The 485,225-nt window shown below is 45.5% G+C and overlaps 4 protein-coding genes and 1 long non-coding RNA gene across 25 annotated transcripts in view; 2 read left to right on the forward strand and 3 right to left on the reverse strand.

The window, feature by feature from the left end:
- Window positions 1-65,957: 65,957 nt before the first annotated feature.
- POLR1F (RNA polymerase I subunit F) lies at window positions 65,958-87,861 on the reverse strand. Its single transcript, XM_084793592.1, has 4 exons — window positions 87,562-87,861; window positions 83,628-83,769; window positions 72,530-72,738; window positions 65,958-71,973 (listed from the first exon to the last, which is right to left on the reverse strand). Exons 1-4 carry the CDS (start codon window positions 87,813-87,815, stop codon window positions 71,598-71,600), a joined length of 981 nt encoding a protein of 326 aa, XP_084649718.1. The 5' UTR covers window positions 87,816-87,861; the 3' UTR covers window positions 65,958-71,597.
- Window positions 87,862-131,555: 43,694 nt separating this feature from the next.
- Window positions 131,556-137,858, reverse strand: EFCAB10 (EF-hand calcium binding domain 10; the record flags this gene model as incomplete). 2 transcript variants are annotated; one of them, XM_084791551.1, is made up of 4 exons in its annotated part: window positions 137,689-137,858; window positions 134,775-134,939; window positions 134,580-134,667; window positions 131,556-131,632 (listed from the first exon to the last, which is right to left on the reverse strand). In XM_084791551.1, exons 1-4 carry the CDS (start codon window positions 137,816-137,818, stop codon window positions 131,596-131,598), a joined length of 420 nt encoding a protein of 139 aa, XP_084647677.1. In that variant the 5' UTR covers window positions 137,819-137,858. The 2 variants fall into 2 exon arrangements, with proteins under 2 accessions (XP_084647677.1, XP_084647678.1); XM_084791552.1 differs by lacking the exon at window positions 131,556-131,632 and having other exon boundaries at window positions 134,576-134,667; window positions 137,689-137,857.
- Window positions 137,859-151,600: 13,742 nt separating this feature from the next.
- Window positions 151,601-376,861, reverse strand: ATXN7L1 (ataxin 7 like 1). 19 transcript variants are annotated; one of them, XM_084792912.1, is made up of 13 exons: window positions 376,679-376,861; window positions 376,107-376,175; window positions 300,568-300,672; window positions 202,405-202,627; window positions 183,204-183,487; window positions 180,334-180,416; window positions 179,226-179,476; window positions 168,355-168,547; window positions 164,797-164,918; window positions 163,173-163,478; window positions 160,095-160,758; window positions 156,713-156,787; window positions 151,601-155,083 (listed from the first exon to the last, which is right to left on the reverse strand). In XM_084792912.1, the coding sequence occupies exons 1-13, from the start codon at window positions 376,857-376,859 to the stop codon at window positions 155,042-155,044; spliced, it is 2,598 nt and encodes an 865-aa protein (XP_084649038.1). In that variant the 5' UTR covers window positions 376,860-376,861; the 3' UTR covers window positions 151,601-155,041. The 19 variants fall into 19 exon arrangements, 8 of the variants coding, with proteins under 8 accessions (XP_084649038.1, XP_084649037.1, XP_084649036.1 ...); XM_084792911.1 differs by having other exon boundaries at window positions 151,601-155,080; window positions 159,819-160,758; XM_084792910.1 differs by having other exon boundaries at window positions 159,819-160,758.
- Window positions 376,862-377,314: 453 nt separating this feature from the next.
- LOC311603764 lies at window positions 377,315-401,408 on the forward strand. 2 transcript variants are annotated; one of them, XR_014781252.1, is made up of 8 exons: window positions 377,315-377,448; window positions 377,675-377,776; window positions 377,914-382,550; window positions 384,300-384,457; window positions 385,435-385,843; window positions 390,331-390,510; window positions 390,868-390,945; window positions 395,790-401,408. It is a non-coding gene; the product is annotated as an uncharacterized lncRNA (long non-coding RNA). The 2 variants fall into 2 exon arrangements; XR_014781253.1 differs by lacking the exon at window positions 377,914-382,550.
- A 38,987-nt stretch (window positions 401,409-440,395) lies between these two features.
- CDHR3 (cadherin related family member 3) overlaps window positions 440,396-485,225 on the forward strand; it is a 69,179-nt gene continuing 24,349 nt past the window's right edge. The window contains exons 1-10 of the mRNA XM_084793773.1: window positions 440,396-440,534; window positions 447,118-447,320; window positions 449,274-449,439; window positions 451,270-451,367; window positions 462,041-462,135; window positions 462,895-462,999; window positions 468,292-468,440; window positions 471,558-471,747; window positions 476,349-476,520; window positions 477,734-477,840. Coding sequence (XP_084649899.1) covers window positions 440,420-440,534; window positions 447,118-447,320; window positions 449,274-449,439; window positions 451,270-451,367; window positions 462,041-462,135; window positions 462,895-462,999; window positions 468,292-468,440; window positions 471,558-471,747; window positions 476,349-476,520; window positions 477,734-477,840 — 1,400 coding nt within the window. The 5' untranslated portion in view covers window positions 440,396-440,419. The remainder of the gene's footprint in view (window positions 440,535-447,117; window positions 447,321-449,273; window positions 449,440-451,269; window positions 451,368-462,040; window positions 462,136-462,894; window positions 463,000-468,291; window positions 468,441-471,557; window positions 471,748-476,348; window positions 476,521-477,733; window positions 477,841-485,225) is intronic.

Below are 485,225 nucleotides of genomic sequence, written 5' to 3' on the forward strand. Positions count from 1 at the left end.
TTTATTCATACAAATGATGTATCTTTCCACTTGTTATCACTTATCAACTCTTAAAACAGTACCCAATTTCTTGTGGTGTCTCAGAGACATTGTGCTTTCCCAGTGCCACACATGCAGTAAGCCATATTCTATCACATACGCAGTGCAGTACCTTGTTTCTATCCTTCTTATTTTTTCTAACAGGCCCACTTCCTGGGTCTCTACATAAACATCACATTACTTATGAAATAGTAAAATATTGAAATATTTATACAGTCACATTACCATATATTGTACCATCAGATGCATTTTTAATGCTGAGTTTGTAATAGGCTGAGCCACTCTTAAAAACACAGGAAAAAAAATCTCCTGACTAATACTAGTAAGTGTTATCCAGAGATACAGGAGCAATATAAAAGATTTAAACACAGAATACTAAGGTTTTACTTGTATGAGTGTTTAGGTTGCACGGGTGATCTGTGGGATACAAAGAGGAGGCCCGCGAAGGCCATGGTTCCAGTCCAAACACAAGGCCCGAGATCCAGAGGAGTCGCAACTACAAGCCTTAGTCTAAAGGCTTAAACAAGGAGCACCAATATGTGATTATATAAAAGCCGATGTATGTTTCAGCTAGAGCAGAGAAAGGTCACACTTCCTCCATACTTTGAGGATATTCATGAGTTCACTGAGTCATGTTATGACCTTCCCTCATTGAACAAAAATGACCTTTACTCATCCTGCCAATGAACATATAAATTTCTTCAATAAATATAAGACATCCAAAAACTACGCTTCAACTATCTGAGTATCCTTTAACCCAATCAAGGAGATGCGTAAAATCAGTTATCACAGCATTCAGTAATAAGATCACATTCTTTGAAATTTCCAACTCTTCAAAATAAGCAGACTTGGTAAAGACTTTTTAGAGACACTCCCCTTGGAAGGAGATTTAGAGAATCAGTAGGCAGCATTTTTCCTTACTTTTGGATAGTTACCAATTCTCTAATCTTGGTATTAAAAGTAACACTTCAACCACGTTCTTATCCAGGATTAAATAAATGGGGGGATTTTTTTGTAGGCAAAGGCCTCTTCTAAGAAGCACTCTATGAATTCTAAATATACCGTTTTATTCTTCTAAATGATATATGCCAGTAGGAACTACAAAGAATGAGAAATTTTAAGACACAACTCTGAAGAAGACAGTATGACATTTTTCTTTTTTATTAATTAATTGATTAATTCACTTTGGATCCCTATCAAAGCTTCCCTTCCTTCCTTATTCAGTTGAGGGACATCTAGGTTGTTTCCAGTTTCTGGCTATTACAAATAAAACTGCTACAAACATAGTGGAGCAAGTGTCCGTGTGCTGTGGTGGAGCATCTTTTGAGTATATTTGCCCAGGAGTGGTATAGCTGAGTCTTGAGGTAGGTCGATTCACAATTTTCTGAGGAACTCCTATGTTGCTTTTCAAAGTGCCTGTACAAGTTTGCACTCCCACCAGCAACAGATGCTCCACTTGCTCTGCATCCTTGCCAGCATGTGCTGTTGCTTGAGTTTTTGATCTCTTGGCCATTCTGTTGGGTATAGGATGGAATCTCAGAGTCATTTTGATTTCCATTTTCTGATGACTGTTGAGATCTGCTTCAGCCTTTAGTGTAGAATAATTATAGCGATTATGTTTTTTAAGTTTTCAGGCTCTACCTGCCTGAGAGCTTGATTAGCCTTTTACTTATACTTCGATACTTGCTGAATGTTCTGCTTGAATTAATGATATATGTTCTACTTAAACAAAACCACAATATCCTGCTATGTTCCTTTCTTCCAGAACGGTGGGGAACTGGAAAGTCCCCAAAACTATATCCTAGCCAATCAGCTTAAAATGCTTTGTCTAGCTACCTGGACACAATGTATTTGGAACAAAATTGATTTTTCTTGTGTTTAGCTAGTCAAAATGATGTAATTTTGCATCCCCATGCTTCCCATTTGGTTGCATGGCTGTTGCCTGGTTACTGTTGTTCTTATAAAAAGCCCTGCCTTGCGCTGTAGAGATGGCTCAGAAGTTAAGAACTCTGATTCTTCTTCCAAAGGTCCTAAGTTCAATTCCAAGCAACCACATGGCAGCTCACAACCATCTGCAATGAGATCTGGTGACTTCTTCTGGCTTGCTGGATCACATGCAGGCAGAATATTAAATAAATAAATAAATAATAAATAAATAAATAAATAAATATTTTTAAGCCCTGCCTTAAAAACATGTTGACATCACAGTTAGGCTCCCAAGTCCTTTCTGTTGCCCTGATTGCAATCAGCCTTGTCTTGGTGGGGGGGGCAGGGAGGTGTTCACTCAATAAACCATCCATATCTCATTGACGTTGGTGCTCGAGTGGCTTGTGACAGTTCTTGTGCCACAACAATGACTACGGACATTGAACATTTCTTTTATTTTTCTCCACTTTTAAAATTATGTTTCTTTTTAACATATACATTTATTATATTACACATAAATAAAATAAGCTACATACAGCAGGAAGAACCACAAAACAATCATATAAATGTTACAGTCATAGTGATTTGGCTATTTGTATTTGGCCAACTTGAAATAAACATCTTTCCTATCTTGTTGAGTCTAAATGAAATGAGCCTAACTAATTCCGAATGAAAATCAATATCTATCATATCTCATCTCTATTAACTTAAAACAACTATCTACATCTAAAAACGTCTTAACCCCTAACCAACTAAGCTTAATTGTGTGACTAAACTATCTTGTCTTCAACCTCATGAGAGACTTGAGGAGGAATAAAACTTAATTACCTGAGTAAACCAGAAATGCAGGTTAGCAGCTTCCAAAATGAAAAAACGACTGAGACAGTTTACTGCCTGAGCAGTCACCCAAAATTCTCTATAACATTGGAACATCATCTCCAGCTTTCTAGCCCAATATATCTGACAGACATATTTGTGAGACAGGGACTATTGAAGACTTGCTTACCCTGTCTTGGCATTTGGCTGTCAACTCTGCCTGCATCCAAGCTTGCCCATTTTTAGGCAGAATTCTGTCTGTGGCCGAAATGAGGACATTTTGCCCATTTGCTGATTTGCCATATTTGAAGCCATCTCCATAAGGAGGTTCTTTGATGCTCATCATCTTCTTTGAGGTAGGCTGGGTGTTGCCAGGAGTTAACTTGTCTTGTTATCAAAGAATCTCTAGATTAATTTTAAAAACATATTTAAATGCCATATTCTGTATGTCTATGAGGCTTTTGAAGACCTTATTTAACTATTTTACCTTATGTATCTATAGAATCATATCTATCTGTTAGACATAGGTTATATATTCTTCTGATAAAATTAGACTAGTATTTTTTCATATACATTTATATTATTACACATATATCCAATAAAATACCTATAGCAAGAAGAACCATGACCCAATCAGGAATTATATAAATGTTACATTCTTAGTGTTTTGGCTACTTGTATTTGACAGCCTTGAAGAAAACATCTTTCCTGTCTTGGTGCATCTAAAATTCTGAATGTAAATCAATCTCTATCACATTTTGTCATTATCAACTTAAAACACCTATCTAGACCTGAAACCATCTTAACTTCTAAACAACTAAGCTTCATTGTAAAACTAAGCTACCTGGTCTTCAGCTACATCAGAAACTTGAGAAGCAATAAAGTTGATTACCTGACTATGCCAGGAAAGCAGGTTAGTAACTTTCCAAATTAGAAGATGACTGAGACAGTTTGTTACCTGAATAGTCACCCAAAACTCTCTGCAACATTGGAGCATCTTCTTCAGCCTCTGGCCCAATGTATCTGACAGACATATTTGTGAGGCAGGAGCTATTGAGGACTTGCTTACCCTGTCTTGGCAGTTTGGCGATTGACTCTGCCTGCATCCTACTTGGTCGTGGTGAATGATATTTTTGGTGTGTTCTTAGATTTGGCTTTCAAGTATTTTGTTGAATATTTTTGTGTTAATGTTCATAAGAAAAATTGGTCTGAAATTCTCTTTCTTTGTAGAGTCTTTCTGTGGTTTAGGTATCAAGGTGACTGTGGCCTCATAGAATGAGTTTGGTAATGTTCTGTTTCTATTTTGTGGAGTAGATTAAAGAGAACTGGTATTAGGTCATATTTGAAGGTCTGGTAGAATTCTGCACTGAATCCATCAGGCCCTGAGCTTTTATTGGTTGGGAGACTTTAGATGACTGCCCCAATTTCCTTAGGAGATAGAGGACTATTTGATTTAGTTACCTGATCTTCATTCAATTTTTGTAGTTTATATCTATCAAGAAAATTGTCTATTTCATTTGGGTTTTCAAATTTCGTGGCATACAGGCTTTTGAAGTACAACCTAATGATTCTTTGGATTATGTCTCTCTTTTCATTTCTGATTTTGTGGATTTAATTACTCTCCTTTTACCATATAGTTATTTTGGCTAACCATTTTTCTATCTTGTTGATTTTATAAAAAAAAAAAAACAACTCTTGGTTTTGTTGATTCTTTGAATTGTTCTCTTTGTTTCTATTTTATTTATTTCAGCCCTGAGTTTGATGATTTGCAGGCATCTACTGCTCTTTGGTGAGTCTGCTTCTTTTTGTTCTAGAGTTTTCAGGTGTGTTGTTAAGTTGGTAATATAGGAGCTCTCCAATTTCTTTATAAAGGCACTTAGGGCTATGAATTTTCCTCTTAGCACTACTTTCATTGTGTCCCATAAGTTTGGGTATGTTGTGCCTTTGAATTCATTGAATTCATTGAATTCATTCCCTACTCAGATATGCTTGAATATGGCGTTGTTCTGTTTCCATGAGTTTGTAGTCTTTCTCTTGTTTTTGTTGTTATTGAGTTCCAGCTTTAATGCATGGTGGTCTGATAGGATGCAAGGGATTATTTTGATCTTTTTGTGTCTGTTGAGGTTTCCTTTGTGACCAAGTATATGGTCAATTTTGGAGAATGTTTTGTGAAGTACTGAAAATAATGTGAATTCTTTTGTATTGTCTGAAAAGTTCTGTATATATCAGTTAGGTCCATTTGGTGAATGACATCTATTAGTTTCCAAATGCTTTTTTTCATGGATCATAGAATTTCAATACTCAAAGGAATCTTATGAGCCATATAGTTCAATCTTTGAATTTTAATGAGGCCCAGAAAAAAAATTTTCTAATCACTTTGTCTACTGTGGTTCTAGATACTAAATTATAACACAAGACTTTGGATTCTGACTTCAATTTTGTAGTTTTTTTTATTCTGTGTGGCTTCATTAAAAGAATGAAAGATTACAATCTCTGGTGTTTAAAATATTTTTATCCTTAGAAAACATATATTTATTTTAATGGTTAAAATAGTTTGTTTTATCAATATAAAATTTATATTTCAGGAAACACCTCAAAGTCTACAAATTATAACTACAACATAACTTTTTTCACAATCTTGTGTTTTAATGCATCTTCTACTTTCCCTCTATAAATTCTTTCATCACTTTTATGAAATTTACTCTTAATACACCTTATAGTTTGAAATTTATTAAGAAAAGATGTTATGGTGTAAGCCCAGCAACTCTGATCTCTGCTCTGTCCCATGTGCTCTCCAGTTTCCAGGTCACAGCTCTGCCTGCATTCCCAGCTACATAGAACACATTCTATGCTTGGACATTTTTCTGATATTGTGAGAGTCAAAACATAATTTGATAATTCTGATAAAAATCTGATACTTGTTAAATATGTTCATCAGTATTTGCTCTACAGATAATATACTCTGCCTACTTTTATCTCTAAACTGATTATCATTGCTAGAGCACTTAGTTATAGCTCATCGCAAGTGCTCATGGCCATCATTTCCTTCCACATCATTCACAAAGCATACTTCTCTAACTTTCCTTCAGTTTGAAATACATAGAATATACATTCCTGAAGCGGCCTGAAGATCAGCATTCTACTGAGTTCCCCAAATTGTGTATGTGTGTGTGTGTGAACATGAATAACTGAACACATGCCATAGTGTTCATGTGGAGGAAAGATGGCAGGTTTCAGATCTATCCACTGTGTGTGTCCCAAGAATCAAACTCAATTTGTCAGGTTTGGCAACAAGTGCCTTAACCTGCTAAGCCCTCTTACTGGCCCTTTCATAACTTCTTTCTTGACTTTTTAATAGTATATTCTTATGTCTTTCTGGCCTCAGGTTTATACCATATGAAGTTCTTCATCATGACTTCACCACTTCAAAGGCATTTTAAACAAATAAAATAAATATCAGACCTAAGGATTTCAGAATAAAGGATTGTGCTTAGTGTACCAAATGAGAGACTGCTTATCCAAGTTAAATCTTGGGAATGTGTGTATTATTTACTAGTATAATATATGGATTGCCTAAATGTTATTTATTAGTAACATCAACAACCCTTAAAAGAAAAGGTTCATATATGACTTGTTTGCAAACTGTTGTATTCAGACATTAACAAGTCATATCTGCTGCCTAAGTCTTAAGACATTGCTATGAAGCTGAGTGTGGTGGCACACATCTGCAATCCCTGCACTCAGAGAGGTAGAGGCAAGTGGATCTCTGTGAGTTCAAGGTCAGCCTGGTCTACAAAGTCGATGACAGCCAATGCTACACAGAGTAACCCTGTCTCAAAAAGGGGGGAGCATTGTTATAAGACAATTTCATCATGAATTGTTCTTTTCTTTCTTTTACCGCTCTTTAGACTTGTCTCCATTCAGGTTTGCAATGAAGAATTCCCCATCTCTGAAAGGTGAGACAGAATTCCTTTCTAGAAGAGCTGCATTTATCTCAATGAGTCACTAAGGTTCATCTCTACTACCAAGTGCACATTATTACCCTTTATTCAGTATGATATGCTGAGTCCATAAACGTCAGAGACTGTCTGTTCCTTCACCTCAGCTCTGACAGATGTACCTGCTATTTCCAACCCAGCGACTTGGCTATAAAGCTTGGGACTTCTACATTTATAAGGGCACCCACCACTGCTGGATTTTGATTATGGCATTGTTTTTCAAATGTACCTCCAGAAATGAAAGGTTGTGTCACCAAATCTCCAAGCCCCCTAACTCATCCTGTTTGCTTATATGTTGCATTTTCTCAGCTGCACTGTAGCAGCCAATGTAGGAAGAGACAACAGAGGGATCTGGAAGCACATTCAGCTTGCCTACTGGCCTAAGCTTTCTCCTGAAGGGTTCTTAGAATTGTGTCTTTGTTCCAAGCTTCCTCAGCAAGAACTCTTTTCTTTTACATCAGTTGTTAGAGGTAATAAAATAATGTCCAGCCTACATGATGCACTTTTTGTGAACTGAGGAGAAAAAAAAGTTTAAGAACTTTGAAGAAAGTATCTAGGAGAAGTTAGAGATCTATTCCTTTGAAAATTCTAAAATGTTCAATTGAACAACTGTTGTGGCTTGGATATGAAATATTCCCCATAAATTCTTGTGTTTATGCACTAATCCTAGCTCATAATGCTATTTTGGGAGGTTGTGGGGCCTTTAAATGGTAGGACTTTGCTGGGAGAAGTAGACCACTGGGGGAAAGGTTGAGTGTGAGGCATAGTCCAACCCTACTTTGGACCCAATTTCCCTTCTTCTTGACCTGGATAAGATATAAAAAGCATTGGCCACACTCTTCTGCTCCCAATAGAAATGTCATTCTACATTCTCCCTTCCATGATAGAGGACATCCCCTGGAACCACGAGTACAAACAATAAACTACTCCCAAAATTTATTTCATCGGGTAATAGTACAGAAAGTTATTCCTGGAAAGTGAGATGTCACCTATTGTTGAAATACCTGGCTGTGTGGTTCTTAGGTCTCTGAGAATGGCTTGCAGGAGGACTATGGAAGAGTTCACTACTGCTTCTATTGCCCTAGACATGTGACTGGCTGAGCTTCATGAGCCTTTCCCTGCCTCCCAGAGAGTGTTTCATCTGAAGAGTACGTTACAGTTCAGAAGAAAGTGAGTGGCAGACCAAATGGATTTAGCATTATGATAATGCCACCAGCATATGGAGACCAGGGGCAGAATTATGAAGGAGAAATAAACATGTATTTTGTTTAGATCCCAAGTGTGGGATGAGCAACAGACTTGTGAGAGAGCAGGTGATGTTTATCCCGTTAGAAGTTGAACCAGTTTGTAAGGGAGCTTGGCTGTTACCAGCTGAAAAATATCCTTGAACAAATTCTGAGAGGAGGTATAAATGTGAGCCCAAAACAGGAAGTATGTTCTTTGGAGACTTGGGATTGAGTGTCTGTTCATCGCTGGCTTTTGAGAACTGCTCCAGTGAAGGCTTTGGGGTTCCAGGCTTTGGCTGCTGCTCCAGGCTCCAGCTGAGGTTCGGGTTCCAGTTGCTCCACGTTCCAGCAGAAGAAATCCTGCTGACAGCATCAGGAGAGTCATTCCTGGGAACTGATACTCAGAAGGTTTCATTTTTGTGTTCTTTAATCTTCTTTTCTTTAGGTTTATGCTAGTTGGGTTATAAGGGAGGTACACCCCTTTGATAAGTTCATAATAAAATATAATTGTCCCCTGGATGGGGAGGCCTGGCGGCACTCAGAGGAAGGATAGCAACTTAACAAGAAGAAACTCGATACTCTAAGAGCATATATAGGGGAGGAGGTTGCCCTCAATCACAGACATAGGGGAGGGGAGAAGGGGGGATGTGGGAGGGAGGGAGGAATAGGAGGAAACAAGGGAAGGGCTAACAATCGAGATGTAATATGAATAAATTAATAAAAAAAACAAAAAAAAAGAAATTTGAGCCTGTACACATAATAAATAAATACATAAATAAATAAATCTTTTTTAAAAAAGAAATAGGGATGAAGGAAGGAAGGGAGAAAGGAAGAAAGTGCCCCAAAAGATGCCAAGGAGTTCATTTTGTGTTGGCCATCTATCTACTCCTAGGCTTGGGCCCCGCCCTTTAGAGTGGTTTGTTTTCCCAGTAAAACTTCACTGGAAAAAATTAATTTTCATTCGCAAGTGGTTATCAGTGGGATATAGTCTCTGGGTTAGAGAAGAGGACTTGTGTCCATTTTTCCACTCAGTGCTGGGACCACATCTGGCCCAGATCTATGCAGGTCCTACACATGCTGCTACAGTCCATGTGACTTCACATTCATATGTGTGTCAAACCTGCTGTGTTTAGAAGGCACTGTTTCCTTGGTGTCCTCCATCTCTGCCACCACCACCACCACCACCCCTCTCTCTCTGGCTTATAATCTTCTGCCTTCTCTTCTACAGGGTTCCCTGAATCCAAATAGGAAACATTTGGTGGAGATATCCCATTTAGAACTAGAAATACTCTCGCTGTCTGGCTGTGGGTCTCTGTTTTGTTCGCATCTACTCCAGAAGGAAGCTTCTCAGATAATGGCTGAGCAAGGAGCTGATCTGAGTATAGCAGAATGTCATTAGTAGTCATTTTGTTGCTACGTTCCCTTAGCAGAACAATATTATTTCATTTCCCCTCAATTCCTATTTGATCTCAGGTTCTTGGCCACCAGAGCAGTGTTGAGGATGAGTTTTTAACTTCTGTGGTTATACAGATTATAATTTGTTTATTGAAGACTTAGTGGTTAGCATTCACATATGAGTGAATGCATACCGTATTTGTCTTTCTGGGTCTGGGATACCGCATCAGGATGATATTTTTCTAGTTGCATCAATTTACCTGTGAATTTCATATTTTCATTTTTAATCACTGAGTAATATTTAATTGTGTACATGTACAACATTCTTTTTATCTATTCTTCCAATGGGGAACATCTAGGTTATTTCCAATTTCTGGTTACTATAAATAAAGCAGTGATGAGCATGCTTGAGAAAGTGTCTCTGTGGGTATATGCTCAATATTCGTATAGCTGGATCTTTTTTTTAACTTTTTGTTGATTCTTTGCAAATATCACATTACGTACCCTAATACGTAATACCCTCCATAGCCACGTGCTGCCTTTGTAACATTTGCCAAAAAAGAAAACAAGCAAATGAATCTTGCCATGGAAGCTGCGGTGTGTCACACAGCATACCCTTCTGCCCAAAGAGTTTTTCTTGCAAATGTCCATTTCAGTGAATCGTTGGTTTTGTTCAAGGCCTGTGCCTTCTGCCATCACTACTGGATCCTCACTGGGATTTCTCTCAGACATCCTGTTGTTGCCCTGTGTTATGTACATCTTGCAGCTGTGGATCTGCAGGACCAGCCCCTTCATGTGCTCCAGCAGTTCGTAGATGGGGTAACTACTGGGGTGGGCCAACCCAAAGCCCTGGAGCTGAGCTTGGATGGTAGCTCAGTTGGTCAGCCTAACATCTCCCCCACACCCACGCCACCTGGGCCAACTCTCCCACCTGCCACAGTTGGCAAAGTGTGAAGGGGGAAGAGGAAGGGGCGGCATCTCCCATTTGCCCATGCCAATGGGCAAAGAAGGTGGATCCATTTCTCTTGCACTCACACCCTTAGTCCCAGCCTCCCACAACCACCACAACCAGGGTCAGATCTACTGTGCTTCCCAGGTGAGGCGAGGACCCGTGCTCTCCCACGTACTATAGCTGGTGAGGGGTGGGACAGCTCTCATGCTCTCATGCCCTTGAGGCTACCTCTCTTACAGTGTCCAGGTGAGGGACAGGGCCAGCTCTCTCAAGTACTGCAGCACATGAGGAACAAGACCAGGTATAGCTGCATCTTGAGGTAGATCAATTCCCATCTTTTTGAGGAACTGTCACACTGATTTCCATAGTGACTGTACAAGTTTGCATTTACCCTAGACACAGATGAGTGTTCCCCTTACTCCACATCCTTACCAGTGTGACCTATCATTTGTCTTAATGATTTTAGCCATTCTGATAGGTTTAATATGAAATTTCAAAGTAGTTTTGATTTGCATTTTCTTGATGGCTAAGGATGTTGAACATTTTTAAGTGTTTCTTAGCAATTTGAGTTTCCTGTATTAAGAACTCTCTGACTAGATATGTACCCCATTTTTAGTTGTTTAATTGTACCGCATTTTGTTTATTTGTTCATTTGTTTCTTGGTGACTAGTTTCTTGAATTCTAATACACTTTGGCTATTAGTCCTATATCAAACATGAAGTAGGCAAAAATCTTTTCCCATTCTGTAGGCTTCCACTTTGTCTGAATGATGGTGTCCTTTGCCTTACAAAAGCTTCCCAGTTTCATAAGGTTCAATTTATTAATTGTTGGTGTTAGTGATAATATTTTCTTCAATTTTGTTTAATATCTTAAAGATTTTCTTATACAAATCTTTTACTTGGTTGGTTAGAGTTGCCCCAGAGATACATTCTTAAGGTTATTGTGAAAGGTGATGTTTCCATGATTTCTTTCTATGTCTATTTATATATTTATTTAATATTTGCTTTTATATTGAAGAGCTTCTAATTTTGTGAGTTAATCTTGCATCCTGCTACTTTGATGAAAGGGATTTATTAAATTTCTCTTTAAGGACCTTATCATCTTTATAAAGTCAGTTTTAAAGTCTTTTTCTTCTGCTTCAGCTGTGTTGGAACTCAGGGTTTGCTGTAGTAGGATATCTAGGCTCTGGTATTGATAGGTTGCCCTAGATGTTGTTGATTATGTTCTTACAGTAAGATCTGGGCATCTTGATTTGGGATGATTATAGGTCTTGTGGCAATTTCTGGTTTGTCTTTGTTGGACACATGTTTTGTTCCTTGGTTTCTGTTTCCTCTCTGGTCTTCTGGCCTGTGTGGCCTGTGTGGCCTGTGGTAGAGTAAGGGTTTTGTGTCTCAGTTGGGGGCTGGAATTCAGGTGGCTGGCATAGCTTCTGGTCCAGGAAAGAGTCTCCATCTGAGTTGGAAGTTTTCTACTACAGAACTGGAGATAAAGTTGAAATGTCATCTTAGTGGATTTTTCCTTTGCAAAGTATGTAGTATCTTTCCCTAACTTTTCTTATTAGTTTTGGTTTGAAATCTGTTTTGTTAGATATCAAAATGGTCACACTGGCTTGTTTCTTAAGACCATTTTCTTGGAATTTTTTTCTATCCTTTTACCCTGAGGTGATGTGTATCATTGATGTTAAAGGATGTTTGTTTCTTGGGTGCAGCAGAATGATTGATCCTGTTTTCACATCCATTCTGTTAGTCTCTGTGTTTTTGTTAGGAAATTGAGACCATTAACGTTGAGAGTTATCAACGAGCACTTTTTATTAATTCCTGTCACTTGTTGTGGTGTGTGACTTTTCTGTTCACCTTCATATTTTGTTGTTCTGAGATTATTTATTCTTTGTGGGCTTTTTTGTGTGCTTAAGGTCTTCAGTTGAAGTATTCCTTCTGGTACCTTCTATAAAGCTGAATTTGTAGGCAAATATTGTTTAAATTGTGTATTATTGTATATTGCCTTTCTTTTTCCATCTACTGTGATTGATATTTTTGCTACATACAGTAGTCTTGGCTGGTGTCTATGGTCTCACGGAGTTTGTAAAATATCTTCCCAGGCCCTTCTTGTTTTTAGACTCTCCACTGAAAGGTCATGTGTAATTCTAATAATTCTTCCTTTATATGTTACTTAGTAACTTTTAATATTCATTCTTTGTTCTGTACATTTAGTATTTTGATTATATGTGCAATGGGGAATTCCTTTTCTGGTCCAGTCTGTTTGATATTCTGTACGCATTTTGTACCTTGATAAGCATCTCCTTCTTTATTTTAGAGAAATTTTCTTCTGTGATTTTGCTCAAAGTTTCTGTGACTTTCACTTGGGTTTCTTCTTTTTCTATTATTCCTATTATTCATATATTTGATGTCTTCATTGTGCCCAAGATTTCCTGAATATCTTATTCCTGGAGTGTTTTAGAATTAACATTTTCTTTGACCAAGGTATCCATTTCTTCTGTTTTGTTTCCAATGCCTGCAATTCTCTCTTCCATGTTTTGTTTCTGTTAGGGAGGCTTAACTCAGAGGTCCCTGATTGAATTTCTAAATTTTTCATTTTGTTTTTCTTCAGTTTGGGTTTTCTTTATTAATTCTATTTCCATTTTCATGTCCTCAACAGTGTTCTTCATTTCATTCTCCTGTTTGTGTTTTCATAGATTTCATTAATGGATTTACACATATTCTCTTCAAGGTCCTTGAGGATATGCAAAATAGGTCTTGTGCTTCAGCTATATTCCATTTCCCAGGGCCTAGAGTAGTTAGGTTGCTGGGTTCTGGTGGAGACATACTGCCCTGGATGTTATTGGTTGTGTTTTTATGCTGGTGTCTAGGCATCTGGGTTTAGGATGATTATAATTCTAGGTGTTCCTATCTGATCTTTGTTGTTGGGTGGGTGCCCCATGTCTTGTTGCCCTCTCTGGATCTTAGGAGCATGTGGGTGGCTATGGGTTGCTTGGTAGGGTGTGCTTCCAAGCCTCTACCAGGTGTGAACACTGTCAGGTCCTAGATAGAACTTGTTCATAGGTATTGGAAGTTGGCACATAGGAATAGGGATAGGGAGAAGAGTGAGTGTCTAAGAAAGGCCCACAAGAGGGAGTAACTTTGGGTCTGCTGTAGGAATCAGTGGTGCCCATGGGGAATGGAGAAAGAGAGGGAAAACAGGCCCCTGCACAAGGTCTGCTACAGGACTGGAGATAATAATCAGGGATTAGAATTAGAGGATGAAAGGACAGTGAAGATCAGCTACATGACTTTTTGGACAATATAGTCAGTGGGATTCCAGAGAAAGTGTCTTGTGTATTGGTGGATGAGAATGAGAGATAGCATGAGGAAGGAAGGCTGATCCTCTAGCCAGCATGGGTTCCCAAGGAAAACAGTGGTCTCTTCTGAATCACCAGACCAGTTGACCAGAACTACAGATTCTTAATACAAAATATCAAGCCACATGATAGAGTCTTTCAGAGACTCTCAAACTTTCCGCTGAAACTTCCCAAACCAAGACTTGGTCATCTGCATTGCTCTCAACATTCTTCCAAGTTTACACCAAACAGCTCACTTAGCTTTGAGCAGTCAACACCATCTCTAGCCCAAAGTTTAAATGCTTCCACAATCTTTCCCAAAATGCATGGTCAGGTGTGTCACAGCAGTACCCAACCATCTAGTGCCAATCATTATCCTAGTTGCAGTCCCTATTGCTGTGCTAAAACACCATGACCAAAAGCAACTTGGGAAAGAAACAGTTTGTTTCATTTTATAGCCTGTAAAACACCATGAAGGGAAGGCAGAGATGGAGCCCAAAGGAAATCTGAAGACAGGAACTGATTCAGAGGCCATAGAGGAGTGCTGCTTACTCACTTAGTACCCATGGCTTGTTCATGGTACTTTGTTATACCATCCAAGACCACAAACCCTGGTGTGGCACTGCCCTCAACCTACCTGCCGTAATACAGGCTATTCCTAATTGCTCACCCACATCAATCACCAATCAAGAAAATGCACCACACACTTGCCCACAGGTCAATCCAGTTGGGGGCATTTCTCAGTTGATGTGCCCTCTTCCCAAATGATTCCAGCTTGTATCAAGTTACCAAAAACTAAGCAGAAGACTACCTCTTGCGTAGCTTACAGATTTCAGAAATAGTGAATAGAAAATCCTCATGCATGAAGACACCAGCATGAATATTAAAGGGCATACTCATGATCCATAATGCTGTGAAATGCCATAGTAAAAACTTCAGTGCCGTTGGAAAGCCAAGTCCATGTGAGTTCTTAGCCATGTCTACCGAACCTACCTGCCACAACACATGCTATTCCTATTATTGTTGGCTGTGTACCAAAATCAAATGGTATGTGCTTATTTCTGAAGACACCCCATGCTTTGGCTTCAAGACATGACTGACACCAACACAGAAGCTCTCTTCCTGCTGTCTGACACTTACTATAATGGAAGGTATTATAGAGGGAACTCATAGAGAATTTTCACTGACAGTTCTTCTGGATTAAGGGCACTGCATGCTACATTACCAATGCCAGGCACCAAGACACACTGGTACAATAATGGTGTGACTAGCATGAGTGAAGCCAAATATTTCCCAATTATACTTAAGTTTTACTCAACAGGAGAAAACTGATATTAGGTTCTATAGTCCAGGACAAAGGTCCATTTGAGAGACCATTATTAATATTTGATAATCAGATAGGGTATGACTATCAAATTACCTTCTAAACATTTGTTTTGTTTGCTTTGGAGACTCATGACAAGTTAAGCTTTGGAGAGTAAATGACTCTTGTTGTAGGATACTTATCCTGTGCTCAGGAGTAACTACAAAAAAATTATCAGGGAGACCACCCCTCCAAGGGTCAGGAAACATTGTGGAAGAACGTGTAGAAAGTACCTAAGAGCCATACAAATGGGTGCACTATTTCCTACAAATTGAATATATATATACATACATACATACATACATATTCCCATAAAGCTTAAGAAAGTCAACAAATGTCAATATTTTCAGGCTCTGTCTCCAAGATAATAAAACTATCAAACCATTACCAGAGAGAGGAGCCCCCAGATAGTACTGATTCCAAGGTGTGCAAGAACTTCAGGATAGTAGTTTTGTGAGTTGTTTCCCATGCTGGCTAAACTCTCAGTGATGCAGCTTCATTTGGGATTATTTACTTATTCTGTCGCGAGTCTCTGTTTGGGTTGAACAGACATTTGCTCATATCACCAAAAGACTGAATCACACAATATTATTTCATACAATTGAAATATCTGTTTTAGGTTCTTTTTTCTTCCTCTCCTTCCTCTCTCTCTCTCTCTGTCTCTCTGTCTCTCTGTCTCTCTCTCTCTCTCTCTCTCTCTCTCTCTCTCTCTCTCTCTGTTTCTCTCTGTCTCTCTCTGTCTCTCTGTCTCTCTCTGTCTCTGTCTGTCTCTGTCTGTCTGTCTGTCTGTCTGTCTGTCTGTCTGTCTCTCTCTCTCTCTCTCTCTCTCTCTCTCTCTCTCTCTCTCTGTCTCTCTCTGTCTCTGTCTCTGTCTCTCTCTCTCTGTCTCTCTCTCTCTCTCTCTCTCTCTCTCTCTCTCTCTCTCTCTCTCTCTCTCTCTCTCTCTCCTTTCCTTTCCTCTTCTCTCCTCTCCTCTCTACTACTGGCTGATTGAAAATTGAAAATCATGAATTTTAAACAGGACCGTGTGAATTTTTGGATTGGGCTATAAATCACTGAACTTCAACTGAACCTGCTCAAAATCCAAAAATCTAATAAATATTGGACTGTTGGTTTTTATCCTTTCAACTGTGGCACCCCCTTTCCTATAGCACTCCTCTCTTTGACCACATGCGTTGTCACTTCCTTTCCCTGTATGTTTTGGAATGTGAACTCCTGTCTTTGCCAAGCAGGTTTAGTCAAGGTATGAACATTTATTTTATTTATTTGAATGTGTGTTTGTTAGCTCACCTTTGAGTATTTTTAAAACATTGACCAGAGACTGTCAGGTCACTTTACTGTCTCTAAGAATAAAAAGGTGGGCCTGGAGGTGGATGCCTTTTGTATCTTCTGACTCTAGATAAAAATTTCCTTCCATTAATACCAAATAATCATTTCATCAGAAATTTATGCTTGAATTAGCTCATTAACAAGTATCTGATTTTTCTGTGTCTATGTTTTTATTCAACTAACCTAAATTAGGCTCAGTGTACATCTTGGACCATATTCCTGGCACCCAAAATAGAAGAGCTGGTATATTGCTTGGTGGTACATATAAGATCAATCAATGACAATAACATTGCACTTGAGGCACAACAGCTCTTAACTTGCAAGTATGATGTCATGGTACCCACTACAGACAAAATGAAGTAGGAAAAATTTTCTGGAGTTGGTGTTAATTAAGATAAATCTGTAGGAAGAGAATAGTAAAGTGAAGCAGCATAAACTCAAGCAAAAAAAGGATGAAGAGCTTCATAACTTTGGAGAATAGAGTGGTTCAGCTTGGCTGGGAAAGAAAAGGGTTTCCCTAATAATTCACTTGTAAAATAATAAAAGTGGCTTGTGCCATATTTAAAAGGGACCTACAATAATACCAGAGTGAAATGGATTTTTCCAAAAGTAGGTGTGATAATAATATAAAGCCTGAAAGGGCAGCACCAATCCCAGCAGGGAGGAGAATGAGACAGAGAAATTTGAAAATGGTTTGGCTTTCCATTACATTAAGACAGGTAAGGGTCTCTCTATGGTCCCATCAGTACAAATCAAGTCAGCCAAGGTGCAAGTCACCTGAAGAAACAGTCATAAGTCATTGTGTGCATTTATTTTCCCTACCACAGTCCAGAAAGGAGGACCAAATCAATTCTGAATACACAGCTTTGCCTGCATGAATGATAGCAGGTCGTTTTCAGTGGGTCAAGTGCAGCATTGTATTTACTCAGCATTGAAATGGAGCTGGGGGACAGGGAATTGGTTGACTTCCAGAATTATGAAATCAAACATTTGGCAAAAAAATTAATCAGGTCTTTTTGTTAGCTCGATTTTGCATGAAGACAGGTTTGTTTATTCAGAGCTTCATCTCATCATGCATGTTTGTCCCACATGATAAAAAAAACATTAATACTAGGTACATGAAGTTCATCATTTTATCTCTGAACCCCAATAGAAAGTGATACCTGGGTCATCAAAGTGGAGATTTGCTTTGAACACTACCATTTCACCAGGGAAGCCTCTGAGTTTGATTTTAGTGCTCAAATAGTATACCTTAATAAACTCCCTAAAATTACTCTTCACTGAAATCAGCGTCTTTTGTCAGCTGAGCTCAAAACATGCTGCCCAACTAGACTCGACTAGATTTCATTCTCTTAGCTCTGGATTTTATTATTCAGTAATCCTGGTAAAATGGAATGCCCACCTGTTCTGTCACAATCTCCAAACTGGAGAGGCATGCATCAGGTGACTTTCATTTCTTTAGTTGTGGCATCCTGTTATAAATTCTAAAACACAAATCTAAAACATGATGTTGGATAAGAGTTATAATTTACCATTTTGTAATAGCAAAGGCGGTGTTTAGTTTTAGTAGAGCAGAAAACTTGGATCAGAGGGCCTAAGTTTAGTCCCTAGTTTAGAAGTACTGACACTTTTTATATTGAGTAAGTCAAGCCTATTTATTCTCCAGGTCTTCCTGATTGAAATAACTTGTATAGAGCACTTCTCTTGTTTCTTTCCTATGTGTTTGAGAATGTTTAGGCAAATACAATGCATTGACGGGCACTGGGAGAGGAGGAGGTCCGAGCAGCAGAATGTATCTTACCATGACGTCATGACATCCAAACCTTGGCCTAGGTTCTTCTATAAACAGCTTCATCATGACAGAGTATTCATCCCAGGTCTGTGTTCCTGTCCCAATGCTAGACATGGAGATCTATCAAATGAATTCAGCAGACATGGTTCTGGCTGAACTCCTAGTAGCACAATAGATAAAAATAGAAACTGGTTTCCCACACAGAACTGTTCTCTCAAAGGAAATATTTATCAGCTTTTCCTTCAGCGTGATTCATGGTGTGCGGCCCTCTGTATGCTTGTGGGTGAAGAAAGAATAACTGAGAACAGAGCAGACAACCAAGTCAGTCAGTGCCACCTGCAGTCAGAACAATGACATAAAGCCTGTCACTCCTTAATGGGAAAATCACCGAGACTTGAATAAGAAAGTCAGCAAAGATATCAAATACTGCATACGTATTAGATAGACTTTTCAGGGAGGAAGACTAAGAAGAAAAATTCAGTACCTTTATGTTTTCATTCACTAGATAAATACCATAGCTGTTATTACAAATTTAAATCCAGAAAACAATTGTCTATATATTTCATTTACTATTTTTAATTAGTATGTAAAACAGTTTCATTATCAAACATTGCACACACATACATCATGATATTTCTGATATTAGCCTTCCTCATTGCCTTTCCCTTTCTCCCTTCCCCTCTTCTAACTAGTGTCCTCAGTTTTTATTTTACACATAGAGAAACATAACAGTGAGCGAAGGACACATTTATTGGGATTAATAAAAACAGTCTATGACCTGAACATAGTGACTACTGTGATATTCCAAAGATGCTTTGACTTAGAAAAGAACTGGAGCCTTCCTTGCTGCCCAGGGACAGGTCCATATGGCACCGTTGTTCTTGATTCCTGTGGGAAACTTACACAATGTCCAAAGCCCTTGACATCCAACTGATGAAGGAAGAGAATGTTCTTAAATTCCTTACCACATGAACCCACTTAGAAGGCAGCAAGCCTGACTTCAGATGCAGTCGTGCATCTAAAAAAGGAAGAGTGATGGTATCCACATCACAAATCTGAAGAGGACCTGAGGAAAGCTGTTGCTTGCAGCTCAGGCTATTGTTGCCACTGAGAACCCTGCTGATGTCAGCGTCATCTCCAGGAACATTGGTCAATGAGCCAAGCTGAAGTTCACTGCTGCCATCGGAACTACTCCCACTGCTGGTCCCTTCACACCTGGGACCTTCACTAACCAGATCCAAGCAGCCTTCAGGGAGTCATGGCTTCGAGCAGTGACTGATCCCAGGGCTGGCCACCAGCCCCTCACAGAGGCATCTTACGTCAACCTGCCCATCGCCACTCTGTGTAACACAGACTTTCCTCTGCTCTGTGTGGACACTGCCATCCCATGCAACAAGGGAGCTCACTCAGTGGGTCTGATGTGCTGCCCCTGAACATATTCCGCATGTGTAGTACTGTCTCTTATGAACACCGTGGGAGATTATGCCTGATCGCTACTTCTACAGAGACCCAGAGAAGGTTGAGAAAGAGGTGTAAGCTGCTGCCGAAAAGGCTATGTCCACAGAAGAATTCCACGGCTATGTCCACGGAGGGTAAATGGATGGTGCCAGCTCCTGAGTTCACTGCAGCTAAGCCAGAGGTGGCAGACAGGTTTGGGGGTGTGCAGGCACCCTATATACCCATCCAGCAGTTCTCTGCTGAAGACTGAAGTGCCCAGTTGGCCACTGGTCAGCAGTTCCCACAGCGCTGGCCACCAAATTGGTTGGAGCCACCAGGAGTGAGCCTAAGCTTCTCTGGAGACACCTGAGCCAAGGAGAAAGGGTGGAAGGGAAATACAGTCCCTAAAAGCTGTCAAAGAGAGAGAAGGGGAGAGACAGACAGACAGAGAGGAAAGAGAGAGACAGACAGACAGACAAACAAGCACTTTAGATATAGCAAGGCAAATTCATACTTTGACTTCATCTTCAAATGATGACAATAAAAATAAAAATATGTTGATATAATGTAAAAATATTATAAGTAAAATACTTTAACTCTTAAAGGGGAAGATAATGAGGAAGGTATATGAAAATTACAAAATGTCAGTCATCTTCTGGAATATGAAAGCTGGCCTTGAAGGGATTCAGTCATTTCAATAATTATGGAGAACATCCTCGCGTTTTCAAACGCTGAATCTTCTCCCTTTTCCCGATTAGCCCTTTCAGGTAGACACATAGTAACTTATGCTGATTACTCTAAATTTCTTTGTGTTAATTACTTTAAATTTCACAGTTTCATCTCCTCATTTATATGCAAACTAAGAATGCATTTTCAGTTGTACCTGCTGCATACTTTGTAACATGTAGGTATTTTTCAGTGCACTTTCTTCAGTGTTTTTATACACCTTAAGTTTACATGACAGAAATTTATAGCACTGGTAGATTTTTTATAATAATTAAAATAATTCAAATGACTTTTGGAGCCTTGAAATGGTTCAATGTGTGAAAGCATTTCCTGAGGCATTGTTTTGAAGAGAGCAGTCCCTGCTATGCAGACCAGGCTGATGCATGCTACCTCAGACTTCAGTGGTGAGAGGTCTGCAGCATTGGGCAAGGTGTTGATGACTCTTGCCTCCCTCAGTCTTCACTTATGCAGTGTGTGCACCATTGCGCTGTGTTTGACAATGACACTAATATTCAGGCTTAAGGTTCTAGAATTTAAAATGTAAAAACCACCATAAATCTGCTGGTTCCTGCTATGTTCAATCAGTCTTCAGACTTTATTGACCATTATTACCATGACATCGATTCCATGGATTCTCAAAGTTAATGTCGACCAGGTTTACTTCTTTGTAGGCTGTTTCCCAAGTCTCTTGTTTCTCTGGTCCTAAGAGTATATCACATACATTGAGGTGCTTTGGTAAGATTTAATAAGTTCATATTGAAGTGAGTGAGCTACATGACCTATACCTATGTTACTGTTCTTTCATTTTCTTCTGTTACTCCTTAGCCTAGACGTTGAATCACTTAGAAACTGAGAAAATTATCCTCAGGAATTGCTGTCCTTAATGTTCCTTCTCATTGTTCCTGTAATAACACTACTATTACCTTCCTCATATATCCCTACAATCATATCACTTCTCTGACTAGATATTTGTAGACTTTTTCAAATTATCAAATGCCGTCAATATCTGGGTACAACATACACCTTGAAAAAACTGTCCTATGTCTCACATAGTCAAGCCTAATTTACTTGACAACTATTCACTTACCCTTTACCTCCCCCCTCATTGTCAGACAGATTTGCCTTCAGCCTCAGCTCTGCCACTCTCCACACATATAAATGCAGCGGAGTCACTATGCTTTCATTACTTATTCACGTATTAATAAAATGGGGAGAGTAATCTTTAACTTTCTTCCTCCAAATTTTATTACACATACATTTTTACAAAATGATCAGTTTGGTAGTAATGATAGATACATAGATAGATGATAGATGATAGATAGATAGATAGATAGATAGATAGATAATTTCTTTTTCTCATCTCTGTGACAGAATAGCTGACAGAAGCAACTTAAGGGAGGGCAGGTTTATTTTTGTCTCTCGGTCTGTGGTTACACTTTATCACAGTGGGGAACACTTGGTAGCAGAAGCATGAGGCAGCTGGTTGCACTGCATCCACAATCAGGAAGCAACAGATGAGGAAGTCTGATGCCAGTGAAGAATGGAAGGGAGCAGTGTAGAGGTGGTTGCACTCACGAGCATGAAGTGAAAGCAGGTGTGCAAGCCACACTGCTGTCCTCTCAGCTCTCTCTGTGTCTGGGCCTCAGGCAAAAGGCAGCATTCACTCTAGGAGACAGCCATCCCTCACACATAATGATCAAGTGTAATTCAACCTACATTTGCAGTATTGGTTTGCCGTTTCAAACTCAGCTTAACCCAGCATGTTGACTATCTGAAGAAGAAAAATCTCATGCTCATAATGATAGATGCAGAAGTCATTCTGACTAATTTACCATCAGTTCATGGTAAGCACTCTTATAAAACAGGAATATATGACAGACCCTCCCTTGATAAGGAGTACCTGCAAATATGCAAGTCACAGCATCCATAATAGTTAAACTTGAATCATTCTCATACACCAACATGAAACAAGAAAATTTGAAATTGAAAATATATTACTAATCACAGTAGCAGATTCCCCAATTTAAAAAAATAGAACTCTATCAAGATGTGTACACAACTTACAAGAGGAACTCTATAAAACACTGGTGACAGAAATCAAAGGACTAAATAATGGAGAGATGTAATACACTCATAAATTGAAAGACAGTATTATCAACAAGTCAGTTACTCCACATTTGATATATAAGGTCAAGGAAGTCAAATCCCACCATCTTGTTTTAAAGGTGATATCAAGAAGTAGTGAACTGAGGACATCCAACTCCATAATGGCACACACACACACACACATACACACACACACACACACACACACACACACACACACACATACACACACACAAGGTGAAGTTGGAGAGAACAGAATCTATCTGACTTATTAATGAAGTCTTAGTAAAGTATTAAAAAAGCAGAATGGTAGACTCACATAAATATTGCTCCAAAAGGGATAGAATTCTTAAGAGGTAAGAGAGCAGAAACCATTTGGGAAGTGATCATGATGTTTTAGATGCATGAAAGACACACTTAATGAAGAAAATAATAAGGTGGGCTTTATTAAAATAAAAAAGTTTTTGCCCCATAAAAGGCGTAATGAGAAGACCATTTACAAATTGTTTGCAAAGACCACATCTATTTTAGTCAGACTTTCTGTCACTGAAAAATGCCTCCAAAAAGTGAAAGAAGGCAAGGTGTGGTTTGGCTCGTGGATTCAAAGGCTTCAATCCATGTCTACCTCCATTGCTGTGAGGCTGTGTGGTGGGGCGAGTATATGTCGAGAAGCACACTGGAGAAAAATGCAGCTTACCACATGGTATAAAGGAAAGAGAGGGAGGAAGGCCAGCAACAAAACATCCTATTACTTACAGTTGTCTCTGACTTTTAATGTTTCTGCAGCTTCCAAAATAGTGCCAACAGAAAGCCTTCAATAAATAACTCTGTGGGAGCATTTTATATCTAGCACACAATATCTATTTTTTTAAACTCTTAAGAATAAAAATAAATAAAAATAAAAAACCTCTTATCTATCATATGCAGAAATTCTTAAAAACTAACAGTAAGAAAACAACAGACTTTTAAATGTCATAAACAAGGATGCGCTTTAGTAGATAGAAATTGTAATGTATCCAAATAACAGTATAAAATTCAACAATAAAAAAACAGAAAGCAGCCCCAAGCAACATGAAATAAACATATATGCATACTATGACATGAAAGAAGACATGACTTTAAGTTCTATATAACATATGATTCTAAATACATGTCTTCATGAAAAATAGAAGCATACAAACAGTAAAATAAGCCTAATTTTTATTAAGAAAAGATCAATAGTATTATAATGGTTAATCTTGAGTGTCAACCTAGCTGCATTGAGAAATGCTTAGAAGTTCATTATAGCCCAACTCTGGATGTGTCTGAGAGGGCTTGTCCAGAGATAGTTAACTGATGGGCGAAACTCACCATGAATATTCAAGGCACCATTGCATAGGTTGGGCACCAGCACAGAATGAAAAATGGGGAAGGAGAAAGCCAGGGAATTGTAATTGTAATAGTCAATCTCTCCATTTCTCTTCCTCTCCTCTTTCTGTTGACAACAAAGTGATTGGCTCAGCTCTGCTAGTTCCTCCTCACTTGGATGAGCTGCAACTGTGTAACCACGAGCCAAACTTTTCCTTTAAGTTGGTTTTGATGTATGTTGTCACAGCTATAATAAACTAATTAACACAAATAAGCATAACATAGAATATGTTGAGGACAGTGAAAATATTCTCTATTATACTAAAGTGGTAGGCTCATGCCACTATCTGCCAAAAACAGTAGAATATATAAAAAAGATTAGACCCTTCCACAAAATTATGGGTGTTAGGGGAAAATAATACATATATTCATTAGTTTTAACAGAAGCATTGTTACAGTAGAAATTGTGCATACATGATGGAACATATATGAAAAAACATTTTTCAGTAAAACACACACACACACACACACATACACACACACTTGTTTGCTTTTTATTGCAATGATAAAACACCATGACCAAAAGCAACTCATGAGAAAAGTTTTATTTCTTCCTAAAATTCTCAAGTCACACTCCATCACTGAGGGAAGTCAGGGCATTAACTCAAGTCAGGAACTGAAGCAGAAGCCATGGAGGATGCTGCTTACTAGCTTGCTCCCTGTGGCTTGCTCAGATTGCTTCTTTATGCATACCAGGATCACCTGACCAGGAGTGGTACCATGCAAAGTGGGCTGGGTGTTCCCTCAATAATAATCAATTAAGAAAATGCCCCACAGACTTGCCTACAGGTGATCTGACAGACACAAGCCCTCAGCTGAAGTTCCCTATTCCCAGATGACTCAGCTTGAGTCAAGTAGACAAAAAAAAAAACACTAACTAGCGTAATATATACATAATGCATAGTTTATAAATTATAGACTTGATCTACACAATTGATACAATTATAGACCAGTGGATCAGAATTAAAAGTCCAGAAATTCTATTCATTTCAATGAACAGTTGGTTTTCCACAGACACCCCAAGACAATCTAGTGCAGTGGTTCTCAACCTTCTCTTCCTAATGCTGCAACTCTTTAAAGAGTTTCCCATGTTGTGGTGACCCCCAACGATAGACTTATTTCATTGATACTTCATAACTGTAATTTTGCTACTATTATGATTTGTAATATAAGTATCTGAAATGCAGAATATTTGATATGTAATCCCCAAAAGGGTTGCAACCCACAGATTGAGAACCACTGATCTAGGAAAAATAGTGCAGGGACACTCAAACATCACATCAAGAGAATGTTCTTTTTTATTCTTCAGTAAAGATAAATGTAATAGAACATGAGCTCAAGTGTAAAACCCAAACAATAAAACTATCAGAAGAAGGCATCACTCCTATGCTAGTTCTCAGTGGCATTATATTTGCCAGGAAGTATCTTAGACTTTATATCAATAGCAAAAATGAAAAATGAGGGAAATTTGACTTCATAAAAATTAAACCACTAGTTCACTTGACATGACATCACACATCTTTAATCACATCACTCTAGAGGCAGCATCAAAGGATCTTCATGAATTTGAAACCAGTGTTGTCTACTGGAGGAGTGCCAGGCCAGCCAAGCTACATAGAGACCTTGTATCAAAAAACAAAAAGAAGTTTTTAATTAATCCCTATTTATATCAAATGGTATTATCAGGAAAATCAAAAGGCAATCTCCAGAATTAGAGTAAACACTATATGATAGTGCTTTAACATTTAGGTGTAAAGAAAACCAGTCTATTTTTTAAAAAGGTAAGTACAGTTATGAAAAGTAGCAAAAAATCTTGAACCCATGTTTCTCCAGGAAGAAATGCCAGCGAACACTAACATGAGATGTTCATCATTGTCAGTCATTGTGGAAGCACAAACATAAATAACTTCACATATGACAACAAGTTATGATTCTGCTAATAAAGACAAAAGTATTAACAAGGGGGTAGAAAGTTTGTAGCCCTTGTTTACTGATAATGATATTTTTAATGATACATTTACTGAACAAAAGATGGACAGAATCTATGTCAGAATTAACATCAATTAAGAATCTAAACAGAACTAGCATTTGATTCAGCTGGAGATATATAGCAAAAGAATTGAGAACGAGGCCTCAGATGGGTTCTTTCACACCAATGTTTGCTACAGGTGTGCCTTAAGATTTCTATTGCTGTGAAGAGACACCATAGCCATAGCAACTCTTATGAACGATATTTAATTGGGGCTGGCTTCCAGTTCAGAGGTTTAGTCCACTATCATCAAGGCAGGATGCATGGTGACGTTCAGGCAGACATGGTGCTGGAGAAGGAGCTCAGAGTTTTACATCTGGAGAGCTCTACTGGGCCTGGCTTGGCCTCCTAAAACCCTAAAGGCCATCCCCAGTGACATACTTTAACCAACGAGGCCACACCTCCTAAGAGTGCTACTCCCTAAGCATTCAAGTATGGGTCTATGGGGGCCATTCTTATTCAAACCGCCACAAGGTGGAAGCAATCCAAGTGCCCTGGCAGATGAATGAATAAACAACAGAAGTATATACATAGAGTGGGCTATTGCTCGGCTTTAAGAAGGAATGAAATTCAGGTGCATACTGCAACATGAAAAGACCCTGGAAACAGACTCAATGAAGAAGCCAGATACAAAAGGTCACATATTTCTTAATGTCTTGGCAAAGGAAGCATCTGGTCTAGACAAATGTCTAAATACAGAAGGTAAATTTGTGGTTAAAGGGCTGAGAGGAAGAAAAAGAAAAGGAATGGACCATAGAGAGCTGTAATTTGATGACTACCAAATGTTCTTGCAAGGTGATAAAAATTTTAAACTCGGAGCCACCAGGGTTGCACAATGTTTTGACTGTGTTAAAGGCTACTACATTATAGACTTTAAAATGATTGTATGTATGTGATATAAATTCACTTTAATAAAAGTTGAGGTTTGCACTGAAACTTAAATGTTTAGTTTGTTATTACACAATAATTATAACAGGGGCTGGAGAGATGGTGCCACTGTCAAAGAATGCTTGTTGCTCTTACAGAGAACCCAGGTCTGGTTCTCAGCACCCAAACAGTGGCTCTCTTCAGATCTCCATGAGCACCAGGCATGCACATGATGCTTGTCCATATACAAAGATGAAACACACAGAGAAATAAAAATAACTTTTAAAAAATTATTTTGACAAGAAAACACCAAGCACTCTTTGATTCTAAGATAATGGCTTTCAGTGTTATCTTTTTTTTTTTTAATTTAAATTGTCATCCCCCCCATTACCTAATCTTAATCTCCACATCTAGACAGGATGCTGTGGAAAATTATTCATTTTTTTGGTGCTCAGAGTTAGAAGGTGGTAACTGGCTGGATAGGTGTAGAGTCATCTGAAGTGTTTTTGGTCTAAGTCATGTGCATACAGCACTTCACATGTTTCAGTGTTCTGTCCTACAAGTGTGATGTGGATCACCAAATACCATTCAAATTTGTATTCTTTAGTCTCAAATACAACTGGTGAGTGTTTGAGCCATACCCACATTGCTGTTCAATCATAACCTGTGCCACTGTTCTTCTGGGTAGCAAGGACAGTCAGGCAATGATATTGTGGTTATGTGGTATTATGACTATCAGTCCACAAAATGTCTCACAAATCGTTAGGTTCTGGGAAGATAATTTGTACCTGTTCTGGATTATAAGCACAACTGGGGTTAATTCTTCCGCTTAGTGACAGAGTGCATGTCTGCTGACTTTCGGCTTGTCAGGCTCTAGAACCACCAAAGAGACAAGCCTTTGGGTGTGTCTGCAAGGGAGTTCCTACATAGGGTTAACAGAGATGCGAGGAACCCTAAGTGTGACTGGCATCAAACCTAATAAGCTGAGCAACGGCATTCACCACTTGCTTCCTCCTTCCTGACTATGGATGCAACCCAGATGAATCATGCTTCTGTCAACACACCTTCCCCACCACAATGCATCCTCAAGCCATGAGCCAGATATAAAGCTTTTTCTTCCATTTCAATACATTGTCTTTGTCACATATTTTGTCACACCAACAAAAATTAGTAACCAGTACAATGCACTTGTCTAGGATATGCAGGGTCCTAGGTTCAGACCCAGCATTACAACAAAAGTCTTTCTGCTGGATAGAGTTGCCAAGGTCTAATGTTGTAGGACTCCAGAGGATTATGTAGAGGGATTGTTGGGGGGATGGTCTGATGTATTGTGATGCTAATTACTACTTGCTGTCTCTGAGACTTACCCTTTTGCTTAATAAAACTCCATCCCACCTGGGCAAGGCAAAAGAGATAGGTGGGGCTTAGAGAGAGAGAGAGAGAGGAATCCTGGGAAGAAGAAGAAGAGAGACCACCACGAGGAGAAAGGAGAGAGACCTGAAGGGAAGAGAGGAGACCGCCATGGGTTAGGTGGAGGAGACGCACATGGCCGGCGTAGATGGAGAATCCTGCCCAGATGAAGAACATGAGCAAGTATTTGGGAGTATAGACGGGAGGTAGCTTGATAGAAATTATTGGAAGTAGATGGCATGGGATTGAGGCAGGGATCCCATGCCTGCCCCACTATGGGAGATAGCTTAGAGGGTTGATATCTGCTCTGCCCAAAGTTAACTAAGGCTGTTTTAAAATATAACAAGTGTCTGTGTCTTGATTGATTGCTAGCCAGGCCTATAGATAATACATGTAATTTAAAAACAATAAGGGATGAGAAACACGAGTCCAGTCTAGGATACATAGCAAACTACTATCTCAAAAAATAAACAGATGAATAATAAACTTATACATTGCATGATTAAAATATCATAACATCTTTGCTCTTAGCTAAGCTTGGAATCATGAATATGAATTGACTACAAATGAGTGAACACATTTAATTGGCAACAAAATGATTTTAAAGCAGCTCAAGTAGCTAGAGAGATAGCTCAACAGTTAAGAGTGCCTGCTGCTCATTCAAAGGTTTGGACTGGAGAGATGGCTGAGAGGTTAAGAACACCGACTACTCTTCCAAAGGTCCTGAGTTCAATTCCTTGCAACCACACAGTGCCTCATAACCATCTAAAATCTAATGCAGGCCCTCTTCTGGCCTGCATGTGTACATTCAGACAGAGCACTGTATACATAATAAATAAATAAATATTTTTTTAAGTATCTAGGTTTGATTTCTGCAGCTCACAATCATCTTAAACTCCAGTGCCCTCTTCTGATAATCTTGGGCACCAAGCATACATGTAAGGCACAGACATCCATGCAAGCAAAGCACTCATACACATAAAATAAAAACAAATAAATCTATATAATAATAATAATAATCAATTAATTAATTCAAGGGAAAAATCATATTCTCAAAATAACTCACTGGAATTCAGTATTTTTCAACACACATTGTACATTATCATAATTACTAAATATGTGAAAATATAAATAATTAAAACTGTAGGCATTTCATGACTCCTGCCTTTGGAGGAAAAAAAACTACACAATACTGTGAAAGCTCAATGCCACTTTATGTGCCTAAGCCATACGATTTCCTTATGATCATAATAATCTGCTTTTCTTCTATTTCAGTCCACTGAATAAAACGTGTATTTACTATCCTTAATTTTCACAACTAATAGCTACATTAGGTCCTATAGTGATTAAGATTTCAATAGTTATCCAGCCATCACCAGAACTTTGACTACTCACTTTCATAGTTGAATTAATCTAGCTATTTATGCAGTGCAGAATAAAGTCCATGTTTAAAGCAATACTCCACCTTGTGGTGATGAATGTGAAATGCATAGAAATTCTTTAGAATAAATCTGCTGACTCTGAAATAGATTGGTTTGTCTCCTTTTCCTCCTTGAAATAAAAAAAAGCAAGAAATACATATTTTTAAATAATTATCACTGAAAAACAAATACCATCTAATTCACAGAGAAGGAACCTTCGAGAATAAGATTCCAGGTGCAAAGACTAATTTCAATATGCATATTTTGATACAAAGTATGTTTCAACTTTATATAGAAATGCTGGGTTAGTTTTCCCTAAAGTAAAAACAAGGCATAAACACTTTCTAAAATTTATAAAAGTCAAGATAAAACATAAAATTTATATAAATGATTTTCTATGCTATTGAGTGAAACACCTTTGATAGTAAATGCATTTTACGGTGAAAAGGAACCCAGTGTCTTACATTTAAAAGGTGCCTTCAATTCTTTTAAATTTTAATTACAAAGATATTTTATTTTGAGTTTTCAAGGTTATTGACTTAGTTATATCACTTTGCTAGGATGAAATACCCTGATAAAAGCAACATAAGGGAGACAGGTTTATCTTGGCTCACCTATCCAAGCTGCGGTCAATCATGGTGAGGACATCCTGACTCGGGAGCTTAAGGTGCTACTGTTGTGTGTATAGTCAGGACTGAGAGATGAATGCCTGTGCTCAGCTTCCTTTCTCCCGTTTAACTCAGTCTCTGACCTCCAGCCCACAGAATGGTGCTACCCACCATCAACATATCTTTTGATCTCTTGTAACCCAATCAAGATAAACCATGGCCAGGAGCTAATATAATCTTTATTATTCCTCATAGAAAAGGGGTCCCAGGAAGCTTGTCTTTTAGGTGATCCTAAATTCTGTTATGTTGATGATCAATATTGGCCATTAGGGATATATATATATATTTACATATAAACATATTAATCAAATATAATTGCAACACTTCCCTTTCTTCTTTCTCCAAACCCTGTCAAACCTCTCATTCACTTTTAAATTGATGACCGCTTTTTCTCTGATTATTGTTGTTATATAAATAAATACATATATGCATAACTATATAAATTCAACCTACTGAGTCTGTTCAGTGTTTAGTGTTGCTTGCATGTGTGTGATTTCAAAGCTGACAACTTTTTATTGGATTGTTTACAAGAACTCTTTCCTGGGAGATACTAAAATTTTCCCTCTCAGCAGTTCTTTGTCTAGGGGCGGGACCCAGTAATACTTCCTCTTCTTCATTAGCATGGCTGTTGGTATTGTCAATGTTCAGGTCTTGTTTAGGCAGCTATGTCGCAGAACTACTGTAGGTTTAGTTTCCATGTCATTTGTAAGGGACACACTCTCACAGTAGACTGATTGGGCCGCTGAGTCTTAAAATCTTTGTGTCACCTATTCTGTTATGTTTCCTGAGCCTTAGGCGCAAGAATTGGTCTGTAGATGTTTCTGTTGGCTTTGGGTGCCCCTAAACAGTTAATAAATTCGTTTTTCTCGAGGTGGTTTTCTGTAACGGTCTACATTTACTGCAAAGCACCACTGATGAGGGATGACAGCGACACCCATCTGTGGGTAAAAGAATAAGTATTTAGGATGCAGTTACAAATTACACTCGACTAGTTAAGTGGCGGTAGTAGGTTCTCCACTAAAACCATGCCTTCACTATACCCAGTAGTTAGCTGGGCTTCTATTACTGGGCATGATTTCCTTCCATTTGAATAAGACTTGGGTCCAAGTAGACACTGGTTCGTTACTGCCTGGAGATAAGTGCTACTACTGCACGTTTAGAAATATCTTGCCATGCTGCCCTTTATTTTTAACATGGCAAAATTTTATTTTTACTTTTTAAGGAAACTCTGTAATGTATGTTTTTCACTCATTTTTCCCATCAGTGAAACAAAAACAAATTTTAAATGTTTATGTTACTTAGTTTTGAAGATTATAGCCCAGGCATAAGCCATAAAACCTGTTGCTTTGGAGCTGTGGTGACACGGCATGCAGAGAACCCAGCAAAGCAAAGCCATTCATTCATCTTATAGTAAAGAAGAAAATATGGGGGTCTGGAAGGATGGCTCAGAGGTTAAGAGGACCATCTGTTCTTCCAAAGGTTCAATTCCTAGCAAACACGTGGTGGTTCACAACCATCTGTAATGGGATCTGGTGCCTTCTTGTTGCAGGCAGGCATACATGTGGGCAGAATACTATATAAATAATAAATAAAGCTGGAGGAGGAGAATGGGATGGAGAAGTGGGGAAAGCAAGGAAAGGAAAGTAGGCTAAAATAAGAAAATGGAGATTCTGTTCCATCCGATGTCCCCTCTCAGTACCTAGAACAACTCACTAACCCCACATTAATGGCCCTGCCTCATCCCAGTAGTGATATGCTAGGGACTGAGACTGTAGCACATGAACCCTTGAACTATAAGTATGTAGATACACATTGCACCAACAAATTCTTAGATTCTAGCATAAAGAATACGCTAAGAAGAGACTTCTAACCATACTTTGGGTTGCCAAGTTCCCACCATTTCCAGTGATTGCCTTTTGTTACGGATCACTTTTCTGTAAGCACTGATCAATTCCTTTTCTTATACTTGCTAAATCATTTTATGAAACAAATCATATTGCCCATACTTAAGAGACTAGAACAGGACATGGGATCAGAATTAGTCTGCCCAAACACTTGGGAGCTTGTTTCTGCCATATTCACACCTCTGCATTATTTTGTATAGCTCTTCTGTTTTCATAGTGGATGCAGGTGGCTCATATATACAGCAAGGCAATTTTTGCTAATTGAGTGAGGAAGTGTGATGGTTGATATTGTCAGCAGAATCACCTAGGAGATAAGTGTCTGGACATGCCTGTGAGGTAATATCTTGATTAACCTAAAGGTTGTGTGGGAAGACCCCTTTTATTTGTGGGTGAGACCAGGGTTGGGCAGGCCATCCTGGAATGTGTTACTTGGAAAAGCAAACTGAGCCCTATCATGCGTGACTTTTTTGTTCTCTTCTTCTCATTGAGAAGAATGTATAAGTAGGGGACTGAAGAGATGACTCAGCACTCTCCTGAAGGACTCAAGTTTTGTTCCCAGTACATTGCAAGACCCATAACTACCTGAAACTCTGTCTCCCAGGACTCCTTTGGGCCTCAAATTCACATAACCACACAGAAGTGCACTGATAAACATAGTTTGAAGTAATTAAATAAATCATAAAAATAAATATGAGTTAGACATTTAGAGCCTAATGATTCAAGAGATAAAAGGTAAGTGTCCTCCTTTTTAATTTATTATAATTTATTCCTAATACATCCTGATTGTTATCCCCTCCCTTGTATCTTCCCGTTCCCACCCTCCCTCCCTCTTCTACCATATTCCCCTCCCCTAGACCTCTGTCTGGGCACCTCCTCCTCCACCATCTGACCACAGCCTATCAGGTTAGCCTAGATAGCCTGCATCCCCTTCCACTGTGTGCCCTAATGGTCTCCCTGCCAAAAGGATGTGATCAGATAGGGAGCACCAGAGTTCACATCAGTGTCAGCCCCCACTCTGCCACAACTGTGGAGAATGAGCTGTCCATTGGCTAGATCTGAACAGGAGGTCTAGGTTCTCTGCATGCATTGTCCTTGGTTGGTGAAACAGTTTGCGCAGGTCCCCCAGGATCCAGATCTGCCTGTCTTGATGCTCTCTTTTTGGGGTTCTGAACCTCTTTTTAAAATATATTTTATTACTTTATTCATATTACATCTCAGTTGTTATCCCATCCCTTGTATCCGCCCATTCCTCCCTCCCTCCCATTTTCTCCCTACTCCCCTCCCCTATGACTGTGACCGAGGGGGACCTCCTCCCCCTGTATATGCTCATAGGGTATCAAGGCTCTTCTTGGTAGCCTGCTATCCTTCCTCTGAGTGCCACTAGGCCTCCTCATCCAGGGGACATGGTCAAATATGGAGCACCAGAGTTCATGTGAAACTTGCTCTCCACTCTCCACTCAACTGTGGAGAATGTCCTGTTTATTGGCTAGATATGGGTACGGGTTTGAAGTTCACTGCATGTATTATGCTTGTCTGGTACCATAGTTTGAGCAGGACCCCTGGGCCGAGATCCGCCTGTCATAATGTTCTTCTTGTATGTTTCTAGGACCCTCTGGATCCTCCATTTCCCCATTCTCCCTTGCTTCTCTCACCTAGAGTCCCAATAGGAAGTCTTCCCTTCTGTCTCACTTTCCTGAGAAGTGAAGACTTTCATAGGACATGCCCCCTGGGCTAGTGTCCAGATATAAGTGAGTCTTTCTGCTTCTGGCTTAACTCACTCAATATGATCATTTCTAGTTCAATCCATTTGTCCACAAAGTTGGGAATTCCTTGTTTTTAATAGCTGAGTAGTATTCCATAGTGTAAATGTACCACAGTTTCTTTATCCATTCTTCTACTGAGGGACACTTAGGCTGTTTCCATGTTCTGGCTATTATGAATAAGGCTGCTATGAACATGGTTGAGGCTGAGAAGCTTCTGTAAGGCAGGAAACACTGTCAATAGAATAAAGTGACAGCCTACAGACTGGGAAAAGATCTTCACCAACCCTACATCTGACAAAGGTCTAATATCCAAAATATATAAAGAACTCAAGAAATTAAACATCACCAAGCCAAATAACCCAATTGAGAAATGGGGCTCAGAACTAAACAGAGAGTTCTCAACAGAGGAATATTGAATGACTGAGAAACAAAGAAATGCTCAATGTCCTTAGTCATCAGGGAAATGCAACTCAAAACAACTCTGAAATTCCATCTTACACTCATCAGAATGGCTAAGATCAAAAACTCAAGCAACACCACATGCTGGCAAGGATGTAGAGAAAGAGAAGCACTCCTTTGTTGCTGGTGGGAATGCAAACTAGTACAGCCACTTTGGAAATCTATCTGGTGCTATCAGAAAAGTGGGAATAAGGCTTCCTCAAGACCCAGCTATTCCACTCCTTGGAATATACCCAGAAGATGCTCCAGTCCTGAACCTCTTATCTCATAGTTAATTAGTCTTTTAAAAAGCATTAGGCCTGGGTCTATGTGATAATTCAGTGGTTCAAGTTGCCTGCCACTAAGCCTGATGTCTTGAATTTGATATTTTATAACCTTAACCTGTAATCCCTTAACTTTGCACAAATATTATTATATATACTCACTACTCACATATATCATTACATATTAAGAATCTATCTTGTTCAATTGTAGAAAATTATTTGAGGAACTTCATTGATTTTTAGCCTTAAATGTAAAACTTATAAACTTAGCCACGATATGTAAGAATTGGCTAGTTTTTGTGTTTATATATTTACTCATCTATGCATTTAAAGCTAACATTCCCAAACCATTTTTTATCATTTCTTATCATTCCCAAAAGCGTTGTTTAATCATTTTTTGTTGTTGTTGTAGTTTATAGCAAAATAATACCTGTTGGCATCAGCATCAACAGAAATTTAGAAAAACAGAAACAAGTTTTTGCTTAAGACAGCCAGGAATCTATGGGGTGACTCCAGCTAAGAGCTCTATCTGTGGGGGATGTGGTACCTGAAGCAGCCATCTCCTGTTACCAGACAAGACTTCCAGAGGAAAGGTAGGGATACCAACCCAGTCATAAAACCTTCAACATACAATTTGTCCTGCCAACATATGATGTGCAGGGGTAAAAGATGGAATAGAATTTGAGGGAAAAGCCAATGAATGACTGGCCCCAACTTGAGATCTACGCCATGAGAGAGAGCTTGCCCCTGACACTATTAATGATATTCTGCTATACTTGTAGCCAGGAACCTAGCATAACTGCAATCAGAGAGGTTTCCCTCAGCAACTGATAAAAACTGATGTGAGACACACACACAAATAAACATTAGGTGGACCTTGGGTAGCCCTGTGGAAGAGGGGGAGGAAGGACTGAAGGAGCCAGGAGGGTCAAGGACACCACAAGAAAACCTATAGAATCGACTAACCTGGGCCCATAGGTGTTCATAGAGACTGAACCACCAACCAGAGAGCATGCATGGGACTGACCTAGGCCCTCTGCACACATGTGACAGTTGTGCAACTGTGTCCTCGTGTGGGACTCCTAAAGCAGGATCGGGCTGTCTCTGACTAGCTTGCCTGCCTTTGGATCCATTGCCACTAACTAGGCTGCTTCGTTTAGCCTCAACAGAAGATGCACCTAGTCTTACTACAGACTGATACGCCAAGGCTGGTTGATATCTATGGGCTGCCTCCCATTTTCTGAAGAGAAGGGGAGGAGGGTGGATGTGGGGGAAGGGACAGTGAGGAAGGACTGACAGGAGAGGAGAGAGGAGAAGCTGTGATGAGGTATAAATTAAATAAATAACTTAATCAATAAAGAGAGAAAATATTGATTAGTTTAGCAAAAATTCATATTACAAACTCTAGAGAAAACGCAAGTTTTATTTTTAAACAGTATATTTTGATCATATTCTTTCCTTTCCTCCTAGTCTCACAGGTTCTTTCTCCTCCCTACCATCCTAACTCTTTATTAATAAATTACATATACCCCAAACAAACAAACAATAAAACAAAAAATGAAGACTGTTTTGTGTAGATATCCACTCCTGAGCATGGGGCTTGCCCAAGAGTGGTTACTATGCCCAGTGTTACTCAATTCGAGGTAACCAATTTTCCTTTTCTCACCGTCTATCAGTTACAAATAGCTTCTCGGCAACAGGTGGGACATAGTGCCCACTTCCGTTTGTTTGCTTGTGTTTCATGCCAAGGTTTTGTTTGGCTGGAACCTGTGCAGATCTTGTGCATGCTGTCACATTCTCTGAGTGTTCACATGGACATGCGCCCTGTTGTGTCTAGAAAATGCTGTTTCCTTGGCGTCACCCATCACCTCTGTTCTTACAACTTTTATGCCTCCTTGTCTGCATAGATCCCTGAACCTTGAGAAGAGGGGTGTGATGAAGATATCCCATTTAGGACTGAGTGCTCCAAGGTGACACACTCTCTCTCTCTCTCTCTCTCTCTCTCTCTCTCTCTCTCTCTCTCTGCCTCTCTCTCTCTCTCTCTCTCTCTCTCTCTCTCTCTCTCTCTCTCTCTCTCTCTCCACATTGCTCAGTTCTGGATCTCTATGTGAAAACATGACCTTAAAAGTATAATTCATATAAAAATGAAAAAGTAAAACTTATTTATATGAAACATACAATTAAAACCAGAGAAGAGGAAAATAACAAATGCAATGAATAGACAGGCAAACGAAGTACCACAAGTATAAGACAGTGTGGACACAAAGTAAGACCCAACTTATGTTGTCTATAAGAAACTCACTTTAAACATAAAAACAGAGTGAAGAGGAAAGACACAAGGAATATCATGTTATTGCTTATGCAAAGAAAACTAAGGTAGCTGTGTTGATTTAATACAAAGAGGGTTCAAAAAAAAAGAAAACCTTCCAGAAAAAAAAGGAGAGGTGAATCATATATTGATAAGGGAATTACTTTTCTCAGAAGATACAGTAATCTTAATCATGTATACACCAAACCGAAGTCTCTTCAAATCATCCGAGACCTATTATAAAGATACATTCAATGAGTCATTGGACAATACATTTATGAATACCCAATGTATTTCAAAAACTGACAAAAGACACAAAAACTAAAAAAAAATAATAATCCAAATTAATTGAAATAGAAAATACCACCTTTACAATGTGTAGGCTATGGTTCATGTAGTATTTACAGGAATTTTATAGCAAAGATTACTCACATTAAAAAGAAATATCAAAAACAAGTAACATAACTTTCCACTTTGGGAAATGAAAAAAAAAACTTAGCCTAATATAAAAACAGTAAATAAAATTAGTGCTAAAATCAGTGTAGTTTATAAATATGACAATACAAACTGAACTTTTTATTTTGAAGATGGTAATAAATTCCATATACCACTGACTATGAATAGAAAAAAGTCAGACATAATCAACATCAGAAATCCAAGCAGCACCACCATAGATCTCACAGTGTTACACAAGAATAACTTTATCCCAGGAAGAATTATGTGTCCACAGCTTAGACAAATAGAATAAATTCCTTGAAAAGCATTAACTAAGAAAACTCACTTGAGAGCAACATATAATTGTAAAAATGCTAACATCCCTAAGAATATAACTAATGATTAATAACTTTCTAAAAGATAACCCCTGCTGTGAGTGGTTTTCCTTGTAGAATTTAACAAATTCTAAAATCTCTTAGGGGAAAAAAAAAGTAAGCAGAATCAACTATTCATAATTTACTCCAGGAAGTCAATACTACTCTGATTTTAAAATTGGGTCAAATACATTTCATCATAATAAAAAACCTATAAAACTCATCTCCATGGACACACCCACAGGAGCCTACAGTTGAGTATTGCTCCTCTTGCATCTCTGTCTGCACACAGTACACATTCCTGAGGCCTCAGTCTGAGTGTACATCTTGGTCAAAAATGGGAAACTACTTATTCCAAGCATATTCATTTCTAGTTCCCCTCCCCAGTGTATTTGCTGGAAAAAAAAAACTAAAATCACTACTACATCTAAATTTTTAATTACTTTTTTATGCAAGAAAAGGCCTTTAATTTTAAATGGCTCTCTGTGGCAATCATGCCACGTTAACAAGTTCTTGAATCCTATTATGTAGTAATTTTGGTTGTGGTGAAAGTAGCAGCCCAAACAAGTATTCTGGCATTGACTCTCTCTGCTCTTAGCCAGAGCGGAGAACTTCCAGGCAGTCTGACTGTTGCTTCGTGGAAGCCAAAAGCATTCACTACCATGTTCACAGGTAAACCCCCTCCCCGCCTTTGAGAAACTAGTTAAAACTTCTTCAAAAGATTAGTAATTTTCAAATTTAACCCAAGGAAATATAAGTCAATATGGATATATACTGTCTGAACTACAAGCATAAGAAAAAATAAACAGCATGCACTCACTAAATCTAAGAAATATTAAAGTAGAAGGATGAAGCCTTTATATAAGTACTAAGCCTCTCCCAAGATAGATGTGTTAGTTTCCAAACAGACCTACTATCACATACAGAAATACCCCAAAGCCTTTCACAGAAACAGCAGCAAAACTTTCGGAGGCTACAGATTCCATGCTCACATCTGCAGTATCCTCTCATGGCACCAGGCCTTCTCTGTCCTCCTCTTGCTTCTTTGAGAAATTTGTTGTTGCTGTTGTTGTTGTTGGTGGTGGTGGTGGTGGTGGTGGTGGGTGGTGGTGGTGGTGGTGGTGGTGGTGGTGGTGGGTGATGGTGGTGATGGTGGAGGTGGTGGTGGTGGTGGTGGTGGTAGTAGTGGTGTTTTTATTTGTTTTTTGAACTTTTTGTCAAGTGCTATACACGAAGGTCAAGTGATTATCCAGGTCATTTTCCTGCCAAGAAGTCTGGAAGGTATTTGCTTTCTCCTTCTCTGCCTCAGTGCTGACCTGCCATGGGTTGCAGTGACCAGATTCCCTGGCCTTGACCTCATATTCCCTTAGTACTGCTGCGTTTCAACCTGGGCTGCTCTGACGACTGTCAAATCTGGTTCTTTTAACTGAGGAGCCTCTGACTCATGAGCAGCCAGCTTCTCGGCTAGCACCTGGCTGCCTTCCCAGTGGACGATGTGACTCAGTGGATAAGCTCAGCGTATTTATTATCATTGTGGTAATGTTGCTGAAGGTGGTCAGGTATACCCTGAGCTCACTCTTGTCTCACATTTCTAAGATTAAAAGAGAGTGAGACAGACAGACGTAAGTTAAGAGGAAGATGAGTTTCTCAGCAAAATTATATCACATTCCAAATTTGTTAATAATTTAACTGTCATATGTTCACAAAACAATTGTAAGTTCACAGCTTTTTGCTTATAAGCAGAAAAAACTAATCCAAATAAAGAGAAATTTCTTGTACATTAATCTGCAAATAAAACACAGGATAGGAATACCTTATCAAATGTATTAACACTAGTGACTATGAGTTTTAAATTTATTTCTATTATTTATACTTCTCATTACTTAAGTACTTTTATGCAAATAGTTAAATTAATGGGCAGAATATTAGGAAAGATGAAAAGTCTAGATAATTTAAAGGTATTATCTTATATGTGCTATAATTAAAATTTTATTAAGAAATAATAAAAATATTAGAAGTTAGGGCACAGGCCTTGAAGAAATTATCAGGACCCTGGCCCATCCCCAGCCAAACTGAGGTAAGGAAGCCTTCTCTCCGCCGGTACCTTCCATGAGGGTTGGCCTTACCACAGGCCTACAAACAATAGAACCATCTTACCATGGACTGAAAGCCACGAATTCATGAACTAGAAGAGATTTGTCTTGGGTGTTTTGTCACAGTAACTGAAAGGTAACAGATAACTGATAATGAGAAATGGATTAGTGTCTGTGATTATATCTGATAATAGGATTCATAAGCTTGTGGAGTTCTCTGGGAAATTTTGAAGCATTTGGAGAAGTAGGCACAATGCCTTAGCAGACAATTCCAGTGTGGGCTCTCATCAGAATATTGGCAGGAATTTGAGCAGGGAAGGTCATGCTGAGGAGGATGGAGACACAACTGCAAGCTCTCTTGGGAACTGGGCTAGAGAGCCTTGAGGTCACACTGTAGCACGATCTTTTGTCAGTGCCCTAAGATGTTACATGAGGCTAGGTTTAAAGGTGACCTGGATAAAGGCGACACAGATAATATGCTCAGGTGGTGAGGAGCAAGCTCATGAGTTCTGAACCCCAGACGAAGAACTACAGGCCAACTAAGATATGCTAAGAATGGGAGAGACAGTCTTTCCCAGGAGAGAGCACACCAATTGTCTGCCCAAAACCAAATGGTCAACTCAGAGAGCATAGACAGACAACTAAAATTATACAAACTTAGCAAGTTATATTTAGCCTCTCCATGTTGGCTTCTCCATCAGAGTAGCCAGGCCTGTTGGGCATGGGCTGATCTGGAGGGAAGGAAGCTTATTAGGGGCGGGTGAGTACAATACTGGATCTTGGTCTGAGGTGAGTACACAGGTAAAGAACACACCCGAGAACCACACTGGAGACTGGTTCATTTTATCAGGGAGGCCCACCTGACCCTGAGGAGGTGGCCAGGGTCTCTCGGGCAAGGTTTATGTGGCCATGCACCATTGGCCAGAACAAGGGTCTTGGAAGATATCTCTTCTACATACTCAGGGCTGTAGAATGGGGGAGGGGGTAACATGGACACCTCATAAGGACAAACAAGGAGCGAATGACCTGATAACCACCAGGGTAATAAATTCTTACAAGTGCTAATGGTGGGGTAGCTGGCTCTCTGGCACCAGGTTGGGAGTGGGGAGATAGCCAACTCCTGCTGTCCTTATCTTTGAGGTTTCCGGGGTTGAAGTCATCTCGACCCTTCCTCCATGACTCTGGGCCATTACAGTCCCACAATATTTATGTATTTAGAAATTAAATAACAATGAAATTAAAAGCCATGTATTTGGAAGAGAGCTAGGGGTGGGGGATGGGAGTGGTACATGAGAAGGTGTGGAGGGAGGAAAGGGATGATGGAATTATAATATTAAAGTAAGTATGTGAAGGTGATGGGATAGTGAACCTGGGAGAGAAAATTTCAGACAGCACAGCAGACAGTGGCATGGACGTTGCTGAATTCTCTAAGCAAGATTTACAGTGTGCACAGGAACAAAAAGCAAAGCAGATTTGGATAATTTCCTCTTTTAAAAGGGGTGGGGGAAGTCTTTAAAGTCACATGTATGAGTTGTAGTTGTTGAAGACATTAGAGACACTAAAAGCATACAAGTGCTTTGAAGTAGGGAAAGAGAGACTTGGGAAATATCAGGAATCAGACAGAGACAAAGTAAAACTCTCAGTTGAGAAGGGAGCTCTTGCTAGTGACGGTCACAAAGGATGTTTCTTATTCATAATTTCTGTACCTGCGTTCAGGATCCCAGACACTATGGGGCTATACATACAGTCATGGCCCAAGATACTCCAGGTACAGCATGATTGACATTAAACCATAATGTCATCCAAATAATGTTCCTTATGATGTGTTTGGATGCTTGGTCTCCTGTCAATGGCGCTGTGGGGAAGTGATGGAAACAGGTGAATAGAGTTTATTTGCAGAAATATACCACTGAGTGCATGTAGGACATGGGAGATTATAACCCTTGAAGGATCCCGGCCCTGTTTTCTTTTTGCCTCCAGTCACCATGGGGTGATCAGCGCTCTTTGTTACTATGTTCTGCCCTGCCACAGGCTTAAATGCTTGAAGCCAGGCAGCTATGGACTAAGCCTCTAAAACTGTGAGTTAAAATAAATTGTTCTTTATTTTTGTCACACCAAGAGAAAGACAAGTAACACAGCCATGTAGAATGCAAGAGTTTGGGGTCCTGGAAGCTTTCACTGAAAGGGAGGATGGGCAGTGGGCAGTGTCATCAGAGTTCTTTAAAGCAGCCATAAAATAGCAGTGCAGGAGTTTGTACAAATGAACCACAGCAGGCTATTGAGATACCAAGAGTGGAGTTATTAAGTGCCATAAACACAATCAGCTCAAGACAGAGGCTGTGTGGAGTACATCCAACAAGGCAGAGAGTTGTCTACGTCCACTGCCGTATGACTCAGATGCCAAAACATAAAACTGCAGGATTTAATATTTGCCGCACATTCTTCTTCTTTTATTTTTTATTCCTTTTGGGGATAATTTATCCTGTGGCATTGTATTTTAGAAGCATAAAATCTGTGTTTCTTTTATTTAAAAAAAAGTGAATGTATGGACCATGTTTGTCTTTCTAGGTCTGAGTTACCTGACTTGGGATGATTTTTACTGGTTCCATTCGTTTGCCTACAACTTTTAAGGTGTCATATAACAGCTGAGTAGTAATCTATTGTGTAAATGTACCATATTTTCTTTATCTGCAATGAGGTAACAAAGACCCAAGAAGACAACATGTATGTACTCACTTATAAGTGGATATTGGCTGTTAAGTAAAGGATAATAATCATGCTACGATCCACAGACACAGAGAGGCTAAGTAACACGGAGGGCTGGGGAGGAGGACACATGGGTCTCCCTAGGAAGGAGAAATAGAATAGATTTTGTGGGTGGATGGGGGTGAGTGGTCATGGGAATAGGAAGAATCAGGCACAGGGGAGGGAGAGATGCCTGGAATTTGGGGGTATTAAGGGGATCATTTGGAAACCTAGTACAATGGGAACTCCCTGGAATCTATGAGGGTGACTCTAATGAAGACCCCTAGTAATGAAGAATATGGAGCCTGAACCAATCATCTACTGTAGCCAAGCAAGGCTTCCGGTGGTGGAGCTGGCACATCAACCTAGCCACAAAACCTTTGATCTACGGTTTGTCCTGCCTACAAGATGTGCTGCAGTGAAAGTGCCATAGAACTTGTGAGAGTGGCCAACTGATGACTGGTTCAGCTTGAGACCCATACCATGAGAGAGATCCCAAGTGTGACACTATCTGAAGGGCCAGGAGCTGAAAGCTGGATATCCCAGAGACCTGGGATAGAACCAAACATGTCTGGACAAAAAAAAAAAAAAAAGTCAATGAACTGATTCCTAATGATATTCTGCTATCCTCATAGACTAGAGCCAGTCCAATCATCATCAGAAAAGTTTCACACAGCTACTGATGGGAGAAGAGGCAGAAACCCACAGCCAAATGTTAGACTGACCCTGGGGAGCTCCTCAGAAGAGGACTGTAGGAGTCAGATGGGTACAGGGCACCACAAGATCATGGCCCACAGAATCACCTAAACAGGGCTCATAGGGGTGCACTGAGACTGAAACAACAATGCTTTTCTTCATAAGAGTTGCCTTGGTCATGATGTCTCTTTACAGCAATGAAATAGTGACCAAGACACATGGACAGGGGCCTTTGAGGATGAAGGCTGGAAATTAGATGTTGGATCTGAGATGTCTCCAAAGCTCGGGGGAGAGGGTCATAGAAGCCTTTAGTCAAGCCTATTTAGAAGTTAGGTCACTTGGGAAATGTATTCTAGAAAGTGGCTACTATTACCTAAGAGACTTCCTCTAGTGGGCATACCTACCTTGCTACAAGCTCAAAAGAAACAACTCCAGAAGCGTTGGAAATCAAAACTGTAGGCCAAATCTTACCTTCTTTAAGTTTTCAGGCATTCTGTCACAGAAACAGTGTTAATATAACAGGAATCACTCTTTCTACTATTAAATAGATACAAACATAGAGGTGTAATGGGATACTGAGGGTGAAGGGATGTGCAGAAGCTTTTATAATTTTTTTAATGTGCTAGTGGAAGGATATGAGAATGTAGGAAGCATTAGGAGATTAAGAATGGCCAAGTACGGTGTACTCCTGTAAACTCAGTGCTCTGGAGACTGAGATAGAGGGATCGTGGCTACTTAATATGATCATTTCTCAAAACTAGAGACAGAGAGAGAGAGAGAGAGAGAGAGAGAGAGAGAGAGAGAGAGAGAGAGAGAGAGAGAGAGAGAGAATAGTGATAAAGGTGTTAGTAGTCTTTGGTTTGGATTAGCAATTGAAATATTTAAATTTCTATAAAATCAAGAGTGGAATGAAAAAAATAGCAATACATTTGCCAAGTGGAAGCATAAGAAATTAAATTTCCTTATTGATATTATCATGTCTAAACTAATTAGTACCATTGGGTCCCAGTACATTTCTTTTTCTATGGCTGCAGTCAATTCATAGAAAATCTGTCAAGACTTGTCTCCTGGTTTCTTCCAGAAAAATAATTGAGTTTATTTCCACCCTTAGAAAGGATTAAAATGCACTTGCCTTCAAAATCATTTGTCATGGGAGGTAAGTTCAGTCCAATTAAGTTATCATCATGCCTTCACCTGCTATTCCACCTAAATTTTTCCAATTTCCAATGATTATAATTTGTTTTACTTCTGCCTTAATTTTTACATGTTCAAGTGGTGATTGCTTTTTCATCTACTTAACAGTAATTAACCACTATTATTGGGTCATTAAATTATTTTTATCTTGCTTAAAATTCTATGATCCTTGAGTATTTCTCTTCTTCTCAAAATAACTTACATCTTCCTAGCTGAATCTGAATCTTTGATATATGGCATGATACCTTTACCACAATAGTATGGCTTTTCTCTGTTACTTACAAAATTTTGTTTTAAAAAATACTGTGTGTGTGTGTGTGTGTGTGTGTGTGTGTGTGTGTGTGTGTGTGTGTGTGTAAATGCTGGTGTGGTAACCTATATGCCAAGCATGAAAGCCAAAGCTTGACATGGAGCTTTTTCCCCCCCAATCACTATTTATGAGACAGGGACTCTACACTTTGCCACTTTGTCAGAACATTATCCAAAGAATGACCCATGGTAAGCAATGTCTTGTGGAAGCTGTGGAGAGAGGCTCCGGAGAAAAAGACGGAGGACCTTTTACCTCAAGTGCAGTTTGTTCCTCGGATTGTTCTTGGACTTGATTTTGTGCCTCTTGGGACAAGCTTTTACATTCAAATTATACAAACAAACAAAATATACGTTTATTCTTGTTGGGTGTCAGAACATGGCAATAGAACCCAATCTTGTCAGTGTACCCTGAATCTGGATATGGCCTCCGCCTTGCTTTTGTGCTTTCCAAGATAGAATCTATACAATGTGCCAGACAATTGTGTTTCTATTTCTCTTTCCTGAGAAGGTTCAGGGAAAGGACTGCTCTGTCACTATTCAGCATATGCTTACTGACATTTATTTACATGCTTCTCTGATCATGGTGTTTTTTTCTGAACTCGTCCTTCCTTGGATCATTGCTTCCTTCCTTTTATTTGTGTATAAAAGATATGAAGGCTGGGCAGAGGCAGACACATCTCGATGAGTTCGAGGCCAGCCTGGTCTACAAAGTGAGGTCAGGACAGCCACAGCCAGGACTACAAAAGAAACCCTGTCTCAAAAAAAAAAAAAAAAGGTACACTGAAACTGAAGTAAAGTTGTCTACAGCATTAGTCTGTAGTCTGTCCCAATCTTCCAGGTTCTCAGACGCCAGGTCTCCAAGACAAAGACTTGCACAGGTGGACAAAAGTCGACACCATACCAGCTATACTGGCTGCACTGGACCTGCCTGCCCGTGACGCCTGTGCTGTGCTGTTTGTACAGATGCTCCCAGCTTTTACATGAGTGCTGGGAGTCTGCACACAGGTGTTCCTCTGTGCACGGTAACCATTCCACTCATTGTGCTCTGTCTCCCTGGCCCAGGATCTTTTTCTTTTTAAGTCTTACATTATAAGAAACACATAGAGCAAAACAACTGCCAAAATGTTCACTAACACCCAAGTCATAAATTTACTTGCTAGGTGTTAGTACTTGTCTTGGGGTTTCTATTGCTTTGAAAAGACACCTTGACCACGGCAACTCTTATAAAGGAGAACATGTCACTGGGACTCATTGGGGCTGGTTACAGTTCAGAGGTTTAGTCCATTATCATCGTGTTAGGAAGCATGGAGGCATGCAGGCAGACATGGTGCTGGAGAAGGAAAGGAGAATTCTACATCCAGACTTGTGGGCAACAAGAGGAGGCAGACACACTGGGCCTGGGCTGAGCATCTGAAACCTCAGAGCCCCCACCAGTGACACTTTCTCCTACAAGGCCACACCTACTCCAACAAGGCTGTACCTCTTAATCGTGTCACTCCTTATTGGTCTATGGGGACCATTTTTATTCAAACTATCATAGTCTTGAAATACAGTAAGTATTGGGATTGGCTTTTCAACAGTGTCTTAATGTAACAAGTGATACATAGAAGTATAAACTTCATTTATTATAAAACATGCAAGTTACTCTTCACTTAAGGTAGCATACACTTCTCTAACACTATTTACTAATCCCATTAATGATTACTATTGAAACCATTGTTCACTGTCTCCTTTGTCCATGTAAACAAAGGTTGTCTGGCTTTGGTTTGAATTTCTAAAAAACTAATCACAGGGTGATGACATGTTTTGGGCTCTTTAAGAAGTGTATTAAATGTTTTATAAACTAATGCTATAGACATTTCCAGTTGTATCCAAAACCTGTGAGAAAGGGTGACATAACAAGCTTTCTGAATATAGGTCATGACTCCCCAACACAGACAAAGGTCCTGCCCTTTAACTTTGGCAACTTCCCACTTCCTTTGTACTCATTAGCGGCCCTAAGGCAAGCCCCTTTGCCCTGCTTTACACCCACTGCTACAGTGCTCCCTCTAGCTTGTCACGGATTCTATATGAGGTAGCAGCAGTCTGTAACTTGCCACATCTGAATATGTGAGCCAAAATAAACTGCGCCCTCTCTCTCTCTCTCTCTCTCTCTCTCTCTCTCTCTCTCTCTCTCTCTCTCTCTCTCTCTCTCTCTCTCTCCCCGCTTGATTATCTGAACTATTTTATCACAGAGACAAAAATGAACATTAAAGGCATGGGTGCTCGGCTGGCAAGTATTTTCTCAAGATCTTTCTGAAAACATCTCAGTCCACATCCTCGGTCACGCATCTTCCTTGAGTGTTCCTCTGACATCACCAACAAATGTGACTTTAGCTCTCCCTTCATTTAAAATTGTCGCAATGGACCTCGCTATTCTGATTTATCTTCTGCCTCTTTTTTATCTAACATTTATCATCTAGTTCGCTTCCGTTTGTATTTTCCACCCATTTCTGCTACTAAAATATCAATAGTCCCTACTAAGCATTTTTTTTTTCTGTGTTTCCTGATATAATTCTAGTACTCAGATCAAGACTTGGATCTGGTACTACTGGATAGTAGCCATCCAGTAAATGTTGGTTGTATGAATTAATGTGGGGGGGGGGGAAGCAAAATGAAAGATTTCTGCAGATGCTGGTGGGAGGGCTTCTTAATGTGAGGGCGTATTTACACTCTTACAAAATCACTAGCACCCTCCAGAACTGGCTAAGTCTCACTGTAAGCCACTGTGTGGCAACAAATAGGATCTGAGCATGAAACCGAACAGACAGAAAACAACCTTTAGTTAAAAACTCAAGCACACAAAAAAATACTCAAGCCCTCTAATTCCATCAGCATTAGAAAGATGCTCTGTGGAAAAACTGATAGAAACTCTTTAGTAGTTTCTGGTTCTTTGTAGAACCAGAAAATTTTTGTCCTTCAGGTTTGAACAGTTGCTTTTATGATTGCAGACATTTTAATTCCTCAACTCTACTTGAAAAGATTAAAACTCTGCTCTGTAATATACATAGATTAGTCTTACTATTTCTGCCTGCATTGAATAATACTAGGTAATGGGATTATGGTTATAGTTGTCACAGATGAATACGTCTTCACACGGAAACGACATGTGAAAGTGTTACATTTCTTTTTTCCTTTAAGGGTTTATTTATTTATTTATAGTTATGTCATAATGATCAATTTGCAGGCAAATGGATAGAACTAGAAAAGATCATCCTAAGTGAGGTAACCCAGACCCAGAAAGCCACCCATGGTACATATTCACTTATAAGTGGATATTAGCCCAACATGGACGTCCCCTGAGAGACTCCATCCAGCGGGGGATAGGGACAGATGCTGGGACTCGCTGCTGGACTCTGGGCAGAGTGATGAGAGTTGTAGGGAAGAATGGGGAGATAGAAGGACCCATGGGGTCCAGGAGCCCCACAAGGAGACCATCCAAGCCAGCGGATCTGGACCCAGGGGGCCTGCACAAACTGTAGCACCCACCAAAAACAATGCATGCAATAAACCTAGACCTCCTGTTCAGATCTAGCCAATGGACAGCTCATCCTCCATGGTTGTGGGGAGAGCAGGGACTGCCTCTGACATGAACTCTGGTGCCCCCTATTTGATCACTTCCCCTTGGTGGGGAGGCCCAGCGGGCACACAGAGGAAGGGGAAGCAGGCTATCTGGATAAGACCTGATAGGCTGTAGCCATATGGTGGGGGAGGAGGTCCCCTCCTGGCATAGGCTTAGGGGAGGGGGATAGGGCAGAAGAAGGAGGGAGGGTGGGAATGGGAAGACACAAGTGAGAGATAACAAATGGGATGTGATATGAATTATAATACATTTTTAAATATTTTAAAGATTTATTTATTTATTGTTAGGTATACAGTACTCCGCTGGCATGTACACCTGCGTGCCAGAACAGGGCATCAGATCACACTTGGAAAGATGGTTGTGAGCCACCATGTGGTTTCTGGGAATTGAACTCAGGACCTCTGGAAGAGCAGTCACTGCTCTTAACCTCTGAGCTGTCTCTCCAGCCCCCGCATTTCTTAATTTCTTTAAAAAGAAAATAATGTGTCATAGTCTTTCCTCCTCTCCCTACCGCCCCTCCCAACCCCACCACACGCCCACTTCTTCACTGGAAATATTCATTTCAGAGACCAAGGAGGGCCGCTACCATTTGTTTTTAATATATACTGGTTGTACAGGTTTCTTCATATCTTGAAGTAAGTTAAACTTAGACGAAGATCCGCCTAAGAAAAGAAGCCATATTAGGCTGTGAGCATGCAGGACTTTCTCAGTGTGACTAGTGGACTGGTAAAATACACAGTAGAGGAGCTCCAGCCTTGGGGTGGATGAGCGCACGGCCTCCCTTGGCTTTGGCTTAATCCGCTTACTGCACCCACCCACAACCCAGGCTCCTTGGCAGTCCGCTTTGTTTTTCTCAAAGGAAGCAATGGTGTTCCAGAAGGACAAGCGCTAGTCTCTGGGGAGACGCCAACCCTGGGATGGGAAAACTGGAACAAATCCTGCTGCCTCGGAGCTCATGAGCAATTTAAAAACTAAATCGCTTCCTGCCTTGGTTTTTAGTTTATTGTTTCTGAAAGGAGGAAATGGATGCGCCATGCTTGTCAAACAATAAAATAAAATTTTCTAGAACTGAACAAATGTGTAAGCACCTCCCTGAAATACACACACACAAAGCCACATTGTGTGTGTGTGTGCGCGCGGGTGCGTGCATGCGCGCGTGCACTAATCCACAAAAAAAAAATTCCTTTGGGTTACTAAAATGAGAATACATGCCTTTTTGAAATTGATATTCCCAGACTGATGGATAAATGTAGCCACCACTTCAGCTTGAGACTTGCTGATAGGCCCAGGCACTAAAGTTTTCTTAGGGCCATTCTCTAGCCACATTTACTGTGAGGTTATTACTCCTAATTCGTTAACAAAAGATGTAGGTCTACAGAGAAAGAAAGAAAAAATACACAAAGAAAATGTTCAAGTGTTTGTTAGGATGAATTGTAGTGTTTCTTCTGGTCTTAACGTCACCTTTCACATATCTGTTAGTTAACGATGAGCTGCCTGCTGCTCGACGGTTTTCCGTTGTTTTAGAATTTTTCTTGCTTTTATCCCTTTTCATAAGCTTTGTATGAGGCTGCAACAACATCATTAATACCGGGAGTGGAACCATTCCACCCCGGACTCCGTTAGGACTGAGCCCAAAGCACCAATGTCCCTGTGGTTGGGCCTTAAAGTGACTTTGAGGCATTCTCAGGAAAGACTGAGGCCGGGGCTCCGGACGCTTCCCGGAAACGTGTGCTTTTCATGGGCTGCTTCTTCGTTCAGAATTCCTGCACAGGCCTGACGTTTTACCACACATCTTGTGCCTATTTGCTCACATTTTTTGTTTCTTACCATAATAAGTTCCTGTGGGTTTTGTTTGGCAACAAATCATTCTAAATCTTAAAAAAAAAAAAAAATAGGATTACATGGAAGTACGTAAGTGCGTTGTTTTGTGTGTGTGTGTGTAAAATTCTTATTTGTTCAAGAAAGAAAGAAAGAAAGAAAGAAAGAAAGAAAGAAAGAAAGAAAGAAAGAAAGAAAGAAAGTCTGGGTGGAAATGTTCATTTGATGCAATAAGAGAATCCAGCTCTGAAAAAGAAACAGCCCAAATAGGTGTTGTGTAATACCGGCTTTTGACTTCAGAGAAGAGAATGGGAGCTTTTTCTCATTTTAAAGGCTTAAGAGGATCTCATCTCGGAGGGATTATTCGGACTCTTTAGCTCCATCCCAAAAAGGTCAGAACCAAGATCTGCCTGCTGGAGTTCATCTGTGAAGGCATAACTTTGCACCCTAGGCATTCTTTGCACAGTATTATGATCTAGCAGTACAGTGGTTGGAGGTTACAGGAGAATGTGTAAACTTAATGATCTGGTTAAGAACAGAAATTGTTCGCGCAGAGTGTGCTGAGTGGGGGAGGGGCACGGCGGCACATCGTGTGGCCAGCCAAGTATTCATGCTGAGGATTCAAAAGTACCTGGATCCTATATGTTCCTGCTTTCACAGAGGAGGAGATTTTAATTTATGATCTGCAAAAGCACAACTGGAGACTGACTAGGAATTCAAATATCATCAGTTTCATTACGTCTCTGGCTTCTCTGCCCCATTGTCTTGATTCTGCCACTCCATATGGCAGCCCAAACTGTCACCCTCACCAGTGGATCTTACAGCACTTACTGATCTATGTCAGTCAAGTCTTCTGAGGGGCAGAAACCTAGACATGCAAAATCCCATTAGGTAAAATGCCTATGAGAGATCATAGGTATGCTGGATAATTTGGCATGCCACAGTGTAAGTTTGACTCTGAAGGAGACTGAGAGGGAAGAGCACCCTATGATGCTGTGTAACCTACAGGTGGTTTCGGTTAGAGAGTTACTTACGAGTTAGGAGTTATTTCTCAGGTCAGTCTGGTCATTAGAGGAGCCTTCATATCTGTTTTAGCAGCAGAACAATGTCTAGGAGCAAGGGTCAGGGGCAGTCTCAATGGAAATGCATATTACAGACAGTAGCAGTTGAGACCACTGCAAATTATGCTTGCTTCAAAGGTCTGTGAAGTGCATTCCCACAGCAGTTGAAGGAATTAAGAAGGAAGAGCATAAACTACAAGATCAAAGTCAGCACTCTCAAAGCTTTTCTTCCCCCCCCCCCCAACCTGGCCATTTCAAAACCCATGATTTGTGGGATGGGGTCACAGGGAAATGCAAGACTGTGTCTAGTAATTTCATGCCCCATGGTGAATCCAGGTAGTGTAGGAGAGATGGTTTCTCAAAACTAACAGATATCCACCAGCATATAATATACATATAAACGTACAAATGTTTGTAGTAGAGTGACATGGTGTGTATTTTACAGAATACATCTATTTTCTATTTTTGTTTTTCTTGGTACTAGAGGTTGAACTTAGGGCCTTGGACATGCCAGGCAGAAATTCCACCACTTGCTGAGTTGCATTCCTAACACTTGGACTTTTTTTTTTGACACGGGATTTTGCTAAATTTCCAAGGTTAGACTTCAGCTCACCCAAGTATTGAACTTGCAATCCTCCTGCCTCAGCATCCTGGGTAGATGTAATCACAGGCTTGTCACCAGGTCTAACTAATCTTCCATTTCTAAAACAATGGAAAACTTCATAGATAAACAAATGACTTAAAAACAACTTTTCTAACAATAAGCACATAAAAAGTTACATTTTCAAGCAGTTCTATAAAAATAAGACATTAGTGTGTCATTTCATATTAAAGCAAAATAATGGATTCTATAATTATATAACACATTGCATTTAAATAAGTTGTAAAAATCTATGTGGAATATACTGCCTGCCTTTGAGGTGATTCTGAGAGAAAATATGTCACACAATTGTTTTCACATCTTATGAGAAGAAAAGCTCATAGCTTTTGTTCCAAACTAACTCTGCCAGGATATTAATATGTTTAAAACTTTGGAAAATAAAAATATTGCCTTATCTATAGCAAAGGCTAATAATTGTCTGGAGGCAGTGTTTGGGAAAGTATGTTTAATTTTCATTACTGTGACAGAATACCTGGCCAAAACAATTTAAAGGGTGAAAGGTTTATTTTGGCTTAGTTTCAGTCCTTGGTCAGCAGCTTCACTGTTTCTGGGCCATGGTGAGGTAGAATATGATGGAAAGGCATGGAGATGGTTGACTACATTGGAAACAAGATGCATCATCATTCCAAGGCCTGCTGCAGAACCCGATTCTTCCACCTAGACTCCATTCCCATCATTATACTGTGCAGCTATTAACATATAAGCCCACTGATTAGGCCATAATTCAGCCACCTTTCAATGATTCGGTCTACCAGGTGGGAACCAAGGCTTAAACATAAGAGCTTTCGGAGAAAAAATTCAACATTTACAAACCCCAACACTCATGATGTTTGCAGTGTACATGAATACTGGTTCCTGTGGTTTGGGACCACCAAGTCCTGCCCCCAGTCTGAGGCAGGATTGGATAAAGCCTTTAAGACGTGGTATCTCAAACTTAAGGGAATTCTGGCTATGGAAAATCTAGATAAACAAACATGCCAGGCAATTGTGCTTAAATTGGTCTGTCATGAAAAAGTTCTGGGAAAGTGCTGTGTCAATATATAGCATATGCTTACTCGTGTTTTTATAACCAAGTTTTTCTGAACTCAAACCATTTTCCTTAGATCATTGCTTTCTTTGTTACATCTGTATGTAAAAGTACATTAAAGCAGAAGTAATGTTGTGTAGTGGAAAAAGAAGAGGTATCTACCGGCCACTAGAGGCATTGCCATTGTGGCTGCTATGTCACATGTGCATCAGTAGGTGGCAGAGAGGACAGCGTATGGGCACAAGTGTTCTGACCTGTGATCATCTGAAGGACTAGCAGCCTAATATTCCTTGAAAAAAAATCAAGCCTGTTGCGTGTAAAGGGAGGGTGAGCAAGCCAGAGACTAGAAAAACTCCACCTGGGACCCCGGGCCCAGGTGGAAATGAGCCCAAGAAAGAAGATGCCTCCCCCACTCTCATCATGGGGCCAGACACGGAGCTACCCTGATGATGACAACCAGTCCAGTGCTTCACAGCCCTGAGGGCAGAGGGAAGTAGTAGACCATACCATGCCTGAAATGATTCCTGCCTGACACCATAATGCACAAGCAGGACATAGCATTCTTAAGACCTTTTCTGAGATGACTCCAGACATTTAGAGACACTGAGCACCACTAAGAGGAGCAAACAAGTGATGGAGAAATGGAAGAGACTGAGAAACAGAAAGATGTGGGCACCATAAAAAGAGACAGAACTGAAGACTCGAGAGAGGTGAGAAATAGGCTCATATGAGCGTCTGTCTGGTGATGCCACCTGGGACCATAGTGGGGTCCTAGCCTGTGCCACCATGGGGGGCGGCACATCTGGGTCTGTGGCTCTGCAGCAGCAGGGGTCTATTACCACCAAAGGCCATGAGGACAGATGTCCCTGGTCTGGGGTGCCTCCTGGGGACATATTGATGTCTGAGGGCTGTGAAGAGTTGTCTCCACCCCTCACTTAGGCATTATGGGAGAGATGGCCCTGGAAGCACAGAAGGAAGAGAGATGACCCCAATCCTAGCCAGCTGCAGTGCTCAGGAAAGCAGGCCCCACTCATTGTGGGTGAGCTGCCCCAAGAATATGAATGTGGGAGAGCTGGCCCTACCACTTGTCTCCCATGCAGTGCTGTGAATGATGGAAAGATACCCTCCTCTCCCATCTCCCCTCATCACCTGCGGCGGACAGGTGACCTGGCCCTAGGGTCATAAAAGCAAGAGCACTGGCCCTACACCTTACCAGCTGTAGCAGTTCAGAGAGCAGGCCCTGCCCCTCACCTGGGCCCACAGTAGACCTGACCCTAATGGTAGAAGCATGGGTGAGTTGTCTCTGCCATTTGTCTGCTGTGCAGTGACATGGGCCGAAGATATATGCACCCCATTATCACCTACAGCAAACAGGAGAGCTGGCTCTGAGGTCATCCAATCTAAATAGCTTGGCCCTGCCCCTTACCTATTACAGCATTTGAGAGAGCAGGCCCAGCACCCCACCTGGGCAGCACAGAAAAGCTGACCTTGGATGCAGGGACTGCAGGTGAGCCAGCCCCAGCAGTGTGAGTGTGGCAGAGCCAGCCCTGCCTCTTGTCTGCTGTACTGTGGCATCAGAGAGGGATCCTGGGCAGCAGGATAGAGTTGGGCCTGGTTGCAGAGATTGAGGGTGAGCTATCCCTGAAAGAAGGAGGGCAGGAGAGCTGGAGGGCTGACCAGCTTGGATGTCTCGCAAGCCCAAATTTAGGGCTTTGTGTTGGCCCACCCCAACATCTGCCCCAGGATTAAAGTGCTGGAGGGAGGTGGTTCTTCAGATCCAGAGCTCCAAGGTCTCCCTGACACAGGGCAGCAGTGGGATGTCTGAGAGAAGTACCAGTAAGGTTTGGTATTGGTGAACCCAGAGGTCTCCTACTAGACCAACCATTTATTGTAGTGAACTGAAGTAGAAGTTTCCTGTTTCTTTAAAAACTCAGTTGTATCATGTGATGTTTTTCTGGAAGCTGTCTTGTGAGAGGGTGTGTGATGTTTTGCTGAAAATAGACACATGAGAGGGTGTGTAGTGTTAACAAAGAATATAAATAGAACCCCACAGACAGTTAGGTAACACTTTTGCATTGCTGCACTATTATACACTTCCCTGGTCTTCATTTCGCAGACAGAAACAGTACAGAGAATTTCTTGAGGTACTCCAGCTGATTCTGGCAGCTTCTGCTGACTTGTGCTGACTTGGCAGAGCCTTGCCATTTCTGTTGGATCTTGCCACTGCTACGGATTTGTGTTGCTATTTGGTGTATTCTATTTACTGGACTGCTGGTATCCTGACAGCGCAAAGTGGAACTGGCCCAAAGAACTATGTCTAAACTGGTCTACAAGCCCTTTTTCCTATTAACATTCTTTCTTCTCTTCCTCTGGTCAGTGGGTTAGAAGTGAGACTGAAGTGTTTAAGAATCCTAAATAAAGCAGGTTTTGAAAAAAAAAAATCTAAGCCTACAGGTGGTGCCCAGCCATGGCTTAGGCATAATGAATAACTTAACTTTGTTTCTAATGTAGTAAAAGAATCAGGAGATTTTGTACACTGTTTTGATCAAATTTACCACCCTCCAATTCATGCCCCTTCTGTACCAATGTGGTAAAGAACAAACAAATACAACAAAATCCATCAAGTTCTATTTGTGCTACCCATATAAATTACGTTTGTGTGCATCTACCAGTGTGCGTAGACCTACAAGAGGCCAATCCCTTCAAGAAAAACTGGGTCTTTCCCAGAAGCTATCAATTCCCAATAGCTATCAGCTATGGGTGGGATTTTATGTACAATTTCCCTCTACGTGCTGGGAATTTGTCTGCCTTATTGCACAGGTCTTGTAAATACTGTCAAAACTACCCTGAATTTATATGTGCACCTTTCCCGTTGTGTCTAGAAAGCATCGTTTCTGTGTGTCCATCCACTTGTTCCAGCCCTTACAATCTTTCCATCTGCTCTTTCTCAATGAACCCTGAGGTTTGGAGGGGAGGACGTGAAAGAGGGCTGAGCCATAGCCTCTCATTGCCTGAACCTTGACCATTTGTGAGTCTCTCTGCTTATCACTATCTGTTTCAAAAAGCTGTGGCGAGGGATGAGAGGGGCGCTCAGGTGTGGGTATAATGATAAACATTTAGCAGTCAGCTTAATACTGTGTCCACTTAGCAGAATAGCATGGAAAGCTCTCCTTCAGGTCTGCTGATGATCTCTCTAGCTACATACTCTTGGTCCCAATAACAGTGCTAGGTATTAGTTTAATCTTGTGGAGATGGCCTTGAATCAGAGAGTGATTGGTTTCTCCCAGGACCTTTATAGTACTACTGTGCCAATTTACATATCTTGCCAGATCTGTTATGGTAGCTTGCAGTGTTCATAGCTAGGTAAGATTGTGTGTGTATGTGTGTGTGTGTGTGTGTGTGTGTGTGTGTGTGTGTGTGTTAATGTATGTAGCACTTTCCAGCACTGTAAAAGCTGATCAGCATGGGTGGAGCCTCCAAGTCAGTATCAGTATGACTCTTCTGTGTTCTATGACTCCAGTATGTGGCATCTACAGCAGTGGAGTCTTCCTATCAACTTCTCAAGGGTAACAGAAAACATTAGCAATAGTCCATAATATTACAGAGTCTCTAGGATCTCAATGGTAAAAATTTCGCTATTTATATTCAGAGTTATTCATTGGCTTGTGGGACCCATTGTAAGGTAACTCCATTTACAAACTCTTTCTCTCCCTCTCAATTTACATGTATATGTGTATGTATGTATGTATGTATTATTTATGTGCTTACTAAGAACTAAAGCTATTTTTCATGTAGCTTATGTGTAGGTGGTACTAAGATGCCAAAGTCCCATGTGAAAAGTAAATTTTAGGAGTGTGTGAGTTGTAATGGATATTTAATCACATAATAAAGATGACCTCCCAAAAGAAATGCAAGCAATTATAAAAGACACTAATAAGAATGTGTAACTGATATTTAAAAGACTCCTAAGTAAGATGATGTTATCTATGGTGTCTAGTAGGGGATAGGATAGGTATATCAACTTAAAAAATATACATGTCTATGTATATATATAAAGAAGTTTCTACAGTCGGCTTCTATGTGATTTTTCCAAAAGGCCTTAGGGTTAGTTATCCCTCTCCATGTTGCCAGGGACCAAACGGCCTGTGGCCGACCCCCACCCATTCAGCATCTGCAGCAAACATCCTGCTTGGCCACTCATTAGGCATGCAAGGCATCCGGCTTAGCCCTGAGAAGAGAGCAATCCGATCCTGAGATAACCACAGAGACATCCTGCTTTGCCCCACCTAGGAAAACCCTCCCCCTGCAGATGTTCCCGGGGCTCAACCCCAGAAGATTTTGTACTTTTCCATTACTCTCCTCGCTTACCCCCGCCCTCCCTAAAGCAGGTTTTAAAAAGCCTGCCCTCACCTTCAATAAACGGCTCTTGACAAGCTACTGTTTCCTTGAGCTCTGTGTCTCTCTCGCCCATTGCTTTATCCACAGGTTGCGACCCCCCTCAGCCCCCCAATAACTGACCAGCCGGACTGGTTATGTGGATACTTTTAGTGGACCATGTCCCTTCAGTTAGCCTGTCCTCTCATCTGCCACCTCAATTTATCCTTTCCTGTTCCTTTACTCTCTTTACACTGTACACCACCATGTTCTTTCCAGAACTACAATAGTACAAGCATTAAAACCAGCAATTGAAAAATGGAAAGTTATGAAACTAAAAAGCATCTGTACAAGAAAGGACGCCATCTTTCACATGAATAAGAAGCCTACATACATCTGGGAGAGGGTTAGTAACTGGAATATATAAGAATGGGGGGACGTAAAACAAAACCAACCAAACAAAACCTAAACATAAAAATAAATCCCAATTTAAAAAATGAGGCATGGAAAAAAATAGAAAATTCTCAAAAGATGAAAATACCTGAGAAACATTTTCTTTTCATGTCCAACATCCTAACAATCATAGAAATATACATTAAAACTATGAGAGTTCATCTGATACATGTTTAGGAAGTCTTTCCTGTGCCAGTAAGTTGAAATGCACTTCCCTTGACCTCTGTGAGATTTAGGGTATCAAGTTTTATGTAGAGGGCCTTGATCCATTTTGAGTTGAGTTTTACGAAATGTGGAAGAAAAGGATTTCGTTTCAGTCTTGCATATATAGCTATCCAATTGGACCAGTATTATTTGTTGAAGATGATGTCTTTTTTTACAGTATGATTATTGGCCATTCTGTCAAAAATAATGTGGCTGTAATAGTGTGGGCTTATATCTGTCTCTTCAGTTCTATTCCACTAATCAATGTGTCTGTTTTCATGCCAATACTGTTCTGTTTTTATTACTATAGTTCTGTAATATAATTTGAAACCTAGAATGCTGATACTTCTAGTATCTTTATCTTTCAAGATTATTTTGGCTTTCATGGCTTTTTGTTACTACATGATTTTTTTCTTTTTCTATTTCTATAAAAATTGCAGTTGAATTTTGAGGAAGATTACATCAACTCTATCCATCACTTCGGTAGGATGCATTTTCACAGTATGAATCCTACCAATTCATGAGCTTAGAAGATCTTTCCATCTTCTGGTATTGTCAGGTTCCAGAGAAATCTGGGGCAAGTCTCACTAAGTAACTCCTGGCTCCTCCCGGCATTCCTTACCCTTCCAGGGTGGACTTTGTTCTCAACCGCCAGATTCTCTTTCCACTTGGCTATGAGCTCTCTTGGTCTCCTGGCTCACTCTTGGCCTCTTGGTCTACTTACCTTCTCCCCACTTCATTCTCTTTCTCCCTCAATCTTCTCCCAAGGTCCAGTTTAGTCTGGATCCTTCCAGATGCCTCTGACCACATTCTCCCTCATTTCTACAATAAAACTTTCTCCTCCACCATACCTAGGAGTGGTCATATTCTCATTTTCATTCAGGTTATCTTATTCAGTTCCTTCAGTATCTATAAGTTTTCATGGTACAAGTCTTTTACAACCTTGGTTAGATTTATTCAAGATACTTTTTTGAGACTCATGTGAATATTATTTTCTTGGTTTATATTTAACATGTTGTCATTTGTATACAACAACACGTGAGATGTGTGTGTGTTTGTGTGTGGAGAGCCACAGATAGCAGCGCCCTCTGCTGCTTCTCTGCCACAATGCGCCCCTTATGTGCATGCGCAATGCGCCTTTGAGCAAGCCCCTTATGCGCATGCCTGAAGGCATAGCGTGAGGTGGCATGATCCGAACAAGGCATAGCATGAGGTGGCGTGATCCGAACGCACCAACCAAGAACGACAATGTGGCAGTTTCTGATAGGACCAGGCACACTATAAAGGTTCTGTGGGATCTTTTCCTGGGGGTCACTCTGGTAGTCAAGGTTCCTGAATAAACTGCTGCGAGAAGAGTTCCCAGTGTTGGTGTCTTTCCTGCTGGTCGGGGGCAGCATCGACATTTGTGTGTGTGCGTGTGTTTGTGTGTGTGTGTGTGTGTGTGTGTGTGTGTGTGTGTGTGTGTGTGTATGAATTTTGTTCTGCTACTTTGTCACCTATAGTTTTTGGCGGTATCTTTTTTTTTCTATTTTTTTCTCCTTTATTAATTTATTCTTGTTACATCTCAATGGTTATCCCATCCCTTGTATCCTCCCATTCTTCCCTCCCTCCCATTTTCCCCTTATTCCCCTCCCCTATGACTGTTCCTGAGGGGGATTACCTCCCCCTGTATATGTTCATAGGGTATCAAGTCTCTTCTTGGTAACCTGAGTTAACCCAGAAGCAGAAAGACTCAAATGGTATATACTCACTTATATCTGCATATTAGCCCAAGGGGCATGTCCCACGAAAGTCTTCACTTACCAGGAAACTGAGACAGAGGGGAGGACATTCTAGTGGGATTCTAGATGAGAGAAGCATGGGAGAATGGCGGTATCTTTTTTATGCTTAGAATCATCACCTGAAAATAAGGATTCTTGGACTTCTTTCTATCTGTATCCTCTTAATCACATCCATGTGTCTTATTGTTCTAAGACTTCAAGTACTATACTGAACAGAAGTGGAAAAACTGGGCATCCTTGACTTGTTTCTGATTTTGGTGGAAATGCTTTCTGCCTGCCTCCCCCCCCTCCGCCCTAGCCCCGTCTCATTTTAGCAAGCTGTGGGCTCAGCACACAGCAAGTATATTATCCTTACTATTTTTACCTTGATGTTTTAGTAGAATTACTGAATTAATTTGGACTTTGGTGAATTTGGAAAAGATTTACTAACATTGCTAATATATTCAAAGAACCAACTGTATTTCATTTATTGTATGTGGTTTTTCTTGTTTCCATTTATTAATTTTAGCTGTAACTTTGGTTATCTTTTCTCATCTACTCTTTTTTGGATAGTTTGTTCTTGTTTGCCCAGAGTCTTTAAGTGCATTATGAGTTACCAATGTGAGATCTCTTGAGGTAGGCACTTAGTTCCATGTGTTTTCCCCTCGGTACTTCCTTCATTTTATTCCATCAATATTAGTTCATTGTGTTTACATTTTCATTCCATTCTAGGACTTTTTAAAAAATCGTCTTGATTTCTCTCTTCACTCATTGTTTGCTCCAGGAATATGTTTAGTTTCCATGAGTTTGTGTACTTTTTATAGTTTTCACTGTTCTTGATACCCACCCCTTTTCCATTGTGGTCAGAGAATACAAGATGTTATTTCAAATTTCCTACATTTGAGACATCTGCTGTGTTCTAATATGTGGTCTATTTGGGGGAAAGTTCCATTGAGAAAAATGTTTATTCTAGAATGTGTGGAATATTTATAGATATCTCAGACTCGTTTGATTTGTTGTTTAACTCAGAGTTTCTCTATTAATTTTCCCCAGATTACCTGTTAATTGATAAGTGTGGAATACTGAAACCATCCAGTATCATTGTATTGTGCTTAATCTGTAGCTTGGGATCTCATAGAATTTCTTTTATACAACTTGGTGCCCCTATACTTAGTGCATATTTGTTTGGGATTAAAACATACTTTGTAGACTTTTTTTTTTTGTCTTTATAGAGTATGAAGTGTTCCTGTTTCTTTCCTCTGCATATTTTGTGTTTGAAGTCTATTTTGTCAGATAGTAGAGTAGCTATGCCTTTAAGGGAATCCATTTTTCACATTCTTTTACCCTAAGGTGGTGTCCATTATTAATAATGTGTCTTTTTTGGAGGCAGCAAAAAGATGAATCCCATTTTCTAAACAAATGTGTTACTCTATATCTTTATTGTGGAATTGAGAGAATGTGCAGTTATTAATGAAGGTTATGTATCAGTTCCTGTCATTTTGTTACTTTTCATGCTCCACTCTCAAGTCTCTCTTTTGATCACCTCTCCAAGAACTATTTGTTCCTGTAATCTCTTGGGTGTGTTTACCTTTCTCTTCAGATTGACCCATTCCTTGTAGTACATGGCTTAGAACTAGCCTAGTAGTTTAAAAAAAATCATTGAGTCCTCTTTTCTGTCATGGAGTTTTAATTTTTTTTCCTTTAGTCTCTTTAACATAGCTTTTTTTTTTTTTTTACAATAGTCTGGGCTGACAATTGTGGTCTTTCAGAAGTTGAAATAAATTTTTCCAAGCCTGTCTCACTTTAAAAGATTTTGTCAAAAAAAAAAAAATCAAGTTTCTTTTATAAGTGACTTAACCTCTTTCTCCTTATAGAGAAATTTTAGTCCTGAAAGATGGTGGCTCAGGCAAGGGATCATGCCTTCTAGGTCTGTGTAACCAGGCTGCAATAACACACCTTTGATCCCTCTGGCTGGAATATAAACATGCCCTCAGTATACACCTTTAATTCCTAACAACGGAGGTAAGGTTAGTTTATAGAAGGAAGCAGCCATGTTTGAAAGTGACTTCTAATTGAGGGGCAGACAAAGTGACAAATCAGAGAAACATTTGGCAGAATGAGTCAGAGATAGGATACTCCCAACTCTCAGCATAGAAACAGAGGTAACTTAAGAGAGCAGTCAGTGCAAGGAGGGGGAGGGAGGAGGCAGTTTTACAGACACGTGTTGCAAGGGAAGGCAGAATGAGCCAGTGCCACAGTTTGAGGCCAAGCAGAGTAACTCAGTGAGAAGCCAGTTTGAATCAGTTAGCTTGATGAGGCTTTAAACCAGACAGCTGAGTTGAACCAGCCATCCAGAATTCCAAAAGAACAAGAAAGGGTGAGCTTTTTCAGCAGTAAGTCTCAAAGGCTGAAACATAGGCCTAGATTAGCAAATGGAAGTTGAAAGCTAAAGCATTCAAGATTTGGCTTCGCAGATTAGATTGTATGGATGCTAGAAGCTTCCAGGCCTAGGCCTATGGCTAGAACAGAGCTCTGGGCTCAGTCCAAGCCATGTATTCACACAGCTTGGGTATGGTTCTCATCTCATCCCATCATCTGAGGAAATAAAAGTGAAATTTACCTTTATGCTCCTTAGATTTTAATACCTTCATACAACATCCAACTACAATATGCTGTGAAATGTTTCTAGTTTTATTTAGTATTCCGTAATCCTCTTATGCCTGAATAGGCATCTCTTTGGGAGATTTTCATTTGATTTTACTGAGGACATTCCCTATGCATTTGCTATGGATTTCTTCTCCTCCTCTGCCCCATATTTTAAAGGTGAGGTCTATTCACGGTAACTTATTACTATCCCATTTCTCCCCCACCCTTTCTCTCTCATCTGTCTCATTAATCTTTAGGATGGTCCAAGTCTGCTACTTTATCTTCCATCCCTGACTCTGTTTTCAATGGGATCCATTCTGTTGATGGGAGATTTATTTAGCTAACTGAACAGCTTTTCATTTCCAACATTGTTTCAGTTTGGATTTTCTCTAGCAATTCAAACTCTATTTTCTTTTCTTTCTCTTTTTCTTATGCATTTTCACATGCACATTTATTGAGTAGATACATTAATTCACATGTAGATCTTTTATCTTCTCATTAACATTTCACAATAGTCTTTGGGAATAAACACCATATGTAACTTTAATTTCCTTTTTGCTTGATATAATTATGACCCTTTAATCCTAGCCATCACTGAAATCTTTAAACTCTAAAGGTCATTGATAGTATCCCCCCTACCCCAAATTCCTTGTCTTAAGGAGGAGTAGGGGTTGTCATAGACTAGATGAGACATAAGGGGGTTTTTTAGAAGCCCTTAAGAAGAGATGCACAATGCCTCTTCAAAGAATAGCTAGGTCAAAACCTACTTATTAATTGCTGTTTACTCCATCCCATGGGTTTATCCTCATTATCTACCTTCTCTACAAGAGAGACCTCTGGATGGGGGTAAGATGTCCTCACATCTATCCCAGTCTCCTGGTAATTGAAGACTTTCATGGGACATGCCTTTTGGGCTAGTGCCCAATTATGAGTATATATCATGTGAGTCTTTCTGCTTCTGGGTTAACTCACTCAGTATGACCATCTCTAGTCCTATCCATTTGTCCACATATTTTGGGGTTTCCTTGTTTTTAATAGCTGAGTAGTATTCCATAGTGTAAATGTACCACAGTTTCTTTATCCATTCTTCAACTGAGGGGCATTTAGGCTGTTTCCAGGTTCTGGCTATTATGCATAAGGCTGCTATGGACATGGTTGAGCATATGTCCTTGTGTGGTGGAGCATTTTCTAGGTATATTCCAAGGAGCAGAATAGCTGGGTCTTGAAGCCCTATTCCCAGTTTTCTGAGAAAGCGCCAGACAGATTTCCAAAGTGGTTGTACAAGTTTGCATTCCCACCAGCAATGCCAGTTAGGATAGATGTGAGGACATCCTAATGAGACTCTAGGTAAGAGAAATATAGGAGATGGCAAAATAGGACCCAGAAGGTCCTAGAAACCTACAAGAACATCATGATGAGTGGATTGGGGCCCAGGGGCATCTGCTGAAACTATTGCACTAACCAAGGACAATACAATATTAAACATCGAACCCCTACTCTGATCTACCCAATGGACAGGACATTCTCCACAGTTATGTGGAGAGCGGGGACTGACTTTGACAAGAACTCTGGTGCTCCATGTTTGACCACCTCCCCTTGGTGAGGAGGCCTGGTGGCACTCAAAGAAAGAATAAGCAGGCTACCAAGATGAGATTTAATAGCCTATGACCACATAGTGGGTGAGGAGGTCCCCCTCGATCATAGACCTAGGGGAGGGGAATAGGGTGAAAGCGAGAGGGAGGAATGGGAGGATTCAAGTGATTGAGTTGTAATTTGAATAAATTAATAAAAATTTTAAAAAGAGAACACTGGGTACAGAATTTGAAGGTATGTGTGTCTAGATATTAACATCCTATAGGTCTTCTTTCACCTACCATACTTTCTTTTCTAGCTTGGGGCTTACCAATTTATAATAAGAGGTTAGACCAGATATCTCAATTTCTTGGTAGCTTGAATATTTTACAAATAGTTTTTCTGGAATTAAGTAGAAGGTGAATGCAAAGGGTTGTAACAATAGTAGTGGATTCATTGGAATCAGAAGACTTCTACCATAAGATGCCTTGCCTGTGTTTTCTTTCAAGATGAGGGTTTTGTTTTATCATTCTCAGCTAATCTATGACTTTCTTGCAACCCACAAAACTGACCCACATTGAAAAGCCCTGGATCCATCTTCCTACTACCAACCATATTTCCAAAATCCTGCAACTTCTCAGCCATGATTTGGAAACTACCCCATCAACAGGAACAATGTACTCCCAGTGTGATGGACAGTTTGAAAATGAAAGGTTCTTTTTTGAGATGTCCTAAGAGAATCCCATAACTTTGTGATTATAGTGGTATTTTGTTCCATGCTATATGGCACAAAATTTAATCACCATTGTCTAACTAGAAGAGACAAAACTATTCATAGGGAGAAGGAAAAAGATGATGTAGACAGAGACCAGTATTGAAACCAAGGAGCCTAGGCTCTCAGTTATGAAAAGTGAGGAGTCCATAGTCTTATAAGCTACTCTCTGCAAACTGGGAACACTGGGGTCTTATTTTGAGAATGAGGAGGTCGCTGCCACAATTTCTGGTAGAGGCCAAGAGGAGTGGTATCAAACTCTATTTTCATGCCTTGGGTTGACTTTATTCCACTCCTTGTCTTACTTTTGAATTTTTCATATGGAAGTTCTTCCAGATCATTCTCAGTAGAGGTTATTATTATGGGATTTGGTTTGTTTCTTTTGAGACATGCTATTTTGGCTTAATGTTTTTATTTCTGTGTTATAAACTCCATCTGATGGTTGAGTTACTTTGTTCAACCAGGTCTTCTGCTTCTCAGCCATAGTACTGTGATTTCAGTGACTTGGCTTAGCTTGGAACAAGTTTTCCCTAGCAGTGTGGCTTGGTCTTTGATTTCAAGGCCATATGGGGCAAATGGAAGGACCCCATCAGGCAGATAGCAGGACTCTGTAGAGACCTGGAAGAGAGATGCCTGCAGGAGCCTGTGGTATCTACAAACAGTTGTAGTGCTTTGGGACAACCAGAGTGGGGGACTGAGAGGGTGGGTACAGGTAGCCCACCTAGGTCCCCAGGCTATGTGTGATGGCTGGAGTCACTGGTGGGGAGCAGGTTGGGATCTGCCAAATCTCAATGGAAGGGAGTCTGGGAGAAGGCAGCAGTTCCTGGCAAGCAGGCACAGGACTCTGGGGTGATGTGCGGGAAGGTGAGGAAGGGAAAGCATAGGTGTGTCTATTTGTGTCCAGGTATATAGTAGGTCCGGAAGACCAGAAGGCCATGTTAGTACCCTGAAGGTGTAGTTACAGGTACTTAGAAACCACCTGACATGATACTGGAAACTGAATTCAGGTCCTCCAAGAGCAGTAAATCCTCTTGACTGATCAATGATTTCTTCAGCCCTAAGATCTGCTTCTTAAATCAGAACTTCATGTATCTTTTTTTAAAAAAACATTCTTTACAAGTATATCTCAATTTCTTAAGTAGAACTCAGTTCTTACCATTGCATAATACACTGTAAAATACAAATAAAAGGGCGCAATTAAAATTAGCAGTCTATAAGCCACTTGGGAGGCCTCTAATTAAAGGCAAATCTGGGCTCATCTGAGTGTCAGATGAGTATGGGACACATAAAACAAACAAATAAATTGAACAGAATATTATAGAAAGCATAATGTAAGCCTTGTAGAAACTTAGAGGATATATACAAAAATATGGAACATTTTGGGATCAAATATTTCTATTAGTAATACTAAAAAATAAGTAAAGATAAGTAATTTAAGCCCAGGGAAATTAAAGAGGGGAGGGGATTACAAAATTTAGTTAAATAAAAAAATAGAATGTAAACACAAACATGGCAAATAAAGTCAAGTTATTTAAAGCTAACAAAATACACAACCTTTGGCATAGCTAGCTAGATGTGTTAGTATATGAAATAATTAACTTTGTAATATAGAAGAACCAGTTAGGAGACAGACAGACACACACAGACACACACACACACACACACACACACACACACACACACACACACACACAGTGGCAAAACATGAAACAAAATCCCTAAAATAAGGCCTATGAATGGCCATAATAGACAAAAATTTAGTGCCATTGTACAAAACAATTAACTAATCATTTTATAGAATTGTTCGGTCAGAAGACTAGCGAGTAGGACTGGGGAGATGCCTCATCCCCTCAAGTAACTATGCAGCACAAGGACATCCACTTCATCCTAGCACTCACCGGCAGAAAGCTGGGGGCTGTGGTGCACACCCATAATCCCAGCAACTGGGAATGCAGGGGCAGGAAGACACTCAGGGCTCACTAGGCAGATTGCCTCACTGAATCTACGAGCTCAAGATTCAGTGAGACCATCTCAAAAACTAAGCAAGAGAGCCCAGTGTTAACAGCTGGCTCCCACATGCACATACAAAACACAAACTCTACAAGGTACAGGTAGGTTCTTCACCCATACACACCAAGGTCTAACCAAATGTTTAATCAATAGGACCTGAGACAAGGTGTTCTGCTTCATGACTCAATTCTTGTTACTTCCAGAATTCAGTTCTTTGTGGATGGAGGACCGTTTTCCTACTGTCTGTTGGCCAGGGACAGCTCTTAGCTTCTTTCTTCAGTTGCAAGACCCCTTCCATCTACAGTAAGGGACAGTCTCTCATCATATTTTTCTCACGTCTGTATTTCTATTTCTCTCAATTTTTTATTTTAAATTTTTTATTAAAAGTTTTTGCTACTGCACTTGCATTTATTTTAAGCCTAACCCAATTTCTTTATTCCCTGAGCCATGATCATTTTCAAGGTGAACTACATTTTCTCCGTCTCCTTTAGCAGTTACAACTGTGGTAGCAGTGAAAATTCTAACAGTAGAGCAGGAAATCTGCATGTGACACTCATTCCCTAGATGAATAAACTGCATTTAGTTTTTAAAAACTAAAACATTCAAGAAAACATAATTAGTACTCCTATATGATGCAAACTCAAACATTAATGTGCAAATTTTTCCAATCAAATGCCCAGAAATAATTTCAAAATCCAAGAATTGCTGTATTACAATATCCCAGACACCTAGTAGCTTCAGTGATGATAGCTTCAATTGTTATGATCCCACACACATGAGAAACTGATTTACAGCTACTCCATACATGATTTGCCTTAAAACTCATTCAATTACTGAAAATATATTTTATATTTTCCTATATACAATGACTGGGGGAAAAGCATTGAACTTAGATTTAAGTTACAGAAAGTATAATTTGAGTAAGCTTTCCCAATAGTTCATTAAAGGTTTACTAGTTTTTTGTTTGGTTGGTTGGTTTGGTTTTTTTGTTTTTTGTTTTTTCTTTAATAATTTATTCAGATTACATCCTGATAGTTATCCCCTCACTTGTATCTTCCCATTCCCTCCCCCCTCCCCTTTCCAGCCTTCTCTCCTCTTTTGCCACCAGGTGCAGATAACTTTGACTTTAAAAGACTACTGTGACTGATTAGACTATATCTGCTTAAATCCTCGTGCAAAAATAGCAATCAGTCAGACAAAATTTTTCACACATAAGAATTCTTTTAACAAGCAAATTCTTTAAAACTCAAGACTATCAGCAGGGCATAATGGTGCATGCCTATAATATCAACACTCAGGGAGACAGAGGCACAAGGATCTCTGAGTTCGAAGCCAGCAGGGCTACAAAGCAAGTCCAGACAGCCAAGGATACACAGAGAACCCCTCTTGAAAAACAAAACAAAAAACTCAATTTGAGGGAAAATAAAAATGTGAGAATTTAGTTATTTTGCTAATCTATAATATACTTTTCCATCAATAGCACAAATTTGACATATTTTGTTGGTGTATATGGAAGGCTAGAATTTTGTGACTTAAATTTAATTATCTGTTCCAAAATTAATTATAATTTTATATTCAACCTCTAAAACATGAAGGAAATATTTACTAAACATTTTCAGGGCATGTTACATCAAATCTTGACCAAAAAAACAAACAAAGAAATTTATTTCAACCCATTTTAAATTACATATTTAAACAGTATTGCCCAAAGAAAAACATGAACCTCATTCATGTACATTTAACCATTGAGAAAAAAATAAATTGCAAACAGCCTAAAATTAATATTCTACTTAAATCATCATAGCAAAATTGTTAAGCAAAAAAGTTCAATTTCTATTTCCCCTTTTCAGTGAGATTCAAGCATCCTCCCTTGGCACCTTCTTGTTGCTTAGTTTCTTCGGGTCTGTGGTTTATAACATGACTACTCTGTACTTTATGCTAATATCCACTTATGAGTACATACCATGTTTGTTTTTCTGGATCTGGTCTACCTGGCTCAGGATGATCTTTTCTAGTTCCATCCATTTGCCTGCAAATTTCATGTCATTATTTTTAATAGCTGAGTAATAATCCATTGGGTAAATGTACCACAGTTTCTTTATCCGTTTGAGGGACACCTAGGTTGCTCCCAGTTTCTGGCTATTATGAATAAAGCTGCTATAAATATAGTTGAACAAGTGTCCTTGTGGTATGGTGGAGCATCTTTTGGATATATGCCCAGGAGTGGTACAGCTGGGTCTTAAGGTAGAACTACTCCCAATTTTCTAAGAAACCATCAAATTGAATCCCAAACTAGTTGTACAGGTTTGTGCTCCAACAACAGTGGAGTGTTCTCCTCAGTTCAGCTTGCGCTGTCACTTGACTTTTTGATCTTAGCCATTATGACAATGTTCTCAGAGTTATTTTGATTTGCATTTCCCTAATGACTAAGGATGTTGAACATTTCTTTAAATATGTCTCTGCCATTAGATTCCTCTGTCGAGAATTTGGTTTAGATCTGTACCCCATTTTTAATAGACTAGATATGGAGGATGGAAGGAGGGAGGGGGACCGGAACAGGAGGAATGGGGAAGAAGGAAGAGATTACTGAGAAACAGCTGGATTGAGTGGGGCATCTCTAAGGGAAAGCCAGAAACCTAGGAAACTCCCAGGCACCTATGAGGGTGACCCTAGTACAGACTCCAGGCGGAGATATGGAGCCTGAAGCAGTCATCAACTGTAACCAGGCAAGACTTCTAATGGAGGGATTGGGACATCAACCCAGCTACAAATCTGCCCTGCCTACAAGATGTGCAGGGATAAATATAGAACAGATTTGAGGGAAAAGCCAACGAATGGCTGGTCCAACTTGAGACTCATGTCATGAGAGGGTGCCCACCCTTGACACAATTAACGATACTTTGCTATACTTGTAAACAGGAGCTTAGCATAACTGTCATCAGAGAGGCTTCACCCAGCAGCTGATGGAAACTGATGCAGAAACCCACAGCCAAACATTAGGTGGACCTTGGGGAATCCTGTGGAAGAGGGGGAGGAAGGATTGAAGGTGCCAGGAGGGTCAAGGACACCACAAGAAAACCTATAGAATCAATTAACCTGGGCCCATAGGTGTTCATAGAGACTGAACCACCAACCAGAGAGCATGCATGGGACTGACCTAGGCCCTCTGCACACATGTGACAGTTGTGCAACTGTGTCCTCGTGTGGGTCTTCTAAAGCAGGATCGGGCTGTCTCTGACTAGCTTGCCTGCCCTTGGGTCCATTGCCACTAACTGGGCTGCTTTGTCTAGCCTCAATAGGAGATGCACCTAGTCTTACTACAGACTGATACGCCAAGGCTGGTTAATATCTATGGGCTGCCTCCCATTTTCTGAAGAGAAGGGGAGGAGGGTGGATGTGGGGGAGGAGACGGTGAGAGAGAGGAGGAAGGGGAAGCTGCAACTGGATATAAAGTAAATGAATATATTAATTTAAAGCTAAAATTTTCACCAACATAAATATTGAGAAATTTTGTATTTTTTTTGTACATCTGTAAATATAAACACTCTATTTTATATTGTCTGATGACATGTCCATTTGAAATAGTCATAGTTCAGAGACAGACCTGAAAGCCACCTGATTTCAAGTGTCCTGAAAGATGCTGGTTTGTACCTTTCCACTGTCAGTTATATCTACCTGCATATACTCTGTATACCATAGATAAAGTCAAGAAACATGGTTGGAAAAATTTATTCCAGATCAAACATTAAATTGATGCTCACACTATAAACAGTCAGTGAGTCAGTCAGTGAGAGCAGCAATGACTGACATGGAGAGGTCAACCCTACCCCTCTGTGTTTCCTGATACTAACTAAAGAGTGGTCAATGTTTTCTTCATGGTATTTACTACAATTACTGTTTATTTCCTCATTTATGCTGTGTGCATACAAGTATTTCTCCCACGTTGCTTCATGGAGGAAGGAACTACAGTATCTTGATTGACTTTATATCTTTTTGCCTCAATCAAATACATTACAGATATTAAGTGTCTAGACTGCATGGCTATGGATCAATTATGAGCCTCAACCAATTTATCCTCATCACCACCTTCTGATTAGGAACAACATATTCCACATTTTTTAATCAATGAAAGCAATGATAGTTGTCTCCTCCTCGAAGCCTATCTAGTAGCCTAACCTTAATCATTAAAAACTTACTGGAAATTTCCAAATAGCAAGAACCACATTCATCTTGCTCATGATTCATACTTAATAAAATAAGATGACTGAAACACAAAGTAAAAGATAAAAGCCCTTTCCAGTATAGTCTCAGAATTAGAGAACACACAAACACACCTTCTGGGAGAAATCAATGAGTTTGCCACCCACCACACACTCAACACTGACAGCCACAAGGTATGTAAGAGTTCTAGATATTCTTTAGGTATACATTTTAAATAAAATAGAAATTTTACTTAAGGGAATTTTAAGACAAGTAAACATATTGAGCTATTTTAAAATGTCCTAAGGGCAAAATTTATTATCAGAAAAAAAAATTCAAAGTATTATAAAGTTCTTTGGCAAATGTTGAGAATTTAAATTTTATGTAGAACATTTAACCTTTGAGTCAGGAGTGAAGGCATTTGTTAACATTTTATACTGAATTATACTAAAATAACACTTTAATAATACTAGTATTATCCAAAATTAATAGTCTGTTGTATAATTTCATTACAAAATCCTCCAGTTCCAAATCAAGTATATTTGTGAGCTTCCCAAATCTCTAGGCATTTCCTACCATCCAAAGCCTCTATTCATCTACTGCATCTGCGTATGCGAACAACAAAAAAGACAATTACTGCCTCTTCTTAGGTGATTCAAAATTAGCCTCTTCACTGTGTTTTCTTTTCTTTTTCTTCTTTTTATGGTCACTCTGGTAACCACTGGAGTCACTGGCTTGGAAAATGGGGTCCAGATCTTCCTGGTGTCTTTTCTTCTTTTTCTTCTTCTTTGGCTCTTCCACAAATAAGTCATTCACACTATCACTACACGGCAGGTCTGTTTCGTCCATTGGAGTGACATCTGCTAGCTCTGCGGCACTCTCAACTGTCGCATTAGTTTCTCTGTCCTTCTTCTTCTTCTTCTTCTTTTTCTTTGAAATTTTTTCAACAACCTCTTCACTGACAGTGTCTGCTACATCTTCAGAAACTACAGCACTCTTAAGTTGCAAACTGTGAATGAACAGATTTTTAAAATATTAACAGCAATAAGCAAAAGAAAGGAAAAATGAGGCCAAGACTATTTCAATACTATGAGTTTTCGACAACAAGGTAGTTTAGTGTGGCTCTAATTCCCAATGTCCTATCTTATTATTCCTCAGACCTCTGAGATATCTATAGCTGTCAGATGTCAAGCTCAATGGTGTATTTATCTAGCTGTTTTATTATCTGTGTGTGTTTGTGTGTTTTCCTTCCTGTGGCAAGCTGGCTTCTAACTCAGAATCCTCTTGTCCAAGCCTTCAGAATGCTGCAATTACTGGCACAAGCTACTGTACCTGGCCCAAATTTAACAAAAAAATGTTGTTTGTTTGTTTGTTTTTTCACTGTACTTCTACAGAAGCTCAAGCACAGTTTCAAAATTTGCGATTGGTTACAAAAATTCTAGCTATTTAGGATTAAATCCAGGCTAACTAGGTAAACCAACAACATCTGATAAAGAAAACATATTTATTTCTGGTATATAACAAAGCAGTAAGATTTCCTACTATTTCGAACATCATATACTGACCTTGTGGTGTTTAGCTTTCCTCGAATACAGAAAACTCCAGCAGAATCTGAATCTAAGCGAAATACATCAAATTCCAGTTCATCACCTACATTTATCTCCAACGTTTGCCACTCCTCATATGACATGTGATCAGGTTTAGGGATAGAGGCATTAAAACACCCATGCACTATACAGCCAATATGGCTAGAAGATACTTTATTAACCGTACCCTGTAAAGAAAAGAAAAGAAAGAATGCAAGGTCAAAAAGAGAGCCAGAGTTCAAACTTTATGAGCATGAAACTCATCTTTAAAAAAAAAGAAAGTCAGATTAATGGCATGTTTTAATATCGAAAAATTTTACAAAAAAAGCTAACAACTTACCATGTCACACCAAAACATAATTTTAGAAATCTTAGAAATTGTATTAAACAACTGCATGTCTTTTTAAGTGGACAACAACAAGTAAGCCAGTTCTGCCATAAACAAAGAAAAGCAGGCAGGTAGGAGGAAGCAACAAAAAAGCCTTCACTCCACTGCAGGATTCCCAAGGAGTAGATGACGCTATAACCACAGTGGAATCAAGCAGAGAATGCGCTGTCACATGCACATCAACTACGGAAAAGCACAAGACAAGAAGAAGCATCGGAAACTGCGTCCACATTGATATTTTTATAAACAGACTGAATTTCAAAGCTCACAAGCATATTTTTTACTGATTTTTTACTGAATTAACATGGTATTAACAGTTCTATTAGGAGAAAATTTACTTTTTGTTGATCTAGGACATGGATTCTTGACTAAGTCAGAAAACCGTAAAAGTATTATGTGACATCTATGCTTAAAATGAAGGTTTTCGTGGAATTTAGTTTGTAGTCTTCTTCAGGAGTCAACATGTATGAAGGGAAGTGTATGAATCAAAACCCTAAAATGTCTTTTTAAAGATGCATTTTTCTCGAACATAGAACTACAAAATAATGTAGACAGGCACACAATCACACTGTTACAGAAGTGGCAGAATATAAAGCTTCCTTATCTGTCATAACCAGCTAAGCCCCACCTTTAACTTCTGACGGCTTCTAAACAAAACAAACTATGGTACATCCATAGAATGAGATATTTATTTTTCAGCATTATAAACAAAATGAAAAACTGAGCTATCAAGTTTCAGGCACAAAGAAAATAACCTTAAATGCACGCTGCTAAATGAGAAAGGCAATCTGAAAAGGATACTTGCTTCATGAGGTAATAGCTAGCATGGCTGGGAAGATAGCTCAGTCAGTATAAGCACTTGCTCCACAGCCTGAAGACCTGAATTGGATCCACAGTACCCTGTGGGAGAAGGAGATAACTGCCTCTCTGCTAGGTGTACTCTGACTTCCATTTAACAGAAAAGGCAAAACTATAGGACAGAGAAAGAATCAGTGGTTGGTGCTCAAGAACTAATGTGAACAATGAGGATTAAGAGAATCACTACAACTTCAGCAAAGGGGAGCAAGACATGCTGCTAGCACAGGGCTGTCTCAGAGCCCAGTGACAGTCTGCTGCAATAAGACAAATGCCCAGTGTTTCAGAACACAGCAGCGCCAGCCCAGACACCAGCCCCCAACAGGAGACCTACACACCTACTACACAGACCTGAGTTTCAGCTACTTCAGTTAGTGTTGGCCTGGGGAACTCCCATTCTCTTCTTCTTTTGCAGGTCCTACAGCTGTCAGGGTAAGTCCAAGGTCCAACTTAGCACCAGCTATGATGGCCAATAGACTTTGACTACCACTTGCCACCTAATGTAGAGTAGCACAGCTACTACCATGATAATGCTTACAGATGAATCTTTAGAACATATTTGGCACCAGGCAGAGAACTGTGCCTACTTGTGAGACTTGTGTTTTGTGGATCTGTGTTGTCTCTGGCTACAATTCACATTTCAGTGTTCTGCTAAAATTGTGCAGGTCCTCATGGTTCTGAGGTTTAGGTATGACCGTTCTTAGTATTAGTACAGTTGGCCAAGAACCTGCCTTCATTAACACTTTCCTAACTTTGAGCTGCATAGGATATAAAACCCTACTTGCTGGGGGAAAGGCAAAGGTAATAAACACTAACCTGCAGAAAGCTAATGCTGACGTATCACAACAGCCCCTAGGGGCTAGCCACATATATCAGCTCTAGTGACATGAGGCCAGCTGACTGGCCTTGTACAAAAGAGAGATAGCATCACCTGTGGCTGATTTGCTGATTGTGGCAATGCTGGATGCTGGGGTGTACTGTGTGAAGGATGTCTCTGAATATTCAACTGTTGATTGCTGTACCAACAGTGAGCTGAATACTGGCTGGATTTGGTATTAAGAATAACAAGAATCACCTGCCTCAATATTTTATAAACATTCACCCTCCTCACTTGTTGATTGGCTTTAATAAAGCCCTAATGGCCAACAGCGATGCAGGAAGTGGAAGGCAGAACTTCTGGGTTCTGAGGGGCGGGGGGTACTAGAGGCCGGGGATCTTGCAAGAGGAACATGGGGGTGGACAAGCATGAATATCAGCAAAGAGGTGGAGCTGGCCACGTGGCAGGACAGTGCCAGAATTGGTTCAGAGTAGCCGGGAGGCAGCCTAAGCTATAATAAATATTAATAAGTCTCTGTCATTACTTAACCGCTGGCCAAATCCAGAAAGTCCCGCTATAGCTGGATCATAAATCCACCATAGCAATAGGCTGACCACAGAAATGTTGGTCCTGGTCTCGTGGTACTAATGGCTGCAAATATGACTTAAAAACCCGGGGCTGATCCATCCACAGTAAATCTGCCTAGAGCCAGGCAAAAACTTGTAGTGTCTGACCACAGGCCTGTTACTGTAAAGGAGACACTGAGTCTTATTCTAGTACCTGCTTATAGAGACAGATTATGCTTTATATAATATCAGACTTTGGGCACCATCTAGTTCTGAAACTGTACAAGTGATCAGAGGCTTAGATGAAACAAGCTGCTTAGAATCTCTGCAGAGACAAACGCAAACAAAGCCAGGGTAGAAAGCTGGATTAAATGCACCACACACCAACAAACATCAAGAGCCATCGGGAAGCCATGGCTTACTGAGTGCTCAAGCTATGGGGTCAAGAACCTGACCAGGTACTCAGCACTGTGTGGAACTCAGTATGCTTCAAGAAGACACTGAGAAACACAGGGATGACAGCAACTGCACACAGTGAAACTTAAAGCATGTCAGAGGCATCAGTAGAAGGACAGATCAAGTGGGAGAAAGAGTGATCTCAAAGGCTCACTAAGGCAAAGCGAGCGTATTTAAAGTATATGAAGGAGAAAAAGGAATGAAGAGAGGAATACAGAAAGCATAAAGAACTCCAGGTATTAAAAGAGCAAATGCTCAGATTACTGGTATGAAGGACTTGAGACGCTCACCCAGCTGTGAACTCTGTAAGCTATGCTAACGACCTGCCTGGCAACAGTGTCATGAATGCTATGGAGTAACAAACCACATTTTTATTGGCGCCAAGGCCACCCCAAAAGATGGAATCCATACCAGACATTGTTAAAGGGCCCCAAATCTATGGCAAGATGAGACACGGACCTTAGAGGAAAAGCTATTACTATTTTTAAGCTAAATGGACATAGCAATAAAACAAGTCCCAATGACTTAATGCTATAAGCACAGATCAGTACATCACTAAACCCTCCTCAGAGGGTTGGACAGCTATGGATGGCAATTAATACAGAGACTCACAAATGACCCATGGACAGAGAAAAAGAGATTTTAAAGTGCTCAGCCCTAAATGGGATATTTATATCTTATCTCTTCTCTCGAGGCTTGGAGACGATTTACAGAAGAGGGGTACAGTAGAAACACTGTAAGAACCAAAGGTAGAGGGTGATTTTTAGTGTTTTCTAAGCATAATAGGCAAATGCTCATAGGAACTGTGACAGCACGTGTCAAACAGCAGTCTCCTCCAAGACTCAAACTTCCCATCCTAAAGGGAAGTTCCTCAAGCTAAAACATAAACAGTCCAAGATAGCTTCAAGAAGTCCCTGAAACCAAACAGATTATCTAGGACCCTCCCTCCCAAGAGTAAACAAGAAAAGCTCCTGAGAGTCACCTCTACAAGCTAAGCTGCAAAGAAGACTCCCACAGAAGTCAGGCTGTAACAAAGACTGAGGCCCAGAACAGCTCCCTGGCAGAAGCAGACTCTGCTGAGCTGCCTGTTGAAGGTTTAGACCAACCAAGCTGCTTAGAAGGGACACTCTCCAGCTGCTGAGCTTCGTGCAGTCTATGCAGTATGCTCCAAGGTCCCAGATTGTGGGCTGTCATCCGTGCTGGGATGGGCTTTTGTGATGCAGCTGTCTTTGAGTAATTTCTATTCCCATAACTAACCCCTTAGCCCCGTTCCTATAAGTAACCCCAACAACACTCACTGGTTCACCAAGTTGGACTTTAATGATGTCCATACCTTGCTCTGTCCTGGGGTTGCTATCTGGAGTAAAAGATGTACAATGCATTTTCCCAAGCATGTACCACAGCATGTACAAGACCTACACAAACGCAAGACAAAATCCCAGCACAGAGGAGGCGTGATGGACAAGAAGTCCCTACCCCAGCTAAGGAGCTCTTGCTGGTTGCTACTAGAAAGGGAAAGCTCTATGTAATGGTGTGACACCTAGTATACCAAGCACACCTACAGGCAGGCCCCACATCCAGATGTACTCAGCCAATATAAACTGGACCTAGAAAAGTTGGGTGGAAGAAAATTGGGAGTGGAGTGAACATAATTAAGATAAAACATATAAAATTCTCACATACAATAATTATTTTTAAAGATTTCAGTTCAAAATCTTATCAAAATATATCAAGTGGAAGAAATAATTACAAAGTTTGAAGAGGGTTCTTTTGAATGATCGCATTTAGAGAAAAAAAGGGGCAGGGGATGAAGATAGTAATTAAGGTCTTCAAAGCACTATGAAATAAAATAATAACTACACAATTGGTATTCTTGAAGGGGAGGAAAGTTAAGGGCAGAGACAAACCTACTCAGTAAAATAACAGTACAGAAAGACATACAGGATCACGTGCAGGAGACTCAATCAGCCACAGCCAGAAAGCTCTTCACCATTTACATCTAAACTTTCAAAGACATAGGACAAGAACTTTTAATTTTTCAGAGGACAATCTCCAAGCTACATTTAAAAATAATCTGGTTAGAGTAACAGCAGATTTCTCAGCAAAGGAGGAGGAAGAGGAAAAGGAGGAGAAGGAAAGGAGCGGGGAGGATGAGGAGGGGAAGGAAGAGAGGAGTAGGAGGAGGGGGAGGAGAAAAGAAAAAAGATATAGGAAAAGAAAAAAAGAAAGCACAGGAAAATAAGTCCAGTAGGACAACTGGGTTTAGGCTAACAAGTTTCAATGCCTAAAATAAAGTGACTGTCAATCAAGACTAGTGTAGCCTATGTCACAGACATGAGGATAACTTTGCTTGACAAAGTTCCAGAGACCTCCACGTGATCACCACTGCCTTTAGATATTATGTATGGTTTGTCTAAAAATCTGTCTTTTCTCCTCAAACTGTCTTTTTCTGTTTATTTCTCAGGTTAAGGAAATTCATATAGGGAAAACTTTTTCCCACAGAGAATGTTGAAAGAGGGCATCTGGACAAAGGCTTGAGACAGTGTAAGAGTTTTTTGCTCTGACTTTGAGTACCCAAGCAGAAACTGCATGAAAGAAAGTTAAGACCTTGACATAACAATACCTAGCTAGATACTGTTACCTGTAGAAATCTTTAGAATCTGCTTTGAGAGCAAAAGGTGGGCTTGGAATGTCATGCTTTACAGATACTTTACAATAAAGGACTCCTTGGTAGTTAGCTTAGGCTTGGATAGCACACCTGTTGGTTTGGGACTGGGAGTAAGTCAAATTTTTTCTTTATTAAAGAACATTAGCTCAAGCTATGTTGACATGACAATCTTTTAAACACAATAGCCTTAGCCCGGGAAAATGCATAATTAAACTTTCTTGAGTATTGTTTAAGAAATAATAATCAGGTTATGCTGACTACTGCTTGGAAATTAATTGATTTTTGTTGTATGCTTTACTGTAGGTTATACAGAACTTTTTATATTTCCTTGTTAGACTGTTCTCTTACTCTGTTGATTTTTGAATGCCCTAAGGATTGTGAAAGATGAGAAAAATCATGATGTGATCTGTAATGAAAAAAACTGAACTTTACTTTAAATAAAATACTGGAGTTGGCCCAAGAAGAATGGCAAGCAAGTAATAGACATGAGAAAGTAAGCTAGAGTTAGATGGAACAGCAAGAGAAAGACGGTTGATAGCAAGCAAAAAGAGAAATAGAAAGATGGGTAACCAGGAGGGCCTGCACAAACTACTGTACCAACCAAGGACAATGCATGCAGTAAACCTAGACCCCTATTCAGATCCAGCCAATGGACAGCACATTCTCCCCAGTCATGTGGAGAGCAGGGACTGACTCTGATATGAACTCTGGTGTCCCCTGTTTGACCACTTCCCCTTTGTGGGGAGGCCTGATGGCACTCAGAGGAAGGGGAAGCAGGCTATCCAGATGAGACCTGATAGGCTGTGACCATATGGTGGGGGAGGAGGTCCCCTTCTGTCACAGGTCTGGGGGAGGGGAATAAGGCAAAAGGGGGGGGGGGGCACGGGAAGATAGATACAAGTGGGGTTAACAATCAGAATGTAACCTGAATAAATTATTAAATAAAAAGAAAGATGGGTAACAACAAACAAGAGAGACAGAAAGATGTGTAATAGCCAGCAAGAAAAGAGATAAAAAGGTGGGTGACAGCAAGCAAAAAGAGATAGAAAAATGGGTAAGAACAAGCAAGAAGAGAGATAGAAAGATGGGTAACAGCCAGCGAGAAGAGAGAGAGAGAAATGGGTAACAGCCAGCAAGAAGAGATAGAAAGGTAGGTGACAGACAGCAAGAAGAGACAGAAAAGTGGGTAAGAACAAGCAAGATGAGAGACAGAAAAGTAAAAGAATAACAAGAGTCAGACAGACAGAAAGCAAGACAGAGACAGATAGACAGTAAGCATGTGAGAGAGACAGAAAATAAAGTTCTCCTGGGCTTTAAGACCTTCAGTCTGTACCACAGATGCCTGCGTCACCAAGTATTTCTTCTTCCACCATTCCTCAGTCTCTCCTCAACAACTAGAGTCTCTAGTTGTTCAACCAACAGTTGGTTTCCCTTAACCAGCTGTTCACTGTACCATGGATCCACGTCTCCTCTCTCCTCCTCACCGTTCCCAGAGCTGGTCCGTGGGAGCAGCAATCCTATACACTAATAGTAAGGCTACTCTACAGAAATAAGAAACAACAATTTTCTGAGATAAGCAAAACCAAAGAGAATGTGTGATATCTGACCAGCCTTATAAAAGATTTATATGTGAGTCCTACAACCCAAAGTGGAAGAAAGAACACTACCATCAAGACTGTATATAGGAGGCTTCAGTGGCTGAGAGCACCGGCTGCTCTTCCGAGCACCTGAGTCTGGTCCCCACCATTCACCTGGCAGTTCACAATCATCTGTAACTCCAGTTCCAGGGCATGAAGCCCTCTTCTGGACTCTGTAGGCACTAAATGCACAGGTGCAGACATACACACAGACAAAACATTCAAATGCATAAAAGACAGTGTGTCAAAGAGTATCTGTCATTACATTAGGCACACAAGAGAATCAAATGAAATCAACACAGTAAGCCATCAATCTATAGAGATAAATAAAAGATGTGATAAACTAAGCATATTCAAAACTGAAAGCAAAGAAGTTAAAAAGAACCATATAAAGAACAGTTGCTTTGTAAGCCAACTGTGAGTGCATATTCTTTTTCTTTGATAAGTTTGAATGGAAGTACTCTGCATGGGGGGGGGGCAGTGGGGGAGGAACAGTGCTTCCTCCAGAAGACAAGGTTATTAAATAAAATCTCAGTGCCATGTATGAGATGTTTCGCTATGTATTACTGGTCAGGGAGGACCCAGTGATACCCAAAACAACTCAGAACACTGCCAGTACATTTGGCTGCCTACCAGAGCTAGATGGTAAGACCCTAGTGCTTAAGACACAACAGACTTCCTTTACAGGACCCACAGAAACCACACTGGAACTGACCTGAAAATGTCTCCCTTGCTGGCTACATGTCATGGTGCCATAGCTGCTGTGGGGAGTGTCAGCAGTCTTGCCCCATTAGTAGGCCCTGCATGTTACAGTGCTGCCCTGGCAAGCAAACAGTGGCATGGGTGCTGTGGAGTAGCAGCTAAGGCCTGCTCTACAGGACATAATTAATGTCTGAGTTAGAAACCTGGTCAAACGCGCATGGCTTGGGAGGTCACAGGCTAATGATGCATCTCAGAGTCTTAGAATATGAACAAATCAAAGAAAAAATAGGAGGAAAGTGATAATAAAGACCACATTGGAATTGGTTCTTAGAAAAGGCAAACAGGACTGATAAATTGTAACTGGGTATAGAGGCAAATAAGATTACAAAGCAAAATTACATTCCAAATGATACTACAGAATTAAAAGAGTGTTGGGGATTACTATTTTGTTGTTGTTTTTCCCGAGACAGAGGTTCTCAGTGTAGCCTTGGCTATACTGGATTCACTTTGTAGACCAGGCTGGCCTCCAACGCAGAGCCTGCCTCTGCCTCCTTGAGTGCTAAGATTACAGCAGGTATGTGCCACTGCGCCCAGCTAGAGATTACTTCTTTTGAAATAGTGTGTGTTAACATATTGGAAAATCTAAATGAAATGAACAAATGTCTGAACATATATGACCTAGCCAAGTTGAACCAAGCCCATTGGAATAGAGCTATAACAAACAGTGACCTGAATTGGCATTTTAAAATCCCCTATGAAGAAAAGACTTTGATTAGATGGCTTTATCACTTAATCTTACCAAACTTTTGAATAAGAACTGCTACCAATGATTCTCAAGCTATGCTATATAACTTAAAAGTAGGGTACTGATTCTGTGCATATTACCTTATTACCAAAACTTGAAAACAATACAAAATAAAATCTAGTAATTCATCTTCCTGATGAACACAGACTGACAAAAACACTTAAAATAATTGTAATAAAAGGTAACATTTATCAAAACGCATGTAGCATGGTCAAGTTAACCAGCTTATTATAGGGACTTAAGAACTGTATGACTTACAAAAATCAGTCAAATATAATGTAATTATATAAACAGAATAAAGAACTAAAATCATATGATTATTTTAATAGATGAAGAAATAGCATTTGATAATTTTCAACATTCCTTCAGGAAAAAAGTCCCCAAGAATTTAGAAATAGAAAGACGACAACAAAATAAAGACCTCTGCATGTCAGTTCACAGCCAGCAAAATATTGGAGGGGTAAGAGCATCTCCTATTAAACCTGGGATGACAGAAGCTAATCTATTCTCCCTGCCCTCCTTCACGAGAGTGCTAGAGACCAGCCAGGGTAAGGAGGCACTACAATGAAACAGGCACACCAACAGGAACGTCTCAATTACTCCCATCTGTTGGCAGGGCCTACACCAAGCCTACCACCAAAAGGTTTGAGTACTGACAAATGAATTCAGTTAAGCAGCACATATAAAAATAAACACAAAATTATCAGTTTTTCTAATAAAATTTTTCAGAAAGAAGTAATAAAATTAACCTTATTCTCAACAGCCACACAAACTACTTAGTGAAAAACTCCATTTAGGAGATGAAAGACATCTACAAAGCGAAGTAAATTCACTGATGAGAAAAAAAAAAAGTGGAAAGGTTTCCCCAAGTTATTTAGAAGACCCAATACAATTACAATGATCATATTGCTAAAAGCAATCCACAATGCAATATTCAAACAACTGATATTGTTCTTTATAGAATTAGAAAACAGAATCTTTACACAGAAGCACAAAAGACAAACAACAAGACAACCAAAAAAAGCAATCCACAATACAATATTCAAACAACTAATATTGTTCTTTATAGAATTAGAAAACAGAATCTTTACACGGAAGCACAAAAGACAAACAACAAGACAACCAAAACACAAGAAACAAAAGCAATAATATTTAAGTACCTGTAATTGAAGTAAGTCAATTAAAAAATGGGCAAATGATCTGATTAAACACACGTCAAAAGAAACAGAAACAGCCAATAAACACATGGGGAAATGCTCACACTGTAGCCACAAGGGAAATACAAATCAGTTTCAAAGATATTTGCAATGGCTAAGCACTTTCAAAGCTTGGCAGGTTTAGAATTACCTAGTAGACAGTGGCACACTACTGAGTGTGTCTGAGACAGTTTCCAAAGAGGATTAACAGAGCTTTGAAAAGCAGCCCTAAATAAGAGCAGAGCCAACCCAGAGAAGAGAAAAGCAGAGCTCGTGGTAGGCACCAGTATTCCTTTCTCTGCTCCTTGGCACAGAAGGACACAAAGATATCTGAGCTCTGTGCCTCCTTGTCAAGTAAAGCAGGAGCCACACAAAATCTTTCCTCCTTCAAGCTGTTTCTGCCAAGTATTTTGTGACAGCAACAAGGAAAGGACTCAACACTCTACTTGAATAGCTAATAACAATCACAAAAATATCACACTGAAGAGATGTGAGAGAAAAGAACTCATGTAAGCTCTCAGTGTGAATGTAAATCAGCAGACACCATAGGAATTCCTAAAACAAAAGGTAGGGCTACCATATGATCATAACAACCCAGAGAAAAGAAGTGTCCGCACACCCATGTTTACATGGCACTATTCACAACAGCGAGGACACAGCATCAGTCTACAAACCTGGCAAAAGATGAACAGATAACTAGAGTTTACATACACAGTGCAATACTGTGGAATAAATATATCCACACAGAAGAATTCCTGCAATTTGCAGCAATGAAGAGAGCTGGTGTGTATCATGTTATGTAAAATAAGTCAGGTACTGAAAGACAAATATAGGTTTTCTTCCATATGTGGAAACTAAAACTCAGTTTTTAAAGTACCCTGGGAACAGAATAGTGATCATCAGGGAGGAAGAAGGGTACTAAGTCAGGGTAGGGGTGCACAGAGAAAAAATTAAATGATGAAAGTAAGAAAAAAATGATTTACATACCATTAACTTTTGCCCTGGTTCAGGGCAGAAAATAACAAAATCTGCTTCAATGTTAAGATGAATGTGTCCTTGATCATCGTAAATATCTCCTAGTTCACCCACAACTCTGATGTTATCATATGCAATAGGGACACCTAAAAGGCTGTTAAAGAAAAAAGATTGACATGGTTAATCCTATTTAAAGACAATCATTCTGATCTGCTGTATCCCCCTGATATACCAACCCTTCCCAAACATAAAAACATCACCTTGTCTTTCAGACTAACATGAGGAGATGTTAACAATTACAGTTTACCAAAAAAATTCCAATGCCTTGGTTAAGTTAAAGTGACTACCAACATGGGAGCTCAGAACTACTCACTGGCAATAAACTGATATTTCCTTATATGCTACCCATTTCAATCAGTCATACTAGGAGAAATCAGACTAGGCAAGAAAAACATCTAGGTACTTGTATGACTGAATACAGACAATTTTCACATTATCTACCATTACTGAGTTTCTATGCCTAATAGTATATAATGAAGGAAGCATTACTGTTTAAGCTATAGCATCCAATCATTGGAACCAATGATTTAATACAGAAAAATACCAAACTAAAACCTTTTCTAGTGAAAAGAAGTGTTACTGTATATAACCATATCATTTGGGAACTGACAGTTAAGGAGACACATTCCAAGTCAAGATTAGCAGGCAGAGATTATTTCAAAAAGGGCAGTTAACAAAGAATGATGTATGAACTTTACTATTTCTCCCACACCAAATACGTCCTGAAGGAAACCTCCACCGCCCCATCACTCCTTTACCACATGTAAAAATGTATTACTATTTGTAACCTAATTTTATTGAATACATCTGTATATGTTTGGGTTTAACACACAACTCTAAGGTCATGGACAGCAAAAAATGTTTTACTGGCCTCAATTACATTTCTAGTACAATCCATCTAAAGAGAGAGTATTTCTCTAATAGATTTTATCTTAGTGAAACAGCCATAACCCATAGTTAAGAAATTGTAATAGCTACCAAACTAGGAAAACCATAAACTCAGAGACCTTCTCAGGAGAGTACTCTCGACTTTTTAGCTTCTACACATGGCTTGCCTAAGCAGGAGTCATAACATAAGACAAGGTTTGGGACACTGAAAACAGAACAAAAGGGAAATCAAAAAGTAACCACCACAAATGCCAAGAAAAAGTCCCTGTTGTTTCTACTAAAAACCTTCTCTCCATAAAATACTCAGAAGGGATTCTCCAGTGAGAAGAGCATTGCTGTTCTTTAGAAGGCACCTGGAAACTCATGGCACTGTTTGCAAAAGCCAAGAAAGAAAGTCGGCTATGCACAGAATAGTTCCGTGCATGGGCAAGCAGTCTCTACGCACAATTCTTGGACAGGGGATAAACCTGACATACTAAAACACTACTGGGAATGGAGCAATACTTAAAGACAAGAAAGACTGTTTTGTGGCACTTTATCAAGAATAACTATTCCGTAAAAGCACTGGTAACTGTAGGTACAGCATGTAGTATCTGAGCTATAAACACAAAATGCCTGATTCAATTTGCATTTGTGATTGCAACACTTATCCAGCGATTCTTATATAGAAGTGGAGAAACACCTAACTTCCTCAGTCTTCCCAGACAGTTATGCCTGAATATGTACTCAGTCTACAGCCTAGGACATGATGTACGTGTTTAATTATGTAGATAGGTCGTGTTGATCTTTACATTTCATTTCAGCATAGTGAACAATATTGTCATAACAGTGAAGAGAACACTGCAAGTTATTGCTTCTTAGGGGATACCAGGTCCCACAGGTTCAACATTGCTAAGGACTGTCAGGGGCATTGTGTGGAAGGCTAAAAAGAATTTGTGTAAACCCATAAAACTTTTGGGAAACAAAAAGTAACTTAACAAAAGTCATATATTCAAAGAAAGGCATCCTAACACTAAATATCCTTTTCTATTTAAAAAATATATATCTCAAGTAGCTATCAGGTTCCCGCAGTGACTTCACCTAGGACATGTAGGAGGCAACTAAGTCAAGTTTGAGGGATAGCTAGTTGAAGCATTTAGATCTTCTTTGAAATTAGTTGGAGAGAATGAATTTGACATCTTTAAACAACCCAAGGGTGCCATTCGGCAAAGAATATGCCTTTTGTTATTGTTGTTTTATTTCCCCCACAATTGGCCTCTTAAAATTTCAACTGAGATGTTATAATGTGATTTTAGAAAACTACTTACTTTCTCTAAGACAATAGTTCAAAGTTGAGAGGGGATATCTTTTTTTTTTTTTTTTTAATTTCTGCAACAGAGAAAGAAACCTAACAGTCTCTCTATGAGGAAATGCTGGTGAGACAACCCAAGAATTAACACAGGAGTCTCAATTCTATTTTATCATCATCACCATCATCACAACTATTTAAAGAGAGAAAACAGGCCTTTTGAAGCTACAGGGTTGCCCACAAGTCTAAAAACATAAGCTATACAAGATAAATGGCTAATTAAAATTATAATCCAATTCCTAATATTTTCAGTATTTTGTCCCTTTACTTTTAACTAATACTCAAATAACACTGGAACCTAATCTACATTGGAAAGGGGGAAAAAAACAACAACAGGTTTCCCTTAGCATATTTTTAGCATAGTAACAAGGAGGGGAGGTGTCCAGACGAATTAAAGAGTACATTCTAGTCTACATAGCTGCATTATCCAATTCTGTTACAGAAGTTATTGGTTTATCATCTGGAATAATGGCTATTATACAGCTCTAAATAATTTCCTCTGATAGATGAAAAACTGATTAGAATACTTAACATAACTGCCTATGTTTTCATGTTTAATGATCACCTTGTATGTCTTTCAAACTCTTTAATCATTTTCCTTACAAGTACTGCTAATTGACCTCTTTATCTACTGTCCCATCCTAGTTAAAATATCATCTAATTCAAAATTGTTTCCTAAATCGCATGTGTGGCCATGCTCCAGGGACTGCACGTGCATACTACTCCTCTCAAGAGAATTCCAAGTCTCAGTTGGAGGCATATAAGCAGATAAAGCAACTACTGCGTTTTAAGAATAAAAAACTTGGAACTAAAGAGACAGTTCAGTGATTAAGAGCACCTGCTGCTCCTGCAAAGAGCCCAGATTCAGTTCCTAGCACCCACCAAGTGGGTGGATCTGATGCCTTCTTTTGAGGGTACCAAGCATGCACATGGTGCACATACATACAGGTAGGCAAAACATAAATAAATCTAATACAAAAAACAAAACCACTTTAAAAAAAAAAAAGAAAAGAAAAAGAATAAGGCAGAATAGGAGGGATTTAATGACCCATCTAAGTCAACTTCCTGTCTTTGACACTCTACTTAGGAACCCAACAGCACTCAACATGTTTTCCACACAGCTCTTTCACTGCAGTTAGACAGTATTTACAGTCCTCTGGTTCCAGCATCCCAGCTCACTATACTACCCATCTGTTTAGGGCACTCGCTGGCAGAAAAGCTACCATTCGAGTCTGTATGCTGTATTCCACGGAAGGAGAGACAATCTAGTACTAACAGCAAAAATGCACTTTTAAGTGAGAATACACCCGGAAGTGGCTAAACCAAACTTTTAATACCCAAAGCTCAGGCTAGTGGGTTTCTGGACACAGGGCACGATCAGTCTCCACAACGGGAATTCCTTTTGCACTGCTGCACCGCCAGGTACACTCCACCAGTCAGTCTCACCCCTAGGACCTGGGCCACCACTCTCAAACCAGCGGCGCACAAGGCGAATGCAGACGCTGGGGCGATGACGACTCAAGAAGCTCCTGCGACCTTACTTCCGCGGCACCACCGGGTCACGCAGCCAGGGTCCATCCCGGGGCGGAGAAGGGGCGGCAGGCAACATCGGAGCTGCCGGCTCGCACGAGGAGACCGAGGAGACCTTACCTCTCGGAGTAGCGCAGGAGCTCGGCGTCCAGCTGCTCGCGGATGCCAGTGCGCTTCCTGCTCAGGTAGCGGGGCGACAGGGCGATGTGCCTGCGGTGCGGGGCGGCCACCAGGCAGGAGTAGCGGCTGCTCACCAGCGCACACGCCGCGGCGTAGCTCGGCAGCTCCAGGCAAGGCAAGACCCCGGCCTGACTCGCCACGGGCTTCTCGGAAGCCGCCTTGGGCCGCGGCGACTCCACACAGCCCGCAGCCATGCGGCTGGTCAGGGTGCTTCGGGTCGCGCACGGCTCACGTAGGCATCCCCGGCGCGCCGTTGACGCGCGGCTCACGTCATCAACCGGCGACCGAGCGCAGCCTGGGGATTTTTTTAATCTCCTAAGGCTGCATTATGGAGGTATGACCAGCAGAGGGCGGCTGCTCTTTCCCAAATCCACATACAACGCCCAGGCTGTAGTACCTATTGATTGAGCGTGCTTCAAACCCAGGCCCTTTTCCCCTCCCCTCCTTCTCACCCGATTTAAATAGCCGATCATTTATCATTCATCACTGCAAAGTATGTTCAGTTATGGACGAAGCTTGATTTTATTGATCTGGGAATTCAGACCTAAAAAGGCAGAGGCCTCGATATAGCTCGATTTTTTTTTTTTTAAGTATTAGTTGATTTCAGTGCTGGTCCAAGGTCTAGTAAATTAATGTCTTGTTTTTATTTGTTTTGGTGTTTTGTTTTATTTTTAGACAGTGTCTTTCCGTGTAACTTTGGCTGGCTTGAAACTATGTATGCTGAGACTCACAGCCAAACACTGGGCGAAACACAGGGAGTCTTATCGAAAAGTTGGGGGAAGGATGGAAGGACCTGGAGGGGCAGGGACTTTACAAGAAGACCAACATGGCCCAGAGGGGCTTTCTGAGACTGAAGCACCAACCAAGGACCACGCATGGACTGGACCTAGGCCCCCTACTCAGATGTAGCCAATGGGCAGTTCAGGCGTCATGTGGGTCCCCTAGTAAGGGGAGTGGGAACTGTCTCTGACATGAACTCTGTTGCCTGATTTTTGATCACCAGGCCACAGGGGAAGAGAGTGAGCTCAGTTCTGATGCAACTTGATGAGCTGAGGAATTGGGAGGGGGGAGGGGCGGGCCTGGGAGGAAAAGGAAGAGAAAGGGGAAGAGAGCGGGAGGGTGGTACTGGAAAGAAAGGAGGGATGGGTCTTCGATCAGAATGTAAAGTGAACAAATAAAGGATGGAGGGAGGGGGAGGGGGAGGGAAGAACTCACTATGTAGACAAAGCTGGTTTCTAACTCTTAGGTATCTACCTTCCTCTGCCTCAGGAAACCTGGGATCAAAGGTGTGAGCCACTATGCCCAGTTGAGTATTTTCTGTATTGGATTTAGCATAACTATTAATTAGTAAGAAGTTCCCGTTTCAGTTGCAGTGTGGCCTGATAAATTTTTATGAGCTGGAGCTACTCAATGAGGAATCAGAAACATTAATGGAGTATATTCTCTTTGGTGAACCCAGCCCTACATGGCAGGCCACAGATCTCAAAGGCAACATCTGAACTGATACCACCACATCTCCCCAACCCGGCTTCCCTCTTTCTTCTGTTAAATCACTGAAAAGTGTGTCACGCCATGCTTGTCGGATGCCTAAGCCCTGCTACCAGCCTTGGGCCTTCACTTGTATACCCAGACAAATCAAATCAGCAGGAGGCCTTCTATCATTTGGTCTGTGCAGTCCTAACCACCCAAACTGTTCCTCTGGCTCTTACAGTACCCAACTTCTCCAGTGATGGCCCTAAGCCTTAGGGGTAGGAATTGAACTATGTATGTAGCAGTTGGGACTAGAACCTACAACTCTACATTTGATTGGTAGTTTTCTGAAATGGTCTTTATCTGTTGCAAAGAGAAGGTCCTTTGATGGGGGGGAGGCGTGAGGACTACAGTTATTCGTGTGTCTAAAGACAAATATTTAGAATGTAGTTAGGGATTTGACTGCCTACTAAAGTGGTGATTGGAGGTTTGCCTCCAAGACCTATGATCTCACAAGCCATGGATAGGCACTGGGTTCCCAGTACTCAGCATCATTTCCCTCCTGTTGAATAGGTCTTAAGTCTAATTAAAGAGCTGCTGATTGCCAAGAAGGGATGTGTGCCACTGATGGACCCTTAGGGTTATTATGCCATTCTGGCCATTGTTATGGCTCATAGGCATCTTAGCTGTGTAGGACCATTGGTTAATTCCCTCCTTCAAAGCTTGCATGACGACTCATGTAACATGAAAGCTAGTCTTCAGAGAGGTGACTTCTGGATCAGTTCTACCTCAGGCACTCTAGGCTCTGAGTCTGGTATGCATCCTGTCTTCAGCAGTACAGTCTTACACCTATTGGGTCCAACACATGGTGCTAGAGAGTATCTGAAAGTTCCATATTCACATCTTCAGACTGCAGCAACAGGAGAGAGAGAGAGAGAGAGAGAGAGAGAGAGAGAGAGAGAGAGAGAGAGAGAGAGAGAGAGAGGCTTCCTCCAACAAGGCCACACCAACTCGAACAGGGCCAAATAGTATCTAAACATCAACATTTAGCACAGTTTATAATAACTTCATGCCAAGAAAAATTCATAGCAAGTTGTGGTGTCAATTTATCCCAGTGAAAGAACTGAAAATCCTCCAGGTGAGCATTCCCTGTGCTCCATGCCTCTCTAAGCATCCCTGAGGAAGGAGAAAAGTTCTGCTGGCCCAAACCTGGAGGAAAAGGGAAAGTTCTACTCCTTTCTCTTTCATAATAATTTGTGTCTCCTTTTCCATCAGTGATTTGTAAAACCCACCATTCTCTGTAGCTGGGAGGGGGACATTAAATAACAGTCCCTGGGCTGGGCATGGGCATTGCTGTCAGACAGTGCAGCCTGGACAAAACAGATTTTCTCTTCTATCCAACACTAACCAAAGAGACTTTAAGCAACTTCACTAGGTAGTTTGTAGAAAGATTAAAGACAGCTAATAAAATAAATTCCTTTGTCACCAAGGTTGGCCCCAGATATTAGGGGGGAAAGTTAAAAAGTAAAAAAAAAAAAAAAAAGTAAAGGTATACATAGGTCCCAGTTGCTGGCGGTAGCTTTAAGGGTGTATAACAACAGAGAACTGATTGGGACAAGACCTTTTGCAGAAACTGAAAGCCACCCTCACCTTCTCTGATGATGAGATACAGTTATACTTGCAGATACCCAGTAATATTTTTGGTATTTCACCCTCTGTCAAAAGAAACCAACTCCCAGTCCTAGCCCAACCCCAAGCTACTGTAATTGTTCAACTGACCAGTTCAGCTACCTCTGTCCAGACCAAACAATACCCAACAACCCTGGAAACAAAGGGGGAATTGCAGTCCATATTGCCTGGCTTGAGCAGACAGGCATCCTGGAGCCCTGCAGTCACCCTGGACTATACCTCTCCTGTCTGTGAAGAAACCTGGGACCTCTGATTCTCATGAGTCTGAGTCTTCCAGAGAAACAGGTGTTCACTGTCTTGGACATGAAAGATGTGCTCTTCGTCCTCCCATTGGTAGAGGTGATTCAGCCCATCTTTGCTTTGAAATGGACAGGCCCAGCTAGAGGTTACCAGTGGGTACCATACCTGGACCAGGTTGTGTCAGGTCAGAGGTTTCCTGGGAAACAGATTACAAAAGGGCCACAGAGGGACTGCTGCAAGAGTTACAGATCTTGGGGCCACAAAATGTTGGCTAAGAAAGTGCAACTGTGTAAAAGACCAACTACCTTGGCTACCAGATGAAGAGAGGTTAAAAGGAGCCTGTCCCAGAGTAGGACTGCTGCCGTCCTTCACATCCCAGCTCTGAAGAGACAGGTTGGACAGTACCTAGGCGCAGCTGGATACCACTGCCTATGAATACCAGAGTTTGTGGAAATAGCAAGTCCTCTATACACCAGCACAAGGTGGGGGGTATGGGGAGCACTAAGCCCCTAATCTGAACTAAGACTAAACAAAAGGCATTTGAGGCCTTTGAAACACCCCTGGCTTCCACTCTAGCCCTAAAAATTCCAGATAAAAGGGGTTTTAACCCAAACTTTGGGGCCATAGAAATACACTGTGATGATTGGACCCTGTAGTCACAGGGTGACCCACCTGTTACACGACATTGAGGACTGATTTCCATGAAGACACAGGATATCCAACACCATGTTTCCTGTGGGTATATGACATACTGGAGGACTTCCCTTCTGAGTACATGATATGCAGCAAGACTTCCCATTACAGTGCAGGAGATAGAGAATTTCTTCCTCTGTGGGTACACTGCATGCAGGAATTTTTCCCCATCTTTGTAATATCTAGACCTGCCTCCTGTGTGGCTACATGATATGCAGAACCGCTTCTCATGTAGGCACGTATTATCCCTGGCTTCTTCCCACGGAGCTCCAGGAGAGCCCCCAATGCAGGAATTCTTCTCTCCTGTGGGCACGTGATATACAGGACTGAATCTCATGTGGGTACACCATATCTGTGACTGGTTCTTATGTAGGAAAATGATACCCAGGACTGCTTCTCATGCAGATATTTGATATACAGACATCTAGTCATGCAGGTACATGGCATCCAGGACTTCTACCCGTGAGGGTACATGATATCCAAGATTTCTTAACATGGTGGCACAAGATATTCAGCCCTTTGACCCATGAAGAGACCACAGATTCAGTACTATTTCCCATGCAGTCACATGATAGCCAAAATGTCTTCTTGTGCTGGCACATGATATTGAGGACTTCATCCCATATGAGTACCTTACATCCAATGGTTCATACCGTGCCCATACCTACTCATGTTGGAACATGATATCCATAACTCTTTCTAATGCAGACACATGATAGTCAGGACTGCTTCCTACATGGGTACAAGTTATCAGGATTCCATCCCTTGTGGGTGCAAGTACACGATATGCTGGGCTGTTTCCCGTGCCTCTGCATGACGTTCACCCTCTTGCCATGTGAGGACATGATAGCCTGGACTGTTTCCCAGGGAGTTATGTTGGGTCTGGGACTGCTTCCCACGCAGGTATGTCATATTCAGGACTTTTTCATACTTGTGTACGTGATTTACAGCATTACATCCAATATGAAGAACGTAAGCAGGACTTCTGCACATGTGCCCACATGGGAAGCAGTCCTGGATATCGTGTACCTGAACAAGTGCCTGTACGGTTCCCTCAAGGGTGGAAGTACTCCATAGCACATGAAGCAGTGTAAGATGCAGCACCGTCTATGTGGTACCCACATGGCACAGAGTCATGGACAGTTTGTGCCCACATGAGAAGAAGCCCTGGGTATCATGTACATGTGTAGGGAACAGTCCTAGAAATCGTCTACTGGCATGGGTAGAAGTCCTGAATATCATGTTCCTGCACGTTTTAAAATCCAAGAAGTAAAGCATCGTCCTTGCATGAAGTTCTGCACATGCGTGGGAGTCAATCCTGGATATGATGTAACTGCGTGGGAAGCAGTCTTGGGTGTCATGAACATACGTGAGATTCAGTCCTAGGTTTATTGTACACACATTGGACACAATTCTGGATATGCTGTAAAAGGATATGAAGCCATCCTTGATTAGTGCGCTTTCATGATAAACAGTCCTGTATATCATATACACCCATGGGAAGCAGCTCTGTGTATCAATTGGCCATATGGGAAGAATTCCTGCATATCATATACCTGCATGTGAAGAAGTCCTAGATATCATGTATTTGTATGGGAAGAGTTTTTGCGTATCACATAGCCACATTGGAAGCAGTTCTGGATGCCGTGTCTTTGACATCTTGTACCTGTACGGGAAAGAATACTGGATACCATGAATGTACGTGTGAAGATGCCCTAGATATCATGTGCCTACATGGTAATAAGTTCAGGATATCATTTATCTGTATGGAGGGCAGTCATATGTGTTGGTGCCAGCATAGTTAGAAGCCCAGTGTATCATGCATTTGCATGATAAGTACTCTGTACATGTGCTGCCCCAATGGGATGAAATCATGGATACATTGGCCCATGTGGGAATAAGTCCTGCATATACTTTACTCACTTTGAAAGATGCCACATCTATCATCTACTAGTAATGGAAACAGTACTGGATATCGTGTACCCACCTGGAAATACTCCCAAGTATCATATACACACATGGGGAAAATCCTGAATATTCTGTACCTGTCTGGGAAGCAATTCTGGATATTGGTACACACATGAGCAGACGTTTTATTTATCATGAACCCTTCTATGAAGATGTTCTGAATTCCCTGTATGCGCTGGGAAGTAGTCCTGGATCATGTTCCCCCATGGGAAGGAACTGAGACTCTAATGTACAAGCATGGGAGGCAATCCTTGATTTGTGGATCCCTGATGGTCAAAGTACTATGCATCGTGTTTCCACATGTGAAGCAATGCTCATGGAAAGAGGTCCTAGATTTTATGTACACACATTACAAGGCCTGGAATTATGTACACATAGGGGAAACAGGCCTAGTTATCTTGTACACACATGGGATAAAGATTTGGATCTCAACAATCAGCATTGGAAGTATTTCTGTCTACTGTATACCACGTGGGAAGAAGTTCTGGCTATTGTGTGCTTACACGGGGTGAAGGCATGGATGCCCCATTACCTGAAGAGAAACAGACTCAGGTTTGCTGTACCTACAAGGGAGGCAGTCTTGGATATCATGTCACTGTGTGAGAATCAGTCCCAGAAGTTTTACCTGGATGGGAAGCAGTCCTGCATATCATGTGCCTGGACACCATGTAGATGTATACGAAGTAGTTGTGGATATTGGTACTCACATGGGAAGAAACACTTGCTATGTGGAACCCACATGTGACAAAGTCCTGAATATCTTGTGCTCACATGGAAAGGACTCCTGTAGATGATGTATCTGCCTAGGAAACATCCCTGGATATCATACATCCACATGGGACAACATCCTACATGTCGTGTACTCGAATTGGAAATGGTCTTTGGTACTATGTAACCTCATGGGAGCAGTCCTGACTGTCACATCCCCACCTGGGATGCGGTCTTGCGAACATTGTACCTGCCTGGGTAAAAGTCATACACCTCCATCGGAACAAGCAGCTGAATTAGAAGCAGTCATGGACATTGGTTCCCACGTGGAAGGAAGCGCTGGATGTCATGCACCCGCGTAGGAAGGAGTCCTGTTTATCGGGAACAACAGGGAGAACAGCCTTTTCTGTGTGGTATCCACATGGAGCAAACTCCTGCTTATCTTGTTGCCATATGAGAAGTTATGGATATCTTGTACCAGCGTGGGAAGAAGTCCTGGGTATCAAGTAGCTGCATGCCATGCAAGAAGTCATGTAGCAGCCTTAGGTGAAGTCCTGGGTATCATGCACACGTATGAGATGCACTCCTGGATTTGTCGCACCCTCAAGGGAAGGAGTCTTGGATTTGTTGTAAAAGCATGTGAAACAACCCTGGATTTATTGAATCCACGTGATAAGCACTCATACATGTACATAGGATGCAGTACCGAATATCAAGTACCTGCATGGGAAACAGTCCTGCATTTCACATACATAGGAAGAAATCTATGTCATGCGCTTGCATGGGGAAAATGTTTGCATATTGTGTACCCACATGGAAAGCTATATTTGATACAACACACCATCAAGGGAGCAGCAATGGATAACTACACTCACACAGGAAGTAGTCCTGGATATCATGTACCCACATGGGAAGAAGTCATGGATATATTGTACCCACATAGATGACAACCAGGATACTTCATACCTGCATGGGAAGAAGTCCTAAGTATTATTCCCCTATATAGGAAAGAGTCATGAGTATTTGTGCTTACGTGGAAAGAAGCAATCTCTGCATGTCATGAACCAGTAGTGGGAAAAGCCCTGTGTATGTGATACCCATGCCCACGTGGGACCAAGTCCTGCTTACCTCACTCCTTCATAGAAAGAAGGACTGTATCTCTGCAGTCTCGTGTATCATGTACACACCTGGGAAAATAATCCTATATACCATGTTCATGCAAGGTAAGTAGATTGTACATCACGTACCTTCATAGGAAGAAATCCAGGGTGTCTTGTAGCAGCATGGTACAGTGCCCTGGTTGTCCTCTGTGGGCATTGGAAGCTGTTTTAGCTATCACTCCCCAAATGTGAAGCAGCCCTAGAAATGTTGTACCCTCACGGGAAGAAGAACTGGATACCATGTGCCCAGATAGAAAGAAGACCTGCACATCATGTGTCTGCGTGGGAAGAAATTCTGTATGTCATAAAGCTATATAGAAAGCAGCCCTGAGTATTTGTACCCACATGGGAAGAAGTCCTGGATACCAAGTGCTTCTATGAGACACACTTCTGGATATTATGTGCCTGCACACAAGTAAATCCTGCATAACATGTAGCAGCACAGCCCTCAATATCATGTCAGCACATGTGGATGAATCTAGAATATCATATACCTGCTTAGGAAGCAGTCCTCTCTGTGCAGTGCCTGCACTGGACAAAGTCTTATAACCCACATGGGAAGAAGTCCTGGATATTATGTCCTGCACGGAAAGAAGTCCTAAATACCATGTACATGTATTGGAAGGAGTCCTGTGTATCATGTACTCACTTGGGAAATAGTAATTGGTATCATATATACCCATGTGAAGAAGTCATAGACACCATGTATTCACATGGGAGGAATTCTTGCCTACCATGTACCAGAATGGGACACAGTCCTGGATATCATGTACCTGCATGGTAAGAAGTCCTCCATATCATTTAACAGCATGAAAACCAGTCCTAGATTTGTTGCACCTACATGGGAAGCAGTCCTATATATTATATGACCTCATGGCATACAGCCCAGGATATCAAGTGCACACATGAGAAGCACGTACAGAATTACTGCATATCATATACCCACATGTAAAGAAGTCCAGGACATCATGTACGCTCATGAGAAGAATTCTTGCATACCAAGCACTGCCATGGTAGTAGTGGGTTTCATGCATCTTCAAGGGCAACAGTTGTGGATATAAAATACCTACAGTGGCAGCAGTCGTGCATATCATGCACCCTCATGGGGAACAGTCCTCCAAATTTGTACCACATGAAAGATGGCCTGGATATCAAGTACTCCTGTGGGAAGAAGTCCTAGATCTCATGCACCTGTACAGGAAGCAGTCATGGCTATTCATCCCCCATGGGAAATAGTGCTGATTATCATGGATTAGCATGAAAAAAGTTAGTCATGTCATGAACCAATACGGGACGCAATCTTTTCTATGTGGTGCCTACATGGGGTAAAGTCCTGGATATAAAGTAACCACAGGGGAAACAGCCCTGTACATCATGCTTATGAAGGGAAAGAAGACCTGTACATCATGATCTGTACACACAATGGAAGAAGTCCCAGATAGAATGCAGCAGCATGGTACAGCATCCTGGATGTCATGTGTCAGCATTGGAAGCAGGATATGTCGTACATGAATGAGAAGCAGTGCTGGGTGCCATGTACCACATAGGAAGAAGAACTGCCCATCATGCACCTGTGTGGAAAGAGCTCTGCATATCAAGTACCCAAATGGAAAGAAGCACTGAATATCATGTATCACATGGGAGCAAGAGCTGCATATTACATGCATACATGCGGGGAGGTGTCCAGAGCAGCACTGAATATCATGTATTGCATGATAGGAAGAGCTGCACATCACGTACACACATGGCAGGGGGAGTCCAGAGCATCATGTACAACATTAGAAGGGGTCCTGGATATCTTATTCCCATATGAGAAGCAGTTCTCCAGTCATGGATACTATGAAACCATCTGGAAAACAGTCGTGGATGTCATGAAAACACGTGGAAATAATTGGATATCATGGACCCGCATGAGAAGAAGTCTGGACATTATGTAATTGCATGGGAAGAAATTCTTGATGTCATATACACGCATAGGAGGCACTCCTGGATATCATCTACCTGTGTGATTAGACATCTGTGTATCATGTACCCACATGGATGACATCTTAGATACTTTGCACATTACATGGCACACTTTCCTGTGTATCATGTAACAGCGTGAGAAGTAGTCCTGGATTTCATGTACCCACTTGAGATGTCACGTAAATATTGGGCCCTGGTGAGAAGAACTAGATATATATGGTACCTGCGTGGAACGAAGTCCTGAATGTCGTGTAAGTAATGCATATGATGTACCCTCATGGGAAGCAGTCCTGGATGACAATGTATGTGACAGAGAAACAGCCTTGGGTATCACGTGGCATCATGCAAAGAACTTTTGGATATCAGGCACCAGCAAGGAAAGTAGTCCTGAATATCCATTGAACAGGATGGAAAGGAGGCCTTTATATTGATACTCGCATGGGAATATAGATAGTACATCATGTACCCACATGAGCACTCGTATGTATCTTGTACCCAAACAGGAAGGAGGCCTGCACACCACGTACCTGAATTGGAAACAGTCCTGCTTATCATGTACATGCTGGGAAACAATCGTAGGTATCATGTACCCTCACCTGAAGATGTCTGGCATTGCATGTATCAACATAAGAAACAGTCATGATATGTGGTGCCCTCTTGGAAGGAAGTCCTGGATGTCATGTATCCTTTTCAGATGGCGTATCCTACATTGCACGCAGTCTTAAATATCATATAACAGCAGGAAACCAACCTGTAGATGTAGTGCTCTTATGGGAAGGTTTGAATAGTATGTGCCCAGATGGTACAAAGTCCTACCTGTCATGTATCAGCACTGGAAAAAAGCTGGGACATCAGGTACGTGCATGGGAAGCAGTCAGCGTATCATGCCCCCAAATAGGAAGTTGTCATGGATGTAATGTACTCTTGTGTAAACAGTCCAAAGGTTGTTGTACCTGCATGTAAAGCAGTCTTGGATACCATGTGCACTCGTGTGAAGCAGTCCTGTATATCATACAAGAGTGTGAGATGCAGCCCTGCATATCAATGTACCAGCATGGGAAGAAGTCCTGGGTGCCATGTTCCTGCTGGGGGAGCATCCCTGAATATGCTGTACTCTCAACCAATCAGTCCTGGATATGTTGTACACACAAGGAAAGCCTTCCAAGATAGCATGTAACTGCATGGGAAGAAGTCCCAGGAGTCATGTACTAGCATTGGAAGGATTTCTTGATATCATTCATGTACCTGTATGAGAAACTGTCCTAGATATTATGTTCCTACATGGAAAAAATCTTCAGTACCATGGACCACATGAGAAGATATCCTGCACATCACAGATCTACACAGGAAGATGTCATAGATATGTGGTACCAAGGGAAGAAATTCTACATATCATGTGCTCACATTGGAAGCAGTCCTAGATACACATATCTGCCAGGGAAGAATCCCTGCCATTCATGGGCCAGCATGGGAAGAAGTCCTAGATACCATGGGTTCACATGATACAAAGTCCTGGGTGACATATATCCACATTGCAAGCAGTCCTGTATATGATATAGCCACACTGGAAGCAGCCTTGGATGTCATTTACGCACATTGGGAAGCTGTCCTGGATGGCGTGTACCCACTTGGAAAGTAGTCCTGAAAATACTGCATCTACACGAGAAGAAGTCTTGGATATCCCACACCCACACAAAGGAGTTGTGGTATCATGTACCTCATGAGAAACAATCTGGATATCATACACATGCATGAGAAACACTCCCAGAAGTTTGTGCCCACATGGGAAGAAGTTGTGGCTAACAACTACCCACAAGGGGCAGTGTCTTCCATATAATATAATGGCAAGTGAAGCAGTCCTGGAAATCGTATGCCCACAATGGAAGAAGTCCATATCATGCACCGTCGTGTAAAGAAACCCTGTGTATCATACACTGACTGGTATGGGAAGAAGTCTTGAGTACAAGCTATCTGACCCCATCCCCACTCAATCACAAAGATCTTCTCTAACCTTCCTTCTCATCTCATAACTCAACCCGTTATCCCAGCCTCCAACACCAGGTGGCAGTCTCCGCACACACACAGCTGAGCAGGGGCCTAGGTAAGCTAACTGAAGGTCTTCCCCATGCCCTCATTTTTCTCCAAATTCACTCTCCCATTTTCATCAGTAGCTATGCAACAGAAGACTCGCTGCAGCTTCCTTCTCCCTGTCCACATCTCCGTGGCTGTCACAGCCTCTCCCTACCCAACCTCCTGCCCCACCCCCACCCCACTCACTGCTTTATCCCAGCCCCAAACTTCAGCAGACAGCCCCTGCTAAGCCACAAGCCTCTCCTTCCAGAGAAACAGGCAGGCTGACTGCAGATCTTCATCTCTCTCTCTCTCTCTGTTCTTCCTGACTCAATCCCTCAGGCCCACCCTCAGCTCTGCAACAGATCGCCTGCTGCAGCCTTCTCTGCCCCCTGTCCCCATCTACTGTGGATCCCACAGGACTTCCCTTCCAGACCTCTCTCCCCTCACTTGTGGCGTTATCTCAGCACCCAACTCCAGGAGTCACCCCTGCTAACCCACAGGCCACTCCTGCTAGGAAAGCAAGAGGCTGACTTTAACTCCTCTTTTCTCTTTCTGTTCCTCTAGATCCAAAATCTCAGCCTCATCCCCAGTACTATAGCAGACCTCCTGGGGTGACCTCACCTCCCCTATTGCCTCCCCCCATTCCAATGAGACAAATTGCAGTTCCAAATAAGCAGATCCTGGGAGAACACTCAGCTCTCCTCCCTCCTGTGAACCCCTGCAGACATATAGCCTATCCCCATTGTTAAATACCTGCTCCTATGCCCGAGAAGCACATTTTACCTGGAACTCTCAGTGGCCACACCTACTAAGTCTGCAGAAAAATTCCTGCCAGGCAAGACAAAGCCATCACACTCTCCTAAAACAGCCACCAAGAAACAAAACACCCAGCCAACAACCACAAAACCAGAAGTCAGCACCCAGACCCATAATCATCCAAATCCCAGATGTCAAGAAGCCAGCTCCAAAACACAAGCAATAACAACCAAGGCACCATGTCTCCACTAGAGCCCAACAACCTTACCACAACAAGCTCTGGCTTTTCCAACATAGCTGAAGCACAAGGGAAAAAAATAAAAAAACTACCTGCCTGAAAACAATAGAGGTCCTTAAAGAGAACTCAATAAATCCCTTAAAGAAATTCAGGAAAACACAAACAGAAGAAGGAAATCAATAAATCCCTTATAAAAGCAGGATAACACAAATAAACAATAGAAGGAAATGAGTAAAATTGTTCAAGACCTAAAAATGTAAATAGAATCCATGAAGAATCCCAAATAGGGGAATTCTGGAAGTGAAAATTTAGGAATTCAAAGAGGAACTACAAAGGCAAGCTTCACCAATAGAATGCAAGAGACGGAAGCAGAATCTCTGAAGATATGATGGGAAAATGGATACAAGGGTTAAGAAAGTATTAAATCTAAAGAACTTTTGACACAAAACATCCGGGAAATCTGAGACACTATGAAAATACCAAACCTAAGAATAATAATAATAGAAGGAGAAGAAACCCAAGTCAAAGACCCAGAAGATATTTTCAACAGAATTGTAAAACAAATAAAGGAGATGTCTGTCAGGGTATAAGAAGCATAGAGAACACAAAATAGATTGGACCAGAAAAGAAAGACTCCTCAGCACACAATAATCAAAACAAAAATACATGGAACAAAGAGAGAATATTAAAAGCTTCAAAAGGAAAAGACCCTGGCCCTGACCTGAGGACACAGGAGCAGGAGAGTGGGCCCTGCCTCGAAGACACGGGACCTGGAGAGTGGGCCCTGACAGGATGACACAGGAGCAGGAGAGCAGGCCCTGCCCTGAGGACATGGAAGCAGGAGAGTGGGCTCTGCCATGATGACATGGGAGCAGGAATGCCGGCCCTGCCCTGAGGACACAGGAGCAGGAGAGCTGTCAAGGGAGTGGGAGAGCAGGCCCTGCCATGATGACACAAGAGTGGGAAAGTGGGCCCTGCCCTGAGGACACATAAGCAGGAGAGCTGGCCCTGCAATGATGACACAGGATCGAGAGGGCTGGCCTTGCCCTGAGGACAAGGGAATGGGCCCTGATCTAGAGCTCTGAGTGGATCTCACCCCAACATCTACCCCATGTATGATCTGCTGGAACACATGAAGGGGCTGGACCTGCAGATTCAAAGATTAAGAATCTCCTTGATACAAGGCAACAACTGGATATCTGACAGCAGTCCAAGTGAGGACCCAGTAACGATGGTGTAGGCCTCCAACCAGACCCATGACTTATAGCAATGAACATTTGAAAGTAAACATATGTGGACAAAAGGCTATACTGCATGATACACTACAGCTTCTATGACAAGATTTTTTGTTCATCAGCTTGTTTTATTATACTGGGGGGAGAAGAGGGATTTTGGTGTATGATGTGCAAATCATAGACATTCAATAAAAGTAAAAAAAAGTAAAATAATAAATATTGGAAACAAAAAAAAGAAAAAAGAAAAGAAAATGTCAAACACAAATTTAGTGTATAATGGTGAACCCTAGCTCCCCAAACTTCACGAAAAAAATCAATCTACAGATCCAAAAACATCAATAAACTACCAAATAATATCTTCACAAAGAGTTATAGCTGTTTATATCAATCAATTGCAAGTGAAAACAAATTTAAAAATCTTGAAAGTTTTATCTATATCATGATGGTGCAATTAGTGGCTAAGTTTTCATCACAGTTAAAGGAAACAAAAATCACACACACACACAAAACGAAAAGACCAAGTAGCATAAAAAAGCAGACCCATTATTACACTTAACTTCTCAATGGAGACTCAAACAGCTCAGATTACTCTGTCCAGCAAAACATTAAATAACCATAGATGGAGAAAACAAGGTATTTCATGATAAAGCCAAATTTAAACAATATCTATCTATAAATCCAGCCTTATAGAAGGTGCTAGAAGTCCCCCCTTTTTAAACAGAGGTAAGTGAACAAGAAACACCAACAAAATATAAGAGATAGAAGAGAGTCCATAGGTGTGTACATCAATCAGGCATTGAAATTACAGTGGAAGGAATAGATACATCAGTCAAAGGCCATGTTAAATATAAAAATTCTTGACACCAAATGTCCATGAAATGTGGGACACTATGAAAAAACCTTAAGAATAATAAGAATAAAATAAAGAATCCCACTCAAAGATCCAGAAAATATTTTTAATAAAATCTCTAACATAAAGGAGAACATGCCTATAAATGTAAAAGAACACCAAATGGATTTGACCAGAAAAGAAAGTCCCCTTCCCTCATAATAATCCAAACAGTAAACAAAAAGAATAAAGAAAGAATATTAAAAGCTGCAAGGGAAAAAGGCCAAGTAACATAAAAAGGCAAACCTACCAGAATTATACCAACTTCTCAACAGAGACGCTAAAAGTCAGAAAGCCTGGACAGATGCCAGCCCACACTACTACACCCAGCAAAGTGTTAATCAACATATATGGAAAAAACAAGATATTCCATGACAAAACGAAATTTAACAGTATCTATCCACAAATCCAGCCCTAAAGAAGATACTAGAAGGAAAACTCCAATTCAAAGATGTTAACTACACCCAAAAAACACAGGAAAGAAATAACTTTGCATCAGCAAAACCTAAAGAAGGAGCACACCACCACCACCACCACCACCACCACCACCACCACCACCACCACCACCACCACCACAATCAAAATAATAGGAATTAATAATCACTGGTCTTTACTATCTCTCACCATCAATGGACTCAATCCCCCAATCAAAAAAAAAAAAAAAAAACAGGCTAACAGAATGAATGCAAAAACAGGATCTATCATTCTTCTGCATACAAGAAACATACCTCAGCAACAAAGATAGATATTACCTCTAAAGGACTAAAAAAAAAAAAAAAAGGTTTTCCAATCAAATGGACCCAAAAAGCAAGCTGGAGTAGACATCTTAAAATCTAATAAAATAGACTTTTAACCAAAATTAATCAAAAGAAATGGGGAAGAATATTCAATACTCATCAAAGGAAAAGTCCACCAAGATGACATCTCAATTCTGAATATCTATGCCTGAAATGAAAGGGCACCCACATTTGTAAAAGAAACATGAATAAAGCTTAAATCACACATCCAACCCCATGCATTAATAGTGGGAGACCTCAACACCTCACTCTCACCAATGGACAGATCATCAAGACAGAAACTTAAGAGAAATAATGAAACTAACCAACATCATGAACAAAATAGACCTAACAGATATCTACACAAAATTTTACCCAAACACAAAAGAATATACCTTCTTTTCAGCACCTCATGGCACCTTCTTCAAAATTGACCATATACTTGGACACAAAGCAAATCTCAACATATACAAGAACATTGAAATAACACCTTGCCTTTTATTAGACAACCATGGATTACAGCTGGACTTCAGCAACAAAAGAAAGTCTATAAACTCATGGAAACTGAACAGATACCTACTCAATGACCCCTGGGTCAGGGAAGAAATAAAGAAAAAATTAAATACTTCCTAGAATTCAATGAAAATCAAGGAACAACATACCCAGACTTATGGGATACAATGAAAATAGTGCTAAAAGGACACTAAGAACCTTCATAAAGAAATTGGAGAGGTCTCATACTAGCAACTAACAGCACATCTGAAAGTTCTAGGACAAAAAGAAGCAAACACACCAAAGAGGAGTAGACAGCAGGAAATAATCAAATTGAGTGCTGAAATCAATAACTAACAGGCAGAGAGGTAATACCTAAATTAATAAAATCAGAAATGAAAAGGGCACATAACAACAGACACTTAGGAAATCCAAAGAATCATTAGGTCTTAGTTCAAAAACCTGTACTCCACAAAATTGGAAAATCTAAAACAAAATGCATGGTTTTCTTGATAGATACCACTTATCAAAGTTAAATAAATATCAGGTAAATATTTTAAGTAGTCATATGATCCCTAAGGATATAGAACCAGTCACTAAAAGTCTTCCAATGAAAAAAGCCAGGGCCATGTGGTTTTAGTAAAGAATTCTTCCAGACTTTCAAAGGAAAGCTAATACCAATACTCCTCAAATTATTTCACAAAATAGAAACAGAAGTAATATTGCCAAGTACATTTTGTGAGACCATTGTCACCCTAATACCTAAATCACACAAAGGCTCAACCAAGGAAGAGAATTTCAGACTGATATCCCTTATGAACATTGATACAAAAATACTCAAGGTGGCACTAAGAGGAAGGACAGCAGGTTACCAAGAAGAGACTTGATACCCTATGAGCATATACAGGGGGAGGTAATCCCCCTCAGGAACAGTCATAGGGGAGGGGAATAAGGGGAAAATGGGAGGGAGGGAAGAATGGGAGGATACAAGGGATGGGATAACCATTGAGATGTAACAAGAATAAATTAATAAAAATAAATAAATAAAAATATTTTTTAAAAAGATACTCACAAACTGAATTCAAGAACATATCAAAAACATAATCCACCATGATCAAGTAGCCTTCATGCCAGATATGCAGAGATGGCTCTAAATCCAAAAATCCATCAATATAATCTACCATATAAATAAACCGAAAGTAAAAATATAAAAGCATGAACATCTCATTAGATACTGAAATCCCTTTGACAAAACCCAACATCTCCTCATAATAAATATCTTGGAGAGATCAAGAATACAAGGCAGGTACCTAAACACAATAAAGGCAATATACAACCACCTAATAGCTAACATCAAATTAAATAGACAGAAACTTATAGCAATTCCACTAAAATCAGGGATGAGACAAGGCTGCCCACTCTCCATATCTTTTCAATATAATACTTGATGTTTTAGCTAGAGGAATAATACAACTAAAGGAGTTCAAGGGGATACAAATTGGGAAGAAAGTTATCAAAGTATCACTATTTGCAGATGATATGATAGTATACATAAGTGACCAAAAATTCTACCAGGGAACGCCTATAGCTGATAAACACCTTCTACAAAATGGCCGGATACAAAATTAACTCAAAACATTAGTAGCCCTCCTATATACAAAGAACAAACAGGTTGAAAAAGAAAGGAAACAACACCTTTTACAATAGCCACAAATAATATAAAATATTTTTGGGTAACTCTAACCAAGCATACGAAAGACATGTATGACAAGAACTTCAAGCCTTTGAAGAAAAAAGCTGAGGAAGATATGAGAAGATAAGATCTCCCATGCTGATGGGTCAGTAGGATTAACATAGAAAAAATGGCCATCTTACCAAAAACTATGTACAGACTCAATGCAAGTCCCATCAAAATTCCAACAAATTCCTTACAGACCTTGACATAACAATTCTTAACTTTATATAGAAAAACAAAAAACTCATCATGTCTAAAACAATTCTACAAAATAATAATTTTTTAAATCCAGAGGTATCACCATCCCTGATATCAAGCTGTACTAAAGAGCAATAATAATAATAACCACATGCTATTGCCTTAAAATCTGATAGGTTGATCATTGGAATTGAATTGAAGACCCAGAAGTAAACCCACACACCCGAGGACTCTTTATTTTTGACAAAGAAGCCAAAACTATACAATGGAAAAAAGAAAGCACCTTCAACAAATGGTGCTGGTCTAACTGGATGGCTACATGTAGAAAAATGCAAATAGACCCATATCTATCGCTCTGCACAAAATTCAAGTCCTAGTGGATCAAAGACCTCAACATAAATGCTGATACACTAAGGTTGATAGAAGAGAAAGTTGAGTGTACCCTTGAACATGTAGGCACAGGAGACAGGTGTTTCTGGACAGAACAACAGGTGAAGCACATGGGAACAGTCCTGGATATGTTGTACTGTATGGAGGAAGTCCTGGGTATGTGTGACCAGTATGGGATGAATTCCTGAATATTCTAAATTGCTTCCCACACAGGCATATGATGTCCAAGACTGGAGCCCATGCTTGTACATAAAGTGCAGGACTTTTTCATATGCACATGACACCCAGTTCTTCTTCACATGCAGGTACTTATGATAAATGCCTTTCCAAATGGACACATTATATACAAGACTGCTCCCCAGGCAAGCAAGCACATTATATGCATGGCTGCTTCATACATGTGTATGATATACTGGACTCCTTCCCATATGGGTACAATATATTCAGGAATTCATCCCATGCATGCACATAATATACAGGGCTGCTTTCCACGCAGGTGCAATATATCCAGGGCTGTTTCACCTATATGTGCATGATATACAGGTCTTCTTGAGATGTGGGTACATGATATCCAGGACAACTTCCCATGTGGGCACATGACATCTAAGACTTCTTCTCATGTGAGCACATAATATCTAAGACTTAGTCCCATGTGGCTACATAATAATCCAGAACTTCTTGCAAGGCAGGTAATTGACATCCAAAACTTCATTCCATACTGTTAACAAGAAATATGATTGCATCTCATGTAGATACATGATATCCAAAATTGATTCCCATGTTGGTATAAGATAACCAGGACTCAGACTGGGCAGACGGCTCAGTGGTTAAGATCACTTGTTTTTGTAGCGGACCCAGATTCAGTTTCCAGCACCCACACCGTGGCTCACCACCATCTGTAACTCCAAATCCAGGGAATCTGATGAGGACTACACATGGTACATATACATGTATGAAGGCAGAACACATACACATCAAGTAAATAAATAAAGATGTGGGTCACAAATTTTTTTAAAAAGATATCCAGGACTTCATTCTATGTGGGAGCCATATATGCCAGGACTGCTCCGCTCTGAGTACATGGGACATCTTCCCATGCTAGGACATGATATGTGTGACCTTAATCCATGCAGGTACATAGACAGTTCCCAGGGAGGGCACATGAGATCCCAGACTGCTTCCCATGTGAGTATGTGATATGCAGGACTTCTTCTCATGCAAGTACATGATATCCAGGATTTCTTCCCTTGAAGATACAAGTTGTGTCCTGGAATTGTCCTGTGCAGGTACCACACACCCAGAACTATTTCCCTTGAGTGTACTTGATATGTACAGAACTTCTTCCCATGTGGCTTAAAGATACCCAGGGCTTCTTCCCATGTGGCTACCAGATATTCAGGACAGTTTCACAGGCAGCTTCATGTTATCCAAGAACACCTCCCATGTAGCCACATCATAAGTAAGATTTCTTCACATGCAGAGTCAAGACGTCCAGAAAATTGTTCCATGGGGGTAGCACATATCCAGGACTGCTCCTCACAAAGGTACATAAGTTGAAGGGATTCCTCAAAAGAATGTACATGGCATGCAGGATTTCTTCCCATATGAATACAGACCATGTATTACTTATACCCATGCAGTTACATGATATCCAGGAAATTTTCTGATGTGGTTACAATATAACCAGAGTTGATTCCCATGTAGGTAGGTGATAAACAAGACTGATTCCAAGGCCAGTACATTATATGGAGGGCTTTGTACCATATGGCACAAGGTATCCAGGTCTCCTACCCATGCAGGCTCATGATATCCATGACTGTTTTCCATGTGGGTACATGATATAGGCCTTCTTCTCATGTGGGCTCAGGATTTGCATGGATTCTTCCCATGAAGGCTCCATAATATCCAGGGTGGCTCCAAATGTGGGTAAATGATATCCAGAGCGTTACATTGCAGAGTACCAGATATCCAGGACTGCTTCCAATGCTTATAAATGAAACCCTGGAGTTGACGCCCCATGGGTACATGATATACAGGACTTCTGCACATGCAGTTAAATGATGGTCAAGACTGTGTGTCTCGTGTGCAAACAGGATATCCTGGACTACTTCCCAAGATGAACACCAATACACAAGACTGCTTCCCATACAGGTACATGTTACTCAGGACGTCATCTCATGAGGGTACCACATATCAAGGACTATTTCCCATGCGTGTACATGACATCATAAATTGAGTCCCTTGCAGATATATGATACCTAAGGTCGCTGCTATGCTAGCATATGAAATACAAGACTTCTTCATGTGGTGTTACATGATATCCAATGTTTCTTCCCATGAAGTCCATGGCATGCAGGATTTGTTCCATGTACGTGGAAGCTATCCAGGTCTTCATCCCATGCAAGGACTACATGTCTACAAACGTCTCATGCAGTAATGAAATGCAGGAGTTCTTCACATGCAGGCACACGACATCACTTCTGTCTTCACACGAGGATACCACTATGCAGGACTGTTTCCATAGAGGTACTTGATTTCCGGGATTTCGTTTCACACAATGGTACATTATATGAAGTACTTTTCCCGTTCAGGTACAAAAAAATCCAGGGCTGCTTCTCCTACAGGTAAACGGAATCCAAGACTGATTCCTGCTGGTACACCACATCCAGGACTTTTCACCTTTTTTCTTTTCAAGAATAAGATATCCAGGGTTTCTTACCACGCAGGTACCCTAAAGACAGGCTGCTTCACCTGTTGGTTCTTGATCTTCAGTCCTTCCCCCGCCACACACGCAGGTAACAATATCCAACACTTCTTCCCCAAGTGGGTACATAATCCCAGTAATTCTTTCTTTGTGGGTACAAGCTATCCAGGATATGTCTCATGGGAGTATCGCATATCCAGGATTGCTGCTCATGTGGTACATGATATCCGAAATTGCTTTCAATGCTTGTATATAACACTGAGGACCTCTTCCCTTAAGGGCCCATGATGTCAAGAACTTCTTCCCCTGCAGGTAAATGATGTCCAGGGCAGCCTCCCATACAGAGTGGTTTCCCTTGAGGGTATGTAATAGCCAGGCCTGCTTTCAGTAATGACATATGAAACCCAGAACTGTGGCCACGTAGGCTGACAATATCCACGACTTCTACGAATGTGAGTACATGATACGGAGCAGTTCTCCTAGTACTTGCCCCCCTGCTTGTAAATGATACGCTAGACTGCTTCTTATGCTGATGTGTGACATCAAGGTCTTCTTCCTATGTAGTCACATAATATCCATGACTGCTCCCTCTATAGAAACACGATATTCAGGACGTCGTCCCATGTGGCCACCCCATAGACCTGGCTGGTTCATCCTATCCAGTGCTGCTTCTCCTGCGGGGAACAGTATCATGGACTGGTTTCCATACATGTACACATCCAGGACTTGTTCTTCTGGTATATCATACACAGAACTTCTTCCCATACATGTACATGTTATCCAGAACTTCATCCAATGGGGTAGATACTACTACATGGACTTCTTTCCATGTAGGCCCACGATATACAGGACTTCTACCAATGTGGTTACATGATATCCAGGGCTGCCTGTGACCTGTGTACATGGCATTCAGGGCTGTTTCCCAGGCAGGTCCATGATATCCAGGACTTCTTTCCATGCGTGTATACAGTATACAGGAGTTTGTCCCATGTAAGTACATGGTTTTCTGGACTGCTTGCCTGGCAGATGCATGACATCTATGAATGTCTCATACGAATACATCATTTCCAGGGCTGCTTCCACCCCAGAAACAGGATATATATGACAGTTTCTGGTGTGGGTAAATGACCACTAGGACTTGATACCAGGCTAGCACATGGCATCCAGGACTCCCACTGTTGCTGGCATATTATATCCAGGATCGCTTCCCATGTGCTGGCATGCTATGTGGGTCTTCTTGCCATGTGGACGCATAATGTACAGTACTACTTCCTATGCACTGCTTGATATCCAGGACTGCTTCCTACTAATACTTTGTGTCATGTGAGCACATGACATCCAGTATTTGTTCCCATTGCCAGAACAAGATATGCAGGACTTCTTCCAATGTGGGTCTATGTTATCCAGGACTACATGTGATGCGAGTACATGATATCCAGGACTGCTTCGAATGATGATATGTGGCTTCCCTGATTTGTTGCATGTGGGTACATGGTATTCAGGACTTCTACCCATGGGACTATGTACATGTTATGTAGGACTTATTCATATGCAGGTGCATTTTACCCAGGTCTCCAACCAGTACATGTACCACATATCCAGAATTGCTTTCCATGCAAGTACCATGAAACCCAGGACTGCTTTTTTTTCTTTTTTTAATATATTTTATTAATTTATTCATGTTATATCTCAATTGTTATCCCATCCCTTGTATCCTCTCATTTTTCCCTCCCTCCCATTTCCCCTTACTCCCCTTCCCTATGACTGTGACTGAGGGGGACCTCCTCCCCCTGTATATGCTCATAGGGTATCAAGTCTCATCTTGGTAGCCTGCTATCCTTCCTCTGAGTGCCACCAGGCCTCCCCATCCAGGGTACGTGGTCAAATATGGGGCACCAGAGTTCTTGTGAAAGTCAGGCCCCACTCTCCACTCAACTGTGGAGAATGTCCTGTCCATTGGCTAGATCTGGGTAGGGGTTCAATGTTTACTGCACATATTGTCCTTGTCTGGTGCCATAGTTTGAGCAGGACGCCTGGGCCCAGATCTGTCCATCATAATGTTCTTCTTGTAGGGTTCTAGGACCCTCTGGATCCTTCTATTTCCTCATTCTCCTATGCTTCTCTCACCTAGAGTCACAATAGAATGTCCTCCCCTCTTTCCTGCTTTCCTGGGACATATCCCTTGGGTTAGTGCCTGGGACTGCTTCTAATGACAATACATGACATCCAGGATTTGTCCCATGTGTGTGCATGCTAGTCTATCCATGCTGTTACATGCTGGTCCTTATGCGAGTACATGATATACTGCAATTCTTCACATGAAAGAAAGGGCTATTCGTTTTCCTTTATACGCATGTTCAACATATCCAGGACCAACTTTCATGAAGGCTCTGGTATCTAGGACAGTTGCTCATGCTGGTTCATGATACAAAGGACTGCGTCCCATGAGGATACATGTCATCTATGGCTGCTTCATTTATAGGCTCGTGATATCCAGGACTTCTTGCCATGTGGGCATATGATATGCAGGACTTGTTTCCTGTGTGTGGCACATATTATCCATCACTTCAGCCCATGTGGGTACCTTATATCCAAGATTGCATCCCATGAGTGCACATGACATCCAGGATTGCTTCTGGTGCTGGAACATGACATACAGGATTTCTTCACAGAGGGGTACATGATACACCTCTTCTCACGTGAGTACAGGATATCCAGAATTGCTTCCGTTGCGGTTGTATAAAATCCAGTACTGCTTCCCATGGGGTCACATGATATCCAGTACTGCTTCCCATGGGGTCACATGGTATCCAGTACTGCTTCCCATGGGGCACATGGTATCCAGTACTGCTTCCCATGGGGCACATGGTATCCAGTACTGCTTCCCATGGGGTCACATGGTATCCAGTACTGCTTCCCATGGGGCACATGGTATCCAGTACTGCTTCCCATGAGGCACATGGTATCCAGTACTGCTTCCCATGAGGTCACATGGTATCCAGTACTGCTTCCCATGGGGTCACATGGTATCCAGTACTGCTTCCCATGGGGTCACATGGTATCCAGTACTGCTTCCCATGGGGCACATGGTATCCAGTACTGCTTCCCATGGGGTCACATGGTATCCAGTACTGCTTCCCATGGGGTCACATGATATCCAGTACTGCTTCCCATGGGGTCACATGGTATCTAGTACTGCTTCCCATGGGGCACATGGTATCCAGTACTGCTTCCCATGGGGCACATGGTATCCAGTACTGCTTCCCATGAGGTCACATGATATCCAGTACTGCTTCCCATGGGGTCACATGATATCCAGTACTGCTTCCCATGAGGTCACATGGTATCCAGTACTGCTTCCCATGGGGTCACATGGTATCCAGTACTGCTTCCCATGGGGTCACATGGTATCCAGTACTGCTTCCCATGGGGTCACATGATATCCAGTACTGCTTCCCATGAGGTCACATGGTATCCAGTACTGCTTCCCATGGGGCACATGGTATCCAGTACTGCTTCCCATGGGGTCACATGGTATCCAGTACTGCTTCCCATGGGGCACATGGTATCCAGTACTGCTTCCCATGGGGTCACATGGTATCCAGTACTGCTTCCCATGGGGTCACATGATATCCAGTACTGCTTCCCATGAGGTCACATGATATCCAGTACTGCTTCCCATGGGGTCACATGATATCCAGTACTGCTTCCCATGGGGTCACATGGTATCCAGTACTGCTTCCCATGGGGCACATGGTATCCAGTACTGCTTCCCATGGGGCACATGGTATCCAGTACTGCTTCCCATGAGGTCACATGATATCCAGTACTGCTTCCCATGGGGTCACATGATATCCAGTACTGCTTCCCATGGGGTCACATGATATCCAGTACTGCTTCCAATGTGGAAATTTTTCATCTAGGACTTATTCTTGTGTGGTAATAATATAAAGGACTCCTACACATGCATGTATTTGATACCATGACTGAGTCCCATGTAGTGACACAGATCTAGGACTGCTTCCCAGGCAGGTACTTAATAAGCAGGATTGCTTCCCCTGCCTTTTACCTACTACACATCCCTTCTTCCAACAGGATACATGATATCTGGGACCTGAGCTCACACAGGTGCAGGAATGCTACCCATGCAGGAACATGAAATAAAGTACTTATTCACATTTGCATATATGTTGCTCAGGATTTTATCCTATGAAGAAAATCCCAGACTTTGTTCCATGCAGATACCACATAGACAAGCTGGCTTCCCATGCTATTACAAGCTAACTGGGATGTATATGATTGCAAAATGTCTTCCTATGCTGGCATATGATATGCGTTCTTCTTCCCATGTGGGCGCAAGATAGTCAGTAGTCCTTCCAATGCAGATACATGACATTCAGGATTTCACACCATGTGGGTACAGGATACAGACATCTTTGTCTTGTGTGGGTACAAAATATTCAGACCATCTCCCGTGAATGTACGTGATATCCATGAGCATCCCAGGTGGGTCCATGGTACACAATACTTCTTCCCATTAGGATCCCACATATCTGGGATTGTTTCTCATGTGGGAACGTGCTATCCAGGACCACTTCCCATGCGGGAACATGATAATCAGGACTTCTTTTATGGTTGTACAGATGTGGACGATTTCTTCCCATGTGTATACAAACTATCCTGCACATTAATCCATGCAGGTATAAGATATCTAGAACTCCATCCCCTGTGTTGACCACGACATCCAGGACGTCTTCCAGTGTGGGGACATGACACGCAGCAGTGCCTGCCATGCCCTTATATTCAGCTGGGACTGCTTCTCATGCAAGTACCTGATATCCAGGACTGTTTCCCAGGCAGATGCATGGTATTCAGGGCTCTTTCCCATACATATAAAGACAAAATTGCCAGGACTTTGTCCCACTCTGATCCAGGACATCTTCCCATGCAGTTGACAAATGCACGGGCCTGATTCCCATACGGGTATTGGATATCCAAATTTTCTTCCCATGCCAGAACAAAATACAAAGGACTGCTTCCCACGCAGGTACCTGATATCTAGGATTTCTTCCAATGTGGGCTCGTGGTATTCAGGAATTCTTCCCAAGTATGTACCACTGCCCATGCTGTCACATAAAATTGCAGGACTCCATCCCTTAGGGGTACATGATAGCAAGTGTTTCCCATATGTGTACCAATAACCAGGGTGCTCCCCACATGGGTATATGTTACCCAGGGCTTCTTTCAATGAGAACATGATGTGCAGCATTGCACCTCACGCATCGAAGCTGGGACTGCTGCTCATGTGCAAACACGATAGTGAATATCCAGGACTGCTTCCCATGCGGACACCCAGGATACAAAACTTACTCCCATGCAGGTGCGTCATGTCCAGGACTTCTTCCCATGTGGATACATGATGCACAGGACTGTTTTCAGGTCAGATGTGGACTACCCAGGATTCCTTCCCATACAGGGGAAAATTTCCAAGACTTCATCCCGTGCTGGTACGAGAGATCCAGGACTTGGTGTCGTGCAGGCATCACACACACAGGCCTGCTTCCCGTGAGGTGGATAACATCCAAAAGTAGTTCTCATACCGGCTCTTGATATCCAGTGCTTCCTCGCATGTGAGTATATGGCATGCAGAACTACTTCTCATGCACATACGTGACATCCAGGACGGATTCCAATATCGATATACAACAACCAGGACTTCATACAATGGAGTTACGAGATATACAGGAATGTTTCCCAAGAAGTTACATGATATACAGGACTTCTTCGCATGCAGTTACATACATGCAGGACTTCTGTCCCATGCTTGTACATGATACCCAGGAAAGTCTAACCCTGCTGACACCTGATAGCCAGGACATTTTCACACCGTGTACATTATATCCAGGACATTTTCACACCGTGTACATTATATCCAGGACATTTTCACACCGTGTACATTATATCCAGGACATTTTCACACCATGTACATTATATCCAGGACATTTTCACACCATGTATGTTATATCCAGGACTCCTTCCCCTAAGGGTACATGGAACCCAGGTCTTCTCCCCATGAGGGGATATAATAGCCATGACTTCTTTCCGTTAGAGAAAACTATTCAGGACTTCCTCCGATACAGATACCACATAGACAGGCAGTTACAGAATATCCAGAACTTTGTCTCATGCATCTATATGATATCCAGGATTCTTCCCACGTGGGTAAAATATTTCCAGGACTGCTTTCCCACAGGGACACATGATATCCAGGACTGTCACCCAGGTTGATACATGATATCCAAAATTGCTTTCCATGCTGGTACATGACATGCAGAATATCTTCCCATATGGGTACATGATGTCCAGGACTCCTTCCAATGCAGAAGCATGACGTTCAGGACCTCATACAATGCAGGTACAGGATTTCCAGGTTTGGGGCCTATGTTGGTACATGATATTTAGACTGATTCGTTCCCATTCATGGACTTAATATCCAGGACTGTGGAGGAATGTCTTCAGTGGATGTAACAACTGTCAATAAAGTGGTATTTAGCCAATCAGCTGGGCAGAAGGACAGGAAGTGGAAGGAAGGACTTCCTGGAGAGGGGGGGTGGAACCAAGATTTGACAGCTGAGAAAAAGAAAATGGTTGGCAGTGGGGGGAGGTGAGAGAGAAACGACCCAAGGATCATAGTGGCAAGTGCTTGGGATATATGTATGTTATGAGGTTTAGAGTAGTTTGTTTAGTTTTTTAGTAGATTTGTATCAGTTTAGATACTGCCCGGTGCATGGTGCTAACAGCCTACATTTCAGACTCTGTGTCAGTTATTGGCTTTGTAGGCTGAACTGATACAAATTATTGTAACACAGGACTGCTTCCTATATGGGCCCATGATATATAGGACGTCTTGCCATCCTAGTATAACATATCAGGGACTGCTTCCTAGAGGGAACATGGTATAGATGTGGATACTCGATATAGATGAATTCTACCAATGAAAGTACAGAATATCTAGGGCTATGGGCCAGCTTCCTAAACACATCCATTTTGATCAAAACTGATATCCATGGTGGTACATGATATTCATGGTTTCCCCCCATGTGTGTACATTATATCCAGTATTTCCTCTGATGCAGGGATCAATCTTCAGGGTGGTCTCCTTTTAGGAGACTACAGTCAATGCATGTACTTGACATGCAGGGACTCCATTACTTCTTTGTATGTAGGATATGATATGAAGAATTTCTTCCCAAGCAGGTAAATGATTTTAAGGCATGTTTCCCATGTTGGAGTAATACATTTAAAGGTGCTTTACATATAGAAACATGGTATCCAGGACTGATCCAACGCTGTTATATATGACAACTAGGACTTTATACCATGCGGTTACATAATATCCAGGACTGCTTCCCAGGCTGGCACATGATCTACAAGACTTCTTCCCATGAAGGTACAGGACAGCCATGGTTTTTTCACAATCAAACACATAATATCCAGGCTTCTTCCCATGACAGCACTTGATATGCAGGTCTTTTCCCATGTTTGTACATAATATCCAAGACTTCTTCCCATGAGGAAAAAGAAATATCTAGTACTTCATAGCATGCAGGTGCCACAGAGACTGGGTGGCTTCCCAAGTGGTTACAACCTATCCAAGCCTCCTACAGGGAAGAGACATGATATTCCGGACTTGATGATGTGCATTACAGGATATCCATGACTGCTTTTCATGTAGAAACTTGCGATCCAAGATTTCTTCCTACTCAGGTACATGACAACAGGCCTTCTTCTCATGTTGGTACATGATATTCATTATTTTTCCTATGCAAATACATGGCATCATGCACTTCTTACCGTGCATATTCCAACATCTACGGCTGCATCCCATACTGGACCATGATATCCTGGACTACTTCTAACGTGAGTAAATGATATGCAAGAATGCTTGCCTTGCACGTATGTGAAGGTCTTCTTCCCATGTGGGTACATGATATCCAGAACTGTTTTCCAGGCGGGTACATGGATATGCAGGACCTCTACCCATGCTGGTACAAGAGAACCAGTAATTTATCCCAAGTCTGTACTATATATTCAGGGCCACTTCGCATGTGAGTACATGATATGCAGAAATTCTTCCCATGCATGTGCATAATATCCAAGACTGCTGCCTATCTTTGTACATAAAATGCAGGACTTTGTCTCATAGAAACAGAATTTCATTTGGTGCGTGGCTCGCATATCCAGTACTGCTTCGCATGCGAGTAGATGAGCCATAGGACTTATTCCAGTGTCTGTACATGAAATACAGGAATGCTTCCCATGAGGGTAAAAGGGGCAGGGACTGCTTCTCACAGAATAGCATGCTACTCCATTGTGCTTCCGCGTTGGTACCGTATATGTGGGACTTATTTCCCATGCAGATACACGATATCCAAGACTCCATCCCATGTAAGTACAAGATATCCAGGACTTGGTCCCATGAAGGTACAAGGTATCCAAAATTGCTTCCCAAACTAGAATACTATGTCCAGGACTTCTTCCTGTGTGGGTATATGATACCAGTACTTAATCTCATGTAGGTACATGATATACAGGACTTGGTCCCAGGCAAGGGTGTGATAGCCAAATTGGCTTTCTGTGCTGGAACAACAAATCCATAGCTGCTTCCCATGAAGATGCATGGTAACCAGGGCTGATTCCAATGGTAAAACATGATAAGCAGTACTTCGTAACATGAAATAACTTGATACCCAAGACTGGTATTCATGCTGTTACATAATATAAAAGACTTCTTCCTATGCGGGTATAAGATATCCAGGACTCCATTCCATGTGTATGCATGATATTCAGGACTCAATCCAATGCCAGTACATGATAACCGTGGTTTTGTCTCATGCAGTTACATGATATGCAGGACTTCTTCTCATGCAGATACAGGACAACCAGAATGTCTGCACATGCCAGTACCTGATATCCAGGACGTTTTAACAGACAGGTATATTATATAAGACTGGTTCTCATGAGGATAGTTGTTATTCAGTACATCTTTCCAGGCAGGTACATAATACCCATGAGGAAAAAAGATGTCCAGAACTTCATCCCATGTAGGTACCATAGACAAGGATGCTTGCCATATGCTTACAGGATGTCTGAGACTTCATCCCATGCCTGTTTATAATACCCAGGACTTCTTCACCTGTGGATACAATATTTCTAGGACAACTTCCCATGCAGGTACATATCAAGGACTGTTTCCCATGTGGATACATGTTTTCCAAAATTGCTTCCTGTGCAGCTGTATGATGTGCAGAATGTATTCCCATATGAGTACATGAAATCCGGGACTCCTTTCCATGCAGGAACACCAATATTCAGGACTTCATAACATGCAGGTCCAGGATATACAGGTCTTCATCCCGTGCGCATATGTAATATCCAGGACAGTTTCCAATATGGGCCCATGATATAGAGGATTTATCCCCACGTGGATACAATATATCAGGGACTGCTTCGAATGTGGGAACAAGATATGCACTCAATATCTAGGAATTCCACAAATGCAAGTCCACGATATTCCAGAAGTCCTTCCATGTATGCACCACAGATGCATAGACATGGTGTTCCAAATTGCTTCCCTTATAGGTATTTGATGTCCAGAATTGCTACCCATGGTGGCATATGAAACGCAGGACTTCTTCTAACATGGGACAAGATAACCAGTTCCTCATCCCGTGTGTGGCAATAAGCATGACTGTTTCTAATATGGGTGTATATATTGAGCACTCTTTCAGTATGGATACAAGATGTGCAGGACTACTTCTGCACCCATGTGTAACCCATGTGGTTACAGCTTAGCCAGAACTGCTTCTCATGACTAAACATGATACTCAGAATTACTTACCAAGCAGATGCGTAGTATCTGGGACTCCTTCCCATGTGATACAAGATATCCAGGACTTGGTCCCACGCAACTACTACACATTCGTCCCTGCTCACCATGCCGATACATGATGTATAAATTGCTTCCTATACTAGTACATGATATGCATGGATTCCTCCCAAGAAGATACATGATATCCAGGGCTTGCACATATAAAATATCCAAGGCTGGGTCCAATGCCAATACCTGAAATCAAGGACATTGTACCATGCAGTTACATGACATCTAGACTTGATTCCCGTGCAGTATATCCCATGATATACATGAATTCTTCCTATGTGGATACAGGATATTCATGACTGCCCCATGCCTGTCCATGATATATAGGATGCCAACCCATGTGGGAGCCCGATCAACAGGACTGCTTCACAGCGGGGTGCATGGTATCATGGACTACTTGCCACAGGGGTGCTCGCAATAAGAATTCTTGTTATGCAAGACTTCCTCACATGTGCAGAAATAATACATAGGACATCTTCCCATTTGGGTCCAGCATTTCCAGGAGTCTTTCCCATGCAGTTACACTATACCCCGGACTGCTTTCCAGGATGCTGTATGATGTCCAAAATTATCTCCCACAGTGGTATGTGATATACACACCTTTCCATTCAGATACATGATACTCAGCACCCCATGCCGTGTGGACACAGGATATGCAGGCATTCATATCATATCAGCATATGTTTTCCAGACCATTCCCATGCGTGTACTTTACCTGCAGGCCCATGATATACATCTCTTCTTCCCATTCATCCAGGACTGCTTCTCCCATGGGGACATAAAATCCAGGACTGTTTCCCGTGAGGGTACATGATGTACAGGACTACATATGCAAGCACATGATATCCTATTCTTTTCCCCATGCAGGTCCATGATGCCCCAGACTGTTTCCCAGGTATATAGATGGTGTTCAGGACCTCTTCCCATGTGGCTATGTCCTATAGAGGCCTTGGTCCCATCCAGGCACCACGTATCTAGGAGTGCTTCCCATGAAGGTACATGATATTCATAACTTCTTTCCTTAGCATGTACATGATACCCGGTACTTTTTACTATATAGTACCAATATCCTGGACAGTTTGCCATGCAGGTATGTTATATCCATGACTTTGTCCATTGCAGGTCCATAATATGCAAAATTCCTTCTCATGCAGGCGTGCTTATCATGTGGAAATTTTATATCCATGCCTATCATCAATACAGAAAAATGAAATGCATTTGATCTTCCTATGCAGTTACATGCTATGCAGGATTTCTACCTCTGCAGGTATGATATTCACCTTCCAGTGCCAATACATTACACCCTGGATCTTGTAAAATGAGAGTACATGATATCCAGGATTGTGTTCCATGTGGGTGCATGACATTTGGGCCTTCTTCCCATGCACACATAGGATAGTCAGGACTTCACTGTGAGGTGCATTGATATAACAAAGGTTTTGCACTTGTTTAAAAAAAAAGCACTATCATTTTTTCACTGTGTTTTAAATAAACCTGCTTTACCTATGAATGTACAAATAGCTGTTCTGATTAAAGAAACTTAAGAATTGTAGGAGTAAAGCCAGGCATTTCATGGTAAGTGGGATTTAGATTTCACACTACTCTTGTACCATGGTTTTTGCAAATATGCCACTGTGCAGGGAATTTTCACTTTTGCGCACGTTTTCTAAAGATGGCACCATGTGCTGTTAAAACTTACAGATTTTTGTGCTTGGCTCTATTGTTCCTTTCTTGGTCTTAACCCTGGCCCTAGCCCTAACCCTTGTGCAGTGTTACAATAATAAACACAAGTGCTCTGCTTTCTTGGAAAACAATCACCGCTGCTCTTGCCTTCCATTATTTCGCTGGGAGGTGCTCTGGTATAACAAAGCTCTTGATCTTGTAAAAGTACTGCTGTTTTCACTATTTTTTTAAAACCAACTTGCTTTGCCTCAGAACATACACACAGCTAATCAGCTGCAAGCAACTTTAAAGCTGTATGTGTAAAACCGTCCACTTCATTGTAAACAGAATTTAGTTTTCACTGCAGGAGAAATGCAATGTTATTTGGAACTATGCCACTAGGTGGTGTTTTAGTCACTTAGGTGCCTGTTTTCTAAACATAACGCTGAGTGGTGCTAAGTTGTATGCATGCTCTGCTCTAGTTTTGTTTCTTGTTTTTAGCCCCAACTCTAAGAACAAACCTAATACTAAGTAAGATTTCTTTTTGAAGGGCCACAATAATAAATTCATGTGCTCTGCTTTCTTGCAAAGCCACTTCTTTTACAGTAGTTCACTGTGAGGCACACTAATACACCAAAGTTCTAATGCTTGTACGAGTGCTGCCATTTTAGAGTATTTTTAATTATTATTTATTTATTTTTATTTTGGTGCATTAGTGTTTTGCCTGCAGGTGTGCCTGTGTGAAGATGTCAGGAATCCTGGAGCTAGCGTTACAGAGAGTTCTGAGCTGCCACGTGGGTGCTGGGAATTGAACCCCCAGTCCTTTGGAGAATCAGCCAGTGCTCTCAACTGCTGAGCCTTCTCTCCAGCCCCTCAGTATTGCCATTTTAATTGTGTTTGTAACAACCTGCTTTAACTAGAAACAACCACAGCAGATCTGATGAAAGCAATTTCAGAGCTGTAAGAGAAAACAAGCCATTGCAACATAAACAGAATTCCCTTCTCACTGCAATCGAAGTACAAAGGTTTTTACAAATAAGCCTCTGTGTAGCTGGGGTTTCCCCCCCCCCAATTTTGGACATGCATTTTCTAAAGATGACACTGTATGCTGTTAAACTTACAGATTTTTGTGCTGAGTTCTCTCATCATTTTCTTGTTCTTAATGTTAACCCTAACCCTAACACCTAACCACTAACCCTAACCCTAAACCTAACTCTAACCCAGAGCAATCCTAATCCTGACGCTGAACCTGACCCTGACCCTGTGCCTGACCCTGATCCTAACCCACTACAATTACATTGAAAAGAAATAACTTCTCATATTGGAAAGTATGTATTTTTTACATTTTAATTTATTAAAATTTATTCAGATTACATCCTGATTGTTATCCCCTCACTTGTATCTTTTTGTTCCCATCCTCCCTCCCTCTCCTGCCCTATTCCCCTCCCCTAGACCTCTGACAGAAGGGAACCTCTTCCTCCACCATATAACCACAGCCTATCAAGTCTCATCTGGATAGCCTGCTTCCCTTTCCTCTTTTTGTCCACCGGATCTCCCCACCAAGCAGAAGTAATCAAATTGGGGACACCAGAGTTCATGTCAGGAGGGGCAGTCCCTCCTCCCCCACCCCGACAGCTGTGGAGAATCAGCTGTCCATTGGCTATATCTGAACAGGGGCTCTAGGTTCACTGATTGCATTGATCTCCGTTGGTGCAACAGTTTGTGCAGGTCCCCCTGCGTCCAGATCTATTGGCCTTGGTCTGCTTGTGGAGCTCCTGAACCCTCTGGGGTTCCATCCCCCCATTGTTCCAAACTGCTCTCAGCATTCTGCCCAGAGTCCAGCGGCGGCTCCTGGGCATATGCCCAAAAGGTGCTCCCCCATACAACAACGACGTTTGCTCAACTATGTTCGTAGCAGCTTTATTCGTAATATCCAGAATCTGGAAACAACCTAGATGTCCCTCAACCGAAGAATGGAAACTGTGGAAAAGAAACTGTGGTACACTTACACTATGGAATACTATTCAGCTATTAACAAGGAAATCTTGAAATTTGCAGGCAAATGGATAGAACTAGAAACAATCATCCTGAGTGAGGTAACCCAGACTCCAAAAGACACACATGGTATATACTTACTTGTAAGTGGATATTAGCCCAACTTAGATCTCCTCTGAGAGATTCCTCCCAGCAGGGGATTGAAAAGTACATTTTAAAGTAAACATAACAGGGATTGATGGCACCCAACTGTAACCACAGCACTCAAGAAGCTGAGGCAGGGGATTGTCATGAGTACTCGGCTATCTGTACTACCACAATAAGCAAAAACGACAACAAAAGTCTAAACTTCCAAAATTGGATCTTGTAGGCACTATAAATCTTTTTTCTCCTCCAACAATTTTACCTACCCTTCTGCTCCCCTGGAAGATTGTATGTATCTAAGTCACTGTTCTCTTGCTGTAAACAGATATCATGCACCACAACTCTTAAAGAGAAAACATTCAATTGGGGGCTTGCTTACGGTTTCAGGGGTTTATTGTATTATGAAGGCAGGGATCATGGTAGCACACAGGCAGGCACAGGAGCAGTAGCTGAAAGCTGCATCAAGATGGCCAGGCAGAGAGTAAGAGTGAGAGCAAGAGTGGGGGGTGGGGGTGGGGTTTCCTTCTAATCCTTTCAAACAATTCTACCCCCTGGTCTGAGCATTCAAATAGATGAGCCTAGATAGGCCATTCTTATTCAAATCACTGCAGTATGTGTTCATAGATTTAAGTTTTAGTCTTATTATTAATGTAAAGAATATATAATGGCTATTAGCTATGTGCCTCCACTCAAAAAGGCCCTTAGGGACTGGAGATGTGGCCCAGTTGGGAGAATCATTGCCCACATGTACAAAACCCTGGGTTTGTCCCTGTGCAGCATAAATCGGGTGTGTGGAGAAGCCTGTGATCTTAGCACGTGAGAAGCGGAGGCAGGAAGACCCAAAGCTCAAGGTCATTTTCAGCTACACATGCTTGTGCCAAAGTCAGCCTGGGGTACATAAAACCCTGTCCAAAAAATAAGGCCTTTATAATCTCAACATCGGTTAATTTCTTTAGGTATTTTAGATCCAGTATTAATATGATTATAGAGGGCCTTCTGAGCTGAATTCATAGACAGAAAGCCCTTCAACTGAGATTCACTGACCTTAAGAATATCTATGAAACTATAACTATATGTTGAGTTTTGTATCTATGTGCTTCATAAAGCACATTTCGTGCTAGGAACCATTCAAAAGGAACTTGGATAATCATATGATAATGGAATATACATTAAACTTTTAAAATTAAGCTGGACAAATGAGATAATGAGAGCATGAAGACACATTATAAGTATAAACCATTTATCATAAAAGTAAAATAGATAAATACACCACTTTGGAATATAGTATGTACAGAGGGAATTAAAATATCATAAGGTTACAGATTTAGCTCAGTGGTAGAGTGCTTGATTAGTGAAAATGAAGCCCTGGATTCAGTCTCTAGCACAGAATAAAATAAGGTAAAAGTCTATAAGTAGAGTTGGGGATGTAACTCGGTTCGTAGTGTCCTTTTCTAGCACAAAGCCCTAGGTTCAGTCTCCAAAATTGTCAAAAAGAAACAAATGAAGAAACAAAAAGTAACTAAGGACAAAGTGTATAGGACAGTGGTAGTGTGTACTTGCCTAGTATGTGCAATTAGCAAGGAAAAATAAAACAATTACTTTGCAAGGTGAATGTAATACAGAGCGCAATGATTAGTGCAGTTTTTATAAACTCACTCAGCATGCATTCATTCATTTTGTGCTTTTGTGCCATGTTCTACTTTCAGAGAATACCTCATTTCCAGCTCCCACACTGATCCACTTGCTGTTAAGACTTTTCATAGCATGAAACAAACTGCCTTCCTTATACCAGATGATCTGATGATGAGCGACTTATTCGGGGACAGATTTTTAATATCAATGAAATGCTTTGTAGAGGATCATGACTATTTGGTGCCAGCGTCTTAAGGAAGACAAGTTAGCTGTCATCCACCTGCAGAAGGTTAAAATCTGTTGCGGAGACCAAGAGAAAGAACAGAATAAAAGTTGGCTCTAAATATGGATGGATTCTGATTTTGTGGTGCTGATTTTGTCTTTACACCAAAAGCCCTTTAATTGTCTTCACAGTGTTTCAGACTATAAATGCTTTAAGTTAAAATCATCAAAGTTTTTTTAAAAAATATTTTTGTGTATGTGTAAAAAATAAAAATATTTAATAAAAGAGATTTTTGTAATTATTATTTTGTATACAGTGCTCTGCCTGCATGTATACCCAAACCACACAAAGACTCAACAAAGAAAATTTCAGACCAACCTCCCTTATGAACATTGATGCAAAAATACTCAATAAAATACTCGCAAACCGAATCCAAGAATACATCAAAAATACCATCCACCATGATCAAGTAGGACTCATCCTAGGGATGCAGGGATGGTTCAACATCTTAAAATCCACCATATAAGCAAACTGAAAGAAAAAAAAAACACACACACACATGATCGTCTCATTAGATGCTAAAATGTTTTGACAAGATCCAACAGCCTTCGTTTTAAAAGTCTTGGAAATATCAGGGATATAAGGCACATACCTAACAATAAAGGCAATATACAGTAAGCTAATGGCCAACAACAGCTTAAATGGAGACAGATTTAAAAGCAAGTCCACTAAAAATCAGAGACAAGACAAGGCTAGTCACTCTCTCCATATCTATTCAATATAGTACTTGAAGTTCTAACTGCAGCAACAGGATACAAGTTGGAAAAGAAGAAGTAAAAGTATCACTATTCACAGATGACATGATAGTATACATAGGTGACCACAAAAATTCTACCAGGGAACTTCTACAGCTGATAAAAACCTTCAGCAAAGTGGCTAGAAACAAAATTAGCTTAAAAAAAAAATCAGTAGCCTTCTTGTACACAAATGATAAACAGGCTGAGAAAGAAATTAGGGAAACAACACCCTTCACAATAGCCACAAATAATATGAAATATCTTGGTGTAACTCTAATCAAGCAAGTAAAAGACTCATATGACAAGAATTTCAAGTCTTTGAGGGAAAAAACTGAAGATATCAGAAGATAGAATGATCTCCCATGCTCATGGATTGCTAGTATTAGCATAGTAAAAATGGCCATCCTACCAAAATCTATATACAGATTCAATGCAATTCCCATCAAAATTTCAACACAATTGTTTACAGACCTTTAAAGAACAATTCTCAGCTTCAAATGGAAAAGCAAATTTAAAAAAAACACTCAGGATAGCTAAACCTGAAACAATACTGTACAATAAGAGACCTTCTGGAGGTTCATCATCTCTGATTTCAAGCTGTACTACAGAGCAATAGTCATAAAAATCACACAGTATTGGCATAAAAAAAGACAAGTCAATAAATCAATCAAATCAAAGAAATAAGCCCATACATCTGCAGACACTTGATTTTTGACAAAGAAGCCAAAACCATACAATGGAAAAAGGAGCACCTCTTCAACAAATGGTGCTGATCCAGCTGGATGTCTGCATGTAGAAGAATGAATATAGATGCATATTTACACCTTGCACAAAACTCAGGTCCAAGTGGATAAAAGATCTCAACATAAAACCAGATACACTAAATCTAATAGGAGAAAGTGGAGAGTACTTCAACGCATCGGTACAGAAGACAACTTTCTGAGCAGAACACCAGCAGCTCAGACACTAAGATCAATATTTAATAGGTGGGACCTGATGAGAGTGGAAAGCTTCCATAAGGCAAAGGACACCAACAGAATAGGAAAAGATCTTCACCAATCCTACATGCAACAAAAGAGGGCTAATATCCAAAATGTATAAAGAACTCAAGAAATCAGACACCAACAAACCAAATAACCCAACTTAAAAATGGGGAACAGAGGAGCTGGAGATGGCCCAGTAGTTAAGACCACTGGCTGCTGTTCTGGTGGACCCGGGTTCAATTCTCAGCACCCACATGGCAGCTTTCAATTGTCTGTAACTCCAGTTCCAAAGGATCTAACACCCTGACACCAATAAACCTAAAATAAATAAAAAAATTTAAATGGGGTACAGAGCTAAACAGAGAATTCTCAACAGAGGAATCTTGAATGGCAGAGAAGCACTTAAAGAAATGTTCCACATCACTAGTCATCAGGAAAATGCAAATCAAAACAACTGAGATTCCATCTTATACCTATCAGAATGGCTAAGATAAAAAAAAACTCAAGAGACAGCATGTGCTGGCAAGGATGTGGAGCAAGGGGAACACTCCTCCATCTTACTAGTCTTGAACTGTATATTTTATTTGGGGGAACAATGAAGGTTTTTATGCTTGTTTGCCTTTGAGACAGGGTCTCTTGTAGCCCACATTGGCTTTGAACTCATGGTAATCTTCAGGTGTCAACATCCTGAATAAGGGTATTGCAGAAATGAGCCACCATGCCACGCTGAACTGCATAGCTTAAATGGTCTTTATTACTTTTTATTGGGGTGTGTGCGTGTGTGTGTGTGTGTGTGTGTGTGTGTGTGTGTGTGTGTGTGTGTGTGTGTGTGCATGCATCATTGTACACATGTGAAAGTCAAAATTGTTTCCTTCTGCCATGTGGGTCCTGGGGATTGAATTCTGTCCATCAGGCTTGGTAGTGAGCAACTACCCATTGGGCCATCCCACCAGCCCTGAGCAGCACACCTTAATAAAGGGACTGTACGATATAAAGATTCTATTTCAGGATGCCGAGCATTGTGCTAATAGATGTACTTACAGATGCTTGCTTGCAGTTCTTTCTGCAGCTTCAACAGGCAGCACTGGAGGTCTTCGCCCTCAGTAAGTGCAGCTGGGATAACTAGCCTCAGTGGAGAGCTCTGACTTTGATGACATGACTAACCTTTTACGGTGTTTAAAGTTTGATGTGCTAACTTGACAAGTAGATGGTGTTTTTATAGAAGTGAGTGATGCTGCACAATTGTATAAGAAAGAAGGGTTTGTCTTACACCATTCGCCGTCTGCGCAGGTCAGGGCTGAAGGTAGGATGTGCGCTCCAAATTTTAGCTTTTGTACAATCTCCACCCCCAGTTTTGGAGATCAAACTTGGCGCTTTTGTGTACGGTCCGTCCAAACTTTAGTTTTAATGGAAATCTTTCCAAGATTTATTCTTTCATTGAATTTACTCAGAATAAATGGGCAACGATGTGGCCCTCATAGAGAAGTGACAATGTGATCTGCGGTTAACTAGCTCAGTGTGCCAACCATTTCACAAAGTAAGATGCTCTGTGGTCTCTGCCCTGTGGATGTTCGCATCTCACAGTTTACTTTCCTGCCTTTACGCCCCAGCACGATATCATTCGCACAGAGTACTACAACCGACTTGGAAGTTTGCTTACTGAAGTCAGAGCTTAAGTTAACTGATACCTTTTAAATTCTAAAGATAAAGTTTGACCATTGAATTTAGGAGATTTAAAATGAAATATTAAATAGTTAAAAGATAGAAACATAGATATTTATTTCTGGTAGAGCTTTTAATATTCGACATTACTTTTTTTTTTTTTTAACTCCAGAATCTCCCCAGGACAGTACACCTCCTCAGTTTTAAAAAGATCTGTTGAAACCTTAAGGATACAAACTGACAAGGGTCATTCTGATGGAGGCGGTCTGTTTTTTTCAGACAGTAGTCCCTGCCATCTCCATCCGAACAGGTAACGATGTCCCCGCCCGGCTCATCCTGCCTGCTCTTGCTGACCATCAAGACTACCAGCTTCTTCTGGAGAAACAGCTTTGTTTCTTCTCACTCCAAATTTTCTGGCAAAGGCTTATAGAGAAGCTAGAGATTTGCATCCAGAAACTAGCGGAGACCAGGGCCTGTGCCGGTGACAGCGCCCACGGCGTGGATGCTCTTTGTTCCAGATAATGCCTGCTAGTCGCTTCGACAGTGGAGGCCCAGCCCAGGTGCTGTTTGATGTGACAAGAATCTTTTCCTTGTTTGCTCACCATTGCAAGAGACCGGAAAACTATTTCAAATAGTAAGCCTAAAATCTAACCATAAATATTGTTGTATCCAAATCCTAAAGGATTTTACTTCTTTTCAACAATTTCAGAGTTTCATTGATATTTGTTGTAAAAACATCACGGTCTGTAGCCAGAGAGATGGCTAATAGTTAAGAGCAATGGACGCTCTTGCCCAGGACTGGGGTTTGGTTCTCAGCACTCACATGGTGCCTCACAACCATCCCACAATGTCAGTTCTGGGATATCTGACATACTCTTCTGGCCTCCGCATGCACCAGGCACACACACATTGGTGGACAGACACACATGTAGGAAAAAATATGCACATAAAATAAAATTGAAAAATTTGCTGGGTGTGGTAGCACATGCCTTTAATCCTAGCACTTGGGAGGCAGAGGCCTGTGGACCTCTGTGAGGTTGAGGCCAGTCCGGTCTACAAAGAGAGTTCCAGGACAGTCAGACTATTACACAGAGAAACTCTGTCTCGAAAAACAAAGCAAAACAAAATCTAAAAACAAACAAACAAAACAAAAAGAAAACAAACAAAAGAACCTAGACCCTTAAAACATTCATTGTATATCTATTATATTTTCAAAACACAATAAAGAAGCCAAATTAATGCATGTGTGATCCATATCCTCAGAAAGTTGACCAGAGCCAGGTACGAAGAACATACTAGACTTGCTTCCTAGCAAGCTTAATGCTGTTTGTTTATCACTGGGCGAATAAATAGAAAATGAATGCAAGTATAATTCTGCCACCTGCAGAAAGTAAAAAATTACAACTAGGTTTAGTGCCTAACAGTAGGCTAGGACAGAGAAAAAAATCTGTTTTCTTACAAATTTAATATTAATTTTAGTTCTAAGTATAGTTATAAACATGAGAACGCTTACTAGAAATCTAGTCAAACATTTATTGATTTAAAATTTACATTATGAGCAGGCACAGTGGCACACGCCTGTAGTCCCAGCACTCTGGGATGCAGAGGCAGGCAGAGCTCTGTGGGTTGGAGACCAGCCCTAGTCTACAAAGTGAGTCCAGGGCAGCCAAGGCTACACAGAGAAAGCCTGTCTCAACAAACAACAACAAAATTACATTATGTATAGAGTTTGGGCAACTCATTATCATTCCTTTAAAACATAAAAGCTTATGTTTGCTTATTTTAAGGAACTATGCTTGTTTCTGGTTTTCTTTTCTATTCTTTTTTTAATTGGGTTTCATGTACCCCAGGTTGGCCTTAAACTCACTATGTAGTAGCCGAGGATGACCCTGACCTTCTGATCCTCCTGCCCAGGTCTTCTGAGTGCTGTGATTATAGGTGCGTACCCTCCGCACCCCCAAACCCCCTCCATGCTTCGTTCACGCTAGGCAAGCACTCTATCTGATACATTAATTCTCCGGCCCTTATTTGATTTTGTTATGGTTTAAACTTTCTATTTGGTGTTCATATGTGTGAAGGCCAGATGGCAACTTGTGGGAAATGGTTCTCTCCTTTTACCATGTGAACCCAAAGGACTGGACTCGAGCTGGCTAGCAAGTTACTTTGCCTACAGACCCGTCTTGCCAGCCTTCCTTTTTCTGTTTTAATTTTCATTTTCTGAGACTGGATCTCACTAGACCAGGCTGGCCTGGAACTTATAGAGAACCTCCTGCTTCAGTTTCCTGGGTGCTGGCATTTAAAGTGTGTGCCACCAACCCCAACCAATTTATGTTTTTGTTTTGCCTTGCTATTTTCCTTTCCTGATGCATTAATTTTTATTCTTTTTTTTCCCCTCACTTCTTAATCATAAAGTCACTCCTAAAATCATAGCTACATTTAATAACCTGTTAGCATCCGTGTACTGAGACAAACCCTGGTGACTTAATGAAACACAATTTTACTATTTATTAACTACTTAATGGTCTATTAATCCTGTGCACCTTGTGTGGTCCCAGTATACTTAAAGAGCAAAACGCCAAATCCATAGATATGGGGCTGGAAAGTTGTGCAACCGGCAAGGCTGGTCAGAAGCAAGAATGTGGTTGAGACGTGTCCAAACCCCGAAAATCTCACCCTGAGACTGCTTCCTCCCTGCATGTCTCAGTACATGTAGCCTTGCAACCTCTGCCGCCCCCCCCCACCCCCACCCCAGAGACAGCCACACAGCCTGGCGGCCAAGTTGCAGGTTAAACTTTCTCTCTTCTTATATGGACATGTCCAACGAGCACCTAGAACTCCTGGATTGAAGCATTCCAAGCACCTTGGCCCCAGCCAATGATGTACACTCACCCCGAAAACCCCTACCCACTCCCCAGTGTTTATGTAGTCCTCGTCCCACTTCCAATAAATGAGAACTGTTTGATCAAAAACTGTCCTCAGAGAAAGCTGTTCACCCACACTCACATCAACCGGGATCCTGACTAACCCACCTTCTCTGGTCCCTCCACTCCAGCCTGGTGCGCGCAGTGCCTGGATACCCCAAAGAAAAAAGCAGACCAGGGATGGCACATAGATAGTCATGGCTGTGTAGACTCTCCAAAGGTCATTGTCATCCTATGGATGATGTACTAGAGGATCCCACACACACACACACACCTTCCTTTCTTATTTTCCTAAACAGTGTAAAAGAAGCCTGCGTTATTGTGAATTTGAACATCGCTTCTGCATTACTCCTGAAAGATGCCCTTCAGTCAGCTTCTGAGCACCTTCCAGCCACAACAGCCTTAAATGGAGTTGGAATTTACAAACTGGCTCAGCAAGATTCTGAGATTATGCTTAGTTTGAGGGCAAATTGGCCTAACACTGGAAAATGGTGTGCCTTTGGGCTGGGGGGGGGGGGGAAGGTTGTTTAACAAAGACCACAATTGGACTGAAATTGTCTGTTAAGATTCTGAATTAATGAAACGGGACAAATGAAAACTTGGTAGAGTCATTTATTATCTTGAGTTAAGATGTCACTAAAACGATGCCCATATTTTCTCCATCCTCCTGTTCCTAAGAAAACAAAAAAACAGTAAACTCAGCTGTGGGAAACAGAGTAATCGCATTACAAATCAGAATGCGGATTTCTGAAGACAGTGGGAGCACAAAGGTCAGCCGTACCTGACCTCTACTGTGCTAAGCAGCCAAGCTGCTGTAGAAATACTTACTCACATATGCATATTGAGAATTGAGGTTCCTGTATCCAGTCTGGGAACTCGCGATGTTTATTTAAGAAATACACTGTGAGCTGGGAATGGTGGAAAGCATCTATAATCCTAGCATTCTGAAGACTGAGGCAGAAGGTTCAAGACTTGCCTGGGCAACATAGCGAGATCCTGTCTTAAAACCCAGCCCCCACTGCCATGAGATGGTGGTTAAGCTATGTTTGTTCTTAATATTCTATTTCCATATCCTTCCATGTAAACTATTTCTTAGCTGTATTTGTGCACACACTCCTGTGCAGGTGTGTTTATTTATGCATATCTAGAGCATACATGTGTGTGCCTGTGGAGGTCAGAGGTCAACCTTGGGTACTGTTCCTTAAGATGTCCAACTTGTTTTGGAGATAGGGTCTTCCACTAGGACTTTGGGGAAGTCCAAGCATCTCTTCTGTCTCTGCCTCACCTAGACAGGTAGTGCAAGTGTATACCACCATGTCAGATTTTTGTTTACATGGGTTCTAGGGAGCAAACTCTATGCTTGCATGCCAACGGCAAGTTCTTTGTCACTAAACAACTGCCCAGTTCCTAGTCCCATTTCTGTGACAATGGCAAACCTTTTTCTCTGGCTGAAACATTTCAGAGGCCAGATGCTGCTCTAATCATTTGCTTGAGGTGATGGTTATGTAGCTGGGGAAATAAAAATTCTCTGTGTATGTGTGTCCAGCTGTGGACGTGAGTATGTGTAAGTGGAGTCCAGAGGTCAATGGTGGGTGCCCTCCTCGGTTGCTCTCCACCTTACTTTTTGAGACAAGGTCTCAATGAACCTGGAGAGCCCTGACTTAACTAGACTGGCTGGCCAGTGAGCTGTGGAGACCCATCTGCTTTTCCTAGGAACATGTGCCACTGTCATGGGAACCCAGAATTTGAAATTGGGTCCTTATAATTGTGCAACACGCCCCTTTGCCAGATGAGCCTTCACCATGATCTGAGACAAAAAAAAAATATTGAGCTTTCTTTTTCCTTGTAACATATTTCCTTACTCCTGGGCCATGTGGAGTAAGAAGTTCTGCATGTGTGGTACTAGAGATCAGCACTTGCTCATAAAAGGCAAGTGCCTCACCCACATCCCCAGTCCAAGCAATGATCCCTTGATTAATAACTCCTCAGAGAGTAAAGCTTTTACACAAATTGAACTTAATTAGCTGGAAGATTTCTACACCTATAAAATTTTATTCTAGTTTTTTTTTTTTCTGACATGGCAATTATTTAGCACTCTCACTGCTGTAATATCTCCATCTACAGTTGCCAAGCAAAGGGCTAGAGACGTGGCTCAGCTGGTTAAGAGGCTGCTCTTCCAGAGGACCTGGGTTCAATGCCCAGCACACACATGGTGGCTCGCAACAGGCTGGAATTCCAGTCCTATGGGATCCACCTGCCTCTTCTGTCCTCTGTGGGCACTGCCTGCATGTGGTGCATAGCCGACTCAGGTGAACACTCATACACATAAAACAAAAAAACTAAAAAAAAAAACCAAACTGTCAAGCATGCTCATAGCCTACATTGTTGATGTTTACTTTACAGAATGGAATTTTGAGAGACTACTTTAAGATACACTCTATTCTCTCTCTCTCTCTCTCTCTCTCTCTCTCTCTCTCTCTCTCTCTCTCTCTCTCTGTGTGTGTGTGTGTGTGTGTGTGTGTGTGTGTGTGTGTGTGTGCGATTTGCTTTTATAGCTCAGGCTGGCACTGAATTCATGACCCTCCTGCCACTGCCACTGCCCACATACTGGGCTTCCAAGTATGCATCAGCATGCCTGCTACTATCTACTTACAGTCACATCAACCTGTCATTATGAGTGTGTGTACCTGTATGATGTGTGTGGGTGAGTGTCACCACGTAGTGGACATCAGAGGACAGCTATGCATCATCAGTTCTCCCTTTCCACATTTTTTGTGAGTCCCAAGGATCACACTCTGGCTGCACAGGAAGCGCTTTCACCCACTGAGCCTCCTCACCTGCCCTCCTCCCTCCCCTACTGTATACAAAGATGTTCTACTGCTGTGTGGAGCTGAGAGCTTTAGTAATTCTAAAAGGCTGGGCCACCTCACCTCATGTGTGAGAATCCATAAGGTTTCCTCTTTTTAATGTTAGACAAGGTCTTTCTACATAGCCCTGCCTGTGCTAGGACTCACTATATAGATTAGGCTGTCACCAGACTCACAAAGATCTGCCTTTTTCTCCTGAGTGCTGGGATTAAAGGTGCGATGAGGTTTTCTAAATAGAAAAGAATGTAGCTGCCTCTAAAACTTTCTCTCTAGTTCTATCATTGCCCATCTCCTTTCCCCCTCCCCTCCCCCGTCCCCTCCCCCCTCCCCCACACCTCCCCCCTTGTGAGCTTTTTTTGCCTTCACTTCCTAATTGCTGAAAGTTAAAAGGATTGAAATATTTCACTCAAAAGATAGTGGGGGTGTGGAGAGATGGCTCAGTGGGCAAAGCACTTGCTGTGCAAGTGTGAGAACCTGGGTTTGAATCCCCAGAAGCCATGTAAGGTTAATGTTATAGAGTAAACTTGGTGCTTCCTGGAATCTCACGAGCTGGCTAGCCTCGGGTACACATTGCAGTGTCAAACTACAAAGAGACAATGTGGGACGTGAAAACTGATGCTTGAGGTTTCCCTGGCCTCCACATGTGTGCCATGGCACGCACACACCCATACACAAAACGGCAGTAGTCCTCATGTGCAATGGTATTAATACTTTAAAAATTACACCGTATTATTAAAGTATCTAAAAACTTACACTTCATCCCTGAATTTTTCCAAAGTTATTATATGTCCATCGTCATTCAAAACTTCATCTTCAGTACACAGACCCAAGTTTTTTAGGGCTGCAAAAGTGAGAAGGAGAAAAAAAATGAAAAATTTCAAAATACAATTTTTTTTTAGGTAGAGAAGGTGACAAAGTCTCCTTACTTAGTTTGTAGGCCACACTGACCTTCTTTATACTGCACAAATGATATGCAGCCTCTGCCCGAGGTGTCCATCATCTCAAACATTGCCAGGATATTAGAGTGGTCCATAAAGAAAGGAAACGGTACACCTGTTAACTTTGCGATTCTCAGCCGTTCCAAAAGAGAGATTAAATACTCTCTCGGTTTCTCTGCAAATAAATAGTCGAGACTCATTCTTATATAAAATTAAACTGTGTCACAAGTAGAAATAGTCACTTAAGAATTACCAGATGCCTATGTCCGAGGTACTGTGCCAGATGCTTGGGGTGCACTCGTTGCTTCTGTGAAATTTACAGTGCAACGGAGAGCACTAAGGAACTGAGCAGAGATGTGCTCAGCCGCAGAGGACTGTCACAGTCCAGACTGGACCTAGGCGTTTTTGGATTTTTTGTTTTTTGTTTTTTGGGTTTTTTTGTTTGTTTTTTTAAGGCTTCCCAGATCTAATTTGCAGATAGGGATAGAAATTACAAAGAGAGGGATGGCATGACACAGGGAAGAAGGTGACCAGTTAAAAAACAGATAACAGAAACAGAGTCTGAGTCAAATGCAGCCTTCTGGTGAGGCAGCATGTTTATTTCTAACAGAGAAGCTATGCACTGGACCAACTGGCTCTTCTATTGAAATGATTTTTAAAATGAAAATTCTAGTAGCCCTCTGCGGTGGTACCCACTTGGAATCCCAGCACTGGGGAGACAGAGGAAGGCAGATCTCTGTGAGTTTGAGGCCAGCCTGGTCTACAAAGTGAGCCCGGGATAGCCAAAGCTTACACAGAGAAACCCTGTCTCAAAGAACCAAAAAAGAAAAATCTAATATGCTTTCAAAAAAATAATGGGACAGTCATGGCACAAGTCAGACATAAGATGGTGAGGCCTGGATGGCAAACGCTACTGTCTCTGCATTTTAGTCTTTGAATATTAGGTGTCATGCCTACCTTTGCTAAACATCATTTTTAAGTTATTGGTGAGAATTAATTTGTTATGGATATTGGGCCTGAGGAGCTGACTCAGCATTTAATAGCACCTGTTCTTGCAAAGGTTCTGAGTTCCGTTCCCAATGCTCACCTCAAGTGGCTCACAACAGCCTGCAACTCCAGCTCCAGGGCATCTGGTGCCCTCATATGACCTCGTTAGGCACCTTCACACATATGTCATATACTTAAGACAGACGTATACATAAATAAAAGTAAAAACCAACCTAAAGAAAAAGATAACGATCCCATTGCCAACTTCAACTGCTAGAATTTGTGACCAATCTTATTTCACCATGGTGTCATTTACTTGCTCTCCTCTCCGTATGTATGTACATACGTGTGTGTGTGTGTGTGTGTGTGTGTGTGTGTATGTGTGTACTTGTATGTACTTATTTGTTTTTTCAAGACAGAGTTTCTCCATGTCTCCTTGGCTGTCTGGCAACTCAGTCTGTAGACCAGGCTGGCCTCTTGAACTCAGAGCTCTGTCTGCCTCTGCCTTTCAAATGCTGGGAGTAAAGGTGTGTGCCACCCTTGAGGCCTGGCTTCTCTCTGTATATACTAAGAAAAACATGATCCTTTTGATTGACAAATACTTGAAGTGGGCATCTCCGTTGTAGTTGCTCTTTTGTCGCTATGCTGAAATACTCTGACGAAGGGAATTTAACACAGTTCCAAATTAAAATCCACAAAGAGCAGGAAGCCAAGAGGTGGTTGCTTTTTCTCAGCTCACTTTCTCTTTTTGCGTCCCAGATCCTACTCTTGGGAATGGTGCCCCCTGGTGGACAGCTTTTCCCATCCCCATTAGCCTAATCAACATAGTCCCTACAGGCAAGCCCCAGATGATTCTAGCCCTCATTAAGTTGACAATGAAGAAGGGAGGAAAAAAACCAAAGGAAATGTAGTCAAAGCATAGTATATATGTATATTAGCTGTAGACATTTTTCTAAAAATAGCACAGACAGTTCTGAACATTGGCTGTAGTACATTCTGTTTGAAGTTTAGTTGTAAAGAGAGTTAGGTCAGTGGTTAAGAGCACGTGTTCTTGCAGAGAGGATCTGGTTCAGGTCCTCAAATGTTTAACCACGGGTAACTCCAGTCCAGGGGATCTGACATTCTCTTCTGACCTTCCCCCAGCACCAGGCATGCCCACGACGCACAATCACATCTGCAGGCAAAACACCTATAAGCGTTTAAATAAATACATTTTAAAAATAAAATATTTCAAAAGACTTTTCTCATCCCCAAGGTAGTCATGTTTTGTTGTTATTGTTTATTTGTCTTTTATTTTGTTTTGTTTCTTTTTTTCCAAGTTGGATTGGTATTTCTGTTTCTTTCCACAGAAGTAAAGGGACATTTTTGGGTTTTGGAGAGTCATGAAGGCCGGCAGGCTCACGTCACCCTGAGAGGATGCAATGCCGTTTTCATCGCAACATAACGTCTTATGGTACACCAATAAGAATTATGAAATAACCCAAATTTTAAAGGAGTCTAATGTATAAAAATGCCCGGAAAAACTGGCTACGAGGAGGATCCTGGCAGCTCATGCTAGCAATTGTTTAGCTTCCTTAATAAATTAGAGAGTGCTTGGAACTGAAGAGATCTGTTGCTCTTCCAGCCAAAGCTGATTTAGGTGGATTCATGTCTATCCCTCTGTCCCGTCTTGTCCCCATTAGATCCGCACTACCGTCTCCATTTTCCTGTGGAAGGGACCTGGCCTAAGCATTCATAAATAAGGGGACCTGGAGCTGGGTTGTCCCCAGACTCTGGCACCCGCAGACTCTGTCAACCTCCTGCCGCTAGGTATGGCACCAAGAGGCCATTTGTCCTGTTTGACTCCGAGTTGTGGGGCCGGGGGAGCAAAGCGGCGGGTTGGGGACCCTTTGCTTAGGGTGAGGTAGACAGAATGCCAATGGAAGCAAAATCCTTACTTGGTCGGACAAAGAGGAGGGAGCTAGTAAGTTGGTTCAGTAACTCCATGATCCGATGTTTTTCTAAATACTCCTTGGCCTGAAGCTCCCGGCTTTGCGCCACGTTCATGTTGGGGCCTTGCTGAGCCATTGCTAAGCGACCAGACAGCGTCTGGGCGGCTCGACTCCGCCCCCTTCGCGATCAGTCATGTGACGCACCTCGCACCTTCCTCCCTATCCCCACCCACTTCCTCCTCCTTTCTCCTAGGTATCACCCGTACCTTCCCACTCCAGAACAATACCCTTCCAGGGTGGGGCAGAAGCGTGGGTGTGGCAAGCAGTCTGCAACGACACACCCACTGTGGTGCCGGTGTCAACCCTTTCCACAACTGAGGCCGGGTTTGTTTGGTATGGGTCCCTGCTTCTTGAACCTGTTTGTCTCAGGATGAGACTTTAAGTGCAAGAACTCGGGATTCGTCCTAAATAGCATTTTCCGGGTGAGCGGCCCGCAGCGATGCAGGTCTCCGTTTATGGATCCTAAGCTTGGGGTGTTTTCTGCTCAACTACACCAGGGTTGCTTCAACTTTTTCTAGTTTAAACAGTTTTCCTGTGCGAACCTGGTGTATAGGTATATAAGATAGATATATAAATCCAACAAATACTGTTAGAAAGAAATTTAATTTTAAAACAGTTCTTTGAAGTCAGGTGTAGTGGTGCACGCTTGTATACCCAACACTTGCAGGTGGAGGATTAGGGGTTCAGTGTCATCCTTGGCTACCCAGAGAGGTCAAGGCCAGCCTGGGATACGTGGCCCTGCCTCAGAAAACCAAAGCAAATTACACAAAAACAAAACATTTTACTGTTCATTAACAATGAAAGCAGATTTGTGTACCGATGTACATGAATTAAATGCCAGCCGAATACTTGACACAGCAAGACACAGAGCATCTTCTGTGTTTTTTCAGAGTTGACTGTTTTGATTTTATAATTGCCAAAGCTGAAGATGTTACTCTGTATTACAGAAATATGTGATACAAAATGGCTGAAGCATGTTCAGAGCCACTCCAGTAATTCTAGGGAATTCTTTCTCTTTTCCACAAGCCAAAACTTCACTTAATGCGCCAGATGTGGTGGCGCACACCTTTAATCCTAGGAGTGCTGAGTAGGAGGCAGAGGCAGAGGCAGGCAGGTCGCTGTAAGTTCAAGGCCAGCCTGGTCTACAAAGCAAGTCTAAGACAGCCAGAGCTGTTACACAGAGAAACCCTGTCTCGAAAAACAAAACAAACAAACAAAGAACAAAACAAAATTCACTTAATGTTTTTTTAAAAATTATTTTTATGAAATTCAAGGCAGCAAGTCAAGCCTTCGGGACTAGGACATAGCTCAGTGGTACAGACCCTGACTAACATATTAAGACATGAGGTTAGGTCTCCAGCATTCCAATAATACCACTTCCCCGCCCCAAATCTAAACAAACAGAACCGAAAGACCCTACTTAAAAAGGCTGGAGGTGTAGATCAGTCTCTGAGCACTGGTCTAGTGTGAGAGAGGCTCTAGATTTTTATCCCAGCAACACCAAACAAAACAAATTCATCACTTACAGCAGGATATAAAAGTGAACACAGTGATCAGTGTTGTCAGCCTAGAGCATTCCACTCTTGCTTCTCAAGCCTGCCTGGAAATAAGTGCAAGGGAAGCGTCCAGATGCCACCTAGTGGAGTGGGCTATCGCTGTCCTCATCAGCCAGGCTTCCTTGGCATCTGCAGAATCCTCCTCAGGGCACTTCTCACTGGACTGTCTTCCAGGCTCCTAATCTGGTTAGTGCTTTGAGAGAGAGAGAGAGAGTGACTGGGTAGAAGGCATGCGGGGCTGCCACTTAGCAAAGTACTGCTGATACTGGCTTAGGGGTGCTGATTAAGACTGTAATCCCAGCACTTGGGAGAAAGAAACAGGAGTATCATGAGGTAACAGCCAACCGACTGTGACTAAAGAAACAAAGCAAAGCACTGGTGCTTACACAGAGCTTGTGAAGTGAATCTCTCTCAGGATGAGGCTGAACACTGGCTGTCGGCAGCTCTGTGGTTGCTGGTGGTTTAATAGCTTCAACTGAGGTGTAATTAACATTCGATGTACTTTACACTTGAAAAGTGTAACCAGCCAGGGGTGGTGACAGACAAAGGAAATTGCTGTGATTTTGAGGCCAACCTTGTCTACAAAGCGAGTCCAGGACAGCCAAGGCTACACATAGAAACCCTGTCTTGGGGGGAAAAAACAGAAAAACAAAAAACAAAGAAGTCCCCCCCCCAAAAAAAAGCTAAAAGCGTAACCTTTGATAGATGTATCTATACATGACTAGGTGGTGAGATTACCATAGTGAAATAATGACCCTATCAATCAATGGACCCCTGCCCATGGCAACCACTGACCTGCTCTCTACTTGTACCCAGAAAGTTGTTGCATTCAGTAAAACTTTACATAAGTGGAACCACATAGTGTGTGTGTGTGTGTGTGTGTGTGTGTGTGTGTGTGTGTGTGTGTCTGGCTCTTTTCACTCATCACATTCAGATGTGTTTGAGACATGTTACGTGTACCCTGGTTCATTCTCTTTATTACCAAGCAGGGCTCCATCATCCTGATATGCCAGGATTTGCTTTTTTAGTCATCGGTTGGTGGGAGTTTGGGTTGCCTCACTTTAGGGGGGGGGTATTACAAATGAAGCTGCTATGAATGTCCACTTACCGATCTTTCTGTGAATATAGCACATAGTACTGGAGGAGTAAATATTTAGCAATGGAACAAGAAGCAGCCTAGGCTACATGATGAGGTCTTCATTTCCAAAACCAAAGGGGGCTGGAGAGATGGCTCAGTAACTAGGAATGTGTGCTGCTTTTGCTGAGGACCCAATCTTGATCCCCAACAGCCACGTTAAGTGGCTTACAACTGCCAGCTCCAGGGGCATCTGATAAGTGTGGGTGCCTCAGGTCCCTGAACTCAGTCTCTCCCTCTCCCTCTCCCTCTTTCTTTCCCTCTCCTCTCCCTCTCCCCCTCCCCCCACATCTCTTTCTCCCTCCCCCCTAAAAAGAGAGGGAGGGAGGGAGAGAGAGAGAGAGGGAGGGAGAGAGAGAGAGAGAGAGAGAGAGAGAGAGAGAGAGAGAGAGAGCCAAACTGCTTTCCAAAATGAAGGTACCAATTGGTAACTGAAACACCAGGGAGCTAGGGGCAGGAGGGGCAGGGCACATGGTTCTTCTTGGCTACATGGTGAATTCAAGGCCAGCTTGGGCTACGTGAGACCTTATCTCAAAAATAGAACAGAATGCAAAACAAAAAAAGGTGATTTGCATTCTCAATCTGAAAGTATTAAATGCTTTCACAGTTTATTTGAGTGAATAGCTATGACAGACTTGCACAGTGGTGAGATGCGTGGGGGTGAAGGGAAAGGGTTAGGAGTCCACAAGAGGCCGGGAGCACACAGCTCCTGCTTGGTGTACAGCTGCTAGAGTCTCCACCCATAACACACATTGAGCCATGTGAGGAGATGTCCGTAAACACCTCTGCCTCTTTCCCTCCAGAAGTCTGGTTAAACTGCCCTCAGGTCATACGGAGCTGTCCTAGGCAGCTTAGGTTATTATCCATGGTATCTCTAGATGGAGCATTGTCCTCTTGATTTGTGCCCAGATCACCTGAAGAGCATGGACTGTGGTGTCAGGGTGACTTGTCATTCTGATTGACTGGCAGCTTAAAAGCTACGGGCTCAGGGTTGCTGCTGAGTGTGGAGTGGCAGGGGTTACATGACGAGAGACGTGGGAAGCCAGAATCAGTTGGAATGGACTGTGGCTTCACTTCCGGTTTTGTTTTGTTTCAACCAGAAAACAAACTAGAGATGCCGCAGGTTGGAGTTTTGGTCATTAAAAAGTAGGGAAGATGGGGCTGGGGAGATGGCTCAATGGTTAAGAGCGCCTGCTGCTCTTCCAAAGGTCCTGAGTTCAATTCCCAGCAACCACATGGTGGTTCACAACCATCTGTAATGTGATCTAATACTCTCTTCTGGTTTGGAAGTGTACATGAGGCAGAGCACTGTATACGTAATAATAAATAAATAAATCTACATGTGCACACATGTACACACGCATGTATATACACATATACCCAGGGCTTCATTTGGGCTAACCCAAGATATAGCCTGGGTGGCCTTGAACTCATGATCTCCTTGGCTCATCTTCTTCAACACTTACCTGTGGATTAGAGACATCAACCCAACTCCATGATGAAGGGCTCCTTTCTCTTCCAGTGCCTCCTTAATTGTCTCAGTCTGTCCTGCCCCAAGAGCATGCGCAGAGCAGGCAGTGGGCTGCAGTTGACTGACAGCCCTGGAGGGGTCCACTGTGTCTCTTTCCAGCAGTAAGGTGAGGTTGCACTGCACACTTGATATGATGCACAGGTGCACTGAAAAGAGCAAATGCTTTCCTCCTTGCTCCCAATGCCTAGACTCCACATTTATTTACACACTATTGACTCTTATTTTTTAATTCAAAGGTTTATTGGACATCAGCTGTGTAGCTGACATTATTTAGTAACTGAGCAACACTGAATGTGATGGCCTAGGGCTTGCCTTTTTAGAACTTTAAGGTGATTCCTAAAGTAAAGTTTGGGGTTCAAATTACAATGGAATACATATTTTTTTAATGAAAAAGTCTCAGAATGTCAATAGAACACATGATAATCCCACCAACTTTACAGTGCCAGTGAAAAGCTCTCCAAGAAAGATCGCATGTAAAGCTCTGATGCATTGTGTGTGTGTGTGTGTGTGTGTGTGTGTGTGTTTTCATGTGTAGTCTATCCACCTTTTACGTTATTGTTACATTTATTTGTATGCATGTGCATGCCACATCACACAAGTGGAGGTCAGAGAACAGCTTCCACTGGTAAGTCCTAGGTACAGAACACAGGTCATTGGGTTGGTGGCACGTGCCTTTAGCTGATGCATCATCTAACCAGGCCCCTTCAATAATATTTTTCTTTTTCTTCCTTTCTTTCCTTTCTCCCTTCTTCCTTCCCTCCCTCTTCCCCTCCCTTCCTTCCTTTTTTTTTTTTTTTAATGCTGGTAATTAAACCAAGGAGGACCTTGTGCATGCTAGGCAGACATTCTACCACTGAGTCCTTTTCAGGCCTTCAAAGGTCAGTCAGGTTGTGCCCTGGGAATAAGACAGGTAAGAGCAGTTAGTGCCCCACCCCCTCTGTACTGGAGATGGAACCCATGTCCTTGTATGTGCCACACAGATGTTCTATTACTGAACCGTATGAGCAGCTCTAATGCCTGTCTGAGGCAGGCATATGGATATCATGCTTATCTAAATCAGAATAAATCCAAAGCAATGCAGCTCAATTGTAGCAAACTGATGTTTACTTACTCTCAGGTAGCTCAGGCTTGCATCAAATTTACTATGCAGCCAAAGATGATCTTGAACTCCTGATCTGCCTGCTTCTGCTTCCTAAGTGCTGGAATTCCAGATGTGCATCCGGCACAGATGAATCTCTGATCAAAAGAGGCAATCCTGTGCTGCCTACCCTTTACCTCCAACCCAAGGCAACGCTCTCTGTAGGGCCTGGTATTAAAACTCTCAGGGTCCCACTTCGTTTTTTCCCCCAAAACTAACCTTGTAGTGTGCTGAGGCCCCTGGGCAGGGAAAGCTTGGCAGCTTATGGAAGATGAAGTCGGGGGAGAGGTGTGGGAGCCTGTGCAGGTCTAACCATCTCATAGGTGCCTTTTAACCCTCTGTTTAAATTTCAAAGCAAGTGTTTCACTCCTCCTCCTTTGTTGCACCTACCAACTCAGGGAGACTACAGGAAAAAAAAGGGGGAAGGCATTTGGCTGCTGTGTGTGTGTGTGTGTGTGTGTGTGTGTGTGTGTGTGTGTGAAAATTTAAATTTAAGAGTGCCCATAAAAATGAAGATATCGTAAATATTTCACAAATGAATAGATCCATTTAACAAGCACTCGGGTCAAGCTACAGAGCATCTTCCAGCTCTCCAGACATCTCCCCTGTGCGCCCCCAAAGGTAACAGCTATCATATAAATCAGTGTGTTTGTATTCATGGCCTTAATTTGCCAAGGTTACTTTGAATGCCAATTCATTAATTAAAATGTTAAACAATGTCGGGCTCATCGAGGGCCTGGCAGGAGCATCCTCCAGGTGCTTGAAGGTGAGCTGGGCTGGGGGCACCTCTGTGGGTAGCAGTCCTGCAGCAGTCCGTCCGTCCTCTGCTCAGTGTCATATCCCTGAGCTATAACAAACATCTCAGAGTGTCAAGTTGGACAGAATGGAAGCCTTGTAAAATTGGAAAAACACACATCTCATTCTTTCCACCGGAAAAGCCTTAGAGATGGGGCTAGAGTCGCAGCTCAGCGCCAGGTTGCTTGTCCCCGAGTTCCATTCCCAGCATCACAAGTAAATGAAGATCCATTATTTTCTTTCCCATGAGGCTCTGCTTTGTCCTACTTCAAGAATGTGACAGAATTGTTACCCTCTTTCCCCATCCACCAGGACTGCATCTGGATTATTCAAGAACCTAGAAGATATCGGGGAGGGGTAAATTTGGTTAACACTGCTGGGAGATCAGCCAGGCAAGTGGGCTGAGAGAAAAGGAAATCTCATTCACACTGCCTGAGCTCTTGTAACAACGGCCTTCACAGTTTTTGCTCACATTGCAGAGGAAACAAGCGCTTTTATGATACTAGCGTTTGACTAAAAATGCACTAAAATATTTGAAGGCAGAAGGGGAAACCCAGGGAGTCCCACAATTGTTTTAAATTAAGAGTGCCTTCCAAATGTTAATGACCTCAGCTCAGACTTGCCTAGATAACCTAGGCAGTGGCCCATGGTGCTTTCCAGAAGATTCGCACTTGTATGGGACTGATTAGATGTTTGGACATTTCCTTTCCTTTCCATCTTCTCATTGACTTTTCTAGTTGAGTGGATTATATCAACGCAATGAATAGAAAATAAACACGAAAGTCTATCCCTGAGCCCTTCATTCAGAAATATAGATCTCAGCAACCCTGCTGCTTGCTGCTCTGGACTAGCCCCAGCTGGAGCAGAATGCAGGAAATAATTCATTAAGGAAGCAGCGATTGCCTAATGGGAAATGCCAGAAACGTATTCACAAAAACTTGAGTTAACCAACCAGGTGGTGCAGTGAACTCTAAAGTGCCTGTAGAAACAGGGTGTCTTGGGAAGAATCGTGTAGATAGAGATGATTTCTCCGGGAAGTACAACATGAGGAGAACACAAACAGAAGGGAAAACATGTGGGGCTGCCAGCAGGCAGCTGCCTGCTCAAAGGGTCTCACTTAACCGGTGTGCCTTAGTTTCCTCTTCTGCTCAATGGAACCATTGTGAATCAACCATTATCTGAGCTTTTAAGATGGGGTAAGGGAACTCACCATCAAATGTTATGGCCTGAATTTGATCCCCAGAACCCACATGGTAGGAGGAAACTAAGTTCTATAAGTTAGGCAGGTAGACAGACAGACAGATGTAAGAAATAAGAAAAATGTAGAATAATAATCCATTTGAGCTGGAGATGTGTGCTTCTAATGTGCTTGCCTAGCATGCACCAAGCCTTGGGTTCAGTCCCCAGCACTTCATAAGCCTGGTTGGGGTAGGTTACATCCTTAATCCCAGCACTGACCCCAGCTACAGAGAGTGTCTCAGACTAGCCTAGGGCACATGGGATTCTCTCTCACACACACACACACAAATTTTTTTTTAAAGAGAACCAATCAACTAGCACAGTTTCATATGGGAGGGAAAGCCAGGATGGATAGGCCTGCTTTGGAGCAAGGGAGAAGTCGCTATGCTAGTGCCATCATGAGTGGCTCTCAGAGGAGCCACTCTCACATGGGCCAGCTGCTGGCACCAGAGCACCTCGCTAACATTTTGTGACTGCAGTGAAGCCAGTTCTCTTGCTATGCTTCCTATCACGGTGATAACCGTCATGGTTTAAAGCAACTTAGGGAGAAAAGATTGACTTCAGCTTACAGTTGAAATCCATCATGAAAGGAGGGCAGGGCAGGAACTCAAGCAGGAACCTGGAGGCAGGAACTGAGGCAGAGGCCGTGGTGGAGTGCTGTTTGCTGGCTTGCTCAGTTTGCTTTCTTTTACACCACAAATCCACCTGGCCAGCAATGGTACTACTTAAATGGGCGGTACCATTCAACCAAGAAAATATCTCACAGACCAATGCCTACAAGTCAGTCTTATGAAGGCATTTTCTCAATTAAGGTTCCTGTTCTCAAATGACTCTAGTTTGTGAGGTTGACAAAAAACACTACCAATCTATGTTTACTCATTGTCCTGCTGTGTGCTAAACTTCAGATCTGTTTCATGTTGTCTCTCCAGTACAATTAGTAAACATATCTGCTTGGGCCTGCCTAGTTTGCCTGAGAGAACACTAAGTAGACTTATTCTGCTCCTGCTTACTCCAGCCCTGTACACGACCACCTTCTCCTGTTAAGGTCTTTTGCAGATGGCTAATGTGCTCCCAAACACTGCTGTCTATCCGGTCTCTCTTTTCTCACACTTCTCTCAGGCTCCCACACACAGTCCACTTGCCTCACTGAAAATATGGATGCCATCAGATGAGCATTCTCTCATTTTCCCACCCCAAGCTTTCTTCTTTGCCACTCCTGAAGAAGTATCCCTTTTCTGGCAAAGGCCAGTAGCCACTCTTGCTTTACAAAGTTCCCACTCTTGCTCTCTCACTCTTTATGTCTCCGCAAAACATTTAATTACTAACCAAAGAGATGGTACTGATTAAACCATTACTTTGAAATGCTTGTGGGTAAAATGTTCATGATAAAGATAATTGAACACGGTCATGGAAAACAATACCCAAGAGAGGTAGCTGCATTAATATTTGTTATTTTCTCAATCTCAGATTATTTGTTTTTGTAGCTGATTCCTGTCCAAGGTGATGATGGGAGTTTATTTGTTTCATGTGTATGGGTGTTTTATCTGTATGCATATCTGTACATGTGTGTGCAGTGCCCAAGTAGGCCAGAAGAGGCAACAGAACCCCTAGGACTGGAGTTACCATTTTGATTTGCCATGTGGATGCTGGGAATTGAACTTGGGTCCTCTGGACAAGTAGGTAGTGCTTTCAACTACTGAGCAATCTCTCCATCCCTGGAAGTTTCAATTCTACTTTCCTAAGTGATGCTGTTCAAGACACACCCCATCACTGATGTGCCATATCTAAATTTTCTTATTATTGTGCTTTTCTTCCTAGGTCACTCCTGATGAGCCAATGAGCTATCACTAACATTGACTCTATCTGAGATTTTCTGTCATCAGCTATGCTCATCTTTTCCAGGGCACAGAAAACCCTTGCTTGGTCTTTGTGGCAAGCACATTCACGTGCTCATTGTGCCCTTTGTTCTAAGAACAAGTTCCACAACTGACTTTTTGTGTCTACCTGGTACCACGTCCCCTCTGGCTGCTCAACGTTGGCTATGGTGGGATGGCAGGGCTGACACACTGGTGCCATTTTCTCTTGCTTCTCCCATCTCACTCTCTCCACTGTCTCACCAGCTTAAGATTCTACTGGCTTCTCCTTCCTTGAAAAAATAAAACAAATACCGCCCCATTCTGCCCAATCCCCAATTCCCTTTGTGCCTTCTAACCTCCTTAGGATATTTGTGTTTGTATAAGATACCTTGCTTGATTCTCATGAATCCTCTGAAGCATCTCAGGCTGGCTTCGTCACCTCAAATGCCACCACACCTGCTTCACTAAGGTTTCTGTAGTGGGTGATGGCAACTGGCCAAAAGTATCTTTAAATTCCAATCCCAAGAACCTGTGAGTATGACCTTATCTTGTAAGAGGAGATTTACAATGTAATTAAACAAACTGTTGCCAGAAATCATCAAAGTGCCTTTATGGGAAGAAGACGGTGGACGAGGGCCAAGTAAAGATGGAGGCATATGATGTGTCTCTAAGCCAAGGGATGCCCGCAGTCACCAGAGGAAAGAAGGGATACTCTTCTTAGAGCCTTTGCCTTTACTAGACATTTCTGGTCTTCAGAACTGAGGGATATCAGAACTGAGTGTATAGCTTGGTGGCAGAGCACCTGGCTAGCATTTACACAGCTCTGGGTTTAGGGCCAATAGATGGCTCAGTGGGAAAAAGAGTCTGCTGCCAAGCCATGACCTGAACTCACTCCCCAGAACCCAGGTGGTGGAAGGTGAGAACCAACTCCTGCAAGTTGGTCTCTGACCTCCAACCTTACTGTTTACTGTGGCACGCCCCGCCTAAATAAATAAGAAATGTAAAAAGACAGAGTTTAATCCCTAGCGCTGTACACAAAGCAGTCACACGTGCAAAAAAACAAAGCAAAACAAAGTCTTAGAACAAACCTGAGAGAGAACACTCTTGTGTTTTTAAGCCAATAAGGTTGTGGTAGCACTAGAAGGGTCACACATGACCTTCACCTTACAAAACCTTCCTACTCCTGCCATCAACATTTCTATTTCACTGTGTAGCAGTATGTGATTCCACTAAAACACCTCAAGCCAGGTATGGTGGCAAGCACCTTTAGTCTCAGCACTTGAGAAGCAGACGCAGGTAAATCTCAGAGTTTGAGGCCAGTCTGATCTACAGAGCCAGTTCCAGGACAGGCAGGACAACACAGAGAAACTCCATTTTGACAACCAAACAAAAGCATCCCCTATGGTGGGGCATGCCTTTAATCTCAGCACTCAGGAGGCAGAGGCAGGCAGATTTCTGTGAGTTTAAGGCCAACTTGATCTACGTAGTGATTTCTAGGACAGCCAGGAACTGACAAAAAATGTGCCAAATTCTGGCATTCAGGTACCCCATTTCTATTATATTTACTTTCTTTGTGTTTTATCTTCAAGTGTTCGGGCTTCTAGTCGGTCTCTAGTGTCTATTAGTCTGTCTTTATACTCTTTCAAGAAACCATAACCATACCTGTAGTTCTAAATAATACTGCCCTCCCAAAACAAATGCCTTCAATTTAGACTTGCTGAGAGCCTCAGTTGTGAGGGTATCATTCCCCCTCTCCCGTGTGTGTGTGTGTGTGTGTGTGTGTGTGTGTGTGTGTGTGTGTGTGTACAGGGGTATGGAGGCCAGTGGCTGATGCTGGCTGTCTTTCCTAGTTACTTCTCCACCTTATTTTTGAGACAGAGTCGCTTACCGAACCTGGAGCTCACTGATTGGCTGGAGCCATTGGCCAGCAACTCCTAGGAGATCTTCCTGCCTCTGCCTCCCCAGCACTAGGAAAACAGGCATGCTTGGCTGAGCATGCCTGTTTATGCAGGTGCTGGAGATCAGATTCTGGTCTTTATCTTGTGTGGCAGTCACTTTCCTGACGCAGCCAGCTTCTCCATGCCCTCGTGATGTAGCAGTATAGACCTTATACAACAATCTTCATATAAGCAAATGCACACGTACAAAGAGAACTTTTTTTTTTTAAAGTTTATTTGCACTACTTTATACTGTATTTAATCCCAGTCCACTTTTGTTTCTTTGGGGTTTGTTGGTGACATCTTTACCTTCTGTAATCCTTTCTTCTGACTTAGGGACAATCTGTTATTTTTCAGTGGGAAACCTTACTGTAGTGGATGGTGGGAGCGCTCTTTTGGGTTACTCTGAGCGGGAGCTGTCAGGACCATGTAGATCATCCATTATCAGCCCTTCATTCATCTGCTCATGTTCAATAGACACAGAATCTACATCTAGACCCGCACTGCACCCCACCAAAGGGGCAGTGACTTATGAATTTCTTTTTCTTGAGCACCACGCTGGGCGCCACTTATTGTTTTTAAATTACCAGTATTATTAGTAGGCCCGGCTAGCAATCAATGAAGACATCAACACTTGTTATATTTTAAAATAGCCTTAATTAACCTGGGGCAGGGCAGACATTAATCCCCTAAATTACTTTCCATAGTGGGACAGGTATGGGATAAGCACCATGCCATCTGCTTCTAATAATGTCTATCAAGCTACCTCCCATCCATAATCCCAAATACTTGTTAATGTTCTTCATATGGGCCAAATTGTCTGTCCACACTGGCCATGTGTTTCTCTTCCATCTAACCCATGGCAGCCTTTTTTTCTCCTTTTTGGGTTTTTTCCTTCCTCCTCATGGCAGTCTTTCTTCTTCTTCCCAGGATTCCTCTCTCTGTCTCTAAAACCTTAGCCACACCTCTATCTCCTCTGCCCAGGTGGGATGGTGTTTTATTAATTAAAAGGTGGGTCACAGAGACAACAAGCAGTAATTAACATCAAAATACATTAGACCACCCCCCAACACACTTAGGCCTCAGCATTTGTTTCTAAGGGTATGATGTAAATTCAAGATCGTTATTTTGTAATGACTAAGAGTGCATTCAAAAGCTGCATCCTAGGCTCACTCATAAACCTTAGTGCTTAGCATATTCTGCCCGCCCCCCCTTTTTTTAGACTAGTCAAGTGCAGTAGTGAGAAGGGGGGAAAGTGTAAAACAGGAGTTCAATCTGTAACTGACTGAACAATCAATTGTGATAACTCACTACCTTTGGACCAGCCTATTCTGCCCTTTCAAACACAAACTTAAGGGGAGACTTTTGGGACTCATTGATACAGGCCTGTAATTTCAGTAATGGAGAAACCAAAGCAGCAGCATCAAGAGTTCAAGGTCATCTTTGGCTCCATAGTCTGAGGCTTAAGACACAGTCTGGGGAAAAAACCCAAATCATCAGCTCATTCTTTGGGTTCTGCCCGTACTCACTGACCCCACCACCGTGGCCAGAGAATGGTTCTATACAGTGCAATCTTTTACATACTTGGCAGCTTTTTCGATAGGCATACCCATGATGCCCTGGGTAGTTTCAAGGATGTGTTGATGTGAGTATGCAGATTTGAGCCTCTTATCGTGCATGGGGTCTTCTGCAGTAGGTAAACACTGAGCCACTTTCACAGAGTACCCCATGCTGCTTATGTGAAGAGCATGAGGCAGAACATGTGATGGTCAGGGAATACCCCTCCTGTAGCCAAAACACAGCCCTTTCTGCCTTGGGTTTCTACCTCTGAAGCAATGGTGTCTGCACCCAACAGGATTTCTCGGTTAAAGCCTAGGAGCTATGCTTTATCTAAGCAAGTCTTACTACTGTCTAAAATGTGCCTCAACGTCGCCATTTCTCTTTATAGTTCCCACCATTATCCTGGGGTCACATGGTCATTCTCTCTTTCTTGGTCTCTCTCGCTCTCTGAGACAGGGTCTCAATATGTAGCTCAGGCTATCCTGGAAATCACAGAGATCCTCCTGCCTCTGTCTCTAGGCCTAGGTTCCCTGTTGGCTTCTTGCAGAGGCTTGCACTGGCTGCTAACTCAAGGGAACAAATGTCCCAGATCCCGACCCACCGCGCTTCAAAGCACAACTCTGTGAGCTCTTGAGTGACCTTGCCCTTACTTCTGTCTCTCTACCTCTGCTCTACCAATAAGACATGCACTTGCACCAAGTGGTTTGAGAGGCTCTCTTCTACCTGTCCTCCAGAACTTCCAACATGGAGAACTCCTCCACATTGTACCAGCTTTCGCTCTTCCCACAGCTCAGTCCTTCCCACCAGAGCATTTGCTATCTTTTGTAATTACACACTAGAATGTGTGTTATTAATGGCCTTCTTTCCATGTGAGCTGCCTCTAGTAAGTAGCTGGCCTTCTGTCTATTTCTTATCAGTGAACAAAGAGCATGGCTCAGGGGCAGGCCCAGAAGTGGCTCTGTAAGTATCTGTTCAGTGAGCTCACTATCTTCCACGCCATCATCTCCTCCCAGGAATGCACATCTTCTGGGAAAGGTGGTTCTGGTGAGAGTACCTCCACTCATAAGGAAAACAAAATGTAGTATCATAAAGTTTATAAAAGCCACAAGACTTTGTTTTTACAAACATATAAATTATTTTATTTACAAAGCCATGTTACAAAAAAAAAAAAAAGCAAAAAAAAAAAAAAAATACAATCACTCACTGGAGAATATTTCCAGACCTGGTGCTGAACCACGGCAGTATCAATAGATACGTATTTGTTCTTTCTTTTAAAAACTGTAAGCCATAGAGTTTACTATTTACACCTACTTCAGACATGTATTTGCTTACAACATCACAGGCATGGAATGGATTCTATCTGATGGTGCTAATTCATAAAGGTGCAGGACGAGGAAGGAAAATACTTAGTGTTACAAAATATGGATCATAGAAAAGAAACCCACTCCATGAGTGTGGCCTTTGTTGAGTATGATTGGACATGCTCTCTTCAAAATTCTTCTGGAAAAGCTTCTAAAATTGGTTAGTAGGAAAGGACAAATGAACAGGTGCAAATTCTTGTCTGTGCAACAATAGTTATTTAATTTACCCCATGACTGACCAGCTACATAAAACCCACAGAGTTTTGTTTAAAGTGCCATGGGCTGACAGCATAACAAAATATAAGGTGTAAATAGAAAATTTCATTTTTTTTCCTTTTCTTTAAACAAGAGTTCACTGAGAATCTGCAATAATAGAATGCGCTGTATAAACTATTTTCTACAAAGGTTGATCAGCGTTATTTACAGTTGGTACATCGATACAAAAGAAGGCATACAAGTTATCCAACTCGATTTTTTGATTTTTAAATTTTATATGGCTGACAGGTCTAGGCATTGCGTTATGCTTAACATCCAGAGCCTCTGGCTGGTGACACGTCAGGAGCTCCCCGGGTGGACAGGGGTGTGAGCAGCCACGGGGCTGAGACAGAAGGCTGAGTGGGATGTGGGGAACAGAAAGCCCAGAAGGGTACCACTCTCGATGCTTTAGGGGTTGGTCCAGTTGGATTCCACGAGAGCAAACCCAAGGGACATCTTTTCTTTGCATTCCATTTATTTTTCGAGCGTTTAATACATCAGCCTGGGGTGTGACTGTGAAGGAAGAAAGACCGTGGGTTTTCCCTTTTGCTCAGTTTTCTTGAACTGTCCTCACCTTTTGGTCAAAGCAGTCTCTCAAGTAAGCAGCGTTGGGTGGAGAGCCTCTTTCTTCCAGCTCCGGCTGCGCGGCTCGCACGTGACTGTGCCGGAGCCGGCTTGCTCCAAGAACCCGCCATTTCTCAGAAGCAGCCAATTCACCTCTCAACCTCTGTTTTCCCTCTTTGAGTAGGAGAGTTCGCAGACCAGAGGCTTACTCTGTTGCTGAGACTTGTTTTAATCCTGCAAGTTTTACAACTCAAAATAAATTATGTATTTATATATATATATATATAAAACCAACAGACATCTAAAACCGAACAAGACAAAAATTGTGCAAAAATAACAAAGATATGTACACACTTTTGAGTCTGAAGAAATGTACAATAAAAACATAATTCAAAGAACATTTTAAAAATATAAACATTGCTTAAACTTTCCTAAGTTTCATATTGTTTCTGAAACTATTCTGGTCAGTTAGCTCTGTAATATAGTAAAACATAAATTATTACAAAATTAACACTATAAAAATTTACTTTAAGAATATCTTCTAAACTTTTTTTTCAAAGGATCTAACCTTGCTTATAATTTCTTAAACATTTATAAGTCTTAAAATCTGCCTTAACCTTAAAAAAACAACAAACCCAAAAAAAAAGAAACAATTCCTCTTGAATTTGCAATCTCCCCCGCGCGCCCCCCACCCCCCGCCCGCCCCGACATAAATTAACCAGCATATAAGTGCACTTTTAACAGTGGAGAAAGAAAAATGAAATGATCCTAACCAATGTCCTAGTACTTGCTTAATATCAACTCCTGACTTTAAAAAAAAAAATCTTCATTTTATATTTAAAATTTTAGGAATCCTGTAGGAAACACTGTCAGTGCAATTCTACCGACGGAAATCACTCCTTTTGCCTCCCGTCTTTGCCGATTCCAATCCTATGGAGAAACTTTAGCAGTAGTCTGATCTTTGGGTTGGGAGAAAAGGAATGGGAAGGAAACCTTTGAGGAGGCAGCGAGGGGTGTGCCCAGCTGCAAAACTAGTATTCACTTCTGATTTGTGGATGGCACAGAACGTCTGGCAGATCACAGCCCAGAACACCTGCTCTGTGCGTGAACTCATTCTGATTCCCCATTAGAGCTTAAATGGTACCGCTGTTTCTTTCCAACGTCAACGTGAACAGCTTGTTATCTGTGGTGCTCCGGTGCCTCCTGGCCCACTTCTCTTTCTGTGCTTGCCCTTACCAGTGCTCTGGGCTGTCTGTCTGAATTAGGGCATCTGAAGATGGACTGCAAGCATATCTAAGGGGTGGGTGTGCAACCAATGCTACTTTTTATTCCCACTAGGGGTTTGGCACAAAACCCTCGGCGCAGAACTTTCCTCTGGGGGAGCCTTTCTGGCCCGAGAACCTTCTCAGCAGCTACGGTCACTGCACCACCACATGTAGTGGCTTTCCTGGTTCCTGTGGGCTTTCAGCTGATCCAGCTTTAGGCGATTGTGCACTGTGCCCTGGAAAGGACTCGTCGGAGTATATTTATCCCAAACAAGCTCTTGACCAGTCATCGGGTTCCCACCATCTTCCCTTCCTCTCGGGTCAGGCACCTCTGCCCTTGTCCCTGATCAGGTGTATCCTTTCTGAACTGCACAGCTGGGCCTTGGCATGGAGTAAACCACATCACTAAAGGGCCACTGACCTTACTTTAGCTGCTGGAATTTGGCTCTGGACTAGAAGAGTTGCAGAAAGCAGTTGAAGATCCTCCCCTGCCCCGCCCCCACACGACGCGCAGGCTCCTCCCCAGCAAGTCCCTTCTCCAGCACGTGGTCCAGGGCGGCTGTTGGGAGCCAGCAATTTCTGATGGCCACTGGAGCACAATGGCTGGCATTGTGGGACGGAAGGACAGGGTAAAAGAAGGGCTCGGGAGAGAATGAGCTCTGCGAGTGCTAAAGTTCAAGAGCTTCCACGGGTGCCGACCCGGAACCGGAACCTGGAACCCAAACCCAAAACCGGAACCTGGAGTGGGAACCGACAGTTTGCAACCTCTCTTCTCAGGGCTGGAGCAAAATGACGGTGAACTAGCAGCATCAGGAGCAAGGGGAGTGACCCCAAATGTGGAAGAATATATAAGACATGACAAATGACAAACAGAGAGAAAACACTGTTTTTTGTAAATCTTAAAATCAGGTTCTTTTGCCTTTTTTTTTTTTTAAACTTAAAATCCGTGTTAAAAAAAAGAAAAAGAAAAAAAGGGCCAGAGCCACAGGCAGCATCCAGGAAACACAGGAAACACTCCCCTCCATGGGCCAGTGCCCTCCCTTCTCCAGACTTAGTCTCCTGGGGAGGATGACAATTGGACTGGTTTGAAGTGGCTTCACCATCTTGTTAGGGAAGAGTCCTTATCCTGCCCATTCTGCTTGTGTTCTTCTAGGAAAAAAAAAGAAACACTTGTCTCATTCAGGATGACACACGAGAATTGGGGAGGGCGTGGCACGGACGTCAGTTTTCTTGTATATCACAGAAAGGAAAAGAACTCCTACTTGTACCTGGCTAGGAGGAGCCATGCTTTATAGCTAAGAGGATGGCTATAAAGGAGCCATGGGTTGGTTACAATAGCTCCAAGGCTAGCGGGCAACATGAGGACACGTGCAGTGGGCATTCACAGGATCTCGCCTGGATAGAGGGCTAGGGTGCCTGTATATTTTCTTTGTATCCTCATTTTTAATAGTTCATTGTTCCTACATAAAATAAATGACCTGGTGAGTTACCAGACGAAGGCATATAGCCCTGGTTTAAGTAGGGGAGCTTTGGAGAATTGGGGTGCAAGAGGATAATCTTCTGCATGGCCATCTTCACTTAGCAGCTGAGTACAACCTTCTCCCTCACGGAGTTGCTACAAAGCTTCAATGACTGTGATGCCTGCAAAGCAAGGGCCCCCAGGAAGTAGCAGCTGCTGGCATCATTATATACTTGCTCCAGGCAACTGGCAGCAATGTGAGTCCCCATCTGGAGCTAGGGGTACCCACATGCTCTACTTGCAAGGGTAAACGTGTATCCTCCAGGCATGCACAGCAACCACTAGACAGACCCCATCAACTGAGGCTACCGGGTGGATGCATGCCTCTCTCCTGGATTAGCAAACATCCAGCTGCAGCTTCTTAGTCACACAAAGGGCCAAGGTGACTCAGGGCCCCGGGGACGCTCCAGCCTCTGGGGATGAGAAAACAGCTCCACCCTTAATCTTTGCCCAAATTATGGCCCAAGGTTTGTGGGGGACATCTCAAAGGGCAAAACACCAATACACTGCTATTCTGTATTAACAAACCTAGAACACACACTGTATGCTGAGGCAATACATCAACCTGCTGTTTCTATTTGCTACCCCACCTGAGAGGCATAACTGCCTCCCTACCTTTCCCCCTAGACATGCATGCTTGCTTCTTTGGAAAAAGTCACCAATCTCTGGGCTTTCACACTGATTACTCTAACTCCTTAAGTTTATCAGCACCACTGCAAGTCTTTCTGAATGTTTCCACTGTGAAAATACACCCTTAATGGGAGCTACAGTTCATCCAGGGTCTCAGAGAAGGTAAGACATGCACCACCAGCAATGGCCTCCGTTACCTTAGCTCACTTTCGCAATGCCCTTAGGAGGCAGTATCAGTGTGCCAGCTAACAAACCCAAACCAGCTCCCTAGAGAATCAATCTGCAGACACCACAGAGCTGGTAATAACAATCATTACAGCTAACACGTGACTTTACTATGTGCCAGAGGGTGCTTTTGCTATGTTTTTGGAAAAAAACTAATTTAATTCTTACATAGGTCATAGGACCTTAGAGACCATCAGAATCCCCATTTTATAGAGGAAGAAATGGGAGCATAAAGAACTGAGTTGCTCAAGGAACCAAAGCTGATAACTAGAAGCTCTACCTTTGGAAGGCAGGTTAGCCCTTTCAGTTGCAGGTGAGACTTGAACTAGGGTCTGACCCCAGGGCACATCCTTCCTGGCCTGATGTCAGTTCTATGTGGCTTCTTCCCACCCTTAGAAACTTACCTGTCGGCTGTGTCCTGGGCTGGATATGCTTGCAGGACCGGATTGTGACAAAGCTAGGCTGCTATTTTTTCCAACCTGAAAGACATCATGAACCCCCATTCAAACACGGAGGCAGCTTGGCAAAGATTCTCTGATGTCATATGTTGTCAGGACAGAAGAGCAGGGCAGTGCTACATGCTTTACTCCCTTGATTCCTCAGAGTGGACGCTTCCAACTTCAATGGCACAAAAGGAGACAACAGATTATGGGGGCTCTGAGGATGCCCCTCTCCCAGAGATAAAACATCAGTGAGAGCTCTTATTTTTGCTCCTCAGATGTGCAGACTGTAGGAAACAGAGCTTGTCACTCTGTAGCTCAAGAACCCACAAACTTATGCACCTCTCTGACCACAGCGCAGGCCCACGATAAAGTACCAGGTCTGTCTGTCTAGGAGAACCAGCACGCAGCCTCTTGCTCTTCAGAAACCCTGCTATCGCGCTGGGCTGCCCTTGCAGATGCAGTAAAGGAGGGAGGGTACTTGGCTCAGCCTGGCAGGGTGGGTCCCTGGGATGGCATGCTTGGGGACATATATGTAGCCTCTCTGTGGAACTGTTCTTGGCCCCTAGTAGGGTGGGCTCTGAGGGGAGGTGATGTCAGTCCCGTGGCCTCGGCTCAATTTTCAGCTGTTGCCCCCAGCTTTGAGGCTTCTCCACTCTTCACTCCCCCTTTGCACATGGGCACAAGCCTTTCATTCACAGCACTGCTGTGTCTAATGTCATACCTTAATCCAAAAGTTTGGCCTTTTACTTCCCAGATGAAACTAGTGGAAACTGCAAGTTGTCAGCAAGGCACAGAGTTTCATTTTTGGATTTCTTTTCTGAGACAGGATCTATGCTGCTCCGGCTGGCCTGGAATTCACTGTGTAGCTGAGCTTGAACTCCTGGTCCTCCCACCTCCCTCTTGCCAGGGCTAGGATTACACACTCCTGGCTTTCACAATAGGTTTCTTGAACTCTCTTCTCTGCCTTTTCACAGAAGCCACAGAGATGCCAAAAGCCTTTTCTTAATTCTTGGGCATGCCCAGTGGGGAGTCTAGCCAAAGCCATTTCTCAGTGGCCTGGTGACAAGCATTGAGCTATCACCACCACCTTGGGGGTTGGGTGCTTCCTGCCCTGCAGGCAGCTGTCAAAGCTCTTCGAATGCACATTATCTGGGGAGGCTTATCTGTTCTTCCCATAGCTAGATTTGCTGACTCATCATGCTGACTAAGCATTTCAGGCAGTCTGGGAGCCAACTCAATACATCGGCACTTCAGACCAACTCCTGGGTTTAAGTCCCAGCCCCACTATTCACTTATGGTATGAACCTTGCATCACCTCCGATGCCTTGTTGAGCTCATACATAAAATGGGTCAATAACAGATTAGGTATTGAGTTCCTGGATCTGAAGTATCTGGGGACAGGGACATGTAGTCAGCTGCTAGAACTTGATCTAAACTGAGGAAAACAATGTGACTTTGCTGCACCAGGGGAGAGCCACAGACCAGTGGAGTGGCCCTGCCTAGCCACCTGTCGGACACACGGACTCCTTGGTCTGACTCTCAGCCTGCTTGCCTGCAATCTGCCTTTTCACAAGCTCCCCCAGATGTATTGTGGGTACACATTCCACTAGAAGAAGCTGTGTGTGCCTCCTTCGGTGTCTACACAAGATACTGGCTAGCAATCTGGTCTCCAGGTAGGATCTGGAGGGCACTGGCTGAATATGACATTAGAGGAACTTGTGTCTCACCTTGGCCAAGGCTGCAGCTGTCTGGCCCTTGTTCATGTGTGTGCTTATGAATCCCCCTTAGGAGGTACTCTTCTTGGGGTTTTGCTAAGTGTCATATATGGTGACCCAAAACATTAAAGCAGTGGTTCTCAACAGATGGGTCATGACCCCTTTGGGAGCCAAAGGGGGTTGCATATCAGATATTTTACATTATGATTTATAAAAGTAGCAAAAATAGACTTATGAAGTAGCAATAAAAATAATCTTATTGTTGGGGGGTCACCACAACATGAGGAACTGTATTAAAAGGTCATAGCATTAGGAAGGTTGAGAACCACTGCACTAAAACATCTTCTAATAAACATCTCCTAAATCTCTGAAGTCCCTATGGCTACATGGGCTGGCCTCGGGGTCTGGTGCTAGTTCCATGGTGGTAAACCTGGGCTCCCCTTGCCTCCAGAAGGGAGGTTCTCAAAGCCCACTTGGAACAGGCTGAGGAACCAGGGGCCCTGCCCTCCAGCTCTGAGCTCCCATCCAGTGGACCCAGGGTAGTAGACGGCTATCATGAGTAGCTCTCCCACTCTGAGGAGATAACCTGGATTGGGGACAGGAACAGAGACCAAGGAAAGACACCGCTATTCTGGGGCCATCCGCACTTGCCAGCTTCTTTACAGTGCACACTCCCGCGAGTAGCCTGGCACGGAGTGCTCCTTTGCTACTGGGTGCCGCCTTGCTTTAGGAAGGGAGGGGCTGTATCATATATTAGGAAGGGAGGGGCTGTATCATATATTAGGAAGGGAGGGGCTGTATCATATATTAGGAAGGGAGGGGCTGGAGACAGCCTGATGAGGTGAGGACAATCACCTGGGAGCTGGATGCTCGTGCTGCCCTCTCTCCAGGTGACACCTGGGAACACTTAACCAGCCCGAGTCTCAGGCTCCACCTGAGAGGGGTTCCAAAAGATCAGAGCAAACTTCTTAGCAACAGAACTCTTTAATGAAGTCGTCCTCAGAACCCCAAGACGTGAAACAGACAAAAGGAATGGAGGGCAGGGGGAACTCAGAGCCTCTTTGCGCCTCAGTTTACCCATCTGTAAAGTGACTGCCATGCTGTAAGTCCTGTGATGGGTTGGTGTGAGGGCTAAAGGGAGCGGTCACTGCAAAGTGCTTTAGCACAGGGACTAGCAAAGTGAACGGCTTTACCAAGAACTCTCAGAGCAGAGGGTGAACATTGCCTACGGGGAACCTGGGAAAAGGAGCCATGCTTGCGTTACCTGTCTGAGCCACCTGGCCAAGCAGGGGCGCTGCCCAGCTCCCCCTGCCCCCCAGAGCCGATGAAGGCAGTGCCAGGAGCTCCCTTACCTGCCGAGAGGAGGTGCTGTTAACGGGATCGGGCACCGGTGCAAGAAGGCTGGGTGGGTTCTTTCTGTGAACGCTATTCATACCAGGCATTTTAGTGATCTTACAGGCTTTGCTACTGGGACTTGAATTCTTACGCTTTTTTCCTTCTGATTTGTCAAAAGAGAGGGGCAGAGAAGACACAGCATTGTGTGAGGCCAGAGAGAGGTCCCCTGCATGGAGCGCAAGGGAGGGCACAGAGAGGGGACAGGAGCCACTGCTGCCACCCACAGCGCCCACCTGTCTCACTATGTCCATGGGGCCGCTGGGCAGCGAGGTCCGTCCTGAGGGCTCCAGCTTGGCACCGAGTGGGCTTACCCCGTTATTTGAGTTGTGCACAGACAGACTGTTATAGGGAGGGGCTGCCTGATAGGAGTTCAAAGCGGAACTGGCATTCAAAACGCAGTTCTTTTTGTGGGGCCCTGACAATGGAGACGAGAGGGAAGCCTGCAAGGGTAAGGAGGAGGAAGTCGAGGACTGCGGCTTCCTCTTTTTGTTACTTGGAGATTCGTCGCTACGAGCTGACAGGTCTTTCGCTTTTGAGGATTTGCTGGTTTTGGTTTTGGATGGCTTGTGGGATGGGGAAGGAATGACAGCTGGTATCGGGGACACGGCAGATGGGGCCTTGAAGGTTGAGTCCATGATGCTGAGGGTTGCAGCCACATGGGGGAAAGCTGTGGTGTGGGACATGAGGACGCGTGGGTCCGGCGATGCCACAAAAGCTGCGTCTGAGAGCATGGCTGATGTCATTATGTAAGAAGAGGTGAGTCTCGAGCTGATGGGAGCTGAAGGAAGATACACAGCACTGGGGTTGCTGAAAGGCTGCAAAACGGATGCTGGAACAGGGGTGGTGATGTGGGCTGCTGGCGAGGGCATGGGGCTATCTGCCGCAGGAGGGATCTTCCTAAACACGAGAGAAGAGCCAAAGAGAAACAGTGAGACATTGGGTTGGCATCGCCTGGGAGGCCCGGGTGAGCTTTCATCAGCAGGGCTACTGAGGATACTCGGCAGGACCAGACTATGGAGAATGAAGCCTTGAAGGATGGTGAGATCTGAAGGATGACCCTTCCTTACGCTGCCCGCTAACGCAGCATCAGCATCTATTTTAACACATTCAGAGCCTGTTCTCTATGCTTAGCTACTGGAGACTGGCTCGTATGGGTTCATGAGTAAAAGACAAATGCTATTAAGACTATAAATACCCTGAGCAGTCTCCCCCACCTCAACACTCCTTTGGTGGTGATAAAAAGTGGTTCTTAATGAGGAGGAAAGGCCTTGGCCAGCTGGACATGTCCCCCTCTGCCTACTGCAACCTCTATCATTCCTTTTCCCACACTAAATTTGGCTGGACACATTTTGGAAAAGGCCTTCTCCTCACTTGTCAGCATCCTCTTGTGTTTGTTACCCAGGGCCTCTGGCTACACTGGAGAGAGGTGTTTCCATTTTAGCTGATGCCCTACTGGATCGTGGTGGCCACAGAAAGTCAGGAGTTGGAAAAATGATCATATCAAGTTGCCCATTACTTAAAGCAACATATTTTTTTTTCCCTCTCTTCCTCATTCTACTCTGGGGGGTGGGTGGCACAGGGCTGCCCTTCAAAAAGTCTTCTTACTCCTGGGATGGGAGAAGGTGAGAGTCCTGGACCCTTGTGCCCCTAGAGGGGACCAGGAGTTTATGTGCAGGGTATGGGCAGGGCAGAACAATAGCATGTGAACAGAGGAGCGATGGTGCCTGAGGGCAAAGTCCTTGGAGCTGATGCCAACATCAGGCAGAGCATCATTCTTAAGGCTCCTGCATAATTTCTTTTCTTTTTCTTTTTTAAAGACAGTGTCTCACCATGTAGCCCTTGAACTTGTGGTCTTCCTGGGTCAGCCTTCTAAGTGTGGGATTATAGGTATGTGAAAACACCTAGGCTTTCACCTCCACCTACGGCATAGGTCCAAGCTGCTGCTACTCTTAGGACCAGGAATGGGGGTCGGGGTGGGGGAACAACAGCCATGGGCTGATTTAGCAAGAAATAAGTGATCTTAGAAGCCAGAGAATGCTTTCAAATTAGTTTTTTTTTTTTTTTTTTTTTGCAAAGCCCTCTGTGTGTTTCCAGGAGCTTTCCTTCTCTGAAGCAGTACCAGGAGGCAAGCTGCTTGAAACACAGGGAAAGACAGGGCTCAAACAGCCTCTTCTCCTCTGCAGGCCACCTCCAGCTGACAGGGAAACTCTCCTAGCATCCCACTCTGAATACCACTTGTCTGGCCCTTGTAGTAGAGCCCGTGGCTTCCATGTCAAGGTGGAATCCAGAGGCATCCTTGATTGCGGAAGCACATTGTCTTTGAAACTGTCAGACCAAGGAGATCAAATATAAGGGAAGAGCATTGCCAAACCCACAGCAGCCATGATGGCGTCTGAGAATTTCCTTCCTCTCAAGGCCATGGACCATCAAAGCTCCTGCCAGCCCTACACAAGATGCTGCGCAGATACTCTTTTTTTTTGCGATGGATGAATGAGTGTATGAACAGATGGATGGATGGAGAGGTGGATGGGGAAGCAGGTGATCTCAGCAGCAACACCACTGTATTGTCAGGGACCGTGCATGCTGGGCAGGGATTCCCATAGAGGCAGACCATGGAGGTCTGCACATATCCTGAGAACTGTCTGCCTCCGCATAGCCCTGTCCTGACAGGGGAGGGCACATCCTTGGAGGCCCTAGTGACACTCTTGCTGTCTTTGTTACCCTACTGTGGCACTGCAGGTGCCCCACCCCCGCTTCTGTGCTTACCATCTAAATACAGGGAGACAGACACAGTGGTAGAGGTTTGACCGTGACTTGTAATAAGGGTAATTTACAAATACCAGATAGTTAATTTACTCAAGGGGGTGGGGCTTCATGTGGGGACCTTGAATGGGATACATCTTAATGTCCCAGTTTATATTTTTCTCATTAAACAGTAAACATACTTCAAATTGTGCAGACAGGCAGATTGAGGTCCTAAATCTTACTTGGCCCCTACCCAAGATAGGAATGGCTGCAGCTTCTGGTATATTTTCTAGACGTTTCTTTCCTTTCCCTTCTAACCCTCACTGGTGTAGGAGAAGTGGGAGGAAGGGCTGTCCCTGTAAGCCTCACCCCCCACCCCCCATGCTAAACAGTCTCAGTATTTCCTACATGCCCCATGGCAGCAGCTTTCACCTTCCCTGGGCTGCCTGACCTAGGCTTTGCACGCTGGCCTACAGGAAGTCCCAGATAAAAGCCCAGAGACATGAATAAATTCCTGACAGCTCCCATCCTCCCCTGCCAGCTGGTGTGGAGATCCAGATGCTGACCTGGCTGAAAGAGAATACTGTGTTGGCGTCTCCTGATGCAGAGTTAAATGCTTGTTAAAGAAAAAAGAGTCTTGGCCGTTCCTTTTCTTCCTAATGTCTTCCATGCCCCCATCGGCTGCCATCCCTCCAGGGTCGGGCCCTTCAGGGCCTGGAGTTTGGGCAGCGAGGTTGAGAGGGCAGCGGGGTGCTACGCTCTCCAGAGTTGACACCCAGGCAGCCCCAATGTTGCTCAGTGACAGCAGATTGGTTAGGCAAGTCCTGAACAGAGGGGAGGGACCTGATGCCCTGTGGCTCGGGCTTCTGTGCCTGAGGAGGAAAGGAATATGGAGCTTGAGCTGACAGAGCACCAGCGAGCGAAATACAGATCAACACATTCCTTCCACGTGCCAGGGATGTACACTTCTATAACATAGGGGATCAGAGAGCTGGGAGAATAACCAGGACTGGCCGCCATGTTTGGAAGCTAATGCAGAGGGCTAGGCCATAAAATAACCAAGAACTACATTATCCCTAAGCAGGACTTTCTACGATCCTGGATGCACACAAACGGAAATTAACGATGCCTGGTAGACACGCAGGGCAGTCACTCACGCAGGAAGACATGACAAGCTTCTCTCGTGGCCCTTTCCTAGTTGACACACCAACATCTGTCCTGAGCCCCCTGTCAGTGCTTAACAGAAAAAATGGGGGCTCAGTTCTATGTGAGCAAAGGGGCTAAGATAGCAGAGCTGCCCGAGGAAAGGCTGTGGGTTCTGTTTTCTGTTTCTCAGGATGCCCTGTGGCCTCTCCTGGGCCTCATTGGGCAGGTCTCAACTATGACTGGGACCCAGAGTGACATGATCCATCCTTTTATTGGGGTACACACCCAAGCTCCCTTAGGAGTGTGGGATAGGGACACTCAGAGGTTGGCTAAGTGGCCGAAGTGTAGCTTCTTATGTGTCACGGCTGAGAGGGTTCAGGCCTACTATTGCTTCCCAAGAGCATTCTGGGTTTCTCCCTTTCTGTAAATCCCTTGTAAAATGTAAATGCACTGGGCAATGTTGGAGAATAAGCAATGGATCATATGCTGGAGTTTAGAGGAGAGAAAGGAGGAGAGGTGAGGTGAGGGCCCTAGGGAGACGGGGAGGGCCAAAGACAAACGCAACCAACTTCACACTGTTCAGAATCTTCCCTCTTGGCAACTGTACATAGCTTTTAATGAGTAACTAACTAGATATTGGTTTGTAACCATTATGAAAATTTTACTATCGCCCCTGACCCATTAACATGACAAGCAGAAGCACATTCTTAACATCTTCGGACAATCTGAGTAGTGATTTAAAAGGAAAGAAAAAAGCCCTATAATCCCCTGGCATAAACACAATTTCACCTACGATCCGTTTCGTTTGGTTTAGAAGATTTCCAACACAACCCTCTCCCAAGAAGATAAAGCGAACAGCACACCACAGGTGTTTCTAAAAAGCTATTAATCAGACCTGACATCTCCGAGTCACTCAGCAATCCTAACTTTGGGATCCTTTTTTTGTCTATGGCCAGCCAGATACTGGGGCTTGTCTACAAGGCTAGGGCTTGGGCAATGGTGGGGCAGCTCTCATCTTAGATCGCAAAGAAACTGCTCACTTACTTCCACATCTGCGAATTCAAGTGCTTTTCTACCATGGAGTTTATTGCGAGCCGGAACCGATCCCATCGTCTATCAAATACATAGAACCCTCGTCCCATGAGGCGGCTCCCGAATGAGCAGAACTGTGAGGGGGGAAAAACACTTTAATTTTGATTACAGGTTAATAAGCTACACAGAGAAAAATAACATTTGCATAAAGACACACAGGGGTACCATTTTTACTCAAAATAAAAGAAGCAACTGGTACTGAAGCCAAAAATATTTCTATGATGCTGTAGTTTGAGTTCTGGATTCCCAGCAGAACCTCACATTCTCTGGCATGGAGGAAGCACACTCTTAACTTCTGGGATGGAGCCAGTATTTCAGTACAGAAAACAAGAGGACAACTAAACTGAGGAGGACCTTGCAGCTCCTTCTATTCCTCACACCAACCATTATCTCTAGGAATTGGGGTTCCCTGCCTCCATTCTAGGAACCCTGGTCCTCTGGGAGAGCAGCCAGTGCTCTTAACTACCCATGTCTCTCCAGCCCCTAAGACAGTTTTTGTTTTTTTGTTTGTTTGTTTTCGCATAGACAGAGTCTCACCATGTACTCTGGCTATTCTGGAACTCACTATGAAGACTAGGCTGGCCTTGAACTCACAGAGCTCTCTCTGCCTCTGCCACACCTGCATGCTTCATCTGCTCTCATAAGATGCCCTGGAATACAACACAAGTCCGAGCTCTTACTTACTCAGTTCCTTTTGCCAACTGTGATCCTACCCTTTGATGCCCGGTTTATAATGCTCATTGCTAATGGCCTCATCTGACTGGCCCTCCCACCGTGGACACTGATGGCACATCTGCTGTCCATTACAGTGCGTTTCACTTAGATTCATTCTATGCACATAACTGCATATGTGCTGGCTATCAATGTTAAAAGTGTGGGGGACTTCATTCTCTTCCCCCTCAGTATACAGATCATACAGTTTAGGAATAAAAAAAAACGGGGGGGGGGGAGATTAGGATTTAGGGAGCTGAGGCAAGAGGATTAAGAGTTCAAATCCAGCCTGGGCTACACAGTGAGATCGTCTTAAAAAAAAAAAAAAAGAGTGGACTGGGGAGAAAAATTCCCACAGAAATGTTTAAAATAAACCACTGCATTTAAAACTTATGGCCGAAATAGCCAGGCATTTAATAAACACTGATTATGATATATGACAACTGAGGGCCAGCAGACAGCAATGCAAGAAGCAGCCTCCAAGAAGGTGACATTTGGTGGGTCTAGAGCTCAGGGAAGTCTGCAAATGACTCCATAATTCAAGTGGCACTTTGCCCATCCCCCAAGCCTCCAGCAGCTCCCTGGCTGCAAGCCCAGACTCAGCGCTGGATTGGCACCCAATCCACAAAGGCATCCTGGAGCCAGCCTTCGGAACTATTCTCAGGAGGAGCTGCGGGATCTTCCCTTTGTTCTTTGTTAAGACCTTGCTCCCCACAAAATCTGATACGGCAAATTACTTACTACAGCAAGGGCTTCCTGACCAAGAAGGAAAACATACATGGGAACTCTCCAGCACAGAAGCTGCTCTCCACCTCTCTGTGGGAGCTGCTCCTGATGTAGCCACCACTTCCTCTCTCATCCCAATTGCTAAGGACACATTGAGCGAGGGTTTATTACAAAAACAACAACAACAAAATGATTTAATGTGTCAGTTGGCCATGAGAAGGGGGGGAAAAAAAAGCAAAGAAACAAACCCATAGTTTTTCCATTTTGATGGGCAAAACATTAAGGGCCTATAATGTCCTGCAAATGTGGCTAATCTTCTACAGCAGCTTGCCCTGTGGACAGATGCCTTGATGCTCTCCAGATCCTGGCCTTAGGGGTGAGGCCAGTATCTTTTTCAGACTTGGGAGCTGGTTTTGGCTACCAGAGTATCTAATACCACTTAGATGCAAGGCCAGGTAGCCAAGGAAGCTGGCACCATGTGCCTTGGGCAGAGCTGCAGATGTTCACTGTGGCAGACCTTGGGGCTGACACTTCATCTGCAGTGTCCTGCCTTCCTTGGCCTTGTCTTTTCCTTGCTAACACAGCCACACTTTTGTCTTGATATCTTGTGTACAGCAGTTGCAGACCTTGGGATGAGGCACAGCTGAGTCACCACACTCCTTTCTTTCTCTGCCACCTGCCAATGCAGCGATAGACAGGTGGCAGAATTCTACTACATGCACGGAGACATCTGTTGGGCTTTCATGGGAAGCTCTTGTTGTGTAAGTAAATAAAACAGCATCCTGGGAGACCCCTTTTCTTTGTGTCCCCTTCCTTTCTGTTTAGAATGCTACCAGGTGCAGATGTGACACTGGAGCTGTGGTGGCTGTATTAAAACATGAACAGCAAAGATATGGACACACAAAGCAGAGAGGCTCAACCAAGGCTGTAGTCAATGCACCTGCCTCTAGACATCCTGTCATGTAAGATCCTGAAATGCTCTTTTTCTTTTTGTTTTGTTTGTTTGTTTTTTGGAGACAGGGTTTCTCTGGTAGCCTTGGCTGTCCTGGAACTCACTCTGTAGACAAGGCCGGCCTTGAACTCAGAGATCCACCTGTCTTTGCCTCGTGAGTGCTAGGATTAAAGATGTGCACCACCACTGCCTGGCAAGACACCCTGCCACGTAAGATAACGTAATGTCCCTTTTGTGAATATGGAGGCCCTGGGCTTTCTACAACTGCAGACCAAATCATTACAACTGGTCCCTCACTATTCCTGGCAGAGTCTCAGGTTACAGGTGAGCCACGGGTCAGCATCATCTCCAGAAAGGGGAAGTGGCACACTTATGGAGGAGGAGGGGCCAGCCTTGTCTTTCAGCAGGATTGATTTCACTTGCAAAGCTCCTGACATCTAGAGTCAGTCAGAGATAACTCCTAAAAGGTCAGGCTGGCACTTGAATACGCCACCATGGAGACCAAATTCCCCCCAAGGGCCCCAGACTTGGGTTCTGTAGTTTGGCTTACCAGCCACTTCCTTTCTCAGAGGGTTGTAAGGCAAATGTGACCAAACATGCACCGGAGGCCTTCGTTTCCCCTTCTGACATCAGTGACCATCTCAGTTGGTAAAGTGCATTCACTCCAGCAGCTTTCATGACTAAGCAATCATGCTGATGTGAAACACTGCCCCTACCACCAGCTCTGCTGCCCATAGGGTCGCACAATAGTCACACATAGAGCCATCGAGGAGAATGACGAAAGCTGGGGTCTAGGTTGCTGCTAAGACAGTTTCTAGAACTGTCTGGCTAACTCTGGACCAGAGGCTCTGGTTTTAGATGTGCAAGGTCAGGAGGTTGGCTCTCAAGGGCACTTACATAGACCCCATTGCTCAAGCATCCTTAAAGGATTATAGGCAGTGGGGACGCCCCGCCCCCTTTCCTTCCATGATGCTCAAGGGACTCTCTAATGCCATTCAGCCTTTGGGAAAGCCTTCTGATGATACACTCTGCAACCCTTTCCTTGGGAATACAGGCTACGTTGCTATCACCGAGGTGCCTTCAAAGCACAGGGGACACAGTATGAAGGGACAGAGGCCTACCGCAAGAGGTCTGGGGTGGTGCGTGGAGAACTGACAGTCTAACTTCTCGGATTCATCCGCTCCATCCATGTCCCCTTCATCACTGGACAGCCGGCTGGCGAGGTCCCCTCCAGCTGGGGGCAGAGGGGGCTCTGGAGTGTAAGCGCTGTGATTTGAAGACGTACTGCTGCTGATGCTGTTGGCAGATGACGGTCTGAGGGCGAGATGGGGGTGGGGGAACACACATGATATGTTTTCCTGAGGAAAGCAGATCCACCTATTTCATGCCACCAAAAAGCAGCCCCATGACGACGTCAGGGAGGGTGGGCCAGTAAGCCTGAAGGATGGATTGGTTCCTTAAGGGACTCACTTACATTTAGGTGCTCTCTGGCTTGCTGCCTCTGAGGTACCATGCAGGCCCACTCTTAGTGTGAACTTTGGTATGAGCAGGGAGACTGTGACTTGTAAACTTATCCAGAGCCTGTCTTCTCTGAGTTCATCTACAAATACTCACTCAAAGATCAAGTGTTGCCAGCATTTTGGTTTATGCCCTCCCAGATTCCCTTAGTGTGCACGCAGAAATTTTTTTTAAATTTGCATTTTAAAGCAAGAACAGGATTTGAGACAGGATCGCATGTATCCCAGGCCTTGAGCTCACTAGGTAGGCAAGGATGATCTTCCAGAGTCTTCTTATCTCCTAAGTGTCTGGGCTCATAAGTGTGTGTCACCAGTTGATGCAGTGCTGGGATCCCAGTTAGGGTTTTATACATATGAGGCAAGCAGTCTACCAATGGAGCCACACTACCTCCAGCCCTTGAAACAGATTTTCTTTCATTAATATTTTAAGTTATGTGCATGGGAATGTTGTCTGCATGTACATCTGTTCATCTTGTGTGTCTGGGTCTCTGAGGGGGTAAGAAAATTGGATCTAAAAAGAAAGAAAGAAAGGAAGGAAGAAAATTGGATCCTCCAGAACTTGAGTTATAGATAGTTGTAAACTGCCACATGAGTGCTAGGAATTGAACCTGATCCTCTCGGACAGCGGCCTGCGCTGTAACCACTGAGCCACCTCTCCAGCCTCAACACATTTCTTTTTGTAAAATTCAATGATGGAGGAATCTTTCCTCCAGTAACATTAAACACTGACAAGTCACAACTTAAGTAGCTACTACTACATTTGTTTATAAATTTTCAAAAAAGTCCTTAAGTGGTAGCTCAGACATCAAGGCAGGCCCTCCTTGTCCTGCCCAATAAAGGTAACCTGGGTTTTGTTAACTGCATCTTGGTTAAATAGCTTCTTTCCTTCCTTCCTCCCTCCCTCCCTCTCTCCCTCCCTCCCTCCCTCCCCCCCCCCCCTCTCTCTCTCAGACAAGGTCTCTATGTAGCTCTGGTTGGCCTAGAGCTCAGAGATCCACCTGCCTCTACTCCACAGTCCTGGGATAAAGACATGCACCAGCACGCTTGGCAAAACGTGTAGCATAGGCTGGCCTTGAACTCATAATCCTACTTCAGTATATCCTACGGGCACGGGTGCAACAACCAGCTATTTTCACTTTTGAAAGAAGTCTTTACATATGAAATGTCATGGTCTAAGTAACTCAAAAGGCACCAACAAAACCATATTACAATAAAATTTCATTATAACAACTATTAAAATTAGGTTAGGCAAGTATTTACCAATATACCACGACTTCCAGCATGTAAGGGAACTTTCCAAACAAAAACTGATAATAGAAACAAAAAGAGCACTAGCAGTATCACCATATATGTAAGAAAGGGACTGAAGAACATTCTACTTTGTTTTTATTTTTTGCCAGTTTTCCAGTGATATACCACAGTAACAGGGTCTCATGCACCGCAGGCTGACCTTGAACTAGCTCTCTCCCAAGTGATGGGAGGACAGGCATGGGCTACAATACCCTGCTAGTATATGTATATCTTATAAAATTAGTTAAAAATTTAATATATCTATCATTTCTTAGAGTTACCCGCCTCCTACTCTCTACTAGGAATTGAACTCAGGGCTTTATACCAGCTAATGTAGTATTTTACCACTGAGCTGTAATTCTAGCCTTCTTTTTCAGTTTTACTTTGAAACAGAGTCTCACCAGGTTCCTCAGGCTGGCCTTGAACTTACAGTGTAGCTTAAGGATGTCTTGAGCTTTTGATTTTACTGCCACAACCTCTGGTGTAGCTGGCGTTATACACCTGCACCACCAGGCCCAGGACAGTTTCCACGTGTTGGTTCTCACAGTAACACTTAGACCTGCATCATAGTCTTATCAATTAGTTGTCATGCTATATATATGCCATGCCCCTGGAGTTGGATGTGTCCTGGCACCTGTCGTTCCTCCACCCCTCACAGGTCATCACCAATATCCTGTTCCCTCTTTTCCTTCTCTTCTCTTATTTTCTATTTATTTATTGGATGTGGGAAGCTTAAGACAGGGTCTCGCTATGCAGCCCAGGCTAGCCTCAATCTCTTGAGGCTGGAATTACAGGGTCGCACTACTATGCCCAGCTTCTAAAGCGTTCACTTAAAAGTAGAATCATATAGCATTTTTATGACTTATTTTAGTTAAGAGGACTCTCTCAAAGTTTACCCATGTGGCTGAAAATGGCTAGACTGCCTTCTTTTTGTGGCTGAATAATATTTTATTATGTGACATGTATCAAACTTTCTTCTCTTTTTCTTTTTGTTTGAAACAGGGCTACAAATAGATCAAGATGTTGTCAAACTCACTGTATAGCTCCGGATGACCTTGAACTCCTAATTCTCCTGCCTCTACCTTCAATACCTTCAAAGTGCTAGGCTTACCAGCATGGACTGACAATTCCCATGTCCCCCATCCATGCACTACATGATTTTCTTTTCAAAGATGGATTGCCTTCACTATGTAGCCCAAGCTATTCTTGAAGTCATAAGCTTCCTACTTCAGCCTTTCAAGTGCTACGATTATAGGTATGCACAGTAGACACTTAGCTTGTGTCCATATCTTTGCTATGAATAATTCTTCAATAATTTACTAAAGTGTAAAGAACTTCCATTGAATGAGTTATAGGAATCACTTCTCTCCCCATATTCCACAACAAAGATATTTAAGTTATTTTTTAAAAGACAAGAGAGCCAGAGAACACAGAGCAGCAGAAAAATGGTGATAGCTATCCAGCATCCATGTAGGCTCTCTTGTTGTTGTTGTTTTTGTTTTGTTTTTGTTTTCAATATAGGGTTTCTCTGTGTAGTTTTGGCTGTCCTGGACTGGCTTTCTAGACATGGCTGGCCTTGGACTCACAGGGATCATGCCTGCTTTTGTGTCCATGAGTGCTGACATTACAAGCATGCGCCACTGCGCCTGGTTCATGTGGGCTCTTTTTAATTGTGTTTGTTAATGATTGGCTTAGAAAGGGTCACAGAAAATCAAATTGTGCATGAGTGAATATGTGTGTGTGTGTGTGTGTGTGCACACACACGCACACACATGATAGGGCAGGAGGAACATAGGAAATCACCGTCAATTGTGTGTGATGGGGAGGGCAGAAGAAATGTAAGGAATCTCTGTCACTTCAATTCAGTTTTCCTATCAACCTAAAATTGCTTTAAAATATAAAGGACATTTAAAAGAATGAGTGAAGATGATACGTATGGAAAGTGGGCTCAGCTTCATCTGGACCTTGCAAGCTGGATGTACCTGAGATGGCTGTGCTTGAGATTTGGTTACTGCCTGGCAATGGGCAGTATGTTAAACTATCTCCATTAACATGTGAAGATAAGGACTGTTCCCCAGTTATCCCTGATTGGCTGAATAAAGATGCTGAAGGCCAGGACTGGGTAGGAAGGCACAGTTTTTTCCCAGGCTTGGGTTTGAGAGATTCGAGGAGGGGTGGGGGGGGGAGGAGAGGGAGAGAGGGAAGGAGAGAGAGAGGGAGGGAGACAGGTGGGGGAAGTCACCATAAGGCAAGATGGCAGTGAGCACATGGCTGTGAGGATAAGGACAGACTGATGGAGCAGAAGCCTCCCCTGGGTTCATCAGATTGGCTTTTATGTGGTTTTAGCGGCGCTAGCTCAGAATCTGCCCAGCATAGTTTAATAAATCACAGTCTCTTTGTTTCAGCCATTAGTGAACTAGCTGGTTAAAGAAAACTTACTGCATTGTTTAATGTAGAAAGAATAGTTTATCCTTCTATAACATCCTTCAACAAGACACCTGGAGAGCTCCTTCTCTCAAAGGAACAAGGTGGAAAGAGACAGAGGAGGCCACTAAAGTACTGGCCTCCTATATGACCCTCACACACAGACACAAACACACACAAAATCAATTAAAAATAAGTAAACTAAGAGACAACCTTTTACAAAGAAGAACAAGAAATTTAAAGAAAAAAGTAAATGAAACGATCAGAGAAAAAATTCCAACATTCAACTAAGAAGAAGACAGGAAGAGGAAAATACAGACACCAGTGGGGAGAAATGTATTCATTCATTCAGTGAGTGAAAAAAGAGCTACAGCAAGAAAGATGTCTAGGAGCCTGGCATGGTGGTGCACACCTTTAATTCCAGCAGTCCAGGAGGCAGAGACAGACAGATGGCTGTGCGTTCGAGGCCAGCCTGATCTGCAAAGCAAGTCCAGGACTGTGTAGCAAAGGCTCAAAAAACCAACAGAGAAGGAGAGAAGCGGGGGAGGTCTGTTTCTTGTGGTATGATAGTGCACTTAAAAGGCGGAGGCAGGAGACTCTCAAGTTCAAAGCCATCCTTGGCTATCCAGTGAGACTCGGCTTCCAAAAAAGTAAAAATAATGAAAAATGAAAAATTAGGGACATCCTTGAAAACGTTCAGTGCCCCCATGCTTTGGAGGCAGAAGCTTGTCAGGGGTCAGGATCTTAGACTTCAACGGTAGATTCCCTGTGTCAGCTGTGAGCGTGGGAAACGATCTCCCATCTAGCTGTGTACTCACAGAGATCATCAACTCGGGGTTAAGGTGGAATGATAAGCTGCCTGTTGGGTGAGGACCTAAGACTGAGCTCCCACGAACCTCTTCACAGGCAGCTACTGAAGGAACTACTCCATCAAAGTGAAGAAGCAAGGCAAGACGAGAAGGTGACACGGTGGGAGGCAGGACACAGGCACAGTTGAGATGCACCCCACTGACAGGAGCTGCTGCTTTTCCCTTCTAAGTTTTCAGGCACTATTTGAGTTTTGAACTATGAACCCATGTAACTTTGATAAAAATTAAGTTTAATTAAAGAACAGATGGTTGAAACACTCAATAGTAAGTCCTAGTTGCCAGGTGTAAGAGGGGAGGAGGTGGGCTGAGGAAATTCCTAGGAAGGAAAGCTGAATAAGACTCAGAATTGGCCACGCTGGTTCTGAGCACAGAGACAAGGTGGTCTGAGGCTGCGGTATGGTTCAGGCTTTTGTTTTTGTTTTCACATAGGGTCTTCTCTACATCCCCCTGTCCTGTCCCGGAACTCACTACGCAGACCAGGCTGCACTCAAACTTGAGATACCCTTGCTTCCGCCCCCTCGGTGTTGGAATGAAAGGAGTGCATCGCCAAGAATTACAATTTTGAAACCTAGACTATATAGTAAAATTGAGGCTAACCTGGGCTATACAGCAAGTCCCCCCCCCCCCACGCACACCCAAAACAAATACAATAGAACAAATGGAGCTGGAGAGGTTGCTCAGCAAAGTAATAGCATTTGTTCTTTCAAAGGAAATGAGTTCAGTTCCCAGGACCCATGTTGGACAGATCACAATTTACACACATACGCCACCACCACCATAACACGAAAGCAAATCTTAAACAGCAAATAAACAACAACAAAAGAAGGGAATGAGACCATCTGCATATGTCTGTTGACTTCAAAGTTCCCAGACCTAGAAGGCACAGATGCAGAAGTCAAGGACATCATGAGTGTGCAATGTGGCAAGAAGATTCTCCCAGTGTCCTCCACACATCTTCTTGTCCTCACTCAGTAATCTAGGACCTTCTGCCTGTCTCCACATCACCCTGGTAGTGTAAAACCCACTGGGATTGGCCAGTTTATACTTTAGTCCAGATGTGTGCAGTCTATCATCCAGGGCAATCCCCACATTCCATTGGCACTGGACTCCACAGACTGTCTCCCCTTCTTCCCACTACAGCTATAGCCTGGCCTACCACAACCCACGTGGACTCTCTGCTTTCCTCTTCTTTCCAATACAGTTTAGATGCACTTGGCTACGCTAGGACCCATTAACTCCCTGGGGCTGCCTGGGGGCAAGAAATGTATTTCCTTAGAGTAGAGGACAACGAAATGAAGTTAATGGTTGTGTGTTGTAGTTTGGATGTGGACTGTTTCCTAAAGGCTCATAACCTGTAAGGTAAGCTTGGTTCCTAGGGTGATGGTGTTGAAATGGTGGGACCTTCAAGTTGTACAAGGGAGATAAGGAGGTTATGAGGCCAGCAACCTTCATGTACAAGAGAGGGCCTGACTTCTCTCTGTTCTCATTTCCTTGCTCACATGTGTGTTCCCTCTGGCAGACAGCAGCTTCCTTTTCTGTTGCTCCACCATGTATGATGCAGCCAGAGAGGTGTTATGAGAGGCTGATGCTATGCTGCTTGGACATTCTAGTTACCAGAGTTGTGAGGTTGTGAGCCAGCTAAATCTCTTTTCTTTGTACACTGCCCAGAGTCAGGTAATTTCTCATAGCAACACAAAATAATCATGGTTGAGGGTATTTGTTTATGTACAGCAAATGTGTACTTGGTTCTCTCTGGGGCCAGAAGAGGGCATTAAATCACCTGGAATCGGACTTATGAGTTATGAGCTGCTAGGTGGATGCTTAAAACGGAATCAGGGTTTTCTGCAAGAGCAGTAAGTGCCACATGTGCTGGCACTCACCTTTAATCCCAGCACTTGGGAGGCAGGGGCAGGTAGGTCTCTGTGAGTTTGAGGCCAGCCTGGTCTACATAGTGAATTCCAGGAAAGCCAGGACTACACAAAGATACCCTGTCTCAAAAAAAGGTAGTAAGTGCTCTAAGCTGTTTCTGGGCACCCTCAGTAAGTGGTGGGGCAATCAGAGTAGAGAGGGGAGCAGAGCCATGGCTAAGCTTATCTAGTTAGAAAGCATAGAGCTAAGTATTCTGCTTCAAATTCTGCCGTAGCTCTTGTGTTATTTGATTTAAGCTGCACTCACAATGTAGCCCAGGCTGGCGTTAAACACTTGATAGTCTGATTATTGAGACAACAGGTGTACACCATCAAGCCCAACTTAAGTTAGTATTTTCAAACTCTAGACCCAAGTTCCTTTGTTAGCAACCCTAGACAAAAATGGCTTAGAGCTAAGGTCATTGAAAAGATGAATAAAAGATGAATAACATGTGTTACCATTTTCTATAAAGAGAATTCATTATTGGAAAAGGATTATAGAAAGTTCATTAACATGTGATATCTATCTTCAATTGTTAGTACTGATGGAATATCTATTACATATATAATTAATAGGAGTAACTACCTTCTCTTGAAGGTTTTGCATGATATTTTAAATTTATAATTTATTTTTTCACATTTAAAAAATATTTATTTTTATTTCATGTGCATTGGTGTTTTGCCTGCATGTATGTCTGTGTGAGAGTGTTAGATCCTCTGGAACTGGAGTTACAGACAGGTGTGAGCTGCCATATGAGTGCTGGGAATTGAACTCATGGCCTCTCAGAAGAGTAGCCAGTGCTCTTAACCACTGAGCCATCTATCCAGCCCTAGGTTTTGTGTGATTTTGATGTTAAATTCTGGTCATGATTTGTTTTGTTTTGTTTTTGTTTTGGTTTTGGTTTTTGAGACAGTTTCTCTGTGTAGCCTTGGCTGTCCTGGACTCGCTTTGTAGACCAGGCTGGCCTCGAACTCACAGTGATCCCCTCGCCTCTCTGATCATGATTTTTTTTAACCAGACTGTACAGGATTTCACTAACCTGAGGAATTTGTTTCCATTCATTCACTTTGGAAGAGTCCAGCCCTATCCTAGTTAATGTTTCCCTACTAATATTTGTCATATTGCTTTGTCTCTTTTCTCTGTAAAGACATTTGTTCCACAGGGCCTGTGGCACAGGCCTTTAATCCCAGCACTTGGAAGGCAGAAGTAAGTGGATCACTGTGAGTTTGAGGCCAGCCTGGTCTTCAAAGTGAGTCCAGGGCAGCCAGGGATACACACAGAGAGACCCTGTCTTGGAAAACAAAACAAAACAAATGTTTCAAAAATGAAGCTTATCGAGGTCTCCTGACATAAACACCTGATGTTTCCTATGTAAGTGGACATTCTCCTAAAAACCATAGCACAATGCTGGTCGGTAGTGGCACACACCTTTAATCCCATCACTCAGGAAGCAAAGGCAGACAGCTATGTGACTGGGGGAGAGAGAGAGAGAGAGAGAGAGAGAGAGAGAGAGAGAGAGAGAGAGAGAGAGAGAGAGAGAGAGAAAGAGAGAGAGAGAAAGAAGAAGAAGAAGAAGAAGGAGGGAGGGAGGGAGGGAGGGAGGGAGGAAGAGAGAGAGAGAGGGAGAGAGGGAGAGAGGGAGAGAGAGAGAGACTGTGTTCCAGGACAGCCAGGGCTTTACAGAGAAACTATGTCTCAAAAAACCAAGCCAAGCCAACCAACCAAACAACAACAACAACAACAAAACCACAGCTACAAAGGAGCAAAGCTACAAAGCCACTTAAGGCTTCCCTGTCTGGTCCATTTTCAGCAGCTATTCTCTTACTTCTCTGTTAACTCAGACACCATCAGCTAAAACTTGACGGAGAAATGTTTAATGAAGGGCCATCTAGGCCAGACTTCAAAAGGCATGCCTGTAACCAGCACCCAGAAAGTGGAGCCAGGATGATGAATTTACAGTCATCCTTAATGCGTCCCCCCAAAAGAGCTATCAAACTGGTTTTGCTTGGGGGATCCTTGAAGAATCCACTGTGGTCCCTCTGAGAGTCTGGGGGATATTGGCTCTGGGTACATGTGGTTTCAGGTAGAGGCCAGTCTGCCAGTATCTAATACTGTGGAGGGATGGATTGTAATGAAAACTAAAAAACTTCACTATCTACAAAGGCTTTGAAAGTCATTCTACATAGTCTGCCATTACCCATGATTTCACTATTCGGGTCACTCGTGATCAAGTGAAGTCTACAACTATTAAACAGACCATTATATGCACAGGCAGCTGATAAGTTTCTATCACATGCAGTTCTGAGTAGTGTGATAAAATGTTGAGTGGTCTTGCTCTGTCCCCTCTGGGATATGAATCATTGTTGTCAATGTATCCACGATTTGTATGTTGCCCCCACGAGTCAGTGAGCTGCCATTTTCAGACTAGCAGCAACAGTGTGGCAATATATGAATTAAAATAACCTTTGTTTTATTTAATCATGGTCCCAAAGTACAAGATTAGTAATGCTGATAACTGTATTACAATATAGTTCTATTTTATTATTAGTTACCGTGCCCAATTCATAAATTAAATTTTACTGTAAGAAAACATGTATAGGAGAAAATGTAGTATACACAAGGTTTGGTTTTATCTGAAGTTTTAAGCATCCGCAAGGGGTCTTGGAGAACGGGGAACGACAGCTTGTACAGTTGAAGCCCGGAAGTTTGGAATAGAATTGTCTCAACTCTGAAACAAGGGTAATACCTTTGACCAATCCTGGCAACACAGTGAGAGCACAGTCTTGCAAAGAAAGGGGTTGAAGCAGCACAAATGTCTATAGTGATGGAAAGGTGCAGTTAATTCAGCAGCTTACTTTACCAGGGAAGGCTGTCTGCTCCTAAAGCCTGCAGTTCTTCCCTCTAACTGCAGAGGGCGTCTGCGGTGAGACTAGGTCTACTCTGCCACTGCAACAGGTAGAAGGATCATCAAAAACTGTTGCCAGATGGAGTTTTGCTGTAAAAGCAACTCGGTGCACTTGTCTGATGATGTTCCCTCAAAGCTTATTTGCTGGTTAAACAATGACACTTTGGGATACATTCATGCATAAAAAAAATTCAGGTAATACCACTATTTGTACTTCTCACTGAATATCATTGTTTTCCTTCTGTGCCATGAATGGGCATCTGAGTCTTCTCTTGTTTTCTGAACTCTACGTTTTTGGAAAGCTGGGTCTGGTTGCAGTTTTTCCTCTCCCTTTGCCTGACAGCACCTTGGCTTCTGGAATAAGTCCTCTAGAAACACTTTGGTAGGCATAGTTAGTTCCGGCCCTGTTACCTGCAAATTGCTCTCCTGCCCATCAGAACAAACATTCACAGATCTTAAATTGCTTGTAATCCAAATGGATTGTAATTCTGTTCCCTGTGTTTTCTTTTTCCATTCAGTGCAACCAAATAAAAACCCTAAACAGGTGGCTCACCCTCAACACCGTCAATGTCCCCTCATCCTGACCGTAGCGGAGTTGTGAATATAAGTCATAAGAAATTGTGACAAATGGGAGAGAGAGGTCTTGGGAACTTCTAAGTTGTTCTAACTTATCTTCCCAGGCTTCCCCCTTTCTGCCCTAGGAGTCTTCAAATAACATAAAAACCCAAGCAGCCGATAAGTTGCCTGGTGGTTGAAGTGCCAATCTTCCAACGTTTATTTCCAGCTCACTCTTGCTCTGCAAAAACACACACTGTCTGATAAAAGGCCTGCTAGGAAGGCTGATGACTACAGCGGGAAAATCTGGGGAGTGCTATGTGGCAGGCGGCAGACTGAGCCCCTTAGGAGAAGGAATGTATTTAAACGTCACAGAGCCTTAGGAGGTTGGACTAAAATATCTCACTAAAGTACCGTCTGGCCACACACAGAACACCTAGCAAGGAGGGCCTTAACTGAGGGCGGGGGAGGGGGCGGCGCGCGGGGGGGGGGGGGCGGGAACTGCTTCACCCATGACCACTTACCTGGGAAGTACAGAGTTCAGTGGTCTGGCTTTGGGTGGGGATGCTACTTTCAGCTCTGCCACCGTGCTCCCAGAAGATCCTTGCAGAGCATCAGGCGCAGGTCCCGGCGGGTTAGGAAGTATCTCCCTAGCGGAAGTCAGAAGGTGCTCTTTCACTTCTTTCTCCCGCGACTTGGCTTTGTGTTCTGCCAGGAGGAGGTCAAATTGCTTTTTCCGGCCTGGGACTGCTCTCCGATGGCTCAACGAGTGGGTCTAAGGAGAAGAGACATGAGAAGCACAGCCTCTTTGATCAGCACATACACCTGCTTCCCCACGGCCTGCATTTCCGACATGGCAACCGTGAGCATTCAACGGTGCTTGAAAAAGTCAACTTCAAGGCAAAAGCTCCTGTTCTGAGGCTGGGAAGAGGCAGAGACCGCTCGAACGCAACCATGCCCTACACTTCTTGTGTTAAGAAGCCAAGGCTTCCTTCAGACAAATGGCATGAGACAGCTTCTGTGCAGAACCCGGGACAACCTCGGATGAAAGGCACGAAAGCTAACGTCAATCCAGGTGCGAGTGGGAGGCTCCAGTCGGCCCATGCATTCAGAGCCACCAGGCAGACAGGGATATAGTCTGGATCCCAAGAGGCACTAGAAATCTGGGGCTTGAGGCTACCCAGTAGCGGAAGCCTGAGGTCCGCCTGTCCCCTGGTTTCCCCGAGTGGCTAGATCAGGGCGCAGCATCGCATCATCCCCTCTGGGCTGCCTTTCTGGGCGCTGCCGCTGCCGCCGTTCCTGCATACATTAAAACGTAGCAGGCTTTAGAACCGCCTGTGAGTGCCTATAAATACAATTTACTGTCTGGCCTCCCAAGTAACACGGGAAGCCTAGGGTGGGTTTTTTTTTTTTTCCTTCTTCTTTTTCTCCTTCCCCTTAAAAAGCCAGCCAGCTTGAGGCAGGCACTATGCTACCGTGGACAGAGAAGAAAGCATTTTCCTTACAAAGAACAGCTGGAGGTCATGTCGAGGTTCCACACCCTGCCGCGTGCAGAGAGTGGCATGCAAACATTTCGACAAAGGCCCCAGCAAGAGCAGGAAGTATTTTTTTTTTTTATGGAAAGAGAAATACCTTGCAGGTGAGGGATCTTGTGCAAGGTTTCTTTGTCTCGGGATCCAATACTCCACAGTGTTTATTTGGGTCAAATTCTCTCTCTGGTTTAAGAAACAAACAAAAAATGTAAGAAAAAAGGAGACTAAATAGGATTTGGCATTAAGACTACATTTTTTTCTTTTAATTCACATTTGCACCAACAAGTGAGATGTTGTCAGGCAATTTTTTTTTCCTTCCCCCAACCAGCTGCTAAAATGCTTCAAGAACCATTTGGGGGGTAGAGGAATGACGCTCTACTCTGAACCCAGACTTTCTGAGTCTGGTACAGGGCAGCTCAGGGAACAGGTGGCAGAAGGCTAGGACCACGCTGTTTACAAACACTTTATTTTACTTAAAATCGTCCCACAGGTCCTTGGCACTTTGGGCACAGTAGCTGCAGAGCAGGAAGAGCCACTTGAGACCTAAAGATGTCACCTTTCTTCCCAGGCTGCCTAGAGAGTCTGAGCATGCCCTACCCCCCACCTCGGCTTCCCTGGTTTATCCATTTCAGTGGGAGCTTGTTCACTGACTTGTCAGTGTGGCCTTTCACATGCTTTACAAAGCCCTTGGTGAAGGCTTCCTACAAGGCCTCATAGATCAGTAAAGACATTGCCTGATCCAGGAACGTGTCTGGCAGTGCCTCAGGCCGGGGGCAGGAGAAAATGTGGCTGTGTTTCTCTGCTGGGCTGAACTTGAAGGCACAAGGACCTTAGGCTGCTAACCTTACAGCTTGCTTTGCCTGGAGCCCTGGTCCAGACGCTTCACCAGAAGCTAAGACAGGACACACTGGCCTGAGAGATGGAGGACAGCCGTGAGGAGGGAGTGCTTTCCCCATGCCCCACCCCCACCCCACCTTCTGCCTGGACTGTTGATGGCTTGCCTGGAAGTAACTGCTAACCTTTCTTTTGATGCCTTCATGACCCTTCATCTCTTTGGGGAATTTCACAAATGCTCACCACTCCTGCAAAATGTGTATGTGTGTGTGTGGCAATCTTTCAAGGACCCTCAAGGCTTTCAGAAAATCTGGGCTGTCTCTGGAAGGTTCCAGCAAACACCTGAGACCTGAGGAGCCGGAATGCCACAGCTCTCTGGGTATGAAGGGTGATAGTTTGAAGTATCGCTCAATGGTGGAGAGGGGGTGGTTAGGGAGGGCGCCAGGTCTCTGTAAGGGCCTTGGTGTCTGCAAACTAAAGAGAGTTCCTTAGCCAGAAACTGTCCGCATTTGCTGGTGTAAACTTGAAGCATAATAAACGAATGTTCTATGTTCAAGTCTGGGGATAGGGAGGAGGCTGCAACTGAAGCTATGATGCTGTACCCAAACTGCCCCACCCCCTGCCACTGCCACCACCCCAGTGGTGCCTCCGTCCCCTCCTAAGCAGAAAGCTCTGCCCAGCAGACAGTGAGTGAGTGAGTGCTAAATGCGTGGCTGCCTGCTATGGAGGTCTTTCACCCTGGCCTACCAGAGGCGAATCTGTGCCCAGGCCCACACCAGCACCTCAGGTTGGAACTGAATGGGGTTTTGATTAGGGATAGGAGTTGGCTGTTGAATGTGTGAGATAGGTAGGAACAAGCAAAGGACCCATTGAGACAAGAAACCCCACAAAACACAAACCCCCCCCTTCAGATAGGGGAACAGACTGGAAGAAGCCAAGGTAGGGTTATTGCAGCACTAGGAGACCTACAGCCTCCAGACACTGCATAGGCCAACCCCCTCCCCTATACACAAACTGGGATGATGTGTCCACCTCCCCCTCTGCCCAGTGAACTGGAACACTCCATTTGGGAAGAGAGCTAGCAAGGGGAAACTCAGTCCATAAAGTGAAGTCCCACCAGGCTAAACCTTTTACCTTGATTGTGGATAAACGGGACATGGAGAGAGCTACAGGGCTGTTTCATTTGAATGTTGTTAGGTGGGCCCAAGTATTTTTAAAACATAATTTTTAAATGCAGATATAAGATAAAAAATACAATGAAATATGAAGTCAAATATATATATACACATACATATACATATATGTATAAATTACTGGCACCTTGGGTGCTTAAAAACCGTGCCTGAAGCAGAAGACACCTTCTCTCTCAAGGATGGCTTTCTCTGCATTTTGTTTTTCCTAGACCTGTACAGAAGCTGTGAAACGTCTAGCCTCTTCTGGTCATTTGGAGACAGAACAAGCCAGATTTAGTTCGACGACAAACACAAAGCAAACATCATCCTTTAAAGCAGCAAGTGCTACCTCTGAGCAGGGGGCTGAGTAGTAGTGACCTGAGAGACCTCACTGTATCTCCATCTGCTACGCTGGTCTGTGAGCTCCCAATACACATTCTAGCCTGACTATGGGGGAGAAGGCGACTGCAACCCCAGCTGCAGACTCAATCTCAAAACCGAGGATGCCAAAGAGCAGAGGTTACAATTGCCCGTGCAGCACAGTTGCTGACTGGGCTGTCCCACTCAGCATGCCATGGGCTATGAGCTCTCTCATGGACAACCCAGCTTCACAGCAGTGGAGCTTCGATAGGAGCTACGTCATCACGATGTGTCTGTGCGTGGCCACTAGGCTGGTGAGACCTTCGGAGCCCATGACTGTAGGTTGGTGCACAGCCCCCTGCTTCCTGGAGTTCTCTGATAGAGTCAGCCAGATTCAAATTGGCCAAGGACCTTATCTGCATTGGGGAATGAGAGCACCAGGGCTCTCTGGTACTTTTCGGTGCTGGTCCTGTTTGCAGCCACATTCCATGTCACCCTTAGGAATGAAACAGCTGTTCAGCTATACAAACACATCACTGGTCACAGATGGGACTCAGTTTTATAGTCTTACCACGAGCCAGATTCTAACCAGAGCGACACATACCTGAAAGTCTCCGGTAAGGCTTGTTGCTGTTTTTGGTGCCATTTTGGTGCTTCTTGTCTATGGTGGCTGACAGGATCCCTTTGCCATTTAAGATCTTCTCTGGTGAAGGTGGCACTGACTTGGACATCAAGGCGGGCTTAATTAAAGGTGGGGTGGAGACAGCAGAGGAGGAGGAGGAGGAAGAGGTGGCTGCAGTAGTGGTTGTAGAGTTCATTTTGACATTGGCACCATCTGCCTTCACTAGGTTAGGAATTTTCTCTAGACTGACTACGGGAACTGGAACGCTGAAAAAAAAAAAAAATAAAGGAACACACATGCACGGCTGCCTTCTTTGATACATCTGGTCCACTGAGGAACTACACCCGCTTATCGTCATCAGAACACTTCCTTATCACTTATTTATGCTCCTCCTGAAAGCGAGCAGCTTGATTCCCGTTTTGATGGGAGGGAGATCTGTGCTGTGTAAAGGACCAACAGGGGGTACAAGGCTGGCACAGTGCCCGGGATGGATAAGAGCAGACTGATTACCTCCCAGGCCGACTGTCTCCATGGATCCTCTGGTCCCCCCTACCCCCCTATATCAGGCGCTACATGTGGTTCTCTCTGACACAGCACCTTGGGCAAAACAAGGCCACCCCTGTGAAGCACAGGCAAGACAGGCTGCCTGTGCCCTGCAGACAGCCTGCCACTGTGGAAACAGGTCCCCTCCCCATTCTCGTGCTTGCGAGAGTCTCCCACCCCAGCCCCATCCGGGCCTGACATCTGCTTAGCTCCCCGAGTGCTGACAGGCTCACACCACACAGAGCATGGCTGCGGTCCAGCGCAGGGCACGCCATGCTGTCGGAGGGCTTCTGGATCCTGCTCGCATCCCAAGGATGGGGCTCAAATTGAGTGAGCCGCCATGTCCCATTATCCAATATTCCATTTTAGGCAGCTAGTTATGTAAATAGGCAATTCTCCAGACTGGCAGGTGAGAGGATGAATTTTAAGAAGGCAAGAGCACAAAGGTGTGCATTCACTCTTCAGAACCTGTCACCTTCGCCCCACTTCCCTGCTCGTTCTCAGTAACGGATGTGCATTTGATTTCTGCTGCTCTTTAATGCGGGAGGACCCTGTGTCTGGGGGACTGTTGGGGGATGTGTCGGGATGGGTCTTGAAAGATGAGATGAATAAGTTTTGCTTTGGTCTCTGAACCTTGTTCCCTTTCTCCTGGCAGGAGGGTAGACTGCTAACACTTCGGCTCCCCCCAATCATCTTTGAGCTGAGAGTGGAGTTAGCTTAGCTGTTTGAATGCCAAATGATGGAAAATATGGCTCTCACACGCCTGCAGACAATGTAGGGCACAAGAGAGAGGCTGGCTTTGGCAGGGAGGAACCCTATCTGTCCACATGGCTGGCTCTCCCTTCTCGGAGGCACGTTCACAGATCATTTCTCTTATCAAGTTGTTCATGAAATTATTTTAGCCACGCGTCATTCTCTGCCACCATTCTGATTCTGAAACAGGGCCACAGATGTTAGCTGTAGGTCTCTGCCAGTGTGAGCACACAGTAGTAGCAGAATTCAGTGGGGCTGGGCATGTTAGGCTTTTCCCTTGGGCCATGTGTCTTCTCGGCCGGCAGAAAGGTAGTTAGGGACTTCGAGGCTATGATGAGGGAAACAGGAGTAGTGGGTTTAGTAATGCATGGTGCTTTGCCAATTCTGCCCTTGATCAGAATGCGCTTAAAAGCACTGGCTGCTCTTCCGGAGTTCTGAGTTCAATTCCCAGCACCCACATGGTGGCTCACAACCATTAATCTAATTCCCTTTTCTGGTATGCATGAAAACAGAGCACTCATACACATAAAATAAAACAAACAAATAAGTCTTTTTAAAAAAATCTAGACATCTCCTCGACAGAGGAAGTGTGTGTGTGTGTGTGTCTGTGTGTGTGTGTGTGTATATACACAAAACAAAGAAAAACAGAATGCTGTAGTCATTGAGATGGGATTGACCTGCTGGTCTTATCTATGCAGTGGTGACTCTGTAAGTGCTCACATGCTAATTGCTGAAGGACAGTCCCAGAAACTTTCTTGGGTGGCGGAGTGCTAAGAAGTCATTTAGACACTCCCTGGTGAAATCAGCATTCAGATCTCCAATGGTTTGAATGCCTCCCTCAACATTTGTGTGTCACAAACTTAAATCTCCAGATGCATATGCTGATAAGTGTTTGGAAGACGGGGTTCTCCGAGAAGTAATTAAAATTAGATGCAGTTATGTGTTGTGGGTCTACAAAGGGGATCGTGCCTTTACAGTAAAAGGAAGGGAGAGCTGAGTGATGCCCCCAAGGTAGGTGATACCCTCTGTCATGCTGTGCCTCAGGAGGAAGGTCCTCACCAGATGACAGCACCTTGATATGGGATCTCTTAGTCTTCTCACTGTGTGACATAATTTCTGCTCATTACCTATCACTCAACTTGTGGTGTTTTGTCATAGATGCAGAAAAGAGACTAAGAATATAAAAAGCTACCACAATGACAAAAATGCAAAGCTATATGAAAGTATGAAATATATTTCTTCTCGACTCATTTCTTCAATTTAAAAAAGCACCAGTTACATGACTCAGGGTCCTTTTCCCACTTTGAGACTTTGTCTCAAGTAGTCTAGGCTGGCCTTGAACTTGCTATGTAGACAAAGCTGGCCTTGAATTCCTAACTGTCCCGCTTCCACATCCCAAGTGCAGAGATTACAGGTGTCTCACACCCATCCTGGTTTAGAAATGAGGTCTTGAATGGATGTCTTTATACTCTTGTTCATGGCTGCATTATTTGTGATAGCCAGAGGGTGGAAGCAAACGGAATGGCTTTTAATACAATGCATAGATGTCTAATATTTAGCTTTACAAAAGAAGAAAATTCTGACACAGGGCTGGACCTTGAGGACAGAATGCTGAGTAGTGACAAAAAAAAAAGACAAGCAAGTGGTCCTACCTGCATGAGGCACCCATAGGAGGTATAGTTATGGAGACAGAAAGCAGGACAATGGGTGCCAGGGAGGGAGGGGGCATGGGGTGGGGGACATGGCCTCAGAGGGAAGGGTCATGGGGTGGGGGACACAGCCTCAGAGGGAGGGGACATGGGGTAGGGGACACAGCTTCAGAGGGAGGGGACGTGGGGTGGGGACATGGCCTCAGAGGGAGAGGACATGGGGTGGGGAATGTGGCCTGAGTCTAGAGTTTCAGTTTTGCAAGATGAAAATATTCTAGAAGTTGTATGAGTAACAGCGTGGTTATACTCAACACTACTGTACTTTATAAATGGTTGAGATGGTAACTTTTACATCATACATTTTACCATCATCCTTAAAAGTACCAAGTAATAACTCCACAAATCACAAAATTCATGCAATCTAAATTATACGTCAGCAAACTGGTATGTATGCATGTTTGTATATGCATATATATATACATATATATACACACACACACACATATATATATGTATATATTATACATAGCATGTTACTTCACAAAAGGAAATGAGGACTTTCAAGTTAAAGATCTGAATCTTGTGGAAAAATCATGGTTGAATACACAGAAGGCCTCCAGCTTCTGTTCAGTTTCAGTAGGATGCCTGGGATGGAATAACTCAGAGCAACCATCCTGCATCGCCCGTGCTCACAGTGCGGCCTGCGTTTCTCCTCTGGAGTCAAGGGTTGCTGTCAAATGTACTCTGCAGTGCAGGCAGCCACATGCACACAGGTGCACTGTGCTGGCATTACAGTCAACACGCGAGCTAACTCATGGCTGGTGCTTCCCGCACCTGAGCCAGGCAGGCGACCTCCTGGTTTCTTACTTGATCCCCTAATGTGGATTATTCTCTGCTACCCATTAGCTTCTAGAACTTCAGTTGGACTTTGGTCCCAGTACCCACAGGCAGGATGGAGAGATGGAATCTACCAGAAACAGGGAGAAAAGTGATAAGCAGCCCCCTGGACTGAAGGATAGCCAATGCTGGGCAAGAGGACCCAATGGCGGATTCCAAACACCTCGTGAGTCAGAAAGAAGCTAGCTACTAAGCAAGTATCCTGGGTGTTAGGTGAGCAGGCCACTATGTCAGCAGAAGAAAGAGAAAAGAGACAAAATCTTTCCAGCAGGACTTCTAAAGGGGATTCACCAGCTAAAGGAAAATGAGTACTTGGCCCATGGGAGCTGTCCCTGGTACTTTTCCTTGGGCCACAGTTCTCTCCAATAAAAGCTGTGGGCTTCTCTCAGGTAACCTGCCTTGGGGTCAAGAATGAGAAGGAGAGATGAGAAAAGGCAGAAAAGTAGGCAGTTCTATGACAGTGGGATGGTGAGAAGAATCAGAAATATCCAGAGAGAGAGAGAGAGAGAGAGAGAGAAAGAGAGAGAGAGAGAGAGAACATTACAATCTTGTCTTCCCTACGCTCACTGCAGAACAAATTCTAGCCAGACTCGTTTCTTCATTTTCACTGGCCGAATGACCCTGAAGTGATAAGCAAAGGACGCAAATGAGCACAAGATGGTGCCACACAACAGCAGACAACTGACTTCAAGCACTCCATCTTCTTTAGAGGAGAGAGCTCTTCCTCCCGCCCTTACGAACAGCCACCTGTGCAGGATTGTGCGGCCACAGCAAGCCACCAGCTCAGAGCTGCCTTCTGGCCTGCTCCCCTTTCCAGTGCCTGCACCTTCCTCTGCCTTCCCTTCCCCAGCTAGTGATGTGTCTGCCTCGGACAGGCAAGGAAGGGAAGGCTCCTTCGGATGGCAAGAAGCCCTGAAGTACAGGTTTAATTTTTTTTTCTCCTTCTACTTTCAAAGGAGCTAAATATTCTGACCCTGACTGCATGGAGAGGCCGCCTCCCATTGTCTCTGTGTGCCATCACAGCAAGTGAAACTCTGTGTGGCGAGGAGTTGGGAGGAGCTGGGTAGGTAGCAGCACCCAGAACACTGACTAAGCAGGGAATTTCGCTGTGTGTGAAGGGCGATAAACAAGCCTGGGAAGGGAGCCAAAAGCCCCTCTCCCATGCCCCTCCCCACCTCCCTCTCACCCCTCCCCGGAAGTCCTTTCCCCTTCCATCTCGAGGGATGGATATATCCTCTATTCTTCCCATTTGTTGCGTTTATAAACTAACTACCATCCTCTTTTGGGGGGTGCTGTGTTTAAAAAAGAGAAAGAACCCCCCCATGAAGCCCCTGCTGCCTTTCAAATGCCTGTTTTTGTGAGCTGGGCACAAACTCTTTCCCCGAGCCCAGGGCTGCAGCTAATTCCAGCTGTGTCTAGTATGCTGGGAGCACTTATCACCTTGTTATCTCTGTGCCTCCTCTCAGGCCTGGGAGACACTGCAGTGTGGACATGGGGCCCTCCCTCAACCCCTGGCACCACAGGGGGTGGGGTGACTACCTTCTGTTTCTCTTGTGCTGCTTTGGCTCCCCATGTCTTCTTCCTGTGTGCATGGCCTGTCTGAATTGATCTCTCTAGACCAAGGCAGGTCTTCTGGCTTTAAGAAAAATGGTTCTCTTGGCATCAAGCAGATTCCCCTCCCTGCCCAGTGATGTCTGCAAAAGAGCAGAGGTGGAGAATCATGATGGTGTCATTTTACGAGTCACTGCCGGGCTGCAGGGCCAGCTGCCTCCTGCCACGCCTTTTCAGGTGATCACGACTTTTTCTTCCATCATCAACAGACATGCCTTAAGAGAATGGTTTGGGAAGTCTTTAGGTCTGCAAAAATTATTGCTAGCCCTTCTCCACCTAACAGAGCGGGGTCAAGATGGATTTGACAGGCAGGAGTGTAAGCACATATGGTATCTGTGCTGTGGGTTATGTGTCTGATGTGAATTCGCGGCTGTCTGATCTCTTCAGCCACTTCATTCGACAAAGATCCACACGCTCGTCTGAGTGGCCTGGCGGAATTCTGAGCATCTCTGATTTATTAGCAGACCCCTTGATAGGCCATCTCACCCAGCCTCCTGCCTCCCAAGTGGTAGCAGCATTAAATCATCCCAAGATAAAAAAATTTAGCTTCTGAATTTTCAACATACTTTTTTTAAACAGGAATCCTACTTGGTTCTTGTAGATGTATCTTCTTGAAGGCCGGGGAGCAGGGGTGTAGTCTGCCACTAGGAAATTATTTCTAATTGGAATTCTTTAAGTTGAAGAAACACTAGGGACAGTCTGGAAGGTTTAAGAGTCAGGTGGTCATTAAGAGTCAGTTTAAAGAACAGCCACAGGCTCCTACCCTGCTACAATCTAGTAGACACCACATACATCCCGATGAATGGGTAATCTCCCCTCACCCTGCCTTTGAGGCATCTGGAAAAAAACGTTCAAGAAGTCAGCTTGTAAATACCTTTAGCAAACAAAAAAGAAGGCATTTAACCACAGGGCCTGTAAATAAGAAAACCTTCTGGGCTGGCCTAATATTATCTTAGAGATGACTGGTGAAAGAGGCAGCACCATGCACAATCGCTCTCAGACTCTGCACGGTTTGGACTCTCTCCCATACAATGCGCCCTCGGTAACCTGGAAGAAATGCGGTCAGACCACACAGCTGGTGGGGGTGAGTGGTCCTGGCAGCAGAGTGGCTGGCAGGATGCATGCAGATGATACGGGCAGAGAGCTCATCAATCGCGCCCAGTATTGGCCAAGAAGGCTACATCATCTTCACCATTAATGGACCATGGGCTACAAGGCTTAGCTTCTTAACTCCATTGCAAAGAATGATGTGGGTTTAATGTTCCCCCCCTCCCAACAAGTTAAAAGTGTGTGGGTGGACATGGGAGTTTGAAGAAGCTGAATTTGATGAATTGTAGAAAAGGGTCAGAAGCAGGGGCTGGGGGAGAAAGCTCCGTGGGTGACGTTCTTGCTGTGCAAAACCCAAGGACCTGAGTTTGATACCCTGCATGCATATAAAGGGCTGGGTGTGGTGGAACATGCCTGTAATCCTACTGATAGAGAACTGGGAGCAGGAAGATCCGTGATGCTCGTGGGCCAGCCAGCCTAGCCTACTGGATGAGTCTCAGGCCAATGAGAGACCTGTCTAAAAAACAAGCAAGCAAGCAAACAAACAAACAAAACAACAAAACCCCAAACCAAAACCCCAAACAGGTGGAGGCTACCTGATAGCACCTGCCACTGACATCCACATGTACATGCCCACATATACACACATACATCCACCTCGCTCCCACTAATCAGAAGCAAATAACATAAAAATTAGGGATGAAAAGTGGTGCTGAACTGAGGGTCTGTGCCTTGTTAATCAATGTTATGGCAAACTCACTGACTGCAGAGATAGCCTGCCCCTGAATCCTGCCTTTCCTATGGCTGGGTGCTTTCTGGTGAGAGGACATTGCATGTGGCTTCCTGGCTTTCGAGTCTCAGCAAGCTCCTAAGGACTTCCGTCCTTGTGAAAGGGCAACAAGACCAGGGCCCTGGCCAGTGAGTGAGTTCAGTTCTTCGCTCCTCCTTTGGTGGGACAGAATCGCCTAACACATGTCAGTTCCATGGCTCTGCCTCAGCTTCCTTGTCAGTAAAAGGAAGACAATGGCATTGGAAGCCATCAAATGGGGGAGCAGACACAAAGGGCTATGGGGCGCAAAGCACAGCCTCAATGGGTTGAAGTGGAACAAAAAGGAGAGAGAAACATCACTCTCTCTGTCTCTGTCTCTGTCTCTGTCTCTCTCTCTCTCTCTGTCTCCGTCTCTCTCTCTCTCTCTCTCTCTCTCTCTCTCTCTCTCTCTCTCTCTCTCTCTCTCTCTCTGTCTCTGTCTCTCTCCCCATGGGCCCTCCTGGGGTGTAAGTCACAGTCACCACCAGAAGCTGTTTGTCTCTTTTGTCTTTTGGGGGAGGAGTGGACAGAGTGGGAGGAGGCGGCAGGTAGGTAGGAGCAGGTGACTTCCAAACTCATCCAGAGAAGACCAATTCTGGCAGCACAGTGGAGAGGAAACAAACAAACAAAACAGAAGGAAAGAACAAGGCATTCCATACTCAGAACTCTTCACCCTGCTTCTCAGTCCCCAGGCACCCCCAAGCCTGGAGGAGTCACTGGAACGTGCATCTGGATAGAGCTCTCTGACGCAGAGTCAGCACAAAGGCCAGCCTGCTCTCATAAGAATTCCTGGTGTCTAGTAGCTCCAGGACTCTGATGCTCCAGGGCACCTTCTGTTTTCTTGGAGGCTGTGTGTGTCTACCTCTACGCTGTTCCGAAGGATGAAGGGGCCCTACTGCCAGCCTCCTTGGTAGTCGGTTATTCTCTATAGTATTCTCTTATCCTGGACTTCCCGGGCTGTGGAGCTCAGAAAGGGGTCCCCAGCCCTACCAGGAGACCAAGGAGTTCGAAGTATTCCTGGAGAGCCCTAGCACTCTGGAACTGTGGGAGCGTCAGCAAGCTGGAGGGTAGCATGAAAACAAGCAAGTAGTCTGAATGGAGTAGGGCATCTGATGCTGCACAGGCTGCCTTAGGGACCAGCTGTGTGTGCAATGGGCCATGGGCTCTGTAAGGTTTCAAGGACAGCTCCCGACCCTACCCGGTGCTCAGTGCTAAGAACAACAGACACACAGTTCGGATGGCCGGCCATCAAGATTCAAATCATTACAGAAATCGCATGAGGGCCACTGAGGGCAGGGCTACGGACTGGTGATGGATTTTGGAAGAGTCCCTGGCAAGGGCTTAGAGCTGGCTATACTTGGGAGCAGCAAGTGGAAACATTTCCCTTTGTGGCCACCAGAGGTCATCGGCTCCCACTATTGGCGCTGTTAAGATGTCCTCTCACAGAACCTGCTATACCAGTGTTCCAGGGCCAGAGCATTAAAGTCTCCTCAAGCCCTGGTGCCAATGGTGTCCCAGGGGAGGGCTGTGACTTCCTTAAAGACCATCTTCAATGCTCCTGTCAGGGAGGGATGGGATCAGACACTTAAGCCAATTCTCTCTCTCTCTCTCTCTCTCTCTCTCTCTCTCTGTGTGTGTGTGTAGAGAGAGAGAGACAGAGACAGACAGATAGAGACAGAGACAGAGACAGACAGAGAGATAGAGAATAGTGTGTGTGTATGTAGAGAAAGAGAGACAAAGACAGAGAGAGAGAGAGAGAGACAGACAGACAGACAGACAGACAGACAGACAGAGATAGAGAATAGTGTGTGTGTGTGTGTGTGTGTGTGTGTGTGTGTGTGTGTGTGTGTGTGCGCGCGCATTTCATGTGAGGGTGTGGGTATGGATGGGCACTGCCTCTCACAAGTGGATTTCACAGGACAGCCTCACCTCCTATCTTGTTTGGAGCATGGTTTCTTGATCATTGCTGCATACCACGGGCTAGAGGGCTCCCAAGATTCCCATGTTATTGTAGGTACTGGGGCTACAGATGCACACTATGTCACTCAGCTTTACATGACTTCTGGGAATCCAAGCTTCAATCCTCATATCTGTGTGGCAAGCACTTTATTCACTGAGCCATCTTTGGTTATTTCTTTTTTGTTGTTGTGTGTTTTGCTTTATTTCATTTGCTAGGTAGCCCAGGCTAGACTCACACAGCCATCCTCCTGCATGAAACCCTCCAATGCTTGGACTACAGGTGTATACCACCATGCCCAGATCTTACTCATTCTTAGTCTCCATTTTCTCAATTGCAACCCGAAACCTGGGCAGGAGATTTTTTGTACGTAAACCACCTCTATCCAGAAAATAGAGCCTATAAAAAACAAAACAAAACACCAAAAAAACTTTCAAGAGCTTTTACTATGATTTTACACTGACACACAGGAAACTATCACAAACTAAAAAACACTCTATCTATGCTTCCCACATCACTATCCACTTACGGTCCCTGGTCCTTCCCTGATGTTCTAGACTGATCACAGTGTTCCTTAAAGAAGAGGCTCCTTGTGCACTTGTGCACACTTGGTGAGGTCCCTGGCATCACACTGAACCTGCATGAAAATCCCACAGGTGCTAGAGTGTACCCAAAAGCTTGCATGTGCATCACACACACACACACACACACACACACACACACACACACACACACACACACACACACCGGGGGAGGGGGTGTGTCCCATTCCTAATCTGGCCATTAAAGATTCTGGGAGTTCTCCATTGCCCAGAGTACCAACTTCACAGCCTAACAGAGTCCCCTACCCCTGTGGCCCCAGGCACGTTCTCCTACAGCCCTGCTGGCCCTCTCCTGCACCACCAGTTACTCAAGGCTCTGGCCTTTCTCTGGTCTAGGCTGACCCCTGGAACACTCCGCCTATTTCTTCCTGTACCTCGCAGACTTCTGCCCCAGTACCAGGGACTAAAGACTCAAGACTCTGCACCTGCCAGGCAAGTGCTCCACCACAGTGCGAAATCTTTCACTACTACTGCATCTTTCTCTTGTGACAATCCCTACCCCCACCCCCACCTCCACCGCCACAGGCACCCAACTATCCTTTTTCCTGAGGAGCTCACAGTGGCACACACTGAGCGCTTAGCAAGCTCTGGGCATGAGGAAGCCAAAGCACAGACAGGCTTCCTTGGCTCATTCAACAAAGTAAGCCAGGTTTAAGCCCAAGCCACCCTCTCAGCATGGCCCTCGAAATCCCAGCACTGGATGACAGACATCAGCACTGCCACTGTCCAGCAGCCAGCGTCTTGGGCCAATCATTGTCTCTCTATTTCTGTCTTCTTAGGTACCTGAGGCTGAAGTGGGGCTGGGGTATGAAAGCACCCTAAGATCACAGCACGCTGTACATCCACGGAGGACAAGGTCATCAATCCTCATGGCTCAAGTTTCTTCCCACCACACCTTTTGTCCCCTCTTTTCCCACCTGTTCTAACCTCATCTCTACCCCTCACCCCAACTCCCCCCTCCTGGAGTTTGCTTCCAAGGAGCTGTCCAGAGTCCTTACCTTCACTCGGCTGGACACTAGAATGCTGAGGGAGCTCATGTTTAAATTCTTGGTGTCTCCTAGTCCAGGAAGGGACCTTAATTTCCTGCCTACAGTCTCTCATCTGCCTGCCTCTTCTACCCCCTCCTTCTGCAGTTCAGCACAAATGGGTTTGATTTTCACTCTGTAGGCAAACAACCGAAAGCCACTGATGAGCTCTGAGCAGTGTGGGGACACGCCCCTTCCCCTCTGGTGGAGTGCGTGTGTGTGTGTGTGTGTGTGTGTGTGTGTGTGTGTGTGTGTGTGTGTGTGTGTGTGTGTCTGTGTGTGTGTCTGTGTGTGTGGGGGGGCATGCACTGGAAAGGGAAAGATTTCACAGCCTGCGTGGAAGCCCTGATACGACTCCCTGTGGCTTCTGGGAATCATCCCCTAATTCATGCCAGCTCCAGGCAAGAAGAGCTAAACCTCAAGTCTCTCCCACAGGCATCTGACTACAGAGCACTGGGAAGACATCCAGGACACATGAACTCCCACAGGCCCCCTCTCTCCCAGAAGACTCACCTCCCATTTCCAAGCATTTTGGGAGGGGGTGCGTCTGACAAGAGGGGGCCCCTCCCCCACCATGCTGTAGGGTGTGCACAGGGAGGCCTGCTGACTTCTCTCCTGCTCTGGCTCATTTTCCTTCTGGAGCAGCAGGCTCATCTCCTGCATTTTTAATAGTGGAGCATATTTAGCATTCAACACACACGCGCAGGTTGATAAGGCCCAAGGAGAAGGTAACAAGCCATCCACGGGAGGAAAACCTCTTCCCAACTCTACCCTGCCTCTTGCCCACATCAGCCCACTCCAGTGGATTCCGGTTCTCCATCTTCTTGCCAGGGCTGGCTGTAATGGGAAAATCAGCCTTGGTGGCAGTCATTCTGTCCAGGCCTGGTCCTTGGCGAGCAGGAACTCGTAATATAGGATGAGATGCTCACTGTGGCTCAACAGACCAGATAATCATTGTTTCCTCTCTCTCTCTCTCTCTCTCTCTCTCTCTCTCTCTCTCTCTCTCTCTCTCTCTCTCCCTCCTTCCCTCTCTCTCTCTCTCCCTCCTTCCCTCTCTCTCTCTCTCTCTCTCTCTCTCTCTCTCTCTCTCTCTCTCTCTCTCTCAGATGAGGTCTTGCTCAGGCTCAGGTACTCTTCCCAGCTCAGCACCCTGAGTGCTGGGAATATGAGCACCTGTGCTCCCAGTTGACTGTAGCCTGGGAACTGAATCATCTTGCCCACCTCCCTCTGTCACTGTGGACTACGTGAATGCTAGCCAGGTGCGCTGCAGCTTCTGACTCCCTCAGGGGTGGTCTCTAACAGGCAGCTAAACCAGAGGACAGGGCTTGGGGAGCTGCAGATGAAGGACTAACAGACTGCACGCGAGCTCTCAGGCAGTTCAAAAGAGACAGGGTGACTAGCACAGGGATGCTGTCTTCCCCTTTCTCCTCTTCCTCTTTCTCTTTTGCAATACTGGTGACCAAGCCCTCATGCATGTTGGCCAAACACTTTATCACTCACTTTATACATTGGAGACAGAGTCTTGCTAAGTTGTCCAATCTGGCTTTGAACTCATTCTGGAACCCAGGCAGGCCTTAAACTTTTAATCCTCCCAACCCAGACTCCCAAGTAGCTGAGCTCACAAGCCTTCACTACCAGGCCTGGCTTGCCCTCCCTTCCTCCCTCTGCTTCCCCCTCCCCATTGTATGTGTGGGTACATGCATGGTACAGGTTTGTATGGAGGTCAGAGAACAACCTTGTGGAACTGGCTCTGAGGACAGAACTCAGGTCACCAAGCTTGTGGCAAGCAGTTTACCTGCTAAGCCATCTCCCCCGCTTTCCCCTTTTTTCTTTTAAAAATTTATATATTTGTTTGATTATTTATTTGTTTTTGAGACAGGCTCTCACTACGCAGCCCTGGCTGGCCTGAAACTCACCTTATAGAAACAGAGATCTATCTGCCTCTGAAGCACTGGGACTAAACGCAGGAGCTACCAAGCCCAGCCTCCCCTTTCTTATCTAAAGTGCTCCCCCCTTCTAAGCCACAGAAAGAGCAAAAATCATAAAACTGCAGACTATTCAACTTTGTGTGAAAATACCAAGAACACAGCCTGACTCGGGGGTGCATTCAAATCTGAGCCAACTGCAGAAGGGCTATCCCATCCCTGCTGTCAAATTCCATGTCAAGGCTGCCAGCCCCACAGGCAGGCGACGTTATGTGCTTCAAAGGGTCAATTCAGAAGTCATTTGGAAAGTGGCTTTGGCTGGCACTCTCTATGTGTCTCTCTGCTGTTCCCACTACAGGTCCAGAACATCAGGCTAGCACAAGAAAGAGTGAGTGCTCCCTCCATTTCACAGGAGACTAATCAATGCAGGTGCAAACCCAAGACCCAGAGGTCCCCATGCAGGGTCACCCAGAAACACATCAAGGTCTGAGCTCTTGGATAGTGGCCACTGGGGACTACTTAGCTCTTCCTGTGTGGCAGCTGCTCTCTCCTAAGTGGGGAATGAAATTCTAAATATTTAACAATTTAAAATGAGATACTGGATTCAGTGCTGACAGAGTGTAAGTATGTTTGGTATCACTTGAGTTTGTGACTCTACTAGACAGTTTCTAGTTTTGGATGACATCTGACAGTGGATTAAATATTCCTGTAAACTTAGATATGCCATAAAGGTAAAAGACACACAGGACTGCACCAACTCAGGGTGGCATGAGGCAGAGAGTGGGGACAGGAACAGAACCAAGAAAGCATGAACTAGCTTACCTAACCGAATGTTGAAATGATAATATTGTGGCTGTATCAGGTTAAAGAAGATATATTGCTGGAAATTAATGTCATGTTGCTTTTAACCTTTTTTTCAAGGTTCCATTGCTAGTCCAAACACTTCTAGACAGAAGGTCACTGCCATCAGGAAGTCATGCAGTCCCCTTCCAGTGGACCCATTTGGTTCTGTTTGACATTCAGTTCAAGAAGTGTTCGTGACAGCGGCTCCTTGTTTGCACAACTGCCAACAGGCCACCATGGTGGGGGGACACTTCCCTGAGGAGGAGGAACAAGGGAAGGGAAGTGTATGGTAGACCATACACAGAGAGCACCGTGGGAGACAGCATTACAGGCAAAGACAACATGCCACGGACCTGAGAGCAGGTGACCGTGTACCAGGCTGCTAGCCAGGAGGAACTGAATGAGAAAGGACTGAGAACAAAGTGACCATGGAAACCGGTAACAAGAATGGTAATGCTTTGGACCAGGAAGAGAGGGACAGGATGCAGCAGAGAGAGCAGGGGGCTGAGCAGTCTCAGCTTCAGAGGCTCCTCTTACTGTCCCGTTCTCCGGGACCTTCATTCTTTTCTTGGCACATTCCTTTCCAAGGGGTCCTCTCTGTACCCATGGTGCCCATGTCCTGCCTACACGGGCGACTCTCCAGCTTCCATTCCACTCCTACCTGTCTACTGATCCCCAGGCCTAAACACTTAGTGCCTACCACATACTTCTTCGTGGATATTTCTCAGACCCGCCTCCAAATGCACAAGTTCTAAAGCTGCTTACCCTCCTCCGTTTGAGGAAGGGGCAGGAACCTAGCCATCCCACCAGCCTCCTAATTGCTTCCCTGTGCTGTGTCCACCATCCCTCAGCTGTGTGACGTCCTCTCCCACGTGTGTACCCCCCCTCCTCCACGTGCCATCACCCCTTCCTTGAATTCAGGCTCTCTCACCATACCTCACTTGGATCATGCAAAAATATCCCCCTCTCTTCTCGGTGCTTCCAGAATGTTCCTCTAGCCTCGCTCGATGCTGCTGCCTGCCAAGGAGACTTTACAACTGAAAACTGCTCTTTTAATTCTCTAGGCTAGCCGGGTGGTGGTGGCGCACGCCTTTAATCCCAGCACGTGGGGAGGCAGAGGCAGGTGGATCTCTGTGAGAGTCCAGGACAGCCAAGGCTACACAGAGAAACCCTGTCTTGAAAAACCAAAATAATAATGATAATAATAATGATAATACTATTACTACTACTACCAATAATAATACTAATTCTCTAGGCCATTTCTATATGGTCCTGAATTTGCTGCATTTGGCGGGACTTTATGCTTCTGCTCTTTCTGAGTTCTTCGCCTGCAACATTCTCTCCATTTGCTTAAAAACAATTTTTTAATTGTGGCAAAAAACAGACACAGCCTAAAATTTACTCCTTGAGCTCCATTTTCCATGTCTAGCTCCTTACTACAGACATCTCTGGTTTGTGATTAACTTAGGATTTTTGGCTTTATGATTTGTGCTCACTGGTCACTACACTTTCTTTAGTTTTCTGGTGCTGGAGGCTAAACCCAGACCCTCATGCGCAGGGTGCTCAGTGTCTACCATAGAGCTGCACCACCAGCCAAGAAATGAAATTTTGAATTTTGAGCATTCCCCAGGTTAGTCATATGTGCTTTGGCTTGGTCTGCAGCATCTAGTGAGACCCACAACTGGCCACTGGCCACTTGTAAAGTGGGCTTTTTTTTTTTTTAAGAGACTTAGCCCAGTGTAAGCTGATATACATGGTCGGAGGTGGTTGCTTTTTTTCTTTTCATGTTTATGTATGCATGTGTGTATACGGTGCATGTATGTGTTTGTGTGAGTATGTGCACATCTGTGGGGGCATATGGAGGCTACAGGTGGATGTTGGGTGTCTTCCTGGATTGCCCTCACCATAGGTTTAGAGACAGGCCTCTCAGTGAATCAGAGGCTCCTGACTGGACAACAAGCTTTAGGGATCTGCCTATAAGCCTCTTCCCCCATTATTGGATACACACTGCTCTACTCAACTTTTATGTCCATTCTGGGAGTGTGCACTCAGGTCCTCATGCTTGTGTGACAGGTCTTTTTACCAATAGTCATCTCCTTGACTCCATTTTTTTTTAAAATGTGGATGATGGCGATCTGAACTCAGGTCTCTATGAGTGTTTGTTGAACCAGAGGCAAAAAGAGCAAGTTCCAAGCTGGGTGCTGCATGGATTTACTGTGTGACTCTGAGCCAGTCACTTAGCCTGTCTGATCTCATTTTTAACTGAATAGTTTAGGATTCTAAATCACAGCCCTCCCAGAATTCAACTTCCTTATTACCTACTGAACTAAGCGTGAGCCCTACCACCAACATAAAGACCCCCTGTACGTTGGCCCCCAGACCCCTATTTCAATCCTGATGACCCATCTCTACCTATTACATCAGCTCTCCCCGTTCTCCTCCCCTGGCATGACAACACGCCTCTACCTTTACTCAATATTTAACGGACACCTACAATAATAATTATGTGCCCACTATCATGGTCACCAGGGTGCACAGGCCCACTGGTGTTACGTGGAGAGCCTGCAGTCCACCCAATGGATTGACAGTCTTCGTCCCCTAGCGATCCCAGGGCAGTGTATAATCCTACAGCTGTAAGCGATAGCCTCGGGAATCCAAAGTTAAACATGAATAGAACAGGAGAAGGGTGACCCACCCAGGCTGAGGACTCAAAAGAGGCCTGCCAGATGATGCCACACTCAGCTGCTCCTCAGCTTGTCGCAGGGCGATGCGATGTTCAGTTTGCTATAGAAGTAGAATGCTTTGAAAGCCAACGTGCTTTTTTTTTTTAAAGTTTCTTTTTAAATTTTATTTTATGTGTGTGGGTGTTTTGCCTGTGTGTATTTTTCTGTGCCATGTGTGTGCCTGGCATCCTAAGAAGCCTGAAGAGGGCATCAGGGAATTCCCTGGAATTGGGAGTTACAGACAGTTGTTAGCTGTTAGGTGGGTGCTAGGAATTGAACCTGGGTCCTCTGGAAAATCAGCCAGCGTTTTTAACTGCTGAGCCATCTCTCCAGTGCCAACACACATTTACTACCCCTCCTCAGGGGGCTGGGAGATGGCTCAGTGAATAAACTGCCTGCTGTGAGCTCACTCTTCTTCAGCAGGCAATGGGGAACTTGAGATGGCTGTGAGTTAGAATTCAGGCTTAAAATGAGACATGGAGCTGCTAAATGACTGCCCCAAGGACACAGAGAAAGCTCCTGGCAGATCCTGGCTTTGCATTCTCTTTTCTTGCCTTGTGTTCAGTGTGCTGGGTTCTTTCCCACACCATACCCTGGGAAGGCCGCTTTCCACCTGCCCACCTTTGCCCCCTGCTGGTAAGTGCATCTACTTTGTTGCTGCCACTGCTGCTGGCAACCCAGTTTCCTCTGCTTTTCAGTGGGAACTAAAGACCAGTGGCTCCCCATGAACTCTTCAGGCCTTCAGTGCTAAACTGGAACTATGAGGCATCCTGCCTTGTGGATTAAGAAGCTGCTGGGTTTGCGGCCTCCTCGGTGTGTAGGGTGGCCACGTGCAATACGTGGAGTGTACAGCTCGTGCCACATGAGCTAGTCTAGTAACTGTGGCACACTCACACTGTCGGCTCTGCTTCTCTGAGCAGCACATCTGGCCAGTTGCTTGACATTACTTCAGAGTGCTTTCTGGCCCTATCTGAAGGCACCTTGCCCATGGCTGGTCTTAGCGTGTTGAGAGGGTTGACGCTGCTGATCTAACTCAGCAGTTCCTTCAACAGTGGTCCCTTGGGTGAACAGAGTGCTATGGGACCATGCAACCCCTTGGCTGCCCCTTCACAGGGTAAGCTCACTTTATAATCTCCTCACTCAGGGACCTTTGCCTTCCATACATTTATCTGTAGGGTCACTCACAGACTATTTGTTTCTGCAGTGCTGGGGGCCTCATTCATGCTGAGGAAACACTTTACAACAGAGCATCAGCCCTCAGCCAGAATACATCTTTCTACCGTTTTTCCATTCTCATGCTTCCCCCTGAATCTGGGTCTTTTCATTGTTTCACACAGGGGCTCACTACATAGCCTAGGCTAGCCCTTGACTTCCTACTAGTCCTTCAGCCTTAGCCTCTTAAGTGCGTACAGCACCATGCCCACTTCTGAAGAGCCATTCCTCTGATTTTTTTCCCAGCTGGATGGACTCCTCAATCTTAGTCCCAGGTTGTGAGATTTTGGACAGATGGTAGTAGAATGACAAAGGTCATTCTCCTTAAACACGGACTGTGTGTGTGTGTACTCCGACCCCTGGATTGCACTTGCTGCTGTACACAAAGGAGCTCCCGGATCCACACAGCATCCCCTGGAGCTAGATTCATTTTACACACAGGAAACTGAGGCACAGCAAGATACTTGCCCAAGCTCACCCAGCAAAGAGACCTGTTCCCAGGGAGTAAATCCTCAGCAGACAAGCCCTCCGCTCTCTCGGGGCAGAGAAAGGAGGATCCAGGAGGTCCACACTGCCACATGCTGATCAGAGGTCACCAACTGTCACTCTCAGACCAGGTCTCTCTGAAGCAACCGTACCCTCGCACAGGACAGATCTCCAGTCCAGCAGCCCACAGAGAACACAGCTAGTGTACAAGGCAGGGCTGTGTGCAGCCAAGTCCCTGTTCCAACCTCCCCCACTATCACCTGAGGCTCTCTCATTGATCTGGCATAATTAGCTCTTTACCAGTCATCATAATTTCCAGCGCACAGTGACTCCTCCATTGATGGATGATTGTATTCCACAGCTTTCCTGGGTAGGACGTTAAGTGCAATTAACTACCATTAATTAACAAACACCATTTCTCTTGAAACATATAAATTAGACACACTCTACACTGTCCCCTCTCTGTCTTCAGAAGAGCTGGAAGATAAAGCTGTGACAAGCTGGTCCCAAGTCCTTCCTATTTCCAGTATGGTTTCCTATTTGCCTGGTCCATAGGGAACCTTTTGTGCCTTTTTTTTTTCTTTTTTGGTAAAGACTCCCCAACAAAGGGGTGACTTTCCCTTTCTCTCCTCCTCCCTGCTGTTGCTTCTAAGATACCCAGTGTCTTGGGGGAGACTTGAAAGAGAGACCCTGTGGGGAACCGAGATTGCTTCCAGGGCTGGGCACCCTCACGGCCTCCTCCCTTTTCTTCGTCCTCCAGTGACAGCGGGCGCCTTGATTGTTTACACCAGTGTTTCTCTTCAGTGGGGCAGAAAATTTAGAGGCAACCACATAACTGAGGACTCATTCCCTGTTTCCCTTTCCTTAGACACATACAGCTCAGTGCACAAGTGTACAAGCATTTTTTTTTCCCCTTGGGTCCAGACATACAGCACTTTTAAGGACCTGTATGCCTTTTGGTTGTTAGAGACTGGTCTTTAGCTTCTCTGTGTCATCATTCTGTGTTCCTTCCTCAGTCACCCAGGTCCCAGAACACAACGCCGAGAGGCAAAGCTGGAGCACGGAGGGCCAAGAGCCTGAGCTACCCAGCATCTACACTTACCATGGTTTATCTCTTGGTCCCTTTGCAGAGAAGACTGTGTGCTGTGTGCTGCTGGAGGTAAGTAGATTGTCTTTGGGCGTTTTAAATGGCTTTGAGGTGCTGCTGACAGCGTTATGGCCGCTGAGACAGGTTTTCGTCTTTGCCTGTGCTAGAGATGTCCGGGCATTGGAGGCTGGAGATGCTGGAGAGGAAGAAGGCCTGCACATTGAACTGTGTCTTCTCTCTGCAGGAGAGAAAGGACAGGATTCAGCACAGCATCTGCAGCCAGTGAATCCTGCATTCACACGCGTGCGCACACACACACACACACACACACACACACAAACACACACACTCACGGATACCACAGGCACCTGCAGACCTCAGCTGGCAGGATCAGCACCTTCACAGCCTCTGACATTCGCTGGGATGTTGGCATCAATGCCAACGACAATGGCTATGGTTGAGACTTCTGTATCAAATGGTATGCTAAGCTAACCCGGGATTCTCACGGGAGGTATTTCTATCCTTCTGCAAAACCACTTCTACGGGAGTAGTAGGTATCACCTGACACAGTGGATCAACCACAAAACCAATGTGATCCCCAGACAGTAACTTGGGTCCCCCGGGACAGTGGGCAGGGCTGAACTCTTAGCCTAAATTCTCCAGCATAGGAAGTCAGTGGTGGTGGTGGTGGTGGTGGGGAACTCTGTCACCTTCTAAGGCCAGGAGTGGCTTAGCATCTATCCCTTCCTGGGACTGTAGAACAGTCTGTTGATGCATCCCAGTTGTGGCCTTTTTAAGCTCACAGAAGTTCACAGACACAACATATACAAGGATGTAAATGCCTGAAGCAGAACCCATAGAAGTGGTGCACAGATTTGGGAGGGCAGGCACACCTTCCTGCAGTTCTACAGGAAATACTAGAGGTCTGGGCAGACACCTCAAATGTTCACACCCTGTCAGCTCTCAGTGGACCAACAGCAAGGACACAAACACCATCAGGACTGTAGATGCAAGAAGCCCGATACTGACACAGACCCTTAGGATGGTGATTGGCAGTTTTAGAGTAACAGGTTTGATAAAAGTTAAGGACTGGCCAGGCGTGGTGGTGCCTTTAATCCCAGCACTCGGGAGGCAGGGGCAGGTGGATCTCTGTGTGTTTGAGGCCAGCCTGGTCTATAGAATGAGTCCAGAACAGCCAAGGCTACACAGAGAAACCCTGTCTTAAAAACAAAACAAACAAAAAAAGTCAAGAACTGTAATAAAGTACCTTTCTGTATGCCCAAAAGCTTTCTATACACTTCCCAGAAAGAAATCTCAAACTCTTACATGATGCTCCTGAAATCCCATGTCCCCTCTGGCTCTCCTGTGCGTACAAATGATTAGTTGATTAATATTTGCTGAAGAAATCAATGGAATGACAATAAAAAGTCCTGATGGAAAGAACTAGAGATCACAAACCTATCAGTCTGCATTGACGGTGATAATAAAGGTGGAGAGATGGCGGGTTACATCCCTCCAGCCGAGAGCTGTTGCAGGTTTCCTTCTGGGTGAAACATTTCTGGCTGCTATGATGGGGAGCTGACAGGAGAGGAAAAAGCCAGAGTGTCTTCTGAAGGCAATTTGGGGTTTCTCTACCACCTCCTCATACCTAGGGGCTGTCAGGGTCTTTGGAAATTGACCGTTCCAAATTGTGGGCTACAGTTTTTGAGGCTCCTCTGATGCATGGGCATTTTATCTGAACAGTGTTCACACTTTACCTATACAGGATAACTCTGTAGGTCAATTGTTCTTCGCTGGTTCAGCGTGAACCTGGCACGCATGCCCTATTCCCATGAGCCATCCACTGAGGGTTTTGAAAACCACGATGTGTTTTGATGCTACAGAGAGACCACAGGGCTGGGAGGCAGCTTGCCCTGGGTCCTAAAAACCCTTCCGAAAGCTTTGGTGAATTCAGTGCTATGCTCTCTGTGGCTTCTGTGCCTTCATCTGTAAGTGAGGTGGGTCCCTAGGTGGATTCTCAAGCCCCCTTCCACCCCTTGAATCTAATACGATGCACAATAATATCTGCCCCTCATCTCGCACAATTCCTAGACATTACCACACTAATCACAGATGGAGTCCTGAAACATCTCAATGTGAGTAGGCGCGTCCTTTGGGAGAATTCACTCTATGTAAAACTGTACTAGCCTTTAAAACCCCTGTGTGACAGGCAGGAAGCAGCCAGGCGTTTCTACCCTCCCCACAGCTGACTGGCAATTGGAAACTCAAAGAGGCCAGGTAATTGGCAAGGTCAGGACTAATGACTGCTGGAGGAATAGGGCCTTGGCCATGGGCCCAGCTACCTCTCAGGAAGGAAATGGGGTGGTGGAGTGTGAACAAGACCGGAGAACCTAAAGCCACTAAAGGCAACAAGTGGGTAATACAAGTGATCTCGTCTGGTCTCCTTTTCAAAGCTCACAGGGAGGACCTGGTTTGTGGCCACAATGGAACCAGAACCCAGCCCTTTTCCTTCAACTCCTTGGTGGTCCATGCCCTCCAGAAATACCTTTTCTGAGGAATTTCTGTGTGTGTGTGTGTGTGTGTGTGTGTGTGTGTGTGTGTGTGTGTGTATGTGTGTGACACAGAGTTTTAATTCTAAATATAAGATTATTTCTACCACAGATCTTTTGCATTTTTCTCTAGCCTTCATTCACTTGCTCAAAGCTGATGAGGATTGGCATGTACAGAAACATCACTCATTAGCCTTTGATGAGTGGGTAACGCAAACCTTAGCTTTCCTAACTAATGGTTGAAAGCTGTAGGACTAGTGGGGAAGGGAATGAATGAGAACAACATATAAAGACACACATGCATGAAAATGTCATATGATACCTGTTACACTTTGAATACCCTAAAAAGAAAACCTTAAAAATTAAAATTAAAAAAAAAAATGACAGAAGTAGGCAGAGATGTCATAAAAGTACAAGAACAGGAAGGAGGGAGATGCCAGTGATTCTGAAATCACCTTCATGGAGAAGCTGTGGGTGTGGTGTTGGCCCACGTAGTATACTGTTACACTGGTATAAACATTAAATCCATGCATCTTCTTGGTTTTGTGGTTGTTATTGTTTTTTGTTTTTTTTTTGATCCTTTATAAGCACTTCCCCATGCACTTCCTTTTCTGGCTTATTGAGACAGGGTCTCTTGGGTCCCAGGCTGGCCTTGAATTCATTAGGTAGCTGCGGTGACCTTGAACCTTCTGAACTTCCAATCTCAACCTCCCAAGTGCTGAAATTATAGGTGAGGTCAGCATTTCAGTCCCCTGGGCTGCAGGAACAAGTGTGGCCCCTACTGGGCAGGTGAGAAAAACTGCATAAGCATTTAAAATGGCCTAGCTAGAGTTCAAGGGCTGGGGGGGGCGGGGAGCTGACACGGGGAGAAGGGGCAGCTTTCCTGCATTGGTGAAATGCAAGCACACTTTGAAGATGTGTGGAAGTGCTGTTGCAGACAGGGGAGAATGAGTGCACTTAACAGGAAGGCCCTCTTTGGTCTCCATCTGTGGGTCTCTGCCTATAGGAGCCTTACATAGTTGTGCCCTTGGGTGGCGAGGTGGGGCTGGCAATCAAAGTTAGCAGGGTCTTTGTTACTTACAAAACAACACTGGTGTACAGGTAGCAGCAGTCTGTGGGCAGAGCTTCTAGTGTGTTCTGGTCAAATGCCGGCCTTAGGCAAAGCCCTATAATGATTCTCATTCTCCTTGCCCTGCTCAGGAAGGGTTGACAGGGCATTGTGTTCCTCATTCACTGTGGAAATATTTTCCAGACTTAAGCAGTGTTAGAAAGAAGGATCCTTTCCCTCAGAATTTCTCAGTCTTTGTGAATGAACACTGTAATCAACTGATATTTTGGGCTATTCTTCGAACTAGCATTGTTTTGTGTGTTTATGCATATCTAATTCCCACGTGCTTGCCATACTCAGTCATTAACATATTGCAGAATATTTAGCTACCCTCTTCCTGTCTGGCGTTCTGAAAACTAGCACTTAAAGTGATTTTGGGACTTTTTCTTGAAGTAATACACCACTCCCAACATGAAAGCCTGCCTCAGTTTACCAACACCTCCTACATATTTCCAGACCACATGCTATAACACACTAAGTATGTACTGTTCGCCTGCTCAAGAGAAATCAGAACTTCACCACGAGGCCACCCACACAGATTTAAATATCCAACACATTAACAATAACCTTAACAAATGACCTTGGGCTGACTCCTGGTCCTACCACTTCTGTCCTTCGGCCACTTATTTATTACTTTCTCTTATTTATTCTGTTTATTACCACTTGTAGGTTAAGGAACATTCTCTGTGTGCTCAGAACTCTACTACATACCTGATTTGCTTCCTAGCACCTGGGTTTACAATTCCTTAAGTGACCTATCAGTGTTTTCACTCTATAGCTGAGGGATCTGAGGCTCAGAGATACAGTGAGTTGCCCAAAGTATACTGGTCTAAATGAGGATGTCTCCCACAGGCTCATGTATTTAAATACTGTTTGGGAAGGATTAGGAAGCGTGGTCTTGTTGGCAGAGGTGTGTCACTGCAGGTGGGATTTGAGGTTTAAAAACACCATGCCACTACTAGTCTGTCTCTCTCTGCTTCTCTCTCTCTCTCTCTCTCTCTCTCTCTCTCTCTCTCTCTCTCTCTCCCCACTCTGTTCTCTCCCTCGCTCCCCATCTCTACTTGTAGATCAAGATGTCAACTCCGGGCTGCTCTGCCATCATGAACTCTAAACCACTGAAATTGTAAGTCCAAGTTAAACATTTTCTTTTTAAGCTGCCTTGGTCTTATCAAAAGAATAGAAAAAAAATAACTAGAAATTAAGTCACAAAAGCAGGCAATGTACATTATTTAGGGATGTTCTTAGGACCTGAGCCTTTTATTTTTTTCCTAAAGGATTAAATTAATTTTTATTTAAGAAACAGGGTAGGTCTGTGCAGTGATACAAGTCTTTAATCCTAGCACTACAGAGGTAGAGATGGAAACAGATCTCCATGAAGTGAAGGTCAGCCTGGTCTACACATAGAGATCCAGGCCAACCAGGATTACATAGTGAAACCCATCTTAAAAATGGGGGGGGGGGCAGGTGTTGAGAGGTAGCTCAGTTAAGAGCACTTATTGTTTTTACAGAAGACCTAGCTTCAAGTCTCAGCATTCACCTGGTGGCTCCCAACCATCTGAAACTTCAGTCCTAGGGAGGCTGACGCCCTCTCCTGACCTCTGAAGGCACCAAGCATGCACACGATGCATGTACATATGTGTAGGCAAAACCCATAGAATAAGATGAATAATAATAATAATAATAATAATAATAATAATAATAATAATAATAATGGTGTTGGAGATGTAGCACAGGAGGAAAAGTGCCTGGAAGTTGCCACTGTATATCAAGCACTTGATAACGCTACCTAGCTCACCTAGGTAGGTCTCCTACTATCTTCATCATTACAACTACTGATACCCACCTAGTCCCTCAGCTCCACTGCTCCCTTCCCGCCCATGGCAGCACATCAGCACCTAATTCTCCATTGTTCTCCTAAATCCTTTTCATCTGCACGTCTAGCTCTCTGTGTTCTGCGGGGAATGGACGCCGTTCCCAAGTGGCCTTTCCTCTTGTTGATGACTGTCTCACACTTAGGCTCCCCTTGAGCCCGTGTCTTAATTTGGATCTCTTCCGCTTTGATCTTGGAAGATGCTGTGGACAAAGAAGCCTGGAGGAGGTGACCGTGGTGGAGGAAGGCCGCCCTCTCCCTCCCTATGGGCGTATCAGCAGGGTAGCTAAATCCCGAAGTGGGAGGAGACGATGTCAGCTTGAGACATCAGTCCTAGAGCTGGAGGCCTTAGGACCAAAGAAACCGGAAGCCGCAAAGAACCCCTTTCCTTTCCCCCATTTTATTCCCCAGGAAGTCTAGGCCAAACCCTCAGCAGCTGCTCTTTCTTTCCCAGCCCCACCCCCACCCCACGGCCACATATATTCCTTAAGTATCCAGGTAGTACTCTGGGGGACAGTCCTGGGGGCCAGCAGGCAGGGGCCTTGCCATCACTGAGTGAAGAACCAGAGTCCTCCTGGCACCCTAGTTCTCCCGTTTCCTTCACCGAGGATAGATCCCATCTGGTAGCTCCACTCAGTCAAACTCAGAATCCTCCCTACTATCTCTTACTGTGCTCACAGCATCAATGTCCTGCATTTAGTCCTCCACAAAACAAACAAACAAACAAACACCAAAACAAAATTTAAAAAACGCCTCAGGAAGGGCTGAGTTAGCTGCAAGTATCTAGTGCTGCTCCTGATACTGTTTTCAGGAAGAAGTTGTTGGGAATTTTCCAATATCGTTTTTAAGGAACCAAGCCTGTCCTAGTAGACCTGCGACACCCCACACACCAGTGGCCTTCCATGGCTGTGTGAGCCAATGTGGGCAGAAGCCAGAACCTGTCTCACTCATGCGACAGTGACAGCCCAGTGTCCTTCAGCTGTAGGCACTGAGAGGACCATCACCTACACTCTGTCTCATTGCTGGATTCTCTCTGCTTTGGCCACTGAGGTGAGGATATTTCTCATGAAGGAAGCAATGAGTTCCAAAGGGAACTCCATCCAGAAGGAAACCAGATGGGTTGGTGAGGTGGCTCAGTGGGTAGGGACACCTGCTGACCTGAGTTTAACCTCCAGGACCTACACGGTGCCGAGGGAGAACGGACTCCTGTGGGTTGTCCTCTGATCTCCATAGGAATGTTGTGATGTGCACAAAGCCACACGCATGTAGGCAGTTTTGTTTTAAGAGGAAACTGGAATCTAAGGGGAGGCAGATAGAGCAGGGACCCCTGGTTAGGAAACCATGGTAACCAAAGCAGTGAGGAAAGCATTCCCGTGGCTAGCTGCAGTGGAAACAGAGGAAGACTGAATCTGAGAGCCATGCCCATCCCCAGAGCTGCTTGCTGTTGCCTGGCTCTGTGATCCACTGCATCTCTGAACCTCCATGTCCTTGTCTGTAGAATGGAAATATTAAGAGGACTCTTAGATTCTAAGAGTGAAATGCTATAGGTTAAGTCAAGTGTGTAGTAGAGTTCTTAGCACACGAAAATATTCTAGTATTAATAGTATGTAAGGGACCACAGCTAGAGTGTGGTTGGTGGAGTCCTTGCAATCACAGTAAGGCACGCAATATGGTACCATTATGACTGGAGAGAAGATATTGCATCTGCCTACCTCAGTGAGGGGAAAAGGAAGGTGCAGAGGGCTCAAAAAGTTGAAACGGCCAGGAGTGGCAGGCAGAGCCATGCCAAGGGCGTTATGTGCCCGGGATGGTTATGGGAGTTCCTCTGTGCCCAATCCTTAACCAGGCTAGAGCTCCTCATCAAAAGAAGTCAGAGCCAGGTGTGAGGTGGTGGTAGTGGTGGTGGGGTGTCTGAGTTCGAGGCCAGCCTGAACTACAGAGTGAGTTCCAGGACATCCAGGGCTACACAGAGAAACCCTGTCTCAATACATGCACCCCCAGCCCCCAACAAATGTCAGGGTTTGTGGGGTGGTCCTTAAAGAAACAGGACTTAATTACACCTTTTTACGCCCCCTACACACACTACCAGCTACCACAAGCTACCTCAGGCACTAAGTTATTTGACACAGACTCACGCAGGGTGAATGGCCTACACTGCTCCTCTCAGGTCAGCTCCCAGCCTTCCTAGGCTTCTGGCTACTTTCTCAGCCATCGGTCATTCCACACCATTCACTCAGTTTAGAGCAAAAGCTCCTTTTCTTGAGTACTGGTCAGGCGCCGTGCAAGCTACTGCCGGCTCAGCAGCTCTCGGAGTCGGCTTATTTTCTAACAAGAGACATTATGGGAGTCGGACACAGTTATGAATGAAGACCAAGGTTATACTAGCCTCGGCATCTGGGAGGAGCGTCCCGGAGCTGGTGCCCCTTTCCTCCTGTTGTTTGCCTGGAATATTCCCTTCCCTCCACACGTTAGAAAGGCAAGGTCTCCAGCAAGTCTGGAGAATATGTTTCCCCTTCTCAGAGCCGCCCCGGGGTTCCTGTGTGCCTTTTGATAGTGAAGGCCGGGCTCCTTATCTCTGTGCATAGAGGCACTCCCCCACCCCCCTCACCCCCGCCCCCGCCCCCAGTCCCTGCAGCTCAGCTTTTATCCTGAGGCACATTTCTGGCACCAGTCACTTCTGGGTAGGATCTGGGGAGTCCCAGGGATTTTCCAGGGCCTCAAATAATTCCACCAGCCTTCAGGGATGCTCTCACCAGACACTCAGCATGGCTACGAGAAACTCATGAGCAACAAGAATGAGTATGGTTGCCGCGGGCGCTTTTAAGGGATTGCATTTTTTTTCTGGAGTGTACCCCAGAGATACTAACAGGAAGTAAAAGCATTTACAGCCTTTGATCTGGTGATCTGGTAATGTTATCTTTAAAAAGAGACCTCAAGGAAATATCCCTAAAGGGGGAAAATAGTTTAAAAACATTCTCAACAGTGTTGTTTACAGTAACAACAACAACAACAACAACAACAATAATAATAATAATAATAATAATAATAACTACAAACAAGACAATTGAAAATGACAAATATGAGGGTCAGCTCAATCTGAGAAAATGTGTAAGTAAAAAATCACAAATCCACAAGAAATGGAATGTATTGTAAATATTTCATAAAATTAATTACTACTTAATAACTAGTATACTGATGACAAGGGATAGGGAAGGACAAAGGACGGACCCTGTGGAAGGCTCTGGTTTTCTTAAAGTCATACAAAGTTGAAAAAGACAAAGAACAGTCAAAATCAGCCCAAGCACTATTGGGGCGAAGCTGAGAAAACAGACACAGATAGGAAGGTAGGAAGGAGAGAAAAACTTAATGCTGTTCTGTTCACTTGAGGGTAGCTGTTTAGAGCCAGAGTCTTACGATCCAAGCTAGTCTGGTCTCCAACTCTCAATCCTCCTGCCTCAGTCTCTCAAGTGCTGGAATTATAGATGTGTGCCACCACACCCGACAGCAAAGGCTTTAGCACTTTCAGGAGGATAGCAGGTCTGGCTGCAGGTAGAGGTCAGCAAGCCAGGAAAAGCAGCTGCCCTCGGAAGGGCAAGTCTCTACTCTGGGGTCTGGGAAGGTCTATCTTCCACCTTGCAGAAACTCTGTGGTTACCAAGGCCCTGGGTAAAGCTATGTACACCAAGGCTCCTGGCTGCCATGGGTATGATCTGCCCATAGCTCACAGAGATGGATCCTGAAGGTAGGAGGTAAAGAAGTACCCAGGCTTCTGTGTGGGGAGGTATGCCAGGAGTGTCCTCAGTTTTATGACAGCAAGGCCAGGGCTTCCAAATTGTACTTTAAAAAAAAAATGCTCTGAGGTGACGGTCATGCTACACTAGCTTTGAGAGTTAACACAAATACAGACCAAACACTACACTCTCTGGAATCAGAAAGAACTGGGCTCAAATCCCAGCTCTGTCACTCATTAGCCCTGTGACTTGGGCTAATAATTTAACCCCTCTGAACCCCATTTTCCCTATACACAGGAGGGAGCCACCACCCACATCAGAGATTGCATCTGGGCAGGAAGCTGCAGACTCGCTGAGTCCCTCCCCCAGTGTGCAACGCTGTAACTGCTGGCTTCACTGTCTTACACATGGGCAAAACCTTAAGGGCAGTGTTTATCTCTGGCACTGAGGACAGGTCCTGCCACAGGGAGCCCTCGCTACATTCACTGCTAAATAAAGAATGATGGGACGATCAGTAACAGGTGAAGATGACGGCCACAATGCCAACTCACAGGAGACAGACCCGTATAAATTCCCTGATGCATGAAAAGGTGGATTTTTAAGAATCACAGGTATTAGCTTTGCTAAGTAGATTGTTCACAGCTTTCTCCCTACCCTTGAGCTGAAATTTTTCCATTCACATGAATCCTGGGAGCACACTGCTTGAGGGCACAGGTAGAGAAGGAGAGGCGACCTCCTCTTTATTTCCGTGTCAACCTCTCACTTGGACAGCACAGGGCCCTGATCTCCTCCAAGAGAAGGTACAAAGTCTCTCCTCAGCACTGAGCTCCCAGTGTCACTCAGAGCCACTCACCCAACAGGTTGTCATGGTCCCCCAGCAGCCACTAACGGAACCACGTCTGTTCTCCTTGGAGTGGCAGTTGGCAGTGGCAAACAGGAAGTTGTCTTGAAGTAGGGTGTGGTTATGCCTGTCAACATATGCGTACAGAGACTCACGTTTTCCTGTCCCCTCTCCACTCCTTCCTCTCTCCCATTTCTTTTGGAGAGAAAAACCTGACTTGTTTTGTTGAAAGCTACACTTTTATTACTTTACTTAGGACCGGCCATCACTACCATACAAACAAAAAGCTGCGGCAGAAAGAAGCCTACCATCTATCAGAGGCCTGTATTCCCTTCGACAGTTGTCACTCTAGTGGCGCATTTGTGAGAAGCTGGGTGCCTGCGAGTCCATGAACTATTCCTTTTCCTGCTCCGTGTGCATGCAGGAAACAAGATTCTAATTTGAAAGCAAGCCACACACACTACCGATCGTAACAAACAGAGGTGGAATGGCGACATGGCATATATGGGGCCCACAGTGTGTACACACTGAACAGAGGGGCCATAAGTGACTAGGAGCCCAGCCATGAATCTCAAGTCATGCGCACCATTTGAAAAGACCCAAAGCGTTTCTTCACAGAGACAGCATATGAAAACAACAGAGAAAAGCAATCTCCCAGTGTACAAAGGCATGAAGCGCTGCTCAGGCTGCACGTGAATGCTGCAGAGTGGGGGGTGGCAAAAAAAAAAAAAGTAGGAGGCACACTAGCTGGCTTCCTGGTACTCTCAAAGGTGTGTTATAAAAATTTCCATTCCTCCTCTCCCCAGACCCGAGGCTTGAGCCTCCAGAAGGGCTGTCCAAAATAGACCAGTCCCGAGCCTCCTACTCCTGACCTCTTTCTGAGGCAGCCACTGTCCCCATCGCCTGCCTCAGCCCTGTCTCTGCTGTAGCTCCTGCCCACAGACCAGGAGCTCAGATCTACACAGAAGCTCATCCCTGCGAGTGCATGCACCATGGGCTGCCAGCATGCTCTGCCTGCCAGACTTTCTTCTGTGACCTACGGTCCAGCCCCACGCCATCCTGGGTGGCAGGCCACCATACCCTGCGTTCACACTTACACTTCCTGGAGAGGCAGCCTGGCCGTTTGGATAAGGAGGCTGAGCCAACGACATGCTGGGCAACGGCCCTCTCCTAGTAGACGTTTCCTGGCTGTGGGCCCCGGCCAGTCATAACGCTCCACTTCCCCTTTAAGAGAGCACGCCCAGATGAGATTGAGGAAAGGCAGCAAGACAGACAAGGCCAAGGCGGGGCAGTCAGGGGTGCATCGTGAATTTGGCAGATGAACATGGGTTTCCCTGAATCTCACACAGGAGGTGTGGTCAAAAGCAGCTTCTCAGACTCAGGAGTGCTCTAAAGGCAGGGGTTTCTCCTCCAATCCTTAGGACAGCAGCTGGCTCTCAAGAGCTGCTGGCCAACCTGCCTGGGTCCCCGGGTGGCCTGTAGATGCCTCCAGACTTTCTGCCCTCCTTCCCCACAGGGAATGCCCATCCTAAAGGACGGTGCCTATTGGGCCATATGCTTTGATGAGAATAGAGAACATTATTATAATTGGAAAAATCCCCAAGGGACAATTTCACTATTCATTTCAGCAGGGTTTTCATTCATTCTGGATTTTTGCTGTTGTTGGGTTTTTGCCCCCTGAGCTAATTTCTCATGTAGCCCAGGCTGGCTTTGAAATTTCTGTGTAGCTGTGGGTGATCTTTCATGCATAGGTGGGGGCCAGTGTAGGTGGAGGCCAGTGTAGGTGGGGGCCAGCATAGGTGGGGGGCCAGCATAGGTGGGGGCCAGCGTAGGTGGGGGCCAGCACCTGTGGCTCTCATTCTGGATATTTAGAAAATGTATATTCCCTGACTGTGGCAAAGGACAGGCAGCTTGCGGAAGAGGGCCAGCCCTTACAGAGACAGCTTCACAGAAGGCCACAGGTTGCATGTCCTGATAGCTAAGAAATACCCAGAACAGGGAAGAAATCTAAAGAAACAGAGTGCAGACTAGTGGTCGCTAAGTGCTGTGAAAATAAAAGGGTGGGCAGTGGGTAGGGGATATCCATTGGGAGTGATGTGAATAGGCTCACGCCACTGAACTGTATAGTTTGCTTTGCTGTTTGGGTTAAACTTGGGCCTAATGTGAAGCCTTAGTACAGAGCTCTAAGCCACCCTCAACATGATCACAGGGACACAGGGACAATTTTCTTTCATGTGACTTCCACTATAAGTAACAGAAACAAACAAACACAGAACTAAACCAAAGGAAAAACAAACAAACAAACAAACAAAAAAGTAGGAAAAGCTGAGTGTTTTGGCTCACACCTTTAATCTTAGCACCCAGGAGCCAGAGGCAGCTGGATCTCCTATGAGTTGTTGTAGGCTAGCCTTGTCTCCGTGGCAAGTTCAAGGACAGCCAAGACTACATAGTGAGACCATCTCAAAAAACAAAACAAAAACAACAACCACGATAATAAAAACAGGAAGTGGGGGCACAGCTCAGCGGCAGAACACATGTACAGGCCCTGAGTGATTCTCAACACAGAAAAACAAACAAACAATAAGCCAGTGTATTTGATGAATGAAAAATAGAGACATAAGCGCTCCAAGGTATGGTTGAGGAAAGGGGTTTTATTGTAATTATAAGGAAGAGATTAGCCAGAGGCATCTGGAAGAGTCCAGACTGAACTGGGCTATGTATGAGTAGGGTGTGAGAGAGGAAAAGGAGAGAGAGAGAGAGAGAGAGAGAGAGAGAGAGAGAGAGAGAGAGAGAGAGAGGAGAGAGCAAGTGGACTGAGAGAGGAGCTGCAGACAAGAGGCCAAGAGTGGGGCCAAGACCCTGGAGAGTGTGTGGTTGAGATGGCTGGGTTATATAGGAAAAGAGAGGCCAGGGAGAAGTGACCCAAGCCCAGCCTGGGCTGCAGAGGTTTAGGGGAGTGGGAAGGGTGAGAAGCACTGGGAAGAGCCACAGGTATTGAATGAGCCTTGTCCTGGGTTTCTTTTGTGACATTTGAGACCTCTTTTTTTTTCTTCTACAGGGACCCCCCCCCCCCCTTTTGGTCTCGTCCAATATTACTATAAAATCCTGGCTAACACTGATGACCCTGCAGCCACTTCTGGGTGAGCAGCACCTGCCTTTTAATAAGGCATATTGAAAGGAAACCTCTGAGAGACAAGAGCTTTCCAGAAGATCTCAAAGCTGTGGGGAAGCGGGACCATTTCACACCATGCCCCACAACCCAGACAAGCCTTGTCTCATGACAACTGGCCAGCTTGACAATATAAGAGCGCAGAGCAGGGAGTCTCTGTGGGAGAACTATTTAGAGGCCACTTCTTCCCTGAATTAGGGAGAATTAATCTGCTTCTGACCACAGAGAGTGCTGAGCTCAGTGTCTGCTGTTCTGTTCTTGGAATGGTATGTGGATGACTGGGTGGGAACTGACCAGCCACTGGCCAGATCGCCTTTCTGGATCATTTGCAGCTTTGGCTTGGAGATAGTCTCCTCCCTGGTGGTAGGCTGCAAGCTTTGTCCTCTGGACTCTAGGCCAACTGGTCAAAGGCTCCTTGACTGCCCCCACCCAGGGGACTACCAAGAAGAGGTCTGCTGGATGTTGCAATGCTTAACAGTTCAATGCGGATGAAAAAGCACCCCGTGGCCTGGGAGCCCGACTCTGGCCAGAGTTGAACAGGAACAGCTCTCCTGGTATCTCTGCTGAGAGTTCCGGGAGGATCTGGAGGTCAGAGGTGGACACTTCCCACGGCCAGCTTTCCTGCTGCACTCTGGCTCTTCTGGTGCTCTGGTCCTGCCTCCCCCATTCTTTCTCCTCACCCCAGGTGCCCACAGAAGAAGTAGGTGGCCTATGTTCTCAGCCAACAGGTGGCTTAAGATAATAAGATGCAAATTTTACATTGCTGTGGTTTCTGAGGAACAGCAGGTTTGGAAGTGTAACTCTAAACAGAAAAACAGGAAGGGGCAGCCCAATCCAAAGCCATGCCAAGGACAGTTTTGCAGAGCAGATAAACAAATTGCTAAGGAGAGCACATGCAGAGATGCTCCACCTCAAGAGACATTAGAGAAATGCAAATCCCTCCTACAAAGGGGTAGCCACCACTTGCAGCACACTAGACTGGCTATTTAAAAAGAGGAACCTATTAGGATGCGGAGAAAATGGAGGCCTCGTATACTACTGTTTGGAATGTAAAGTAGTATAGCTGTAATGAAAAAAACATCATTGTAGTTCCTCAAAGTATTAAAATAGAACTACAATATGATTCAGCAGTTCCCTTGTGGGTATACACCTATATGTGTATCATGTCCAAAGCAGCATCACTGTGAAGAGCTGAGAGACGACATTAACAAAAGCACTCACAGCTGAATACAAAGTACAGCACACATGTAATCTGTGTGCATGAAGTATGCGTGTGTGCATGCGTACAAAGGAATGGGATAGCTTTCTGTCGCTGTGATAAAATACCCAGACAAAAGCAGTCGAGGGGGAGGAAGGGCTGGTTTGGGCTCACAGTTCAAGGTTACACTCCACCACAGCAGTAGGAGCTTCAAGGAGCTGGTTATGTGGCTATACCCACAAGCGGGAACAGAGAACAATGCATGTGTGTGTGCTTCCTGCTCAGCTGGCTTTCTCTGCTCTCAGGTAGCTCAGGGTCCCTTGCTGAGGGATCCCGGTGTCACTCCCCCGTGAGCTAGTCTTCCCACCTTAACAAAATCAAGATATCCTTTTCGAGTGTGCCCGTGGAACAATCTTATCTAGACGACATCCCATTCCAACTCTCTTCCTGGGTGAACCTAGATTGTGTGACGTTGACAACACTGACCATCTCGTAAGGAGTCTCAGCTGGTAATGGCACTTGCTGTCAAGCCTGGACACCTGGATTCCACCCCCGGGACCCACATGGTGAGATAAGACAGTTTCTACAAGTTATCCTCTGAGCTCCACACAAGCAACACAATAACAAATGTACTATTAAAAACAAAACAGACCTCTAGCCATCCCAGAGTGGTATTCAGTCTTAACAAGGAAGGAAATCTTGACACGTCACCCTATGGATGCATCTTGAAGACATCACACTAGGTGAAACTGGCCAATCACAAAAAGGCATACACTGTAGGATTGCATTGACAGGAAGTAGCTGAGTAGTCAAATTCAGGCATGACAGGGAATGATGATAGTTGCCAGGAGTTGGGGAAAGGAGGAGCTCCTTGTTTTTATTAGTAGCTACAGTGCCTGTTTTGCAAAGCCAGGAGTTCTGGAGAAGGTGGTAGGAAATGACTGTAAAACAATATGATGGCACTAACTATAACAGCACCTTTGAGCTGGGCCAGAAGCCTTTGATCCCAACACATGGGAGGCAGAAACAAGCAGATCTTTGCACGCCCAAATTTCAAGGCCATCACGTTCTACACTGTGAGCTCCAGGTCGGCTAGGGCAACACAGTGAAATCCTGACAAACAGAGAAGTAGTTAAGATGGTAAAGTTTATATTAAGTGTATTTCACTACAATTATTTTTTTTTAAATTAAAGAGAATCAGCATATGACACAAAAATTCTATTCCGAGGTATATACTCCAAAGAACTGGAAACAGGGACCTGGTACCATGGTACACACCTTTAATCCTAGCACTCAGGAGGCAGTCTTTAGGAGTTCAAGGCGAGCCTTCTACATAACAAGTACCAGGGCAGCCAGGTATACAGAGTCTCTGTCTCAAAAAACCAAACATTAAAAAACCCAAACTCTAGGCCTCAAGAATAAATCCTGCCAGGCATGATAGCGCACACCTGTAATCCCAGAACTTGGGAGGCAGAGGAAGGCGCATCACTGTGAGTTTGAGGACAGCCTGGTCTACAAAGTAAGTCCGGAACAGCCAAGGATACACAGAGAAACCCTGTCTTTACAAAAAAACCACCACCACCACCACCACCAACAACAACAACAAAAAAAAAAAAAAAAAAAAAAGAAAAGAAAAAGAACAAGCCCTTTGGAAAGATGACGGCTCAGGGGTTAAGAGGGCTTGCTCTTGTAGAAGACCAGGGTTCAGTTCCCAGCACCAACATGGTGGATCACAAACATCTGTAACTACAATTCCAGGGGACCCAATGGCCTCTGCTGGCAGCATGGCAAGCACATGGTATACTGACATGCATACAGACAAAGTACCCATACACATAAAATAAAATAAATAAACCTAAAGATTAAAAAAAAAAGGTCAAAGGTAGAATGACCCATCAATAGAAAAGTGAATGAGCAAAACCTATAGTATAGACATATGATGAGATACTATTTCACCACAGAAAAGAATGAAGTATGATTGATGTACGCCAGAATACAGATGTGTTCTGTATGTGTCAAGAACACCATGAAATGAAAGAAGCCAGACACACCAGGCCATATACACTGGATACTCCTGTCTATATGAGAGGTCCAGAGGAAGCCGACCCCTAGACAGACTGATAGGTAGCTGTCGGGCACTGTGGGTGGCAAGGAGGAGGATAACTGCATAGTGGGTATGAAGTCTTATTGTGGAGTAAAGAAACGTTGAGACTACAGAGAACTAGACAGAGTAGACAGAACCGCACAACGTGACTTAGAATAGTTAGTATTTCACCTAGGCAACAATAATGGCAAAATCCCTGCAGAAGATAAAAGTCCAGGACAAGCTGTAAACAGAACAATCTGTTTTAAGGTAACTGAGAGTTACCTGCAAAACCCTGCTTGAAGCCGCTTAAAGGAGGTAATTTTTAAGTTAAGGTAATTAAGGCAGCCAGCAGGAGACAGCAAACTGGTCTTCTAAGACAGCAGCTCCCCAAAACACTGCCAATTTGGGTCCTTGAAGAAGTGTCACTTTGTCTTAGGCAACGCGATGCATCCTCTCGGTCACTCTGCTCGGCAACAGGGTCTCCTTTTGTTACACACCAGTGACAGGTGGCTACTGTACTTTATACTGCTGGGGCATGTTTTGGCTTTAATGCTTTTATTTGTTTGCTTGCTTGCTTGCTTGCTTGATTTTTGAGCCAGAGTCTCCCTGTGTAGCCTTGGCTGTCCTGGACCAGGCTAGCCTCAAACTCACATCGACCCACTTGTAGGACACTCACTGCAAGCAGGTTCCACTGGCTATTGGCAAAGGTACCCTGAGACACAACCACCCTCTGTGGCTCTTGCATCCCTGACACAGCTGCCATTTCCAAGTCAAGTGCCCAAAGCTAGCCAGGGACCCAGGCATGCAGTTTGAAATTAGGGCAATCAGATCTAAACATATAAGAAGACCCATCTTCCTACTAGAAGGGCTGCATGCCTGGCTTCATGCTGGCGCCCGTAGGTGCTGCTCTCCAAGGCAGTGACCACCACATGGTGAGAGTGGACAGCACTGAGCAGCTGCCCTTCCCATACTTCCGAGACACTCACACATCCATCATCATCATCATCAGGCTCGTCAGGAACCTTTGATCTGCCCCACCTCCTCCTCGGGGGTCAACACTCCCAGCCACCACCTTTTACAGGTATTTCTCACAAAACAGGGTCTCCGCTCCTGCCCTGTCCTAACTTCTCTCAGGCTCCCAGCACTTCTCACAAAGCGGAATTAGGAAGGGAACACATCTCCGTGAACTCCGCTCAGTTTCCTGGCTGTCCATTCTGACATTATTTTCTATCAATGCAGTGGAGGTTCAGTTTGTTAGTTTGTTTTCCCTACAACCCCACTCTTTTTTTTTTTTTTTACATCATAATCATATGCCTTTAATATTTTTATGTTATAAATGGTGATCTCTGTGCAAATATATTCTAATAAAGAAGAAATTAAAATTTTAATTATTCCTTTATCAAGAGATATGTGACACAAATCCCAATAAGACTGAAAAGCAGTAAAGGAGGTTTTTGTTTGGTTGGTTTGGTTTTTGTTTTTTATTGCTGTTTGTTTGTTTGTGTTTTGGTTTTCTTTTCTTTTTTTTAAATACATTTTTATTAATTTATACATATTACATCTCAGTTGTTAGCCCATCCCATGTATCCTCCCATTCCTCCCTTCCTCCTACTTCCCCCCTACTCCCCTCCCCTCCCCTAAGTCTGTGTCTGAGGGGGACCTCCTCCCCCTGAATATGCTCATACGGTATCAAGTCTCTCCTTGGTGACCTATTATCTTTCCTCTGAGTGCCACCAGGCATCTCCGTCCAAGGGACATGTTCAAATATGGGGCACCAGAGTTTGTGTGAAAGTTAGATCTCCTTCTCCACTCAACAGTGGAGAATGTCCATCGGCTAGTCCGGGTAGGGGTACAACCCCACTCTTAAGCCTTAGATGACAACGTTGTCAAGCTGTGTCAACTCATGGGTACCCTCTATAACTGTCACCTTCCTGGACTCAGTCCACTGTTCCAGCCTGTTGACATACTTAAGCCATCAATGAATCTATTTACCACCTGGAAACTTGAGAAGCCTGCCCAAGTGCCACTCTTCTAAAATCGGCCCCGACCACGTCTCAGGGGCATTCTGTACAAGTGTGGTTGTACCAGGGTAGGTATACCACTGGCCCACCTTCCTGGTAATCACCCTCTGAGTGACTGACACAAGGATCACACAGAAGCCCTTCTCTCAAAAACGTCGTTTGTCACTCCAAGAAGCATTATACTGATGAGGTATTTTCTAGTTCCCCACCTAGCTTTCAGTGGCCACCAATGCGTACACTACTCAGCTGCAGTGAATAGAAGGAACTCAAGGCATGCAATGCTGGAGCCTGAATCCCAGTGCTGTTACCTACTGATGCTACCAGACTGATGCTCTCAGCTCCTGGGCTGAGAGAGGAGCACTGAGATCTGATATGTAAAACAGGCTGCCAAGTTGGAGCTAGGTGGTGGTGGTGCATATCTTTAATCCCAGCAGAGGCAGGCAGATCTCTGAGTTAGTCCTACCGAGTTCTAGGATAGCCAGGGCTATATAGAGAAACCCTGTCTTGAAAAGCAAAACAAAAACAAAAAAGCAAAAGAGAGCAAGGGAGAGAGACAACTTATGCAAACAAACGGTTCTAAGATTGTAACTAAATACCTTAGAAATAACAACAAAAATACCATTTCTGCCAATGTTTGGCAACCTGCCTGTCAAACCAAGGAGGGACCTGGAGATGAGCTTCTGTCTGGGGACAGGCAACCAGATAATGGCAAGGGAATCCCTCCCATCCCACCCAGGACCTGTGTAATTACCACAGTCTGGCAGGAGACCAGGGGCCAGGTTGTGTTTAACTCCTGTGTGGCACTCTCCTCACAAGTCCCCAGGCTTCCATCTTACAAATGGGGTTTCTGAGAACAGCATCTCTGGGCTCTGACATGGTCAGATGTCCAGAAACAATCTGGGAAAGAATGAGCTTCAACAGGAAAAGGCCTGGGCCACATTTTGCAAAGTGGCCACCTGTTGGCTCTTAGTGGCATATCAATGTCAAAGATACTCTCCAGCAGGGGACAGACTGACAGAACTGGTACAGCCAGGCCGCAGGCCACTGAAAAAAACAGTAGTGATTACAATGGGCCACAATAGCTGCCTGCCTTCATCTACCGTAGGCTGCTTTCCCAACATCCAAGGAACCCAAGGGCAGATTTAAAAACAGAAAACAAAAGAACTAAACAAACACACATGTAATTGTTGGCAAGTCACTGAGAAGGTTATACAAATGAATCTGCGAACAGATTAGGGAATTTGGCCAGAAAGGTGCTGGAAGAAAGAGGCTAGGAGAGCCTGCGGGATAATTTCTGGAGCCCACCAGTCCATAAATTGTTCTCCTCAGCTTCCTCTGTATACATACATGTCTTTTAAGACCAATGAGTCTCTAAGGTGAGAACCTATAAAAGGTGTCTTAGACATTTGTAGCCATTATGGGCTTTTCCCTGTGGCTTTAAAAGACATATTTCTGGGGTGGGGGTGGGGTTGCTTGTTTTGCTTTGTTTTTCTTGTTGTTCCTGTTCCCTATGCCTAGTTACAGACATAGGAACAAACCCACACAATTCGAGGTGGCTGCATGGAGTTCCTGGGGCTGCTGCTGCACCTGAGACAGGACCAGACTTATCTCTTTGGTGTTATGGGTTCAACAGTGAGTGTCCCACCATCCTATGTTAAGTCTCTAATCCTCTAGTACCCGAAAGTGCAACCATACGTAGAGTTAGGTCTTTGCAGAGGCCTTTAGGAAAAGGCCCTAATCCAATAGGACTGAGGTTCTTATTAAAAAGGATGGAGAACCAGCAACAAGTACTCGGAAGATGCACCTTGAGAAGGCAGCAAGCCTGGTGTGGCCACCTGTGAGGCCTCAGGGTATACCAGCCCTGTTAGCACCTCCATCTTGGTGTTCAGTTCCCAGAACTATAAGAAAATGAGTTTCAGCTGTTTGAACTACACTCTAGCCTTACCTAACGCAGCTGGGTCGGCTCCAAAGCCTTTTACCCTTACCTCACTGGAGTGCAGAGAACTCTTAGTGGCCCCGCTGCACTGCCCTCCCCACTCTAAGTTATGCTGAGGCTCAAGTGGGTACAGCTAGGTGCTATTTTCCAGCAGATCCTGCTCCTCTGCAGCCCTGTGCTGGAGGCATGGAGGCAGAGCAGGTGACTCCAAGCCACAGCCTGCAAGTGGCCAACTGCTTTACTCAACTTCTCTTCCTGGTTTCCCTCTTAACTTTGACAGGTTCTTATTAACCTGTATATCACTGATGTGGTTCCAGGAAAAGACGAGCCGGTGGAGTGGGTGGATTCATGGCCCAGTGAGGTAGCTAGCCGCCAGCACTCTCGCTAGTTTGATGAACCCACTTTCAGCACCTGGTCTAATGCCACCACCACTGGGAACTGACATGCCCTCCAATTTCCATCTGTCCCCAGGTCCTATGGAAAACTTGGACCCAGCCAGTCCCCATGGGGTGAGCAGAACCATTCCTGGGGCAACAGAGGTAGACTCAGAGGCTCACTGCCACTATGGGACCAGGCACAGTTGCAGTGAGCAGAGGATATGTCACTGAGCTATGTCAAGGTGGAAGAACCAAAATGAAAACAGTATAAACAAGTTGACGTCGACAGGGGCTTGGAGGGTGACATGTTCTAGGAGGCAGAGCTGAGCGGGTGTCTTCCCACGTGCAAGTACAGCAGGTGCCAGGGCCGAGCCAAATGGACTGCAAAAATGTGAAATAGAACAACTTGGAGTCCTTTCGGCACTGCTGTCATGTCTCCATTCCAACCTAAAGGCCGGTATGTCCCCTCCATGCCTTCTCGTCATTCAAGGTGGCCAAAGACTATGTATAGTGAACCTGGACCTTCCATTATTATAGGTGGCTAACATGCACAGAGCACACACACACACACTTCAAACCAAACGCCTGCAAAAGATGGGCCTGGCTCACCCCTACCAACCTGACAGAGAGGAAGAATGGGGCTCCCACCCACATGCTGAATGGGAGGCAGAATGGATGTAATTAGAACAGAGTTTCCTTTTTTAAATTTTTTGTTGTTTGTTAAGACAAGATTTTAATATATAGTCCTAGCTTGCCTGGAACTCGCCGTTCAGATCAGGCTGCGCCTTGGACTCACGTAGATGATCTGCCTGCCTCTGTACCTTACCTCCTACTCCAGATGCTGTCGTTAAAAGCATGCACCACTACACCTGGCAGAACAAGGCTGCTTAGCATCAAACTGGAGCCAGTGTGCCCAGCAGCAAGCAGGTGAGGTTTGATGACTGATCGGGCCTGACATTCCCGATCCTCAGTCCTCTACAAAAGCAAGGGGATGCAGGAGATGCTCCAGCACACAATAAGGACATATGCTCAACCATGTTCATAGTGGCCTTACTCATAATAGCCAGAACATGGAAACAGCCTAAGTGTCTCTCAGTAGAAGAATGAATAAAGAAACTGTGGTATATTTACCCTATGGAATATTACTCAGCTATTAAAAACAAGGAATTCCCGAAATTTGTGGACAAATGGATGGAACTAGAAATGATCATAATGAGTGAGTTCACCCAGAAGCAGAAAGACTCAAATGGTATATACTCACTTATATCTGGACACTAGCCCAAGGGGCATGTCCCATGAAAGTCTTCACTTATCAGGAAAGTGGGATAGAGGTGAGGACATCCTATTGGGACTCTAGGTGAGAGAAGTATGGGAGAATGGGGGAATAGAAGGATCCAGAGGGTCCTAGAAACCTACAAGAAGAACATTATGAAGGGCGGATCTGGGCCCAGAGGTTCTGTTCAAACTATAGCACCAGCGAAGGACAGTATGTGCAGTAAACTTCGAACCCCTACCCAGATCTAGCCAATGGACAGGACAGTCTCCACAGTTGAGTGGAGAGTGGGGACTGACTTTCACACGAACTCGGGTGCCCCATATTTGACCACATCCCCTTGGTGGGGAGGCCTGGTGGTGCTCAGAGGAAGGATAGCAGGCTACCAAGAAGAGACTTGATACTCTATGAGCATATACAGGGGGAGGAGGTCTCCCTCAGTCACAGTCAGAGGGGAGGGGAGTAGGGGGAAAATGAGAGGGAGGGAGGAATGGGATGATACAAGGAATAGGATAACAACTGAGATGTAATATGAATGAATTAATAAAAAATGTTTTAAATAAAAGAAATAAATCTTTGAAAAAATATTAAAAAAAAAGAAAGAAAGAAAGAAAGAAAGAAAGAAAGGAAAGAAGGAAGGGCATGGGCCAGGCGGTAGAAGACCTGAGCAGGCTAGCTTTGTCATTATACACTGCAAGGTTAGAGGAGACAAAAAAAAGTTTACACTTTTATATGGATGTGTGAAACATGCAAGAGAAATAAGAAATTTTAGCAGTAAAGTGGCTGTAACAAGGTCCAGCTTTGGCTAAATAACTGTGCTTACTACTTTGGAAATTTCTGTTTCATTGTCTTTTCTCATGTAAAAAGTTCGGGTAACAGTGGTATTTGGAAGCAGCTGTGTGGAACCCCCTTATGCGATGAAAGCGCCTGCCTCCTCTGAAGTCCTTCCCCTAGCCGGCCTGAATGCTGTTTATTGCTTTCTCCCTCCTTTTTGATTTGTTTCGCTTAAAATATTTAGCCCGCTGCACAATGAAGTGTCTCATTTCCAGCGTCCTCCTGGACCGTTAGGCTGGACTCCACACTCGTTACGCTGATGAGCATTCTACTTACCCATGCAGATTCCGGGAGCAGCAGCCAGGGAGATGGAGGGGGTGCTCTAGGTAGGCCGTCAAGAGCTGATTTAGGTTTGCAGCCATTCAGTGGGCAAGGCAGAGCAATTTTTAGCTAAAGGCTCTAGTCAATATTATGGAAAACCCTTTTTATAGAGTGCTAATTCTGGCGCAGCATTTTCTTATGTGCCCAGTTTTAGTTCCCCCTCCAACCTGCCTGGGAGCCCCCCCAACGCCGCATAATCTGCCCAGGTCACGTGTGAGGGAGCACGCCCTGCAGCAAGTGGCTGGTAGCCGGTCTTTTCACTGCTGTCAACACCTCAGTATTACACTCATTTCAGTGGGAACAAACTTCCCAACCACCCAACTTCCCTTCCGCCATCCTGCTGCCATCCCCTCCCCCCCTATGACCCTGTCACTTGCCAACTGGCTCCTGGACAGGCTGCAGGTCACCAGATGACACCGCTCCCGTGAGTTTGAGAAAACAACCACAGCAAACTCCTTTCGGAGGTTTGAAACAATACCCAAGCCTTTCGGAACGTCCCAGAGGAAATGGCATCATCACTTTCATTCTACTCCATTTGTGACAACCCAAAGAAAACAACTCGACCTAAGACAGCCACCAGGGCTCTGCCATCGGTGGCTGGGGAATGCTATCAGGTGACCTTTCCGAGGAATTAATTTTCACGAGCAATAACGGCCCGTGCTGCACATACCTTCAGTGCCACTTCTGTCAGCGCAGAAAAGAATTTCACTTTCTACAGTTGGAACAGAAACTTGCATACATCCCCGCTTCTTTAAAAAAAAAAAAAGTCTATAAATAACCCAGGATCAGCAAAATTATGCAAAACAGCCTGCTAGAAGAAGAAATGTAAACTAAAACCACTTACAGACTGACTCGGGCTGCCAACTTAATCTGATGCTACGGCGACTGTAAACATGTTGTACTTTTGAAACCTGAAGTGATCCACTTTAGTACAGATGCCATCGCAAAATACGAGAGAGAGAGAGAGAGAGAGAGAGAGAGAGAGAGAGAGAGAGAGAGAGAGAAGAAAAAAAGTCCGCAACAACGAAACAACAACAAAAGCCCAGCTGCACAACAGAGCAACCTGATTCGGTATTCTGCACAGTGCACGACCCGACCCGACGGCTGATCGGCTGCAGTCAGTACCAGCTCCCCTTGCTTGCACACGCCAACTGTTTTGACTACAGGCACTTGTTAAACACAGAGTTTCAGGTCCTACCAGTTGGACACCAGAAGTTCATAGAACTGACCCAGTGCCAAAAACAACAAGCGCAGAAAGCGAAACGGCTGCCTCGAGTGAGAGTTTGGTTAACTGTTTATGCGAGCCCTGAAGCAACTGGGTAACAATTAATTACTTTAAAAAGAACCTAAGTAACAAAAAGCAAATGATTGGCACCTTGAAAATGTAGATGTTAGCAGATAAAGTGACGACATTAAGCTATGTTATGGGGCTGTGTTGGTGTCACATGACACGTTGTGGTTATCGGAAGAAGGAACTGGGTGCTTCCTCAAGCATCCTCCATATGATTGGTTTAGAGAACTTGCAAATACCCAGGATTTCTAGGAGTCTGGAAGTTGGCAAATAACACAGGAGAAGAAAGGGACATATTAGATGATTTTTTTAAAGTGCAATAAAAGGACTTCCAAGTTGCCTGCTGTGTGCATGCAGACTGAGGCCACAAACTGGAGGCCTGGTTCCAGATGGAGCCATGCCTCCTGAGGCTACTTCAGGACTTTCTTTGGAACGAGGGATGCTGGGGACCAGTTGTCTGTCTAATCAAAGCTGGAGTCTACATTGGTGGGCAATGACAAGGAGTGGGCTTTTACCTTGCAAAAGAAGATAAAAGAAGCATGGCTGAGCATTTCCATCTCCTCCCCAGAATGCACCAAACACTATTCACTTTTAGGGCCAAGACAATTAGCCAGATTACATTTTAGAGTTACTTATGGATTTAGGAAAACTAAATTCCATGAGAACTGGGACATGGATGTAGATTTTTATTTGAGGAGGACTCAACCCTTTTGTATTATCTAGCTTCCATCTCCATCTCTCTCTCTCTCTCTCTCTCTCTCTCTCTCTCTCTCTCTATCTATCTTTCATCTTCTATGACTATCTATCTGACTCGATAGACTTCAAATGTGTCTGCAAGTCACATCTATCATAGGACTTGGTCACTAGAAACATCCTGTGAGATGGACAGCAAGAGCTGCTATTCTCACACTGTTTTCTGAAGGAGGAAAACACAGGCTAGACTTTCCCTGGAGCCAGGCACCCAGGAAAGGAGTCTACTACCCTAACCCTGTTAGTCCATTGTCACTGGGGAGAGATTCAGGAAGGCTACGTGATTTGTTTGCAGCCTCCCATTCCCAGCCCAGCCCTCCCTATTTGCCTGAATCATGTTTCCAGAAAACGGAATACTAGAACTAAGAAGGTTAATTATAAATGTGTAAAACCTCCTTTCTTTTCTTTCTTTCTTTTTTTTCCCCCCCTTTTGGCATTCCCTGTCACTGTGGCTTTCTGCAGCAGATTGCGGCCTGCCAGTACCACCCAGAAGGCTTTCTTTCCTTGCTAGGACAAGCTTCATACATCTGTGCTCCAGAGCTGTTGTTTCAATGGAAGACAACCCTCTCCACCCAGTTTGCATCTTGTCTTTCTCTGATCCTATAGGCTCATTCTCTGTCATTCCTGGCTCCTCATCCAATCCTACACTAAGAAGAACATGAAGAGGAGTAGCCCAACAGCCCTGCCAAACCTGCACACTAGGAAGCCTGTGTGTCCATTTTGCTAGTAGTGGAGGGAGGGGGAGCAGGTTCTGGATTTGCAGATCTTTTAACATAGAGTTTAAAGATGGACTTTTGCTTGTTTGTTTGTTTGTTTTGTCTTCTTTTCTTCTTCTCCTGTTCTCCTCCTCCTCCTCCTCCTCCTCCTCCTCCTCTTCTTCTTCTTCTTCTTCTTCTTCTTCTTCTTCTTTCTTCTTCAATAGAGAACACTGAAAATACTTAATCCCACAAAGGTGCCCATCATACTGGCTCCTTCTCCATGCTGAGTGAACATAGTCATTGCTTCAGCAGAGAAGACATGACTGCTCTAGGGAGCCCTGAAGCAGGTTTCCTCTGGGGCTTGGTTATCTCCCTGAGGAGATGTAGAAGTCGGGGATTGTAGATGACCGGGAGGTTTGGTCTGTAGGTAGGAATGGAAGTTCCTGGAAAGAGCTGTCCCACACTGAAATTTCTATAAAACTGATTAGCTGATTCAATGATGCGGAGAAGGTGGAACGTCTCAGGCCCAGGGCCAAGCCATACTGGGACATATTTAGCTCCACTCATGGCCCTTTATTGCCTTCCTCTGTATGTGACCTAACATCATTGTAACCATTCGGTAACTCTTTCGAAATGTATAAACACACCCCTAGTTTCCTCTAAATGAAGGACTAAGAATGTCCTGGGAAAGCATCTGAGGCTACAGCTGAGATTTCCCACTTCGCAGTGACCCACCTACCTCATAATTCCACCAATGTGCTGGCAAAGATCTGGATTTGTAATTGTCTTTGTTCTATTATTGCCACTTTGGAATGTAGTATTTGGGGAAACCTGAATCTGTGTTCCCAGGCCATGGTCACTCATAATTAGCTCCAGAATAAATGATCTCTTTTTCACTTTGAGGTGAAAGTTGTGCATTGTGGTTAAATAGAGACAAATGAAGGTGGCTGTCAGGAACTGAGGACTTAGGGCCATCACTGGGAATCCTGAATATTGACTGCAGGAGGGAGCTGAGTTTGAGGCTAGCCTGATCTACAGAACAAATTCCTCAACAGCCAGGACTACACAGAGAAACCCTATCTTGAAAGAAACAAAAAGTGAAGATTATAAATTTCTAGAATGTTTTGCCACCTCCTCATGAATCTTTCTCTATCTTGAAAGACTACAAAAAATACTGGGAAGTAAAATCTAGGAAATCTGGGTGTCAATTTGGACTTCACATTGAGTGTAATCAGAGCAGCACAGGTCAGACAGAACTATGGAATCGCATGCCCCCACTGGCTGGAAAGGCTCTGTGGTTGTGTGGGATGACTATGTGGTGCCTCTTGTGGCTTGTAAACACTCATTTTGAGGGAAGTTATTTGAGGTTGTTTGGGGAATGGCACGGCATTTGCATCCATGCTGCCTGAAAGAGTCTGAGCACTGGGCCAAACAGAAATCATGGCCAGATAATGTGTTTGCTTACAAGATACAAAGTGTGCATGGCCAGGTGACATATGACTCCTCCAGAGTACTCTTATAAAACTCACAAGTAGGACATGTTTTTGTAAGCACTGTCAGATTTAGGGAAGAATGGGCCAGAGAGATGCCACCAAGGCTGACATCTGAGTTCCAATGCTAGAACCCTTGGGCTGGAGGCAGATAACTGACTACTGAACGTTATCCCCTGACTTTCACATGTGTGTGTAAGGTGGCCTGAGTGCACTCTCACACACACGAATGAATGAATGAATGAATGAACAGCTAAAAAAAAAAAAAAATACAGCCCACACCGTGGTGCCTGTCTTGAATCCCAGCACTTAGGAGGGAAAGAAGCAGGCGAAACTCAGTAAGTCTGGTCTACATAGTGAGTTCCAGGACAGCCAGAGCTATGTACAGAGGCCCTGTCTCAAAGAAGAAGAAGAAAGAAGAAGAAGAAGAAGAAGAAGAAGAAGAAGAAGAAGAAGAAGAAGAAGAAGAAGAAGAAGAAGAAGAAGAAGAAGAAGAAAAGAGAGAGAGAGAGAGAGAGAGAGAGAGAGAATTGGAACTTTATATGCATGGCTGGTAAATTAGTAGAAACAGGCTACCAGAAGGATGTGCACTATGGACAGAAATGTGCTGCAGTCAACATTATACGTAACAAAGACATCTCTACCACAGACCAGAAAAAGCCACTGGCCACCACTGACACATCAGACCCTGGACAGCTGAGGCACAGAGGGAAATGACATGGGCGCCTATGCCCATGCTCTGAGAGGTACACTGAGTGAAGGGAGACTGAGCAGGGGAGGCAGGCAGCTGGGAAAGGACTGGTCTGGCCTTATAAACATCATCTGGTACCAGGTAAGCAGGTCTTTATGGTAAGGAGAGAGAAAAGTACGTCTGTTGTGTCCTGGATGGCTCCAGGGATTGGTCTGATGAGCACAGCAAGGGAATGAAGAAAGGGCAGGTAGACGCACAGAAACACATGGAAAAGCTGGGGTGGGGTAAACTGGGCACTCTGTTGGAGAAGTTACAGCCAATGCCTAGCCACAGTTCGGGAGCCTAGCTGTGTGTTTTTACTACATTTCAAGTGAATGAATAAAATCTAAATGTGAATCACAACACAAACCTATAAAGTGAATACATTACATGCGTTCCACTTTGATTGGTATCTTCTTTCCTTCCTCCTTTCTTTTGTGGTGTGGAGAATCTCAGGAGCATTTACATGTTAGGGAAGTATCAGCCAAATTAGATATTTTTATTTTTATTCTATCTATCTGTCTGTCTGTCTATCTACAATGTATGTATGTATGCATGCATGCATGCATGCATGTATGTATGTGTGTATCTATCTATCTATCTATCTATCTATGTATCTATTGGGTTTTTTTTTTAAATTTAATTTTTTTAAAAGATTTATTTATTTATTATGTATACAATGCACATCAGATCACATTATCGATGGTTGTGAGCCACCATGTGGTTGCTGGGAATTGAACTCATGACCTCTGGAAGAGCAGTCAGTGCTCTTAACCGCTGAGCCATCTCTCCAGCCCCCTCTATTGGGTTTTTTGACACAGGATTTCTCTGTGTAGCCCTGGCTGTCCTGCAACTCACTCTATATCCAGGTCTCAAACTCGGATCTACTTGCCTCGCTACCTGAGTGCTGGGATGAAAGGCGTGCAGCACCGCCACCCAGCAGGTATTGAGTGTGTGTCTGTGTGTGTGTGTGTCTGTGTGTGTGTCTGTGTGTGTGTGTGTGTGTGTGTGTCTGTGTGTTGATGAGTCCCTGCAGAAGCTAGAAGAGGCCATCAGATTCTCTGGAGCTGGAGCCCAGAAGGTTTAAGCTGCCGGATATGGGAGCTGGGAACAGAAGTTTGGTTCTCTGCAAGAATGGCAAGTGCTTTATCCACAAAGCCATCTCTCCAGCACCTCAAAATAGGTATTTTTCAAAGTGTGGTCCGAATTGGGAAAGTCACAGGTACACCACGCTCTGCCCTGAGAGTAGTACAACCATTGCCAGCACTGACATGGGATTAAGTAAGTAGTGGATCTGATCTAGAGATGCTCGGGGCTGTATGAAAGGAAATATGTGACTTATGCAAAAACACCACTTTCTATTCTTTTTCAGATGCTGGGAATCAAGTCCAGACCGTTACACACAGCAGTCAAACACTACATCTGAGTAATCTAGACCTTTCCTGAGCCACTGTACTGGGACGCCTGAGAATTTTGGTCGCAGGAATGGCAACTGTCTGGAAACCAATCCTCCAGAAACTGAGGGACACTGAACTTTGAACATTTTTTTAAAGATTTTATTTTATTTTATTTTTATATTTTATTTATTTATTTTTAATTCTTAAAAATATTTTGAACTTTGAACATTTTTTCAAGGTGGTATTCAGGCATTTATTACTGTAAGACTGACTTCAAGGCCTCCAAACCAGTACTTTGAAAATTCTGACACTATCTACTTTAAGAGAGAAATTTTGCATTGCAATCCCCTGTGCTCATTCGGATACAAGAGTAATACTGGTCTTCAGTATCTTGTCCCTCCTTCCTTCCTTCCTTCTTTTCTTTGTTCCTTCCCCTTCCCTTCCCTTCCCATCTCACTTTTCTTCTTGTTTTTTAATTTTAGATTTACTAATTTTATTTTATGTGTTGCTGCAAAAGCAAAGGGGGTTCTTTTAAATCCCGAGCCATATCTTTGGCATCCTCTTTTTAATTGTTTAAAATCCTGGTCAGGACTCATTAAATGAGGAGGAGTAAAGTTTGCAGACACCGAGGAAGCATTCCAAGCTCCCTGGCCTGCACACAATTAGCCTCAGCTCCCCCACCTTCGTCCCTTCCTTTTTATTTCCCTGTACCTGGTCACTTCTTTTTGCCTCTACATCCTTTGGAGGTTTAGAATCCTCTTTTCTCCAGACTGGAAGGCAGGCCAATCAGCCTGTTAGTGTGCAGCATGCAAATCGCTCTCTGGGAGCCTGAGGGTGTCTGATGACTAGGTGTGGGGCTGGGATGTGGCGATTTGGTGCAGCTCCAAGCTGCACAGGCTCTAGGCTTGGCTTCCACCGAGTTACTCAGTGAGAGGTCAGGGTGCTGAAGTGCTATTGAATCTGCAAGCAGAGAACACCTCCCCCGCCCACACGACCTTCTTTTCTGAATGGAGTTAACTGATGATTTGGGACTCTGGCTGCTCGGGCTAGAAAATGACGGAGGCTCTAGGCAGCGAGCTTTAGGAAAGATGGGTCTGGTCTGCTGTGTGTACAGTGGCCCGGATCCTCAGCAGCACTGCTGTATCTTAGCTCTCCACTGTAGCTTTTCTTTGCTCTGCTATTTTTAGCTCCTCCTGGCCTACCCTTCAGCCACCAAGGATGTGTGGTAGGCAAACTGATGTATTCATTTATTATTATTTTTATCTAGCAAAAAAAAGGTAAATATGGTGTCCCTAAAAAGCCTGAGTAAAAAGCAATTAGGCTCTGGCTAAGCAAATTATTGTCATATGCATTCAATGGAATGCCAGGAAGCTATAAACACGATGGTGGTCATCTCTATTTTCTGAATGTGTCCACAATAATTTTTTTATTTACCTCTGAGGACAGAACGCTGGGCTTTACACATGCTAGGCAGGCCTTCTACATGAAGTTGCATACCAGCCCCTCACAATAATTTTACATGAAAAAAAGAGCAGGCCTCAAAGCAAAGTCTGTAAGAGGATTCCATTTTTACTTTTGAAAATATAAAATATATGCATATTCAGGGATATATAATGAGACCCTGTCTCAAAAATATATATGCATATAGACATTTATGTACAACACAGACACCCATAGGAAAAGCCAAAATGTTTTATGCCAAAATATACTTAAAAATTTTTTTTCTGAAACTTTGGCAACTTCCACAGTAAAATTTCTTTCTAAAAAATTAAAAAAAAATTCTTCTTGGTAGCTTCTAAGTTTTAAAGTGTTTATTTATTTTGGTGTGTGTGTGTGTGTGTGTGTGTGTGTGTGTGTGTGTGTGTGTGTGTAGGTCTAAGGACAACTTGATAGGGTTGGTTCTCTTCTTCCATGTGGGCCCCCAGGATTGAACTGAAGCTGTCAGGCAGCAAGTGTTGAGCCATGTCACCTGCCCAGTTCTGAACCTTAGTGTGACCTAGAACTCATTCTGAAATCCATGACTAAACTTTTTACTCTTCAGTGTTTAATTGGCAGTTTAAAGTTGTATATATCTAAGATGTACACAGTGCCAGACATTTTCTTTTATAATAAGGACAAAAGTAACTTTTACTTTGAAAAAAAAATTCCAAGTTGTTATGCAAAACTGGACCTACCTGGGCACGGCTTTCACTGGTATCCCATGACACCCCAGCTAGCTTAAGCTTTCAAAAGAGTTCTGCTGGGGCTGGAGAGATGGCTCAGTGGGTAAGAGCGCCTCCTGCTCTTCCAAAGGTCCTGAGTTCAAGCCCCAGCAACTACATGGTGGCTCATAGCCATCTGTAATGTGATGTGATGCCCCCTTCTGGCCTGCAGGTGTACATGCAGGCAGAACACTGTGTACATGATAATAAATAAATCTTAAAAAAAAAAAAGATTTCTGCTCGTAAAGAAGGTCCGCTTGAAGCTAAGCACGGTAGCACGTGGGTATGCTCGTACTTGGGTAGCTGAGGCAAGAGGACTGCAGTTCAAGGCCAGCCTGGGTTACAACTGTGAGAGCCTGTCTCAAAAACAAGCAAGCAAAATAAAACACCCTCCAAACCACAAACTGGAGGTAAGTTAAAAAACAAAACAAAACAAACCTATTTTATGGTGCTATTAGATGCCACATGGACAGATTTGCTGGTCACCTCTGCGGCATACACAGGCTACAGACTACTCTCTTGTACAGGAAGAAAAGTCTAGGAATTCACATATCTGTGCTCTGAAACAAGTTTATGCCACACCACAGCTGATTCAAGTCAAACAATGTGTTTTTACGTTGAGATTGGGCCTCCTATGTCCCTGGCTGGCCTGGAACTTGCTAGGTAGACCAGGTTGGTCTAGAACTTAAGATCTGCCTGCCTCTGACTCCATAGTACTGGGATTAAAGGCATTCACTACCACACTGGGCTAAAACAATGCTGGTTTAAGATATAATAATAATAACAATAATAATAATAATAACAACAACAACAAAAACAACAATAACCCATAGCCCTGCAACAACAATAACCCATAGCCCTAGCTAGTCCTGTTTGCCTCAGTGTTCATGAGCATCCTTGAGATACTTGTTATCTCCTACAGACTCAGCTAGAGGTGGGCGCTCCAGCAGGTGACGTCATTATTCTGTTTGCAGAGGATGAAGCCAAGATTTACCCAGGTAGGCAACTGGCTCAAGCGCACAGGCTGTTTTCGACACAGGATCCACTCCCTGTTCTCCTATACTCTCCTCTTGATTATGCGGCACTAAATCCTTCTTTTAAAAAATATTCTTTTTATGTGCATGTGTGTGCGTCTATCCGCGATTATTGTGCACCATGTGCCGCAACAAAGATGGAAGAGGGTGTTGAGTTCTCTGGTGCAGTTTGTCAGGCACCACGTAGGCACTGGGACTTGAACCCAGTTCTCTGCAAGAACAGCAACTGATCTTAATTACTGAGCCATCTCTCTTGATTTCTGAATTCTTTCTAGAAACAGGAAGAGCAATTTTCTTGTCCTTATTGGATACTTTTGAAAGCAAAAGATGCTGAGTGGATGGACCATTGGCCAACTTAAGATATAACTAAACACACAGACACAGACACACACAGACACACACACACACACACACACACACACACACACACACACACACGCCATATCTTATGATAACATAGAGATGTGAGACAGGGGTATGATACTTAAAATTCATTTTTAAAAAGTGTATAAAATAAACATAGACAAAAGCAAAGAGATATATTTTGTGATTTATTGGGTGGACACAATAAAGTTAGGCTAGGCTAGGTCATCACTAGGTCATCAGTTCCCACTGCCTCAAGAATTACAAAGTCAGAATTGGGCACCTGGAAGTCATCAAAATGGGACACAGTACAAAAGTGACTTCTTTAGGGTTTTCTGCATTTTGGCCAACACTACAGATTTCACTGGTCAAGTTCACTGCATAGTACAGTGTATGCTAGAAATGGGTTTTTATTTATTAGTATTTGAGGCAGACTCTCATGTATTGCAGGCTGGTTTTGAACCGATCTTCTTGCTTTTACCCCTGGGGTGCTGAGATTGCAGGTGTGTCCTACCCTGCCTACTTGAAATGTGTTTCAGTGGTGAAATAAAGGTATTCAAGGTAAAGTCCCTCTCAGAAGCCCTCAAGGCCACTTTTGTATCAACAGTGCGCCAGAACACCGAAGGTTTGTTCACTGTCCGGCGGGATGGCTCCGGATGCAGCCCAGAGTCCAGCCACTCAGTCAGGACTATTCACTATAGCTGTGCTCAGAAAACAGTGCCTCTCTGTGGAGTGTCCCTGGAGCTCCTCTGGTGGACCTTTCTTGAGGGCTGGATCTCTACCAAGTCTATGGAGCAGGTTGAACTAGCCATATCTGTGAAGCTGTTGGTTTTGCTTGTCCCCAGGTTTATATCAGAAGTGAGCCTACCTCCACATTCCTTAAACCAGGTAGTGAGGTGGCCAGAGAGAAACTAAAACCCTCATCCTGTCAGTCTTCTCGAATCTTTTATGCTTCAATTGTTTTCTACCAGAAGATTCTGAGCTCCTCAAGGTCAGACCACCCCTCAGGGCAGTGCACAGCAAACACTGGTGGGTGCGAAGTCGGTAAGGAAGGGACCCCTCTGTGCATCTTCCTCTCTATCATATGCTGAGCCTCTGTCTTCTTCAATAACGTATTCTGTAAGCCCCTCCTCCTAAAAAGTACTACAGGCTTGCCTACTGGGTAAGTTAAATGAAATGGAATTCTGTTACTTCAACAGTCTAAGTGCTGTGGTTGATTTTCATTCTATTAGTGACATCAGGTGTGTACAGATTATAATCCGTTGCTTGCCCTGAGTAAAGCTAGTCAGATAAAATAAAAAAAATAAAAAGGACTGGAATTCCATTATTTTATCCTTTTGAAAATGCAGACTGATACTAGCACGTCCATGTTCAGATTCAGAGAGTTAAAACTTCCATCTGTAAAGTTAGGTCCATTAGATTCCAAACTAGAGCACGTTCTCCAATGCTGCCTCGCTCCGCCTTCCAGAAAAATCGAACATTTAGAAATTGAAAAATATTTCCTTTGCCACCCTACTCTCTTCCATGTCCCTCATCCCCATGCTGGGATCAAACCCCAGGCCTGACACATATTAGACAAATGTTCTACCACCTAAGCAAATCTACTCACTTTATGCTGTGCATATCTTTTGTTGGCACTTCAACACATTTTACCAAAAGCATTTGGGGGATGGAAAAACTAAAAGGATGTTGGAATAGATGAGCCAATTTACTAGTTCTTTCACTTCTAATTATTTTGATTGGCATGCGGTCATGAGAGATATTGAACGACCTCTTAGAGCTGCAGAAGAGATCAGTCCCTGGGAATCTGTTGCTGCTGCTGCTGCTCCTGCATGTCTCCAGCCCAACAGGCACTCGGGCTCTGTATGGTCTTCCTGCATGCACCCTTTCCACCTGCCAATCTAGATGACCAAATCCCGAGCTTCATGCTTCTGTGACTTGGTACAGTGTAGCTTTCCCCAGAGTGCCTGGCCATCTCTTTCCTTGGTTAACATCTTATTTCCTTGCAAGACCCATCTCAGACATTAACACATTTTGGATACCTTGTAGATTCCTGCCATCTGTACCTCTGCCTGGCCTCACAAGAAATTCCCTTCCCACGGTGGGTGAGATGGCTCAGATGGTAAAGATGTTTGCTGCCAAGCATGATGACTTAAGTTTTATTCCAGGGACGTACATGGTAGAAAGGAAGAAGTGACTCCCCAGTGTTGCCCTCTCACCTTTATACATGCACCGTGACATAAGCACACCCCTTACCATAAAGAATATAAATAAATACATGCGATAATAATGTTAAAATATTTTGTAGGGTTTTTGTTTTGTTTCGGAGAAAGGATCTTAATATATGTAGCCCTGGCTGGCCTGGAATGCACTAAGTAGGCTGGCTTTGAACTCACAGAGATTCTCCTGCCTCTGGGGTTAAAGGTGTGTGCCCCCCATGCTTTGCTTCTAAAATATTTTTTAAAAGAACACACTGTGCTCATCTCCTCCTCAGCCCTGCATGTGGCTCTGCGCTGATGGATGGATTTGGCCCCTTTCACTACACCATAAAGAGCTTGTGTGGAGGACTTAATTTCAGTGCTGGCACTAACAGGCACTCCGAATGTGTTAGATAATGAATGAATAAATCAGGAATTAATTAACCAATCTATAGAAAAGAAGAGAAAAAGCAGAGGTCACAGGCACCAGTCTCCAGAGGTCTGAGGGCTAGCTAACCTTAATTATTTCTCTTAGTCACTGGATTTAAAATGATTTTTGAGCCTAAGAGTGTCATAGTTGGTGTTTTATGAGAGGCCATGGACTATTTAATTCTGAGTGCTCAGTTTCCAAACACAGCCTGTTAGTTCCTGCTCAAAGATGCAGCGCTGGCCACCAGCATCCCTCGGGTGTTCATGGTGTATGCACCATGATGGCAGTTCGTGGAGCCCTCGCTAACTCTGGGCTGTCCACTTAAGCAAAGAACATACTGAGTCACAGATACAGACCAACAAATGACCCGAGGAGAGCTCCAGCTTGATCAGACTGTGGGACTCTAGCCTAATGAAATAAACTATTCCCAGCAGAGCCTGACCCTGCAGAATGTAATTCTTTCTGACCACACTGTGTAGATAAAAATAATTCAGTGATTTCCTCCCAGTAAACTCTTGGGCATAAACCAAGAAGCCTGCAGATGACTGTCCTGATGCTACTGTTCAGCTGTAAATATGGAGTTTTCTTGCCTTCTTAGCAGTGCTTACCAGCAGGAATGCATCCAGCATTTTTAGGTGGACCAATTCTGCATGGAGTGGAATTGTCATCCTGTGACCTGCAGAGTATTTAGCGCCTTGGATCTAAACAATGCCAGTTACAGGGACATCCATGAAGACACATTCAAAATGTCTCCAAGGCCACAGCAGCCTCATATCCTGAGCTTCTGGCTGGATTCTGGCTTGGATTTTTCTGAAACAAAGGAATCGAGGAAGCAGTCTAGACCTGGGGTTGGACTCAAGGCGTGTCAAGTTGCTCAACTAAGGCCTGTCTGTGGGTAAGGCAGGGGTCCTGAGAGCTGGGAGGAGAGCACTGAGAAAGTTGGACTCATGAATTGTTAGACTTGAGTTCAAAGCCACCCAGAGGATTGATGAATGAACAGGCAATGGGGAAAGGCCTGGGCACTGGTTCTGGCTGCATTTGAGCCTCTTCTTCACAGCACAGCCTGCAGGGTATCTCAATGTGGCAGGAAGACTCAGAGATAGAGGGCCTGCCTAGCATGCAAGAGGCCCTGGGCTGAATTCCTCACACTGTGTGAGAAGAGGAAACAGCACCAAGGGGCAAGTGTTCTGGATGGATCTAATGTTTTGAAGGTTCTGGGTAAAACCGAGCTCTGCTTTCTTGCTTGGCTTCAAACAAACAGCTATAACAACACCTCTGCTATTGCCACAATCAACACACCAGTCAAACTTGCAAACACGGCCTCCTCCAGAGAATCCCTAAGGTTCTCAATGCCATTTCAAAGAGAGTCTGTCACCAAAGGGGGAGATCTCCTAAAACCAGCCTGAAAAAATCAGCTGGTGTTTGAAGAAAAAGGAACAGAAGCCTAACAATGGTCACCCATCTCTCTGACTTAGTAGTTGGACATCCCACGGCAATAGCCCAGGGAGGGGGGCAATGGCCAGGTTTCTGCAAACTGTGAATCCCTTTGTCTCCTCTTTCTCAGTTACTTGCAATTTAATCCATCCTTCTCTGCTGCTTGCAACTTTCAAGAAAGCCTTAAATCCATTTACAACAAGGCCGTTGTAAATAAATAAAGCACAGAAATAAAATCCACGGCTGCTGGTGTCAGCACTGGCGGACCGGGCACAAGGTTTTGGCTCCGATCTAAAGGGAAGAGGATGCTGTGGCAAGATGGGAGGAAGCAGGAGGAGGGGAGACTCCCGCAGAGAGCCTTGGGCAATGGCTGGCCTTGAATCCTGCTGTCTTGCCCCTATGCTGGAGTCCCAAAGCCTCCTGCAAGTTACCAGCCTTTTGTGGCTCCTCGTCATTATCCTTAGAAGATGGGATTGGGGGTTTGGGGATGGGGTGCAGAGCTGCGGCTCAGTGGCAGAGCACTTGTCTAATAGGAGGATCTGGAGAGTTTGACCCCACCCCACCCCCTCAGAGTAATAACAAATTAAAACCTAACAAACAGATTCAATGCAATGATTTCACATCTTCCCTTATTCCCAAATACTGGACTCTTTCAAGCTTCTCTTCCAATCTGTTGTAGCTAACTGTCTCATCCATCCACAAGTACCAGGCAGGACTCCTAGTTGAAAGCTTGTGATGATAACTGTGAGACACACTGGTCAGCCAGGGTGTGTGTGTGTGTGTGTGTGTGTGTGTGTGTGTGTGTGTGAGAGAGAGAGAGAGAGAGAGAGAGAGAGAGAGAGAGAGAGAGAGAGATTATTATTATTATTATTTTGCCTCTCAGAAAAACTGAGGGTTTCCCATTTCATGGTGAAGGAAGCTGGGTATCACTGAATAATGTATTGATCAAGTTTGCCCCTGTGAAATGAGATTTAACTATTGGCTTTTTATCTTTATCTTCTGATTATCTCCTAAGTTTCCTTACTCATAAATAAGTTTTGTTATATAAATAAATGCATAAATAGGTTTATATTGTCTGTTTGTGCACTGTGCTAAGCAAAAATGGGGTGCTCATCATTCACGATTATCAAAAGGTTATAGCATACACCCAAGAAGTGGAAGGCACATGGTAGGGTGTTCCCTTTGCTCTACATTTAAGGGTTCACCCCATTTGGGATGTCCCTAGTTTCACAGTCCCATAGTCACTGTTGTAAATTGTGTACAGAGCAACTTAAAACTCCCGTTGTTCACAATACCCAACATCCCAGCAGGTGTCCTAGAGCAGAGCTTCTCAGATTTTAGGCATGGACGTTGTTTAAAATGCAGTCTTAGAATCTGCGGGCCAATGCATTCTTGTCACACTGTGTTGTTTTTCTGTATGTCTAATGTCTTGCCATTAAAAAAAAATATGTACATTCGTGTTATGCCTGCATGTATGTCTGTGTGGTGGTGTTACAGACAGTTGTGAGCTTCCATGTGGGTGCTGGGATTTAAACCTGGGTCCTCTGGAAGAGCATCTGATCCTCTTAATCTTTGGGCTATCTCTCTAGCCCCATGTCTTACCATTTTAAGGCCTGTTCTATCCAGGGCTATGAATTTCTGGAAAGGTCAAAGGACTGGCCTGCAAGTGCGTCTGGCATATGCAAACCTCATAGTTCCAGCCTTCAATTGCTTGCTTTACCCATCTTATATTCTGGGTCACTATTCCCTCCCCTAGGCACCCTAAGGTCAGGTCCCAGACAACAAGGGACAAGACAGCCTTTACACTAAAAGCCCACTTTGATAATTCAGACTAGTCAGTTCTAACCCAGTTCTCTCTGCGCGGCCTATTCCTTTCTCTGGAAACTTCAATAACAGCGTCAGCCTTTATCTTCTCTTTGTTCTGCCCCAGCCTCCTAATAGGGCCATTGATTTCCTATATGGACCTGCACACACAGCATGCCCCACCTCTTGGGAACTGGGAAAAGCAAACTGTCTTGTTATGCATGTGAGTGCCAACTGACCTGAATCAATTCCTAAATACTACTCTTCCCATTCCTGAATAACAAACAAAATGTACATCTTAGACCGTCCAGGGATATCAGTGCCTAAGGACCATCCTTGAGCAGCACTATCTAATTATAGCGTTACAACTGAACAAGGTGCTGGGCTGGCTGAGGGCAACTACAACATAGTGTGCATTTTGGACCACTGCCAGAACCTAGGGTCTTCACGACAGTCAAAAACACAGGTGGCTCAGGCTACTGCCCAGGGGTCCCAAGGACAACTTCCAGCACCCTGTGTCACAGTCACATTCCAGTGAGGGGGTTTCAGTTAAAGAAGGAGCTGCAATGGAGAGGAAGCTAGGCTTTAGGTCTTTGAACTGTAACAGGCACAGTGGTTATACACGTGACTCAGTGCCCAAGGGGGACAGGCTAGCTGGCACAGGACCCTGTTACTGGCTCCCTACCTGAACTATGGCAGATACATAGCACAACGCCTGTAGGCATCAGACACCCAAGTCTGGAGGGCCCAGGGAGTAAGCCTTTGAATCCAAGCAATTTACTGTCCCCTACAGCAAGGTGCTATCCAGGTGTCCAACAATCCCTTCTTGCCTGGAGAGACATGAAGGCCTGACCACTGCTTAGGGAAGCATCCTAGACAAGATCTCAAAGCGTCTGAGTTGAAGAAGCGCACCTCACCCCAGGCCATCACAGTTTATATAAAACTAATTAGAGCAAACCCTGATTAAGAACTATCCATTTTAAGGAATTCACATGGCTTAGCCCTGCTAATCCCCACGGCTCTGTGTAGTAGTAGCTGCTGTGACAATCCTTACTTTCAAGATTGAGTAAGCATGCGCAGAAAGAGAGGCTCTGCAGCTCACCTGGGCTACTCGTTAGTAAGCAGGGCCACTGCAACCCAAACAGTCCCACAGCCTTCATCTTCCATTGCACCCCTTGGGTTTTGGGGTGGTGTCATTCTCTCCAGTGGAGGGCTCACAGGTAGATCCTAGTGTGCCCCATGGCCTGGAATTACTATTCAGCAAACACACACACACACACACACACAGAGAGAGAGAGAGAGAGAGAGAGAGAGAGAGAGAGAGAGAGAGGGAGGGAGGGAGGGAGGGAGGGAGGGAGGGAGGGAGGGAGGGAGGGAGGGAGGGAGGAGCATTCTCCCTCAAATAGTGGGTAATAAGGTGGCCAGGAAAGGCTGAAAGGGACTTGGAAGAGGAAGAGGAAAGACTTTGGGACATTTACGACACAGCACACCTGAGTCATCTGAAGATGACCCTCCCTCAGATATTATCATGAAATCTGCTTTTCAGTCAGAAGAGGTGGGTATGGGCAGAAGTGAAAGGAGAATTTTTTTAAGATAACGAAAAAAATGTAATGCAAGCTTCATTATATAAATAAAAACTCCACTGTGGCAGGCCAGCAGTTACTCCTCATTTCTGTGAGGAGAAATTTCAATAAAAGGATGTAGGTGGCAAAATGAAATCCTGCACAGACATCGTTTGTTTGTTTGTTTGTTTTTCATTATTATTTTCAGCATTTAGAGACTTCCGAAAGGATAGGCTGTTTCATATAGAACTTGGCTGTTTTCTGATCCTTTTTAAGATTCAACCCTTTTTAGACAACAATCAAACCACGGTGGGTTCTGAAATACCTTAAGTCTGGCCCTGACGCAAAATTAAATGAATACCTATTAATTTAACACTGAATTATAAAAACATCAAGTGTATAATAGAGACTTAGAAAATTCAGATATAGTATAAAAGAAAATAAAACTCACCCAGTCCCCACACCATTTTGACTAAAAATATACATTCTTGGTACTGGAACTGTAGTGCAGTGGTAGAGCTCACCCACCGTGCAGGATTTCTGGGTTGATCTGTCTTGGTTAGCTGTAACTGTCAAATTAGCACAGCCTAGTGATCAGAGAAGGAAAGATTAAGCCAAGCATGGTGGCCTAGCCTTTTAATCCCAGGAACTAGGGAGGCAAAGGTAAGTGGATCTCTGAATTAGAGGCCAGCCTGGTCTAGATAGCAAGTTCCGGGCCAGCCAGGGCTATATAATGAGACCTTGTTGGAGGAAGAAGGGAAAAGAGGGAGAGGGAGGGAGAAAAGGAAGAGAGAGAAATGTCTACATGAATTGGTCTGTGTATGTCTTGATTCTTAGCATGTGCAGTTGCAGCTGGGCCCCTCCAGACTGCGCCATTTCTAGGGCAGGTAGCCCTGAGCTGTACAAGAAAACCAGCAATCAAGCATCCTCCTCCACGGTTTCTGCTTTACTCCAACACCATGTAAACTGTGTGTGAAAGCATGTGCTTGTCATCTCAGGGTTTGGGAGACAGAGGTGGGAGGGTCAGAAGTTCAAGTTCACTCTTGACTACATGAGGCCAAGTTCTCAAGAATTTTTTCATATGTACATAATTTTTAAAATGTGGTTCAGGGCTGGAGTGATGGCTCAGCAGTTGAGAGCACTGACTACTCTTCCAGAGGTCCAGGGTTTGATTCCCAGTATGCACACGGCAGCTCATAACCATTCGTAACTCCAGTTCCAGGGGATCCAATGCCCTCTCTGGCCTCTTCAAGGACACATTCGGTATGTAGATATTCATGCAGGTAAAATGTGGATACATATAAATAAAATAAAAATAAATGTGATCGTGTGAGTATCCCTCCTTTGACCTTTTTGTATCATATCAAGGACTTTTTTTTAATGTTATGGTAATACTTTAAAAATATTTTAGATACTACTTAGTATAAATAAGCCCCTATTGTGTGTTTGGCATTGAGACTAGTTGCAAGCTTTTACTTTGAGGGCTAATTCTTTAGTGAAAACATTTTTTAAACAGTCCCACTATTTATTGCAGTCTGGCTTCAAACTCTAGGGAGTCCTGTCTCAGCCTCCTGAGTGCTGGGATTACAGACATGAGTCACCATGGCCAGCTTCTAGAAACAATCTCATACTTACATATCTCTCTTTATTTACTTGCTTGTTTATTTTTGAGATAGGGTTTCATGGTATAGCCTTGGCTGTCCCGGAACTCACTCTGTAGACCAGGCTGGTTTTAATCCATAGAGATCTGCCTGTCTCTGCTACCCAAGTACTGGGACTAAAGGCATGTGCCACCACCATCCAGCATCTCTTTATTTTCTTATATAAATTCTAGGCCCTAGACCTGACAAACAGGAGCCCTTTCTATATCCCCACTAGCTTGGCAGAGAGTCTAGATTGCTTCTTGCTAAAATTGGGTGAGAGTAATTCACACACATTTGCCACTTTGTTAGATGAAAAATATTCTGTGCTTGTTTTAATTTTTGTTTTTGATCACTAGTGTGGTTGAACATTTTTCATGTTAATTGGCCACTTGAGTTTCATCTCCTGTGAATTGTCTATTCATATCTCTTCTTTATTTAGTATAGTCCCTTTTCGTCATTAATCTGTAAGAATTTTGTACATTAAGCATATTACTTATAGCTGGGTGCAATAGTGCATACCTGTAATCCCAGCACTCAGGGAGGCAGAGGCCGATGGATTTCTGTGAGTCCTAGGCCAACCTGGTCTACAAAGCAAGTCCAGGACAGCCAAGGCTATACAGAAAAACCCTATTCAAAAACAAAAACAAAAACAAAAAAAAACAAAACAAAGAAAAATTAAAAAAAGAAAATAATATATTATTTATTCATTATGATGATGGTGGTGGCCATGGTGGTGGTAGTGATGGTGGTGGTGGCAGCAGTGGTGGTGGTGGTTTTTTTTTTTTTTTTTAAGATAAGTCTCTCTACATAGTTCTGGCTGTCCTGGAACTCACTATGTGGACCAAGATGGCCTTGAGCTCACAGAGATCTGCCTGCCACTGCCTCCTGAACGCTGGCATCAAAGGCCTGTGCCACCACACCCAGCATGAATATTACTATTTTAAGTCACAAATTGAAAACCATAACTGACTTAACAAGACTTACAACTATGGGATGTCAATGTCAACATTAACTAGCTCACTAGTGTGGTGTGTGGGGGGGTAGTGTGCAGTAAAAGTGAAATCAGATTTTTATTAACTATAAGAGAATAAACATAGAACTCTCATTTTACCACCTCCTTTTAAAGCAACCTCAACAACAACAAATGTCAGGTCACAGCCGAGGAGCACTTCTGAACCTTTATAAGTCACTTCCTGTCTCCTCCTGGGCCCAGCAGCTGGAAAGAGGACACCTGGGTGGACCAGAGAGTTGGAGTACAGCTGTCCAGTCCCCGGGTCCACAGGTTTGGCAGGGCACTGTGCAGAAGTTCTTGTCTGGATTGAAACTGCAATCTGGGGGGGGTCTGAATTCTGAGTTCCAGGGCACCACCCAGAATTAGCCAAGCGATCATAGGAAACCAGAAAGACAGGATCCAGTTTCGCTCCTGGGAGGAGAGGGCTGAAGCAGCAAGGGAGCCAGGAAGGCCTGTTTTTGCACTACTCACCAATCCAAAGACATCTGAGCAATCCCCAGACTGGTGGCCACTGTCACAGACTCAGACCTCCCAGGCCAGGGAAGCCTTCTTTTCTGTGAACTGTAGAAGCGCAAAGTGGGGCCAGCCGGGTTGGAAGGAGAGGGTGATGACTGTAAAAGGGAGACGGGGAGCCACCTTCCACCAGGGCCAAGCCTGGGGACTAGATGCGGGTCAGGCACTCAGGTCACTGCCTACCATTCCCACATGCCTCGCCACGTGCTTGGCTCGGGCTGCAATGATTCAAAACTAAAACAGGAAGTCGAAGCAAGTGGGCTGCAGCCCAGGAACAGAGGCTGGGGTGGGAGGATCTGTCTGAGAGGGCTCTGACGTCACAGCGGTCTCTTCCATAGGGATGTGAAGACAGACAGTACAGACAGGTGATGAGTGACGTCAGGTATCAAGTTGTCTGCTGTCTCCACGTTACCTCATTCCCACATGAGAAGGATCAGTTGACAGACCTGTTTACCACAGTCACTGGGCTCATGGATTTTTAGATCTATTAAAACAGAGAGTTGTTGGGTTTTTTGGTTTTGTTTTGTTTGGGGCGGGGGGGGGGGGGCAGGGGGGGGCGGTCTTTTTAAAACCAGGATCTGAAGGGTAGATATGCAGAGGGAAATGAAGGAGAAGAGACGGGTGTGGCTGATGGAGAATTTGTGATTTGGCCTCCATTCTCTCTTCTCTCAACCACAGTGCCTGGTTTACTTCTCCACACTCAGTCGGTGAGGGTCCCTGTGAATGGGCCCTTTCTTGAGGGCTCATGTGATGGACACGCCTGACACTCCTGTCAGTGATAAAGCCATTGCTTTCTATAAGGCAGTTACTGTCTAAGTGGCCTCTGGGTTGCGGCCCTCAACGACCATTTCACAGGGATCAAATGACCATGTCACAGGGGTCGCATATCAGATATCCTGCATATCAGATATTTACAGCACAATTCATAACAGTAGCGGAATTACAGTGATGAAGTAGCAATAAAATAATTTTATGGTTGGGGTTCAGGTCGCAGGGTTAAGAAGGCTGAGAAGCCATTTAACACTTTCAGGCCTCCATTCCCAGACTTCCTGCCAGGTTTGGGTCTTTCTTAGCTTCCTAAGCTCATGCATAGAATTTTCTATGGCTCACCAGGTAACATTCTAAAGACTTCCAAGGTGCGGTGTGCACTGTGCCCCAGGAACAATGGCAGAGATGCCTTCTCAGAGAGGAGGGGCATGGCTCGGAAGGACTGGATTATATTTCCAGCAAATCTGATACCTACTCAAATGGGGCATGGGCCTGCAGTCGAGAAAGTGTTAGAGGGTTAGGATTTGACTGCTCCAAACACAGAAGGAAGTTAAAAAAAAAAATCCCAGACTTTCAGAAAAACCAGAAGCAGAGTGAGAGAACTTGCCTTTGGAGGCGATTTCTACTTTCCAGCAAAGGGTGGTACTGAGAAAACCCTTCCATGGCGCTTAGATCGCACTGCCTGCACCTACGGAGGCAGCTTCTGTTTGCTCATGCTACTGACTGGGGATTCTTCTGAAACTCATCAGAGCAACTGTAGAATCTGTCTTCCAGCTCTGAACCTCCCGACACTCCTTTATAATTTAAGCTCTAATAATTTTAGTGGTACCAGCTCAAATGTTTTTTTTTCTTTTTTTTTCTCCTTTATTAATTTATTCTTGTTACATCTCAATGGTTATCCCATCCCTTGTATCCTCCCATTCTTCCCTCCCTCCCATTTTCCCCTTATTCCCCTCCCCTATGACTATATCTGAGGGGGACTCTGTGTTTATTTTCCTCTTTTGAGACAGGTTACCAGAAATCCAGGCTGACCTTAAACTCCCTATGTAGCAGAGGACAGCCATGAACTTCTGATTCTGCCCTGTCTACTTCCCAAGTATTAGGATTACAGGCCCGGGCTACCACACCTGCTTTATTCAGTGATGAGAATTAAATTAGGGCTTTGTTGCAAACACTCTACCAACTTAGCTACATCTCCAGTCAAGCCTGCAATCTTGACCATAAGATAGCCCTTGGGTCAGGATTCCTCCTCAGCGGAGTCTTCCTCAAAGCAGACAGTTAATTCATTAATATCTGTAGAACGTTATCCCAAGAAGACAGACCTCCCATGGCCCATCAGCAACCCAGTGCTTCTCTATACCTCAGGGGAGCTATTGTCTATAGGTCACTAGAAGGCTCTTTGGTGGTTTACCTGTCTGATAGCCAAGGTAGACCTTGGGAAGATCTGATAAGGGTAACCTCCACCTCTGTCCACTCAGACCAAGACACTGTTGGATTTCCTCCTTTGTATTTTCTTCAGACCTTGGGCTATCAGAAGTTTTGCTCAGCATCAAGTACATACCTTCTGCTGCCTTCCTCTGAGCCACAGAAATTCTAACAAGCAGAGCCTTCCCCGCTCTAGCAGCCTGGACGGCAGAACCACAACAGGCACCCAGAGCCGGAGGTGAAGAATGGCTGGACCAGGGCTGGTGGTGTCACACAGTGCTCCCTGAGCTTTGGGGCCTTCCCTTCATTTCTCATGAGCTGGCGAATGGGCAGCTGGCTGGCCCAAAGAAGAGAGCACATACGAGAACCACAGGGTGACATCAGGGTATGGAAGTCACCCTAAATATCTGACTGTGGGTCTTGACCATGGTCAACAGTTTCCATGAGAAAAAATAGTACTAAAGGGGGATAGTGAGCCTGGTGAGCCTTGGGCAGGTCATCACTAGTACCTGGTATGAAGCTGTGGAGCATCTCTCTTTCCCTGAGTCCCCCTCTTTCTTATATGGAGCACTGACCATCCACACTCCTGAAGTCCTTGCTGTATAGCAATGTGGTTTTGTCCCAGGCTAGCGGTACGACACAGGCTGGCATGGAAGGAGTGTATTCCTCTGAGACCTTCTTTTGTAGCAACTATGAACACCCTAGCCCAGAAGGGGGAAACAGGGGGAGGAAAGCTTGGAAGACATCCCAGGGGCTGCTTGGCAGCCTCAGGCGCGCAGCTCTGCCCAGCCAGACACACAGCCCACAGGCTCTGTTTTCCCTTCTGCTGCCTGCTCAGCTTGGGACAACATGGCTGGCTATGGACTTCTTGCAAGTACTGAATGTAGCTACCCTTCTTGAACCCAGCTGGCTTCTGGGACCCTCTTCACAGTGATGAGAACTGGCAGGCTATCCGTGAGCTGTTTCTCGCAGAAGGAACTAGTGTGCCCTCTTTTTAGATGTGTGTATACGTACACACACACACACACACACACACACACACACACACACACACACACACACACGGGTTCCTAAATAGTTCTCATTTGCCCAAATACTCCAACTGCATTGCTCACGGCTTCTTGTGGCGAGTTGTTCTTCATCATACTTCTGACACATTCTAATTCAGTCAAGGGTCCTCTTCTGCCCTCAGATGTTAATGAAGATAAAGCTGGGAAGTACGTGTGCATGCTCGTGCATGAGCACACATGCACACACATGCCCATGTGTGTGCGTGTGTGTGTGCCCTAGTATTTAAAGTTGGGTCCACATTAAGAAGTCACAGCATTGTTTCTTGCTTCTAGGCATCTCAGTCCAGGTGACTGGACCCCTAGCGTGACACTGGGGTCGGTCTTTGCAGAGCAGAAGGCCTAGGGGCTCTGTTAAGACAATCTATGCTGGAATCCTGATTCAGCCAGTTGCTAACTAATTCCCCGGCCAACTTTCTTTTCCCCGTGTACCCCACTTTCCTGATCTATAAATTGAGAATAATGAGAGTCTCTACAGTAAAGCATTCCTGTGATGCCTGCAAATGCTAACACAAGTGCTTACAGACTCTCCTGGCACACGGCATATATTCAATAAATACTTGGTATCGTGTGTATTATTAGTCAACAAATAACAGATGTTATTATTGTACATAAAATGGGGTGGGAAGTTGGGCTGAATCACAGCACAGGTCCTTGCAGCTTTAAAATCTCAGTTTTATGATGTTATGGGAGGCTGAGTAAGTCCTGAACGGATCCTTTGGAAAGCATCAGCCAAGGAGAGGGGCCACTGAGAGTCACTTGAGAATGGCCAAGTTCAGGACTCTGTATTGTGGATTCCGTGGCAAAGCCTGTGCGCTTTGGGTTGGCACAAACCGTGATGGCACCATGGCCCTTAGCCTGTTCACTGGGAATGCCATGGAGTGTGGAGTTGAACCCTCTTGATTTTGCTTGTCTATGGAGGATTTCAGCATCTGCCCACCCGCACACCCCATGCTGCCTAAACTGTTGCCTTGCTCTGCTGGACAGATGAATGGAGTGCCAGGGTCAGAGCTGGCAAGCAGGGAGGGGGGGCATTGAGCACCCCATTGGTGCTCAACTCTGCTGCAGAGCGAGTTGGAATGGGAGAGGTGGCAGAGAAGGCTGGGTTTGGACCTGACAGACTTTATCTCTGGTGGAAACAGGATACTTATACTTAAAACCTCAGTTTCCCAGGATTGCTGTAACAAAGTATCACAGGTTGGGTGGCTCCAAACAATAGGATTCTGTTCTTTCATAATCTAGGATGTCAGAAACATGAACCAAGATATTGGCAGTGTTGGCTCCTTTGGGTCTGAGGGAGAATCTGTTCCAGGTCTTTTTCTTGACTTTTGGTGTCACTGCAACACCTGCTGCTCCTGGGTTGGTGGCTACAGTCTCCAACTGTGTCTCCAAATGGCCTTGTTTCTATGATTCATACACATGTGTGTGCGTATGCATGTCATAACAATTTAGAGTTGGAGTTACAGGTGTTTGTGACCACCCAGTACAGGTGCTGGGAGTGAACTCAGGTCCTCTGAAAGAGCAGCAGCTGTTCTTAACTTCCAAGCCATCTTTCCAGGTCCTCTCTCTGGTCTCTATAATACCAAGTCACCTAACTTAGAGGCCACACCCACCCAATATCACTTTATCTTTATCTCATGATACCTGCAAACTGTCTTTTGAAATGAGGTTATGTTCACAGATACGGAGTGGGTGGGACTTGACCACATCCTTAGGGGACAAATTCAAATCACTACCGAGGTCTAGAATGTTTTAAACACATACACACACACACACACACACACACACACACACACACACACACACCCTGCAGGGGGAAAAGGTCACCTTCTCTTGCTTTACATTAAGCTACAAAATCAGGAAGAAGCCGTCACCACCAGACACTTCCGTGTCTACAATCTGTACCTTGCAACCAGCAGGGACTATGGGGACATGAGGAGACAAGATCTCTGTATCTAGTGTCCCCACAAATGGGGCTCTGTAAAACCTTGAAGCAGGACCCCCATCCCCACTCATCTGATGGCACACCTAGCTTCCCACTGGTGGAGGATTGCAGCCTCTTCTGAAGGCAGCCAGTCTTCAATGTGAAGCACATACCTGGTCCTGACTAATCAGAACAAGGAGGTCGTGAGTGACTTTAATTTTCTGCTCTGATGAAACTGTAGCGTAGCAAGGCATCAGCATTCATGTGCCCACCCACACTCCCAATCCTCTCAGAAATAATTCCAGGAGCACAAAGCAGGCCATGGGAGTGAAGCTGAGAACAGACCTCTGGGGCCCAGGTCTAACACACACACAGCACTCCCATAGCCCCCAGCTCTCAACAACCACATAAAGCTACTGTGTGCATCGCAGCATTTAGAAGCTGAGATGATGGTGGGCAGAGCCAGGTGTGGGCAGTGTGTGGGATCCCTTGTTCTCCTTAGTGCTGGGCTCTATGCCTGGTAGTTAGTAACTTCGGAAAATGCATTCTGGAATGCACTGAATGACCAGCTTGCAGAGGGCATCCCACTGCCCAGCCATCGGGGAAGGGGAAGGGGAAGCCAGGACTGACAGAAGCACTTCCCAGCTGGCTGTGCCTACCTGAGCCCCTGTCAAGCAGAAAGTGCAGATTCTCCCAGATGTGGCAGCCTCTTTTGCAATCAGTTGACAGTGTGCTGAGGAGGCTGTTACACCACACTACCCCGCTTTTCTAACAATTTAACTATTAACATTTTAAAAGCACTTGAAATCATCACAGCATGAGGTTCTTTTAAATAACAGAGATGAGTCTTATCCCCCTAGCTACTATTCTCTAGAGAGGAACATTCAGACAAATTAAAAACTAGCAATCTGATTCTTTCCCACTCAGCCACATAATGCAGAACAAGAATTTTTCCCCCTTCACTTTGAGTATATTGATGGGCAATTTGACAGTAGCTATTAAAATTAAAATGTGTATCTCTATAACCCGGTAGCTCTTAAAGAAACACAGAATAGCAGGGCTGTTATCTGCAATGGGGGAAAAACTATAACCAAGCCAGCACCCATTTGTGGAATCTATTTACAAGGCAAAATCATCATGTACAGACTGCAAATATATCCTCATGGATATATTATTCATGGTATTACACAGGGCTGGCTTTGCCACCGCTGTAACAAAAGAAGAAACTTCACGAAGAAAGAGTTAATGTCAATTGAGAGATTCTGGTAATTAGCCCATCGTGGAGGGGTGGTAAGGTGGAGGGACTGCAAGGCAGCTGGTCACACTGAGTAGTCAGCAGTCGGGAAGTAGTGAGAGAGGACGGCTGCCTTTCAGATCGGTTTCACCTTTCTCCCTACCCCATGAGACAGTGCTGCCCACACTCGGAGTGGTCTTTCCTCCCCAGTCAAACCCTCTAGAAACACCCTCACAGCCAAGCACCCTCACAGGTGTGTCTTCTGCAGGATTCCAATCCAGTAAGGCGACACTGAGAATTAGTTGTCATATTATCATTTATGGAAAAGACTCAAGACCAGGTGAGCTGGCGCATACCTGCAATCCCAGCACTCTGACACAGGAGGGTTGCTGTGAGCTCAGGACCAGACTAAACTACATGACTAGTTGAAGGCCCTCCTGGGCTACATAACAACACTCCATCTTAAAAAAAGCAAAAGATACACAGCAGTACCAGACATTTTCTGTGGGTCCATGTCTATGAATACAAACACAAAAGTAAAATATCCAGGGAGACAAATCCTAGATTGATGAGTTTATATTTGGGGCCTGGACTGGACTTCAAGTGGCATTAAAGGGAATTTGAATTGCATTAATGAATTGCTCATGTGATGTAAGATGCGTTGTTTATTAGAAACAAACAAACAAGAAAACCAACAAGAACTGTGCATTCTACATTGCTTCTCACTGGAGCTGCTCGCAGTGAATTTATTATCCAGCCAGAAGTAATGTTAAATTAAAGTGTCCTCTCAGATCTAGGAAGGGATGCAGACTGTGACGAGAGAATTTAACTGTATTACAAGTGTATGAAACAGCCTCACTGCGGAGGACGGAGAGGAAACTGCTGACTTAAGTAACTTCAGAAGCATTAAAGGCAAAGCAACCTGCTCATAAGTACTGCACTGTAGTTGATGAAGCCAATTCCCATGGGTTACGATTTTGATACTGCAACCCGTGCATACTGGAACTGAATAATTAAGAAAATAAATAGGCATGGGGGAGCAGCCAGGTTTCTTACTATTGCAGTCGAATTTACTGATAGGCAACGGCAAAGTCTAAAATAAAAAGACCTTACAGCAACGGCTTTGAGTTAGAGACACCGAAACAAATCCTTGTTTAACTAATGCAGACACACAGGTGGTGATGCTCAGAAACATTTACAGATACGTGATGTTCATTTATAGCTATATATTCATGGGTCAGGATACACACACTTAGTTCACTGCTCTGTCAGCCAAGTGGGAGACTAGAAGCCAAAACCCTCAGAGGCGGGGAGCACACCTCACCCCTAGAGAGCTTGGCTCCTCGGATTATTCCTTAGTGAAAGGAACTTGGACTCTGGAGAAATGACTGATTCTTAGATAGGAACCGGAAATATACAAGATGAACCTGGAGCAGCTTGCAATGCTGGAAAGCAGAAAAAAAATAAAAATAAAACACTAAGAAGAAATAATAAGGCTTCCAGTGATAGGAATATGGTCCAAACTGAACTGACCTGAGCAACCAAGTAAAGCAGTATTGGATGATAACCCTTAGTCTAAATTGAAGACCAATGTTTTAAAAATCATACATATTGATTGTGTCTCAGTCAATACACAATTGACTGTGTGTCAAAGGTCAGAGGACAACTATGTGGAGCTGGGCATCTCCTTCCACTCTGTGGTGTCTGCTGATCAAATACAGGTCACTGGGCTTGGTGGCAAGTGCCTTAAACCATTTTGATGGCCTTAAAAATTAAAGAATTATGAGTCCATATTGACATAAATAAATGATTGAGCAAACAGACAAATGGGGCAGAAAACACAACTTTTCCTTGTTCCACATATGGCATTCTACCCACGAGGACAGGGACCGTCAATCATCACTCATGAGTGGGTTGTGCTCAGATTCCTTCCAAAGAATATAGCTTGCAAAGGGTGGGGACAGGAGAGAAAAGAGTCACTTTTTGGAGACACTGACCAACTTCTCCAGCCAGGTGGACAGGGGCCATGTTAACAGAAGCCCTTCTGAGCATGGGCTACTGAGAATAAGGTGTGAGGATGTTTTACATCTGTGCTCCTTACCCCAGGAAGCTTAACCCTAGCCTAGCCAATGGAAAAACACAGGCATGATTTTTACAGAGAGCATCCTATGATATATTGTATGGGCCAGTACTCCCCAAAATGTCAAGGTGTAAGGAAACTGGGAGGAACAGGCATGGCTCGAGGGAGTCCAAGGAGCCACGCTGTGTAAAAGGACGACAGAGGAGAACCAGAACAGAAAAGGGGCATTTGACAAAACTAAGGCCTCCTGAACAAACTAGGGCCTTCGTTCGCATAAAAGTATCAGTGTGCCTGGAGTGGTGGTGCTCTCCTGTAATCCCAGCACTCAAGAGAGGCAGAGGCAGGCAGATTTCTGTGAGTTCGAGGCCAGCCTGGTTTACAAAGCGAGTCCAAGACTACGCAGAGAAACCCTGTCTCAAAAACCCAATAAATAAATAAATAAATAAATAAATAATGAATAAAGTGTCAATGCTGTTTCAACCACAGCAGTACATGTCCTCCACTGACATAATGTCATATATAAACACAGGAAACTGTGTTTTCTTCTATAACTCTAAATTGCCCTTAAAGAGGTCAAGCCTATTTAAGAATACCCTTACTATACATCATCTTTTATTTCTCCTTAAAATGAGAGAGAGAGAAAGAGAGGGGGGGGGGGAAGGAGGAGGAGGAGAAAGAAAGAATCAAAGAAGCCAAAATCTAAATGCAGCCTTCAGACTTAAAAGTATAGCTTATAGGCACACCCCACCTACTATTTTTACTTTGGTAGTGATATTTGAGTAATGTTTTTGGGATTCGGCAGTTGTCCTCAAATGAGCATCTGCAGACCAACATCAAGCAAAATAGCATCTATACTGGGTCTGGACAGGGTCACTGTCAGACTTGTACCATAACCTTTAGATTCACTGTAGCTGGTTTAAATGGTGACAGTAGCTTCATTTTTTTTTTAATTTTTATTTTTTGCTTAGAAATTAAAAAAAAACTATTTTCAGTTTTATGAGGATGTATGCTTGTCTGTGAGCAGTGCTCACAGAGGTCAGAAGAAGGTGTCAGATCCCTTGGAGCTGGAGTTAACAATGGTCGTGAGCCGCCATGTAGGTGCTGCAAACCTAGGTCCTCTGCAGGAGCAGCAAATGCTCTTAACCGCTGAGCCATTTCCATAGGCCCTGCTCAGAGCCTTTGACTCTCCTGTAGCTGTCTGCCTCAATGAGTTCTTGGTTGTTCCTCATTCCTACTAAGCATGCTTCTGCCCGGGTGCCTCACCACTTGCTGCTTCTCCTGCTTGGAGTGCTCTTCTGCGCACGACCCCACTGCCTCTGAGCTTCGGCCCAAGTATCACAATATCAGGGAGACCTTAGTGGCTAAAGTAGCAACCCCCACCTCATCACTAGCCAGCTCCATTTTTACTCCTAAGTGGCTTCATCTCCCTCTCAGCCCCTCCCCTGTATTAATATAGCGTCTGCTTAGCTGTTTACTGTCTGAGGTCCTCAAAATGAGGGTGATTTCTATGACAGTAAGCACTTGGGTTTTGTTCTTTGTGGAATTGAACGACTCGGAACAGAACTAGTGCATAGCTGGCAAGAGGCGGCATGCAGCAATCCCTGTGGAGGGTCTACAGAAACAAGTGGGTTTTAAAATTTTCTGTGGCAGGGCATGGGGGCACATTGCCGGGCGTGGTGGCACATGCCTTTAATCTCAGCACTTGGGAGGCAGAGGCAGGTGGGATCTCTGTGAGTTCGAGGCCAGCCTGATCTACAAAGGGAGTCCAGGATAGCCAGACCCTGTCTTGAAAAACCAACCAAGCAAGCAAACAAACAAACTCTGTGTATGGTGTGTGCCTGTGTGTGTGTGTGTGTGTGTGTGTGTGTGTGTGTGTGTGTGCGCGCGTGTGCGCGCGTGCGCGCCTGTGTGCCTGTGTGTGGGCTGTGGCAGGCATGTAGGGGTCAAAGGCCTACCATGGGTGTCAGTCCTGACCTTCTACCTTGCTTTGGATGTACTATCTTTCTTGTTCTCTGTTTTTACTTTTAGGCTAGCTGAGCTGCCATAGGAGTGCTGGGAGAACAGACTGGTGCTACTCTGCTGGGCTGTTCCTTGGTTCTAGGGAATTGAACTCAGGTCTCCACACTTGTGTGGCAAACACTTTACCTATCCATTTATCCAATCACCTCCTCTGATGCTTTTGAGCCCCCATTAAATGTCAATATTACTTGTCTAAGACTCTACTTGGAACATCACCTTATCTCTCTGTCCTGACTGATAATATTCTCAACTGCAGGGAATTTAATTTTTAATTGTAATTATGCCACTGACTAGCTTTCTGACTCTGAAAGCCAAACCACTGAATTCTGAGTATTTGTTTCCTTTCTAGTAAGCTTGGGGTTAGGACCTCATTTTAGCCCCAGCCCACGTGCCACTGGGAATGTCCAAGAAGGTGGAGGCGATCCAAACACAAATGTGCTTTCTCTACTGTGATGTCCCAAACACATGGACGAGATTCTCTGCCAGCAAATGTTAAACACTAAACCCAAATCCCACACAAACAAACCCAAACCCAAACTCGGACCACTTCTCAGTGAGCCTCAGAGCCGAGGCAGCTGCTGCTATGGTGAAAGCAATCTGCCATTACTCAGTAATCAGGACAGGCAGCCCAGCGCCTGTCAAGGCCCTCTGCAGATTAAATAGACCATCAGTAATCTCTGGTTAACATACGAGTCAAGTGGTCACCAGCTCTTCCCACTTTCCCAGACCCCAGCTGGGACCTGCTGGCTTTTGTATGTTATATGCTGTTCCGAAGAAGTCTCAGCAGTCTTTGAGAATTTCTTTCTTTCTTTCTTTCTTTCTTTTTTTTCCTTTCTTCTTTAAGCAAATCCATGCCTTGGCTGTCTTTGGACTTAGGAGGTACAGCTTGGAATGATTCCTCAAGGTTGACATATGAATAGCATTGGTCAGGCCAGGGTCTCTTCAAAAGGAAGGTGCCGTACATCTTCTGAACAGTGATCAAGATCCATTAGTTTGGGAAGGAGAGAGGAAAAGAGGGAGAGAATGGATGTAAAGCAAAGCAAAAAGAGGGACAGAGCACGCAGCGGAGAGTCCATGCTTGACTAGATAGACAGCCTTCCTAGAGGACAAGCAGACCGGAACTCTGGGGTTTCCCCATGTACTTCTGCTCCTCTTCCTGGTGGGATGCATAACCCTGTCAGCATGATCTGAAAAGGCAAGGCCACACAGAGAAACCCTGTCTCAAAAAAATAAAAATAAAAACATAAATAAAAAATAAAAAAGAAAGAGAAAAAAAAAGGCAAAGCCAACAACATTGCTGCTGCAGTGACGATGAAGACAAAGACTAGCCTTTCCTCTGCGCATGCTCACCTAGAGGGGCTAAAACAGTTTCTGGTGAAACACCCAGGAGATACTCTGCTCCCTCAGCCTTCTTCCCTCTGGATCAGCATGTGCTGGGCTATATTAACAACATCTCCAACATTTGACCACTATCTTTTGACATTTTGTTTTTTTCTTTCACTGCTTACAGATGCAGAGGCTCTGGATGGCCCAGCTAGATTTCTGGTTACTCTACTTCAGTGGAAGAGAGTGGACGTACCCAGGTATAGAGCTTGCATTGCTCCATATAAAATGAATCAAGCCTTTATCAATGGCCCGTTCATTTAATTATTCTTGATACAGTAAGAACTGTTCATGCCACTTCATAATTATCATTTACTGAAAAACACAGGGTAGAGATGCTGGATAGATGGTTCAGTGGTTAGGAACACTGGCTGCTTTTCTGGGTTCAATTCCAACCACCCAGGTGGCATCTTACAACCATCTGTAACACCAGGTCCAGGGAGCTGACAACAGGCAGAAAAGCAACTTGTCTCAGGGAAAGGTTTACAGGGGGATGGGCGACCCAAGGGAACTGCAGAATTTCTATCAGGGAACCCCAAGTGCTGAAGAGATGGGGCTGAGGTCGCCCCTCTCTCCCTGTAGAGCTTTGCAGGACTTTATGAAGAGATGCATGCGATCTTATGAACTGGTCCAGTGGACACAGGGCTGTCTACAGTGCTCTGAATGTAGGGACTGGGGACTGTGAAGAGTAAGGAGGCTGGAAATGTGAATTAACTGTGCATACACACTGCTCATTAACTATTTATGTGACCTGCTTACCTCATGTGTTTAATGACCTTGCTGCACACGAACGAAGTGATCTGTCAAAATCTCACTGTATCCCCACATGAAAACTCCCCTGAGCTCTCCTGGTCTTGCTTTGCAGGAGGCAAAGCTCCTGGTATAGGATTTGAAAGAGGAGCAGTGCCATTGTCCTGGTCTCTGGTCACTTGCAGCTTTGTGGTCCCTCCTCAGAGTCTGATGGGAGCTGGTGCATATGCAGCCAAGACATGGTTTCTTAGCTCTGAGAGTGCCAAAGCTTTTGGGGGGGAAATGTCTCTCCTCAAGCTGCCAGAGAGCTAGATGCTCTGCAACTGCACACTAGGTTGTGGGTTTCTGTGATTTGCAGGCACCTTAAAGCAGTGGTTAGAGGGAGCTTGAAAACATAGTGAGGTCCTGTTCCCTGGCTCCCCGGGAGGCCCGAGTGCAGCCAGGAAGTGAGGTGCTGCTTCAGAGCAGGTGCTGGTGCACACGCCTTGTCTTGCTTCCTTCCTCAGCCTTCTTTGTCAGGGTCATCTTTTGCCTCAAAGCTTTTGAGATGGAAGAGGCACACTCTTTTTAGTCTTGACTATTCAGGTCATGCCGGCTTCATAAAAATGAATCGAGGGAGATTTTCATCTTATTCTCTGGTTTCAAATAGTTTGAATAACAAAGGATGTACCTGGGTTTTTGAAGGCTACTACTGCTCAGTTATAAGATGACGGAGGCCTTTTAAAAGGAATATCTCTTTAATAAGCTTTCTAATGTATTTCATGGTTATTGCTCTATTCAGATGTTTTGCTTCATTGGGGGCAAGTATGAGAACTTACATTTTTGCCAGGAGACTCTGCTTTCTGTAGTTTATTTCCATAAATTTCCTAATACAATGCTTTTATAAACTCCCACACTCCTCTCTGAGTTGGGTGAGGGCATCTCCTTTCTCCTTGTGATCTTGCAAACCAAGGGTTTTACAAATGTCCTCCGTGCTGATAACAACCACAACCGTGCACTGCACATTCCTCTGCTCTATTTGGGTTGACTCATTTACTCCTCAGAGCAGTTCAGCCAGGGAGGTCCATGGACACCACACGGCTCACGTTACAGAAGAGTTCCCCAGTCCCCAAAATGCAGGGCACTTAACTGGCCTTTAGGTCACGTGGTGGCAGGCAGCTCCAATATTCTGCCTAGCATCCTCTGTGTATGAGAGAGAGAGAGTGACCATAGCCCATTGTGTGATTATATTATTCTAGGGATCAAGTGCCTGTAATCCCAGAATGCAGGAAGGCTGAGGAAGAAAGATCTTAAGTTTGAAGTCACACGGTGAGACCCTGTTTCAATAAAACCAAGGACTGAGATACAGCTCAGCCCTAGAGTGCTTGGTTAGCACGTAGTAGACCCTGGGTTCAAGCCCCAGTCTCACAATGAAAGAATTTAAGAGGAAAAAGGAATAATGACAAAGTAGGAGTGTGTTCCCTGTGGTCTATTTTTAGTTCTGTGGCCAGAGGTGACATCACAGGCAAAGGGTGGCCTACAGAGAGAAGGCTTTGAGTTCTAATGAGTGGGTGGATTCCGATTCCGTATTCGGGATTCCATATTCGGTGATCTTTGTTGGAGACCTGGTTCAAGGTCACTTAATCACTTAATTGCTTTGAATGGTCACTCAGACAATGAGAGAGGCCTTTACAAACCACAGGCTTCATGAGTTGATGCTGAAGAAGTCACAGTTACTTAAAAGAGGGAGAGTGGCTAGGATCCTCGCACGGTAATCACATGGTACAAACTCTGTATGACAGAGGCATTTAAAATAACCTTCTAGCTGGCCCTTTGTTGCTTCCACAGTGAGTCCCGTTCAGTCTGGCCTTCAGGAAGTTCCTGCACTTGACATCACTCGTGATGCTTCTCAGCACTAGCCAGTGTTCCCTTCAGAGTGAGAGCAGTGCCAGTCATGCCAAATTCCCAGCTCTGTGCGCCCTTGCACACCTGCCGCTGCACCTTGGCCACAGCTGCTTCCACTGTCAAGAAGTCCATGTGTCCATTTTTTGGCCATCTAAATGCAAAGGCTACTTCAAGGGAACTAGCGTTTTCAGTGCTCTCGCCCATCGCTGAGCCATGCCAGCATATGTGTGCCAAGTGTGTTGGTACTTCAGATTTGTTGACTGATTCAGTCTTCAAGACACTGGGAATTAGGTATTACTCTCATCTTTTGTTGGTTTGGGGATCACTGGGAAAACTAAAGTCCAATAACTTGCTGATATTTAGTAGCAGGGCTGGGATTTGTACTCAGGCAATTTGGCTCCAGCTCTTGTCCGGTATCATGCCTCTTGACCAGTATGTGATCTGATGAGCTTTGAGCTTTTTGATCACCCCTACCTGACAACAAGCTTCTTTCCGAATGGCTGTGGGCCTAGTATTCCACTGTCTCTACTAAGTCACACTGAAACTCCTTTCTCAGAGACTAGAGCTAAGCAGAATTGTCCGTGAAGCCTGGGGCATTTATTAGAAATCTTGAGGTCACCAAGCTTGGTCGCCAGGGAGTGGCATTATTAGGAGGAGTGGCCTTGTTGGAGGAAGTGTGTCACTGTAGGGGTGGGCTTAGAAGTTTTCAAATGCTTAAGCCAGGCCCAGTCTCCTTCTCTCTCCTCCCCCCCCCACCCCCTCCTGCTGCCTGCTGATCTGGATGTAGAGCTCTCAGCTCCTTCTCCAGGACCACGTCTGCCTGCCTGCCACCATGCTTTCCACCATGATGACAATGGACTAAACCCCTGAAACTGTAAGGCAGTCCCAATGAAATATTTTCCTTTATAAGAGTTGCTGTGGTCATGGTGTTTGTTTCTTCACAGCAATAGAACACTGACTAAGAGAGAGACACATGAACAGAGAGGAGGTAAAGGGACAGAATATGAATGGAGGAGAGGGAAGCCAAGGCCTGTGCTAGACACAGGGCCAGGTACTCAGCATTACCACCCAATAGGGCTGCACAAAGCTAGGTTTGAATGCAGTGTTCCTTGTGCTGGAGCTAAATGGGAGTCGCAGGAGGCTGCTGTTTTGCTCAGCAGCTGTGACAGGACAAATCTCAGTGCTAGTTCCTGGCGGGTTAAGGAGCCAGGTCAGGCTGTTCTGATCACCGCCTCTGTCTGTCAAAGAAATTTGCTCTCTAGGGCTCTACATGCCCCTCAGGGCGACGTGGTGAGGACAGCTACGCTCACTCAGGATTTTTTTTTCCACCTCAGAAGCCATTGGCCATTCACAGAATGTGCCAGGTGGTGCCCATGTTGGGTGCTGGGGGCTTCTGGCACACCAACCATCAATGTACCAACCATCAATTCTTACAGTGCCAACGCAGGGGCTGTGGAAAATAGAGCTGCGTCTTTATTCCAGTTTGTTTGGAGCAGAGCGAGGGCTGATTTAGGAGGAAACCTGTTACTGCGTCTCAACACAGCAGGGTAGAGAGCGTGAGCTGCAGACCCTGGCTTCAGAGGCACCTCTGCCCGAGAAGGCTGTGCTCCTGCGCCTCCATTTTCCCATTCCTAAAATGAGAACTGTGCACATCTCTCGGGTCACTGAGGGATAAGGACCCATGGGAACAGCCTGGCTCTCGGAGGCTCTGGGCGGTAGCAATGATCTATCAGACACACTTGATATGACTGGAAGAATAAATCTACCGAAGAGAGGGGCCTTTCTCTAGCCCACGTGTTGGCCTAGGATGTGCCCAGACCAGGGGAAAGGGAAGCTGAAGCTGTCTGTCTTACCAGGGACCTCTGCTGCCCAGTCCTTGCCCAGTGGGCTGCTCCTCCATCCCTCCCTTTCTTTTCTTCCTCAGCACTTTCCATTTTTCTGTTACATTCACTCCATATTTCCAGCCTCAGATCTCACCACTCTCAGAAGCTTCCCACACCTCCTAAATGGATAAGCTGAACCCGAGAAAAACACTAGAGGAAATACTCAAGGGCCTCTTTATAGCACCCCTGGCTTGTAACTTTCCAAAGTGTTAAGGCCAGGAGTGGCAAAGTAGACAAAAGACGGCCAAATGCAGCATAATGCTGGATTTAAATGACTTGTTTTGTTTCTAACTTTGCTATAACACACAGTTGACAAAATAAAGTTTCCTGGTCTTGATCATTTTACTGTGTTATTTAAAAGAGTTATCTTTAATTTTAGGACATGCATATTCAAATATTTAATAAGTAAACAGTTATAATACCTGAAACTTACTCTCAGTTTAGAGAAAATAAATGGTGTATTAGATGCACCTACACTTGTATGTACACTATATGGGGAGGTGGTGTTTGTGCATTATATGGGGAGGTGGTGTGTGTGCATTATATGGGGAGGTGGTGTGTGTGCATTATATGGGGAGGTGGTGTGTGTGCATTATAGGGGGAGGTGGTGTGTGTGCATTATATGGGGAGGTGGTGTGTGTGCATTATAGGGGGAGGTGGTGTGTGTGCATTATATGGGGAGGTGGTGTGTGTGCATTATATGGGGAGGTGGTGTGTGTGCATTATATGGGGAGGTGGTGTGTGTGCATTATATGGGGAGGTGGTGTTTGGATTACCGTTGCAACTGCTCCGTAAATTTTATATGTACTTGCTCCCTGAAGAAAAATGTCCCACAGTGGACAGGTTTCCCTTTTCCAACATCTTTGGTGTCACAGTTCTCCATGTGAATGGTGGATCAAGATCCCACTACATTTCTCATACCATTCCTCATGCCAGAGAGGTAATGGAAGGTCCTAAAGGACTGACTAACTGAACCCTTCTAGAAGAGACAACCAAGCTCAGATGGGTCAGGCTAACTCCACCCAGTCAGTGTTGGAGCGGGCTCTGGAGTCGAGGCACTGTTTCCTGCTCTTTGCAATATATGACTGGGCAATCACCAGACTGCAAAGGCATGACAGATGTGCGTGGCCTTTGGAGTCAGTGTCTGTCCACTCCAGAGAGACCACAGTCTAAGGAAGCTCTTCTCACCCCTCAGTCCTCAGGCTCTATGCAGCACCTGTATGCCAAGCACTCTTAGACCTGCCTTTGTAAACCTGACTTCTGCCTGAAGTCCATACCGTGCATCCTGCTGCCAACTCTGGGTCACTAACCAGCACTGTTTATGTAACGTGCGAAAAACCGAATGTTCAGCATGCCCCTGCTTTTCCTTATCTTTGGCTCAGAGTTCATCCATTCACTCAGTAATCAATGATTACTTGCAACAAAACATCACATACTCTCTTATTAATATGCACAATTATTGTGGGTTTACATACCAGCCAGCACAATAAATTTAGTTAGGAATATAGAGCTTTCAGAATTATTATTATTATAGTACTGGGAGGGAAAAAGGGTAAAGGACCACTGCGAGGTATGATGGCTCAGTGGGTTAAAGGTGCTTACAACCAAACCTAATGACCTCAGCTTGACTCCAGAAATCCCACGCAGCAGGAGAGGAGTGACTCCCAAAAGTTGTCTTCTGACCTTTGACCTTCACATATGTGTGTGTATATATATTATATTTATATTATATAATATATTATATTAATATAGTCTATATATATATAAACATGAATAAATGTAATTTCTTAAGGGGGGAAAAGAAAGAAGCAGAATGAGGAACTTTCTCTCTAACTTTGTTTTGATACATACTACATAGGCCAGGCAGACTTTTGAACCCACGGCCGTCCTCCTGCCTCAGCCTTCAAGAACAGGATCACAGGTGAGCACCATGACGTTGGGCAAGAATGAACAATGTTCTTTCTTTGTCTCTTTCTTTCTTTCTTTCTTCCTTTTTTTCTATTTTTTTTTTTCTGAGACAGTTTCTCTGTGTGGCCTTGACTGTCCTAGAACACACTCCATACATCAGGCTGGCTTTGAACTCAGAGATTGCCTGCAGCCTCTTGTCTCCCAAATGCTGGGATTAAAGGTGTGTACCTCCACTGCCCAGTTTGGGAATGAAGAACGTTGAGAAGAAGTTTGATGGTACCTGTGACTGGTTTTCTCTTTTTATTTCTTTTTATTCGCAAGTATGTCTCTGAATATATGCCACATGTACATGGGTGCCCATGGAAGCCAGGAGACGGTGTTGGATCCACTGGACCTGAGTTACAGGTGGTTGTGAGCCATCTGATGTGAGTGCTAGGAGCTGAACTTGGGTCCTTTGTAAGAGCAGTGAGTGCTCTTAACCACCGAACCATCTCTCCAGACCTGATTCCGTTTTCTTAAGCAATGCTTTTAGGCTTATTTTGCCTTTACTATGAAAGCTTAGGAGTTCTAGTTTCTGGAGCCGTTACTTATGGTGTGAGATTAGAGGACAGAAAGCTCACAATCGTGACACTCAGGACAGGGCCACAAGAGGGGCTAGGAAAACCCCACCCCAGGTATTAAGGACAAGATGAAGCTTCCCCTGGTGGGCTTCTGAGGTAGCAGGTTTAAGATAGAGCCAGCAGAGCTGCCACCTCCTCCACGAGGGACAAACCCACTGGTGAAGGCACTCTGGCAGAGTTCTAGACATACCACCCTTAAAACATGGCCTAGGTCACAAGGTTTCTCTCTGTACTTTAAATATAGTCTTCATGCACCCACTCTGCTGGGCTCGGCAGGAAATCTCTCAGCTGTTCACACAGGGGCCTTACATCATCCCCCAACATGCACTTGGACCAGGAATGTATAGCCCACATGTGCTTCAGAGGCTGTCTGCTGTGACTCCCAAGGAGTCAAGTCCCTACTTCCAGCCCCAGGACCTCTTCTGCCATTAACCTGCCAGATTTTCAGACAATACATTTTGTAAACAGTTAAGCATAAAGAATTATTTTTTAAATGATACTCATCAATCACTTTTTTTGAAATATGTTTGTTCACTCCTTCTCAAAACAAAGCTGTCAGGCTGGAGAGATGGCTCAGAGGTTAAGAGCACTGGCTGTTATTCCAAAGGTCCTGAGTTGAATTCCCAGCAACTACATGGTGACTCATAACCATCTATAATGAGAGCTGTGCCCGTATAAATAATAAATAAATCTTTAAATAAACAAACAAACAAACAAAAACCCCAAAACAAAGTTGTCATTTGTCAGTGGCCCTTCCTCTTCCTGTTTGTCATCCTCATCTTCCTGTGGCTTTTAACCTGGGCCAGTCACTGGACTATGGGTGGGTGAGGAGGCAGGTGAGAGGGACAGATCTTTTTATGCTGTTGTAACACACACAGAGGGAAAGACCGGTCACAACACACTACATGATGATATCTCCGAATTTGAGGCCCACAAACTCTAGCCAAGAATACGTAATGTGCCTAGCACCCCAGAAAGGCTTGGGCAGCTCATGCTTTAGTGTCCAGTGCTCAAACTCTGTGGAGGAGGAAACTGGGCAGGAGAAAGGGTTAGCCAGTGGGGGAGACCAAGAGCAATGGGGACCTCACAGGCCTTGGCTAGAACCCTGTAACAAGCTGAAGATCTTATCACCTCTTGGGGCTTTTGACCTTGAACTTGATAGGAAAATCCTACAGCAGTCAGGGCTCTTTTCCTCAGAGCTAAACATACAAGCCTGCCTAGGAGATGAAGCTGAAGAAGATTCCAGAAGACGACAGTGCACTTGCAGTCACAGTGGACAGTTCCGTGACAAGGCACATGTGGCAAAGCGGCTGCAGCTACTCTCCACGCCCAGTTCTCGCAAGATCTTCCACAGCTTATCTCCGTGACAACCTGCCGGCAGGGAATTCTGGAAAACGCAGTCAGTCTTGCCCCATGGACACCTGAGCACTGGGTTTCCAGCTGGGTTTCTACGCATCAGAACACAGGAGGCATTCCGGCTTCCCAGCTTTTACCAACACGAAGCTGTCACTAGGAAGTTCTGTTAACTGAAAGGCTGATGCGAACCTCACTACTACCTCCACCTGGGTCCCTGGAAGACCAATTCTCCTGGCTCTTTGGTCCTAAGAGGAACACAACATGCTCTTGTTGTCTCTCCTTCCTTCCTTTCGGTGCTACAGATGGCACCCAGGACCTCACACTTACCCCTGCACTCCCTACCTGCTGTGTCTCTCAGTTAATGCAGCCACAGCCCCTCGGTAGTCCTCAGCACGGCACTTGCGTGTCCCCCATGACTGAGCCCTGGTGTCCTTTGGTGCTAAGTGGATTAGGAGCAAGGAGTAGAATGCCATCAAGACTGTGGCAAATGACTCCCGCATTTTCACTGCTAAGCTGCTAAATGAAGCAGCTCTTTCTTGCAGGCACAAACTAATTAAGTGATTATGTACAGCAAAGTGGTCAGCGCACACTGAACTGCTGCAAAACAGCAACGGAGCTGGTGGGGGCTTGCGCTGCAGGCTCGCAGGTAGCTGAGCTGCAGGTGCTGAGTCCTCAAAGACAGCTGGAAGAGGAGCCACTGTGGAGGACCACAGAACAGGAAGCAGGAAAGAGCAGGGCTGGGCAGCACTCAGGCTCAAGTTCCAGTACTGACAGGAGTTTGTCACGTGACCTTGGGCAGGTCAGGTAGCTTCTCTATGTCCCAATCAGTCCTGGATGAAGCCAGCTTTGTTGGGTCAATGACAACATCAGCTGAGACAATGGGTCGGAAACTGTGCAGGAAGAAGAGCCGTGGTGGGAAGCCATGTCCATGCAACATTTACACGCTGTTGGTTCAAAAGTAGGATCTCAGGCTTCCAGGCAAGTGCCTTTACCCACTGAGCCATCTCCCCAGCCCTGGGAAGGACTTTTCCAGTGAGGGCTGTTGAAGGATGAGACTGGCATAATAAAAATAAAGCCTTTGTGGGTCTGGAGCCATGGCTCTGCAGCTAAGAGCGCTTGCTGCTCTAGCCGAGAACCCAAGATTGGTTGCCAGTACCCATAAGTGGTGGCTCACAATCATCTATAGCTCCAGTTTTAGGGGATCTGATGATGCCTTCTTTTGACCTTGGCAGGCACCAGGTACCCAAAACATAGTATCCAAACATACATACACACAGGCAAAACATTCAGACATATGAAATAAATCTGAACAAGTTTTAAAAGAAGGCCTTTGGGATAGACTTGCAACTCTTTGTCTCTCTGTCTTTCACTCTGTCTCTGTCTCTGTCTCTCTCCCTCCTCTCTCTCTCTCTCTCTCTCTCTCTCTCTCTCTCTCTCTCCCTCCCTCCCCTGTTCTGGTCCTGCTGTTGCCCATCTCCTCTCTGTTACAGCAGACAGCAAGCAGAACAGTGGAGTCACCCACTCTGAATGCTTTCTGCCGAGAATCCTTCTGAGACCCACAACAGTAAGTCTCTCATGGACCTGCCAGAAATAGACAGGAAGCCTCGTGAGGATGGGCACTGGATCTTCATCCTTTTCATCTGCAGGAAGTTTGTTGGATGTGGGGCTTAAGCCCCAGGTTGTAGTTACAGCTTTGCCCCTCGAATGCCACTTTGCCCATCCTGAGCCTCAAACGCCTCCTCTGGTCCCTAGGACTGCATGCAGTACAACTGAGTCAGGGTGTGTGTAGTCACTTCTAGGCTCCCAAGTGCTGAGCACTTTTGAAATGCTGCATATTGGCTGGCTTTCTTGTCAAGGGCAGGGAGGCAGCGAGTGGAAGGCCCAGGCTAAGATTCCCACGAAGACACACTCCATGGTGGAGATGAGGTGATCACAGGTCCCCAGGACAGTGCAGAGTGGCAGCACTCGCTTCCTCGCTACCCGCCTCGGTAAGTCTGCACAGTGCCTGCCAGTCTGGTCCCTTGTTTATGGCTTCCATTTGTCTATCCAACATACGTTTACTGAGTACCTACTATGAGATCTTAGTGATGGCAAAACCAGACCAAGCCTGCCTTCCCATAATCTAGCCCGTTCATTTTCTACATAGGCATGGGCTCAGACATGCATGTTGAAGAGGGGACAGCTGGTAGGTTCCAGGCAGCTCACTGAAAGCTCCACATGTTGCATTTTTGTGGGATTCTAGATTTCAACTGAAAAAAAATATTAGCAAGTTCAGGTGGTCCCTGGAAAGAAGTATCAGAAAGGGTGAAACGCTGCCCTTCCCCTCTGAGGCCCTTTCTGTGAGTCACCTCAGGTTTTCAGGGCCTCGTTCATCATCACCCAACTCCCTCCTGAACCGTCCACCCATCTTACTAAAACCTCGGTGGTGGATCTTCACCTAATGGGGATGAAGGCCTTAAAGGGACCATGCATGAGCCAGAAGGAGGGTCATTTCAGAGGGACACTAAAACCACAGCCTTCGGAGAGCCACTCCCTGTAGCCTGGCATTTGCAAGGGCAAGAGAGGCAAGAGGAACCAGGTTCTGTCCCCTAACAAATATCACTGCTAAGGATGAGTGAAGGTCCAAAGGGGTGTAGCAGGGAGCAGGGAGAAGGCCTGCGTGGGTCCAGTTTTGATTTAGGGGAGGTGGCAGTGCAGACTAAAGAAATAGCCACCTAATGCGTTCTAAGGAGCAGAGATGTTTATGGCAGCCACAGCTCAGAGAAGCTTCATGCACACGCTTCTTTCTACGCTGCTGACCCTGGTAGCAGACAAAGCCCATGGGGAGCTTCCAGGCGAGCTTCTAACTCCTCTCAATGAGAGAACAGAGATGCATCTTATTCTATGATGACACTCCCAAAGCCAAAAGTCTTGAAAAACAGGTCATGAGATCACCATATGGACTCCATTAAAACAAAAACAAAAAAACAAAACAAAAACAAAAACGACTTGGGGAAATAAAAAGCAAAGGTACCACACTAATACAGACAAAGGTACAGACACCTTCATAAGCCACACAACCAAAGGGACAGATCTGGGACAGTCCCCTTCGGCCAGAGTGTGTTGGCTAGGACACTAGGAGCTAGCTGCTCCCTGTGAAGGAGCCATTTGCGGTCTTCAGAATTCACGTTGCTTCAGGCATTGCCACCATAGACACTGAGCCCCTCTTCTCTTCTTTTTTACACACCTTGGCTTGGTATATTTGGTTTTGAGACAGTCTCCCATTGTAGTTCACACTGGCCTGGAACTCTCACAAGTCCTCCTCCTTCAGCCGCTGGGATTAGAGGCGTGACACCACCACGCACAGCCTTTACAGTTCCGCCCATCTACTTCTTTCCTTACAAATCGATCTATTAAAGACTGTGCTACCGAACCTGTAGTTTCCAATATGGCCATGTGCACTCAATTTTAATGGTAATATCAGCTGAAAATCATTGTTTCCCAGCCAGGTTCTATTTAAAAAATACTTTTTAAATGCATTTATTGTATGTACATTGGTGTTTTGCCTTTATGTATGTCTGTATAGGGCTGTCAGATCCTGAAGTTACAGACAGTTGTGAGCTGCCAGCCAATGCTCTTTTTTAATTAATTAATTTTATTCACTTTACATCCCCATTGCAGCCCCCTCCCTCCCTCCCTCCCTCCCTCCTCTTGGTCCCACCTCTTAGCCGATAAGCCATCTCTCCAGGCCTGCCAGCCACGTTCTTCAGGGTAAGATAACCAGCGGTCATCGTTTTCTCATGATTGTGTGGACCAAGGGATCCTTCACCATAGAGGTAAGACAGGGAAGAAAGCAGGGTCAGGGGATCCTCTGTGGAACAAGAGGTGTGTGTGTGTGTGTGTGTGTGTGTGTGTGTGTGTGTGTGTGTGTGTGTGTGTGTGTGTGTGTGTCTGTTATACTTTCTGCAATTGGAAGTGGCCAGGGAAATACATCTACACAAAGTCTTCCAATACAGTCTGCTCCAGTAGGAAGCACACCTGTAATGGGTGTTGGCTCCCATGATCCTCCAGGGTCCACAGTTGTATATATTAGGTTTCATCAAACACGATTACATAATAAGGAAGCTGATGCAGCAAAAGCCTACAGAATCTAAACCACTACCCAGGCTCACCAAATGTGCGGAATATAAATTCTAGATGAATGGGAGATTAAATCTGGACATTTACTTAGGGTTTTGAGTAAGGAAAGCAAGTGTTAAGATTTTTTTTTTTCCTTTCTCTAATCTCAGCGGGCAGTCCCACAAATACAATTACCAGCACTTTTGAAAGGTCTTATCAAATACCGACTTAATAAAAAGCCCATCTACTTAATGGTGACCTCTAGACACCCCTAATAAGTCCACAGCCCTAAATTATATACTACTAAGCCACGGCATCCACACAGTGAACAAAATAAGTGAGTTGTTCTAGGGGTCTGTCCTAGGAGGCAGAGCTCTTACCATTGAAAATTGAGCGTGTTTGGGGTGGACTTGCAGAGGGGGACAAAGAGTTCCCAAACGGGAATTTGATGAAAAAAGATGCAATTATCAAGGTGCTTTTCAAATTCAATAGGCTACTGAAATTATCTTCAAATATTTATTACAGGATTAGTGGTGCCACCAAAGAAGAACCTTGTGTGTGTAGGCAGAAGTTAGGCTTAACTGGTCACTGGCCAGGGCCCTGCTCTTATTTCCTTCCTTGGTTCTCCCAAGGACTGTGTTTGTAAGAGAAACCTGGCTTGCAAGGCCTCCTGCCAGCTCACAGTGGAGAAAGGGTGTGGGCAGGTGGCACAAGAAGAGAGAAAGCACTAAATGCAAATTTGACAGGCAGACGATTTCTTTCCTGAGCTCTGGAGTTTTAAAAATCTACTTGCAAGACTGAGTTCCTGCTCTAAGAGCGTAGATGGTAAAAGATATCCAATCCTGACTTTATAATGCTCTAGGGTACAGCCCAATGATTACAATGTGTGCGTTTAAAATTCTCAAAGCCAAATTAATCTCAATTCCCGTTCACTGAAAGGGCGAATATCACTCAAAAGCTCCCTCGCCTTAGCTGTTGTCCTGGTGCGCCATCTGAAAGCTGTAGCAAGCACTTCCTGGAGTCTCTTCCTCGGCCTGGGCTGGGTAAGGCTGCGACCCAGGCAGTTCTTGTCAAAGCTCTTCTCTCTCCCTTCTAGGGGCAGTCTCTAACTCACTAGGAATTCCAGAATTCTCTGAGCTCTTTTCCTCTCCCTGCCCCCTTGCCAGGCCTTCTCCAAGGCTCTCTCGGATCCTGTCTCTGAGCCCAGCAGTGATGCCTGCAGGCAATCCAGAGCTTATCAGGGGAATAAACCTATTATGACTTCTATCAGCTCACTTCTCCCGCCTGGCGAGCTGGGCTAAGTGTGCTGCATGCAGTAAGGCGTTTAATCCTCGCTCGAACTCTCCGGAAAAGCATGACATACTCATTTTCCACCCATAAGAAGGCTTAAGCTCAAGTAGAAGCACAGTTAGCCAAGGTGAGCTGAGCAGGGAACCCAGCTGCAAATCTGGTTCAGGAAGTTCTGAGAGACCACTTGCTTCTACCTGAAGCTGGAGGTTTGGCCTCCTGTTTCTGAGCAGCGCAAGGACTCTAGAGTGCTGTTCCTTCAGTAGAGACTAGGAGGACCAGTCAGGGGTTACACCCCAATGCTGCTGCCCCACCAGCAGCAGTCCCTGATCTGCTGGGCTTGGGCCTATACTATCCTGGGAGGTGCTGGGTCTTCCTACTGACTGATGGGACAGGGGCATCGGTACACTTCCTTGTCAGTCTGTGAGCATCAGTCCAAAGGCAATGGCCTCATCTGCTGACAAGACCAGGGCTGTCAAGGATAGTCCTTGATTGGGAGATGCTCTTGAGCCATCCCTGCTGAGGAGTATTCCAACTTGCTTAAAAGCCTCTCTGAAGACTGCCTCTTTTTTTCAGTTCAGGCTTGGGCCCAGCAGTGCAAGGCTACTGGGCTATGGGTCACTGGCCTGGAAAAAGATTAATGTTGCTCTCAGGGAGGAATAGTGGGTTGTGAAGCAAGAACATCCCACATGCTTGGTGCCTTCAGCATGCTCCTGTGTCCTTCCCTTCTTCTCAACCAAGTGCAGATATCCCTAGAAATCCCTAACAAACAGTTAAGGTTGCTTGGTCTTGAGTGTTTAGACTCCAACATTATGAGCTAAATAAACCTGTTTTCCTTACAAGGTACCAAGACCCAGGTATTCTGTTATAACTATAGGCAAAGGGTGAAGACACCCATCAATCCACATTTTATACTACCAGTCATGAAAATAAAATATCTGCAGGGCTTTTCCTTTAGTCTGTTCTTACCTTTTTTCCCCTCCTGGACCTACTACAACCAACCATATTTGGAGCCAAGAGACTTCATGTATTTGTCATGTGCTTTTTTATTCAGAGTCACCTGTGAGATGGCAGGTGTAGGGGCCATGTATGCCCAGCCACGTATTCTCAAGACCCCCCACAAAGACTCAGTAGACCAGGTGCTTGGTTGTCCACGTAGGTAGAGTGGGCAATCAAAAGGGCCGGAACTTCAGCCAGAGAAAGAGAGAGAGAGAGAAAGAGAGAGAGAGAGAGAGAGAGAGAGAGAGAGAGAGAGAGAGAGAGAAGTGTGTGTGTGGTGGTGGTGGGGCGTGGGGAAGGGAATGTGTGTAGGTATTCACACATGACTTACCCCAGGAGGGTGGCAGCGGTAGAGAGTGGGATGTGAAGAGGAAAAACAAAAGCAAAACCATAGATATTATGAGCATGTGTGACAGGGTCTCATACCACACCTACAGGCAGCAATCTTACCAGAACGCAGGGAGTTAAAAATGAAACCAGTTTTGAAACTGAAACCAATTATCCATGGCAATGTATTAAATAAGGAGGGTTTCTAGGCCTTATTAAAGTGAATGTTTAGTGCATTTTCTCAGCCTCAGACATCCACTTCTTCACTTGTCAGCACCTGCTGGCAGCAGCTGGAGGAACTGCACCAATTTTGCTGTATGTGCAAATCAATTTGGTTTCTCCCCCAAAGACAAAAATCGGTAAAGTGATTAAGCTATAACGAAGGCATGTCATTGACAGCGCAGACATGAAGAGGCTGAGGAGGAGTAGTGGCCCTGAGGTCACCAGTGACTTCTTTCTGCCTAGGTTAAGTGATTTTCACGAGGATTTTTCGTGCCAGTCCCATCAGTGTGGGGCACAAGATAGGGTCAATGAGTGCCCCCGTCTCCAAGTCTCTGGCTCTTTGGCTTCCTTCTCACTTGCACCAGCTCCATAACTGTTAATATATGCACTCATCCGCTGGCTCCATAACTGTTAATATGTGCACTCATCCGCTGGCCTATCCATCCATCAGTCCACCCACCCACCCACCCAGTCATCCATTTATCCATCTACTCACCCACTTATCCACCTATCCGCCAGCCAACCCTCTATCCATCCATCCATCCATCCATCCACCTAATTGCTCCATCCGTCTATCCATCCATTGAACCAGAATCTATCCATCCACCATCCATCTAATAGATATTTGAGAAGAACTCAATGTACAGGCACCTAGAGAGTAACAGAGTATATTTATATCTGGTTTTAGAGTCAAAAATGCTTTTGTATACATTATTTCATGAAATTATCACAATGACCATACAAGGTGGCTGTTAGTATCACAGGTTGACAGGCGAGGGACACAGATTCTGAAGGACTTATAACTTACTAAAACAACATAGCCAGCAGGTGTCAGAGTCTGGACATAAATTCAGGGTTTCATTCCGTTAAAAATTGGTAATAGCGCGCTTCTAGAAACTGGTCTGTGTAATTTTTCTATTTGTCTTGTTTGCTGTTACTAACTAAATGCCATGATCCAATCAACACATATAGGCTCTAAGGGGTATAAACACCAAGTTTCTGCCCTAACAGAACTTGTGTTGTAGTTAGGGAAACAGACATTAAAACATATGTTCACACAATAAATATTTGTTTTCAACACATGAGGGAATACTCATCTAGATGTGAAAATTAGGGACGTTTCCAAGAGGAAGTAATCATTAAGATGTATTCCGAAGGATGAGTCAGAGTTTGAGGAAGGGAGGATGAAAGAAAACCACCGTTAGGGAGGGGAGAGCATATGCAAAGGCCCTATGGCAGGAGGACCCAGTGTGAGGAGAATTTCAGGCCGGGTGCTCTGGCATGTGGAAGGGAGCCTGGCCCAGGCTGTGCTTCAGACCACACAGCCATGATAACGGTTTTCAGTTTCAGCTTAAGAGCAAGGGGAAGCCACAAGTCACGGGAATGACACGATCAACTCTGATTTGGATTCTGATTTTGGTGTGCAGAGGACGGGTTGTAGAGGAGCAAGAGTGGAGGCAGGGAAAACAGCTGGAAGGCGTTGGCAGTTGTCCGGGTGAGGCGTGATGACAGCTTGGACGTGCGTGGTGGCGGTGGGAATGGAGAGAAGAGCCCCAATAGGTGCCCCCTGTTCTGCTCAAGCCCACTTCCTCTCCAGACCCTGTCACCACAGTGTGCTCACGAATTCGCAGTACATGGAAGCTTGTCCACAATTCGGGGCTCTCTGCTGGAGTGTCCTCTTCCAGGAAGCCTTCCGCAGACAAAGCCAGTCCCTGGGCGATCTTTCGGAAGTTGTCTTCTGCACTGCGCATGCTCACACCTGACGCTGTTCTAGGGGCTGGCGGCTCTCTGCTCCACTCCAGGAGATGCTTGCATTTCTCTTGCTGTCTTGCTTTCTCCCTTTGGAAAGTAAATGCTTTGTTGGCATTTGCTGAATGGTATCAACAGGACGCCTCTGGAAATTACATTTGTCAATGATTGCTCATGCCAACTGTCTTCCCCCACCACATTAAACACTGGCCGCTTACATCTGCCTTCATGATCAAGTTCTAGCAAAACGCATGTCCTAGTTTCCCCATTATTTCCTCTCAGCTCGTTTCCATATATTATTTTTTAAGCAGAAAGCCATTCCAGGGAGAAAGGAGTAGGGTGGGGAGGGGGCAGGAGTGTAATTAAACAGGGGCGGTCTGACTGGAATTCCTATACCTTTTAATGGGGTATTTGATTAATCCTTTCCACAGACCCCATTATTCATGCTGTGATGAAATCTCATTTTATAGCTCTTAATACATGGACCCAATTTATCCACATCACATTGTATTCTAATACTTGTCACCCAAGTTATTAGCTATCTCCTTCTCAGTGTAAAACCATCAGCAAGTTTGATTAGCTTATTCCCTAGGGATGATAGGGAGATAAGAGAGACACAGAAAAGCATGGGCACGGATGGCTATGTCCTCAGAGCATTGCTACCCAGCACCCTTTGAAGAGGCCAGGGTGACCACAGTGGACCTCCCCACCTTCCCACCATGGTAAAAGCTCTCAGTAGAACCCAGGGACCTTGGTTGCAAAGGGTTAACTGCAGGTCCCCCTGGAGCCCAGTCAACCTCCTAAACAGGACCAGTCTTGGGTCTTCCTCATAGCCTCCTCCCCAGGCCAGAATGCCCTCTTATTTACTCCAGGGCAAGTCTTGTGCCAGAGTTCCGACCCTCCTGAGCACTGGAGGGCAGGCTTGATGTTGGCTGCTGCTCTTGCCGGGCAGAGCTGGTTCTCTCAGCAGCTTCCCCCTTCCTCCTCTCAGGAATAAATCACAACTGGATGCAAGAGTCTCATCCATCGTTGGGGAGATGCCCTTGCCCTTGTGACACAGAGCTTCACTCCCCATCCCCCACCATATGAGTGTGTATACCCGCATGCTGTACTTACAGAATCACTTCTAACAAACACAAAAGCAAAGTGGCACTGTCTCAGCCCCAAGGCTCCCTCTCCGCCCTAGGGAAAGTCAACTGCTTTGTTATGAACAGCTCTGTGGATGTTAGCTATCCATGCCGAGCCACTCACAGGCACCCTTTGCAAACTTTGTATATTTTGTAAAAGGCAGGAAAAGTGGCCAGCCCCTGTCTGAGGAACTCCAGCAGCCAAGTCCCTCCCTCAGACCTCTCTGTCATAGCAGTGTTTCCAGCCACTGTAACTGTCACAAGGCTCATCTCCAGGCCCTCAATAGGACCCTTCCTGGATTGTTGCTAATTTTAGGTGAAAAGTCTGAACAAAACCCCACCAATCCCTGAACTCCCTAAACTCAGGACTTGAAATCCCATTAATCCTCACCCTGGAAATCTCTGCCCTAAAAATCCACCCCCGAAGAAATCCTATACAAAGGTGGTCTTTGCTCAGTTCCCTGCTATCCTTTCCTGGGGGCAGGGGCACCCAACCCTGGATTTGTCCCTCTACACTTTGAGTCCTCCAATAAATCTCTCTGCTTGATGTGACTCTGTCATTGGAAAAAACGAAGAAGCAATGAAGAGAAGAAGGGAACAAGCGAAGATGTGGAGCAGAGCTGAGGCCCCTGGGCTCCTGAGCCTCCTGGGCTCCTGAGCTCATCTGGGGATACCTTCCACTGGGAGCTGCACCACCTCCGCTGAGGAGGCCTCCTCTCAGAGCTGTGTGGTCCCTGGGCCCCCCAAGTCCCAGGACATCCTTCCATCCAAGCAGAAAGGCCAGCAGTGGAGAACCTTGGTGAACTGAGAACAAGGAATTGAGGCTTCCAGGCAATAGCCAGGCAAGTGAGCCATCAAGGAAACAGGTCCCCAACTGGTCACATCTTCAGGCGGATAGCTTGTAACCTCATGAGAGACGTGGAGCCAGAACTACCTAACTATCTAACCCACAGAAGTGTTCAAGACTATACATTTTCATCACTCATCACTGTTGAATGTTGGGAATATCTGTTATACAGCAGCTTGTTACTCATACACACTGTCCACCTCAGGGCGAGGTCCCCAGTGAGTTCCTTCTTAGGTTCTACATCATCTCCTTTATGTCCAGGAAGCCCGATCCTTGGAATACTCTCGACTGACCTGTCCCTGGCCTCTCTAGTATGTCCACACATCCTCACAGTCTCCCAGGAGAAGAGGCTGGAGGGAGGAGGAATTCCACCTCCTTGCTTGCCATCCTGAGTGACACCTGGCATTAGGAGGATGATTTTCTGGAGAGGGCAGCCTTCTTTGGGCCACAAAACTCCCTCTTGTTTCTGAATCCTGGGGCCAAATGACATCAGTCAGGCCCAGAGCCAAATGAGAAGTTTTGCAGACAACATGTTCCCTTTAGTTATTACAGGCTCGTGTCCCGTGTCCTCTCTGCTCATGTATGTGCAACTGTCTGAGAAAGGTCACATCTCTTTTGACTTTGCAGGGAAATGCATCTGATACAGAGTGGGTGGTAGTGGTCCAAAATCAGATGGAGATGAAATTGGGCTTACATGTTGCAAGGTGTACCACTGTACTCCAGCTGACAAAGCTATGTTCTGCAAGCACAGGCTGTCATGAGGGAGGTGACACCTGGCTATCCATCTCTTATAGTACACAAGGGGCAAAATGTAGTTGGTGTTTGTTACTCCCCCACCTCGTGTGTGTGTGTGTGTGTGTGTGTGTGTGTGTGTGTGTGTGTGTGTGTTTCTTGTATCCTAGGCCAGCCTCCAACATGAAATACAGCTGAAGATGACCTTGAACTTCCGACCTTCCTGTCTCCACTTCCTGCAGTGCTGACACTGAACCCAGAGCATGCCAGGCAAATACTCTATCAACTGAGCTCACTGGTTAAAACAAAACAAAACCCAACACCACCACAAAAGTAAAAAAGAAAACCTCAACGTGCTTTTCCATTTGGTGAAATCCTCATGATTGTTTTACAAAATCTACCTCTGTTCTGAGAGACACTGACTTAGAAGACCTAGGAAAAGGAAGGCATCTGAGCAGTGACAGGTCCTCACAGCAGTGTGTCCTCAAAGCACAGTGCTAGGCATGTGCACACACTCATAGCCCAGACTCCTGGAAAGGCAAATTCAAGGTGGGGCCCAGGGATTCACTTTCACTAGCTAATTCACTAGTGTTCTGATTCTTGTCTACAGGGTGAGCAGCCTGAGGTTTAATTATTCACTCACCCATTCATTCATTCATTTATTCAGAAGACAGTGACAGAGTGCCTACTACGCCAGACACTGAGCTCCAGGGCACTGACAAGACCGGAAGGAATGCCTTCCTTTAGGTCTGCACTGTCTTTCTTCTCTTGCTTTATGACAACGCGTGCCAAGATTGGGGAAATCCCAGGATGCAAAATCAAGGGCTGGGAGTCAGAGGGAATTCTTTCCCTGGACAGGAGGCACACCAAAACTGTCCCCTACGATCGTCCTGTCAACACAAGCAGCCTTTCTAAAGTCAGAGAATGTGCTTTTCTAGCCTGCATGATGATTGTAGCACACATGAAATACATGGCTGCTTTAGGGACCGCTATGACATATGCTCATGTTCATTTTTTAATAAACCAGCTTGTTGTTCCTCTACTTTCCAGGAAGTGGGTGCTTGCCCCCTTTTTTTTTCTACAAGTCTAAATACAATCTGACAGCCAAGACGCCTGGTGTGTTTTCTATGGCGAGGCTCTCATTTACTCACTCTGCCCTTCCCCCATTCTACAAGTAGATATAGCAAACACAGACTTCATAGATAGAGACACAAGAAGCAGGACCAGAAAATTCAGAGGCAGAGGGATCATATCTATGCAAATGGCTTGCAACACACAGCCCTTGGGAGTGGGCACAAGGCTTGCCTAACTAAGCTCCTGTAACCCACATAGCCCTCCTTGACCTCTGATAAGGAATGCCTTCCCTGAGGCCTGCACTGTTTTGTCTCTTGCTTTATGACAGGGCCTGTCAAGATTTGGGGAAATCCAAGGATGCAAATCCAAGGGTTGGGAGTCACACACTGGTCACGCAGAGATTAGCAATTAGCTGAGAGGCCTTTGCATCTCCCTGAGAATAACTGGGTGCTTTTATATAACCATGGGACCCAAAGTCTGTGGGGCCTGACTGGAACACCTTTCGGCATCCTTCAAGCTTCTCTAGAGGTTGCGACTTGAGGGACCGGAAGCATGCCCGCCTAGCCCCCCCCCCCCAGCTTTCCATAATCAAGGCTTTTTTAAAACAGAAAGCCCAGCCTCTTTCTATTTTTAATTCAGGAATGCTTGTTGGCTTTTTGCTGAGACATTGATTTGATTAGTAGCATTCTGTGGAACTACAGACACGAGATGTTGAGCTCACAGGCAGGATGATTCACTTCAGGGTTCTGCAGCGAGAAACGTTACCTATCAATGGCGCACTGGAGGCTGGGAGATTCTGAGAAAGCATTTCCTGCCTGCATAGAAATGGGGCAAGCAATGAAGAAATGTGCTTATGGCTACAGTCATGAAGCCGGGGACCACCCCACGGGCACGCTCTACATAGAGGTAGAGTAGATGCCCCTGCATTTGGACATCCATATGCTATCTCATTTTTCTACCTGTGACAGGGACAATGTTGGAAGAGAATCAAAAGATGACAAATTGCTTCTGGTTTTACAGGAGCTGTTCAGGCTAGGTGCATGCCCAGGGCGGGGACAGGATTTTGTGCCAGGAGCAGACATGTCTTCCCATTATATGTCCACATTTTGGCAAACACCCTCCAGCAAATGACCAACGTCTCCTTTCACCAATGGACTACAAAATACTTGCTCTGCGAGCCCCACATGCCAACTTCCTAACAATGTGCACAGCAGAGGGCAGAGCCAGCCTACCCTGTACCAGGGGAGGACCAGAAATAAAGCAAGAGGTCTAGATGACAGGAGTTTTCTCTGCTGGAGAAAGACAGATGAAGGGGGACTCCTGTGCATGATTCCAGGGCTCAGAGAGATACGGCATCAGTCAATGGCTCTGAGAGAGAGCTGACTTGTATGAGGTAAGTAGTAAATGTCCTGGATGCTGGCCTCTGGAATCTGCTTTTGGGGGCACAGGCACCCCTAATCTTCTGTCATCCCTGAAGGCAAGAAAGAGATGAACTGGGGTGTCAGTAGGTCCATGAGAGTGGAACAGCCCTCACGCCTCTCCTCTCTAGGCGGCTGGTGGGTTGTTGGAGCCTGCTTCCCATGCCAGATACAGCCTTGCTCCTCCCTACCTCTGGAAACAACATGGAGTTTCTACTTGCATACAGCCAAAAACAAGCTAAAGTCTGCAGGGGCCGGGCAGAACACCTTGCATATTTTAAGCCTCTAGAGATGAGTTTCTACTAGTCATGTCACCTGTGTGTCAACCTCTACCACGCCTGAGGACCCCCCCACCCAGGCTGAGCCAAGGCCTCAAAATGCTCACAATGCCCCAATACCAGGCGTTCTCTTATGCTACAGTCCTAGCTGCCTACTCTGTCTTCTTGAACACCTCTATGGGTCGGGAACTATGTCAGCCCCATTTTATAGATGAGAAAACTGAGGCTTAGAGAAGCTGAAGGACTGGTAGACATCACTTAAGGAATGTCAGAGACCAAATCAAGCCTTGGCCACGTAGCTGGAGAATCAAGCTCTTCCCTAGTCCTCTGCCCGTCTCTCTAACCTAATGCCCATCACCCCCTGCAGCTGGATCCCTGAAGGACACTAGCTGACTTGGGTCCCCTCCCAGCCTCCTAGAATCCAGGGGTGCCGAGTTTCAATACAGAGCCCGTAGTGTGAAAAGACACTCATCTCCGCATTCAAGCCAGACAGCAGAATGTCATTTTGTGTTTGTTTGAGCCTTCCACCATGCAGCCAGAGACAGCCTCATAGATGGTCTCTGTTCGCTTTCTCCAGCCCAACACCCGGCCCCTCCCTTCCCACTGCCAGTCTCTGCCCGTGCTCCTGCAGCCGGCAACCGACGTTTCCCGTCTAATCTCATTATATTTTTCATCTAAAGATGCCTATTCTTCACGTGGCAGCGAGGCATATTTTTAGCGCAAGATACATGCCAAGGCAACTTCAAATTTATCATTTCTAATAATAACCTCGGAGCAGAATCCAATACCCATTCCACACGTGGACAAACAGAGGTGGGAGGCTCCGGCAAGGTCATGGAGTCCCAAACTGCCCTGGATTGCCGCCTCTTAACTTCCCATTTAACAAACTCCTCGTTTTGAGGCCCGGGAATGAGAGTGTTGTCGGCTGGAAATGTACCTGTGTTTGTGCTGGGCCTTCAGCATACTAACTAGCAGCTTAGGCTCTGCTGGCAGGGCTGTCACCGCCTAGCTCTCTGCAAACCCCTTCTCATTAGTAGCTTTACATGCACAAGGCTCTCACTTGGCGTCTTGGGCTGCATCTCTCTCTCTCTCTCATCACCCAGCATGGTGAAAGAATTTCCTCTCTGCAGAACATAACCAACTGCCTGTAGTACCCACTGAAACGAACGCTGCTTCTGATGGAATCTTCAGGCTGGGAAATGAAGGGATAGATCAGAACCTCTAAGCAGACTAGAGCTTCCTTCAGCCTCACATCACTGCAGGGCTTTTCTAATAGTCACTAGAGACAGCTCAGATGCATAAGCTGGAGACCGACTGTGTCCCTTAGTTGCATTAGAAAGTCCTGCATTAGAAACCGAATCTGAACTTTCCTAAAAGTGCGTTTGTCTCCTGGAGTGAGCACAGTGTCTTTGCTATTGTTCCCCTTTTGTTCCTGGGAACTGCAAAGAGGTGGTAATCATGGGGAAGAGACAAGGGACAGGAGTTCTAGCCCCCCCAACCACCCCCCCCCATTCTGCCAATGCTAATGGTGTGACCTCAAGTCTCTGATTTCTTTTTCTCTTAGGCCTTCAGAATCGGCAAAAGCTACCATTCCCGTGCACTTCCTCCGTTCCTCTGCAAGTCCAAATGCACAAACTGTGGGAAGGTGCTTGGGTGCACACTGCAAGATGCTGAGGCAATGTGAGGGCTCTTGAAGGTAAACACTAGACCAGCAACAGCAGCCCTGTCCCCCCAGCACACAAGTGGCTTGCTGCTGTTTTCAGAGGCACTGTTGGGAGATGGCACCAGGGAGTGTGACCATGGAAGACAGAGTCTTGTGTCACAGCATTAGAAGCAGGCAGCAGCACAGCTCATGTGTGTTCTGAAATCTTCATCTCACCATCCGGCATGGCGGCTGGCACATCATGGGCACTCAAAAACAAGCCGACAGTCGAAGACTGCAGCCTAAGGGCTTGTTTTGGTTTCTATGGGGAAGAAAGATTGCTGTCAAGAAAGGGAATGGGGCAGAGAGAGGGAGTTCCTGGAAGCCTAACTGTAGGGTGACCAGTTGAGCAGATGTGAGAGACCCGGGCAAAAGAGGGTCACTCCATATGCATTATGTGTTTGCTCAACAGCAGAGAATGAAATATCTAAACTGAGAGGAATTTGGTGGCAGTCACATGAGGCTTTGGGTTCCCGAGAGTGGATCCCCTTTACCTTACCCCTCTTTTGCTCCCATTCACTTCCCTTTTCCTGCCCGATATCCTTCTGGAATTCAACAGAATCACACTTCTTTTCTTTTTGCTGGATCAGATGATCACCCAAGATAATTCCCTGATCCCTGCGGGTGGCTTCCTGCCTTGCCTCGGCTACATCATCCCTAACAGCTCCTGGCATTCAGTGTAAAGCTGCAGCCTTTACCAGGCTTTGCACTTGGGATTGACACATGTACTTTGTGAAGTGTTTGCCAGAAACATGCATGTACCACAGCATAACCACCTGGATCAAGGTCCAACTTGGTGCACGGGGCAGCAAAGAGACAGTTGGGACCAGGCGACTGACTATATCATCAAGCAGGGAATTTCCCCTTTAAACTTGTGCAGCATCAGCCTGCCTGGGCCAACTCAATATTCATAAGTGGGAAGTGGAGATGGCATTTCTGTTTCGCCAAAAGCACTAGCTATTTATCATGGCGAACGACTGAAACAGTTGTACATACAGTGCTTTCCTCGCTGCTGTAAATTACAGTATACAGAAGATTAAACTTAAGCCTAATGCTACCCTTGAGCTTCAACAGCTGAGTCCTATAAATGGATCCCCGTTAAGAGAAGAGAGTCTTGTTCCTGGTTACTATTTTAAAATGTATCTCTATTAAAAGCTTGTCTTAAACATAAATTTACCAGGCAGCCTGCCCCAGTCTTAGGCAAGTACTTCCTCAGGGCACTGACTGGTAGAGTCCCATCAAATGACACAGAGACTTGGCCTCAGTAGAGGCAGGAGAGCAATGGATGCATAGAGACATTTAGGGTACCGGCTGAGCACTCACTCACTTGCTGCCACTGGGACCTGGGTTGGAAGGGGGCAGAGGGCATAAGGAGAGACCTTCAGAAGCACAACTGCCCCAAACCCCTGTTTCTTCTGGTGTCTGATGATCTGGGAAGCGGCAGGGAACTCTGACCTGGAGCTAACTATCGTTAACTTTCCCAGCCTTTGCTCCTTAAAAAGAGGGCTGCAGAGCAAAAGCACCATGTCACCTAAGGGAGGTATTACTACGCAGGATCTGTGTTCTAACAAGATTCTGCACAGGCTGCATGTGCATTCAGATGTGAGAAGCTAGCGTAGGTAAACAGGGGCCAGGACGGAAGAGCCCTTCTGATATTCCCTCTGGAAATCATGACAAATAACAAATACGACTATCAAAACAGGCCCCTGATAATGAACCAAAGGATTCTAAGTTGTACTCTCAGGACGCATTTTAAAAGGAACTTGAGATATAAGCTTTTATGGCCATGAATGAATGAATGTATCACTTTACACCTGAGAGATGTCACAAATAAATCAAGGTATAAAACGCAGTGAATTAGCAAAAAGCTCAGACTCACCACATTAATCACTGTGTCTCCAGCCCCTCTACTAGTGAGTAGTTTGACACTGCACTGCCAGTGTTTTGGGTTGTAATTAGCAGTTCATTCTAAGTGATAAGGTATGCAAAGGGCTCTGTGCTGTTTGAGAAGATCCAGATTCTGTGTAACTTTAATATTAGAAAAAAAAACTGTAGTTCAATGTGCATGACAAAACATAATTACTAATCACTAAATAAATAGAAAATTTGAAATAAAATCTAAAATATGGGGACAGATAAAAAGCAGGATGAACAAATACAAAATTAAAAGAAAGAAATAAGTACAAGTTTATTAAGCAATCACAATAAATGTAAATGGATAAAAGACATTATCAGATGGGCCTCTTTTAAAAGCTAGATATATATTGCTGATAGGAGAAACAATTAAAACAAAAATAATATCAAAGACTGGGTAGAGATAAACGAGGGAATTTCATATTAACCAAAAGATGGTTAGATAGCAGTGTCATTCAGATAAAATAGAACCAAAGGCAAATTAATAGGTACAAAGACACCAACCACTAGAAAGGTTTGACTCAAGGTTGTATGCATTCAACCAAACAGCCTCAAAATTGTAAAGCAAAGCCACCAGAGTTACAGGAAAGAGTGGCATTTTATAACCACCACAGGAGATTGATAACAGCTCCCTTCCCAGAAACTGTAGTGTGAGTAGGCAAAATATGGTGAGGACACACAAGATGCGAAGAAAATAATAAATACACTCAACCCTACACCCAAATGAGAGCTGTGTAAATTTTCCAGTCACACAGAAGACATTTATAGAAACTGCCCCTGCTCTTACTAATCTCTAAGGAAGTATACAATGTATTATAAACAGAGTAGCACAGTTAAATTCTTGGGCCACCACAAATTAAGCTAGACATCAAAAATAAAACAATAGTAAGCTTCTGCCTGGGCACTTTTTATGACTGAAAATAAAACCACACACTTAAGTTACCAGTTGGCAGCAGTGTGATTTTGTTCTGTGTGGTCTACTTGTTATGGGGCTAGGTTAATTTACATGGCATTTATCAGTAGCATCACAAGAAACAGGAAACTCTCAGATCATTATAGCTTCACTACTTTGACTTTGAACTAAATTCTGGCCCAAGAGGAAAGAAGGGATGTGCACAGAGGTCAGTCAGGACAACGTCCTAACAACACAAGGAGCTGTGCTTGGTACGTTTTCCAGACTGTGTCCTACTTAGCCATATTATACTCAATATGGCTCGCCGGTGCTGGTTGGACAAGCAGATTGTTTGTCCAGTCTGGCTCCTGGGGAAAGGAGTTGTTCAACTAATTGGGCACCTTACAATTAATGCCATCCTGGAATCGAGAAATACTATAGTGAGCAATGTGTATGGCTTAAAACTTCCAAAAACCAAAACAAGTGAGGGAGGCTGTTGTGGTGGTTTGAACAAGGATGGCCCCCATAGGCTCATATGTGAATGTTTGGTCATCATTAGAGAGTAGTGTTACTGGACAGGAATTAGGAGGTATGGCTTTATTGGAGTAGGTGTGGCCTTGTTGGAGGAAGTGTGTCACTGTGGGTAGTTCTTTCTCCAGCTCCATGTCTGCCTGTGTGCTGCCGTGCTTCCTGCCATGCACATACTGGTCTAAAGCTCTAAAACTGTAAGCCAGCCCCCATTAAATGCTTTCCTTTATAAAAGAGTTGCCATGGTCATGCTGTCTCCTCACAGCAACAGAACACTGACTGAGACAGCTGCCTAGGTCTACACACGGGGAAAAAATATAGGGCCAGGGGAGGGAGAGCTTGCTTGTGAAATTACTGCAAGCAGCCCAAACCAGATGCATTGCTTCTCCCTTCTAAGACACTGCCCACCTAATACAATTCCAGTGCCAGCCACAGGGAGTCGAATATTAAAAAGAACACAAGTGGTTACACAATTGCCTCATATGTACAAAGTCCTGGGTTCCATCCAGGATACACACACACACACACACACACACACACACACACACACACACACACACACACTGTGAGGAGCAGGGGAGAGAAAGGAAGACAGAATCCAAACTTTAAGTTACATTATATCAATGACAGGCCTGCAAGTTCTGTGAACAAGTGAGAACGGGTGATGAGTGGACAAAGAAGTCAGGAAGGCCCATCCAAAGCTCTCCAGGATGTGTACTGGGTGGTGAAGGTCTTGCTGGTTCTCATGGAAAGAGCAGGGTGGATCTCAGGGAGGAGCGCCCTCCTCCACTCTTGGCCTTCCCACTGCTCTTTGAGCCCCTCTCTGCACTTTCATCACCACCATCATCCACTTGAAAGAACTGCAGGCTCTTATCAACAGATTGTAGAGTCTCTCGAATGGTGAACGTCACAGTTTCTAAGAGTATGGCAGGAGGTGGGGGGGGGGGTTTGGGGTATGGGGTGTGGGGTGGGGCTAGGCTGAAGTGGCAGACTCTTAACAGAGCTCCTGTCTAGCCCCTGTCCACTTGCGTTGATAAGCTTCTATCGTATGGGCTTGGAAACAGTGCTACCACAAGGATGACCCCAGGTACCACCAGAGCTGAGAGCAAAGTGGGCCAGTGGAGTAGGGCTCAGCCAATGCAAGCATCATGCTAATTGGGATGAACACCAGAGGCCCCCTGGTTAGGAAGTTACCTTCTGTAAAAAAGGACTCCTTTCAGAAGGTTGTAAACTAAGTAGAGGTTGCCACTCACAGAAGGGCACCACTGGAGAAACTTCAGGAAGAAATAATGCAGGGGGAGGAAAGCTAAGGATCTATAACGACAACAAACAAACAAACAAACAAATAACAGTAGTCAACTTTGCTTTCAACAGCAGCCTGTAGTTCCAGTGCTGTGGGACAAAGGATACGGTTGCTTTCTCTGGAACAAAATTATGATTAATTCCACGGGAAGTGGGATTCATCAGTGAAATTGCTGACTTACTCTTTCACAGTTATTCTCCCCATTTGCATGTCCCCCTGGACCTATTTATTTCCCACGTGTCTCCTATGCAACGTTCCCCAATTTGCACTCATTTTTCAGAAGCGCCTGCCTGGGAGAGAGCATCAGGAAGGTCCCACACAAGCACGAACTCCAGAGCTGCCGTGATTGCAGGAGGCCCCACACAGTCAAATGCCCCATCAGCCTTTCCCTGGGGGGAAACAAAGGCAAGAAGCCTGCCATAGGAAATGTACTCATGCCTCATTTCAGACAAGCGGGCCTGGAAGGCTTGCTGCATCCCCGAAGCCAGCCTGCACACGCTGTCTGGTACGTAATGCTTCTGGAGGAAGCAGTCGGTGACCTTGCCAGGAGAAAACAGACTGTGGGGTGTTGCAGATCAGCTGTGAGTGAGGTTCTGACACTAGCGCGTGAGGTGACAATTGTGTAGAATCATGGCCACTATTATAAACCCTTCTGCTTATAAAGTACAGTGCACAGGGCTGGGAGGATGGAGAGCCCCACCCACTGCCAGATCCCTGGCCAAGATGAATAACAGTCTTTGCCTCACTGCACAGTCACCAGAGGAAGATAAGGACTTGCCCTCGAGAGCACATTATTAGGACAAAGATGCATTATTGGTATTGCTGCTGTTATTGCTGGACAGTATGGATGGGCACATTTAGCAAGAATGACTGATTCCAGGGTGAAGCGGATACGCTTTTGCTCGGTACTTTAAAACCCTAACGGCCGCTTTAGGTTTTTAGGAGGTAAGTCTGGCACCATGTCTGGAGGACGTGTGTCCAGCAAACTCTTGCTTTCTCTTTACTGACTTGGGCTTTCGGGGAAGGACCATCGGGAAGTGCTGCTCTGCTCATCGCTAAGGATGGGGACATTGCCAAATGGACCCTTTGAAGCAGCATTGGCAACTTCTACTTGGATTTAAATAAAGCAGTGACTGTTGCCCTAATTCAGCGCTGAGGAGCGGGGTGGATGGGAGCAGCCTGCGCGGCACGGATGTGCCAGGGATGAGTCAGAAGCCAGGGGTCACATTACAGCACAAAGCCCTCCAGAAATCAGCTGTGGTCACAGATCAAAGCGGTGGCTCCCAGCACTTGCTGAGAACGGATGTCTGTCCTGCAGCAGCCTTTCCAGTTGTGTCTGAACGGAGACCGGCATTCTCTTTCCAGTGGCAGGCCTTCCAACGGAGTGTGCTTGCTCAAGTGGTTTCCCTCCTCCTGAGAGCCATTTGAGAGGCTAAACCTACTGAGCACTTTTTTGACCCAGCACTTACTGCGTTAAGTTGGGTGGGGGCTTAATTATTTTTATTGTGTGATTGATTTAGTGCATGAATGCGTGTGTGTGCGTGCGCGCGCGCACTATAAAGCATGTGTGGAAGTCAGGGAACAGCTTCTGGAGTCCTTCTCTCTCCACCATGTGAGCTCCTGGAATTACGCTTCAGTCATTAGGCTTGGAGGCAAATGCTTTCCCCAGTGAGTCATGTTGTAGCCTCAAAGGAGTCTAATAGTGAATGAGACAGCGTTTCTGGTGCCTGGAAATTCCTAGTCTCCTGTACATGAGTGCATGCATGTACAACCATGTTGGTAAGTATCTGCAATAGCCAACATAAATACTAACACCGGTGAAACAGCAGGGGCCATGAGCACTTTTAATTAGTGGTTGAAGAAACCTTTCCTTTGGTCTAGATACCTGTTTATCACAAACACCTGTGAGCATCTTCCAAAAGTCAACAAATGTGCTCCATGCTGAGACTCATGGGAGGTACGGCACAGGACTAGCCCTCGGCAACTCCCTATCCAGCACAGGGACTGGCCTGCAGAGGAGGCAGGAGGCAGAGGTGCCAGGTGAGAGTTGGTCTGGGTGGCTCAGCACAAACACAGGTCAATCAAACACTTAGGGTGCTCCAATCTGAAAAGAGGCCTATGGGTGATGGACCTAAGAAGCCACCTGCACTTGGGAAGGCCATGCCAAGATAAATGAATGGTTACTCCAACCTCACCTGGCCAATCCAATGCCTTCCTCTCTTTTCTCCTGTTACCCAACTTGGCGGCATCGGACACGTTCTGCGAGACACGTTCTTCTCTTGGCTTCCACATCTCCCACTGCCAAATCCCTGGCCATTCCCCATAAATGTCCCCTCCTGTTTTCCTAATCCTGTCCAATCCAATCTAATCCAGTTCTACCCAAAATAGATCTCAAGTCATCCACCCTTTTCTTTCTACTCCTATCCAAGCATACACCTGGACCTCCTCTCACTAGCCACACATTAGTCCTATGTTTCCCAGGATGCAAGGTACCATGGCAAGAATGACTTCTGAAAAAACACAACTCACATTTACATCTGTCCCTAGCTCAGACTCTCCAGGGTCTTCCAACTACACTCAGAAAGGAGAAGAGCTAGCCAGCCTCTGGATTCTGGCATCCACCACGGTTCTCCTGGCTCGGAATCCCTCAGCCCCGCTTTTGCTCTTGCTGTGTTCTCTGCTGGGAGGGACCTGCCCCACCACCCTCTGCCCCCGCGCCCTGTGCCAGCTACGCATGTGTTCTGAGTGCATTCATGTTATTCAGCATACCGGATCATAAAGCCAACAAGGCCAGGCCCTTCTCACTGGACCCGTGGCTCTGGGACAACACTTGGCACACAGTTGGTGTTAAAATAAAACATACTCAAATGCATCAAAACTAGGAGGTTGCGGTGTCAAGAAACAGATCCCTATGAAACTATGAGTGTGTGTGTGTGGGGGGGGGTATTTATTTACTTTTGTGTTTGCTAGAATGAGTGTGCGTGTGTGTTTGCATGTGGAGGTCAGAGGGCAACCTTGAGTACTGTTCCTCAGGCACCGCACCCCTTTTATTTTGAGACAGGGCCTCTCACTAGCTAATTAGTTTACTAATTAGCCAGCCTTGTTGACCAGTGAGCCTAGGAACGCACCACACCTGTTTCCACCTCTCTAGTACATGGAATACAAGCGAATGCCACTGTGCCAGGTGTTAGACATGGGCTCTGGTGATCAACGTCAGGTCTTTATGCTTGTATGCAAGCACTTTACTGACTGGGCCATCTCCCTAGACCCATAAGTTTATCTTCAATTAAAGGTGGACTGCAATTCTCTAAGGTTCCAAACGATCCTAGTGCTGTAAGCTTATTGCCACAGTTCTATTAACCTCACAGAGAGACATAAAAGGGTATTTATTTCATTGACTATGGATGGAGTTATCCATTGTTCGTGGGCCGAGTGGGCTTCCTTATTTGTTGGGAGGTCAGGAAGACCCTGCAGGCAGACAGGATGAGAGAACACACAGTTCCCGTGTCATCTTTTCTACAAGCTTCTTTCTTTTTACTTTCTCGTGTCTAAAGGTCTAGTTCAAACACCGCAGCCAAGCACAGCCACATTTTCACGATTACCCACTTATTCTTCCCATCTTTTCTCACCCCCACCAACAAGCAGCGAAGATTAGCATCATAGCCTAGCAAGGTGCTAAGGAGACACAAAGCACCTGTGACTTCCCCCACATCTGCCGAGAAACAGAGATGATCTGCGCGCACCACAGGTCAGTTGAGCTGTTTCAGGGAGTTGAGGCGTTGCAGGCCCTCCACTAGTGCAAGGGGGGCACGCTCTGGAGTCTGTGTCTGCTACTCATCTCACGCACATTTCTTCCTTCCTTCCTTCCTTCCTTCCTTCCTTCCTTCCTTCCTTCCTTCGGAACTTCCTTTCTTCCTTTCTTTTTGGTTTTTCAAGACAGGGTTTCTCTGTGTAGCCTTAGCTGTCCTAGACTTGCTTTGTAGACCAGGCTCACAGCGATCTACCTGCCTCTGCCTCCTGAGTGCTGGGATTAAAGGCGTGTGCCACCACCGCCCCACTTCACACACATTTCTTAAGCGTTCACAGTTTATTTTCCTTGAGTGTGAGATAAGGGGAACACACCCAAAGTTCCTTAGGGTGACAACAGGGCTGAATAAGGCTCAAAAATACTCAGCACAGAGTAAGTGCTCACTAGAGGCCTGAGCTTTCTAGCCACTGCTTCCATCTGTGAGGGAAAAGAAGCCTGAGGGTTAGGGACTAGATAGATGCTATGTTCTTGATCCAGCATTAAATCTAATTTGAGCGGCTGTGAGCTCATAATAAAAAAAAACTGTTTTGTTTGATATAGTATCTCCCTATACCGCCTAATATGGTCTTGAACTCAAAAATCTTCCTGCTTTAGTCTCCCAAGTGCAGGGATCACTGGCAAGAGTCACTGGATCCAACTCCAGATACAAAAATTATCAAGTAGAAGAAAATAGTTGTCCTCGGTTGTAGACTCTTTTGGTTGTAACGCCTGACTTAGAGCATAATCATTTGCTAATCAGTCATCCCTCCACTTGTTTCCTTAGATTTATGCACTGTCTCCACCCACCCCCACCCCTCCCAGCCCTGCCTCTCTCTGAGGTGGGGAGGTGGGGAGGTGGGGCTTCTCTTTCAGGTCTACCACAAGTTATATGGTGTGCTAACACTTTTCCAGAGACCCAGGAGAGAAGGAATAAGAAAACCACAGCAGACATTTTTATAGTCATAAGAACAGAAAAGATAAGGTTCGCCGCTGGAGTTCATTTGAGATCTGGATACAATGATCAAATTAAAGTTTAAAAAAAAAAATCTTAACAATATGAAGGCTACGCAAGTTCACATACTTTTGCGAAGTCTATTAATTAATGCTGCCATGTTGACAAAGAATATATTCAATGAGACAAAGTTCTTTAGCTATTTTATGCTTCTTTGGTGTAAGGAAAAGAAAATAGTTTTACAAATGAAAATTAATGATAAAATACAAAATTCACCTTAAAAATCAAATCTAAGTCAACTGACATAAAAAAAAAAAATCCAAGTCCTGTGCTGTGGCAATCAGAAAGGAAGCCCTGGCAGGCTAATTAACTGGTGCCAATACCCCTGATGCCCCAGGAAGCCCAGGGGCACTGACATCAGCAGGGGCTCACTTTCCCTGGGACTCAGAAGCACATGTGACTTGTCATTTCTTCAACTCGAGGTCACCTAGAGAGAGACAGAATTGGCAACACACACACACACACACACACACACACACACACACACACACACTATCTCAGGAAGCCTCGGAACCTCATTAATTAGGCTCCCCCACGCAGCACGGCAGGGCGGGCAGCTGCTTGTCCCCACCAGTGCTGGCATCTGGATATGCACAGAAGGAACAGGGTGCCAGCCAGGACACGCCGCGCCTCACTCCAGGAGCCAGCTCCCACACTCCTCTATTTTGCCACTCTCTGCTGTAGCTCACACTTCATTAAATTCTACCGCATCGCATCAACATGCAAAACAGCTATTTGAAGGGCATTCAAAAATATATCATCAGAAAGGGAATAAAAACCTCTCCGAGAAAGGGGTGGGTGAGTGGAGGCCTCTCCTGTCTAGTCAATGACATCCAGGTCCTTTGCTTCCAACCCATGTTTTTAAAGCGCAGTGACAAAGGAGGATTGTTTCTATCTGACTGGTGGGGCGTGGAACTGTGTGTTCTCTGCTGACAGGCCGAGCACCAAGGGCAGCTGCAAAAGCCTGGAGGATCTGTCGGATTTCTTCTGCCTCCTATTCTAATTTTAATTTGAAAGTGGGCAGCTCTGCAGCTTTCCCAACTTTCCTATGATGCCGTGTTTTCCGCTTTGCATATACCTGTGGGTCAGAAATGATCTTTTCTTTCTTTTTTAATGTCCTAAAAGCACTCATTTGGATCCAGTTAAGTTGGCCCAAAGCTGGGCAAAGCACTTGCTGCCAGTCTTCATGGCAGGGCCCAACTGACTCCGGCAAGTCGTCTTCTAAAGCTGGCATGCACACTGTGGCACAAGTATACCCAGCTACCCACAACAGAACAAACATACAAACAAACAAACAAATGGCTGTGGTGGTGCACATCTTTAATCCCAGCACTCAGGAGGCTGAGGCAGGCAGATTGCTGTGAGTTTGAGGCCAGCCTGGTCCACAAATCGAGTCTAGGACAGCTAAGGCTACACAGAGAAACCCTGTCTCGAAAAAAACAAAACAAAACAAAAAGGAAAAACTAAAAGCATTAATTTAATCTATAACCAACTGAGTCCACAAGCACAATCAGCCATTGGCTTTAGATTTGTTATTTTTGTAACGTAAGCATCTTCTGTTTTATTGGCATATAATAATCATATATAGTACTGGTTCTCATGAAGACACTTTCATACAAAAACCTAAGGAAGTTATCTTGATGAGTGAGTAGCTCTGTGCAAGTAGAAGTGTCAACTCTGTATGTGGCTAAGATTAGTGTGCACACATGCACACACTAGAACACACACACTCCTATCCTATGGAAAGAAATGTAACCACAGTAAGTAAGGCTACCATGATGAACAGGGGCCTTACGTTTCACGGTATTGGTTCTCAGATGTGGACAATCGTGTCTCCCTGGGTGAATTGCAATGCCTGCTTCCGCTGTCGAGATCAGGGGCAAGACCACTCACTGCTGCTTTCACATGCAGTGGGCGGGGGCCAGGGAAACTCCACCCTCAGCAACCTAGAGGACACACAGGCCAGCCTCACTGAAGACAAGTGCCAAAGACCCCCTGCAGAAAGGCCACCTTAGCAGCAGTTATTCTACCAACAGATCAGATGATGAGCATTAGAAAGAAGTTGTGTTCATCCCTTCACTTAGGCAAATCCTAAGACTTTATAGATATTGGGCCTAATCCCCAAATCCAACTGCATCTGTTACTTTCTCCATTACAAGATGTACAACGGGTTAAAAGCACAATTACTAAACACAGTAACATGGGGTTTCCCATCGCAGCACCACACACCAGCTGTCTTCCCCTCCGGTGCAGACCTATGTAGACCTCCAGACAGCACACCCCAGCAGTCTTCTTAGAAATGACCACTGTGTTCTTTCTGGATAGAGCTTAGGGTGACTGCAGTCCTGCCACAAACAATGATATCACCAAGGTCTCCTCTTCCTCTGCAATGATTACAAGTGAAAATCCTTTGGGCAATAACTTCATTACAGATCTCTGAGGTTTATCATTCAATAATCATTTTTATTTTTATTGTTGTTGTTGTTGTTAATCGGTGTGTGTGCGCGCATGCGTGTATGTATGTGTGTGTGTGTGTGTGTGTGTGTGTGTGTGTGTGTGTATGTGCGCACGCCAGAGGTCAACCTTGAGGAAAACAACTAGAGGTGTTTTCCTCAGGAGCTGTCCACCTTGCTTGTTTTTTGGACACAGGATCTCTTAACTGACCTGAAGGTCCTTGAAAAAGCTGGGCTGGCTGGCCTATGGGCTCCAGAGAGCCACCACTCTACCTCTGTAGCACTGGGCTTACAATGGGCGAAAATTCCCACACCAGCCTCTTCCATCTGAGTTCTGGGGATCAAACTCTGGCTCTCACGCCAGAACAGCAAGCACTTGACTGAGTTATCTCCCCAGGCCCAGGAAAACAGTTTCTTAAAGCAAACTTTGTTCCAGTACCACGCTTTCCATATTCAAGCATGCCCCCTTCAGTCGTCAAGAAGACGGCAGCAGATAAGCTATTAACCCATGTGAAGAATAAGGAAACTGAAGTAGAGAGAGGTGGAGTAACCTGCCAAGGTCACGTAGCTAATAAGGGTCGAAGCTGGAACATAAATCTAGATAAACTGATGCTAAAGAGGCTCCGTTCAACCTGCACCCTGTCCCACCATGCCACAGCCTGGGCCAGACAACCCAGACAGACAGAGATGGCTGCCGAGAGGAGTCAGGACCCCAAGGCCAGGTGAACTGATTTGGTTTCCTTCTTTCTATTACCTGGGCTGCATCAGCAGTTCACCTGTTGAGCTTTAGACCCCTTGAAATCACCAACTTCTGAGTAGCAGACTAAAAGAACTGGACAGGCCCTGGGGGTGGGTGGCTCATCCATGACACCAAACCCACACCAAGCATGGGAGATTCTGGAGCACAGGTCACACCCGCCATCGATGTCTGAGGCACTGGTTGCGGCATATGCCGGCAGCAAAGAGAGAGAGAGTGGCCAGTCCTCCTGAGAGGCGCAATGCCTCTTGTCAGGGGACCCAGAGATATACTGGAGCTTTGTGGCACTTCTCCGGAGCTGACACCAGGGCCTAATGAGAATGTAAACCAATATTTGCAAAGTGCAATCCTCGAGGCTCCCAGCAGATGTGATCACATCCAGGCAGACTGATCCTGTCTCCAAGGGTAGGAGGAGGCACAGTGAATCACAGGCTCGTGCCATGGGCTGACCTCAGAGTGGTATCTCCGGAGAGCAGGGAGCAAAGACAGGAAGCACTTGGCTAAAGCGGCTTTCCCATTTTTCATAAGAAACTTTCAACTTCATAAAAAAGGGGGGCATACTTTATTGACAATAAAAGATAACCTTTATTCCCTACTCCATGCCAGCAAAGTATACATCCTTTTTCCTTTCCTCACAGCAATTCTGCAGAGCAAGGACTGGCATTCTCACTTCCTAGGTGGGGAGAACCAGGTTCGAAAAGGAAGGTAGTGTAATTAGCCGAAGGCTGCACACTAGCAATGTGAGTCAGGAGTTTAGCCTCCTGAGTTACTCAGTGAGTGTTTCCCTTGATGACATTCCGTTTCTTCATATGGCTGCTGTGACAGTGATGTCACAGGAAGTATGTGGTCTTTGCAACAAATTCCTGGCAGATGCTTAAATTTGTAGCTTCCTTAGTGACAGGTGACAAGTAATAAGAGGGGGAGGGTATTATCTGTTGTCATGCTTGGTTCTAGACTTCAGTTTCTGGATACTAGACATTTAGAACCCCTGGGGCTTCTGGAATAAGTATCCTTGTATATGCTGCTGAGGTGATTAGGATTGCAGACAGTTTAGCATATGGGCTGGTGCTCAGAATGACCAGACACAAGTAGAAAATTGGAATTCTCAGTCACCCTGGACCAGGGCTAGAGACTGTACTAAACACCAAAGCCCAGTGCTTTGGATCTGTGTGTGGTGGCACATCTTCAAACACCCTGAGAGACAAAGCGGAGAGAGTCTGGGAGGGTCAGTGCAGCCACATGTTAAAGTTACAGCTCAACTGTACAACAACAACAACAAAAGTGCCAGTGCTCAGGACCTCTGACCCCACTCTATGCAGTTCTATGTGTTAGTCTGAGGCTCTGTCACATCCTTTATGACAGCATTGAGAGCTATAATAAGTTTAAGGTCAGCTTGGTCTACATAGCATGTTCCAGGGCAGCTAGGGCTAGACAGAGAAACCTTCGGGGGAGGGGAGAGAAAGACAGAGACACAGAGAGAGAAAGAGAGAGAGACAGACAGACAGACAGACAGACAGACACACACACAGACAGAGGAACAGAAACAGAGTAAACATAAGCAAACTGTTTCCCTGAGCTCTGTGAGTCATTACAGCAGAGTGAGACATGTGGGGATCCCCATGTCAAACAAAAGTACAAGTAACCTTGGGACCATTATCTGTGATTGCCATCTAAAATGGAGGCCACTTGTATGGGACTGAACCCTTAACTTGTGAGTCTACTGGGTGGTGACGGTCTTAATAAGGTTAAATTGTGCTTGGTGTGGAAAGCAAATATCTGGTGTGAGAAGTATTGAGTAAGAAAGAGCCAGTGTCAGACAAGTGCCCACAACCACAGCCATGTGTGCACACACAGAAACGTACACATACACACGCATGCGCAGAGGAAACACACACACACACACAGACACAGACACACTTTTTATTTTTCAATTTAGATTAAGTAACCTGTACACCAAGATCATGAATGCCGGCATGCACCCGAGACAGTCTTAGGTTGAGGGCGCTGGGAACACAGAAGTGCAAAGAAATATTCCTAGCAGTGACAGACAACTGCGTGGTAAAAGGTGGCAAGTGAACAGAGGTTTGTATGTATCCAGAAGGAGGAATTCCTCCCACCTGACCACCAATCAGGGTCGACACAGAAAGATACCATGCAGAGAGGAGGAGGAGGAAAAGGAAATGGAGAAGGAGGAGGAGGAGGAGGAGGAGGAAGTGAACTCCAAGTGTCACAGCCATAGGTCATGTTGTCCAAACAGCTCCACAAAGCAGGCAACAAGTATCCACTTTTTAGATGTACCATCTGAGGTAGAGAAAGATGAGTGTCAAGCCCACACATATATACACAGACAGTGAGTGAAAGTCCAGAATCATTTTGCCTGTTCCCAAAGGTGATATTTCCACAACATGAACACATTTCGAGTTACACTAGGGAAGGCTGCTAGTCTGCCTGGGGAGTCACAGAAGGCCTGACTAGTGGGTGGGGCTTGAGGCCCTGCACTGTTTTTCTATCCCCAAAATTCACTTTCCACATATCTCCATAGTTTGCATGGGGCTCCATGTGGACAGGCTGTAAGCACAATGGCTATGGAAGTACTTGCCTTGCTCTGCGACCCCACCTGCACTCAGAACCAGGCTCTCTCTGCCTCGCTTTGAGACCTTGGACACAGCACCCAACCCCTTAAGCTCCAGCTTCCTCAACTCCAAACTGGGTGTACCATTCACACCCACTCCACAGGGCTGCTGCAAGGGTTGTGTTTTCAAAGATATGCAAAGCACCTGGCGTGCTGCCCAGCACTTAGCACAATGGCACTCTTATTAACTTACTGAAAACAGCAAGGCTCATCACACAAGGTAAAGCCGGAAGGGGGAGGAAAAGGAAGCCGCTGCGCTGTGCCTTGCTTGTTTGCTCTGGAGCTCAAGCTCTCTCAGGCAAGCCAGAGAAGTGCTCACCAGCTGACTTACAACTCCAGCCCACGAATGCTTCTGCCCTGCCCCCCCCCCCCCCAATCTCTGAAAGTCCCACACTGACATCCCAACACAGGATACATGATGCTGTTGGAAGGTGGGGCCTGTGACCTCACAGGAGGGGAGACCTCAAGGATGAGCTTTGTGCCCTTATAAATGAGGCTTCAGGGAGCTCTTGCCCCGTCTTCTGCCACAGGAGAATACAGTAAGAAGGTACCAGGCAGCACTAGAAGATAGTCCTCACCAACATCCGACGCAGCATCCTAACCTCAGACTGCAGCCTCCAGAGTCGGGAGGAGTCAATCTCTTGATTTTAAACAACCCACCCTGTGATACTGTGGTGTGGCCTGAGCCGACAAGGACCGTCATGGAAGTGTAGAAGACATTCTGAGGAGAGTTTTAGAAAAGCTCCCCCAAAGACTTGCCAAAGTTCTCAGCTGCACCTCTCATTCTCTCTGGACTCTTGAGAAATGTAGGGTTTGTATTATTGGAACACACAACTGGGGGACGAATGACATTTCTTTGCCTCAGATTTGCCGGGTTATGGTTCAGCAAAAAGCTCACTGTAGCCCCAGGCTTCACGTGATGAGGTCAGTACACCCAAAGCTCCAAACTAATTTTCAGCCTCTGCTCAGAACAGGTGGCCACCATGTCACTGGCTTTCTTCCTAGCTGAGACCCAGGTCCAGCATGGAAAGCCAGAGGGTCCACAGGCCTATCACCAACTATACCAAGCCTCCCCTGCTTGTGAGAGGGTCCCTTTCTCTGAAGAAGAGCCTGCATGGAAGAGATCCTCATCCTTTTCTGGATGCTTCCATGCATGCAGGGAAGCTAAATTTCCAGGGACAGTTCTGATGGCTTACAATTGAGTGACAGCCATACCAGGGCTGGGACCAGCCTCGTGTTCACTGCAGCGTCTGAGTGCCCGGAGCAGCAGAACAGTCCTATGAATGACTGAGTGATAAGCACCCGGGACAATCTGGAGTCCTCGTGAGCACCGAACACACAGAGCCATATCCCACAGCTCTTCACTGAGTGACAGGCTTGTGGGGACCTCCTTGCGACTGCCACACTTTTGATGGTTTACCTACAGCCTCAGCTAGTGGTAGCACCGCCGCACCGCCGGGCCCCCTCCAGAAAGGTGTGACCTTTTTTCTCTTCCAGGCAGAAGAGGGTCACTTGCTACAGAACACCGACCAAGATCATCTCGTGCTGAATGCACGCTTAGTTCGTTTATGCTCACACTGCCAGAAATGAACATGCCAGCATAGACGTGCACACATAAGTCACCTCCTCGTGGAAGAGACAAAGACATACACAGCTGGGTCCCACCTGTCGTCAGAACCCTTTGTAGAGTACTTTATAGAAGCCCCTCTCTTCCTTGGACTTACTCAACACAGTGTCCTCCAAAGCTTGAATTCTCTGCCTACTCATTATAATAGTAAGCCACACTACAGTTGGCACCCGGCTTTTATCTATATGTTCATATCATAGACATGTATTATCGATGCTCAGCTATTGTACTACCCAAACACATTTACTTCTTTTGTTTCATGACTACTTATCACAGCATGGTAATGTAAAAGGGGGTAGGGGAAGTCAGAATACAGCGCGAGAAAGGGGAAACGCGTGTAATTTACAAAAGCACACTCAACATTATAATCGCTTCTTTTGTTCACCATATAATGTTGAATGTGCTTTGGAAACAACAGCAGATGGGGGGGGGCATTCAGATCCCGTTCACCACCAGGGGTCATGGTTAAATAAGACTAGAAAACACTGTCTTGGACTCGCAGCACATGACAGCTGTGGGAATCACCTGGCCTAACTCCTGGCACGGAGAAGGAAACAGCCACCTAGAGAGATTAAATGACGTCTTGTTTAAGGTCAGAGAGCTGCTTAGCAGTGCCACCTGACTCCTGTCTGTACTCATGTCCACCTCTATTGAGTGGAGTGTACAGTTTGCTACTGACAGAGTCAAGGAATTTCTCACAGCGCCAGAGCCAGGATGTTACTATACTCAGGGAGAAGTGAGTTATTAAGCACCCTTTACAAAGAGGGGAAGGGGCTGTTCTCAAAAGCACAACAGGTAGTGCTTTACCTACGTCCTGCGAGCACCAATCAATGCGACGGACACTGTGCCCCTGGGGCTCCAGCCCTCCCCTGTGTGCTCAAATCTGGGGAGTCTTTTCTATGAGCTTCTTTCAGGGAAGAAGATGGCAAGTTGCGGGAGGAAAGAGCGCTTCCTCAAGGCACTGTCTCCCCTCCTCTTGGCTACCTGCAGAGGCCGCCAGGAAGGTGCACAAAGCTTTCAGGTGAGCCCCATCCACAGAGGCATGCAACAGGCTTTCTCCTGTTTGCTCTGACAGGAAGGAGCACAGGAGCAGGAGGACTGAGCTTGCACCAGGTCCTCTGCGTGCAGAGGCAGCAGCCCCAGGCAACTGTACCCACAGCTCTGGACTGAGACAGACACAGGAGCACCCAGCTGGGGAGCCCAGGGTCACTGGCTGCCCATGCATCCACCAGGTTGCAGGGTCCACTTACCGCAGTGCGACTGGAACACCTGTGGCTTCACGACCTGATTGCAGGCACTGCACACGACCAGATAGAAGTCATCATGTGCTGGATAATGGCCAAATAGGTGCATATCTGTGGGGGAAATGAAAACAGAAGTTTAGTTTAAAAAAAAAAAAGCAATTAAGTCTCAGAAAGTATGAAGTTTCCTCTTGGAATTTCTTCCCCAGGAAAAGATTTTTACAAGACACACACAGACAGTCAATCATCTCCAGGGAACACAGCTACCCAGCTTGCAAAGATGCAAAGGCCTTCCGGCGCCCCTCTGTTCGTCACTCCCGGAAGCTGGCTGTGATAGCAACAATCTGGTCAGCCATCTTGGGGCTCCCTCGAGTCACAAACTAGGGGAATGGCTAAGCCAAAGTCCACAGCTCAGTCTTTATTGCAGGACTGTGGGGTTTCCCCCAGGGAGAGTAGAGACGGAAGAACACGGCTGGGGTGGGAAAGGGAGGCCTCTGGGCCTCAGCTGGGAGAAGAGCCTTCTGAACAAGCAGCCTGTTCGCCGCCATCATTATTTGAGTTCACTTGGTAAATAACTACTGGGGGCCTGGGGAGTAAGAATGGTGTCGCTGCTCTCCTGCAGCTTATGGTGGCAGAAGGAAGGGCATGAGTCACGTAGCCACACTGGGTGTCATTGGTGTGGTGGCGGTGGTGACAACAGTTGCAGAACAAGTTGGATAGAGTCCTAAGAAAGCTTGACAGGTAAGCTAGCTTAGTCTGAGGCAGCAAGTGGGCCAGCTGAGGCCTTCACATGAGGGATTGGAGAAACCCCTCTAGTGAATTGGTGGTGGTGGGGGCGGGTTTCAAAGTTCAAGCCAAGAAAGGAGGCTCTGTACCCTGGAGGTGGCTCTTATTCTTTTTTGGTTGGGATAGAACAAGGAGGGGGCTAGGGTTGAAGCTGGCAAGGGGCCGGAAGCTACAGCTGTGTAGACCAAGGAAAGGACAAATGGAAGCTACTGAGTATTTGGAAGCAGAGATGTAAAGCAATTAGACAGCTACTGTGGTCTCCTAACTGTGTGTTCCCCTCAGGTCTTGTATTCTCTCTGCAACTCTTGAGCTTTGCACTGCTCTGCTCAGAGCATGTCTCCTGTGAAAAGGACCTGCATGTCTACAATGCTTATGCCACAGCAAGCCAACCTCAGGGCTCCTCCATGGGCTGCCCAGGATCTGGGATGCAGGGGACCTGGTAGACACAGAATAAGGTACTTGGATTCCAGGAGACTCACCCCTGGTCAAAGGTCAGCGTGTTGTTCGATTAAAGTAACAAGAACCAAGGATAAAGGAGTAAAGACAAGGTAGAAAAACAATGTGCTGGTCATAATGCTAGCTACTCAATATTCTCTCTCTTAATTCATCCCTTAAGAAAAACAGTAGTTAAAAACAAAACAAACAAACAGTGGTATGCTGATGTGGGCTTGTACCGTGTTTAAGAGCACGCATGTCCATTGACTGGACCTAGGCTCCCTACACATATGTAGCTGATGAGCAGTGGATCCCCTCAGTTGAGCAGGTGCTGTCTATGGCATAGACTCTGTTGCCTGCTTTCCATCACTTCCCCCAACAGGGCTGCCTTGCCTGGCCTCAGTGAATGAAGAGGAGCTTGGTCCTGATGCGACTTGACGTGCTGGAGTGGGCTGGTGGTGAGGACTCCCCTTTTCTGAGGAGAAGGGGTGAGGGGATGGGGGAAGAAGGTAGGTGGGAGGGACTGAGAAGAGAGGAGGGAGGGGGCTATGATCAGGATACAAAGTGAATATATAAATTAATTTTTTAAATTAAATGTAAACAAGGATAAAAGGAAAAAAAGAAAAAGAAAAAGAGCATGCATGTCTTCCTAGCTCCATGTTCAGAGCTGTTACTGAGGCAGTGTGGAATCAGCCTCAAGGGAATATTCATACCATGGAAATAGGCAAACAGTTATGACCCAGACCTTTGCTTTTAGAGAACTTGTTATTAAACATTTACCAACTCAATACTGAATCTGGGTAGGCAAAAGTAAAAGGCAAAACTCCATGTGCCACATCTAATGGTAACCACCAAGTACACACTAATACATGCCCTTGTGGAGTCTGTGATGTGCAAACATCACGTTACTCTTCATCATTAACCTGTGAAGTCAATGCTCTGCTTTGCAAGCAAAGGAATAAAGGGGAAAGCAAGTTGCCAGAACTCCTAAGGCAAGATGAGATCACAGGCCACCGACTCCAAAGCTGGAGTTCCACTTCTTAGAAAACGCTACATCTTTAATAACAGAGCAAGGCCCCATATTACAGATGAAGAAATCAATTTGAAAGGCTCTATGGTTTGAATCTGGTTTTTCCTAAGATTGTCATGGACTTTCATGTCCTGCTTTGGTGGCAGTGTCGGGGGTCACAGTGAAGACTGTGTTTCTCGTGGCAGTAGGGTCCACCTAGCAAAAGCAGATTGTCATAGCAACAGTCCCCACTGCACGTACAATTTCTACCCTTCTACATTCTACCAGTGCGATACAGGTGCCTCACCAGATGGAGCTATCTTGCTCAGGACTCCCAGTCTTTACAGCAGTGAGCCAAAATAAACCTTCCTTTATAAACTGCCTGGCTTCCAGGATCCTGCCGCATTAATAAAAATGGACTAAAACAGAAGGTTGTCTGAATAACCAAAAGGCTCCTGTGGCTAAGAAGGGGGTGGGTCGTGTATACACAGTGGATACTCTGGATACAGGGCCGATTCACATCCTGGCTGGAACAGCACCTTTCATCACAATTCTCATTCTGGCAACTAAAAACTCGTGAACTGTTTATTTCAGGATTTTTCTGGTGAATGTCTCTGACCACAGGTAACTGAAACCATGAAAATCAAACATACTGGATTAAGGGGACCAGTGTATTTACAATGCAGAAATCATCACTCACTATATTCCATATTCACCGCCTTGGCCTGGAGAGCTGGTCATTAAAAACAAACTAACAACAACAACAACAACAACAACAACAACAACAACAACAACAACAACCTAGCCGCCCCGTCCCCCCACCAGCATCACACGTCCCAGTATTCATCGTACCACACTGAGGTACAGACAAGCTTTTGTGAATGAATAAAAGATCATATTTATGACATCAATTATTATAGCAAGAATTTCTTGGGTCAAATGGGTACCTTCATTACTTCCTGCCTGGCTCTGAGGCTCTCACCTGAACTTCCTCCATTGTAGATGGCAGATGGCAGAGGGAGGGGCAGGGCTAGAGCTCAAGAGATGCAAAGTCTGAGACAATAAAATGGTTTCTATGAAAGTGTTAGCTGATAAACTGCTTCTAACGTCAATGCTAAGGAAAGAATCGGCAGAATGGGGGTAGCTCTTTGTTCAGGATAAACAATTTCTAGGGGGAACTCTTTTGCTAAGTAAAACTGTATGTGCATAAACCAGTTTACAGCCAATATTCTCTTGCTGAAAATGGCTGCAGTCGTGGAAAGGGCAGGCGATAGCTCCAGTTCGCTATTTGTATATACTTGTTGCCGAGATGGGGAGACAGCTGGCTTTCTGGATTTGAGATCACACTAGATGCCGGGCACTTTTGAATTTGCCCCTGGACACCTTCCAAAGATCAGGACTTTGACATTAAGAAGCACCAACTGGAGAAGGCCAGAAACATGAGACTCAGCCAGGCTAGAGAAAGGGCAGGGCTCTCGCTCCGCAGTGGGGACCCCACGTGAAGTCCGGCGTGTACAGGCAGAATGCTTTGAAGGCAGCTGAACAGCTTATTGGCAATTGATGCTACCTGTGATCAGGAGAGAAAAGCCCCACAGTGGGAAAAACAAGACAACAGGACAGACAACCTTGAAGTTTAACTCCATGGAAGAAATAATAAGCCCCTAGGAAATGGCCTTCGGTTTCCCCAAAAGTCTTTCCAGGGTTGTGAAAGCATTCTAGGCACAACAGGAATTACAAAATGCTGAGGTGAAGCCGGGCGTGGTGGCGCACGCCTTTAGTCCCAGCACTCGGGAGGCAGAGGCAGGAGGATTGCTGTGAGTTCAAGGCCAGCCTGGTCTACAAAGCGAGTCCAGGACAGCCAAGACTACACAGAGAAACCCTGTCTCGGAAAAAAAAACAAAAAAACAAAAAAAAACCAAAATGCTGAGGTGGTACTTGCTACACACACACACACACACACACACACACATATGTATGTGTATACACATATATACTATAGCACATCAAAAATACTTTTACAACACTTAAACATGTTTCCCTTTTGAAATTTACTCTAAAAAATATTGTTATAAAAATAAGTGTTAATTTCGACACTTTATGCTTCTTTCCAGAAGGGAGATGTGAGCCACAGAGGTAAGAAGTTTACTTCTGCCCTCACGAGTCTTTGATAGGTGCCACCAGGGTTCCCTTGGAAAGCTCTCAAGATGACATGCTGGTGGCTGGTGGCAGTTTTGGTTTGTGGGCTTCCACTGACATGGACTTGTGCTGGACGATTTGGAGGAGCAGCCACTGTGGTTCAAGGACAAATCTTTGGCTCCGAGTAGATTCAAATTAGGACACTGAACAACTGGCCCTAAGAGCTGTCCTTTTCCTACCAATCTTCATGGGCTTCCTTACATGGTTTTTATTAATACTTTTTTTTTCAGTAGCATTTTCTACATTTTGAATACTGATGATGCCACATGGAGAGCGGGAAGGTGGGGGCACAGAAATATCTCTGCTTTGCTACCACAGAGTGATTTTGTTAGCTAACTCCAACATCTTTTTACATCAGTGTTTCTCAACCTGTGGGTCACAAACTCCTTTAGGGTCGAAAGACTTTTTCATGGGGGTTTCCCAAGACAACCCAGAAAACACAGATATTTATATTACGATTTACAACAGTGGCAAAACCACAGTTGTGAAGTAAGCAACAGAAATAATTTTATGGTTGGGGCACACCACAACATGAGGAACTATATTAAAAGGTCACAGCATTAGGAAGGTTGAGAACCTCTGCTTTATATCCATGCAGCAAAACTCCCTAGGGTCGTCCTATGACCACGAACCTGGCACTTCCTCTTTCCCCAGGAGGGTTGAGCTCCCCTCTAGGAAAAGCTAGTGGCTTTCAGTTCCTCAGAATGCTGAAAACCAAAGCCTGTGTGCCTCAGAGCTAGCAAGATCTGGAAAGGGAGGCCAGGGAGGAAGCAGTGGGGGTTGTGGAGGCCAGGCACAGCCTGCATGGGTACAGGTGCCAGGAGCCAGGAGCCAGGCCCTCCTCTGCTTCCTAGGGCTGGATGGTATACCTTGCCTGCCTGGCAGCCAGGTGCTAGGAAGCACAGGGAGCAAGCAGAATGCCCTACACAGCTGTTTCATGTCCTCTCTGGGTCCCCAAGCCCAGATCAACAAGGCCACAAGAAGGTCCTTTAGAGGCAATCGCTCAAGGTGTATGGGGGTCAAAGGGCTGCACCAACCCCCCCCAACTCTTCCTCAGGCTTTAAAAAATACAGTGTCTGGTTGCTGCACCCTGGAGTTGGCACCCCGAGTTCATGTTCTGGCTCAACCATTTGGTTTGATAATGCCCGCAAAGCTGCATTTCTACCTCTGGAACAGAAAGGCGCATGTGTGAAAAGAGCTGGCACGCGGTTGAGATTTCTATGGTTCTCTTATCTCTTAGAACTGACCTGACCCCTTCCCCGGGAAATGTTCTCGCTTTCCTCTGGCACAGCCTCACTCAGCAGTAAAAACGGGACTTCCTGGCTCAAGTCTCTGATTCTCACCATGGTGAGGTCTTTGGGAAGACAGGATCTGTGATGCATTGCTCTCGAGATCTTCAACAGCCAAACAGCCTGGCACCCAGTAGCTGTTTAATCAATGCTAACACATCAACCAGGCTGAAGATCCCAAGAAGATGATTTATTTCCCAACCTCCTTCATCGTTTCTCTCAAAGGGGGCATAGCAAATGGTAATAAATTGGCCCAATAACCATGTTGTTATCTACATTACAAGGTCAATAATTTTATCAATTCATTCATTCTGTGAACTCCTTGGAAGGCAAGTCCTCTGTGAATCAAAGGAAGTCGCAGGTGGGCCATGTTAGTGAAGAGGTGGCGTGTGCCCATCTCACCATGCAAAGTGTGCAGATGGCTGGACCCTTCTAAAACTGACAGTCACCAGTGCTTCCTGCTCTTATCTCTAGCAGGGACCCCTCGGAGCTTATACTAGGGGTGGGCTTGGGTGTTCTTTTTTTTTTTTACTTGCTAGTTCAAGCCTCTTTTAATTCAAGACCATGTGTGATCCAAGGCATGGACTACCTAGACTTTCCCAAGCCTTCCTGCTTAGCTGTAACCTGTGAGATCCTGGGCCAGCACACAGTCAGGTTCGGTTCAGGGCACATTGTGTTAGCCCCAGCCCGGCCTGGCAGAGAATATGACTGGCCAGCTGGGCAGTAATGACCTTGGCAGCTAGGAGATTAATTTTGCAAAGGGCTCCCGCTTGCCTATACCTCACAAATCTGACACTAAAAATGTTCTTCTGCGTGCAAAACCAGCCTTGGCTCTTCCAAGCAATTACAGGGCCACCAGGCTTCTCCCTGCCCACCAGTACCCACCTTTATCCACCATCCTAGCTAGGCATCCTGGTAGCTCCTAGCCTGTTAGCCTCTGCTCTAGCCTTCAGGACAGAGGAGGCACATGATGCCCTTTGGCAGATTTCTGCGGTGTCTGGCCAAGGCTTCTCTTACAGCAAGAACGGCTTGAGCTTAGAGGTCAGCTGTGTAGGCAGAACAGCTCCATTCCTCCCCCCCCCCACCCCCACCCCCTTATCAAGTTGGTCCCAGAGTCCATGACCTCTGTGAAGGCCAAAGCTAGGAAGGCACAGCATGTTCAGCCCAGGGCCTGCCAAGGAAAGCGGCATAGCTCACTGTAACACAACCGGAGAAGAATGAAGCCTCAGTTTATGGGGTGAGATCTTAGTCCCTCCTGCTTGCTTTCTTACTTGAGGGCACTTTAAGAACTGAGTAATGAGGTCTGCTCTCAAGAGTCACCACCAGACGCCACCCCCTTTCTTCTTTCTGCTAGATTTAAATGTTCATGCTTATATATTCTTTAAGGACTATGTTTGGGAGATTTTTTTCTCCCTCAACTCTTATTCTGTAGGCCGTGTGTGTGTGTGTGTGTGTGTGTGTGTGTGTGTGTGTGTGTGTGTGTGTGTGTGTGTGTACACACTCCCTACTCCGATCCTTAATGTTCAAAAAACTTCAAGAGCTTGTTTATATGAGGCCAATTTCTAGTAAATTCTGGGGTGATTTCTACACCCTCCATCTGGGGTGCTTCTTAAATTTGAGTTTGGTCTTCTGATACAGTCTGTGATATCTTCCCTGTTCCTTTACTCCAACCCCACCCGCTTTGTGAGGTTGAGGGAGAAGTCATACTTCAAGGAACAGGGCAGTGGGTTTGTGAACCAGGAAGTAATGACTCCCATATTTTTCCCTTACAAAACAGGTCATGATCATCTGTGATTTGAACACATCCACCCCCCCCCCCGAAAATACATGTGCTGGAAACCCAATCCCCAGCACAACATTGTGGATCCCTTAGCGTTGAACGGGTTACCAGGGCAGAGGACAAACACTGTTACCACAGCTGTGGGATAGCCTCCCTTCCCTGTCCAGCCCATACCAGCAGGGGCCTGTTGCCTTGCCTCCCAGCGCCATGGTACAGCCCAGCAAGAAGACAGTCAAGATCTAGGGTCCCTTGACCTTAGACTTCCAAGCCTCTAGAACTGTAAGAAATAAATTACTCTGTAAGCCAGGCAGTCTGTGATAACACCATTATAACAAGAGAAAATGTACTAAGACAAGGCCAAAGAGGATGCTCAGGCCGAACACAGAGGTGCTATTAGAACACCCTAAGTGGTCCATGGGAAAATCAATGCCAGCCTCTGCTTTCATGTCTGCTCACAAAGGACACTCCGCTCTCTCCTAACCGTGACTGGAGGATGCACTAACTGGCCCTCTGAGCTCCTTTTTGGCTCCTTAGTTACGTTAGATGGTCCAAAAAGAAGAGTGCCAAGGAAAGGCTTGTGAGGAAGGGAAAATGGACATGCCAGCTGCAACACAGAAAATTTCTATAAAGAGCAAATAAGCATAAAATCAGAGTGGCTCATTCTTGAGAAGAGTTAAGGGGGTTCTACCTGCGTATGCACCCCATCGTCTCTGCCTGCCACAGGAAGCATTAGATGACTTAAACACTGTGATTTAACTTGGTCTCTACCTGCCTTATTGCTTCACTTTGTGGGAAGGGGACAAAAGGAAGACTCAGTTTGGAAATCAATCACTCAATTAAGATCTAAAAACTAAAACAAAACAAAAACTTTAACCAACAACAAGTAAATTCAGCTGGTCTTCGGGGCTACAATACAGCTCAGTCTTGATTGGACTGATGCACATTGTCACTTCTTCAGCATGTCACAGGTCTGTGCACACATTCTGCGTCAGGTGGAAGTCTGTGAGCATTTTCTTGCAAAGCAACAGAATCCAGACTTCTCTTTGACATGAAAATGGTCTTTCTGCTTAAAAAAAAAAAAGTGGCTGCATGAGGTCAGCCATCTTGCTTCATGTCCTTTGTGTTCTGAGAGGCTTTTATTGTAGGTGCATACAAGATAGAAAGCTTAGGGCAGGGGTTAGGGATGGGTAGTCAGCTGCCTATGACAGTCAAGCCCATGCCATTTTGAGGGTTTCAACAGTCCTGCTAAGGACTCGGAAGGAAGCCATTCTCTCTGGTTCTGCTGCCATTACTGATAAATGCACCCAAACGGCCTCCAGAGGAACTGGACAGCATCCACCCACCAGACACACGCACACCTCTACTTAGAAGATTTCCTGAGGGGCAGGTTGCAGAAGTACGCTGAAAGTAGAGCCTTGAAAAAGCCCTGTGGGTAGCCCAGAAACACGGGAGAGCTGAAGCAACAAACCATTCTCCAGTGATACCACACGAAGGCAGGCTCTGCTGTTAGGGTAACGCTAATAAAGTCACCCAAAACACGTGATAGAGGCTAATAACCCACACAGTCAAGGAAACATGGATCAGAAAAAAAATCCCTCCATCATTTCACATATACCATCCCTGGTTCCACAATGGAAGGCTACCTCAGAGTTCTGTTTGCAGACAGAAACACGACGAAGAGATACACTACAAGATTCCATGGAGTCCAGGATCAGTGGGTGGCCCCAGATATTCTTGGTATGTTGGTAGCACTGGTGAGCTGACTCTTATGTGGAGACCCATGGCAAAACTCCATGTGGTGGCACTGGTGTCTCCAGGCAAAAGGCAAAAGTATGCTGTGGCTGTGGTTTATCCAAACGGGCGAGGCAATGGCTCGCCCCCCAGAGAGCCATTAGTCAAGGCTGCAGAACACTCCAAGCCCCCGTCAAGATTACAATGGTGCTGCCAGGACTCAAGGGGTAAACGTGCCATCTGGCTCCATTAAGAGAAGTGTGTCCACTCGGCAGAGCCAGTGGCCAGTGGAAACGATCTGTTTAATAGTCCTGAATCAGTGTGCAAAGCACTTAGGCTCCTGGGACAGTGGGATGTGGGATATCCCAAAGCCTAACGGCAAGAATAGGTACTAACAAGATGAGCTACAGCCTCTCCAGTTGGACCAGCCACTGCATCACGGTCCATGAGGGGACAGAAACACTTATCTGCTCTAAGAGAAGAAAAAACAAAACACCCAAGTATCTCCTCCTCACACTTGGGCTGCTCTTGCCTGTCACTCACCTGACAACCCACTATAAGGCAGCCACCTTCAGAGCACAGAGGACTCGGGAGAGCGAGCTGTAGGGAGCCAGGGCTATAAAGGTGGTTTTAAGGTAATGGAAAAGAAGATCGATCAGGAGAAAACCAGGTCTTTGATTGCAAATCAAACATCAGACTAGTTATGGCCTGAGGTGAGAAGGGAGCCTGGGAACAGGGTGGGTGGGGCCCTGGGATCTGGACCCAAGCCCAGGGGCCCAGATTCAGCTCCCAACAAGCTTTCCCTGGCTGCCTCCCTCACACCCCCTCAGTCTCTGCAATCATACGAGCCCTGACAGGGCTTGCCAGTGCAGCCTCATCTGGGAATCTTCTATTCCCACAGACATAACTCACCCTTTCTCCACACACGCTCGGCCTTTTGCCTCTTACTGTTGCCTTCAGCCAATTTCTTGCAGGGGCGGAGGGTTGTTTCTTGATACATCTGTCTTCCCCACGTGTACACTTATGTTTTATTTACAGACTCGGATGTTTAACAGTCAAAAATGAAGACTGCTAGAAACAAGCTCAAATGTTGAAATAAGTACCAAGGAATCAGAGCTGTTTTACACTAGCCTAAGGGACCACTGCAAAGAGTCAGCTAGGTAGCTGGGGTAGAGGAAGGAGCAACTCATGCCTGCTCTGTCCCTAGATGGCTGTGCAGCACCTATCAAGCCGCAGGAGGGACCTCTCTGGGTCTGCTTTTCCTCCTCTGGAAGACAGTCATCACGCCTTCCCCACGAGGTTGCCGCTTGGATTAAACAAGACGCCTTAGGCCAGCGCTGGCGTCTTACACTCAGTTAAGTTCCCACAAAACCGAGCTGAACTTCAGCCTGGATTAGCCAGGCTGTAAGCCAAAGACCCTCAGAGGAACACTGTTCTTCAGAGGCAGCCCAGCGCCATGCTTACAATACAGGCTGTGGAGTCAAGACTGCCTGGCTTTGAAACCCGGCATCACCTCCTTGGAAGATGGCTCTAGGACCCTCATTTTGTCATCTGTAAAATGGGGCTGGTGATAACCGAGATGTTGTTAGGGTGAAATGGGGTAGCATGGAACACTCTCCGTTAACAATGTTAGGACCAGGTTTTGCATGGTGGGGCTTTATATATAAGAGTCCTCTTGTTCTGCAATGTCACAGCGAGTGATGAAGAGTAAAGTCACTGTGTCAAAAGTCACTAGATCTTGAGCTTTCAAGTCATCGAAGCCATCCGGTAAGTAAACAGTGTGGCAAGGTTTCCTCAGGTGTAACTTGTTATCTGCTATTTGCTTCACTACAGATAGATATCTGGACTCCACGGCATCAGACCCCCTGGGACATCGAGTCCAAGCAGATGCATTTTCATTTTACTTATTTATTTCATTTTACAATGTATTTATTATTTATTTGTGAGTGTGTATGTGCGACATGGGCTTGTGTTTGTGCCTGTGGTGCCGGATACTAAACTCTGGTCCTTTGGAGGAGCAGCAGGGACTGTACTCTTCACCACAAGCCATCTCTCTAGCCCCACCAGATGCATCTTTAATAAGCTCTTCAAGGGATGTGGTAACACTGAAAGTTATCCAGTCATTGTCTTACCACAACAGGTATCAAAGAGGAGACAACTGGTTACTGGTTACTCGGTATAGTTATAGACACCCACTACTTATCCAGTCTGGCAACATGGATTTCTGGCTGTTGTGACATCAAGGGGTGGGGGGAGAGTTCTGTATATGCAGAGGCATCTCAGAGAACTCATAGCACATTGCTCACTTTGCCCCTCTCAGTCTCCACTTATTCATGGAGCTCAACAGTGTGCTACAGTGAGGGTCGTTAACCTTTCCAGAAAGCCAAGAAACTAGTACACGCCTGGGCGCACCTCATAGAGATGCTCTGGCCTGAAATATGGTCCAGGGGATTATATTTAGGACTCTGGGTGGTTTGGGGCTAGTGAAAGCCTATTTCTGAAAATCTATCTAAATAGGATGTTAGCGATGGCCTGATATTTTTTACACTCACCTCTTGACTCAAAAGAAAACCTCCTTTGTGCTCTGTGGTCAGACACTAATCCCAGTGCTAGGCTGGCCATCTGGCAAATAACAATCTCAGTATCCATGGAGAACTGAGTCAAAGTGTGGATGCTTCAGGCCAAACCTGCATCACCACTAGACAAACAACCCTGTTCTGAGGGCTGCCCAGTGGCCATCAGACCAAAGATGCGACTTCACTTCTTACTCTGGGGTCAGGCCTAGGGTGCTCAGCTAACTTTCAGCCCCATCCCGGCCTGTGGCTCATATATCCCAGCTGGCTTTTAGAAGGTCACCCATTCGAACTGTCAGGCCTGCAGTGGGCCCTGTCTCAGCAGATCCACTGGAGAAGCACCGCTCCTTCTGAATTTCTCCACTCAGCAGTCAGGTGAGCAAAGGGAATTGAATCCAATTTTTCAGTAAATCCTACTATGTTCTGAAAGGACATGGTTTGAAAAATCTATTTTTGTGCTTCTATTTACTTAAGGTCTGCATGCCTGGGGAGCTTTTTCATAGTGCCATGAAACTGCCTCTTGCTGAACACACCATACACCACACACACACACACACATACACACAAAGACACCACACACACATGCACACATACACACCACACACATGCACACACCACACACACACACACACCACACACACATGCACACATACACACCACACACATGCACACACCACATGCACACACCACATACACAAACACACCATATATCACACACACACAAACACATCATATACCACACACACAAACACAACATACACCACACACACACACACACATGCACACATACACACCACACACACACATACCACACACAAACACACCATACACCACACACACACACACACATACACACCACACACACACACACACACAAACACACCATACACCACACACACACACACACATACACACCACACACACACACAAACACACACACACACACACACATACACACACACACACACACACAGTTAGAAGAAAAAGAAAAAGATCTCACCTTCTTGTAATAGTACCAACAATATTCCAGGTTCACCTGCCAAAGGGCCCTCACCTCCTGACCCTAGGCTCCAGACGGCAGGCAGGGAACCCTTCTAGGTGCCTGCCTATGGTGTGCGACTCCCCGCTCCAGGGCTACCCAGAGTTTACTCATTTTGCTTTTCGTGACTTAAGCACTGATTTTTTTCTTTTTTTCTTTTTTTTTAATCTGGAAACACAATTCTCTTGCTAGTTACACGGGCCCACTCTTCTAGTGGTTTGCCAGTGCCAACTGCTGGGGGCCCAGGGTCCTGCTGCATCTTGGGATGATTGTGCTCTAGAAAGATCAAGAGCTCAAATGAGACGTTAGAAGGTCTTCAATCTATGCACAGTTTGGGGATGTTAGACCTAGTCCCAGCTTTCTGTTGCTGTCTCAGGTCCACTTATTTGGGTCAGTATCCAGGGAATTTCAACTGACACTCCACAATTTTGCACACGAATGTCATGCCTGGTCACTGCCATGGGTGGACAGTATATGTGCATTCTTAGCCTTCTTCTCTGCCTTGATTCCCTCACAGCTTGCCAGCCACCACTCCCACCACCGCCCCCACCCATCCAGATGCCTTGATTTCATTCAGTGCAGAAACAGTTCTGGCCCCAGCTGCTGAGATCAAGGCAGGAGCTGTACAGTAGCCTGAGTGTTCTGGGCCTCTGTCACACACCTGTCAAATCTCTCTGGGGCTCCTCAGCACCTGCCCCCACTGGGGAAGTAAGGCATCAAACACATGAGGTTTACCGTGCCACAGCTGAGTACCACAGTCTCTCAGGGTGCTTCAAAGACAGATTCCTGGGCCCAGACAGACTGATAGAATTGGAAATTGTGAAGGCGAGTTCCAGGAACCTACAATTTGGAATAGAGCTCGCTGGGTGTCTCTGATATAGCTGTTTGACCCTCACTGGGTGACAGTTCCAACATTTCCTCCCATAGAAAGAGCTTAGTGGTTTAAGTGCTTTCACCCTTTGATCAATTGGGATGAGGAAGGGATGCACAGAATGAGAAACACCATACAGGGGGAGGAGGTCCCCCTCAGTCACAGACATAGGGAAAGGGAGTAGGGGGAAAGCAGGAGGGAGGGAGGAATGGGAGGATACAAAGGATGGGATAACAACTGAGATGTAATATGAATAAATTAAAAAATATTTTAAAAAGAGAGAGAGAGAAACACCCATTTGATTTGCTGGTCCAGCCAACTACCACAGGGCTACAATACTCTCTTATGCAGGTGGGGAGTTACCAGCCAGTCAGGGGAAGCAGCCAGGAAGAGACCCCCTACAGCAAGGGACCAGGAGTGCCCTCACCCTGAACTTCAGTAGTCACTGCCAGCTCTGGTCAGAGAGAGAGAGAGACTTGGGGGAGTCACACACCTCAGCTGTGGCCCTGAGACTCACAGATGTGGGCTAGACTCTCCTCACTTAGAGGAAGGAATTTCTCACAACACAGAAAGCTTTTTAAGATAAGCAACAGCATCCTGGGGACCTCCTCAAACCGAGAAAAGCAAATCCTGAACCCTGAAATGAATAGATGGAACGGGGCCAGCTGCTGTGCCTACAAACGTGGCTGATTAAGGAGGCTGCTGTCCCTGGTTATCCCAGGCAGTGTGCGTGGAGGTACAGAGCCAGCTCAGTCTCTGTTTAACCACGACTCGGAACACTGGCTATGCCCTCTGAAGGAAGACTGTGGTGGGACAAATGGAAATACCTCCCCAGTGCCTCTCCCTACCCCAAGGAAAGTTATTCTTCCATTCCAGCTAACAAGAAAGGGGGGGTAGGCTTCACCACAACTCAGGACTTGGAGTATGCTAGCCCGACAGATATTTAGAGCAAGATTTATTGATAAAACAATAGTATTGAAAACATCAATCACAGCAGCCAACCTTCACTTCATGCTAGGCGCTTCACTGCCTGCTTTATACAGATCATTTCATTTAACCCTCTCAGCAGCCCACTGGGAGGATCCTACCTCTGTTTCAGAGATGAGGAGCCAGAGGCTTAGACATTAAGCTGTCTGCTCTCCAGACCCTGGCTTGGATTAGAGGAAACCACATTTGAAACCAGTCTGATGACACACGACTCCTGGGCTGCTCTGTCTTTCCAAAGGGGATCTAGCTCAGAGAAAGGGAGGCAGGCAGAGAAGTAAGTCAACTCCAAGGCCAGTTATGAATACACAGTGTGAAGAAGAGTTAACTAAATGCCTGATGACCAAGAAAGAATGGAGCACCAGGAGTGGTGGTGCATGCCTTTGATCCCAGCACACCACAGGCAGAGGCAGGTGGATCTCTGAGTTCAAAGCCAGCCTGGTCTACAGAGCAAGTTCCAGGATGGCTAGTGCTACACAGAGAAATCCTATCTCAAAAAAAGAAAAGAAAAGAAGGATAGAAGGAAGGAAGGAGCATAAACCAAAGCCTCAGTCTATAGCAAGGAGTAAGATTTACTGAAAACAGTGAGCGGGGCAGACAGAAGATCAGACAGGTGTCACACTGGGCTGGGCTGCATCAGACTGTTAGAGGACAGACAAGCAGAGAGAAAACAAGAGTGGAGCAGCAGGGCTGAAAGGGAAAAAATAAATGGAAACTCAAGCTGAGGCCTTCCTCAGGAGGGCATTCATGTGGGCAGACAGGATCTTAGCAGGGTCTTGAGGAGGAAAAGGGAACTCTCATGGCTCCCTGTGGTGCTTGAATGTGTGTGCAGGAAGTACCAAGCACAGCAGCTGATGGCACTCACTCCAGCAGTGCACTGGAGATAGCAGAGTGGGGAAGAGGTTACTGTTCCCACCCACTGCCCTCTTCCTCTCAGTCTCCTGTTGGTCCAACATGCCTTTGCTGTCGTTGAGTGAGATGACTCCTGCCCTCAAGGAGCTCACAGACAATTCCGGGAGGCAGGCCTAAGCACAGATGCCCTCAATGCAATACAGTTAAAAACAAGGCACGTGGAAAGCTCACCATGTCTGGGGGCAAGTTAGGCCTCACCAAGGTGACCCAGGGTTGGGTTCTGGCAGATGAGCATGAGTCCCGGAGGCCACGTGTATGTGGCGGGGAGGGGGTGCCCCAAGTAGAGGCAAGAATAAGAACATGGAAATGCATGTGGTCTGACAGGTACCGTGCATGGGCAGGTTAGTATACTAGATAAGTTGCCAGGATCAAGGGCGGGCCTGCCAGAGTGGGGAGATGTGGCGTGTGCTGTGCCTAAGTGTATGCACCAGAGTACAGAGAACAGTGGTTGGGTATTTCTCCCAGGAGCAATGCTCAACTGGGTCAGACAAGCTGGGGATGAGGGGCCAGGGTAGTGTCTGTGAGGAGTAAATGGATGTGTGACTGGCAGGCAGTAGCTGCAGTGACTGAGAAGGCCAGAGTACCTGGAGACACTTGGCAGTGGCCACTGTGGACAATGATGTCACTTTCTGGCTCGGGTTACTGGCAAGAGGGGAGATGGGCAGGAACGCGGCAGGAAGGGGGGTTAGGACACACTATGGGCCAAGATGTGTCTAGTGCATTTGTAGAGGCACAAAGCCCCCAGGGATGGTGGGAGAAGGTGAGGCCTCTGGGAGATGGTGCAGTTTAGATGAGTCATGAGAGGGGCCCCTACAACAGGATTAGTGCCCTTCCAAGAAGGGCATGAAACACCGGGCTGTTCTCTGTGCTGTACCAGCACAAAGCTGTAAGCCGGGAAGATCTCCACCCCTTGTAGTCACCCTGACCTTGAACTTCCAGCCTCCAGAACTGTGAGGGAAAAAACATCGTCAGAGAAGCCACGCAGTCCACAGGATTTTGTTATTGCAGCTGGATTAGACTAAGGCATATCAGGAAGACAAAAATCACTCTGTACCTACAAAGTCTGAATAACTGATCTGTAGCTCAGGGAGGCAAGCTAGGGCAAGAGAGAGGATGGGATGGAGATAATGATACAGATGGCCTAGAAACAGGAAAAGGGCAGCAGACAGCCTACAAAAACTGCTGCCTGGCAATGTCACTAAGGATAGGATGTGGGGAACACCTACAAATAGAGACAAAAAGAGGGAAAGGGCAGGCATAGGTGAGAAGGCACCTCAGAAAGGCTGGTGCTAAAGCATGATAAACAGCAAGAGGAGCACAGCACCAGCTGCCCAGAGAAGTTAGACTGGATGGATGCTGCAACGCTGCCAGTGCGCGACCCCCACCCACCCTCACCCCTACCCCCGGCAGAGGGAGGCCAGTGCCCCAAGTCAGTGCCTCGGGTAGCAGGAAGCCAGCGCCCGGGAAGCCAACACTTTCTAAGGAGGAGTGGGAGAGTATAGATGTCAGCTCTCAGTTGCTGGTAGTGCTGTGCCACAAGGAAACATGAGTGGTCTGTTTCGATTGTAAATAGCCTACAATGCAACAAGGATTAAGCAGGCAAGAACTTAGCTTCATTTTTCTTCCCCTATCAGGAGCCTTTGTCCAGCCTCTTGGGAGTGGGAGTGCTATAGATCAGGGACTCAGTCAAGCTCCCTGCAAACAGAAGACCACCCTGTCACCTAGGAGTGGCACTTTCCAGCCTCCTGCTATGAGTAACTTGCTGGTTCTACACTGATACCAAGACTGGGGTGTAGATCACATATCAGACAACCCACTTTACAGCAACAGCAAGCTGAGGAGCCCTTCGATTGGTCAAGTCCAGTAATACAAGTGAACAATCAGGCTCAAACTCACACATCTTGCAAACAGTGGGAACAATTGCAACCATGTTGAATTCTGTTTAAAAGCTATCTTCCTTAACCAAGACATCCATGCTGACTTTCCCTGCCACACGCACAGCCTCCCTGGAGCAACTGTGGCTGGAATGATCCTTGAATGCTTGTCAGAGCTTGATCACATGACTTGCTTTGGCCAATGGATCTTTCGCAAATGCGACACTGACACAAAATTATTGTGTGCGGGCGGGGAGGGGTTGTCTTCCCTCTCTGGCTGTCTTTGGAAGCCCAAGCTAGCGCACAGGAAGGTGGAAGGAAGGAGCACATGGACCAGGGAAGAACCTGAATTGCCCAAGCCTCTCCAGAGTTCAGCTCTAGACAGGTGAGTAAGATGACTTAAGCTGTCCACACCAGAAAGACCTCAGACACACAAGCATGGTACAGTGTTGGTTTCCTTTCTGTTCTGTTTGAGATAGAGTGTTCTGAAGTACAAGCTGGCTTTGAACTTGCTATATAGGCGAGACTAGCTTTGAACTCCTGATCCTCCTGTCTCCATCTTTCAAGTGCTGAGGTTAGAGACATGTTCCATCATAGCCAGCGTGTGTTTGTAGTCTGAAGCCATCAAGATTTGGGAGAGTCCCTCCAAGACTCAGGGGACATTGTGGGAGAGGAGGCAGAAAGAACATATAGTAAAGTAGGGGTGAGTCATGAAGGCTGCTACCTTCTGGATAGAGCTTGGCCACAGAACTCTTAACTCAGAAGGTGCCCACCCTCCCTCAAGACTGATAGGCAGGTTAATGGTTGGGGCGAGTAGAGAGATATTTTCTCCAGTAGTGTATCCACTGGTAAGTTGCTCATACTCCTATAAGTAAATAACCCATCACTCATGCTCTTGTAGGTAACCTTAGTTAAAACCATGTGGTGACAAAACAAAAAAAACCCAAACAACAACTATAACAAACAGAATGGAAGTGGAAGGGGGACTGGCTGGGGGAAAGAAAGGAAGGAGATGAATTAGGAAGATGGTTCAGTGGGTAAAGTAAGCCCTTGCTGTACAAGCACGAGGGCCTGAGTCTGGCTTCCCAGTAGGCACATAAATGCTGGAAGTGGTGGGGTACACTGGGAGGCAAAAGCAAGTGGATCCTGGGGGCTCAATGGCCAGCCAGTCTAGTCATTCAGTGACATTCAAGTCCAGTGAGACCCTGTCTCAAGATAGCAGAGTGACAAGAAGGCAACCAATATTGACCTCTGTTCTTTACACACACACACACACACACACACACACACACACACACACACACACCCATAGACATGGATACAACACACAAGCGCACACACTCACACAGAGCAAGGATATTGGCGGAGCGGAAGGGGGTAAGAGAGAGTAATGAGGAGGAGATATGATCAAAAAACATAGATGTATGAAGACATCATACTGAAATCCATTATTATGTATAGTTCACATGTATTAGAAAGAAAGAAAGAAAGAAAGAAAGAAAGAAAGAAAGAAAGAAAGGTAGGTTGGTTAGGAGTGGGCCCATCAAACAGCACAACTCAATGAAGCCTGCACTCAGGAAGCAGAGGCACGCAGGTCTCTGTGACTTGGAGGCCAGTTTGGTATACATAATAGGCTCCAGGCCTGGCAGAGCTACATAGGGAGAATGTGTCTCAAAAGGGGATGGGGAGGGTGAGGAAAGAAAACTGTTAAAACTCAGTCCTTCAAGAAGATTCAAGACAGTCTCTCCTTCCTGCTATGAAGCAGGGGAGGAGTCTTGGATCGCTAGCATCTGCTCAGATCTGTAGTGTCTAAGATCGGCTCAGTCCTTCAGCAATGGAAAAACCACCTGGGGTGGTCTGAAGGAGAATGGCCCCCACAGACTCAAATGTTTGGGTACTTGGCCCCTAGTTTGTGGAACCCTTAGGGAGGATTATGAGCCAGCCTTGTTGGAGGAGGCATGTCACTTTTAGCATCCCCAGGGTGTAAATCGAGACGTGGGCTCTCAGTTCTTCCTGTCACTGTGCCTTCATTTTGCCATCATGGAGCCTAGCTCTTTGAAACCATGAGGCCAATCAAATTCTTTATTTTCTAAGTTGCCTTGGTCATCATGCTGTTTACCACAGCAACAAAAGAGCAAGTAACACACCACCCGAGAATATCCTGTCTTGGGTTTGGAGGGCCATTGTACTGTTACAAGTGTGTCCCCACTGTTTCCCCAGGGGCACCAAGTTACTTTGGAGCAGGTGGCAGTAGCACACTCAGTGACACTAGTCTCACACAAATGTTTTCTAGCGAGGAGAAAGCACACTAGCGTTCCAGGAAAGCTCACTGCATCAGAGGACACAGGGTCTTCAGAGGAGACTGAAATCCAGAAACCACAAGTACCACTTAGCAAAGAGCCTTCTGTTTCCACCCCCAAGAGGCACAAAAGTGAATAAAAACACAGGAAAGCCAACCTGGCCCATAGCACATTAACAGGGTGACCTGATCCCTCCCTCCGTCAACCTGAGCCTGCTCTGTGCGGTGAACTACTGGGGACAAAGCCGGGTAATTAGGTGCAGCACCTCGGTGTGGGAAGAGCCAGAACCTCTGAAGCCTGGGAAGAAAACGTCTTGTTACATGGACAGGAAACAAAAGCTGGCCAGGATCTCCCTTCCCCAAGCACATTTACACAGGGAGGAGGCTAGAAGAATGACTTAGGGCAGAGTGCCTACCCAGATGGCATGGGAGACAATGATCTCTGCTGCTCTCACAGACGGAAGTGTCCTTTCCAGGTGGGGAACCAATTTCCTGGGCTGCCCGACACGGTGAAAAGGGACTTTTAGCTTCGCTTGTTTTAATGAGCTTGAAGTTAAGACAGTAAGTAACCAGTTGTGAAGCCACAGCTGGCCATCAGGGATCTCAATCTAGATGGTTTATTTCTCACACCCAACCTATGCGCCATAGGAGAACTTCACATAACCAACACGCAGGGAGTGTGGGCGCACCTCGTGGTCCTGTGTGACCTGGGATTTCTTGTTTGTTTTTTGAGACAGGGTTTCTCTGTAGCCCTAGCTGTCTTGCTCTGTAGACCAGGCTGGCCTCTAACTCGGAGATCCATTAGCATCGGCTTACTGAGTGCTGGGATTAAAGGCCTGTGCTGCTACCTGGCATATCTTTTTAAAAAATTGCGTTTATTATTTATACATGTTGGGGTGGTGTGCATGCATGTTTGTGGAAGACAGGACAACTTGTGGCATCTGTTCTCTCCTTCCCTGTGTGGATTCTAGATTATATGTTGGTTGTCATGCTTGGCATCGAGTACCTTTACTTGCTAAGCCATCTTGCCTGCTCTGTAAGACAGGTTTTGACTAATAGTTGTGACACTCAACTCTGAACAGGGCAAAGCTCTCTGGGTACTAAAGGTCTGCTTCCTGTCGTTGTCTGATACTGATTTGAGGCCCTGGATAAGTCCCTTAACCTTGAAATTTTCAATATATAATAAAGGTCAGTGAATGAAAAACTCATTTTTTAAATTGTGGTTAGAAACTCCCTATAATCTGAGATGGCAATAAGCAGTGTATAGTGCATTCTTCAGCAGACGCAGCACGTTGCAGAAGATTGTCCTAGAACTCTCCCGTTGTACACAACTGAACTGCACCCACGTGTGGCAATTCATAGTTCCCTTCTTCCCAACCCCCTGGAAATCTCTGTTCTACCTCCTGCTCCTGTGAATTTGAGAACTTTAGATACCTGACATGACAGAATTATAATTCAGTGTTTGAGCATCTGTGACTGGCTCATTTCACTTAGCACAATGCCCTCAGGTCCAAGCACCCTACATCCTTAGAACACACTTGCATGACATTTCCTGTCTGTATGGTAACATATATATTATTATTTTATTTAACTAACCTTTAATAAAATGGTACGTGAACACAGATACGATGAAGGAGAGGTGGCCAGCCACACAGCAGGAGTACACACAGGGGTATAAAGAGGTACAGAGCCTACACTGTTAACGTGAAGACTCTAGGAAGAGAGTTTAGGAGCTGTAAGGCAGAGTGGCTGGCCAGAGGACACAAGAGCTGAGTGTGGGTGGCACACACCTATAATCATATGAGGAGGCTGAGGCAGGAGGATTGTGAGCTTTAGGCCACTCTAGGCTACATAGTGAGTGAGTGCAAGCCCAGCTTGAATTAGTGGCAAGACCCTGTCTCAAAAAAAAAAACCAGCAAAAGAGATGAATCACAGGTGCCAGAGTACACAGGCAGGATGGCACGGACCAAGGACATGGGTAACAACTCTGCCTGGCATGAGAAGACACGTGGGGTCTTATGTAACAAGATGGCATGATCTCACGGCTAGGCTTGGTGGTCCTTTGTAACTGGAATCAGGGTAGCAGAGGTGGAGTTGGGAGAAGTGGCCGGGTTTGGACTTGACCCTGTAGTTATTGGCAGCAGAGTATTTGAGTGCACTGGACGGGGGAGGGGGACACAAAAAAACATTGGGAGCCATGCACACTGCAGTAGATTCCATCAGGAGACCTCTAGGAAAGACATGGCTATCAACTGGCCTGGAAAGGCTGCAGGAATTACTGAACCCCTTCACAGTGATTTGTTTAAAAGTCCTATCCCTGGCCCCTGTGGAGCCAGTATCCTTGAACTCACAATCCTTCTTTCCTCGGCCTCCAAACTGGTCAGGCTGGGACCACCAGTGCGCACTGCTTACTTGGAAATGGTCTCTTTTAAGAAGTGACGGCAGTGAGATGGTCATCCGTAGAAACCCTAACCTAACATGACTGCTGCTCTTCTACAAAGAGAAGAGACAGGTATGCATGAGAGAAGACACCGTGGACACATGAGGGAGAGTAATACCACGTGAGGAAGAAGGCAGACACCAGAGTGAAGCGCCTTCTGACAAGGAGGACTGTGGACAATACCACCCCAGGAGTGGCCAGGCACAGCCTCTCAGCATCCTTTAGGGAGAGCAGGCCTGCCGATGTCATCAGTTTGGACTTCTCCCTTCCAGAGCTGCTGAGAGAACAGTTCTGTGATTGCAGCCAGGCATTTGTGGCGCTTTGTTAGGGCATCCCCAACAGACACGGTACAGATGCTCGCGCAGAGGCTTTGATATGCTCAGTAGGGGGGGGCGTCGTGTAGGCAGTGGGATGGGGTCCTGAGCTCAGGATGAGAAGCACAGGCTGCTGACAGAAATTTGGGGCATGTGTGAAAAACAGGCCATGTTTAAAGTTGTGGTACTGGTTGGGACCAGCAAGAGAGGGAAAGGATGTGGGGAAGGAGAGCCCAAGGATGGAGCCTGGGGCTCTCCAAAGTGGAAACCAAAGAAATGAGATAGATCTAAGATATCCCAGGCTGCAATGCAGGAGGACACTCAGCCGGCAGACCCCTGGGGTCTGCACGCCTCTGTGGCTCCCCCTCCTCCTGGCCTTCCCCAGCATCCTGTCCTGCTCACCACACAATTGCTCTCACTGGACCACCAACCTAATATTGGCCACAGCCTTTACTCCTTGTATTTGGGCCCAGTGCTTCTTCCAGTGGTACCCTTCTCCTCCTTGCTTGCTGTATCTCAGCCCAGGCAGAGGAGAAGGCTCTGCCCCGCTCCAGTCCAGCATACCTGTTTGCCTGCAGCCCACCCTCCACTGCCCCTGCACAGCGCTTTGGCACATGGCAGGCTCTCAACAAGCATTTGCCAAAATTAATGAACCAGTGACTCAATGACTTGCCAGGAGCCTCTTCGGGCCATCATAACTGACCTGTCTGCACACTAAGCTTAGAGTCAACTAAAGCGTAAAAACTTACAAGGTTTCTCAAGCTGTGTATCTCTTCTTGTACTTGTTCAATTGACTTTAAACTCGCAACAACGGGATGTACATATTTTCCCTTGACCTTTTCTTCTGACCTGCACAACTTGGGAGGAACGAGATGGCTGCGAGTCTTGGTTCTGTCGATTTAGGCTGGTGAAGCTCTGCTGTCACAGATTGGTACAAACATGCCATCAGCTATTGCTAATAAAACCGCTAAAAGTAACGGGGCAGGAAAGACTCCTGCAGTGTTCCACAGAGCTGTCGCTCACACCCTTCCGTTCCATATACATGCCTGGCACCCTTCTAACTGTCGAGAAGCTGTCCCTCACACCCTTCCATTCCATATACATGCCTGGCACCGCTTTAACTGTCAGGGATTTATGGGTGAACACAGAAAGATAAGATCTGTCTGTTACAATCTAGCTATAAAATGGCTCACGCGCTGACTGACAGCTTGGCCCTAACCAGAAAGGCTATTGAAAACTGATTGGATCATAACAGCAATAAGCTTATCAATGAGTGAAGCAATCGACGGATTTATAGATGAACGAACAGTAGGAGGTAGGGCCTGGTTGGGAAAAGTAGGTCGCTTGGAGCATCGTGTCTGAAGGGGGCAGATCTTGGTCCAGGATCTCTCGTCTCCGTTTCTCCTCTTCTTTTCCTCTAAGTCGCCAGGCAGCATCTCTAACCTACTATGCCTTTCTCATGATGCTCTGCATCACAACCAAGCGACCATAGGCTGAAACTTTTGAAACCATGAGCCAAAAAACAAACCTTTCTTCTTTTAGGTTGATTTCTCTCAGGCATTTTGTCACAATCATGGAATGCTAACGAGCACACAATTTTACCTGAACTATAGTCAGGGGCAACCTTTCAGCCTGTCACACATCTACCTGCCTGCATGACTTATATTCACCGACTCCATGAGGCTTTCGCTAAAATACCTTTCTCAAACCAGATACTAACTGTATCACATTCCCTGAGCTTCCAGCGGAGAGTCTCTGGGACAGCAAATGGTACCTCTTCTGTTGTAAAAAAAAACAAAGCAAAAAACCAAACCAAAACAAACAACAACAACAACAAAAAACTGCCTAGTAATCCCAGGAGGCTCCTGCGGATCATCCATCTCTTTGACTAGTCATTTCAGTGATGTAGACTGGACATCTCTAAATCTTGAAATGAAGACATCAGATCTTTTGTGATAGGAATTTTAAAATGGGCCAGTACACCACTGAACAAGAAAGGGTTGGAAGGAGGAAAAACACTCTAGTAAGGTCATTTGTTTTTCCCTCCAGGGTCTATAGATGAGGGATTTGAAGGCCCAGACACACTCAGATCCAGTAGAATAAAGTCACATTATATTTACAGATGCTTTTAGGTCTTCATTCCCTCTGACTTGCTCTGGAGGTTGGTTTTTTTATTGTTGTTTATTTGCTTTAATTTCCCCCTCTGTTTTTTACCTCCTCCTGTACTTCAGCGATTCATTAACTCCAAAGCTCAGAAATCTTTTAAAACACATACATGAAAGGTTTCAAAAATAGTAAAAGAACAAAAGACTGAGGAGGGGAGGGCCAGCGAGAGGGCTGGCAGCACTGCAGTTTCTTTTATTTATTTAGTGCATAGTGAGTTTACTTACTTATTTTTGAGACAGGGTCTACTGTGTAGACCAAGTCGACCTTGAATTCAGAGAGATCTGTCTGCCTCTGGGACTGGGATTAAAGGCGTGTACCACTACACCCAGCTTCCTTGAAAAGTCTAAAAGATAACATTTTAATTTGTCTCACCTTCTCATGGCTAGACATTGAGAAAAGATCCCGAAAGTTTGATGTAAAAATAAATTCTTTAAATAAGAAGCAAATGTTCTGAACAGCCTCTTCCTGGGGTTTTGTATTTATTACTCTGCTTCAGAGAAACTGCCAGTCAGGAACAATCAGTTCCCAGGCCTGTTACAAAAGATCATTTACTGGGAAATCTAAGGAACAGGGTGGCTGCTAAAAGGAGGTAGGGGGTTGTGGGTGGGGCTGGCTGACTCTAGGAGAGGGGCTCTGGATGTTCGTCCTGTATTCAATCCTCATCTCACAACTGTCTGGGGTGGAGGGATGTAATATCAAGGTGTGTGTGTGTGTGTGTGTGTGTGTGTGTATGTGTGTGTGTGTGTGTGTGTGTCAGACTTTTGGCAAGCTGCCTCCTTACGTCTGCAGAAGAGGGAAGGCGCAGCAGGTTCAGGGTCAGCACCACAGCAACCCAGGATCCTTTCCCGTAATTGCTCAGGAAAAGGTATACACGCTGCAGGGTGACTTTCTGCCTCTTACATGTGGTTTCCCCTGAAATGTACTATGTTGAGCTTGTTTCATTTTTTAAATTTTTTTAATGGAAAGGCAGTGATCTTATAAATCTCCAGAGAGAAAACCACGACTCAAAATGGCAATAAAGTGCTACTTTTAAATTTTAATTAATTTTGCAATTTTCTGTGTGGGGTGGTGTGCAATGTGTGTATAGGAATATTCGCATGCGTGTGGGTATGTGTGGAGGCCCTAGGCAGTTTCAGGAATCACCCTTAATCCCACGTCCATTGTACTCATTGAGGCAGGGTCTCTCAATCAAACCTAGAGCTTGTGGATATGGCAATCTTGCTAGCTAGCTTGCTCTGAAGATCGCCTGGTCTCTGCCTCTGGGAACTGGAATTACAGGCAGGCCCCTGCGCCCAGATGGCATTTGCACAGGCTCTTGGGGAACCAAGCTCCAATCATCATACTATGCTTTGTCACTGAGCCATCTCCAGCCCTGACTTCAGATTTAAGATGTCAAGTTTTCAAATTCTGTACGACACCCCACCAAGCCACTTTAAGCTCTGTGTAGCCTCTAAAAATTTACCTCCTGTGCACCTTCCCAAGAAGCTCCTGGAAGATGACCACCCCCATCCCCCAAAGGCACAAAACACCAACAAACAATGCAACAACAAAATCAACCAACCAACCAACAACAGCAACAAAAAACCAGGACTTGGAAGCCAAAAACAAACAAACAAACAAACAAACAAACAAAACAATCTAAGCTAGAGCACAGCAAAGGGAATCCCAGGAAAACAAGTCTAGGCCGGAACAGAAAGACAGGAGATGCAGGGGGAGGGGCTGTCTGAACTGATAGGCAGGGCTGGGAACAGTGAGTCAATGGTGGCCATAGGCAAACCCTCATAGGTCTCCCGGAGCAATGGGGAAGAACTTGAAATGGGTAGGCAGTAAAACCAAACAGTCTCTTAAAGAAAATTATTAGCTCAGAGAAAAACAGTTGAACAGTTGTACAAGCAAAGAAACGCCATCTCCATCCAATTGTCAATTCTCTAGTGAATAATGTTTAAATCATCTTCATAGTGGAAACCCAACTACTGGGCCTGCCCGATGTGGCATGGCTGTGGGAAGGGGGGAGGGGAAAAGAGGGTGTGTGTTCAGAGGGGCCCAGTCCTTCTCACCAGGAGTCAGTAGGCAACATTTAAAAACCAATAAACCAGGACCGCACTCAAGACATCTGACTGAGGGCAATGATTTGGAAGAAAAAAGCAAAGGAGTTCAAAGAGGTTCCCCTGGGAAGTGAGGCTTGGGCTGAGAAAGACCACTGCTACTTGACTTTTAATCTATGTTTTTATAAAGCGGATAAAAATAAAATGTAATTTAAAAATGAAAGCATTGTCTTGAAATTTTAATACAAAAATCTTTCAGTTGGGAAATGAGGGAAGCAAGCCAAAGGTAGAGAAGTAAGAAACATGATGAAATCTTTAGCACCCCGAACTTCCCAGCATAGCACTCCCGAAGCGCCCCACCCTTCCACTTGCAGGAGGCCTGGTCTAATTACGGCCTTCAGGAGGCATTTTGCCACTGAGGCAGTCTCATCACTGCCACCCTCAAAGCCTCTGAGCACAAGCAGGGGCCTCACATGGGAAGAATGTTTTGAGACTTGTCCTGCTTCCAGCTGTGATGTTTTGGAATGTTTGATTCCTAAGCGATGGGGAAAGGGAAGCCACAGACTTCAGGAAGCTCACAGTGTGGGGGACACAGGGTTGGATGCAGGGTATCAGGGTGAGATGCAGTGAGGACAAATGTCAAAAATAAGGACCACTGGTAGGTTGGGATCTGGGGCACGGGTGAGTTCACATTGAAAATCTACAGAAGAGGGGCCCAGAAAGAGTGTGTGAAGCTTAGAGCTCTCTGTTAGGGCTAGTCATAAATGGCATCTGTCACTTCCTACTGGGAAAGTGTTAAATGGTATCCATGTTAACTCTTTGATTTCCAGGACCTGAGAACGAATTTATTTTGATCACCTCCCTGATGTATTTAAGAGACCCTAATGAGAGCAGAAAATAAACATCACTTGATTGGGGGAAAAAAGGATATCAATATGCACTCATTATTGCTACTTATTGTTGATACAGTAAAAAGCAATTTCATTAAGCTGGGTATAAAAAATTTTTTAAATAAAATCTCAAGCTAGGCTTGGTGGTACACATCTTTAATCCTAACACTCTGAGTTAGGGATAGGGAATCAGCGGCAGGAGGATCTCTGCGAGTTAGAGATCAGCCTGGTCCACATAGTGAGTTCCAGAGGCCAGCTAGAATTACACACATACACACGCACGCGCACACACACACACACAGTGGTGCCGCATCTCTGTCTCCAAGGCTGGCCTGGTGTGCAGAGCAAGTTCCAGGACAGCCAGAGCTACGCAGAGAAACCCCAACTTAAAAAGATCATGCGATGGCTCAGTGGGTGAAGCCTGCCAAGCCTCATGGCCTGAGTTTGATCTTCCAGACCCAGATGGTAGAAGGGGAGAGCTGACACCTCTATACTGTCCTCTAACCTACCATGTGCACACACACACACATCACATACAAATACACTCACACTAAATACATGCACTTAAACATTTTTAAATAGTGAAGCAATTGGGCTTGCAGATGGCTAGATGCAAACCACATGAAAACAGGCGTACCATTCAGTGGGAAGGGAAATAAACTGATGTTTGCTGGTGAGGCTTTTTTTTTCTTCTTCTTCTTCTTCTTCTTCTGATTATATTAAAGTAAATTCCTGGGTGTTATATTTCTGGAGGTTGAAAAATCACACTAAGGTTAGACAAGAGCACACTCTAGTCTTAGGCTATGCCCACTGAAGTAACTGGAAAAGAACCAGGAAGAATGTAGCCATACTTCAGGAAAGCAGTATGCATGACTACCAAAGATACATAACTGGATCTCTCTGCCCCTGTTCCTCACCCATCCCGAGACTAACCGATAAAGGCAATGAAACAAGCTAATAACAGCTGGATTTTGGTAAAGGCAACAGGTGCTCTGTGTTCTGTTCTTGGTAAAGAAAAAGTTAAAGATGACAAAAAGAGTATGAATGAATGCTTGGTATCTCAGGGGAAGCCAGGAGAAAATGACACTCACAAACATCTCCCAAACCCTGAATTTGTGCTGGAAATCCCTTAGAACCAGTAAGACTGCCCCCAGAACAGGCAATATGAAAGAAAAGAAAACTTCTTTCTTGGGGGGCCCAAATTCAAGGATGAATGTCCTGTTTGCATAACACAGCTTTAGCTGGAACTAAATGAACCTTCTATCCACTTACCAACCTCACGGTAGTTACGGAAAGGGGTCTTTAAAGGCTTGGCCAGTCTTCGATAAGTTTTGAAAACAAAGTATGCATATAGGCTACATAGAGGCCAGCAAAGGCTGGGGACAAAGCTGCAGAAACAACTACAATCGTAGAGAGGGGAAGCACTTCAACTAAAACATGGGGTGCCAAACCAGCTGGGACTGCAAAATACTGCAGCTAGGAATGGCTGCCAGGGTTTACTGTTATTGCTAAACTTGAGGGGGATGGGGAAGAGAAACCTTTACACTGAGTTTAACCTGTCATTTAAATTTCAGGTCCCTTGTTTTGGGGAAAGTAGACTGATCATCAGGAGAGGCTCAAAGTGGCCTGGCGGTGACTGTGCCTGATGAGTGTGCACATTTGCTTTAAGAAGTGTTCTGTATTCGGGCTAGCTTTCTGTTTATTTATTTTATTTTAATCTTACTTTATCTGTATAATGTCTGGTCTATCTGTCTATCTATGTGTGTGCCTGGTGCCTGTGGAGCATATCCAGAAGAGCATATCCAAACCACTGGAACTAAAGTTCCGAGTGTTTGTGAGGCAGCACGTGGGTGCTGGACACTGAGCCCAGGTCCTCTGGAAGAGCAGCACTCTTGACTACTGAGCCAATCCCTCTAGTCCCTGGGTTAACTTTTTATTTTTTATTTTTTAAAGACAAAACTATACCTGTTGGATGTTTAACAATAAAAATATGATTTAAAATTAAAGAAAGGCAAAAATCCATCGACTTGTCCTTGCATTCAGTGAGAAAAATGTATGTCGCAGTCAGATGTCCTCTATTCGTGTAAAACGGAAGAGTGAAGGTCACAGAAACCGAAGCTTTTCAAACTGATGTTTGAAAAAAAATTCTCACAATGTGCATGCACCCTGTCAGATACTGGGAGACAAATGGGTGGCAGCCTAGTGTCTTCAAGAATAGACCAAAGGGCCCTGGAGGCAGCAGGGGCACGAGGCCCATTGGGTTCTGTGAGCGGAAGGAGGTGCACATGTTGGAGAGAGACTGTAGCTGGCTCTGTAAAGAAGCCAAGACATCGAAGGACAGACAGGCAGAGCATTCCCAGCACCAAAAAGACCAGGCATTCCAGCATCTCCCTTTGACATCTCTCTCCTGCTGTGCTGCAGATGTGACAGGCTAACACTTTCTGGCTTTCTTGCCTTGAAAGGAGAGGGGCTTGGCTGTCCACCATAGGACACCCTAACATACTCCTTGCTTCGGTCTTATTGACCTGGCAATGCAGTGGGAGTCTGCGTTCTAAACTCAGTACAATGACTGGCTTGGGATTCTAAACTCGGCCCCTTTTTTGACTAGAGTATAGAAATTAGAACTCGGGTTATAGGCAGAAGAACAGAGCACTTATAGGCAGAGGTGCTGGAGGCAGAAGCATCTGCATTCAAATGGTTCCGTTTCCTTAATCCTGCAACCTCTAAGCACCAAGTGAGCTTGTTCTTGGCATACATACCTAGGGCAAGCTGGCTTCAAGTGAAGCGCTCAATACAGTTCACTGTGATTATTGCTACTGTCCTCACGGCACTTTTATTAACAGCTACTTGGAACATCTTATTTTCCCCCTGCATAATTAATCCTCAGCATTGGTGGATGCCAGAAATGTAGGTTTTGCTCCATGGTGACATTGCACGTACTCAAAATGTGTAAGCTCCAGACACCTTCCGAGTGACCTTGCTGCAGAGCTCAGAGACTCGCCACTCCCAGCCCACGGAGCTGTCTCGCTGAGAGCACTGAGCCCTTTCTGGCATTTGAGCTGTTGTTCACAGCAAGATTCTGAAGCCTCAGGGATGATAGCTCTGCTCCTCAGCACAGCATTCCCTCTTGCAAAACCCATGAAAAGTGCATGGCAGCCCTGGAAACATGCTGCTCTGGACAGTAGCTACAAGTCTACTAGCTGCAGATTTGGGCGGGCTACCTTTGGGTTTTTGTTTTTCTCTGAATGGTGGTGATGTTGGTGTTGGTGGTGCTATTGGTTGGGTGGTGGTGGTGTGGGCTCCTGGGGTGGTGGATAAACCCACGGAGCAGCTGGTGGCTGGGGCATGGAGGTGGCAGATTGGTCACACTATTGGGCTTGGTGTTGAGAGTTGCATGCTCAGCAGTTTATAAAAAAACTCCCAACTATAACAAGTTGACAACACATGACAACCGACTACTAGATGCCACAGACAATCAAATAAAAAGCCCAGTCTAGGAATGGGTTACATCTTTGAAGATGCTGACCACTGAGGTCCCATATCCCTGAACATTACAGGCTATTGCCATCTCTTAGTTATCCTCCAGAAGTAAATAGTAAAACCCTAAACGTGAAGACACCACATCCTTGAGATGTAGAACATGGAGAAATCAAGCTGGTACTTACTTAGAAGCTTCATTCCTATTGGCTAGCTTTCACAGGGCTGGAAGGTGCTACACAAGCTACTCAAGGAAAAAAGTACTCACCAATCTTACTCAGCTGTGAACCCTGCAAGTTACAGTGATAGCTGCCTGGACAAGACATGCCCACTGGTGCAATAGTGGCATGCATGTTATGGCTATAACCAACTACTTCTTGTTTGGGTCTACGTTCTGACCCACAGAATGAAACCTATGCTTGGCACCAATATCAGGCACCAATATCCTAACCTACGCATAGACCCTAAGGGACTGCCCACAACTGCCATTCTGTCAAATAGGCATAGTATTAAGCCAAGTCTAATGATTTATTATTATACCCATTAATCAGTACATCTCTCAACCCCTCCCCCAGACAGGTTTCTTTTTTGCAGTAGCAATTACCATAGAAAAGTCACAACTAGTCAAGGTGCAGAGAATAAGAGAATGGAACATTCAATTCTAGAAGGAACATCTAAATCACACCCTGTCCTTCTAAGGCTCAGAGATCACTGTAGCAGAGAGGGTAGGAGACTGTAAGAGACAGAGGTGGTAGATGACTACAACACAACAGTGTCTTCCAGACATAACACGGCTGTTGCGTTTATGAACTCACAGGAACTGTGACAGCATGCACAAAACCTGTGCAAGCTCAAGCCAGGCAAAATCCCATTGTGAAGAGGGGAAGTGGCACAAAGCCCCACCTAGCTTTCTCCTATCAGAGAAGCTGTCAGCAGTTGACAGCTGCTGGGACGTGGACTGGGTCTCTCTCTCTCTCTCTCTCCTCTCTCTGTCTCTCTGTCTCTGTCTGTTTCTGTCTCTCTCTCCCTCTCTCAAATGATTTATTCTTTTTAATTTTATGTACATTGGTGTTTTGCCTGCATGGATGCCTGTATGAGGGTGTCAGATCCCCTAGAGGTGGCTTACAGACAGGTGTGAACCTCCTGCGAGTGCTAGGAACTGAACCTGGGTTCCCTGGAAAAGCAGCAAGTGCTCTTTCAGCCTTTTCTCCAGCTCTGGACTCAGTTTTGGTGTTTGTTTGTTTGTTTGTTTTTAAGGCAGATGGGCTCAGTTTTTAAGGGTATATACTGACTATGGTCCAGTGGGTAGCCACACACCCAGGAGTACATGGGTACAAATTGGACTCAGTGGGTTTAAAAAAACTAAGTAGAGGGGTTGTATGGAAACCTAATACAGGAGAAGCTTCATATATATATATATATATATTCTAAATGGAATCGTCAAAAAAAAAACAAAACAGGGGAGATGGAGGCACCACTCATCACCAAATGAAGCCATGAGATCTGGGAATGGGTTATATTTCTTCAATTTATTGGCAAAAGGGGCATGGGAACTATCAAACAACCCAGGCTACGGCCAAGACTGTTGGTTCCTCTCCACAAACTAATGGTAAGGTCTTATTGCTGAAGAGAACACCTAGACAACTCTCTGAATATGGAAAATGATGCCTGCCTGGAGCTTTCACCCTTACTCACTAGTGTTTACAATGTTGGAAGGTACTCTGTATGCTAACCAACGGACAAAGGTTAAGTAACAGCTCAGCTAGGGGAAAACTTAACACTACTGTTCTGCTAAGGGAATGTAGCACTAAAATGACTTCTAGTGATAGTCTATTAGACTCATAGATCTGTGCCTTGTTCAGCCATCATCAGAGCAGCTTCCTCCTGTAGCGGACGGGAACAAATAGAGGGACCCACAGCTGCACAATGTGCAGAGTGAGAGGCCAAGGAGCACTCAGTCCTAAACTGAATGTCTCCATCAAATCCCTCCCCCGGGGCCTCAGGGAACCCTCTGGAAGGGGAGACAGAAAGACTGTAAGAGCCTGAAGGGGGTGAAAGGCACCATGGGAACAAGGCCCTCTGAACACAGCAAGGCCAATGTCCACATGAACTCCCAGAGGCTGTGGCAATATGTACAGATCTGGGCGAGATGCGGTGTCAACGCTGAGAGAGTAAGTGGATACAAGCTCTCACCCCAAACCTAGAAGCTATCTCCAATTGATAACTTCTAGCAAAGGGAAGTTTTCTCCAACAGAGTGTCACTGGGCATACACGCCCTGCAGTAGATGGCCAACACAGAACCAACTCAATGGCATTATTGGACGTTCTTTGTCTCATAATGTTTGCCAGGGCTTTCTAAACCCACTCTAAATCTTAAAAGTCCTGGTTTTCTTGGTTTTTTTTTTTTTTTGGTTTGTTTGTTTGTTTTGTTTTGTTTGTTTAATGAGATTCTTGTGTATGTGTGTGAATGTGTTATTGTTTTTACGGTATTCGTGTGTGTGTGTGTGTGTGTGTGTGTGTGTGTGTGTGTGTGTTTGAACGTGTATGTCTCTGTGTTGTTTCATGAGATTACTATGTGTCTCTAAGTCTCTGCTTTCTTTGTTTTTTTTCTTCTATTTGTTTTAGGGCTTTTTAACCTTTTCTTCTTTGTTTTTTTAATCTTATTATTTTTTTAGATGCCTGTTTGTTTTCTAATGAGGGAGAGAAAGAAAGGGTGTAGATTCAGAAGAGAGAGTATGGGAGGAGTTGGAAGAAAGGAAACTGTAATCAGAATACATTGTGTGAAAAAATATATATTTTTTTACACTGTGTATAAGTATATATAATGCATTATATTGAAAACTTGTTTTCAATAAAATAAAAAAGCTAACGAACTCAGTGAAGTTGGTAAAGTGATATTATAGGTAAATGCCATTAAAATTAATAAAATAGTTATAATAAAAAAAATGAGTACACAAAGCTGGGCAGGTGTAGAGTGGATCTGGAAGGTGTTGGAAGTAGAAAATAAACAGGATCAAAATATACTGTACGAAATTCCAACAAATTAAATTATATATATTTAAGACTCTCAGGTAAATTAGCCCATTGCACTCTCACAACCAGCCATAGAAGAAGGCAGGGCAACTCTAGTATTTTTACCATCATTTAAGAGGGGATGAGAAAACTCAGTCTTGCAGGCAGGTGGTTTGTACAACTTCCCACTGGTAATGTGTAGCCAAGACTCTTTTCTGTTCTTTCAGAGAGAGCTGTTTCTGAGTGACTGGCATCCCCCAGTATGGTGTAAACCCTTTGTGTGTATGCAATGCTGAAATGCAAACCCAGGCTTCACGCATGCTAGGTAAGTGCTTTAGCACCAAGCCACATCTCCCTCTTGTAATTCAAGTTACTTCAATTTAGCTTTTAATTGTTAAAATTGATATCCACTCCCCAGCACTGTAGACAATTGTTTCATAGTATCTTTCACTATATTAGTAGAATAGAATGTGCGTATCATCTATAGTACGCCAATTTTGGGGTACCTGCGCCAGACAATTTTTGTATACAAGGCATAAAAAGAGCTTGGCAGTGGGCTAGGGGTATGGCTCATTGGTTAGAGTTTGCTTCACATGTGTAAATTTAGGGGTTTGGATTTTCAGAACCCATGCTAAAACAAGGTTGGGTATGGTAGCCCTTCTTCTGTTCCAGCCTGGCAAGGTAAAGATGCGCTTCCCAAAACAAGCTGGCTACAATGACTAGCACTCTCCAGGGCTCTGGGTTTGACTCGGGGACCCTGCTTCGTTGAGTAAGGGAAATGATTCCCAACATCAGCCTTTTTGCCCTCATATGAACAGTCACTCTTCCATGTGTACCCACATGCAAACATGTATTCATACACATGCAACACACACACACACACAGAGAAAAAGAAGAAGAAAAAAGAAAAGAATATGGAAATCATTGCTATTGGAGAAGTCTCAAAAAATACTGGAGCTTTGTAGGGCCTCCTGTCCCTTTCCCAGCAAAACACCCTAAAAAGGTAAAGAAAAGAAAAGGAGGCCAGTGCAAAGACGATAGAGATGGGATACTAGCAAACAAACATAGGATTCCAGAAGATGAAACCATGGTGACTAGTGGCGCAGGACGGAGGAGATAGCACATCCACAGAAAAACCGAAGTTGATACCCCTGGGAGGCAGGGGATCTGGAGGCACTGCATTCCGCAGGGTCACAGGGCAATTTGAAGAGCACAGTGGGCAGGTCAGGAGAGACAAGAGTGGCCACTCTTATAGCACTATGTCACTCGCTTCTTCCCTGTATCTGTTCCTAGAGCACCTTCATCAGGAAAGAGACTTGCCTCACAGAAAATAGAAAATTTCCTTCTGGAAATGGCCTCCACACACTGATAAATGAAAACTCCCCCCAAAGAAAGACAGTGGGCCCCACCTTGAAAGCACTATTGAAACACACAGAATTGTAAAGCCATTTGTAGTGCTTTACTCTTAAATACACATGGCTGCGGGTTAAAGAGCTCTGAAACATTGGAGGTCCAAACTGAAAGCCAGGAGAGGAACTGAGTTTGACTGTAGTGTCTACACGGCATATGTGAAGCTCTGGGTTCAATCCCCAGGAGCTCAGGTGTGGAGAGTGGGAAGCAGAAGAGAGGAGGAGGGGGGTAGAGGGGGGGAGGAGAAAGACCAAAAGGAAGCAGCAGAGGAAGCATGAATAGAGGAATATCAAAAAAGCTACCTAATGAAAAGAAGAAAGCCATGACAACACTGCTTTTCATCTCTTCAGAGCATAAGCCCAAACCAACATGCAATGTTGGGCAAAGTGGCTAAGAATGATGAAGAGCTCTTAAAAATCTGAACTATGCAGGCAAAAGAAAAGTGTCAATAACAGAAGATTTGCAAAACACAGTAGAGAAATCTTAAAACAATCGACAAGCAGGGAATAGAAAAGAGTAGGGCTAGTATCTGGCAAAACAGAATTCTAGAAGAGAAAGAGGCGGAGGCGGTGGTGGGGGGCTTAAAAAAATAAAAGTACATTTTTCCAGAACTGGAGAATTTGCATTTCCAAATTAAATGGCCCACCAGTGGAATCCTCAAACTCAAAAGAAAAGAGTCCTCACAGCACACGCTTGGGACATTTCAGACCCACACAGATAAAGATAAGATCCTGAGAGCTTGCAGGAAACGAGGGGAGTCCCACAAAGCCTGGCATCTCTCATTACGGGGACCACAAGAGATGAAAGACAATACAAAACAAAATGGCTTTGAAATTCTGAAGAGAAACAATTTCCAACGTTAAATATTACTCAGCCCCCAAGACCCTTTCATATTTTGAGTGCTCAAACGTGGTGTCTTTTCTACAGGATGCCTGTGGGAGAGACATGCCATCATTGGAGGAGACAGTGAGCAGAAGTAGCAGGAAGGTAGATACTCAGAGGGAAACTTCATGGCAGGACGGGAAGAGAGGCCCCATGAGGGTGGGGACAAACCAGCCAAATCTACCACCACTGGGGAATGGATGGTTCAATAGATCTGATCTGCTGCAGAAAAATACTGTTGGCCTCTGCCCAGTTTGGTGGGCAAAATTCAAGGAAAGTCTATAGAGATCAATGCAAATAAAAAGCTAGAGGCAATTATTTTAGGATAAGCAAAAGTGTATGAAAGAGGAAGTGTAAAAGTCAATGTCTAGAGTTGACAGAGTCAATACGCATACTTCCGGCAAACGGGTGCGGATGCTCTATGGAGCTCTGCAGTAAGCATCGCCCGTCCAGGTCCACACCATCCACACCTCTCTCTATCCTCTGCCATCATACACTCCGGGCACTTTTCAAGTGGTTTGCCCAAAACCCAGAAACCAAGTAAGTCTGGTTGTGCATTTGTTTGGGGTCTCTAACTTTCTGATTTGTATACTCGCTCAATGTTATAACCACAGACCTGTAAAGAACTGAGACCCAGCTCTGGGCAAGAGCCAGGGAAAGGAAAGTGAGGTGGGGGAGGGGGCATGAAAACTAAACCTCCTCTACTATGGCTCGAGATTTCTAGGTCATTTGTTACCCACCACTGATGACTTAATTCGGAAATGCTCTCACATATGAAGCATGAAGTAAGTGCTACGAGAAAGCTAAAAAGTGAAGAAAAAGATTATCCTCGGAGGGTGGAGGATAGGAATAGAAATGGGTGGACAAGGAGAAAGATACTTATTAAGGATTTCAGTGTGACTTGGGTTTTTAATTACATATATAGTTGGTTGTGTTGGGGCATCCCAGTAATTCCATTATTTGGGACACTGAGGCAGGACTGTCAAAATTCAACATCAACTTGGGCAACATAGTGAGTTCTAGGTCAGCCAGGACTACAGAGTGAGACTAGGTCTTTAAGAAGCTTAAACAAATAAATAAGTAAACTGCATGGGATACTTGGAAAAGTCAGTAAATGCATGCACATGTGTTCAGCACATACATGTGTTCACACACACACATTCACTAAATATTTTCTCAAGAGTACTTACAAGGCACTGACCAGAAACCTTAATGCCTGTCACTCACAAATAGCCTTTTACTGAGCAATATGTATCTCCACACCTCAGCCGCTGCCTGCCTATAAAAAAAAGGGGGTGGGGGGGAGGTGTTTTCCAACTCTACAAGTTCTAATGTACAAACTTGAGTTTTCTGTCAGGGTTGCTAATATCATCCAAACTTATTTTGAGCTATAACTAATATTGTTAGGGTTTATGTTAGGAAAATAATCTTACTGCATATGTAACATATACATATATATGTATATATATACCATACAGTATATGAATATATTATGTATGTATATATCTTCCAAATAGACACCAGGAATAAACAGGCAATAAGAGAAACTTGTAGCTCGCCCGCAAACAGAAATGTGGGCTGTGGCTGCGTTGTAGAATTATGCTGCATGGAAGGATGGCTGAGAAGAGACCCCCCTCTTGGCCACACCTGGAAAGCCTCAGCAACAACAACCAAGCAGAGACAAGTTAGATGACAGGGAAAGGAACCTTCCAGGGCACTGACAGAGCTGAATGGTAGCTAATGCGACTGGAGAGGAAAATAAACGAGAAAGATAAAAGCTTATCGTCTTACAGAGAGATTTACAAACACTTTACCTGTAGGGGCTCAGAAGGAAGAATGGGTCCTAACACAGAGGACAAAGGGAGTGAGAAGAGAGACAGGAGGGCCCATTGAGCAAGGAGGGTCCAGAAGCCTACCCCATCACCAGGACAAGCTAGCCTTGGTGGTCTCTGCTCCAGTCAGCATCCACTGCAGAACAGCACAGGAGGGAAAAGCCACAGTGGCACTCACATTTAATTAAACAGATTCCTTCTGTTGGCTTCTATACTTTCCAAAATAAATAGCATACTGTCTTCATGTCCAGGCAGTAAAATTCATTATTATATCATTCATTAGACATGTAAGCTATTCATTTAAAAAAAATAACCACCTTTATTACAGTAAAATAACCACTGTTCTTATGGACACAGTACTTTTTCATGTCTTTAAGATAACAATAGCAGTGTTTATGGAGGGCTTTGCAGACTGGCAATTGTGCCAAAAGCTTCCTGTAAAATATTTTTGTTTAATCCTTCCAACAATCCTATGAAGTAGCTTTTAAAGATCTACAATCCCTTGCCCAAAGCTCTGGGGCCCAGTGGGTTTCCCGAATCAATTTATCAGATTTCAGTGAAGTGATATGTGTAGTGTACAGTATGTCAAACCCAGCCATCTACGAAAATATCAGTGTATCTGCAGGGAAACACGGGGGGGGGGGGGGGGATTCGAGAATGTAGCTCAAAATGGCCATCCTGATTTGACATGCAAGGAATTAGAGGCACAAAAATTATATAACTTTCCCAGGAAGAAAGAGCTAGCAGGTGTTAAAGCCCAGGCAGCCTGGGTCCCTTACTGTACTCCAGGCCGCCTCCTTGCATTTGGCTTGTGTTGATACACTGCATTTTCACTACGAAAATCATTTTTAAAAAGTGTGTCCAGATCCCAGAAGACTCCTGTTGATACATCACAGAGCCAGGTGACACCAACATTTCCCATGCCAGGAAAAGAGGGAGAAAGATAAGACAGGGGCTTGGAGCTACTACAGCAGCCTAGGTCAGATAGACCTGGGCACGCAGAGCAGCCAGGAGGTGCCTGTGCGAAAGGACAGGGATGAAGGAAACACAGCCAACTCCCAGAAGCACCAGGTAAGTATGGCCAGCAAGGCTGGTGGGTACGAAGGTAAAGACCGAAGAGCTAATTAAGGAAAACAATGAGTTGAGTGTGGTGATCCAGGCCTGTTGCTAACAGATTGTCCAGGTCCAGGCTAGTCTGGGTCACATAGTGAGTTTGAAGCTCTTCTAAGCTAGCTCTATGTGAATTAAAGACCAGATGGGGTTATGTAAGACCCAGTCTGAAGCAGTCAACCAATCAACGGGAAATAATAACTATAACTGTTCATATAGTATATACCAAATAGTACATCCAGCATTTTCAAGGAAGCTCTGAGTTTGCTTTCTGTTGCTGTAAACAAACACGATGACCAGAACCAAGCCTAGAAGGGAATGGCTTATCACTTACAGTTCAGCACTGAGGGAGGGACACCGATGCAGGAACAAGGCGGCAGGAGCTGCAGCAAGGGGTGTGGAGGAATACTGTTTACCAGCTTACTCTCCACCCTCTCTATACAGGCCCAGGCCTACCTGGGCAGGTATGGCGCTATTCATAGCGGGATGGACCCTCCTTCTTTAGACAGCAACCGAGAAAATGCTCACAGGCCCATTTGATCTAGGGCAGTGGTTCTCAGCCTTCCTAATGCTGTGACCCTTTACCGCAGTTCCTTATGTTGCGGTGACCCCCAACCATAAAGTTATTTTGGTTGCTACATCATACCTGTAATTGTGCTACTGTTCTGAATTGTAATGTAACTATCTGCTATGTGGCCCCTGTGAAAGGGGTGGCAACCCACAGACCCACAGGTGGAGGACCACTGATCTAGGGCTCCGCAATTCCTCAGTCGAGGTTCCCTTTCTCCCGGGTGGTTCTGCATTGTATCAAGGTGATGTCTGGCTGAAGCTCTGACAGGGAGAAACTATTATTATTTGTAGCAGGAAGCAAAAATTCACAGGGTTCAGAGCTCATCAGATGCACGACCCAGAGGGAAGGAAGAGCTGGAGGGACAAACAGATGGAGCGCAGAGGCCAGAGAGCTCACTGAGAGGACACCTTGTGTGCGAGGCCTGCTTCACACGCAAGGAGGCCCCGATTTCCTATGGAGATACTAATCTTTTGAGGGGTTAATGCCTTTGACAAGAGTAAATGAAAAGAGAATTTAAATATCAGCTAGGTTCTCTTATTTGCTTCTTCTCTAGGGAAGATGAACAAATAGGTAGTTCCCAATCTGTGACTCAGAAAAGGCAATCAATGCCTGTGACATGCTCAGGTCCCAAACAGCAAAGGCAAAGCAGCCATTTCCCACTCAGAGAGACAGAGATGTACAACATGGAGGGAGGGGGAGAGGTGGCAATCTTATGGTAATTCAATAAGCAGATACAAGTACCCACAAACACACAAGCATTGAGAGGATCCACACTTCTGCCAGCTTCCCCATCCTCAACATAAGCCCAAATCATAGACCTCAGTGCGTGTCACCAAACCACATTTACTGAAGTAAATAAAGTAAGGCTATTTCCATGACAGACAACAACAGCTTCCTCTCAGAAACTGGCCAAAGACACATGATATACATGCATGCACACAATACACTGCATGGTACAGTGACCTAGGGGTCCTCTCTGGAAAATAAGGGGTGGATGGAGGCATGGTCACTATCTGCTCTATCAGGTGAGGAGAGAAACAAGATCCATGAGGAGGCTGTGAAAAAGCTCCAGGTGTTCCTCTGGAATGAAAAGCCTCCGTAAGAGAAAACACAAAAGGTCCTTGTCCCCAAGAGCATGCCAAGTGCCTTACCCAAAGCCAGCAGTTGTAGGTATTACCTCAACTTTCCCAACACCTCAGCTTCAGTCCCTAACCAAATCATGGCAAACAGGAGAAGAGGCGCCAGGAGTGATGCTGGCAGCTGAGCCCCTCACTGAAGCCTCTTATGCAGAGCTGGAGGAGAGGACTGTGGGACTGCCAGGAGATTTATGGCTCACTTCACTGTACTCCTCACCTTCAACATGGGCTCCGTGTTTCCCTATTGTATCAATTGGGCTTTTCCTTAAATCATTCTTTGGGAAGTTGTCCTGTGTTGCAGGTAACACCACCACCAACGACGATGATGGCTTTGAAAACTGCTGTCTCATACCTGTGGCGCGTCTTGCTTTGTTACTACAAAAGGGTTTTATTTTCCCCACTGCCGACCCCTGCCCCTGGGGGCATGGAGCGTCATGCATGGAATAGGATAGATGCCACCATGTGGGAAATGTCAAACATACCTAAAGCATGATTTTCATGATTTGGCAATAAGAGATAAGATCTGAGCCCATAGAGCAGCCCTGGTCAACACAATGAGTCAACAGCAAGCAATTTGGGAACAAATTCCTGCATTCTTACAGGCCTGTGGGAAGATTCCTATGCAAAGACTCTTGGCCATAAACCAGCAGGTCCATCTTCAGGAAGCTGCGGGGAAGCCACGTTTCCTGTGTCCACACAGAGAGATCAAGCAGGGTGGCAAACAATTGTAGCACCAAGGCAAGGGTCCTGTCCAGAAGCTCTGGAAACAAGGGATTCATAATCCCAGGCTTGTCTTCACAGAGCAGTAAACATTTTAATGGGCAAGGTTCACAGAGCTGTGCCTCGGAAGCAGCTTCTAGTCCTCCCAGACATCTTCTAGTCCTGGGGACTCTCAAGCTGGCCTCTTGGGAGCTCGGTGGTACCTCAGAAGAATCTCAGTTGTCACTCAGGGGCGCCTGACCCTCGCCATTCAATCAGTGCAGCCCCGCCTCCTTTGTTCTGAGTCTTTGTGTACGACTTGAATGAAGAACGAGGTACAGATGGGCAAAGTGACTCATGCCTGAGATCCTGGCACTCAGGAGGCTGAGAAAGGATTGCTGAGAGTTTGAAGACAGCTAGGCTACACAGAGAGTTCAAGGCTAGCTTGAGTGACAGACAAAGACTTGTTTCAACCTTCTATCCCCCTCCGCTCAAAGAATGAGCTGCCAGCCCAGAGAGGGAGAGAGTATAGATTGTACACTGTCACACAGCTCGTTCGTGATTGAGCTCTGGTTTACCTGCCCTGACTCCACCCTGGTTGCACAAAGGATTCTGCTTCAACTAAGCTGAGAAATGGGAGGGCTGTTTGGTTTCATCACTAGGGAGAGCGCTGAGGGAACATCAGGACATGCTGCGGGTCTCCTAAATTGATCTGCAAAACTCTTGGGTGATTTAAAATGCCTGGAAAGCAATCTGTCGTGGGATGCTGCTTCCAACTTTCCGATTTCCAATTCTGTGAGCTGAGCTGAGCAACAAGTGAACAAAGTCGCTCTTGAAAGACACTCATGTTGCAAGGGCTGTGGCCTAGGAAGCATGGAAAATGTTTGAGGCATTTGGGTATAAGCGTAGCAGGCCGATTGCCTTTTCTCTCTTCTCTCCTAATACCCAAGTAGCATCCAAACTATGCTAAAAAGTCATAAATGGTCAGAACAATGTGACCAGACCCTGTCGATGTGGGTGACATTCTGACACATAGTAAATGACATTGGGAAAAGAGGAGGGGGACAGAGACCCAGGTTGATCTGAGCCCCCAAATCCCAAGAAGACCCAAGATGGGAGGCACAGGCTATCATTGAAAACAGAGATTTTGGGCAGCCAGAGACAGGAAACTTGGTGTAAGGTCTATGCGCTCACACCCCTCACATTATTTCCCACAAAGGCCTGGAGAGGTAAGAGTTGCTTAAGGACGGACTCACGATGACAGGGCCAACATGCTCCAGCTGTAACATGTGCTTATCAGTCCACAGGCCCAGGACCGGTGTGATGAGAAACGGCCACGAAACCACTAGAAGGTAAAGTACTGGCAGTTTCAGGGAAAGGGGATCTTTCCATGAAACAGATCAGAAAAGTAGAGCTCTACGCCCTAGGGTTGCCTAATGTATCATCAAAACTCATGTCATGACAGCCGCTGACCTCAGCAGTGGTGGTTACGTCTCATCAGTATCGAAGTACAGAACTGGGAACATAACAGTTTGTTTGCTGTGGAAATATCTTCAGCACGGGGCTAGACGTGATTCCCCACACTGACTACCCTTCCAAAGCATCACCGTGATTCTGAACTCAAAAATGCAACTGGTGGAAAGGACCAGCTCCAGTATTCTCTGTGCAAATCGTCATCCAGCCTGAATTTCCTAAGAACCAAGGGTTATCAACTCCATTTACTCCCTCCCTTCCCTGTCTCACTTAATGCCACCATCACTCACCCCACTGCTTGCGCCAAGAAACCTGAGCCATCTCCACATGACTCTGTCTCATACATGCCACCTTCAGTCCGCAGGAAGGAGGCCAGCTCAACCATCATGGATGCCCTTTAGAACACAGAGCTCCACTCAAAGAAAGAATAAGCAGGCTACCAAGATGAGACTTGATAGCCTATGACCATATAGTGGGGGAGGAGATCCCCCTCGGTCATAGACCTAGGGGAGGGGAGCAGGGTGAAAGAGGGACAGAGGGAGGAATAGGAGGATACAAGTGATGGGATAACAACTGAGTTGTAATCTGAATAAATTAATAAAATAAAATAAAATAAAAACACAGAGCTCCAAGTGACTGTTCAGGATATCACTGAATGGACGTATCACACTGCTTTAACTAATCTATCTTTGGGCCTATAGACTTTTCCACCATGAAAAAAAAAAAAGAAAGATTTATTTGTATTTTATATGTATTTTGCTCAAATATATGTTTGTGTACTGTACCTGTGTGTGGTGCCAAGGATTCCTTGGAAGTGGAACCATGAATGTTTGTGAGCCACCGTGTGGATGCTGGGAATTGAACCTGTATACTCTAGAAGAGCAGACAGTATTCTTAACTGCTGAGGTGTCTCCCTAATCCCATCTTTCCCACTTTTAGCGAAAGTACTGAAAATCCTTGTCTACATGCCTGTGTGCACCCATACATTCATTACTACAGTGTCCCCAGAGGGACAACCATCACAGCCAAGTATCCCAACAAACACCTTGAGAGGTACAAATGGACAACTGCTTTCTTGGATGGCAGCCACTAAAAGTTTCTTCCCACTGCCGAGTGAGTCTGCGCATTTCTTCTAGGAGATAAACTGCTTCCATCTTCTCTGCCGCCAAGTGCGGGCAGGGCTGAACACACTGCAGGCTCTCAGTACAGTATTCTGAGTTATGTTGAAGGGACATAAGAAAAACTGAGGAAACTAGTGCCAAGCACTCTTCCTCATGGGAAATCTGAGGCTGCCCTTTCATAGAGGAGCCACGTGGAGAGGCTATATAGCAAAGAGGAAAAGGTCAGCGGCAAGACAGAACTCATCAGCTAGCAACCATGCCACTGAGAACCTGGGGACAGTTTTCCTAGGGGTCAGAGTGTCTTCCAGGGATGGCTAACTGGTTTTTGATTTCCAAAACAATGGAACATGTTTGTAACCTTCGAAGGGATAAGGCCAAAGCCCGCCAGACTGCTTTCACCTGGGACAAGGCTTACAATCCTTGCCACAGTCAAATTCAATTAGTGTTGGTAGAAGGGGGCTAAGGAGGGATGCTGAGGAACTGAGCAAGATGCAGAACAGAGGGCAACACAGCCTGAAGCCCATGCAGGCCAAGCAGAGCCTTCTCTTAACTGGTCCCATGCTCCTCTGGACACTGTGTGTATGCTTTTCAAATGTAAACATTTGAAGCAGGCTTGGAGGCTTACACCTGCACTCCAAGCACTAAGGCAGGATACTTTGGAATTGGGAGACTGGGGAGGGCATGGCGTCATGCATATCATTGAAGAGATACACATGTCATTGAAGCAGTAGCTGAGATCTACATCATGATCTGCAGGCAGAGAGAGAGAGAGAGAGACAGACAGACAGACACTGGGCCTGGCATGGGCTTTGAAAACCTCAAAGTTCACCCCCAGGGACACACTTCTTCCAACAAGGCCACACCTCTTAATCCTTCTAATCCTTTCAAATAGACCTACTCCCTGGTGAGTAAGCATTCAAATATATGAGCATATGGGGCCATTCTTATTCAAACCACCACAAAATTTAACAAGTAGCATCCTTATTTATCAAAAATTTTAAGAGGGCAGAATAACAGAAAAGCCCTCAGAACTTCCTGAAAGGGTTGAAAGTGTCAGGCAGGGAGGAAATGTATGAAGAACAAGATTTAGTCTGAGAAGTGACCTGAGTCATCCCTGCTAAGAGGACAGGGGACTGGCTAACAGGGCACCCCCAGGCCAAGTCAAAGAAGGGAAGTGACGTGACACAGAGGGCAGGACCTGGAGGGTTAGAGAGGAAGGAAGGAAGGAAAGTGACTTTTGGACAGAGTGTGGAGGGAGCAAGTATTTTCAAGTCTTAAAAACCGAAATGGAAATGGAGGTTCAGAAATTCAGGAAGACCCACTGAGACGGGAGCTGAAAGCCAAAGACTGTCCACAAGTCTCTGTCCACTTCCTTGCCCTGATACCCAGTAAGATGAAATTCCTTCGGAGGTGCCTACTGAATCCTAATATCACAGTGAGAGACATTACCTGAAAGGGTGCCTGAGCCAAAGACACTACCCCACACTCCAATCCCCCAAAAAAGGGTCAGAAAAGAGTCACTTGGCAAAGATGCACCCCTCTCAGAATCTACATTTGATGACTGGAGAAAGCTGAGAAGCAACTGGAAGTATGAACTGACTGTGATCCAGGAAGACCTTAGGACTCTCTGGTACATTCCTTTAGATAAAACCCAGGGCCCTGGGTTTGACCCTTAGCAGGAGGGAGAAGGGGAGGGAAGGGGGAGGGGGAAGAAAGGAGAGAGATGAGGGGCGCTAGACCCTGTGGACCTACGCCAATCGTCTGCCTCTCCAGAGAATAGCACCACACATGAGCGATTGCTCTCGCTGGAGCCGGTCCTAAAACCAAGAGTTGGGCGGCAAAGTGTTTTGCAAAGACTGAAGCAAGTCTTCTCCCTCCAGCCTCCAGCAATGGAGATGGAAAGGAAAGCTGGAAAGGAATGCTACCATTTGCAAATCAATAACTTCCCCCTGGCAGGGTAGACTATACAGAGCAATGTGCGACCAAGAGTCCCAAAATGGTTCAGTTTTCCAACATAATCCCGCCCTCCAAGAAGCCGACGAGAAATGACAAGGCCTCTTGGCTGTGTCTGCCGGTGCCGGTGCCACTCTGAGGGCAGCTGTCTTTCCTTCCTTCCTTTCCTTTTTTCCTCCCTTTTGATGGAAAATCAAAAGGTTTCAGCAGAGCCCGCAGCAGAAGCAGATGATGTCCTCGACATTTTACTGCTTCCTACTTTCCCCGCTATTTGCATAAGGGTTGTTAGGAAAATACCTACACCAGAAGAGATCGCTTCCATGGAAAAAGCATTTCAATCACTCACTTCCAGCCAGCATTCCACACACTGGGAGCACTTGACATTATCCTTGGAGGTCTGGAGAGGAACAGCTGCAACAAGGCCACGCCCCCAAGGGATTCGCCATCGGCCCTGAAAGGGGTGTGGCCTACGGTGCAGAGAGCTCAGCAGGTCTGTGGAATCCCAGCAGGGAACAGGAGCTGGAAACTGAGAGCACAGTTCTGTTCTCAGTCCTTCAGGGTGTCTTCCTTGCCCATCACACTGAGACAATAGCAAGCGCCCCTGGCTGGCAAGCCTCATTTTCCACCACAGTTCCTTTCCCCACTAATCGCTCTCCTAGTCTGGCATCGAACAAGGGCCCAGGGCAATATGGAACTGACCTGAACTTCAGCATCCCTGGGCGACTCACCAAGCAGGTCTCTGAATCCAGGCATAAGCCAATGTCAGTCTGCGTCCCTGAGTGAAAAGCAGGCTGGAGGGTACCTCAGCTTTCCTTTCTCTTGTGAGTGGGACCCTCAGGAACCTCTGCCACTCGTTCTAACAGGAAGGCAGAGGGATCCAGTCCTCCATGAACGGACATCTCTGCTGAAAGCAAGTGTCTCCCCCCCACGAAGTCACTAGCAGAAATCCTCTAATTGCCCACTCCACTTCAGGGAAGCCACCCATGCAAAGCCAGCCAACGGCATGAAATAAGTCAGCTGTGGGTGTTCTAGACACCAATGCAGAGCTTCCTTCTACAAAGGCCAAATGGCAGGCTGTTATGGGAAATGGCTCAGCTAAGAGGTTTTAGGAAGCTGTTGCATGGAAGGGGGGGAAAAAACCTCACCATGTGGGTGGGTTTCATGCACTTGAAAATCAAAACCTGAAAGTAGAAGATGGCTGCCCGGTCTGACTTCCCACCCAAGCGTTTTAAATCTAGCAAGGGGATTTCCATAGTCAGCTCAGAACATACTGGGCCAGCCACAGAAATGTGAATCCCAGCAATTTCCCCCTTTGAAGTGGGTTTCAGATGGCACCAGTTAGCACAGTGAGCCTGGCAGGTCACGTGATCTAACTTGCTTTTCCACCTGGGCAACAGGATGGCAGCTGTTAGCAGCCATAGCACAAAGTCAAAGACTGCCCTTTCCCACCCCTGCCCCAGTCTCTCCTTAGAAATATCCAGAAGTCAGGGAAGAACCGACATGCCCCACGAGAGATAGCAGCCTCCTTCTTGGACCTTTAGGGTCACTTCCTTGACCCTAAATGCCTATGCAAACCCCCAGGAAAATGCACTGATTAATCACCTACTATATGCCGGGCTGGCAACAGGAGTAGATATGTGACAAATTCTGTGCCAAGGAGCCCAGAGCCCAAGGGGAAGACAAGGAGCAGTCACGTGGCTGGTAAGTGATAGAACAGAGACACCTGAAATTTGCTCCCGACTCCATGAACTCTGCACAGAGTTGAGGGGGAGGTGATGTCAGGGAAAACCTCATTTGAACTGGGCCCTCGTGGATGAGCAGGAAGGGGGCAGCAGCAGCAGTGGGAAACAGAGGAATGTGCACAGAGCATAAGAAGTCTGTGCAGAGAGGACGGGGACACACGTGGTGGTGAGGTGGGGGAGGGGGAGGTGGGGGGACGGGGCAGTGGCTGTGGCTTAGACACAGGAAGGCATAAATACCCTCCACTCAGTATACCCTGGGGAGGTGTGAAGATAATCTACAGAGCGGAGTGATGTGATGAGCAACCTGAACTCCAGAGTGGAGAGGCAGTTCCCCCCCCCCCCCCGCCCCCGAAAGAACGGAGACCAACGGGAAAGCTGATGAGGAGGTTTCAGAGAATGGGGACACCTGCAGACAGCTGCCACTGCAGGCAAAGGAGCTTGGGTGGAGTTGCAGACTACCCAAGCACAAGGAAGCATGCTGGCTTGTGAACTGCCAGGGTTAGAGAGGCCCAAGGTCTAACCGCCTCAGAGTTCAGCAGGATTCAGCCTAACAGCATGCAGCTCTCTACTGAGCCTTTCCGAATCTGAATGCCCTGCTTTCGCCTCTACCCTTTCTATCTTCTCCAGGGTTAAAGTTTTATCCTGCATGGCTTCCAAAAACACTGTCTAATGCTTGCTCTTAGCTCCAGGGCCAGAAGCCCCAGAAGAAAGCAAGGTGTGTTTGCTATATGCTTATTCATAGGCCCATTTCCACATCCAGTGCTTTGTGCCTTCCTAGATACGTGGCCATCCTTATAGGTTTGCCTGACCTAGTGGCAGCAAGCACCCCACCCCAGGGCCCATCCCTTTGGCTGCCATGCCCTGGCCCCACAGAGTGAGAGCAGATCTAGAGCCTCTCAGAAACCTTTTGAGGACATTTTTCTGTGTGCATATGAAGTCTGGACAAGGTTTCTTCAACCCTAATTTCTTAGGTGAACTCCAGAAGGGAGGCATTTAAGATGGGGGTGAAATGACTCACTCAGGCAGAGGAGCCCCAGGTGTTTTTCCTGTAAATCTAATTGCTAATATCTGAGGCAGTAGAACTCTGGCCTTGTGTGTGGCCTGTCTCATTCGCGTTCATAAGCTTCATGGTGTCTAATTGTACTGGATCTCCACAGCAACATGAGATTGTGTGTGTGTGTGTGTGTGTGTGTGTGTGTGTGTGCGCGCGCGCGCGCGCGCGCGCGCGCGCGGTGAGCATACATGGCACAGAGCACAACCCAGCACAGCTGAGCCACAATGCCTGAGAGAGACCCCTGCCCAGCCAATGGCTGCCTGGCTTCCTCACTGACCTTGAACAAGGATTCCAATCCCTCAGGTTTTCCTGGCTCCCCACCTTCAAAATGGCACCCACACCGATGCCTAGCAGATAATGAGCACTCTACAAGTGGTTATTAAAGAAAGCTCTCCAGTTTCCAGAGGCTTTAAATGGCACAGGCAGGCTGAGCTTGCCTGGGCCTGCCTGGCTGGAATGCAAGGTGCATCAGAGTACTTTGGCCCAAGACTAGACTCCTCATACCATGTCAAGATTCTCCCAAAAGCAATCACGCTCCACGCTCCCATTAGTCCCTGCTGCCTTGGGAGAGTACCTCTATGGAGAAGCAATGCAGGCTGTTACCCTACAGGGAGAAACATGAAAGCGGAGTACAGCTTTGTCTTGGAAATTTCTGAAGATTCGTACACCCCAAAGTCATCATCTGAAGCAACTGCAAGTGTACAATTCACCATGTATTCAAACATCACCACTACACAATTTCAGAATACTTTCACCATTCCTAAAGGAAATCTCACCCTTTCCAAGTCCTCTCTTAGCCCAGGCCCTGACAACCTTGAATCTATTTTTTGTCTCTATACATTGTCTTGTTCTGGATATTTCACAGAAACAGAATCTATAGTAAGCAAATTGCTTCTATCTCTTGGCACAAAGTTTTTGAGACATGTCCACAGTGTGGCAAGTGTCGGTGTTTCGTTTCTTTTTACAGGTGAATAGTATTCCATTGTAGGACAAACCACATTTTCTGTTTATCCATTCATTAGTTTATGGACATGTGGCTGATTCTACCTTTGGGCTACTGTGAACATCCACGTTACAATATAATTTTCCTTTTGCTTTTAAAAAGATATGCATCAGTATTATCCATCCTAGCAGATATGGAGTAATACCTTGCTGTGGTTTTGACATGGATTTCCAGTATCATAGAGGTTGAGCGAACAGCATATGAATTATGCCCTTTTTTCTTTAAGTAAAAGATAGGGTGGACTCCCACATAGACCACAGCAGGGAGAGCTAACAAAAGACAAGCTTGTTTGGTTAGTTCCTACATGCCACAACCAAATGGTGACCTGTCCGGTTGTCATGGATTTGGGAAGGCCACATAGGTCTATCAAGCGCTCCCCTGTGCCTGGGGCCCTCCCCACTTTGGTCTTGGCTACCAGGCTATACCTGCCTCATTGGGGCTATCGGCTGCCTTGTCCTGTAGCCCAGTCTTGCCCACATATTTGAAGGTGAGAACAGCAGGAGGTAAGAGTGAGGGGGGCTCAGCTGATAAAACACTATAGGCTTAGAACTACAGAGGCGAGCTACAGAGAACTGTCACACCGCAGGTGCATCTAGAAGGGCGAAGGAACAGGTGGCTCAGGTGCCAGCTGGTGTTATGATTGGACACATGCTAAAGCAAAGCCATCCTCAAGTCCAGCAGAGGCAGATACAGTTCTGGATAAACGCCTTCCCACCACTATCAAGGTTATCCTCAGTGGCACAGCAAGTCCAAGGTCACCCTGGGCTACCTGAGACCCTGTTTCTAGGGGCAGGGGGCAGGAAATGTAGCCCCATCCCTTTGATCCCCAACACCATATTAACTGAACACAGAGGCCATGACCTATATAGGCTCAACAATTGGGACGTGTAGGGAAGAGGATCAGAAGTTTCAGGTCACCTTCAGATACATAGCAAGTTCGAGTCCAGCCGGAGAATATGTGAAATAATTCATATGTCTCAATAAACAAGTAAAATCCCAAATGAAAACCACAGGCTTGGCCACTACTGTGAAGGGTAATGTTGAGTGCTTGGTCCCCATCTGGGCACCACTTGGGGAGGTACTGAAAATCCAAGAGGTGGGGCCTAGCTAGCGGAAGTAGGTCGCTTTGAAAGTTATACCTGATCCCAGGGGCCTCTTCCCTCTGCTACGCTTGGACTGCTTCTGCCCCAGGGTCCTGCCGTGCTGCTATTCTGTATCACCCCAGTCCCAGAATCAATAGCCCCAGAGAGCAACTCAGGACTAAAGCCCAAAACAAATCTCTCCTCCCTTGAAGTTGCTCCCTTAGGTGCTTGGGTCACAGCCATAAAATGATAATTACCACAGGTGGCCCGGTCACCCATACCACGCCTAAGGTCCCTCTTTCTTTTCACTGCCGCCTTCTGGTCATTTGGCAATTTTTGGCCTTTGCTGGAAACAAGAAAGAAGAAAACTCCTTCTGGGCCTACTCCCAGAGTTCTTATGGGAAGGTGTGGTTAAAGGATGGCTGAAGCTCATGGATTTTTGCCCTGTCATTGTTTAACTATCTCCATTCTTTGTCTTAAAACTATAACTCATTAGGATCTCTCATGTGGACCGAGAAGACCCCCCAGGCAGTTTTCCTTTAGGTCACAGCTCTGTTGGGCTGGGAGAAGAGACCCAGCCATGTGGCTGACAAGTGTGACTGGCTATCACTGGAAGTTCAGTTAGCACTGTTACCAGAATGTCTAAACCCCAAGTGACTTTGGCTTCTCACAGCCTAGAAGACAGATTCCAAGAAAGAAAGCCACCACCAGCAAGAGTTCTAGGAAATGTAGAAGTTGAAAGACCCCTCTATGCCCCAGCCTCAGATGTCATGTGGTGTCACTTCTGTCATGTTCTGCTCATCAAGAGTGAGTCACACAGAATATTTTCCAACTCTGAGTCCAAAGACATCATAAGCCAAGAAAACGCAGGTATACAGATTCTAACCAAATTCTACCACACCAAATCCAATAATTGGATCAGATATCACCAACAAATGGAAATTTATCCTGGCAACGTACAAGTGGTTCAACCTATGAAAATCAATCTATGCAAAGTACTTTATTAATAGAATACAAAACAAAACCACACAACTGTATGAATGGATGTACAAAGCACACAGGACAAAATTCAACAACCTTCAAAATAAAAACAACCACAAACTAGAAGCAGAAGGACCTTTCTCTTTGTGGGGAAAGGTATTTATAAAAAGAACACAGTGCAAAGCACACTTCATAGGGAAAGGCTGAAAGGTTTCTCCCCGAGAGGAAGCTTATGACAAGGATGTCCACTCTCACTACTTTGGTGTAGTGCCACACTAGAGATTCTCCCCAGAGCAACTGGAAAGAAAATAGCAAAACCACCTCTATTTGAAAACAACTCTGTCTTAGTACAGAAAACCTTACAAAGTAAACACATGAAGAAAACTCCTAAGTCTAGCAAGTAGTAATACGACCATGTTGGGGACAGGCCATATGGCCAATGTTCAGCCATCTTGTCAGAGCCTAGGTTCCTGTTTCTCCAGAAGTCTGCCATTTACCAGAAACCAGCTGACCCTGTCGTGGTTCGGCAGCTAGACTAAAAATAAGATTTAGATGGAGCCACCCTGTTGTAGTTTAACAGTTAGATTAGATAAAGACAGCAAAACATTCAGTGTGGCAGGGCGTTGTGACCTGCTTGGAATTCCTTGCGTCTTGAGATAGCCTGCAGCTGGGTTGCCTTAGCAATATGCTTCCCTGCCCCTTGCCTTATAAAACCTTCTACCTGAAAAATAAAAAATAGAGAGCTTGATCAAAGATTTGCTCTCCTTCTTAGTGTCTTGTGTTCTGTCCCTATACAGGAGAATTCTCCTCCTGAGCATTAGTCAAACCCTGGCAGGCCAGGTCACAACCAGCTGTAATCTATGCCCTAGTCACGAGCAATCGGAAAGTGAAATTAAGATTGCATTGACCATATCAATGCAAACACAAGACTTCCATATAAGGCACTTATAAATAAGTTTAACCCCAGTAGTGTGGACTTGTCGGCATAAACTGCAAACACGGCTGACAGAAATGAAGAACCGAAGGAAAGAACGCAAATCTCTGGCATCCATGCATACATGGAAGGTTCTAGTATGAAGACAGGGGCTATAGTGTGGATCCTGAATGGGCCTCAGACACCCATGTATGTAATGAGGCACTATTATTGGAAGGTGGGTCATTGGAGGTATGCCCTGCCAAGGAATAGTGGAACCCAGGTCCACTTCTTGGCGGCCACGGGCAGCTACTTCCTCTGCCATGTTCTCACCCTCCAAGCGCCATGATGAGCTACCTATTCACAGGCCCAAGTGTGACAGGGCCCACTGAGCATAGACGAACCCTCTGAAGCCATGAGCCCATCTTATAAGTTGGCTACTATAAGTAATTTTAACACAGAGATGAAAAGCCAACTAGGACAGTGGCCCAAATGCCTCAATTGGCACACAGGTGCATCATATGAAGGATTCAAGAGTCTTGTAGTGTCTTGAGCCAGAACAACCCTGAGAGCACAGGTTTCCTAATTCCAAGACACTCTGTGAAGCCACAGTAGCCAAGGCAGTGCATCACTGACATAAGACTAAACAAACAAATCAACAGAGCAGACTAAACCCAGAAGCAAGTCTCACCACTGAGGAAAAGTAGCAACCTTTGACAATAGTGTTAGCCAACTGGACACACACATGAAAAGAAACAGATCCAGGCCTGGGCCTCACACCACCTACGAAACCAAGAGAAGCTCAGAGCGAATCAGGGATCCCTGAACTGTAAGTGCTGAAGTCATAAAGCCTGAAGAGAGTACAGTTGTAAATACAACACGGATGCACAAATTGTCAGCAATGAAAGCAAATTTCGATCACTAGGCTAGCACGGAAGTGAAAAGCCTACCTGCTCCAGTGAACCTTCAAGAAGACAGTGCACAACAGGATAAAAAGCAACTCACAGACAGACAGAGAAACAGCCTAAACTGGCAAAGAACTTAAAAAGGATTTCAAAGAATACTGCTAATACATTCCAATGAGCACAATGGAGGATGGTGAACATGGCTCCATCAAAGTCACCGTGGGACTCTACCCCTCCCCCACCAGGGTGACTATTGATGAAAAAGATGGACAATAGCAAATTTGGCAAGACGTGGGAACCTCATTGCTGGTGGGAATGGAGACGAACGTGGTTGCTCTGGAAAATCATTTGATAGTTGCTCAAAAAGTCAGTTATGATGTGTTACAGCAAACCAAAAATGTATGTACACACACACACACACACACACAAAGCCAAACAACAACAGCAACAACAAAACCAGTAGGTAAGTGTTTTATACTATAGTTCATAATAGCTCAAAGGTGATATCATTCAAATGTTCATCACCTGGTGCATGGATAAACAAGATATGACATATCCTACAATGGAATACTATTAACTCTCAGAGGGGAACAAAGAATTGATACATACTACAACATAAGAAGCCTTGAAACTATTAAGGGAAAGAAACCACACATAAAACCATAGATAGATATATTTTATAGGTCTATTTCTATGAAATGGCCAGAACAGAGAAATCTACTGCCAGAGCCTAGTGGGATACTGGTAAGATTCTGGCCATAGATACCTAGTTTCTTTTAGATGCAATAAAAATGAAAATGTTGCGCAGTCTTAGATGATACTGTTTGTTGCATATTCTGGCTTTTATAATAAAATACACACACACACACACACACACACACACACACACACACGCTTAAAAACTTTAAAGGGGTCAGCTTTACAGTGAATGAATTATATCTCAATAAGGCTAATATTAAATGCACACATACATAAAAAGGTGTCCCAAACCAGCCAAGTGTCACAGAGCGGAGACGGATGCCACAGGGAGGCATGTTCCTCGTGAGGGCATCTTTGAGGACCACTTACATCATGCTCTTCACGTATCTTGACAGGTTACTGACCACTGGCTAGGTATATCTGAGTTTTGCCTTCTGGATTCTCACATCTAAGAGAGAAACTGCATCCTGAAAACTTCCTGGGTTTCTTTGTAGCAGAACAATCCAACAAGATACCGAGGACCACTGAAAAACTGGCAAGTCCCAGGGCCGAGAGAACACAGGGTCAGACAAGAAACAATGAGAAGCAGTAGAAACAGATAAAAGCAAGGGCAGGGAGACATGCTTAGAGCTGACCACTGGGCTGGGTGTAGTGTTGAGGAAGACCCAACTTGTAAAGTTACTTTGAACCCTGAGAACAGGATAGGGTACATGGGCTGGCAGAATGGAAAGGACCAAGTTCCATCTTGGCTGAACCATGGATTAGCTGGAAAACCTTAGCAAATTGGTTTTTGTCTGCTCCTGTCTACGCTGGTTTCCCAGTGGGAAGATCAAAAGGCTGGCATATGTGAGGTACCTAGGAGAAAATAGCTGTTCAATAAACAGTAGCCTTTATTACTGGCACTGTCTTGACAGCATAATTATTAACACAGGAGCTCCTGTTAGCGTCCACTGTTTCCTGCCACTGGCTTGGGAGTCAGTGTTTCCATATTTTTACCTCCTTGGGTCCTTCAGTCAAGATCCAGTAGCTATAAACATGTCAGAGTGTTAAGGTTTTATTTTGTTTTGTTTTAATCTAGATTGGAATCTGATGGATATGGCAAATTAGCCTGCAGAACATTTGTAAAACTATCAAAGAAGGGATGCACTAACCAGCTCACAACGAAGCTAAAGCTATAAAAGGGCAACTCACAGGAGAATGTGTGCGAGGTTAACCCTCATGTGAAGAATGCCCACCAGACAACCAATGTCCTTCCATTCCCAGAAACGCAGCTCCAACAAATAAGAACTGTCCACAGCAGCAGACCTAACCAATCTTAAAACCCCGGAGGCAGTCTGCGCAACCCAGGCCCTCCTTCACTAAGGTCATGAGGCCACCACAGGCCTCTGGGAGGGACTGTACAGGTCAGTGGGCTTAGGCGACTGATGACAGTTTCTTTCCAATAGGTGGCAGAAGGTTAGTCACTAGGCCTGGCATGCTCCCTGACACCACCTCATCTGCTGGAGCACCTCTGCATGATGATTGGCAGACAGGGTGCACGGGCAGAGAGCAGGGAGCTCCATCAGACCCCTCCTGCCAGATCACGGGTGAGCCGGCCATCTCCTAAGGGCAAAAGGCCCGGCTAAATGTTTCCTCAGATCTCCATTCAAACACCACAGGTAGCAGCAGCTCACTGGGTGGAGGCTCTGCTTTCCCCGCCCTTTGCAAGGTTTGACAATGGCTGCTTGATTTCTAGCTGCCTCCTGTCTCCCAGGCAAAAATGAAACAGTTCTCCAAGGATTCACCAATGGCCTTGAAGTCATCAGGGCTCCCTAAGGATATGCTGGCCCTAGAAGACAATGGAACTGCTAAAGTCTGGGCCACTTCCTTCCCTCCTGCCTGTTTTCCCATCTGGATTCACAGGGAGGTCAACAGCAGCCACGCCTCCCTCCCTCTTCACTCTTTAAACAGAGGGAAGAGAGGTCCACGATGGAGACCTAAGTTCACGTACCTTCACATCCTGCACTGGACCAAGGGCTTTTGATGTTTCTTCAGACTGTGTGCTTTATCTTAAAAATTAATACCAACTTTACTGTCCACTCCAGTTTTTTTTTTTACCTCTAAGCTGCATGCTCTTCCATCTCACACACATCATAACGTTTCAAAAATTGATCTGACTCTTTGCAATGGACTAATTGGAAGTATTTTGTTTTCCCTCGTCATATTATAATGATTAGGGCATCAGGAGTGATGAAATGTAAAGACCCAAAAGAACATTTTTCCCTAGAATCAGAACCAATGCTGAGAAAACTGGGCCAGGCTTGCACACTCCAGGCTGTTGGCTCAGGTCATTTCTAGATTGTTTTCCTGAGAAGCTGTCCCATTCTCAGGCAATTCAGCCTTTGTGGCCGCGTGCAGCGTGATGAGGAAGCCTTGATCTGAACAGTGTCCTCCTGTCCTCTTCCCTGCTAGCGGGAAACTCAATGGCTGGCAATGGAAGGAACTGTTTGCCCAGTTTGTACCACAAGCCAGTGAGGAGTTAACCGCTGCACACCAATACATCTGCTTCACCTTCCCCAGGACACTGGGAGACGCCTGTGGGACTCCGCTCTACAGATGGGAAGAGCAAGGCTCTGGGAAGGCTGTGCAACTCTCCCTTGCACCAACCACTGTGCCTTGTAAAGAATAAGCACACCGCAGGCACGGGCCACTGCTGTCAAATACCAGTGTCCTCTGCACACAGAAGGACCTCCAGGGCCAAGTGCTTGACTATTTAAAACGCATTTTCCTACAAGAGTCCCTCTCAGGGACCCCTCCTCTCCTCTCCTGGCTCCTCAGCTTCACAGATGTCCTCACGGGGGTACTAATAGGGCGAACAAGGGCCAAGGCAAAGGCCAGTCCAGAAGGGATGAGAAGTCTACGCAAAGGAAGCAGAGCCTGCTGTCCACCACCACCTGCTTGAGTTCTTAAGCCTTTCTGTTGCCATCGCTCTTTAACTTAGCCTTTTCCAAACTCAGCTTCCCCCAACTTCCCTGTTCCTCAAATTCTGCCCACTTTTTGCTCATCCCTCAGTTTAAGCACAACCCAGCCATGAAGGTTCACACCTCCTGGACCTCTCAAGCCTGCCCCTCAGCTAAATAACAGCAGCTGTCTTTTCCTGACCCTCAGCGGTGTGTCGGGTGTCAGGTGATGCAGCCCACGGCAGGCAGGCTTGCCTAAGAGGCTTGCCTAAAGTCACTCAGGGAGCAGGCAACAGGCAGCAGGGGCCTCAGCCACCATGGAGCTAAAGATCTGATGCAGAGCCTGTGTTCCGCCTTCTTTACCACCAAGCTGCCTGCCAACCATCCACATAGATGAAGTGAAAAGGGGGACTCCCCATGCAGCATGCTGAATCATCTGTTTGTGTCTGTGTCTTTGTTGGTTCATCTGTCCGTCTGAAAATTAAAGATGTAAAAGTGGAAACCAACCTGATGAGGGTTGGCAAGAGGGCTCATCAGGAAACAGGCAAGGGAGCTTGCTGCCAAATTTGACAACTTGAGTTCAATCCCTGGGTCCCACATGATAAAAGGAGGGGGACAAGTGGTCCTCTGACCTCCACATGTGCATACACGCACGCACGCACATGTGCACACACACATACTAACCCAGGCCTCGGGCATGCTAGACAAGCTAAACTCTCAACCCTCAAATTCATCTTCTAAAGAGGCATATGCCCTTCCTTGTCACTTCCCTTTCCACATGGCATTCCTTCCTTGTCAGGTATGTATACACGCTATAAGTTTCTTTAAACAGATACATACATACACACATACATACATACATACATACATGTATGCATACGTATATATTTAGGTAAAGGGAATCATTTGCTATAGAGGAGCAGCCAGCAAAGATCCTGTCCACATCACAGTGTGCAAGCGCAGGGTACACCTTCTCACCTCTACAAATTACCATGCAACATGAGTACTTCTCAGGCTTAGTCAAGAATGAACGGCTGTTCTGTCCCTGTCACACATCCACCCTGTCATGCTTAATGCAGGACTGACACACTGTAAGTGCTAATACCTTAATTAATAAAATACTACCACTTTTTTTTTCACCTGTTCCTTCTGTCACCATTTTTGGTCAGAAAGAACATAGTCACTTTATCACACATTCCATGAGGCACTTCCCCAGCGCTTTCTAAGTTTCGGTGCCATCACCAGCCTTGTTCTCTGGGAAGTTCTCCAGTCTTCCTGGTCTAATCCTGCCGTCATGCTGTCCACACCTGTCCCCAGAGGCCTGGCCCAGCATCCTCCACTGTAGCAGAGGCCTTCCGATATGACCTAGAGATAGAGATCACCTGGCCTCCCTCAAATGACCATCTTGCATCACACTTTCTGGAAGAGGAAGATGCAATTTGGGAATCGTTTAAATGCTTTAAAATTTGTTATTATTATGTATGGTGTGTATGGTGGGGGAAGGGTGTGTGTGTATGGTGTATAATGTATATGTGTATGTGTGGTATGTGGTGGTGGTGTGTGTGTGTCTGTGTGTGTGGTGTGTATATGTGTGTGGTGTGTGTATGGTGTGTGTGTGTGTGTACAGTGTGTGTGTGTAGTGTGTGTGTGTGGTGTGTGTGTGTCTGTGTGTGTGGTGTGTGTGAGTCTGTGTATGTGGTGTGTATGTGTGTGTGGTGTGTGTATGGTGTGTGTGTGTACCGTGTGTGTGTAGTGTGTGTCTGTGTGTGGTGTGTATGTGTGTGTGGTGTGTGTATGGTGTGTATGTCTGTGTGAGTGGTTTGTATGTGTGTGTAGTGTGTGTATGGTGTGGGTGTGTACAGTGTGTGTGTAGTGTGTGTGTGGTGTGTGTGTGTCTGTGTGTCTGTGTGTGTGGTGTGTATGTGTGTGTGGTGTGTGTATGGTGTATGTGGTGTGTGGTGGTGTGTATGTGTTGTGATGTGTGTGTGGTATGTATGGTGTGTATGTTTGTGTGTGTGTGTTTGTGTGGGGTGTGTGTGTGTGTGTGTGTGTGTGTGTGTGTGTGTGTGTAGTGAGTGAACAAGTGGAGATCAGAAGACAACTTTCAGGAGTTGATTCTTTCCTTTTTTGTGGATTCTGATAATCGAACTCAGGTCACCAGGCTGAGTTATCACATGGCCCCATTCTAGAATTTTTGCCCAATTAGTTCAGACTTCCTAAACCTTTCTCGTCAGAAAGCAAAAGCACCACCCTTTCAGATCTCAAAGCCATCTGTACTACTCTGTGCACTTTAGAAGGCAGCAGCCCCTTTAGTCAGTCCAGTGTCACCCAAGGGCTGCACAGGCTGGCAAGTGGAGTGTCAGCTTTATCTCAACGCCCCATCCCACAGGTCTGAATTCCACTTCTGTCATCTTTGATTGAGGAAGCGGGTTCCTGTGCTGTGCTCCTGAGAAGAGCTGAAGTGACCCTTCTCAAAGCAGTTTTCTTCGTCCCCCACCCCCACCCCGTGGGCATGAAGCAGCAGCATCCACAATGGCCAAAAAAACAACAACAACAACAAAAAACAAGAGATACAAACTCAAATTTCAGTAAGACAAATGTGTGGGTAAACAAAATGCAGTACACACGTGCAACAGAATCGTGTTCAACCTTACACAGGAAGAAGGTCCGACATCCTCCTCATGGATGAACTTTGAAAGAGAAGCAAGCCAATCAAAAGGATGAATGCCAAACGAGTCCCTTTCCATGGGGGGCCTGGAACAGACCCACTAACAGATGCAAAAAGCAGTGCCAGGGAGGGAGGCGGCAGGCAGGGGGGGAGGTGCTGGTTAGTGGGCACAGAGCTTCTGTCCTGGACTTTGCAGGAATTCTAGAAATGGATGGAGGTGAGAGTCATACAACTCTGTATCCATATTCAGTGTCTCTGAACCATACGTTTTAAAATGGTTAAAATAATAAATTTTTTGCTATGTGTATTTTTAAGTGTTAAGAGGTAAGTGCATTCTATAATACTGTGGCGAAGGAAAGAGACAGTGAGACAAAGAGAAACTGCAACATTATCTGAACCTCTTTGTGGGAAAAACAGACAAAAAAACAAAACAAAACAAAACAACAAAAAAAAAAAAAACAGTTGAGCATCCACAGCAAAACCTTCCCTCTGAGCGCCATTCCCCGGGCTTAGGGTCCACTGATGAAGGGTGCCACTGACATGTCACACGGCCTTTCTTTCCTCTTGCTGCCCTCTGCCCACAGCCACAGCTTCATGGGCAGCCGGATTCTCCTACAGGCCTGCGGCAGCCAGGCCCATTCTCAGTAGGCATAAACTGCCATCCTGTTATAAATCCTCTCCCACAAAGCGCTGGAGACTGGTCCTCTCCCCCGTGCCAAGAAGTCTTTTTCTGACCATCTGTAATCCATTCAGAGGCAACCGGCAGGAAATGGCGGCAAGGAAAACCCCAGAGAAACGCAACTGGTGGGCCCACCTCTCCTCCAGCTCAGGGCCAGCACCGGGAAGTGGGCCTTTCTCTGGACACAGAACATCTGTGGGAATTCTGAGAGAGGCTGGGCGTCTGTCAGGGGCTAAATGGGCTCGAGACAGATGCTCACAAAATTTGGTAAGAAAAGCATGCTGTATTGAGCTTTTAAATTAGTTCTGGGGAAAACTCCTTTGGAAAAAAAACAAAACAAAACAAACCCCAGACCCTAAGAGGGAAAAAGAATCATATGAAAACTAACCTCAAAATTGCTTTCTTCTGATTTTTATGGACAATTAGACCACAATTTGAAGTAATGAAAATCCTTTTTATTGTGGCTCCCCCTCCAAGCTGGTACTGTCAGCTGCCTAATAGTGACAGTTTCATTTATTTTGGCACCACAAGCTCTGCGCACTGCAGTGGTACATTAAGTAATTAAAGGTTATATGATACAAGCTTACAATTTGATACATTAAAAAATCACAACGTATAACTTCATAATTATCTTGGGATACTGTACTACTGCGAATATATTGAGCAGGGGTTAGTAAGGCTCTAAAAACAAATAATATTATTAGTAACTTTTTTAGGCTTTGGGGCTATAAGGTCCTTTTTTTTTCCCCACTACTTCACTAAGCCACAGTAGTGAGAAAGAAAGCCCTGTACATAAATGAGCAAACACAGCTCGACTCCACTGTTCTCTCCTTTCTCTTGACACAGTCTCATAAAGCAGCCCAGGATGGCCTCAAACTTGACATACAGCCCAGGCTGGCCTTGAACTTATGATTCTGCCTCCCTGCGTCTGCCTCCCAGGTGCTAGGATTTCAAGCCTGTGCCGCCATGCCTGGCTTTATTCCTTGCTGGTGACTCAACCCAGGGCTTCCTGCATGCTAAGCAAGCAGCCTACCAACTACCTCCATGCAAAGATCAGCAATCAAGTTCAATTTATAAAAACAGGGTACAGGTCGTATAGTGCCAGTGAGCCCGAGGTGCTGGCCACTGTCCCATTGTTGTTCACACTGTATTTGTACTGTAGAGTTTTTAACAGCACAGTAATTAACCTTAGCTCTGATTCTACACTGAGAGCTGGAAGGAATAGGGTTAAGAAGTGAGAAAAGAACAGAAAGTACTGGATGAGATGAAATTTGTAACAGTTTAAAATATTTTATTATTGATAAATTGTATGTTGAACCGCATTTTATCAGTAAAATTTGTAATTAGCAACTTTTTAGAGTAGGTTGCTAAACACTCATTTAAAAATAACACTGGTAGTAATGGATTAATGGTAAAAAATCTTAAAGAGATTTCTGTGCCTGTGTTCGTGTGTCCGTGTATGTGTGAGAGAGGGGTGGGGATGGAAGGGGAGAGAGAGAGAGAGAGAGAGAGAGAGAGAGAGAGAGAGAGAGAGAAAGAGAGAGAGAGAAAGATCTAACCCCTGGACCTAAACAGAAAGCAAGGGGTATATAAATATCACTGAACCAAGGCAGGTTGCTTTCATAAAATACCCAAGCAAGTCTACACTGACCCATCACAAGCATGGAGCTGTGATTTCTGTTTGGTCCTGACGGAATTTCACCATGACTTCCTATCCAACAGCAGCTTCCTGGGGAACCCACAGCTTTCCAGAGGCTTTTACAACTCCTCCCTGGAACACCCTGACTCTCCACATTCCAGCCATTTTTGCTGTCTCTATCTTTCCTTCCTTCTTTCCTTCCGTCCTTCCTTCCTTTCAACTTGAACTTGGCTTCTACAACACACCCTTTTCTGCTCCACGCAGAACCATACTCAAACATCCTTACCCTGTGGTCTTGATGACCACAGACTGAAGTCTTTTCCTTTTCCTATTGGGGATCTTGAGCCCCATTGCATCCTCTGTGCTGTGATGGGGACCCCAGCGAGCTGCATGGTGAGTTCCTAGAGGGCAGTGGCCAAGGCTGTGTCCTCCTCATACCCCACAAAGGGCCTAGCCCTGTGTCACCCACATCCTGGGTGCTTAGTGGTTTCCTGATGAGCCAGAGATGCAGGAAGCAGCCTGGCTTGCTAACACACAGGAGCGTCACTCACCTGCGTCTGCAATTTGACTCAATGGTTCACCTAACTAGATACTCCAGCTGCAAGGTGAGAATCAGATTATTCTAAGTGCAATTATCTTTTTCCTTCCCCAAATTAAAGTAGAGGGTCCCTTGAGTGTGTGGGATAATGTTTCTCAAGGTTTTAAAACTCGAGCTCTACTAAGCCCTTGCCCTGTTCTTCCTGGAGCTTCCCCTGTCTCTGAGATTATGTTTTTATAACACGCACACACACGCACACACACGCGCACACACACACACACACACACACACACACACACACACACACACACACTCCTGAAATGCCAGCACACCAATCCTTGACCTCGCCCTCCCCACCAGCTTAAGAATCATGGTGTTCAACCTCAGTTTCTAAAAATCAGTAATTAAAGGGAAAGCCCTCAATCCGCCTTTTAAGAGGAATTTAAAAGAGTAGTTCCTCCTTTACAGAAGCATGCTGACCAGAAAAGTAGGTCAGAAAGATGGAATCTGTAAGTGGTCATCCTACTCTTTCTGTGAAGAAACGATGGATCTGGGCAGGGACCACCGATGGACGCCAAAGGAACGCTAAGGAGCAAGATGACTCCAGGCTGTGGAACAGGGATTTCACTGCATGCCAGAACAGTCCCCACAGGATGCCACGCTCACTGTAGAAGGAAAACCCATCTCCGCAATGTATAGCATAGTCTGTATAAGATGAAGCTCTGAAAATTCGGGTATGTTAGATTAAGAAAGCACAGTCAAGATGTGGCAAAGTGACAAAAAGAGGTGAAGTCGTTAGGTCTACAACTTATATATATTTACAATGATACAAGGCACAATACAGACCACCGTTTTATTCTACATGGTGTGTACCCAGATGACTAAGATAACATTCCACCTTTTCTGTGTGAGGAACGTTAATGCTGACAGTGAGTTGGAAGATGCAGGGTCGGGGGTTACCTCTGAATGTTTAAAGAGGGACTTCCTGGCACTAGCAAGATGACTCAGTGGGTAAACCACTCGCCATGTAAGCCTGATGGCCTAAGTTTGGTTTCTGGCACCCATGTAAAGGCGGAAGAACTAAAAGTGTCGAGGGTCAAACGCATGGTGGACACAATCTGCAGCACAGCGTCCAGGGTAACGTATAGGCCGCATAGCCTGAGAGGCTGGGAAGGCATTATCCAGGCACAGGCTGGTCCCTGCAACAAGATGGTGGGTGTGACCACAAGGGAAGGTACAGGAGACAGAGAAGGAGGGAGTACGGCTGGCCCACGATACCTCTGAGGAGCAGTCTACCTTCTGGGATGAGGGATCTGAGTGCGGGACCTGGAGAGCTGTGGTCCCTGGGGCCACCAACAGTGAAGTAATGGAAAACGTTCATTTATCGAACACCTCATTAGCATAAATTTGAGAGAGATTAATTTTGAAGTGGTATTCAGAAAAGGAGGAGACAGAAAAAAATGGAGCTAATATAATATAAATATAAAAACTAAGCTAGTATAATAGTGTGGGTCACAGAGAACAGGCTGGGCCAGGTTAGGGGCTGGAAACTGGAAGCCAGAACTGCTCGCCAGAATAAGAAGCAGACCCCAGGGGAAGCTTTTCTAAAAATGGTGGGTGAGGGAGAGCACACGTCTGCTGTAGCTCTTGAGTGAAGAGAGTGTGGGGGTCCACACAAACACTTGAGAGGGGCTAGAAGATGCAGCTCTCCAGGGACAGAGAGAGAGTGAGCACTCAGCCGAGAAGCTGGGGGTGGGGACAGCCACACTAGTCTGCACAGGGGGAAAGGTAAGGGCTGTACAGGCAGTGGGGTCCACAGACAGCAAGGAGCCACATGAGGATCGGGCAGAAGAGGAGAAACCGCACATCTCTGAATCATGGCCTCACAGCTCACAGGCTGCCGACTGGTGAAGGCAGGAATGTTCAACCTTTTGACACAGTGATGTGACAATGCCACCTACAAATGTGCTGGGCTGTATTCGGGGACAGCCTCGGATGCACTCAGACCATGGGCCACAGGTTGGACACATCTGATGTATAGACATTCCCGGTAACGCCATTTGGAGACCAGAGGGACTCTTAATCCGTTCAGACCTGATTTTTATATTCAGGGCCTGACTTTGCCACTTAAGTCTTTTGTGTCAGCCACAGGAAGTGGCAGTATTCATCTGCACTCATGTCCTGTTGGGGTCCCGCCCTGCTTCTGCAGAGGATGGTGAGGAAGAACACAATGGGGCATGGGAAACTCCAGAGGATGGGGTGGAGGGTGGGGATGTAGCCAATGGGGCTCTCGTTCATAGGTAGGCCACACAGGGTTTTCCTCACCCCCAATGGTGCAGAGAGCCTAGCTGTCCATCCCCTTTGCCTCTGGAAGACCCAGGACATCCCATCAGCTTACCCCAGTGGTGCTTTCCAATGACTTCCTTCCTTCCTCCTAGTCTGGGACATGATAAAAGGTGCCCTGCCATATACCAGGAAAATAAAAAAAGAAGAAATTCGATCCCCAGTCAGCAGGCCAATGCACTTAAAATCTCACAAAGAGAAGGGGACTGTGGGAGTGGCAACAGTGCTGAAAAAAAAAAAAAAGTCACCTGCTAGAGATCTTGGGTCTCAAATGAGAGCAAGGTGGGGGAAGGGCATCATCTCTGGGGCCAGGAAGAGCAGAGGAAATCCAGAGTGACAGGAGCTAAAGATGGCTACCTCACCCTGTGCTCATGTGGGAGATGCACTCTGTGTCTTTCTCAGCCACTCCAGTCCAAAGAACCTTCTTTATCTCTGCCCCTCAGAACCAGCAACAGCTAGGGCATGCTGTGGCTGCAGGAGGCAAAGGACTTTCACACCCACTTAGCAGGCATATCACCATCAAAAGGACACCTTGAATGTGGCAGGTATTGAAAAGCTATCTGCACTCCATCATCCAAAGGCGCACACCCTTCATGAAAATACTAACAATTCCGACAACGCCAAGAGCAAACTGAACAGCAGCCTAGAAGATGCTCAAAGGCAGAGGGGGGCATCATCACCGTAGATAGATGCCCCTGAGTTGCTTGGCAACCATCTTTGCTAACACCTTCTTCTAAAAAGGAACAGTTTGTATCAGCTCCTGTGCTTCCCTGGGGCAGTGCTCTGACCACACAGGCCCAAAGCTGGGGCCTTGGAATGAGAAAGCCCATTGCTGATGGGATGTCGTGGGTCTTACAGAGGCAAGGGGGATGGACAGCTAGGCTCTCTGCACCATTCTGCTGAAAGGACACAGTCCTCTGGGTGAGTGAGGCAAGCCAGGTGCCCAGGTACAACACTTAAGAAGATCATTACTTTGTGCCTGCAGAAGCCAAGATGAGCACTCTTGAATGTATAAAAAAAAACACCTTTTGCCTTGCCTCAGTTCCACACTAGTCCAAGAATGAGAGACATCATGACACTGATTAGAGTGCAGACTGGAATCAGCCAAACTCAGAGTTTGAATCCCAGCTCCCCTATTTCTCAGCTCGACCATTTGGGTAAATGAGTCAACCCCTCTGAGCCTTGCCACGCCCTCCCCCAGTTTCTAAAAGTCAGCTAAGAACAGGATTCACCTCAAAGGGTGATCATGAGAACCCAATGACAATGCACACATTTGGCTCAATGTCTGGTACTCAGTCAGTGTCCTGGCCCATTCCTGAAACAATCTTGTCCCCTGGAAATGGCAGCTCAGATAAGACAAAGAAGAGGACCCGAGTATGTGGTAAAATAATAATGATGATGATAATAATAATAAAATAATAATAATAATAATACCACCATAACCACAGCTTACGTTACTGAGTACCTATAGGATGCCAGATAGTATCTCATTTATTTTTACAGCAACTCTGAGAGGAACTATTATTCCGTTCTGAAAATGAGGAAATTAAATCTGAAATTAACACACAGCTGGGAAATGGTTGAGTCAAAATTTAAATAATGTTGCATGAAACTCCCAAGGCTGCCATGCCAATGAACTCTGTGTGTAGTGAAATATACACAGCATAGCATTAACCACTATAGCTATTTTTAAGTGCACAGTTTGGTGGCTTTAAATACATTCATACTCTCACAGAACTCTCACCACTCCATCTCCGGCCTTTTTAGCCCCTGTACCTGAAATTCTGGACCCACTAAGTGCAAACTTTCCGTCTGTCTCCAGCCTCAGCTCCCCTGGCGCACTATTGTCTTCTGTCTACACAAACATTACTCCTCTACGAGCCTCACAGAAGTGAACTCTGGCAGGACTTGCCCTTTTGAGGCCAGCACATTCTCGGTTGGGGGGTGTAGAATGTCAACTGGGAACTGAAACCTGGGCCTTGAGCATATAGCAGATGCTCTGCCACTGAACTGTATCTCCAGTCTTGGTCAATATACTTTTTTAAAAAAGAACTGGTCATCACCTCGGTTAATGGAATGTGTCCCAACCACTTACCTTCTACCCCTACAATGCCTTCATCTGTCTACCTAAGCCAGGACCCTGTGACCTCTTAGGGTAGTGGGACAGGGCCACATTGCTCCCTGCTGAGTGTGTCCTTGTACCATCAATGTCCATAAACTCATAATCCACTTTGCAGAAGTCAGGAGAATACCAGTATAGCCACTTGAATGTTCAGATGAGCCTATCCATTACTTGCCTGTATCATCCAGTACCAGTTTGTTCTGCCTTGCCAAGCATTTAGTTTCCTTCTTTTCATTAATCACCGGATCCCTTACAATTGGCAGGTGGAATTGTGAAAAACACACAAACAAACAAAAACAAAAGCATGAAGATAAAACATCTACATGAAAACAAATGTTCTAGCCACAGGACCATCCAGCTTTCCTCGAAGGAACTAGGTGATCCACGCTAAGTCCTCAGACTCTTAGGATCCTAAGCCTCAGCCTAGGCCCACTTGCAGAATGGGCCTTCCCCAAGTCTCACCATCATCAGTTCCAGTGTCTTAGGGTTCAAAGTGAGGTCCATTTGCCAGAAGTAACCAGTCTGAGCCCTGCTGTAGGACACAATGGGGAGTCCATCATTGAAGGACACTAGACTGAGTTGTAGAGGAGACACACAGAAGTCCGCTCTTGCCACTCGCTTTCTATAATAGTTATCAGAGGTCCAAGCCATTGGCAAATGCTCTGTTTCTACGCCAGCTATGTTTGGCTGCTAAAGTCCCTCAGTGATAGCTTTCTCTGGATGTGAACACAAGACTGGTGAGGTTGTGGTGGGGGAGGGGTCCTCAGATAAAAAGGATTTGATTAGGACCAGGTTTCACAGTGTTGGCTGCTGCCATTGGATGTCCACTCAGAAGAATGTCAGGGATAAAGCCAACGCCACAAATGAAAGGCCAGCCCAGAGGATAGGAACATAATCTACAGAGACTCACGGAGAAATTGGCCTCTTGAACTTTCTCCTAACAGCTCTGCAACAGAGACAGCGGGCTCCTGGCAGCTGGTAACTGGAGGGGTCAACACGCTCTACAGTCCTAGATGATGCTGTCAAGCACGTGACATACACATCAGAAGCCTCCGGGAGCCAGGCCTGGCCTTGCCCTCCGCGCTTCCCAATCCTCAGCATGGAGAACTTGAAGCCAGCTGCTCTGTTCTCTTATTGCTCATCCCCATTTCAGGCATACCCCATGGGTAATCAAACTGCAGAGGATGCCAGTTGTGTTTCCAGCCTGACTTTCAATAGAAACTGAAATCTGAATGCTCTGCCAGGGTGCTTCTGACATCAGGGACCACCGAATGATAAATGCCATCATTATGGGGACCCTCCTCTCCCCACAGTGCGGGAGAGGACGGAACAAGGACCCGCACCCCAGTGTTGTCACTGCTGACTACAGACTGAGCCACAGGCTGGAAGACTTTGGAGGGGTGCCTGGAGAGACCAAGCCCTCTCCCTCAGACCCTTCCACTCGGCCACAGCCATTTGACCTGTGGGGCAGCTGATAAGGCTGACTCACATACCAGCTGTAGGCCCAAAGCATAGGACGGTAGCAAAATATCTCTGAGTTTTTCTCTCACTAGTTTCCCATGTTCTTATCTCTCCAGCGTCACTTTATCCTAGTGACTCTCTACCAGGTGACTCAGCCTCCCTGGGGGACATGTGGCAACATTCTGGTTGTCTACATTTGGAGGTGTAAAAGGCCACGACTGGAAGCCAATGGTCAGAAGGCAGTGCCACACATCTTACAATGCACACAATGGTCCCTGTCACAAAGAAATGCCTCGCTTTAAATGTCAGCAGTATTACTGGTGGGGAAACGGACATTCCTCTCTGTTCTGATAGCTTCACGCCAGCAATAAAAACCATCTAACTTCTAGAACATTCCATGTTCACTTGCACTTTGGGCCTTAACATATACTGTTTCCTCCGACTCCACCTTATCCAGCTCCACACAGTGAGAACTTCAATTTATCCGTCAGGTTTTAGCCAAAGTCAATTCTCCTGAGAGAGTATAACTTAAATCTGACCCTCCTGCCATGCTCTCCAGCAGCACCCCAGCTTTCTCCTTCAGGACATCCTCACAATCATTATGGCTTTTCTGATGTCTGTAGTTGTTGTCCGGAAGGAAGACTTCTCACGGAAGAGACATGGTGTGTGTCACTACTGTATTGCGGTGTTGGCCCAGAGCTGGCACAGCAGGGAGTGGGTTCTGCGTATGAAGGAAGCTGAAAAGGCTCGGCACCTACACGCAGGAGCCCAATGCCGTACACTACACTTACACCCTTATACTAATAGACTATCAATCGTCCAAGACAGAGAGAAAGAGCAAGATGCTAGACTACAGCTGGGAGCTGTCACTCATACAGTAGATGGGCTATGAAAGTACATATGTATTTACATCAATGCACCCAGGATATCTTTGGAAAGATACTGGTGCAAATGGGTGAGCGAGAGACTTTCCGGTAAAGTATACAATACTCTTGAATTTTGTAACTCAGAGAGTATTTTTAAAGCAGCTTTTGATGAATTTAAGGTCTACACTTTCAGAGCTAAAGAATAAACAACAACCAAAAAGTCCATCATTCTTACAGAAGATAAAAGCCCGATCTAAGTCAAGCCTTGAAGGAAGTATGTACACAGTTTCCAAGCCTGCACATTCTAACTTCCGGTTCCGGAAGGAAGGAAAGCCACGTTTCTGGCTCCCCACACAGGATATGGGCAAATGGAAATCCCTGTAAGTATAAAGAACCACTCATTTCCAAAGGCTTTTATTTCCCAAAGTAGATGGTCCAGCCGCCTTTTCTCAGCTTAGCTGCCCTCTGCTTGTCAGTTGGGTACCACTATAAACCTTATTTTCCCAACACCTCACTTCTCCTTTTCTTCTTTACCCTGTACCACCTTAGCTGCTCTGCCTCTTCCATCTCTCCTGTCCTTCCATCCAAGTCCAATGCAACAGAGATGCCAATGAAAGGCCAACATGAAAGAATCTTGTTGCTTCCAGCAAGGGGAGCGGGGGGGTGGGGGTGGCGGGGGTGGGGGGGTGGGGGGGTGGGTAATAACAGAGAATGAAGCTGAAATTAACAGTGAAAATGGGGTTATCTGCGTAATCTACAGACGGGGGGGGGGTGGGGGGGGGGGGCTTCCCATCTCCTATTAGCATAGATAACGGAGCTGTCTATGTAATGATAAAGAAGCTGCAGATAGTTTCCCACAAATCTCCGTGCCTTGTCTCTAGCTTCCCTGCCTTGGGTCATAAGAACGTGTCATCTTCCAGGACAGCTGCCATATTCCCCTCTAAGCTGGTCCTTTTCAGTCCAAGGAGAGCCCACTCCCACATTTCCTGCTTAGGAGCACTCGGGCCTTTCACAGCATCCTTTCTCTGTTCCAACTCACTTTTGTGACTGAAGCAGTTCACACTGACCTCCTCCAAACGAAATGCGGGGAACCACAGAACGCAGGCAGTCGTCCGCCCAAGTCCAAAAGGCCCAGAGAACGTCCTTGGAGGACTTACTTTTCTCCATGATAAAATGAAACAGTGTTATCACTTTAAATATATTTTTGTAGACCTCCGAAAGAAGCCATGGAAAAGGGGAAAAGGAAAACAAAACAAAACTATCCATGCTCAGAAGCCATGAACTGCCTACAAATTTTTTTTTTTTTTTGCTTTTGATAAAACCTACTTCTTAGCTGTAGCCTATGAAATACGCTATGTCCACAGAAATGTTTTTAACCGCTAAGCTTTATAAATTTATAAGATTTTGCTCTAAAGTTGAAGTTCTTCAGACAGTATGTCTTTTTACCACAGATGACTTAAAAATTCATGGTAATTAAAATAATTCTTAGTTTTGCCATACTAGCTTCAGTAATAAAGGATGGTAATAGTCATAATAATAAAAGGGACTGAAAGCAGGCATGCCTTCAACTCTCAGTACATGCTGAGCTCTCTCTTGTCTCAGTCACACTTCTTAGCAGCCCTGCTAACTGTTTTACGGTTAAGGTCAGTTCTGAGGCACCCGGACCCCAGTCTTTGTCTCCGAGTTGTCTGTTTTGTTTTCTTAAGTTTGGCTGCAATTCTTAGTGATGAGAACATCTTTCCAAACTGAGTGAGACTTTGGCTGGGAAAAAGTCTTCAGGCAACACCTATCAAACTGGAAGAGAGAACAGCTTGATGTACAGGGTTAGCACAGAAATGTGGCCTACCGTGGAACTTTCTACCAATTAGCACAGTTCTCGTGAACGTTGGGCCAGCATGGTTTCTGAGACCCTCCTCTGAGGAAAGCTATGGCTTCACAGAACAAGCTGAGGCCAAAGAGCTCTTCCTAGGGAGGACACATTTGTGGTGGGCATTCAGCACAGGCCTGTATTTGTGCTGGAGTCTAGACTGGACCCCTCTCCTATGCTGGGGTCTGGCCTGTGCCTCTCACTTCTGTAAGGTCTAGACTTAGCCCCTCTCTTCTGCTGGGGTCTAGACTCAGGTCCTGAAGGCCCCAAATCATTCACAACTGTTTCTAGTAAGCAGACTACATAATCTTTTTATTTGTTTTGTTTTTGTCAGCACTGAGATAAACTTTTTTAAAAAACTGTGAAAATATACTCTATTATTCTCAATATTTCTGAAGTCTTTTAAGGTGTGTTTGTTTGTTTGTTTGTTTTTAAAGTGAGGCGTTTCTGTTTTGTTTAAGTTTCTTTGGAGGCATGTTGTGCAGTGTGATTGCATTTTAAAGGCTGAGCACTCACTAGGGAAGCCTGGGTACAGAGGTCTCGGAGGGATTCTAGAGGGCAGTTAGTCACAAGCCCCTTCCTTTAGAGCCAGAGGAGAAGCTCAGAGGAGTGAAACTTGCCCTCCCTGGGGCCTAATGGGAAGCTGGCTCCCAGCTCTCCCTGGTTGTGTTGCAGTGAAGCTGGTGGAAGGCAACCTTCGCAAGCCCAGGCCAAACAGGAACTAGCGAGTTTCCAACGCAAATGTCTTTGCTGAATTCTCTGTAACTATGACTTAAGGGGGAATAAGAAAGCTGACGAGAAGCTTCTTTATGGAGACTTCAGAGCATCCAGCTAGCAGTTCCTAGTCCACGTGGGTGACAAAGCAAAGCAAAGGAAGGTGAGCGGGGCAGGAGAGGCATAAGGAATGATATTACAGCTACCAGGTTACTCAAAAAGTCTGCTAAGGGCCTGAAGTATCTGCCAAAGCAGTGGGGAGAGAGCCCAGAAGGCAAAAATGATTCTTATTTCATATTTCCAGCCTAACTTCTCTCTGCGTGTTCAGCCTAAAACTGACTGCATCACGCTAACGTTCAAAGAAGCATTATTCACAACAGTCAAAAGGTGGAAACGACCCACATAAGCCAACGGATGAATAGTACACAGAGAATGGAACGCGACTCCACTTTGAAAAGAAATGTAGCGATATTATCGCATGACATGGATGAATCCTGAAAACACCGTGCTAAGAGAAACGAGCTAATTACAAAGGGACAGAGATCGTGTGATTCAATTTACATGAGGAATCTAGAACAGGAACCTTTGCGGAGACAGGAAGAGAATGGAAGTTAGCAGGACATGGGAAACCACTGGGACATTGTATATATGAGTTCCTGGCGGAGATGGTGAAAAGGATGGGAAATAAAGAGGTGATGGTTGTCAGACTCTGTAAATACAGTCAGTACACTGGGCTATATGCTCATAAGACCTTAAAGTGATAACTTTTGTTATGCACTTGGCACCACAACAGTATATATGTCCTGCCATTTCTCTACTCCAATCCTAAACTTTTATTCTTTTATTACCAGATTTCTTCTCAAGACCTGCTTCTAGCCAACAGCAGCATGGCCAGGCATGTATGTTCACAAACAGATGCAGAGTCCCACAAGGGCCACTTTATGTCTTGTGCTGACCCCCCCCACACACACACAAATAACTTGCGCACCCTAAGGCCTCCCACCTGATCACTCCAACAAGGAGGCCCAACGTGACCAACACTCTGACACAGTCTCAGCCCAACCCTTACGCTCTTGTCACAGAATGTGGATTGTTAGACATACTTTTCTCTGTAAGAAATGCTGTGTTCCTATACTAGGGAGACCTCAGGAACGTCGCGTTCTTCACTTGTCACCCAAGGCCACTCCACCAGGCCCACAACAAAGAGATTAAGTGTATGTGTGGCTATGTAAACCAACTGCACGGTGCCCTGAACACTGGGCGTCCCCCACGCAAATGCATTCAATTAGAAGCAAAAATCTTTGTACTTTTACAGGACAGAGGACATAATAAGCAAAAGTCAACATGTGGGACTTCCGAGGAGAGGAGAGCTTCTCGTTTTCCCTTAAAAGAAGCCATTTCTCATGCCGCAAAGAGAATGTGACAACAAGAGTGTTCCGACATAGACACGGGTCAGGAGAATCTGAGGTTACAGTGCCAATCCATCACCCAGGCCTCCCAGGTGCCAACCGTGGGTATACCACAGCCTTCAGGCAACTTTAACATGCAGGCTCTTGACCTTCCTTGTGGCAGCGATGCTGGTGGCCCCGAGGGCTTAGCTCTCTAAGTGCTTCGAGGCCTCAAGAGATGCTCTGAAGAGACGCGACCACTGGGGATCCCTTTCCATTGCCAACACACATGGACATTTAGCACAAATAAGCCGCCACTTGTAAGAAGCCCACTTGACACCACTCCCTCGTGCATCCTAAACACACACATCAAGATCACGCTAAGATTCTTAGAGGCAAACATCTTTAGAATAACGTTTTGTTCCCAACGTACTTAATTAGCAGAAAACAGTGCTGGAGAAATGCCTTCTTTGAGTACGCATGCATTTTCACCTCCACATCACTCTTTCCTGAAGCACAAATGTTCCTCTAACTGGACAGTCAGGAAGTGATGTGGCACCGGAAACCAACAACCTTAGGCGTCAGTCCACAAGGCGAGTCCCACCTTTCCAATCTGGTTCCCGCCACCTTTGCAGGAAACACCCCCTTTCCCCAGTGGATTACGCCATAGAGCCAAATGGCTTTTTCTCCACTCACTGTGGACGAGCAAATGCTCCTACAAGCAAAGTTATGTCTGGACTTTTTGGACACCTCCCATCAATCCCTTCTGCCCCTCTGCATCCCACCATCAATTCCAGCCAGCTCTGCATACAAGACTCCAGTTAGCGCATCACAACCCAAATGAGCCCAATTTTTCTTTAAGCGGAAAGTGGTCTCCAGTGTGGCTCCATTTGGAGCCAGAGGCCAGAGTGACAAATGGTAGGCTTGCAAACAGCAAGGGTGTCTGACTGACAATAACCACAGGTATGGTGATACCCAGGACTGGCATTATGGCTTCCCTTGCATGCCTAGATCTGGGATCATCTGCCTATTCACTGTGATACCCCTTTCAGGGATCATATTTTCATGTTGGGAGGCACAGATTGGGGGGAGAGTGCAGGCTAGGGATCTGCACATTATCAATGCCCCTAACCCAGGTCACTGCCTACAATCTGTGACCGGACACAAAATGTCACTGGCAGCCAAGGCTTTGCCATGTGCAATGGTTTTTTAGTGAGAGTGGAGACGTAGCTGCTGAAATGACCGACCATGTGGGGCTCATTAAAACTTGCGAATTTAAACACAAGGGAGGCTGGAATGCTTGTGAAGGGAGCCCCGTGCCTCACTCTGGAATTTCAGACCCCACCACCACCATTGGCCAATGGTGCTCCAAGGAGAATGGCAGATACCATCAGGAAGGTTCAGCGCTGGAGTCCACTAAACTTCTGCCTCGAACAGCCTTCCCCCCAGCCTGCACCCCCCCAGTTGTATTTATACTTCGAAGGAAGTTAACAGTGAACAGTAGTCACCTGGGCGTGCTCAATTTTTGACAAGCCTTAGTCACTCTGTACCCAGCAGAACAATTCACATTATATTCCAAAGCCTGTGAAGACTCTGCCACACAAGCTAACACTAACATGCCAAGAGCTCCACTTACCTTCTTTATTAAGCCTCATAACCTCCCTGCTTTTGCCACCCTCTTTTCCAGCCTCTTCTAAATCTACATCTGCAGATGAAAAAGAAAAGGAAAAAAGAAAATGAGGGAAAAAAGGGGGAAGACGCCAAAGTCAAGGGGGGAGGGAGAGTGTTTATTGGCAAACAGATCGATATAAATACTGTATCTGAAAATCTTGCAAAAATTGACAATGCAACATTTTCTCCCGAGTCCGGGTTTCCATCTACCTGGCCCAGATAGGTACCAAAAAAAAAAACTATGCAAGCAGCAACAGAGTCGCCTTTTAAACAGACACCACCGTGGGGCTGCGAAAGCCCACCCCGCGGGCTGCCTGCCCCGGAAAGCCAGGCGCAGACAGACAGACAGCCTTGCTGGCAGCCGGGCCTCTCTGTGGTCTGATGGTCTGTGTCTGTGTGTATTTATTTAGAGAGAGAGGGAGAAGCATGGAGGACGCCGGGGGCCACTCTCTCACACACACACTTTTTCCCAGTGGCTCTAGGTGAATGGAAAGGTTACAGGATAATAAAAGGAGGAACAGGCGGTGGGGTTCTTACTGTCGGAGCAGTGTAATTTGGCGGCGTCGATCCAGGAGGACCAGGGTTTGCCCAGAAACGCCTCCGGACTGGGCACTTTGCGGTGCAGTGTCGCCATTGCTGTTCCTTCTTGTTGCTTTTTCCCTGTTCCTTCGGCAGCAGCAGCCGAGAGACACGGGATTCGAGAACGCTCCGACGTCATCTTCGGAACGTTCCGACATTGAGTGTTCTGCGAGGGGGAGGAGGGCGGCGGAGGAGGCGGGAGGCGGGGCGCGCTCGGCCCTGCCCGGCCCTGCTGTGCTGCGCGCGGCCACTGGGGGCGCCAGAGAGGAGTCGAGTGCGCGAGGCGGGGAAGAGCGCGGAGCCGGGCTAGCTGAGCGCAGAGCGGAGCCGAAGCTGAGAGCGGCGGGTTCAACCCGGGAAGGTCGCCTCGCGCCAGGACGCGGCGCCCCGCCGCTCAGTCCAGGCAGCAACCCCGCAACTGACGCGACCCCGGGCAGAAGCAAAAGTTCTTTCCCCCAGTCGCTGCTGGAGAATCTAAAGTTTTGCTCGCTACGCGACCCTTCCTTCCAGAGTCCCAGTCACCCGAGCGATCCCAGGGGCTCAGTGGGGACAAAGTCCGCTGTTTTGCACGACACCATCCCCACCCCCCAAGGCAGAGCGGCGGACTCTGGTGAGTGCACATCCCAGCTACCATCCACTTAACTCTGGAAGCCTTGGAACCCGGTCGCTGGGCAGATACCTTCAGGAGCTAGAAGCAAAGGGAGAAAAGACATAACTCCGAGAAGCAGGTGAGTGGGGGCTAGGGGAGTAGTAATCCCATTCCCGGATGCGGGGCAAGCAACATTCCAAATTCAGTTTGGCTCTGGTGACCCGAGTGCGTCTGTGCGGTGGTGCGTGTCTCTGCTGGCAGAGCCACCGCAGAGACTTTGCTCCGCTTATTACGGAGCCAGAGCGAGCTCCACGCTCTAGGAAGATGATGCTAAGCCCCTCCCTCAGACTCAGCGTTTCCTACAGAGCGTGCAGGGCGGCCAGAAGACTTGGCATCCCACTGAATCCTGACTGCCTGGAGTGTGGACACATGGTATTTTGAGACTTCCCTTCTGGCCTTTGGGGCAGGTAACTGAGACCTTATAACACTTTCTGTTAGCTCTTTAAAATTGTTTGCTTGCTAGGAATTCCCTTAACTGTAAAGACACCCTAATCCAACAATCAATAACTTTTCTATTTGCCCATCATCCTTCCATCCTTCCCAGTGCTGTCCCCCGGAGCTCTTCTACCTCACACCGAAGTGAAGCGTTGCATGATGCTGTATTCTGATGGGGCTGGAACATCCTAGCACTCAGCACCATGTACCTCAAAACGAGCATCAGGGTGGGGTGATGAAAGAGCTTCTACAGACTTGTTTTTTTCAGCTGTGATGTGTGTGCAAATGAGCCTGTTTATATCAGTCACGGTTAAATCTCAGATTTTGGATGGGCTGTTACCTAACTAAGGTGCTATTGGGTAAAAAAATTCCTACATTAACCATTTGCTGTTTGAGAAATATTTATCAGACCTCGACATTTTAGACGAGCCAGGCACTATGCTTGTCATTTTTCCATCCAACATTGTTTCTCTTAGACAGGTTGCCCACAGTCAGTGAGACAAGGAGAGCTATCCTGGCCTTCACAGAGCTGCAGTTGGAGAAGGATGGTGCTTAGCTATACAGGGAAGCTTGTCACATGCACAGTGATACCAGTGTGAAAGTGGTGCGCACTTTCATGGCTGGGCCAGTTCCTTGGAGGAAGTGGAAATGAGCTGGGAGTGAGCAGAAATGGAATCTGCTTTGCATATTGGAAATTGAGAAGGCCTTATCGTAAGCCAAGGTCTGGTCTTGCCAGGGAAAGGGGACCATGCAAAGGCTCTGGCTGAGCGTAAGCATGTGTGGGTGCTGGACGTGGCTTAGCTGTGTAACCAACCGCCTGTGTCCTACTACGACCATTGTTGGGAGATGGCTGAAAGCAGCTAGGAGAAAAACAAAGTGTCCCCAAAATCGTTTGATGTTTTTTTGGCTCAAACGAACACATCTATCGCATCTGCCACTCTTCTTGCTAAATTTCCCCGAGCATCATAATTTGGAGGGGACTTTGCCACATCATTCATTTTTCTCATTCATTCTCAGCATCTGGAAGGCAAGTGTACCACCCACCTTGCTGGTTCCTGCCCCACTGCCTGGTGATGGATTAGAAAGAAAAGCTCCCACCCCCACCCCCTCCTCCCCTCCCCCATCCCCACCAGCCATTGGAGGAAGAAAGGAGTTTCAGGCCTTTGCTGATTGATAATCACTAGAGCCTCAGCCGCGACCTGGGCATGATGAACACAGGCTCTGTGTTCCTTAATCCCCCTGCTCCTGGCAGAGCCAATGGGCTCCAGTCTCAGGCTCCTGACCACTGTGATGTGCAGAAGACTTCTGTACTCCCTGTGGCTCAAATTCAGTGGATCCCACCCTGTTCCTAAGCACTGTCACTGGCCAGGCCTCAGGAGCAGTGGTAGCCCTTCCTTAACCCTTAGCTCACATGGGAAGAAATTGAACATTGATGTGCATGTACACATTGAAGCCAAGCCAGCCCTCATTACTTAATATGGTTGGGGCCCTGAGATGAGTGGCATCCCTGGCAGGGTGAGCATGTGACTGAGATCCTGAATCCAGCTGGACCTCGGCTTCTTCATCTTTTGAATGGCCATCAAAGGTGATGCTCCCTTGGGCTTATTGTATCAGGTGAAATTCGGGGTGCAGAGCCTTATGCATAAGGCCTGATACATAGTGAGTCATCAGACATGTTTACTGTGATTCAACCCCCCCTGTCTGTCTCTCTTTCTGTGTCTCTCTCCTTCCCTCTCTCCCTCCCCCCTCTCTTTTTGTCTCTACTTCTCCCTCCCTGTCTCTGTCTCTCCCTCCCTTTCCACCTCTCTCACTGTCTCTCTTACACTGGTTTTGGTTTTGTCTGGTTTTGTTTTAGTTTGGTTTGGTTTTGAGATGGGATATCACACTTACAGCCCAGGATGGCCTCAAAACTTACTGGGACCTCAGAGCAACCTTCCTGCCTCAGCCTCCCACACAGGCCACCTGTTTCTTTAGTCAGGATACATAAGATGCTGTGAATAGCAACTGGCAGTTGGAAAGAAGCCAGTTCTCTGGTGTGATTGCTTCCAGAAGACACTCTGGAACTTCTATCCCAAACATTACTGTCTGGCAGCACAGGATAGACCTCCCAGCCCAGGGTAGACCCCCTGCAGGAGCTCTTCCACTTGGGCCAAAGCTGCCTTCACCTCACAGTGACAAGGTCTCCTAATAGAGAGCATGATGGGCTCTCTAGACATTGCTTTTCTCTTCATGTTTCTTGTCTTTTACAAAAGAAATTTACTGTTGAATCCTGAAAGTTATTTTCCTTTGGTAGTGAAATGATGGATCGCAGAGATGGCCACTCCACAGCCCCTTGGGCGTTGTCCCTCTGTATTGGTTTTCTTCTCTCTATGACAAAACGCTGACCACGCAACTTAAGGAAGGAAGGGGCTGGTGGTGGCTTGAACGCTTGGTCCCCAGTTGGTGGACCGCTGTGGGAAGATTTAGGATATGTGCCCTTGTTTGAGGAGCTGTTTCACTTGGGGGTGGGGGGAGGTCTTTGATGTTTCAGAAGCCCAACCATTCTCAGTTAGAGCTCTCTCTGTCTTGCAGTTATATCTCAAGATGTAAGCTCTCGGCTGTTACTTCAATGCCATGCCTGCTCCCCACCATGATGGTCATGATGGTCATGGACTCACCCTCCAAAACTGTGAGCCCCAAGTAAAGTCTTTTAGAGGTTGCCTTGGTCTTGATGTCTTATCACAACAATAAAACCGTAACTAAGGCGAGTTTATTGTGGCTCACAGTCTAAGGGAGTACCAGCCTGTCAGGGCAGGAAAGGTGTGGCAACAGAAAAATGAGGCAGCTGGTCACATTATATGCAAACTCAGGAAGCAGAACCAAGCCAACGCTGGTGCTCAGCCGGCTTTGTATTTTTTAATGATTGTGGGACTCCATCCAGTCCATGGTGCTGCCCACATTCAGGCTGCTTCCTTCCACCTCAGTTAAGCCTAGAGGCTTGTCTCCCTAGATGATCTGGAATAAAATCAAGTTGGCAATCAAGATGTGCCATCTGACCCTCTGTCCCCAGACCTGAGGTCACTTGACATACCCTTTTCAATACATTTACGGACGTGTCTATTATTATAGGTGTAAATGATACTGCTGTCTATGTTTAAAATGTGAATCACTTCATTTTGTGGTCATTTTTTCCTGCGTATTTTTTTTCCCTTCTGTGTGTCTGTCTGGGGGTACACACAGGCATGTGTGTGAAGGCCAGAGGCCCATACTACATGTTGTTTCTCAGGAGTTGTCTGCCTTGTTTTCTAAAGCAGGGTCTCTCATTGACATGTGGGGCTCACTGATTGGGCTAGGCTCGACGGCCAGTAACCCCCAGGGAATCTGCTCATCTCTGTTATCCCAGTACTGAGACATAAGCACGTGCTGCCATACTCAGCTGTTTTAGATGGATTCTGGGACGCTAACTCAGATCCTCACAAACCATTATCAACTGAATCACTTCCCCACACCCACTTATTTCATATATACTGTTACATGATGTTACATATGGAATGTCTCATCCCTTTTGATGGCTGCATAGTATTCCATATAATGGCCCAGAGTTCCCTTAGCTATTGCCTCGTTGACAGACATGTTAGGGTCCTGGTTTTATGAAAGACAGGGTGATTGACACTTTTATTTTTATACATGCTTTGTGGGCACAGGAGAGAGCTTTTCTACCCAGAATTAGAATTGCCAGGTACATGCACTTTCCATTTTAATATCCTTGCCAAGTCATCTTTTAAAGCAGCTGACTAGTCCAGACTCCCTGTAACGTGTAGCTGTGCCCTTCTCTTCACACCCTTATTAATGCTCAACATTTTCAAAACGCTAGCTCCTGGCAATACAAGGGGGAACGCGTCTTATTTGCTTGCATTTCGCTCATTCTGGGTGTTTTTGAGCATTTTTAATGTGCATTTTATTCTCACTCTTTGAACTGCTGCGTCTGCTGATTTGTTGTTGGCATTTTGAGGCCCTTGTATTGATTTGAAGGAATTTTCTATGCCTCCCAGACTACAGCACTCCTGCATGCTTGGAAATGGTGCCACTTTTCAACTTGTCACTTTTCTCCTTTTAATTGTCGTTTCCAAAGTACTTAGATGTTTGGGGCTTCTCCTTGGAGCCTTCTGCTTTGTGTCTTACTTAAACTGCCCATCCTTAAGGCCATGAGTCTCTTTTTATAGTTTCTCTTTGTGCTTGGCAGGCTTTTATTTCGCCTTTAGATACCCAAGTTCTTTTGGTGAGAATATAAGACAAAAAGTTCATTTCACCTGGGCCCTTAGGGGCTGAGGCATCAGGATCGTGGGTTCCAGGCCAGCCTGGGCTACATAATAAACTTATGTCTCACAAACAAAATGTAAAAGGTTAATTTTTGGCCTCATTGCAGTTCCCTTCAGCACCACATGCTGCAGAGACACATCACACAATCACTCATAATTGTGGGGTCTGAGCTCTCCTTTCTGTCCCATCTCTTGAGTGACTGTTCCATGAACTGGTCCATGGTGTCCTCACTGCTCCTGGTTGTGCCAGTGGCTTGCCTTCATAGCATGGACTCGGGGTTTCCTCTATGTATGACAGTGTAGTGGGTGATCTGTGACAGCAGTCATTGTGAAGATGGGCCTCATCAAGGATCTTCTTAGGAAATGCACCCTACCCCCCTGTCAATGTGTCCTATGAACACAGTGCAGGGCCACAGCCAACATGAATCTCCTCAAGGATTGTCTCAAGGTGAGTTTCCAAGCTAAATATCTATGACCCGGGGGAGCTGTGTTATCTTCTAATATCTAAAGGGCCAACCACTGGCTGAGGGGGTGAACAGGAGGATAAGAGGGTGGGCTGTGGACATGCCTATCAGCCAGAAGGAAGAAGCCGGAGCTAGGGCTGAAGGAGAGAAAGAAGTAGGCCTCAGGCAGTGCTGGGTGTTTGCGCTCTAAGAGGGGACATGAGTAGAGAGAAGTAAATGGGCCTGTGGCTTTGAGTCAGGCCTTGAGCAGCCAGGAGAGAGCCTACTGGGGTGACCTCCTACTGGGGTGGCTCTGGTGTACAAGGATTTTAACCCAACAATATGGCTACTCTGGCTGGAACTCAGACAAACCCTTAGTATACACCCTTAATCCCAAACAATGAAGGTAAAGTTAGTTTGTAGAAGGGTGGAAAAATGGTGTTTGAAAGTGATGTCTAATTGAGAGGCAGACAAAGTAACAAGTCTGAGAAACATTTGACAGAATAGGATATGCCCAGGTCTCATGAGAAGAGAGGGGATAAAAGGTCTGAGGAAAGAACCGAAGAGGGAGAAAGGCAATTTTACCAGGACAGTGTACAGAGATGGGTTATAGAGAGAGAACAAACTAGACACAGGTGAAAACAGGATGAGCCAGAGAATGAGAGGGTGCCAGAAGATTAGAACATATTGCCAAAGTAAAGATGAAGCCAAGCAGAGCAATTTGGTGAGAAGCAGAGAGAAGCTAGTTTGAATCAGTCAGCTTGGAGAGGAGTTTTGAGCCAGACAGCTGGGTTGAACCAGCCAGTCAGAGTTTAGATCGAGCTAGAAAGGGTGAGCTTTTTCAGAAGTAAGTCTCAGAGGCTGAAAGCATTCTACACCTAGCCCAGAGGCTAGAAGCTTCCAGGACTAGGCCTAGGTTAGCAGATGGAGGCAGTAAGCCTCCAAGATGACCATTAAATCAGGCAAATACAAGTTATTCTTGGTTGATTCGCCGTACCCAGTGCCCAGTTAAAAGGCTTTCTGTACTGCCAATTCATTTCCTAATTCAAGCTTTTCCTGAAAAGTCCTGGCCACAACTGTGCCATGGGGCATTAGGAAGGGAGGGAGCACCCAGCAGTCTCTCGTACCAGCCCTGTGCTGAGACAGCACCATCACGGGTGAGAAGGATCTATGCTGGGATGCTTGAGGCAGCTGCTACCCACTGGGCAGCACCTCCCAACACCTGCCCCTCATGCCTTGCTCCACAGTCTCTCAAGGTGCAGGCCCTGAGCACCAGCAGCAGGATCTTGGGTCCTTAGTCACATGACAGGGCAAAGAAGCCCGAAGACTTTACGACCACAAAGCAGTCAGAGCAGAGGGTCAAGTGCAGGTCTCCTGTGGGCAGTGTGTGTGTCTTGTTCATTCCCCGGGTGATACTAGTGTCAGACATGTTAACCCTCATGATGTGGGCCATGATTTTTTTATTCATGGCCTATCCAGCTGTCTTCCTCCTGGAAGCGCTTGCTACCATATTGAGAGAATGTTGGGGTGCAGTAACGGGGGGGGGGGGGGAGCACATCTTATATCTACACCTAGTAGAAGCCAGTGTAAACTGGATAAACGTCTTTCCCTGACCTCAAGGCAGTCTCCACAGGCCAAAATGATGGAGGTGATGTGGAGAGCCTGGTGTTGGCAAGTTACTAGCATTGGAGGTATGGAGAACCTGGTGTTGGCTACTTACTATTGTCAGGCTCTTTCTCTGCAATTTCATCTAGTGAATGCCTAATCTCAGCAGCAGCTTTGCCGCTGTGAGATCCTTTGATCACACCACAACAACTAGGGAGACCTAAACCATTTGCACTGACAGCACTTGAAGATCCAGATGGTGCTGTGTGTTGGAAGGTGCTTGTGGAATTAAAGGGAGCATAGCCATGTAAGTATGGCATCATTTTCTTGCTGTCTAGTTACTTGTAGACCGTCACTTTCCTACTCCAAATGGAGGGCTGTTCGGTGTTTGCACAATGCTACAGGCAGCTTTTAGCTCCAACTCATGGATGTTGAAATTGTGTCTACAAGCAAAGCACCTTCCCATTGTTTTCCTCAACCACCTGCTATCAAACGCCTGGCCAGTGCTGCTGCAATGCACTGCACAACTGTGGCTCCTCTTTCCACTAGTTATTCCACGGGCATTGTAGATTTCTCATGACAACCTGCCTGGCATAAGGCAGTGAGGTGGCCTCAGGAAAGTGCAGGCTGTCTACAGCTCACAATGGACTAGATAGACTAGCAGAAGGAATGGTGTCATTGATGACTGTGCATGAGTCACCAGCTCCATTGGGAGTTTCACACTTTGCGAGAACAGGAGTCACCCTCCCTGTGAGCACAAGTATAGTACAGAGCAGTTCCCAGGAAAGTGTTTAGGTTGGCGATTTCCCAAGAGCTCTCTTGTGTGCACAAGAGATACAATGCCTTAGGTCACGGAATAATAAGATGGCCTTGGTTCTGATGCTCCTTGATTTGCCCTACACTGGGCTAAGAGGAGACACCGACATACATCAGCTTAATAAATATGGCAAGGAGGAGGGGCAGCATGTGTAATTTCAATTACAGATTGACCCAGCATTGATTGAACAGTCTGCATTGCCCTGGCAGGGATGGAGCCCAAGGATTGGCAGGGGCTAGACTCTCCTGAGAGGTAGATATTAGACAGTCAATCAGTTGATGAGCTCAGTGTCCCTTTGTATCCTGGGAGAATCAAATTATGAGTAAAATGTCATTATGAGGTGGGAGTGATGACACCAGGAGGGTTAGCACAGCCTGTCCCAGCTTTTGTTCCTTGTACTTGCCCAGCCCTCTCTACATGAACTGTGGCTCACTGTTCTGTTCTCACCTCATTCTCTCTATCTTCAGTGTGACTCACCTCATGGCATCTTAGGGAAGAAAGACCATGGTGGTTGTTTCCATTAAGAAGGCCTTACTGCTGCCTGATCTACAAAGTGAGTCCAGTATAGCCAAGGCTACACAGAGAAACCCTGTCTTGAAAAATGAACAAGAAGAAGAAGAAGAAGAAGAAGAAGAAGAAGAAGAAGAAGAAGAAGAAGAAGACGACGACAAGGAGGAGGAGGGGGAGAGGAGGAGGAGGAGGAGGAAGGCAGCATTACTGACCAACATGGTGAGGCTTGCATGAAATTTGAGCATGCAGGAGTCTGCAACAGAAGGACCACAAGTTCAAGGCCACCCTGGCCCATGGAGCAAGCCCTTGTTTTAAATAAAGGAAAACAAAAACAAAAAACAGAAGACAGCAGTCCATATTTCCTATGTAAGTACTCTGGCATTCAGATACTGATCTTCTAAAGAAATTGTCTCAATGAATGTCATGACGTGTGACCACACCAGTTAGATTGGTCCGGGGTATTTCAGGGATGTAGCCACCCCAGTTAGATTGGCCTCGGGGTATCTCAGGGAATAACAACCCCATTTTATAGAACCAGAAAAATGGGCTGGCTCACCTTGCCTGGTATGTAGAAATAAGTGACACAGGGGCCTGGTTGGGTCAGTGGCTACCCTGGACAGCCAAGGCTTGGGACAGGAGAAATCTGATCTGAACAGGACTTGCTGGCTGACATAAATAGATAGTGACATGGTGGCTCAGCACTTCAGATGGGACAGTGACTACCTTAGCAAAGAGCCTCAGACACAGAAATGGTAGTTCCCCAAAAGTGACAGCCCTTAGTGGACAGCAGGCAAGTCCTGGGGGTTGTCCAGATGGGGTTGGGAGAGTTCTTTGGGGTCTCAGGACTACAGTCCCGCAGTGAAGTCATGTGACATAGTCATGTGATGTGGGTAAGAATACAGGGGTTTTAGTCAGACCACCTTCAAGAAGCCAGAGATGAGCTGCACTTGAGTCCTTCTCCTACAAGCAAAAGGACATGGGTTAGAGTCCCAACATCACATGGACCAGATGTGGTGGCGCCTGAAGGTCAAGGTCATCCTCAACTACACAGAAGTTTAAGGTCGGCCTGGGATGCATGAGACCCTGCCTCAAAACAAGTATCACTTCTTTTTTATTTTTTTTTCAATTTTCTATTTATTCATTTCTTGCATTTGAAGTATTCCTCGATGACATCATTGGCCTGAGATTCTTTGCCATAGTCTTTTTTGGTTTTTTGTTTTGTTTTGTTTTTTGAGACAAGGTTTCTCTGTGTAGCCCTGGCTGTCCTGGACTCCCTTTGTAAACCAGGCTGGCCTAGATCTCTGTGATCCACCTGCCTCTGCCTCCTGAGTGCTGGGATTAAAGGCGTGTGTCACCACACCTGGCCAAGTAACACTTCTTTCAAGAAGAAATCATAAACTTAGGGCTATGCTGACCCAGGTAAGAAAAATGGGGTTTTCAAGACTCTCTAATACTCAGTTACAACCGCATGAGAGAAAAACGGAAGCTGCTCATCTTCCTCCCCCTCCCCACCCCACCCTCACCCCCCACCCCTGCCACCTCCCATGAAAGCTCCAGCCTTGGGGCATTCCTAGACAGAGAGGAGAAAACAGTCACACAGAGTAAGTGAACAAGTGTCTCAGTTGGCAGAGGCCCACACTGGTCAAACCAACAGCAAAATAACAGCTTCTCCTCACATAGCCAGAAGTATTCCAGGTTAAATGGTACATTCTAAGGCAACTCCAGTTCTGAATAGTGTCCTTCAACTGTTTCATTGACTCTGTGAAAAGAGATATCCTGGGTGACAAATAGTTGCCAGAATCACATCCCACCTTTTTCAAGTGGTTGGATTTTCCCAAGGAAAAAATGACCATCAACCAAGAAATGTTAGAATTTTGATGTGTTGGTAATGTATTGCTATCCACATGATATCTCTCTGTGATCTACCTTTCAACTGTGTTTATAGACCTTTAGATCCTCATTGTGCAAAGCAAGACACTTTACTTATTGGGCAATCCATACCCACATATATGGACATGAACATAAACATACCATATAATTGTGTATATTTATATCTATATACCATCACAGTTAATATAGGTCAATATAATTGCTTTTTCAACAGTCACAGCACAGCATTCCAGTGACTGATGTACTGTTGAACTACAACATCTTTAATGCCCAATTAGCATTTAGGTTTGAATTTTCAAATATGTTAGTTACAGTTTTGCCAGGCATCGGTGGTGCAGACCTTTAATCCCAACACTTGGGAGACAGAGTCAGGTGGATCTCATGAGTTCAAGGCCAACCTGGTCTACAGTGCAAATTTCAGGAAAGCCAGCACTACACAGAGAAACCTTGTTTTGAAAAACAAGCAAATAAACAAACAAAGGTTTTGTGTAGCTAATCTTTTTTTAAATATCTCTGATTATTCAATTTGTTTATTTTCTTTTTGAGACAGCCTTAATCTGTAGCCCAAGGTGGCCTGGAATTCACTACATGACCCCAGGCTGGCCTTGAACATGTGGCAGTCCTCTTGTTGGGATTCCAGGCGTGAGCCACTATGCTGGGCCCTTTCTGCTTGGTTTTTGGTTTTGTTGTTTTTGTTTTTCATGTGGTGTTTGTTTGTTTGATTGTTTGCTGTTGTTTTGAGATAGGGTTTCTCTGTGTAGCCCTAATTGTCTTGGAACTCAGTCTGTAGACCAGGCTAACCATGAGCTCACAGTGGTCCACTGCTGCCTCTAACTCCCAGAGTGCTGGGATTTAAGGTGCTCTGGTTGTTTCCTAAAGAGACTTTTCTGCAAATGAAATTACCAAATCAAGGGAATATGCATTTAAAATTTTTTAATTGCTAACTTTTGCTGAAGTGTGTCAGAATTCCCATTATCTGGGCTGTATCAATCTTTCTTTTTTTGTTGGTGTTCTTTTTTTTTTTTGTTTGGTTTGGTTTGGTTTGGTTTCTTGTTTTTGCTTTGTAGTGCTGGGGATTGAACCCAGGGGCCCTACACATTCCAGACAAATGCTCCGCTACCAAGCTGCAACACCAGCTTTTTCTCTGTGCTTACGGGGTCTCACTTAGTTGCCCAGGATGACCTTCCTCTTATGCAGCCCAAGCAGGACCTGAAACTGTAATTCTCTTGCCTCAGCCTCTCAAGGGCTAGGATTACAGATGTGCATTAGTAAGCCTGGCTAGTCATATACTTTGGGAGGTCAAGACAGGGTTTCTCTGTGGAGACCTGGCTGTCCTAGAACTTGACCCATTGACCAAGCTGGTCTCAAACTCGGAGATCCACCTGCCTCTGTCACCTGAGTGCTGGAACTGAAGGTGTGCACCACCACCGTGTGGCCCAGTTATACACTTTTTAAAAAGACCACATTGTTAACCAAAGTAACCTGTGGAATTTGTGGGAGTCTTGCCGCATCAGTCAAACCCTGGAGCTCCATTTTCCAATGTTACAGCCTGGGCATCATGGCTGGGGGTGGCTTAGTGTTTGTCCCCATTTCTGTCGGTCAGTAGATCTCTCTGAAGACGAGCACACAGAGAAGTCGCATCCTATACATGCTTTTCCTTCACTGAAAGGAAGCCAGCATGGAAGCTAAAGGGGACTAGCTTGTGTAGGTTTTATACAGAGTGAATCACGTTGTCCCATTGACCAGCTTCATAGAGGCTTTGATGTACTCTCAGAACAAAACCCCCAATTCACAAATAGCCTCTGCTCCCCAGTCCGGTGGCATGGCGTCTCTGGGTCTCGTAGCAATGTCTACACAAAGGAAGAGGCTAGGTGGGGCAAATGCTTGCCCAGTTCTATTATTCTGTACACAGTGCTCTGGCTGCGTGTACACCTGCAGGCCAGAAGAGGGCATCAGATCACATTATCAATGGTTGTGAGGCACCATGTGGTTGCTGGGAATTGAACTCAGGATCTTTGGAAGGGCAGGAGGCACTCTTAACCACTGAGCCATCTCTCCAGCCCTGCATGCCCAGTTCTAGCCAGAACCGTTAGAGTCAAACTTGCTTCTGGACTCTGGTGAGCCACCTGCGGGCCTCTAAGACCTCTTCTTCGCTGTCAGGGTTAGACATGGTCATCCTGCTTGCTCCTTGGGCCTCCCTGTCTACACTAGTCCCAGGGAGAGAAGAGAGTCCTCCCCACCTGCAGATCCTTGACAGTGTATCCCAGTCTACCAGCCCCTGTATTCTGGCATGGGGAGGGAGTAGAGACTTCACCTACCAAGCAGAGCAGGTGTGAAACCCAGGTGTATCGGAGCTGGCCAAACCGCCTCTGTCCTCAGCTTTCAGAGTGTTCCCAGCTGTTAAGGGACAGAGACTCCAGGACTGGGGTACAAAATAACCCCTACTAACTTCAGGGAACTCTGGGACTAGGACAGACCAAGATACTCTGTGTGTGGCTGGATGAGGGCTTATGGGGGGCAAAGAAGGTGGATAAGAAGATGCACATGTTCCTGCCAGCAAGGAGCCAGGCTGGGGAGCAAGTGTGGAGACAGGCGGGGCGGAAGGACTCCTGTGCACTGGCCCTCTCTCCTGAAAGGTACTGTTGGAGAGAAACAGGCTAATTTCTCTCTCTTTCTCTCACCACGCCCCCCCCCCAATTTTCCTATTGGAATCATGAAAGTGGAAGGAGCAGCTGACTCTGCTCCAACTCTGAGACAGCAAGAGTGGACTGCGTGTGTGTGCTCTGCAGCAGGAGGATGGCCCTGCAAGGTGACCCTGGAAGGTGCCGGCAGCACGCGCAGTGGCAACCTCTAATGAGGAGCTTCCTGTGGTTTCTGAGGGGTGAGAGAAATGAAAGCCTGTTACGTGGAAGGAACTGGAGCCCTGCAATTTTTTTTTTCTCTCTCTCTCTCTTTGAGGTTAGAGCTGGGAGGGAAGGCAGACAGCAGCACCTCCCCTGCACACTCAGTCATGAAGTATTTGCCAACCTCTTCTTTGACACTGGCCCCACCAGAGGGGCAAGCCGAATTTCAAAACACATGTCTTCATCCTGCAAAGGGATTTCCAGAGCTGTGAGACATCGCTGGTGGTCTGAAGACATCAGGTGCGATCCGTTAGCCCTACGAACGTTGACTGTTGTATCACACAACAAAGTCTTTGCAGAGGTGATCAGTCAGGGTTCGCCTGGGATAGCTCCTTAGGCATTAAATGTTACCCTGTGTACCCAGTACAAGGGAGAGGCTGAGGGAGATTTTATAATGGCACATGCATAAGATGTTCCTGGTGATGAGAGCATCTGGCCACCGGCAGAAGCTGCAGAGGCAAGGACCAGGCTCAAACTGTACAAACTGTAGTGAGAGTGTGGCCTTGAATTTCGCCCAATTAAAAAAAAAAAAAACAGCTGGACTGCTGATTTCCCAGAACCCCTAGAGAATAAGTTTGTGTTGCTTTGTGCCTCCAGATGCATGGTAGTTTGTTACAATAGCCCCGGGGCCAGCCTTGCAGATGAAGTGGAAGCCTGGATCTGAAGACAGCTCAGGTAAGTAGAGTCACATATGTTCCCTTAGGAAATACATATTGAGTGACCATAATGGTCCAGGTACAGAAGCTGTGAACAAGGAAGGTGGCATCCCTGATGACACTGAGATGGGAATCAGGGAGCAGGAAGTACATAGAAAGTGTCTTAGTCACTGTTCTATTATGTGAAGAGACACCATGACCAAGGAAACTCTTATAACAGAAAGCATTTAGTTAGAGCTGGCTTACAGTTTCAGAGGTTCCAGTCTCATCATCATGGGAATATGGGTGGCCCACATAGCACTGAGAGCTGTATCCTGAGTCACAAGTTAGGGAAGAGAGGAGAGAAAGAAAGGGAGGGATGGAGGGAGGGAGGAAAGAGGGGAGGGAGGGAGAGGAAGAGAATGAGCACAAGCCTGGACGTGGTGTGGACTTTTGAAACTTCAGAGCCCACTCCCCACTCTCCACCCCCACACTCTCTACCCTCCTACCCCCCCACCCCCCACCTCCAGTGATACACTTCCTCCAACAGGGCCACACCTTCTAATCCTAGTCCTTTCAGAAGTCTCACCCCCTGGTCCCTAAGCATAAAATACATGAGCCTATGGTGGCGATGCCACCGCAGAAAATATTACCATGTGACCTTTGTTATAACAATGCTTTCTTTTTTTTTTTTTAATTAATTTATTCTTGTTACATCTCAATGGTTATCCCATCCCTTGTATCCTCCCATTCCTCCCTCCCTCCCATTTTCCCCTTATTCCCCTCCCCTATGACTGTGACTGAGGGGGATTACTTCCCCCTGTATATGCTCATAGGGTATCAAGTCTCTTCTTGGTAACCTGCTGTCCTTCCTCTGAGTGCCACCAGGTCTCCCCCTCCAGGGGACATGGTCAAATAGAACGTGCAAGGGTGAGGTGGAGCTGAGGAGAAAGAGGACTAGGGAGGGGTGTGGCCTTCTAGGTGGGCTACCCCAAGATCCAAACCCTAAATGTCAAGACAGCCTTACCACCTGGAGAAAGGTGGTACCACCTTAGAGGAAGGAGCTGTCCGAGCAAAGTCCCCCCCCTCTGCCCCCCCCCATGGTGGAGTGAACAAGCTGGTGCACACCCCTCTGAGGGAATGTGGAGAGCCTCTGTCAGGGGGAGGCTGCCGCCACCTGACTTTGTCTGCCTTGAAGCTAACCTGGAAGTAAGCATGGAAGGGTCTCCATCAAATATGTGAAAGACAGAAGGCATGTGCGAGGAAGACTATTCGAAATTGAGGTAGGGCCATGATTTGGGCTTTATACTGGACCAGCAACTTTGGACAAAACACCACTGATGAAATTGAACAGGAACACACTTATCTTCCTAAGTCAGCAGAGGGAATTCACATTGAGTGTGTTGTTTGTGCGAAGGCCCCCAGAGCTCAACATCGGCAAAAAGTGTGATACGACAAAGCTGTCTGCAAAGGTGAAATGCACCTGTAGCTTCTCTCAGGAACAGCGTACACCTCAAAGAGGACAAGCAGTACACTGCTTCCAGAGCTGAGACTAGGTAGCAGAGTTTATGGGGTCATAGAAACAGATAGTTTATTCACTTATTCATTCAATTAGTAAATGTTTAATAAGCACCTATTAAGTTCCCAACACCAACTAGGCTTTGGGGAAATACCAGTGAATAGGCTGTAGCTGCCTCTGGCTTCACAGAACTTAGTGGAGAGGGGCACAGCAGGTTTAATATATTACTTTTCAATATAGTAAAGGTTTTAGATGATGAAATTATTGTTAGTAGCTGGGCGTGGTGGTACACACCTTTGATCCCAGCACTTGGGAGGCAGAGGCAGGCAGATCATTGTGAGTTCGAGGACAGCCTGATCTACAAAGTGAGTCCAGGACAGCCAAGGCTAAAACAGAGAAACCCTGTCTTGAAAAAAAAATATCATTAATAAAAAAACAGCAAAAATGTCACTATAGAAGTATATAGCATCTGGGTTGGTGGTGGCACATGCCTTTAATCCTAGCACTGAGGAGTCAGAGGCAGGAGTATCTCTCAGTTCAAGGCCAGCCTGGTCGATGGAGCAAGTTCCAGGACAGCTATAGCTACACAAAAAAAAACCCTGTCTTGAAAAAACAAAAACACACTCATTTCTTTTTAAGGGCCAAATAATATTTCATGCTATGAATGCAGCATAGTGTAACTGTGGTCTCCTTGGTAGGTCTTGTCTGTGCTGTAAACAACCCGCAAAGAAAACAACTCTGCATGTCTTTATATAGCCTATTGGTACATTTTTAAAGAAAAATTCATAGAAGTGAAATATGGGTCAAAGGGGGCTGAGTCATTTAATAAATATGGTGCCTGAGTGAGGTCCTGAAGTGAGCATGCATTCCTACAGCCTCAGCAGCACAAGTGTCAGTGATGGCCATCTGGGCCTGTCTGGTGTCAATGACAACTGTTGTTTAAATGAAACATTTTGACGTTAAGCAGCCTCCTGTGACCTAGTCCAGGGCCTTATAAAGTGTGTGCTGTGACCTCATATAGGGTCATTCAGCTATATTGGAAGTCCTCAAAGACTTTGGACACAGTAAAAGGTCACTGAATGTACAACAACCAGAAAGTAACTCTAAGCCACAGGGCACGGTGCTTCTGGCACTGCCACCAGCTGTTTCACCACGCCCCCTCATGCAGCCTTCATTCTAAACACACAACAGCCACACGTGCACCGTGCATGACATCACACCAGGCTGATGGGCACTGCTGGAAAAAGCTCAGCTCAGATTTGAGCTCCAGTTGCTGTAAATCATACTGTTCACTGTACATGCCAAGTTTTCTGCTCTTATAGACCCATCAGGGTTGAGTTGTGAAAAACAAAGAGTATTTTCTTACTGTCATCCCTCGGCACGTGGATACAACACTAGCGTTCTTTGGCTGTTTTTGCGTTAGAAAGTTTGATTTTAAGAATTGTTGTTTGAGTTGCTGGTTTGACTTTCATAGAAATCATCCAGTGAATTCTGGTGTGGGATTAGGACAGACTCTCTAATCGTTCTGAGGTGGCCCCAGTCATATTCCTGACATTTTGTACTATGCATTTGTGAGAGGCAGCATTCTCAGTATTGACAGTTATAAAATCAAAATATTGACCAACTCTGAAAGACTTTGGAGATGCTGTAGGCTCTGCCATATCAAATATTCAGCCAAGATTTGATTCATTTATATAAAATATAAGCAAGCACAGTGTGGAATTAATATGCAAATTTGCTTTCATCATTAATAAATAGAAAAATTACATGTATACTAAAGATTTGCCTTAAATAAATGTCTTTATGATTTATTATCCACAAATGTTTTATTTGTATACAGATTTGATAGACCTATATGCTCTGAGTTGTGCTCAGATTTCCTAGGCAAACAAGAATTGTGAGTGTGGAAAACTGAAAAAGCTTGGCGCTAATTGGAGGCTAGAACAGCTGAGTTCTGGTGAGGGTGGCCAGGGCATTCCAGGCAATGCAGACAATATGTGCAAAGGCCCTGTGGGAAAGAGAACCCCACACTGCTGTGGGATCGAGCAGAGAGCAAGGCAGGCATGAGAGGAAAGAGGGCAATGGTTCCCAGCACTTCAGAATTTTATTCCTAGAAAAAACGAGAAGATAGAGAAGGTTACACACAGTCTGACCCAGCAGGCTGGCCTTTCTAACAGACCCTCTTGGGGGCCAGGAAGAGGGAAAGATGGATTCAGAGTCAGGGATCTTGGGCAGTCTGGGAGAGAGATGGGGATGGCTGGACCAGAGTCAAGTCTGTCATGGGGAGAGCGGCAAGACTGTAGTTATTAGGCTGCCTGCACGCTTGAGTGGGCAGAAAGCTAGGCAGAGAGGAGCCATCACCCAGACAATGAGGAGGCCTCAGAAGAGTCGGGAGGCTCTGGGCAAGGGCAGAGCTCTGGGAGGGGACTGCTTTGAGACCAGAAATCAGCCCTTGTGCCTATAGCCCCATCTAAAGGGCTCTGGCCAAGGAACTGCCACTCCAGCTGCAGCTGGTCACACAGAACAACAGGTGAGCCATGGCCTTGCTGTGGTATAGTCAGGAAGCCTGTTTGTAAAGCAGACAGCGCCTCACAGAACTGTTTTGTGGATGCTGCTCCAGAGGGGAGGCAGGAAATGAAGTTTAAAGCCAAAGATATGGGAAGGAGGAAGGGGGAAAGAGGGGTTTCCTGGGGCGCTCCTGTGGGGCTGCAGGCCTGGGAGCACTGAGAAGGGCTGACCTGAGTGAAGCAGAATGGAAAGAGCTCAGCTCTCGGTCGACAGAGCCCAGGCGGCTGGTGTTTCCCAGGCCTGATGCGGGTTAGAGGTGAGCTGGCCTCCCTAAGGTTATTCTCTCAGAGGTGCTGCCGTGTTTGTAATATTTGCTTCTTGGAACCATTGTGAGAATTAGGGAGTTGCATGAAAATGAAAGAAAATGATCTGCAGCACAAAACCACCCGAGAACAGGTGTCCAGAATGAAAGCCGAGAAGAGCCTCTTACCAGGCAGCAAGTAAGAGGCCAAAACACAAAAGGAACAGGCAGAAAACCCGACCTTCTGACAGAAGAGGCATGAATGCAGCAAAGCGTGTGTGTGTGTGTGTGTGTGTGTGTGTGTGTGTGTGTGTGTAGCCTCATTAATGAAGAAAAATACTGAGCAGCTCACCTGTTGCTGCCTGAGCAATGCCCAAGCAAAAGAGGCAAAATTAGAGATGAACACATGAACTACAGCTCATCGGTGACTTACCAATAACTAACATATTAATAACTTGCGTATTTCTACGTTAGTTCAACATCCAAACATTGAAGCGATAGGTAAATAGGATCCATGTTCGTCAGCTTTGTAACATCTGATGATCTCCATTGGAAGGCGGGCAGTGAGGAGCTAAGCGCTGCTGATGGACAGAGACCTGCGAGACTACTGGGCCACACGTCTTCCCATCATCTAACAGCAGGGGAAAGTGCACATGCTGCGGTGTTAGGACTGGGTGTCCGAGAGGAACGTCTCACATACGACAGAATAATCGGTCCTCCCTTCACGGTGGTGGTGGCCTCAAGCTGAAGACAAGGCAGCCATACATTAACTATAGAATGAATAAAGAAGCAGTGATATAGTATACACCGCATGGAATACCTACATAACACTATGAGAAGGAAGCTATGTCGTTCACTGGCAGACTGCTTGCCTGGAATGTGCTAAGGTTCCGGGTTCAACCCCCAGCAACTCCCAAGAAGACATAGTATCTGAAAGCAAAACTAAGCTATGAACAATGTAGCTTGTATTTTCCATCGCATGTTGGGAAAAGCCCAAAGGCAAGAAGGGACTAACATAAAATCACAGCAGGGCTTCTCAGAGAGGAGAGGGTGGGGACCCACAGGAGCCCTCTCCCCTAGCAAGATTCCCCGATGCTTGGGATGTTCTGTCTTGACCCTGGAGGTAATTACACACGTTTGCCCTGTGATTGTTCCTTATACCGTGCATTTGTTTTGAACACTTTAATCCAGGAGTATTTTATTCCACAATTTAAACAGGTTTAAAAAGGAGATAGCTAACACTTGTAAAATGCTTGGCACGGTGCCTAGCCCATATTAAGAACTCAACAGATGGCAATTTTATTTACTGTTCTAACTCGGTTGTTAGAGCCGCCTTGTCTCCTAAGCAACCTTCCAGCATCTCCTGGGTGAACGGTTGTCTCCATGAAGCCTGGCTTTGAAGCTAGAATCCAGACTCTTGTTTCCCAGGGCGACCCCATGTGAAACCTGCTACTGAAGGTGGGGCTTTCCCGGCGGAAGGTGCAGCGTGTTTTACTGCCTCACACACCCTTCACATGTCCCATTAGGTTTGGCACTGAGCAAAACAAAAACAAAAAACAAAAACAAATGGAAATCCTTTCTGTGGTTATGCAATTCCCCAACACTAGATGAACACCACGCATTCTGGGGACAGAGCCAGAGTCCTGCCTGGTGGAGTGTGGAGGTCAAGGTTGAACTCAGTGGCAAGCTGGTGCTAAAGAAAAGGGAGCACTGAGTTGGCTGGGCACGGTGGCACACACGTGCAGTCCCAACCCTCAGGAAGTGGAGGCAGGAGGATCAGAAATTTAAGGGGATTCTCAGCTCCCCTCACTTAGCAGCTAGCTTGGGCTACATGAGACCTTGTCTCCAACAAAACAGAATATACAGAAGACAAGCAAGAAAAGACGGAGGCAGGGAGGGAGAGAGGGAGGGAGAGAGGGAGAGAGGAAGGAAATAAAGGGCACCTGTGAGTCTGAAAGACACACTCAAAAAGCAAGTGAGGTAATAGGCCAGATGAACCCTGGGCTAGCTATGCTTGTCATGTATGTAACCCTGTCTTCAGTCCCACAGCCAGGCTAACAGTCACTGACTTCGGGGTATCTAGAAATGCCTCTCTTCCTTCCCAGTGCAGGACAAAACCCTTCTCCATAGCTACTGAACAGCTAAGTATCATACTGTCTGATTAGCAGTGCTGTTCATCACAAGCCGGGCAGCATGCTGGACAGAGAAAGCTACTACCATCATTTCATGTGCCTGCTGGCAGCCACGCTTAGCCACAGAGGCATCGAGGAATGTGCTGCTGCTCACATCACCCTCAAGTGCCAGACCAAGAAGAGAGAGGGTTGGGACTGGGTAGGGCTGGAGGTGGCAGCTGAGGCCTAGGGCCTTGGCGTTAGATAGATATAGGTTTTGCTAACAATTTAGGAATTTCTTAACAATCTGACCCAGGGTGGAATAGGGTGGGGCTGGGGGTGGGGGTTAGGGAGACAGATTCACTCCCTCTGGCAGCTTGAATGACTAGAGAGCTTCCTGCCTACGTAGCAAGTGAGAGGAAATGCCTTTCAAGATCCTAAAAGAAGTCAAAATGGACCATCCAGGTCTCTGATCAGGGCTAGCTTTTAGCTTTTTTTTTTTTTTTTTAACTCAAGCCTCCAGAATACCAGTCCACGCTGATGCACTTGTGCTGTGCAGTTTCTCTTTTCACATCACCTGTGGGTGCATCGCTAGAGTTCTAGAGCAGGACAGACTCACCCTGTAGGGCTGTTTGCAATAGATGAAAGTTGCCCAGAGCCTCTGATTGGCAACTTAAAAAAGCGAAAAGCAAACACCCTCTGAGCTTCAGAGAGAGAGAGAGAGAGAGAGAGAGAGAGAGAGAATTTGCATAGGGCTCCCCATCACACTTCTTTAACCTCACTGCAGTGACTGATCTTTTCGTGGCAACCTTCCTGCCATGCCGCCGGTGAACAGCTTGCGTGCCGTGTGCAGTGTGTGTAGCACTGGCAATGGCAGTTGGCTGCGTTTGGGCACTTTACAGTCTGTCCTCTGTGCTTTGTTTCCAGGGTCTCATAAGCCACTTTGGTCTATCTGTAACTGTCCGATGGAGATACCTTGCTTCCTTGGTTCAGAGACTCTGTGTGGCCTGCCCCTGGGAATGATGGACATGCTAACTTGCAGGCTTCTTCCATTAAAGCTTTGCTATGAATTGGCAAAACTGACTTGACTGCGGCTGGTCGCCTGAACCAGGATGGAAACAGACCATGGCATTTCTCTATGGGAAGAATAACAGCTGGGCTGTATGTTGTGGCTTCGCTGTCTGTCTGTCTGTCTGTCTGTCTCTCTCTGTGTCTCTGTCTGTCTGTCTGTCTGTCTGTCTCCCTCTCTCTCTCTCTCTCTCTCTCTCTCTCTCTCTCTCTCTCTGTGTGTGTGTGTGTGTGTGTGTGTGTGTGTCTTTCTCTCTCCCTTTCTCCCTCCCTCTCTCCTTCTCTCCCTCTCTCCCTCTCCTTCTCTCTTGGATTTTTGATCCAGGGTTTCTCTCTATAACAGCCTTGGCTGTCCTGGGATTTACTTTGTAGACCAGGCTGGGCTCAAACTCACACAGATCTGCCTGCTTCTGCCTCCCAAGAACTCAGACTAAAGGTATGTGCCACCATGCCCGCCCTCTTACCATCTCTTAATACTATTTTAGCTAAATGTGTGGAGACTTATAAATTGTCCCATGTCCAGTGTAATTCAGCATCACATGTACAGGCAGTACTTTGGTTTTGTTTTTGTGTTTTGTTTTTTTGAGACAAGGTCTCTCTATGTAGCTCTGGCTAGCTTGGAACTCAATTATGAAGATCAGGCTGGCCTTGAACATATAGAGATTTGCCTGCCTCCACCTCCTAAGTGCTTAAATTAAAGATGTGATCCATATCTGCTACTTTAATAGACTTTTTTGGAGCAGTTTTTGATTCACAGGAAGTACAGTGTGCATATACCCTCTGTTTCTCCAACACATGTAACTTCCCCTGCTATCAATATTCCCCATCAAAGTGGCACGTGTGTCACAAATGAGTGGCTGACACTGATATCACTATAACCCATGTCTATCCATTATTGTAGTAGTTTCACTGCTCTAAGAAGGTTTATGCCTAACTTATTTATCTCCGCTCTCTGCTAACCCCTGAAAAGCCACAGCCTTGGCTTAGCCATTCCAGTGCTTTCCAGTAGTTTCCAGTGGTTTCCCTTTTCCCGGAACAACATAAAACTGAAGTCATACACTATGTGTTCTTTTCAAATCTGCTCTTTTTCTCACTTTACTGTGCACTTAAGATTCTTCCATATCATCCTATGGCCTGGCAGCTCATTTTTTTCAGTGCTGAGTAATACTCCATTCATCTGGATGTACCACAGTGTTTCTTCTCTTCTCTTCTCCTGATGAAGGACATCTTGACTGCTTCCTAGTTTTAGCAAGTCTGAATAAAGCTGCAATAAACATCCACACGCAGAATTTGTGTGGACATAACTTTTCAATCTTTTGGGTAAATACCCAAGGAACATGATTACTGGATCATATGCTAAGAATATATTTAGTTTTGTGAGTCTGCCAAACTGTCTTCCAATGTGGCAGGACCACTTTGCAGTTCCACCAACAGTACAGGAATGTCCCTGCTTCCTCGTCTTGGCAGCGTTTGGTGCTGCCAGTGTTTCTAGATGTTAGCCACGCTCATGGTTATATGATGGCATCTCCCCGATGCTCTCATTTTCACTCCCAAATGCTGGATGCTCCCTTCATATCTATATCTTCTTTGATGAGGCATCTGTTCATATATTTTGCCCACTTTAAGACTATGTTGCTCATATTCCTATTGGGTTTTAAGAGGGCCTTGTGTAGCTTGGATAGCAGTCCCTCATCGGGTATGTTTTTGCCAGCGTAGTCTCCCAGGCTTTGGCTTGTCCCGTTTTCCTAAACACACGACAGTGTAGTCTTATATGTGGCAGAGGTTATAAATGTATTTAAGAGAGGTGCTTCCTTTTAGGTTACTTTTATTCTCTTGGGAAAATCCTGGTTCCTGGGTGCAGAGGACCTCTAGTGCTTTTTTTCATCTGCCATGCGCGAAGCTGTTAGGGAGATCGTGGGGTTGGCAAACAGTCCAGAGATCTGCCCTACTGGAAGCTGTCTTACTCAGGAAGGGCTTCCCAACAAGCCAGGTTTTCCAGGCCTGTGTGTTGAGACTCTGTCTGCACTGGGAAGACAGGATGTCACTGATGTTCTAAGATTCTCAATGACCGCTGCTTACATAATCTCTCAGAATCCATGTTCACTGGTGTCACCCCCATGGCTAAGAGAAGCAGCAAATGACTTACCGAAATGAGGTGGACCGTGGAACCAGTCATCTCTATTTCACTTGTCTGGCTTGAGCATTTCTAATAGCATGGAGGCCTAGGCAGCACAGTTCATGTAGCTTCCTGTAAAGTAGCATTCACTCATGCTGAGTCACAGATGGGTGAATGAGCCTGCCACACTGACCCTCCAGCGACACAGGCAGGGCTATTTCAATGCGTGGGTAAAACAGCAAGCTAGAACCTAGCACAAGCTCAGTCAGACACCTGCAGCTGGGCACACCCAATCCACTGAATCAACAGGTGAGGAGTCTCTGCAGAATGTGATGGCCAGCCTTATGTCTGAGCCGAGCAGCGGAGAAGCAAACATTTCTTAAGACAGGCTCAGCTTTAGCTGGCATCCAGACCCTGTGCACTCAACACCACGCTCAACCTCTGAAGTCATCAAGGTGCCCAGAAGATGCCATTCCCCTGACAGCCAAGAAGTTCTTAGAGACACAGAGTAGGATGAGTGAGGCCAGGGGATGCAGCCATGTCTCCAGCCAGGAAGAATTGCTGGACCAGCTGATGGCAATCACTCTTCTTAGTGAGATTTGCCACCAAGGGTCTCCAGAAATGCATTTTCCAGTCTTGGCTTCTACCCTGGTGACACAGGAGTAACATCTTCTGCCACTTAGTACTGTTGCAAGAGGACTCATAGACCACTGTCTGGCACATATTAGGACTCACAGACCACTGTCTGGCACATATTAGGACTCACAGACCACTGTCTGGCACATATTAGGACTCACAGACCACTGTCTGGCACATATTAGGACTCACAGACCACTGTCTGGCACATATTAGGACTCACAGACCACTGTCTGGCACATATTAGGACTCACAGACCACTGTCTGGCACATATTAGGACTCACAGACCACTGTCTGGCACATATTAGGACTCACAGACCACTGTCTGGCACATATTAGGACTCACAGACCACTGTCTGGCACATATTAGGACTCACAGACCACTGTCTGGCACATATTAGGACTCACAGACCACTGTCTGGCACATATTAGGACTCACAGACCACTGTCTGGCACATATTAGGACTCACAGACCACTGTCTGGCACATATTAGGACTCACAGACCACTGTCTGGCACATATTAGGACTCACAGACCACTGTCTGGCACATATTAGGACTCACAGACCACTGTCTGGCACATATTAGGACTCACAGACCACTGTCTGGCACATATTAGGACTCACAGACCACTGTCTGGCACATATTAGGACTCACAGACCACTGTCTGGCACATATTAGGACTCACAGACCACTGTCTGGCACATATTAGGACTCACAGACCACTGTCTGACACATATTAGGACTCACAGACCACTGTCTGACACATATTAGGACTCACAGACCACTGTCTGGCACATATTAGGACTCACAGACCACTGTCTGACACATATTAGGACTCACAGACCACTGTCTGGCACATATTAGGACTCACAGACCACTGTCTGGCACATATTAGGACTCACAGACCACTGTCTGACACATATTAGGACTCAACAAATGCTAGGAACTCAAAGCCGCTCATCTTTATCACTCTCGCCATTGGCAGGAGAGCCCAGGTATGCTCTAAATACACTGCTGCCTGCATGGCTTCTGCTGGGACGGGGATTCTGTGTTTCTCAGGCCAAACAGCCACTGGAAGCTAGCTTTAAAAACGGACAGCAAATGTATCAGTGCAAGTCACTGGAAAGTTTGTACCTATGCCAGTCTTAGCTAGACTCAGCAGCCTCAGGATGTGTTAAAAGACCTGGCTGCTCCTCCCCGCCTCTGTTCCCCTGTCTTCCTGCCCCTTCCCTACTGGTCTTTCCCCTCCTCCTCCTCGACATTCTCCTTTCTTCCCTTCTTTTACTCTTCTTCCTCCCCTTCCTTTTTGTTACTCCCTCTTTCTCCAGCCATGGGTTGTATCACCCAGCTAGGCTGGTTCTGAACTCCTAGACTCAAGCACACTTCCTGCTTCCGCCTCTCTGGAGCTGAGGCCACAGACAGCATGATGCTTGCTTCAGACCTGTTCTCTTTGCTTCTAAGGTGTGAGCTTTTCCCCAAATCTGGTTTCCCTTATCTGTACAAGATGGTTGTTAACAGAAGACTGCATCCATCTGTTCCATCTTTTACTATGTGACAGGAAACTCCCTGTGATAACGACCACCACAACATAGAAGTCTGTTTCGTCCTCACAAAAGAAAAGCATCAACAGAGAGACGGTCTGGGCCTGGTTCAGTAATGTCACCATTCAGATGTCGAGCTTGGTGCTCCATATCTTGGATCATGGCTCTTTTTAAAGGTCATCTCAAGTCCAAACGGCTTCTGGTGCTCCAGCCGTTACATCTACAGTCTAGGCTGGAGGAAGGGTCAGGAGAAAGGCTTGCTGGCTTCTTTCTTCATTTTTAGGGTTACTCACTGTTAGAATCATAGAACATTGGCAGGTCCTTAGTCACATAAAATCTTTACAAGAGAGCCTGGGAAAGACTGCATTTTGTGAGACTTACTGTATACATTTAGAAATTCAGGTTTTTTAAAAAAATTAACAATTATTCTTATTGCTAAGGAGACAAGGAGAACTAATAATTTCCTGCTGTTCAGAACCACATGCTGCCATTTTCGGGACCAGGGGACAGTGGCAGTCTTTATAGAAGCAAAGAAATGTCGCTCCAGAAAAAACGCCTTCTACCTCTTTGGCTCAAACCAGGTTTTTGGTTTGGTTTGGTTTTGGTTTTTCAAGTCAGGGTTTCTCTGTGTAGCCTTAGCTGTCTTGGACTCACTTTGTAGACCAGGCTAGCCTCAAACTCACCGAGATCTGGCTGCCTCTGCCTCCCAAGTACTGGGATTAAAGATGTGTGCCACCATGCCTGGCCCTCAAACCAGGTTTTTGTACTGCACCCCTGGACCAATCACTGTAGGCGATGTTGATTGGATGAACACATTAGAGCCTGCATCTGTTTGAATAGTGAAATGCACTCTACTAGCTGGTGCCTAGAATATTCAGAGAGTTGACAGATGATAAAAGGGGACATAGAGTCCCCCTGCCACCCCAGGACCATTTTCAATAAGCTAAACAATCCCAGGTTGTTAAACTTTTCATATAAGTCAATTCTAGGTACAGAGTGATAAGCCAGCATGAACTGCAAACCCCTGCAAGCTTTAGTTTCAGGTTTACTGTAGCTACCTATACTTGTACAACGATTGAGACGAGATGTCCACATGGCTGGCCCTGTGAGTGTTGAGTAGGGGTGAGTAATCAACCCAATACTTCCCTACTCTTGACTCCTGTCTCTGGTCTTCTTTCTCTGTTAGGTTTGCTTCTTTTCCTTGGCCTTAGAATTGACTTCTTGCTCTGTCAACTTCAATTTCTGTCTTTCCCCCTCCTTTTAGAAGTTCCGTTTAGTAAATGCCTCTGAGTCAATTTCTGACTCCCCTCTCTCTTCTGCCAAGGTTTGTTGTTGTTGTTTTGTCTTTGTTTTTCAGTGCCCAATGGCATGAAAATAAGAGAAAAAGACTGGGGAGGGTATGTAATGGAAGAGAAAATGCAAAAGGCAGGTGGAAGGAAGGCAGGGGCATCCTCTCAGGGGTTCAAGCCTCCAGCCTCCCAGTGCACAAATGAGCTTTTCTGTTGCTCACATGAATGGACAAAAGGAAAATTTACTTTGGCTCAGCCAGGATACAACAGAGCTAGTTCATCTGTGTGAAGGTTAGAGTTGAGCTTCAACACATTTGAGTTGGAAAACTCAAGGCTGTGGCTCTCAGCCTGGAGACGTAAGATGCCTCCTGAGCAATATCTAGGAAGGCTTGTGTCCACTGTCAGCCTCCTGGCACACCCTGCCTCAGCAAGGATGAAGGGGCTGGCAGGGTCTGCATTCAGTCTCTCATGCAAAGAGCTACTCATAAAATCCCTCCCGGAAATCAAGGTTCCCCAGGGTGCCCACTTGTCCTGGTAATGGGGTGAGGATAGCTCACTTCAGTTGCCAGTCACTCTCAGGACCTTGCATGTATAATAACAATAACACAAAGCACTCAATATGGTGATTACTCGGTTTCAGGCGTAGTCAAATTTAGTTTAAACCTAAGCATTTATTTTATTCTCTTGTATGCCTCTGAGCATCAACTATCATCAACAACTATCACTGATCGCTCTAATGCTACAGATGAAAGTCTGGGTTAGAGCTGTTTAAATAACTCGTGGCTGGCAATGTGAACCTGGTTTCAAGTCAGCTGTTCTCTCTCTCTCTCTCTCTCTCTCTCTCTCTCTCTCTCTCTCTCTCTCTCTCTCTCTCTCTCTCTCTCCCTCCCTCCCTCAAATGTGTGTATCCTACATGTGTGTGTGTGTGTGCATGTTCCTGTGTGACCTAGTTTTGTTTCCTGTTGCTGTGATAAAATTCTCTGACAGAACAACCTAGGAGACGGGTTTCAAGAAAAATCCAAGCCTGCAGGGTTTATTTTTAGCTCATGATTCTAGATTGCAGTCTATCATAGTGGGGAGTCACGTGAGCCATCAGAGAAAGTGGACAGACAGACACACTCACATGAGTGTCCGGCAGCCTTTGTCCTTTTCAGGTAGTGGAGGTCCTAGCCCTGAAGTGGTGCCACCCACATTCAGTATGGGCCTTCCCACCTCAATTAACCCACTAAAAAAAAAATCTCTTACAGGCATGCCCACAGTTCAACCCAGTCTAGACAAGTTTTCATTGGGACTCCCTTTCTGGCTGACTCCACATTGTATAAAATGGACAGTTGCAACTGAGCATCATGAGATGGGACACATACATCCCTTCCAAGGTCAGAAGACAGCCTTGGGGGTCTGTCCTCTGCTTCCACCGTGTTTGGGACAAATTCACGTATTATTCCACAGGCTAGCTGGTTCACAAGCTTCCAGCATTCTCCTGTCTGCCTCCCATCTCACCATAGGCCTGCTGGGATGACAGTTGCTGTGTTATGTGGGATCCAAAGACTGCATGCTTATGTGGTAAGGGCTTTAGCCACTGATCATCTCCTATGTTCTTCACCAGCATATGATGCTCTAGACCAGCTGTTCTCAGCCAGTGGGTGTGACCCCTTTGGGGATCAAATGACCCTTTTCCAAGGGTCGCATATCCATATCAGATATCCTACATACCAGGCATTGGCATTACAATTCATAACAGTAGCAAAATTACAGTTATGAAGTAGCAACGAAAAACAATCTTATGGTTGGGCATTGCCCCAACATGAGGAACCATGTTAAAGGGTTGCAGTGTTAGGAACGTTAAGAACCACCGCTGTATAGTAAGATTTAGTGTTGGCAGCACACTGCTTTACAAAGAAGGAGACCAAGGCCTGGAGCAGAGAGAGGTGTTATCGTGAGCTTAGGGCCAGACAGGGGAGCTCCAGAGTCTTTGTTTGACTATGGCATGCTACCTCTGCCAGGGTTACTTCCTCCTCCGGCAAGTCCCCTAAGGACCACACTGGGTGACATAACTAGCCTGCAAGAACTCATGGCTTGGCTCAAGAGGGTTCTCCACCTCATCAATCTTGGAGCTGCTTCTGGGACCTCAGGGTGGGGAGGAGTGGGATTTTTGAGGATGGAGGGGGCAGCTGGTTTTTGCCCCAGCAACAGAAACCACTTGGGGTTCACTGTCCCCTAGTTTCTTCTTGGTTTTGTCATAAGGCCATTGGTGAAGGTTGACTAGGACCGACTGGCATTGTTGGTTTGAGTATGTATATGTGCATGATGGGCCTAGTGTGTGTATGTGTGCACGTGTGCACATGTCCATGTCTTCAATTACTCAGGGGCTTCAAGTCTATGTCTGGGTTTGAGTCACCTAGAACTTGTCCAAATACAGGGTACTGCGCTCCACTTCCCCCCCAAATTTCTGATTTAGTAGGTCTTGGGAGAGGCCTGAGAGTGCAACTAACACATTCCCAGTTGTGTGGACAGAGATGTTCCAGACCACACGTGGAGGACAGCCTCTGTACTCCAGGGTGCCATTGTTAACTCAAAAAAAATTTTCTCCTCCTTAAGTTTTTTCTTTCTGGAAAGGATCTTCAGGTTTGAGCAAAGAGTGCACAGAAAGAAAGAAAGAAAGAAAAAAAAAACCCACGCAACAACAACCAATAAATAATAGGCAAACTATAATGTAGCTGTGGCATGGAAAAGAGACCTGCAGTGTGGACAATCCTTGAACACTGCTGAAGAGGGCAGTCACAGAAGGCACCTGTTCTGTGGGTCTAATTCTGTGTCTCAAACAGGCCAATTCGCAGAGGCAGGAAGCTGATGAACAGCTGCCCAGGACTGGGAACAAGGAGGAATGGGAGATGCCTGCTTACTGGGTTTCCCTTTGGGGTGATAAAAATGTCCTAGGACTAGAGATATTTGTGATGGTTGCACACCATTGTAAACGTATTTTATATTGCCTAATCAAATACCTTGAAGTGGCTAAAAAGGTCAGTTTTACGATATGAGTATTTTACCACAATAAAATGTTAAAAGTGTGAATGAAATTTTGTTCCAACTCAACTTAGGTAAGCCAGTTGAAATGTTTGCAGGCTAATGGCTGAGGACACAGGGGCCTCCAGGGTGTGTATCTCTGTCTGGGGGCACTCTCTGGACCACACTCTCTGCAGGTGAAGCATCCACAGGCTTAAAGCACACCTCCAAAGATTCTTATATGCAGCCAGGACAGGGGACATTGGCCATAGGAGCTCATGGCTACTCGCCACCAACCTTTGTCACAGACTTGTCATCTTCTCTCAGACTTGCTTGGGGACAGGGTGATGAGTTGAAGAAGGAGGCACTTGGGAGCAGCACAGCTCAGGCCTTAGGGATCCACTTTGCCACCTTGGACAAATCTGAACATGCAGAGAACAGCATTTCTTGGAATTTTTGCGGGATACACAGGGAGGAACTTATGGTGAAGATGCTGCAGTGTAGGACATACACAAAGCACTGAGCTTTCCTTTCAGTCTGGAAGACATGAGTAATGGCACAGAATGGACACTGTCTACCTGTGTTGAGGTAGAGTTTGTAGCAAGAGGCTAAGGCCCATAGAAATTTGTTCTGCCTCAGAATTTCTTTTGTCTGTCAAAACCAAAGTAAAGATAAAAATTAACTCATAATTTCTAATAAGAATATTGTTTGGGCTGGGCATGGTGGCACATGCCTTTAATCCCAGCACTCAGGAGGCAGAGGCAGGCAGATCACTGTGAGTGCAAGGCCAGCCTGGTCTACAAAGTAAGTTCAGAGGCTACACAGAGAAACCCTATGTCCAATACACACACACACACACACACACACACACACATACAACTATACACACACAGTTTGAATTCCTCATGAGTTAGTTCAGTCCTTATTCATAGGCAATGTTGGGTAGACACAAACTTAAACTTTGTGTTTTTTCTCTTGGCACCGTGTCTTCAGCACTTGTCAGGTTTAAGTAGTTCATTACTGACATTTTGTTCTTGTTGTTTTTGAGACAAGGTCTCACTATTTAGTTCACTATTTAGGTCCTGGAATTCACTATGTAGGCCAGGTTAGCCTTGAATTTATAGAGATCCACCTGCATCTGCCTCTAGAGTGCTGGGATTAAAGGTAGGCACCACCACACCCAGCCATTACCAGCATTTTAACCATGACATCATATTTCTTTCCTTTCCTTTCTTTCTTTCTTCTTTTTCTTTTTCTTTTTTTCTTTTCTTTTCTTTTTCTTTTTCTTTTCTTTTCTTTTTTTTTTTTGAGACAGGGTTTCTCTGTGTAACAGTCCTGGCTGTCCTGGACTTTTGTAGACCAGGCTGGCCTCGAACCCGCAGTGACCCACCTGCCTCTGCCTCCCGTGTGCTGGGATTAAAGGCATGCATCACCACACCCGGCCAGGGCATGATATTTCATGATGGCTTTGCTACAGTTTCTGTTGATAATCTATCGTTAAACCTTAACCTGCTCCCATGTTTTCCATATTAGAAATCACACCCAGCAGACACATTTCATCATTACTTTTAATTTTCTTTGACTTGTTTCCTTAAGGTAAATTCCCCTAAGTTCCTGGGTCAAGCATGTTAAGTTTTCTGGCTTTTGACTGCCCCACTAGTAGCTTTGCTTCCACTTTCACTCATGGTTGGATTGCTGCGGGCCCATGTGGGCACTGTTTTCAACACTTACTGATGCTGAATTCCAGAGTGTGAAAAATCCTTACAACCCGCATACATTCTACTTCGACGTAGATCAGTCAGTGACTCTGTGCAGCTTTGGGACACAAACACTACCCCATGCTCATTCCGCTCTGAGTACCAGGCCCTACTATCTTATAAGCTGCACGAAGGCGCATTGCAGACGTCAATAATTACTTCTTTTAAGCAAAGAATAATCTAAACAATCTCATTTCCTAATACTTTTTCTAATAGTGGAATTTTTATTTTGCTTGTTTTTTTTTTCCCCCAAAATAAACTAAATAATACTGTATTTCACATATGCTGGCTCCTCTGGGGTCAGGGGAGAGGTAGGAAGATTTTCACCAGGTGGGAAGACGTCTGTCCACACGGCTAAACCATCAATCTTCTCCTGCAGTGTCTTTCCGTTCCCCCACCCCCATCTTACTTCTTATCTGTGCCATGATCTCAGAAAAATGCTGTTTGTAGAGTGCATGGGAAGAAAATAAATGCTAATAGTCTCTTCCCTGCAGGAGGAGGGTTGTATGTGCCCTCCCCCCCCACACACACACAATATAAGGACCAAACTTTGGTCCTCTGGAAAAACAGTGTTCTTAACTGTTGAGCCATCTCTCCAGATCTCCACTAGTATTTTCTTTTTAATTACAAAAATCTCAGCACTGAGGTGGAGGATATCGGCATGAAGTCCCATCCTTAGCTGAAGAGCTACTGATATTTGATATCTGCTGGGTTTGTATAGGGATATCGGAGTGAAGACCCAAGTGAATGTGCGTTGTTGACATGGGCTTGGCCATGGCAAGGACCCCAGGGCTTCAGCCCCATGACAGTGTCAAAGGTGAGAACAGGAAGATAAGAGCAATCCAGATGTAATGTGAATAAATAATGATAATTTTAAAAAGAAAAAAAAAAACCACAAAGCCTTCTCAATGTGAGGCTTAGCGGGTTGGCAAAGCCTTCCTTGGGTCTGAATGGAATTGTTGACAGTGTGCAGAAAATGACAACCATAGCTTCTTCCCCAGGGTATTTGCTACTTGAAGATCCCCTACAGACACTGCTCCTACTGAGACAGCTTCACTTGCCCTCCTAATCCAGCTGTATGCCACAAACCCCGCCTCCTTGTTTATATCTGCCTGTAATAACCCCGCCTCTTTGTTTATATCTGCCTGTAATAACCCCGCCTCCTTGTTTATATCTACCTGTAATAACCCCGCCTCCTTGTTTATATCTGCCTGTAATAACCCCGCCTCCTTGTTCAGCTTCTGGGGTACTGCACCTCCTCCATCTGAGAGCCCAGTTAACCATCCCAGCTTTTCTCTGCCCATGTGTCTGTCATTTCTTCATTGCCTCATTGTCCCTAACCAGAGTTTTGGGTGCTGAGCCGAGCAAGGACAAAGGAGTTTGGGCCCCTGGTAGATTGACAGCACAGGGCTCACACTCAAGAGTACTTAGGCATCACAAATTGGACTCAAAGTAGTTGTCAAAAATATAGAGAGAACGCAGAGTTGGGTGTGTAAGAAAGGATGGATCTGGCGCGTGGGGGGAGTTGGGGAAGGGGTAAATATAATCATAATACATAGTATGAAATGTTGAAAGAATTAATAAAATGTATTAAACTTTTAAGTTATGTTTATTTATTTGTGTATGTATGTATGTGTGCATGTCACAGTGCATGCAGAGGGCAGAGTGTAACTTGAGGGTTGGTTCCTTCCTTCCACCCTGGGGATGGAATTCAGGTCATTAGTGGCAACTGCCTTTTCCCACTGAGCCACCTTGAAGAGTCACCTCACTAGCACCGAGCACTGTAGCCTGCCTCTATTCCAGCCCCTTGGGACTCACCCTTCATTTTCAACGTTGGCTGATTTCAAGCAGGTTTCCTGCCTGCTCACCTCTTACCACTGACAGCAACAAACAATTAATGGCGTTGCTTAAATGTCTCCCTGCCTGAAATAACATCTTCCTCCAATTAAAAAGTAACCAAACTTGCACCTCTCCTCGGCCCTCTTCACTGGCTGCAACATCTTGACATCGCCTCTGTCTCCAGCTCTGCTTAAGATGGAGTGTGCCTCAAAATGCAGTAAGTCGTGTGTCTGTTAGGGACATATTGTTCCTGGCTTCAGTATTCAAGGACACTTTAGACTGGTGCTTTGCAGACACTGACATTCTCAAAGGTTCCATTGTTCAGGGTCTACACAGTCCTTGTACCCTGGCTGTGTGTACATTGCTCTACAACAGGGTCACCCATTTATGTACACTCTTACCACATCCTTGTTTCCTAGAAAATCACTCTAGTTCTATTAACCTGTCTTTGCTTTCTGTTTTGTTTTTGTTTTTCGAGACAGGGTTCCTCTGTGTAGCCCTGGCTGTCCTGGGATTCACTCTGTAGACCAGGCTGGCCTCAAACACAGAGGTCTCCCTGACTCTGCTTCCTAAGTGCTGGGATTAAAGTTGTGCACCACCACTGCCTGACCCATCTTTGCTTTTTTAATTCAAATTAGCATATGTTCATAGGTGCATTAGATAAGGGAACAGAGAGCTCACAGAAAGCCCGACCTTCCAACAGAAGTTTTTTGGAGAAGTATATAACGTAGATATTTTTGTTAAAGTTCATCAGGACTTTATGTGACCATGAAATCTGTAGTGTGTGTGTTCATGTGCACATGCATGTGGGTTTACATGCATTTAAAAAAAAACAAAGCAACAACAACAACAACAACAAAACAACCAAGGTCTTATTAATTAGCCCAACACAGCTTCAAAGTTACTATCCACCGTCCTCCGCCTCCAGAGTGCTGGGATTACAGGTGTGACGCACCCCACCCCACGTGAAACCGGCTCTTTACAGCGCTCTTCTGCATTTCATATAGTCAGGGCAGTTTCTGAGGCAAAAGCAAGCCGAGCTCCTTGTGTGTCATCTCTGACAGGCAGTTGTGAGACCGCCCTCCTCCTGTGTCTTCTACCACAACAGTGTCCACTTACTGCTCTCAATTACTTGTTTAAGAGCAAAGTTTTTCTTTTCCCCCTGTCTTTGGAAACATTCAGAGACACTGCCTGTTCCTTCCTGGGATTTCTCTCCAGTTACAAGATCCTCCATCAGCTTCTCTTTCTCTGAATGTGAGTAGAGTGGATTCTCATTTTGATAATGTCTTTTGATGTGCAAGACTCTTAAGTGATCATAAAAGTTATTACTCACAATTTGCCTTTCCCAAAATGCCATATGCTGGGTTTGTAATCGCAGCACTCAGAGGCAGAGATGGGGGGGACTGTTGTTCAGGACCAGCCTGGGCTGTATACCTGGGCCCTGTCCAGTGGCTTGGGGTGTTCATGCTAACTAAATGTGAGGGACTGAGTTCAATGCCGAGCACCGCACGCACGCACGCACGCACGCACGCAGAGCAAGGCTGAGCAGAAAGTTGAGAGTTGCTCTATAGTTCCCACCCATACATGACCTCTCCCACTGCTGACATCCCACACTAAACCAGTGCATTTGCTACTCTTGTCCCCCAGAGCACTGCTGACACTGGGATTCCATCTTGATGTCTAAGTCCCACAGGGTTTAACAACAGGTAACACTCACGTGCGTTGTCCTGGTAGCAGACACACAGCCCCACGCTGTAGATGCCCATGTTCTGCCTACCATCTCGTTTCACCTCCCCAGCAACCTCTGAGCTTTCCTTGCTCCCGTTCGCCTGTTTCAAGATGGCCTCTACAGGAATCCCGCTGGCCGGAGCCTCCTGGCGCTGCTGCTTTCTGGTAGCAGTGCTCAAGCCTGCTTCGTGTATGCTGTGATCTGGCAACTCACTCCTTTTTTTTTAGCCTCAAATAATACTTCATCGTCGGGGTGTATCACATGTATTCCCCAATTTGCCAGCTCTTTTCTTTCAGTCCAGAGCTTTTGAGACTGGGGTTTTGGACTCGGCTGAGCTGAGTGTGAATTCCTGAGGACTCAAGGGTTCTAGAATTTTGCCTGGGGAGACAGCTTGGTGGGTGAAGAATCTGCTTTGCAAGACTGCGGACTGGGGTTTAGCCATCTGGAAGCATGTAAGAACCGTGGTGGCACGGGCCAGGGATCCCAGGCGCTGAAGAAGCGGAGATAGATGAGTGCGTGGAGTTCACTGACTTCAGCTGAGCCAGGGAGCCCCAGGTTCCACAGAGAGACCCTGCCTCAAAAACAAAATGGCTAACCAGTAAGGTGCTTGCTGCTAAACCTGATAACCTGTGTTCAGTTCCTAGAACCCAAATACTAGAAAGAGAGAACGCATTCCGTCCGGTTGTCTTCCGACCTCTACACAGGTTCTGTGGCATACATGCATGTTCAAATACATACATATGTGCATATCACGTACACACAGAGACACAAAATAAATAAATAAATAAATAATAAATTGGGAAGTGGCTGGAGAAGACATTTAACATTGACCTTTGACCTCCACATGCATATCACACATACACAGAGTTTAAATATTTTAAAAGGAGTTTCAGAATTAAGAAACATTCTAGCATATACTAGGTGCTCAATAAATGTGTCGATTAGTAACAGAATTATGCTAATGAGAGGCTAATCGTCAGGTAAAGTTGGCTTGGCTGACACCTGTGCCCGTTGAATTATCTCAGACAGGACAATCTTGTCCACTGGGTCTGCCAGCCAAGCTGCCTTCATGGAGGACAGACCCATGCTTCCTAGCAGCTGCCCCCACTGCTGTGACCTGACAATCTCTGACAGCTGTGCTTTGAGCTTGGACCATTGTGTCATCTTGGCTTTCTAGAGCTTCTCCCTTGCTCTGTAGTTTTCAGAGATTTGGGTGGTCCCTCGGTTCCCTAGGCTGTGACTCACAGGGCCTGGGGACCCACACTCATTTAGAGCTGTGTGGGTCTCCTTAGGGTCTGCTGAATCTGCTTGAGTGTCTTCTCCACATGTATTCTGCTGTGTCACTGTGGGAGACTTCTCTCCCAGGTGGCCAGGGGAGGGGCAAATGCCAGCCGGGCAGCGCCATCACCCATGGCCCACCGCAGGCCACTGCCTTTATTTGGTCATTGGGTCTTGATCCAAGCAGGCCTTCCCATGTGTTCTTCTCAAGCTGGTCCTGACGTGCCCTTGTCTTCGCCTATGAGTAGACGTGTTCTCTGCGGAAACAGTAGGTTGTAAGTATTTTGGTGTGTTCATCAAGATTGCACCTTTCTATATCGTCAGACATTCATATTCTTGAGTCCTCTAGTTTTGGAGACTAATTTCCTGGAACCCTGGTGTGTGGGTTTTCAATCTTGGCTATACATCAGGATGATTAAGGTTGTCACATCTGTGGGGAAGGGTTCCATAGACAGCAATAAAGAAAGAAGCAGCGCTGGGCGTGGTGGCGCACGCCTTTAATCCCAAGACTTTGGAGGCAGAGGCAGGTGGATCGCTGTGAGTTTGAGTCCAGCCTGGTCTACAAAGTGAGTCCAGGACAGCCAAGGCTACACAGAGAGAGCCTGTCTCAAAACAAACAAACAAACAAACAAAAAAACAGAAACAACCCCCCCCAAAACAAACAAAATAAAAGAAAGAGGTAACAAATGGGCAGCACAGTTAAAGAGGGCATAATAATAGCCAGCTTCTCCTCCCTTCCCCCTCTCTCCCTCCACTTCCTCTTGTCCTTAAATAGTCTCCTGTTTTTTCCTCCTCCTTCTTCCTGGAGGAACAAAGCTAGGTCGTGTGCATGATTGAGTCTGCTCTATACTTGAGACACCAGAAGCCAAAAAGCCACCTTCAGGAAGCTTTAGCTCCATCTGTATCAGACAGAGGACACCTAGCCAGTATATCTTAGCAATTCATAAGACTCAGTAATGAAAAGGCGATTAGCCTAATTAACAGATTGGCCACAGAACTTGGCTAGGCACTACACAAGGTAAATAATGGCCAATAAATACTTGAAAAGTTTTTTTAAAAAAATAATAATATTCAAAAAGGAAACTGAAGTTGAAGCCTGGGAAAGCTGGTACCTGGGAAGGCGGGCTGAGTTAAGATGGGCAGTGCTGACGGTGGCTGGGATGCAGGTGGGACTCGGGATGCTGAGCTGACAGGAGCAGGAAATGGTACTGACCACTTCAGAAGCCGGCCTGAGAGTTACTCATGAAGTGAAACACATAACTACCAATGACTGAAATACCAGTTCTAGGTTTACACCCAAGAGAAATGAAAATAGACACCAGCCAGAAGGCATTAAGAGCTGTAATAATAACCCAATGTAGAAGCAATTCCAATGTCCCCCAGTTAGAAAATGGACGCTCAGATCACACAGTAGCCACACCCTAAGAACTATTCACAATAGAAGAATGAACTATATCATATGCTAATTTGAATGCCCCTTGGAAATATGATGCTGTGCTAAAGAGACTGTGTGCAAAAAGTACCTACTGTGTGCTTCATTCACCCAAAGTTATAGATGGGCAAACTAAAACATGGAGAAGGGAATCAGACAACAAAGTGCTTCTATGGTAGCAACTTTGAGTAAATTGGCAAGCTCAGGAGAGAATTTTCTAGAACCATAGTTATGTCCTCTCTTTATATGGTGTGGATTATAATGCATACACGCTCATCAGAGATCGTTTAAAAAGCAGGGCAGTAAAGACTGTAGATTTAAGCTCCAGCATTCAACGTATATGAACTATAAAGCACCAAGGAAGACTGAGTCAGGAAGAGTTCTGTGACGGATGTTGCTGAACATGAAGGGCCATCTTTATCTTGAAGTTTGGAACACCTCGCCCCTGCCAGCTGCTGCCACGCAGGCCCTATCTGTCAGCATTCTGCCATCTGATCGCTTGTTATCAGAGCTCCAGTTACCTGAGTTACCTCTCATTCTCAGGTGAGCTACCAAAGCTCTGTGCTGCACAACAAAGCTGAAAGCGCTGGGGCTCCTTTCCCACCAAGGAGAGCCACTTGCTTTTCTGGTGGAAGAAGGAGGCTAGCAGCACTATGTCAGGGGCCAGCCTCACCCCCTTTTCTGTACGTCGGGTTGATGCTTCTGTAGGAAACATCTCTGATCCACTTCATCATTTGCTTCTGGATTTACTGGGTTAGATGTGGCTGAGTATGCTCTTTTTTAAATGAAGTTCTGGCTGGGTGTGGTGGCGCATGCCTTTAATCCCAGCACTTGGGAGGCAGAAGCAGATGTATCTCTGTGAGTTCGAGGCCAGCATGGTCTACAAAAGAGGAGTTCAGGACAGCGAAGACTACACAGAAAAACCCTGTCTTCAAAAAACCAAATAAAATAAAGTAAAAATAAATAATAAAATAAAGTGAAGTTCTGTGTTTCTTTTCACTAGACATGATTTTTCAAAAAACCAAAAAGCTAAGACATGATTTTGAAAGTTACTATTTAGGTGGCAGTTGTCGCTTGTTCCTGTCATCCCATACTTTGGAAGGCTGAGGCAGGAAATCACTGAGAGTTCAAGGCCAATCTGAGTTACACATTGAGTTCCAGCACAATCTGGGCCACTAAGACAAAAACAAAAACAAAAAAAGCCCCAAAGAAACAAATGGATAAATAAGAGATTAAATAAGCAAATAGATGAATAAATAAACACTATTTTTCCATTCTAAATTCTCTCTCTCTAAGACTCCGAGAGCTATCAAGTAGAGCGCTTAGCCATGAGGTGTCTGCATTTCCAGGCTGTTTAGCGCCCACCTCCCGTGCTTCTCTTCACTTTTATAGACCATGGGAGATGCTAAGATCTGATCTTGCTTCTGTTCTGAAGAACGCAAGTCAAACACCCACAAGCAACATGGAGATAATATAGCTCTTGCTCTGCAGCCTTACCTGTCCAGACCCAGCTAATTACTAGAAAGTAAGCCACACGGGCACTCAGAAAACACAAAACAAGATCTAATCTCTGCCCAACCACTCAGAGCTCTCACTCATAGCCAATATGATCTCACCTGGACACAGGTATAGCATGTTCATAGCCTGGTTAGGGGCACTTAGACAGAATACAGAAGATACATTAAGAGCTATAAAAATGTGTGCATACAGGAGAGAAAAGAGGTTTCCTGCTACCTTAGCATTATTCTATAAGCTGACAAAGAAATAGAAAAATCCGGTCGCCACATGCTTTATGAGTTCGCATGTCAAGCGTGCTCATGTCGCAGAGGGGTGTTCGCTTTGGAGGCCAACGTAAAGCTGCTATTGCTGGCAGTGCCTTCAAACTGTGTGTCACTGTCCCCGTGAAAAGTGGAGCGCATGTGTAATAGGGCTTAGAAGGTTTGTATCAAGTGGGCAGAAAGGAAAAGTTTAACAGTCTAAGCAAGTAAGCTACAGTGTTCAAAGGCTGACTGTGTGGTGTTCTTGGGGACAGCTCTATGGGAGAAGGAAATGCTTCCCAGGTGGCAATCCTAAGAACAGGAGCAGCCCCTCCCCTGTCCCGTCTATGAGTAGGGGATTGATGCAGGTATTGATGTGTGGGCTGGTCCTCCAGTCTGAGCTCTGTTTACCCAGTCCTGGCTCAGTTCCTTCTCAAAGTTTCTTTCTGCCCATGGCCACCCCCCCCCCAACTCCTGTCTCTCTCTCTCTCTCTGAATCTATATCTGTTTATTTCTTCATGGGGCCTTCGTTCTACAGAACAGTTGCAGGTTTGACAGGATTCTTCACAGGTAAAGGGATGGTCTTGATTTCTGTCCTGACTCCACAGGACAGCCCTTGATGCCTCAGTGTTGAAACTTCAAACCTACAGTCTGTTTAGTCAGCATTCTCTAGAAAACCCAGAGAAAACATAAACACTGCAGTTCCTCAGACCAAGGCCACTGCCCAAGGCCTGTGATGATCAGCAATCTTTTGTCTGTCTTTCCCCATCCTTGCTGGATTATTTCAAAACAAATTCCAAGTGTCATTAGCATGTCATATGTACGTCCCTATTTGCGTTGCTTTAACATGTTTCAGATTCATGGGGTTGACATATGGCTGCTTTATTTATTTTTATTATTATTTTATTTTTTAAAAAATGATTTATGGGCCAGGCATGGTGGTGCATGCCTTTAGTCCCAGCCCTTGGGAGGCAGAGGCAGGTGGATCGCTGTGAGTTCGAGGCCAGCCTGATCTACAAAGTGAGTCCAGGACAGTGAAGGCTACACTGAGAAACCCTGTCTCAAAAAACCAAAAAAAAAAAAAAAAAAAAAAAAAAAGATTTATGTATTTCTATTTTACATGCATTGATGTTTTGCATATATGTATACATGAGGGGGTTGGATCCTTTGGAACTGGAGTCACAGGCAGTTGTGAGCTGCCACGTGGGTGCTGGGAATTGAACCAGGATCCTCTGCAAGTACAGTCAGTGCTCTTAACCACTGAGCCATCTCTCCAGCCCCCTCCTATTATTTTCATGGGATGCTGGCAACTGTAGATTTATCACTTAAAATAGTATCCTCAGACATTTTACCAAGAAATAAAATATCTGTGACCTTTCTTTTTTCAGGATAACCTGCAACTCTGACTGGCCTAGAATTCTCTATATAGACAGGCTGGGCTCCAAGTCACAGAGATCTGCCTGCCTTTGTCTCCTGAGTGCTGGGATTAAATGCTTATGCTATCATACCTGGCCTCCGTGAACGTATGTTTTTGCCAAAGATTCTCACACACTATTTGCCTCCCGCTGCCCAGGGTTTGTCGCGGTTCAGATTCATGAGAGTGGGTTTGAAGTTTCAACACTAAGGCATCAAGGGCCGTCCTGTGGGGTCAGGACAGAAATCAAGACCATCATCCCTTTACCTATGAGGAATCCTGGCTCCAGGCCACAGGTCCTGCCTATAGTCCAGCTCTCTAGTCAGAATGTCAGAGAAGAGAGAGACAGAGGCTGGGCCCACACAAACTCTGCCCATGTGCAGACAGGATTCAACAGGAATTGGTCTCTCTCTGATGAGAACTTACATCCGGTCTCTTCTATTGGCTCAACCCTTCTCCCCTTTGCTCCTCCCTCCCTCCCTGCTCCTCTTCTTCCTTTTCTTCTTTAAATTTCCACTATTACATGGTAAAAACCTGTAATACGCTGAGACAAGAACCTCAGGGAATTACAAAGAATAAGATCCAAAGGTGGGAGAAATATACATGTTAATTAGAATAGGTTTTATCATAATTAAAACAAAGTTTTATTACAGACAATTTTAAACACAGATCTATCTGACCAGTATAAAGGACCCTCGTCCTAGCTACTAGACTTAGACAGGTGTTCACGCACGCCCAGCTTCTCTCTGCCCTCCCCCATTTCCACTGTAAAACAAGATAAACAGTTGCAATCTTTCTTTTATAAACAACCCAGTAGCAATAACTCTCTCTCTCTCTCTCTCTCTCTCCCTCTCCCTCTCCCTTTCCCCTTCCCTCCCTCCTTATTTCCTTTTAAAATTATGCTAGGTATCAAACCTGTGGACTTATGAAAATGAAACAAGCTTTTCTGCACTGAATTACTTTCCCAGCCCAATTTAGTAGTACCTTTAGGAGAAAAGATTGTTCGTTTGTCCCTCCTTTCTTCCTTCCTTCTTTCCTTCTTTCTTTTAGAGTAACTCCTAGCCAGTTGTGGAGGCAAACACCTGCAACCTCAGCATTTGGCAGGCTGAGGCAGGAAGATCATGAATTCAAGACCAAATGTGGCTACAATGGAAGTTCAAGGATAGCCTGGGCTACGTAAGACCTTATTTCAAAAAACAAAGCAAACAACAAACACCTGAAAAAAAAAGAAGGAAGGAAGGAGAACCAGCAAAATCACTCCCTTTCCACCTCTATTTCCTTCCTTCTTTCTCTGGCCTGTCTTTTGCGGTGAGGTGATAGACAGGACTCAGTCCCGTGTGTGTGCATTCTAGCATGGAGCTACAGCACTGGACCAACAGCTGGCTGTCTTTTTCTTTTTAGACATGATCATTAGAGCTTCATCACACAGTAGTTTGCTAATAATATATATCTTTTCAGTCTGTGCTCACATTTCCTATTAATCTCACAATTTCTTTGTTCTGTTGATTTCTCCAAACCAACGTCCAAGAAGCATCAGCACACCGAGGTTGTTGGGACTGAGTCTTGCTTGCTGTGGGTCATCTCTACACTTCCTTGCTTTTATTTTTCTTGCCATTTATTTGCCAAAAAACAAAACAAAAACAAACAAACAAACAAAAACCAAAAACCTGGGCTCATTGTATCACAAACCTGGAAATACTGGAGTGTGTCCCTTCGTGCCTGGGGTTCTGCTTGGCTGATAGCTTCTGCGTAGGCTTACCGTCCTGAGGACACTTCTTCCCAGACCGACAGCTTCCACGTCTGACATCTGATCACTACTGTTCTGAGGCAAGTAACAAAGAAAAGACTAACAACCCTCGTGCAGCTGTGTCTAGTCCAGTCTGTTCTCTTAAAACAAACCAAACAGCAAACTGCCTGCCACTCTTAGCCGCACAGTGACCATGAGCTAGAAAATGCTAGGCCTCCCTCGTGTCTGTGGGGCTAATGGGAAAGAGCTTGGCTTAGGAGCCAGATGCCTTTCGGTTTGGATGGCAGCCTTGATTCTATTAAGCACACACCTTTCCTCAGAATCTATGCCTGATTTCTTATAGAGGAGGCCAATCTCTCTTTCACCAGGGTGCTGAGGTGCACCTGCCATGTAGCAAGAGTTCAATAATTGTTCCTTTCTTTTTTGGCTTAGGTTAAAAATGGTAATTGGAGCGGGGGGGGGGGGGGGGGAAGAAAACCTCTTAAATCCACAGCTTCTTTAGATCCAAACACCAATATGACATTTTGCAGCTTCATAGACAACAGCGAGGGGTTTTAAACACACTCAGGAAAGCATGCTGAGAAAGGGTAAGGGAGCCGGGAGCCAGAAATACCATGCTCTTTCCCGCCTTTTTATTAGAAAGTTCAGAACGTTCTTCCCCAAGCTGGCATCATCCATTTCAGCCCGAGATCAAGCCGTGCCCTGGACTCTGCTGACTCGGGGACGCACGTCTCCTAGCAGAACACGAGTTCCCTGTAAATGACGCGGAAACATATGGAGGAAATTTCCCTGAAGCCACTCCAGGGATTAAGGATTAGGAAAAGAGTGCTTGGCAAAATGCATCTGGGGTTTTGCCAGGCCAAACCCAACTGAGAAATAGTTAGGACACGGGGCAGATCTCCAGGGCTGCCAAGTCTACTCCTCTTTGCGGCACAAGGATTTATAATTAGGCTTCCTCTGAAAAGCACTGCCTCATAAGTGGCAGAAGACAAAAAAGCCTTTGTTCTCAACAAGGTTGCTAGTGCCCAGATGGACTGTTACACCCTCTCAGCCGTCACAGCCCTCAAAGCCACAGCATTGGCCATCTATTTCAAGTGCCTCTCGCGTCTTCTGGGGCCTCTTGTTTCTGGCGAGGAGTCTCTCTGAATTCCCAGAAGCGAGGAGCAAATCGTGATGGGTGTTCTTGAATTACGGTTACAGAACAGCTGTGGGATGACGTGACTCGGCGACTTCCTTCTCCGATGTAAACTTCCTCCTCCCCGTTTATCTCTGTCGTCTCCCACAACACACTGCCTTCTATGCATTTCTTTCTCTGTTGAAATCAGCCTAGTGGAAAGTGGGTATGTGTGAGAGCACAGTGAGAGAGAAACACTTTAAAATGTTGCAGGGTGCCAGCACAAGATTTCAAGGGAACCAGGGCCGTTAGGGCTTGAGTAGTCTCAAAACCTTGAGTCTAGCTGAAGGACGTCTCACAGCACTGGAGGTGGCAGCTGGCCTTTGGTCTTCTTGCCCACTTACTAAACCAAGTTCCCCCAAAGGTGTATGCCAGTTTCTCTCTAACAATCATCAGCGGGTGCCTGGCGCCAGGACCTCTGCTCAGCTCCTAGCATACAGCGGAGGACAAACTAGATGGAATCCTTGCCTGCATGGAGCGTGGAAGACCAGCATGGATATGTAAATCCAAATTGTGATCTAAACACCACGGAAGGCAGGATTGGGGTGAAGGTTGGCCGGGCTGACCATCTCCCCTCCAAGGTGGCTAAGCCCGGTGCCCTCTAAGGAACTAAGTCACTGGAGCGCCCCCTCCCCCTTATCATCACCCTTTTACCTGGAACACTGATGGGTTTATCTTGCTGTTTCCCAGGAAAGCACAGGATGGCTGGAGAGATGGGCTCTACTGACTACACACACGAGTGTGGGGAAGTTTACAGCTTGGTGGGCTAAGGAGTAATGCCAGGAAGACCACCTGCCATGGTGTGAAAGGTCCCAGAAGAGCAAGTGAAGGCCAGTTGCTTTTAATTCCTTTTCACTATCTTGCCCAGTTTAATATGCACTAGCATAATAAATGTTATTAAATAGCATAGTAAATGTTAACTCCTAGCTAAATCTTCATCCTATGACTACTGGGTCTTTCCCTTTCTATCCATTTCATAGAGAGGAAAAGAATGAACCCAGCACCCAAACAACCCATGGGGAAGTTTCCACAGTGTGAGGCTGGCCTAGGTAGAGTGTGCTGGGCTTCTGACCTGGGAGAGAGGGGCAGTGGGAGGCTGGCTGCCTTATCTACTTAGGGAGTTAAAACTCCCGTGGGGCACTAGATGGCAACATTTCCCTAAATCTAAACACAGCAGAGGCAAGGCCCCTTGGGCAGGTCAACCCTGCAGGGTTCCCAGCCCCAGCATAAACATAATATGACATCCAAAGCTGTGGAGGGAAGAAGGAAGCTAGGGCTGAGGGAAAGCAGAGCCGACTAGTTCAGCACTGGAGCCCTGTTCATTGTCAGCTATTAACACTATCACACCACCCCCACTACACTGACCCCATCAGTACCAACACCATCACTGCTATCACCATCACCACCACAATCAACCACCACAATCACCGCTATTCCTATCACAATTGCTATGACTGCCATTGGCACTACCACCATCACGTCTACCACATTTCTACCATCACCACCACCACCACACTGTTATTATTACCACCACCTTCCTATTGCTACCTTAACAGCATCACCAGCATCATCACTATCACCACTGTTACAGTTATCATCAGCATCATCACCGTTATCACCATCATTACCAACACTACCTCTACACCCACCACCATAATTACCATCATTACTATTTTGATCACACCATCATATCATTACTATCACTACTGCTAAGTCTTGCGTGCTCTATTGATTTTTTGTTTGATTTTTTTTTTAATATACTTAAGTGGAAGAGCTCAGTGGTTAAGAGCACATACTGTTCTTTCAGAGATTCGATTCTCAGCACCCACATCAGGCAGCTCACAACTGTCTGTAACTTCACCTACAGATGATCTGATACCACTTTGACCTCCTCCTCCACACACCCACATAAAAGTACACATGCCTGCACATGCACACACACACATACACATAATAATTAGGCAAAAAATAAAATGTTTTTTAAAAACACAGAAAATTTCATTTAGATTGGAAAGAGATCTGTTTAGAAATAAACATATGTGCATGTATGTATATATATGTGTGTATATATACATACACACACAATATAATCTCCAATTAGATTGATAGGCTGCTGTCTGGTATAGAAACTTTGGGGAACTGCTTTAATAGTAAGAACAGTTTCTAGTTGCACCTTCCAATAGATAGTGAGTTGCTACTTAAGCAATTGTCCTTGTCAGGGCCACTATTGCTATGGTGAAACACCATGACCAAGATCAAGCAGAGGAGGAAGGGGTTTATTTGGCTTATACTTCTACATTGGAGTCCACCACTGAAGGGAGTCAGGACAGGAACTCAGCATGGCAAGAATCTGAAGGCAGGAGCTGAGGCAGAGGCCATGGAGGGTGCTGCTTACTGGCTTGCTTCCCATGGCTCGCTTGGCCTGTTTTCTTATAGAACCCAGGACCACCAGCCCAGCAACGGGCGCTCCCACATCAATCACTAACTAATAAAATGTTCTACAGGATTGCCTACAGCCATATCTTATGGAGGCATTTACCCCCATCTCAGATAATGACTATAGTCTGTGAAAAGGCGACATAAAAGTAGCCAGCATAGGAATATTTGAAATCAGCATTCTGTGTGGACCGAAAGGCCCCTCTGGAATTGTGTTTAAAATATCAGTGTATTTAGCACACTCTCTGCTTAGCAACCACCCCCCACTTCCTAGTTCCTGTCCCTTCAATTAGTCACCTGTCACTGTGCGTTCCTGAGGAGGTACACCAGCTGACCCACAGAGAGAAGAATTGAAGCGTAGCACTTGACACAGACAAATATTTGCTAAACTTCCATTTAACTGCGCTGATCAAGCGAAGTGTTTCTTGTGGACCAGAAGTCAAGCTAAATGAAAGAATAGCAATCAGGGTGTTGGTAGTGGTGACAGTGGCAGGGAGGAGGGTGCCAAGGGAGGAGAACCATAGGCGCAGAAGTTGTTTGCTGGCCGCCTGGCTTAGACTACCCCCCTCTGTACTTTAAAGCTGTGTGCCCCACAGCTGCCACTTGACAGAAGTAGATTTTCCAGCCATACTTCTATTCATGATTCCAACCCATCAAGCTGATTCCTAAGATTTCTCAGCACGGTCTCCGTCTCTAGGGAAACAGCAGGCAGCATCTGTCCTAACGATGCTCACACACTGGTGAAGAAGAGAAGTGGACGGAGGATTACCAAGTATAATTCAGGCCTGATGAGAGCTAGTACGGAAGGGAGGCAGGATTCAGACACAGTGAGCGTTAATACTGAGTGTGTGTTTGATGTGTGTGCATGTGTGTGTGTGTGTGTGTGTGTCTGTGTCTGTGTGCTTCCTTTCAAATTCACCAACAGAGGCTACTTGAAAGAGAGTTGAATACAGAGAGGCGGTAAGTGGGGTGTGTGTGTGTGTGTGTGTGTGTGTGTGTGTGTGTGTGTGTGTGTGTATGTGTGTGTGTGTGTGTGTGTCCCTGAGTTAAAACTAAAGCTCATATCATCATCACTGTGAACTGAAGAGTCTGATGAACAAAACCCAGGATTCCGGAAGCTAAGCACCCACTACACTACTGAGCCACCCGCCTTGCTCTGATTAGTTTCTGTTTAGTTGGCCATAGTTAGACAAAGAAGATAGAGATGACAGTGTGCTGTGATTTGAATGGATGTGCCCTTCCCAAATTCCAGGGTTGAAATTGAACCTCCAGGTGGCATTAAGATGTGGGACCTCTGCAGAAGTGCCGAAGTTTTATGGTCTCTGCCGTCGTGATCAGAATTAATACCCTGATAAAGCAGGCTTCCAAAAGCTGTTTGTGCCTTCCTTCTGGCCTTCCTGTGAGGCTACAGAGATGCCACACACTCAAAAGCAGAGTGTAGAGTGACCCTCATTAGATTCTGAGTTGGCTAGGGCCTTGTTGTGGAGTGCCCAGCCAGCTAAGTTCTCTGAAAGCAGGCGCTGATGCAGAATTTCCAGGTTTGTTTTGTTTTGTTATTGTTTGTTGTTGTTTGTTTGTTTGTTTTTGTTTTTCAAGACAGGGTTTCTCTTGGCTGTCCTGGACTCGATTTGTAGAGCCAGCTGGCCACAAATTCACAGTGATCTGCTTACCACTGCCTCCCTAGTGCAGTAATTAAAGGCATGAGCCCCCATGCCTGGCTCTTCAAATTTCTAGTTTTTTGTTTAAGTTTATCAAATCCTGTGATTGGAAGGAGAAAGAAACATTATCAGAAACAAGTGTTAATGGCACCAAAGCAGTTAATATGCATGGCCAGCTGGTTCTGCTAAAAACTAGCTAAAAATAATTGCTACCCCATAGAGATGATCAGCAGGCCTCTCTTGTGTGCACTATATGTGTCTTCTCCTGCTAGTGCACCCAGAGCGTTATGCAGCTAGTAACTTATTTTCTTATTAACAGAGCTTTAAAATCTATGAAGTGAAGGCTATTATAACGGTAAATAATTGCTAAATTTGAATCTCTTTTCACTAGAAGTATTTAAATTCAATGAAATGTAAGGAGAACTTAAGGGAAAGGGAAGGCACTGAGAGTGGGCTGAGGAAAGAGCGGATAATACCACACACCTGACAAAAGTCTCAACCAAGGCAACACCAAGTGAGCTTTGCCCTTCAGGCTTGTTTGCATGGAGGGAATATGGGTGGATCTTCGCCTATTTCAGTCACTGGATAAAGGCTATAGGCAGTGACAGCCCTGGTCCCTTAAAAGCTGCAGCTGGGGAAGCTCTGAACAGAGTGACGCTGCTTACCGACAGTACAGCATCTTCTAGGAAATTACTCTGAGTTTATGTATGTTTTTGTGTCCATACATATGCATACATGTACACACAGGTACAAAGATATATGTCACATGTAAGTGATTAAGCCAATCCGTGAGCTATTGATAAAGCTATTACAATGTGATATTCAAATGATAACAGAACGTTCCTTCCCTGAGTCAGCTCATAAAGAAATGTCTTCTTGGCTGGAGTCTGTTTGCCTTGCAAGCACGAGGACCTGAATTCAGTCTACAGAGCCCATATGAAAGAAGCCAGATGTGGTTTGTAATCCCAGGGCTGGGCAGCTGCAGAGAGTTGGATCCCTAGGTTACTGGCCAATCAGCCTAGCCTACCTGCCAAGGTTCAGGCTAGAGAGAAACACTGTCAAAAAAAAAAAAAAAGAAAAGAAAAGAAAAAAGGAAGAAGGAAGGAAGGAAGGAAAGAAAGAAAGAAGGAAAGGAAAAGCCACTGTCAACAGCAGCAGCAACAACAAACTGGATAAATAAAACCAGGGTGGCACCTTCACCAATGTGGGCACGACCTAGCAGCTCAGAGGCCCAGCATCTCCCTCACAGACCTCATACTGTGGAAGGAATCCAGACAGCTCATGATTGAACATACTGCACTGTGACCCTTCCAAAGCAACCCTCTGTCCCAGCCGACAGCCATCAGGATCTGAGCCATGGCAGCAAGGCTGTCCTCCAGGGCAAGGACACAGAGGCCTGAATCTGCTCTCACTGTTCCTTTCACATTTGTTTGCACACTTGTTTGCACACTTGGGGTTCCCCAGCAACATGGGTTTGTCCACAGCTCTCTTGGCAGCACATTCTCAAGCAGGCACGACATTGAATTCAACAGTCTTTGCTAGGGCTGCCAACTACTGCCCAAGGAAGAGACAGGGCAGCTTTGCCCCGGCCTGGCAAGGGGTTCTGAGGTTCCAGAGTCTTTCCTTCTGCCTGCTTTTCACAGGGCAGAGCCTTTCTCCCCATTCAGGAAAAAAAAAATTGCCGAGAATGAACCCACCCCAGGCAGAGGACATAACCAGACGGACAACCTCAGAGGTGCACACAGAAAAAGGACCACTGCTCTTCCTCAAGGCCCCATGTCAGCAGTAGGAAAGGATGGGAAGATCAGAGTCACAGGCTAGGCTTCTCCACTTCCCCACTTCTTCTCACTCCTCCTCTATCAGGTTCATGGGCTTAGAGAACTCACGGGCTCCAGTGAATAATGACAACATGTGAGCTTGAATACCCCCCTGAGAGCCTGCCAGGGAAGTGTCTAGAGCTGAGGCACGGAATACAAACGCCCTTGTTTGAGTTTGCCTCCCTCTAACCACCTGGCGAGAATTCTTCAGGCCAGCAGTCCCTCCCTGGCCATGTGCTGGCCCTGAGTCCGGACACCAGCACTGCTTCCAGCCTCTGCCTTGCTAGGCACCCTCTTTCATTGGTCGCCTGGACGCCCAGCCGGTCATCTGTCATTTTCAGCTACCTTCCGATCCAAAGGCACTGGGCTCTTAGCTCTGCTCCCTCCTTTTCATGCCCTTCACTCTCCTGTCCTGCCTGGCACCTTTCAGTGCTCACCCAACACAGGACTTCACCAGCAGCCCCTCACTCCCACAGGCCCTAAGGGTGGACCAGGGTATACAGACTTAACCTGTGGGGGTCCTGAAGCACAGGAAAGCAAGCTGGAAAGCTGGAATGGGAACCTCTTCCTCGGGCCCAGTGATGAAGAGGGATTGATTTTTCAAGCAGTGTGTAGCCTGAGCTACTGGACCCAAGCTCCTCCAGGTCAGCTGGGTCAGGAAAACGGCCCATGGCTGTGCTTGTTTCTCAAGGGAGGCTGGTCTGGAGGGGACCTTGTATGTTGATGGCTTCTGAACCCCACACTCTTTACAGGGACATTGGTAGCTGTGCTCAGCTGGGGAAGGCACATAGCAGGATGATGAACAGCTTCTTGCTTGACTTTTCTACTGACCAAAGGCAAGAGAGCCAGAAAATGGCCAGTGTACCAATGGTGAATATCTCAGTGAGATTTGGAGTCATAATGTCACCTAGAACCGGCTTGAGCCAGCCCCTCCGAGGCTGAAGGGGCATCCACACTCCTGTTGCTCCCCAGCAGCTTTCATTCAGGGATCCTAGGATGCTATAGAGCAGTGAAAGAGGCTCACAAAGGGGAAGCCCAGGCCACTGCTTCCGGGACCTCCAGATGTTTTCCTGTGGAGTGATTCCAGCCTCCAACCTCACATAAGCAAGGGTCCCCAGCTCTAACCAGCCATCTCTCTCTAGATTCGTCTCAGGAAGGCTGTGCCAGCACCCACCTCTGCCATCCTGTCCTCTCCTGAGGGCTCACCGGGCACTGAGGCTCCTTTCTGTCTCTAAACAAGCCGTTTGTTCATTCTGCCCCTTTCACATCAGGTTGGGTGACTCACTAGCAAACGCTGAGTGGCTTCTTATGGGGGCTGTCCTTGAACTTGAAACACCATCAACCCTTTATTCTCAGATCCAAGAGTACCTGGACCTCGGAAACACCCCTTGACTTCTTCCTGAGGACTGACCCCCTTCTACCACCGGAGCTGTGACTGACACCAGAACAAAGCAAGATACCAACAAACCCAACACAGGGCCGGTCCACAGTTGCCCTTCAGGCTTTAGTTCTTTCACTTTATGCCACCCCACCATGAACCGAGCAGGGTTTGCAGCTGCGAGAGCACAGAGTCCCTGGCATGGCGACACTGAGAAGCCAGACTACTTGCATCTGAGTCTCTGGCACTGCCAGTTCCCAGATTAATCATGCTGGGCAAGTTACTCCACAACTTTGTGCCTCAGTTTCCCCACCTGTAAAATGGAGACTAATAGATAAAGCTGCTGCAATTGTCTTAAAACAGTCAGTCCATATTAAGTGTCTGGCATCTGGAAAACATGGAATAAATACCTCGTTTTATTCGACACAGTTGAGGCACTATTGCTATCAATGTGTGCTTGGTTTTCATAGCATGGGAGAATATGTAAGGCACTAGTCTAATTTATAGTTTATGTATAATAAATCTTCAGCTACTTCCAAAGAAGATTTAAAGTGAATGAATAAAGACAGGAACTAGGGAAACTATCTGTTAGCCTTGTTTGTAGTTCTTTTGAAATGATAACAATTTTTAATGCAGAGGGAAAACTGCCTTTTCCCCCCATGTTTGTTCCCACTAACAGCCAGTGGAAAGGCCTAAGTTTTAAACAGGGAGATCTTGGCTGTTCTGGGCTCAGCGACTCTGTGGAATGCAATAGCTGTTCGAGAAACATCTGCCACACAGAGGACTTACACAAAGGACTGCCTTTGGTCCCCCTAACCAGTTCTTCAATGGACACACACTGTTTCCCCCCATTTTGTTCAGATGTGGAACTGTTAAGCATTTGCCCAGAGTCACAAAGCAAGGAGCAGTGTTGAGGGTGGCCCCAACGGCAAAGCACCAGCTTCCTGCTCTGCCTGAGTCACCCTTGGGACCATCTTCTCCTGCTCTCCGAGCCTCTGCTGCAGCTGCCAAGAACATTGAGAATGACTGGAAACGTGGTCTGGCTCTTCGCCTCTGGACAGGAGGCCTGCCTCTCTGCTGGGCTACTTAGTCTCAAACCCACTTCTCACGCTATGTAAGCATGTGGCCTTTGTATCAATTTTTAACAAGCAGTAGAGTCTGTAAACAATGAGGCCAAGCTTAATTCAAACCCTAAGTGATGATGTTTGACAAAGGAATGTAAATACTGCTCTGATTCATGGCTTGTGATTGGTGGCTCATTTGTTAATGTCTTCCCTGCCTTGGGCTCCATCTGGGCCCGGCTGGGTGGCTGCACAGCTCAGGGACAGCATTCCTCCACTGATTCCTTCACTCACTTAAGAAGTTAACATTGCTGACACTTACACAGGGCTCCACACACAAGCAAGGCATATGTGAGTGAACCCTGCCGTCATGCTGTTCAGTTGGAGGACTGAAAACTGAGTGTCTCATAAAGAAAAAAAATGTATGGTAAGACGAGAGGGGGGGGGGGCGGAGGGCTCCAAGGTCAAGAGCACTGACTGCTCTTCTAGTGGTCCTGAGTTCAATTCCCAGAAACCACATGGTGGCTCACAACCATCTATATAATGAGATAGGATGCCCTCTTCTGGCATGTAGGTGCACATGCAGGCAGAAAACTGTATGCATACTAAATAAATAAATCTTTAAAAAAAGGAAGGAAGGAAGAAAGAAAGAAAGAAAGAAAGAGGGAGTGAAGGAAAGAAGGGTGCTGTACATGGGAGTGCTCAGGAGTGGAAAGTCAAGGAAGGCCTGTCTGAAGATGAAAAGGAGTCACAAGGAAGTGTGTGTGCTGGGGGTGGGGTGGGGGATGGAGGAGACGGCCCAGACAAAGGGAGAGGAAGTCCAAGGCCCTGAATTAGGAGGAGCTTGGAATTCTTGATGAGATAAAAGTCAAAGGGACAAGGGGGAGTATCTGTGTCTGGGGGAGTTGTAAAATGCAGGCAAAGAGAGGATTCTAGTTATTATTATTATTATTATTATTATTATTATTATTATTATTATTGTTATTATTATTATTATTGTTATTACTATTATTGTTATTATTATTATTATTATTATTTAGTCCTTTGGCAGTTTTGCACATGTATATAATGCATTCTGATTGCTCTCTGCTTCCACCTTTTCTTATCTCCTTCCTACCTGACCCTTTCAAAGATTTATGACTTTTGGTGTTATTTTGTGACCCTTTTAGTTTAATGAGTGTGACCACTGGATTGAGACTTCTTTATTGGAGGCTGGTGGGGTCATCAACAGCTGCAGTATAGAATTGAAGACAATGACCCCTGGCTCTCTCCATAGAAAATAGTTCAGCAGTGAGGGATGGAGTCCCTGTGTCCCTTCCCCCACTCTTTTCTACCTGCGGATGGGCCCATTCTTGGCAGGCATCTGTAGCTACTGAGCTTTGCCAGGTCTGTGTATTGCCCACAAGATGGCATTCCTCAGCCTTCCCCCTGTGTTCTGCCCCCTCTTCTGGCATGTCTCCTGAGCATTGCAGGGTTCAGGAAACACTTATTTTCAGTATCTTGCACACCTGTAAACCTGTACAATTGCCTCCATCGAAGCTTACTGAAAAGAAAGGCTTTTTTTGATTAAGGCTAAGAGTAGAAATCCTCTATGGATGCTGTCTTGGTCGATTTCTTATTACTATAAAGGGCACCATGACCACAGCAACTCAATTAATCAATTAATTTGTGTATATATTTGTTTACTTCAGGCTGTTTATTTACAACCTGATTCCAGTCCTTCCCCACCCAGTCCTGCCCTCATGCCCCTTCCCGCCATTCTCCTCTCCACTTCTTCTCATAGAAGGAGAGTGCCCTAAGGGGTACGAAGCCACCCTGGCACCTCAAGTCACAGCAGTACTAAGCACATCCTCTCCCACTGAGGCCAGACAAGGCAGCCCAGCTAGGGGACAGGGGTCCAAAGGCAGGCAACAGAGTAAGACATAGCCTCTACTTCCATTATTGGGGGACCGACATGCTGACTGTGCTCCATCTGATAGGGCTGGGTCTACATCCGGCCCATGCAAGCTCTTTGGTTGGTTGTTCAGTCTCTGTGAGGCCGCATGGGCCCAGGTTAGTTTACTCTGTAGGTCTTCTTGTGGTGTCATTGATACCTCTGCCTCCCTCTATCCTTCCTCCTGAAGGAGAGATAAACCTGTGGGATCGGAACAGTCTTGTGAGAGAACAGGTGAGGTTAATCCACTAGAAGACCAAGCATCTCATGCGGGAGCTTGATTGTTGCCAGCTGAAAAGATCTCATGAACAGATTCTGGGAGGAGATATATAAGTGAGCCAAACTGGAGGCAGGGCTTGTTGGAGACTTCGGATAGTTTTGGCTGTTCATCGCTACACTTCGAGATGCTCGTAGTGAGAACTGCTTGAGGGAAGGCTTCAGGGCTCTGGCTCCTGCTGGGGTTCAGGGTTCTGGTTACTCCAAGTTCCAGCAGAAGAAATCCTGCTTATTGTGCCAGGAGAATTGCTCCTCAGAACTGATATCCTTACGGTTTTGTTATCGTGTTAATCCTCTTCTCCTATTGGTTTGGTTAGTCGGGTTATAAGTGACATACACTCGATTAGTAAGTTGTAATAAAAAATATTGATTAAGAAACTTGAGTCTACATCCTCCCACTCTTCTCCAAGACTCCTCAAGCTCAGCCTATTGTGTGGATGTGGCTCTCTGCATCTGTTATCATCAGCTACAGGATAAAGCCTATTAGAAGATAGTTATGTTAGGCTTCTGTCTGCAAGCATTGCAGAGTGCCATTAATAGTGTCAGGTGAGTCTCAAGTTCGGACAGTTATTGGTTGGCCATTCCCTCAATCTCTGCTCCATCTTTATCCCTACATTTCCTGTGGGCAGCGCCAAGTTTGGATGGAAGGATTTATGGGTGGGTTGGTGTCCCTCTCCCTCCACTGGAAGTCCTGCCAGGCTATAGGAGGTGGTGACTTCAGGCTCCATATACCCTACTGCTAGGAGTCTCAGTTAGGGTCACCCCCATAGGCTCAGGAGCCTCCCCTGTCCCAGAGATGCTCCCCCACCTATTTCCATCTCTCTTCCAGTCTTCCCCTCCCTTCCCCACTTCCCAACTCTCCCTGCATCTGATCCCAACCCCCTCTCTCTCACAGCTCCCTCCCTCCATCTACTTCAGATGTCTATTTTATTTCCTCTTTTGAAGGAGATTTGGGGATCCTCCCTTGAGCCTTCCTTGGCTTCTTTAGATCTGTGGATTGTAACATAGTTAACCTGTACATTATGACTAATGTCCACTTATAAGTGAGTACATACCATGCTTGTCCTCCTGATGACCACAGCAACTCTTATAAAGGAATGTGCCTTTCAGCATCTGGCGGGGTGGTAGGTGGGGGAGGCAGCCTTGGTCCCACTACCTGTGGGTTGGTCCAGGCTCTGCTTGCTTTCAGATAAGACAGGACATACCTTGAGATCAAAGGTCCCAAGATCTTGTTTCTTGCTCACAGAGTGTTCAGGGTGAGGCCCAATGCTGGGCTGGGGTGCTAGGCCAGGTTCCTGGCCTCTCTCGGGGGCAGGGGTGGGGATGGGGGTGGAAAATGAGTTTCTACCAGAGTGTTATAGATTTTCTCTTTCAGAATGAGACTGCAGGTCTCAGATGCAGTGGAGACTCAGGAGCCCCACAAGCCCATGATGATACCAAAGTGTTAATGCTCCTTGTCTGAGCTGCTGTGCTAAGCACAGCAGAAGAAGCAGGAGGATGTCTGAAAGCAGCAGACAGATCTAGTGAGATGCAGGGGCAGTGCTTTGCCAGGGTTCAGCACTAACCAAGCAGCAGTGGTGGAGCAGGCCCCAGGGGCTACAAAGGCAGTTCTGCCATTGCTGCCTGACTACCTATTTATAAACCTTGGGCAGTGGGGAGGGTTTTGAGGGTGAATGTGTCTGATTCACTAGGTATAAGGGTGTCAGCGTGCTTAATCTACATACAGTGGTACAGTGCCTCATTTACAGGCTGTAACAGGGGTCTTATCACAAGAAGAAAACAGTACTTAATTATCCTATGGCTGAGGGGATAACTTTTAGGTACTATTAAAGGTCATTTGCTGGAGGTTAGGATCTCCTCAGCATGGGGCGTGGCACGTCTGGGAATTCCCTGTGGTTGAACAAGTTCCTTATCAGGAAAGGGTGGAGTCTGTAATCTTCCTTGAGGGCTATGTGACATTCCTTACAGAATCTGGGATTACCAGGTCATTTGGAATGGGAACCCCGCTGAGAAAAGAGAGTCCACCTTCATTGACTGAGCACAAAATGGATATCCAGAGAAGTCAGACTTCAACCTTATTCAGCAGAATCCCACAGGAAAAAAAAAAATTTAATTGGGGATTGCTTAGAGTTCAGAGGTTTAGTCCATTATCATCATGGCAGGAAGCAAGGCAGACATGGTGCTAGAGAAGCAGATTGAGAGTTCTACATCCAGCTCCACGGGCATCAGGAAGATGAGAGTGACACTGGGCCTGGGTTGGGCCCTGGAATCCTCAAAGCCCACCACTACTGACATACTTCCCCTAATAAGGCCGTACTTACCAGATCAAGGACACACCTTTTAATAGCGCCACTCCCTGGTAATCAAGCATTCAAATCCATTAGCCTATGGAGAAACATTTTTATTTAAATCACCACAGATATAGATATGATTCAGTGCTATATCAATGTAGCTAAGCTGCAGAATTCAGTTCCCCTCTACTTATAATGATCTCCCTTGCCACAGGCTTTTGAGTCTCTTAAAAGTACCATGTATGGATTCTCTATTGGAGAGCAGACCTCAAATTCAATCATAGGGCATTTGGCCACGCCCATAACAGCCATGCCACCATTGCATAAGTAAGTGCATCTTGCCTGGCAGGTTGGTATTCATAGAGTTCCCAGGTAGGTATTACTGTGAATAGATTTTCTCTTCCAGACCCTTATATAGCACCTTCCAGCACTATGAAAGCCAGCTAGCAGTGATAAGACACCATGACCAAAGGCAGCTTTATTTGACTTACATGTCCAGATAATGATCACAGTCCATCATTAAGGAAGCCAGGGCAGGGACTCAAGCATGGCAAGAACCGGAAGGTAGGGACTGAAGCAGAGACCATGGAGGAATGCTCCTTACTGGCTTGCTCAGCCTGCTCCCTTAAATAACCCGGGGCCACTTGCACAGAGATGGCACCACCCACAGTGGGCTGGGCCCTCCCACATCAACTATTAATAAAGAAAGCACTCCCATAGACTAGCCTAGAGGCAATCTGAGGGAGGCACTTTCTCAATTGAGGTTCCCTCTTCCCAGACAGCCCAAGCTTGTATCAAATTCTAAGCTTCCATTTCTATAAAACTAATGACTATATAAATGAGCATGTGTATATGCTTGGGCTGTCCCTAGGAGCGTCACCAATCTCTAACAATGGCTGTCTCCAAAGGAGACAAAGGTGTAGACTTAGAAGGTTTTCTTTTCATTGATTACTGAATCCTGAGTACTTGGAATTTTATATTGTGTGCATATAGCTAGTAAAAAATTATTTATTTCTTAAAATTTACAGTCCCTGGAAACAAGTGGATTGGCAGAGACTCACAAGATAGCCATACTCTCCAGGCCTCTCTGCTGTTTCTTTTCCACCTTCAGTGGCCTTTAACTTGCATTTCTCCTGCTCACTTCTGCATCTGGAAGCACTTTCTGGCAGTCTTAATTTTAACCTGAATTTTATCCTCTTGCCCCTACTCGGCCATGCTCTTACAGCAACAGGCATTCTTGAACACAGCACTTGGCCCACTTGACTGTAATTGTAGGCTTAGGGTGGGTTTGAGGACCTTGGCGGGACACTTGTGTCACAACAGGCTTAGGTCTAAATGGTCTTTCCAGGCTCATGTTGTTAACACTCAGTCTCCAGCTAGTGGTGCTATTTTGCAGGCTGTGGAGTCTTTAGGAAGCGAGGCCTGGCAGGAGGAGTGAGGTTCCAGGGGCCAGGCTTTGAAAGTCATCGCTGCCACTGGTTCTTCCCACTTTTCTTGTTTCCTGGTCTGAGCCAGGAATTTTTCTCCTGCATGCTCCCACTGACAGAATCTGAGTTCCTGCACCATGTCTTCCTTGTTATAAAAGACTAAAATCACAGTAAGGAGTAACTAAAATTAAACCATTGAGGTTTTTTTTCCTCACGTTTTTCCAGATTTTTTTGGTCACAGTGATTGAAAGTAACTAAGAGCCCTGGTGTCCAGCTCAGTTGCTCATAGGTAGTGTGCTATATAGGAGTAATGGCAGGCTGACTGTATGGATGCATTCATGCATAGTTGGATGGGTGGATGAATACATGGATGGATGGATGATGGGTAGGTGTATGGATAGATAAGTGGGTGGGCAGATGATGGATGGATGGGTGGATGGATAGATGAAGGATGGATGATGAGTGGATGGGTGGATGATGGATGGATGGATAGATTGGAAGAGAGTTGTTCATTGGGCTGGCCAGGAAAACCTTGGTTTATTTATTTGTTTGTTTCTGCTTTAATCTTATCATGCATAGATGATAATAATCAACTTTTGGTGAACAAACAAATGAACATCACAAATAAGATAAAGGGGGAAGTGATTAACCGATATAAAGATACTTGAAAAAGATGACAGATTGCTTATGTGGAAACCCACAGCTTAGAGCAGGGACACCACAAAGGACACTGGGCAGGGAGCTGGCTCCAAAGCAAGTTAGAAATTTGTGCACAAGAATAGTCCCTTATTTGCCGTTTGACCTGACATTTATGCTCATGATATTTCCCCAATAGAAATGAAAACACATTTTCCTGTAAAAACTTGTGTGTCAATGTTCATGACAGCTTTCAAGAAGTAGAAATAAGCCAGATGCCTATCTGTGGTTGAGTGAACAAACTCAAAGTGGCTGAACAAACTAAAATGTGGCTCATCCACGTAGCCACATAATATTTTTGGCAATAAAAAACAAGGAGTGAAGTACTAGGTAGGCTGTAAGCTGGAAGGCCCCTGAGAATATTGCGCTAAGTGAGAGAAGGCAGTCACAGAACCTTACCTGCTATACGATTCCATATTAAATGCCCCAAATAAAAAAGATTGATAGAAACCGGAATAGATTGGTGGTTGCAGGATTTTGAGGAGGAAGAAGCTGAAGAAAATGAGTAGCTTCTAAGGGGTGAAGGGTTTGTTTTTAGGGCAATGGAAATGTTTTAAAATTGATTGTGATGATAGCTGCACAGCTTGTGAATGAAATAAAAACCAGAGAGTTTTTTACACTTTAACTGGGTGCAGTTTATTGTCTGTGAAATATATCTTCATAAAAGTGTTCTAAAAAACAAATATGAATAACCCGGTCTTCCTGGAGGTGTGACCCAAGAGGCACCGAGTTCTAGAACCAGTTAGATTGCCAGTGGGAGAGACTCAGGGAGGCCAGTCTCCTCACTCACCACCTTGGGGCCCTGCTGGGACATTTGCTTCATAGAAGACCCTCCCGAAGTCCTCAGGGCTGGTATGGAAGGCGGCTGTTCCTGGGCTTTAGAAGGGAGAAACATTGCAGACTTTCTTTACTTCTGACTCCACAAAACCTGTCACAGAATGTCACTTGGCATATGTTTGGAGTAGGGCAGAAAGAGAGAAAGGTACATAGCAACAGACTACAAAGTGAGTTATTAATTCCACAGTTGTTTGAGCACTCACTATGCATCTGGAACCATGTTAGGTGGGAAGAATTTGGGGTGCAAAGAAATGCCAAGTTCAATGTGAGTGCTGGGGATTGAACGATGGTCCTCTGGAAGAGCAGCCAGTGATCTTAACTGCTGAGCCATTGTCTCCAGTTCCAGGGCTTCTGATACCCTTTCATAGACACACATGTAGGCAAAACACCAATGGACATAAAATAAAAATAAATTATATATATATATATATATATATATATATATAACAATTTAAAAATAAAAGAAGAGAGAAATTTCAAGTTCCTTTTGCCTAGAGCTTTAGGAAGCAGGTGTGTAAGTGCTGCTAACACTGTGTGGATGTTGGAACACTGGGCCGTGTTTTACTCCTGCCTGAAGCATGTGCCGTTTGCATGCTGGTCCCGTTGTGAGTGTGGCCCTAGGGGGAGGACCTTGTAGCCTCTGTGACTTGTGAGAGGGTGTCTCCTCCATCTGAACCTTGTGCTTTTAGAAGCAGCAGGCGCTGTGGACAGTATTGACTCTGGGCCTGGAAACTGGAGCTGTTTGCAAGAGAAAACAAAACACACAGTACCTTCCAAATGCGGGCCCCATGCTCCGGGGAAGCTGGGCTGACACGAACCCCCGTGGAAACAGCGCAACATTAAAACACTGTGTAGTCAGGCTGAAAATTAAACAGATGTGAGTTTCTTTAATTCAAAGCCTTAAATTATTCTGACGGTTTCCATAACTTAATCTGAGCCATCACTTCAGCCCTAATTATGCATAATAAAACGGATTATTTACAGTAACTAATATGACAGGAAAAAAACTGAGGAGTGAGAGTTGGTAACTTGGCAACTGTTGTGTATTCCTCCTTTTACCCAGCCAGGGAGTACCGCACACCTAACGGGGTTTCCCTGGCCCGCCTCACAGATGTCCCTCTGGGGTGAACAAGACTGTCAGATGTGCACAAGCTGTCACCTTCCCTTCCTTGTCTCACTCACTGCTGTAGCCATGCTGGCTGGCAGGTCTTTCCTGAATGACCTGTAGGCATAAGAAGAACTGAGATTGGAAAGGTTAAGTAATTTGCTTAAGGTCACACAGAGAAGCCTATGATTTTTACCATTTAACTGCTTCAAACAGAAGCCTCTAGACTAGCATTCCCGATCTCCCTGTTTTACTCAGGAAAAGTGAACTACAGGTCAAAGTGCTTTGTCATCTGAGCCGCAAAGCAAAGGGTCAGAATCATGGCTGTGAAATGAGCCTAGAAGTTTCCTATGTAGGGTTCACTGGGGCCATGGAGATAGGTTGTGTCAGAGCAAGGACCTCAAGCCAGCATAGTGACTTTGGAGAAGTGAGAGGAGCCAGCCTTGCTGTCCTGGGTTTCTGGAGATAGGACTGACTGACAGTGTATGTGAGGCGGTCACCTGTGTCTGAGCCTTGGTTTTCCCCAGCCCAGGAGGGACTTCACTGAGCAGCCCCAACTCAGTGTGCTTGAAATGCGTGCATTCAGTTTCCCTCTCCTGGCTGTTTTCAACAGACTTCCGCTAAATTGTCCTTCTTTCCTTCTTTCCTCTTTCCCTCCTCCCCCCTCCTCTCTCTCTTCTGGTTTTGGAGCAGTATCTTCCTCTGTAGCATATTAGTCCCAAACTCACTCTGTAGCCCAGGCTGGCAGCCTTCCTGCCTCAGCCTCCTGAGGGCCAGGACTGCAAATGTGTGGCTTGCCTCTCGCTAGCTCGTCTCTTAGCACCTTGCTTTCTGTCACCTGCAGTTATCCATAGCCAGCACCATTCAAGCTCCTAGAAATATGAATCTGACTAAGTCTTTTCTCCTTCTGTCCTTCCACGTCCAGACTAGCGTAGCTTAGCTGGCACTGGGACTCTGAGCATACTGCATGGCTCGACCACCTTCTCTCTGCCATACAGGTTCTGGGAAAGAGGTGGGGGTCAGGGGACCAGCCCGTCTCTCTGATCACTTGGTCACAGCTTGTCGCCTATTGTGACTCTCTCAGGCCCACCCAGTCTGCATGCAGGATTGCCTGTGGGGGGCAGTTGAGGTTCTTCCGAGCACCTGGGCTTCTCTCTACCATTTCCATCCTGACAGAGGGTTTAGCCCCACCCCTCCACGTCTGGGGATGCACATCTGGGGATGTTGGGCTATCCCTTTCCTACAGCAGACAGATACCCATTGTGGGGGAGGGGGTGGGGGAGATGGTGCTTCCACTGACCCGATTACTCTTCTCACTGCTCCTCAGCCATCTTCCCTAAGGCTGCCTGCCAGTACCCATTTTTCTCTGGGAAGGTGGAGCCAAACTGTGTGTACCTCTCTTGGTACCCTGGCACAGTGCTGCCACAGTCCTGAAAATGATGTAAAGGGCCACGTCACTCCCCACTGGGCAGACACCTGACTCCAATACTCTTCAGCCAACCTCTGGGCTCTGGAGGGCCCATGGTGTTGGATGCATCTGAGAGAGTTAATATTGTTGACAGTATTGCCTAGGACACTCACCTCTGGGCATGCTTATGAGGTAGTTTCTAAGTTGGTTCATTGAGGTGGGACAGTCTACCCTAAATATGGGTGGCACCATTACACAGAGATCACAGACTAAATAAAAAGGAGCAAGCCAGATGGGAACCACCGTTCATCCCTCTGCTGCCCAACTGCAGATGCAGCGTGACAGCTGCCTGCTATTCCTGCCGTGATGACTCTGCCCTCAAACTGTGAGATAAAATAAGCCTTTCCTTCCTTGAGTGGCGTCTGTCAGATGTCTTATTACAGCAACAGGCAAAGTAACTGACACAACACCAAAGGCTACATTTACAGGCGTCGGCTTTATGGGGACATTTGGCCCCAGCTCTTAGCTTTTGTCTTGAGAAGGACTTTTGGTGGGTTCCTGAGTCTGAGCCCCAGCCCTCAGTTCAAGTCAGTAGAGAGCCTCTCACTTGGAGCCCTTGCTTGGACAAATGACAACAGGCCTGGTTACAAGGCCATGGAGACTACCGTGTTCATGGCATAGATGTACATCTTTGGCCGCCATTTCAGTGTGTCATTATTTTTTTCCTTTTCTGACTTCTCATGAGTTCTCTGTGGGGACATATGGATGAGGACTTTGGGGATAGAACTTGGGTTAACTAGGATGGGCTAGCTGGCCTGTTGGGTAGCAGGTTATCGCACAAGTAGGTCATCCAGGAACAAACAGACCACAGTGTTTAGAGTCTCCCTTAGTTACCATCAAAGCCTCTGTTTGGTTTCCTGCCTAGCAACACAGTTAGGATGGGAAGGAAGATTGTGCCATCTAGAATGAATGTGGGAATGTGGGTTAGAACCCTGGATGGATACCCTGGCTAGCCGCGCACACAGGGAGCCGTCCAGGATGCAGGGAGCAGTCACTGTCCTTGTCCTCCTAGGGGTCACCTCAGGTAGGCGCTCCACAACTTGTTAAGCCTCCCTCGCTAGGCCTGCTTGCTTTGCAGGAGAAGGCATGGCTGTTATGAGGCTGTACTCCTGTGAGGGCTTCTCTGATGAGTGAGAGGCAGCCGCGTTGGGGAGGCTGTACCCTGGGGTCAGGGGTCCTGGAGCAGACGTGCTTAGAGGACTACAGCAGGGCCTAGGAGTGCACAGACCTCACCTTGCTGTGACTGGCCTGTGTGAGGAGTCTCTCTGAGAACTAAGCATGGGAAAGGGTTTCTTAGAACCTAGCTGTGTGTGGGTACCAAGTCAGTCTTTGCTACAATTGTCCTTCTCTGAGGCACTGAACTTTGCAAGCCATCCTTCACGGACACAGATATGGAGGGGCAACTGTCTCCCTATGGAGCAAAGGCCAGTCCTTCTGATAAAAGGGCCAAGATCCACCTGACACTTCCTATTCCTTCTCTCCCCTATTCAAGAGCTTCCAGAACCTTCTATGAGTTTTGAAGAACACCTTCAGTTTGGATTAGTGAAATTAAGCTTTTTAAATGAAATTTTATATTTTGAATAGGTAATGTGTGCATAATATATTCACTCATGTTAATTTGCAGGTTAATTTAGGGGTAATTTACCTCTTTGATGAATTATCTAGTGAAATACTTAGAGAAGGGTCTGGAACATAGTAAATTCTTGGTAAAAAAATAGTACTGATGATTTATGCTGCTCACTCCCCTAATCATAGTTTTAGACATTTGCTCAAATCTTCCTTTCTTTCCCTCAAGGACAGTCTAGTCTTCTTTATGTGGGTATTTATATTCTGATCCCATTATTTTTATGTAGTTATTTTTCTTTCTCTACTTTTGTAAATAAAAAAATTTCCCTTTCATCTTTTAGCTTACTGTCATACAATATATGGATGCCTGTTAATCTATAACTAATAATAGTTGCCTTGCTATTTCTAACGGTTTCTCCTTTAATTCACACAAACTTCCCAGGATTGGGGAGCACGGGGACTGGTAGTCCTCTGCTCCGCTTGCTCTATGTGCCATTTCTTTCTCTTATATAACTGCCAGGCCTGTCCTTCCTGACAGCTTTTAATGAATGAGAAAAGTATACATTCCTGCTTCTGTACCCCAAGGCACGATGCTAGCTTTTGGTGTAAGGTGGAAATGTTTTCTACACTTAGGAGATGGCTTTATCTGGATGATTAGTTCTAAATCAAAATGGATTTTTAAATCAAAATGCTTTTTCAAGATCCATAAAAATGAACATTTGATTTTCTTCTTTGATCTGTTAATAAAAATAAATAATAATGGGGCTTCCTCATATTGAGCTCCTCTGTGCCTGAGGCTGTAGCCTGTGGAGAGCAGAAAGCCTACAGAGTTAAAGCAGGCAATGAAAGGTCCAGGCTCTCACTTGAGATAAGCATTTGAAGGTTCCCCAGAAATCTGAGCCTTTGAGCTATAATTGTTTGAGTTATGAGGTGACACTTACTGTCACTGGGGGAAGAGTGAGGTTAGATGGATGCTCTCAGTACCTTTCGCTCAAACACTACCACTTGGAATGTCATCATCAGGTGTGTGGAAGAAACAACTTGCACAGGTTTTCAAGTACTTGGATCCTTGGGATTCCCTGTTAGAAAAGTGCACCCTGCTTTCCTCTCTCCTAACAGACTACATGCTTAGTCATACATTTTTCCACCACTGTCAAGCCCTAGCTTTTTGATGGACTTCTATGATTTCTCTTATCTTTTGTGAGATCACTTGATTGTAGTGATCTCTCTAGATCTGTAGAGGTTTGGGGGAATCTGGGTGTGAGGGCAGACAACGTGTGCCTGCCTTCAGCATGTATGGACAATAGCCTCAAAGTAAGCAAGACAGCCTCCTCTTTTCTTTCCTTAGGACTTAAGTTTCTTTGAGGCCCATATCAGGCGCACCATCCCCTAGATCCTTTCCACTTGCTCAGGTTCATCATAAACCCTCTTCCCACTGCACCTTGGACTGGACCTTGCTTCCATCGTTTTCTATGCCAACATCTCAGTACAATACCCAACTGCTCAACAAGCTGGCATAGCTTTGTAACTCACTTCTAATGTATTTGTCCTGTCTGTTCAACTACAATGTCAGGGCTCTGTGAACCCTTGCTATCATGATGGCATCCAGTATGCATTTGGTTGTGTTGATTTTCATCTTTTTCGAGTCTGGTGTATGTATGGATGTGCGTGTGCACGCGCACATGCATGTATGTGTGTGTGTATCTTTCACATTCACTGGTGAACATTCACCAAATGTAGAGACTCAAATCTTCTACCTATTTCACATCTGTGTTTGACTCAGCTTCTGTCCTCCCCATTTCCTACCAAGATGAGAAAAAAGATAAAAGTTTCTGTATGGGAAGTGATCATGTGTCATTCTGATAATGACTTACAAAGGAAATCACCAGAGAACAAAAATGAGACAAACTCTTAGCTGTATCCATGGGAAAGAGTTGAGACTAATGTCTTTGCACTCCATAAGCACCAAAGGACCACAGGTCAGAAAATGAAGGGCCCAGCAGAGGTCCTTAAACTTGAGATATACAGAAGATGTCTACATTTTCAGAAAGCCTCCAGGGCACTAGATTGTGTGCTACCCCATTGAAATTAAGCACATCACAACACACTCTGGACCACTTTGTGGAATCAGGTCTCTCCGTCCACCTTCACGTGAGTCCCAGAGCTCAGGTCACCAGGCTTCTGCAGCAAAGCCTTACCTGCTAGGCTCCCTCCAGTCCCTGCGACTGTTTCTTATCTCTCACCCTTGAGGTTTGAAAACTCAGGAGGACAGTCACTTTCCAAAAAGTCTTTCCGTAGTATACATAAACATTCAAAGAAATTACAGAAGACTTCTCTTCTTTTTAAAGCTGCTCTCAGAAGAGCTTTTCTCTCAGCTCTCTTTTCCCCATAGTCTATCTCTGTGGGATTAGGAAAAGTCTAAAAGAAGCTAGTCTTCTCAGGGCAACATCACTGAGGCGCCCAGACCAACCCACCCTTTTATGCCAACTACAAGCTAATGTGATGGTAGAACCAACACTGAGGTCCGCTTCTTTTCTTCTGGGTCCTATTGGAGAATTTCCGTGAATTTGAGGCCAGTTTAATCTACTTAGTGCAGTTTGCACTGCAAAATGAGATCCCATCTGAAACGAACAGCAAGTTAGGCCTTTTCCTCATTTTTAGAGGTCATATTATGGAGCAACCAGAAGGGCCTCACCATATACAAACCCTCAATTAGGACTTCCCAGCATGCATAATATAAGCCAAATAAACTCATACTGTCTATAAATTTCCCAGTTGGTGGTATTCTATTATGTACCACAAAATGGTCCAAGGCAGTATTTGTGCACGCGTCGGTGGTTTGTAATCCAGGAAAGTGCTTTACACTAAAGTCCTTAGAGAAAAAGTGACAAGAGGGCCCTACTTGGCTCTGGCCCTCTGGATTTCTTGTTAAGAGGTAGCCTTCCACTATGATGAGTCCCCTTAATGTTTTTGCTCTATAGTATATATATATTTTTTCTCCTGGAACAAACTATAGATTTGCAGATTTTGTCATTAGGCTTCTGTGGGCGTTCCTAAGCAACAGAACCGTGCTAAGAAGCCGTGCCACAAGAGAGTTGACACTGGAGCCCCACAGATCAGCGTCCAGCCCAGTCATGTGGCTAAGCAGCAGTGACACTGAAGGGTTCCTATTTCAAATCTCTGCCTCAAAAACATCAGCTTCTTCCACACTCCTTGACAAGGGAGAAAATGAAGGAGCGATTGGGTATTTATTTATTACTAGTGTGTACATGATGGGGGGCAGGCCACAGCACACACATGGACATTAACCCTCATCTGTGTTCCAGGGATTGAGTGCAGGTTCACTAGGCCTGAGTGTCTTCTGCCATCATACTGGAGGAATATTTACCGAGACAATCTCAGGTGAAGGTTTGTTTTTTCTGTTGTTGTTTTTTGGTAACGCAGGTGGTGCATTATCACTTAGCGTTGGGGGCCTGGAGGGTCAGCTTTCACCAGAAGCTGAGGAGGCATCAACTGACTCAACACCTGCTTTCAGGAGGAGGCCCCAGAGACCCATTCCCAGGAAGGCTGTGATTCAGGGGAAACAAGTGTTCTGTGCATCAAGATGTCGCAGCTGGCTAATCCATCTTCACGTGCCTTTTCTTTTTCCATGTGTTGGATGCCAGCAATTCTAATTTGAGTCTTAATTAAGACGCACGTATGAGTCAAATTCCATTAAAGCCTCCTGCCTGGTCACCAGACTCCAAAAGAACCTTCTAGAAGACGAGCCTTAAGATGAAAATGAGGGGTCTTAGGAAGGAGAGTTGGCCTCTGACCTTCTCTCTGCTACCACTTGGCTGGTTACCTCTAGATACATCACTTTCAGCTGGGTGCCTTGGGGCATCCCTCAGTCTTACCTGTGGAGTGAATGGGTTGATTCTCTGAGTACTGCATCTCACTAATGTGCCATGTTAGCATGCTGACACTTGATTACTGCACTTGCTATCACTGGTTCCCACCTCTTCATTGGCAGGGCACCTGGAGAATGAGACACGGAGATTCCATAGTGGCTCTCGTTATTGCCAGTGTCTCCGGTGAATGCTTCCTAAATAATTTTTTACTTCATTTGCATGATCCTGGCACATGACCCTACCCTGAGAAGCAGTCACCAGAAGGCTAGGACATCTCTTACATGAATTTCAGCAGAAAGTGCATACCTAAGGAAAGCCTCCCTCTGCCCAGAAACAGAATGAGCAGCTCCCAATAACAGCTTGAGGTTGCCGGATCTGTTGACTTCGCCCAGCATATCTCCTTTGCTGTCGTTCAAAGTACGAGATTTAAGACAGAGTGAGGGGGTTGACCTTGGAATCAGGTGCCTCGGTTGGAATGCTATTTCTCCCATGGAATTAATCCCCTGCTCGGGTCTTCTCAAAGACAGAATCAATGTAACAAAGTCAAAGGGTCTATGCCAGCAAAACCAGGGGCTACCGTGGGCAGCGTTTGGGGAACATAGCTTATCTAGCCTCTTCAGTACTTCAGAAAAGCTGCACCCATGTTGGAGGCCCCAGCAGTCTTTGCACTGGGCCGTGAGGCTGTGGAAACCCCGAGTGACGCTTATCAAGAGTCCCATACTGAAGCTCTTGTCAGGTTTATATCCTGTGTCTTCCTAAGTGTGTGGCACTAGCGACTGAACCCAGGGCCCCAGTGTGTGATAGAAGAGCTCTCGTCTAGTGAGCTACATCCTCAGCCTTCTTTTTATTTTTGAGACCAGGTTGCCCAGGTTGGCTTGAACTCATTCGGTACACACATGTATCTTAGGCTTCTCAGCCTCCTTCTAAGTAGCTAGGATTCCAGGCCTGTATCACTGATCCAGCGTCCGGTCCAACTCCATACTTTTGCTGCTGTGGATGCCCATTTATTGATGGTCATATTGGCATCTTTCCCATCTCTTGCTCCTCCTCTATCCCATACCCTTCTTTTTACAATTTTATTTGTTCACTTGGCATCCTGATCATAGCCCCCTCCCTCCTCTCCTCTGGGTCCCACTCTCCCTCACTCTTCCCCCTCCCCTTCCCCTTCTCCTCAGAAAAGGGGAGCACCCTGCCACTAACCCACCCACCCCAGCACTATTTGTATGTTTACCTATGTCCTGACTGCTTATAGGGACACAGGCCACTGGGCTCAGAGTCTAGCCTAACTGACTGTGTGCACCTGTCAAAATTCAATTTCCATACAGGGTCTAATCAGCACTTCTGGGGGGCAGGAATCTTTGGAGGGCACTATTCATCCCAAGCCCATTTAAGTCAGCAAGATTATAAAAACACAAGAGAATATGGCCTTTGCAGTGGCCAGATCTGTCACAGTATCATGGGGACCTTGGAACAGCCCCATCTTTCCTGGGAGAAACACATGCTTGCTTAAATGGTACAATTCCCTATCTCCAGGGCAGCCCATGGAAATACGTGTGCTCTTCTTCCTTTGTGAAATGAGGGTTGCATCTCGTTGATTAACCACCCTAGAGTACTGACTGATCCTCTACAGGATGCCCCCCAAACGGCCTCCAACAACAGCCGTGCCTTGCCCTTGACAGTGCTAATGACTGAGGAAAAAAAAATCTCTCCTCAGCTCTGGAGTTCTCCAGTTATGCACACTCAATTCTCAGATGACCTCACTGAGATGAAGCCAACCCTGCCTCAAGAAGGAAAATAAACTTCCAGAATCTTCTGGGTCCCTCCAAGAGAGAGGATGTCATTAGCACGCTAGGGGCCTTTAAGTGGCTCTTCTCCTGACTCTTAACAAGGCTGGGAGGGAAGAGGAGGGCGGCAAGGAGCAGGTGAGAAGGGGAGGCTTCTTTTCCCAGAAGCAGCACATTTCATGGCTGTTTCCTTGGCTCCCAGAAGACCCCACGTTTTCACTTCCGATGCTTAGTGAAAGCATTCATTCTTGGGGGAATGACCAGCCTTCTTTGTTACCATGGAATGAAGTCACAGACCAAGCAAGGAAGTCTGTTTCCTGTCAACGCCTTTGTGCTTACATCACCTTGCCTCTGTTTAATTCTACAGGAGGAGAAGCACTCCACCTGATCCACCTGCCTGCCACAAGCAGCGTGGCAGAAAATGCTCCACCTGCCACTTTGGTGCACGAGTTTTCTGTGAATTTATCAGTATCACTGTCGCCGGTGATCCCGGGATTTCCCATGGTAATCAACCCGAGACCCTTCACGGAAGCCTTCAGGGTAAACCGACTGTCAGCAACCAACTTTGAGGTAGGCTGCCTCTCACTTATGCCCCACCCCCAATGTCTGCAAAGATGTGCACAGGGTTCCAGGAATCCACCCCTGGGTTCCACTCCACCAAGGGACTCCAGAAGCCCCTTGCTAGATGCCCATCCAACCTTTGCACTTTCCCTCTCTACTTCTGCAGTCCCCTTGAGCATTCTGAGCACCCCTGACACTGGGAGTTAGTGTGCACTGGATGACCCTATTCTTTGGAGCGAGAGGGTGAATCTGACAACTCGGGTCTTGGTGACTTTGGACCTAGGGAGTGTATTCTGCTGTGGCTCTGCAATGGGGGAGGACTGGAGGAGCAAGCTTTTTCAATATGCATGATGTACCCACATCTATAAGCAGAAAGCTCAATGTCTAGACCCCCAATGTGCGTGTTTCCTCTCAGATGGCTCAGACGCCCAGATTGACATTCCTGTGTCATGCCACAGTTGCTCAGCTCTCTAGTTTGTCATTTGAGTCTTTCCCAAAGTTATCATTTCCCCCTAGGGAGGGCCAACCTGAGAACATCTTTAGGATCCCGGGTCTGGACTTGCTGGCCTTCAGTATTCTCCTCTTCAATCCCCTTGCTCAACAGGTCTGCAGTCCCCTGAAAGTAGAATCAGCCTCTGCCATAGGTCCCTGGGGTCCTGTGGGACACACTGGCTCAGGCCTGGTTGAGACATGGTTGCTTCCATGAGGTCCATACTGGTGTTCTTAAATCCAGCTGATCCTCCACATCACTAGGGGAGACTGAAAGAAGTAGGAAGATCAGGGCCCTCCAGGTTGCCCTGTGAGGCCAGAGCCCAGGGTAACCTCCACTCAGGCACAGCTTCAGCCACCCTTCACCTCACCATCCCATGGAAGTCCCTAGGACCCAGATGCTGGTTCGGGAACTCAGCTGCCCAGCCTACTTCTTTTTGACATCTGGCTTGCTTTCAGCAGCTGCTGTCAGTCAGTTCCCCTAAGGCCTGCCAGCTGCTCACACTTACAGAGCGCATCCTATGTGCTGGACATCACTGGAAATGATTCTCACACCCTGCTCTTGGGATCCTTAAGGAACAATGGTTGTCATTTTAACATTACCTCCTATCCACAGAGGAGGAAAAACGAAGCACAGAGAGACTGTGTCGTCTGTCCTACCTTGCAGTTAATATGTAGCAGATCTGTGACTAGAGACCAGGGCATCTAGCCCTGGAGCTCTCATTACTTTTTTTTTTTTTAAAGCCTTTTCATTGAGCTGTTAGTTCACAAGTATAAGCCCCTACTGACAAGCAGAGAGTCTCCTCAACCCAATAGCCATGGGCCAGGGGCTTTCTCCTGGAGTAGCATCTGTAAGGAAAGCTGTGAGCTACCCAGGCAGGGGAGGGGCAGCAGGTGGGGCCAGGCAGCAGCTGAGGAACTCTCCAAGGTCCTGTAAAGACCAGTGCCTTCCTCACTTTCGTCCTTCCATGCCTTAGTCTGACTCCTCTTTTTTTCTAGCTAACTGTTCTGAGCACTGTGGGGCCCACAGATTTGCTCATCTTTGCTCAGGATGATGTTAAAGTCCGAATACATGAAGCCAGACTTACTGTTTCCCCAGAATTCCATAGCCAGAGTGCCTGCAGCCAAATCGAAGCTCTCCACTCCCTTCCCGTGCGTCAGGAGAGCCCCTTCCCTCCCTTTCCTGACTTAGTCTCCCTATACATGAAGTGGAGAGACACTCCAGGATGGTAGGCTTTAAAGTTCTATGTCTTTCCGTCTCCACAGTAGTTCTCTTTCCTATGAAAAGTAGCCTTGCTCCCAAGAGGGGCTTATGTTGGAAAGACTAAGGCAGAAAAGGGGTCACTGCCACTGGGAGTGAGTGGGGAGTGGTCACCAGGAGGTGGGGTTCTTCCTAGTAAGAGCCCCTTATGCAATGCTTGCGCGTGCCACAGGCCTTTGTATGGATGCTGAGAGCTTTGCGGTTTGTTTCAGGTTGTCACCACTGGTAAGGAACGACTAGATTTCGAAACAGGACCGAGAACATTTGATTTGCAGATTTATGTGAAGGATGATGTTGGGGTCACAGACGTGCAGGTCCTGACTGTTCAGGTGACAGATGTGAACGAGCCGCCGCAGTTTCAAGGCAACCTGGCGCAAGGTGAGGCATACCCAGGCAGTGGCATCAGGGAGGACCCTGTGGGACCGAGCTGAACAGAAAAAGTAAACGAACAAGCAGCTGCTTCCTCAGAAAAGGCAGCTGCCTAACGAGCAGGGAAAAATGAAATGTCTTCCTCTCAGCATGCCCAGCAGTGACACCCAGCAGCTTTTAGAGCCTCACATCTGTGCTTCTCTCTGCCCCTCTCAGTCTCCGGAAGGATGCTGAATGCAGGGACCTCAAATTGGAGCGATTCAGAGGAACCTGGGCTCAGCCCACCATAGGCCTGTCACCATTTTCTGTACCCACTGACCAGCTGTCCTGTTCTCCCCCATGGACTGTATGGGCTCTGGGAGCCCTGGACCTGTCTTGGAGACAGTGGGTACCATCTAAGGACATGGAAAGCTGGGGATGTAGCTTGACGGTGGAATGCTTGCATCCCACGCACGTGGCCGTGGTTTCAACCCCCAACGTCACAAAAACATAAACATAAGGGTTAGGAGTGGCTCAGTAGGTAAAACCTGTCACTATTCGAGCCTGGCAACCTGAGTTCAATACCCAGCCTCTGCATTCAAGTGGAAGGAGAGAGCTGACCCACAGGGTTGTTCTCTGGTCTTCACACACATGCTATGGCATGCACATCCCGTACACATCATGCACACATGTGTGCATATGTATGCACACACAAAGAGACATTAATAATAAATAAACGTAAAACAATACAGATGAAGAAGATGGAACCGTGGGACACTTGGCATCAGATCTGCCATGCCCCAGGCTGTGTGTACTCTCTGTACAACCAGAACCGCAGGTCCACTGTTCTTGGGCTCTCCCTGAACTCACCATTGAGCCATCCATCCATCTCACCTAATGTCTCCTGGATGTCTAAAGGGCCTCTCAAGCTTAGCAAGCCTCTCAAACCAAACTCTTCATTCCCATCTCACTCTACCCACACCCCCAACCTTCTCTAGTGTCTTTCCTCCTTTAGTTGATAGCACGTCCAAGTTCAAGGTCAGCTCTGCGCCCTGAGGCTGGACCTGAATTCTGACCCTATCACTTACTAGATGAGAGAATTCTGTAGCCTTCTGATAACAGTTTCTCCTCAGCTGCCGAGTCCTAATTACACTATCAGAACAATTGAAAGTTATTTTGAGGACCAAGGAGGGGGTGCATGTGGCATCTTCAGCACAGTACCCACAAGGAATGTCCTTAGCCACTTCTCAGAAAGCAATGTGGGCCAGAGCCTAGAGTGGGTTCCTGCTGTCCTCATAATCTGGAGCAGTGTAGCAGATGGAATTAGCTTTTGGTCCCTTCCCTGTGCTTCTGGGACTTCCTTAGGTTCTTCCATCTCTTTCCTGACTCTATGGCTGTTTGGCACAGACACTCTCTTCTGCTGGGACTTCAAGTGTGTCTCACAGAGACACTTGAATATAATAAGATGGGTCTGATGGAGGCACTAGGGGACTTCCCAACTTCTCTCTCATCCTGGTCCTCTTTCCCAGCTAACAACAGTCTGAGTCACCTCCCAGTGGAGTAGGTAAGTGAAGACATGACACCCAGTGTTGTAGAGATCTCCATAAACAACTTGGTTCAAGTGGTCTTTCCCTGGATCTTACCATTGCTGCTGCTTCTTCTTCTTCTTCTTCTTCTTCTTCTTCTTCTTCTTCTTCTTCTTCTTCTTCTTCTTCTTCTTCTTCTTCTTCTTCTTCTTCTTCTCTCTCCCATGATGCCAGCATACCTAGTTGGTTTCCTTTAGCTGCAGCATCTAGATGGCCCAGTGTTGGAGGTCCCTATCTGATGAGACACTTTTATTCTCCCTTTGACTTGGAACAGGTTTAAACCTCTATGTAGTAGAAAGATCAAACCCTGGATTCATTTACCAAGTGGAGGCCTTTGACCCCGAAGACACAAGGCGGAACACACCCCTCAGGGCAAGTATCCTAGGATGCTGCTGTCCACACACACTTTGGGGCAGAAAGCAGATGGTCAAGTCTGGCAGGTGGGCAGCAGGTAGGTAGCAGGTGGGTAGCAGGTGGGTAGCAGGCAGGGAGCAGGCGGGGAGCAGGTGGGGAGCAGGTCCATCTGGTGCTCTAGGTGCATAGTGCCTTGTGTCTTGGACAAACTTAATTTTGCTGAACTCTTGTGCTTGAGTGACAGCAAAAGCATCAGAGTACCTGACAGAGTCAGGCCTTGCTCACATGATAGGCTGCATGTCAAGGTCCACGCTGGCAGCATTTGCTTCCAAGCCGATACAAAGCTAACTATGTTATTTTAAACATAAACATTAAAGTACACCCCAAACCAGGCACTAACAACCTTGCTAAGAGATAGAATCAAGCTTGTAGCCAAGATGTGTTTCTTTCTTTTTAATTATGTGCATGTCTGTGTTTCCATGCGTGGGTATGTGCCTGTGAGTGCTGTTGTCAGTGGAGGTCAGAAGAAGACACTGGAGTCTCTGGGCTAGAGTGACAGTGCTTGTGAGTCACTTGACGTGGGTTCTGGGATCTGAACTCCTCTGCAGGGCAGTACTTTCTCTTCATCTCTGAGCCATCTCTCCAGCCCCAGATGTTTTAAGTCTCAAGGGTTTTTGGTGCAGAGTAGGGACTGGGTCCCAGAGAGTTGTCTCCCTATCCAGTCTGAGACAACTGCACTCTCCTCTCTCCCATTGAAATCAGATTCCTTCTTGAAGCTGGTGCTTTTAGACCCAGGAACCCCAAGCAAAGCCTCGTAGCTATTCCTGGGAACAGTGCCTTTCTCTGCCTCGCTTTGCTGTAGCTGATGAACTTATGCTGAAGCTGCCTGGACCAGCCTAGAGAGGATCACAATGCTAACTCCACTCACTCAGCAAAGGAGCAGGGTGCCCACCAGCTCTACTGTTGATAAAAGAGTACTCTGAAATGGGACAGTTAGGCCATCGGTAACCGCAGAGGCCTGCCTCTCCCATTTGCTGTGAATTTGCAGCTTCAACAAGACCAATTTTTCTAATAGGAAAGGGCGATCCATGAAAATAATCTTCAGGACCAATGTAGGCAGCCACAGGGTCTGTAACGGCTGCTGGAAGGTCAGGGCAAGCATGTTCGCAGTAACAGGTAGCTGTCTTCCTTAGAAGCTGTCCTTCTGTTCAAAAGGTTCAAAATTCATCTGAGTCAGCATCTGCATAAAGAAGAGAAGATGGAATGGGTGGGTGTCCACTCTACTGAAAGCGACAATGCTGTGTGACAAAACTTCTGGGGAGATGCTATACATACCTCTATTCACCCCATGACAGACCAAATCATGACACCACCAAAGTCCAACTTGGTGAACCATTGAGTTTGACTGGGCTGATGTAGAGAAATAACAGGGGTTACTTACAGTACCAGCAGTGACTCAAAGACAGCTGCATCAGCCAAGCCCCGCCCCCCAGAATGGATGACAGCTCACAGCCTGGGAACCTGGGGCACACTGCATAGACTGCAAGCAGCTCAACAAGTTGAAAAATGTCCTTTCCAGGTGCCTCAGTTGGTCTAAACCTCTTTTAACTTCTGGTCTGCTCTCAGTCTTCTTTGCAGCTTTATGGTTTACTTTGGCAGAGAATCTGGTCAGTTTCAGGGACTTCCTGAAGCTATTTTGAGTTCTTTACCTTCCTGCTTAAGTAGCTTCCCTACAGGGCAGAATATTTCAATCTCCCTGCAAACTGTACTGAACAAACAGAAGGGCTTTAAAGGAATATTTACTAAGAGCATGCTTATAGTTATGGAGGGCAAATAAAATAGAAAATATAACCAGTGGAGATGATAGGAGATGAATTTGTGTGTGTGTGTGTGTGTGTGTGTGTGTGTGTGTGTGTGTGTGTAGGCACACATGTGTGCACAAGCGCTCAAGGAAGCCAGAGGAAGACCTTCTCTCACTCTTGGTTTTATTCTCTTCAGTCAGGGTCTCTTACTGAATCTTGTTAGGCAGAGGCTAGCAAGCCGCAGTGATGCTGCTGTGTCTGATCCCCACAGTGTTAGGATTACAGACACTTTCAACCTCATCTGGTTTTTATACATGAGTGTCAGAATCTGAACCCAGATCCTTATGTTTGTATACCAAGCGCTCTATCTACTGAGTCATCTCTCCAGCCCTAGACTGTGTGTCTTTATGCTCAGGTACCATGCAAAAATAGACACTGAAAAAGTATACTTTGAAAAAAAAAACTAGGGGACCTTAGTGGGGCCTGTTTACTCAGATTCCTCTAAGGCACAGTGTATAAAGCACGAGGTCCCTGAGACTGGCGTCTTATGATGCATTACTATAGGGAAGGAAGGAGGGACAAGGTTAGAGGGATCTTCTTGTTTCTTTGTTTTCTCAATTGCCAAGGTACTATGCTTGGGTTATTGTTTTCTGAGCATGATGTGTGCAAACATCAAATGATGAACCTCAGTACATGGTCAGAGGTTCATGTGGGACTGTGTGGTGCTTCTGGCTTGTCAGAGAAAGCATTAACAGGTTTAACTCATGTCGGGACTGAATAGCTGTATGAACAGCTAACACTGTCCAGAAGGATCAAAAACAATAAACAATTGTTTGGTCATTAATACCTTCACACTGGCCTTCATACTTAGGTGCTTGACTCTGGGCCCTGGGCGTACCCAGGGGCATGGTTTGCTATGGGAAGCAGAAAGGATGCAGTTAGCTTCTCATTGACCAAGTCTCTCCTGGACACCTTTGGCTTGAAACTACAGCCTCAGGGGAACTTTAAACACACACAGATGTCCTGATACTCAAGTTCTCTGGAGTTTGTGGTTGTGGGGAATCTGCCCAGGTGTTTGATCAGAGAGGCTGGGACAGTGGTTTCTGGGGGCTTCTCCTGTTTGGCATCTGCTGAGAACAGATGAGGCTGTACAAAGAATGTGGATCCCTGTGACTCAGCCGGCAAACGCTGAATTAGCATGCAAACTTCAGATTGCTTTGTAGTACTATGCTCAGAACTGCTGAGCTGGGTGAGAACAGTGTTGAGGAAGCACTGAAACAGGGACCGAGAGCCACCTGGGCTCTGTCTGTGCCTGTTCCCTTAGCTGATGGGCACTAGCAGGCCCCTGTCCCCAAACGAAGGGGAGGTTCGAGAAAGATCTAGCACACACACATGGAAGCTCTGACTCTGCAAATTGAAACACACCTCAGGCCTTATCTCATTGCTGTACCTATGCCTATGTTGTTTTGAATGTTTTAGTGGCCACGTTAAGAGTACAAGAAACCAGATGGCATTACAGACACCCTAGCTGCTTCTCTGTCCATCCCAGAAATCAGGCCACACAATCCTGCAGTCTGTCCCTTAGGACAAAGAACTGACAGGTGCCCGCAGTGACTCAGCCCAGCTCCTCCCACTCCCTCTCCTGTGCAGTCTGAACTCATACCTGTCTCCTGGGATGCAGGCTAAGTCACAAGCTGTGGAACATTCCACTATTCCCTAATAACCTAGGAGTCAGAAAGGCCCCGTTGTTCTAGGGATTTGAAGGTTCTTTCCTTCAGGACCCCTGTCATGCTAAACATGACAGGTGTCTCTCCTAAGGAAGCTACTCTTTGGAACCTGAAGGGAAGAATTCCTCTCCTTCAAGGCTCTCACACACCCCCCCCCACCCCCACCCCATGCACGCACGGGCACACGCACACATGGAGCACTTTACTCCTAGTCTCATCTCCATTAGACCAGCCACATTTCAGGTGCTCAGTGGTGACATGCGCATGGGCTGACGACTGGTGTGGGTGCTTGGGCTTGTATCACGGCATAGTTATGTCCCCCGGGGGTTCCTTCTGTGTTCTGATGAAAAGACAGATGGAACTGGGATCTGGAGGCTGCACACAAAGGCAAAACCACTCTCCTTGTGGATGCTCAGACTTCTAGCTTTCTTCTGGTTCCCACTCAATATTTTTCCACCTGCTGAAGGAGATTTGCACTCCCACCCTCCCCCAACCCCTCTCACTGCCAGTGGCCCTTTGGCTGCCGCAGAGGCTCCCTGGGGACTCTGGGGATACTAATAGGTTTTACAGCTGGAGGCAAAGTGATCTAGTGCACAGCCCCTCCATTAAAGGGCTTTCTCGGACCCTTCCATTAAGGAAGGCCTTTTGCATGAAATGAAGTGTGCTTTGTCTTCACCACGGCAGACAAAGGATTAAATTAAAAGAGCAATAACCCCACTGCTAGTAAAGTACCAGAACATTCTCAGTTACATCTTCTTTCTGGTGGCTCTGAGGGGAGCCCAGCCATTCCTTCTTCCCAGGAGTCCTCTATGCTGAACAGACCAATAAAAGTCATGAGTAGATGGTATATTTATTCATTTATTTATTATTGGTCTGTGAGGAGTATGTGAAGGGCATAGAACAACGTTGAGGAACTGGTTCTTTTCTCCTGGCCTTGGGAACCAAACCCACATCACCAGGCTTCTTTGCCATGCTCTGTGGCAAGTACTGTTACCTGCTGAGTGCTGAGCCTTTTTGCTGGACCCCAAAGCTTTCTCTCTTTGCCAGCCCCCACCCCACCCCTGCCCTGGCTTGGTAACTGGACTGAGGCCCTCATACATGCCAGGCAAGTGTTCTATCACTGAGCCACAGCCACAGCCCTTTACAGACATGATCTTATTGTACATCCTAGGCTGGTCTCCTAAATCCTAGTTCTGCCTCAATCTTCTGAATGCCGGATTGCAAACTGTTGTGTAATAGTGTCCCCGGAGATTGAAATGTTCCGTCCTGCAGGAAGTTCCTTAAGCAGGAAGGTAAACAACTCAAAAATAACTTCAGGAAGTCCCTGAAACCGACCAGATTCTTGAGATCCCTCCCTGCCACAGCTTTGTCAGCTGTCATCCATGCTGGGGTTGCCTTTGGTGATGGAGCTGTCTTTGAGTCATCGCAGCTCCTGTAGTAACTCCTCACCCATATTCCTGTAAGTAACCCCAATAGAAGTCATTGGTTCCCCACGTTGTACTCTGGTGGTATCTGTACTTTGGTCTGTAATGAGTTCCCTCTGCAGGGTAGGCTACACTGGAGCAGCTGGTGTTTTTTTTCCTCAGTCAAGGCCTCCGCCCCCCATGTCCGCATTCCCCCCCACCCCCTGAGCTGGAATAAGAGTAACATAGGAGAAAAAGAAGGAGGAATTGGTGGCCTTTTGTTTGTTTCGTTTGTTTCAATATTCAGCTTAAACTGAGACATCTAACTGACATGATACTGTATTTCTAACCTACCCAGGCTGATTGGAAGATCCTGTTCTGTGTGCTGTTCCTCTGGGTGAGGTGTGTGTGTGTGTGTGTGTGTGTGTGTGTGTGTGTGTGTGTGTGTGTGTGTAAGTAAGGGTATTGGCTCAGGACCCCCAAGACCAAGTTCTCAGCACAGAGGAGATGTATTTGCCCCAGAGAGACAGAGAGCCAGGAATAAGAGACAAAGACAGGAACCAGAGAATGAAGGGAAAGAGGAAGGGAAGAGTGGAGAGGAGGAAGGGGGATCTGTCTCGGGGGGGGAGGGGGGGGGAACAAACAGGACAAGGACTGCCTCTGGAGAGAGGAGAGAGACATTGCCCATAGGCAAAGGGCGGCTGGTAAAGGGAAAAGGGAAAACCTGGTGTCAGGATGAGGCATGTTAATTAGGTGAGCCAGAGGGGGTTTTTGATTGCCGGACTTCAATACTAACTGGACCTCAAGAGGAGGAAGTGGCCAATTGAAGGACTAGACCCTGCTGGCTAGCTTTAGGAATGTAAGCAGCACTTGGCTAGGCAGAGGGAACGGGGAGAAGGGCAAGGCCTGCCAGAGCCACCTGCTTGAGTGGACTGTCCCTTCAGGGGGGCTCCTGAGTTCAAGGTGTGTCCCCACACTTGGGAGAACAAGGGTTCTTGCTTCCCCATGGAAACTGGCTCAGTGTGGCATGGATGCCCTGTTCCTAGGAAACAAGGCTGAATTCATGATGATTTTTTTGTACGGAAGGTCTGACAGCCAGGGATGGCTGGGAAAGACACCAGGTTTATATTGCCAGCTGCTGCCACATTGTAGCAAGGAGCCGGGGGAGGGGGGGGGGTTGCTGGCCCCCAGGGAGATGACATTTCTCAAAGCTGGTGCACTTCACCTTCTTTGCAGCTATACCCAAAGCACTCTGCATTATGAATAGGGCAGGAAGTATGGGCCCTGTGTCTTCCAAAAAGAAGCTTTTGTGAGGAAGGGCAACCAGGAGCCTACAAACAGAACTGCGGGAGGCAGGAAGGCGCAGTCCCAGAGGAAAGCAGAGAGCTTGTCTAAAGAGCATTTGTTGCTGAACTGATCTGATTACTTGGGACTTTTCTCAGCCAGGACTGGGGCAGAGAGGGTCTGCAGCTGCTTTTCATTCTATTTAATTTCTGTTTTCCAAGAATGAATATCAAGGGAGAGCTTTGATTAAACAAGCCTTTAAAAAGGAGTTGAGAACGCCAGGTTTCACAGAAAGCCTTACTGCGTCGCTGGCAAGGGGCCACATGACACAATATTTCTAGTCTACAGATATTATCTCCTTTCTGAGCACAAAGCTGTGCGCCTGTGAGCAACGCGTGGAGACTGAAGGAAAAGAGAGTTAGCCTAGCACTAATTATACATACATACATACATACATACATACATACATACATACATGTAAAGATTATCAAGAATAGAAATTAAGAAAAGTCTCTTGCCCCCAGTGTTTGTTCACCAATGCCAGTTCTATCTGTTGCTATTTCTTTCCCTCTTTTTCTTTCCCACAGCAGTTGTTGAGACTGTAGGCTGAACTCATGATCTCACAGCTAAATATAGCATTACTACTTAAACCAAATGGTTGACGAGATATTTTTGTTGTTTTTTTTTTTTAAAGACTTTTTGATGCTGCTGTGGTTGGCTTTTGAGAAAGGGATCTCACTTTGAAATGCAGGCTGACCCGCACTCTGTGGTGATGCTCTCAGCTCTGCCTTGCAAGTGCTGGGATTACAGGCAGACAACACCACACTCTACCTGTTTTTTTTTTTTTAACATTTTTCATAGGTGGGAATGCTGGGCTCTCATCAGTGAGAAGTTAGGAGGAAGAAAACTGCTCCATGGAATAATTAGCAAAGACCCACTGAGCACCTGTGTGGGGCAGCTTCTGTTACACACTGGGAACATGGAAACAAAAAGGACAACTTTCCCTTCAAGACCTTCTGTCTTTTTTAAGCTTCTGGGGAACCGGGGATTGAACTCAGGCCTTGTACATGTGAGGAGAAAGCTTTACCCCTCAGCTACACTCTCATGACGGAATCTTACATTTTAGCTGAACAGTAGAAGCTTCCATCCAACGCAGACCCAGCCGGTTCCAAGCACTGCCATAGCACTGTAGTGGTTTGAATGAGAATGGTCCCCATAGGCTCAAATATTTGAATGTTTAGTCACCAGGGAGAGAGAATGTTTGAAAGGATGAGAAGGATTAGGAGGTGTGGCCTTGTTGGAGGAGGTGTGGCCATGTTGGTGGAAGTGTGTTACTAGGGGTGAGCTTAAGGTTTCAAAAGCCCATACTATGCCCCCTACCCTCTCTCTAAGATGTATCTGAGCTACTGCTCCAAAGCCATGCCTGCCTCCTGCTACTGGCTTCTCTGCCACAGCGATAATGGACTAAGCCTCTGAAACCGTAAGCTATCCCCAATGAATGTTTTTTTAAAAATGTGAGTTGCCTGGGTCATAGTGTCTCTCCACAGCAACAGAACAGTGACTAAGACAAGCATGTTGTAGGTTCCTCCGTGGGGAGGCTCGGTCGATTATCCTATACAGACTGACAGACTTAGAAATGGTGAGACCAGGAGTCAAATCCAGGAGGTCTTTCTCCAGAGTCACACTCATAATTTACTGTCCCAGTTTGTGACTTTTACATCCCAAATGTGTCTAGGAGGTTGGTGTTTTTTTTTTTTTTTTTAGTTTGTATCGTTGCCTGTATTGACCCTTCTTGCAGGCCCTTGCCTGTATAACTCGGTTCTTGGTTTTCCATAAGCTTTCAGAGGCATGAACCTATTTGCCATCTCTGGATCCTAAGTTTCCCACTGCTTAGAACCAAATAAATAGATTTGTCTCCCAGAGTTTTATAAAACACGCAGAAAGATTCTGATTCCGATGCATGTTGTAAATGTCGTCACGAGTCAGTAGACTCACGCGCTTCCATCACAGCCAGCGTGGGCCTCTGATCGCTGATAGGTGAGGGTTTCCTACAGGGACGACTCAGCCACAGACACAGGGCTGTTCTTCATGTTGGCCGCTTATGGCCAACTTATTGCTGCTCAAGTGAAAAACTGGAGAGATAGTGGGGGGCTTGCAGAGATAGTGGGGGGCTTGCAGAGATAGTGGGGGGCTTGCAGAGATAGTGGGGGGCTTGCAAAGGTGTGTTTACAATGAAGGTGAGGGGAGTGCGGTCCTGAGAGAAGGTCACAGAAGACTGCTTCCTGGCATTGCCCAGCTGTCTCCTCTAAAAACTGGGCAGGAGACTCCTAAATGAACACCAAGTGCATGTTGTTAAATAAGCCCCATGTTTGAAAGGCTGTGCTTTCATTAGTTAACTAGGCTGGACAGACAGTCAGATTTAAGAAGTGAGCCTCCAGGCATCACATCCCGACCACACCTGGTCTCTTCTGACCTCAGAAGCTAAGCAGGGTTGATGGGATATTCAAGGCTCAAAACAGAAATAAAAAGAACACACTATTGCCATTCGATCAGCCCATCATCTTGAGATCTTGGAAGGTGTGTGTTTGCACAGAAAGAACAGGAAGTAATCCATCAAAATGATGAGATTTCCCACATGGATTTCAGTTTGTGGCTTTTTTAATATTTCTCAGTCTCCAATTTTCGTGTAAAAGTGTGATCATTACAACTAGAAAGATAGCAAACAGAAAGTAAATACTTTTCAAACAGGATTTAAAGACTCTATAGTGACCCCAGAGGAGATCTTTAATCTATTTTCTGGCCACTCTTTTTTTGGTCCCAGGAACTCCACATGATCACACACAGCACATAGAAGATTGGAGACCTTGGCTGTGTGTCTATGGTTTTAGACTTTGGGGCCTATAGCTCTGGTTTCAACCCCTCCACTGATTATTGGGTTCACCAATCGAAGGCCTCGAGAATAGATCACCTCTCATCTTAGCTGTGAATATGAAACCTTCCAACCTCAGAGCCCTTTACAGTCAAGGGACCTAAACTGGGTTCTCACTGCTTTTGTATTTAGCAGCGTATATTTTCAGTCAGTTTTCCCAGCAGAAAGGAGTGGAGCCATTGGTATCGCCCCTAAGTGACAGGCAAAGGAAGGACCAGAACACGTACCCAGCCCTTCTGATGCAAGCCCTTCCCCTGCAGTACAGGCTCCCCTGTATCAGGACCAGTGGGTCCTCAGAGGGGAAGAGAGAGAGAGAGAGAGAGAGAGAGAGAGAGAGAGAGAGAGAGAGAGAGAGAGATCATAATGAGAAGAGACTCTCAGGAGACAGGCTTCATTGAGACAGCTCATTTAATTGGGGGACGCAAAGGTTACTTAAGCCTTTGGGGGTTAGGTAGGGGCTTTCAGGGTGAGTGTGTATTATTGGCTATGGCCAGGGTGCTGGGGATGTCTCATTTGTATAAAGAGGAATTCCAGGTGCTGCTGGACATGGCCATAAAAGGAGAAGGGAAGTTTAACCTGGCTACCAGGCTACATGACCTCCTCTTGGGGAACAAGGTGGGGGCACAAGGCTACATGCACTGAAACATGCAGGCTTGGAGTTGGGGGGGGCAGTTGTACCCCTGCTGCTTTCAGGAGGAGATTGCTGGGGTTCTGGCATGTCTTAACTGCACTCCTACCCCCTCCCACAGCTCCTCACCTTCTCCTACTTCCCTGCCTCTATAATCCAGGCAAAGAAGCCATCTTGACGAGCACTTATGAAGGAGCACAGACGTGGTCCTCCTGTGGTCTGGACCTTAGTGGTTCTATGTATGAGCCTGTGTGTTTCTGTCAGATGTTTTGGCAGACAACTGCCAAGAGAGTAGCACAGGGCACTGGTTATCAAGAACAACAAAAAACCCTCCACTACCCAAAGATTTGAGAAGACTCTTATCAGGATAAAATTTAAGAACAGTGTGTCTTCAGCTCTTAAGTCTTCCACATTCTCAAGTCCCATTGCCTCTTCCTTTTCCTTCCTCTCGTTGCAATGGGTGATGTTTAGGTAAAGGTTTGAACTTTGTAACTGTCAACTTTTTCAAGGATAAACATAAGATCTCATGTCTGCCGGCGCGGTCCTAATAGCTAATGCAGGAGAGGTGTGGTTAAGCAGTATTGAGTAAAGTCAAGTCACAGTGTTAGAGCCAGGGTAAGCAAGTGCAGGTCAGTTGATGGGCATGGAGGGGGAGAGCAGAGCTTGCAGCAGAGCTTTCCCAGGCAGGGGCCCTTTGGAAAAGTCTCAGTTGGAACAGCTCTTTAGCGAGTACTCGCCGTTCAGACCAACCACATCTAAAGGCCTTTCTCCTCGGCAACCACAAAGTCTCAGGACTGCTTATCTGGGCATCTTCGTAAATCATTCACAATGTTGTACATACCAAGAGTGCCAGACAGGACAGGAGCGCAGGCACCTGAGGGTGTGCTGACCTAATTCTACCTTGTCTTTGTTTTACAGTACTTCCTCATTTCTCCCTCAACAAACTTCCGAATGTCTGCTAATGGTACCCTCTTCTCCACCACGGAACTGGACTTTGAAGCAGGGCACAAGAGGTAACCTTGCCAGTGACCTTCCCTGAAGTATGGCTGTCTTAAACTCAAGAAAAGTGAGGGACTATCCAGATACAAACAGGGTGCTGGGTCCCTGAGAAACCTGAGATATGGCTAAGAGTTTGGCTTCAGCTGACAGGACACAGGTGAAGCAATGGAGCTTGGGGAGGAGAGGCCAATGCCCAGAGCTGGAGGCCGGGAGCGGGAGGGTAGCACCTAGAGGCATTCAAAGGCAGCAAGTGTGACAAATCCTCTCAAGAGAGGCTAGCTTTTGAGATGGAAGCCATAGGCCTTGGGCAAGCCAGGTGAGGCTCCTGGCTCTATACTCGTCAAGAGAGCTGGGGTAGTTAGTGAGGATGGAGTGTAGGTCAGTGGCAGGGTGCTTACTTAGTATATGGGAGGCCCCGGCTTCCATATCCAGCGCCTTAAATGAATGAATGAATAAAATACAGCCGCATTTCCTGGAAAGTGGAAGAAGCCCATTTGCAGGGACATTGTAAAGGCAGAGACTGATTTGGCTGGCCTGAGTGGATATCTGTCCAGGGAGGTTATATCCATGTAGCCTTATTTCTCCAGGCTGAGAAATGAGGGAGTGAGCTTCATGGCCAAAGAGGCAAGGTGGCCACATCTGACCTCTGATGGTCCATAAGAAGCAGGTGGCTAGAAAGAAGGCTGTGCCCTGACTACTGTGCTCTTTCCCACTCCTCTTTGTGGTGGTGTCAGCAAAGCTTGTTTCTCTCACTTGGAATTTCTCCCTGACAGCTTCCACCTCCTTGTGGGAGTAAGAGACAGTGGGGACCTCGAAGCCTCCACAGCACTCCAGGTGACCATTGTGAACATCAATGATGAGATCCCACGCTTTACCAGGTAGGCCCGAGAGCACACACGATAGAGCCCAAAGAGTCTGCTGCTACAGCTTTCTTAGATACTCTCAGGACAAAACAGAGATATTCTTTGCTCTGGCCTAGACAAGATATGAGAAGGAGAAATCTCCAGTGTCATTTATGCCTCCCAAGCCCTCATTTCCCTTTGCTCCCCATACCTCCTGACCCTCAGCTCACATTCACATGCACCATGGGACTGTGGACATGTTGGAGAGGGGTGGGGCCTGAGCCCAATGCTTCCTGTGAGGCACTGCACACACGCAGAAGATGAATGCAAGGCAGACATTTGTTCAATGGAGTGCCCCATGTTAATAACAGACTCCCAGAGCCTATACTGGTGTCACCATAATGGTGTCACAAGGCTGCTGGCACACCATAGTTTCTTCTTGGCTTGGTGGAGCCAGAAAGACACAGGACTGTGCCTTCTGCTTCCACATACAGCAGAGATGAGGGGAAGATTGTATGTATGTTGGGAAAGAGGGTGGACCTGACCTCTTTCCCAGGTCCAAAGGAAGATCCTGGCCTGCTGCACACAGGGATTCGGAAGACAGGATGGGATCTAGAAGCAGCAGGCAGCCTTCGACACAGCCTGGCTTTCTGCTGCCATGAGAGGGTTCAGGCCCCAGCCACAGAAACAGCACCATCTTGTGCTTGGGGTGGGGGGTGGTGGGGGGTCAGCAGCATTAATGGCTGTGAACAATACAACACAAGCTACTCTACCAAACCCAAAGGCATGAAATTGTGAATTAAAAGTAAACTAGGGCTGGAAAGAAGGCACAGCAGTTAAGAGAACCTGTTGAAGGACTAGAGTTCAGTTCTTCAGTTCCCAGCATCCTCATTGGGCAGCTCACAATAGCTTATAACTTCAGCGCCAGGAGATCCAGCACACTCTTCCAGCCTTCTCAGGCACCTGCACCCATGTGTTCACACACACACACACACACACACACACACACACACACACACACACACACGGGGGAGGGGGGAAGGAGGGAGGGAAATAAAGACTTTAAAAATATTAAAAATAGACAAAGTATTTGAAAAATCCACAAGCAGAAGAGCAAGGTAGGATGTTTGCAAAGATATTTTAAGAGGGCTGGAGCGTAGGCTCAGTAGGTACAGTTCTCGTTATGCTTCGTCCCCAGAGCCCATGCAAAAGAGCTGTGTGTGCTCACACACTTACAAATCCCAGCGCTGGGGAGATAGAGACAGGCATATCTGGGGGTTCACTGGCCAGGCAGCCAAGCCTACTTGGTGAGAAGCCCTGTCTCAAAAAAAGAAAATGGGCTGACAGCTCTGAGGAATGGCATCCAAGGCTATTCTGTGGCCTCCGCATGCCGTTGTACCTGCAGACATAAAAACATGTAAGCACGTGCAAAAACAAGTGTGTTTTAAGCCTGGGAGGTATTAAGTCCACTCTACGCCCAGGTTAAGCTTGCAGCACTTTGCAAACACGAGACAGTTCCTGGTCATTTACATGAGCCCCAGACCAGATGTGTATGTATGTTTAAGGCAACTGCAAAACCAAGTCATCTTCCCCTGTGATTGTTTCCATCAGTGCCCAATGCTGGGCGGGGTACCAGAGAGTCCAGGGACATCTCTACAGATGCGATGGCCTAGAAACACACACCAGAAGGTTGACAAATGGTTGCCATATACCAGTTCAGACTCAGGCGGAGGCACCGGGCCCCACACAGCTCTCTGGATTCACCTAAAAAGTCTAGGAAGGTGACAGCTGGGAAGTTGGCAAGCAAACTGCCTGAAATACTCCTCACAGCACAGATAGAAAAGCAAACTGATAGGATGGCAAAGAGGAAAAAAAAGTCCTCCTCTGGGCACTAATCTGCTTTGTACCCTGTCTTCTAAAGTGCCCCAGTTAGCAGTTTGGCAGGGAAGGGGCAACGGCCACCCAAAGGGCGGCTTCACGCTCCTTGGTTCTCACTAGTGATTTTAAAGACTGAGCTTTTAGGCTCTGACTCAGCCAGCTTTGCTTAGGTGTTGTTGATGACATTGCTATGTGTCTGCAGGAGCCTGCACTCTACAAAGGCCAGGGCACTGCCTCGTTTGCTTCAGCCTGTTCAGTTACAAGTGCTCCTATCCCTCAGCAACAATGAGTCAAAGGGATGCAGTTGGTTGGGGTGACATTGGATGCTGGCCTAATCGAGAGCTTGTCTGCTCCCTTGGATTTCCTATTTCCTTTCTCCTCAAACGTCTGTTAGAGCTAGCCATTAATTATTTCATTGCCGATTACAAGGTTAAATCTTCAACCTGACCCAGGCATAGCAAGTCTGAGTGTGCGGCAGCTGCTGCAGGTGTGGACACAGCTCTTCATCTTTGTGTCTACTTAAGGCCACCACAGCAAGTGCTGCTTCTGTTCTTGAGACTGCCTTCCCATTTATTTCATCCCATGGGTGGAGACAGATGTCTGTCTGCTTTGTGGTGTGTGGAGTGTATGTTGGGAGGCTGTGGCTCCCAGAGGTTGAAAACCAGGGCACATTTACTGTGCACAGTGCTGACGGCAGAACACTTTATTCAGATGTCCAGGAATAGCTCTTCCTCCCTGGGCCTGTTTCCTTTGTAGCCACTGGGAGTCCTTTGGTAAGGGTGCCTGGCTGGGCCTTTTCACATATTCATTCTCAGGGAAGAAGGCTCCCCGTCCCCCATTGTCACACAGAGGATGTGAGGATGCCATCGCTGGCCCCACCTGTAGCCATGTGTAGTGCGGCAATGAGTGGGGGATGTGAATGATAATCCTATTTATTCTGTTTTGGAGTACCTGAAATTAGACCTTGCTCTGGAATCTTGGATCCCCAAATCACACACTAACTCTTTTTATCTTCCACCACACTTGGCTATCAGCGCAACCACAGAAAGACTGTTTGGCTTGAGAGCCTGAGGCACTGTCCCCTGTGCCTTTCATGGGGACCTGGCACACCTAGCACTCACTCTAGGCTTCCAAGCAGGGCTTAAGCTGCACATCTGACTTGAACCTGATGCTTCTCTGACAGGCTCGTTCCATGAAGGAGTGTTGTTTAGCAGCCTCTCCCTCATTGTGAAAGAGTAGCTCCCTCTCCAAGTTGTGACAACCAAGAAATGTGTCTAGATAGAATCACCCGGCAACCTGGAGCCACCACCTCAAAGGAATCAAAGATGGGAGAAAGGACATACTCCCCCTGTGGTGTCTTCCTTCTGCCTGGGGTGGCCCAGGACTAATGGTCACCTCCGCACTAAAGTCAAGAGTATATGCTTATCCTGGCTTTCTCAGTGGACATCTGGGTCCCCTTTCAGTGCTCTGCAGTCTGCATTTCCACTGAGCTCACTGGTGATGGTCCTGGGAATTACTGGTCCTGGGAGTAATGCCAAAAAGCCAGGACCAATCTGTGCGGGCATTGAAGCATCTGTACTTTTCCTTTTCTATAGCTTTCATAAAACACACAGACAAGGCGAGTTACACAAAGAAGGCCTTACTTGGTGCCTACTACTGTCCCAAAGGCTAAGAGTCCATCACCATCACAGCTGGGAGACATGACAGCAGGCAGACATGGTAGCTGGAGCAACAGTTGAGGGCTCACATCTTTAAGCTCAAAGGGGAAGCAAAGATCGAACTGGGAAGGTAGAATCTTTGGAAACATCAAAATCCGACCCCAGTGACATTCTTCCTCCAGCAAGGCCACACCCTCTAAGCCTCCCCTAAAAGCACCAACCATGGAGCAAATAATCAAATGCCAGAAACTGGGTGCGGGGAGGGGTGGGGGGGGGGGGGGAAGAGATTTTATTATTCAAACCACCAAGCATTCTTGTGACCCTGGCCAGGAAGTGACTAGACCCAATCTAGTGGACGGAAGAAAAAGCATCCTACATTAGAAACAGGGTTCTGCTGGTTGCAGAAGACAAGGTTGCCTCTTTCCTCTGCCTCTGCCTCTGGTCCCTGCTGCCCCTGGCTCTTCTTGTCCAGCTCACAGACTCTGAGAAGGGATATGGCAAGTGAGAAACAGGACACAAGGGCTTGCTCAGTGGGATACTAGGCAGGGAGCGGCGTGCACTGGAGTGACCTCTTGGACAAAACAAGCTTACTCCTCCCCAATAATGGGGTACAAGAGAACCCCCTGCCCCTGCCCCCTACCCCCCCCCCCCCCCGCTTATGGGTGATATTTGGTCCAGAATTCAGAGCAGGGCCAATGGGGGTAGGCTAGCATGAGGGCTACAGACTGTCTCTGCTTCTTTTTTTTTTTTTTTTTTTTTTTTTACTTTATTAATTTATTCTTGTTACATCTCAATGGTTATCCCATCCCTTGTATCCTCCCATTCTTCCCTCCCTCCCATTTCCCCCTTATTCCCCTTCCCTATGACTGTTCCTGAGGGGGATTACCTCCCCCTGTAAATGTTCATAGGGTATCAAGTCTCTTCTTGGTAACCTGCTGTCCTTCCTCGTCTCTGCTTCTTTAATGTCTGCTTCCTCTGGCTCTCCCTGTGTGATAGCAGTGGTGAGCCAGGTGTGGGGTTGTGGGGGTGTGGGGAAGAAGCCCGCAGCGTGAAGACAGCCATTTAGAGCTGAGATGAACACTGCCTCCCTTTAAGGAGGAACTGAACGGGAAAATGGCACCTTAGGGAGCAGGGAAGTTAAAGGTGATTCTGCCAGTCTGAAATGATCTCGCTACTGGCCTTTTACAAAAGCATGGAGGTCTGAGACAGGTGGGTAAGCTGGCCACTTGGAGTTCTATCCCACACAGTGCCCTCTGGAGAACAGTGTGGTGGCTTGGGTGACTTGCTGGCTGTCAGGAGCTTAGACAGCTGGCCTCATGACGAGTGCCACCTGGAGGGATGCCTAGGTTCCATATGGAAATGTTGTATACCCTCCGGCAAGGAAAAAAAAATAAAGAAGAAATAAGAAATAAACAAAGACCAGAGATGGAGAATAGACACTATTGGGCTTCTGGCATCATCCACAGGGTGGGAGTCAAGCACAGGTTAATAAACCTGAAGTTCTGAACATCATGCCCAGGTGGGTTCTTTAAAAGAATCCAGGCAGGCAGCGGCTGTACCCCTCTAAACTGCTGCAGTAACAGCCTGGCCTTCTTTGAATCCATGGGGATGCGGTCGTTAGAAATTCAGACGCCAGTCATACCCCTCCTTTCAGCTGCTGTAGTCTCTCTGCGTGTTGATGCAACTCAAGCAATGCAGTGCTATATTTAGCACACACCAAAATACCTACCGCCCAGTCTGCACCCTCCCCTGCCCCTGCAAATTAGCCACGTCTGCAGTATTTTCGTTGCAGTCCGAGGAGAGTGTACTCCATCCCGGAGGAAGTGCGTCCAGGAACCATGGTGGCGAACATCACAGCAGTGGATCCTGATGATGAGGGCTTTCCTGGTCACCTCCTCTACAGCATCACTACCATCAGCAGCTTTTTTGTGATAGATCAGTGTGAGTCAGCTGCAGTCAGCTGCAGCACCCTATCTGCATCCCAAACCCAGCCGTTGAGTGATTTTACAATGCTCTCTGTTCTCTTCTGGCTCTTGGCCTGCTCTTCTGTCTGTGTTCATGCTTAGCTGTCAGGGAAAGGATGTATTAAAGGCATCAGACACCAACTAAGGTTGTGGAGACTGGATAGGGCTGAGTGTGAGCAGCTGGGTCACTTTTCACCTTTATGAGGAACTGGGCTGATTTTTCTTTCTTTCTTTCTTTTTGTTTTGTTTTCGTTTTTGTTTTTAAGAGACAAGGTCTCAGTGTGTAGCCTTGGCTGTCTTAGACTTGCTTTGTAGATCAGACTGGCCTTGAACTCACAGCGATTCACCTGGCTCTGCCTCCTGAGTGCTGGGATTACAGGTTTGCGCCACCATGCCTGGCTGCTTTTTTTTTTCTTTTCCCTCAAGTGCCATTAAGATTAAAGTGGAAACCCCTATAAATAGAACTCACATATTTCCATCTGTGTGGAAATAAAGACTCAAGGACATAGAGGAAATTATATTTTATGGGTTTTTTTTATGGTGTTTTTGTTTTGTTTTGTTTTTTGTTCAGTTTGTTTCGTTTGTTTGTTTTTAGTTTTTTGAGACTGGGTTTTACTGTGTAGCTCTGGCTGTCCTGGAACCTGCTCTGTACACCAGGCTGGCCTTGAACTTGGAGATCTGCCTGAATGTTGGGATTAATGGCATGTACAACCATTGCCTAGAGAGAGAGCTATATCTAGCTCTATATCTTTATCTGTATCTATCTCTATATATCTGCACCTGCACCTTCACCTGCACCTGCACCTGTACCTGCACCTGCACCTTCACCTGCACCTGCACCTGCACATACATTTTTTGAGATAAGGTCTTGCTCTGTAGCTCTGGCTGGCCTGGAACTTGCTATGTAGTAACTCATGGCCATCCCCCTGCTTCAGCCTCTTGAGTACTGGAGACAGACACTTAAACCACACATGCCTTGAAAATTGCATTTTTAAAATACTAACTTTGATGAGAAAGTGAAGGGATGATTCCAGTTGGATGACAAAGTGTCTAAAACTGGAGTAAATTGTGCAAGGCCTGGTGTTCAGGCGCCTCTGTCCTCCTGGAGGAGGATGATTACCTCTCGAGCGAAGGCCTAATGGCCACTGCAGGGCTGGACAGAATAAGGGCGGAGAGGTTCTCCTGCTTCTGCTGTTATCTCAGACGTCAGTGTGCCTTGTTGTAGGGTAGCATGAAGATGCACGAGCTGCCTGCCCCATCCGCACACTCCTAAGGATTCAGAAGAGAGGAGCGATACCGACACTGAAGTGGAATGAAGGCAGATGGGTCACTCCAGTATCATCAATAGTCTCACTTAAAAAATCCAATTGAGCTGGGCAGTGGCGGCGCACACCTTTAATACCAGCACTTCAAAAGCAGAGGCAGGGGGATCTCTGTGAGTTTGGGGCCGGCCTGGTCATCTGCAGACTGAGTTCTAGAACAGCTGGGGTTACACAGAGAAACATTGTCTTTAAAAAATGATAAGTGATATTTAAAAGTAACTGAGGTGGTTGTGTTATTTTGTTTGGAAGCTTGTTGTGTATTTTATACTTACAGCAGATCTCAGTTCAGAGTGGCCCCATTTCAGGGCCTAAATAGCACATGGCACACCATGTGGCCAATGGTGGCGCATTGGACAATGTCTCTTTCCATCACCTTGCTAGACTGTTGGCAGCTACGTTCTCATATGAGGAGCCCAGTGTAGAGAATGAGTTTCCTGTCCTCTGAAACAGCCACCTTCCTGGAGACTTCACACTTGCCAGTCATTGTACAGCAAGGCCACATGCATTCCTTCTCTGGTACTTGCACACCCAAATGAGCTAACATCATCCAGAGTTTACAAAGGAAAGCCAAGGGCTAGAGAGACACTTAGACAGATTCAGTGGTTTCCCAGGAGTCCCAGTGCATAGGGGCATCATGATGTCCAAGCCAGATGATTATAGAGTGTGTCCTACTAGCAACTAAATTGTCCCATCTTCATAAACCCAGGCCACATCAGCCTGGTGGACTTTACTTTACATAGTGCTTTTGTGGAAGCCCGCATTGGACAATCCCAGGCCATAAGCTTTTGAGCAAACTATACCTATTCTGGGACTGAGGCAATGAAGGGTACGCAGAGCCAGTGACTGGCATCTATCTCTGGAAACTTGTGAAGGTTCTGACATTGACGACTTCACACAGCCAAAGGTGTAGGCATCGACGATTTTGGTTGAAAATTCTGTTCACTCTGGTGCTGCAAAAATGAACTTTTAAGAAGTACACCCATGCACATGTATTCATACTTGCACAGGCACATGTACACACACACACACACACACACACACACACACACACACACACACACACCCCACAATAGTGCTGGGGATTGAACCCAGGGCCCTGTCTATGCTAGGCAAACATTCTGCCTCTGAACTATATTCCATATTCCCATACCTTTTTTGTTGTTGTTGAGTATTTAAACTAAGACTCTGGTTCCAAATAATAAAAAAGAAAGCAAATTTAGCTAAGCACAAGACAAGGGACATGAAGAGAAGACAGGAGAGGAAAGGAGAGGAGGGCAGGGAAGGGGAGGCAAGAGAGGGAAAGGGAGGGGACGGGAGAGGAGGCCCATCTCATTGGAAAGTCAGAGTAGAAGAGGGGTGTGAGGCAGCATTGCTCCAAGGACCTCAGCAGCTCAAGTCCTGGCCTTTTACCTGCAGCTCCAGTTGTAGCCTCACTTACTCTCCAAATGTATGTCTCTTAGCAACAGATTCTGCAAGAGAATCCAGTGGGTCAAATTGAAGAGAGCTATCTACCAGTTCTGCTGGCTGTGACAGTGCTGTGCCCAGGGCCCAACCCTGGAGTGTAAGGTGTGGCTTTAGGGAAGGATCAGATCAGGTGCTACAATGAGTGTCAAACCCGCACATGATTTTACAGGACGTGTGTGTGTGTGTGTGTGTGTGTAGGGGCTGCTCCCAGTGTACACTACAGTCATCATTCTGCAAGTCTTTTCCTGTCTTCTCCACATTCCCTGTGCCTTCATTCTTCGTTTGTCTTCTAATCTTTGCCTTCTCAGTGACAGGGACGATCCAAGTGGCCCGAAGGCTAGATCGAGATGCAGGAGAGCTGAGACAGAACCCCATCGTTTCCCTGGAAATTCTGGTGAGGGACAGACCCTCTGGGGGCCAGGAGAACCGCATCCAGATAACCATCATCGTGGAAGACATCAATGACAACCCCGCAACATGCAGAAAGCTCACCTTCAGGTAGGCATGTGGGGGAATGCCTTCCTCTCGGGTGGCCCCTGGCCTCTCACTGCTCTGATACAGCATGGCATTAGGAAGCGGCTCTCTACACGCAGATGTGCAGTGTCCCGTCTTATTCAAAGATCTCTCCCTTACCCTGTCACTGTGGTACCTCTTCATTATTGCTCGTTTTCACTTTCTACCTGCATTTCCAGTTATTTTTTATTTCATTCCATTTGCACCATGGGCCCTCTCTGGAATGTGTCTTGCCTTTACTGATTGCCACCAGGGGTGAGACAATGTGGTTAGCAGTTGTAGACGCTGGAGTTCAGGACTAGTGACCAGGAGCTCCCAAAGAAACCCCAGCAAATAATATAAACAAACAAAGCCAAGTAGGTGGTAAAACAAAACATCTTAATTCACCTCACACAACTCAACTGCATATAAGTAAAAGGAAAATACAGATGCACGTGGGACAATTCTGTATGTTTTCACTTGTTCTTTGACTTATAATTATTTCACGGTAATTTAAAAGTAAAATCCTTCAGTGATTATTTATTTTTATCTTATGTGTATTAGTGTTTTGCCTCAATATATATCCATGAACTGCAGGCATGCCTGGTTCCCTGCAGAGGTCAGAAGAAGTCACCAGATCCCCTTGATATTGGAGTTATGGGCAATTATTTTGAGCCTCCACATAGATGTTAGGAACTCCACCCAGTCCTCTGGATCAGCAGCAAATGTTCATAAACACTGAGCCTTCATTCCAGCTCCATAAAGTGCTTTTTGACTCTGGGTTACTATGTCTTTTAAAAACAAATAAACAAACAAACAAACGAACAAACAACCACAAAAAACTATGGCCTGTCTTCCTGCTATTTTGTCAAAAAGTCACACAATTGGGGATTCTTCCACAACAGTGTCAGCTCTGTGGTTTCCATGCTAGCCAGTCTCTGGAAGTCTGGGAGGGGGGCAGTTCAAGGGTGGGTGCATCTCAGCAGTGACCGCTGTGTGCAGAGTGCTCTGCATCTGAAGTGAGGCCGCTGAAGAGCAGAACAGGCCTCTCTTTTGATGACCCTATAGGCAAAGTCTCTTGGGGTATATTCGATGTTCCAAGTGACTTTAGAAAGACTGAATACACAGCCTGACCACACAAAGATTCCTAGACAAAGACTGTCTGGGGGTAAGCAATAGCTACTAGGTTCATTTGTTATGTTTATGACCAGCTCCCATTTCACAACTTTCACCCTCTCCTCAGGACTAGAGGATCCGTGTGGTGGATTGCAGTCTGTTCTGCACATGCCTCAGATGCACCATGTTCCAGAAGGCTGCCCACTCCCTTCCTTGCATCTCACCTTCTCCTGACCAGTAGGGAGCTCTAAAAACAACGGGGGTGGCGATGTGAAGCTGGGTTGGGGGAGAGAATCAACTCCCTCCCTTTCAGGGCTGCCTCCTCCACATTCTGAAGGGCTCAGTTCCTGCAAGGTAGCTCTTTGCCCACAATCCTCCTTGTCCCTGGGGATGCAGTTTCAGGACTTCTCCCTCCGCTGGTATTCCCCAGGCTCTCGGTAGTAAGGATGCTACACTCTTAATTAGACCTGAGAGATGTACCAGCCCTTCAGATTTCTGCACATACCCAAACACTCCTTTGTAATCATCTCTTTACCAAATCTTCTAGAATTATCCTCATTTACCATCTACTTCCTGCTGAGACTCTGGTTGACCAAGTCACAGGCTAAACCATGGTATAGGTTGCTCTCCCAATCTGAGCATTCCAGATGCTCAGTCTCTGAGATGGGCAGGGGTGGGGCCATAGAGAGTGACACACACACCATCACATGCACAGACTAAACCCATACTCTGCTAAAGGAAGTCTGGACCCTAGAGATGGAATAGAGCTTTGCAGACTCACTCACACGTCCCTTGAAAATCTACATTGTCAATGGCCCCAGCGCATGCTGGAAAATTCTTCTAGATCTATCCTAAGCTCTCCAGCTCTTCTTTCCCTCTCTGCACTGAGTGGTATCTATGCCTGCAGCAGACTGTGCTGTCTCAAGCCCCTTTGCTGGTTTTCTCTTTTCTCATCTCTGCTCATTGAATCTTCTGGCTTCTTGTGGCCCAGAGTCCCCTGAGGTAGTAAGACAATTTGCAGACTGCGTTCCATATTACCCGGTAACATCACAGTTTGAACGTTGTGTGTCCTCCAGGCAAGCCCACAGACTGTCCTGTTCTTGATCTTCTCTCCAGATTAGCCCTGAAATCCATCACACTAAGTCAGCCGCAGCGCTGATTAGACTCATTACCGAAGATAATTCTGAACAATGCAGTCATCACCTCCAGGCTTTTCCGATGAGGGTAACTCCCAGCTGAGCTGGCGGAGGCTTAGAAGTGAGCTGGGTCCAGGAAAGAGCTAGTTTCTTTCTTTGTTCTGGAAGGTGGAAATCTTCACTTCACGAGCTCAGCCTGCAATGTCCCCCAGTTATAGCAGGGTACTGTGACTTTCAGAAGTTTCTTCAGAGAGGCAGGGGAGTGGGTGGGCTGGGTGCCAGCACTCATTAACAGCAGCTGGGGGGGGGGGGTTAGCTGGACTACCAGAGGCTACCAGAGGTGGGAGGGGCAGGACAGCGTGGAGGAGGGTCCTCATGTTTCCCACGTCTTCGCACTGAGGGCCTGTGGCTCTCCCAGGTTGATGACGAATGAGCCCAGGGCTCCACTGGAGGCATCAAAGGCAGTGAGAGGGCCTCTGCTGGGCTTGTAAATTGTCCAGCACTTGGCTGAAAGTGCTTTGCAAGCTGTTCATGAATAGGAGGCGGATTCGGAAAGCTGCTGGGCATAGTCACCTTTGCATGGGGAGGGCCCAGTGGTCTGTGTGCTGCTGCACCGCTTCCCTTAGAGTCTGGGGTTGATATATGAGGGGGAGTGGCTTTCCAAGAAAAATCTTTGTGGGAAAAATACCAAGTGTGGAGAAAAATGAAAGAACAGGTCAAAACTGCTGATGTAGCTTTAAGTGTTTGCCTAGGATGCAACAGGCTGAAGGCGGGGGAGGGGGGGGTCAGGGAGGGAGGGAGGAGAGAGAGAGAGAGAGAGAGAGAGAGAGAGAGAGAGAGAGAGAGAGAGAGAGAGAGAGAATAAAATGAGAATGAATGAATATGAGAGAATGAGAATGACTGAGTCTGGCACCAGGATCCTGACTTCTTTATATGATGGAGTCCCCCCCACCCCCATCCCCCACCCCCACCCCCCACCCCCCACCCCCCACCCCCACCCCTGCCACTGGCTCTGCAGTGTTGTAATTGAAGCTTAGATTCACAAACACCTATTACCTAGATATAACTGGGGAGTTCCCCAGAGATAACTACTTAGCCACAGTGTATAGCCAATTAAAATGCTTTACTCATGCTGGTTGGGACCACACCCAAGTGTTTGGGGTCCTGGGTGGAGCCCCAAGCATCCAGAACACATTGCTTGGAAAAGCAGAAACCCTGTCCTGCATCTTGCTGGGCAGCTAGCTGCAGGGGGCTTCACAGAAGTAAGCAGTTTGAAGCAAGTGGTTTAACAGAAGCTAAGCTACTGGAACACACAAACAAGTTGTTTAACGGAAGCTGAGGTAAGTCAGCTTGGAAATCTTGACCTTTGCTTCCCAGAGTAGAGTCAGGTACTTTCCCATGGTCTTCTCCATCAAGGAGATCAAATTCTAGTTAGACCCGAAATGGCCTCAGCGAGAGTCCAAGGTGGAGGAACCACTGCACTGTCTTGCCCCATCACACTGGAGCTCAGGGTTTACAGTGATGCTAACACAGGCGAGGAAGAATCATGTCCGGAGGCTGTAGCTTTCTGAGATAAGCTTTGAAACCCCTCCAGACTACTCTTTGCTTTCCTGAAAGATACGGACATGAGTACAAACCTCTTGGGGATGCTGGGATTAGGGATACATTCCAGAGCACACAGTAAGTATTTAATAAGTGGTCCCCAGTGAAAGGATTGATGACTAAAACCAGGCATTGTCCAGTGAAGACAGAAACAAAATGGCAGATGTGCTTTCTGCCAGTGTGGAGACCCAGGAAAACCTATCCTCTCTTCTAGAAAGCAGATGCTGTTATCAGCCATGGCCTAACACGATCCTTGCTCCACAGTTGCCAGGCCATCACAAGGAGAGGCTGTAGCATATAGAAGGGCTGTACTTTGGTTGGTAGAGAGATACCGAGAATCAGAGGACTTGACACATTGTCATAGTCTGGGTGCTTTCAGAACCAGATGTCAATCCTTTCCTATCCTTGTCCTGTAAACAGGGCCACCCCAGACCTCCATCCCCAATCCGGCTTCCGGAGATCAGTCACTTCCAACAGGATGATGGTGGAGTGGAGGAGCGTTTCAGGTCTCGGGAGCAGACTGCCACGATCAGACACTTAACAGGATGCTAACACTAACAGTCAGGATGCTAACACTTAACAGTCAGAAAGGACTCAAGGGCAGGAATGGTGAGGCCAGAGAGGAGGGCACTGTGATAGGCAAGCACTTGCAGAATTGAAAATAAGTATAAGGATCCAGCCTCCTCCTGGGTTAGAAGGCCTACTCAGTCACCATTTGTTAGGGGAAAATATTGAATTATGTCTTTTTGCCAGCATTATGTTGCCTGAAAGAGCAGCCAACGGGACGTTGCTTTTGGACCTGAGCAAGTTCTGCTTTGATGATGACAGCGAAGCTCCAAACAACAAATTCAACTTCACCACGCCATCTGGAGTGGGGAGCAGCCACAGATTTTCACAGCATCCAGCTGGCTCTGGGAGAATTGTGGTCAGTTTATGGTCATTGCATCACTGAAAGGACACTGGGGACGCTGGCCCAACAGGCATGGTGCTTTTTGCTACCCTGCAGAGAGAAATTTGCAAGGCAGTCTCCTCTCAGAGCTTCTGTAACTGACAGACTTAATAGTGGCTATGCGTTCTTTATTTTACCCAGGCTTCAGCACGGTTCATTACACAGAGCTGTGCTGGGGTACCCGGGACTTTGTGTGGCTTGCATTTGCGTTCTGTTTAGTGAGCCGCTGTAGGCACGGCTGTGCCCCCATATACACTAGCTCTTCTGTTCTTTGAGGGCTTTCTCCTCAAATGAGGTGCAAGGCAGAGAAGTCAGGGCCTGAGGCATCTGCATAGATTCTGCATCAGAGAAGCACCAGCGACCCTGGCCCTGCCGAGAGTGAAAGCAGGTAGAAAGTACAATTCAGGGCAAAGGCAGAGGGGATGGCTAGGCGTGTGGAAGGTAGGGCTCAGCAAGCGTGTGAGGCCTCTACTCACATAGGGCTCGTGCTGTAGGATGTGGGGAAAAGAACAACAAGGAGGGATGTGCCAAGTGGGTGGGTCCTGAGAGGTGTTTCCAGTGGACCTTGGGGATGAGAGCTAGCTGCCCACCACCTTTCTCTTCAGCATACCTCCTTCTCTACCTCCCATCTGAAGCCATCTTCTACACCCCGCCCCAGAGAGTTAACGGTATCATAAAAAAAACTTCTACGTGGTGGGTGGGATTCATATTTTTGTAGGTTATTAACCCATATCTACCACTTAAAGTGTAGGTACAACTAAAGAGCATCACAGGATAAGAGTGAACACTGTCAACATTTTGATGTATTTTTCTTGTTTCTTTTCTATGTGGTTTTATATATCTGTCTGTCTGTTCGTCCATCCATCCATCCATCTATATAAGTATGTTAAATAGTGGAACTGTTATTGTATAAATTCTGCATTTCTCCCACTGACCTGAAGATGGGACCTTGTTTGTTGGGTAGTGGTGTCAGGTATGTGGACATCTTTGGACGTACATGTTTCTCTGCTGGTAAATCCTGAATAAGTTCTCTAGCTGGCCACTGTCTCAGAGCTCCTCTGAAGCCCAGGCAAATGCTTTCCCAAAGGATGCTGACAATTAATTTACACAGCCACTGTATGAACATAGATCTGTCAGTTCAATAATAGACCTGTTTATCCATCCTGATCTATTATCTGTTTTGGCCTAGTTGATTGGTGATCTAGATTATGAAAATCTAAGCAACCTTGCATCTGGCAACAAGTACAGTGTGATGATCCAGGTGCAGGATGCCGCCCCTCCATACTATAAAAGCAAGTACCCTTTTCTCGTATTTCATATGGGGTCTCCCTCAGGCATCAGTGATTGAACTGTGCTGGGTATTTCTAGGTTTCACCAATCAGGCCCCCAACAGCTACTTCCTCTTAGCACTTGGGTATTCGAAGGGTCTCTTGGCCTTCTGTCTTGTTCTTTTCCCACACAGTCTCACCATTTCTGTCAGGGATTTTTTTAATGGAAATGCCAATATACAGTACCTGTCAAGTTCATGTTTAAACTCTTGGGTTTGGCACACAAGCACTTCCACCACCTGGCTATGGCCTCACTCTATAGCTCCAACCCCTCCCCTCCATCTTCCCTTTTCTTCAACTGTGTCAAGCACTTGCACCTGCCCCCTCTCCCCGAGAATCAAGGAGGTTTCTATGGTAGTGGTGTTGCAGTGGCTAGAACTCTTCCTCCCATCCCATAGTATTCCTCCTTTCTGTAGTATCCCCATTTCACACTACCATATTCCACACTTTTCCTCTTTTCATATTATCCCCACACCTCACTGTCCGCCATTAGACACTCTCCCCTACTCCACTGAACCCCTACTCCACATCACCCCTACTCCACACCACCCCTACTCCACTCCACCCCTACTCCACATCACCCCTACTCCACACCACCCCTACTCCACACCACCCCTACTCCACCCACCCCTACTCCACTCCACCCCTACTCCACTCCACCCCCTACTCCACATCACCCCTACTCCACTCCACCCCTACTCCACTCCACCCCTACTCCACTCCACCCCTACTCCACTCCACCCCTACTCCACTCCACCCCTACTCCACTCCACCCCTACTCCACACCACCCCTACTCCACTCCACCCCTACTCCACTCCACCCCTACTCCACTCCACCCCTACTCCACTCCACCCCTACTCCACTCCACCCCTACTCCACTCCACCCCTACTCCACTCCACCCCTACTCCACACCACCCCTACTCCACTCCACCCCTACTCCACTCCACCCCTACTCCACTCCACCCCTACTCCACATCACCCCTACTCCACTCCACCCCTACTCCACTCCACCCCTACTCCACTCCACCCCTACTCCACTCCACCCCTACTCCACTCCACCCCTACTCCACTCCACCCCTACTCCACATCACCCTACTCCACTCCACCCCTACTCCACTCCACCCCTACTCCACATCACCCCTACTCAGCTCCACCCCTACTCCACTCCACCCCTACTCCACTCCACCCCTACTCCACTCCACCCCTACTCCACATCACCCCTACTCCACTCCACCCCTACTCCACTCCACCCCTACTCCACTCCACCCCTACTCCACTCCACCCCTACTCCACATCACCCTACTCCACTCCACCCCTACTCCACTCCACCCCTACTCCACATCACCCCTACTCCACATCACCCCTACTCCACTCCACCCCTACTCCACTCCACCCCTACTCCACATCACCCCTACTCCACTCCACCCCTACTCCACATCACCCCTACTCCACTCCACCCCTACTCCACTCCACCCCTACTCCACTCCACCCCTACTCCACTCCACCCCTACTCCATCCCACCCCTACTCCACTCCACCCCTACTCCACTCACCCCTACTCCACTCCACCCCTACTCCACATCACCCCTACTCCACTCCACCCCTACTCCACATCACCCCTACTCCACTCCACCCCTACTCCACATCACCCCTACTCCACATCACCCCTACTCCACTCCACCCCTACTCCACTCCACCCCTACTCCACTCCACCCCTACTCCACTCCACCCCTACTCCACTCCACCCCTACTCCACTCCACCCCTACTCCACATCACCCCTACTCCACATCACCCCTACTCCACTCCACCCCTACTCCACTCCACCCCTACTCCACTCCACCCCTACTCCACATCACCCCTACTCCACTCCACCCCTACTCCACTCCACCCCTACTCCACATCCACCCCTACTCCACTCCACCCCTACTCCACTCCACCCCTACTCCACATCACCCCTACTCCACTCCCTCTACTCCACATCACCCCTACTCCACTCCACCCCTACTCCACTCCACCCCTACTCCACATCCACCCCTACTCCACTCCAAGTACACTAGAATAAACTACAACTCAACCTACTCCACTCACACCCTACTCCACATCACCCTACTCTACTCCACTCCTACTCCACCCCTACTCCACATCACCCCTACTCCACATCACCCCTACTCCACCCCTACTCCACTTCACCCCTACTCCACTCCACCCCTACTCCACTCCACCCCTACTCCACATCACCCCTACTCCACTCCACCCCTACTCCACATCACCCCTACTCCACATCACCCCTACTCCACTCCACCCCTCCACTCACCCCTACTCCCACAATCCACACCCCTACTCCACATCACCCCTACTCCACTCCACCCCTACTCCACTCCACCCCTACTCCACTCCACCCCTACTCCACTCCACCCCTACTCCACATCACCCCTACTCCACTCCACCCCTACTCCACTCCACCCCTACTCCACTCCACCCCTACTCCACATCACCCCTACTCCACTCCACCCCTACTCCACATCACCCCTACTCCACATCACCCCTACTCCACTCCACCCCTACTCCACTCCACCCCTACTCCACATCACCCCTACTCCACATCACCCCTACTCCACATCACCCCTACTCCACATCACCCCTACTCCACTCCACCCCTACTCCACTCCACCCCTACTCCACTCACCCCTACTCCACTCCACCCCTACTCCACATCACCCCTACTCCACATCACCCCTACTCCACTCCACCCCTACTCCACTCCACCCCTACTCCACTCCACCCCTACTCCACATCACCCCTACTCCACTCCACCCCTACTCCACTCCACCCCTACTCCACATCACCCCTACTCCAATCCACCCCTACTCCACATCACCCCTACTCCACTCCACCCCTACTCCACATCACCCCTACTCCACATCACCCCTACTCCACTCCACCCCTACTCCACTCCACCCCTACTCCACATCACCCCTACTCCACATCACCCCTACTCCACTCCACCCCTACTCCACTCCACCCCTACTCCACATCACCCCTACTCCAATCCACCCCTACTCCACATCACCCCTACTCCACTCCACCCCTACTCCACATCACCCCTACTCCACATCACCCCTACTCCACTCCACCCCTACTCCACTCCACCCCTACTCCAATCCACCCCTACTCCACATCACCCCTACTCCACATCACCCCTACTCCACATCACCCCTACTCCACATCACCCCTACTCCACTCCACCCCTACTCCACTCCACCCCTACTCCACTGCACCCCTACTCCACATCACCCCTACTCCACATCACCCCTACTCCACATCACCCCTACTCCACTCCACCCCTACTCCACATCACCCCTACTCCACTCCACCCCTACTCCACACCACCCCTACTCCACATCACCCCTACTCCACTCCACCCCTACTCCACAACCACCCCTACTCCACTCCACCCCTACTCCACATCACCCCTACTCCACATCACCCCTACTCCACTCCACCCCTACTCCACATCACCCCTACTCCACATCACCCCTACTCCACTCCACCCCTACTCCACATCACCCCTACTCCACATCACCCCTACTCCACTCCACCCCTACTCCACATCACCCCTACTCCACATCACCCCTACTCCACTCCACCCCTACTCCACTCCACCCCTACTCCACTGAACCCCTACTCCACATCACCCCTACTCCACATCACCCCTACTCCACATCACCCCTACTCCACTCCACCCCTACTCCACATCACCCCTACTCCACATCACCCCTACTCCACATCACCCCTACTCCACTCCACCCCTACTCCACACCACCCCTACTCCACATCACCCCTACTCCACTCCACCCCTACTCCACACCACCCCTACTCCACACCACCCCTATTCCACTCCACCCCTACTCCACATCACCCCTACTCCACATCACCCCTACTCCACATCACCCCTACTCCACTCCACCCCTGCTCCACTCCACCCCTACTCCACATCACCCCTACTCCACATCACCCCTACTCCACTCCACCCCTACTCCACATCACCCCTACTCCACATCACCCCTACTCCACTCCACCCCTACTCCACACCACCCCTACTCCACATCACCCCTACTCCACATCACCCCTACTCCACTCCACCCCTACTCCACTCCACCCCTACTCCACTCCACCCCTACTCCACTCCACCCCTACTCCACACCACCCCTACTCCACACCACCCCTATTCCACTCCACCCCTACTCCACATCACCCCTACTCCACATCACCCCTACTCCACATCACCCCTACTCCACTCCACCCCTGCTCCACTCCACCCCTACTCCACATCACCCCTACTCCACATCACCCCTACTCCACTCCACCCCTGCTCCACATCACCCCTACTCCACTCCACCCCTACTCCACTCCACCCCTACTCCACACCACCCCTACTCCACATCACCCCTACTCCACATCACCCCTACTCCACTCCACCCCTACTCCACTCCACCCCTGCTCCACTCCACCCCTACTCCACATCACCCCTACTCCACATCACCCCTACTCCACTCCACCCCTGCTCCACTCCACCCCTACTCCACATCACCCCTACTCCACATCACCCCTACTCCACTCCACCCCTACTCCACACCACCCCTACTCCACATCACCCCTACTCCACATCACCCCTACTCCACTCCACCCCTACTCCACACCACCCCTACTCCACATCACCCCTACTCCACATCACCCCTACTCCACATCACCCCTACTCCACATCACCCCTACTCCACATCACCCCTACTCCACATCACCCCTACTCCACTCCACCCCTACTCCACTGCACCCCTACTCCACTCCACCCCTACTCCACATCACCCCTACTCCACTCCACCCCTACTCCACATCACCCCTACTCCACTCCACCCCTACTCCACTCCACCCCTACTCCACATCACCCCTACTCCACTCCACCCCTACTCCACTCCACCCCTACTCCACATCACCCCCTACTCCACTCCAACCCTATTCCACACCACCCCTACTCCACTCCACCCCTACTCCACATCACCCCTACTCCACTCCACCCCTACTCCACTCCACCCCTACTCCACTCCACCCCTACTCCACATCACCCTACTCCACTCCACCCCTACTCCACATCACCCCTACTCCACTCCACCCCTACTCCACTCCACCCCTACTCCACATCACCCCTACTCCACATCACCCCTACTCCACTCCACCCCTACTCCACTGCACCCCTACTCCACTCCACCCCTACTCCACATCACCCCTACTCCACTCCACCCCTACTCCACATCACCCCTACTCCACTCCACCCCTACTCCACTCCACCCCTACTCCACATCACCCCTACTCCACTCCACCCCTACTCCACTCCACCCCTACTCCACATCACCCCTACTCCACTCCACCCCTACTCCACTGCACCCCTACTCCACATCACCCCTACTCCACTCCACCCCTACTCCACTCCACCCCTACTCCACATCACCCTACTCCACTCCAACCCTATTCCACACCACCCCTACTCCACTCCACCCCTACTCCACATCACCCCTACTCCACTCCACCCCTACTCCACATCACCCCTACTCCACTCCACCCCTACTCCACTCCACCCCTACTCCACATCACCCCTACTCCACTCCACCCCTACTCCACTCCACCCCTACTCCACTCCACCCCTACTCCACTCCACCCCTACTCCACTCCACCCCTACTCCACTCCACCCCTACTCCACTTCACCCCTACTCCACTCCACCCCTACTCCACTCCACCCCTACTCCACATCACCCCTACTCCACATCACCCCTACTCCACTCCACCCCTACTCCACATCACCCCTACTCCACATCACCCCTACTCCACTCCACCCCTACTCCACTCCACCCCTACTCCACTCCACCCCTACTCCACTCCACCCCTACTCCACATCACCCCTACTCCACATCACCCCTACTCCACATCACCCCTACTCCACTCCACCCCTACTCCACTCCACCCCTACTCCACTCCACCCCTACTCCACTCCACCCCTACTCCACATCACCCCTACTCCACATCACCCCTACTCCACATCACCCCTATTCCACATCACCCCTACTCCACTCCACCCCTACTCCACATCACCCCTACTCCACTCCACCCCTACTCCACATCACCCCTACTCCACATCACCCCTACTCCACATCACCGCTACTCCACATCACCCCTACTCCACATCACCCCTACTCCACTCCACCCCTACTCCACATCACCCCTACTCCACTCCACCCCTACTCCACACCACCCCTACTCCACTCCACCCCTACTCCACTCCACCCCTACTCCACTCCACCCCTACTCCACATCACCCCTACTCCACTCCACCCCTACTCCACTCCACCCCTACTCCACTGCACCCCTACTCCACATCACCCCTACTCCACATCACCCCTACTCCACATCACCCCTACTCCACATCACCCCTACTCGACTCCACCCCTACTCCACTCCACCCCTACTCCACATCACCCCTACTCCACTCCACCCCTACTCCACTGCACCCCTACTCCACTCCACCCCTACTCCACATCACCCCTACTCCACTCCACCCCTACTCCACATCACCCCTACTCCACTCCACCCCTACTCCACTCCACCCCTACTCCACTCCACCCCTACTCCACTCCACCCCTACTCCACTCCACCCCTACTCCACTGCATCCCTACTCCACATCACCCCTACTCCACATCCACCCCTACTCCACTCCACCCCTACTCCACATCACCCCTACTCCACTCCACCCCTACTCCACATCACCCCTACTCCACTCCACCCCTACTCCACATCACCCCTACTCCACTCCACCCCTACTCCACTCCACCCCTACTCCACATCACCCCTACTCCACTCCACCCCTACTCCACTCCACCCCTACTCCACTCCACCCCTACTCCACTCCACCCCTACTCCACTCCACCCCTACTCCACTCCACCCCTACTCCACATCACCCCTACTCCACATCACCCCTACTCCACATCACCCCTACTCCACATCACCCCTACTCCACATCACCCCTACTCCACTCCACCCCTACTCCACATCACCCCTACTCCCATCACCCCTACTCCACTCCACCCCTACTCCACTCCACCCCTACTCCACTCCACCCCTACTCCACTCCACCCCTACTCCACATCACCCCTACTCCACATCACCCCTATTCCATATCACCCCTACTCCACTCCACCCCTACTCCACTCCACCCCTACTCCACTCCACCCCTACTCCACTCCACCCCTACTCCACATCACCCCTACTCCACATCACCCCTACTCCACATCACCCCTACTCC

This window comes from Acomys minous, assembly GCF_964271855.1.
Source record: "Acomys minous genome assembly, chromosome: 8".
NCBI classification, from domain to species: Eukaryota; Metazoa; Chordata; class Mammalia; order Rodentia; family Muridae; genus Acomys; species Acomys minous.

What these genes read in the sequence shown, in the direction of transcription:
- POLR1F (XM_084793592.1), bottom strand. Translation starts at nt 87,815, where the DNA reads ATGGCTGCGGGCTGTGTGGAGTCGCCGCGGCCCAAGGCGGCTTCCGAG. An exon ending in CTCCTGCGCTACTCCGAGAG is followed by an intron (nt 83,770 to 87,561) that starts GTAAGGTCTCCT and finishes TTTCTTTAACAG; the next exon opens with CCTTTTAGGTGTCCCTATTG. An exon ending in GGAAAGCTAAACACCACAAG is followed by an intron (nt 71,974 to 72,529) that starts GTCAGTATATGA and finishes GTTCATTCACAG; the next exon opens with TTTGCAACTTAAGAGTGCTG.
- ATXN7L1 (XM_084792910.1), bottom strand. Translation starts at nt 376,859, where the DNA reads ATGACGTCGGAGCGTTCTCGAATCCCGTGTCTCTCGGCTGCTGCTGCC. An exon ending in CTGAACTCTGTACTTCCCAG is followed by an intron (nt 168,548 to 179,225) that starts GTAAGTGGTCAT and finishes TCTCGCCCTCAG; the next exon opens with ACCGTCATCTGCCAACAGCA. An exon ending in ACCACCCCAGACCTCTTGCG is followed by an intron (nt 164,919 to 168,354) that starts GTAGGCCTCTGT and finishes CCCCCCTCACAG; the next exon opens with TTCTGCTCATTCGGGAGCCG.